General features: G+C 38.3%; 1 long non-coding RNA gene across 1 annotated transcript; it reads right to left on the bottom strand.

Moving 5' to 3' along the window:
* Window positions 1-180,190: 180,190 nt before the first annotated feature.
* Window positions 180,191-487,463, bottom strand: LOC129017385 (uncharacterized). Its single transcript, XR_008495063.2, has 6 exons — window positions 487,385-487,463; window positions 486,511-486,664; window positions 462,707-462,798; window positions 237,832-237,878; window positions 204,226-204,316; window positions 180,191-180,448 (listed from the first exon to the last, which is right to left on the bottom strand). It is a non-coding gene; the product is annotated as an uncharacterized LOC129017385 (long non-coding RNA).
* Between the last annotated feature and the right edge of the window lie 38,733 nt (window positions 487,464-526,196).

The following is a 526,196-nucleotide window of genomic DNA, read 5'->3' as shown; positions in this document are numbered from 1 at the left end:
AGCTGAGGATTGGGATTGCATGCTGATGAAAAGCAAGACAGCATAATGACAGGTAGCTAAGCATCCATTCAGTCTTTTATTTACCAAACCTTTAATGGTTATTTTTCCTGTGCTGCATAGTTCCAAAGAACATGAGTTCACAGTTGATTAGCCCTCTGACTAATCAACATGGATGGCAGAAATTGGGGTTGGAAAGTCTTCCTTTCCTCAACCCCAGGAATCAGAGCTCGAGATTGAGATGGTGGATACAATGCAGGCTGTGGTATAGGTTTTACCTGGCATTAAGTCCTAATGGGTTAAATAAAATGGTGAGGTGGTCATGCAGTCAGTGCTCTCCAGGAGGTAGAAAAGTGAGTGATCAGGGAAGAGGTAGGTTTATAATGTTAGAATCAAGAGAAAGATCCAGAAACTGTGAAAAGCAGCCATGGGGAACTAAAGAAATAGCAACCCTAAGCTCTTCAGAACCTGGGGGAGTTATGTCCAGGAATGCTCAATAGAAGTGTTATGCTAACAAGGAATTAGTTTTTCCTTTGCTCCACAGAGCGGTGGCAGCCAGGGGATCTAGGGAATCACATCAGGCTTGGTTAACACTGCAAATTTAGAGGCCTTTTCTAGGTTCTGACAATCGTTGCTGTTTGACGGTTGTTAGAGTTTTGTTTCCATTTTTAAAAGCATGAACACTTGAGGAAGTGGACTTCTATGTTGGCACCGCCACTTACTAGCTGTGTGACACTGAGAAACTGCTTAACCTTTCTGCAACTCCATTTTCTCATCTGTCAAATAGGGATGATAATAGCAGCAACGACAACACCTACCCCAGATAGATAATTCGTGTTCCAAAGTCATAGCTGTCACTAAGGTATTCATATTCTGATAGAAAGACCTGTTTTGCAATCTGTTACACAATATCTGCAGAAGAGTTTGAACTCCCCAAGGGACCTATCTTTTCATTCATCCATAAATCTCAGGTAAGCAGTGAATACAGAGGTTGCCTTTTCTGTTTAAAAAAAAAAAAAAATTGAAGACTAAACAAATGCCTACATTTCCATAACAATTGCAGCAACTCTCATTGTGGTTTATCCATGATGTTGTTCAATATTATCACTTAATGCTGCTCAATTACTGCCTTGTTTGAAAGCAGAGCACACTTTGTTAGAGTTCTATCTCAAAAGACTTAAAAAACACACACACACACAGATTGACAGGACTCCCTCTGCTCTGCAAAGACAATTTCAGGAAAGGTGATTTTATGTGGGTGAGCATTTAGATTGATCTGAGAAGATGAGGCATCTAAACACAGCATAAAAACAGACCATGGAGAAGAGCAAGATGGGAGGCAAGATGGGGAAACTGGGTGGATTCCCAACTCCAACTGAGTCAGATCGTCATTGCGTGGCTTCATTCCTTTGTTTGAAGTAAATTCCCAGAATATCAGACACACCCATACTCACATGTAAGTAGAAAAACACTTTCTAAAGCCAAATAAATAAAAATGATATCTGGATTGGTTTTTGTGTTACATGTCTATGCCTCCTCAGTCTACCTTAACTGAAAATTAACTTCACTGAAGTTCAACTTTTGTGAACTTTAATCCTCCCCCAAACAGAAAGACAAACTGAGGCAAGTTGAAGAGGCATGTTCAAGATTTGTCAAATTACAAGAATTTGTTACTTGAATGTAAGTGATAAATAATTGTCTCTTTCAATAATCTGTAATGTATTGCTGTTCTGTGATTTTAGTATTGGTCTAAGAGGAAGTTACATTGTACAAAGGGGTTACTTATTAGAGAGAACACTCTAGCTCCGTCACTGGAAGACTGTGGCTTGCTTCCAGTTTTTGTAAGGACTCCAAGCTAAGAATCGTTTTTACAATGATAAATAGCGGGGGGAAAAGTAAAAGAAGACTAATATTTGTGACATGAAAATGATATGAAATTCACATTTCTATTTCTGTAAATCATGTTTATTGGTACACAGGCCTATCCATATTTTTTTACTTATTGTCAATGAAGGCATCATATTACACAACAGAATTCAGTGACCTTCAAGACCTCAACAGAGACTGTGGTCCTTAAAGCCTAAAATATTTTGCATTGGCCCTTTACAGAAAAAAAAAAAAAAAAAAATCTAGCTAAGCCATAAAATTTACTCTTCTCCAAAAGTAATGTTCCTCTTTTCCGATTAATGATTTTCCTCTCATGGTTAAGTCCAAGTCAACTGCATTTCTATGACTTAAAATCCTATCTTTCTTTCAATATTCGTTTTACTAAGTCTTTCCTTGCCTACTGTAAATATCAATAAATAGTTTATTTCAAAATTAATAATAATAAAAAATAATACTCTTTAAAGGCATGATGTTTTTCAATCTATATATTTTAGCTTTTGGTTGCATGTCTTATTTCCTCTACTAAATTCTAAATATTAGTGGGTAGGAACTTACTGAATCTTATTCATCTTTTTTTTTTTTTTTTTTTAATTTTTGTGTGTTTTCAGATGCGGTTTTCCTATATTGTCCAGGCTGGTCTCCAACTCCTGGACTCAGGCAATCCTCCCGCCTCAGCCTCCAAAGTAGCTGGGACTATAGGCGTGCGTCATTGTGCTTGACTCCCTCATTCATCTTTGAGTCCAACCAAGTGACTAACAGAAAGCTAGAATTCAGTACTAATACTAACACTGAGGGATGAATGCTTTTCTGAATTAAGCAAACAAGCATATTAGGAAAATAAACCTGTTTGTCTTTTAAAGGTTTCTTCACCTTTTTCTTCAGTTTACCATCTTAATGAGCTTCCCTATCACTGCCCATAGTCCATCTCTCCTGAGTCCCAAGACCCTCTTGCTGCCCAGATACCGCAGCATTACTAGGTTGTGCCTGAGTTGTCCTCTCGCTTCATAATCCCAGTTCTCAAAATGTTTCTCTGAAGTGTCTCAATCACTTGAAAAGCTCAGTGTGTTTTATGGTGTTTCAAACCCTCCAGACTATATGGAATCAGAGGCAGAAGGAAAAGGGGGAAAAGAGCCAACTTGAATTTTCTTCCTCAAGGAGCAATTTTCATAAGATTGAAATGAAAATTCCCACTCAGCATTTTCCTAAGATGATGCACTGTACTTCAACAATTATTTAAATAAAATGGATGAAATTGGCTGTCTCATTTGAACGAATCTGATACATTGAATCATGCTAATAGATGAAAAGCTATATTATCTCTCCCAGAGTAGGGAAAATGGAAAGAACACCTTAAAAAAACTTTCCTGGATGTTAAACTTATATAGGTTTATTGTAGATACTATGAATAAGAGTGCAAAGAGGGCAATAAAAAATAATCACAAGTCTCAATTTTCTTTAGTCAAATTATTTCCAGTCATTTTCTCTACTGTCTTAAGATAAAGTTGAGATTCAGTCAGATCTACAATTTTGAATCTTGCTTTTTAACCTTAGTCAAGGAGCTCTTGTCTGAATGCAAAGGAATGCATTTCTAACCATGGAATTCCCAACATGCAGGAGATTTGAGTGAAGCAGATCTTTTAGAGCATGTGTACTGGCTTTTTAGTACTCCAATCACAGCCGCGTTGACTGATACGATCTATGCTATGTTAAGGGGATTACTTGAAACCATACCTTGAGAGAGCTTTATAAACTATCATGTATCCACCAGATGTGACCCAACATTTGAAGGGCATCCCCAAGCATTAGGTAAATTCTATTCTTCTGCAAGAAGTGCTTGTAAATTGAAAAGTTATCCTTCTCAAAAAAAAAAAAAAATACTTTCCAGGGGAAGAGTAATTGCATCAAAGATAATTGATTTCATTTCAAAACATGCCCTCGTTTTAAAGACTAGTTTGCTCTTATTAATTCTTTTTCTATCCAAGGAGAGATTTCAGATAATTACTTGGATACTTCAAGCCCCAAGCTCCTAACTGGCTTCATTACCATGTTGATTATGTTATTAGGAGATATTTGAAGGAGATTAATCTGCCTTTATCACGTCCTCAGTTCTTCACTTTTCATAGGAGACATAGTCCTTTTCTTCCCAACTTGTGCTCTTTCAAACCTCAGGAATGAATTGCAAAAATGAATATCCTTATTGCCTCACTCCCTTCCAAGATAGATTTTCTAATGCTTTTCTTCCCCCTAAAATAAGAATTAAAAGTGATATTTCTTTTGACAGCTGGTAACTAATCCCACCTTAGCAGGAAGGAGAACAGGAAGCCAGCAAAGGAATTTTCCATTCCTGTCTCTTTTAATTTTTCCCCACATCAGGTATTTTTCAAAATCTAGACATTTCCAATGAGTCTGTATATCTTCTTGTTTTGTCTACCAGAGTCACGTGTTCTTTAACTTCTCCTGCGCTGAGAAACCTGACTGAGTTTATGTTTGTATTTGGAGGAGGGAGAAATTGAGAACTTTTGAATCTCCAAAGGGCATATAATTGAAATGTGATGCCTTTGCTTATGCAAACGGGCTTTTTTCCTTTTGTAAAGATAAAGTTCATACAGCTAGTACATCAAACCACAAATCAGAACGTCTCATGCTGTAACAAGAGCTACAACTTTGACTCCTACAAAAAGTCTCTTTTGGCCTGCCTGGCTGCCTTTCTCTATTCCTTTCCCTTCTCTCTCCCTCCCCCTTTTTTTTTTTCTCCCTCCCATTCCTTCCTTTTTGTCTTCTGTTTAATTTAAGAACTCTGTATTTTACTATACTCCAAGCCCTCCAAAATGCATATAAGGTGCAGAAGATAAAGAAAAAATAATTAACTCAAATTTGTTTCTCCAAGGAGCAATTCAGTTCAGCATTTTCAAGAAAACAATGTATTCAAAATTTTAATGAGGATTTTTTTAAAATGATTAAATTAGTTTTCTGGAGCTAATGGCTTGCACAAAATGTGACTGAAAGGTATTTATGTAACTTGATGTCATTTCAAATGAAACAATGTATCTAAGATGATGTCTACTGTAACATGTTAAGTTCCATATGCTAATGACATCTCTCTAAAACTGAAGTAGACTTTTTCTGAAATGTGTATCTGGCCCATATATGGCACAAATTTGCCTAGAAGACAGTAGATGAGAGGGTAGTGGTGGAAAAGTAAGGAGTAAGTTAGAAGGAGTAAGTTAATGAGTGCTAGAAATAGCTGGTAGAGGGAGAGCTAAGCAGAAGGAAATGGAATAAAATGCCCTTATGTTATTTAATAGCTGACAAAAGTAAGCAAAAGAGGAGAAACAGGGAGTCACAGAGAGTTCTGAGTTTTCTTTATCTGAGTATGCAGGGGTACTTATTCTGAAGATTTTTCACTTCTTGAGAAGGAAATTCTTCAATGGCATCAATTAGGTAGAAGCAGCCAAGTACAGGGGCAACATCACTAGAGAAAAATCAGAAAATGGGATTCTGCTGCGAACAGAACTAACCAGATGTGTGACCCTTGTCAAGACACTATTTCTTTGGATCTTAGTTTTCTAGTGTGCAAAATAAAACGGTTGGATGTCCTCTATTATCTCTTCTAGATGTACAGTTGTTTTCTTTCTTTTCTGCATACTACAATGAAATGAAACTACATAAATAAGGACATAAATTTTGTCTTATTTTTCTTCCATACCGAATACTCAAAGTTTGGCACAGGTCCCAGCCTATAACATGTGATCAATAAATATATATTTAAGGAATGAATGAATCTGTGTAAGATGCTATATTTATACAAAGGCAAAAAGACTGATACATTCTTTATTAAAAAGATTAATATAGCCATTTGAATATTTAGCATAGGTGGTTGAATTGGATTCATGTAGACATAGTCTATTTGACACCAAAAAAACATAGTCACGCTTATATAGTCTTATAATTTCATTTGCTATTGCCCAAATGTAAGTGTTCTTATTAACTATTACTCTTCAAAATGGAACAGTTGGGTACATTTTTGTACATCTTCATCTCATTGTCATCTATACAGGTTGCTAATATTACATTGATTAAAATATAGATCTAGGTAGGCTAAAATGAAGAGTTACTGTTCAGATTTTACAAGCTCAGAAATCCTGAATTTGGTTATGAATTTGTATAGTGCTGCATGGAGATAAAATACAACTTCAATTTTCTTTTTTTCTTTCTTTTTTTTTTCTTAGCCCCCAGCAAATTGACTGGCTATATTTATAATGCTCAGTTGTTTCAATATCTTGTAAACCACAATCTAACTTAGGAAAGAACATACTTCATGTTTTAACCATTTGCTTTGATTTATACGTGAGACAAAAAAATGAATGAGCCAAATTTAACAAAATTGTGTAGACAAACCACTGCATACAATTATTCTACAGAACTTATTTTGCATTTATGATTTCCTTTATCCTAATCTCTGCATTTCAAAAAACATAATACACTGTCACACACATGAACACACACATACACACACATACACACACACACCCCACACACTACTATTTCAGATATATGCATACTACGGATTGGTAGAAAGATAAGAGTTTAGGTGCATGTACCTTTAATTCACATTAAAACATTAAAATCTTTGCAAATGTGTTTATATAATGCTAAAATAACAGGATGGCAAATTAAAATTTTGTATTTAGCATTTGATTTACATGTTATCAAATATGTAAATGTTTAGTACTCTGTAAACTAAACACCTGGGTGATAAATTATTTACATCTAATAAAAATGCTTTAATGTTATATCAAATGGGCTATATATTATCTAATCCCAACCCTAAACCACTACCATTTACAAATTTAATGAAAATGAATTGGATGTGAAAACAGTTCAATCTATGTTATGGAATAAAACTATAATAGACAAAATAGCACCCTCAAAGATTATGTTTAATATTATCCCAAACAGGTAAATAAAATACATGTGTTTTAGTGATTTACAAAACAGGTCTTTTAAAGTAAATTTAGAACAAATAAAATCAATGGTTTATCCACAAAGTATTTTAAAAAGGTCAGTGTTAGAGATCATTACATTTCTAATACTGAATTTAGAATGGGGTTTAAATGAATTTATTTTCTCCTCTTATGCAAATTGATATCTCTATGGAGGGAAGGGTGATAGAAGAAAAACCACCACAGCGTATGTATGTGTGTGTGATGTGTGCATGTGTCTGCTTTAGCTGAAAAACTAAGAAACTAATTAAATAACACTCCCGTTGGTTAAAGGAATAGAATGTTCTTGAGCAGGTAAAATGTTGGCCTTTATCGAAAGTGAGAAACAGGACTGTTGGCCCTGCATTTCTGATTCCTAAGCCCACCAATTTTTCTTTGCCTGCCCACAGAGCAGAAAGCCATATAGTATTCTGGCAGAACAGAATATGAAAGATAACCTTCTCCTTCCACTTGAACCAATTTTCCCAAAATGGAATCTAGTGGAAACACACACACACACACACACACACACACACACACACACACACGGCTCCCCAAATGCACATTGAAAAGTAACCCATTTTTCACTCATCAGATAACAACACTTAATGATTGGGTAACTCAGCTTCACTTCCCCACGGCCTTAATGAAAAGGCCAGTTCATTCCATTAGGAAATCAGTGAGATGAATCGTTAATGAAAAACTGTGAGATTCTGCCAGGATTTAGCAAAGGCCATGAATAGCCCAGCTTAAAAGTTGAATTTCTTGTTTTCCTTCCTGTGTGGCTCTCTTTGAAAAGACAAGAAAATGGTACATTTGGTCTTCGGAAAATCCATCACAGAGTACGAGGCACTGCCAACTGGTTAGGTTCATCCTAGGTAAACAAAACCGTGGAGGCATTCGGAATACAATGACCAGAGGACACATCTGAAAATAAAGACAAAGTAGCATGTTGAGATTTCCTTGCTACTGTAGTAGAGAAGAGATCCTATTTCATAGAAAATAGCACTTGCAGGGCTCAGAGTCCTGGCACATTAAAGTGTTTGGTGCCTCGTGTGCTTGTCATCCATGTGTTCTTTTCTGCCAGCACACTGCTCACAGTGAGTTATGCCGTTAGTTCCACTATAACGTGACATAGTGGTTCTCAAACTCACCATACTATGCATGATCTGCAATAAAAATCACAGGACTTTCAACAAAATAGAATTGGGAGCATAGGAGCATAACACTCAAAAATGTTACCAGAAGTACATTTTTTAAAAAGATAAGGACCTTGGCTAAGCATGGTGGCTCATGCCTGTAATCCCAGCACTTTGAGAGGCTGAGGTGGGAGGATCACTTGAGGCCAGGAGTTTGAGACCAGCCTGGGCAACATAGTGAGTCCCCATCTCTACAAAACATAGAAAATTTAGCTGGGCACGGTGGTGCCTGTGGTCCCAGCTGCTTGAGAGGTTGAAGCGGGAGGATCCCTTGATCCCAGGAGCTTGAGGCTGTAGTGAGCTAAGATCTTATCACTGCACTCCAGCTTGGGGAACACAGTGAGACTCTTCCTCTTAAAAATTCAAAATAAAATAATAAATACGATAACAAATAATAAAAAATAAGAACCCAGTGAAAAGAGTAGCATAGTTTTGCACACGGTCATTGTTAAGAAATGCATAGATACTGTAATAAATATGACATTTTGCCTTGAAAAACCTGAAGTTTACTCAAAGAAGTGGGCACTGGAAGAAATGTTTGCTGTTTTTGAGTTATCGTGAAGTTGTCTGAAATCTGATGGAAACTTGTAACACCAGGATGGGTGAGCTTATACCACACTGTGAACTGAGGTGGCTGGGAGATGATTGATTTTCTGCGTGTATTCCTACATAGATCAATTGAGCTGGGTGTAGATTTTATTGCATTTACCTAGTGTTTCTCAGAGGCAAAATTTCACGTTGGCACATAGAAAGTTGGCTTAAATTTTATGCTATGCTCAAGCAGACACATGTTCAAATTGTTCCCTCATATGTCAAGTGAATTGGAAGTAATTTGCATTTTAAAAACGTCGTATAGTATAATTGACTCTTTATTCTAGGATTATAACTATTTAATACCTAAACAGTCAAATGAAGAGTGAAACTTTTAACTCCATGGAGATTGTCAAAAACCTGTTTGGTGTTTTGCAGACATACAAGTAATTCCACTTTTATATTTTTCACCTTTCCACAATAATACTGTATACGTGGTAGTCAAAGAAGTTGTTCAAGAGCTTCTTTTATTCTTATACATGGAGTGCCTTATTGACTAGATTATGTTATCCTTCCAACTCATCTTCCATCTTTTATCCTGGGCTTCAATTTGTAATTCTGCTATTTGTTTCAGATCTCAGTTACAGCATTCTAGAGCATATCAGCTCACCACTGTTGCACTCCAGGAAATTTATCTTACCCTTGAAACATTCTTTCCTTTTCGTTCATCTAAAATTAGATTTTGTTGTTTGTGGTGTTGGTTCTTGTGTTTTGGGCTTTTTTTCCTGAATTCTGTGGCACTAGCTCACTTACATAAAACACCCGAAGTAAATGCTTCTCAATATATCGCATCTGGTTTTTCAGCAATGTGCAGATTTAGAATCTTCTCTGTCTAGGAATCTCACATTTCCTAAGTATTTTACAAGGATCCAATGTATATATAAAATAACAGGAACACCCACACCATACTTGGCCTCTTTTTCATCATGTTTTTAATGCTAACCAAAGAAAACAACTTATAAAACATGCACACACTTATGTACATTATAGATCTTCTTGTAAACATCCCTTCTATGATTAAATTGATTCCTGAGGAATTGGCTAAGATAACCAGTACCAAAGTTCATTTTCAAAACTTCCTGTGTTCCTGAAAATGTTTTGTGTTAATAATATGCATTAGTTTTATAGCCACTTAAGAATATCTCTTTTATGTCAAAGCAGAAACAGAAAGCCAAGATTAAAACTAGGAGAAAATCCCAACACCTCTATAGAATCAAACGAACATCGACTTTTGAAAATAAAAGCAGAGTTTTGAAAGACCCACTAATAGATTCGATCTCTTGATATTTTATCCCAAGGCCTACAGACAGAAAGCAACGGGAAGCTGTACCATCCAGGGACAGAACCCATGAACTGACCTGGACAGGATGATAGATGAGGAACAGGGGAAAAAGTCAGGGCTAGGGTCTCTCTCTCACACACACAGACACACACAAAAACAGAGGAAACAAATTCTCAATGTTAATAAACTTCCCAAACAAGATTACTTTGCCATTTTTAAAAAAGAAAATAAGGCCGGGTGTGGTGGCTCATGCCTGTAATCCCAGCACTTTGGGAGGCTGAGGCGGCAGGATGACCTGAGGTCGGGAGTTCAAGACCAGTCTGACCAACATGGAGAAACCCTGTCTCTATTAAAAATGCAAAATTAGCTGGGCGTGGTGGCACATGCCTGTAATCCCAGCTACTCAGGTGACTGAGGCAGAAGAATCGCTTGAACCCGGGAGGAGGAGGTTGCGGTAAGCCCAGATCGCGCCATTGCACTCCAGCATGGGGAAAAAGAGCAACACTCCATCTCAAAAAAAAAAAAAAAAAAGAAAAGAAAAGAAAAAACTTTAGAGAACTTTTAAAACTTCACAACATTTAGGAATTTTTTAAAAAATATATGAATCAGTAAATATCTATCTATCAACCACCCCTGGTCTTTCCTGGGGAACTTTGCTTGTCCTGCCAAATGAGTATAGTATGTAAATGCTTTCTAGAATTAAAAGGAAATTGGTATATATTTCATACAGGGCGACAAGATTTCATTGATGTCTTACGTATATTCTTTGAAGACAAATGTTTCCATTCCCTTTATGAAAGCAATATATTTTGCTTTGTCAGAATGACACAATTCAGTTTCATAAACCACAGATGGCTAGAGAGTCACTTTTCTTTTTTTCTTGAATACTAGAAATTATCAAAACCTGAAATTTGATTGTTGAGTAACTATTCCAAATATCCCAAGATTGCTCATGAGTTTTCTAAAGTTTTAGGCAGACAAGGGGAATATATATATATATATATGTATATATATATATATATATACACATTTTTTTTAAATCAGATTCTTTTTAAAATGGGAACTCAAATTACCAATGCCCTTATTGGGTTCCTGTTGTCATATGCTACATGAGAGACTTTGTCTCATATGATTGTAATTACCAACATAACCAAGCTATTAGGGTACTGCATCATGGCCGGCCTGTAACATAGCCTAAGGTGATTTATTAAAAAAAAAAAAAAGAAAGAAAGAAAGAAAGAGGCAAGCAAGTGAGCTACAGTTAAATGAGCTATAGGGATTCCAGAGGCAGAAACTTTGAATTGTATGGTGTATTCGATTTGGCAGCCTGGTCTGAAGCCCACTCATTTGGCCCAGCTCAGATATCAGTAATTGGAGGAGAGCAAAAAACAGTGTAATCAGCCCAAAGTACTCATGTCTCATCAGTTCTAAGCTTGTGACAGGTGACATGTGTATAGATCCTTGGGACAGAAGGTGCAAGAAATAAGAAGAGCCTAGTGGCGAGAAAAGCCAGCTGAAACTCCTAAGTATAAGTGCAAGTTGTTTGAGTAAAAAAGGGGAAAAAAAAGAAATAGCATACAACTGTTGAAGGTATTTATATTCAGTAGTTCTTATTTCTACTTTAATAGTTTCTTTTTATTTGTTTAATTAGACACACGTGTTGTTGCTAATCACTAATTTTCCCACTCCTCATGCTCAGCTTCAGGTAGTGATGCATCTAATCCGCAAGCTCTATCTCTACTGAGTTCTTGATTGGATACTGTGACCTCAAATGATTTGCTTATTGCTACCACCTAAAACCTGCTGATGCTCCACCTACAGCTGGGCACGGTGGCTCACGCCTGTAATCCCAGCACTTTGAGAGACCAAGGTGGGAGGATTGCTATAGCTCAGGAGTTCAGGACCAGCATAGGCAACATAGCAAGACCTCATCTCTACTATTTTTTTTTCTTTTTTTTTGAGGCAGGATCTCTGTTGGTCAGGCTGAAGTGCAGAGGCATGATCACAGCTCACAGCTCACTGCAGCCTCAGCCTCCTAGGGCTCAGGTGATCCTCCCAGCTCAGCCTCTCATCTACTAAAAATTTTTTTTCACTCTTTTATTTATTTCTCTTTTTTTTGAGACAGAGTGTCACTCTGTTGCCCAGGCTGGAGTGCAGTGGCACAATCTTGGCTCACTGCAAGCCCCGCCTCACTGGTTCATGCCATTCTCCTGCCTCAGCCTCCCAAGTAGCTGGGACTACAGGTGCCCACCACCACGTTCGGCTAATTTTTTGTATTTTTGGTAGAGACAGGGTTTCACCATGTTAGCCAGGATGGTCTTGATCTCCTGACTTCGTGATCTCCCCGCCTCGGACTCTCAAAGTGCTGGGATTACAGGCTTGAGCCACCGCGCCCGGCCTACTAAAAACTTTTTAAATGAGCTGGGCTTGGTAGCACATACCTGTAGTCCCAGCTACTCAAAAGGCTGATGCTGGAGGATCACTTGAGCCTGGGAGATTGAGGCTACAGTGAGCTATGATCACATCACAGCACTTCAACCTGGGTGACAGAGTGAGACTCCAGAAAAAAAAAAAAAAAAAAGAAAGAAAGAAAAGAAAAAGAAAGGAATAAATTTCTAGTCTATTTTTGTCACCAAATTTTGGGTCAGTGCCTCACTTCCAATTAGGTCGGTCCCATAGCCAGCCTATCATTGGCTTTCTGTACTTTCATGTGGGCCTGTTGGGGGAAAACAAAATTTCAGCATGGTTGGGGAACACAGATTGAGTGCCCAATACATAGCCAGTCCTTTAAATAGATCAATATATTCTTTGATATGAAAATCAATATATTAATGAATTTGTCAAAACCAAACTGTTGAATCATCTGAACATGCTTCTGTTTATGGAAGCACCAAATCCATGCATTGTGACGTAACAGGAAACAAACTGTTACCGTTTCCCCCAAATTAATCAGAAATTGACAAAACAGCTTCACTGATAACCATTTTCCTTGCCTGTCTCTGTGGAGAAGACAATGTGTAGAGGGAACCAGGCATTTCGCCTCTGGGGCACATAATTATATGTGATGATGATTCACTCTACCTGATACATGGACGGAACCTTCCCATCATCCAGTCCGTTGTACTAGGATGAAATTAAAATATGAAAATAATGGTATACAATTTGTTTTGTAAAATATAAAAATATAACTCTTGTGGGGATCTTTTATGAAACAAAAGGTAATCTGGATAATGTTATTAAATCTCATCAATCAGTTGACACTTCTGTGTTTTAGAAGGTATCTAAATAAGACGGTTGCCATGAGAAAACAGTAGGTCCTTATTAAATTAAATAAAATTGAACAGGATAATATTGACAAGAAGTCACAAATTGATTACATACTTTGAAAACACCCTTCTTAAAATGGAGAGATCTAGCCTGTGGTCTCATCTTTGCCACTTACTCATCTGTGACCTTGAAATGCCATTTAACTTCCCTTAGTATCAATTGTTCATGTGTAAAATTAAGACGATTAAGTCAAACCTAAGATTCTTTTCATCCTAGAAATTCTATGATTTTTGGATAGGTCCCTGTTCTGTTTCTATAATTTATTTGCAATTTGTCTATAGGATTAAGTTAGAAAATTAGACACCTCCCCTGTTTCCTTTGCCTTTTTTAAAACATACAACCCAATTATCTATCATATGATTCCTAGTTTTTGGATTTGAATGAAATAAGCAAATTATTTTACCTTAAACGTGACTTTAAATTTTACTTCTGATTTCAGTAATATTGCTGGCCCATGATATGCTAATCAGCCCTGCCTCTGATAATAGTGCTACAAATCTGCACCTTGTTCAGGCACAGAATTTTTCTCTCTGACCAATAGTGATGAAGTGAGTTCAGAGTGTTTTGGGTATGAGTACAAGCAATTTTACATAGAGTATGTCATCTATATATGGAGCCTGCTCCCGTATTTCCTCCCAGGGTGGAATTGGATGGTGATGGTGTTATTCAGAGCTATGGAAAATGAGTGTTGCTATTAAAAAAATAGAGGAGGAAACTGTCATAGAAATGCATCTTTCCTGGCACCTGGATCATGCTCATTTTTGTTTGTAACCCTTTTGTGGGGTTTATCAGTGGACAAAGAAAAGTTGTTCCAAACAACCAGATGGCAAATCATAAGCTCAGTGAAACCTGAGAGCTGTTTGAACGAGTGTCACATGCACCAAAGAGACAGTGCCAAAAACAGATGGAAATTCCTCAAACCACATCTATGTGTTAGACAGGGGTTATATGTGTGTGTGTGTGTGTGTGTGTGTGTGTGTGTGTGGATAGATAGATAGATAGATAGATAGATAGATAGATAGATAGATAGATAGATAGTCTTCCATCCAACTTCCAAAAAGCAGTACTTTCTCTGTCTGTACAAGGTATTAGTACCTCTGTATTTCAAACCAGTCTCAGTGGGACGCAAAGATGAATAGGACAGTCATTAAACCACAGGATTGCTAAAAAGTGTCACCTTCATCTTCTTTATTGCCTTGATTGGTAAGATGGGGTATCTACTCTCTAGGAAGCAGAGTACTCTTCCCCAGTGATAATTCTAACAATTACACTAATTCTTCCTAATAATGCTAAGTGTAACATGAATTCACCATCAAGCCTAGTAAAACAAGGAAAATAATAATAATCCTGTCATCGTTCTTTTGTCACTTTAGTTAAATGACCATTCAGAAGTAATGAACCTTCTCATAATATATTTGGGTTGTCTTTGTCCTGGGTATTTCTTAAGGAAAAGCTTATTTCATGACAAGGAAATAGAAACTAGGTTTGTTCTGCAGTTCTTTATTTTTTCCTAAAATAGATACAAAAACAGTACTGCCACTTAGTTAAAAGGGAGTCAGTGGGAGAAAATTCCACAAGGAAACTATCATGTTGAGCTATTAATAGCAGCTATCTCCTACGTAGCATTTGCTAAGTGTCAGGCAGTGTGCTACGTGCCTTACATGTGTTATCTTGTTTAATCCTTCTAACCTTCCTTGCGAGTAAATACAAAATCATCACTCCCATTTTCCAAATACAAATATTAGCCTGAAAAAGTTAACCTCAAAGTCACACAGCTAGCAAGGGTGCCAGGTTCTCTTCATCAGCGTTCTCCCTCCCACTCCCATCCTTTTGTATATGGTACCTGGGGCAGACTACAAATGACCTTGTCGGTGTCCTTAATCTAAGTAAGGAATGTACTCTGGAATTAAAATTTTTTTTAGGTGTTCTGCAAGGAGGAAAATGCATATTGGCAGAGCCCAGCTATTGACTGAATGTTAATTTTCCTAGGTGTTGCAATTATTTCGAAAGGAAGTGGGAGCCAAACTTCCTTTAAGTCTCATCTTCACCATGAGTGGGCCAATGTGTTGTGTTAGTCATTTTTCTTCCTTCAACTCTCACCATTTCATTAAAAACCTTTCTTTTCCTCTGAGTGTTGGAACAGGGCTTACGTTGTCACCGAAGTAATCTGCAAGGTTGTCGTGAGAAAACACCAAGCTCTCTTGAAATAAGCACGATTACTGGAGGTCACACAGGGCACTTCATTCATTTCCTGGAACAACTTTGAGCCGTTGAAGCTGATACTGATCTGGAAGTGCCTGGATGTTCTGAACATCCAAACCACAGCATCATTGTAAAAAAAACAAAGTCACGAACTAGTTCTATGGGATTACCCTAATGGCACTTTCATTTGACACTATAAAGAACAGGTTGAAATTTAAGAACTCAAGAAGATCACAGTAAAGACAGAGAATTATAAGGTTGGAAACGGATGTTCATTCTCCCTTCAAAATCTGAAGGAAATGTTGCCCAGCTTCATTTGTCCGTTAACTATATTTTATGTTAACAATTCTGCATAGTGATTTCCCCAGAGGGTTACTTCCAGTCAAACAATGTCAATTATAAATTTTAAATCTCACGAGACTGTTTACTTTAGCATTCAATTACCCAAGCTATGTTACTTTATGTTTTTTTTATTTTTATTTATTTATTTATTTATTTATTTATTTATTTATTTTTTGAGATGGTGTCTCGCTCTGTCGCCCAGGCTGGAGTGCAGCTGCAGGATCTCGGCTCACTGCAAGTTCCGCCTCCCAGGTTCACACCATTCTCCTCCCTCAGCCTCCCGAGCAGCTGGGACTACAGGCACCCGCCACCACGCCCGGCTACTTTTTTGTATTTTTAGTAGAGACAGGTTACCACCGTGTTAGCCAGGATGGTCTCGATCTCCTGACCTCGTGATCTGCCCACCTCAGCCTCCCAAAGTGCTGGGATTACAGGCATGAGCCACCATGCCCGGCTATGTTATTGAACTCATGGGTAAAATGACCAAATTTCATGGGGGAAAAAAAATCAGGATTTATGGTCCAGGCAAATACGTTTCTGATTTATGAGTTCATTTCCAAATAAACCACATTTAATTATCCCTTTGATGAACTGATTTTATTAAAAAAAAAATGAGGGAATGTAGGCAAACTGCCATAGAAAACCTGATTTCATAGTAATGGGGCATCTTTCCTAAGCATGAAACAAAAATAACTGTCACCATTTTGAAAAACCTTAAAGGCTTAGCAACCTCAATATTTTACTGTTTTTATTTATTTAAAAAAATTTTTAATTTATCAATTTTTTTTCAAGACAGTTTTACTCTTGTTGCCCAGGCTGGAATGCAATGGTGCAAAGTCAGGTCACTGCAACCTCCGCCTCCGGGGTTCAAGCGATTCTCCTGCCTCAGCCTCCCGAGTAGCTGGGATTATAGGCATGAGCCACCAGGTCTGGCTAATTTTGTATGTTTTAGTAAAGACGGAGTTTCACCATGTTGGTCGGGCTGGTCTCAAACTCCTGACCTCAGGCAATCCACACACCTCTGCCTCCCAAAGTGCTGGGATTACAAGGATGAGCCACCATGCCCAGCTTTTAATTGAGTTAAAAGATGTGATAATATTTTTAACATTAGCTACTAGTTACAATATTTTGAAACCCATGCAAGTTTTCTTTGAAAACACAAAGGATTCTCATGTATTAACCCATTAACACACATAAGTCCACTTAGAATTTTTTTTTCAAATTCTGTCTACATAGTCTATTTTCTATTATTCAGGATCATCAGTGTGGAATGTTAAAAGCCAAAGAATTAGATTTTAGAATTAGAGTTAGAGTTAGAATTTTGTCACATCTAGTAGGCATAATCCAGTGTAATCCAGTTTCACTCCAAATTCTTTTCAATTTTGTCCTCTACTTCCTTGGAGTACTTTGGTCCATGGACTTTCAGGAAGGTGGGTTTTCACAAATCATCAGGAGGGAGAAAAAGCCTGGAGGAACAAGAGAACGAAATCTGCTCTATCCTGGAAAAACTGTCCTCTTTCTCTTTTTCTTTCTTGTCTTTATCTTCTCCCGGCCCAGTGATCCCTTCTAAATTTCTCAAAAGTCTGGCTGAGGTCTAGATAGAATTGCAAAATACACACACACAACAGCGGCCAGTGAGGTGGGAATGTCCACACCTTAAACCTTACAAGAATCATTTATAATAAGAATAGATACTTACAGATTTGAAAGAAAGTTTGTTGTTAAACTATTGAGTCATTTCCAGAAGTCAGACTTTATTTCTTCTTACTTCTACATCACTGAATTAATTTAATCTACCTGAGACCAGAACTCATGAAGATTCCAGGTCTGTAGTCTCACACCACCTACTGTTCCCTGGTTTTACGTTTCCAAGGCCCAGCTGCTCCACCCTGCTCCAGTCTCAGTTAAAATGAAAGGTTAGTCAGAGGGGCTAGAACACATCTGTAGTATGAAAATATTTGGACAAAAATTTGGACAAGGTATTGTGTATCTCTTACATACAGATTAGTTTGTTTGCCTAATTGAAAAAGTCTAAAGCCTGGAATCATTAAATATACTGTACCAGTCACTTACTAGAGACCCATGCATCTTTCATAAACTCACTCCTGCTTCTTCCCAGGCAAAATGTGCTTCCAGAGCACATTGTTCAGGCTTAAGTATCACATTTGTAACTACAAATTCTGATGATTTATTTGCATATCTCTCTTCCCCCATCATACTATGAACTCCTCAAGGTCCTGTCTTTATCATCTTGGTATCTACCACCCACCCTCCTGTCTCTCTAACTCTTCATGGTAACTGAGAGGAAACAGGTGCTCAATATGTACTTCTTAAATAAATACAAAAACAAATGAATAAAGGACCTTTGGTTGTCCTTCCTGTGAATTAATACCTTGTTCTTAAGACAAAATTGGGCATATGTTATTTTGCAACTACAGCTGGCCCTCTGTATCCATGGGTTGTGCATGCATAGATTCAACCAACCTCAGAGCAAAAATATTAAAACAAAATAAAAACAAATGAAAATACAACAAAATAATACAAATGAAAAACAACACAGTATAACATCTATTTATATAGCATTTCCATTGTAAGTAATCCAGAGATGATTTAAAAAAAAAACGTGGGAGGATGTGCGTAGGCTATATGTAAGTAATATGCCATTTTATGGGTGACTTGGATCCTGAAATTTTAAAGTCACCAAGGGCCCTGGAACCAATCTTCCATAGATACCAAGAGATGACTGTATCCTTTCTCAAAAAGTGGGCAGGCATCGTGAGATATAAATTTCTTCCTCAGTCTGATTCTGTTTAATCTTTTTACTACGCTGTGAAGACAAAGCTATAAGCTTCTCATTTGCTGAAGACAAGCCTGCTTTCCTTTGACTGCATTTTGCAGCCCGCCCTCAGCTCTTCAATTACTTCCATCACACAAAAACACAATTTCATACTTCGGCATGGTTACATCACTGCAAGAGAATCCACATTTTTCCAGTCTGTTAAAAATGACATTTATTCTTTATTGATTCTATTCAAGATTAATATGCTTTGAAGGCCTACTATGTTGCTCTTGGGACTCAGAAAAATAAAATGCGTCTCAATCAATGGTTGGTTGCGGCGATTAGATACCTTCCAAGACTTTAAAAGAATTAAATGAACACCAACTTTTCTTTAGAATCCCGGCTGATATATCTTAAATAAAGTTTCCTCTTGCAGCCATGATTTTGCGGTAGGATTAAAATGATCAAACTGGATAGTCTGAATTTCGAAAATCAATCACTCCTGTTTGTGCAAGAATTCCAAGGAAGGAAAAATGCTGCAGAGATCAGAGGGCTCATGGTAAGAGAGAAAAGTCCACAGATCCAGTTTCAAAGATTCACCCCCACTATAAGTGTGATACTCAGCAACAAGACACCTGCTTCTGGGGAAGAAACAGGCTTTTAGAGAGTCAGCTGAAAAAGAAGAGCAAAGCCCCAAAACGAAATTGCCTTTGCACCTTTAAGGCTTAAGTAGTAACAGACTTTTTAAGTGACTTTGACAACATTGAGTGGAGGGATATTATGAAGTTACATTTTCAATTTTCTCCAGTTGCAAAAGAAAATGTAACGGCTGAATCATAAGTCAGGGCTACAGTACTGCCAACAGAGTACGAAAGAAATCTAAAGGGTTTTGCTTCTCTGCATGACCCAGCAATTCCAACAGTGAAAAGTTAGAATGGTAAATTTCCTAACAGCTGAAGCCTCTGGCAGAGTAAAGGCAACACCTGACTGATACATTATCTTCCTACTGAGGCTCTGCATTTAAGGAAGAATTTCAAGTATTTGCTCAGGTAAGTGTGTCTCTCAGACTGAGAGAGAGCTATACATCTCAGGACTTTTAACTCCAGAAATATTTTTAAAAGTAAGAAACACTTTTAGAGGTTTAAGAGAGGTGGGCTACCTGAGCTCTGTTTCTTACCAGCACAACAACCTCACCAGATCTCTGCAATATTAAGATGAAAATATATTAAGATAAAAGATATTATTATCTGGGAGGCATTGGAAGAATCACAGACTCCATCATTTGGTGGCTAGTAATGGTAAATTTACCCCCACCACCACCAACAAAAACAAACAAAATAGCTTCATAGACCTCTCTTACTTGGGCTGGTGTATTATTCTCTGACTGCTTAAATGCTAATACATTCATCTTTTTAAAATCTTTCCTGTAAAGTTCATCTGTAACAGAACGGATAAATGTAACACGGTGAGTCTTCAGCATTCATGGTAAACGCTAAGGGTTGATACTGATTAGAAACTTACCAAAAATTGTGGGAAGAGTCTTTTGATGAAATAAAATTTGAGCTTTTAATTCAATTAAATTTAGCTTGTAAATTAAGAATAATTGGGACTTACTTTAAGGTTTTTAGGTGGAACTTCAGGTCATGTTTCTGTTGATTTAACAAATGACATAGAAACCCTTATTTTTCAAATACATTTTCCCTCCTGGGTCTCTAGCTCTTCAAGAATTAACTGTTTTAAATGATCTAGTCTTCATACTTGCAGACAGAGACTTAGCTCTAATAATATGATTAATTAGTTTCTCTATCAGATAATAACATGAAAAATATTAGAATCGGGAAATAAACGCCAAAGACTAATCATTTAAAGATATAATCAGATATTACTATATAAAATAATCCTGTCATTAGATGTACCTCTCATTTTAAAACATAACAAAATGTGTAGTTTAAAAACCTAAAATCAGCCCTATGAAACATGTTAGAAGCTTGGAAGTCGCCACAAGTCAAAGTGAAACTGCCTTTGCAAAAAATCATAAGTGAGGAAATTATGTCGGTGAAACAGAACTAACTGACACCTTCTTCCTTCTAACCTTGAAACTGTGTTTGTTCATTCCGGGGTGTAGGCCAAACTAGCCTTGGGAAGGAATTTATAGTTTAAACTCTGAAATAAAATGGATAACAGTCCTTTCCTGAAAAACCCTTTCTTGCCTGGGAACCAGTCTGCCTTTGTAGGACTAATAAATTAGCTACAAGATTAGAAATTACAGTTTAGGGGCCATGCAGCCTCTGACTGCAAAAGTCTGAACCTTCCCAAGATCGCTCCTGGGAATAACATCACTATGGTAAAACCTTAGATCAGTGTTTGAGATATTTACAGACCCTCCATTCTGATGTAGCATATGACATCACTCAGATGACACCACTCAGACTGATAATACAGCTCAACAAGTTCTGCAATCCCACCCAGGAAAGCAAGTCAGCAAGAACTCACTTCAACCCCCTATTATTTTACCTTCAACCCAACCAATTAGCACTTCTCACTTTCCAAGCCCATACCCGACAAACTATCCTTAAAAACTCTGATTGGGGAGACTGATTTGAGTAATAATAAAACTCCGATCTCCCACACAGCTGACTCTGCTTGAATTACTCTTTCTCCATTGCAATTCCCCTGTCCTGATAAGCTGGCCCTGTGTAGGCAGCAGGCAAGGTGAACCCTTGATTACAAAAGGATGAAGAAACTGAAGAATCAACAACTCTTAGATCGATCAGAGAAGCGAGGGCACAGGGCAAACCACTGCCTCCAAAACCGGATAAGTCAAGAGGTGAATTTAAAAAAAAAAAAATCACAGCTTATTAGAACAGAAACCTCCAAAGGAATCAATTTTGAGTAGGAAAACCTGAGCTGTAATTGATGAATTTCTGGAGGTCAGTGTAAACAAGTCCAAGGATTAAAAACTCCAGGGAGATCCAGTCCTGAAGTGGGTGGTTGAGGGGAGGAGAGACACACTTTCGAGTTTTGCCTCCAGGAGTTGCACCAAGTTCTCACAGTAAATATTGGCAAAAAAAAATTTAAAAATTAAAAATCCCCTCGTGCTTCTGGCAGAGGAAGAGGAAAAGAGGCATTTTGACATACACTAGAGAGCATTGTTGTCTTCTTAATAAGATATCTCATCAGGAGAAACTAGTTAACTAGTTAACTCATATACTGGGAGAAAATTTTTGCCAAAGACCTATCTGATAAAGAACTATTATTCAATATATACAAAGAACTCTTAAATCTCAACAATAAGAAAAGAAACAATCCAATTGAAAAAATAAGCCAAAGACTTAACAGCCACCTTACCAAAGAAGACATACAGATGGCAAATAAGCATATGAAAAAATACTCCATATCGTATGTCATCAGAGAAATGCAAATTTAAACAATAATTTGATACCACTGTATACTTATTAGAATGATCAAAATCCAGAATACCGATATTAAATGATGGGGAAAATGTGGAGCAACAGGAACTCTGATTTATTGCTGGTGCCAATACAAAATGGTACAGCCACTTTGGAAGACAGATCGGTGATTTCTTATAAAACTAAACATACTCTTACCATATAATCCTGCAATTGAGCCCCTTGGTATTTACCCAAAGGGGATGAAAACTTACGTCACACAAGAATCTGTACTCAAATGTTTATAGTAGCTTTATTGATAATTTCTAAAAATTCAAAGCAACCAAGATGTCCTTCAGTAGGTGAATGGATAAAAAAATCTGTGGTACATCTAGACAAAATATTATTAAGCACTAGAAAGAAATGGGCTTTCAAATCGTACTAAGAGGTGGAGGAAAGTTAAATGCATACTAGTAAGTAAAAGAAACCAATCTGAAAATTCTACACACTGCGTGACTCCAACTATATGAGATTTTGGAAAACAGAAGAAAGATCAGTGTTTTCCAGGAGTTAGGGGAAGGGAAGTATGAATAGGCAAAGCACAGGGTATTTTTAAGGCAGTGAAACAACTCTATATGATACTGTAATAATAGATAGATGTCATTATAAATTTGTCCAAACCCATAGAATGTATAACACCAAGTGTGAATCCTAATGTAAACTATGGACGTTGACTGATAGTGATATGTCAGTGTAGGTTCATCAGTTATAGCAAATGTACCCCTCTGGTAGGGATGTTTGATAACACGACATGCTATGTATGTTTGAGGGCAGGAGATATACAGGAAATCTGTGTACCTCCCACTTAATTTTGCTACAAACCTAAAATGGTTCTAAAACCTAAAGACCATCCAAAAAAACAAAAACAAAAAATGAATCATTCATGATGGCTTCTCAAAGGAAAACAGCAAAAGTGTAAAATGTTAGTGTTATATATGAATGTTAAATGCATAGGTTGTCAGAGAGACTTTCAAGTGTCATTTCTTCTCTATGAGCCTCAGTTTCCTCATGTTTTAAGTGTAGAAGTTGGTTCAAAATGATCTTTAATTGCGACATAGCTCCAACCTGAAGCAATTAATTATGAAAATGAATACTCAGAAACAAACCTTATTAATATTTATTCCAAAGACAATACTACAGCCACTATACTTCAGACAGAAGCATCTAGACCAAAGCCGATAGCACTAATTTAATACAATAGATAGAAAAGGAAATCTTCTGTGGTATTATTGCAAAAAATTTAAGTTTCTACTTACCTACCCACAGGCTTAAAGTTTCTTGCTTCAGCACTTTCTTTAAGTTTCTCTTGTTATCTCTGGCTCAGAAAAGTACTTTTCCTACTCTGGTTAATCTCTGTTATCCCCTTTTATCAGAATCTTGGTCTGATGTCCAGTCCAATTGGTCTCTTAGGACACTTAGATATCTGTGAAATTCTAAAGCTGATACTATGTTGACATAACGTTCAACAAACATTCTCTCCTTCAGCCAAACCACATTATCACCAAATATTTGGGGAGAAACACACATGAGATAGATGCATTCAAGGAAACAACATCAAAGCATCCATTACTTAATCTTTGTCTTGCCCTGGAGATTCACACCCTTTTTGCCAACACAGGCAGCCTCTGAGCTTCAAGTTGACTTACGAATTGACAATGTGGATTTTACAGAGTCCAAGACTCAGGAAGAATCACAGATGATGTCTTCCACATCTTGATACCCCTTAACAAACACATAATGCACATTGCCATTTTACACTCCTGTGAAACTCTTATCCATCTTTTTTGTGCCTCACACAAGTTTCATCAGCAACTCCTCTGGAAGTCTTGCCCACATATCATAGCTGTTGATCACATGCCAACTCTTTGCTCTTATCATACTTTTATTTTACACCTGCAATATTGTAATGTAATTACATTTATACAGGTTTGTGTCTCCTCACAGACTGGAAGAACCTCGATGATAAGACCTATGGCTGAGTCTTTGTCTAAATCCTTCATAGAACCTATTAGAATGTCTGGCAAATAGGAGGTCCAGATAAAATATTTTTAGAGCTATTAAATGCATTAAAATGTGAATTAAGCAACAGATCCCTCTACTTAGAAGAACCTTCAAAGGCTAAGAGGTAATTTGCCTTTAATCCCTCCAGCAATGTTGTGTTATCCACCCAGCATTAACATTGAGCACCTCTATGTATTGCTAGTTCTTTTAGTGATGTAGAAAACCACAAAAATTTGTTGAAAAATAGAAAAAAGAATAAGAAAAATGCAGATACACATTATGTCCCAGGGGATGTGAAGAATGCTCATTATTACACATGTCAACTCTCAGGTTATTCCATAAGTGTCATTCACTTCTGATGCAAGTTTAAGTAACAGTAATCCAAAATTAAGTAACCAAATTTAAGTATGAGAAATTGACAACATGACTGTAAAATTCAAATAAGAGAATAAATCTATTAGGATGTCTAAGAAAAAAATGGGGAATTAGAGTCATGCAAGTGAGTTGAATTATTGGGTGCTAAAGTATTATAAAGTCATAACAAATAAGTCAATGATGAAGAAGCCAGATTATACTGGCAGATACCTCTAAGACACTAGGTTTCCCTGAAGCAAATTCTAAAAAGTGGAATAGCCAAATATTTGATAAAGATCACAGTGCACACTAATGAGAAAGGAATGTATATTCAATAACAATTATTGCAGTAGTTGCCTAGCTATTAATTATTATTATTATTTTTTGAGACAAGAGTCTCCCTTTGTTGCCCAGGCCAGAGTGCAGTGGTGTGATCTTGACTCACTGCAACCTCCACCTCCCAGATTGTTCGAGCAATTCTAGCGCCTCAGCCTCTGGAGTAGCTGGGATTACAAGCACATGAGACCATGCCCAGCTAATTTTTTTGTATTTTTATAGAGAAAGGGTTTCGCCATGTTGCCCAAGCTGGTCTTGAACACTTGAGCTCAGGCAATCCAACTGCCTTGGCCTCCCAAAGTGCTAGGATTACAGGCATGAGCTACCATGTCCGTCCTGTAATTGCCTAGCTATTTAGAAAATAAATCAGTTTAGACACTCTCTCTATACTATACACCAAAATAACATCCAAAGAAATTTTTCAAATTAAACCATAATAAAGTTCAAATAAAATAGAGGTAAAAGTGTATTTCATCACCAGATAGGTAGTGAACATTTAAGCGATGACGGAAATGTGCCTTCACTATTGTTCTCATAGGTAGTATTTATTGAACATTTTCTGTGTGCTAGGTAATGTGTAAAGTGATTTCTTTATATGCTGTTCTCATTGGGTTCTCAAAGCAAGAACGTGGTGTAGATACTCTTAGTGACTCCATTTTAGCAATGTGGAAGTTGAGGCACAGGGAGTTTTAGTAACTTGTGAAAGGTCATGCAGCCAGAAAGTGGAAGAATTACGGTGTGAACCTGGACCGTCTGATTCTAGAAATTGTGCTCTTAAATTTTTACCATCTAAAATATGTACAGTGGAAATAAAATTGGAGAGGAAAAGATGAAATGATAAGAGAAAAAACAAACAGACAAATGGGATAAGATAGAAATAAAAATATTAAAATAGAAATACGAAAAGAAAATAAATGTAAAAAATGTTGAATTTTTGTAACTTGTCATGTGCACACACACCTAATACATTGAGATATCTTTTTTTAAAAAAACATAAAATTCATGCAGCATTTTTGTTTGCTTGTTTTCCTTTACAAATGATTGTACTTAGAACAAGTGAGATCTTAGGGAGGGATTACTTAGGCATTGCCAAACTGCTTTCCGGAAATGACACACCAATTTACATGCCCAAGTGGCAAAAGAATTAAAAGGCTTGAAAATATTTATAGCTTTTGACCTAGAAATTCCACTTCTAGGAAACTATTCTAAGGATAATTTTGGAAATGCAGACAAAGTCTTAACCATAGAGATGTTTGTTGAAATTTTTTATTAGAATAGAGAAATTTTGGGAATCATCTAAATCCCCAGCAATAAGAAAATGGTTGAGTACATTACACTTATACTATAGCCAAGAGGTTGGCAAACTATGGTCTGTGGGCCAAAGTCCAGACCATTGAATATTTATCTATTTTTACCTGCTTTTGTGAATAAAGTTTTATGCAAATACAGCCCTGTTCTTTCATTTATATATGGTCTATGGTTGCTTTTATGATTCAAGGCGAGAGTTGACTAGTTGCTGCAGAGATTGTATAGCTTGCAAAGACTAAATTATTTATTATCTGGACCTCTACAGTAAAATTTTGCTGATCCCTGTTATAGCCAGCCAGTTATATTGTTTTTATTTAAAAAAAAGTTAAATGGCAAGGATTAAATGTGAAACTTGTAACCTTAAATGAAATAGAAACCTATTTATTCTGATCTATTAACACAATGATTACTTTGTGATAATGATGCCAATAATAATAAAGGTGTGGTACAAAAACATTGGTATTTCACAATAGCCAATTTTACAAGGTAGTGGGTTTATATTATGACTGTAAACTCACTTAAGCTCAAATATCTTTTCTGGTAATTTTTTTCTTAGTACTAATAATTCTGACAATGTGTATCATATCTTTTTGCCTCCACACAGCCAGTACTGCACAAACATTCATCTATGATAACTTATGAAATTTAAATATCCAAAGGCCAGCAAAGCTACTGCCAATATGATGTCATTTATTTTATTAAGGACGACTTTTTTGCCCAGCTGACTTCTTGATCCAATGACCATCCTTTTTCGTGGTCCATCAAATTCTGAAATTAGCTGACTGACCTATTGGGTAACCATTGCCTGGAAAATTAGGTCACTGTACCACTATGTCTGTTTTTGGGATCTTAAGAAATTACAAAGATGATGGTAGACCGTCCCTAGTTGCTCCACCTTTTAAAACAGACAATGACTTCCAGCTAATAAATCAGCAGGAAGGAGCTGACAGGACAGGGATCTGTGTTCACTTCTCTAAGTTGTTTTTGTCTGGTTCAGAAATCATTAGCACCTGATACTAGTTTCAATGTTCACCCAATGGGAAGGGAAGGGGTAATTCCCAGGCCAGGTTTCTGTCAGATAGGAGACAATTCAATGCAGACAATAATTTGAAGATAAAAAGACTTGCAAACTTCCTTTTTTTTTCTTTTTTAATATGAGACAGGATCTTGCTATGTTGCCCAAGCTGGTCTTAAATTCTTGGGCTCCTGCAATCCTCCCAACTCCTTAGCCTCTCAATTAGCTGGGATTATAGGCACTCGCCACCACGCCTGGCTCTATGGCTTGCAAACTTTCAAATATTATGCACCAGTACCTTAACAGAGTTGCTAATGTAGTTGTCATAGTAGTTCCATAGTAGAAACAACAGCAAAACTTTCAATAACAATAATTAATTATTAATTACTTTTTAAAAATGAGAAAATAGTATGGTACCAAACAGTAAAGAAGTCAAACTAGAATTTCTATTAAAGAATTGCCTCTTTCAGGAGGTGCCTGTATTATTCACAATTGCTTCCTAATAACTGAACTAAGAAACGAGAAATCAAAATTGGCTCTGAATTCACCTATTTCTGTAATAATATAAAATATAGCCATCATATTTGGGAACAGATATTACATTTTATTTGTTTAGGTGATTGGATATGAACAATACTGAATGTTTAACTTATGGTTTGTTTACTTTTTTTTTTTTTTTAATAAGCCTACGGTCTATCCTTCCTTTAAATGTTTTTTGTGTACTTAATGTGTTACAAATATGTGTATGGTGAATCCAGAAAGTAAGAAATTACAACCTTATTTGTTAGGAAATTCAAAGTCCAGAGAGGGATAACAAGTAACAGAACAGGAAAACGAGGACAGTAAGCGAAAACTTGGCTGTATAACCAAAAGCTAAGAGGAGAGGTGGGGAAAAGTTCACACAGGTAACTTAAGGTGGTTCTAGAGGACAAAAGAAGAATTCTTTGGGTAGTCAGGGTAAGAGAGGTCATTTCAGGTAGAGAGAAACCACGTGAAAAGGCATAAAGCACAAAATGGCTCCGAGTAGCCAGATTCCGTGGGAACTGTGAGAGGCTTCAAAGAAAGCCTGGAGGTATATGAAATGCAGGATCGCAAAGAGCTCTAAGTGCCGAGATAACGAGACTGGATTTATCCTCCAGGTAGTGGAAAGCTGATTACATTTTTTTCTAACATTTTAGAAGTATCAATCAGGCAACACTGGAGAGGATGGATTAAAAGTTCAGAGGAGAATCAGGGGTAGAGACTGGTAGGATGTCACGGCAATAATAGAGAAGAGAGATGATAAAGCTTATTATTGTGATGAGCAGAAGAGCAATTATATGAAATATTTAGAATAGCAGTGGCCAATAGAATTCTAACGAAAGCCACATATGTAAGTTTTAATTTGCTATTAACCACATTGAGAAAGTAAAACAAAGTGTATGCAATTAATTTTAATAATGCATTTTATTTAACCTAATAGATAAAAAATATCGTCATCTTAACATGTAATTGATACAAAAATCATCAGTGAGATATTGTACATTCTTTTTAGGTGCTAAGTTTTCAAAAATCCAGTGTATACTTTAAACTAAAATCCAGTGTATAGTTTAAACTTAGAGCACATCTCAATTTTGGCTAGCCATGTTTCAAATGCTCAATCACCACACGTTAGTGACTGCCATTTTGGACAGCACAGATTTAGAAAATAGAATCTGCGAGACACAATGGTCAATTGGATAAATGATGATAATAAAAGAACAATATCTACCATTCATTGAGTACTAAATATGAGACAGAGATAATAATCATATATATCTCATATATATAATCATATATTATCTCATTTACACTCATACAATCCTGTCAGGTAGAATTTTTTGACGCCATAACAGGCTTAAAGAGATTAACTAGTTGAAAATCACATAACTTGTAGTGACAAAATTTGAACCAAGGTCTGTGGAATGGGATAGCTCAGACTCTTAACCACTAGACAATACTGCCTTTGAATACTTGTAAAAGTGGAAAGAGGAATTGAGGTTGATTCTGATCATGCTAGCATGAAAACCTGATTGACAGATAATTATACCACTTACGGCTATTGCTGTTAAGGGAGAAATCACAGGTATAAAAGAGGAAGATAATGAACTGGTTTTAGAGTTGTTGACTGAAAAATATTATTTCCCCCTACTGTTTGTTTATTGTGTGTTGAGCCAAACTACAGTATAAAATCTCTGAGTACAGATATTATTGTCTGTTTGTTATTGTTGTATGACAAGTGCCTAGAATAGTGGCAAGCATTCTGTTGGTATGAAAAAAATATTAAATAAATAAATGGATGTCTGGATAGATGGATGGATGAATTAATATCCATAAGATACCACTAATGAGAAAAATGGTGAAAATTTCAGGTAGGAAATAAAGATTTAGGAATGACCATATTTACGAGATAGTTAAACATGGGATATTGACTGAGATCTCACATAAAAAACATAAATACTGAGAAGAAAAGGGAACCATGGTGGATGTTAACCCAAGTGGGTTTTGGAGAAAAATAAAAATGGAGAAGGAAACCAGGCAATACAATTCAGAGAAGTAGAGTAAATAAAGGAAATAATCATATTGAGAAACTCAAGAGAGGTGAGGATTTCAGAAGAATGGAATATGCCTCCATGTCCAATAAAGAATCAATGTCAACTCTATAGGGATTGTGGTGAGTCCATTGGGTTTGGCAAGATGAAGTTTACTGGCTGCTTTATAAGGCTTGTTTTGCTGGAAAAGAAAGAACAAGAAACAAGTCGCTCCTGGTTTAAGAATTAACTGAAGTCTGACAATTGAGAGACTGAATAAAGATGCTTGACTGTGAATTGCTTATTATAATGACTGGAAGCAAAACAATTTCAAAAATAGGAGATTGGTTAAATAAAGTACACCCTTATTAGTGAAGCAGACATAATCCTTATAAGCTTCTACTCAGGTATACAAAGATGTTGCTTTATTTTTTCAAACCAATTTTTTTCTTTTACAATAAGAAAGCAATCCATTCTGGAAATTCCCCTTCCTTACCCTTGCAGTCATTTCTAAGTTACTGAATTCTTCAGTAAAATAGGGTGATGGGAGAGAGAGAGGAGAAGGATAAGGCAACTGGTCACTGGTTGGCATCTGTGGGTATATGATCCATGTGTTTATTATTCAGCCTTACTCTTGGCTGTGGTTGTCTCTTTTCCCTTCGTTATTGAGATGTCCACATGCTTGTCTGGTCCTGAATGCTGCCACTGCAGATTTCTCATGTGATGTGCCCTTGGCTCAGGTTCCCTTCATTTTGGCCAATACGTTTTTGTTCATATTACACCCACATCCCTTACAAAAGCATAGAATAGTGTGACCCTTCTCCCAGCGCAGTCTGCAGCCACAGACGTCCTGGGACTGCACCAGACTCTCTCTGTCTCACTTTTATTGCTGCTCAACTCTTATTCTGGCGGTGTTGGGAATTTGGGAATGCCAAGCCCAATTGCTCTCTATTCTCAGATCATATCATTTAGAGATTATCTTCCCTACCCCCTAGGTTTAGTATGAAAGGGGCATTAACACAAGCCTACTTATTTCCAACTCTCAATCCCTTGCTTATAAGATCCCAGTTATGGGTGGGCGTGGTGGCTGACACCTGTAATTCCAGCACTTTGGGAGGCCGAGGCAGGCAGATCACTTGAGGTAGGGAGTTCGAGACCGGCCTGACCAACATGGAGGAACCCCGTCTCTACTAAAAAAAATACAAAATTAGCTGGGCGTGGTGACGCATGCCTGTAATGCCCGCTACTCAGGAGACTGAGGCAGGAGAATCGCTCGCTTGAACCCGGGAGGCAGAGGTTGCAGTGAGCTGTGATTGCACCATTGCACTCCAGCCTAGGCAACAAAAGCGAAACTCTGTCTCACACTCCCCCCACTCCAAAAAAAAAAAAAAAGATCCTAATTATGGTGACCATGAACACTACCCACAGTTACAGCATAACATTTTCAACACCAGATTCCTGAAATACTCAAAAACTCAACATTTCTCTTCTATTATCTCTAGTTCCTCTACTTTTAGTATGAAAATGTCTTCTTAAAATGCTACTCATGCTTCTTCAGTAACACATTTAGGTTAAGAATATTAAGTCTAGTATATATGGAGAGACTGAGAAGGAGGAAGTGATGAGCAGGTGCAAGGGTATGAGATGGTGTCAGAGAGAGTGTACAGGAGGAAACACATTAGTTAATACTTCAAAATATTATTCAGCTACACCATGGAATACAATTTAGCCACTAGCAATGGCATCGTAGATTGAAATGCAATGTAACTGAACTATCTTCAAAATATTAAAAATGTAATATTTATATTATAAAATAACGTGAAGAGTATAGATCCATTTTATGCTTCCAAAGTACCTTTATGCATAGAGGTATCCTAGAAATATGTAAAAGTTGATAACAATGATCATCTCTAGTTATTAATATATGGTTGTGCCTTCCGACTTCTCTCTATTCCTGTATCTCTCTCTTCTATGACTATTCTATTTCTTAATTTTATATAAGGAGCATGTTTTCCTTTGCAATAAAAACATCCTCAGTTTTCATTTTTTTCAAAGCTGTGGAGGGCAGAAGAGTGATAGGTAGTAGCTGGAAGGAGATGCAAGGTCAAAGGAGGGTTTGTTTGGAATTACAGAAATTTGTTCATGTTTATAACCGAAAGGAAGGAGCCAGTAGAGAAGGAAAGGCTGAAGATATGGAGAAAAAGGGGGTCATTGTTGGGGCAAGGTCTTAAAGAAAAACAGAGGGTATGCAATGTAGGATCAAGAGTACAACTGGAAGGATTGCTGTCATCCTGAAAAGAAACACTTCTTTCTTTAAGAGAGAGAGAGAAAAGATGTATTTGTATACCTAAACATTTATAGGAGAACAGAAACAGGACTAGGGAGAGTATAAGGAAGCCAAGCGAGAGTTCGTCCTCCTGGGCATGAGGGTGGGCCTCTCTACCAAGGGCTTGAGACAAGTAGCTTGCCAGAGCTTCTATGAGAATAGAAGAGCTCATTGAAGACAAGGAAATCATTGCCCTAATTGCCCAATGATACTGAATGAGCAATTGAAGTAGGACCTATACTTTTTAAAGGCACCAAGCCACACATTTGTAAAATTTTCTCCAGCTGTGCTCAAAGATCTGAGTAGAGGAGAAGAGATAGATTCAGACTCCAAATTTTCAGGGCAGAGGGATTCAAATAAATGCGGGGAGAGGGTTTGAGTTTGTCAGGATGTTTCATAAATTTAGTAATAGCCAAATAATATATTTGAAGCCCTTGAAAAATGAAAAGCCAAGAGACAGCTCAAAATTATTTTTGTCTTCTGTTTCAATCACTGAGGTCACCTCTCTTTAGAATCATGAAAGTGTCCAATAAATAACCAACTCTTTTTTCTAAATGATCTTCTCCTCTGGGAGCACAAAAGCAGATTCTTGCTTTTCAAAGAAAACAATCATCTTTTCTAGGAATTTTGGACCTCAGAGTAATCCATAAAATAGTTATTGCAATACATTGGCTTCTTATTATTCTTAGGATTCCTTCTCTCAGCATCAAAGGAAGAAACCTCCAGATCAGGTTATGACCTTCCTAATCAGAAAGAACAATGTCTTCCTTTGCAGTAGATGCTTATAAGTCTTCCACCACACTTTCCTGTGGCCTATTGTAATTTTCACATATCATAATCTCTCCGTAATCCTGCCTTTCTAATAGGGGTTTCAGTTTTATCTTCTCAGAGAGAACAACACAATCTAAGAGCTATCTAATTCTTTAGCTTTTGCATTTTTCCCTTCTTAGTATTGGAGCCATTCCAGAAAACAGCTCTAGTCAAAAAGACTATTTACGTCTATCATCGGACATTATTATTGAGGAAAAACAACTGCATGCAGACATTGCAGTACTTTTCACGTGCATAGAAATGATCATGATGAAAAAGCACTGTTTCAAAGATATGAACAGACGTGAAGAAACCCATAAACCCAGGTTTAAATTCAGGAGCAGGCTTTACTTTCTCTTATTAATGGTAAGCCCTGTTGAAAAATTGGAAACAATACCTTACGTCACTTATTATTTACACTATTCTTTCCCCAAGTATTCAATGATTTTCTACTGCCTGTATCTATCAATCAAAATTTAGTCTGCATGCTGAATGTGGGTGATTCACTGGTCCCTGCTTCTAACCTCTCAGGCTATTTTTCAAACCCTTGGAGCCAGCTAAGCAGCTTTGCTCATGATTCCTCAAACAGGTCTCAAGTAATACTGCTCAACACCTTTGCTCTTTCTGATGGCTCTCCCTACCCACTCTCCACTTACCCTCTTACTCAATGCAAGACCACCTTCTCTAGGGACCTCTGCAATTCACCATCTTCTGTGATCACTGGTTTCTCTGCACAATTTGAACACAGAACCCTCTGGGACCCTTTTAAAAATACACATCCCCAAATGGTGGTTACCAGAGGCTTGTGCTGATAAGATGGATAGAGAGGTGCTAGTCAAAGGCTACAACATTTCAATTAGGAGGAATAAGTTCAAGACATGTACAACATGGTGCCTATAGTAAATAACTAATTTATTTACTATAAAATTGCTAAGAGTACATTTTGTTTCCAAACCCCCAAAAATGACATGTGAAGTGATGCGTATGTTAATTAGCTCAATTGAGTCATTCCACAATGTATACATATTTCAAAAAACTTGTTGGTCATGATAAATATATGCAACTTTTACCTCTCTAGTAGAATAGACAAATAAAATGAATAAAATAAAAAAATAAAATGAAACAACCTAGTAACCATACATTAAAAAAAAATTTTTCCCAGAATCTCATGACTGGCACATCTAAGTCTACAGTCCAGAGTGCTTCCTCAACTTCAATGTGCTTATGAATCATACAGGAAAATTACTAAATATGCGATTCTGATTCACTAGGTCTTTGATGGGTCTGGCAACCCAACACTTCTAAGAAGTTTCTAGGCAATGCCAATGCTGTTGGTCCTCAGTTCACACTGAATAGCAAGGGGATAGTGTAAGACTAGGGAAGCTGTATTATCATTTCTTTTCCAAACAGTTTTGATGCAACCAGCCTAGGAACAGTTAATCAATATGCATTTAGGAACTACCACTCCCTACTCTTCTGGCTGTTAGCATGTGCTCTCCTGCTCTATTGCAGTAATTTATCTATGTATACGTTTGACTTGTATCCTCCGCTGTCCTGCAAATTGGTGAAAAGTTCAAGGATATCTGATATCCCTTTGGACTCCTCCATTGAGCAGAATGTCCATAGAGTCAACAGACGATTAATATATGTTAAAAGAAAATGAATGATGTTGTTGTTGTGATACTAAATTATTGGATAGAAAGTGACTTCAGGCCAGGCTCCGTGGCTCATGCCTGAAATCCCAGCACTTTGGGAGGCTGAGGCGAGCGGATCGCCTGAGGTCAGGAGTTTGAGACCAGCCTGACCAACATGGTGAAACCCAGTCTCTACTAAAAATACAAAAATTAGCCAGGTGTGGTGGTGTGTGCCTGTAATCCCAGCTACTCAGGAGGCTGATGCAGGAGAATTGCTTGAACCCGGGAGGCGGAGGTTGCAGTGAGCTGAGATCGTGCCACTGCACTCCAGCCTGGACAACAGAGCAAGAATCTGTCTGGAAAAAAAAAAAAAAAAAAAAAGAAGAAGAAGAAAGACAGTGACTTCAAAGAGGCTGCTATAATAAATGCAGAGTGAAAATGAGAAATGATTTTAAATTTGAGATTTTATTTGAATTTTAACATAGGCTGCTTCCATTAAGTATGAAAGGATGTCCACAGAGTCAACAGCTAATTGAAAGGATATATATTAAAATCCATGGCTCGGCCTCTAGGGTGACACTTCCCAATGTTTCCTGCCGTATTTATTATGAATCTGGTCTTGGATCTGTCTTAATTACAAGGTGTCTTGTTTTCTTCTTCTCACACCTGATTTCAGGATGCTGAGGTCAAATGCTCCACTTTTCAAGTTCCCTGCATTACACTGTACCTTGTTTTGAACACCTGAAATGCATAAAATCTAGGGTTAACATGGATTTTATGTTGTCCTCTGGGGCAGGAAAATATAAAACCTGAGCTCCAGGAATTGCATATTTCCTGTTTTTATTGGTCATAAAGCTTTCATAGTGGGGCAGGTGGCACAAACAGAGACAAAATCGACTAAATCCTAGCAAGTCTCTTTCCCAGATGAGGGCTAGCCTCTCCTTCCATACGAAACCTTATTAAGCACCTGCACAGAAAACCCACTGCAGTACTCAAGCCCATTTTAAGCATGCAATTCAATGGTTTTTAGTAAAGTACCTAGTGGTGGTACATCTGTCTCACTATAATCCAGATTTATAATGTTTCAATCATCACAATAAGATCCCTCAGGCCCCTTCATAGCTAATGCCTGTTTCCACCTCAATTCCAGGTAACCACTAATATATTTTCTGTCTCTATAGATTTGTATTCTCAGGACTTTGGACACAAGTGGAATCATACTATTACATGATATTTTGTACCTGGCTTATTTCACTTTGCATAATGCATTCAAGGTTCACCCATGTAATAGCCCGAATCAGTGCTTTATCTTATTATTGCTGAATAGTATTTCATTGTATGAAAATACCACATTTTATTTCTCCTTCACTAGTTAATGGAGATTTGAGTTGGCTCCACTTTTTGTCTATTATGAATAATGCTGTTATGAACATGCATGTGTATGTTTTGGTGTGGACATATGTTTTCATTTCTTGGGTAGAATTTCATTTCTGGGTTATATGTTAAATTTGTTTCACTGATTAAGAAACTGCCAAAGTGTTTTCCAAAATGGCTGTATCGTATCATTTTACATTTCTCTTAGCAGTGCGTGAGGCTTCTGTTTCTCTGCATCCTCAACAACTGTTATTGTCTACTTTTTTGTTATCACCATCCTTGTGGATGTGAGATAGAACCTCATTGTGGCTTAAACTTGCATTTCCCTAATGACTAAGATATTGGGCAATTTTTTTTTATGTGCTTACTGATCATTCGTATATCTTCTTTGCTGAAAATTTTCAATAGAGTTACTTTCTTTTTAATGTAAATTTGTCATAATGCTTCTTATTTCAACTGATTTCATTTATATGTGGATTACAACGTAACCATGCAAAGACCAACCATTCTCCAAATAGAAAAGGGCTGAATAGGCTGGGCACTGTGGCTCACGCCTGTAATCCCATCACTTTGGGAGGCCGAGGTGGGTGGATCACCTGAGGTCAGGAGTTCAAGACCAGCCTGACCAACATGGTGAAACTCTGTCTCTACTAAAAGTACAAAAAACTAGCTGGCCATGGTAGTGCATGCCTGTAATCCCAGCTACTAGGGAGGCTGAGACAGGAGAATCACTTGAACTGGGGAGGTGGAGGTTGCAGTGAGCTGAGATTGCACCATTGCACTCTAGCCTGGGTGACAAGAGCAAAACTCTGTCTCAAAAAAAAAAAAAAAAGAAAAGGCTGAATAATATTAATAGTAGATATAACAATAAATACATTTTAGGAAATGTATGCTTCATGTTATAGTATGCAATAAAAATGTTTTATTAACACAAAAGTTTTCCATTAATTAACTTGAATTTCAATTGACACAGTTCAGTCTTTTTTTTCTTTTTCTTAACTCTCTTTGCCACTCCTCAGTCCTACCCACTATAAACCTAAATACCATGGTAAGCTATTACAGCATTGGGAACAGATGGTGAAGGTTTCCATAAAAGAGAAAGGGAAACAGACCTGTCTGAAGTAAGGTAAGTAAACACAGAGCACATGAATGGTGAGAACTAAAATAGAGTGTTAAGTATAAATTAAAAATAGAAAGCATGATTACTCAACTTGCTTTGGGAAAAAATCTTTTTAGAAAATGGCTAATAGAAAGTGTGCGTAAATCAAAAAATTTTTAAAAGCCTTTGGAACATGGCCATACAACATTATTGGGGACAATAAGTAAAACATTCAGCAACAGTAAAACAGAGTAGAAGAAATTATCTAGATAATTTAGTAACAATTCAAACTTTTATAAGGGAATGCTTTTTGTATTATTGTGTCTTTATGAAAATACAAAAAGCTGTTGACATAAATCAAACAACAGGATAATTATTATTCTCTTTTCCAGTTCTATTTTACGTATAGTCACAAATATTAAAAGGAAGCCAGATTTTCTTCTTCTTCTTTGAGTTTCTTCTATTAATAAAAAGAGAAAATACGGAGTAATCACTATTGTTACCTACAATACAGGTTATTGCCTTGAACTGAGCCAGAAGACTCTTAGTTTGCTTGTTGCTGTTGTTATTGTTGTGGCTTTTGTTCTTTATTTGTTTCTCTGATTTAATATCCATAATTTTGGAAAAAATACACAAGGCTTACTTTAATTTCCATATCCTCTTCACAAAGTAGAATAGAAAGTGTAAAGTATTCTCTTTGTGATGGAAGAATGTTTTTTCAATCTTTGAATTCATGTGTTGTCTTTGGAAAGAACTTCTGTTACTCTTCTAATCACCAATTTAGATAATCACAGGCTTTGTGGAGTGACTATATATACATGTCATGTGTGAACAGCATTAAATGATGGTTATTACTAATAACACCTTACCTTTGTGGGGTTTCCAATGTATAATGCTTTCATATACATTGCCTCACATAATAATATATACCTCATGGTATAATTAGGGGAGTTATTATACCCACTTACAGATTTAAAAATTGAGACTCACAGAACTTAACTAGCCAAAGAAATACAACCAGTAAGCAAGGATGCCAAGACTTAAACTCGGCTTCATCTGATTCCAAATGCTGCACACTTTCAAGATATAACTTTCAGTTCACAGCTAGAAGAGTTCTTCAGAAGAGGCATTAGAATAATAAATCAATATTACTTATTTTAATAATTTGCATTTGCATAAATAAGTTATTACATTTCTAAGAGGTACAAATAGAGAAACATTTCTCATAGACGTTTCTTTTCATTAAAATCTTAGCGATGAACAGAATATTTTGAAGCAAAAATCTAGAAAGACAGAATAAGAGTTAATATTTGTATCTCCCAAGAACCAACCTGCCTTACTCCAATTCCTTTGTTTATATCAGTATTTTATTTCTCTCTGGGAACATACAAATGAAAAGTGACTACAAGCATACAGGAAATGCAGATGAATAGCTTAACTGTGAAACCCAGACATGGTGTATAGGCCTTGCAATTCCACCATTTGGCTTATTTAGTTTTGTCTTATTGGAGGCAGTGTTCTCAATTCCATTCTTGGCCACACCACTTTCACCTATGAGTGAGACCCACATGAACAGAGAGACCACAAGACAAGGTAAATTTCTTGGGCAGAGGCCGCCTTCACCATACTCTAGTAGGACCAGTTCTAGCTAATTACTTTAGAATTCCTCCCCCTGGCAGCAGACAAGGGAAGTGAGGAAGGAGTGGATCCAACTGGAAAACAGTCTGGCTGGCTTTAGGATATGAGTCCAAGGTCAACCTTTCATACCCTTTGGGGTAAAGCCCAGCCACTCAATTTTCCCGCGAGATGATGAAGGGTCCACGTCATCCCTTGGGCCATGGAAATGGCAGCAGTGTGGCAGAACAGGAGGAGCTTGAACAGCCTTAACCTTAGGAACCTCATGACTCCTTACTTAACCTCAGCCTTGCCTTAGAAGGTAGTTGTAAAGATCAAATGGGAATATTCTTTGTGCAGTGACAGGCACACTCTCATTAAATGTGGGGGTCTCTTCCTTTTCTATGTAAAAACCAGGTATAAAAGCTCAAGTATGGTACATTTGAAAGGGAATAAGAAAGGAGGAAAAGAAAGGAGATAGAAGAGGCAGTTACAATGATACGAAAGTTGGTGTTTCAGAGAACTCATTGATAAACATACATTATATATATATATAAGTATACATTTTATATAACATTTGGTATAACATTCAGAGGGAGTATCAAGGCCTGCATAAGCACATGATTTAGTTCTTGCTAATATTCTTACTTCATCTTGCAACACTCACCCTCCTTGTCCGAACACCTTGTCTTTTCTTGGAAGAGGATATTACTTAGGGCAGCGAGTTCAAAGATGTTTCTATCCAGAAAATTCTGCCGTCACTTATCCACATGATGTTACTCTCACTAAATCTACATCTGATTTTATATCATGCAGCATCTCCTCAGAACAACTTCTTTGGCCACCTATTTAAAATAGAAATTCCTGATTTCACTGGCAGTGTCTTATTCTTCTCCTTGTCTCATGCTTTCCAATGCACTTACAATGACCTGATAAAATATATTTACATTATAACATTTTTATATTTTTTATATATGTATATATATTTGTCCATTTGTTTATTATGTCTCCACTCCCATCTTCTCCATGTTACCCTAATATTCCAGGACTGGGAAAGAGCATTGTCTTGTTTATTTCTGTATCTATAGACCCTAGAATAATGCCTTGCACATAGTAGACACTCAATAAATACTTGCTGAGTGAATGAACAAATATTTACTTCTTCATTTCAGACTCAAAACTAGGAAAAGTGTGCATTTCAACAAGCCTAAACCATACAAAGTAATGAAATATAAGTTAATTCCACATACGTAATGTATCTTGCAAGCCTTACTTAAAAGCAATTTCATGAAGTTATGTAAATATGTACAAGGGAGGGCAATGCCTTATCATTGGCCATGAAATCCTGGCAGAAAACTAACATTGTGTTTCCATGTTGAAGGCCTTCCTGTGTGGTCACCAGCTTCTATGTTATCAGTTCATAGGAGTCTACACCTTTTTCCTTTGAGTCACTTCCTATGAGCGCACATTTGATTACGGTAATTAAAGAAAACGTCTTCCTATGTGAAATAAGGTGTGAGAAAACAATCAAAAAAGTAAAATGGTGAGAACATTTCTCTGAGCAAAAGCAATTTCCCCTTTGAAAGTGTTCTCTGTTATGGTCTCTGTGGAGGCATCTATTTTCAATTTATTACTTCTCAATGATGAAGAACAAACTCATCTCAGGGAACTAAAATACCAAGATAAGTCACAAAGGTCACAATTGGTAGTCCTTGTCAATCAAAATTCATAAGGTACAATTCCATTAAAATAAACTCCCAACAGTAACTTCCAGAGAGCTAGTACGTTTCTTTGGGAAGAAGACTGCTCCTCCTGTATTGTATTATATTAACAGCATAACATATAAAAAAGACATCTTCCAGAATAACATATAAAAAGACATCTTCCAAGGTTCCTAATGTATTTCTTTGCAGAACTTAGTTTATAAGATCCTGAGGAGTCTACATCCAGTATCTCCAGAAACTTATGTAATTTCCAAATGGTTCTTTTACTCGGAATTATGTTCGATCATTTAACACACAGTTTGAACCTTTGTTATGTACATTACACTGTGCATGGTTATGTTTTAATTATAGTGTTAAAAATCAAGAACCTTTGCATACAAATCACTGTGTCAGGTGCGACTAAAAAAAATGATGATCAAGGTATGGTTTCCTACTTCAAAGGCTACCCAACTTAAGTGGTATGGACCATCAAAATACGTATTACCTAGATAGCAAGAAAGCATAATAATATTATCAGGAAGTGGATGATAAAAGAAAATGAATGCCTCAGACACAGTTGGCTAGACAAACAGGGAGAAGAGGAGGAGATGTCACTTTCAGGCTATGGCAGGTAAACGGCTTACTGTGGTCACCATCCCAGTTGAGGGTGAAGGGAAAATAATTTCTTTGCCCTTTGATCCCACTTGGCTTACATTAGCAAAACCATAAACTACTCTAGTTACTATCTCTAGAAAGCTTTGTCATCTGAGCACATGTTGCTTTGGGCACACAAATGATACTATTTAGCAGTAGATGCATATGTGATAAATTACTTTTATAAGCTTTCATATGAGAGAACTTAGTTATTCTCTACCTTTTTCATCCATCAATAAGGATAGTACCTGTAAATGGAATGCATTACTAGATTCTGAAAGAAGCTAATCTTTGTGTTTGGTTAGCGTTGACTGCTTGCTCAAAGGGATTAAACATGAAAGTACCTCAAGAAGTAATGATATGCAAAATATGTTTCCATCCCCATTTTGGGGGGAGAAAAATGGTAAAGAAGCATCAGTCACACTTTTTGTCTTTGTGAGAGACAAAGAGTATAAAATCTGATTTCCTGGCATCTAAACATCCTTTGAATATGAGGCAAAATCCTGTGATAGGCAAGACAAGCATATCATTTATCATCTAAACCTGAATACATTTTGGAATAAAGGGAGCATTATTAATCATTACTCCTGAACAATGGGCTAAAATCATGGCTATTACCACAAACCAGGACTTGTGGCTACTCAAAGGATAGGTAGAGGTTGATATGGTTTGGCTCTGTGTCCCTACCCAAATTTCACCTTGATTTGTAATAATCCCCACATGTCAATGGTGGGATCAGGTGGAGATAATTGAATCTTGGGGGCGGTTTCCACCTTGAGGTTCTCATGATAGTGAGTAAGTTTTCAGGAGATCTGATGGTTTTTTAAGGGGCTTTTCTCCCTTTGTGTGGCACTTCTTTCTCCTACCACCATGTGAAGAAGGACATGTTTGCTTCCCCTTCTGCCATGATTGCAAGGTTCCTAAGGCCTCCCCAGCCACACTGAACTGTGAGTCAATTAAAACTCTTTTCTTTATAAATTACCCAGTCTCAGGTATGTCCTTATAGCAGTGTGAGAATAGACTGACACAGAGGTGGAATTATACTTTCTACTATAAAACAAAAGGAGCATAAAGTATATCTTGCCTTTTCCTCTGGTGATATGGTTTGGCTGTGTCCCCACCCAAATTTCATTTTGAATTGTAGCTCCCATAATTCCTATGTGTTGTGGAAGGGACCTGGTGGGAGATAACGGAATCATGGAGGCAGTATCCCCCATAATATTCTGGTGGTAGTGAGTAAATCTCATGAGATCTGATGGTTTTATAAGGGGAAACCCCTTTCACTTGGCTCTCATTCTCTCTTGTTTGCTGCCATGTGAGATGTGACTTTTGCCTTCTGCCATGATTGTGAGGCCTCTCCAGCCATGTGGAACTGTGAGTCCATCAAACCTCTTTTTCTTTATAAATTACCCAGTCTCAGGTATGTCTGTATCAGCAGCATGAAAACAGCCTAATACATCTGGGAACCTAGACCCTGAACATATTAACAGCTCAACTAATCAGAAGCTGTGGCCTGCATTTGAAACTGAAGAAAAAAGGAAGAGAAGTGAAGGTATAGAGTCGGGATTTTTTCACTGTAATCTGAAGATTCCCAGTGGCATAACAACAAATATTTAGAGACAGTGGATACTGGCAGAGCAGCAGCCAGTGTCCAGAGGTGAAGGCACAAGAGACAGCAATATCAAAGGTTTGTGAACAGTGATACCATGAAGTCCATTGGGGACTCCTTGGCTGCACCTTTACTTCCTTGATTTTACTTCCTTGATTTCTCCCTGAGTCTGGTTCTCCAGCTTGAATCTGAGAGCTATTATAGATCTGATGAGCAATCCCTTTTCTGCTTAAGTTAACCAGAGTGGGTTTGTTGGTTTCTATTCCAAACAAGAATTCTGACTAGAACTAGTATGTTAGATTCCATAGATGATGATGAAGATGATGATTTTTCTCTTGACCATTTTAAATTGAGTGCCTCACTTATTAACTGGGGATTGCACTGACAATATAATAGCATTTCTCTAATGATACCTTTTGATTTTTAAATACTTTACTAAAAATAAGTATGAATTTTGTAACCTAAATCCTTTCCCTTTCTAGTCTTCTAAAAAAAGAAATCAATAGGGGCATTATGAAAGAAAGAGCCTGAGATATTTTAAGAAGTCACATACTGCTCAGTTGAAATAAAATATTCAGGGCTTTTGAGGCCCTTGTCAAATTATTTACCTTCATTTTTAGATGTAGCAGCTGAAGTACTGAAATAAACAAATATTCATTTGGAAGATTACAGATGGTGAATATTAACTGCTGTGTATATCAAATTTTTAATGGAGCTTTATAATTATAGTTAATGGATTTCATAATTGCTAGGGGCCTAGGGAAATGGAGAAATGTAAAGGATGCTAGAAAGCCAAGGAAGATAAATATTTGTTGGGATGGAGATATATAACACACTCATTGAAGTTTTCTAATTTAGGAGAATATGAAAGGAGAGCATGTGGTCCTTGTCTATGAATTGGAGGTCCCACAATAATAATGCAAAATCCACAACTTTCTACCAGAAGACAATTACCAGAAGACCTCAATTGGACTAGTAAGAGTCAGAACTTCTGTTAATTTGGTTTATGAGTCAGTGAATTATTGGGAACCACCTGATACTGCTGCAAAATGCTTAAGGGGAGCTGGAGCAGTATGAGTGGCCTCTTTTTAAAGAGAATGGAAAGGGAACAGCCCTAGAGCCCTGTAATTAGATTTGATCTGCCTTAGGACACATTCTGCTTATTTGGATGACAGCTTGGGACCCAATTCAACTTCTTGTGAATGGCTATTAAAGATGGGAGACCTAGAAGCTGCCAAGTTATGATCCAAGGTTAATTACCAAGCATTCTTTCCATCACATATCATGTCCAGCACATGGGAAAAAACCTAAACTATAAGACAATATTGCTTTGAGACCCAGGGGGGAAGATTAGGATATAATGAACTTTTGGTACCAGTTGTTACTTCCCAATCCGTTGAAGCTACAAACCTAAACTATAAGACAATATTGCTTTGAGACCCAGTGTGGAAAATTAGGATAGAATGAACTTTTGGTGCCACTTGTTACTTCCCAATCCATTGAAGCCACATAAGTAGAACTTATTTTTTCTAAGAGATTGTTAAGAGTGTAGAATTGGATTGGCTAATGAAAATGAGCTAAAAGAAGCAGAAAAAATGATTTCCTTACTCATGTATCCCTCTAGTTAACTTAAACTCTATTTGAAACAATACATTACCTTACCACACACATTTTTTGACATAATTAATAGTCACAAAATTTAAATAGAGGATTTGCAACATCCTCCTCGTATTGTCTCGGAGGTGACTAGCTGTACAGAGCAAAAGACAAAGAATAAAGATGGCTGACTAGACACAGCTAGGAAGAGCTTCTTCCATATAGAGCCATCAGACTACCAAGCAGACCAGTATACTCCAAATAGAGATTCTTCTGAGAGAATGTACTGAGAGTGGATGAAGAGACAATGCAGACACAGGAGCTGAAGAAGGAGGATGTTGGGAACCCTGTGTGCAACTGACGAACACCAGAACTCATTCCTGACCCTGAGCCACTCCTAAGGATAGTGGTGAGTGAAATAACTGCAACGCAACCTACTCTTGCCACAGATCTCCCATGTCCTAGCTGCAGAGCTTATGACCCCCATGGACATGTAAGTTGACAGGGAGATCTGCCTGGAGCATCGGCAGAGACAGAGCCTGAGTCTATGCAGACCCCAGGGGGTTTGGTGTGGGGATAGCTGCAAAGGAAATCAGCAATAGATGCCTATCTCCCAAGGTTCTCCATACTCCCCCAGCTGGCTCTGACCTTTGCTACCAGTCAGGCCTGCAGACAGCAGGGCTGTGGAACCACAGTGAGTATGATCTATGTTCCCCCTTGTCTGCCAGTCCCTCCCGGAGTCCCTACCTGGAGGCTCCTTTGGGAGTGGACACGCAGTGCAGCCTCCACTGCTCTGCTGGAGTACATTTGCCAGTGACCACTGCCATAGCACTTTTACCAGCAGCCCCCTGCCACCTGCTGGAGTGTTTTTTTTTCCAGCTAGCCCCTGCTATCACACTGGAGCACTTTCATTAGCAGCCCCCAAGGGAGTGCTTTTGTCAGTAGCCTGGAAGAATCTTGGGCACCCCAGCACAGCTACTGCTTGATCTTGAGGGGCCAGGGGACAAAGCTATCAGCCCAGTCCCAGCCCCCTGGATTTAGAGAATGCAACCCAGGAATGCGGAACTGAGCCTTGGCCCTCTGAAGGCATCTAGAAATGAAGCCAATCTACCATACCTCAAGGGAAATGAAGAACATAAAAACAAACAGCCCCACCCAAAGGATATCGACTTAAAAGAATAAAGTTATATTAGTCCTCACAGATAAGAAAGAACCAGCACAAGAACTCAGGCAACTCTAAAAGCCAGAGTGTCTTCTTATCTCCAAACAACTACACTAGTTCCTCAGCAATGGTCTTTAACCAGATTGAAATGGCCGAAATGACAGATATAGAATTCAGAATCCAGACAGCAAAGAAACTCAATAAGATACAGAAGAAGGTTGAAACCCCATCCAAGGGCAACAGTAAAACAATCCAAGAGTTGAAAGATAAAATAGCCATCTTAGGAAAGAACAAAACAACTTCTGGACTTAAACAATTTATTATAGGAATTTCAGAATTCAACTGGAAGCATTAAGAGCAGAACAGGCCAAGCTAAGGGAAAAATCTTAGAGCTTGAAGACCATTCCTTTGAATCAACACAGGCAGACAAGAATAAAGAAAAAAGAATCAGAAAAAGGAAAAAAAACCTTGATTTAAGAAATGCGAGAGACTGTGTAAAGAGATCAAACATATGACTCATTTGGCATTCACGAAAGAGAAGGAGAAAGAGTAAGCAACTTGGAAAATGCATTTGCATATATGGTCCATGAAAATGTTCTCAATATCACCAAAGAGGTCAACATGCAAATTCAAAAAATTCAGAAAGCTTTTGTGAGACACTATACAAGACAACCATCCCTGAGGCACATAGTCATCAGATTCACCAAGGTCAACACAAAAGAAAAAATCTTAAAGGCAGCTAGAGAGAAGGAGCTTGCCACTTACAAAGAGAAAACCCAGTCAGGCTAACAATGGATCTTTCAGCAGAAACCTTACAAGCCAGAAGAGATTGGGGGCCTATTTTCAGCATCTATAAGGAATAGAAATTTACACCAAGGATTTCATATTCTGCCAATCTAAGCTTCATAAATGAAGGAGAAATAAAATCCTTTCAGACAAGCAAATGTTAAAGGAGTTCATTACCACTAGAACTGCCCGAAAAGAGGTCCTTAAAGGAGTGCTAAACAATGAAATAAATGAAATGAAAGAAAGGTACCTGCCACCAGAAAACTCTTCAGTACATAGCCCATGGACACTATAAAGCAACTACACAATCAAGTCTACTTAACAACCAGCTAATAACACAATGACAGAATCAAATTCTCACTTATCAGTATTAACTTTGAATGTAAATGGGACAATGCCGCATTTTAAGTGGGACATGCCCACTTAAAAGGCATAGAGTGACAAAATGAAAAAAGAAACAAAACCTTTCTGTCTGCTGTCTTCAAGAGACTCATCTCAGATGTAATGACACTGATAAGCTCAAAGTAAAAGATTTCAGAAATATGTATCATGCAAATTAAAAAAGGAGCAAGAATTGCTATTTTTATATCAGATATAACAGACTTTAAACCAACAATGATCAAAAATGACAAAAAAGGGCATTATATAATGATAAAGGGTTCAATTCAACAACGTAACTATCCTAAATATATATGCACTCAAAGTTGTAACACCCAGATTTATAAAACAATTTCCTGGAGACCTATGGAGAGACTTAGATAACCACACAATAATAATGGGAGACTTCAACATCCCACTGACAAGATTAAACAAATTATTGAGGCAGATAATTAATAAAGCTATTCTGGACTTAAACTCAACACTTGAACAATTGGACCTAATAGACACAGAACACTCTACCAAACCACAAGAGAATATACATTCTTCTTATCCGTACATGACAGATACTCTAAGATTGATCTCCTGCTTGGCTGTAAAGCAAATCTCAAAGATTAAAAAAAAAAAAAATTAGAAATCATACCAAACATACTCTTGGACCACAGTGCAATAAAACAGAAATCAATAACAAGAAGATATCTCAAAACCATACAATTACGTGGAAATTAAACAAGTTGCACCTGAATGACTTTGGATAAATAATAAAACTAAGGTAGAAATAAAAAAGTTCTTTGAAACTAATGAAAACAGAGACACAACACACCAAAATCTTTGGTAGATAGCTAAAGTAGTATTAAGAGGAAAGCTTATAGTGCTCAATGCTTACATCAAGAAGTTAGAAGAATCTCAAATTAACCAACCTAACATTGCATCTGGAAGTACTGGAAAAACTAGAGCAAACTAACCCTAAAGCTAGCAGAAGAAAAGAAATAACAAAAATCAGAGAAGAACTGAACAAAATTGAGATGAAAAAATTCATACAAAAAAATCAACAAAACCAAAAGTTTGTTCTTTGAAAGAATAAACAAGATTAATAGACCATTAGCTAGATTAACACAAAAAAGAGATTCAAATAAGCACAATCAGAAATGACAAAGTGATATTACCACTTCTCCACAGAAATGCAAAAAAATCCTCAGAGACTATTATGAACTTGTCTATGCAGACAAACTCGAAAGCCGAGACGAAATGAATACATTCCTGGAAACACACAATCTCCTAAGATTTCGCCAGGAAGAAATTAAAATCCCGAACAGACCAATAACAAGTTCCAAAATTGAATCAGTAATAAAAACCTACCAAACAAAAAAATCCCTGGACTAGATGGATTCACAGCTGAATTCTACCAGACATATAAATAAGAGCTAGTACCAATTCTACTGAAACTATTTTTAAAAAAAAGAAAATAATGAGAAGAAATACCCCCCTAACTCATTCTATAAAGCCAGCATAATTCTGACATCAATACCTAGCATAGATGCAACAAAATCACAGGGATGCCCTCTCTCACCACTTCTATTCAACATAGTGTTGGAAGTTCTGGCCAGGGCAATTAGGCAGGAGAAGGAAATCAAGGGTATTCAATTAGGAAAAGAGGAAGTCAAATTGTCCCTGTTTGCAGATGACATGATAGTATATCTAGAAAACCCCATTGTCTCAGCCCAAAATCTCCTTAAGCTGATAAGCAACTTCAGCAAAGTCTCAGGATACAAAATCAATGTACAAAAATCACAAGCATTCTTATACACCAATAACAGACAAACAGAGAGCCAAATCATGAGTGAACTCCCATTCACAATTGCTTCAAAGAGAATAAAATACCTAGGAATCCAACTTACAAGGGATGTGAAGGACCTCTTCAAGGAGAACTACAAACCACTGCTCAAGGAAATAAAAGAGGATACAAACAAATGGAAGAACATTCCATGCTCATGGGTAGGAAGAATCAATATCGTGAAAATGGCCATCCTTCCCAAGGTAATTTACAGAATCAATGCCATCCCCATTAAGCTACCAATGACTTTCTTCACAGAATTGGAAAAAACTACTTTAAAGTTCATACGGAACCAAAAAAGAGCCTGCATCACCAAGTCAATCCTAAGCCAAAAGAACAAAGCTGGAGGCATCACACTACCTGACTTCAAACTATACTACAAGGCTACAGTAACCAAAACAGCATGGTACTGGTACCAAAACAGAGATATAGATCAATGGAACAGAACAGAGTCGTCAGAAATAATGCCACATATCTACAACTGTCTGATCTTTGACAAACCTGACAAAAACAAGAAATGGGGAAAGGATTCCCTATTTAATAAATGGTGCTGGGAAAACTGGCTAGCCATATGTAGAAAGCTGAAACTGGAACCCTTCCTTACACCTTATACAAAAATCAATTCAAGATGGATTAAAGACTTAAATGTTAGACCTAAAACCATAAAAACCCTAGAAGAAAACCTAGGCATTACCATTCAGGACATAGGCATGGGCAAGGACTTCATGTCTAAAACACCAAAAGCAATGGCAACAAAAGCCAAAATTGACAAATGGGATCTAATTAAACTCAAGAGCTTCTGCACAGCAAAGGAAACTACCATCAGAGTGAACAGGCAACCTACAAAATGGGAGAAAATTTTCGCAACCTACTCATCTGACAAAGGGCTAATATCCAGAATCTACAATGAACTCCAACAAATTTACAAGAAAAAAACAAACAACCCCATCAAAAAGTGGGCGAAGGACATGAACAGACACTTCTCAAAAGAAGACATTCATGCAGCCAAAAAACACATGAAAAAATGCTCACCATCACTGGCCATCAGAGAAATGCAAATCAAAACCACAGTGAGATACCATCTCACACCAGTTAGAATGGCAATCATTCAAAAGTCAGGAAACAACAGGTGCTGGAGAGGATGTGGAGAAATAGGAACACTTTTACACTGTTGGTGGGACTGTAAACTAGTTCAACCATTGTGGAAGTCAGTGTGGCGATTCCTCAGGGATCTAGAACTAGAAATTCCACTTGACCCAGCCATCCTATTACTGGGTATATACCCAAAGGACTATAAATCATGCTGCTATAAAGACACATGCACACGTATGTTTATTGTGGCATTATTCACAATAACAAAGACTTGGAACCAACCCAAATGTCCAAAAATGATAGACTGGATTAAGAAAATGTGGCACATATACACCATGGAATACTATGCAGCCATAAAAAAGGATGAGTTCATGTCCTCTGTAGGGACATGGATGAAATTGGAAATCATCATTCTCAGTAAGCTATCGCAAGAACAAAAACCCAAACATCGCATATTCTCACTCATAGGTGGGAATTGAACAATGAGAACACATGGACACAGGAAGGGGAACATCACACTTCGGGGACTGTTGTGGGGTGGGGGGAGGGGGGAGGGATAGCATTGGGAGATATACCTAATGCTAGATGACGAGTTAGTGGGTGCAGCACACCAGCAAGGCACATGTATACATATGTAACTTACCTGCACCTTGTGCACATGTACCATAAAACCTAAAGTATAATAATAATAATAATAATAAATAAAAATATAAAATTAAAAAAAAAAAGAAAACTTCAGGACAATGTCTCTGATAAACAAAGATGTAAAAATTATCAACAAAATACTAGTGAACAAAATCCAGCAGTACCTCAAAAAGTTAATTCACCATGATCAATTAAGCTTTATTCCTGGGATGCAGGACTGATTCAAGATATGCAAGTCCTTATAGATGCTGGATTTAGACCTTTGTCAGATGCATAGTTTGCAAAAATTTTCTCCTATTCTGTAGGTTGTCTGTTCACTCTGTTGATAGTTTCCTTTACTGTGCAGAAGCTCTTTAACTTTAATTAGATCCTGTTTGTCCATTCTTGCTTGTGTTGCAATTGCTTTTGGTACCTTGGTCATGAAATCTTTGCCATTCCTATGTCTAGAGTGATGTTGCCTAGATTTTCTCCCAGGGTTTTTAAAGTTTTGAATTTTCCATTTAAGTCTTTAATCTATCTTGAGTTAATTTTTGTATACGGTTTGAGGAAGGAGTCCAGTTTCCATCTTCTGCATATGGCTAACCAGTCATCCCAGCACCATTTATTGAATAGGGAATCCTTCACCCATTGCTTGTTTCTGTCAGGTTTCTTGAAGATTGGATAGCTTTAGGTGTGTGGCCTTATTTTTTGGTTCTCTATTCTGTTCCATTGGTCTATGTATCTGTTTTTGTACCAGTACCATGCTTTTTTGGTTATTGTAGCCCTGAAGTCTACTATCCAGCATCTGTAAGGAACTTAAACATATTTACAAGAAAAAAACCCATCAGAAAGTGGGCAAATAACAAAGTGAATGAACACGTTTCAAAAGAAGACAGACATGTGGCCAAGAAACATATGAAAAAAAGCTCAACATCACTGGTCATTACAGAAATGGACATCAAAACCACAATGAGATAACCATCTCACACCAGTCAGAACGGCTATTATTAATAACAGATGCTGACGAGGTTGTGAAGAAAAAGGAATCCTTATATACTGTTGGTGGGAGTGTGAATTAGTTCAGCCGTGGTAGAAAGCAGTGTGGCGATTCCTCAAGGAGCTAAAAACAGAACTACCATTCATTCAACCCAACAGTCCCATTACTGGGTCTATGTCCGAGGAATATAAGTCATTCTACCATAAAGACACATACATGTGTATGTTCATTGCAGCACTGTTTACAATAGCAAAGACATGGGATCAACCTAAATGCCCACAGAACTATAAACAGACATATTCGTATAAAACTTTATTTTAAAGAATGATAGAGAATAAATGGGTCAAACTCTATTTTTATGTGAGTGCCAACATACAATGGGAGAACAATTCTTATTCTGCTTCCAATCACGTGTCTCTGCCTGCGAACGGGGAGGTTGGTTTGTTTAGTTTTGAATTAGTAGAGTTTTTGTTTTGTTGTTTTGTTTTTTGCCACAAGGAAATATACCTCCATTTCTCTTCTCAGTGTTATTGTTCTCATTCTCTCCAGCTCCAGGTAGACAAAGCGTGTATTACAAAAGACAACTGGAACCAACAACATGCCCTAGATTAAAAAAAAAAAAAGATGATGTCTCTTTTAGATTGAGCCAACAGGGCAAGATTAAAGATTGGAATTAACTAGCACATTAGGCAACACCAATCAGAAATTGTTTCTCTTATCTCTAAATAAGTCCTAGTTGGAATTCATTTTTGTAGTAGATAGAAATAAAAAAATTGCCACATTGAACCTATAGCTTCAGAACTCCGGCTGATTTATCCACTTAGTCAAGGAAATCACGAGAGACATTGCAAAGTGAGAAATCAGCATGTCTATTCACTGATGTTCAGCAGCCTGGGAAATAATTAGATACTTACCTCAGAAAATATAGTTGCCTGGACTCTACTGAGACCTGCCAGTCCTTTCCCATTGTACGTCATTACAGAGGGCATTGGAGGCCTGTGCTGCTGTATGGAACAGTAGTTGTTTAAATGTGCAATATTTCCTTCGCAATCTTTGTGTAACATTTGTGCATTCCTCACCCCTTTCTCCAATGTTCTCAACTTGTATATACAGATTACTATAAGCTGCATTATGAAATCAGATGAGGTTATGCCCTCCAGACAGTACAAAATAATTCCTTTTACAGATAACACTGGAGAGTTTCTTTATAAATTTATATGATTTACTTCATATGATATAAAGTAATACAGATGGTTTTTTTCTCTCACAAAATAAAATAGTATTAAAACCAGAAAGAATGTATTTGTTGTTTTCTGTAACTGCAATGTTCTCTGCTTTCAAATAGGATGTCTAACTAAAAGACGCAACTCTAGGCCGGGCGCAGTGGCTCACGCCTATAATCCCAGCACTTTGGGAGGCTGAGGCGGGTGGATCACGAGGTCAGGAGATCGAGACCATCCTCGTTAACATGGTGAAACCACGTCTCTACTAAAAATACAAAAAATTAGCCGGGCGCGGTGCTGGGCGCCTGTAGTCCCAGCTACTCGGGAGGCTGAGGCAGGAGAATGGCGTGACCCCGGGGGCGGAGCTTGCAGTGAGCCGAGATCCCGCCACTGCACGCCCGCCTGGGCGAAAGAGCGAGACTCCGTCTCAAACAACAACAACAAAAAAAGACACAACTCTAAAGAGCTCATTTTAAATACTACTATCTGCTGAAAGCAATGAAATAGGCAGATCAAGCTGGAAACCCTTCAGTGCTTTTAAGTCTGTTCAATGTGGGGTCAAGTGGATGCTAAAGACCCCGATTTCAGTAAACTGGCTATTTCTGCCAAGGATTACACTTCTTGTCTGACTCATAGCTCTCTTTCCTGGGGACAATGATAGCAGACTGATTATTTTCCGAGTGACTGAAATGTTTAGACTTTCATCGTGGCCCATGTAAAATTCTATTACTATCTTAGGTGATAAAAGGATGATGAGGTTTCCATTGGATAAATTCACTACCCTGTGGTCATATACTTTATGTAGTATTACCAATAAAGGATACAACAAAGGTATATCCTTCAAAATAAAAACTATTTTAAAAGGGAATTTTAAAATGATCCCTAAAAATCTGTTGTTTTAGGACATGAATCAGCTTAGATCGTTATGGAATAGATTGATCTAGATTGCTCTGTGAAATCTTTACCTTAGACACTCATTTTTACATAACCTCAGAAGTCAACCAGCCCAACTTCTTTATTTTACATGTGAAAAAAACCAGTATCAGGAAGGTAAGCCACCTTACTCAAAGTTAAAGAAAAAATCTAAACTGTATTTGCATCATCCTTTATTCACATGGCTGCTACCAAAATTCAAATGAGAAAGAAGACGAGAATAAATGGTGAGAGAAAGTTCATGAATAAATTTCATGGGCAGATCAATCTTCTCACTTTGGTTATTCGGTAGAATTTCTCAACATAAAATTAGCTGCTGTTAACTACGTTCTAATTCCTCAGTTCCCTAATTTAGGGAGAAGAAACTGAAAATACATGGTTTCCCAATTCAATTTTGGTGGTAGACGTGTAGTAAATAAAACCAAACTATAAAACATAATGAAGATGACATCAAGCTCTCTGGCATGAATACTTGCAGGTAGCTCTTTGCGTGCCATTTAAAGAATCCTAGAATGAGATCTGAGATTAGAGAAAAATGTTTTATGAGAAAATATTCATCAGGAAAGTGTTATTAGGAAGGCAAGTTATCAGAATCTGCACCCAAAAAGAATCTGATTTAAGAAATGGATGTGTGAATATTTTTGCAGAAAAGGATTTTTGTTATCTACCGTAACTACAGGATTAGCACACAGCAATTTCAAATCAGCCTATGGCTATGATTTTTCTAGGCAAATCATAATTAAATTATAAAGCATTTAATATTAAAACTTGATGGACAAAATTGATGTGAGGAAATTAATCCAGAGCTTTGTTAAAGTCAAGATAGGTCACATATATCTTATATTCTTTAGCAACCGTATCTGTCAGTCAGTCAGAGATGATTAGAATCATTCAGCTACAGATGTTTGGAGCTGGCAGAGACTTAGAGATTAGTCTGGATGGTTTGAACTTATTCAGTGCAAAGAGACAAGGAAAGTGGCATATCTGTCAGTGGAGCTGCCGTTGAACAGGGCTTGGGAATTACTGAACTGCTAGGAAACAAGGCAACTTTATAAAAGAGAATTAATTATGCCATGATTCATAGTCACTGGCTGTACTATAAATACTTTTATGGAAGTGTTTTTCTTTTCCTTTTTCCTTCCCATTTTTTTTTCCCCAGAAAGCCTGTGTGGATGAATATTGCTTCCAGGATTCACATAATTACATCTAAAATCTTAGAATGTTAGAGCTGGAGGAATCTTTAGAGTTTGCCCAAGGTCCTTCACCAGCATTTTACAGGTGAGGAAACTGGAGCCCGGAAAGATTAAGAAGATTTCTGGAGGTCACAGAGTTAGTTCCTGGCAGGCTGCAAGCTGAATCCCTAAATCCCAAGCAGACCGCATTCCACTACACCTTGTCATTTTCCAGTGTAGGCAAGAGAAGCTCCCTGGACAGGGCACTGTTTCCTACAATTAGACCTCAGCCCCAGAGCCGTCTAATACTGGAGAACCTGAAGAATTTCTCTTCGCAAAGTTCACTGGTATTTCTGATCATTACTTTAATGAGAAGGTATTTTTAGCTTTTCTCCTCCCATGCGCATTCTTCCAACTTGCTTTCAGAGCTGCCAGCTTCAAGCTTACAGGACAGAATAACGTTAATACTTTTCTTTTAATTTAAGAAAATCATATCAGTAATCCTTTAGTGAAGCCCTTAAATGCATAAAGCTTTGTGCATGCAGATGGGAATAAAATGGAACCCCTCTTTCTAAGTAGCTTACAGGTTATTGTAGAATGGAGAATAGTGGGTTTCATCAAGGAAGATGGTAGCAGAGTCATGTAAGAAGCTAGAATAAATAGGCACTGCTGTCAGACCTTATTAAGAATCAGACGGATTTAACCTCAAGGTATTGCTTGCCCACTTCCTAGCTATGAGAGAAAGAGCAACTTACTTAAATGTGTTATGCCTCAATAGCTTCTTCCGTAAAGTGAGGGTAACTAGTAGTTACCCTCTAAGGTTGTCATGGAGATTACACAAGGAAGTGTATGTTCTTGCATAGGGCACGTGGTAAAAATGCAATGTGTGGTTATTATTAATACATATATTTTTTGAGACAGAGTCTCACTTTGTCACTCAGGCTGGAGTGCAATGGCATGATCTCTGCTCACTGCAGCCTCCACCTCCTGGGTTCAAGTGATTCTCCTGCCTCAGCCTCCTAAGTAGCTAGGATTACAGCCATGCACCACCACTCCCAGCTAATTTTTTTGTATTTTTAGTAGATAAGGGGTTTCACCATGTTGGTCAGGCTGGTCTCGAACTCCTGACCTTGTGATCTGCCTGCCTCGGCCACCCAATGTTATTATTAATATTAATTGCACCTACGTAGAATGCAAAATTAACTGGGAAAAGCACAAGCTGAGACTGTGGAGCAGAGTAGATGAAGAAGTTACTGACTGTCAGGAAGACACAATAGAGGAGGTGATCTTGAGAAATGGTTAGGATGTCAATAGATAGAGATGTAGGGGAAATACATTCCAAACAAATTTAAAACACATATCTAGCACTGAGTCAGGACTAGTATGGACACTTTGATCTTAGGACATACGAGGAACAGAAATAAATGAGGCTAAAAAGGGAGGCTAGGACCAAGATCCAAAGCCATAGAAAGTCTTTTTGTGTCTAGGAACATTTTGCCTAGTTATGAAATTATATCCTTTATTGTTTTGACATTACAGCTACCTAATCAAATTCCAATTATCTAGCATTCCCCTTATGTACACAGAGATAGCAAAGCCTCAGCCCTTGTTTCCTCATCCCTAATCATGACTGCTCTGACCTAAGATGCCTTGAGATTTACCTGATGCCTGTTGACTTAGGAGCCCAGGATTAAAAAGGATGCTACAAAATGTCACAGTCAAGAATGGACCGAGGTCACATGATGAGTAAATGTAATGTGGTGTCCTGGATGGGATCCTGGGACAGAAAAAGGACATTAGGGGAAAATCCAAAGACATCCAAATAAAGCACAGACTTTAGTTAACATTAAACTATTAATACTGATTCATTACTTGTGGCAGACTTACCATACTAATGTCAGCTATTAAAAACAGGGAAAACTGAGTGCATAGCTTATAGGAAGCCTTTGTGTTACTTTCAAGATTTTTTTCTGTAAATCAAAATTTATTCTAAATTTAAAACTTTACTTTAAAAAGGATGTAGCCTCAGACTCCCAGGTAGCTGGGATTACAGGCTTTCACCACCATGCCCGGCTAATTTTTGTATTTTTTTTTTTTTAGCAGAGATGGGGTTTCACCATGTTGGCCAGGCTGCCCTTGAACTCCTGACCTCAGGTGATCCACCCACCTCGGTCTCCCAAAGTGCTGGGTTACAGGCCTGGGCCACTGTGCCTGGAGAATCGCTTGAACCCAGGAGGCGCAAGTTGCAGTGAGCTGAGATCCCGCCACTGCACTCCAGCCTGGAGGAAAGTGCTAGACTCCGTCTCGATAAATAAATAAATAAATAAATAAAATAAAAAGCATGTAACATTTGAAAGGGGAAAAATTGTTCCTGGGGAGACTTATATTATCTTCCTTAACTTGCTGGTCTATTGTATGCTTACCAAAGAAAACCTTCTAAACTACTCTTTCAACTGTTCCTTTTGAAATGACGGATGTTTTAACATGGAGAAAAACACATAAAAATATTTTTAAAAATAACTCATTGTGACAAATTATTTGAGTAATCCCTTCATATTTTTTCTTTCAGAAGATTCTTCGATGCTCTTAATTACATCCAGTTGCACTGGCCCCATCAAGTTGCTTTAAACAGCCCTTCCAGTCAACAGAGCTGCAGAGAAAAACCTTGGTTGGTTCAGGTCACTAGGATGCAGGTGCAAGTCATAGATATGAGACACGTGTGCGTGGGCCACAGTAGAACAGCTTTGGGGATCCTTGGTTGTGGGTTGGAGAGTAAAGAGAAAATGGGAGGTGGGAGAAACATCTCAGTTTTATTAGATAAGTGGTTCTCAACTAGGGGCAATTGCCTGAAACTTAGGAATATCTGGTGAGGTCTGGAGACACTGGGTCGGGGAAGAGGGGAGAACTGCCACAGGTATCTAGTAGATAGAGACCAGAGATACTGCCAAGACTCTGCAGAGCTCAAGCCAGCCCAGCCCACAAAGAATTTGTATCTAGCCCAATATGTAAATGGTGCCAAAGTTGAAAAACTTTACATTAGATAGAAGAGGGGAAATCATGCATCTGCTTCCATTTTCTTTTCTTTTTTTTTTCTTTTGAGATGGTGTCTCACTCTGTCACCCAGGCTGGAGTTCAGTGGTGCGATCCCGGCTCACCACAACCCCCGTCTTCTGGGTTCAAATGATTCTCCTGCCTCAGCCTCCCGAGTAGCTGGGATAACAGGTGCCCACCACCACGCCTGGCTGATTTTTGTATTTTTAGTAGAGATGGGGTTTCACCATGTTGGCCAGGCTGGTCTGGAACTCCTGACCTCAGGTAATCCACCCTCCTGGGCCTCCCAAAGTGCTGAGATTATAGCCATGAGCCACTGTGCCCGGTCTTGCTTCCATTTTCTATCTCCCAAAGACATTAATGACTATCTGAATTTATAAGCAATTCATATTCTTGCAAATCCTAGTAAAGATGGCTACTCAGCCATTGTTACTATGAACCTCTTGTTAGGGAAAATGCTTGTAGAAGATTGATCTTGGGCCTGTTCTCACATCCTCCTGGTTCATCTTTTACTACGACCATGGGCAGCCAGCTAGTAGCAGTGTGATCTGACAGCCCCTTTCTTCAGCCGAAACAAGTATCTTTCACTTCCGCCATGGGCCTTCTCTCACATCCACATAGTGAAATGATTATAAAAACATTCCCAGCACCAACACACATGAATCCTGGATGCTCTAGGGAGTTACTGCTCCATGGGCGAACACTTGAACATTGGAGATGGAAGCTAGTGGATAAATACCCTTTTCTTCTTTCAGATGGGCAATTGTAAGCTGTATTATAGCCAGTTGCTTAGAGGAACACTGTAGGGACAGGCAATGGAACTATTGAGCCCAGTGGAGATTAACTTAAGAATGTTCCTATTAATTGACTTCTCTGTTATCCTTGACTCATTTTCCCCAGTTCTCCACTCCTCATATCTGAAGTTGCTTCCAAAAATGAGCTGCCCACACACAGCCCTTGCTCCAGGCTTTGCTTTCTGAGAAACTTAGGCTGAGAACTTGTTCTTTAAGATATTCATCAAATATTTTCCCCTTGAGTGGTAGATTTGGATTACTACAGATTTCTCAGACTCTCTCAGCCTTGGTTGCAAGTAATAATAATAATAATAATAAATATTAACAATAACGAAAGTAGTTATTTATGGTAGTTCTCCCTACAGAAAAAGAAATTGAGCTTCATAGTGTTTGAAACTTGCCCTAGTAGAGAGCCAGGATTTGATCCCAGTCAGCCTGAGCTCAAAATTCTTACCACACACAATGGCTAGGAGTTTTCCCAGAAGCAATACAATGTCTTGGTAGAATGTCTAAGTACAAAATATTTTATTCTAAAAAACAACCTTATTACCATATCCTAACCCACTTAACTTTCATGGATATAATGCAAAGTCTAATGGAAAGGATATTTACCATCATGTTGGAATTTCAAGTGTGGCCCATCTATATATAGTTATTGATTATAATTGTAGGACACCAAAGTGGGTTGAAGAGAGAAGAGGTCAACATAGAAAACACTGCACATATGTCTAATGACGGTGTGTGTGTGTGTGTGTGCATGTGTATAAATGTGTGTGTGTGTACGTGTATGTATGTTTGTATGTGTCTGTGTGAGAGACAGAGACAGAGAGGTTTGAACCTCAAGCTCTGAAGCCTAAAGATAAATTATAATTAGTTTTTGTAGCTCACTGCTTTATATTTTCAGAGTTGTCACACTTCATTTGTGAGAACACTCCAGACCTTCCTCCAGCTGCTGATTCCAAACCAGCTTCACAGTGAGTGAGACTGTACAGAGAGAGAAGTGGCTTTGCCTTTACAAAATTATGAAATACCATACCCTTCATAATATAATGGTGATTATCTACAAATAGGGGTGCTCTTTAATTTGTGTGTGTGTATGCATATGATTAAATAGCCACAGTTAAGGCTGCCAGGGCACTAGTGTTTGAATCAGGAAACCTAAATGTAACTTTCCTTAATTGTTTATAGTATAGCCCTAAATAATAATGAGTGGAGTTAGTTGTAGTGGTAGTAGCAGTAATTACAATAAACAAATGTTCATTGACCATACTTTATGTGTCATTTTGCTAAATGCACTATTTACATTACTTCATTTAAACTACCTCAACAACCTCATGTAGTGAATACTATTATTATCACTATTTATCAGATGAGTTATTAATTAAGTGTAGAGAAGTTAACTTATCCGAAGAGGCATGGCCAACATACAGGATACTCAGGACTCAAATCAGAAGTCTCAATGTCCCTAACTGTTTTTCATCCTGCAGCTCTATAGAACCCTCTGAGCCTCCATTGTCTTACCCATGAAATGGAGCTGGTAATACTTTCTCCATGCAGGTGTTCTTGTAGTAAGAATATTTATTTTATGGAAGGTGGAGAGGGGAAAAGTGGTACCACAGGCTTAACTAGAAACTATTCCTTGGAATCCACAACCCAGTCCGCCATTTTAGAGGATCACTTTTAGCAGACAAAAATGTTCATATAAGATAAATTTGAAGCATAGTAGATTATGCTCAAATTAACAACCTTCCTTTATACTTGGGAAAAATTACTCCTAAAGATGACCAAAAAGTTCCTGTGTGTTCTGGCTCCTGCTTTTCTCTCTACTCCATCTCCTTGTTAACTCCATCCAATCCTAGCCTTTTTGATTTTTCTAAAATATCCCAACCTCAGTCACAGCTCCAGAACTTTACCATTCACAGGTGTTGGATCTGGGAAGACTTTCAGCAAGGTCGGACAGGTTGAAAATGTTGACATGGAGTTTGTTCTATTGGCCCCCTCAGATGACCAAGCCCACGTAAGTTGTACACAATACTTCTGAAAAACCTCTTTAGTCTGGTTAGTTACCATGTTAGACCTGGGCAAGAAGGGTTGCTGTCCTGAGCCTGAAAGTGTAGAAAGCCTCACTCTGTCCTCCCATCAGCTTCAGTCCCTTCTACAGGGCTAGGAGTCTACAGGATGAAAGGATTATGCCCTCCTGGTATCCACAACCTCTCCCCTTTAGACCACACTACCTATATTCAAAGGCCTAAGATTTTCTCCTTAAATGTTCCTGAGCCTGCTTCCAGGACCTACACAGGCCTCTTCTTTTTCCCTAAATCTGATCTTCAGATGCTGAGGAGTCACACCACAGGTGTATGCACCCTCTGGGCTCCAGAGATTACCAAGGGGTGGCTGAGAGTAGGATGTGGACAGAGCTTCGATGTATGGACTAGGATATCTGCATGAAACTTGGAGGCTTCTTACATTGTAGGAAGGACCCAGGGATGAGAAGAGATTGGGGAACAGGCCTAGGGATAGGGGTAGCTCTCCTTTATGTTGCCATGTGCCAACAAAAAATTTCAAGGCAGGCAAGAATTCTATATTCAAAGCAGGCTTTCCAGGCTGTTATGAAGGCAACATGTCAAGGTGGGAGAATAGAAAATATTGTATTAACAGTTTGTTAGCTAGATTTATAACTTTTAACTATTTAGATGAGGGTGTGTGGGCCGCCATTTGTACTGTCATTATGCAACCCAAAGATGTTTAGGGGAGAGCCTGGGTTCTGTTCACATGCCGTCAATGCCTTTCCTCAATCTTTAAACAAGAGGTTCCCTTTTGTCCTTCAGATGCCTGGATACATGTTATCTTCTGAGAAAGGCCACCTCTGACCACTCTGTTCTTCCAGTACAAGTTCTTCCAGTACAAGCAAGCCACTCCTGGGTCTTATCTCTATTTTATCCACAGAGCTCGTTTATTTCCTTGCTTTTTATACCTTTATGCCTGAATGGATGCTCCTTGGAAGCAAATTTTCCTTCTTTACTGTTTCATTCCTAGTGTCTATAACATAAAATAAGTGTTCCACAAATACTTGGATGATGAAAGAATAATAGAATATTAATATAATAGATAAATTAATAAAATACATTCACCTATGTGCATTTTTACCTTAAATAGTAATAATAAGCAGTTTTAACATGTCTGATGCTTTTCTAATGCCAGTGAACAATGCCCTCCTGTTTATTTTGGGCCTCTTAGGCAGCCAGCTAACTAGGGAGCTCATACCACTAAATAACTATTGTGAGAACAGAGCAGGAAAGACAGGCAGTAGATCCAGGATTCATCCATTTGTATTATGTTAAATACAATGGTAATCACACTATTTTACCCATTCTTTTCCTAGCTCCTTCTGAATCCAAGGCAAATAAACAAACTATGCAAAGAAATCAAACATGACTTCTTCTTGGTCCTATAAGAAGATTGTTCATGCTATGTTTGTTAGAAGAGTTACATGTATACCTATTATCTTCGAAGATGAAAGAAAATATCAAGGAAACATATTTCAATAATGATATGGTCAAGACATAGTTTCTTATATTAATATAATACAAAGTTCACTTTCTGAAAAAATGCACATATTGTTTAAGATCGTCACATAGTTTATATATTTTAATCACTCCATTATTATGGAATTATTTTAAATAATAGCAATAATTATACTTGTAGTATTTAATGTAAATATTTCTACAAATTATATTTAAGTAAATAAGTATATTGTGAAAGGAGAGGGATTCAGGATCAGGGGTATGTTAAAAAATCTATTTGTTTTTGTCATTGTTGAAATAAAAATCTCCCATCTCAAAATCTTTGTAAAAGGATATCCATGGAAAAAAGAACCTATTACTTTACTCTCCAGTCAACATTAAAACTGGTACGCAATGGCCACATCTTCTATTTATATAAAACACAGCTTTTAACATAGACTAATTTTCTTCTGTTAAAAATGAAATTGAGAATCAGTAAAGATGGATTCAAATGCAGTACATTAAATCTATTGTTTTAAATATACCAGGTCATGCATGCTCTCTCTTTTCCCTCCAACCCATTTCACTCCCCTTCTTTCTCCTTTTGAACTGCTGACCCGAGTTAGTAGCCAAACATAATAATACAGTGTTTGATTCTCTGGAAACCCATAAAATTACAAACCAGCAACCACTAGGATGTTGGCAGAATTTCTGTGGACAGCAACCAGCATGGTACTTTTTTTCTTTTTGAAATGAAGCAGTACATTGCAATTGTTGATACAGTACCAAGGAAGGGAATGGCGTCCACCGTGTGTCGACCCCACCACCTAACTCTTTTGACTACTTGAGGTGGGGAGAGAGAATTCATCTATTTAAAACACCAATGTCTTCTCTTTCAGCCTTTACTATTTAAAGCTGCCTTTTTTTCATTTTTTTTTATTTTTATTAAGCAGCAATGGAGTTTTATAGTACTATGCTAAGTGCGACAGAAGATAAACATATAAATAAAACATACCACTACGTGCCTTCAAGAAAAACAAAATCTAATAAAATCTAAAATCTAATGGGAACTTCAATTTTTACAGGAAATTAGAGACTCTCTCTTCTCACTGCAGCAGGAATATTTGATTAGTCGTACAGCTGCACTCAAATGACAAAAAAAAAAAAAAGACAAATTTTGAGGTTCCAGAACTAAAAAGGCAACTTAAGTCAGAGAGATAAGCTTATGAATGGATGCACTAGGAACTCCAGAATCTGAGACTAGAGACAGATCATAAGACTAGAGGCTGATATTTTAATTAACATAGAGGTTGCATGGATCTAGCATTTGATTGAGAATTAGAACTGAGACCCTTACATCAGATAGGTTAGGTCAAGCTTTGACCCACTATAAGACATGTGCTAGATATAACCTAATCAATGGTGTATGAATATGACATTAAAAATGCACATATCTGCCTGTGATCTTCTAAATAGGAGGAGACAATTAAGTTTTTTATTGGAAATAAAACATGTCAGACCAGCACAATATATCAATATGGGGCAAAGTTTATGATACTTACATGGTACTTGTTTCCCCAACGTGAGAAATCAACATAAAGACAGGTCACAAGCCCTTGAAATTTCAGGAGCAAACTGCAGAGTAAACTGAAAGCACATACAGTTTCACTGAGAAAAATAAAACATCAACCTCTGCTGAAGATGCCCACAATAAAAAATGATAAAAGAAATAATACATGAGGTTGGATCAACAAACAGGGATATTAGTATACATAAAATTTGAAGTAATAGAATCATGTAAAAAGACTGTAACACAGATATAAGTCAAATAGTTAAGGATATAAAATAAATAATAAAAACACAAGGACAAAAATAAACAGATTTGGGGAAAGACAGGGAAGTCCAGCATTAAGATATGTGATCAAAGCAAGAAAAAAGATCATTGGACAAATTAAACTGCTGTTGAAATGAGAATTAGTAATCTGGAAAATGGAACTGGGGAAATTATTCAGAATACAGTATAAAGAGAAAAGGAAATTCAGAATATAAAACATTAACAGAAATAAGAAGGACAGAATAAGGAAGTACAAACATGTCTAACAGAAATTATAACAAGAGAAAGTAGAGAGAACAGAGAATAAAAGAAATATTTAAATAGAGAGTAGCTGGAAATTTTTCAGAATTGCTGGAGATTTTAAATACAGTCAGACATGTGGTTTTAAAAAGAGACTCAGGAACTTTTGAGCCCAGCGGTGGAATGGACTAATATACCTGCGAATAACAATTAGAAGCTGAGCAAAATGTAAAAAACATTTTGAAGGCACTGTAGAGTGAGGAAACAAGCAGAAAGCAGGGGGCTTTGGATCTTTGAAAGGAGGAAGTCACGCTGGGTGAGAGTCCCATTTAACACAGTATCTTCCCTGGAGGGCTTTCTGCATTATGTGTAGTATGAAGTAGCTGAGACTTGTCACACTGCATGCACAATTTAATTCAAGATGAAGTACAAACAAGAATGTAAAAGCTAAACGTAAAACAGCTCTAGAAGAAGACAGAGAATACCTTCCCTACCCAGGATAGACAAGACAGGATGTGAAAACATTATGAAGAAAATTGATAAATCAGACTTCATCAATATTAGAACATCTTCTCTTCAGTGAGCACCAGTAAGAAAAATGAAAATGTAAGCCATGGCCCAGGAGAAAATATTTACAATTTATCAATTTGAAAAAAGCACTATATTCAGAATATATAAAGAACTGCTTGTGGCTATACAGATTTTTCTATTTTGTGTTACCTTCATTTTGGTGGTTTGTATCTTTCAAGGAATTTGTTCATTTCATCTAAGTGTCAGATCGATTGGCATAAAGGTATTCAAGATATTCCATTACTTTTTTTTTTTTTTCTGGTTGCATTGAATAGCTACACAATACAGTCTTTACCAGGGCAAACTGAATGTTTGTCAAGTGTTTTAGTCCATTGTGTTTTGCTATACAGGAATACTTCAGACTGGGTAATTTATTTTAAAAAGAGGCTTATTTGGCTGATGGTACTCCAGATGGTACAAGCATGACACCCGCATCTGCTTGGCTTCTGGTGGAAGTGAGAAGCCAGAAAAGAAGCCAGAAAGGAAGGTTTTACTCATGGCAGAAGGTGAAGGGGAAGCAGGCATGTCTCGTGATGAGAGAGGGAGCAAGAGAGAGATGGGAGCAATCCCAGGCTCTTTTTTAACAACCAAATCTCCCATGAACTCATTATCATGGGGAGGGCACCAAGCCATTCATGAGGGATCAGCCCCAAAGACCCAAACCCCTCCCACCAGGCCCTACCTCCAACATTGGGGATCACATTTCAGCGTGAGATTTGGAAAGGATACACAACAGATTTGGAAAGGATACACATCAAAACATATTATGCCCCTGGCCCTCCACATCTCATGTCCTTCTCACATTGCAAAATACAACCATCCATTCTCAGCAGCCTCCCAAAATCTTAACTCATTCCAGCATGACTAGAAGCAAGTTCCTTCCATCTATGAGCCTGTAAAGATCAAACACAAGTTATGTACTCCCAAAATAAAATGGTGGCACAGGCATTGGGTAAACATCCTCATTCTAACAGGGATAAATTAGCCAAAAGCAAAAGGCAACAAGCCCTACACAAGTCCAAAACCCAGCAGGGCTGACCCAAAATCATAAAGCTCCCAAATGATCCTGGACTCCATGTCCCACATCCTGGGTACACTGATCTGCAGGGTGTGCTCCCAAGGCCTTCGTGCAGCTCTGGCCCTGTGGCTTTGATAGGTGCAGCTTATATGGCTGTTTTCAAGGGTTGGAGTCTGGTGCTTGTAGCTTTCCCATGCTGAGGTTGTAAGCTGCTGGTGGCTCTTCAACTGGGGTCTGGAGGAGAGTAGCCTTCTTCCCACAGCTCTGCTAGGTAGTGCCCCACTGAGGAATCTATCTGGAAGCTGCAACCCCATATCTCCCCTTGGCATCGCCCTAGTAAAGGCTGTCTGTGGGGGCTCTGCCCCTGTGGCAGGCTTCTGCCTGGGCACCCAGGCTTTTTCCTACCTCCTGTGAGATCTAAATGGAAGCTGCCAAGCCTCTCTTGCTCTTGTATTCTGTGCACCTGCAGACTTAACACCATGTGGAAGCCACCAAGGCTTATGGTTTGCACTCTCCAGGGCAGAAGCCTGAGCTGTGTCTAGGGTCTTTAAGCCATAGCTGGAGCTAGAGCAGCAAAGGATGTAGGGAGCAGCCTCTTAAGGTGGTACAGGACAGTGGCATCCCAGGCTTGGCCCCTGAAACTATTCTTTCCTCCTAGGCCTCTGGGTCTGTATTGGGAAAAAACTGTCCAGAAGACTTCTGAAATGCCTTCCAGACCTTTTTTCCATTGTCTTGACTATTAGTGCTTGGCTCCCATTCAGTCATGCCAATCTCTTTAGCAAATAGTTGCTCTGCAGTCTGCTTGTGTTCCTCTCCTGAAAATTCTCTTTCCTTCTTTACCATGTGATCAGGCTGCAAATTTTTAAAGCTTTTATGTTCTGCATCCCTTTTAACTAGAAGTTCCAACTTTAAGTCATGTCTTTGCTCCCATATCTGATCATGGGCTATTAAAAGCATCTGTGCCACATATTGAATACTTTGCTTTAGAAATTTCTTCCACCAGATATCCTAGGTCATAATTCTTAAGCTTGACCTTCCACAAATCCCTAGTGCATAGACACAATACAGTCAAGGTCTTTGCTATGCCTTAAGAAGAATGACCTTTATTCCTAGTCTCAATAAATTCCTCATTTCCATCTGAGACCTCCTCAGCCTGGACTCCGCTGTTGATATTTCTGCCACCATTTTGGTCACAATCACTTAAAAATCTCTAAGAATTTCCAAACTTTCTCTCATCTTCCTGTCTTCTTCTAGAGCCTTCCAAACTCTTACAACATCTGCCTGTTTCCCTGCTTCGAACCTGCTTCCACACTTTCAGGTATCTTATAGCAATGCCTCACTCCTCAGTATGAATTTTCTGTTTACTGTTTTGTGTTGCTATAAAGGATATAAGTGATACTGGATAATGTATAAAGAAAGGAGGTTTATTTGGCTCGTGGTTCTGCAGGCCATACAAGCACAGAAACTTTATCTGCTCAGCTTCTAGTGAAACCTCAGTAAGCATACTTATGGTGGAAGGCAAAGTGGGGAGCAGGCATCTCACATGATGAGAGAGGGAGCAAGAGATAGGAGAGCTCCTAGACTCTTTTTAACAACCAGATCTCATGTGAACTCATTACCATGGGGAAGGCACCGAGCCATTCATGAGGGATCTGGCCCCATAATTCAAAGACATCCCACCAGGGCCCACATCCAACATTAGAGATCACATTTCAACATGAGATTTGGAGGGGACACACATCCAAACCACATCACCAAAATAAACTATATACTGGATCACATGAACCAAACACCATATGCAGGATAATAAAACAAGTCTTAATAACTTTCAAAGGTTTGAAATCATACATTGCATGTTTTTTATCTTTTCTTTTCTTTTTTTTTTCTGTTGCCAGGCTGGAGTACAGTGGCACGATCTCTGCTTACTGCAACCTCCACCTCCCAAGTTCAAGTGATTCTCCTGCCTCAGCCTCCTGAGTAGCTGGGATTATAGGTGCTTGCCACCATGCCCAGCTAATTTTTTGTATTTTTAGCAGAGACAGGGTTGGTCTCGAACTCCTGACCTCAAGTGATCTGCCTGCCTCGGCCTCCCAAAGTGCTTTGTATTGCAGGTGTGAGCCACCGTGCCCAACCAATACATTGCATGTTCTGTGACAACAATGAAATTAAATTGAAAAGCAATAGTCATAATAAGAAAATATCTAGGTATCTAGAAAAATCAAAATATTTGATAATTAATTAATACCGTTCTAAATAACCCATGGATCAAATAAAAAATAGCAAAATTAATTAGAAAATATCTTGAAATAAAAGTAAAGAAGACATATCAAAAATTGAGAGATGCAGATAGAGTTTAGAGGAAAATGCATGTTCTTAAATACTTAATACCAACGTTTAAGCATTTAATACTTAAAATCAATGCCTAAGAATTTAAAATGATTAAAATCAATAATCTAACTTCCAGCTTAAGAAGCTAGAAAAGCAAGAGCCAATACAAGGTAAATAGAAAAAAGAAAATGATAAACATAAGAATGGAATTCAATGAAATAGAAAACAAAAAGGGGAAAAAATAGACAAAGCCAGAAGTTGGCTCTTTGAAAACTGTAATAAAATTAATAAACCTCTAGCTAACCATTTATCTATTTAAACAAAATGAATTTCTAACTAAACATATTCCCATAAAGAAATTTCCTGGCTCAGGTGGCTTTACTTAGCAATTCTGAATAAAGATTTTTTTATGTTCATTGTATGAGAAGTTTCAATATTAAAACAGAAATGTTCTACCCAATTACCCAACTGATTCATAGATTTCAATGCTAGCCCAGCCTACATCCCAACAAATTTTTCCGAGAAGTTGATACACTGATTCTAAAATTTATATGACCATCAGAAGAACCTGGAGGAGCAAATATATATATATATTTTAAAAGTTCAAAGACTTAAATCACCAGATTTTAACTTGTAATATAAAGCTATAATAACTCAGATAACATACTATTAGTATAAAGATAGATACAGATATCAACAAAACAGAACGGAAAGTACAAAAAAATAGATTCATATATGTAGTCAATTGATTTTCTACAAAGGTGTCAAGGTATTTCATCAGAGGAAAAGATGATTTTTGTTACAAATTGTGCTGAAACAACTATCTATTTAAAAATTTAAAAAGAAACTCAAGTCTTATCACACATCATATACAAAAACAACTCAAAATAGATAATAGGCCAAAATGTTAAGAACCAAAACTGTAAAATTTCTAGAACAGCTGTTAAATCTCAGTGGTAAGTGCAGAGGTGTCTAATACAAATTTCTGTACTATTCTGTAATATTCTGAATATTGAAGCATTCCATTACATAATTTAACTTCAAAACATTTCTTGTTATCTTCCTTAATTTCTGAGCCAATTTTGGGTATGCCTAGCTTCTTTCTTTCTTAAATAATGTATTCCTCAGGATTCAGCTTTTCTGTCTTACTCTAAAAGTTCTTTTCTTGGAAGATCACAGTCCTTCTCTGGTCTCTCTCTCTCCCCATTTGGTCAAAGACCCTCACACAACTCAGGAATTATTAGCCCTGAACTTCAGATTCATTTTACCTACTTTCAATTGAATATCTTCACCTCAATGACACATGGACAAATAGAATTCATTATAACCTAATTAATCTAAACAACATCTTCCTTCATGTCTCCATCTTTTCTATTTTGCTTAATGGCTTTACATGGCTTGGCTTGTCTAGAAACCCAAGAGGTCTCTAGACTTACTTTTCCCTTTTATCACAACATTCAAAGAGTCATCAAATAATGCTGATTTCATCTCCAAGGTTTTCTTGAATATTTTCACCTTTCCCATTTCTACTGAAATATTAGTTTTCTACCATACCCTGAATACATATCCTATATGGTCTATTGGGGTCATGTTGCCCCATATATATGAACCGATAATATATTCTCTGTGCTGCCACTAGATCTATCTGCTGTCACAATCTGATGGTAACCTACTGGTTAGCCATATCTCAGAATACTTCCATACCTAATACATCAGCCTTGCAAAACTACACCCTTATCCACTAAATATGCATTTCATGCTCTAACATGGTGTTCTCTCTATTTTTAAAAAAAGTTTTCTTCCCTTCACTACCTACCAAATACCAATTCACCCTTTTAGCTCTCTGTTCAATTTCTCCTTCATAAAATCTTCTTTGCTTCCTTAGACAGACTGAGCTAATTTCTTTTCTGTTCCCATAGTATGTTTTTTGAATATTTCTAACAATAGTACTTGTCACACTATATCTTCATTACTGCTTGTCTACCTCTCTTTTTGATGGAATTTGAGCTTACCACAGGCAAAACATAAGTTTTACTTTAAATGATAATTCCTAGCACAGTGCTTGCAGTATAATCAGTACTTAAAATATGTTGAATAAATTTATATAAATGGATGAATTAAGAAACAGAATAAGTTTTTTTATTGTCCTTCTAAAGTCGTCTCTGCCTCCAAGTCAAAAATATTGCTTTCCATTAACTTTGAAGATCATACTCACTGAGATATTTTCATGGATAAAGGTCTTTAAAACTTCAGTTATCATGGAAAAGAGAAGATAATTAACATTTATTTTACCTTCTGTAGACAGTCCAGTAAGATAGATGGTTTACCTACATGATCTCATTTAGTCCTCACAGCAGACTTTTAAGATATTGTTAATTTTCAGAGTAGCTAACTGAATTAGTTAAATCCGGTTTGGTTATGAGTGATAGAAAATATAACAGTGACTTAAACAATCATCATGGACTTAAGGTCCTTCAATCTTGCTACACTACCATTCTCTACACCTTGGTCCAAACTGATTGTTGCAGCTCCTGAAGGAGGAGAAAAGAAAGGGAAAAGAACATGTCTCTTCCTTCCAGGAAGTTACACCATTGCTTTCATTTATATATCACTGGCCGAACTTTGTTACTGGTGCACACTAACTGCAAAGGAATCTTGGAAGAATTGTCTTATTTAAGATATTTATAATCCTAGCTAAAACTTTGGGGACTTATTTCTAAAGAATAAGGGCAAAAGCTCAGATTTTTCATGGTTAAATTGTAATATCTACCTTGATAATCTGAATCATCTGACTGACTTCAGAACAAATTCCTGAAAGCTGGTGGTCCTTGGTCCTGAAAAGTCTTGTCTATTCAGAGGCATCAAGTTTTGCTAAGCCCTTTCCTTTTTTGTTCAATAGTGAACATTTATTTTAATCTATATGTTTTTGACGCTTGTGCACTTAGCACATGAAAATATTTATGGGGTCAGAAATAAAATCAAAACTGTTTGATGTCTGAAAAGCCTTGAGTTAATTTCACAACCATTTTTCATCATCTTTTAAAGCATGAAATCACTCTTTGCTAAGTTTTTTTTTTTTTTCGTTTTTTTACGTCACAAAATCGAAAAACTCCAATACAGTTTGAGGGCTCCCAAGTGAACTCCCTTAGGATGAGAAAAATTGGTAATTGGCTAAGAAATCCAAATTAAACTTAAATAATTTGTGTTTTATTAAGAAACATTCATTCTTTTTGAATTCCTCACAACAAAGTAAAATAGTGAAATACTCATGGTTCTCATTTGTGTTGTTTTAAATCGCTATTTTGAAAAATGAAGATCAAAAAGCTAAATCTGATTAAAATTTGCTCAAACCAGGAAATCCCATCAGGTATCAAATGCAGAAGCCTTACAAAAACCATGTTTCCTCTCAAGCAAGAGCTTTATGCAATTCTTGCAAGAAAGATGTAAGAAAGACCACTTTATTAGTGTTGAAACAAAGAAATTGGAATGTGGTCCTAATTGTGAACAGACTCCTTAACATGCCATCAGTTAAGGACAAAATGGAACTGGAGGTCAATGATCTTGTTTTGGTGGTGAATGAGCTGCCTGGGAAGGGCGAGAGAATAGATAACTAACTTTAGGTTGTTTGTATTCTGTCGTCCATTGACTTGCTTACTTTTTTAAAGGGTGACCTACATGGGAAGTGTCTTAACGTATTTCATGCAGCATAAAATAAAAGACCTTAATGAAGCCAGTCAACATCCAGACATTATTTTCAACTTTTTCTTGGATTAGGATTAAAACATCAACCAATGTTACACATTATCACAGAGAGTGACAATTCTTAATGAACTGGAGGCAGAATAACATATTCCCAATTGGCCAGGTGCAGTGGCTCACGCCTGTAATCCTAGCACTCTGGGAGGCCGAGGTGGGTGGATCACCTGAGGTCAGGAGTTCAAGACCACCCTGACCAATATGGTGAAACCCCATCTCTATTAAAAGTATGAAAAATTAGCCAGGCATGGTGGCGGGCACCTGTAATCCCAGCTAGTCAGGAGGCTGAGTCAGGAGAATCCCTTGAATCTGGAAGGTGGAGGTTGCAGTGAGCCAAGATCACGCCATTGCACTCCAGCCTGGGCAACAAAAGCTAAACTCTGTCTCAAATACATATATACACACACACACACGTATGTATGTATATGTATATATATGTATGTATATATTTACATATATGTATATGTGTATATATATATTTCCAATAATGCCCATGTCCTAATCTCCAGAATTAAGGAATATGTTACATTACATGACAAAGGGAAATTAAGATAGCAGACGAAATCAAACTGGTTGATCAGCTGATTATCCTGGACTATCCAGGTGTGTTCACCATAATCACAGTGTTCTTAAATATGGACAAGAAAGGCAGAGGAGTCAACATCAGAATGCTGTAATGTGAGAAAGACGACTGGCTGGCCATTGCTGACTTTGAATATGGAAGGGGGTCACAAGCCAACGAATACAAAAGGTTGCTAGCAACTGAAAGGCAAGAAGACAGATTAACTCCCATAGCCTCCAGAAAAGAATGCAGCACTGCCAACACCTTGGCTTTAGCTCAGTGAAGCCCACTTCAGACTTCTGACCTATAAAAATATAAGTTAATAGGTTTAGGTTTTTCTAATCCATTAAGTTTGTAGTAATTTGTTACCGCAGCAATAGGAACTTAATGTGTCCTTAATATACCCCCTTAGTGTTTTTTTTTTTAAATCAATTCCCGCACAGACTCTCATCTAGGATGGAAAAATTGATTCTTGTCATTCTAAGTCCTTTCTCAAAGGTGTAGAGAACTGCTAATTCCTGTGCACTCAGAATAGTTTTGCCTGGCTAAATAATTGTTAACCTATCTGTTACATGTTAATAGTTTGTTCCTAAAAGATAGAATGTTCTTACCTAGTGTCCCCCCAGGATCTCACAAGCAGCACTTCTCATTTCTATATATTATCTTCAAATAAACAAATTAATGCTTGTTACCCAAAATTTTATAGCTAACTGAAATTGTCAAGCAGTTCTCCGAATTTCAACTTTTGGAGTACCAAGTGCTTTTGAGTCACAAACTTGAGCAACAACACTGAAAATGACTGAGGCCACCCAGTTGATACTGGGATTTTTTAACACTGCCTTTTTCTGCTTTCAAAATCAACTTTAATTACCAGTTGAAATTCAGCCCAATTTGAAAGTGTGCAGTAATTGGTACGTAAACAAGTCCAAGGTGAAGATTTTTAACTACTGAATGCTATAAATACCAAATTAAAGCTGCTGGGGAGAGGGTGAATTCTATGCATTTAAGCTGATGAATCTCCACCGCCTAGAAAAGTGTTAGGAATCTGATAAACACTAAATATGTGTTTGTTGACTTAACAAGTGGTCTAACTCTTTTCTCCTGAGACTTGGTGATCTGCTGATCATTATTAAGTTGAAGTGTGAAGCAACTAGAGCTTCTTAGTGGATGTGCAGCAGAAAGCAGGTACATGGCCCAGAGACCAGAGGAAGTACACAAAAAAATACCCACCAAAAGCACTCTATGTGAGGTGGCTGTATTTAATGAAGAATCAAGGCCAGAAGAGGTGGGTCACGCCTGTAATCCCAGCACTTTGGGAGGCTGAGAGGCAGGAGGATCACCTAAGCCCGGGAGTTTGAGGCTGTAGTGAGTTGTGATTGTGCTACTGCACTCAGCCTGGGTGACAGCGTGAGACATTGTCTCAAAAAAGGAAAAGACAGAAAGAAGGAAGGAAAGAAATGCAGAAAGGAAGGAAGGAAGGAAGGAAGGAAGGGAAGAAAGGAAAATAAATGAAGCCTAGCATTCCACTGCTCTTCCTAGCATCAATTTCTCCTCAGTTTTCTTAGAAATGATTGTACACATTTGTTGTAGCTATTTTACTGGATTACAATTCCAGTTACAAAATGAAATATTATGGATGAAATCTTTGGTGTTTCTATTTATATATCTTCCTTTATTTTAAAATTTACATATAGTAACATTCACTCTTTGTGGGATTTGATTCACAATGGTTTCAGCACTCCCAAAAATCCCACACATTCTCCTTTTTCAGTCAACTCGTCCTTCATTCCCAACCCCAGGCAACCATTGATCTGTTCTCTTTCCTCATCATTTTTTTTGACATTTCCAGAGTGTCATATAAATTGAATCATTCAGTATACGTGTAGCCTCTTGGGTCTATTTTGTTTCACTTAGAAGCAAGCATTTGGGATTCACCCCTGTTGCTTAGTCAATTAATTTAATTGCATGGATATCTCATGGTTTGTTTATCCATTCAACAGTTGAAAAACATTTGGATTGTTTCCAGATTTTAGCAGTCATGAATATAGTTGCTGCAACCATTCATGTACAAGTTTTTACTAAATTTTCTTTTTTCTTGGGTAAATACCAAAGAGTAAAATTGCTGGGTCATAGGTAAATGTATGTTTGACTCTATAAGAAACTGCCAACCCATTTTCCAAAGTGACTGTACCATTTTGCATTCCCATGAACAACATACGAGAGTTTCTGTTGCTTCACATCCTCACTATTCATTGGCACTATCTTTGTTTTAACCATTATAATAGATGGATAGTGGTTAGGGCATTCATTTAGAATATTCCAAGGAAAAATTATTTAGCTGATTCTCAGACGCCTTGCAAGATCACCCAGGTTTGGATTCTGAGAGAAACCATATCTTGAAGGCATATCACAAGTGACTACTTATTGCTCCATACTAATGGTTGTAGCTTTACCATAAACTCTTTTCCAGTATACAGACCTTTAGAAGTACTTCCTTATTTTAGTAACAAGTTCAATAAGCACTTAAATGATGATTAAAGTCAAAGATTTGATTCTTTAATAGACAAATAACAATCTCTTTACCCTTTGTCATAGTCTTGAAGTCAATTCACTGTTTGCAAATGCATCCTTTTTGGTATCAAGTCTGCAAATAGTTCGTTTAAAAGTCAGGCCATCATTTGGAAAAATAAACTCAAAGTTACCATTCTGTTCATAGCAGCATTTTCTTAATACATGAAGAGTGGCAACAATCAAAATGAGAATGATGAAGACTTTAAGAAAATGGAATACTTTTAAAGTGCCAAACACTATCACAGGACGTTTAGGGTATTTAAATTTCCATCCAACGTCAGTGCCACACGAATTACCCTTCTGTTCTTTTTCTTATTAAAGTTATCTCAATTAAGTCGTTTTCTCCAAACTTTGAACTTTTAAGGCAAAAGAGAAAGATAAAATCTGTGGGTTACTTTTGTAACAAGTTATGTTCTTTCCCAGTGAATTTTCCATGACATCTGTTTAGGAAAATCTCAGAAGATACCAAAATGAGATAATGATGGGGTTTTATGTTTATCAAAGGCAGCCTTACCCCCATGCACAAATACACTAACTCCCCATTGCATGGCAGGACGCTTTTGTGTGCCCAGAGGCAGAGTCAGTAAAAGGAAACTGGTTCTAAGGAAAAAGATCTTGCTAAATCCTCCTTGTTAAAACCTGGAGCCATCTGAGCTTGACCTTTCTGATATTTCTATCAAATTGGCCTCCCTTTTGTTTTTGATATACATACACATCAACGTGTATATATATACACACACACATATATGCATACATATGTATGTATGCATATATAAATACATATTTTATACACACACACACATACACACACACAAACACTTTTGCCTTGTTCCTCTTTCAGGTTGAACTTGAGAACACATTTAAGGAAGTTCTCAGCAATAAGGTATTTTCAGAGAAAGACTCTTCATGATGCAGGAAAATGAGACTTCATTTTTGATTGATTGATTTTTTTTTTTTTTGAGATGGAGTCTCACTCTTGTTGCTCAGGCTGGAGTGCAATGGCGTGATATTGGCTCACTGCAACCCCCGCCTCCTGTGTTCAAGCAATTCTTCTGCCTCAGCCTACTGAGTAGCTGGGATTACAGGCACGCGCCACCATGCCCAGCTAATTTTTGTACTTTTAGTAGAGACGGGGTTCTGTCATGTTGGCCAGGCTGGTCTTGAACTCCTGACCTCAGGTGATCCACCCACCTCAGCCTTCCAGAGTGCTGGGATTGCAGGCGTGAGCCACTGCACCCGGCCGAGACTTTATTTTTGAATGTTTTATAGTTGTTCTCAAGTAGTGCCTGACTCAGGCAGAGGCTTTTGTCACCAGTTATAAAGTGCTGAGAACCCTTTAGGTTGAGAGTACTATAACTGGTACTCTGGGAATCGAATAATTTTAATGATATATGTGCTTTGCTTGCTAGGTTTATTCAAACGCTACTTAATTTATTATTCAATAGAGAATCTAAAGATCTACAGATCTGTAATCTAAAGAGGGATTACGAAGACACGTAATGTCCATTTCTTTCTTTATAACCACCATAGTAGGAAATTCTTTGATCCAAATTCTAACCATAAATTCTCTGGAAATACAAATAATGCTGGTCACTGGTAATATTTTAAGATGTTTATGTATGTATTTCCCTATTTAAGATGAGAATATACCAGAGTCACTTCAGGCTATAAGTTCATCCAGCTCTTACTGAGAATAATGTTCATTTTTTTCCTCAATCTCTTCTCCACAATATCAGTTCCCCAGGTGCTGCCCTGTTATTTGTTTCTCTCATCCTCTAAGTGTTTTATTTGCTCCTTGACCTTCAGTGTTCTCCTTCCATTAGTAACACCAGCACATCCAAACCTATGCCTCAGGCTGTGACATTTTACCTTCAATTCAGTCTTTAATTCCCAATTGCCTAAAGACCTGAAGATCCGAGTGTTTTGCTGGTACCACAAACACTTGTAAAAATGAATTCTCCACCACCTGGCATTAAACCAGAGTCTCCTTCAGATTCATCTCTTCCTGCTAAATGATGCTGCATTGGTCCAGACACTCAGATACCCAAGCTCTTGTCCTTTGGACTCCTCTCTCAACGTCTATACTCAGGAAATGTCTATACACAATTTTGTTGTATTTTGTCTTCCCACAATTTATTTTACTTTAATCTTTTCATAGCTAGGTACTCAATATCATCAGTTGATGTACATTAATTAATCCAGGCATTAAATAAGAGGCTTAATTATGTCAGCACTTGGCAATCCATCCACATCCCAACCAACTTAATGGCTACAAGACAAGTTTGCCAAAATTCTACTTTAATAGGCTATTTTCCTACCCCCAAACACCAAATAGTTCAATTCAAATAAAGCCTAGAAAGTTCAAAGTCCTAACAACTTCACTCAAGGCTCAATGAAGGTTGACCTGTACTTTTTCAAGGCTTGTATCTTGCTACTTCCTTATATACATCCCACCCCAGGAAACTTTTGCTTTCAAATCCCCAGCATGCCATATTTTCAGCTGCCATACCTTTGTCTATATTCTGTCCATCTATAATTGTTGTCCAACTTAGTCATCTAATGAAATCTAATCTTTCCCTTTAGAATTTATGCTCCACTTTGATGTACATTGGAATAAACCAAAATGATTGTTAAAAATTCAGATTTTCTTACCCAATCTCAGAATTTTGATTTAATAAGTTGGGGAAGGACCCAATAATCTATATTTTTAACAAATCTACTTGAGTGACTCTCATACAGATGGTCATGGGACAAAAACATTTGAAAAACATTGTAAGGACAAAAAATATAGACTATTTAAAGTTTTCTTAGATGTCACTTGTTAAAAACTATTTCATTTTTTTTAGGAATACATCAAGCATCTTTATTAAATCTAAAAAGAAGTGAATTCACTATCAGACAGTAGCCTGAATTAGCATCTTGATTCCATCCTGAATGAATTAACTAATGTCTGTGATACTCTTTGGTAGTCTGTAGAATGGAGTAAATAATAGTACCCACTTAATAACATTGTTTTAAGCTATGAGAAGCACTTGGCCTGGGTCTGGCACAGAGAAAAAATTACATATTAGCTATTATTGCATTTCTTACGATAGGTTCCTAGACACAAAAATATTTTTATGGCTTTGGATTATAATCCTGGCCTCCCTTTTCAGTCCCTGTCAAGCATCAGGTTTATTTTTGAACATGCTCTTTCTCTTTAACCAATCATAGAAGTTCCTAAAATGTGGCATTAAAAAAACAAAACTCGGGCCAGGTGCAGTGGCTCATGCCTGTAATCCCAGCACTTTGGGAGGTTGAGGTGGGCAGATCACGAGGTCAGGAGTTCGAGACCCGCCTGGCCAACATAGTGAAACCCCGTCTCTACTAAAAATACAAAAATTAGCTGGGTGTGGTGGTGGGCGCCTGTAGTCCCAGCTACTGGGGAGGTTGAGGCAGGAGAATCACTTGAACCCAGGAGGCACAGGTTGCAATGAGCCACGACCACACCATTGCATGCCAGCCTGGGTGACAAAGTGAGACTCTGCCTCAAAAACAAAACAAAACAACACAAAACAAAACAAAAAAAGTTCAATAACTATGTTATTTTATTCTATGTGTATTACCCACACCTATCTCTGAATAAAGTAAATGTTCGATAAATATTTCAAATTAGGTTAATTCAGAAGTTTGATATGTATTTTGAGCAAGTGAAAATTAGGGTGTGCATTAGAGAATCTTAAAACTATATGGATCACAATGATTATGCATGCAAACTTTTTATTTTTGTATGTTACCTTTTCAGAAGAAGAGAATGGAACCCACAGAGGTAATGTGATCAATGGTGTGCAGTCAGTTGGTGGCAGATCTAGGTCTGGAGCACAAGTCTCTAACCCATGGGTCCAACACTGTATTTCTTGTATCTCTGCCACAACTGCTACTAGAACTTGTGATTTCCACCAAGATTTCAAAAACAGGAACAAAAAATTAGTAAAGTTCTCTGAAGATGTTCATAAACAGAACATTCTGTGCACCTGTAATGTCATAAGTAACTAATTGAGTCCTGGTAGAGGTAAGTACGCAAATGCATTTTCTTCTTTGAAAATTACATAAAACCAATTTTACAAAGTACAGCTTAAAATTAAGGATCCCTATGAATAGTATCTGAGTTGGGTTCTTACCCTTTTAAAACTCAGAGGAGTAGATTTTCAGGCATGACATCCTGTGTCCTACTTTTACAGTAGAACAGGAAATAGAATAACAGAGAGGAACTCCATGGGGCCCATGAGCTGGCAAATAAACAAACAAAATGACTCAATGTCTAGGAATGGTATTCATACTCCAAAGTCCTTGGTCCATCCAGGATATCTTATGTCTGTAATGTCAAAACTAATAAGAGAAAGGAATGAAGACAAAGTCCAGAAGTCTGACAGCTGCTTATTTCCTATTGGAAGCCATGATAACTCATGCCTGTGTGATTAAAACAAATGGTTGAGACATCTCAATGATATCTTATTGATAAGACAGCAGTGACCAAATATTGATACCAGAACACAATGAAATAGTCCTATAAACCAGCCATACCAAGATTTCAAAATTATTGATTTAATCCCATATATTTTCCCATTTGTCAACACTCAATATTGGATACCCAGCCAAATGTCTTTTTGGTTATCTTTAAAAATCAAACACTTTATACTTCCTTGAGTGTTTGTTCCATAATCTCACATGTTTTTACTTAGATTTTTCTTAGATTTTCTATTTTAAAAAATAGAGTGCCTATTTTTTAAAATCTTAGCTTTATCCAATATTCATACTTATTTTATCTTTTTCCATCACATTGCAGTAACTCTCCATTAGTGTTGTAATCTTTGCTTCTGCATTGTTGCTTTTCCTACCACAGATGTATATTAAGACATTACTAAATTCAGAAATTAACTCTGAGATCCTGTTGTAAATGTACCCATCTTGCTGCTTTTGACCCCATGCATATCTTTTGGCTAAGAGTAAGAGAGAAAGAAGAAAACCAATGCTCTTATTCATTCCAGAATAAACAATATTTATAATCCCAGACCTGTGGGAAGCATTTCCAGGAAATATGGATCATCACATTGGCTCTCGTTACCAGAACTGTGCAAGGTAAAGGAAGCCCCTCAAACCACATTGAATTATCAAATGGGAAAAAGGTCACATTTACTGGCAAAGAGTCATTCTTTTCCTCATTCATTCAACAACCATGTTTTGATTATTCCTTATGAACAAACTGTTGTGTTCATAGGACATTAACTCTTTGGGTGGCATATCAGTCAGTGTCCCAGCACGGAAAAAACAAGACCATATTAAATGGACTTGAGGAAGATTTAATAAAGAAACTATTAGCAAAATTATGGGAAGAGTCCACAGAAATCAAAAAACAGAGGCAAAAACTAAAACACAGTGGTAGCCTAGGGCTAGTAATGTCCAAATTGTTGTTATCCCTAGGCCTAAATGACAAAGGAAGAGAGGTGTTACTGGATCCTGGCAGGAGAGACTCCTGTAGAAGAACTGCCATAAAAAGAAGATAATGCTCAGGAGAAGGGACACAGGCAGCCTCAGTTGACCCCACAGAGAGGGGCTTAGGGGTTAGACAAAGGACCTTACTCTTTTCTCTTCAACTGTAGGCTCCCATTGGCTGAACACAACTGGATTTCAGAAGACTTAATGGAGCCTATACAGGTCAGCCTTCCAGGGTACAGAGCAAGATGGAGAGTGATAGACTAGATACAGAAAAGCAATCCCAAGACAGCTCACCCAGAGGACAACACTCATTCTGACTACCCAACTTCGTTGAAACTAAAAGAAACGTCATCTTGTTTTAGAGGAAAATAATCTGGGCCAGATGCCCAGTTTGGGCTGATAAATATACTGCTGTGTGTATTTTACACTTTGCAGAGATGTGGCAGATACCTAAAATCTGTGTTTAATGAACTGAATAAAAAAATACTCTGATGTATATATTTAAATTTCAGAGACCTAATAATGAATAGTGTGGTGCACAGACTGTAAGGAAGCCCCCATGATCCCTGCCTCCAGGTGTCCATGCCTTTGTGAAATCTGCCCCCATCTAGTGTAGGCAGGATCTGAGACTAGCTTCTATCCAATAAAATTGCAAAGGTAATAGGCTGTCACTACTGTGATTATATCATTCATATGATAAAGGTGCTGATGTCACTCCTGTGATTATATTGCATTACATAAAGCTGCCCTGCTAGCAGGCTCATGCTGGAGACTTTCTCTCTTGCTTGCTTTAAAGGAATGAACTGCCTTGTTGTGACAGGTTTGGGGAGAGAGCCATGTGGCAAGCAAATGCAGGCAGCCTCTTGGAACTCCTGGCTAACGGTCAGCAAAAAGCCAGAAACCTCAGTTTACAACCACAAAATGATGAATCCTGCCAACAACCTGAGTGGGTCTTGTAGTGGATCCATCCCCAGTCAAGCTTTCAGATGAGAATCCAGCTCCAGCCAAGAGCTTTTGCTGTTGTTCTTGTAATTCATTGTGAGGTTTTTTTTCAGTTTTATGGAGACATAGTTGACAAATTAAGTCGTAAAAATTTTAAATATATAATGTGATGATCGGATATATAGAGATACAGTGATATGATTACTACAATTAAGTTAATTAACTGTGTTAGGCTATTCTTGCATTGCTGTAAAGAAATAGCTGAAGGCTGGGCATAGTGGCACATGCCTGTAACCCCAACACATTTGGGAGGCCAAGGTGAGCACATCACTTGAGGTCAGGAGTTTGAGACTAGCCTGGCCAATGTGGTGAAACCCCATCTCTACTAAAAATACAAAAAGTAGCCAGGCATGGTGGTGGGCACGTGTAATCCCAGCTACTCGGGAGGGTGAGGCAGGTTTCACTTGAACCTGGGAGGTGGAGGTTGCAGTGAGCCGAGGTGGTGTCACGCACTCCAGATCAGAGACAGAGTGAGACTCCGTCTCAAAAAAAAAAAAGAAAAAGAAAAAAAAGAAAAAGAAAAAGAAAATAAATAGCTGAGACTTGGTAATTTTATAAAGAAAAGAGGTTTAATTTGCTCACAGTTTTGCAGGCTTTACAAGCATGGCATTGGCATCTGCTCAGTTTCTGGTGAGGCCTCTGGGAGCTTTTACTCAAGGCTGAAGGCAAAGTTGAAACAGGCACATCTCATGGCCAGAGCAGGAGCAAGAGAGACAGTGTGTGGGAGAAGATGCCACACACTTTCAAACAGCCAGCTCTTATGAGAAATGAGAACTCACCCACTATCATAAGGACAGTACCAAACACCTCTAGCACTGAGGATCACAATTCAACATGAGATTTGGTGGGAACATATATTCAAAATAACACATCCATCACCTCACATAGTTACTGTGAGTTACCGTGTGTATGTGTGTGTGTGTGTGTGTGTGTGTGGCGAGAACATTTAAGATCTACACTTTTAGCAAATTTCAAGTATAGGATACAGTATTAACTATAATTACCATGCTATACATTAGGTCTGTAGAACTTAGATATCTCATATCTGAAAGTTTGTACCCTGTGACCAACATCTCCTTGTTTCCCCACCCCCACTCCCTGGCAACCACCATTCTACTTTTTGTTTCTTTGAGTCTGATTTTTTTTAGATTTCACATATAAATGAGAGCATGCAGTATTTTTCTTTATCTGCTTGACTTATTTCACTAAGCATAATGCCCTCAAGTTTCATGCATGTTGTTGCAAATGGCAGAATTTCCTTTTTTTTTTCAATCTGGCAGACACCTTGATTCTAGATGGATCCTTTCCAAAAGACCCAGCTAAGCCACACCTAGACCCCTTACCTACAGAACCTGTGAGATAATAAACGTGTCTTAAGTCATAAAGTTTGGTAATTTGTTATGTAACAATAGAAAACTAATATAAATGAGTATTTCATTTTTCCATATTGCATTATTTATTAACCCTTTATAATTAATATTTTCTTACATTCCTACAACTGGGCTTTGTGGCTCACGTATTATTTTATTCAATATCTATGCAGGACTTTACCACTTACAAACTATTTTCATAAGTATTAAATCAACTGTTCATTGAGATAAGCCCATGTTATTAGTCTCAGATAAATGATAAAGAAACACAGCCTGTGAAGTTTGAATTGATGTACCCAAAGTTAACTACTAAATGGCAAATTTTGGCTTTTGTCCCTTGACCTCTGACTACAATTCCCAGTTTATTCTACTCTGCTGCACTGCCTTTTTTAAATTTAGTTCCAGATGGTTAAAACGGTGCTAACAAGCCACACTTTCAGTCCTTAGAAGGACCAGCTACATTCATTCTGCTCCTCATAATGGCAAATGCCTTTTCTTTCTCTCAAAAACAGGTATGTTACTGGCTACAAGATGAAAATTATCTGCCAGTAGGAAAATTCCCATGGAAAATTCAAAGTCTCCTTTGGTTAATCATGGCTCAGCAGCACATCCTTATCTAAAAATCAAGGTTTGAATTGCAGTTAGGAGTGTTACTAGCAGCAGCAGCAAAGACATAAGCTGACATTCAGAAACATTTACTGCATAGTCTACCCAAGCTTAATTGTTTATTCCTTAAAATAGCCGAAAATAAAAGGACTTTGGCAAAATCCCTTATGATAAAAGCCCAGACTCAAAACCTTATTAGAGATCAGAACAGATGGCAATATTAGTTAACAGATTTTTTTTTTGTAAACTGCTCTCTGCTTAAAAAAATATTTAAAAGTGATGCAAAAGACCTACAATTTACCTCTTTGTGAACGGCCGCTGGTGGAATTCTCCCTGTGAGGTCTGTTTTTGGTTTGATCCAAAGGCCAGTGAATGGCAAATGGCATATATGACAATCTCTTTTGAAATGGAGCAGAGCATTTTCTATGATGGAGATCAAAGGCGCTAGTACAACAAGTCATCAAAGTGGGCACCTGTAGTAATACAAAAAAGAGTGATTGAAGTTTTCCTGCCCTTTTGTTTCACATTAGTCCATTTGAATAGTCATCATTAACATTTCTCCCCATATTTGTCTCTTTACTTAGACCTATTAGTATCATTGAAGCTATGAGAGCTTAAGAATAATTTTATAACAAATAACAGATTGTTTAATGTTGCCAAACATTTAATAAGCTTCTAGAAAATATTGTTTTAGTTTGGTTCAAAATTTGGCCCAAGATGAGAGAATTTGTGTGATTGTTGGTTGCTTGCTTTTCTGAACCTACATTTTAAAAGACAGCAGCTTTGGAAATAAAGTTTGATCCTATGATTCAACCTTGGAATGCTCTTGCTGTGTGTCTGTGTCTTTTATCAGGGCCCTTGGGTAGAAAGAGAAGAGAATGGAGCCCTTTTTGTTCCATCTCTCCCTGTTATTATATTCATTATGAATCTTTCCCTTTCTTTCTGCCAATTAGGACCAGTCCCAATATGGCGGGACCTCCAGAGTACTACCGCTGTCTCTCATGCATGACTCTTTTCAGAAATCCCTTGGCTTGAAATTCAATCCTTTTTTTTAATGAGAAAACACAGTACCACTGAATCCCAAAGCATTTATATTTAAATCTTCCATGACCTAAAGACTTATCAAGAGAAAATGAGAATGATGTTATTTTTACCCTTACCTAAACACATAGGCTCACTGCGTGCCAAAATATTTTAAATACTTAGCCCTTGTTTCTTGACCTTGTGCAGAGAAGCTTCTTATCATAGTGTCACTTCAGGAGAATCAGGCAGAGGGACTTGGGTTCTAGTCCTGACTTCACCATTTACAAACTCCAAAAAAATTCAATATATTATGCAACCTCTTTTAAGGCTGTTTTCTAATCTATAAAACAGCAATAATAATCATGGCTTCTTGAGGCTGCTTTAAGGGTTAAGTGAATAGTATACAAGGCCTTAACCCATCATCTGAGACATGGGGAGTCATTGAAAGGTGTTATTATTTCATGACTGAAAATAGCATATTTTTCTCCAATTGCCTTTTTCAAGTATTCCATCAATTCCCTTTGGTTTTCTCTCATTCTTATTTGATTAACTTTGCCATAAACACCTGGACACTCTATCTAAATTGTACAAAGGAAAGGTAAAGAACTGAAAAAGGACCAGTTTATTCTAGTCATAAATTTACTTTGTAAATTAGGTTTATCTTCATTGATTAATGATGGGGGTTCAGGACACACTACTCCAAAATACATCCCCTTGACACTTGAGAAGACTGCAGAAATAAGATCTCTCTGACCTTCTCCCAGACCTTCCCCTTTGAAGGAGGTCATAAAAACAAGGAAGAGTTTGTTAGAGCTCAGAAACCAATATCCCCAAAATATGCCATTTTTATGTTTATAGAGTACCCTTGACATAACTAACTCCATTTTATATTTCACAGGACACTTTGCCCTCAAGGGTAAGATGTTTTGCTTAATAAACAAAAAAATAAAGACTGCGTCCAACCAGATAAGGACACAAACAAGTATACTCTTACATGATCAGTTCTCACCAGAGGACTCTTTAACCTTAAAGGAGCAGGCTTTCAGCTGCTCAAATCGGCCATCTTAACGGACACCACCTTCCAGTCACCTGTGCTAAGAACTCAGCATCTGCCACCAAGGCTCTGCCATATCAAAGACTCTTCCTTGTAATTTCCAGGGACTTCAGGCCCAAACCAGGACTCCTTTTACTTCTTTCTCCCCCTGGATCGGTTCATTAATGCTTTCTCCTCTTTTTCCTTTTGATGTTAAATATTACTTTGTTTGTTGTGGAATGTTTAATCTATAACATTTACACATTAAGTATACTATTATGTATGGTTTGCAATATTGACAGACTTGTGGAGTGGCCTGAGCCTGTGTGTCTGCAGCACTGACTACAAGTGAATGAGAAGTACTAAGGAGAGTTACCTCCTTGGGAACTCATTGTAACTCATGACTTTTGTGATTGAAACAGTATTAATAAAAGCCTGACATTGTCAAAAGACATAAACATGTGTAGAACTGGTTATCTCTAACCTTTCACTGCTCATGACAGACGTGCTGAAATGAAGAAGCTTCAAGGTCTCTGACAACTTTCCCTCCATACCATCCCTCTCGTAGAAGATGAAAGTTCCTTTATCTGCCTAAGATCCAGACCCACCAAGCAGAATAATTGTTTTTTTCTTCCTCTCCTTGTTGTCTCACTATCTATTGCAGAAAAGACCAAGAATGTAACTGCTCCTAAGCCGATCCTTTTACAAGTGTAATGATGGTCTCCAAGAATTATTAAAATTCCAAAGAGAACTACTACTTATAAGTTAATATCTTTTCCTGGATCCATTCATTCTCCCTAGTAATTCTCTCAACAGAATTCTTCTTCTCTCCCCTCCCATAATTTGTTTTATTAGGATCCAAGTGTCTATTCTTTCTGTAGCCTCAAGATGGTATATACGATTTTGCACTTCGTTGGGAGGTAAGATCTTTATTCTTAAGGCTCTCATGTGCACACATTAAATAAATTTGTATGCATTTTCTCCTATTACTCAATCTACCTTATGTCAGTGATTTTTCAGCAAACCTTTTGGGGACCAAGGGCCTTGGCTTCCATAGTTATTGTGCCTTGGGCAAAATCACCAAAGCCTGTCTGTTCTTCTGGAAGCCTCAATAAAAAGACTCAGGAACTTAAGAAGCCAGCAAAAGGGGTAAGAATTTCTTACCAGCTATGGTCCTGCTCTCTCTTTAGGTCAGTCCAGTAGAGTAGATGGTAAAAATTACTGTTTCTCTCCTCCGCAAGGTTTTTATTAATGGGAAAAAGGGGCCTATGTGACTAGTCTTGGGGTAAAGCAACTCTAGTGTACTTTTTGACATTTTGTGATATGAATATTTATATTGTTTGATCCCTTTCTTCCCAGAAATATTTTTGTCTTTGTATTTATGTGTTTTGCCATAAAGAGAAGTACTGGTTGAGGTTCTGTCTCCTCTTGTTTATGTCCTTGAGAACTCGACCTATGATCAAGTGAGCGCTTTCTCTCTTGGTTCCCACCATCCGTGGGGCATGATTTCTGGGTCAGGTCAGGTGGCCAGTCTGAAAATGGCTGGGAATCCGAGACTTTTTCTGTTTCAAGTGTGTCAAGCTCTTGGGAGTTTGTCATAAGAAGTGCCATTCATAAAGGGCTTTTGTCATCTTCACCTGTGCTGCCTGGTTAGTGCTAAGCAAGTCTAATCACAGGAGGGCCTACCCAATGTGACAGATTAACCGGTCTGTGACTCACAGCCCCCAACAAATTTTGGGATACAGGAGGAAAACATCATTTTTAACTGTCTATAGCAAAAAGAATGTTTTGCTCTCTCAGCCCATTTCTGGGAAAACGGGGGAAACTTTGATCTTTGGAATCACTTCTTCTCTGAGAAAGGGTATTGGATTGAGTTGCTATTGGAATTAAGTACACCATTGAAAATTCAATGGCTAAAAGATCCATTCCTTAAATTAGACTCCTAAAAAATGAGAAATAAAATAAAATAAAATTTTAGAGATCCCTTATTCCAAACAATAGGAAGATAGATAGTATTAAAAGAATCATATTAGTGTCATGGCAAACCTTAAAAATTCTTTCAACTAAATTAAATAGCAAAATCTGAGGTAAAACAAAGTTACACTCACACAGGCCACTTTGGATTCCACGCAACATTCACAGTGGACACTGCTCAGTTTTGTAGTCTGTTGGTTACAATTCCCATTGTGGCTTAGGTTAGCTTCCTGCTCAGGGAATTAGTCCTTCTTTATTTGATATTTGTGTGACTCTTGGGATACCAATTCATTATTAATCTTTTTTCCTTCCTTGGACAGTATTTGATTTCCCATCTTCTTCCGTCTGTGGGAGGCACACGATGTCTTGGGGCCTTTGTGTGTAGATGAACAGCTGAGAAGCTGAGATCCCTAGAAAAGATGGCTGGAGAGACATATGAGTTGTACTCCATTTGTAGCTGGTGAAACTTTCCTTTCTTTAAGCTGTCTTTAGAATCGTTCTGGATTTTGTGCAAAGGCCAGAAATATCAGCTGTTTATCTTGGCTAAAATCTGGTAATAAGACACTTGAAAAGATGTTTTAAAGAATTTTAGGGTTAAAACTCAACTTAATTGAAAGCTAATATCCACACTATATTATACACTATATATATACACTATATATAATATATATTATACACTATATATATACACTATATATATACACTATATATAGTGTATAATATATATTATACACTATATATACACTATACATACAGTATATTATACACTATATATATAAAATACACTATATATAGTATATTACATAGCATGGATATTAGCATGGATATATATACATATATAATTAAAAGCTGATATCCAAGTCAAGTCACGTGTGTGTGTGTATATGTATATTTTACACACACATATACGCATCCACACACACACATATATATAAATACACATATATTTTTAAGGTCATTCTGCTTTTCTCTTAAAATTCTGTTTCTGGGATTTTTTTTTTTTTTGTGAACTAAAACTCTCCCCCAACAAAAAAAAAAACAAAAATAAAAACATGTGCTTGTATGTTTGTCTGTTCAAACACTGCTAATAAAGACATACCCAAGACTGGGTAATTTATTAAGCAAAGAGGTTTAATGGACTCACAGGTCCACATGGCTAGGGAGGCCTCATAATCATAGCAGATGGCAAATGAGGAGTAAAGTCACATCTTACATGGTGGCAGGCAAGAGAGAGCTTATATGGGGAAGTCTCATTTATAAAACCATCAGATTCATAAGACTTATTCACTACCATGAGAACAGTATGGGGAAAACTGCCCCCATGATCCAGTTATCTCCACCTGGCCCCACCCTTGACACATGGGGATTATTACAATTTAAGGTGAGATTTGGGTGGGGACACAACCAAACCATATCATTCAGCCCCTGGCCCCTCCCAAATCTCATGTTCTCACATTTCAAAACCAATCATGCCTTCCCAACAGTTCCTCAAAGTCTTAACTCACTTCAGTATTAACTCAAAAGTTCACAGTCCAAAGTATCATCAGAGACAAGGCAAGTCCCTTGCACTTATGAGTCTGTAAAATCAAAAGCAAGTGAGATATTTCCTAGATATAATGGGGGTACAGGCAGTGGGTAAATATACCTGTCCCAAATGGGAGAAATTGGCCAAAGGGCTAAGACTCCATGCAAGTCTGAAATCCCAAGGGGCAATCATTAAACCTTAAAGCTCCAAAATGGTCTCCTTTGACTTCATGTCTCACATCCACGTCATGCTGATACAAGAGGTGGGCTCCCACAGCCTCAGGCAGCTCCTCCCCTGTGGCTTTGTAGGGTACAGCCCCCATCCTGGCTGCTTTCAGGTGCTAGTGTTGAATGTCTGCAGCTTTTCTAGGCATATAGTGCAAGCTGTTGGTGGATCTATCATTCTGGAGTATGGAGGATGGTGGCCCTCTTCTCACAGCTCTACTAGGCAGTGCCCCAGTGGGGACTCTGTTTGGGGCATCCAACCCCACATTTCTCTTCCACGCTGCCCTAGCAGAGGTTCTTCATGAGGCCCCACCTCTGCAGCAAACTTCTGCTTGGACATCCAGATGACAGGTATGCAATGCATATAATAATCACATCAGGGTAAATGGGGCATTCATCTCCTTAAGCATTTATCCTTTGTGTTACAAACAATCCAATTATATTCTTTTAGTTATTTGAAAATGTACAATTAAATTATTTTGACTATAGTAACCCTGTTTTGCTATCAAATACCAGGTATTATTCATTCATTCATTCATCTTTTTTAACCCATTAGCTATTTTCATCTTCCCTACCAACTCCAACTACCCTTCCCAGCCTCTGGTAACCATCCTCTACACTCTATGTATATGAGTTCAATTGCTTTAAATTTTAGCTCCCACAAATAAGTGAGAACATGTGATCTTTGTCTTTCTGTGCCTGGCTTATTTCACTTAACATAATGATCTCCGGTTCCATCCATGTTGTTGCAAATGACAGGATCTCATGCTTTTCTGTGGCTAAATAATTCTCCATTGTGTATAAGTACCACACTTTCTTTATCCATTCATCTATTGATGGACACTTAGATTGTTTCCAAATCTTGGCTATTATGAACGGTATTTCAGCTAACATTGGAGTGCAGGTATCTCTTCAATATATTGATTTCCCTTCTTTTGGTCATATACCTAGGAATGGTATTGCTGGATCATATGGTAGCTCTATTTTTAGCTTTTTGAGGAACCTCCAAACTATTCTTCAGAGTGGTTACACTAATTTATATTCCCACAAACAGTGTACAAGGGTTCACTTTTCTCCACATCCTCACCAGCATTTGTTATTGCCTGTCTTTTCAATATGGACAAGTGGGGTCAAATCAAGTTTAAAAGCTTCTGCAGAATGAAGGGAACAATAAACAAAGTGAAGAGACAATGTGCAGAGTGGGAGAAATTATTTGCAAACTACCTATCTGATGAGGGATTAATAATTAGAATATATAAGGAGCTCAAACAATTTTACAGGAAAAAATCTAATAATTTGGTTTTAAAAATGGGCAAAATATTTGAATAGACATTGCCCAAAAGAAGACTTACAAATGTCAAACAGGCATATGAAAACGCATTCAATATCATTGATTATCAGAGAAAAGCAAATCAAAACTAAAATGAGATATCATCCCTCCCCAGTTAAAAATCTTTTGTTAATTTTGTTTATACATTTTCTAATTTAATTGCTTTTTTTATTAGTCAAGTGCAGTAGTGAGAAGTGGGGAAGAGTAGAACAAAGATTAAGATCTGTAATGAACTGTGAACAATCAATTGAGATATTTCGCTATCTTCAGACCGGCCTGCTTATTTTTCTTTCAATGTTCAGTTTGAGAGTTCTTTATATATTCTAAGTAGAAGCCCTGTGTTGAATCTTGTGATCTGCAAATATATTCCTCTAGTTTGTAGATTAACTTTAGATTAACTTTTCATTCTCTAAATATAGTCTTTCACAGAGCAAAAGTTTTTAATTTTTATGAAGTCCAATAGAGTAATTATATTCTCTTATGAGTTGTGCTTTTGGTGTCATAGCTAAGAACTTCTCATCTAGCCCTACTTCCTAAAATTTTTCTTTGTTTTATGCTAAAGTTTTTTAGTTTTACATTTTATATTTAAATCTATAATACACTTTGAATTAATTTTTGAATGAAGTATTAGATTTAGGTTGAGACTCAATTGTTTGCCGTTGGATATCTAATTGCTTTAACATCATCTGTTGAAAGAACTGTTCTTCCACTGAACTGCTTTTATAACCTTTGCAAAAATCAGCTGGGCATATTTGTGTTGTTTAGTTTTGGGTTATCTCTTCTGTTCCATTGATCTATGAGTCTGTCCCCCAACCAATATCACACTCTCTTGATTATTGTAGGCATATAGTAAGTCTTAACATTGGATATAATAATCCACCCCACTTTATTCACTTTCAAAATTATTTTACTTAGTCCATGGCCTGTGCCTTGAGATATAAATTTTAAAATAAATTTTACTATATCTGCAAAAAAATTTTTTTGGAATTTTGATATGAATTGAATTGCACCTGTTGAAGTTGGAGAGAACTGACATCTTTATTATGTTGAATCCTTCTATCCATTACAAAGTCATCTCTCCATTTATTTAAAGGTCCTTTGTATTTGTTCCTTTGGGTTCTGTCATTGTTGGCATAGAGGACCTATGTGTACATTGTTAGATTTGTACCTAATTATTTCTCTCTTTTTTGAAATAATTGTAAATAGTCTTGTATTCTTAATTGTGTTTTCCACATATTCATTGCTAGCATATAAAAATATGATTGATTTTTGTGTGTTGGTCTTGTATCCTATGATCTTGCTAAACTTATACATTAGTTCTGGGAGTTTTTAAAAGATTGCCTGGAATTTTCTATATATACAATTATGTCATTTGAAATAGAAACAGTTAAATTTTTTTCCATTCAAACTGGCTATAGTTTGAATGCATCCCCCAAAGTTTTAGTATTGGAAACTTAATCCCCAATGCAACAGCATTAAGAAGTGGAACCTTTAAAAGGTGATTAGGTCATGAGGGCTCTGAATGGATTAATGATGTACTGCGGAAGTGACTTAATTATCTCAGGAGTGGGCTCTGGATGAAAAGGATGAGTTTGGCTCCCTCATATCATCCTTCCCCCATCCCTCTCTCTCTTTCTATCTTGTACCTTTGCCCTTTTGCCTTCTGCCATGGGATGATGTAGCAAGAAGGCCCTCACCAGACGTGGGCCCCTGCACCTTGAACTTCTGAGCCTCCAAAACTGTAAGAAATAAACAATTTTCTTAATAAATTATCCAGTCTGTGGCATTCTGCTATAGCAACACAAAATTAACTCACACAAATTTCAGTGTCTTTATTTCCACTGTGTGTCTTATTGCACCAGTGAGAACTTCCAGCACCATATGGAATGAGAGTGATGATAGCAAACATCTTTGCCTGGTCCTGATCTTAGCGGGAACTAATTCAGATTCTCACCACTAAGTATAATGCTAGCTTTTGTGTTTTTTGTAAATGATCTTTATCAATTTGAGGATATTTCCCTCTATTTTTTATTTTTAGAGAGGTTCTTTAAAATTATAAATAGATGTTGAATTTTGTCATAGATTTGATCTTCATCAACTGATGTGATCATGTGATTAGCCTGTTAATATGGTAGATTATATTGACTTATTTTCAAATATTTAAAAGCATTGCATACCTGGAATAAATCCCACTTGGCTATGGTGCATAATTCTTTTTTACATATTGCTGGATTCAAGTTGCTAATATTTTGTTTAGAAATGTTATGTCTAAGTTCATGTGAGATATTGATCTATAGCTTTTTCTCTTGTACTGTCTTTGGTTATAATATAAAGGTAATTTTGGCCTCATGTAATGACTTGGAAAGAGGCTGTAAAGAATTTCTATTTTTTGGAAGATGCTACATAGAATCAGTGTGAGCCTTCTTTAAATGTTTGGGAGAACTCTAAATATTGGAGTGACTTGGATCTTGGTCATAAAACCTTGATTCTTTTCTGTCTACATTCTGTCATTAGGAAATTTAATTTTAGTCTATTTTAAAATATGTTTCACTTGCCAATACATCCAAAATTTATATCCCCAGCTCCATTCCATTGCACTTAGAATAAATCAAACTTTCCTAACCATAGAGTATCAAATTCCTCACTGGCCTCATTTTTAACCAGTTCTTAAGCTAGGTCCCTGTTTGTCTGCTAGGGTTGCATAATGAACGACCACAGTCTGAGTGGCTGAAACACCAGAAATTTATTTTCTCACAGTTCTGAGAAAGGCTAGAAGTCCAAGATCAGGGTGCCAGCAGGGCTGGTTTTTGGTTCCAGTGAGATCTTCCTTCCTGCTTTGCATATGGTCTCCTTCTCACTGTGTCCTCACATGGTCTTTTCCTTGTGCATGGAGAGACAGAGAGAGAGAGAGAGAGAGATCTGGTGTCTCTTCTTACAAGAACACTCACCATATCAGATTAGTGCCCTGCTTTTAGTCTTCATTTAATCTTAATTACCTCCTTAAAGGCCATATCTCTAATGCAGTAACAGTGCGGATGAGGGCTTCAACATACACATTTTTAAGAAACACAGTTCAGTCCCTAGCAGGACCTAATCTTACTTCCTAGAGTACACACTTTGATTTTCTTCTCTAAATCAAGGACACCCATCCCATTCCTATCTTAGGAATAGGATTTTGTGATTACAATTCCTGAAGTAGCCTTTCCCTGAATCTACATGTTTAGATCATTTTTATTTATTATATCTCAGCTCAAATGGAATCTCTCTAGTGAGTGTCATGCCCTGACAGCCCAAGCCAAAGTTTTCTCTACATCTTGGTCATTGTTTTCTATCCCATTGCCTTGTTTAATTTTCCTTATATAACTTACTGCTATCTAAATTATCTTTTTCTCTTTATTGGTTTACATTCTTTGTGCCTCTGTCTCCTACACTAAAATATAAGCTTCATGAGGACAAGAACTGTTTCTTTGGTTCACCTCTATATTCTGCGTCCCTTGTCCTGTTTCTGGTACATGGTAAAGGATAAAAAATATTTGATAAAGTTTGAATGAGTGGGTTTGGTTTAGTCAATGCAGGCAGAGTGCATGGGACCTATTCAATATATGGGTTTCGCTGTGCTTCATGGTCTTATGAAGTCCTGAGAAATGAGCTATGAATAAGAACCTCTGGCTTGTATTTGTATTTTCAAAAAGATTAGTGAAAATAACTTTATAATTTGTTGATTATAGAAAATATATTTAAGGACTTTAAATTCCTATTTCCTAGGGTTCAGGGGGAATAAATCATAGCAATACTAACCATCTTAATTTCCTCTAGTTTCCCAAATCAGAAATGAGGACAAATAGCACAACTTCATTCTTTGGATTCTTCCTTTCTAATTTATCATCCAGAAAGTGCAAAGGACAATGAGTATTCATCTCCATGTATACAATCTAAACAGTGCATGTGAAAGGAGAAGAGAAGAAAAATATATACATATACCACATTATTTGCAAAAAGGAATCGTATTCCTTACCCACAGAGTGTCCTCCATTGTGAATTTTATGATTAATCATCCATGCACCTGAACGTAATTGGCCTTGTTAGTACTTTACTTATATTTGGCTTTCCTTTACCTGCAAGATAGTTGTTAATGGATGAAATTTGTTCTAAGTGAGGTGATAGGGCTTCAATCTTCGAATAAAATTGGGATTCGTAGGAAATTTACATTTGCATCTTTCAGAGTTATGAAATATTCAGGGGCTTGTAAAGAGTACAGAATTCCATTTAGATTGAAGTCAAAAAATAGTTTATTTTTCTTATGCTCCATAAGAGATTTAAACCTTTAAGAGATTATCTATATGAGAAGCTTTGCTAAAAAATTCAATGCTTTCTTGAAAACACATGATCAAAAATGCTGAGGAAAGATACAAAAACTTTGCTGGGTGGTCATTTTCAGGTTATTAAACTCTTAAATCGTGTATTTTTAAATGATTTATATTTGTGGAAATTTCAGTAATAAAATAAAATTCAGAAACATCTGCTTCAACAAGCACATTCTCCTGAATTCAGAAAACTGAAATAATTTGTGAGCCAAGTCTATGTTCACATATTTTCTATTTCAAATGTAAATTAAATATAACACTTGGGAGATTATGAAGAATGTAATTTGGCCCAGAGAAAGTGGCTGCCTCAATTGAACATTCTTTCTTAGACTGAAGCTGCGTCCATGTTCCTCGGTAGGCACCAGGAACAACATAGGTCACTATGTGATTTCCCAAAACCAGGAGATCTTTTGCATGGCATGCTCCCCCAAAATGAATAATGGTTGGCTTCCAGAGCTAGATTTTTTGAGGACAATTTTTTTGTAACACATCATAAAAATGCAACCCTATCTTATTACTTACCTTAAGTACATTTCTTGTCAGATTCATGGCTTTGTTTCAGCATATTGCTTTCCTAACTACTTCTCCGGGTGAGGGGTGAGCCCTCTCCTCATGATCAATATACCTATATCATGGAAGGAAGAAAAAGGTGCTGGAAGAAGAAGAAGATGGAAAACCCATCCTGATGAGACAGTTGTTGGCTAGCTCTTGAAGACAGCTGTACATAAGACTGTATTACCAGCAAATATATTTTAAAATAGTGACATGATCACACATGAAGCTGGCCCAGCAAAATACTGTTCCTGAACTAAGATCCGAGATCCCCTGAGTGATGTAGTAAAGGCAACAAATCGTTTCTATCAATAATGAACAGACAGCCAACACATTAAAATAGGTTTTCAAAATATAACAGACATACAGGGTATGTTGTAAGAGTTATAAAATAGAAAAAAAAATTACGTTTAAGCCAATCTTCAGTTTCTTTTAGTAGACTAATCAAAGAGCTTAGAGAATTGCATATGAGTGACAAAAACTATCTATAAGAGAATATAAATATATATATATCCATATATCCTAGATAACTAACATATTAAGCCTTAGAAGTAGTAAAGTATTATTGTTTTTTAAGATTTACAGTAATGATTCTGATCCAAGGGCTATATCCCATACAGGGGCCATTTGACAATGTCTGGAGACATTTTTGGTTGTCATGATTGAGTTGGGGCTTGGAGAAGCTACTGGCATCCAGTCAATAGAGGCAAGGATGCCACTAAACATTCTGCAATGCACAGAACACTCCCTCACCCACATAAAGAATATTCTGGCTTAGAATGGCAGTAAAGTCAAGACTGGAAAAATCTGATTTAGATGTATCACTTGGGCAGACATACAAATGAACTTTTAAGAAGTCTTAAGTCTGTGGCTGAGTTTATTTAGGGGGAAATATCAGATACCTCCAGCTAAATAAAGAACACTCTTTCCACCTTAGTTCTCCAAAAAATCAGTCAATGTATTCATGTTCCCACGGCCACACCCTAAAAGATATATTTGTTTATTGAATTTCCTAGATGAGGGAGAATAAGAAAATTTCAAGTTATCTCAATAATTTCCAGAGGACCTCAGCAACTAGGACATTATACCTCTCATCTGAGGAAAAAAAATGGCAAACATTTCAGGATTTTTTTTTTTTTTGGCAAAAACGGAAAGGCTACAAATGCATTCACTTTTGAACTGAGATGTAAGGGCATTTTATGAGTCGTTTGAATGCCTCTCCAAGTTTTTCAGGAATTGCTACATTGAAAGGCTATAAACTTAGTTGCAATAAAATAGAAATTATTTTTAATTGTTTCCTCTCAGCCTTATCACATATATGTACAAAAAAAAAGAGATGGAAATCATTATTTACAGTTCTGAACAGCTTTCATACTGTCATCATTCTATAATGTAAGGTGTTTCTGCATTGAAAGAAGATATACTGGGGCAGCAGTGTGAGGGAAGAAAAGCTAAAAACTACCAGGTGTTCTTGAAAACTTGTACAGATACTTATACAAATAATGTATATCTTTTGTAACTTCACTGATTCCAGGTATCATTATCCATGTGGAAGACTAGGCTGGAAGAACTTGTCTCCAACTTTGAAGGTCAGTGTTAACCTCACCACATCCAGGCTCTCTGAACATTGAGGCTGCCTAAAGAATAGTTCCAGGAACCGATTTGATTTGCTTTTCCAATATTAAAATTTGGATTTTTTTAACTGAACATGCCAATTCCTAAAAAAAAAAAAAAAAAATAGCATAAAAAAGAAAACTAGGGCTTCTTGAACTAAATATCTGGAGATGCTGAACATGCCCATCAATGAGTTGGGCCAAATATCTCTGAGCTTGAAGCTTTGTAAATAGATAATTATTTTAGCTGGGGCTGATTCTTTTTGTCTATGTGTTCCCCTTGTTCCATCTAAACTTTTGGCAATCTAAATGTATATTTTGCAGGTTAGTTCACTTGATAATAATGATTGCACTGTACTTCTTATTTGATTGATTGGCTCAGGACTTGAAGAATCTGTATGAATGTTCCATTTTCAGCCACTTTAGTCACAGTATATATTATCAGGGTAAAATTCAACTGTAAATACAATCTTAGAAGTTTTACTGTTGTAAAAGATTGGGAATTTCAGGAATTCATCATCTGAAACTATGAGCCATGGTATTATGTCTTGTTTGCTTTCATGTACAAATTAAAACAAAGCAAAACAAAAACTGCAAGAAGAAAATAATATGATATAAATAAATTTAGTAAACCAAGTAAACAAGTGATTTTCTATTTTCTGGCATTGTCACTTCTCTGTTTACCTTGTTTATTACTAAAAATGATACTGTGTTCCCGAAGAATTTCAGAATAAAGAACAAGGTGAGTGACTTAAAGTACAGATAATACTGTATCTTACAATATGTGAAAATTGTTTTATAATGATTGGTTTCTTTTCATTCAGACTTCAAACCAGGGCACCAAACAAGACCTTCAAGGTTCAGAACAAAGTCAGTGTTGACTGACTTTGGAAGACATAAAATTTGAAAGACAATAAAATTGAAAGACAATAACATTTTTTCATTACTGAAATATGAAGAAATATAAAACTGAACGTTCATGTTAGAAATGTTTAATCACAGAAAAATCATATTCACAGTTATTTCCATTAATTTATTTCTATGGAATCTTTGCTGTATAATTTGTATCTTGGTTACTGATTTTCATTTGGCTGAAAAATAATTAGAATACATTTTCAAAACCACCCATTGAGGTTCTTTCACATGAGAAGCAAATAATTTAATAATGACTTTCTAGCATAAGCTGCATTCCAAGATGTTTACTTGACCTGTTACCCCACATGGGACCTGTATAATCTCCCTCAAAAGCATGTTTTTGGTCTCAAGACACAGTCACAGGAGCACCAGGTGAATGTGTGGGAATGGTTCATGCTAACACACTTTCAGTCCTGGGAATGTGATCAAAATCACACACCATTAGCTGCTTGGGAGTCGCTGTCATTTGTCTGTAAGCATAACAGCAGATTCAATCTGATATTGAAACTCATGAGGCTGATAAAGCCCTTTTCTGCAGCAACATGCTAACTAGAAGAAAACAGATCAGGACTTGCGTGTAGCAACTTGAAAAGAGAAATAAAACATGTTGGTACACACTTGATTGTTTCAAAGGCTTTGAACAGAAGAATTCACCCATGTATTGGGTTGTAGCAGGATTAATTAGTAAAGCTGCTGTAACAAAGCATACTTAGAAAAAAATGATGTACGACAATCTCCTTCTTATTTTCCTGTTATATATTCATAAAAACAGAGGAGAGAGCACAGGTGCCCCACGGTTCTAAGTGTCTTTGTTCACTTTGTGCTAAAAATGTGTCAGGAGGGAAGGCATCCTTCATTTTCAGTTAGTTATAGTTCATTTTTATTTTTCATAATGGACTTTTATTAATCATCTGCTATATTTTGAATAATTTATCTCACTAAATTCATCACATAAAGGAGGAAGCCACGGATCTGACAGCTCAGGGTGACAGGCTAAGCCTTGGGTTAGAATTACATGAGTGTTTCTCTTTCCACTAGTCCACAGCTACTTTCAAACAGGTTAAAATTTACCTTTCTAAGACCTTTGTCTTCTTCACAGAGGATAAAATTTTTCTGTATCATTGTGGAGCTTGTTCGTGCATGGAGAAAACTGTAACCTTCTGGTGAATTACATTAAGAAATTAAATATAAACCTAACTCATACAAACACCAACAGCAAGTGGAAGGCAACTAACCTTGGTGAGAGCCCTGCTAGATATTTTACTTCCCAACATCCCTTTAATTTCTGTCCTTGTTTCAGAAGTGAAAAAAACGGATGTTTGGGGCAATTCAGAAGTCTGTGGAAGTTGAAGGTGTTAATCAATGGTACTCAGGTCTGCTTTATTCCAAAGTCTCTTCTTTCCTTTCTACACCACAAATTCTCCTTTGTAAAACTAAAGAGGGAAACACTAATTCCTGGATGCCTTGTTCTGGCGGAGGCACTAAATCACATCATAGAGCATCCAATTACTTGGTGATCTCCTTGGACTTTAGAAGCCTGCTCTCCCTTTGTCCAATCCACAGAATTGTCCACGCCACTGAAATCTTACAAATGTTTTTCCATTGGTGGATTTTGAGAATTTCAACATCTAAATTTTATCTAATTGTTGATAGGACTATAGTATGTGTTTACAAAAAAAAAATTTATTTAAAAAAATGGAATTCCTTTGGGTTTATTCATTATATTCCTATAGATTTTTTTTTCCTGCAGAAACCCAGTAATAGAACCTAGTCTTTCTCTGGGATGTCCCCATCATACATTTGGTACTTGTTCTTTAAAAAGGAACATCCATTAAGGGTAATAAGAATGGGACTAAATGTCCTTTATGAAAAGATACTGGAGACAGTATCAGTGCTTTCTTAAAACATTCCCTTAACATTCCTTAGAAAATATTATTTTTTAAGGCAATAATACACCATTTGAAGCAAAATTGTAGTAAAAAGCTTTTATTCTGTTATCTTCTTAAAGTGCAAGAAAGGTAAAGACAATTGTTAAAAACAGAGTCAAGCCTACTGATGCATAAAGCTATGGTTTGAAATTCTGATAAAAACAATTTTTGTCATGCTGGATCAGCTAACTTTAATCTCATAAGTGTTCTTGATCTAAGTCTAAATAAAAATAAAATGCTTCAGAAAAAGAAAACACCCAGCATTAATAGTTCTTCTGAAACATTTTTAATTTTTTCCATCAGGTTACTTCCAAGAAAAACTATTCAGGATTTCCAAGTAATGAAGAATCAATCTAGGTAAGTCCTACTCACAGAATTTCAGGAAAACTACCAGAGGGAATAAAAAGTGCTCTTAAATTTCAAAGGCACAAGTTTTTCCCCACCAACTCTAGCACATTTCATGACCTTATAGCCAAGGTCATGCAAATAGATGGTCCACCAGAACAGATTATCACAGTGACTATGCAATGTTTCTAGCTTTTTATGACAATCTTGGCCAAAGCAGGCTAGATGGCAATAAGAAAGACTAGAATTTTTGTATGGCTAATTTTCAATCATATCCAGACTCTGTTACCTTAACAAGCACAAATATCCACACAGTAAATTATCCATTTCACATTTATATTCTTCAGATAATTAAAGGCATTATTTTTACAAAGAGAATAAAAAGTTCCTCTTTGATTCTCTATTATAAGCTCAAATGTTGGGAATAAGCAAGAAATTGGAAATGCCTATTCCAATAAGTGATGAAATTCTTTATCTAAAACTGCCTTTGTATCCTCTTCCACCCATGCCTGCAATTGACGTCATCATTGTCACAACTTAGCTGGATTATCAAATTTATTGCACATATATTCTACTTTATATGTAACTGCAAATGACAATGTTTCTAAATTTGCTATCACTGCACGACAAGAACACCACTTCTTTCAAATTGAAATAACATTTGACTCACATACCTGCAAGCATATCTGTCTATCTATCTATCAACTACCTACCTACCTCCCTATATAGCTATCTGTGTAGAAGTCATTTAAAATCTGTGTCAACCCTATGGGAAAACACTATTATTTTCTGTATTAGTGAATGAAGAAATTGAGTCAAAAAGGTAAAGTAATTTGCTAAAGGTACTACAACTAATAAATGGTGAAGCTTGGAATCAAAATTCTGTGATCTGACTCCAAAAGTCGAAGTCTTTAACCACTTGTAATTTTGACTCTCATTATGATATGTAGGTACTCTATTACAGCAATTAATGTATAAAGTAATTTTTAACTTCTGCACAGTTGTGCATCCCTTTACGACGAGGATACATTCTGAGAAATGTATCATTAGGCGATGATGTTATCTAAACATCATAGTGTGTACTCACAAAAAACCCAGACTGCATAGCCTACCATACCCCTAGACTATATGGTTTAGCCTATTGCTTCTAGGCTATAAACCCGTAGAGCATGTTACTGTTCTTAAAACTGTAGGTAATTGTAACACAGTGGTAAGTATTTGTGTATCTAAACATAGAAAAAGTACAGTAAAAATACACTATTGTAATCTTATGGGGTCACTGTTTATATGCAGTTTATTGTTGATGAAACAAAATTATGTGATACATAACCATGTATGTTTATTTCCCTAATAGTTTGTAATTTCCTCAAAGAAAGAAACATTTTCATTTCTACATGACCAGCAGCTATCATAGGGGCTAGCACACAGGTAAAAGAGATTTTTTTAAATAACTATATAAATAGTCAACTAAACTAGTCACATTGAAGTTATTTTTGTTTCTCTGATAGCTCTGGATATTCAAGGTTGAAAAAAATACTATTTGTCAAAGCCAGCCTACCATATCGTTCTCCCAATGATCCTTATCTCCTAATATTCTATAGTCCTTCCATATACTGTATCACAGTTTGTGGGACCAACAGAATATGGCAGAATTGATGGTTGGTACTTCTGACATTAAGTTATAAAAGGCTGAAGCTTCTCTCTTGGACCTCTGTCTCAGATTTCTCATCCTGGGAGAAACCAGCTGCCAGGTCTTGAGCAACACTCAAGCAGCACTGTGGGGAGACCCATGTGGTGAGGAACTGGAGCCTCTGGATAACACTCAGCAGAAACTGAGGCCTTCCAACAACCCCATGAGTGATACTGAAAGCAGATCTCCCAGCCCCAGTCAAGCCTTCGGATGACTGCAGCCCAGTAACAGCTTGAATGCAACCTCACAAGAGACGTTGAGCTAGAAGCAGCCAGCCAATCCACTCTTGGATTCCTGACCCTCAGAAACTGATAATAATAAATGTTTGTCGTTTTAAGCTGCTAAGTTTTGTAGTAATTTGTTACAGAGCAATATGTAACTATCGTATGTTAATATTAACAGTGAGATGGTGGTAAAATACCAACCCACAATGTGGAAGTGGCTTTAGAACTGAGCAACGGGCTTTGAGGAAAGTGTTAGTGACAGTCTGTAGTGCCTTGAACACATCGTCAATAGAAGGCTTGTGGTTTTTCCTAAAGCTACAGGTGAGGGTTCACAGGTAAATGAAGTAAATGTTGGAAACTAGAGAAAGAGGGATCTCATTATGTTGTAGTAAAAAATTAGTAATGCTTTTGCCTGAAGTTACGTGGGAAGTAGAAAAAGTACTCAATGAACTGAATGATCAATAAAGATATATAGATATCAATAAAAATAGATAGATATCATTTCAGCAAGTGATAGTTATATTAATTACTGTTGTAACATAGTAAAAGAAATCTTTAACAGGAAGACAAAAGGGCCACTTCATGGTAGATTTTGATACTCTTCAAAATATTTACAGCCTCACATTGAGATGTCCTTCTCTCTTGAGGAAGAGTTTTACACCTTCATCCTGTTGAACTCTGACATGTATATGTGACTTTCTTTAGCCAATGAAATATGAGTGTGGTAGTGGCAAACACAAGTTTTAAGAGCTAGAACATGCTTCACTATGTTTATTTTCCCTATGGTGAAATAAATAGATAAGATTTACTCCATTAGTCTGGGTCCTGGAATGAAGAGTTCTAAAACCAGTCAGCAATGGGGATGTAGCATAAACAAGAAATACATGTTTGTGGTTATAAGCCACTGTCATTTGCGTCCTAAACTAGTGTCTCCTGACTGGTTAAATTTCAGACAAGAGGTAGAATTGGAGGATCAGGAGTACTTTGACTCATGGACCATTGGAAGAAGACACTACAGACAGATAATATTGCAGAGACAGGGGCATCAAGGTGTATGAAATCATGAGAGGATCGTGGATGTCTAAAATGTAATGCAGAAATTAGAGCAGAAGCTCTAACCCAGCTGCCATAAATTAGAAATCAATGCTTATAGTTGTATGATATGATACTCAGATCTTATTGTTTTCTGGCAAAACTTGATTGATATACCACTTGATATGGTTTGGCTGTGTCTCCACCCAAAATCTCATCTTGAATTGTAATCCCCATAACCCCCACATGTCAAGGGAAAGACCAGGTGGAGGTAATTGAATCATGGGGTTAGTTTCCCCCATGCTGTTCTCATGATGGTGAGTGAGTTCTCACAAGATCTGATGGTTTTATAAGGGGTTCTTCCCCCTTTGCTCAGCACTTCTCCTTCCTTCCACTTTGTAAAGAAGATGCTTTGCTTCCTCTTCACCTTCCGCCATGATTGTAAGTGTTCTGAGGCCTTCCAGCCATGCTATGAGTCAATTAAACCTCTTTTCCTATGTAATTTACCCAGTCTCAGGCAGTTCTTTATAGCAGTATGAAAACAAACTAATACACCACTGAACTCTAATTCCTAAAAATCTGAAATGTCAATAACCTAATACCCCCAACTCTATGTTCATTTTAAAATAGTTGACCACAAGGTTTCAGAAAAAATTCAGTCTTTTAAGCAATAAAGAATTAACAGAAGAAAATTCTCAAATATTATATTTAATAGGTTTTTATTTGGGGGTTATTTTTTAGTCATTTTTCCATGTATAAGTTAGTTTGACCAGGTCACCTATTCCACCTTAAGAAAATTTGCCCACCTATTATGATAAGGAGTCACTGAATTATGAGGAATAGAATAATATGCCCCAATTTTACATTACAGAGTCAACAATGACAGTATTTTAGAAGATGAAGGTTAAGTCCATGAAAGCACAGGGAAGGAGATCATTGGAATAGTTTAAGGGAGATATGTGGCATTCATAACCCAAGACACTAGAGAAGTAGGAAGAGACATTAAAGAGAAAAGAAGCGGGAGAATTGAGTCATTGGGTGGAAGTGTTTATGACACATTGTAGGAACATGAAGTACAATATGTATCACTTGTGTGAGATTAAATTGTTATTCAGGAATGGTCATTCCATTCTTTCTCATCTCTCAGAGAGGAAAAGGCATTAGCAACACTTGGGCATGTAACTTACAATAATGGGGTGGGAATGGCCTACATTCCAGGCGTAGGCCTTAAGTGGCATATTTTTTTTTCTCTCATCGTCTTTGGGACCTTTCATCCTACCTCATGAGAACATTCCCCATCCAGCCTACTAGTCTCAAAAGATGAGAACACTTGGAGCAAAACTGATCCGAATACATGGCTGGAACCGAAGACCAGCTGATCTCAGCCAAGATGTACCCTTCCCACCCAGCTGCCATAACTCAGAAATCAATGCTTACAGTTGTATGACACTCAGATTTTAATGTTTTCTAGCAACATTTGATTGATACACTACTGAACTCAAATTTTTAAAAATCAGAAATATCAATGACCTACTACCCCCAATTCTATGTTCATTTTAAAATAGTTGACCACAAGGTTCCAGACAAAATTCACCATCTTTTAAGTAATAAAGAATTAATGGAAGAAAATCCTCCAATATTGCATTTAAAATGTTTTTATTTTGGGGTTTATTTTTAGTTGTTTATCCACGTGTAACTATGAAGAAAGACACGTAATTGCACTTGTTCAGATTTCACCTCAAATCTGAGAATATGGATTTTAAAAATTATTTTAAGTTATCACAAGAAGCAACAGCATAAAGCCATATGAGAAGTACATATGTGAATAATAGTTTTACTTAGTCTTTAAGAAACAAGCTTAGGTGAATCAATTATATATCTCTGGGATATGGTCAAGGTTCTTGTCCAAAACCCACTAAAGGAAGCACTTTTAAATTTTCAACCTTTACATCATTTTTTAAAGTTCTCTTTGGCTCTTATTGGTTTGAAATAAGGCACATAATGTTTTCATCTTTATTAGTCCAAATAAGAGCAAATAAAAGAGTGATAATATATACGGAGAGAGTTTATTTGCAAACTTTCAAAAGTGGTTTACTTTAATATCCAATTCATTTGCAGATTATAGTCTAGATAATAAGAGCACATCAAAAACTGTAATAAAAATTATCGAACGGTTTGCAAGATATACTCTCTTGTTTGAATTAAGCCTACTTCAGGGGGTTGTGATTTTTCCCTTTTTATCTAAATGCTCATAAACTGGATAATAGCCCTGGTTTGTTTCTGAAATATTTTATTTGGGTTTTGTAACTTGACAGAAATGGACTACAAAGAAAGCAAAGTGAACTGCTGTAACATATATCTAAAATCTATGCCAATGATACCCAGGTGATGCAAAGGTTACGAGAACATGCCAATTGGTTGGAATGAGCATTGAATTGATTGGTTAACACAGTATCTTGGGAAAACAATTTTGTCTGTGATATATGAGGAAGCCTCAATTTGGTGCAACCGCCTGTTTAGATGTCCTACATGTTTGTGGGTTGGTGTCACCAATATATTGTCCCCCTACTGTTCAGCTTTTTTAGTTTGTTTTTAGTTATGGAAGTAATATAACAGCATTATGGGAAGATTACAAATAATGTAAAAGAATTTTAAATCATTTTAACGTCACTCCTATTTTCATTTTTGTGTGTCCTTTTCAGTCTTTTAATAGAGCTTTTTAATTAATTACTAAGTGCCAGGCAATGCTTTAGCGCATGTAAGTCTCATGAAAACAACAGAAAGTATTATCCTCTTTTTAGAGAGATAAGTTGGAGACTTTAAATAATATCCTTAAGGTTACCGAGCTACCAAGTTCCAGGGCTGTGATAGACAACTAGTTGTTTGATTTCCTGACCCAAACCTCTTAACTATGTACCTTACGTAGTTATAAACATAGTGTAAATACAATTTTATGTCTTATTTTTCCAACTCAATGTTGTATTATATTTTCCTGCACAATAACATAGCTCATTATTTTAGAAGGTAGGTTTTCTTTAATTTAGATATGCCCTTTCTTAACTAGTCTCCTATTATGAGATATTGGATTACTTTCAAATTCTCATTTTCAAATTTTATAATTTTCAAATTAACACTATAATTACTATCTTAATGCACCAAGCTTTTACATAATTTAATTTTTTCTGTTTTCTTCCCCTAGAGGCTAAAAGGTTTGGAAATTCTGAAGATTTTTTAAAATGCGTAACATCTAAATGGGACTTTTCCATTGTCTCAGTTTGGGCTAGGATTTCAAAGCTCAAAAGTGTATATGATAATTACTGTACCTTCTGAAGAGAGATGCCTGATCTTTTAAATGTGAGCTGCAAAAGGGCTTTCTCAAAACAGATTCAGCTGCTCTTAGTCCATCACCTACCTTCCCTTATACAACAAAAGGTAAGCATTCATTAGTGGAATTGATCAATTTTTTTTTTGGAGCAGCTGTCAGCATTATTCAGCATTTCTCTTTCCTTCCTTCATACTTTCTTAACTAACCTCAGGCCAAGTGAGGGAATTTAGATCTTGATATGTGAGGGATCTGGAAAACAAAGAGGCCAGCTCTTGCCTGCAAAATTTAGAGACAGGAGATCGGCTGGAAATAGTCCTGATGGCTGAACACGGAGAAAAAGTGGAGCCAGTGTGGACCCTACACAGGGTAGTGAGGCATGAATTACCTGGAAAGGATCCCAACATGTGGCTTACCTGCAAGGGCTAACAGACGACAGCACTAAGAGGCTATAGGAAGATTACCCAAGAAGCAGGGGTTCAGGTGGATGTCATTCATAGCCAGCTAGTTGGGGCAGTGCCAGAGACAGCAAATAATCTAGTAGATTGTTTTCACTGGCTTTTTCAAAGAACCTACAAAATATCCTCAGTAGGAAGACAGCATTTAGGTATCTGCCTGGCTCCAGATTACAACTGTGTTGATTGATAAATAACTTTTTAACCCTGGTTTCTCTTATCTACCCAACATCACCAAGAGGGGGTCAAGAAATAACATCTTGAGTAAGGGAAGATGAAAGAATGAAGTGGGAAAATAATGAAGTATCTACTTTCCTTACTGTAATTTTCCAAGTCCCACATCAGGGGTCCAGGGAAGAAGCTTAAAAGAGGATGAGACAATAAAAGATTTTGTGGTTTTGTTTTGTTTTGTTTCTTAATTTTGACTAGCCTTTTGTACATCAGCTGTACTGGTAACCTAACGATTAATTTATCAGAAGTTTTTGTCCAGGGGCAAGGATGGAAAATTCAACACAGAATTTAACAGGCTGTTGCAGAAGAAAAATACAATCATTTCACAATTTCACCCACTAAATTCAGCTTATTCAATCAACAAGTACACACGTTTTCAAGTTGCATCCTAAAACAGTTTTACCAATTTATAATATCATCATCAATGAAGGATAATCAGTCCAATGATACTCTTGCTAGCTTTAAACATTCTCTTTCTGTGTTTACCATAATTTAACATGTGAAATAGGATCTTAATTTATGATACTTTATTATTAGTAGTATAATTAAACAGTTTCCATTAGCATATCTGCTATTTTTATTTGTTCATTTATACATTTACTATAACATCGACCAATAAATTATTGTTAATTATACTAATTATTTTCTTATAAATTTGCATAAGGCATTAAGAGATGAACTCAATCCCCTATTTAATGTAACTATCACTGTAATATGTGGTTTGCCTTTCAACAGAAAATAATTTTTTACATTAGAAATTTTTTAATGTATTGAAATTTCAACTGTCAATTTTTTCTTTAATTTCAACTCTTAGGAAAGAAATGTCTATTTGCTTGTCTATTCTTTTGTCATGAGATTTCTAATGTTTAAATGTTTGATTTGTTTTCCATCTAAAGTTTATTTGTATAAAGCTCAGAATCCGATTGGCATGAGTTGAGTATAACACATTGGCTGGACAAAGCCTGTTGTTTGTAGGATATTTCACTTTTCATCAATATTCATATTCTATTAATATTTTAAAGCCCAATTATTCTCACTCTCTAGCCAAGGCTGAAGTGACTTTTAACAATAGATTTTCTTTCCAAAAAAGAAAAAAAAATCCAAACAATTTCTCCCTCTGTAAGTATAGAACTGCCTAAGCTCAGCCTCTCTTTTTCTGCCACATCCACCCTCTTCCTCCCACCCCCACCACCATTAGATTTTACACACCATCCATTGTCAGGGACACAAACTCCTCTACAGTTTGTTAATGTCCAAGAAAGGCCATCACCTCTGAATCATTTTTTCCCCACACATAAATCCTTGGGCCAACAAAGAAAAGTGGTATTTTTCCATTTCCATAATTCCTGTTATTTTAAGTCTATCCCTTAACCAAAGTGGCTTTTTGTTTTTTTTTCCTTGATAACTCACAGGTTCAAATGTAAAAATTTATTATTACAAGGAACAATTATGAGGTTCAAAGCATACTGTGTGCATTCCATGCTCCTAGCTTCTGGTACTGATATACGGAATAAAATATTTGTGGTTGTCTACTTGCATGAAGTGGATGGGATCCAACCACTGGTGGTGAGAGGCTTAATGAATGTCTGCCTTCGTCAGACCCAACAGGGATCTAGCATCATGGGAGGTTGCCCAAGTGCCATACTGCAGGCATCTCAAAAACAAACTTTTGACCATTTAACTTATTCTTTCCAGTTACTCTTCAACGTCAACAATAACAACCACCAAAGAGGAAAAAATGGCTTTGCTTCTTTTCTTACTTTAAATATTGTTCTGGATTTTAGGATTTCAAGATATCGTCCCCAAAACATTGAATTAGACAAACCACTGACCTTTTTGAACACCTTTGGGTTTTGCTTCTTCAGGGCAGCATGTTCAGCACTTTTTTTTTTTTGAGACAAAGTCTCACTCTTGTTTCCCAGGCTGGAGTACAATGGCGCGATCTCGGCTCACTACAACCTCCACCTCCCAGGTTCAAGCAATTCTCCTGCCTCAGCCTCCCGAGTAGCTGGTATTACAGGCACCTGCCACCATGCCTGGCTAATTTTTGTATTTTTTAGTACAAACAGGGTTTCAACATGTTGGCCAGGCTGGTCTCGAACTCCTGACCTCAGGTCACTGCCCGCCTGACCTCAGGTCACTGCCTGCCTCGGCCTCCCAAAGTGCTGAGATTACAGACGTGAGCCACCGCACCCAGCCATGTTCAGCATTTTGACAACTCCCTGCTCATAAAGTCTTCCTTATTTGATGAGATACTTCATTTACATACTAAAACTAAACAAAAACCACAGCATTCTTAATAGTTGCTATTTTCTTGCTGTCTCTGTTTTCTTTTTTTTATAAATAAGACTAGACATAGTAGTTCCCTCTTCTGTGCTCCTATATAATGTTTATAACTGCATAATAGAACCAAAAAATGTGTTTTAGTTACTTGTGTGTATGTTTGCCTCTTCTGGAATACTGAGAGCTTTTTGAGGTTACAGATATATCCTGTGCTTTTTATTTGCATAGCACGTAACATAAAGTCCAATATGTAATAGGTAGTCAATAATGAGCTTAAGTAAATGAATTGCCTCTGATTTGTGTATGATAGTTGGAATGCCTCAAGATTTTTAAATCGTCTGCACATTGATATCATACTATCAACAGACCTTTTGCTCTTAAATGTTCAATAACTATCAATAATATTTCATAATGCTCTAAGCAATACTGTCTAACAATATAGCTGAATTTGGCATACCCAGATACTTAGTTTTATGCTTTTTGGTGTGACAGAGACTGCACATATGCACTAAAATCCATTGCCATTTCCCACTGGGCGCACACACACACACACATAAATACATTTTCTATCACACTTTGCAATTAAATATGGCCATATGACTTAATTGTGACCAACAGAATGTGGGCAGAAAAGATTCAGGCCCATTTTATCACAATATCCCACAAGTGATCCTTGTTGTTTTTTTCCATTTGTCCCTGAAAAGGGAAGGATCCGAGAACCTATAACACAGCCTCAGGATAAAGATCAGATTAAGGAAATAAGTATTCACAAATATTATTTCAGATAGCCTCATGGAGGCTGTAGATGAGGCTGGAAAAATGAAGGTTCAAGTCACGTTGTTTCATGGCAAAACGTATGGTAAAACCACTTCATACATTAAATAGAAAGGCACAACACATCTCATGAGCCTATAAGCCTATAGTTTTTGGACGTGAGGACAAGAGATTGATATGAGAGTTAACAGTGCCTACTTGCTACTATTGGCCTTTCTTAGCAATACATTACAAGAAAGAGATGAGCACAGACAAAAACAGACTTATTCTGAAGAAGAAATGGAAGTGGATATGTATCCAGAGATCAATAACTTTTAGAGTTAATAAACCTGAGGGCTTCTTCATCCTAATTAAGATAAATTGAAAAAGGCTGTGAATGACAACAATCAAATAAAATTATTGGTAAAAAAATAGACAATTTAATATAAATATTAGACTAAGGAAATAGTATTCAAAAATATTATTTCAGATAGCTTCAGGGAGGTTGGGAGTGGCTTAGAAGGGTATAGGTGAGGAAGCAAAACATAAATCAGTCATGAGAATTATCACAATGAGAAAACTTCAAATGTAGTTATTGGCACATGGAATTGACTAGAAACAAGACAATTTAAATGTCTCTTAGTTTGGGGAAAATTGTTTCCCTAAGGATTTTATGAGCATGGACTAAAAGTATTGACTTCTTAAGCTTTAAGATTAGTGCTGGGTCCCCCAACTTTTATCAGCACCAAACATAATCTCCAACTCACACTTCCTGAAGGTCATGGGAAAGATAGACAAAGAAGAATCTCTCAGAGGCTGGAATCAGTAACCATGGAGAACAGTGAAGAACGGAGATTCTAGAGAGCATAATTTAGGAATAAATGAAAGATATTTTCCCAGCCAAATAATAGGACCCTTAATATGTGCCTAGCATGATTTCAAAATTGCTATGGTTCAGTAACAGCTGCGTGCCTCTCATTTTTTCCTTTACCAAACAGGTGTATAAAATGTTTTCCTATATCTATGTATCGTCCCTGCATGGTATGTGTGAGCATGTGTGTGTTTGTGTGTGTGTGTGTGTGTGTGTGTGTGTGTGTAAATATATATCATTTGTACGCTCAAAGAAGCCACTTCAGTTCTGGTCTAGAGAGATAAGCATCACTCAAGGATGCTGGACTTTAAGTTTTATGCAATGACTTGTTGGGACCTTTAGTTTTCCACCTTCAGAAAGGACACCTGTGTTCCATGTGTGGCAGGAAAAATGTAATAGATGTTTGGTGAACAAATGGACAGAATTGGCACAGACTGGCTAGCTCTTCATCAAATGTATTTTCTTCATGTCCTAAGCACATAGATAGACTATATTTCGTAACTTCCACTGTACTTAGGTATAGCCACATAACTGAGTATTGTCAATGAAAATATAGGTAGAAATAATTTTCACTGCCTCCAAGCCTGGTGCATAAAACCACACACACAAAAGCCTCTCTCTGTTTCTTCATGTATTAACTAAACAGGGAAGGCTTTCAAGCTCAGTAGGAAGGCAGATGCAGAAGATGAAAGGAGCCTGAGTCCCTGAATAGTCACTTAGAGGATTGCTCTACCAGAAACTCCCAATGTGAATAAGAGATACACTTATTATTTAGTTAAGCCATTGATATTTGTAGCTTTTCTCTTACACTCTGTGTTAAGCAGAGTGATGACACACCCTCAAAGATGTCCACTTCCTCATCTTTGGAACTTGTGAATATATTAAGTTATATGGCTGAATGGGGGAAATTGAGGTTGTAATGGAATTGAGGTTGCTTGACAGCTGATCTTAGAAGAGAGGGGTTATCCTGGGTTATCCGCGTAGGCTCAATGTAATTACACAGTCCTTAAAAATGGAAGAAGCAGCTGCAGAGATCACAGTGGTGCCATATCAGGACTCAACTCACTGTTGCTGGCTCCAAAGATGGAAGACAAGGGATAAAAGCCAAGTAATGCAGGCAGCCTCTAGGATCTGGAAAAGACAAAGAAATGGATTCTTCCTTAGAGTCTCCAGAAGGGAAGGTAGCCCAGCCAACACCTTGATTTTGGTCCAATGAAAAACACTTCAGACATCTAACCTAAGAGCAAGAAGATAATACATTTGTATTATTTAAGCCTCTAAGTTTGTGGGAATTTGCTACAGCAGCAATAGAAAACTAACACACAGCCATTAACATTACATTTATACGTTTAAATTAAATGGCATTGTATAAATCCCTCATGCATCTCCTCCTTTCAGCCTATCAAAACATACTCTTAGATTGTTAGTTCATACTCTGTATAAATGCCTAAATAAGATAAAATTAATACCTCCCAAAGAGATTTGAACTTCAGAGGGAAATCAAGTATTACAGTTAATGCATAAATCTCTACCAGATGGAAATTCAGTCTGGCCTAGAGACTAGGAGAATTATTATTACAGCTGAATGGCAACATATAGTTCTCTTAGTTTACCTTCCAATGTTTCAGAACCATGCTTTCTCTGATTTTAGACTACCATTTGTTAAAGAGTAAGGAAGATGGCTGGGCTCAGTGGCTCACGCTTGTAATCCCAGCACTTTGGGAGGCCGAGGCGGGTGGATCACCTGAGGTTGGGAGTTTGAGACAAGCCTGACCAATATGGAGAAACCCCGTCTGTACTAAAAAAAAAAAAAAAATTAGCCAGGAGTGTTGGCACTTGTCTGTAATCCCGGCTACTCGGGAGGGTGAGGCAGGAGAATCACTTGAACCTTGAACCCAGGAGGCGGAGGTTGCAGTGAGCTGAGATGAGTCATTGCACTCCAGCCTGGGCAACAAGAGCCAGACTCCGTAAAAAAAAAAAAACACACACACACACACACACAGAATAAGGAAGCTACCAAAAGTGGGGAATTGAGCTCTAGGATATCTAAGCTACAACAGAGATGGGTTATCTGAAAACAGAAAAATTACTTAACCACTCTAGCTTGTTTTCCTTCTAGGATATCTAAGCTACAACAGAGATGGGTTATCTGAAAACAGAAAAATTACTTAACCACTCTAGCTTGTTTTCCTTTCTCCAAGATGAAAGGCATTAGAGTTATACTAACTGGCCTGGTAGATCTCTCTCTGTTCTAAGCTGCTGTAAAGCAGATGAGTCTATATTTCTCAAATGGCTCCCATGCAAATTAGTTTATTAGCAAATATAAATTTTTACATGTTTGACTTTTTCCCACTCTAATTGTTCTTATGACTGATATCCAACTAAGAAGAAATGTGACAATAGTGGGTAGTGACAGAACGACCATTTAGGTATTAAAATTCTTTCTTCACTTAATTGCCAACTGGTTAGGAGAAGTGGGATAACTTTCTCTTCTGATGGAGGGAAAAATTGACCAAGGTATTGTAAAGAAAGTTTAATCAGCAGACATCAGACTTGGTTGGAATCATACACATGGTAGTAACAGTCAAGCAAAGATGGAGGAAAGATAATAGACAGCATCTGGGAAATGGTACTGAAAAAGAAACGGGACACAAAATCTCCATTAGCAGAGAGACAACAGTAGTCTTTTTGTGTGGTTTACTGTTATAAAATTCTGAATAGGAATTCTGTTTCACAGCTGTTAAAAGAGAATTGAAATACAACCGTGTCCAATAATTGAAAAGCAGCTGTTCATTCGCCATGTCTAAAAACAATTGTATAGGAGAAATTGGCTTGGCAGTACAGCAAAAAAAAAAAAAAAAAAAGTGTAATTATTTTTAATTGCCAAAGTGGGGAAGAAATCCGACAGTGGAATAGGACATTGTATGACATCATGAAATCTGCTTTTCTGAGAGTTGAATAATGGTTAACATTTTCTCTGCCTGATGTGCTATCCGAAGGCAGGAAGGAGTCCCAGTTCATCTCTTATAGGCCCTTAGAGAGAGCATTGTGATGCCAGTTTCATTTTTTTTGTCTATTTTTCCTCCATATATGTACACATATTGTGCACATAACTGATATGTTTTCTTAAGACTTCCCTTTACAGTAACTATTTCCCAGTCTGCTGCAGACTAACAAAAACAGAAAACTAAAGGGAAATCAGTGTGAGTCCTGCAAGTTGTGACCTGCAGTAGGGATTCTGCATAAAACACAAAGAGAGGACACAAAATATGCCACTTTTCCAGTCACATTTACAAAAGGCTTCTCTTTTATCATAATTCACTCGCCAAAAATATAATTGGACAGTCCTTTAGCATTCTGCAGTATTTCTCAGCACCAGCAAAGGGACAGTAAAGAATTTTTCACCAAGAGCCATGAGTAAAGAGAGCCTGTAGCCTTCTACGAGGATCTGGTCACTCTGAATGGTCAAGTAATCGTGGGAAGTTTATTGTCAATGCTTGGGTAGCAACTCTTTCAACTATGTGATGATCTGCTTTTTTGCTTGCTTTCTATTAAAAAACTGTATTTGTGCAAATTCACAAACCAAACACAAAATTCAGGGGTTAAAGAAAACAGTTCTGTAAACAGATGAGACAGACATGCTAATACATTGGAAACATGCTATTTAAATTCAGACTAGTTAAACAGGATGCCCTTTTGTCACTGACCAAATTGTTAAATTGGTGCCTTGGCAAGAGCCTTTTGTACTCGTCTGAAGATTCCCGGGATCCAAACCTCTGTGGTATTAAAACAAACAGAGTAAATATTTTCCTTGAAGTTTACATCCAAGATCTAAATATTTCCAAGCATGTCAAACTCACTTTTCTCCACCGCTCCCTGCAGAGTCCCTGTAGACTTCGGCTGCCAAAGAACCCAGTTGAACTTGCCTTGGGAGGGGCTCCATCCCTGAAGACAGGCAAAGCTCAGAGCCAGAAGCAGAGTGTCTTGCAGCTGTGCTGCTCTGCTTGGCAGAACGAACTCACGCAGCAGCAGGTGTGCTATCTGCTGACTTCAACACACAGAGTGGGGGAAGGCTCTGTCCTTGCTGCCTGCTCCCTAAGCTTGAATATCTGCCATTCCCTTTTACCTATTTGCAGAGAAGTGCCAAGAACCTACCCTGGAAAACCTGCATTTCTCTTCATTAGCTTTAAGTGTGCAAGTCAGCTTTCTAGCTACATAACTTCTAGCTACATAACTTAAGCTAGTTGCATCTGCAAAATAAACTGATTCCTCTGCAGAATCTAGCAGAGAATATTAACAAACTCTGTTTCTCCTCTCTCTCCCTTGTTTCATATTGTTTTCCATCCAACATGCAGCTGAAGTTCTCTTAGAAAGAGACTCCAAAGAATCACAATTGAGTACCACATCAGTATTTTTTTTGGACCCTGTATCTTGGGGACTTACTCTGAAAGTGTCCCAGCATAATCGCAAAGACAATGCTCTGCTCTTTCTTTTTCTTTTCTTTTCTTTTTTTTTTCGGTAGTTACTGACAGTAAATTTTCAAACTGCCATCTCAAATTCAGTGTAATTGAACTCAACCAGAAATAATGAATATGACTGTGGGTATCAATACCTTTGCCTTTAAACTCAGTGAGGTACTTCAAAGTACCTCATCCCACCTCTAAGAAATGCACTTACATTTACCTGGAGTTACCTAATATAAATGAGCCCGGTGCTGCACTGGCTAGGCCTTCCTTCACTGAAGAACTTGTTGCTCTTCAGCTGTTGACAGATGGCCATAAGCTGGCTGCCCTTCCAAGGATTGCCTCTGTTACAGAGAGCAGCCTTGCCCAAGGACACACCCCTTTACAGGGAGCCCACATCCAAAAACTGATCAAGGAGAGGGAGTGTAAGGGCCTGTTCATTGCAAATCAACCTGAGAAAATGCTGAAGGGTCATTCTAGCTCTAGAAATCTCTATGAGATTCACTGAAGCTGTGATGGGTCTCCATGGAAGCTCAACTTCTTTCTCTGCTCTGTCTGCTTCCTTCCCCGACCTCGAGAGGTGTTGATTCCAAGGATGCACCTTAATTAACATAATGAGCTCTTCATTTCATCTCAGAATCGGCTTCCCAGGAACCCTAATCGTTGCCACATAGGCTCCTACAAAGCCCATTTTGGGGGGAGTCATGTCTGCATTTGATGCGGGCATCCAATCAGTCAAGTATTTGATTAAATGGGTACAATGTATACATTTATATCCATAGGAAAATTAGAAAGGAATATTTACTTCTATCTTGGTAGAATATAGAGTCAAGTTAGAGAGATAGCATAAATATATGAAAAGGTAACTCATTATATAATAAATGATAAGTATCAAATGGTTACATGGCATTGGGACTTATCAGAAGGGAAGATTGGTTTTAGGACAAACTAGTTGCTGGTTCTTTGAGGAGCAGTAAGTTTATTGTAACCCATTATTATCTGCAGGCTCTTCTTCTATGAAAGTCAACTCATCAGGACATACAAGAGTCTTTACCCTAGAAATGAGATTGATTCTGAGTAGCCTTCCTGCTGCTCTGTACCTCATGATGAAACTGCCAGACAATTCACAATGGCAGTAGGTAAAAAACATACTTCCATAAATACTTTTTCCATGAGATCTGCTATAGTTGGCCCTCTTCTTCCTGGGTTGCTTAGGTTCCCAGGGACTCTCTACTTTCCCCATTCAAACTCCAAAGCATTGACACATAATGAAGGTGCCTTGCCCTTCTTCTGGCTGAGCTGGTTTGCAGGGTTGGCCCTGCCAATCCAAATCCCCAAAGCTGGGTCTTGCTCTCACCTGTCTTGACTTTGCCTTTCTTGGCATCTTCATTGTTTCCATTTCTACTTCTAAGTTCTCATCTCCATTTTGCCCCCTCTAGATTCTATCAACCCCCTGTGATCTCCCGTCTCCTATGTAGAACTAACAGAATTTGCTCTGCCTTTTTACAAAATCACAGTCCAACACGGAGGCCTTGGGTAAATCATTTAATCTCATTCATCTTCAGTAGTCTCATTTACAAAATGAGGATACTAATTCCTACCTCCTGTAGATGAGAATGATAATGATTAATGAACTGACTTGAAAGCAGGAGTCTCCTGGGAAGAAGTAAAAACAAAACATAAATATAAAATCCTTGCCAAAACCATTACCTAGTTTTACTGTATACCAAGCACTGTGTAAAGTGTTATATCATAATATATAACCCTCCAGTAGAAATTCCAAGGAACTGTGACAAAAAGTTGTGTCACTTGGGAATTAAAATGTGATTTATCTTTGGTTACTCTGACTCTATTCCAGATGTAATCTGAAACAACGCCCTGCTCATTCTTGCACAAGATCTCTTTCCTTTCTTTTTCATTCTCAATCCTACCCCATCCTAAGTTAAGCCTTAGCAATTTATAACTCGTCTAAAATGCTGCCTAATTGATTTTCATGATTCTGATTGAATGTATCTGCATAATTCCCCTGCCCCCTCAGGCTTGGAGCCAGGTGGAGAATAGCTACAGGAGGGCAGTGTCCTATCTGCTAGGATGGGTCTCTTGTTATCCATAGTAGAAATAATAGCAACAATACCTGAAGTAGTATCCTGGAGCAGGGCCACCATCAAAACTGTGATACAAAACAAGATTGCTAATCTGAGGAGGACATAAAGCATAAAACATGGGCCAATACTAAATCAAAACAGAGCCTAAATAAGGACAACCAATGAACAAGCTATATCTAAACACATATGAAAAGGTTAAGTGGGAACTGTTTTTAAAGTGGAGAATATATGACTTTTTAAACACTTGCAAAAGCCATGCAACCATCATTACAATCTAATTTCAGAACATTTTTTATCACCTCAAGAAAAAAACCATACCCATCAGCAGTCACTCCCTATTTCCCCCTCGCCCCAGCTTCTGGCTATGCCTACTCTACTTTCTGTCTCTATACATTTGCCTATTCTGGACAATGTGCTTCGACTTCTAGTTGGCATTGTTCTGCTGGACGTATTGAAAGAAATTGAAATGTGGTGCATTCTTTCCTGTACATCTCCATCGATAATTCGCGTCTTGTGTTACTCCAATTTTGCTATCCCTTTCATCAAGATTTTAACACTCTCTTCTCTTCCCTTCCCCTCCCCTTATACAACTGTTGCCATTGCTCTTTTGTTTGAGGTTAAGATGCTTAAGCCTAAATTCCATCCAACAATTTTGCACCCCCCTACTTCCACATGTGCCCTTTAATAGGAATTTCAAGTTTACATATTATTTAAGACTAGATCTAATGCCACCTCCTCCACCATGTTTCCCTAGATCAATCCAAGAAGTTAGCTTTTTTTCTTTTATGCTCTCCATCTCCTGGAGGATTCTGCACTATTCCTTGGCGGGTACAAATATGCACTCCTCTGCTGTAGTTATTTCTCCCCCTTGACTGTAAGTTCCTTGATTAATGGTACCATGTTTCTTTCTCACCCACAGTGCTGACACATTGTGAGCAATAGTAAGTGCTTGCTGAATAAATATACAAATAAAAAGGAAATTGCATGAAATACCCAATGTAACCCCCACTTAGATAACTGTTACATATAATTCTGGAATTAAAGACCAAAATAATACTGATTACCATATAACAAATACAGTGATTTGACTAGATACTTCTAAACTTTAGATACAATAAAATGTGTTAGCGAGCATTATAAATTGTTGGAATACACTTAAAGGCACCTAAATTAATGGGAAACTTGTAACTTAAAAATAATATAATCATTAATTTTAAAGTGAATGAAGACCATTTGTCCAGTGACTTCAGATTTTTATTCTACTGAGATTTAGATTTTGATAAAAACTTGTAATGAAGAATCTGTATTCAATAGTTTCTCCCTTCTTTTCAAGCTATCTTCTTCAACCCCTCCATTCTATTTCCCTTAGGTGAAAATGATAATAAATTGCCATAATAATTATTCCTATATACACACAGATCCACTTACAACCTTCATTTTTCTCAACACAATTTGTCAGCCTGTCTTCCTAGCCAGTGTGTTTTGAAAGTGTGAAGTTCACCCAAACAGATTTCTTTCTTTTGACACACATCTTAAAATGTCATTGATTTATTGTGCAAACATTTAATGGAAATTCTGTCTTGTGTGAAGCACAGTGTTATAAAAAATTAATATGCTAAGGCCTCTGTCTTTATGGGTCACATGGTTTTGTAGTGGATCAAGATGCCTAAACATAAGTTAAAGAGAGATGCATGCAGAAAAGAGGTTTAGGTAAAGTGTCTGTGAGTTCAGAAAGTGTTTGGATAGTGAAACGATTGAGCTATAATAAAACTGTCTTTTGACATGCTTGCTTTTATCTGATAGACACTATGAATCTGATCGATTTTCCTTTTTGGTCTGCCTGCTAGGAATCTAGGAATCTCAGAACCATTTTTTGTGGTCCACCTTTAACTATAGTGTAATTTGACCTACAGTATAAATTTCATGCATTGATGGAACCCCTTACTTTTTCTTATTTTGCCACTTTAATTTTTTCTTTGTCTACATTTTGGTTTTTATTTATTTTTACTTTTATTATCTCTTCAAGCTACATAAAATACGTGTGTGTGTGTGTATATATATATATATATATATATTTTTTTTTGAGACGGAGTCTCGCTCTGTCGCCCAGGCTGGAGTGTAGTGGCGTGATCTCGGCTCACTGCAGCCTCCGCCTCCCGGGTTCAAACAATTCTCCTGCCTCAGCCTCCCAAGTAGCTGGGACTACAGGCGTGCACTGCCACAGCTGGCTAATAAATACATGTATGTATATTTTTAATGATGTGAGACATAAGTACTGACTAAAAATAATTCTGAAAAAGGCGTACTAAAGAGAGCTATAGAATTGCTTGATTGCTTGACCCTCTTCACTCTGAGTGTGTATGTGTGTATATATTTGCACCTGAGACTGGGCAATTCACAAAAGACAGTGTACAAAAGAGAGTTTAATGGACTCACAATTCCACATGGCTGGGGAGGCCTCACAATCACAGTGGAAAGTGAAAGGCACGTCTCACACGGCGGCAGACAAGAGAAGAGAACTTGTGCAGGAAAACTCCCGTTTATAAAACCATCAGATCTCGTGAGACTTACTCACTATCACAAGACTAGCAAGGAAAAGACCTACCTCCGTGATTCAATTACCTCCCACCGGGTGCCTTCCACAACACATGGGAATTGTGGGAGCTACAATTCAAGATGAGATTTGGGTGGGGACACAGACAAACAGTATCATTAATTTTGTATAAATTTAAGGGGTACAAGAGCAGTTTTGTTACATGTATAGATTCCATAGTGGTGACGATTGGGCTTTTAATGTAACCACCACCTGAATAATATACATTGTATACATTAAGTGATTCCTCATTCATCATCCCCCTCCCATACCCCCACCCTTCCAAGTCTCCAATGTCTATTATTACACACTCCATGTACATGTGTACACATTATTTAGACCCCACTTACAAGTGAGAACCATGCACCTCCACATATGTCTTTTTTTTTTTTTTTTTTTTGGTGAGATGACATCTCACTATGTTGCCTAGTTTGGTCTTGAACTTGTGAGCTCAATTGATCCTCCTGCCTTGGCCTCCCAAACTGCTAGGATTACAGGCATGAGCCCTCACACCCAGCCCCACATTTTCTTTATCTACAGTTTTATTCTTTTGTGATGGTTAATATTGGGTGTCAATTTGATTAGATTGAAGGATGCAAATTATTGTTACTGGGTGTGTCTGTGAGGGTGTTGCCAAAGGAGATTAACATTTGAGTCAGTGGAATGGGAGAGGCAGACCCATCCTCAATCTGGGTGGGCACCATCTAATCAGCTGCCAGCGTGGCTAGGATACAAGCAGGCAGAGGAACCTGAAAGGACTAGACTGGCTGAGTCTTCTGGCCTCCATCTTCCTCCCATGCTAGATGCTTTCTGCCCTTAAATGTCAGACTCCAAGTTCTTCAGCATTTGGGCTCTCGGACTTATACCAGTGATCCGTCGGGGGCTCTCAGGTCTTCAGCCACAGACTGAAGTCTGCACTATTGGCTTTCCTACTGATGAGGTTTTGGGACTTGCACAGGCTACCTGGCTCCTCAGCTTGCAGACGGCCTATTGTGAGACTTCACCTTGTGATCGTGTGAGTCAATTCTCCTAATAAACTCCCTTTCATATATTCATCTATCCTACTAGTTCTGCCCCTTTAGAGAATCCTGACTAATACAGCTATCCGTCATCTGTTGACAGAAACTTAGGCTGATTCCATACCTTTGCTATTGTGAATAGTGATTTGATAAACATACAAGTGCAGGTATCTTTTTCTTTTGGGTGGATACCCGGTAGTGGGATTGCTGGATCTAATGGTAGTTATATTTTTAGCTCTTTGAGAAATCTCCATACTGTTTTCCATAGAAGCTGTACTAATTTACATTCATTAAAATGATCATACTGCCCAAAGCAATCCACAGATTCAATGCAATTTCTATAGAAATACCAACATCATTTTTTTACAGAATTAGAAAAAACAATCCCAAAATTGATATAAAAACATAAAAAGAGCCTGAATGAGCAATTATTTTTTTCTGTCATCATATCTTTCAGCTGAAAACTGCAAAGGTTATTAATTAGAGAGGAAATACTTTTATATACTTATTCATGGTGTACTGATTCAGATAGCCTAATTTGAATTGTTTGGTGTAATCATAAAGACATATTTGAATGAAAAGCAAAATAACCAATTCTAGGACATGAAAACACTAAATATGCTATCGATGCTCACTTTTTCTAGCACTCAAATACTAATCTGTATAAAGTTAAATTAATCAACAAAAGGTAACCTATGTAAAAGGAAAAGGTAATCTACATAGATGTAACTTACATTAATGTCTCTTGAGTGAATCATTGAGTAAACAATGTTTTCTGAGTCCACATTACTATTGAGAGTACACTGGCTAGATATTTTGCATACCTTATTCAATATGATGCTCAGATCAGTCTTAAAGGCATATATTATTATTCTCATCTTAGAGAGAATAAACTGGGTTATAACAAAATTTATAATAGTAATAGAAGCCCTGTTCTCAATGTTTTGCAGAGTTAATTCTTTAATCCTCTCACAAAACCAGTGTGGTCAGATCTATTTATTTTTATTCTCATTTTATACATGAAGAAATAAGGAACAGGGATGTTACCTAAAACACCCCAGGCTATACAGTTAGTCATGAAGCTGGGTTCAAACACCAGCAGCCTGACCCCAGAGTGTTTACCCTGAACTAAGTAATTTCCCCAAACTGATTTTACTAAACAAATGGTAGACATTCATGATTTACACTAAAATTTATACCATGCTGCCTTAGGATTCAGTTCACCTCACACACACCTACTGTCTACATGTTTTCTGTTGGTTTCAGACACAATTCATTACTTCTTTTCCTGGGTTTCCCTAGAGATAGATAGATAGAAAATAGATAAGAGATAGACAGATAGGTATTAAAAATAGAATAAATACAAGTATACATGAACAGCACTTTCTATATTTTCTTTTAATATGTATATGTACTTTTTTAAAATAAGATTTCCTTAAGTGTAGGGATTACTTAATAATGAAATCTCTCTTTTAAAATTAAATACATTTTAAAAATATAAATAAGTCAATGAGGGAATAAAATAAAAACTTCACAACATATACATTTGGTGCATTAAAATTTCATCAGTACCTGAAATTCTGCAATGAAAGATTTATTATTTTGGCTTAAATCCTTTTACTGCTTGGAAAGAAAAGATTCTGACAAGAATTGCTATATCAATTCATATCTGTCTTTAATGTTTTATTATAAACACATTTACTAGACCTTTTCCTAAGAATAATTTTGATGACGCAGAATACAGACAGAACAAGAACACACTACATCTTTCATAAAGTCACCAGAGAGAACCACGGAAGGAAGTTAGGGACAATTGAGGTGGATATCAGAAAATTAATTTTGAAAACTAGAACTTTTGGGAGGAAATCTTGACTTATTAACATTCTCAAATCTTATCCAAAGAAATATTATCTACAAATAAAACCCTTCTCTCAGTAAGGAAAGTAAGGAATGACAAATTGGAGGGTGTTAGGTAGGTTAAAGTCAACAGACTCACAAGATTTCAAGTTGTTATAACCTGTACTGTCCAAACCTGGCCTGGGCAACCGAATCAGCTGTGGGCACTTGAAAAGAATATCTTACCTGTGTCCCAATAAATTTCATTTGAATCTCTATGTGTTAAAAAAATAAAAATATGGCCGGGCACCGTGGCTCATGCCTGTAATCTCAGTACTTTGGGAGGCCGAGGTGGGTGGATCACGAGGTCAAGAGATTGAGACCATCCTGGCCAACATGGTGAAACCCCATCTCTACTAAAAATACAAAAATTAGCTGGGCATGGTGGTGCGTGCCTGTAGTCCCAGCTACTTGGGAGGCTGAGGCAGGTGAATCACTTGCACCAGGGAGGTGGAAGTTATAGTGAGCCAAGATGGCTCCACTGCACTCCAGCCTGGCAACAAAGCAAGACTCTGTCTCAAAAAACAAAAACAAAACAAAACAAAAAAACAAAAAACCCCAAAAAACTCTTCCATGTGATTCTAACATAAGAAGTTTGGTGGCAGAAAGCAGACCTATGTTTACACACCAATGTTTTAGACTGAGCATCACCAACCTCTTATTGATAGTCTACCCAACATGGACTGGGGGTGGACTAACTCTTCAAATATCTCTCCAACCTTCTAATGTCAATTTCAAGCCATCAAGACCCATGGTAGTGGTAGTGTTGGTGGTATATGTGGCACCAGGGCCAGCCTCATGGGCATGCAACCTGTGCAGTCACACAGAGCCCTATAGTTAGAAAGGTCCTGTTCATGGTCTAATGATCTACTGTCACTTTTTTTGGAATTCTTAATAATTTTAACAAGGCCCTCTCTCTCTCTCTCTCTCTCTCTCTCTCTCTATTTTATTTTTTGCACTGGGCCTCACAATTACATAGCCAATCTAGGTGACTCTCATTAAAGGGTAGGGGGATAGGTGGAACATTGATGGATGATAATTATTAGCAAATTTTTGATCGAATTAATTAGATGAATAATGCAGTCACTAGTTAGGTGTTACTACATATCCAGAGGATTCTTGAATGAGTCAGTTCATTTAGCAGATTTTATCTTGATCTTTAGAAAGAAAAGAGAATATTGGAGTAGATGACCCCTAATACCCTACCCAGTTCTAGTACTGTGGCAGAAATTGCTGTATGTTCAGCAAAACCTGTTTCCTTTTATTCCTCAACACACAGCAAGACTACATGTCCCAGCTTCCCTTACAGATAAATGTTGCCATGTGTATTAATTCGTTGGGGCTGCTGTAACAAAGTATCACAGACTGATACTGTGTTAAGCAAGATAAATTTATTTTCTCACAATTTTGGAGGCTAGAATTCTCAAATCAAGCTAGTGGAAGGGCTGGTTGGTTTTTTAAGGTCTCTCCCCTTGGCTTGTAGATGGCTGACTTCTACGTATGTCTTCACATGGTCTTTCCTCTGTACCCATCTGGGTCTAAATTTCTTCTTCTCAGGACATGAGTTGAATTAGGTTCCACCTAATAACTTTCATTTTAACTTAAGTACCTCTTTAAAAGCCCTATCTCCAAGTACTGTACAGTCATGTTTTGAAGTACTGGGAGTTAGGACTTTAACATATGACGCTGGGGGAATAAAAGTCAACCCAATACATCATACAATGGAGTTTTGACCAATAAAACATGGGCAGGAGTCACAAATACTACTTTCAGTTCAATTCTACATACACATTTATACACACAGTCCTTTAGTCTCTTTTTCTCTTTCCAGATGACCAGGATAGAGACCACCCTCTGGGCAATCTTGGAAGCCATGTGGTAAAACCACACAATGGAAGGATCCTGGATCCCTGAGTCACTACTTGGAGAAGAGCCACTCCACCAGAAATGCCCACGCAGAAATATGATATGAATGAGAAATAAGTGATTATTGTTTTAGGCTCTGCAATTTGGGGGATTTTGTGTTATAACAGCTATACTATTATAGCTAAAATAATCAATGAGGATTCAGAGAAACCAAGATATCATATTTGCTTTACCTCAGGTAAGCAATTACTAGTTAATAAGCATCTACTCAGTGTTCAGATCTGTTCTCGGTGCTGTAAATTACAAAGAAATAAAAAGCACAGTGTCTGATTTCAATATTGCTTGTAAGGCACAGACCATAAAGACACCATTAAATGCTGAAGTGTGGAGAAGTACCTTTATTTGACAGTTTTTTAAAGTAGTTGATCTATGAAGGCTGAAGGATGAACCATGAAAGGCTTCGTTTGATAAGTTGAACTTTGACCTTCAAGGTAGCCTGGGAGGGATTTAGATAAGTGATGGGTATCCCAGCAGGGAGGATGATCATGAGCAGAAAGTCAATGTAAAAAAAAAAAAAAAAAGCCAGGCATCAGTGGGAAATTGTGAAAATTCTGCCCAACAGAAGCAGAGAATCCTGCTGAGCTGTGCTGGGTAATAAAGAAAAGCAAGTCCCAGCCAGACTCAGGACAGACTAGAGAGCTAGGTAATTATTTTAAGCTGGTTTACTTCAGTACAATCCAGCCTCCAGCTTGATTGGGAAAATCCTTCAGAAAATTATCATGTCTTTTTCTTTTGAGCTTTTACTTGGTGTCTTTTTCCCTTGAGCACTTTTTTTCTAGAGTCTGTGAACAGACACTAGGAGAGAGTTATAATGCACATTCCCCTTTCCCCCTCCCAAAATGGCTTATGATCTCACTTGTCTTTTGTTTTTATTATGTTTATTCTGCTGTCAGTCTAGTTTCTCACTCTCATTCTAATCTTAAGGGTTTTACAAAACTTTTCCTTATTAGAAATGAATTCCTCCCTTTCCTCATAGATAATGCAACTCGGGTTAATTTGGAATTCTTAAATAAAATATTGTCATCATCGTCATCACTCCTGGCTTCCATTGGTGGCTACTTTAACTGTCTTGCTTCCCTCTTCTATGGGCCATTTGTTAGAAGACTCCAGCCAGCATTTCCTGCAGCACTCAGTAATGCCACAGTAATAGTTTTTCCATTGAAAAATACCACCAAGTACAATATTTCCAATGGAAATACCACAAGAACAGTGTTTCCACTGAGCATACCGCAAGTAGAGTGCTTTTGTGGTATCTAAATTTTGAGATGAACTCGTAATGCTCATCTTGGATTCATTATAACTACAGCCCCTACTCTCTGGAAAGCACTGAAATGGGGATGGAATTTTTATTTGTAGTTAAAAAAATTCAATAAAAATAAAAGTTAGATGATGCCAAGACAATTTTGCACTTGCTTATGTGAGTAAAATATAAATAGATTTAGCAAGTAAAAGAAGGGGGAAAAACTTCATAAAAATGTGCAGAGAGGATTAACAGCTGGCAAAGCAAGGATATGTGTATATGTGTGTGCGTGTGAGAGATAACATTTAAAACAGCTCAGCAGCTGGGAAAGCAACAACCTGTAAAAACACTTAACATTTACAGCCACTCAGTGGCTGGAAAACCAACTTCTCATAAAATCGATTTAACATTTTTGTCGCTGGTGAAGACATTTAATGCATTCATGTTTATATATCTGTGTTTATACTGCAGCCCAATGGACTTCAGTGGGTTTTAACAATCATAAACTGGAAGAGAACATTTGCAACTATGGAGGGCATATAATATTTTTGCACCATTGGTCAGAACAATGACTACCAACACATATAGAGCTCTGTTAGATATGTTGGTAAGTGTGCCTAGAGTCCAATCAATGATAGTCTCTTTATTAACTTTTGTATTTGTACCATCTCATTGATCTGTAGTGCCCTACTTTAAAAAAAAAATCATTTAAAAAAAATTCCAGTTGGAAGCATTCTCTTATTTTCCAGGAGTTTAAGAGTAAGCCTCTTAGATCCTGATCTGCCTGCAGTTTGGCAAACAAAGTTATCTGTCAGGATAGTCCAATTTTTTCATTTCCCTTGTTATGCCTTAAATCAATTCAGTTAAAGAGGGTTGCAATTTTCTTTTTTTTTTTTCTTTCAGCTAGTTTGGTTTGGTCTGGTTTAGTTTTGTTTTTTCTCTGGTTAGTTCCAGGTAATGAATTCAATTACCAACTGGTCAAAGAGAATTTCTTTCTTTTGGTGGGGTGGATAATTTTAAAAAGTAAATGGAATTTTTAAAAATGTTCTTAAAACTTCTAAAGTTAATAATTCTGGAGCAAGTAATACTGAAAAGATGCTAAAATGCCAACACATAGGCCACTATTTTATAGATATGTGACCTTGGAGATGGAAAAGTCACAACACCTTGAACCCTCAAGTTTCTATTTTTAGGATATAAATCATCATACCTGCTTTTTACCCACCTCTCCAGATCGTTTTGAGGCTCAAATGATATAATATGTAGAAATATGTTCAGTTGATGGCAAAGTACTAGCCATAAAATATTATTGTAAAAATTAATAATAAAACTGTAACTCTCAAGCTTCACACATTGAAAACTTAAGCACATTTTAAGTAAAGCTTAATCAAAATTATAATGATGTATATGGTTCTAGACTCCCATTAAGTGACCATTTATTTGTCTCTCTGGAGGATGACAGTTAGAGAAACTGGAAAATTAAGAGACAGGTAATAGATTAGGTTTGTGAAAACATAATTATAGGTTTTGTCATATTAAAAGTAACAGCAAAACTCGCAATTACATTTGCACCAACCTAATAGATGAGCATAAAATGATTCACTCTGAATCCAGGTGAGCATTTTCATCCGCTTCCTTCTCTAACCAGAGCCCACCCCTGAACAGATGAATTCATGTGGACAATTGCTCATTCACCTATTTCACACCCATTTCATTTTACTTAAAAAATATTTTTTGTTGTTTAGAGAAAGAATTTGTGTTTATTTACAACAGTGTTTTCTAAAAGCAACACTGAGAGGAATAAGATCCTAGACTATTGTAACATTTCACTGTGTTGGAGCAAGTATGATGGAGCTGCTGCTCTTCTTCTTCTTCTTCCTCCTCTTCCTCCTCTTCTTCCTCTTCTTTCTCTCCTCCTCTTCCTCCTCTTCCTCCTCTTCTCCTCCTCCTCCTCCTCCTCCTCCTCTTCTCCTCCTCCTCCTCCTCCTCCTCCTCTTCCTCCTCTCCTCCTCCTCCTCCTCCTCCTCCTCCTCCTCCTCCTCCTCCTCCTCTCCTCCTCCTCCTCTCCTCCTCCTCCTCCTCCCCCTCCCCCTCCCCCTCCCCCTCCCCCTCCCCTCCCCCTCCCCCTCCCCCTCCCCCTCCCCCTCCCCCTCCTCCTCCCCCTCCTCCTCCTCCTCCTCCTCCTCCTCCTCCTCCTCCTCCTTCTTCTTCTTCTTCTTCTTCTTCTTCTTCCAAGGATAGAACTAGGCAAAAAAAAAAAAAAAGGACTGCAAACTCCTTTCTCCTACAACTCATGGAATGGAACCCAAATTACATTGTTACATTTAGTGTTATGATCTTAACTAAGGTTTCTTCCCCTGAAAATGAATAGAAACCCCTTAACAGATAAATAGAGAATTGAAATTTCAATTCTAACAATTCCCTGAATTTCTAGGCCACTGACTTGTCCAGATTAAAAAAATATAACTCATTAATGTTTAAAATATAATAGACATTAAGACTAGAACCTCTAATTCTAGCCAATTATGCCCAAATCCAAATCCATCCCCCTTTTATTGGTTTTATAACTGGATTAGGTTCAAGTGGTACTACAAATAAAACATGTAAAGGAAAATAAAAGTTATAAAATGTTAGTCATTTGGTAGATCTCCATAGAAGCCTTAATCGCTTCTAACAGGGTGGAAATAAAACCAAGATTTGGAGAGGGCTGTTATTGAACTTGCCCATAACTTCATAAAGATACATACTGTGTGTTCAAGAATAGGAATGCATTTAAACTTCATATCAAGAAAAGAGCAAACATTAATGCCTTAGTGGTGAAGTCTGGATATTTTAAACCTCATAGAAAACAACAACAAAACAAGAATGTTTTAAAAAGTTTAAACTAGAAGGGTGTGAGCTAATGCCACAAAAAGTCTGAACGAATGCCTGGGTTCTAGGTCCTTAGGCAGAGTTTCCAGAGGACCCCAAACTGCTATTCTTTCTTCCCTCCCTGGTGATATCCAAATAGTGCAGGTTAACCACAGACCCCAGCACTGCAGTCATCCTTTCTGTGCGTAAGTGGCAAGGCCTTTGATAATAAAGAGATGTCCATCTCGGGGTGGTGGCTCACGCCTGTAATCCTAGCACTTTGGGAGGCCAAGGTGGGCAGATCACTTGAGGTCAGGAGTTTGAGACCAGCCTGGCCAACATGGGGAAACCCAGTCTCCACTGAAAAAAATACAAAAATGAGCCAGAAATTGGTTGAACCCGGGAGGCAGAGGTTGCAGTAAGCTGAGATCATGCCATTGCACTCCAGCCTGGGCAACAGAGTGAGACTCCCTCTCAAAAGAAGAAGAAGAAGAGGAGGAGGAGGGGGAGGAGGAGGAAAAAGAGGAGGAGGAGGAGGAGGAGAAGAGGAGGAGGAGGAGGAAGAAGAAGAGAAAGAGGAAGAGGAAGAAGAGATATCCAAAGCTCAAAAATTGTAAACAAGAAAAATCAAGAGCTACTATGGCAGAATCAGAAGGAAATGAGAATGGAGAGTCAGTAGTGCACCTGGCCCCAGCTTCTTCCCATTCCACTGCTGCTAAAGCAAAAGAGAGCTTCCTTTGGACACACGAATACATTAGGTAATTGGTTAATTGTACTTAGGCTTCCTAGATAGATGTTATAAAACAGTATATTCTTGGAGAAGCTAAATTTAAAAGGTAGAGGAATATGGAAGATCATTGTATCCTCTTATTGATACTTCTGTGACTTAAGGGAAAATAAAACTGTCATTATAGACACGATATAAGTAATCAATATTTGCTAATGATTTGTAATTAGTTTAATATCCCACATCTCAAACTTAAAGCATTCAAAAAAATCTAAATGGTGGCCAGACACGGTGGCTCATGCTTGTAATCCCAGCACTTTGGTAGGCCGAAGCAGGTGGATCACTTGAGGTCAGGAGTTTGAGACCAGCCTGACAAACCTGATGAAAACCCATCTCTACTAAAAATACATAAAAAAAAATGTGCATGGCGCGTTGGTAGGTATCTGTAATCCCAGCTACTCAGGAGGCTGAGGCAGGAGAATCGCTTGAACCCAGGAGATAGAGGTTGGAGTGAGCCAAGATCACACCATTGCACTCCAGCTTGGGTGACAGAATGAGACTTTGTCTCAAAAATTAAAAAAAAAAAAAAATCTAAATGGTAAATAAAATGTTGAACAAAACAGGCAATTTATCCACTTGATGGGTTGTTCTTAATTTATATGTTATTACTACTGGCCAAAAGATTCAAAATAAGCGAAGTACAGAGAGGAAAGCAATTGGCAGTATAAAAATATGAGGATAAGAAATAGCAAGAGGCTGTAGTAAAGATACAGTTGGATCTGGGAGAGAAAAAAGGAGCTTTAAAAAAAAGAAGAAGAAAAGGGCAGGGGAGAGCAGAGGAGAAACTTCTGGAAAAAGATACTCTCTTGGCAAGATGAATGGAAAATAAAACTGCAGAATGAAAGACTGCTTAAAGAGCAGTTCCTAATCTTCTGCCAACACAGGCTAATTTGTATTTCTGGAACTAGCAGAAAGGATGTCAGCTGAAGCTCATGTTAGAGTCACCTTGCAGCAAATGTTCCACTGCACATGTGCATTCAAGAGGGAGTGGGACGAACTTAGGTTTCACAGAGTGAAGAATGACTATAGGAACTCCAAACATCCCATTCCTGAGCTTCAACTTCAGAACATATGCTCTCTCTTTCTAATTGCACATAGGAAATAAAGAGAACAGGATCTGGGCTGTCAATTAAAATCTAAATTTGGCTCCATGTGAAGAGAAATAGCAACGATCCAGCTGTAAATTCTTCTTTAATGAGGTATGAAGAACTAAGCTTGTCACCAAGAAAAAATTTCCAGTGGAGAATTCTGAGAATTGAAAGAGGTGAACAAGCTACACACACTCCAGATTACCATTCTCATTCTTCAATTTGTTTTGGTTACTGTGAAAAGGAATCAGTTTAGGTTCTTCTTTTTCCACATTGTTTTCCATGTCATGATGATGACTATTAGATTGTAGATCCCTAGAAAGTAACTCTTCCTTTAGTCTTTCTTTCCTCCTTTCTGCCTTTCCTTATAGGCTTCTTCTTTCTCCCGCCCTTCTTTACAGCTGTCTTGTAAACTCCATTGAAAGTATAGAAAAAACAGTTTGCCGAATTTTCACAAAATAAGCCTGTAAGTATAATCAGCACTCAGATCACAAAATAGGAAATTTCTAACATTGCAGAAGTTCTGGATGTCCCCTTCCAGTTACTACCAAAGGTCAACATTGTTCTGAGTTGTAATAACATAGATGAAATTTGCCCACATTTGAACTTTATAGAATGAGAAACACCTAGTCTATTTTCTTTTGGGTTTGGCTTTGTTTTGTCTGGCATTATGTTTGTAGGCATAATCCACGTTGCTGCCTGTCACAATAATTTGTTCATGCTTTTTCATTCTCTATTGTATGGATATACAGCAACTTTATTAATAGACTCTTCTATTAATAAAAATTATCATATACATTTTTTGGTGAACATGTGTATGTACATCTTTTGGGTATATACTTAGAGAAATATAATTGCTGAATTATAAAATATAATTTTCTCAGCTTTAATAACCGTTTGAATGCCCTCTTTGTCAAGTTCTTATTCAAACCTTATTCTCACTTTTCTATTGTATTTTTGCCCTTTTACTCTCTTAATGGTTTATTTTGAATAAACAGAGTTGTAATTTAATGTAGGTTGATTTACCCACCTTTTCCCCCTGTTATGGTTAAGGAGCTTTTTGGGCCTGATTTTAAAAAGCTTTGCCAACTTGAAGATCACAAAAATACCTTCCTATTTCTTCTTCTAGAAGCTTTATTTAGTTTTAGATTTAGATCTACGTTTCATCTAGAGTTGACTTTTGTGTACAGTGACTTTTGTGAGGTAGAGGGTCGAGTAGAGACAATTGCATTCACGTAGTTAGTCAGCTGGACAGAGAACTGAGGGCACCTGTGATGTGATGTAACTATTTGCTCCAGGGAATTCTTGCAAACCAATTTCTCCCTGAAAAGTACTTTCTTTAAGTATGAGAGTACCTATTCTGTCAGGATAATTGATTTCTCAACAGGGCAAGCAGCTCATGTACCAAAAATCAGTTTCCTTATCTAGACTTATTTCAAGCCTGTCTTTGTGTTGACCAATCCTAAACTCCTATGAATCTGAATTTTCCTAATCTCAGTCAGTTCCTAGTCTTGAAGCATCCTGCTTTAACCACTTAGACCCAAACCCAAAGTCCCAAATACTTCTCTCTGACTTTTGTCAAATAGAATCTAATAAACTTTGCTCAATCAATGAGTTCTTTAGTGGTCTTTTTAGGAGTTGACAACAGAGAAGAAAGATGTTTGTCTACTTAGAAAACCAAATTGACTTGGGCCCAATAACTGAAAAGGCCACTCTTTCTAAACTCTACTGCAGTCTCATCTTTGTAAGAAATCAAATAACTGTAAACGTGTGTTCTTTTTATAGGCTTCTCATTTTGTTCTATTTGTCTACCTTACACCAATACCACACGTTCAAAAACATTACAGCATTATTACTCTTAATATCTGAAACTATGCATCCCCAACTTGGTTGGTGTTCTTTGAGATTTTCTTGGTTATTTTTGGCTCTTTGCAATTCCAAATAAATTTTGGAATCAGCTTACCAATTTCCAGAAAGCACCTCCAGTGATTGCATTCCACCTATTGATCCATTTAGGATAAATTGTAATCTGTAAGCTATTGACTCTTCCAAATATGTAGGTATTGATTTAGGTCTTCTTTATTTCTCTCGCTAATGTTTTACAGTTCTCCATATAGACATTTTGTACATTATTCCTAAATATTTTGTTTTGGTTCAACTATAAATGGAATCTTCTTTATTCTATTTACTTGTTGTATCCAGAGACCTTGATAAAATAGCTTCTTAATGTAAATTCTTTATCTGCAGATTTTTATGTACTGTCTACTTATACAGTCATGCCTTTGTGAATAAAAACAATTTTCTGTTTCTCCAGTCTCCCTGTGTGTATGTGTAAAAACTTTTTGTTGGCAAAGTGGCATTTTTTCTTCTTGCAATAGCTTTGATCAATGTGTTTTGGCTAATCTTTTGTGGAATTTATAGTTGACAGAGGCAAGGTTTGAATTTCCATTTATAAACCCTGGGATTAGAAACAGAAGACCTTAGTTCAAGTGTGTTATAAGATAATTTTCAGAAGGATAAAATTATGACTTTTGTAAAAATATACAATAAACATTTGTGTCAATTTTTTAACTCATTAACTAATGAGGAAACTCATAAGATGTTAATATCAGTCCAAAAGAAAATCTAAACACAGATGCAAATACAGGTAATCACAAGTTCTGAAATAATGGTGCTAATAGATGCAAAATGGATCACTATCTACCAATAAAAACAGATAATATTCGAATTATCTATTCTACAGAGTAGAAGCCAATTATAAATCTGCCAGACAAAATTCATTTGCATGTAAACACACAAGAATCATTTGTATTCCTTTCAGTTTTCCATGATTTACAGAGTTGTAAAGTGGCTGAGTTGATAAAAGGCTCAGATTCCTTTACAAACACTCAACATTTCATTGAAAGGACACCCACAGATCACATGTCCACTTTCAAATCATTTATGGTTGTTACTGACAAGTATAAAGAATATATGATTTGCAATGTAAATCAACACCTTTGAATCTCAACTTTTCCATCTGTAAAATGAGAATAATAATTTTATCTCACAGGGTACTGTGAAGATTCAGTGAGATGATCATGAATATAATTAAAACGTATAAAGATATATAAACGCAAACCTATTATTTAAATCTACGATAATACTAATCCTTACAGTAACATATTTACTATAAGTAGTACAAATTCAAACTTATTTCAGTTCTCCATTAGGCTGCCACATATTCCTCATTACAGCTTTCTCAAGTCCATAAAAATTCTCCCTTACTGTTTGCAATTCTTATTCTATTTGTCCGTATAGAAACACCTTTGAGTAATAAACTAAGGATAGTTCCTGTGGAGTAAGGCATGATTAATGAAATTAATGTGTATTGAGAATGATTATGACCCAACCATTGTGTTAGGGTTCCTACGCATGCTATTTAATTTAATTTAATTTAATTCTTACAACAATCCTGTAAGATATTTTTCTTCATTGTAAAGAAGGAGAAACTAAAAATCAGCAAGTTTAAGTACTTATTATGAAATAATAAGTAGAAGAGTTGTTTTACAAATTAAGGCTATACAATGTCAAAGTCCACTTCATTTCCCTGTGCTTTGCACAGGGAAACTAAAAGAAGGTGAATTTGTAAACACTGAATGTCCTTATGCCCTTTCAACTAAAGCAAATTAAACCAATATAAGTACCTTCTAATTTCCTTCTCCTTGAAAAGAAGACATATACTTTCTGAAATTCCAAATCACTAAGGGTAGAGAATGACCTTAAATTGCCAAAAGGAGGTCTAGTAGAGCCAAATCCTGCAGAATCTTTCTTTGCCTTCTCATTACCAGGAATGCAGCTGATTCTCAATAAGTGTATTTCTGATGTAATTGTTAAGTTCAAAAAATATGTTTCCAGTTATCATTTGCTTATGTACGGATTCCAAACTTATTCTGTTGGTTTAAATAGGACTTATTTCTTAATATATACTAGCTAGAGAAATCTGCATAGAATTATGAAAGGACTATACTAGTAAAACGTTGATCAGAGTTCAAATATTATAGTTCTTTATTTTAATGTTTCTGCGACTTTGGCTTATAAATGTCTATAGTGATACTGTAATGAATTCTAGAAGATGGTTTTATAGATAGAGACCTAGACATACAGATGTAGCTATAGATGTATACACAGATAGTCCTGTATATTGACATATACACATACATATATACATATAAGATTACAGGTTATCTTAGAATTCTACAGAATGCCTTCAGCTCCTTCAGTCAGTACCATTTTTATGAGGATTCTAGAAGTCAAGTTAAAAGTTCTACTTTTATTTTTATTTCCATGAAGAAGAATAAAGTAAATGTAAATGTCTTTTCCAATTGACTAACTAAATTACTGTCCAAATGAGAAATAAAAGGCAGCTGGTTAATGGGCATTGTCCCCATTATTTAATGGTACAGGAGCTTTATAATAATAATAATAGGGTCATAGACTATGATGCTAAAAGACACAATAGGAACAGCTCCGGTCTACAGCTCCCAGCGTGAGCAACGCAGAAGACGGGTGATTTCTGCATTTCCATCTGAGGTACCGGGTTCATCTCACTAGGGAGTGCCAGAGGGTGGGCGCAGGTCAGTGGGTGCACGCACCGTGCATGAGCCGAAGAAGGGCGAGGCATTACCTCACTCGGGAAGCGCAAGGGGTCAGGGAGTTCCCTTTCCTGGTCAAAGAAAGGGGTGACAGACGGCACCTGGAAAATCGGGTCACTCCCACCCAATACTGCGCTTTTCCGACAGGCTTAAAAAACGGTGCACCAGGAGATTATATCCCGCACCTGGCTCAGAGGGTCCTATGCCCACAGAGTCTCACTGATTGCTAGCACAGCAGTCTGAGATCAAACTGCAAGGTGGCAGTGAGGCTGGGGGAGGGGCACCCGCCACTGCCCAGGCTTGCTTAGGTAAACAAAGCAGCCAGGAAGCTCGAACTGGGTGGAGCAGACCACAGCTCAAGGAGGCCTGCCTGCCTCTGTAGGTCCCACCTCTGGGGGCAGGGCACAGACAAACAAAAAGACAGCAGTAACCTCTGCAGACTTAAATGTCCCTGTCTGACAGCTTTGAAGAGAGCAGTGGTTCTCCCAGCATGCAGCTGGAGATCTGAGAATAGGCAGACTGCCTCCTCAAGTGGGTCCCTGACCCCTGACCCCCGAGCAGCCTAACTGGGAGGCACCCCCCAGCAGGGGCAGACTGACACCTCACACAGCTGGGTACTCCAACAGACCTGCAGCTGAAGGTCCTGTCTGTTAGAAGGAAAACTAACAAACAGAAAGGACATCCACACCAAAAACCCATCTGTACATCACCATCATCAAAGACCAAAAGTAGATGAAACCACAAAGGCGGGGAAAAAACAGAGCAGAAAAACTGGAAACTCTAAAAAGCAGAGCGCCTCTCCTCCTCCAAAGGAACGCAGTTCCTCACCAGCAACGGAACAAAGCTGGATGGAGAATGACTTTGATGAGCTGAGAGAAGAAGGCTTCAGACGATCAAATTACTCCGAGCTATGGGAGGATATTCAAACCAAAGGCAAAGAAGTTGAAAACTTTGAAAAAAATTTAGAAGAATGTATAACTAGAATAACCAATACAGAGAAGTGCTTAAAGGAGCTGATGGAGCTGAAAACCAAGGCTCGAGAACTACGTGAAGAATGTAGAAGCCTCAGAAGCCGATGCGATCAAATGGAAGAAAGGGTATCAGCAATGGAAGATGAAATGAATGAAATGAAGCGAGAAGGGAAGTTTAGAGAAAAAAGAATAAAAAGAAACGAGCAAAGCCTCCAAGAAATATGGGACTATGTGAAAAGACCAAATCTACGTCTGATTGGTGTACCTGAAAGTGACGGGGAGAATGGAAACAAGTTGGAAAACACTCTGCAGGATATTATCCAGGAGAACTTCCCCAATCTAGCAAGGCAGGCCAACATTCAGATTCAGGAAATACAGAGAACGCCACAAAGATACTCCTCGAGAAGAGCAACTCCAAGACACATAATTGTCAGATATGCCAAAGTTGAAATGAAGGAAAAAATGTTAAGGACAGCCAGAGAGAAAGGTCAGGTTACCCTCAAAGGGAAGCCCATCAGACTAACAGTGGATCTCTCGGCAGAAACTCTACAAGCCAGAAGAGAGTGGGGACCAATATTCAACATTCTTAAAGAAAAGAATTTTCAATCCAGAATTTCATATCCAGCCAAACTAAGCTTCATAAGTGAAGGAGAAATAAAATACTTTACAGACAAGCAAATGCTGAGAGATTTTGTCACCACCAGGCCTGCCCTAAAAGAGCTCCTGAAGGAAGCACTAAACATGGAAAGGCACAACTGGTACCAGCCGCTGCAAAATCATGCCAAAATGTAAAGACCATCGAGACTAGGAAGAGACTGCATCAACTAACGAGCGAAATAACCAGCTAACATCATAACGACAGGATCAAATTCACACATAACAATATTAACTTTAAATGTAAATGGACTAAATGATCCAATTAAAAGACACAGACTGGCAAATTGGATAAAGAGTCAAGACCCATCAGTGTGCTGTATTCAGGAAACCCATCTCACGTGCAGAGACACACATAGGCTCAAAATAAAAGGATGGAGGAAGATCTACCAAGCAAATGGAAAGCAAAAAAAGGCAGGGGTTGCAATCCTAGTCTCTGATAAAATAGATTTTAAACCAACAAAGATCAAAAGAGACAAAGAAGGCCATTACATAATGGTAAAGGGATCAGTTCAACAAGAAGAGCTAACTATCCTAAATATATATGCACCCAATACAGGAGCACCCAGATTCATAAAGCAAGTCCTGAGTGACCTACACAGAGACTTAGACTCCCACACATTAATAATGGGAGACTTTAACACCCCACTGTCAACATTAGACAGATCAACGAGACAGAAAGTCAACAAGGATACCCAGGAATTGAACTCAGCTCTGCACCAAGTAGACCTAATAGACATCTACAGAACTCTCCACCCCAAATCAACAGAATATACATTTTTTTCAGCACCACACCACACCTATTCCAAAATTGACCACATACTTGGAAGTAAAGCTCTCCTCAGCAAATGTAAAAGAACAGGAATTATAACAAACTATCTCTCAGATCACAGTGCAATCAAACTAGAACTCAAGATTAAGAATCTCACTCAAAACCGCTCAACTACATGGAAACTGAACAACCTGCTCCTGAATGACCACTGGGTACATAACGAAATGAACGCAGAAATAAAGATGTTCTTTGAAACCAATGAGAACCAAGACACAACATACCAGAATCTCTGGGAGGCATTCAAAGCAGTGTGTAGAGGGAAATTTATAGCACTAAATGCCCACAAGAGAAAGCAGGAAAGATCCAAAATTGACACCCTAACATCACAATTAAAAGAACTAGAAAAGCAAGAGCAAACACATTCAAAAACTAGCAGAAGGCAAGAAATGACTAAAATCAGAGCAGAACTGAAGGAAGTAGAGACACAAAAAACCCTTCAAAAAATTAATGAATCCAGGAGCTGGTTTTTTGAAAGGATCAACAAAATTGATAGACCGCTAGCAAGACTAATAAAGAAAAAAAGAGAGAAGAATCAAATAGATGCAATAAAAAATGATAAAGGGGATATCACCACCGATCCCACAGAAATACAAACTACCATCAGAGAATATTACAAACACCTCTATGCAAATAAACTAGAAAATCTAGAAGAAATGGATAAATTCCTCGACACATACACCCTCCCAAGACTAAACCAGGAAGAAGTTGAATCTCTGAATAGACCAATAACAGGAGCTGAAATTGTGGCAATAATCAATAGCTTACCAACCAAAAAGAGTCCAGGACCAGATGGATTCACAGCCGAATTCTACCAGAGGTACAAGGAGGAACTGGTACCATTCCTTCTGAAACGATTCCAATCAATAGAAAAAGAGGGACTCCTCCCTAACTCATTTTATGAGGCCAGCATCATCCTGATACCAAAGCCAGGCAGAGACACAACCAAAAAAGAGAATTTTAGACCAATATCCTTGATGAATATCGACGCAAAAATCCTCAATAAAATACTGGCAAACCGAATCCAGCAGCACATCAAAAAGCTTATCCACCATGATCAAGTGGGCTTCATCCCTGGGATGCAAGGCTGGTTCAATATATGCAAATCAATAAATGTAATCCAGCATATAAATAGAACCAAAGACAAAAACCACATGATTATCTCAATAGATGCAGAAAAGGCCTTTGACAAAATTCAACAACTCTTCATGCTAAAAACTCTCAATAAATTAGGTATTGATGGGATGTATCTCAAAATAAAAAGAGCTATCTATGACAAACTCACAGCCAATATCATACTGAATGGGCAAAAACTGGAAGCATTCCCTTTGAAAACTGGCACAAGACAGGGATGCCCTCTCTCACCACTCCTATTCAACATAGTGTTGGAAGTTCTGGCCAGGACAATTAGGCAGGAGAAGGAAATCAAGATTATTCAGTTAGGAAAAGAGGAAGTCAAGTTGTCCCTGTTTGCAGACGACATGATGGTATATCTAGAAAACCCCATTGTCTCAGCCCAAAATCTCCTTAAGCTGATAAGCAACTTCAGCAAAGTCTCAGGATACAAAATCAATGTACAAAAATCACAAGCATTCTTATTCACCAACAACAGACAAACAGAGAGCCAAATCATGAGTGAACTCCCACTCACAATTGCTTCAAAGAGAATAAAATACCTAGGAATCCAACTTACAAGGGACATGAAGGACTTCTTCAAGGAGAACTACAAACCACTGCTCAAGGAAATAAAAGAGGATACAAACAAATGGAAGAACATTCCATGCTCATGGATAGGAAGAATCAATATTGTGAAAATGGCCATACTGCCCAAGGTAATTTAAAGATTCAATGCCATCCCCATCAAGCTACCAATGACTTTCTTCACAGAATTGGAAAAAACTACTTTAAAGTTCATATGGAACTAAAAAAGAGCCCGCATCGTCAAGTCAATCCTAAGCCAAAAGAACAAAGCTGGAGTCATCACACTACCTGACTTCAAACTATACTACAAGGCTACAGTAACCAAAACAGCATGGTACTGGTACCAAAACAGAGATATAGATCAATGGAACAGAACAGAGCCCTCAGAAATAACGCCGCATATCTACAACTATCTGATCTTTGACAAACCTGAGAAAAACAAGCAATGGGGAAAGGATTCCCTATTTAATAAATGGGGCTGGGAAAACTGGCTAGCCATATGTAGAAAGCTGAAACTGGATCCCTTCCTTACACCTTATACAAAAATCAATTCAAGATGGATTAAAGACTTAAACCTTAGACCTAAAACTATAAAAACTCTAGAAGAAAACCTAGGCATTACCATTCAGGACATAGGCATGGGCAAGGACTTCATGTCTAAAACACCAAAAGCAATGGCAACAAAAGCCAAAATTGACAAATGGGATCTAATTAAACTCAAGAGCTTCTGCACAGCAAAAGAAACTACCATCAGAGTGAACAGGCAACCTACAAAATGGGAGAAAATTTTTGCAACCTACTCATCTGACAAAGGGCTAATATCCAGAATCTACAATGAACTCAAACAAATTTACAAGAAAAAAACAAACAACCCCATCAAAAAGTGGGCAAAGAATATGAACAGACACTTCTCAAAAGAAGACATTTATGGAGCCAAAAAACACATGAAAAAATGCTCACCATCACTGGCCATCAGAGAAATGCAAATCAAAACAACAATGAGATACCATCTCACACCAGTTAGAATGGCAATCATTAAAAAATCAGGAAACAACAGGTGCTGGAGAGGATGTGGAGAAATAGAAACACTTTTACACTGTTGGTGGGACTGTAAACTAGCTCAACCATTGTGGAAGTCAGTGTGGCGATTCCTCAGGAATCTAGAACTAGAAATACCATTTGACCCAGCCATCCCATTACTGGGTATATACCCAAAGGACTGTAAATCATGCTGCTATAAAGACACATGCACACGTATATTTATTGCGGCACTATTCACAATAGCAAAGACTTGGAACCAAGCCAAATGTCCAACAATGATAGACTGGATTAAGAAAATGTGGCACATATACACCATGGAATACTACGCAGCCATAAAAAATGATGAGTTCATATCCTTTGTAGGGACATGGATGAAATTGGAAATCATCATTCTCAGTAAACTATCGCAAGGACAAAAAACCAAACACCGCATATTCTCACTCGTAGGTGGGAATTGAACAATGAGAACACATGGACACAGGAAGGGGAACATCACACTCTGGGGACTTTTGTGGGGTGGGGGGAGGGGGGAGGGATAGCATTGGGAGATATACCTAAAGTATAATAATAATAAATAAATTAAAAAAAAAAAAAGAACTTGAAAGAACTACCAAAAAAAAAAAAAAGAAAGAAAGTAACAGACCCTGGGGCCTACTTGAGGGTAAAGGAAGGTAAGAGGAGAGAGAGGATCGAAAAACTACCTCTGGGGTACCGTACTTATAACCTGGGTGATGAAATAATCTATACACCAAACCCTTGTGACACACAATTTACCTATGTAAAAAACTTGCACATGTACACCTGGACCTAAAATAAAAGTTAAAAAAAAGTAAAAAAAAAAAAAAAAATTAAGATTTATTTCATAAGTCATTTATTACAGTAATGCATAGCTTAACAATGGGAAAATATTCTGGGAAATGTGTCTTTAGGGGATTTTGTCATTGTGCAAATGTCACAGGATATACTTACACAAACTTCAGATAGTAGAGCCTACTACACATCTAGACCATATAATATAGTGTATTACTCTTAGGCTACATGTTACTGTACTGCATACTGTACTGAATACTGTAGGCAATTGTAACACAATGGTATTTGTATATGTAAACATATATAAACATACAAAAGGTACAATAAAATCAGTATTGTAATCTTAAAAAAATAAATAAATAAATAAATAAAAGACACCATAAATATCACACAAATTCCTTTATACTGTATATTCCTTCTGATCATAAGAGCAGTTTGTGGCCTGGCACAGTGGCTCACGCCTGTAATCCCAGCACTTTGGGAGGCTGAGGCAGGTGGATCACCTGAGGTCAGGAGTTCAAGACCAGCCTGGCCAACATGGTGAAACCCCATCTCTACTAAAAAATACAAAAAAAATTATAGCTGGGCATGGTGGCAGGTGCCTGTAATCCCAGCTACTCAGGAGACTGAGGCAGAAGAATTGCTTGAATCCAGGAGGTGGAGGTTGCAGTGAGCTGAGATCACACCACTGCACTCCAGCCTGGGCAAAAGAGTGAGACTCTGTCTCAAAGAAAAAAAAAAGCAGCTTGCACCCTCTGAAGCAGTAGTACAGGCTGTACCTGGGCCCCTGTGAGCCATGGCTGGAGCTGAAGTGGCTGAGATGCAGGAAGCAGTGTCCTGAGGCTGCGCAGGGAAGCAGGGCCCAGGCCTGACCAAAGAAACTATTCTTCCCTCCTAGGCTTCTGGGCCTGAGAAGGGAGAGGCTGCTGCAAAGGTCTCTGAAATGCGTCTAATGCCTTCTGCCCATTGCCTTGGCTATCAGCATTTGTCTTCATTTTAGCTATAAAAATCTTTGTAGCCAGCTGGAATCTCCTCCCCTGAAAGTTGGGTACTCTTTTCTACCACATAGCCAGGGTGCAAATTTTCCAAACTTTTATGCTGTGCTTCCCTTTTAAACATAAGTTCCAGTTGGGGGTCATTTTTTTTTGCTCATGCATATGAGAATAGATTGTTAGAAGTGGCCAGATACGCCAAATTTCTTCTTGCCAGATACGCTAAATCATCATTCTCATATTCAAAGTCACACAGATCCCTAGAGCAGGGGCACAATGCAGCCAACCTCTTTGCTAAAAGTGATCTTTGGTCCAGTACCCAATAAGTTTCTCATCTCCATCTCAGACGTCTTCAGCTTGAACTTAATTGTCCATATTACTATCAGCATTTTGGTCACAACAATTTAACAAGTCTCTAGGAAGTTCCAAATTTTTCCTCATCTTTCTGTCTCTGCCCATTACCCAGTTCCAAAGCCACTTCCACATTTTCAGGTATCATTATAACAATGTCCCACTCTTTGATACCAGTTCTCTATATTATTCCATTTAAATCTTGCTATAAAGAAATACCTGAGACCAGATAATTTATAAAGAAAAGAGATTTAATTGACCCATGGTTCTGCAGGCTGTACAGGAAGCAAGATACTGGCATCTACTCAGCTTCTGGGGGCAGGAGGCTCAGGAAACTTACAATCATGGCAGAAGGCAAAGGGTAGGCCAGTAATTCACATGGCCAGAGAAGGAGAAAGAGAGAGAGGGGGGAGGTGACAAACACCTTTAAACAACCAGATCTCATGAGAACTCTATCAAAAGAACACCATGAAAGGGATGGTTCTAAATCATTCAGGAGAACTCCATCCCCATGATCCAATCATCTCCCACCAACACTGAGGATTATAATTCGACATGAGATTTGGGCAGGGACACACATCCAAACTGTATCAGTTAGTTCTCTTTTACAGTAATTAAAAGTAACAAAAGATGAGTCTTATGTTCCTTTGTTTATTTCCTTTCCAGTTCCCTTTATTTCTTTGTTCAGGTTGAAGTTTCGGTCTGGAATCATATTCCTCCTGCTTATGGAATCTTTTTTAAAGTTACTGGAGTGCAGTTCTCCTCAAAATAAAGTCTTTCTTTTTGTTTGAGAAGATCATTATTTCTCCTAATATTAAAAAGATACTTTTTCTAGGTAAAGAATTCTTGGTTGACAAGTTTGTTTGTTGCCTGTGAGCACTTTAAAAATACCACTCTGTTGTCTTCTACCTTTCATGGCTTCTAATGAGAAGTCTACTTTAATTCTTCTGTTTATTTAACTGTTTAATGTCTCATTTTTCTCCAAATATCTTCAAGGTTTTTCCTTTATATTCAGTTTTCTGCAGTTTGAATATGATACGCTCAGGGAGGTGTGGGTGTGTGCGTGCATGCATATAGATCTCTCTCTCTCTCTTTCCCACTCCCTTTAAAATTTTATACTGGTTGGCATTTTCTGACCTTCTTGGATCTGTTTTGGTGCCTATCATTTATTTTAGAAAATTCTCAACCATTATTTCTTTACTTATCTTATGTTCCATTTTCTTGATCGTTTCCTTCTTGGATTTTGATTATGTGTATGTTTTGCCATTTGATATTGCCACACAGCTCTTCCATGATTTATTCTGTTTTATTTTATCTATATATTTTTCTACTCCTCTAATCTATCTTTTCTCTTTGTGTTTTAGTTTTGGAAATTTCTCTTGACCTATCTTCAGGTTCACTGATTCTGTTCTTGACTATGTAGAGTCTATCAGTGAACCTATCTATACTGGGTAAAAAAAGTGTCCCCCACTCAGTTCATGTTCTTTCCATTACCTTGGAATGTGACCTTATTTGGAAATACTGTTTTTGCTGATCTAATTCATTAAGATGAAGTCATTCTGAAGTAAGTTGGGCCTTTAATCTGATATGACTGATGTACTTATAAGAAGAGGTGAAGAGATAGATACACACAGACAGGAAAGCACCAAGTAAAAACACAAAATGCACACAGGAAGATAGCCATCTGACAACAGAGGCAGAGACTGAAGTTATGCCTTCACAAGCCAAGAAACACCAAGGATGGCAGCCTACCATGCTAGCATGCATCCAAGAATGTCCTGTGAATGAAGATGGAGTCAGATATTGGAATGATGTATCTATAAGTCAAAGAACACCAAGGATGATGGCAACCACCAGAAGTTAAGAGAGCCATATAACAGATTCTCCTGAGTCCTGAAGAAAAAAAACAGAACCCTACAGACACTTGATTTTTGGACTTGGGCCTCTAGAGCAGTAAGAGAATAAATACCTGTTGTTTTAAGCCACCTACTTTGTGGCATTTTGTGGTAGTAGCTCTAGGAAATTAACACAGTGTCAAAGACATTCCTTATCTTTTTTACTGTTTTGCCTTTTTAGTATTTCCGTTTGATTCTTATAGTTTTCATCTCTCTGCTGAAATCATCCATCTTATGTCACGTTTTTCTTTTCCATTAACCATATTTATTTTAAATTGCATTGATTAGCTATAACATTTGTGTCATATCTGAGTCTGGTTGTGTTAATTATGTTGTCTCTTGGCAGTGCATTAAGTGGAGTTTTGTTTGTTTCATTTTTTTTAGTATGTCTTATAATTTTTTTCTTGAAAGCCCCACATCTTGTGAAGGACAGAAGAAACTAGCATAAATAGCGTTTTTATGCTTAGAAGGGCTTGTCTTTCTTTTGCTGGAACTTCAGTGTGGAGCTTGAGTCAGTCTAGGGCAGGACTGAAGCAGACTTGGGGTTTGATCTTGCTATGGTTCTCCTTAGTGCACCTCAGCATCAATTTCTTCTAGCATTATTTTGCATTTAGGTGATGGCTAGTTTGTCAGAGTTTACTTTTTTTCTCAATTTCTGTTCCATTGTCAGCTTTAAGTCTTTCTTTTGCAGTATGCCTCAGAGAGCATCTCTCTCCATGCTTTTGTCCCTCTTCCTGCACTATTCCACTGTACTTGTGATTCAATTCTTATTAACCTGGTTGAGTGGGATGAGGCATTCTTCTTCTTATTGTTGTTATTATCATCATCATTATTATTATTGTTTTGAGATAATAAATATCTCACTATGTTGCCCAGGTCTCACTATGTTGCCCAGATTCAAACTCCTGGACTCAAGGGATCTTCCCAACTAGCTGGGACTTCAGGCATATCCCCCCATGTCTGGCATTCTTATCATTTTTAATAAGCCTCAGGCTTTGGCAGGCACTATGTTCTTCGATCTTGTGAATCTGACCTTCTCGGTGCTTCTGATCCACCCTCAGCTCTTATTCTCAGTTTATTTTCCTGTCCTTTCCCAGGCTTAGAGATATAAGTTTTGGGGTATGTGTCTGTGTGTGTGTGTGTGTGCATGTGTCTGTGTGTGTGTGCTTCTATTTCCTCCCCTTAGCTGTAATAGTTTTAACCAATGACCTAAATTATTGAAGTGCTTCTTGCCCGCCTTCCCTCTCCTGAAGTAAAGCTTTTGTTGCATCAGTGAAATGTGAGTGTTCATGCCCCTCCTACATTGGCTGCTGCCCTCCTCCTCTGGTGGCCTGCACAATGAGAAATACTTTCTTAGGACTTTCACCAATCTTCTTGTGAGTATCCAGTGAAGTCCATGGACAAGCTCCTGCTAGATGGTGTGAACTCTTCCTCTATTGGCAACCTCTAGGGCCTCTGTACTCTCTCCAGCTTATATTATACCTGGCCTCCCCTATTGTATGAACAATTCTAGCTGACTTCTTCTTAGCCATTTCTTGCTCTATCTGTCCCATGTAAGCAAGTACTTGGATATATAGTGGCCGTGTTTGGTGGCTCATGCCTGTAATCCCAGCATTTTGAGAAGCCAAGGCAGGAAGATTGCTTGAGCCCAGGAATTCAAGAAAAGCCTGGGCATGGTGGTGTATGCCTATAGTCCCTGCTTCTCAGGAGGCTGAGGTGAGAGGATCGCTTTGGCCCAGTGAGCCATAATCATACCACAGCACTCCAGCCTGAGCAGCAGAGAAAGACCCTGCCTCAAACAGAAAAAAAGCAAAAAAGCACATGTATATAGTGCCCAAGCAAGTGCCAAATTCTGTGCTAATCAGGGGATTCAACAGCAAATCTTATAGTGGAAAACAATCTTGAAATTTATTATAATTACTTACTAAGACAAGCCTGCTTTAATGCACACAGTGATTTATTCAATTTTTAAAATTTGACTTATTAGATTTTTAAAATATGTGACTTAACTGTACACCTTTGATATTTTATATAAAGTCAATGAATCAGAAAACAATAGTTTCTAAAATTTGTCTGGAATTTATGACACTCTTACTTATTGGTCCATTAAATAATTACCTACTCTGTTCTCTAGTAGAGATTTCTATGGTAACAACCCTGCTCAACAATTATATAGCTTATTCTTAAATACTCCCAATGTTGAAAAGTACATTTGCTTCCAAATCATCATCATGCAATTTTTGCAGGACTCAATGGGGCATGGAATCATTTAGGATTCTAATTAGAATAATATTTACATTCCTTTATCAATCCATATTCCAGGGCAATCTATAATTGTTAAATTATAATTGCTGATCGATATTTGTTTGCCTATAATTGTTAAATGATTGCGATGTTCATCTCTTGCACCAGTCCTAGCCTCTGCCAAGTAGAATAAGCATCCAACTACTCACCTCTCCACTAGCTAGAAAAGTTCAATATGGGTAGGACTGCTAGAGGTTTTACCCTCTTCCCCAAAAAACCTTCAGTTTGAAAAAACCATCACAAATAATTTATGCCCAAATAATTATTCATTTCTCATTGACTCACATATCTGCTTTCCGTAGTTGAGCTTTTTATTGAGTTTTACACTCTTGTATCCAACTGCTCGATGCACACTTTTGTGATTTTTATGAGAATCTCAACATTATCTTTCCTACCCTATAACCCATTCTTCCTCCTTCATTTTTATTTCAATCAATGGAACTAATGTTTCCTGAGCTGGAGACCAGATACCCATTGTAAGGCAGCCTTGTCCCTCAAGGGAACATTGAATCATAGTCTTGGTTATGCTACCTCCTAAATGCTTAACTATTTTTCAACTTCATCTTCATTCTTTTGCTCCAAGCTTGAGTTCAAGGACTACCACCCAACTGATTTCTTTGCCTCTGGCCTTGTCGACCTCAAATTGTCTTCCACACTCTTCAATAGCCACATCTAAGGAATGATCTTGATCATAACCTTTCCCTATCACCTACTATAGGATAAAACCAAGCTCCTTAGCATGACATAACAATTGCTTTCAGGTATTCCCCCTATCTATATTCCATTCAGTTTATTTGATCATAACCTTTCCCTATCACCTACTACAGGATAAAACCAAGCTCCTTAGCATGACATAACAATTGCTTTCAGGTATTCCCCCTATCTATATTCCATTCATGTTTACGCTACTTCGTGTGCTACTTCCTGCCTTGAATTTATATCCAAATACCCAGCAAATTTCAGTCTTTCCCATTCCTTGACACAAGCACACCTATACATCTCACATGTTTATTCACAATATTTTTTCCTTTGCTTATGTCACTTTTAACTACAGTACTTTCTCACTTCTTTACTCTTTCTCTCTTTTTCGAGACAGGGTCTTGCTCAGTTGTCCAGGCTGAGTGCAGTGGCACAATCATGGCTCACTGCAGACTCAATCTCCTGGGCTCAAGCAATCCTCTGGCCTCAACCTTCTGAGTAACTGGGACTACCGGCATGCACCACCACATTGCTTTTTGTTTGTTTGTTTTTCATAGAGATGGGATCTTGCGATGTTGCCCAGATTGATCTCAAACTCCTGAGCTGCAGGGATCATCCTCACCTTCAGCTCATGCCTGTAATCCCTCCAAAGCACTGGGATTACAGTCATGAGTCACAATTTCTGGCCACTTTACTCTTATTAATCCTGTTTCAAGTTTTAATTCAAGTGCTGTTTCCTCTAGGAAGCCTTCCTTGATTGTTCTAAGTTAAGTTAGGTAGCTCCTCCATAGCATTTTGATATTTGACATTTATGCCTCTGCCACCTCCCTTTTTAGATTAAATGTACTTCTCAAGAATAAGGATGTTTCTTTTTTTTTTTTTTTTTTTTCCTTGAGATGCAGTCTTGCTCTGTCAGCCAGGCTAGAGTGCAGTGGTGCAATCATGGCTCATTGCAACCTCAAACTCCTGGGATCAAGCGATCATCGTGCCTCAGTTTTCTGAATAGCTGGTACTCTAGGTATAAGCCACCACGCCTACTAGACTAATTTTTTAAAAATACTTTTGTAGAGATAGGATCTCACTATGTAGCCCATGCTGGAAGAATGAGATTATTTCTGATTTAATCTTTATTGTCTCCGAGCCTACCATGGTACTTAGAGTAAAAACTCAACAGATTTTTGTTATTGAGTGAAACAAGTTCTGCAACTCTTGATTATTTCTGGGGTAGTCATCCTTCTTGCCCAACCAGATTCTAACCAACCTGGTCTCTTATATTCCCAGGATTTACCTGGCTTGCCAGCCCCAGAATGCTGGATCCTGGAGGGGTCCTTTTCTGTATTCCAGCTTATGATCTTCTCTCTTTTCCATATCTCTAGAGTCTGGAAACTTCTGAAGATCTGTGTGCTTTGTTTTTGACAGAATTTCCCTTGTGATCTCGGTTCATAACTGTCCCTCCAGTGCCATAGACCATGGTTAGATGCTCTTTGTTTTCAACAGCTGCCCCAGTAGTAGAGCTTCTGATCCTTGCTGAGTTTTGGCTTCTTTTGTTCCTTGCCCTCTCTTCCCAATGCCATCAGAACTGCAGTCATTTTCCTGCCATCCCTGTAGTTTCCTGCTAAAGTCTATAGCTTGATTCTCTGCTCCTCTAGAATTGCCATGTGTATTAGTCCATTTTCACACTGCCGATAAAGACATACCTGAGACTGGGTATGTCTTTACAAAAGAAAGAAGTTTAATAGACTCACAGTTCCACATGGCTGGGGAGGCCTCACAATCATGGCAGAAGATGAAAGTCACGTCTCACATGGTGTCAGACGAGAGAAGAGAGCTGGTGCAGGGAAACTCCCCTTTATAAAACCATCAGATCTCACGAGACTTATTCACTATCATGGGAATAGCATGGGAAGGACCCTCCCCCACGATTCATTTACCTCCCACCAGGTTCCTCCCACAACACATGGAAATTGTGGGAGTTACAATTCAAGATGAGATCTGGGTGGGACAAAACCAAACCATATCACCACGTGACTGGCACCACACTGCCACACATAGAGCTAATCCTGGATGTCATGCCCATTTAGGCACTCTTAGCAGCCAATGTGAAAAACCACATCTTCTGTACCTGTCATCAACCAAACTTTTCCTAAAGTCGTGATAGCTTTTGGAGGCCTCTGTCTTTTCTAACTTCCCACAGAAAACCTTCAGTATTGCCAAACAAATCTGCCTCAACCATAAATTACACTTAACATTATCTATATAACCCTGGCTAGATCAGCATGGGTAGGCACTTGAAACATAACATAAATTGGTTTTACACCTGGATTTGCTCTGAGAGTATGGGCAGCTTTTTTTTTTTTTTTTTTTTTTTGCAATCTGCTTCTATTCTACCTTACCAAGTTGCAGGGGTGTAAAACTTCTGTCACTTTTACTGACTAGTTTATGTGGGTGGTAATTAGGCTTCCTGTGGAAGTAGTTTCTCTGCCTTAGAGTCTGGGTGAAAGATGAATTTCCAACATTAATTAATCGTCTGAACATTCTTGTTATAATATTATGAGTCTGTAATATTGTTAACAACCAGCCCCTGTGGTAGGAAAAAATAACACCTTTTAGGACTAATCTATTTCTACCACAAGATATATCTTAAAAGATGTATTGAAAATGTATTACTTATTTCCAAAATACCTGCAAAGAAATAACTTAAATGTTTAATTTGTATGTGAATAGGACTATTTCTTAGTATAAGATTACTCCCTCCTGATTCCAGACAATTTAGTTGTTGGTTAATAGTCTCTTTTTACTAGATCTTCAGTATTTCACCCTTATTAAAGAAAGAAATACCTAACATACATAATGAAAAGTTATGTGCTCTAGCAGCTTGTTTTTGTCCATTCCTCGTTTCATATCCACCTGTAGCATGTGTTCTTTTGGGTAACTATGATCAACATTCTCTGATCGCTTTTGGTGAAACAGACTCTCACTACGGAGACCAACTTGCTCCACACACAAGTTTTGATAGCTCAAGTTACCAAAGAATTTTAAAATCATAATTATGCAACACATTCTGTAATCTTGTCAGAGCCATATTTCACAGCCTGAAGAAACTCTCAAGATCACCTAACACACTATCCATTTCTTAGATCGAGATATTCAGGAAGGTGAAGTGACTTGCACAATAAGCTTGCGGCAGAATAAGAACTCTTCTCAGGGCCAGGCATGGTGGCTCATGCCTGTAATCTCAACACTTTGGGAGGCAGAGGTGGGAGGATCACTTGAGACTAGGAGTTCAAGACAAGACTGGGCAATGCAGGGAGACCCCATCTTTACAAAAAAATTTTAAAATTAGCCAGGTGTGGTGGTGCATATCTGTAGTCTTTGCTACTCAGAAGGCTGAAGTGGGAGGATTTGTGGCTGCAGTGAACCATGATCACACAACTGCACTCCAGCCTGGGTGAGAGAGCGAGACCCTGTCTCAAAAAAGAAAACAAAGAAAGAACATTTCTCAGATCTCCTGACCCACCTACATCCCTTGTAATTCATTTATTTTTTAATCCATTCACTTTTCTATGTAAATGCTTACTAAGTACTACTTCATGAAGTGGACCCTTCCAGAGCTATGAAAAGATGAGCAAGAGAGATGTGAATCCTGCCTTCATTACCTGTGCATTCTAGGTAATTCGGCTAAACACACAATGTTGGTTTCTCCATCAATCACAATAGAAATGTAGGTGTATAATACATGATGAGGTCAATGAACTCTTAAGACTTCTTATAGCACAGATAAGGATCCACTCAGAACTATTGCCTTTTGTGGATACATTGCCCTCACTCCTTCTAAAACATAACACTCTCTCTCCATCTTCCAATTCTAACCTTGAATTAAATCCCCATTATACTATAGCTTCCAACTAGTATGTAACCCTCTCATCTAATTAAGAACTTATTCAGGACAAGGACTACCATACTCCTGGTCCAAACAGTCATAACAAGTAAAGAAGAACATTTTCTCTGGGGATGAAAGTTCACCTCCCTTTATACAGTGGTTCTCATTGGGTGGGTAGTTTTGCCCTGCAAGAGACATTTAGCAATGTCTGGAAACATTTTGGGTTGTTACAACTGGGGAAGGGTGCTACTGGCATCTAGAGAGGGGAGACCAGGGATGCTGCTGAACATCCTACAATGCACAGGACAGCCTTCCTCCCTGCAACAAAGCATCATGCAACCACAAATGTCAGTTATGTCCAGGTCGAGAAACCCTAGGAGTCACCTACAAAAGGAAACCGGAAGTGGAATCATGCAGTATTTGTCATTTTGGGTTGCCTATTTCACTTAGCACAGTGTCCTCTGGGTTCATCCATGTTGTTACAAACAGTAGAATTTTTTTTTATCTGAAATAGTCAAACTTACAGAAGCAGAGGACAGGATGGTGGTTGCCAGGATGTGGAAGGGAGGGGGAAGTGGAAAGTAGTTTAATGGGTGTAAAGTTTTATTTATGCAAAATGAATAAATTCTAGAGATCTGATGTACAACATAGTGCCCTCTATTTCACCAATATGGCATTGTGTAGTCAAAAATTTGTTAAGAGGTTAGATCTCATATTAAGTGTTCTCACACACACACACACAAACACAAAGGGGAACAATAAAACGTTTGGAGGTGGTAGATATGTTTAATATTTTGATGATATCATGGGAATGTGCATATGTCCAAACTCACCAAATTTATACACTAAACATGTAATTTTGGGGGGATATCAATTATACCTCAATAAAGCTGTTAAAACCAAGTCATCTACAACCCAGGAAGCACAATTGTCCCTTCAGACCCACTCAGGATAACTGATTTCAATAGAATCAAATGCAAAGTCTTTAGAGAATCTTCAATCACCTTGATTGTTCTAGTTTCTTCCCTAATAAGGAACTGGAATATGTTATTTCACTCAAATATGTACTCATATAAAATAAAAAACTCTAACCATTAACATGCAGTTTATGTGCCATCATTAAATTTCTTGGTAGTCTTCAGTAACTTACGAAACTATTATTAATATTAGCTACATTTTCTGTTTTCGGTGTGAATAAATAAATTACAGGTTCAATGACTATCACGTATACCAAAGATACTTTCCCCACAAATCTGGAAAAGAATTTCATAGGAAACCAAAAATAAAGTATAAATTATCCCTGAAGAAAAAAGATAATCTCATTTTAAAATATTTTAAATCAATCCAAGATATGAAAGACTAAGGTATATGCTCTAAATATTATCAGTTCAGCTTTTTTACTACTCAAAACCTTTATGCTCTGTTTAACAAAAATATTAACAAAATCATAGTGTCATGGCAATATAATTAACAAAAATTAGTTATTTTAACCCAATAGCTAAGGCAGCAAATAATTGTCACATAAACATCTCACCGAGTAAAAAGTATGATATGCATAATCATAACAACCATCCCTTATTGAAGTCCAATCCTGTCTCCTTAATGGTCTCCAAAACTAAGGCTCATAACTTTGAAAAGTAGGTTATTATTTTCTCCAGTTGAATTATAACAATATAGGTTTAACAGATTGACTAATGTATTCGTTCATTTTCACACTGCTATAAAGATACTACCTGAGACTGGGTAATTTATAAACAAAAGAGGTTTAGTTAACTCACAGTTCCACATGACTGGGGAGGCCTCAGGAAACTTACAATCATAGTGGAAGGCAAAGGAGAAGCAGGCACCTTCTTCACAAGGTGGTAGGAGACAGCGAGAGTGAGTAAGTGCCACACTTTTAAAACCATCAGCTCTTGTAAGAACTCACTCACTATCAGGAGAACAGCATAGGGGAAATGGCCACCATGATCCAATCTCCATCTACCAGGTCCCTCTCTCAGTACATATGGATTACAGTCTCGATGAGATTTGGGTGGGGACACAGAGCCAAACTATATCAACTAACATACCCACGTCATAACAAAGGAAAACCAAATCCAGCTAAATCTAGCTCAAAGTTTCACACCACTTTCTCTACATCCCAGTGTTCCCAGAACTTCACTTTCAGATAAAGTCTCATCTCTTGCCATTAGCATTTTAGAGAAGCCAAAATGACCTCATCTGTTCACCCTTCCTCAATTCTTAGGTTGCTGTTACATATCCCATGCTCTTTCTTAAGAGTCTTCAGGCTAAAGTAGACTAGAAAAACAAAAGTCTAACAGGGCCAGGTATCTAATTGAGTTCAGTCATATTAACTCACCAAACACTACTTAATTTTGTGTCTACCTTCTTCAGAGTGGATGACACCATCTGACTGGGAATACTAGCTGGACCCGTCCCGTTCAGCCAGTGACCTAGAATTGCCTTTGATAAAAAGCAAACGTGGTTTGTGGAACTGACCGTTTTTAGATGCCAAAAACAAATACAATGATTTTTTTGGAGCTAGACAAACACTGGGAACGCTTACTAGCAACCACAAAGTTAGTGTATTTGATCTTCCATGCTTGACGTCAAGACAAGATTTTTAAATATCCTAGTATTTGGCTTGCTCTCAATTTAACATTTGAGATGTTTATAGATATTGTAGTTAATAATGTTGACACCTACAAGGAGAGGGGATCACTTATATGAAGAAAACATGCAGTTTTAAATAACACACAAGTATGAAATGCAGTACTTTTCAACCCTGACGCACAATAGGCAGTAACAGGGGAGACTATTCTTTAAAAATGCAAGTGCCTGATTCCCACTCAAGACCAATTAAATCAGAATCCCTGGGAATGAATTAAATTCAGGAAGCAGTGTTACTGTTTTAAAACTTCTGGGATTGATTATAACGGACAGCAAGTGTTGAAAATGATGATATCAGAGAAGGTTTGGGACTGGCAGTTTGTGTGCATATATCAGTTTTGATATTACCAACTGCATAGACTTTGATGAAACCCACAAATTCTCCACCTTTATTTTCCTCACCAATGATGTGGCATAAATGGCACATACCACTTATTGGTGTTATAAGGATTAAGGCGGGATATGAAATGCACCTGCCACATAATAAGGGGTCAATAGTATTGTGATTCTAAGATTCAAACATTTTACTCACATTCTCTTAAAATTAAAGAACTTTATTTCTGAAATAAGTGAAGAGAACATTCTTAAGAGGCCTAACTCATGAACTGCTCATCTGTTTCTGCTTTCTTTGTCTAACTGGGTGAGCAATCAGTAAATCTACTCTGCTTTCATTTAATTTGAAATCAAGTCACTTTGCATTGAAGGACAAAAGAGAAAGGTGCTAACTCTGTGTTTATGTGATTTCTAGGCCAGAGGCGTAACAGTTTGAACACTCCCTTACCATCATATATGCTCTTTTCACAATCCTGAACAGAATAAGCTCCTGTTAACCACAGAAGTGGTTAATCAGGAGTGGATAATGACTGCATCAAAATATCTTCCACAAAGTGACTGCTGACAATGAAACAGGAAGAATGCTAAACACTTTTCACTCTTTCATTCATTAATTCCTCACATTATCCTAGATATATCGTAGGTATGAGCTCAATTTTACCAACAAACTTCTCCCAATTAGAAAGTGACATATTCTGCATCTGAAGCCATATTTCTTTGATGCACAAATCCATTCTCTTTTTTTTTTTTCTTTTTTTTGAGACGGAGTCTCTCTCTGTCGCCCAGGCTGGAGTGCAGTGGCGCGATCTGGGCTCACTGCAACCTCCGCCTCTCGGGTTGACGCCGTTCTCCTGCCTCAGCCTCCCAAGTAGCTGGGACTACAGGCACCCACCACCACACCTGGCTAATTTTTTTGTATTTTTAGTAGAGATGGGGTTTCACCGTGTTAGCCAGGATGGTCTCTATCTCCTGACATCGTTATCCGCCCGCCTCAGCCTCCCAAAGCGCTGGGATTACAGGCGTGAGCCACCATGCCCGGCCAAACCCATTCTCTTGACCAATCAATCACACCTTGAATTAAAAGAAACACAACACAGCAAGAATGGAAGTGCCTACCCAGTCAACATCTTGCCTCCTAGGTTTTCTGCTTTGTGGGTAAGCTAACCTATGCATTTATGGCTCTGTAGTGGTAGGAGTTCTCAAGTTTGTACAAAATGGTCTCCAGGGATGATTATTAATATGCAGATTTCCAGGTTTTCTCTGTTAGACATCCACAAACCTGAAGTCTGAGACAGGAGCTCTGACCTGCATTTATAGCATTCATTCTAGGTATCTCTAAGACATGTTGTTTTATTATATTTCCTTTAAGAAATACCTTTCTAAATGATATTCTATGGATTTTATTTTATTGGTTGAAACTTACTGTCATAAAACAAAAGCCTCAGGCCAAAGTGGTCCTGCTGTCTGCTTTTATAAATAAAGTTTTATTAGAACACAGTCCCTCCTATTTCTGCATCATCTATGCCTGGTTTTATGACTGCACATTTGAATATTTGCAATAAAGACTGCATAGCCAACACAAGCAGAAAATATTTTCTAACTGGACACTTAAAGGGAAAATTTGCCAGACTCTGTCCTAAAATGACTCTACTGCTAAATTTTGGCAAAAGTGTGGGCCACTGATTAATTTGGAAATATTTTCTTTATCTAACATCATCTGAGTTGTTCAGCTTCTGGGATTCAATGAGTATATAAAAAGATATTTTATTCATGAAAAAGTTGTCATTCATTATGACTTGGAACATGCTTGTCAGACAAGTACCTAGATGAATTATATTATCTCCTTTTCCTACTTTTTGATTAGCTGCAAATTCAAAGGCAAGGGACACAGAATTTTCTCTAACCCTCAGACCAAGAAAAGCAGGTGTTCTCTGCAAGAAAAATGGAGAAAAATCTGAAGAATCCATTATAATTCCTCTTAATTTATTTACTTGAAAAATAAGTTAATAAAGGCACAGACCTTTCCCTGTTGCCATACACTTAAAAAAAAATCAAGACTAAGGAGAAGAGCCAATTGACATTGGTAGAGGTGACTCCTTCCAATTGCTGACTATTAGGAAAGTTAACCCACCTCTTCCTTCCCAACCCATCATTATGTAAAGGAAATAGTTGCCACATTATGTCAAGTTCCTTTGGACCAGAGAGGGAGAAAGGGACAAATCATCAAGCCAGAGAAAAGAAAAGAAGATGAGTAAGAAACAGTCAAGTGACCAGAAGGTTGTAGTTTGAAGTATCAGAGAAAGACAATGACCAAGAAGAAATAGATCAATTTGCATTCAGAGACTGTAAATGAGGACCTTACATGGCATAGGCATGCAAAGGATGCTCAATGTTTGTTGAATGAATGCACCTAGAAAAATAAAGTTGAATTGAGGGTTCCAAAGAGAAAAATAATGCAAGGAGTTTAAAGAAGGAAAATAAAAACATTATTTTTACACATAATCATCTAGTATCATATGAATGATCTCTAAGTATTTTCCCACTAGGGAAAATAAAAGCCCAAATTCCTCACTTCGAGCTCGGTTTCCTGGAAGAGCTAAAGGCTTGACCAGGTCTAGACTACATTTTATGTGCAGACCTTTGCCAGCTCCTCTGGCATAAGTGGCTGGGTTCCACTGACTGCTGTTGCTCTCTCCACATTGGCTTGGTGTGTGCGGATTTCTCCATCTGGTTCAACAGGAAGTATGTACTGTTTGCAGGATGCTATTGAGCTATTTTTAACAGCTAAGCTACATACAGGTATTTATGACTCTAGATCTGATTTGGAGAAACAAAATATTTGCCAATGTGAGTGCAACGAATATTTTTAACAGCCAACCATATGGCCTTGAGATGGAAATGGTCAGGGTGAACAACTGGAACAAGGCTCTTTCCTCAGCACTGCAAAAGCCATCGTTTCCTTTTGCCAGGCTGGAGCGCCAGAGACTGAGAAATGGTCATTGGCTGGCAGAAGTGGGGCTCTTACCTGGAAGAAATGGCACTGATTTTCAACCACTATTTTTCATACCAAGGGGCTCATAGAGATCCTGTTTTTGTGTATGTGAGTACTCAGAATCCTACAAGGTTTGTGTTAGTCTTCTCCAGGGAACAGATAGGATGTGTGTGTGTGTGTGTAAACACATTTATAAGGAATTTTGGTTCACATGATTATGGAGACTGGCAAGTCCAAAATCTGCAGACGAGTGTCCCAGTTTGGCTACAAAGGCCAGACTCTGCTGCAGAAACATGAAGAGCTGATGTTTTAATTCAAAGGCCATAGGGCAGGAGAATTCTCTCTTACTTGGAAGAGAATCAGGCTAATGCTCTATTAAAAGGACTAGATGAGGCCCATTCACATTAGGGAGGGTAATCAGCCTTATTCAGTCTACCAATTTAAATGCTAATTTCATCCAAAAACACCCTCACCAAAATACTCAAAATAATGTTTGACAAAATATCTGGGCACTCTGTGGCCCAGTCAAGTCAAGTTAATGTGTGAAATTAACCATTACAGGGTTCATGCCAATTGGATGGTCAAGTAAGTATTCTGGGCCCAATGCTGAGGCAAATTGTTTAACCTCAGCAGAAACTTTGATTTTTGCATTGTAACCCACATCCAAACCATTAAAAAAATGGATATTTTGAAAACAATTTAGCCAATTTACACTACATTAGGTGGTACAGTACATATAAACAGAACATAAGAACATTTTCAGAGTTTTTTCAATCTTTGTCTTTTTTTTCTCCTTAATATTCAATACAACTAAATTTGAACAGTTTGGTGTTTTTATACACTCTTTGGGCTGTCTTACCTCTATACTTTTCTCATACTGTCCTCATGGCTTAGAGGACTTTATCCTACATTTCCAGATAGATTATTCATTTCTTTGTTCACTCAGATTTGCAACTCAAATTCATTTCTCCACTAAGAAACTTCTGAACTTCCTCACTAAACAACAAAAACAAAACAATTCTGACTGCATTGAAAGACCGCATATTATATTTCTGCCTTTTGAATTCCATTTTTCTTTTTCTTGTTTCTTCTTTGATGTATTTTTAATATCCAAACTAAGTCTGTAACCACTTGGAGAACAGAAATAGTATATTATTATCTATATATCTTTTCCAAGACCTAGCATAGTGTCCTAAACCTAAGTACTCAATGAAAATTGAATGAGTAAATGAATAAATAAATGTGAGTGAAAATGAAGTGAAATAATGTTTTTTACTAAGCAGTTATCTTAATAAAATATCACACGCCTCCTTGACTTTCTTTTCATCCTCTGACTTGCATATGCCTCATGAATCCTGGCAAGGTTTTGGAAGGCATTCAGCCTGCTAGTTACTACAACTGCTTAATCTTACCCACCCTTGCCATGTCCATCCTAAGTCACCATCAGAAATGTCTGTTTAACATTTTCATATTGCAACACAAGAGATAGCATATTTCATATCTGGTAAAATGAACTCAGATAAAATCCATCTATGTCTCTTTAATTGGGTTATTTTGGCCTTTAAGACATTCAGGCACATCTCCTACAACTAGTGGTGTTCAGTTAAAGGAATGTAAATGGTAAAATTATAAGGACACACCTATTTTTCTTTTAAGTTTTTCAGATTCACATTAAACTTTTAATTATCTGACAATATACTATTTTAAGTCTCCTCTTACTGCCTTTGAAAGCAAAGAGAAGATGCCAGGTCTCTTAATTCTTACATATAAGCAAGCCACCCACAAGGACATGAGAACTATCTTCATTAAGTTTTGTTGGAAATTCAGGTTATAATTTAATATTGAAAGTGCACTGGTGGGAGTACCAGAGGATTAAGTGAAATTATTCCTAGAATGAAATGATGGAAATTTCATTATCCACCTGACTTTGATCTTTGCTACCACTGAGCTAAAGGAGAGAGTGTGAGAGAATATATATCCATCCAGTTAGACATACATATTAGCTGTAACTGCAATTCCTTTTGAATACATTTTCCAAGAACATCATAGATTCTAGGTAGAGAATGGTGTTAATTGCAGGGGCTCTTATATCATACCTTGAGGCATCTCAAGGTAGTGAGAAAAACATTAACCTGACTCAACCAGTCCTCATGCATCTTTGAATTTACAACATTGAGGAAATTAATGTAAAATGAATCACCAGAAACGTGAAAGAAAATCTCTGAGACCTTGGGTTATGCAAATATTTCTTAAATTAAAAGGATAATGCATAAAGAAAAAAATGGATATACTGGACTTGAGTAAATTTTGTCTTAATGTCTGCTTTTTAAAGGACTTTGTTAAGAAAACGAAAAGCCAAGACATTGACTGGGAGAAAAATCTATGCAAAATACTCATGCAATAAAGTTCTTTATCCAAAATATATTTGAACTTTTATCTAAAATATAATTAAAATCTCTCAAAACTCAAAAACATTTTAAAAACCTAATAAGAAATGGGCAAGAGATTTGAACTGTTATTTAACTATAGAAAATATGGAGATGAAAAATAAGCACATAAAAATGCTAAGCATCATTGTTTCTTAGGGAAATGTAAACAATTAAAGCCATGATAAGATACCGCTACACATGTAACTAGAATTCTACAACAAGAGGCCAAGCATGGTGGCTCAAGCCTGTATTCCCAGCACTGTGAAAGGCCAAGCTGGGCTGACCACTGAGGTCAGGATTTCAAGACCAGCCTGGCCAATGTGGTGAAACCCTGTCTCTACTAAAAATGCAAAAATTAGTCAGGTGTGGTAACACAAACTTGTAATCCCAGCTACTTGGGAGGCTGAGGCTGGAGAATCGCTTGAACCCACAAGGTAGAGGTCACAGACAGCCCAGATTGTGCCACTGCACTCCACCCTGGGCATCAGAGCAAGACTCTATCTCTAAATAAATAAATAGTTAAAAAATAAAGAATACTACAACAAGAGAATAACCATAACAAGTGTTAGTAAGGATGTGGTGTTGTTGGAAATCTTATATAGGGTAAAAATCTAAAATGATATAACCACTTCATGAAACAGTTTGGCAGCTTATGAGAAAGATGAACATACACATACTGTATGATCTAGCCATTCTACTCTTTGTATATACCCAATATAAATTTAAAATATGTCCATACAAAAATTTGTGCCACATTTTCGTAGCAGCTTTACTTGAAATAACTAATAATTGGAAATAATCCAAAGGTGATTATACAGGTGAGTGGATAAACAAATTGAGATATACCCACGCAATGCACTACGACTCAATAATAAAATCAGCTATTGATACATGCAACAACATGGGTGAATCTGAAAACATTAATGTTGAAGAAAAGAGGTCAGTCAAAAAAGGCTACAGATCTTATAATTCCATTTGTATAAAATTCTAGAAAATGCTGTAGGATAGAAGGCATATCAGTGGTTGTCTAAAGATGTGGGAGGGAAGGAGAGTTAGGAAGGGAAATCATTTTTATCCCTTTATAATCCACAGAGGGAAACAAGGACATTTTGGGGGTGATGATTATGCTAATTCCTTCACTCTGGTGGTTTCATTGATGTATAAATATGTCAAACTTAGCACATATAGGTATGTTAAAATTTCTATAATTTATAGCACAGCACAACTGTTAATATAATAAAAGATAATATTTGGGAGTTTTGGACTCAGGAATAATATATCCAGCCTACAAATTTTAGTCTTGATGTAGAACAGGAATATATGAAGAACAGATATGTACAAAAATGTTTGAAAGGAATAAATAAGGCTGAAGACAAAACTGATAATAAATCTCCTTTAAAATAAAAAGTGAATGGGATCAAATGTTTTTAAAAAGAAAACAAGAGAAGAGACGTGATGTGAAATTCAGAGAAGGTGATTTTTGAAATGGCTCAGAAACTGTTGCTGGCAGTGCATGCTCATAAATAATTTTTAATCAAAATGTAAAAAACTAAAGACAGATATGAAAGGTCATTCCTGCTATGTTGACAACAATAAAAGACAAGATCCAAACCAACAAAAACAAAAACTCAGCATACTTTTGAATGGGCTTAGTGAGGAGAGTGATGGACTAAAGGAAGCTTTGGTGAACTGAATTCCAGAGAGAAACAAGCCCTCCATAAGCAAGCTACAGTCACAGCAGCTTCCACACCTGCAGGAAGGCTCCTGGGCTGGGTACAAACAAGGAGGAGCAGGTGCATTGTAGACAAGGGATCCCTTTGGAGGGATGAAGAGAAATCAGCTGCCTTATATAACAGTGGGGGCTAGTGAAAAAAAGAGCTTCAAACACAAAAACAAATCCTTTAACCTCACAATAGCTCCATCCCAGTTGCAAACTGTGTGGGAAAAAAAAAAAAGCAGTAATGGAGGGTGGGCTAAAGGGCAAAGAGAGCTCACATAGTCCTGTGCATTCTTGCAGTGCTTGGATTCCAAAGTCCTGCCAGAATGGAATCTAAAGGTGAAATTGTATGTCAAACACCCCCGACACCATAAAAGGTGATGATATTGGTGAAATCAGTTTCACCAATTGGATGAAATCAATTTCACCAATTGGATGAAATTGGTGAAATTTGGGGTTGGGCTTGCCACAGATGAAAAAAATCTAGTAAGAGCTATGGCTCCCAGCCCCACTTTAGGAGGAATTCAAATGATCAACCCCTCACCTTAACCAAAGAGAATGAAGAGACTAGCTACTCCTTGATAAATGCACAAATCATTTTTTTAAAGATTCTTTGGTCTCCACCATTCTTTTATACAAAATGTTCAAATGCAATAAAAAATGATGACACATGCAAAGGAACAAGAAAATGTAACCCTTAAGTTCAAATCAAGGAAGAGCAGTCAATAGAATGAGAATCACATGTGACTCAATCAACAGAATTAACAGATAGGTACTAAAAAAAAAAAAAAAACTAAAGATACAAAATAATTTATAAGAAAAGATGAGTGTAATAAACAGAGTATTTCAGGAAAGAAGTGGAAACTAAAAAAGAACTGAATGGAAATTCTAGAACTTAAAAATATATTTGTTTGAATGGGCTATTAACAGAATAAATGCTGAATAAGAAAGCATCACCATAGTTGAAAATAAATCAATGGAAATTGCCAAAAATAAAGAACAGAGACACAGATGTTTTAAAAAGATAATCAGAACATTAGTGACCTGTGCGATAATATCAAACACTCCAATATACAGAAGATGAGAGATAAAACGGGGTAGAAAATAAAAAATATTTGAAGAATTGATCAAAATGTTCTAAATTTGATGAAAATTATTAACACAGCTCAAAAAGTTTCATGAACATAAGCAGAATAAATACAAAGTAAGTCACATCTAGGCAAGTTGCTGAAATGTAATGATAAAAAAATCTTTTTTTTTTAACTTTTAAGTTCAGGAGTACAAGTGCAGGTTTGTTACATAGGTAAACTTGTGTCGTGGAGGTTTGTTGTACAGATTACTTCATCCCCCAGGTGTTAAGCCTGGTAACCATTAGTTGTTTTTCCTGATCCTCTTCTGCCTTCCATCCTTCACCCTCTGAAAAGCCCCTGTGTGTCTTGTTCCTCTCTCTGTGTCCCATGTGCTCATCATTTAGCTTCCACTTACAGAATTAAGAACATGCAGTATTCGGTTTTCTGTTTCTGTGTTAGTTAGCTAAGGATGATGGCCTCCAGCTCCACCCATGTCCCCAAAAAGAACATATTCTCATTCTTTTTTATGGCTGCATAGTATTCCATGTTGTACGTGTACCACATTTTCTTTACCCAGCCTATCATTGATGGGCATTTAGGTTGACTCCATGTTTTCGCTATTGTGAATAGTGCTGCAATAAACATATGCATACATGTGTCTTTATAACAGAATGATTTATATTCCTTTGGGTATATACTCAGTAGTGGGATTGCTGGGTCAAACGATATTTCTGTTTTTAGGTCTTTGAGCAATCACCACACTGTCTTCCACAATGGCTGAACTAATTTACACTTCCACCAACAGTGTATAAGCATCCCTTTTTCTCCACAATCTCGCCTGCATCTGTTATTTTTTTGACTTTTTAATAGTAGCCATTCTGACCGGTATGAGATGGTATCTCATTGTGGTTTTGATTTGCATTTCTATAATGATCAGTGATGTTAAGCATTTTTTCATATGATTGTTGGCCATATGTACGTGATAAAGAGAAAATTTTAAAAGCAGCTAAGGAGGAAATCTATATTTTACATGCAGAGGAACTGTGATAGCAATAACTATATTGTCACTCATCAGAAACAAGGCTAGCCAGAAGATAATGAAACAATAATGTTAACATGCCAAGGCAGAGGGGAGGAAAAACAAAACAAAACTTTGTCACTCTAGAATTCCGTGTCTAGCTAAGAGAACCTTCAAAAAGGAAGGCAAACTGAAGATATTTCACATAAACGAAACTTGAGCAAACTTGTCACCAGTCCACCTGCAGTACAAAACATATATAGGAGTTTCTTCAGGCTCAAGGGAGCTCATACTCGTGGAAAATCAGGCACTGGAAATATCAAATAGGTGAATAAAGATAGAAACGTCCATTTTATCTTTTTATTTTTTTTTAAAGGTAACTTACTGTTCTAAAGCAAAAATAGCAACAATGTACTATGGGGCTTACATCACATGTAGAGTTAATTAAATCAGTAAATAAGTAAGTAAATTCAGTCAGTAAATAAAATTTTTTGTAAATTAATGACAACAGTAGCACAATGGATAGAGGTGAGGTATAGGTGACAATATGCAATGTAATGATAATTAATGAGAGATGAGAATAAATTAATTGTGCATATTGTAATTTTGGCATCAAATACAGAGAGAGAGAGAGAGAGAGAGAACAGGCAGGAACAAGAGGCACCTCAAAAATTTAAAGCAAAGAAAATGAGGCTAGTAACCTAGTAGATGAGATAAAATGGAAGATTAGAAATACATGATTCATGGCTGGGTGTGGTGGCTCATGCCTGTAATCCCAGCACTTTGGGAGGCTGAAGTGTGTGGATCACCTGAGGTCAGGAGTTCAAGACCAGCCTGGCCAACATGGTGAAACCTCGTCTCTACTAAAAATACAAACATTAGCTGGATGTGGTGACGCACACCTGTAGTCCCAGCTACTCAGGAGGCTGAGGCAGGAGAATAGCTTGAACCTGGGAGGTGGAGGTTGCAACGAGCCGAGATCATGCCACCACACTCCAGCCTTGGCAGCAGAGTGAGATTCCATCCCCACCCCTCCAAAAAAAAGGAAAGAAAGAAATACATGATTCATCCAAATGTAAGACTCTAGCTCATTAGTTTCTAACAATTTTTATAACTAAAAACATTGCATGTAACTCGAATTTATACCCAACTCATCAAAAATACTGATGATTTGACAATTCATTAGAAGTCTTTTAAATCCTTTGAATTTTCTGAGGTACACACAATAATGTGTTAATTTGTTTATGAATCCAAGTTCTAAAATATGCAAGCAGAACTCTGACTTTCTACTCCATGTCCTAGGAAATGGAAGTGACTTTATAGGCAAGCAAGTCCTTCATAAGATCTACTAATGCTACATCTTGGTAAAATAGATCTCATCAAGGTTTAATCCTTTTCCTATTTGGTATTAGGAGGAGAAAAGTACAGTTTTGATTATTTCTTTTTAAATTGTTCTTTGGGAGGGCACCAACATCTTATTCCCAGAAAATGGATAAAATATATCCAACTGTAGGCAGTTTTTTCCTACATAAATTGAATTGTGGCTTATTTGATTTACAAAATTTTTAAAGGAAAAAAAGAGAAATATACTGTAGCTACAAAACTAGTTTTTAAAGGATTGAAGGGAAATAGCCTCAGAATAACCCTAAATGTTCCTTTGATGGTGCATTCCCAAGGAAAATTTTTTAAAAATAAATAATTGTATATGTATTTGGTTAGTGCAAAAGTTGATTGTCTTTTCAGACATCCTTCTTGATGTGGTTGGAAATTGGAACAAGTTTGGAAAGCAATTTGACATTTTACAGCTTAGATATTTCCTCCTTCGCTTTCTACTTTCAGAAATGGAACGTTTCATGATACACAGAACAGCCAGAGGCATGAAATTCAACCAGGAATAAATATTTTAAACTACAGGTAGCCTGTACCCTTCTGAATTATATCTGTTCATATGTTTTGTGCATTTACTTCCCTTGTCATTCTATCCAATTTCCTTTGAAATGTATAGCAGGGCACGACGAAGAAAATGTTTTACAGTATTTCCAAAGGTACCAATGAAAAATATGTTTTGTATATTCACTACTGTACTTTGATTTTTTTTTTTGGTTGAACCAGGAAAATTACATTGATTTGGTGGTTTTTCTGTTTTGTTTTGGTACAAAATGACTCTTTCCAAACAAGTCAAGAGGAGATGAAAGAAAACGATATTCTATTAACGTAGTATTATTCCTTTAAATAATCATCAGAAGAAATGTCTAAAGTGTTTGTGGGGAAGCAAAAATTGCACCCTACATTACTGAGGATTTTGCATGCCAGAAAGCTTAATTTACTTACCATCCCATTCAAATACCAAACAAGAACCCATGGAAAATGTTCAACTTCCGCAAGGGGAAAGTCAATTTCAGTGATTGAATGGGCCAGGGACTTGTCCAGTTTTTGCTACTGCAACCAAAATGTACTGCAGATGTGTCTTTTGTATGTTAGAAAGGCCTTTCTTTCTAGTACTTGAGCAGATTTAACTGAGCCATGAAGCTCTTTCAAGGATTTCTCATTGTCAAGTATTCCAGTTGCTTCATTGAGAACAAAAGCGGTGAGTTAGCATTCCTTTATAACCTCAGCATGTGTCTGCCCATCCAAGGGCCAGCCAAAACCATCTCTTCCCATCTCTTCACACCTTCCTTAAAAAAGGTTTTTTAAGAAGAAAATAATGGAATTTATCGTATTTTTTAAACCTAATGAATGACAACATATTTGTCATTAAAATTATTCCACTGAGCTACATGGATAACACTAAAATAATAATGTGATAACAATAACCACATTTTGCTCCATACTTTATTCTAGAGACTGAACCACCTCTGAATACATTTGCTTTGTTTCTCAACACTCCTCCGTTTTACAGAGGATTGAATGAAATCTTAGGGAGGTAAAGCAACTTGCCCAATCAAGTTCGTAAGTGGCAAAGGCTGGACTGGTCCTTCAACATGTCCAATTCCAAAGCCTATGCTTAAATTGAAATTTCATGCAGAAACTCCAATCACCTTGACACGTTCTTACACTTTTTAGAAACTAAGCCTGTTTATATTAGGACAAATCATCAAATGTCACAAGATAGAATTTCCATTATATCCATGAAAAATTAAAGAATTTTTAACTTATTGTATTTCCTGCTTTAATTGCATCTGATTCTGATGGCTGAATTATTCTGTCTCCGCTTTGTGTAAATATACACATTCTGCATTGCAGAGAAATTAACTCAGACTCAGTTCATTTGGAATTTGTGATAATTTGACTGAGACTGGATGGGTTTAAATTAACTTTCCTATTATCTATGAAAAAAGAACTCTTGAAGAAAACTAATACTATGAAAATGGTTTCCTGAAGTTTAATCTACCTAACAAAATATAGCAATTCTCAAGAACCCGGCAGCTACAATTTGCATATAAATGATTCGTTCTCAAATATCTCATATGAAGTTATCAAAGACGGTTCCAAAACCTTGTCAGCACTCAAATATTAGTTCAAGTTACCATAAAGAACTTACAAAAATAAAAATTAAAGAGCTCACCTATAATAACCCAAGCTGTCCCCTTTCCCAATTATTTTCAATTGGTAAAAGTGTTTTACAAATTCACTTGTTCTCTACATTGTTTGTTTTCAAGTCATGTCTTGTGACCATCTTTGCAATTAGTGTGTGTAGCCTTTAGAAAGCAGGAGTTAGGTACTTTCCAAAATTTTACTGATACATAACAATTGTACATATTTAAGGGGTACATGTGATTTTTTTTTTTTTTTTTTTTTTTTTTTTTTTTTTTTTGGTAGAGACAGAGTTTCCCTGTGTTGCCCAGGCTGGTCTCAAATTTCTAGCCTCAAGCAATCCTCCTGCCTCAGGCTTCCAAAGTGCTGGGATTACAGGCCAGAGTCACCATCCCCAGCCCACATGTGACATTCTGATACACACATACAATGTATAATGATTCAATCTAGGTAACTGGGATATCCATCATCTCAAACATTTATCATGTATTTATTATGAACATTCTCATTTATTAAGAACATTCCAAATCATTTCTTATGAGTGATCTTGTTTGTTTTCACTTGTTTTAACCTAAGAATTTGACTGAGAGACAAAGATTCTAATCAGGCTTTGCTTTTAATGCAGTTAGAATTCAGGCATATTATTTTGTCCGTAAGCCTATTTCCAGTAAAAATAAATAAAATACCCAACTTACATGCAGTGGTAGAAACAAATGATATTAAGCAAATGAAAGAATTTAACACTGGACCTGGCATATTAGTAACAGCATCATGAGGGGAGTTTGCTTCCCTCCATCCTTCCCTTGTATACTATACAAGTCTCAGCATTCACTTGCAAGAAAGATGGTTGTACAGTGACTGACTCACAAGTGCCAGATGACTATATCTACCACCTGGTGGCTGGCTGTGTCTTCCCCCCTCTCCCAGTTCAAGCCCTGTCCTGCCCCTTCTCTGTCCCAACCATGCCCTCTGGAAAGGACTCTCAAAGACTCAGAAGGGTCTTGGAGTCTTCGAGAAAGAACAAATCACAGGCTCTAGGACTAAAATATAATGGCTAAAACATAGTGATAAAATCATGGAGGAATACCTGACAAAGCTCTTCCCCTGTTCCAAAGTTCAGGCCCCAGGCACCATGTAAAAATGAGGGTAGGGAAGCATGAAACTAAGCCATTTCAGGGAAAAGCATTATTCATTTGCTGCCTGGGACCCTGGGGCTGTGACAGAAACTGTATCTTTCCTCTTGAGGCAGGCCTAAGGGATTGGTTAAGTAGTGACCATGCACATCCTGCCAATCACATGAGAGAGAGTCTGATAATGAGGTTCAGTCTGCAAACCCTCTCCCTACCTTTTTTTTTTCTTTAGACAGGGCCTCACTCTGTCACCAGGCTGGAGTGCAGTGACACAATCTCCAGCTCACTGCAGCCTCTTCCTGGATTCCAGTGATTCTCAGGTTCCCAGCAAATCCCAAGTAGCTGGGTCTGTAGGCATGCGCCACCATGGCCAACTAATTTTTTTGTATTTTTACTACAGACAGGGTTTCACCATGTTGGCCAGGTTGGTCTTGAACTCCTGGCCTCAAGTGATCTCTCTGCCTGGGCCTCACAAAGTGCTGAGATTACAGGCATGAGCCACCTGTGCCTGGCTTCTGCAACCTTTTTAAAAAGACACTTCCAGAATCTGGGAAGTGTTTTCCATGCCATTGTTATCAGGATGCATGGCAGATTCATGAAGAAGTTTATAAAGATGTAGACTTGCAATGTGATTTGTGCCTCAAATTCTGGGATGTATGGATAAGGACAGACATTAGGATGAGTCAAGGAGAGCTTATTTTCATGTCAATTTGAACAATTAGGAAACCTGCCAGTGAAGTTATAAAAGCTGCTCTTCCCTAGGGCAAATAGCCAATAGGAATAAGGTAAAAGGCAGCAGACTAGAAATCAGATGCTTATAGGGTGTCACTCACATTAAGCTTTGCAATCAATGTAATCGCACTGAGATAGGAACTATTATCATCACCATGTTCATCCTCCTTCCTCCATCCATCCTCCTGCATCATCATCATCACTGTCTTATTTGATCTACAGATGACATGGTGAAGAATTTGAGACCTTGAATCCTGTAAGCCATAAACTCAAATTCCTGTGGCTGGCACTGTAGGAACACTTCTGGTTTAAAGAAGGCAGCCCTGGCATTTGAACTTGCTTCTGTCAATCATCACAGCTATGTCTGTAGGTACGTGGGTTACTGTCTTGCGACATCAGTTTTCTCTGAAACATCAGAGGCTTAATGGAGAGAATAAATGCACAAGATCTAGAACTGTGTCTCACACAAAGAAGATACCGAAGGAAAAGTCTTTCCACTTAGGCTTACCCCTGCAGATCTAGAACTGTGTCTCACACAAAGAAGATACCCAAAGAAATACCTTCCACTTATGCTTACCCCTGCTAGCTGCCTTTTTCTCTTCCAGTGCACAGAAGAATTGTGAAAGGAATAGGAGTTGACGGCATACAATAGCATTGCTGCCAATGCTCAAAGTTTGTAGGCCCAGTCTTCCTCTTTAAAACACTCAAGGAAAGTAAGAAAAGAGATTGTATAAACAGCTCTGATTTTCCTGTCTCTTGCTGCACTTCTGAATTTCACCAGTAAAGAAGTCCGAGAGCCAGTGCAAACTGAAACTGCTTTCTGATCTGTGATCCAGCACAAACACAGGGACCAAATTATATTTCCAACCAATCAATTCAGGTCCTCTGAAAAAGAAAAGCATTTCCCCAGACGGATGAATGAACTTGAATTAAAAGAGAATGCTTCACATTGACAGGTGAGCCAAAGAACTCACAAACCACAAGACAGGGGCAAAAGTGTCTACCCCCAGGATAACCCTGATTTGCTCTCAAAGCATGAAAGAAAAGACGTAGTACAATGCTTTTAAAGAGCAATGTTAAGGTACCTTTATAAGGGACTGAGTATCTACAGACATCTTTAAATAGAAACATCGGGACCTCAAGAAACATAATTTATCATATCCATTTTTGTCTATAAAAAGGATTCTTTGGCAGTCTGCCACAAAATCAACACATTCATATCACTCGGGATCTATTAATCTGACAAAATCTCAGCAATACAGAATGATTTGGGGCAGATATTTGGCAGCAAAAATAAATGTCTCCAGACTAATGTGTGGGGTTAGTGGTGGGGTGAAGGAAGATTCTGTTGGAATCTTTATAAGCTCAAATATCTGGCACTTATAGAATTTTCCTACTTGGCTACCTACAGAAGAATAATATTAGTAGGACCATTTGTACCAGAAAGATACGCTGCTTTGCTCTTTTCAAAAAATTTTGTGGCCAAGTGCGGTGGCTCACGCCTGTAATCCCAACACTTTGGGAGGCCGAGGCGGGTGGATCACCTGAGGTCAGGAGTTCGAGACCAGCCTGGCCATCATAGTGAAACTCTGTCTCTACCAAAAATACAAAAACTAGCAGGGCATGGTGGTGGGCGCCTGTAATCCGAGCTGTCGGAAGGCCTAGGAGGGGGAAAATCTTTAACCCTGGAGGCAGAGGTTGCAGTGAGCCAAGATCTCACCACTGCACTCCAGCCTGGGCAGCAGAGCAAGACTCTGTCTCAAAAAAATAATAATAATAAAATAAAATAAAAATAAAAAATTGTAAAACCTAGAATGTTACATAATAGCTGCAGTAAAATCAGAAAGTAAAAATATTCAAAAAATAAAATGAGGCTGGGCGAGGTGGCTCATGCCTGTAATCCCAGCACTTTAGGAGGCCAAGGTGGGAGGATCACTAGGTCAGGAGATCGAGACAATCCTGACTAACATGGTGAAACCTCGTCTCTACTAAAAATACAAAAATTAGCCAGGCATGGTGGCGGGCACCTGTAGTCCCAGCTACTTGGGAGGCTGAGGTAGGAGAATGGCATGAACCCAGGAGGTGGAGCTTGCAGTGAGCCGAGATGGCGCCACTGCACTCCAGCCTGGGTGACAGAGTGAGACTCCGTCTCAAAAAATAAATAAAATAAATAAATAAATAAATAAATAAAATGAAATAACCTGTAATACCATTAATCCAGAAGTAACAACTATTGTCATTTTGGTATGTATCCTTCCAGACAGTTTTATATGTGTAACTATCTAGATTTCGTTATTTATTACTAATGGATCACCATATTTGTCTTATAAAAATAGAATCTTACTATATATACTCTTCTTCAACTAGCCACTCAAGACCATCATAGAAAACAAAAAATTCAAATAAATGAAAAAGAAAATGTTTTAAATCATCCAGTTCTCTAGTACTTGGTATCTGTCTTCTCTAACATTTTCAACACATTTTTCATACATTGACTAAAATATTTTGTATAAAAGTCATTATTCTATAGGACATGTTGTATTACCTCATTTCCTCATTAACCCTAAACAATCTTTTGTGTCAAAAAACATGAGTATATGTTATCATTGTCGATGGCCTACTAGTCCATCCTTGACTACTTTTTACATTTTTGGAAAATATTTTTAGGTCAGAAAATATATAATTCACTCTCTGCAAAACACTGTCAGATAGCAAGCATTTCCCCATCACCTAGCTAGTGTTGGACCCTATCATTCATTTGATCATTGTCAGTTTCATAGAAGAAAAATGCTAAGTGTTTGCCAAATAAATCAAAATTCACCGTGAAGGATGTCCATGTTTATATGTTTAACAAACGCTTCTACAGCCTTTACTGCTTTTATTCCAATAAAATGCTTTTATACCCAAGCATTGTTCTAATACTCAATAGCTGCTAATTAATCTAGTTCTCTTAACAACCCTATAAGATAGGTGCCATGGTAATTTTCTCCATTTGATAGATGGGGAAACCAAGGTATGAAAAGCTGAGGTAACTAGATCAGGAGGATACAACTAGTAAGGAAGGGAGCTGGAATTCAGACCAGGCAGCCTCTGACATTCACCTTCAAATTTTGACACTTGGGTCCCTCACCCTTGTCCTTGGAGCAAACAAAATCTCTTCACAAACTGGTCTCTTTTAGTGTCAGCAAAGCACTTATTCCTCAGTGGATTTTCCCTTAAATGATGATATGGTTTGTCTGTGTCCCACCCAAATCTCACCTTGAATTGTAGCTCCCATAATCCCCACGTGTTGTGGGAGGGACCCCGAGGGAGGTAATTGAATCATGAGGGCAGGTTTTCCCCATGTTGTTCTCATGAGAGTGAATAAGTCTCATGAGATCTGATGATTTTATAAAGGGCAGTTCCCCCGCACACGCTTTCTTGCCTGCCACCATGTAAGATGTGACTTTGCCCCTCCTTCGCCTTCCACCATGATTGTGAGGCCTCCCCAGCCATGTGGAACTGTGAGTCCATTAAACCTCTTTTTCTTTATAAATTACCCAGTCTCAGGTATTTCTTCATAGCAGTATGACAATGGACTAATACATATGATAACAATGTCCTAAGGCCAAGAGGGAAGCTTGGAAAATAAACAGGGGACAAAAATGACTATGATTACTATGATTGGGTTACAAAATGATAAATTATCCCCTGGGACTGGGTTACTGTCATTCTGAGAAAAATTCAGGGTTCTGTTCGCAAATAAAAAGAGAGTGGTAGTGATGACTATTGATTAACCAACAAAAGGTGTCTGCCACCATGGGTGTCAGTGCTCAGTGTCAGCAGTGACAGGTGCACATCTTCTGCTGGCCTGAGCTGCAGTGATAGCAGCAGTGGACAGTGGTGGCAAACAGAAAGAGGAATCTCTATCCAAGAACACGGGGGTCCTCCAGCTCAAGAAGAACATACCAGAGTTCTGGTTCCAGTTTCAGGATGAATGAAAATGGGACTGGCCTTTTGGTATAAGCCAGTTCTATGTTGTGCGTGCAACATCCCAAATGGAGGAATGGGACTCTCACAGAGTATGGAGAGCCTGAGAAAAGGCCGACCCGGAGATGAATCACACTAGTACATGGAAAGGCTAGAATGGCACACAGCAGAAGTACCACCAATGGGACATTAAACTGGCAATAAAAGCAGTGTCCTAAGTGGTATGCTAAGCTAAAGACAAAACCAAGAATCAGAAACTATGTAGATGGTTAGAGGATGACGTTCAGAAGCCTAAACTTGGCTGAGTGTAAGAAGAGATGTGTCTTAAGTTCAGATATCTAAATGGGCCAAAGAGAGAATTTTAATGTATGTACAAGGCACAGGTCAAAATCTTGGGTCTTTAATGTATAGGAAAAAGGAAGCACAAGAGAATTCCAAGCAGGAACAGCATCTCAAGTTCAAAGACAGGTACATCTGCATGCTAATGTAGACCAGAGCTGTGTGCCTACCGCCCTGGATTGTCAATAACCAATAAAGTCTAGACAACGTGAGCTCCTTTCCAGGGCAAGTCAGGGCTCTGCAGATGGGCAGCAGGGCTTCTCTCCAGGGAGTGTTCTTCTTACTCAATGCTCACTGCACCCATGTGCTTGCTGAGGCTCCTGTGGCTGCAAGGCTGGGTGACTTTTTCAAATGATGCAGCTTTTTCAAAGCTGTGAGCTGGAATTCACTGCAGTGTCCTTTTCATTTGCACCCTTGCCTGCTCAGTCTTACATAAAACCTGATTACACAAACCTATTTTGCTATTCAAGGTGTGAATCTGCTGCCCAAAGCCCTAAGGAGTTTTCTTCATGCTTAACCAGTAAGGAACTTAAGCAAAGAGATTAATGAAATGATGTGCCTCTTTCTCCAATCTTAGGTCATTAAAGCCATATAGTAACTAAACAAATCATAAATATGGCAAGGTCTTTGTCCCCAAGACAGAAAGAAAATCCAGATCCTAAAGAGGCATACACACAAACACACATGCACACACACACACACACACACACACGTACATACACTTTTGCTAATTTAAGCCAGCAGGGAAGCTTTTCTTCTGTCACTCACCCTTTCATACTTTACTTTTAACCTTTAAAGGATCAGAATATGTTTCTTATTGGAAAATGTAAAAATAAATCCATAGAAATGTCCCCCATGATTGAAAACAGAAGCTGGCCATTAACACATCCTCGTTGGAAAATAAAAGAAAAAAAAAAACTAATGGAAAGTCAAATGAAATGGAACACCACCAATGCATTTTATCAACTGCATGTTGAGAAACCACACCCAACACATTTTATCAAAGGAATGACAGACACGCCGGACTGTTAATTACCTACAGGTTTCTCTTCTAAATTTATATCCCTCATGGGACAAAGGCTGAATGAAGAATATGCTGGCAACAGAGAGAGTGGTGGGGAGGAAGGTGGGTTAGCCAGTGACTCAAAAATCCATGAACCTTCATTTCTTCATCTCTAAATGAGCCAAAGAACAACATGCATACGTAGAGTGGAGTTGGTACAATATTGGCAAGGTTATGTTCTTACAATCAAAACAACCTGATATCAGCCCTGAGCTTGGCTTATTTTTGTTGTTTTGCCTCCAGTTTTAAAGAAAAGTCAAGGGAAAAAAGAAGTCATGAAAGTCTAAATTAGTCTCATGAGAGCCACACATAGCTTATTTTTTACTCTACTCTGTCCCTACTGCTTGGGGGACTAATCTTGGTTCCAGAGGAGCCTACAGAAAGTATTCATAAAGTTCTTTCTTTCTTTCTTTTCTTTCTTTTTTCTTTCTCTTTTCTTTCTCTTTCTCTCCTTTCTTTCTTTTTCTCCTTCCTTCCTTCTTCCTTCCTTTTTCTCTCTCATTCTCTCTCTCTTTCCTGAATTCCCAGAAATAAACAGAATTTAAAAATCAACGTAAGATGATAATGGTCTTTTGAGGATATTTATTTATGATTGATAACAACAGCAACTTTTGCCAATGGCTGTGAACTTGGGGAAGAGTGCAGCTGAAAAGCCGAGCAAAAAGAAGAGTGTTTATACATGTGGGTGAATGCAGGTGTGTGGTGCAGGGAGAAGACAAGGAGGGAGAAAGTGATATAAAAATCTTCTTGCCCATTGGGGATCTATTATGAGTATGCATTCAAATAATGGAGTCTAACAGAAGGTGTTAAGCCTGGGGGGTACTGGAGTTTTGTTCTGCAAACATCTCTTTATCCATCGTGGTTACCATTATTACCAATGCACACTCTAACTCTAACTGGTTTTTGGAACGTAATGTGAGAAATTCCTTGAGAATATCTGATAATTGCAATCATAAGGAAGTGTGAAATATGGATTTTTTATGGAAAACCACAGCACACTCCATTTTTCCTCCCTTCTGGGAGAGAGGGAGACACATCTAACTCTCAAAGTGCCTTGATTCTAAGGTCAGGAAGAAGTTTTCTATCATTCCTCCTTTCAAACAGACCTGTACAAGTATCTCTCAATTTTTCCTCTTAAGAAGTGGAGGCTCTGTGGGCTCTGCTCTGTCTGGGTTTATCAGGTTGGCCTCTTGCTTGGAGCAGATATAGCTTCCATCAGTGGGAGCGGGAAGTTGGGCGCCGTGGGATGGAAGCAAAAAAGGCGCAGCCAACAACAACAACGGAACTTTGTGTCAACACTGTCCTGTGCTGATGTGAATGAAATATAAATATTGCGCAGTAAGCCCTTTTTTAAAATTCTTCAAAATATTACACTCTTACATTACGGATGGCTAAGTGGAGGCAGCAGCCTTCTGTTTCATCCCAGCCGAAGTTAATAGTAGTCCAGGAGCTGGAAAACCAACTTCAGAAACACTTAATGTTTAGATCCACTTAGTGGTTGGAAAAAACAACTTTAGAAAAAAAATATGTTTAAGAGCTGCTCCAGCAAGTGGAAACAGCAATTCCTTGTAAACAAACCTTTAACATGAAGCTATTTCTCAGTGGCGGAAAACCTAACTTCATAAAGTCGGATTTCTGAGATTTTTTTTCAGCTCCTTGGAGACTACAGAAGTAACCACATTCTGTTAGTTGATGCACCAAGTAAACAAATGCGAACGAGAGATTTTTCCATATCCTATGTCAACTAATTGTGTGTTGGATAAAGCGCATGTGAATCTTAGACGCATGTTAACTGTGGGGAAAATCATAAAGAAAATTAGTTATGATAAAAAGCACGCATGCTTTCCGCTTCGTAAGCTACTCCATGAGGGACACGGACAGTTTTAAATGTGATGTAAGCAATTTGGGGGCTGTTTCCAGATGTATCTCTCCCTTTCCAGCTACCATAGTAGTTCTAATTAACCATGTCTGTCCTGAAGTTCTGGGTCTGACTGCAAGTTGAAAATTCTCTGCTCCTACCACTACCAGATCCCAGAGAAGCAAGGTGGTGTCATCAGACAGGCCAGACCCCACTTAAGAAATCATGCCCCTAACCTCAGAATCCTAGGCCCTGTCTCTATGCAGAATAGAAACAATTCAGGTTTATACCTTGAATGGCACTAGGATAGAAATCCTTGCCAAAAATCTCATTGAAATTCTACGATTAGAAATTAATACTATTCAATTTTGCTAAAGAGCTACTCTTTAATGGAAAATATCCTTAGAAATGCCTTCATTAGGTTGTAGCAAAAATTTCTTGTTGTTCTACCATTGTGCTAGCTCTACCTATTTTCTGCTAAGCAAATAAGAGCAGGTTATATAACCTAGCTGTGCCTCAGTTTTCTGATCTGCAAAATGGGACAATTATACCTACTGCACAGTATTCGTGTAAAAAATAAATAAGATTTATGTACGTAAGAAGCATTGAGCTTAGTGTCTGACATGTAATAAGTGCTCAATACAAGGAGGATGATGTTCCCTGAATTTATTTAATTAGTTGCTTTTAGAAAGTATGCTTAGCTCTCAAAGAAAATGAGTATTTTTCTGGAAAACGGGTCAGTGTTTAGGAGAGAGTTAGGGAGAGTTGCCTGTCTTGAGTTCAGATAAGCGGTGTTCAAAGGGGTGAACCCAAGTTAGAATCGCTGTTTTATTATCTGAGCTTGAATTTCCATTTTGAATACATATTGCGTATGTTTATATAGCAGCACACATATATAATATATAAGTGAGTAAAGCAAACACATATTGCTTGCTGTTTTTTTTCCAATGGGAACATGTTTGGCGATAGGAGACATCCAGATAGCAACCACAGGCCTTTCGTATTGAGGAACACAAAGCAAAGAGGGAAGGGAATATTGAGATGTAAGTGTTGGGAGATAGTCCTAGAACCCAAAGAAAGAAGCAAGTTCAAAAATGGACTCACCGGAGGTTCAGATGGGTCAGGGTCTTAGAGATCATTTTGTTCTGTACCCCTGGAGCTAAAGAACCCAAGTTTCAAGGCTGAGAAGTGATGCATCCAAGATCACCCAAGAGCGGAGGTGGGTATTGAACACAGGTGTGCTTAATCCCATTCCCCAGCTGTCTTTCATTACCTCATTTTACCTAGTCATTCTTTGACCTAGGACTGCTTTTATAAACAAACTCAAACAATGAAATGGTTCTTAAGTTTTAACTTGTATCAGAATCACTTGGTGGGCCTGTTAAAACGTTGCTGAACCCTTCCCCGGTATGTCTGATTCAGTGGCTTTTAGGTGAGGCCCAAGAACTTGCTTGTTTTTTTTTTTTTTTTTTTGAGATGGAGTCTCGCTCAGTTGCCCAGGCTGGAGTGCAGTGGTGCGATCTCGGCTCACTGCAAGCTCCGCCTCCCAGATTCTTGCCATTCTCCTGCCTCAGCCTCCCGAGTAGCTGGAACTACAGGCACCCGCCACTATGCCCGGCTAATTTTTTTGTATTTTTTGTAGAGATGGGGTTTCACCGTGTAAGCCAGGATGGTCTCGATCTCCTGACCTTGTGATCCACCCATCTCGGCCTCCCAAAGTGCTAGGATTACAGGCGTGAGCCACCGCGCCCAGCAAGAATTTGCATTTCTAACAAGTCCCCTGGTGACTATGGATATGATGCTGGTCTGGGGACTCCACTGCCACAATCACTGGCATATGTTTCGAAGTTGGCTGCCTATCACTGGCCACAGATCTTTGAAATTAAAAGAATTGTAATTTAGAAGCCCAGCTAGCTCAGTTGGTAGAGCATGAGATTTTTTTTTTTTTTTTTTTTTTTTTTTTAGACAGCCTCCCTCTGTCACCCAGGCTGGAGTGCAGTGGCACAATCTCAGCTAACTGCAATCTCTGCCTCCCAGGTTCAAGCAATTCTCCTGCCTCAGCCTCCCAAGGAGCTGGGATTACAGACGCATGCCACCACACCTGGCTAATTTTGTATTTTTAGTAGAGACCGAGTTTTACCATGTTGCCCAGGCTGGTCTCAAACTCCTGAACTTCTGACCTGAGGTGATACACCCGCCTTGGTCTCCCAAAGTGCTGGGATTACAGGTGTGAGCCACCGCACCCAGCCGAGATTCTTAAAATAATTTTAATTCAATTCTAATAGAGTAAAGACAATGGTGTGGTAGGGAAAATTTATTTCTGATGAGAAAGAGAAAGGAATGAAGAAAAGGAACGTCAAAGTATTGGACATGCACTGTAGGTGGGGCACCTTATAAGGTGTTGTGGATACAACAGTGAGCACAACAATTCTTTGGCTGCTATTGTGGAAAACAGACAATAAACAATATAAATAAATAAATCATATACTATGTGGTAATGATTAGTGCTGGGGAGGAAGATAACAAAGGAAAGAGGAGTAAATAGGGGGCATGCAATTTGAATTATACGGTTAGGGAGGACCTCACTTAGAGGATGCAGTAAAGCAATGAGGAAGTTGCCCTGTGGCTATCTAGGTGAAGAGTTTTCCAGGCAGAAGAAACAGGCCTGAAGGCTGTGAGGTAGGAGCTTGCCTAGTGTGCTTGATGAAGAGGCAGAGGGGCACTGGCTAGAGAGGAGCGTGCAGGTCAGAGAACCAGACATGAGATCACAAAAGCAGGGAAAAAGGTGGCAGGAGAGGAGGCAGATCATTGGCACCTTGAAGGTCATTGTAAAAACTTTTTTTTTTTCTGTGAAAGGAGAAAGCATGAAGAATGTCATGGTCTCATTTATTTAACAGGGTCTCTATGGCTGCTGGGTTGAGAACAAACTCAAGGACCTGGGAGACCACGTAAGGAGGCTATTGCCATAATCCAGGTCAGCTACCATGGAGGCTGGAGCTTAGGTGTTAGTGTTACAGAGTCCAAGGACTTGCTGCCCAATGCACTAGAAACCAATAATATGACACTGGATTTTTGAGGAAAGAAAAGCTTTTCATTGAGCTTTTCAAGGAGACAGAAGTTTAGCTCAAATCTGTCTCCTCATGCTGGTTTTACGGCAGTCATTTTATTACAAAAGATTTACAAAGTGGATTCTGGGATTCATCTATGATGGGTAGAAGCAAACGGGAGGTCTGGAAAGTCTTCTAGCACATGCACTTCTTCATGCTACCCCATAGATTGTATGTGTAAATTTGAGGGTGGAATTAGTATAAAACATGCAGTGGAAATTTGGGTTGTGACGTCAACAAGCTGGTTCTGTGTGCAGACTCAAGTTGGCCAAATTGGTTTTAGCCAATTTTAGTCCGCTTTGACATCTTGCAAGCAGAAGGAGTTTCAGCCTTTCGGCAAGTGGTTTTTCTTTTCCTTCTCTGCCATCCTGCAAACTCAAGAATATTTGCTAGTCATTTTTTTTTTTAACTCTTTGGGGCATGGTTTCATTAGTGATCGAAATGAGAATTGTTCAGATTCTGGATGCTTACTGCATACAGAGACAGCAGGTTGTGCTGACAGATTGGTCATAGGTGTAATAACAACAGAAGAATCAAGGAGCACACTAAAGGTTTTTCTCTGAGCAAGTGGAAGTATGGAGTTGCCATTTCCTGAGATAAGCCAAGACCAGTGCAGCTCCTGACGCACACCATGGACCAATAAATGTGAGATAAGTAAATCTCAGTTTTATAGGATGAAAAATCGGAAGCTCATAGAGGTTAGTTTATTTGCTTGAAATCATACCAAGACTAGGTGACAGAGCTTGGAGGAAAAAACAGGCCAAAGGTCTGTGATTTCTCCATGCAGCTATCTAAGATGTTCCCAAAGAAGTGAACCGGGGCCGGAGGGGGAGACCAATGGGCGGTCTGGTTTCCATTCTCAGCATATCATCGTTTCCCTTGCCCAACCTGATCGAGGATCAGTCCAAGGGTCACAAACCAGCAACCTGTTAGCCTAATAAGTCCTGCTGACATGTTTTGTTTGGCTCGCATGGCTTTAAAAAAACAATTCATGTTTGAATGCCTTTAAACTGGGCTTGTATTTTCCACTTCAGCCACAACACACACCACTCCCTCTGGCTTAGAGCGGTGTCCTTCGGGATCCTGCCGGGTCCCTGAAGACATTTGATTTTTCAGTCGGTGATTCAGACCAACAATCCAATGGGAATTTAGCTGTGAGGCAATGCAGTGTGCTAGAAAAAAAAAATTCATAATATCAGACAGCTATAGATTCACACCCAGCCCTATCATTTACCATGTGCGTAATCTTGAACAAGCTTTTCCTCTCCTTCCCCATCTATAAAGTGGAGAGAACAGTGTCCACTTTGAACTATTGTTGTGAGACCTGAATAAGAAAAGCTATATAATGTATGCAGCATAGGAAACACTAAATGTATGGCCATTATTATAAAGCAGGGATCAGTAGGCTTTTTCTGTAAAGAGCCAGATATTTTAGGCTTTGTGGGACACGTGATCCTTACCAGGACTCCTCAGCTCTGCCTGTGTATTATGAAAGCTGCCATGGAAAATACACAAATGAATAAGCATGGAAAAGAAAATCCCAGTGCAATTATATTTACAAACACAGGTGTGGGGGGTGGGGGAAGATTTGGGTATCATTTACTAATCCTTGTTATAAAGTGCTATGGTCTAAATGTTTGCATTCCCCCAAATTCATATGCTGAAATCCCAAAGCCCAGGGTGATGGAATTAGGAGGCCAATTTTAGAAAGGTGATTAGGTCAAGGGGACAGAGCCCTCAAGAATGGGATAAAAGAGACCCCCAAAAGACCCTCACCTCTTCTGCCATGTGAGGGTACAATGAGAAGAGAGTCATTGTATTAGTTCATTTTCACACTGCTATAAAGAACTGCCCAAGACTGGGTCTTTTATAAAGAAAATTGACTGACAGTTCCACATGGCTGAGGAGACCTCAGGAAACTTACAATCATGGCAGAAGGTGAAGAGGAAGCAAGAACCTTCTTCACATGATGTCAGGAAAGAGAAGAGTGAGTAAGAGCAGGGAAAACTGCCTTATAAAACCATCAGCTATTGTGAGAACTCACTGACTATCATGAGAACTGCATGGGGCGAACTGCCCTCATGATCCCATCACCTCCCACCACATCCCTCCCTCAACACCTGGAGATTGCAATTCAAGATGAGATTTGGGTGAGGACACAAAGCCTAACCACATCAGTCATGTATGAGTAAGCAGGCCCTCACTAGATACTGAGTTTGCTCGTGCCTTGATCTGGATTTCCCAGCCTCCAAAACTATGAGAAATGAATTTCTGTTGTGTATAAGCCTCTTAGTTGTGATATGTTTGCTGTAACAGCCCAAATGGACTGAGACATAGAGGATTTTTATACCCCTCCTTATTCTGCTCTGTCACTTCCCCTCAACACCTCCCCGCACCCCAAAGGAGCCCTTTAGTTATGGGGCAAAGACTTTTATACGCTTTTGATATAAGCTGTAAGGTGACATTACAATGATACTAGCTGCCATTTTCAAGTGTGCCCACCAGAAATGAGAAAGAAGGAAAAATCTTCAGTGGTCTTATTTCTTCCATGAAATAAACTAAAATTGATTTTCCTAGGGAGTGAGGCATCTCCAGCAAGGCCAACTTTTCTTGGGTCAGATGTCTGCAATTACAAATTGAACAGTGCTCTTCCCTGGACTTCCAGAATCTTAGGGACTCAAAGGCTTCCACGGGAAAACTGCTTCTCCCCAGCAGATTCAAGGACTCAAAAGAGATGGAGTCTCCCGAGTGAAGCCTGCCCAGCGGCTCTGTCCCAACATCCAAAGGAACAGGAAGCTTCTACACCCTTGGCATTGAAGAGCCTCTGAGCAGCAATGTAGCCACATTTCCCATCCTTTGACCTAATCAGGGCTTTGATTTGCAGGCCGTGAGGGAGAGGCTGCTGTGTTGTTCCCACTAGGCTATTTTTGGGACCTGGCATCAGAGGGAAGGACAGAGTTAGCAATCGGTGCTCCTGGGCAGTGCTGAGCAGGACCTCTGCGTAAGCCCTGTAGTAAACTTAGGTCATTTCCTCTTACAAATCTCTAGAGTTAAACAGCATCAGAAACTCTGAAAGGCGGTCAGATATGGAGGAAGCCGAAGGCTTCATTTTTATCAAGAAATCTTTTTTTTTCTCTGTCTCTACTCGCTTTCATCTCAAATTATCAGAAATAAAATTTGTAAAATAGAAGAACTTGCGGCCGGGCATGGTGGCTCATGCCTGTAATCCCAGCACTTTGGGAGGCCGAAGCGGGCGCACTATCTGAGGTCGGGAGTTCAAGACCAGCCTAACCAACATGGAGAAACCCCGTCTCTACTAAAAATACAAAAAAATTAGCTGGGCGTGGTAGTGAATGCCTATAATCCCAGCTAGTTGGGAGCCTGAGGCAGGAGAATTGCTTGAACCCCGGAGGTGGAGGTTGCAGTGAGCCGAGATCGTGCCATTGCACTCCAGCCTGGGCAACAAGAGCAAAACTCTATCTCAAAATAAATAAATAAATAAATAAATAAGTAAAATAAAAGAACTTTCATGTTTTGGGAGAGCATAAAATGGAGACCAAATTAATACACAAAAGGACAAAACCTTGGGTTGGCAAGGAGGCAACAAAACCACTGAAACACTCATTGAGTTTCACTAACTCTTTCATTTTTTACCCAGGTATTAGCAGTTTGTTTCTAATCTAGGAAAAATAGTCTAAACTTGGCAAAAGGTGGTTCTACCTTCCTTCCACACTATGGGCAACAGTCCTAATGATGAGGAAGGTTACTAAGAAAGGACACATCCTGAGTTGTCCTATGATAACCCTCAGAAGAGTCATCAGAGACACCACAGACTGCCCGTCATCAGGGCTGCCTTCATCAGTGTACATGCTGGACAGTCACACGAGAAGGATCTGGAAATCAGAAGGGCTCCGTGCTTGGTTTCCTGCTCTGCCATCACATCCTGAAATCCTTTATTATGTTTGACCTGTCTTCTCTTGTCCTTCCTTTTTTTTTTTTTTTTTAAGACAGAGTCTCGCTGTGTCATTCAGGCTGGAGTGTGGTAGTGTGATTTCGGCTCACTGCAACCTCGGCCTCCTGGATTCAAGCCATTCTTGTGCCACAGCCTCCCAAGCAGCTGGGATCACAGGCATATGCCACCACACCCAGCTAATTTTTGTAATTTTAGTAGAGATGGGGTTTCACCATGTTGGCCAGGCTGGTCTTGAACTCCTGGCCTCAAGCGATCTGACAGCCTCAGCCTCCCAAAGTGCTGGGATTACAGGTGTGAGCCACCATGCCTGGCCTGTCTGCTCTTGTTCTTCTAAAACAGTGTTTCTCAACCCTTTTTTCCCCCATTTTCACTCTTCCAACAAGCCGTCTTAGGCATTTTTTAACTAATCAATCCTCCCATGAAATTGTAATATAACTATACAGTATTTCTGTTTATATATTTTATGTTTATGTTTCATACATTAGAAGAATAAGATTTTTTTGTTTCCCAATAAACAACTTTTTTTCCTATTGGGAATGATATTGCACCCAGTGAGAATGCAAATTCAAGATCTAGGTAACACATCTCAACCACAAGCATCTATGCAGGAACACGAGTGAAAGTAATAATAATAATAATTAATATTAATAGATATATGTTATTGAGTCAGGCACCATTCTAAGTGCTTTACATTTATTAACTCATGTAATATTATTTTAAAATTTTATTCTAATACCCATTCTGCAAATGAGAAAACTGATGCACAGAGAATTTAATAACTTGCCCAAGGCCAGTCACATTGCAAATGACAGAGCTGGAATTTGAACATGTGTTTCCTGGCTCTAGAACCCCATGAGAAGTGCAGGTTCAATTACTGAGCACACACCAAAAGGTGTACATTTCTCAGTATGCCGTTGGTAGACAGAGATCTTTTGAATAAAGACACGGTGACAGCTCATTGGCACGTGCTGGTAAATCTTCAACTGCACTAAAGCCTCTGCAGAAGAAGCAAAAGCTCTCCATGGGCCTAATGATGCACAATGTTCATGGTGATTTCTAATACTCGAAAAATGCTAAGTTTTCCTTGAGAAGGGAGGTATGGCTTTACAGAAAAATATTTCCAGATTGTCTCCTGGGACATGAGTTGGCCAATTCTTCTTTGCTTTCATTCTCAAAGAAATGCTGCAGGGCTTGAATTGGAAGAATCTTGAGTTGGGGGTTTTAATAACTTGTATGAACCTGGCAAAGTTAATTTTGGGAGCTTCAGTTTTCTCTGTAAAATAGGTGAATTAAATAATCTCCAACATTCCTTTAGGCTCTGAAGGAGACTTCTGTTAAACATACGCAAAAGCAACAAAAACACAAGCAAAATAATTGTCATTACATAATTCTAGCAAATGTTTACTATGGGACTTGTAACCATAAATGGCAGAGTGAAGCAGTTGATGCAAATGAATAAACAATCAGACAAAATCAGAGAGGGGAATAATAAAAACTCAGGGAGCATGTCTAACCAAAAGGGGCTGTCAATAGCCCACTACCGCAGGCTGATGCCAGGTGAGAATATGACCCCAGTGTCTACTCTGATTCTTTTTTTTTTTTTCCAAATGAAACTGAAAGGCCGGATGTGGTGGCTCACGCCTGTAATCCCATTACTTTGGGAGGCTGAGGCAGGTGGATCACGAGGTCAGGAGTTTGAGACCAGCTCGCCCAACATGATGAAACCCTGTCTCTACTGAAAATACAAAAAATTAGCCAGGCGTGGTGGTGGGCACCTGTAGTCTCGGCTACTCAGGAGGCTGAGGCAGGAGAATCGTTTAAACCCATGAGGCAGAGGTTGCAGTGAGCCAAGATTGTGCCACTGCACTCCAGCCTGGACGACAGAGCTAGACTTTGTCTCAAAAAAAAAAAAAAAAAGAAAAGAAAAAGAAAAAAGAAACTGAAAAACTAAATTCTGTGCACTTTGCTAATTTGTATATGTAGTCAACTGTGGTGGGCAGACTCAACAGAAGCTCCCATGATTCCTGATATGTTGTGTGACCCCCTTCCTTGGCTGTAGGCTGAACTTGTGACTTGCTTCTGGCCAAGAGAATATGACCAAGAGGAAAAGTCTTTTTCTGGATGTAATTAAGATTCCAAGTCAGTTGATTCAGAGTTAATCAAAAAGCAAAGAATGATGGTGGATGAGCCTGACTTAATCAGGTGAGTGCCCTTAGAGGAGAAACTTGTCCCTCCCCGAAGTGAGATGAAGTAAGCAGCCATGGCAGAAAAGCCCACAGGACAAGCAACTGTGCCTCCTAGGGCCCTTGAGCAGCTTCCAGCTGGCAGAATGTTGGAATCTCCAATCATACAACTGATAGCTGCACAAAGTGAATTTCATCCACAACCTGATTGAGGTTAGAAGTGGCTTCTTCCGGCCGGGTGCGGTGGCTCATGTCTGTAAACCCAGCACTTTGGGAGGCCGAAGTGGGAGGATCACAAGGTCAAGAGATAGAGACCATCCAGGCCAACATGGTGAAACCCTGTCTCTACTAAAAATACAAAAAAATTAGCTGGGCGTGGTGGCACGCATCTGTAGTCCCAGCCTCTTGGGAGGCTGAGGCAGCCTCTCTCCCTCTCTCTCCCTCGGGAGAATTTCGTGAACCCAGGAGGCGGAGGTTGCAGTAAGCCAAGATCACACCACTACACTCCAGCCTGGGCGACAGAGTGAGACTCTGTCTCAAAAAATAAAAAAAAGAAAAAAAGAAAAAAGAAAAAAAGAAGTGGCTTCTTTCCCCTGGCGCCTCCAGATGAAAATGCAGCCTGGCCAGCCTCTTGGATTGCAGCCTGGTAAGACCCTGAGTAGACTCGGCTAAGCCGTGCCTGGACTCCTGAGCCGTGGAAATGATGAGATAATAAATGTACATTGTTTTAAGCTGCTGAGTATGTGGTTATTGGCTACACAACAGTAGAAAACTAATACAGCAGCTTATTCGAATTTCCAAAAACTCTTTGTAGGCCCAACAAACCTGAAAAAGAGATGTGGTCTGCGGGTAGCCATTGTGTGCTATGATTGCAAAGTGTCCCTAAAATGTTACCCATTGCATACGGTATTAGTCATTCAGAGGTGAAAGGCACAGTAGTGAGACAGAGAGAGAGATTTCACAATTCAAAACATTGTGATAACTGCAGGACCCTGGACTGTGGGAAGATGGACCTCAGGGAGAAACAGCTATTGGAACCTAATTGCAACCTGCATGAAAGCAGGAGCTGGCATTTTCCCATCTGATCTGGGTGCGTTTTAGAAGAACTGCCTTATCTCCAGTTCCTGTTTCTTGCCTCATCCTTATTATTTTCTTTTTCCCCATGGCTCTATCTGCATTTTGCTTTAAAATTTACTCATCAGTGATTCCCAGTTTTGTTTTTTGTTTGTTTGTTTTCGAGACAGAGCCTTGCTCTGTTGCCCAGGCTGGAGTGCAGTGGTACAATCTCAGCTCACTGCAGCTTCTACCTCCCCAGTTCAAGGGATTCTCCCACCTCAGCCTTCCAAGTAGCTAGGACTACAGGCATGTGCCACCATGCCTGGCTAATTTTTGTATTTTTAGTACAGACAGGGTTTTGCCACGTTGGCCAGGCTGGTCTCGAACTCCTAACCTCAAGTGATCCGTCCACCTCGGCCTCCCAAAGTGCTGGGATTATAGGTGTGAGCCACCGCGCCTGCCCTGGTTCTCAGTTTTCTTAAAAACAGACAAAGGTATTGCCTTTGAGCCCAATAGTAAGAAAATTAGGCTTATCCCTTACCTTGTTAACTCAAGAGTATTTACACACTCTTTCAATTTTGTTGTCAACTATCCAATGTTAGAATTTTCCTAGTTCAAAGATTACAACAGGATGGGGAGAGAAGAGGTGAGGTTTGGGCAAGTAACAGGTTCTTGGCGAGAGGCCATGTTCCCTAAACTTCCACACAGCCAGCACTGATTGCATTATGACATCTGGAAAACTGGGACCAAACTTCAACAGTGTGACTTGGAACCAGCCATGTAAACTTTCTGAGCCCCGATAACTTTAGGCCTAATTACCTGTTGCCTGATCTCAAAAATAAAAACAAAGTAACTGGACTCCATATTTCTACTGATGCCTCTGCAAATACCTTCTCAGCACATCAGCTGAAGTGCTGTTCTTCAAATATAATTCAGATCATACGTATCCAGTGGCGCTCTATCAAGTTCAGATTAAAATCCCAGCTCCTTCCTATTAAAATCCCAGCCTAGGTGCACTGGGCCACTACCTACTTTCTATCCTCTCCTAACACTCTCCCCTCCATCTCTGAGCTCCTGCTGTACTTCCTTTCTGCTCACATAACATGCCACAGTCCTTCCCACCTTGAGGACTTTTGCACATAATGTTGCATCTGCCTGGGACTCCTTCCCCAGATAGCTGATGGCCTGTTCCCTCTATTCATTCAGGTCTTTGCTCAAGTGTCAATTCCTCAGAAAAGTCTTCCCTGACGCCTAATCCAATACCCTTTCTCAAGCCTTCTTCTCTCCACTGGCCTACTGTGCTTTGTTTTTCCTCAGCACTTATCACAACCTGAAATCACATCATACATTCTATTTTCCCCTTTTTATTTGTTGTCTATCTCCCCTACTAGAAGATAAGCAGGAATTTTTTTTTTTTTTTGTCGTATTCACCGGTATCTTACCAGTACCTTGATAAGTGTCTGACATATAGTGGATGCTCAATAAATATTTATAGAATTAACAAATGTGAGAGATAAGGAGATTGTATCAGTTAGTCATCAGGGTCTCTCTGTAGCTTCAAGTATACTGGTCCCGTAGCCACATTCTAGAAACAAATATCAGCCTTGATATTTAGCCAGTATGCACTGATATGAGCATCTCAGTATAGTAAATATTTCTCAGTATGTAAATATTTCTATACCACTTGGTAAACTAGCTGCTACCCTGAATCCCCGTACCATATCTTCTGCAGCCTCTTGAACTCACCACAATCCCACAATTAAACTGTTAACCTTTGGGCAGAGCAGAGGGACCCTTGTTTTCTGCTCCAGAATTACGGTCGATGTCCATTCCAGTTGTTTGATACCTGAGATGCATTGGTTGTTAAATATTTTAGCTATGATTCCTGATGGCAGCTGTGCTATTGAAAGAAGATGACACATGGAGGGGCACCCAGTCACCAAACAAAGAAAGGGAGGGTTGAAAAGAAATAAAAGGAAAGGAAAAAGCTTCCTGAAGCCAAGAGCAGCTATCTTTCAATGTGGTGGAATAAAACTTGCACCGTCATTCTGCTTGGGGAACAATAAATGGGAAATCTGGAAAATAAATACAAAGTACACACTTGTTTTTTGCACTACCAATACCACATGAAGAGCAGAGTAATTATGTATTCGAATATCATTGCTGGGAAAAACTCTGTGTGACCCAAAGTTCAATACTCAAACACATTGGTTCCAGGCAGGATTGCTTTTCATGGTGGTATACCCTTTCTCCTCTACTGCCTTGCTTCCAAAGGAAATTAGATACTGCTCCTATTTACCAGAATGGGAACTAATAAGGGCGTCTTCTTGATTATAGAGCTACAAGATCAGCACTTTTGCTCTTGCTCATAAGAAAACACATAAAGTAAAACAACAGAAACCTGTAAGCATGTCTCCAGCTAATCTGACCCAGCAGCAACTTTCTAGAGGAAGGAAAGTGACCAGAGTGAAACAAGATGATATCAGCACCATCTTTATTTTTTTCATGCTGCGTCTCCTGGTCTGGATGGATCCAGATGGACTCACATGGCGTCACAGCCCCTACAATTGCTTTACCAACTTCTCCAGGGTGGTGAAGGAGGAGATTAAAAACAATTCAGTGTTCTCACCCCCCAAATCTCGTGGCCCAGAGACTAAATCTAGACTCCTACATTGTGTTCCAACTCCCCACTCCCTACCTAAGTCTCCTTTATCCATCAAACTTCTATCCAGGAGGTCAAAGGGATGAGTTGAGTTTCTTTGGAAGTTCTTTCCTCTCTCCAACTCACAGCATCGCTTATATTTTTTTTCTATTTTAGGGCATAGTACTGAGCTTTTGCCTTGGGTCAGTGCTAAGCAAACCAACATCCACATTTATCCTTGGGAGTGAAGGCCCTATTCCAACCCCTGGATTTCATAGCTGGCATCCTATTATGTGACCTGGATTTGTCAATCCCCCTAAATAGGATAAAATCCTTAAAGTCAGAGTTCCCACAACACCACCTACAACACACCTAGACTGCTCTGTCTAGGTGCACACATGTGCACCACATGTGCTCTGTCATCCAGAGTGGACTTTCTGGTGTGACTTGCTGGATCTTAATTTGGCTTTTTTGTCCTTTGGAACCTGGACTTGGGACTGCCCAGCTGCCATTACCAGGATCAATCTCCCCAGCAATCCCTTAGCCCTGTCTCACCTGCCTTTTCTCAATAAATAGGTCCCAACGTGATTCTAACTTTATGAGCTCCCCAGCAGCCCCTTTCCTCTAACATCCCAACATATTTCATCTTCCAGCCCCTTTACTCTGGACCATGAAGCACTCCATCTACTTGAGTTGATAAAACACACCTTGAGGATTTTTACCAGTTGGGAGAGCCCAAAAATTACTCATAATTTTATTACTTACAACCTCATCCCTGAAAACAAAAAGGGAAGATGTGCTCTCCATACTATTAACAGACGGGCTAAGTGTCATTGTGTAGCCCAAGCAAAAGTTGTTTACCTCTTAGTGCCTCAGATTTAAGTTTTTATTTGTTTCATCTTGTTACGATAAAATGTGACTGGAGCATTTTGCTTTCACATATATTTATTTAAGAGGATTTTGCTCTGTTATGTAAAATAAAACAAAAAAGATCAGTTGGGGGGAAATGTAACATAAGTCCATCATTTAGTAAACTTTTCCAATTATATCTATTTGACTCTGACTTTCTGCCCAGATACGAATGGAAAGGTTTTTTGTTTGTTTGTTTTGTTTTTTGTTTTTCCATTTAAAAAGCAACTATTGGCCAGGCGTGGTGGCTTACGCCTGTAATCCCAGCACTTTGGGAGGCCAAGGCAGGCAGATCACCTGAGGTCAGGAGTTCAAGACCAGCCTGGCCAACGTGGTGAAACCTCGTCTCTACTAAAAATACAAAAAATTAGCCGGGCGTGGTGGCAGGTGCCTGTAATCCCAGCTACTCGGGAGGCTGAGACAGGAGAATCACTTGAACCCGGGAAGCAGAGGTTGCAGTGAGTAGAGATTGCACCACTGCACTCCAACCTGGGCAACAAAGAGCGAAACTCCATCTCAAAAAAAAAAAAAAAAAAAAAAAGCAACTATCTTCCATCGAAAATAGTGCAAACCAAAAATGTGTCTTTTGTTTTGTTTTGTCTGGCCATATTTGCTGTCTTTATCTCATAATGGCCTTTCCCCAGCATATTTTTCTGTTTCTCTTTAGTTAATGCCCAGTTTCTAAAAATAAAATGGCTAGTGGATCTTTGGATAATATTATTATTTCATTGGTACATACAATCAGGAAATGTATTTCTGTTTCTGTTTATACTCTTAAATCAGTTGAGAGTTGTAGATGAAGCCACATTCTGTCAGCACATTTTTTTTTCCAAACCTGGAAAATGTAACAAAATCCAAAACAGCTGTAGGAAGTAGAGTATACACTCCATTTGCACTCAGCAGGAGAACTAACAGGAGGTAACGGGATAGTTTCCACATGAAAAAGTTACAAAGAATTTAACCTGTAATGAAAACTCTGATAATCTCTAGGAATGAAAGGTGCTTGGATGATGGGTTAGGGGTTTTTCATAAGTTCAAAGATCTGGTTTTCCCTATAAGTGCCATGCAGGAATCGGAGACGTCCATGTGGTCATTGTTATGTCTGACGGCCAACAGAAGTTCAGGCTTCATCATTAAGCCATTAAACTGTGACTGTGTGTGCATTTTAAGACCATGGATTACCTGCCCAAGCCTGTGTTTTCGAAAAGCATAGAAAGCAGAATCTCATCAGCTTATCACCATCTGCTCCAAGATAGAGACTCCAGTGCTTGGGTATCAGTTTAAAAGTAGTTTCCTCTAAGATTCATTATGTGAAGCTCCTATAGCCTAAGGCTTCTCAAACGTTGGTATGCACATGAAGAATCTCTGGACCTTGTTAAATGCAGATTCTGATTCAGCTGGCCTGGGTGGGATTGGACCTGAGATGCTACATTTCTATCAAGCTTTCAGGTGGTCTTATGCTGCTAGTCCGTGGGCCACGACTGGGGTAGCAGGAGCGCAGAGGATTTCCGCCACAACAACACTATCACATCTGTGGTAGGCAGTCTCTGAAATGACTCCCAGTGATCCTACCTTCCTGATATTCAAGCCCACATGAAATCTCCTTCACTCAAATGTAGGCTGGACCTATTAATAGTGACTCACTTTTACTGCACTGAATGCGGCAAAAGCAATGGTATGTTTCTTCTGGGGTCAGGTAATAAAAACACTGTAACTTCAGTGTAGGTGTCACTCTCTCGAACCCCTACTCTCGATAAAGCAAGCAACTGTCTACATTGTGAGTGGCCCCTGGAGGGTCCCATGTGTCTCCAGCCAATAGCTAGTAAGGACCTGGGCCATATGAGCAAGTTGGGAAGTGGATCATCCACTAGTTAAGCTTTGAGATGAATACAACCTCTTCTAACACCTTGTTTGCAACCTCAAGAGAAATCCTGAGCCAGAGGTACCCAGTAAGGCCATGCCCAAATATCTGATACAGAGAAACAGAGAATAAACATTTGTTGTTTTAAGCATCTAAATATTGGAACAATCAGTTATGCAGCAGTAGATACTAATACAGCATCACTCATAAAACGCTCTTTACAAAAGTTAAATTTTTAAAAATCGGTACTTAGAGAATATTTTATTAGCCATGACTAAGGGCCAAACATTTTGGATGCTCAAAATCCACACTTTTGTCACCCTGCTTCTGAGGGTATCCATGCACCACTGAGGCTGGACTCATCTTTCCTGATCACTTTGAAATTGGGATTGAGATTTACAGACTCTCTTTACTTTGGGATTCAAATCAGTTTGGTTAGAGCTAATTCAGAGAACAATTAGTTCAGGATCCTCTCATAATGTGAAATCCTGATCTTTTGAGGATAGCTTAAACCGGAACACAGTGTGAGATATGTGAGATATGGCCCTCTAGTCTACCAACTTAGCAGAAACTCGCTGATTTTCTAGAGCTTTCTAAGGCAAAAGCAAAGTAATTCCACTTTAAGAAAGACAACGCGTATGTACAAAAAAGGCAGGGCAGAAGAGTTAAAAATAAACCAAAGATAGCTGTTCACCACCTTATTGACTAGCTTTTGAGTCCTGTTCTTGGACACAGAGGTTCCCACCCATTTGTCTTAATCTGCATTTGAACTGACCTAGGTTCCTCATGAGGACTCAGTTTCAGAGAACTGAAATTCTCTGGCTCTTAATTTCAGCTTGTGATAGCTGCACTTACTTTTTTCTATATTTACCTCACTTTTGTGCAATCAGATCTTTTTAGAAGGGAGAAGAGATCAAAGAAAGATGTATTTGGAAACTTAAGGCAAAATTGTGATATGTTTTGATGGCTTGAAAGGATATACTATATGTGTATCTGATTTCAAAATATGCTCACGTAACTCTTTTCCTTTCCATGTCCATGGGTATGACAGCAGCTTACTTAATTATTACCACATCTGGACTATGCTGCACTCATTAGTCTCCAGTCTCTTGATTTTCTGAATCACAGTGTCACTCTTCTGCACCCCAAAACTTGGAGAGTGCTGCAGAGTCCATAGGATAAGCTCACTATTCACATCTCCCTGGGTGTCCCATTCAACATACCTTTCCAACATTATCATCCATTGCTCTTGTCCTTGGACTGTTCAATCCCGCAAATCCTTTTCTATACCATTGTTCATGCCATTCACCCTTCCTATTCCATCTCTCTTTTCTTCCCACATAAAAACAAATTATCCTCGAATCATCCAGATCTAGACCAAATTCTGCCCACTCCAGGCCACAATGGTATCTCCCTTCTCTGAAGAAGGTGTGTTTAGTTTGTATGGCACTTGCTTAGAATCTTTCTTTGCCCCTTCCTTCCACTGTTGTAGGCAACTGTCATTTCCCTCTTGCATCACTACATCTTCAGGTGCTCATGTATTATTATAATGCACTATCATTCAAGTGTTCACAGAGTCCTTTCACAAAGAAATTGTTAGTTCCAAGATTAAAGGGACGTTGTATTTACGTTATTTACTTATTGATTAAACATCTAATTTCTCACATTTTAGAAACTCACTTAATTGATGCTTAATAAATATTTGGAGGGGGGAATCTAATTTATTTTTCCAAATTTTTTCTTATTAACTTATTTTAATTTTAGTTTTAATTTAAATATGTATTTATTTAGCTTATTTTTCCAAATGTCTTGAGCCTACCCAGAAACTTCTTTCTTGTACTAGGTAGTACAAAAAACACAGTAACTAAATCAGTGACTAAACAAGACCATGAAGTGGCTAAATTATGTATATTTTTAAAAATCTGACCACACTCAAGGTGACTTTTTTCTGTCTACATGCTTAATTAGCCTATCTCATCAGACTCTGTATTTACTGGTGTTTGGGCACACCTACTTCTCGTGGATTTCAACCTGCCTTATCTATAGATAACAGTCAAGTTTAAGGAGAATGAAATATCTCACATTCTGAATATACTGCTTTAAAGCTTAGATTCACAGATTGTTAAAACTAGAAATAATCATCAAGACTTGTTTTCCCGTATCCTGATTTTATTGAGGACTGGAATGGCTGTGGGACTTGCAAATACTCATAGGGATATGCAGAGTAGGGCATGAGCTCCTGATTCCCAGCCCTGGCACTCACAGCCTCTCTGTGCTACTCCTGGTCCTCCAAACACCATCATTTGAGTCTTTTTTTTTTGAGATGGAGTCTCACTCTGTCACCCAGGCTGGAATGCGGTGGTGAGATCTTGGATCACTACAACCTACACCTCCCGGAGTCAAGAGATTCTCCTGCCTCAGCCTCCCGAGTTGCTGGGACTACAGGCATGCGTCACCACACCCGGCTAATTTTTGTAATTTTAGTAGAGACGGGGTTTCACCATATTGGCCAGGCTGGTGTCAAACTCCTGACCTTGTGATCCGCCCGCCTCGGCTTCCCAAAGTGCTGGGATTACAGGTGTGAGCCACCGTGCCCGGCCACAATTTGAATCTTTAACAAGCCTTTATGTGAGGATATTATTGATAGAAGCTAAGAAAACTGATGTTGAAGGTAAGTCCTGGGAGGATTTACTAACTGGCGTCAAAGGCTAGGATGGCAATGTGTATTAAAATAAGTCTTTGAAAAACAAACAAAAAAAAGCCTTGAAAGGCAACCAGAATGAAAGGGCACCCACTTACAATATGAATTATTAATGTCCACCCTACTCACACCACACAACTGCTACACATGTGTACACACACACACTCACAGATGCTGATTTTGGCACTGTGTGTCCTTAAATATTGATTGATCAAATTGAGCTAGCAAAAAAAGTCTACAGTCCTGAAGTTTTGTCAATCAAGGAAAGGGAATTATGTCATCATTCAACAGTGAAGATTATGTTCAACTCATTTATGTACATAAACTCATTTATACTGACTTATTTTAATACACATTGCTGTCTTTTCCTTAGACGCCAGTTAGTAAATCTTCCCATGCTATATGACAGCCAGTCCTGGAGAAGAAGAAAATCACCTATCCCAGGAAAAGTGGGTAGGCACTGAGAAAGAAGAGAAATCGGGACACAAGATGAAGGCCATGGACCTTTGAAAGGCTGTTGCCCAAATGGAGAAGGACATCCTATTTTTGCTTGCTAGTTTCAGGGAGAAAAAAATAAGGCATCGTAACTATACATAAGGTGAGTGCGTTTTTGTTGTTGTTGTTGTTTTTGGAGATAGAATCTCACTCTGTTGCCCAGCATGGACTGCTGTGGCACAATCTGCATTCATTGCAACCTCTGCCTCCCGGGCCCAAGCGATTCTCCTGCCTCAGCCTCCCAAATAGCTGGGAATACAGGTGCATGCCACCATGCCTGGTTATTTTTATTTTTTTATTTTTTGTATTTTTAGTAGAGAGTGTTTCAGCACATTGGCCAGGTTGGTCTCAAACTCCTGGCCCCAAGTGATCCACCTGCTTTGGCCTCCCAAAGTGCTGGGATTACAGGTGTGAGCCACCCCACCTGGCCGAGGTAAGTGCAATTTTACAATCCATGTCACAAAGGATTTTCTGGGATCAGTTTGCCCTGCTTGTATGCTTAATGTTTGCTATAGAGCTAATTTAATATTTTCTGTCGGTTATGTGACAGTCTCAATGAGGGACTACTTGTCCACCATTTGAAGAAGTCAAAGAGGATTAGGACACGCATGCATGCATACACACACACATATTTTCAAACTGGTATCACAACATCTCGATAATTCATAATGAAATTGAGTAAAAGTTCACCAATACAAGTGTGACAAAAACATCAGTAGTGTCCTTAAATACCATCATTTTAATCATTCCCAAATACATCAGACTTAAGGATTAATTTATGTCAGTCCCTGAAATTGTATTATTCTCTTTATCTGTTGCTAAAAGGAAACAAAATAAAAATTCCCCTCCTTAACTCAAAGACCTCAGAAGATAAAACTATGGAATTTTCTCTGACCACCTGGAAACCTTGGGCATGTCTTCAGAAATACCATGTTCTATCACCATCTGCCACCAACAAGCAATCAGGCACATTGTAACCCTGTCACAGGGACATGTGTGTATATATGCCTCTGGGTGAGTACGCATGAGAATCTGTGCGTGTGAATGTACATGTGTGTACATGTGAGTGTGTACAGGGGTGTGTGTATGTGTGAGTGCATTAAGAAAATCTTCCTAAGAAGGAAATGGAAAATTACTGGTCTAGATGGAAACTAAAAATAAAAACTTAACATATGAGAGGTTTCTTTTTTTTTTTACAAACAGAAACATTTTATGTATGTTACTTTGCTCCAAGAATTTATGCCACAAAGATTCCTCAGTTTTATTGAAGAATATCATTTGTCCCCAGAACAATGTGAATTTGAACTATGGTAAAAGGGAGATCTCAATCCTTTCTATCTTGGCCCCCAAGTCCTGTGACATCTGATGGTAATGTAAGCATCCTGGAAACAGTAAACTATCTCATACATATTTATATTGGGAAATGTACCCATAAATATTCAGTTTGAAGCCCCCATCTGTACTGTTCTTCTAAGGTAGGTAAGATTATGCTAATCTCATAAAGGTAGCCACTAAAGTGCAAAGTGATTAGTTTAGCAAAACACAACTATTTTACCTGCAAAACATGATATTTAGAACAAAAGCTCTGGGTTAAAAGCTTGACTTCACCACTTACTAGCTCTGTGATTTAGAGCAAAATGATTAACTTCTCCATGCCTCAATTTCTGCTTTCCAAACATTTAGTTGCTAGTATAGATACCTGCTTTATAACATTATGGGTAAAAAATGAGTTAATGCATGATAATGCATGATAATTTTAAGCTCTTAATAAATGTTTATTATTATTACTGTAATTACTACAAATTTAGAACTAGCAATAAGACTTTTGACTCCTAGTCCTATATCCTTCACATTGGCAATGTGATATTGAGTGCCTTAACACTACAACCTACAAATATAGTTGTTTTCAGAGGAAGAAAACTTAGGTAACAGTCAGGCATTTAACAAACATGCATTGAGTGTCTCCTCGTGGCTTGATGAGTGTTGGAAATGGTGAACAAGATAGACATAGACTCTGCCTCTTTGAGCTATTGTTTCTGTAACCTATAAGAAACTTATTTATTGATTCTACTCAAAGAGAACAATGGTGGATACATTGGGATTTTAAAACATCATTCTTAAGTATTAACACCAAGTACATGGCTTAAGGACAATTCAGGTATGCTGGATGTCCTTTTTCTAAATCTCAAGTACTTAAAGAAAAGGTAAGGTAAGAACAAGATCTTTAAGGTGGCAAATATTTTTCTTGAATTCATCAATCTTTCGAAGCTCTTTTTCTTTACCTTCAAAGAAACTTATCCAGCCAACCAAAACTTTTCAATAAGAAAGTGTGGTGCCCCAGAAGAAATACAGAATGATTTTTTTCTTTCTCTAGAGGTTTACTGCTGATTGCTCTAAAGATAGTGGAAGAAGTAGAGGAGGAAAATAACCCCAAATTCTCTTTGGATCAAGATGAAATGCTCTAGCAACATGAACCAGAGGGAGGCATCTAAGGGAAATGGTAATAAGCAACTCTTCATTGTTTTGGAACAAGTGCGCCTTCTTTGTTCACTAACAATCTATCGTTGAGTGCCACGGTGCTGTTTCATATCAAGATTGCAAAAACCATTACAAGCTGCATAGGTATCGGAGGCTCAACCAGATGTGATGAATTTCCATTGTTTTACTTAGTGCATGGAAAATATTACTAATGGCTGGTGTCAGGGGAGGCTTAACTGACCCCAATTGGCCAAACTCATCTGGGCGCATTTCTGTAAGTCAGACCCTTTAAATACTCTCTCTTGTTATTTCACAGGCCCCTCTCCCGTTTTATGAGATGTTTGACTATATAAAGCTCATTTTAGCAAAGGAGAAATTCCATGACTGCATGAACAGGTGGTCTGGGACTTGGGAGAGGAGAGGGATATCTTTCCCTGAGACTGAATTTTATTTACAGCCAATTCTTGATTATCTTTGGACACATAAGACACACTTGAGCACAATGAAGAAAATAAAGTCTGAAAAATTCCATTCAGTCTTTTTCCCCGCCATTATCTTCACAAGAACTGCTAAAGGCTACAACAATTACAAATCTAATTGAGCAAAATTTCATCTCCTGTTACAATTCAGGAGATGAATTCACTTCCTGTTCCGTTTTTCCAATGCATGAGCTGAGCTACAATCAAGCAGTTAGAAGAAAAAGAGAGAAGGCCTTTGAAAATCCCTTATACCTATACCTAGAGTTGACATTCAAGTTTTGATTTTAATATATGATTTGCACTTTGAATTTTCTTGGAGATATTGATAATAACACATATCAGATAAACACCTGACTTCCACTTTCTTAAAATATCAAGGTTTCCAGAACAACCCAGTTCTTGCTACAGTCACAGACCTGTTCTTTCCTTTTAGTTTAGAAGGCTTCAGAATGTGTCAAATTCTTCATTTTCTGCCTCTAGAAGTCTCATTTACAAAAGACATCCTCTTTTGTAAACTTGACATTGTCTTTAGATATTAGCTCATCAAGACCGAGAGTCCAGTTTCAGTTTAGAGGAACATGGAAAAATTTAAATACTTTTCTAAACCTCGTGTAACTTTATCTGAACTCCTGTGTCTTTATGTGAACTCTTCTTATTGGCAACGAGTTGGAGATCCCCTGAGTATAAGATTCCTTGAAGGAAGTTTTCTGGCATTTAAAATCTAGCCTTGAAATTATAAGTTAAAGAAAAGGTCAAGACAATAAAATGTGACTGTGAATTTGGAAATGAACAACATTTTAATGAGCTTCCTATACATTTTTTTCTTAAATGTGGAGCTCATTAAACAGAATTTTAGTGTGCAATGGCATTGAATTTTGAGAACTTCTTAACAGCTATTACATAAATGTACAATGGGCATTATTAAAAAGAAATCAAAACTCACACACCTCTGGCCTCTGAATGCTTGTTTTAAAATATAGAATAGGAGTGTCATTGGCCAGGTGTGGTGGCTCACGCCTATAATCCCAGCACTTTGGGAGGCTGAGGCGGGTGGATCACGAGGTCAGGAGATCGAGACCATCCTGGCTAGCACAGTGAAACCCTGTCTCTACTAAAAATACAAAAAATTAGCCAGGCACGGTGGTGGGCGCCTGTAGTCCCAGCTGCTTGGGAGGCTGAGGCAGGCGAATGGCCTGAACCCAGGAGGCGGAGCTGGCAGTGAGCCAAGATCGCGTCACTGCACTCCAGCCGGGGCAACAGAGCGAAACTCTGTCTCAAAAAAAAAAAAAAAAAAAAGAGTATCATTAATGAAAAACAAAGCCCTTATAGGTTTTACAGCTCTGTGACAAATTAAAGCTCAATAACAGCCTTTCACCATGCATGACAGGTGCCTGCTTTTGCTGTGCAGTTGATGTATTTTCATTGGCTTCTTAATTGTTTCTGTTAATAGTGTGGGTCCCTGCAAAAGATTACTCGTTGCTAAACTGGGTACTCAACTGGAGGTTTTGCCTCAATATTATGAAAGTTGACAGAACTGAAGAAGGGAAAGAAAACAGAGTGTCTGTCTCGAGAGAACCACTACCAAGGCTGAAAACATCAAACATCATCACAAATAGTTGGTCTGAATTCCGCTGGGTCCTCCAGTCTTGTTTTTAAACGATCCTGAAAAACCAAGGTCTCAGAGCCGGCTTCAATACTTAGAGCATGGCATGAGTTTAAAACTGAAGGGAATAAATGAATGTGGCATGGAGGAAAGCCTTACTCGAGAAGTACCATGAGCATTTCCCAGGGCATGCTGCTGTCAGAAATCACTGCAGAAATATAATGGAATTCCTAATTTGCTTTAATTATGAAAAAGTAAACACCGCCCTCAACATGTCATCGTGTTTATATAGAAGCCCAACCAGCTGATTTTCTGCTGGGATGGCCCTGGAACCACTCAATTAAATCTCAGGGCACAGTTTCTTTTTATGAATGAAATACCATTAGTATGAGGCCAGAGAATTTTTTTTTTCATCTGCTTCATTGGCTGTGTCTCTACAAGGACAAGTGACCAAACACAGCACCTTCCAATTTTAATTAACCAATTATAATTTCCAAGACTAGATCATTTAGGATTCTTCTTTTCAAAGCATTTACTTTTTTATTTTATTTATTTATTTATTTATTTATTTATTTATTTATTTAGAGATGGAGTCTTGCTCTGTTGCTCAGCCTGAAGTGTAATGGCATGATCTTGGCTTACTGTAACCTCTGCATCCCGGGTTCAAGAGATTCTCCTGCTTAATCCTCCCAAGTAGCTGGGATCACAGGTGTGCACTACCATGCCGATTAATTTTTGTATTTTTAGTGGAGGTGGAGTTTCACCATGTTGGCCAGGCTGGTCTCGAACTGCTGACCTCAAGTGATCAGCCCGCCTTGGCCTTCCAAAGTGCTGGGATTGCAGGTGTGAGCTACTGTGTCCGGCCTGACTTCTTTATTTTAAAACTTTCCACTTTGCAAGACTAAGGAAACAAAAATACTTTATTTCTAGCATCCAATGATAACAGCAAAAAAATAAAAATTAAAAAATAAAGGAGAGAAAGAGAAGTTTACTTCTTGATATTTCAGGTATTTAATAGTTTTATCAAGTAAAACCCTAGGACTGTCAGATCCCATGAATTAAAATATTGATAGAATTTCTATGGAGCTGGAAAGAACCTTGGAAGTTATCTTCATGTTGCAGATTTTACAACAGATGCTCATTTTTCATAAATGTCATTGTTGAAGATATGGACATTTAAAAATAGCTTTGAGTCAGCCCTACAGTTTTTCAGATCTATGAAACATGAATCAGAGTTAAACAAATTGGAAATTTTTTTGTTTGAGAAGCTTAGAAGTATTAATAAATAATCCTACACATTTTTTCCATGAAAAAGGAATGAGATTATGGCAAATATTTCTAGTAATTTAGAGCAAGGTAATATTATAAATTGTTATAATAAAAAGCTTTTCTGTTATTAATATGAAAGGAAGCAATAGTATTATAATTCTCAAAGTCCCTCAAACACCTGCATACTTTAAGCAAAGTGATAAGAGATAAATCTAATTCTGGAATGCTGGGGACTTTTTCTCCAACTCATCAGCTCTACACCTATTTCAACCTCAAGGTGAGTACAGCTGTATTACGTACATCCCAGTGGAGTATGCGGAGGGGACCAAGGGAGCTCTTGCAATGCCCAAGTTCAGCCACTCAGATTTGCTAAACACATGTGAACGAGATCCACACTTGGGTTTTGGAAACACTCTGAACAAACGCCTCTGATCTCAAAGCTGTGTTTCATAAAAAAGACAGGGACAATTGCCCTTCTAACTGTCCTTTGCTTAGTTAATTTTAGAACTTCAACAATTCACAATCATATCACTTTTTTTTCATTTTTTTAAACATGAGGAATAATAATGTTTGCCCTACATAGAAGGTTGTGGCAACTCAAAGATCCACACATACACATGCATGTTCACAATATTTGTGCAGTTTCTTTCAAGTTTTGAATGCTCCATCAGTGCAGAGGTCAGGGCTGAAGAAAATTGGGTCACCCAAAAATGAGAGATAAAAAATAAACAAAACAAAGCTGGATATCTTGTATAAGAAAGTACATATAATATTCTTGATATATTTCACATCACCTTCCAAGTGAATAAACCTACACATGTGTACTTGAGTTCTGTTCATCTTTGATTTCAAAATACAAAATGGACTTAAATTAAAAGATTCGAGAGCCAAATTTACCTAGAATAAGTGATAAAAACAAGACAGTGGAGTCGCTTCTACAGGGGCTTTTGTGTATATAATGAAAAGTGAAGTTCCACCTAACACACACACACAATTATTTTTTAGCCTGTAGTATTCAAATTATATTTTACTTCCTATATTGAATCTTAAATTACTTCTTCCCTGAGAAACGGTAATAATCTTTACTGGTTTTATGGCAGAGTTGATTGTATCCAAGGCAAAATGCACCATCCATCAACATCAGTTCTTACCACTTTTGATCATCAAGCATACTGCCTCTTAATTTATCAGGACTGTCAGATCCCAAAAGGGCAGCTTGTAAAACTTTTTTTAACCACCCTTCACACGAGACATCTCCAAACATCTTGCTTGGGAGGAGTTCTTAAGGCATTTCTCCAGATAAATCAGGGTGAAAATCCAGAATTAGACTACATTTCTAGTCTTTGAGCCACACAATCAGGATGAGTGGGGAATACAGTGAGTGCTTGATATTTCTAGAACCATAAGTGTACTAGAGATACGTGGGTGATGGCTAGTGCTCCACAGCCCACACCGTCACTGCAGGCCAGCTACCACCTCAGATGGCAGCTGCTTATGTGAAGGACCAGCTTGTGTAAATCCTGATACTGGTGCCTAATGGTTATCTTCAGCTCAACGTGAACACATCTAAAACTATCACCTTCTCTCTAAAACTTATCCAGCATTCCCCCATCTCAGTAAATGTCTCCAGCACTCATTCAGTTTTACAAGACAGATGCCTGGTAGATTTCTTAACCTTCTGTCCTTTTTCACATTCAATCCATGACCAACTTTTTATGTTCATTTTCCTGAGTAACTATCATATTTGTCTAACTCTTTCTCTATTGACTGTCTCATCATAGTTAAAATTATCATCTTCTTTCCTAACTTTTCTTCATGTACCAGTCTAATTCCATTGCAGTTCCCTGTAAATAGGGTGACTGTATGTCCTAGGTTGTCCAGGGAAGCAAGAGTTTTAATACCTGTAGTCTCAGCCTAATTAGCAACGACACCACTTTTTATTCTCCAAACTGTCCTGATCTGGATAATAAATTATGTTATTACAACACATACAAACAGTGTCTCCTTTTAAAACTGCAAGTCTAATTATACCATTTCCTACCTAAAACTCTTTAATGGTTTCTGCTAGTCCTTGGAACAAAGTCTAAACTCCTCGACCTGGTTTTTAAAACTCTGATTATTCAGGGTTCTGCCTTACTTGCCAGGCTCATCTTGGGTAAATCTTATAGCTGCCTCACATTCTAGGATTCTATATTTCTCCTGTGATCACTCTAATCTAAATTTTTTTTGGAATTTCTTGGTTGTTTGTTTATCCCATAGAGTTTAACACCTAAATGCATAGATGATATCTAACTGCTCATTATTATATTCTCAGTACACAGTGCATATTAGTCATTCAAATATCATGATCATAGCAGAAAATAATACTTAGTTGCAAACATACAATTGTATGAGAGATAACAGCCCCAGCAACCTGACCCTATTTGGTCAAAGTTGGATGACAAAGGATGCTATATACAGCCAGAATTCAATTATAAAATTTTACGCAAATGTAAGTAAGCTTCACCAAAAAGAGAAAATGGATATCATCATTATTAATTTATCCTTGTATTATTATATATTTTCATTATTGTTATGTCATCACTAAATAGACATCAAATGCAATCATTTGTCAATTATCTATATGCAACATCCTCTTAGTAGAATAATACCACAAGTTTTTTACCACTTGGCCTTCCAGCATTAGAAGATAATGGCCTCATCCTACACAAACTTGATATAACTTAATTATATAAAGAAAAAACAATGAAAAAAATCTGCTGCTTAAATTGTTATATATTCTAATGCATTTTAAGGTCAAATATGAATTTTCCTTTTTTATTAAAAGTTAAACATTAAACAACATTAAAAATGTCATAGAAGCATTAAAGATGCTATTCCAGATTATATATGCAATGAATAATGCCCCTTTTAGTATGTCTTATTATTACAGATAATTTTTTACATATGAATACTTTGAAAACACAGATCAAAAAGACAATTGTTTTTGATCCGATCCTAACAAGATCAAAATTACTCTATTCTTTTTGCAGAACTCCAAACTCCATCTTTGCTGGCTGGGAGCTCTCTAGTCTGCCAAATAGCTGACACCAAAGCCTTCTTTTCCCAGTAGCTCATCATTCATCATGATCTTTAAGATGGCATTACATGTCAACCTATATATTTCTGGTTCCAAAAAATAAATATTGCTGGTAAAGTAACAAAAACAAAACAAAAAAAGCTATCTACACATTTTCTTCTCAAAACATATGCCAGCCCTTTCTCAAGACTGCAGAGGCTGAGTCTTGAAAGAACACCATACCTAGATCCCTGTAGCACATTTCTCAAATATGACGACCCCACTCTAAGGATGCTTGCTTCTGGTCAATTCTCTGTCTTTCATGTTTCAAGCACTGAGAAAATCCAGAAAGAAGACAATGAATAATGAGTAGTATTAGTTCTTAAATAAAACACATCATTTTTCATTTCCTCTTTAATAGTTCTCCAATGGGAATTGAGTCATTAACAAAAGAATTGTTCTAGGAGGCGTCATGACAAAAATTTCCTGCATTATGTCAGAATAACAATAGTATGAACCAAAGTATGCAAAAAAAGCTCTTACTCCCAAGCCTGAAAGCTTTTGAGTAATTGACAAGTTACATTTTTGAGATATAATTCACATACCATGAAATTCACTCATTAAACTATATAGTTTAGTGTTTTTTAGTATTTTCACAAAATGTTGCAACCAACACCAATGTCTAATTCCAGAAAGTTTCCGTCACCCCCTAAATAAGCATTGTACTCATGAGCAGTAATTCCCCATTCTCCCCTACCTCAACCCCTAACAAACATTAATCTTTCTGTCTCAAAGTGTTGGAATATTCTGGAGATTTCACATCAGTGGACTCAGAATGTACAACCATTTGTGCCTGGCTTCTTTCACTTAGCACAATGTTTTCAAGGTCCGTTCATGGTGCAGCATGTATCAGTACTTCTTGTTATGACTGAATAATTCCATTGTATGGACATAGCACATTTTTTTAATCTGTTCATCCATTGATGGACATTTCAGTTCTTTCTAGATTTTTTGGCTATATAAATAATGTTGCTACAAATATTCATGTCCAAATTTTTGCATTGACATGTTTTTCAGTTCTATTGGATATATACTTAGGAGTGGCATTGCTGAATCATCTGGTAACTTCATATTTAAATTTTTGAGGAACCACCAAAGTGTTTTCCATAGCAGCTGTACTATTTTACATTTCCACCAGCAATATATGAGTTCCAATTTCTTTATATCTTCACCAACAATTGTTATTTTCCTTTTTTAAAAAAACAATTATAATCATTCTAGTGGGTTTGAAGGGGTGTCTCATTATGGTTTTGATTTGCATTTCCCTACTGACTAATGATGTTGAACACTTTTTCATGTTTATTGGCCATTTATATATCTTCTTTGTAGAAATATCTATTCAAATACTTTGTCCATTTGTCTATTTTTAAATTGGGATTTTTATATTTTTATTGTTGAGTTGCAGGAATTCTTCACATATTCTGGATGTTTGTCCCTTTTGATATACATAATTTGCAAATATTTTCTTCTCTTCAGTGGGTTGCCTTTTCACTGTCTTGATGATGTCCTTTGAAACACAAAAGTCTCAATTTTAATGAAGTCCAATTCATCTATTTTTGTTGTTGTTGTTGCCTGAACTTTTGGTATCATATCTAAAAAACAGTTGTCTAATCCAAGGTCAAAAAGATTTATACTTTTTTTCCTAAGAGTTAAATAAATTTAGCTTTCACAATTAGGTATTTGATACATTTGGGGTTAATTTTTGTATATGGTATGAAGTGGTTTGGCTGTGTCCCCACACAAATCTCACCTTGAATTGCAATAATCCCCACGTGTCAATGTGGGGCCACATGGAGATAACTGAATCACGGGGGCGGTTTTCTGTAAACTGTTCTTGTGATAGTGTGTAAGTCTCACGAGTTCTGATGGTTTTATAAATGGAAGTTCCCCTGCACAAGCCTTTTGCCTGCCTCAACGTAGGATGTGCCTTTGCTCCTCCTTTGCCTTCTGCCATGATGGTGTGAGGCCTCACCAGCCATGTGGAACTGTGAGTCTATTAAAACTCTTTTCCTTTATAAATTGCCCAGTCTCAGGTATGTCTTTATTATTATTAGCAGCGTTAAGAACAGACTAATACACGACATAAGGTAGGAGTACAACTTATCCCAGAGCTATTTTTTTGAAAAATCTATTCTTTCTTCATTGAATTATCTTGGCACTCTTGTCAAAAATTGACCATAAATAAAAAGGATTATTTCTGGGCTTTAAAATCATTCCATTGATTTGTATGTCTTTCATTATGCTACCACTTCCTTTTTTAGATTGTAGTTTGTAATAAGTTTTGAAATTGGGAAGTTTGATTTCTGCAACTTTGTTCTTCTTTTTCAAGATTTTTTGTCTAGTCAGGGTGCCTTGCCATATAAATTTGAGGATTCACTTGACAAATTCTAAAAATAATGGTAGCTAGGATCTTCAGAGTGATTGTATATCATCTATAGATCAATTTGGGAAGTATTGACATCTTAAAAATGTTTTCTTCTAATCTATGAACACAAGACATCTGCCCATGTATTTAGGTATTATTTAATGTATTTTGACAATGTTTTATGGTTTTCAGTAAACAAGTTTTACAGTTCTTTGCTTAATTTATTTCTAATCATTTTATTCTTTTTAATGTTGTCATAAATGGAATTATTTTCTTAATTTCATTTTTGAATTATTCATTTCTATTATATGGAAGCACAACTGATTTTCATATAGTGATGTATCCTGCAACATTTCTGGACTCATTTATTACCTCTAATAGCCTTTTATTAGATACCTTAGAATTTTCTATATACAAGATCATGTTGTCTGCAAGTACAGTTTTATTTACCCTTTCTAAAATGGATGCTTTTTAAAAATTGCCTAATTACCCTTACTAAAACTTTCTGTATGTTAAATAGAAGTGACAAGAGTAGATAATCCTTGTCTGTTTCTGATACTTGGGAAAAAGATTTCATTCTTTTTTCATGAAGTATGATGTTAATCAGAAGTTTTATCAGAGTGAGGAAGTTCCTTACTCTTCCTAGTTTGAGTGTTTTCTTTGTGTTTTTTTTTTTTAACATAAAAAGTTGTCGGATTTTGCCAAGTGTTCTTTCTGCATCAATTGAGATGACCATGTAAAGAAGTTTTCTTTTATTTTATTAGTTTGTCCTATTACATACTGATTTTCATTTTGTGATCCCCCTTACATTCCTGAGATAAATCTCACTTGATCATGTCATACAATCTTTTTTATATGTTGCTGGATTGGTTTGCTAGTATTTTGTTGAGTATTTCTGTAATTATATTAATAAGGGATATGGTCTGCAGTTTTTTTCCTTGTGATGCTTTGTGTGGTTTTGGTATTTGGTATAATGCCCTCATCGAAGGAGCTGGGCAATGTCTCCTCCTCCTATATTTCTTGAAAGAGGTTGTGAAGGATTGATGTTCACTCTTTTTTAAACATTGGTAGCATTCATCAGTCATTCTTGTCATCATGTCCCAGGGTTTTCTTGTGAAAAATTTTTTATTACTTATAGTCACTTTATTGTTATAAGTATATTTAGCTTTTCTATTTCTTCTCAAGTCAGTTTAGGTAGTTTTTGTCTTTCCAGGAATTTGTTGACATACAACTGCTTATATTATTTTTATTTCTCTAGGTTCAGTAATAAGTACTCCCATTCATACCTGATTTTGATCATTTACAATTTCTCCCTGTTTTTCTTGGTCAGCCTACATAAACTTTGTCAATGTTGTTGATTTTTCCAAATAACCTACTTCTGATTTTATTTATGTCCTCTATTGTTTTTCTATTCTCTATTTTATTTACTTCTACTTCAATCATTATCATTTCTTTCTTTCTGTTTACTTTGCATTTAATTTGCTCTTGTTTTACTAGCTTCTAAAAGGAGAAAATCAGGCTATTGATTTGAGGTCTTTATTATTTCTTAATATAGGCATTTACCACTATCAACTTCCTTCTAAATGACAGTAATAGCTGTATTCTGTAAGTTTTAGTATGTTGTGGTTTTGTTTTCATTTGTAAAAATAATTTATTTTCTTTATCTTTATGTTTTCTCTTTTGGCTTTTTGGTTATTTAAGAGTGTTGGTTATTTAAGAGTGTTGTTTAATTTTCCAAATTTCCTTTTGTTATTAACTTCCCATTTCATTTTCTTATGATCAGAGAATATGCTTTGTATAATTTTAATTTTTTTACATGTATTGAGACATTTTATGGCTTCACATATGATTCATCCTGGGGAATGTACCTTCTGCACTTGAGAAGAATGTAATCTCAAGTTGTTGGGTAGGGTGCTAACTACATAGATCTCTTCTAGCTTTGCTATTCAGACATTCTATTTTTTACTGGTCTCTGTCCAGTTCTTCTAGCCATTATTAAAAGTGAAATATCAATGTCTCCAACTATTAATGTTGAACTATTTATGTCTTCCTTCAATTCTCTCAGTATTTGCCTCATGCATTTTGGAACTCTGTTGTTCAGTACATATATGTTTATATCTAGTATGTCTTCTTGATTAACTCTTCTATCATTAAAAAGTATCCTTCTTTGTCACTAATGACAGTTAGTCTTAAGGCACATTTTGTCTGATATTAGTATAGTCATTACAGCTCACTCTGATATTAGTATAGTCATTGCAGCTCACTTTGGCATTTTACAACTCTGACTTAATCTTCACTTCCTGCTTGCATAGAGTCTCCAAGTTAGCCAGAAGTGAGAACTCAGACTTTCTAAGAAATTTTCTGGAAATTTACAAAATTCTATGTAGACCTATTGCCTTCTAGAGTCTCAGAAATATGTTGGAGGTCTTCCAAATCTCCACGGATACCTCATTTTCCAGCTTTTCTTTTTAAGATATTTATTCAGCTCCTTGTTTGGCCCAACTGTTATCAATGCCTCAGGCATCTGCAATGATGAGTAATTACTGCTGATTGTTTTCAACAAATGCCTTGAGAAAAAGGCCTTTCACACTGGCCAAGCTTTGAGTGAGGTCAAATAAAAACAAATGCTGTCAATTGGACTTCCAGGGTACTGCCCTACAGAATCAAATAAAGCTCAGGGATTGGGGTTTAGGGGAGCTCCACACTCATTCTTCCCCTTCTAGTGGTTTCAAGGCTGCTGGTTGTCACCATGATTGCAGGGCTATGTTTTCAATGCTGCTGTAAATCCTGGAGGAGAGGATTTCACAGGGTAACTTACAACTGCACATAGATTGCTGTTTTTCCAAGAGATGCAGCTGGGTTTTTTCTGAGTAAATGCTCCTTGGATTTTTGCAAGGTTTCCCAGGTCTGGAAAAGCTGATTTTGGAAATTTTGCCAGTGTTCTTATTGTTTTTATAGAGAAGCAGATTTTTAGAAATCTTTACTCTTCCATTCATGCTGATGTTACCCCCATTACAGACATGGAGGTAGGCTAGTCCTAGAAATTTTAGGAAAAAAAACCTTGTCGCCAAGTAACCTGGAAGCCTGGTGTATGTTTCTATGCCTTCATTTCCAAATATACTAAAAATAATACAAGTGACCTCTTACAGGTGAGAAAAGACACTAATGAAAGTCACTACAGGTGTAATTGGCAATTAAATTGTCTTCTTAACTGACTTTGAGTAGGAATTACTGTGGATAGAGATGCGAGAAAGGTGAGCTCCAACTTGGTTTCTGTTCTCAGAAAGCTTTTAGTCAATTTTACGTGCTTGTAACACATCTTCTATGGGAGTCCACATATTTCCATTTTTAAAAGTTTGTGGTGTCCACGTTCCCAAGACGCTGGTTTGGCAAGGTGTGTGATAAAATCTAAAGGGCAAAGCGTGGAGATGAGAGTTGTCAATTATTCAATCAAGTTGTATAGACACCAATGTTGACTCTTCTGGCTTGAAAAGGCAGGGAAGAGTTTCAACTTGGAAGGTGTTTTTCTATTTGAACCTGAGGATCAAGATTAACATCTTCTCTTACCAATACATTCTGGATAGTTGTATTTTATTTTCAGGCTTTGATAAACCTGGAATGCCACTGCTTTATGGGTAGCCACGAGGCTGGACTTCACATGAGAATTCGACTTTTGTGAGTCTAGCCTTAGTGCCTTTTCTTTCTCTTCTCTTCACTTTGCAAATGAACATAAACAATTCATTTCCCATTTGAAAACCTACCTATAAAATCAAGAAAAAAAAATTGTTTAAGTTCCCTTAACCAGTATCCTCTACGGTTTCTCTTAAGTCTTGATTTGTATTGCACAATAAAGTAGGCTTTTTCCAAACTACGTTAGGATGATAAATACAACAATGTATTTTATCCTAGAAGAAGTTAATTCCTATCTGGTAGCTTTGATAAGTGTGCTTCTGATACCTCTTATTCTAATTATGCAATAAAATAACTAGGCTTTTTCAATTCACTTTTCTCAAGCAAACTTTATCTTACTGTCAGAGGCATGTGAACCAGAGCAACTCCATCTTGAATAGGAGGTGGGTAAAATGAGGCTGAGACCTACTGGGCTGCATTCCCAGATGGTTAAGGCATTCTAAGTCACAGAATGAGACAGAAGGTTGGCACAAGATACAGGTCATAAAGACCTTGCTGATAAAACAGGTTGCAGTAAAGCAGCCAGCCAAAACCCACCAAAACCAATATGGCCACGAGAGCAACTGCTGGTTGTCCTCACCGCTACACTCGCACCGGCACCATGACAGTTTACAAATGCCATAGCAACATCAGGAAGTTACCCTATATGGTTTTAAAAGGGGAGACATAAATAATACACCACCCCTTGTTTAGCATATAATCAACAAATAACCAGGGCAACCAGCAGCCCTCTGGGCTTCTCTGTCTATGGAATAGCCATTCTTTTATTCCTTCACTTTCTTAATAAACTTGCTTTCACTTTACTCTATGGATTTTCCCTGAATTCTTTCTTGCAGGAGATCCAAGAATCCTCTCTTGGGGTCTGGATTAGGACCCCAGTAAAATTACCATACACCACTAGAGTAATTGACTTATATTCTTTGTCCTCAAGATGGGAGGTTGTTGAGAACAGGAACTTGGTTTTATATTTCATTGTATCTCTGATATCTAGCATAAAACCTGGTGCATAATACATGTCAATAGGTGTTGAACAAATTGTTGCAATTAAATTTAGTAAACATTGATTGAGTGCTTGCCATTTGTCAGCTAATGTTTTAGTAATGGGATACAGGGATGTGTTTAGATTCTCACTGAGAAAAGAAAATATAAGTGCATAAATGACATTAAGTAATGGCAGATGATGCTAATTCCTGTGAAAAATGTAAAACAGATAAATGGAGTAGAGAGTTACAAAAAGAGAATTGGGAGAGTTCCTTCAGTCCAGACAGTTAGAGCCGGCCTCAGTGAAGAGATAACAGAGGAGACAGATTCATGATTGTAGGGAAGATTAATCCAGGCAGAAAAAGAAACAATTGCAAAGGCTCGGAATTGAGCCTGTTTTATTATGTCACACTCAACATGGAATTTCTTCCTAGAATTAGAGGAGAGGAGAGAATTTTTAGATTATGCATTTCTTTAATTGTTTTAATTGCAAATTTCTACTGCTGAAGAAAAGGAGCTCTCAGACAACAGGATATTTCTCCAAGACATGAAAACAGCTTTGCTCCTGGAGAATTATTTTAATTGTTCTGGTGGGCGGTATTGGAAAAAATATTTACTGGAGATTCACTTTAGGGCCACAAAATTAAAACAGCAATTTAGCAATAGGATCATAGTTAATGATGTTCGGAGATGTATTTGGTTGTTTCGGTTTATTTTATTTTACGGTAATTTAGCTGAGGTAGCTTTTATTTAATCAGAAATATTTACCCCTTTTCATTAATGATATGTGCTCTTACAATGAAATTTTTTGCTTTTTTTTCCCCCAAGTACATCTTAATTAAAGTTTAGCCAATTTCATGCATTGAAAAGTGTATATTCCCTGAGCTGAAATTCCTCTGAAAGAGTGGAATAGAGCATGCTTCTTACTGATCCCAAGTGTTCCAAATTCTGACCCAAATAAGACCTTTGGGGGTTCAAGCTCATTTACATTTCATAAAACGTAACTTCCTATTTCTGGAGAATAAAAGGCTTTGAAAGTCACAAGGAAACAGCTCAAAAGGCATCCAGGGCATGAAATAGCTTTAACAAATCCTGCTTGATGAGTTAAGTGTAAAGGAATCAGAAACATATGGATTATATTTCCCATAAAATACACATAGGCTTAATAGTGAAGAAGAAAAAGTGGCTGTGGCCCAGTGTGATTCAGGTTTTTTCGAACCTAAAACATTTGGAAAATAGTTCAAGATGGTTAATAAGCCCCAAAGCAAGCCCAGTCTGTCCTTCCTACTGTAGGGAGGAATGTGCTGGATTTCAATGCAGTACAAGGGGGCGTCTGCTGGATTACTGACAACCCTCTTTGTCACACAAACAGTTACCTCCTAGGGAGACAGAGAAAGGCAAGGCAGGTTTGCACTTGTCTGAGATATGCAGAATACTTTGGACCCCACTGGCAGAAAGTGCATGTTTCTTGGTCCTAACTCCTCCTAACAGCCATAACCTTCTGACTCGGTCATTTCAAGTCATGGTTATGGAAAGGCTCCTTCTCTCCTTTCTTTCCATGGTCACCTACATCCTACCCACTCATCCACCCCCTATATAAAAAAAAAAAAAAGAAAAAGAAAAACATCAACATTTCTAAAATTGTTCTTTAAGAGATTGTTCTAATCTGAACTCATTTAGGAAATGAGGAGGTTGAATAAATTGCATTCCCAGGCTTAAATTACTGTGTCATTCTTGGTGACACAATGAACCCTTTCACCTAGCATTGTGTCCTAGGAAATTACAATTCCTGCCTTGAATGGACCTGCTAGAGAACAAGCAGAGGGTCAGTCGCAGATCGTTAGTCAGAGGGGATCCAGAGCCCATGAGTCATGACCTCTCACTGTTGCAGGAAGCAATCCTGACCACTTACCCCCAAGTCTCTTCAGGCGCACTGCCCTGGGGGAGCTACCACACACTGCAAAAGAATGTCCACACTGTGACTGCAGTGTGGGGACCAGAGACCCACTGAGTCAGGCTGCTCTTTCAGGTGGAGGTCAATGCTGCTCTGTCAGGCAGGACCAGTACTCCTTTGTGATGCAAATTTTAGAGGAAGTGCTTTCCAGCAAATGCTCCACTTTCTTCAACTTCACAAATTCTTTAAGGTTATCATCTATTTTCCATTTTCACAATCACAACCATTATTCGGGGATTCTTATTCTACCCATTATGTACACAGTCTTCAACTTAAAGCACCAATCCAACCATATCACCTTTCAGTAACTCTTCAAACATTTGGTCATCTAACTACTGACCTGTCGGATTCTTAGAAAAAAAAAATGACCAAGTAATATTGAAACCTGGGGAAGCCTTAGCATTTTCTATCTTAGAAGGCAACTGAAAACAACCTAAAGTGAGTAGTTATGTAAATGAGGTGTGTTTAGATCCTGAAGTTGATCAGACCAGGCTATCTTTGCCAGACTTCTGCAGGGACTTGAGTCTAGAGAGAAGACAACTGAATATATTCATGTGCTGCCTTAACCTTGGAGTCCTCAGGCTTCTAACTTGCAAGTTTTCTGCTTAGAACTCAGCATCTGGGGCAATGGCTTCCAGCATTTTTTTTTTCTTTTACTTAAGTTCTGGGATACATGTGCTGAATGTGCAGGTTTGTTACATAGGGATACATGTGTCATGGTGGTTTGCTGCACCCATCAACCCATCATCTAGATTTTAAGCTCTGCATGCATTAGGTATTTGTCCTAATACTCTCCCTCCCCTTTCCTCCTACCCTCCAACGGGCCCCGGTGTGTGATGTTCCCCTCCCTGTGTCCATGTGTTCTCATTGTTTAGCTCCCACTTATGAGTGAGAACATGCAGTATTTGGTTTTCTGTTCCTGTGTTAGTTTGCTGAGGATGATGGTTTCCAGCTTCATCCATGTCCCTGCAAAGGACATGAACTCATTCTTTTTTATGACTGCAGCATTTTTGAATATAAAAAAATCTTAGTTTACTATATTCACTTGTCCATTTCAGATCAATACTCAAGACCCAATGCTTTCTAGTTATCTAGCCTTCCTCATCTTGTCTCCAGGATTATCTGTGCTTTCCCGTCATTAGGCACCTCTTCCACAGATTACCACTCTCTCAAAGCCACCTCTGCAACTCTGTGCTGTGTCTTCTGCCTGACAGACTCTTCCTAGTGCTACCTGCAATATCTGTTCCCTCTCTTCCCCCAGTGCATAGAGCCACCCCTTAGCAAGTTTAGCTTCTTCACTTTCTCTCAAAATCTTGTGCCTTCAATTTACCCTGCTGGATGTTTTGTTTGTTTGTTTGTTAGAGACAGAGTCTCGCTCTGTCGCCCAGGCTGGAGTGCAGTGGTGTGATCTCAGCTCATTGCAACCTCCGCCTCCCGGGTTCAAGCCACTCTCCTGCTTCAGCCTCCCGAGAAGCTGGGACTACAGGCGCCCGCCACCACGCCTGGCTAATTTTTGTATTTTTAGTAGAGATGGGGTTTCACCATGTTGGCCATGCTGGTCTTGAACTCATGACCTTGTGATCCGCCTGCCTCAGCCTCCCAAAGTGCTGGGATTACAGGTGTAAGCCACCACACCCAGCCTGGATGTTTCTTTACTAAACTCATCTCCACCTGATACAGTTTGGATATTTGTCCCCTCCAAATCTCATGATAAAATGTAGTATCCAGTGTTGGAGGTAGGACTTGGTAGGAGGTGTTTAGATCATGGGGGTGAATCTCTCATGAACGGATTAGCACCACCCCCTTGGTGATGAATGAGTTTTCACTCTGAGTTCACATGAAATCTGGTTGTTTAAAAGTGTGTGGTCCCTGCTCCCTCTCTCTTTTTCCTGCTCTCGCTGTGTGATACTCCAACTTCCCCTTTACCTTCTGCCATGATTGTAAGCTTCCTGAGGCCTCACCAGAAGCAGAAGCTGGCACCATTCTTCCTGTACAGCCTGCAGAAGCATGAGCCAAATAAACCTCTTTTCTATATCTATTACCCAGTCTCAGGTATTTCTTCATAGTAATGCAAAAACTGGCCAACACACCACTTGGCATATTGTGTACAGGTCAGCCATCTCTTATTCTTATTCTTATTCTTTTTGTTTGGGTTTTTTTTCCTTTTTTTCTTTTCTTTATTTTTTATTTTATTTTATTTTATTTTTTGAGACAGGGTCTCACTCTGTCACCCAGGTTGGATTGCAGTGGCACCATCATGGCTCACTGCAGCCTTGACCTTCTGGGCTCAAACCATCCTCCTACCTCAGCCTCCCGAGTTTCTGGGACTACAGGCATGCTCCATTATACCCAGCTAACTTTTTTCTTATTTGTAAAGATGAGATCTCCCTATGTTGCCTGGTCTGGTCTTGAACTCCTGGGCTCAAGCAACTCTCCCACCTCAGCCTCCCAAAGTGCTGGAATTACAGGTGTGAGCCACCATGCCCAGCCACCATCTCTTATTCTAAACATATAAATCCAAACATCCTTTTGACAAAGTTCTCTCTTTTTTTGCAAGTTCTCTTCTTTTGCAACTCCTATTAACATCTAATAAAGACTAAGTTTATCCAAGTTAGTGAGATAATGTGCAATTTATGAATATACAGTATATGTTCAATATTACTTTGCTACAATTAGCAAAACACCAAGAGGATTGTAGGTAGGCATGTCTGTATATTTGAATATCATCTATGTGATTTTCCTCTATCTCCCTCCAACTAGAATGTAAAAACTTTATGGATGCTGTAAATTAGTTTATTTTGTTTACTTCTGTATACCCAGTTTCTAGAATAGTAAGCCCCCCAAAAATATCTTTCCTGAATGAAGAGATGAAATCCATTCTTCCATGGGGGTAATCCCATTGCAAAATAAACTCCTACGTCTTTAACCTTTCTACCCTTTATTTCTCTGCCTCACTGGTGACTAAGACCTGATTCTCCCAGAGGTAAAATTTCTTCTGCAGATCTTCCAAATCCATGAGTTTATCTGCCTGGGGTAAAACCTCTTTTCCCTTTGAAGTTCCTGCATTTGGCTCTCCTCTGCCCTGCCATTTTGTCCTCATCAATCTACTCCCCAGTACCCACTCTTCCTTCATCAAGGACTTTGGCATGTGGCTTCCCATCTTCATCGCCATCACAGTTCCTATCAACACTCTGCGAGGCTCCAATAGGCACAGGGATGACACCTCTGATGCCCGGCCCTCTTGGTTCCCCCACACTCTCAACACTCCAGTCCGCTTTCCCTGCACACTTCATTAGCTCCTTGTTCCCACAGTCAAATGTCATCCTTATTACAGTAAATGCCACCTATACTTCTTGGACAGACGCCACAGTTTTAGCTCCCTCTCAGGTGACTCTCTTTACCTGTACTTCCCCTGCATACAATCTCCAACCCTTTGAGCCTTTACTTATTCCCATAAGTCCCTCCTTCCTCACTTCCTTCCCTATGCAGCTCACTATTCACCAGCCCAGAGACTTCTGTGAACCCCAAAAATCTGAGACAGGCCTCGGTTAATTTAGAAAATTTATTTGCCAAGGTTGAGGACACACACCCATGACACAGCCTCAGGAGGTCCTGATGACATGTGCCAAAGGTGGTCAGGGCACAGCTTTGTGTTAATACATTTTACAGAGACATGAGACATCAATCAATATGTGTAACATATACATTGGTTCAGTCCAAAAAGGTGGGACAGCTTAAAGCAGGGAAGGGTTTTCCAGGTCATAGGTAGATAAGAGACAAATGGTTCCATTCTTTTGAGCTTCTGATTAGCCTCTCCAAATAATCAGATATGCATTTATCTCAGTAAGCAGAGGGGTGACTCTGAATAGAATGGGAGGCAGGTTTGCCCTAAGCAGTTCCCAGCTTGAGTGATTTTTGGAGGTCCAACATTTATTTTCCTTTCACACTTCTTTGTCAGTACCTTGACCTCCCTAAGTTTAATGTTTTTACTTTTTTTGTTTGTTTGTTTTCTGTTCCAGCCACCCAGACAAGTCAAAATGTCACCTTTTTCCCTGCTTAGAGAAAATTATACTGTCTTACAGATTGATGCCTTAAAAACACCTAACCTCTAACCTCAAGCCCCTAACCTCAAGGCATGCCTGATGCTGTCCAGCTATCTCTTGAATTTCTTTATTCAGCCTTCGTTTTCCAAAGGAACTATTTAAACCCTCTTAAGTCCTTCAACATTTTAACCCTGTCATTTGCCCCAACACTATGCAGGTAAACACATCTTCCTGTTTCACAGAGATTATAGCCAGCACACACGAGAGCTCTTGACTTCATTCTAGGCCTAGGAGCTAACCAGGGACGGATTCTCTTCATTGCATTCTAAAGGAAGAAGTGCTGCCCCCAACCTGCATTCTAAAACCCAACCTTTGATCCTTCTGATGGACTTGGTTATCTTGATTGATTATTTCATTTCTCTTCCACGTCGTTAACTTCTTCATATATGTTGGCTCCTTTTCAATAGCATTTAAAGATGGGCAAGCCTATCTTACCAAGACAAAATAAACTCTCCTTGAAACCCACAACTTCTGCCATCCGTCTCTTATCTCTGCTCCCTTTCACAGATAAATGTCCTTAAAAGAGTGTTTAGAGCTGGCCAGTTTTGGTGGGTCACACCTGTAATCCCAGTACTTTGGGAGATCGAGGCGGGCGGATCACCTGAGGTCAGGAGTTCAAGACTAGCCTGGCCAACATGGTAAAACCCTGTCTCTACTAAAAATACAAAATTAACCTGGTGTTGTGGCGCATGCCTGTAATCCCAGCTACTTGGGAGGCTGAGACAGGAGAATCGCTTGAACCCGGGAAGAGGAGGTTGCAGGTGAGCCGAGACCACGCCACTGCACTCCAGCCTGGGCAACAAGAGTGAAATTCAGTCTAAAAACAAAAAAAAAAACCAACAAAAGAGTGTTTAGAGCTGCAATAACTACCCCCTCACTTTCCAGGGGACCACTTCTTCCTCCTGGAGCTCTCTTCCCTTGCAATCTCCACATTTGCCACCTGCTTCTCTAGTTCGTCTACTCAGTGTCCTCTACAGCTGCCCTCTTCTAACCCTGCCTGTCTTCCTGATGATGGTGTACCTCAGAACACCATTGTAGCAGAGACACATCTGTTTGCATCCCACCAACAATTTCAAGGTCACCTTGACATTTCCACAATACCCCCTCTTACTTTAACCACAGCTCATTACAATGAACATTTTCTAAATGGCAGCCAGAATTCAAAGATGAAAAAAAAAAGAAAACATGATCGCTGCTCCCAAAAATCTCACAATCTAGTGGAAAAAGCAAAAATGTACACATTGAATTAGTGTACATAGCGTGTGGTAATAAGATGATTTCCTAGCTACCTAAATTGTAGGGTAATTATGCAGATTAACCAATCTTGTTTCCACATTTTAATGACTCAATTTACAAAATAAGCTTTCATACAGTTTCTCAGGATTACAATTCAAACAAAAAATTTTTTCTGTCTTCAAAAGTTATTCCTACTCATAGCCTATTGCATTAGTGAAATAACTATTTATTTTTACATATGACTAAAAGATTGCCACACATATTCCTAAATTAAACAACATACTTTTCAAAATATATCATTTTTGTTTCTACTTTGCAATTGGAAACAGATAACGAGACAAATTTAGAAACTAGTTGGCTGGCAAACTAATTTATCTGTCTCCTATATTAGCAAGTTTATAAGAATTTTGACATACCATAACATATGTATGTATTCAATCAAATCAAATTGGCCCATCAACAAATAGCAGCATGGGTTGAGAATAGCGTTGAGCGTTGTTACAAATTATATTCCTGAGAAAACATTAAAAACAATTCTGAAGAAACTAAGTGAATGAATTACAAAAAAGAAAACATTTATAAACTAAGCAATAATATTTAATATTTGTTAAAGAATTCCTTTCCAATGTTGTCATAAACTAGCTCCAAGCAAGCCATCAAGCCAAGCTTTCAGTTTTTGCCATCTTTTTACATCTTTGAAATAACATTTTCCTTAAATGGGATCATCATTTTACTCACCTTTTTTTTTTTCTTTCTTTTTGGAGAGACAGATTCTCACTCTGTCGCCCAGGCTGGAGTACAGTGGTGCAATCTTGGCTCACTGCAACCTCTGCCTCCCAGGCTCAAGTGATTCTCCTGCCTCAGCCTCCCGAGTGGCTGGGACTACAGACGCATGCCACCATGGCTGGCTAATTTCTTTTGTATTTTAGTAGAGGTGGGGTTTCACTGTGTTGACCAGGCTGGTTTCGAACTCCTGAGCTCAGGCAATCCATCCACCTTGGCCTCCCAAAGTGCTAGGATTACAGGCGTGAGCCACTGCACCCGGCCATTTTACTCACTCTTATAGGATTAACTTTTAGTGACAGATATATTGTGTTCACTTGAAGAACAGAAACCCAGAGCCTAGAGGCTGCCTGCAGAATAGTCTAGCAGGTCGCTTTCTCTAAGAGATTGATTTGGATCTTTAAAGACAGGTCTCGTTGTCTCAACTTACTTCCTTTCCATGTACACTACCATGCATGTCACAATATATAAAAGGTTAGTGTCATGCCTTTTATCTAAAACCACATTTTTGGCTTTATGAATTACCTGTTAAACATGTAAGCAATGCTCCTACAGTAGAAAGAAAAATGATCATTTTATTTCACTCAAGAATAAGTCCAGATAATAATAATTATCAATATTAGATAATACTTTGGTGTGTTGATGATAGATGGATAAAATAGATATATAAATCAATATATAATATTTACCTGTATATCACTATATGATTTACACCAATATATAAATACGTAATATATACCTATATATTATATATAACATATTAATATATAACATATAACATGTTTGTGATGGTGAATATTGAGTGTCAACTTGATTGGATTGAAGAATGCACAGTATTATTCCTGGGTGTGTCTGTGAGGGTGTTGCCAAAGGAGATTAACATTTGAGTCAGTGGACTGGGAGAGGCAGACCCACTCCCAATCTGGGTGGGCACCATCTAATCAGCTGCCAGTGCCGCTAGGATAAAGCAGGCAGGAAAAAATGGAAGAGCAGATTTGCCCAGTCTTCCGGCCTTCATCTTTCGCCTGTGCTGGATGCTTCTTGTCCTCAAACATCAGACTCCGAGTTCTTCAGCTTTTGGACTCCTGGACTTACACCAGTGGTTTGCCAGGGGCTCTCAGGCCATTGGCCATAGAATGAAGGCTGCATTGTCAGCTTCCCTACTTCTGAGGTTTTGGGACTCAGACTGATCCACTACTGGCTTTCTCGCTCCTCAACTTGCAGACAGCCTATTGTGGGATTTTACCTTGTGACCATGTGAGTCAATTCTCCTTAATAAACTCCCTCTCATATGTTGACAAAAAGAGTTGAACTCTGCAAAATATTTGAGGAGATTTATTCTGAGCCAAATGTGAGTGACCATGGCCCATGACACAGCCCCCAGGAGGTCCTGAGAACATGTGCCCAGGGTGGTCGGGGCGCAGCTTGGTTTTATACATTTTAGAGAGGCTTGAGACATCAATCAAATACATTTAAGAAATACATTGGTTTGGTCCAGAAAGGTGGGACAACTCAAAGTGGGTGAGGGTGGGGTGGGTGGTGTTCCAGGCTGTAGGTGAATTTAAACATTTTCTGGTTGACAGTCGGTTGAGTTTGTCTAAAGACCTGGGATTAATAGAAAGGGAATGTTCAGGTTAAGATAAAGATTGTGGAGGCCAGAGTTTTCTTTTTTTTTTTTGAGACAGAGTCTCGCTCTGTTGCCCAGGCTGGAGTGCAGTGGCGCAATCTTGGCTCACTGCAAGCTCCACCTCCCAGGTTCACGCCATTCTCCTACCTCAGCCTCCCGAGTAGCTGGGACTACAGGCGCCCATCACCACGCCCGGCTAAATTTTTTGTATTTTTAGTAGAGATGGGGTTTCCTCATGTTAGCCAGGTTGGTCTTGCTCTCCTGACCTCATGATCCGCCCCCTTTCGGCCTCCCAAAGTGCTAGGATTACAGGCGTGAGCCAGCACGCCTGGCCCAGAGTTTTTTTGAAGTCTTACAGTGGCTGCTGTTAGAGACAATAGATGACAAATGTTTCCTATTAAGTTCTTAGTTAATCTTTTTAGGATTGGAAGAACCTGGGAGAAAAAGATCTAGCTATATTAATAGAGATTCTTTACAAATGCAGATTTTCTTCCACAAAGAACAGCTTTGCAGGGACAAAATATGGCAAAGAAACATGTTTTGGGGTAAGATATTTTGATTTTCTTCCTTGTCTCATAATGTTATGCCAGAGTCAGGTTGGAAAATAAGTCATGATATATAGGGTTAAATAAAACCCATCTGATGAGAATTTATGGTTTGTAGGGCCTGACTCTCCAGACCTCTTAGAAAGGAATTTGGGCAAGATAAAAAAAAATCAGAGTTTAGTCCATATATATATATATCTCTTCTATTAATTCTGTCCCTCTAGAGAACCCTAATACAATGTTATATATAATATATACACACATATATAAATGGATACACACACACATACACACACATATGTATATACACACGTCTCCATTTTATAGATGAGGACACTAAGGCATAGAGAGACTGACAAACTTGCCCAGAGTCATGAAGCTAGTATATTGTGTTGCTGGGATTTAAACCTAGGCTTTCTGGTTCCAGAAATAATGTCTTTCTTGTTCTAAAGGTGTCCATTTTCCTTGAATATTTAAGCAAATATAATATCTCTTAAGTTTTATCCTTCTCGGAAGTTTTGTTAAACTTGGGAGCAAGTTAGCTTAGCTGAAACCGACTTGTCAGGATCAGCCAACTTTATTCTATTATTGGTTTTGGTTTGGTTGTGCTTGTTTATTTATCATGATGGTGTTAATTGTGTGTGCATATGTTATTAATGATGGTGAATTTTCTGTGAAGCAAAAGAAGTTTGCATTTCAGGGCCTCTTATTTGTCTGGGTCTTTTCTGTAGTCAAGGTCCCTAGTAATATGGTCACATGGTCATATGTTTTCATAAATTTTATAAAATTAATCTATTGTGACTATAAACAGTTTAGGCCACTGTGTCTATCCACTCTGATTTCTCTTCATATCAGTTGTTAAGTGGCCATAGACATTTTGGTAATTCAAATAAGAAGTTAAAATCAAAATACAAAAAATCTGAGCTATGGGTGGGGGGGCTATGTAGATAATTCAGTCATGTCCATGTATGCCTAAATTATTGCTAGACATCCCTACATAAGAACAGGTTCCAGGAAAATTTCTACAGTCTTCTCTACTGACTACACAATGTCATCGCACAAAGAATGAGAGCAGAGATCTAACAGGAATAGAGCCAGATAATAGGCAATATAAAGTCCTTCCAAATAATAGAGTTCAATATGTGAAAGAAAACATGATGGAGTTTTTCTCAATATCACAATAAGCCTAAGATTGTATATGCATTATTAATAATTAATTAGAAACAAATAAAACTGTTCTAAATAATAATTTTCACAAAGTTTGCCTTTCAAGTAGGATATAGTATGTTTGGCAAATCTTTGCTCCTACTAAAACAACTAGGGAGAAAAAAGGATAAATTAGAAAATTATATTGTTAAAGTCATCAGAAAACTATGGAAGCAATGAGAACTAGATGCAGTAAAATTCCAAACAGAGAAGAGCCCTTCCTAAGAGGGCTGGCAACCAATAGTTGTTTCTTCTGTGAGAGCATTCGCAAGTTTGGGCAAAGTCTGAGTCTCAGGCTTGGCACAGGTGGAGGAATTCCACTGCAGAAAACCAAGACGAATAATGCTTCTGAAAACTTCCGAATGGTAGATAGAGATCTGAAGGAGCGCAGATACATGACCCCAAAGGACATTTGTTGAGTGCTGAGGCAGTATAGGAAGTGGGGTGTTTATGTGTTCAGGGTGCTTAGGTGACAAAATCCTTCTATAAATACAACAGATTTGCAAGGTTATGAACCTGCTTGGGTGGAAGTTTAAAGGGCTTAATTTAAAGGATCCAAAAGATATACATTATATTACTGAAGAAGTAGAGACTCATTAGACTTTTCATCAAAACCCTGGTAAAGCCACAGTCAAAAAGGTTGGGGCTGAAAGGGAGAGTAAAATTTTGCTCAATTTCTTGGTACTTAGGATAAAAGGTCCTGTTTTAAACCATGGCTCGTCTCTTTCTCAAGATGTTTGTCAGATATTGAAGCTACATGGGGCTGGAGGCTAAATAGTTAAGCTCAAACTCAGAAAAATTGAATTGAAGGGTTTAAGGTCCAAGGAGACACACATCTACCAAGATCACAATCAGAAGATCAGTGATATAGCAGAAGTGGGCTGAATCTAACTAAAACTACAATCCAGCTCTAACCAAGCTCAACTACTGATTAGATTTAAATGACCTGGCCAGGCACTGTGGCTTATGCCTGTAATCCCAGCACTTTGGGAGGCCGAAACAGGCAGATTGCTTGAGCTCAGGAGATTGACACCAGCTTGGGCAACATGGCAAGACCCTGTCTCCACTAAAAATACAAAACACTAGCCAGGCATGGTAGTGCATGCCTGCAGTCCCAGCTACTCAGGAAGCTGAGGTGGGAGGATCGCTTGAGCCTGGGAGGCGGAGGTTGCAGTGAGCCAAGGTCACACCACTGCACTCCAGCCTGGGTGAAAGAGTGAGGCCCTGTCTCAAATAAAATAAAATAAAATAAAATAAATGAAATGAAATAAAATAACCTTCCCCTCATATTATCTTCTCAAGAAAGAACAATTCCCCTTGGGGAAAAATGACATTATAGTCATTATTTACAGATTTTTAAAATCTGTCATAAAATTTAAATTTAAAAAACCAAGAAACAAGATAATTTATCTTATAGTCAAAAGAAAAATTAAGCAAGAGAAGTAGAACCTCAGTTTATCCAGATATTGAAATTTGTAAATAAAAATATTAAAATAACAATTATAGCCATGGTAAAACAGAGGAAAGGATGGTTAAAATAAAGAAATGAATGAAAAGATGCACAATGTAATAAACAACTTGAAGCTATAAACATCAAATATACCTCCTAGAAATGAAAAATGCAATTATCTGAAACAAGGAATCCATTAGAACAATCTAGGCAATGCAAAACAAAAAAGATTAGTGAACTCAAAGACAAACCAATAGAAAAACATTCGAGCTGAAGAATGGAGGGGGTAAAGCATAGAAACAACAACAACAACAACAAAAGAGAAGAAAATTCATATGGGAGACATTCAATTGTAACATACTGTATTTGGATTTCCAGGAAAGGGTAGAAATGGACCAGTGAAGTATTCAAAGAAATAATGCAAATATTTTTTGGACTGATGAAAAGGAATAAATTGCAGACTTATAAATTCAGTAAACCCAAAGCAGGATACCATTCTTTTACTCTCTCCCTCTTTCTGTCTCTGTCTCTCTGTCTCTCTCTCTCTTTATCTCTGACACACACATGCACACACACACAGAGACACACTCCTAGGCAAACGTACGTTAAAACCACAAAGATCACATGGAAAATACAAAACATGAGCTACCAATACCAGGAATGTGAAAAGGGACACCACTACAGATGCAACAGATCTTTTAAAAATAATAACAGGATAATTGTGAATGACCTTATGCCAGTGAAATTTCCAATAAAGTAAAATTTAAAAATTAAAAAAAATCACAACCTATGAAACCTGACAAAGGAAGAAATTTAAAAATCTGAATTAAATATGTAATTATAAGACCTTCCTATGAGAATGACCCAGATCTGGAGTGATTCACTAGTGAATTCATACAAACATTTAAGAATAAAATAGACCAATCTTATACAAACTTTTTTTAGAAACTAAGGGGAATAAAGGAAATACTTCCCAACTCCTTTCTGAGAGCTTGGGGACAAAACTTGATTCCATACCCTGAAAAGAAAATTTTAAAAAGAAATACTGCAGACTAATCTTACTCATAAACTTAGAGGCAATTTTTTTAAAAAAAATTGGAAAAGTGAATTCAGTAATATGTAAAATGAGCAATACACCATTTAAACAAGGTTTATTTCATGTAGCCAAGAGTGTATTAATATTCAAAACTTAATGTAATTTACTTAACAGTAAATGTAATATTCAAAACTTAAAGTAATTTACTTACAAAAACTTAATGTAATTTACAACACAGTAGAAAATCACGCAATCATCTTAATGAATGCAGAAAAAAAGTATGTGACAAAATTTAACACCTGTTTATGGTTTTAAAAACTTATAAAATCATGAATAGCAGAAAGCTTGTTTAAACTGATAAGCACATCTACAAAAAGAAAACCCCTCATACTTAATGGTAAAATATGGAAAATTTTCCCCAACAACAAAAATGAGGCAAAGACTATTACTATTTATATTCAGTGTTGAAACAGAGATCTTGGCCATTTGAAGAAAGCTATAAAAGTAAAGAAAATAAAGACTCAAAAGGCCTATTATAAAACCATAGTAATTAAGACAATGTCATATCGGCACAAAAATAGACAAAATAATTAATGATACAGAATGGCATTGATATAGACCAACTTATGTATGCTCCCCGATTTATGACAAAGGCAGCACTGCAGTGAAGAGGGGGAAAGGTAGCCATTTCATTAAATGGTGCTGGGTCAGTTAGATAACCATATGGACAAAATGAGTCATCCCAGAAGGTTGGAAAGCATGGAGCTGTTGTGACCTGGCTTGTTATTGTTACATCAGCCAAGTCTATTGCATAGTCTCAGCCACCCAGTGTTTCCAGCTTAGATGATCCAATGTTGTTAAAATAGTAAATTTTTTTTTGCATCACAATGAACACATGGTGGTCTCTTCTCTGTTCATCAGGATGTACATACAGTGGTCTTTTCCTTGCTCACTTCAGAATTCTACTTGAAATTATTTCAAAAATTGCCTGAGTACCTGCAGTGTTCTATTATGAATTTGGCAAGAAAGAACAAAAGAGAGGGAATAGTATCAAACAGATACACACAAAGTGAGTAATATTTGTCTTGCCAACATAGACTGCACAATGAAAGAAAAAAAAAGGAAGAAAAAGAAAAGAAAAATTTGTCAAATTTCCACGAATTTGGAATTCAATCTGAACCATATGTAGCTCCAGATTAGGTCATATTCTCATGATAAAATTACTAATTTTGTCTTCAATTTTGTCTGCTACTCAGTATTTCCATGATCTCTTATTAGCTGATCTCATGCATTATTTATTTGGTCTGTATCATTCGAAGATAGGGGACTTTGAAGCCCTGAAGTTTCACCAGGAGGTTTGGTACTCAGTGATTAAGGTACAAGTGGAAAGGTAAGAGAGTTGGGTACAGTGGCGCACAGACTCTGGAACAAAGTCCCCTTACTTGCTAGCAGTGTGATCTTGGGCAAGTTACTTCCTCTCCCTGTGCCTCAGTTTTCTTGTCTGTGGAATGAGTTCAATAATAGGACCTACTTCATTAGGTTGTTGAGAATATTAAGAAAGTTTGAGGTTAAGGCACTTAATATATAGTGCCTGACAAATAATTAGTCCTAAAAAGATATTAGTTACCATTTTTAGGTTGTAAGAACCACACAGAAAATTCTTGTCCTTTAGACACTGGCTTTTTCTAATTGCATATTAACCCAGGCTTTCCACAAATTGTAGTGATTTGGAACAAATTAGTATTTGCCCCTTTAAGCTCAGTTTTCCCATTAGCAGAGGGCAACTATGCCTTTCTGGTTTCCCATCAGAAGCCAGTTGAGAATAAGAGGCAGTAGAGCAGAGTAGCAAAGATCTTAGGCTTTGGAGCCAGTGGCCTTAGTTTAAAACTCCTCTGATGGTTTCCAGCTGTGCTACCTTGCAGTGAATGATGTAATTCCTCTTCTCATCTTTAAAATGGGGACGTAATGGCATCAACTTCATAAGATGATCAGGAGAGTTAAATAAGAATGCATTTAAATTGTTTAATGATCAGTTTATGTGATTACTAATAGTCATTGTGCTATTATTATTAACATTGGTCCCAACATAGAAATGCTTTGAATTCACTGGTAAGGATGCATTTGAATAATTCAAAGCACATTATTTTCTTTCAAATTTTCAATAGCAGAGACTTCATTTCCTTTTTTTTTTTTTTTTTTTTTGTTGAGATGGAGTCTTGCTCTGTCACCCAGGCTGGAGTGCAGTGGTGCGATCTTGGCTCACTGCAACCTCTGCCTCCTAGGTTCAAGTGAGTCTCCTGCCTCAGCCTCCCAAGTAGCTGGGACTACAGGTGCATGCCACCACACCTGGCCAATTTTTTGTGTTTTTAGTAGAGGCGGGGTTTCACTATGTTAGCCAGGATGGTCTCAATCTTCTGACCTCATGATCCGCCTGTCTTGGCCTCCCAAAGTGCTGGGATTACAGGTGTGAGCCACCGCACCCAGCCTGAGACTTTGCTTCTTTTAGCATGGTGTTCGTTATACTCCAGGCACTTGAGTCTTTACCCAATTAAGATATTCATTGCAGACTCTTTGCAGTTATTTGTTGACACAAGTAATGTACAATATTCAGGCTCTCACCTAGTTAAATATTAGATGTGATCCATAAAATATGTGTATAAACCAAACTCTCTTTAAAATGTAGCGTATCATTCATTTGCTCCAGAGTTTATGGACTATTCTTATAGAGGATCAAAGCTGATGATTTGTATGTAAATAATTGAAATTTATCTTGTTACCTTGTGATTTTAGGCTTTCTCTCAATCACTATTACATTTCCATGACTCTCCTGATACTAATAGTCCAGTATTATTACCACTTGACTATGAAAAAAATACAAAACAAAATGAAAACAAACACCTCACGGAGCTCAGTTCTATCGGCTGATTATGCAGCAGATGTCCATGAATAACAGAGAAGAAGAAAAAGAAGAATAAGAAAAAAGAGGTTTCACAATTCCAAATGGAGTTAATTAGGAATGAAAGTTGCAATGGAATGGAGTGGGAAAGTCAACTGGACTTACCAAGGGCTAACCTAAGAGGGTGTCCAAACATCATTGAACTTCTCTCCAACTAGTCTCTAGACAGTTGTTAGCACCCGATTCCCTGGTAAGACAGCAGTGCAGTGGGTCATCAGTAAGACCAGAAGTTCTACAGACAGTTATAAATTATGAAAGGAGAGATTTACTTGAAAGAGTAAGCCAGAGTGGCCTCCAGGAATTTTTGAAACATCACATTGGAGCAGACAGTGAAATCTAGTAGTTGTTAGTAGCATACAAAGGGCCTGAAGCAAAGTAATCAGAGAAAAAAATTATAAGGTAGTGGGTATATTGGCTCAGACCCAGTAACATAAGACATTCATTACACCGAGACACTGTAAGTCTCTGAATGCTCCTCAACTCTCTCAGCTGTTAATATAAGATGAGAGTGAATGTTTGGGTCAATAAAATTATCTGCTATTTCTATATCCAAAAAGCAGACAGGGCTCACTAGTGGAAAAATGTAGAGGTTAACAGTAAGCTTTTAAATAAACAATTTGGCCTTATGTCATTCTATGCATAAGTCTTTCACTACCAGCAAAGAGTGGCTCCTTCAAAAAGTTACTGAGCCTTTGAGTTTTTCCAGGACAGAGGAGGCTGAATTTCTCACAGGTTCAAATGTCAGCCACCACTTGCAGAAAGGGTATTTGAAGGATGAGTGTTGTATAACCACAGGCTGAGGCTCAAAAGCCAATTCCAGTTAAGCCTGATAATAGTTTTTGACATTTAGTGACACTTTATCCTTCAAAAGTCTTGGGTAGCTAAACTGCGTGCCTGCATTTTCGGTTTCTATGGCAACTGGAGATTTTAAAATGTTAATCTTAGTTGACCTCTTTTATTCTTTTTTATTTTGTCTCCTCCCTAAAAATTCAGCCCAGGGCTAAATGATTGTCTGTTCTCTAGTCTCAATTAAATTTTCATCTTACAGTATTGCAGTGGTCTCCCAAGTGGGCTATTTATACTCCAGGTTTCCAAGACAATTCATTGTGGGTATAGAAAGAACATATTAGAACTTCTATTTGTATTTATTTTTAACCTAAAAATAAGGAAACTACATTTTACTAAGTCTTAGCGTTAGTGTAGACAGGCATATGCAGCGATTTCTTGAATCAGAAAGGGCTGTGCTCAGCTAGAAAAAGTGAGGTTTCCTACAGAAAGGGGAAGTGTTCTGCAGAACTGGAAGAAGGCTGACCGTGGCAACCTTATCCTCATGTTTTCTTTTATCTTATTGCAATTTATCACAATTTACTTGCTTCTAGTTATGAATTCTCTTATCTAGTTTTAACTAAACTAATCTTCACAAAATGGACTAGTAGCTTATACAATCCATGCAAAGAAGCCATGGTTTGAAAACACATTGCTAATGCAAACACAAGAAAAGAAAAACAACAACAACAAAAATCAGAGCCAAAACAGGATAGCATGGGATAAGAATGCAATTCTGAAGCCAAACTGCCTGGGCTCGCATTCCTGACACTACAATATATTAAAGTGACTTTGGGCAAGTTACGTAATTTCACTGTGTACCAGTTTCCCCTTGTCACATAAGAATGTAATATGAAGTTCTCATCCCTACAGCAATGGTTTATTGGGCAAATTAAATGAGCAAAGCCCATAGTGTATAGTTAATTCTTTAAAAAAATAGCTTTTATCATTATTCTAAGAAGGGCAAAAGCACTGATGATCTAATGGTTTAGATCATCTAAAATTATCAAGACTAGTTGTAAAATGGGTTCCCATCTACTATCATTAACAATAAACCTCTCACTATGGTTATGTAGGCATGTGACATAGCTAAATAATAGCATGTATCTGAATATGCATGTATGTATATATGTGTGTACTGATACATATATACAGTCATGAGTCACTTAGCGATGGGGATATGTTCTGAGATATGCATTGTTAGCTGACTTCACTGTTCATGAGAATATCATAGAGTATGCTTACACAAACCTAGACTGTGTAGTCTACTACACACCTATGCTATATAGTAAGGCCTATTACTCCTAGGCTACAAACTTGTTAGGCCTGTGACTTTAGTGAATAGCATCAACAATGAAAACACAATGGTAAGTATTTATGTGTCTAAACATTCTATCTAGAATTCTGACATTTCTAGAATGACATTCTATTTCTAGAATATCTAGAAGACATTCTATGTCTAAACATAGAAAAGATACAGTAAAAATACAATATAAAAGAAATCTGGCCAGGCGTGGTGGCTCACACCTGTAATCCCAGCACTTTGGGAGGCTGAGGCGGGCGGATCACGAGGTCAGGAGTTGGAGACCAGCCTGGCCAACATGGTGAAACCCTGCCTCTACTAAAACTACAAAAAATTAGCTGAGTGTAGTGGTGGGCGCCTGTGGTCCCAGCTATTCAGGAGGCTGAGGCAGGAGAATCGCTTGAACCCATGAAGCAGAGGTTGCAGTGAGCTGATATGGTGCCACTGCACTCCAGCCCAGGCGACAGAGTGAGACTCTGTCTCAAAAAAAAAAAAAAAAGAAAGAAAGAAAATCTGGTACACCTGTATAGGGTAGCTCCATTATAATCTTAGAAAACCACTGTTATATATGTGGTCTATTTTCGACCAAGACGTCATTATGCAATACATGACTACATCTGTGTATACACACACACACACACACACACACACACACACACACACACGTATATGACAGAGTGAAAAGCATCTGGAACAAGAAAACAAACCTGCAATTTTCTCACCATTTCTAAAGTCATACAATGCACAGTAAATTGTACAAAATCTCACTGAACTTGATAATGAATGTTTAGAGGCCCCATTTACTAGCAAATGACAAACCAGCCATATTCCATGGGAACAACTGTGTTGTTCCCAACAGGGTTAAAAACAGCTAAGATAATACATAGAAAGCTTTTTTTTTTTTTTTTTTTCCTTTCAAAAGGTTCTTTTGGCACACACAGAGAAATTTAGCTAAACATTTGAAGAACCAATGTTAGATTACTATAAAAGTGATTTGCTGTACATCAAAGGAACTAAACCACTTTAGTATGTCTTTGCTGAACGTACTTGATAGGTTATATTCCAATAATGATACGTGCTTTTTTGAATCAATAAAGGCCAGATGCAATTGAGAATATATATTCTCAATGATAAATGACTACTTAATTTAAAAGAAAAAGTTCATGGGAATGCCACGTAAGAAAACACTGAGGAAGAGGATGCTTTGAATAAAATCTTGGAAATAAAAGATCATAAAGTAAGCTCACGAAGACAACGTGACACTCAAAATAGGTTCACAGCAGAGAAATTGGAGTCAAAAGTGTACAAAGTAGTACCAGATGTCTTTCCTGAGCTTATTTTTACAGACATAATACTTCTAAAACATAATACTTCTAAACTATAAATTATTTTGTATCATAGTTTAATTATTTTTAGCCAGATTTAAAATAATTGCCATATTTAAATTTGAGTTATGGGATTTTTATTTACAAAATTATATGCCCTTTTCTGTGTTAGCAAATGTCTAGCAGGGGTCTATTTTGTACATTAGGGACACATTCTCAAACATGGGTCAGAATTATTACAGACCATTGTTTAAAGGGCAATAGAAATTCCACATTTAATAAATTTTAAAGAGACTTACTGTTTTTTGAGGAAAATGGTCTATAAGAATTCTCCAAAACTTGTTTTAGTATTTAACATTTGCTGGATGAAAGAAATTTCTCATATCGAGCTTAAATCTCTCATATGCTACATTTTGAGTGCATTTTTTTAGTGTACTTTTTTTAAGTTGTACATTGTCCTCATGAGGAAAAAAATTCACATACCTAAGGGAACGCTATCCTTTATTAAATGTTTTTCTGGGCTTCACTAAAAAGGGATCACCTTAGGCCAAAGTACTGAGTTTTAACTACAAAGATAGAAAGCAAATGTGAAAGTCTGCATACGGATGTTAGTTTGAGGGAGTTATAGAATCAGGATCCTTTGAAGGAGCTGCTCATGGTACAACATAGCTTGGTAGAGCCACGTAGATTTGGAGCTGTAGTTGACTGTGTATTTGTACCAACATCTTGGCAACCAACTGCATGAGCTTTCACATGTTGGTGCAGCATAAGGACAGAGACTCTTTGGTAGTTCTGGGTAGTACCTTCCACGTATTAGGAGTAACCTTGAAAGCAGGTGAATTTTGCTTTCTCTGGGGGATAAAGGAGGAGGTGCGGAAAAGAGAAAAAAACGGTGCAATTTCTATTGCTGAAGTTTGAAAAGTGAACCTGAAAGACATATGCAAATGGCCAATATTCACATCCAAAGATGCTCAACATTACCAATTATTAGGGAAATTCAAACCAAAATCACAATGAGATACCATTGCCCACCCATTAGAATGGCTATAGTAAAAATAAAAAAACAAATACATAAAAGCAAAAACAGACAATAACGATTGTTAGTGAGGATATAGAGAAATTGGAAGTCTTGCAAACTGTGGGTGGGAATGCAAAATGGTGCTACCATTAGGAAAAACAGTATGATGGTTCCTTAAAAAAACTAAACATATAATTACCACATGATTCAGTAATTCCACTCTCAGTTACATACCCAAAAGAACTGGAAGAAAACCCTCAAAGAAATATTTGCACGCTTATGTTTATAGTAGCATTATTCACAATAACTGAAGATGGAAGGAAGCAACTCAAGTGCCCACAGTTAGATAAATTAACAAAATATGGTTTGCACATGCCATAGAATATTATTTGGCCTTAAAAAGAAAGGAAATTCTGATACATGCTACAACATATATTAATCTTGAAGATATGTTAAGTGAGATAAGTTGGTCACAAAGGGACAAATACTGCATTCTTCCACTCATACGAGGTATAGAGTACAAATTCATAGAGACAGAAAGTAGATTTCCAGGGTCTGAATGTGAAAGCAGAAATGAGAAGTTATTGCTTAATGAGTACAGAATTTCAATTTTTCAAGATGAAAAAATGTTCTAGAGATGAATGATGGTAATGGTTGCACAACAATGTGAATGTATTTAATGCCACTGAAATGTACCTTTAAAAATGGTTAAAATGGTACATTTTATGTTATGTGTTTTTAAAATCACAATTAAAAGTAATTTTATAAAAGTCAACCAGGTTTTCTAAATTGCATAGCGTGTTCCTAGCTGATTTTACCGATGCCTTCAGTCACACATTAGAGATCACTTTCAAACTCATTTTTAGTGTTTTCATTGGCTCCTTCATTCAAAAATGAGCATTTATTGAACCTTTTATTAAGGATCAAGGACAGAAGTTGATTTTAAAAGGAAATACAATTCTGATTAAGACACGGTCCCCAGTAATAAGAGAAAAAGCAAATGAAGAGCAGGATTAATACTTGGAGAGTCACCCTCACAGTTTGCAATTTTATGTACATTATTTCAGTTGTTCTGACTCAGGCAATTATCATTACACTCTTTGGGTCATGAAACTGAAGCTCAGAGAAGTCCAGTAACCTGCCAAGGTCACACAACTGGTAAGAAACAGAGCCAGGACTCAAACTCTGTCCAACTCCTAAATCTTTGCTCTTCTGTTACACCAAGAACTCTTAGATCCATCCTTGATTCCATCCCGCCTGGGCAAGTCACCCTATACACATGTTCTAAATCCATTAGATCATTTTGGGCAACGTCTTCCTCTCATATTGGATTTGCCTTGGAAAACAGGTTGCAAAGATTCTACTTAAGCTTGAGAACCTCTGGGCTTCTCACTTCTATCTCATTTCTGAAATCAAAGCTAAAGATACAGCCTCCTTACGTAAGAATCATCCATGATATTCCATATTGGCTCTCATTCAAATTCTTATTTGGGCATACCCAGGATCATGTGTTCATTCATTCATTCATTCATTCACAAGGATTATTATGTTTTCATAATTTCCCCAAGCATCAGAGTCTGAAGCCTAGTGTATTAAAACTTACTTAGTACAGGCCATGTTCTAACTAATAAAATACTTTGCTTCTTTAAGCATATAACATCTTGTTTAATGCATAATTAGAAGGCTATTATGAGTTTCACAAGTTGCATGGTAATTATCTAGATTCTTACCTAATCACCCCAAATGAATACTTGCTGATACATTTTAAAAAAGATCTCTCTGTAGTCAATTATCACCCTCAATTATCTTTAACTAATCAGAATGCACCAATGACCTTTGCATCCATAATTCCTAAGGCAAGCTGTCCACATTTCTATCTTCCAGTTTCTGTGACATTCTGTTTAATTCAGACTTTTGCTGACTAATTCATGCCTTTCTTCGCATCAAGTTACTAGCTAAATTATTTCTTAAACTCCTAACTGACAGTTAATCTTAACATAGGCCTTCAGATCTAACCAACAATGTATCAGGAAGCCTGAGTGTCATATTTCAGCAGTATTCTCTTAGTTTACATCACAGACACAATTTGGGGGCTTGAAGAAGAAAAAAGAAAAAAAGCAAATTTCGGATGTTTAATCTTAATAACCAGTCCTAAAAGCAACAAAAAAAAATAATACTTGAATGTGGGATTACATAGCAGAAAATATTGGTATTCTGATTTTGGAATTAAATAACAGAACATTTATGAGGAATATGTGGTTCACAGTGAACTATAATGAACATTTGGGATGCACCCATTATTAAGTACTGCTTTTAAGTATTGTTAATGTCCTTCTGAGATGGCACCTCAATCCACTGTGAAATTGGAAAACTGCTATGGAATAGGATTCTGAAGCCTCCTGTTTTTTAGTACCTGGTGCAGAAAGAGCTGGCCCACAGCACAGATTGTCAGCTATAACGCCTTTTTTTTTTTTTGGTATTAACCCATTTTTATGAAATATTCGGAAGAGGCAGATCTATAGAGATCTGAAAATGGATTTGTGGTGACACGGTCTGAGTGGCAGGGGGTAGTGGAAGGTAATTGCTTAATAGATACAGTTTCCTCCTGTGGTTATGAAATGGTCTGGAACTAGACAGTGGGGATGGTTACATAACATTGTGAGCCTACTAAATGCCATTGTGTTGTATACTTAATATGGTTATTATGATACGTTTTCTGTTCATGTGTATTTGTTAAAAAAAAATTTATTTCCATAGGTTTTTGGGGAACAGGTGGTATTTGGTTACATAAGTAAGTCCTTTAGGGGTGATTTGTAAGATTTTGGTGCATCCATCAGCCAAGCAGTATACACTGAACCCAATTTGTAGTCTTTTATCCCTCGCCCCCTTCCCATCCTTTCCCCCAAGTCTCCAAAGTCCGTTGTAGCATTCGTATGCCTTTGCGTCCTCATAGCTTAGCCCCCACTTATGAGTAATAACAAATGATATTTGGTTTTCCATTCCTTAGTTACTTTACTTAGAATAATAGTCTCCAATCCCATCCAGGTTGCTGTGAATGCCATTAATTCATTCCTTTTTATGGCTGAGTGGTATTCCATCATATATACATACCACAGTTTCTTTGTCCATTTGTTGATTGATGGGCATTTGGGCTGGTTCCACATTTTTGCAGTTGCGAATTGTACTGCTATAAACATGTGTGTTACAAGTATCTTTTTCATATAATGACTTTATAGCACCTTTTTGAACTAAATAATTGACTTTGGAATTTATTTTTGTTGGTGTTGCAAAGGAAGCAACTCAGATCCAGCATTACATAAGATCACAGTAGATGCTTCCTCTGAGCAGAGCATTGAGGATAAAATTGACTTAACAGAAAGACTACACTAGCCCTGGCTCCCTGGCATGGTAATTGGTCTACCTAGGGCCAAGTTGTATACAGTCTTTGAGCTATAGACTTCTCAGCATGGCTATAACAGCTGTGTGAATGTGGGCAAGATATTTAACATGTTTGACTCTGTTTCCTTATCTGTAAAATAGGGCTATTTATGTAGAATCCCTAGTTCTTTGATCAATGTGAAAATTAAATAAGATAATACATGTAAAGATCCTACAAAGTAAAATGAGTATGCTCTTAATAAAATATTATTATTAATATAGTATAATGAACATATTATGCTCCTAGTAAAAGAGCATAATAAGAAAGTAAAAGAGCATAATAATCTTTTACTTACTCAAATAACAGAATTGGTATAAAGCTGAAATGAGTTTTAGCATCCATAAATGGGGAAATAATCAATGTGTTCTATCCCATAGGATAGCTGTGAAAATAAACATGTTAATATATGCAAAGCATTCATAACAGTGCTAAGCACGTGGAAGGTGTTCAGTTAATGAGGTAGTAATACTTGATCTACCTTGCAGGGTTGTTACAAAGGACACAAGAGGTAATGTATAACTTTAAGTTACCTTGAAAATTTAGAGAAACACATAAAAATTATCTAACCAAAATGTTAGTTTTGAGACTTTTGCCAGGTGTTTTATATTCCCATTATTTTTTAAGAAAGTTTTATTTTGGTTTTAATTGACAATAATCATACACATTTTGGAGTACAATATGATGTTTTGATACCGCTACTTTTCAAAATCTTTCTTGACAACCAAATCTGTTTAAAAAGTAATGTTATGACTGAGAATTTACAGATATGGATTTTTTTAAACTGTGCTCAGAGGAACCCCCTCTGTAGCTGCCAAAGAGAAGGATATAGTAGGGTGTATACATTAACCACATCCACAGTAATGCTGCACAACAAACAAAAACACAAATAGTGGCATACAACAATAAGCATTTATTTAGCTCATGCATCTGTGATCAACTGAGGGCTGGCTTATCTCACTGGACTCGGCTAGATGGTTTTATTGACCTTAAATGGAGTCACTCATGCTTCTGGGTGTTAGCTGGGAGTTGGATGCTCTAAGCTGGGCTCTCAAGAGCAGTTTGGCTGGGGCAGCTCTGCTCCATATGTGCTCCATCTTTCTCCTGGGCTAGCCTGGTCATGTTCTTCTCATCATGATAGAAGACATATAAGTGAGCAAACATTTTAAATCTTTTGTCATTTAACATTTACTAATATTCTCTTGGTCAAAGCAATTCCACGGACAAACTTAAAGTCAAGTTTTAGGAAAATGCGGTCCACTTCTTTAATGGGAAAACTTCAAAATCACATGGCAAGAGTCAGATATTCAAAGAGAGAATTGAGGCCATGAATGTAATTTTTCATAGTCGAGGAACATGGTGACTGGCCAGACCTTTGGAAGCCCCACATCTGCTGTAATAATTTGTATGTTTTATCGGCATATACATGTTGATAACATATAAATTTAATTAGGAGTACCCCAACTAAAAAAGACTTGAACACAGTTCAGAGAAATTTTAAAAACAAAATTAACATATACTATTTGGATGATATGGAATTGGTACTAAAAAAAAATAAGCTTTGATAACGAGGGCCTAGCCATATCCATGGGATGTTTCACTGGAAAATTGTTGGCAGGTTAGAAGAAAGTGTAAAAGCTCAGGGCATGGGCCATCTGGTAGGGTAGGGCATTGAACAATGAAGAAAGGCTAAAAATGAAAGATGATTAGCAATTTTTAAAAAGCCAAAATTTGGCCCAAAGACAGCCCTAAAGGCAATTTTCTGTCAAACCTATCTGGCCATCTAATGTCATTAAAATGGAAATGCTAATGGTATTTTCAGTGAAAAAATTTTCCTCTTGAGATAAATATATAGCTACCTCCGCAACAGCTGAATTTTATTAAGAAAGTTCCAAAAATATTAGGTTGGTGCAAAAGTAATGGAGGTTTTTGCCATTAATAGATGCTTACCTTAAAAGTCAGAATGTTCAAGTTTATTCTCTCTCTCCTTTGGGCACCTGGACAAATAAAGGCCAAGAAAACCAAAACAAATGATAAAATGAGGAATGGGCAAACAACCTTTTGTTCATTCAGATTCAAAAAAATTTCTTGAACTGGTTTCAAAATATTTGATTCAGAAAACCTAAACCATGTTTGTCAACTGCATTCTTGTTCTCATTTAAAAAGAAAAAGAAAAAGACAAAAGGGCCTCCTATCTTCCCATGAGTATAATGGTGGAAATTCAACCCGTATGTTTTCTGATTCATTTACACTTAGCTCATCAAAATATTTTGTAAGAGCTGAGCTCTTTGGTGGCCAAAGATGCTTTGTGGTCCTTTTCCCTTGCAACAGAAATATTGTGGTTTATCATCAGCTTACACAAATTCAGAAGAAGGTTGAGGAACACTCCTAAATTTATTATCTCATAAGGCTGGAGTGAGTTATAAGCTTTGAAAATCTGTTTTCCTAAACTGGCTTCCTCTATCTCATAATTTATCATAATATTTCAGTTCTACCTGTATGGTGCTGATCTCATTTTCACCATTCACGTTAGTACCAATGCTCTCACTGATAAGGACAAACCCAATAACAAAGGATCAAAGTCTCAGAAACGATCCAGGAAAGAAAAGAGGAGGCTTTGTGCAAAAAGTTCCAAGAAATTTTGGAGGAATATGAATGTTTTGGAGTGTAGTATGATTTTGTAGTCAGATTTCAAAGGTAAAGAGCATGTCTTCTATTCATCAAAACTCAAATGAAATGGCTGGGCTTTTTTCATTACGTTTTGGGGCCCAGACTTAATGCCAAAACCTAATATGCATTTATCAAAAGAAAAGAGAAATTTTTCCTTTGTTTTATGTAACTGATCTGTGGCCCTGTCCAGTGAGGTGAACAGCTTTTACTAATAACATGTCAGGGGGAGATTTTAGGGAAATGCAAACAAAGTCAGAATAGAAATCATTCTACAGGTAGAAACAATAGAGAACATAATTGAGCAATGGTACAATAAGGGAGCAAACCCAGGTTATGAGATGCCATATATGTGATTTTTCTATGCAGCATATACTGCTAAAAATTAAGTCAAAATATTTACGATGAATTCATTTATATTATTAGTTTGTCTTATGATATTCACTTAGAGTCAGAAAAGCTTAATAACAGGTAGACAAAGTCATTAGTGATACAATTGTTGACTTTTCTTCTTTTATGTTACCCATCCATTGATAGGCAATGCTCTCAGTCCTACATTCTCAAAAATCATGTAATCTCTGATCTTGAGTTGCTACCTTTTGTTATTTTCAAGCCTAACATTGTATACAAGTCCCCATCCCACATCTTCAGGTAACTCTCAGTAATATCAGACAAAAGGGTTCCTTTGGTTTGGGACTGCATCAACAAAAGAAGCCTTCTTCAAAGCTGGTCAAGTGACTTTCTTTGCTCTTTTTCCCATGAACTAATTTTCTTTGCTCCAGTGATGAATAAAGTTAAACTCAAAGTTTCATAACAAGAAAAATTCAATGATGAAAGTTATCTTCTCATCCCAGGTATATTGTTTCAATTTGGTGAAGAGCACTGGGGAGAGCAAGTTTGCGATTCTTTTTTTTTTTTTTTTTTTGAGGCAGAGTCTCGCTCTGTCGCCCTGGCTGGAGTGCAGTGATGCCATCTCGGCTCACTGAAACCTCCGCCTCCTGGGTTCAAGCAATTCTTCTGCCTCAGGCTCCTGAGTAGCTGGGATTATAGGCACCTGCCACAACACCTGGCTAATTTTTTGTATTTTCAGTAGAGACGGAGTGTCACCATGTTGGTCAGGCTGGTCTCGAACTCCTGACCTTGTGATCCACCCGCCTTGGCCTCTCAAAGTGCTGGGATTACAAGCATGAACCACCACACCCAGCCTCTTTTTAAAACATCATCCACACAGAAATCAGGACTTTGGAGGCATGAATCCACCAGAATGCAAGCACTGTTTGTTTTGTTCAGTAGGGTACCTACAGTATGTAGAACAGCGTTGCTATGGTATGAGTTTTTCCCCTCCAAAATTCATGTTGAAATTTGATCCCCAGTGTGGAGGTATTGGGAGGTAGGGCCTAATTGGAGGTGTTTGGGTCATGAGGGTGGATCACTCATGAATAAATTAATATCCTCCTATGGGAGCAAGTGAGTTCTCACTCTCATGCATCTGGATTACTTAGTGGAGAGAGAGTTGTTATAAAAGTGAGTTCAGCTTCCAGAACTTTTGCTTCCTCTATCAGTGATCTCTTTGCACACCTGCCCACTTTCCTGCTTCCACGTCATGTTTTGACCCAACATGTGCCCTTCCCCAGAAGCTGGCCAGATGTGGTGCTATGCTCTTGAACTATTGCAGCCTGCAGATTCATAAGCTAAATAAACCTGCTTTCTTTATAGATTACTTAGCCTCAGGTATTCTCTTATAGCAACATAAAACATAAGACAAGTGCCTAGCTTATAGTAGGTGCTCAATAAATACTTGTTGCATAAACAAGTTAATTCTAAGAGAAACTCCAAGGAGATCAAAAGGTCAGTACCCACATGACCTTAGAGCTTAAACTTCTTTTCTCATTATAATTTCCACCACCCAGCATTTGACCATGAGTGCCCGGGAATTGACCCATCCTCGTAAGCCCTCTTCCTTCTTGGGTGTTAAATGACAATAAGGCTCTTGCCATTCCCTGCTATTTCAGACATATACTTTCAGGGCTGCATCTTGGATTTTGTCATCATCTCAAATTCTTTTACTTTCAAAATCCTCATTCATGAGTTCCTTTTCTCCCAACTTGCTTTTCAGTCACTTCCACTATGACAGCTTTTCAACTTCATCAGGACCTCCAGTACCCTGGACCACCTGCATTTCCAAATCCATCCATCCCTTTATTCAGTTCCTTCTATATACAGCTTCAACTCCTACTTTCTGTTTTATTTTTGCCTACTGCCAAGCAACCAAGAGATGCTAGGAAAAATACTGCATGATAGGGCAAATATAATCCATTAAAAATATATGGTCACCCAATTTAAATGGACCCATAACCTTGCTCAGCAATTCTACTACACTCTTGGTACTGGAAATGTCACCTAAAGACCAACAACATCAGTATCACCTAGGAACTCAACAGAAATGAAGAATCTTGGGTCTTATCTCAGATCTACTAAATCAGGATAGAAATTTTAAACAAGATCCTCAGCTGATTCACATGCATAAGAAAGTTTCAAAGCACTATACTAGACCATCTATTATCTTTTTCTCTTATGTGATCAAGATCTTCATCTCAGCTGGATTCTTCCCATAGAAAGAAGTCATGCTCAATGCCTATAACTACACATCTCCCTTGAACTACTGCTTTTCTCTTCCGTCATTTATGGCCAGCTTACTCAAAAGAGATATGTATAATCACCGACACCATTTCTTCCTCTAACACTCCTCTGAAGCAAATTCCTGTCTGGCTCTAATTCTTATCACTTTATGGAAACAACTTTTGATAAGTTTGCTGGTAACATCCATGTCACAATACCTAATGCATGTTTATCAGTTTTTATCTTACTTGATCTCTGATGAGCATTTTGACATTGTTAATGTTTCCTTCCTTTTCTAATAGCTGTCTTCCCTCCACTGCTACATCAAACACTCTTGGTTTTCTTTCTACCCATGTAGTCACACACTCTTTCTCTGTGTCTTCCATAGGCTCACTGCCAGCCCCTCAACATTGTATTTTAACATCTAGCAGAGTGCCTGCCACCAAATAGTAAATCAATAAACAATTATTGGATGAATGAATGAATGTGTTCTGTATTGAAGAGGTGCCTATTGTACTCCAGAGGCCACTCTTCTATTTGCTATTTGTCTCTACTAAGTTTGAAACATAGCCCTCTGCTGTTGTGTATTAACCTTAAATCTTCTATATTTCTTGTCTTTTTAATTAGGTATTACATTTCTTAAGGATAATGCACTGAGTATTACAAATCCTTATTATTTACTCTTTAAAAAAATCCTTCATAACCATTAAAAACATCCTTTTCTTCAGTAGCATTCATAGTGCATGGAAAGGAGAGAGAGCCTGAGAAGACGAAAAAAGTTATTCATTTAATTTTTCCAGAAAATTGTTTGAGAAATAAAAGCCATTGGCCTTTGTTGAATGATACACGCTAAGCCATCTTACAGATTTCAGACCCATAGATATTGTAATTGAAATAGATTTGAGCAATCATCCACCCAACCTCTTGATATACAAACTAGACAATGGAAACCCAGACAGACAAAATCATCTGGTACATGCAGCAGTTTTCGTAAGATAAAATGTATGTAACAGAAACAGTATGAGCTTATTCTTTAAAGTCTGTCTCTGAAAACCATAATGAAAACTTTTTTCTATCAGAAGTAATTCTTTCACAATTCTAGGAAAATAAAACCAGGCAAGCAAACATATTTGGCACCCAAACTAAGTTGGGCTTTCTAAAACCAGGTATATTTCCCTGAAAGCTTTGGTGTCTATGTAGAAAATCTTTGATTTAGTAGTAGGTAGTAGGAATATCTGAGTACATATGCCTATTATTTCAAATTGTTGTTTTCTCATATACCTAATAATTAATTAAATTTACAAAGGATAACCCTATTGAAGTAATGTTTATAATTCTGCATCATTGTGAATCAGTGTCTGTCACTCTTCTGAACTGCCTGAAAGGCTGAATCATATGGAAGCAGTAAAAACTTCACCAAAAATGTATTGTTGAGATGTTCTCACTTCATTTTCTGAAAGTATGGATCCAGTATCCAATACAATTTCCATCAATGTTGAAATTCACCAGTGAAGGAAGAGAGAATATTACACATCTGCACTATAACAGCCTCGCCACTTAAAAGGTGACCTGTGCCACCAGTGGTATCTGCCTCCTCTGGAAGTTTGTCAGAAATGGGACCTCGAAATCTGTTCTTTAAAAGCCTTTCAGGCAATTCTTGTATGTGCAAAAGCTTCAGAAACACTGGGTCAAAACACAAGTTTCTATAACATCAATTAGCTCACCATGTGGAGGTTGTACTGATTCAGATGCAGTTTTGTTAGGCAATAGGAGAAAGAAATAGTGAAACGAGAATCATAAACTTTAGCAGAAAGGAAAAAAATCCCTCAGCTCATCTACAGAAGAAGTAGAAGCACTTTCAGAAAGCTCTATTATTATTATTATTATTTTCTTTTTCTTTTTTTTTTTTTTTTTTTGAGACGGAGTCTCGCTCTGTCACCCAGGCTGGAGTACAGTGGTGCAATCTCAGCTCACTGCAAGCTCCGCCTCCCATGTTCATGCCATTCTCGTGCCTCAGCCTCCCGAGTAGCTGGGACTACAGGCGCCCGCCACCATGCCCGGCTAATTTGTTGTATTTTTAGTAGAGACAGGGTTTCACCATGTTAGCCAGGATGGTCTCGATCTCCTGACCTCGTGATCCACCTGCCTCGGCCTCCCAACAGAAAGCTCTATTTTTAAAAAAATTAAAAACGAACCCTTCATTCAGGGCCTCCTTCCAGAAAAACACACACACTGACCTTGGCAGTTGCATTTCCTCCTGTTCTCACCTTTAAGCAGCCCAGCTGATCAGAGCTCCTCTTCCATTTGCGTTGCCTCACTGCCTGTGTTTCCATTTTACTTACTCTGTGCATTTTTAATATCCTGTGAAGCAGCTCCAGGCATGCTGAGTTGCTGCTGCCAGTGTCCAAGGTACCAATATTCATTTTTGTGAGTGTTCTGGTTATAAAATTGCATAAGTTGTGTGTGGTCTCCCCAGGTCTATTTCTCCCAAGAGTCTTGTTATTTTTACCATGTAATTTTGCACAAAAAAGTTTTTTTAATTTTTCAGGAATACAAATATTGTGTATAGTAGAAATCCTAGTGCTTATACGAAATGTGAATAATTTTGTCTATAATAATAAACTACATTGATAAAAAATCAGATCTTATTTTTCTACTAGTCGCATAGAAAGTTAATAGCTGCCATAAATGACTACTAATTAATTCAAATAAACGTTACTGTTAAATCGTGTATATGTATACTCACACCTTACCTGAATATAGCTTTTGAGCTTTGTTCCAAGAGCTGTAACATCAGAATGAAAAACTTAAAAGTCACCTTATTTAACATTTTGAGACACTTAGAAACATCTATTTTTTTTAATCTAGATGTTTGCAAACACACAGACACAACTGAAAAAACACTTAATAGAAAAATGGATGTAATGCAGTTAACGATGTCTGTAAATAAGTAGGCACCAGGAGGAATGCAGAATTTACAAATTGAGCACTCCAGGTTAAAAAATATAACTGAAGCCAAAATGGAAGTAAAAATAATATTCAATATTATATTTGAACCAATCAATATCATTCAAAGAAATCTAGTCACTGAGATCTTGCACATCAGAAAATGAAGGCTAAATTTTCTTAAAAGTTACTTGTTCTGGCAAGAATATACCATCCATATTTCCTTAAAGTGTAATTTAAATTTTCTAATTGAAAAAAATTGTATATATTTATTGGGCACAACGTGATGTTCTGAAATATGCATACATTGTTGAATGGCTCAACTAAGCTAATTAGCATATGTACCATCTCACATAATTTTTGTAGTGAGAACATTAAAAATCTACTCAGCCATTTTCAAAATACAATACAATATTATTAACTATAGTCACCATGTTGTACAATAGATTTCTTGAACTTATTCCTTCTGTCTAACTGAAATTTTGTATCATTTGGCAGACATCTTTCCAACCCCTGACCCCAACCACTGATAACCACCATTCTTTTCTCTAACTCTATGAGTTTAACACTTTTAGATTTCAAATATAAATGAAATCATGTGGTGTTTGTCTTTCTGTGCCTGGCTTATTTCACTTAACGCAACGTCCTCCAGTTTCACCAATACAGTCACAAATGACAGAATTTCCTTCTTTTATAGGGCTTCACATTATTTCACTGTGTATATATGTCACATTTTCTTTATCCCTTCATCCACTGATGTACACTTAGGCTGATTCCATATCTTGGCTATTGTGAATAATGCTGCAATGAACATGGGCGTGCCGATATCTCTTCAAAATATGAATTTCATTTTCTTTGGGTATATATTTAGTAGTGAGATTTATGATGTTAGGGATCAATTTCATTATTCTGCATGAGGATATACAGTTTTTCCAGCACTGTTTATTGAAGAGACTGCTGTTTCCTCATGGTGTGTTCTTGGCACCTTTGTCAAAAATCAATTGAGCATAAATGTGTACATTTATTTTAGGGCTCTCTATTCTGTTCCATTGGTCTATGTGTGTTTTTTATGTCAGTATCAGACTGTTTTGATTACTATAGCTTTATAGTATATTTTGAACTCAGGTGGTATGATGCCTCCAGCTTTGCTCTTTTTGCTCAAGATTGCTTTGGCTATTCAGGGTCTTTTGTTGCTGCATATGAATTGTAGGTTTTTTTTTTCTATTTCTGGGAAGAATGTCACTGGTATTTTGATAGGGATTGCATTGAATCTGTAGATTGCTTTGGGCAGTACGGACATTTTAACAACATTAAAGATAACTTTGGATAGTATGAACATTATAACAATATTAATTCTTCCAATCCATGAACATGGGATATCTTTTCATTTATTTGTGTCTTCTTCAATACAATTCTTGTTTAATTTACTGTCAGGCTGGTCCGACTGGTAGATTATACAATATAATAATTTACTTGAAAAATAAAAGAACCATACATTTTAATAGATCTAACAATCCAGAAGAAATAATTTTATGATTCATGGAATTAAGAACATTTTGGCCAGGTGCAGTGGCTCATGTCTGTAATCCCAGCACTTTGGGAGGCCAAAGTGGGTGGATCACTTGAGGTCAAGAGTTCAAGACCAGCCTGGCCAACACGGTGAAACCCAGTCTCCACTAAAAATACAAAAATTAGGCATGGTGGTGTGCAACTGTAATCCCAGCTACTCGGGAGGCTGAGGCAGGAGAATTGCTTGAACCTGGGAGGGGGAGGTTATAGTGAGCCAAGAATGTGCCATTGCACTCCAGCCTGGGTGACAGAGTCAAATTCCATCTCAAAAAAAAAAAAAAAAAAAGGAATATTTTGTGTTGGAGGCAACTTCAGAGACTCTCTAGTTCAACATTTTCTCCTTAAGGATTATTTAAAAATGTTTCTGACAGATAGTGACCCAGCTTCTTCTTGAACACAAACACTACAGATTTGTGTGTGTGTATGAGAAACTCTATTTGGGGGAATGCTTCATTTCTTAGTTTTTCCTTCCATTAAGACAAAACACGACTCCTCATATCTTCTAGTTATTAATCCTAGCATTACTTCTTTATAATGTTACATTGATGAATCTAATTCTTTTTCCATAGATTCCTTTAAGTGTTTGAGATAATTAGGATTAGATTCCTCAGCCTTTGAATTTTTCAACTGTCCATCATCTGTCTCTATTTTTTTAAACTAGAAATAATGTTCAGTCATCACCACCTGCTAGCACTTTTCTGAATGTGGTTCAATTTAAAGTCAATGTATTTCTAAAAATGCAGCATTAGAATTAAACACAAAATTAAAGATGTGATCTTTCTGATAGGGGGTATAAAGATTCTGTTATCTGCCTACTTCTAGACAGTAAACTTCCATCCCAGCTGTTTAGTGTTAGCTATTTTTAAATTTACCATATTATAATACTATTCATAAGTTCCTTACAGTTATCTAAATCCTCCAGGATTATTACTAAATTGTTATAAATTATTACTATGCTACTAACTTTCTGATACTGTGTAAGTTAATAGCCGTTTGTAATGCTATTAAGAATATTGAGACTGTCTTCTCACCCACCCACCCCGCTAAAAAAAGCTGAGAGTGGTTCATTAAGAAAACTTATTTTGGGCTGATTCTCTTCCCCACTTTTTTTCTTGGAACGAGGCTATGTAGACGGTCATGTTTTTTTCCCACCATATAATTATTTCATGCACATTACTTTACCTGGCCTACAGAAATATCCATGAGGATCTTTACTAAAATATTTGTATAAATAAGATTTAAAGCATTTGTTCAATCTATCAATATGTATTACTTGAAAGAAAAGAAAATGGGAAGGAAGGAAGGAAGGAAGGAGAGGGAGGGCAGTAGGGAAGAAAAAAGGAGGAAGGGCAAAAATGTGTCAAGTTTCAAAAGATTTGATGTTAGTAAACCCTTAGCAGCCCCTAAAGATCCTTGCTTTCTTTCTAAGTGTTCATTAAATAGGCAGTTAAAAAAAAAAAGTTAAAGCAAACACATAAACAAAAAACAAAGAAAACAAATAAAAAGTTAGTACTTTTTATAAAGCATCACATTTCCAGATTTATAACCTTGGTTAAAAACTTTGCATTCTTGTTTAATTTATTTTCAATTTTTATACTCAAAGAAGTATAGCCTTTGAGAAAAAGGATACAAAAGTCACAGACAAAGGTAAACCTCCTAGGATCACCACTTGAAAGAGAAAGCCCAAGCCCTCACCGCAAAATTTGCTTGACCACCACTTTTGGACAGGGAACTGAACTAAAGAAGTGACTAAAATTGCAGTAGGCAGAAATATATTAGCAAGTAGAACTATTTGCACATTGTATATAGCCAATTAGTTCGTATTCTGAATAGCACTTTTTGAAGAAGAACAAGTCACAGTATCATGATCTTTTCTTTAGATCTCTTTCATTTGTCATTTTTGCCTTGGGACAATCTGAGCTAATCCTCAATCAAGGCAATAATGTTAGATAATATTTGTGATTTTATTTCTCGAGTAAAATTTCAAATACCTAACATAATACATATTACATTTAGGATTATTAAGGAGATATAAAATGGCATTTAGGTCTTGTTATCTGATTCTACATGTGATTCTTAAAGAACCCAGCTTTGCTACCAAAGGGAGGAAAGTATTTTATTACTTACAGGAAATTCAAATTTGAGTCTTCTCAGGGCAAAATCAAGTTGAGGTTTCATGTAGTCATGGGAGATTGGTTGATGGTCAAGAAGGCTTTCAAAGCTTTAGAATTATGTAGAGAGTGTGTTGACTTGTGTGAACTGAAAATAGCGGGACACAGATTACAGATAAAATATAATAGCAAAATGATGGTTAAGAACTTGTACTATAAAGTTAGACTATCTCAGTCTAAATCAGAGCTTCACTACTTACTTTGTCACACTAGGCAGGTTATTTAAAAATCTCTATGCATAAATATACCCACCTGCAAAATGGGATAATAATGCTACCAACCTCATGCATTGTTCAGGGGATTAAAATGATTTAATGCACATAAAGTACTCAAACAGTATCTAGTATATCATAAACATTCAATAATTGTAAGCTATATTCCTACAATTTTAACCATGTAACTTATGCTTTGAAAAAGAGTAGACAGAAAGACCTATAAATCTGTGTACAATGTTTTGCAATGTCTACAATGGTTTATACAATAAGTTACAATTGTTTATTCAATGGCTTTTGTAATGGTGTATAAAAGCACATGTTGCTTTTATAATCGGAGTAGGGTAGATGGGTAGGTATTTAGCAAAAATGTTTGTTATTCTTCTTTACTCCAGAGTTTTGTCTTTGTGGTTATATGTGTATTAAGATGATATTTAATGATCGGCTTTGTCAGTGGTAACTAGGCACAACAACAGCAACAGAAAAAAAAAAAAACCAGCTTATGCAACTCAAACTCACATGAGACTGATTTGTGTCAAAGAACCAACAGAGTAATTTATGAGGCTCTGACTGCCAAACAGACTGATATTCATGTTGGCTATTCAACACATTCTCTTCTTAGTAGAGAAATTTACTCCAGAAATGACATGAAGATCAAGCTGCCTGGTGAGTAAGAACTGGGAAGAAATCTACAGAAATAGCCCCGCTCACAAAACCAGAGGTTCTACCAGTTAGTTAGGATACTTTCTTCCCTGAAGGGCCATGAAGACATACTCCTTCAGTCTTTTCCAAGTTTTCTTTTCCGCTATTGGATAATATCAACATCAGTGTTTTCTGTTTACTTCAGAGAGAACAGCTCTAATCATTTGTCTTTAATTGCAATTGACCTCCTATCAAGAAAGCTGTGACTCTACCTCCTAAGACACTAATGGAACCCTTGGTTCACCATGATTCCCAAAGAGTAAAGATAATGTATCTAAAGAAATGATCCTATCCCATTCATTATTTGCTATGCTGTGCCATAAGATGTATCGCTAAATGTCTTTACACATAATCACAAAATAGAGAATTAAAGATATCTCTAACAAAGATACACAAATGCACATGGATGGAAATGCTTATAAAGTGATAAATTCAACAACAATCTCAGTATATCTGAGTACCTTCATTATTTCCAGAAGCTCTACTAATCTTAAATTCCACAGATGCATAAAAATTTATTCTGAAATCTGAAGGTGTTGAATTCACCTCATGAACTCACCCTACCTTCCTTCCATCACAGACCATGGATTAAGCAGCTCATCCTTCTAAAAGATAAGAATCTGAAAATCCATACACTTGATAGGAGAAAGGTACAAATGAGATGCATGGAAAAATATGTCCACAGACAAATTAACTGACAAAAATACAATGGGAGGAGAGAGAGGTTAACACTGGCCCAGTGAGATTTCAGCCTCAACAGCGTTAGACAGTATACTGAAATATTACAACAATGGTATGGCTCATGCTGAATCACAAGAAAAAGAATATCTAAGTAATTATTCTGAATGTTCTTCATTTTAAAAAATTACATGCAGAAATATTCAGAAAATTCTGGAAAATCAACACTATTTTTTGTATGTTTGTAAATATTTCCCAAAATATCAATCTCCAGGATGTATGGTCTTCTCATTTTTGATTTGGTTAAATATGCCAGTCACACTTCAACCAAAGCTGTTTGCATATTACACAAATAAATCTTAATACCCCCCACACACTTGCATTTGAGAAAATGTTCAAATACCAAATGAAGCCAACTGTTAAAGAAGAAATCATAATATTTGTTAACTAACTTAAATTGAGCTGCTGTTTTTCCCCTCTAAGCTAAATGAGTTCCCTGTGTCATTATTTTGCATATGCTTGAGAAACACATTGTGTTATGTCTACAAAAACATGGCTGAAGGTTTTTAAGTTCTTAATTTTAAAAAAACTAGTGACACTACTAGAGAAATAAACATGATGTCTAGGAACGGGCTCTTTTAACAAATATGAGGAACAATTTTCAAGTTGCTGTAAGTGATTCAAAATTCTCAACTTACATAACACCAATCACTTTGCAAAGAGTTTAGGAAACATAACACATTCAGCTTTGGACATTTCACAAGGCAAAATGTCAGATCCCCTCAAACCAAATATGATAAAGGCAAGCACTTTATTTTCCATAGATCGTAATACAAAACAGTTCATGGAGTTCAAAGGGAAACTAGGGGTCCCAGTGTTTTTGTGTGTAATGGGCCAGATGCTGCTTCAGTGCCCAATTTTGGGGCAACTTCCCTGAGAGATTTTTATGCAATTCCCTAAACTGGATGAATATTTGCTCTCCTAGACTCTTGCACCAGTTTATTTTCCCAGTGGTAAAAAATATTTTTTGTGTGCCTACTTGTGTACTTCGTCTCTTCCTTAGTAGATGGGATGCTTTTAACAGCTGAAACCCTGTCCTGTTCATTTATAACAAGGCTTCCTAGAGGTTTTCCATTGGCAGAGATATTCAGTAGTTTACCTTTCAACCCCCCAGCCACCTTATGCTTCATTTTATTCCTCGCTCATTTTGATATCTTTGTACATCCTGCTCCTCTTCTCCAAAAGATTGCTCATTTCCCACACTCTATTAGCCTCGTTCACACACATACTCTACTTCAGCACTTCTCATGTTTATGGTACTTTGTTCATACATCTGTCTCCCCATCTCCAATTTGTTAGCTCATTGATGATAGAAAACAAATAAAATTTTATTTCTCTTTACCTAGGGCCAGGTGCATAGTGGTCATTCAATAAGAAAACAAGTTATTATAATGGTTAAGAAATCAGACTCTGGGATCAGACTAGACATGTAAAACTCCAGGCTTTGCCCTTTCTAGTGGTATGAACTGGACCATTTAAAAAATTTCACTAAGCCTGTTTCCTCATCTATAAAATGGGGCAAGTTATAGAGTCTACCTTATAGAGTTGTTAGGAAAATACAATGAGAAAAAATAAAGCAGTTAGGAAATACACAATGACTCTTACATATTAATACATTCATGGAATTAAATGTAATTTCATAACCTCTGCCAAATCACCTATACTCTAGGATGCTATATCCTCAATAAAAAATAATAATATGAAGGGTATAAAACCTTTTATTTTTATGCTATTATAAAAAAATTAAAATGTTATTAGCTAGAAGACAGGACCAGCTACTAAGTAGTTAATGCATGTTCAAAATGCTTTCAGCAGGGCGCAGTGGCTCATGCCTGTAATCCCAGCACTTTGGGAGCCTGAGGCAGGCAGATTGCTTGAGCCCAGGAGTTTGAGACTAGGCTGGGCAACATGGTGAAACCTCGTCTTTACAAAAGATGCAAAAAAATAGCCAGGCACAGTGGCGCACACCTGTAATCCCAACTACACAAGAGGCTGAGGTGGGAGGATCTCTTGAGCCTGGGAAGTCAAGGCAGCAGTGAGCCAAGATTGTGCCACTGCACTGCAGCCTAGGCAACAACCCTGTCTCTCTCTCTCTCACACACATGCAAACACACACACACACACACACACACTCTCTCTCTATATATATATATATACATATGTGTTCTATTTTGAATATTTTAATTAAGACAAATTATTTCCTTCACTTCAAATTTGCCTAAAAAAAGAAACAAGAATATATTAAAATAAACCAATATAACAAAAGAAGTCCATTTTAAAGCTGTATGTTACATTTCTGTTTTCACCATGAAGGAATAACTGGCATCAGATTGATCTTCCCATCATAGAAAACTGGAAAGTAGAAAAAATATATTTGTAAAATGACTTTCAAACATTTGGCAGCTGGCTGGGAAGGATTGTGGTCTTCAAGAGAAGAGAAACAAACGAAATGATTTCTCTGATCATCCTGGCTTTCTATCTTGAAGGCTTTACTGAAAACCAGCACATAGCTCAGATACCCAGAAAGGGCATGACATTCTCCATAAGCTGGAGAGAAATGATGAGAGGGAAGGCAGGGAAAAGGAGAGGGAGGGAGGGAGAGAGGGAGGCAGGGAGGGAGAGGGAGAGAGAGAGAGAGAGAGAGAGAGTGATCGATCTTGGAACTCAGGAAAGCAAAAGCAGCTAGAAATTGTGGAGCTATGTACCTGAGAAAACTATTTAGGAAAATACCTCCAGAAATCTTCATAAGAGTCTTCTTAAGCCTTTGGCTGAACTCTAACCTGCACGTGCATAGGGTGCAACTCTAAGATTGGATAAGAAACAAGCAGTTGGAAAAGAACAATTATTTCTGGAGCTTAACAAGTAGGAGTTATATTTGTTCTAACCAATCAGTGTAAAGGAAACTTGTTGATCACTAGGGCATTCAGTGGACATCTATGAAAGACTATGTTTCAGAGGAGGACTAAATTAAGCCTATACCCAACTCTACATAAAGTAATAATATAAAGCATGCGGAATAGTATTACAAAAATTCAAGGACCAAACATACAGAAAAATCTGCAGACTCAGAATAAGCAAAGATTTCTTAGCTAGGGCATAAAATGAATGAACAATGAAAGGAAAACAATACATATCAATTAGACTTCATCAAAATTTAGAATTTCTGCTCTTGAAAAGACACTGAAGAAAATAAATGGCAATTTAGAGACTAGAATAATTTTCAATATATCAACAGAGAGGTGGAATACAGAGACTAGATAATCTTTAGAAGATTTGTATCCAGAATGCATATATTTATAAATATATATATATAGTCAAATATTACAAATGGCTCATTAAAAAATAGGTAAAAGATTTGAACAGATATTTCACAAAACAAGATAAAGGAATAGCCAATAAGCCTATGTTCAATATCATTAGCTATCAGGAAAACACAATTAAACCAACAGTGACACTTCACACATATATAATGGCTAAACTGAGAGTCCTGAGTGTTGGCAAGGGTATGGAGCCATCCAAACTCTGTTATATTGCTAGTGGGAAAAATGATAAAATCACTTTGGAAAGCAGTTTGACAAGTTCCTGTAAAGATGTACGTCTGTACATTTACCATATGACTTGGTAACTTTAATCCTAGAGAAATAGAAACCTATTTCTACACAAAGAATTGTAATTCGATGTTTATAGCAGATTTAAACATAATAGTCAAAAGTCTGCAAACAGTCTAAATGCCCCACCTCAAAGGAATAGATGGCAAATTGTGGATATTCATGACATGGAATACTAGTCAGCAGGAAAAAAGAAACAAGCTACTGTTATGTGTATGTATCTTGTACAGGAATGAGTCTCAGAAATATGCTGAGCAAAAGAAGACAGAGGCAAAAGAGTACATACTATATGATTCTATTATATATCCTTAGAATAGGCAAAACTAATCTAAAGTTATGTAAATTAAACTTCTGATTGCTAAAGGTGGAAGACTGCAAACAGGCATAAAGAAACTATTTGCAGTGACAAAAATGTTCCGTACCTTGATTTAGAAGGTGGTTATACAGATGTATACACTTGTCAAGTTGAACTAAACATTTAAAAGAGACACATATGATTATGTACAATACTGTAAGTTGTATTTGATTATCTATAAGCTATAGTTCAATAACATTAACATTTAAGTTTTCATGAAGAAAATCCTCTTGTGTGAATAAAGAAATAATCCTCTTGTATGAATAAAGGAAAAAATAATAAATAAGATTTCCTGAAATTTATCTTTTTTCTTTTTCTACAAAAGAGGCATTATATCATAGCTATTTAATACAAAGCTTTAGAAGTGGAAAAGACCTGTGGTCAAATCCTAGCATTGTACTTTACTAGATATAGACTTTTGGCCGAGTTACTTTACCTCCCTATACCTCTGCTTTCTCATCTGTAAAATGTGAATAATATTACCTCCTGGGAGAATTATTGTAAAACTTCATTGAGACAATGCCTCCAAAGCATTAAGCACAATGCTTGCATATAAGTACTCATTACCTATAGCCATTATTATTTTAAATGCCATTATTAGTTATTTCATCATAGCATGATTTCAGGAGGAACTTATAAGTAAGCATATACGTCAAGTCTATTTATCAAGCCAAAGTAAATAATAAATAATGACTTGATCTTATAATGATATAAATAACTAGAGGCTTAAGCAACAGCTCAAACTTTTAATATCACTTATTTGCCCCCAGTGAAATTGCAATCAATGAAAGAGGAATATGGATTTCGATTTCTGAACAAACAAGAATTACTCAGTAGCTCAGTATAACAAAACATAGAACTTCATCTCCAGCAGAGGATGTCCCTGTTGCTAACTAGAATTTTCACACCTTAATAGCTGCAGTGTCTAAAGCTCTTTTTTAGATCATTGTATTAATGTTGCTGGCTTAGATGTCAATTCAATACATGGCATGGAAAAACATTGTCCAAGGCAGCGTTTCTTACCCATGGGAGTCTATAAAGCCCTGGGCTTTTCAGGAGTTCTGCTACTTACCTGAAACTGTAGGCAAACCTGGGCAAATGTATTTATGAACATATTTTGAGGATGTGGTTATAAGTCAGACATTTAAAAGAGTCTATGAACCGAGCAAAGATAACTTAAAGCATACTTGAGAGACAAACACATTAGTAGCCCTGAAGGTTCCCCAGAAAATATCCAGGAAAACGTCTGAGCACCACTATTGTTTTCCTATTTTTAAAAATGGAATTTCATTTGCTATAGTAAAGTGTCTTGGAAATTCCCTTGATGTTGATGATACTAGATTAGTCCATGTGACTGAGTGATCATATGAAGGGTAGCCCCAGATTAAAAGCATTGCATAGAACAAGCTGATCGGAAAGGAATTCTATTTTTAGCCTCCAGCTTTGTCATATGTCTAATTTTCCCTGTGGTTACAGTGGCCCGTTGCCAGTGTCCTCTGAGGATGACTGGGCTGAGGAAAATAGGGATTCGCTTCCTACTGCTGACCACCAACAAAGGCAGGATATATTGGAAATCCTGGCATGAGATGCTATTCTTTATTATGAATATTATTATGTTATTTCATTATTTTTTAGGTGAAGGGCAAAGTCTATTTTTGAAACACAGAGGAAGAAAAACAGAAATCTCATATTCTACAAATCTGTAGACTTCAGAACCCAAACAGGACTAACGTGCTTTCTCTTTCACCTTGGAGGTGGAGGGGGTGCTTTGAAGGTTGTCCTGGCATGTTCTAGGCCCTGGACTCCTAGAAAGTTTAATGACATAAAGGGCACCTGTACCTTCATAGGGTTTATCTACCACTCTGTGAAAGTTGTCAGAAGCAAAATGGAGTCACTAGTGTTAAGAAAATCCTGACAGATAGGGCCAGCGAAGGCCGTGAAGAGAGGATTCTCACACTTGTATGCTTGATGATAACAACAGCAACAAAAATGAGACAATCCACAACCTTCACAAAGACCATAATAACTTTACACAAAATATACTTCTGCCAGGACATCTGCCCAGCAACTGCCTCCCTAACCTCGACTGTCGTCACTCTTGTTATTGATCTTTGTTACAAAGGATAATTATTTCAAAACAATTAAGTAATACTCCTGAGTTTTTTCCTTTAAAAACCTTTGTCTTCCTTTACCTCCCTGAATATGCACATATTTACTATGGCATGCATATATTCCCATCGCAATATTTTATTCCCAAATAAGTGTTTTCTTTTAGAAAGCCTCTGTTTGTTATTTAGGTTGGCAATCCTTTCAAGTGCATATATCTTACCAAGACTTCCAACAGATTTTCCATGTCCTGTCCATCCATTCCAGTAATACAGTATCACCCATATAGCTGACCAGTGTAATGTGCTGCAAAATACCAAGGTGACCCATATCCCTTCAGACTTTATTCTGATTATGGAAGGAAAATGAGTTTGGCCTTGAGACAAGACTATAAATATATACTGTTTTCTATCCCATGCAAATTTGATTCTGTACTGTTTCTGGTTGTGCTTCCCAAGAGTGATGGAAAAAAATGTATTAATTAAGTCAATGGTCACATGCTATGTACCAGAAGCCATGTCAATCTGCTCTAGCAAAGATACAGTATCTACCACCACTGCTGCAATCAAGAGGCTTCTAATTGATGGAGTCTGTGATATCCCACTGCCGTTCAACAGAGTCTGTGTAGCATTGTAGCAGGCCCTAGACTGGTGGCTTGAACAGAGACATGATGGGGATCATCATTATTGCAGCTTTTAGCTCTTTAAAGTTGGCATCAATTCTGTCATTCCCCCTGGAATTCAGGAGCATTATTTTTTATTTACCTAGAGTAACATTTACTGCTTTTGGTAGACCGATCTGAGTTTTTACACACAGATAAATTTTTGTAACTATACTGTATGTAGGATACAGGATAATTCCAGCACACCAAAGAATTCTCTTGTGCCATCTCTTTCTTTCTTTTCTTTTTATGATTATTATTATTATTATACTTTAAGTTTTAGGGTACATGTGCACAATGTGCAGGTTAGTTACATATGTATACATGTGCCATGCTGGTGTGCTGCACCCATTAACTCGTCATTTAGCATTAGGTATATCTCCTAATGCTATCTCTCCTCCATCTCTTTCATTCCAATCCCCCACAACATGCACACATAGACACATAGACACATATCTAACCTCTAACCTCTGGCAATCACTGAGCTATTCTCTCTCTTGCCTTTTCCAGAATGCCATGTAAATGTAATCATACACAAGTAATTTTTTGAAACTGGATTTTTTCACTTAATAAAATGCATTTGAAATTAACCCAAATTGCATGTAACAATGATTCATTCCTTTTTCATTGCTGAGTAGTATTCTATTGTGCAGATGCACCATAGTTTATCTGTTCATCTACTGAAGGACATTTAGATTGTTTCCAGTTTGGGAAAATTATACATTTTAGAGCTGTTGTAAACATTTATGTACTGATTTTTATGTGAATCTATTTTAAAATTTTTCTGGGTTAATGTATTTATCATCTATTGCTATGTAACAGATTATGCCAAAACTCAACAGCTTAAAACAATATGAATTTATTTCTCTTTATTTCTTTGAGTCAGGAGTCTGGGCATGGGATGGCTGTGTCTTCTACTTCAAATCTCTCACAGGATGCAATCAAGTTTTATCAACCGGCCTAGGGAAGGATTCAAGTCTTAGGTCTTCCATGGTGGTTAGTAAGACTGTTCCATGCGGCTTTTGGATGGTCTGAACTCATTCAACATTGTCAGTGGGTAAGTTTTCTGACCTTCAGTTGCATATCCAATTGGCATGTCCACTTCTCTGAGCCTTTTGAACCCTTCCTCTACCATTTTCCATGGCAATCCTGGCATTGCTACTTCACTTAGTAGTGGCTATCACCTTTTACTTGTTTTCTTTTCTTTCTTTCTTTCTTTTGAGATGGAGTCCCACTCTGTCACCCAAGCTCGAGTGCAATGGCGCCATCTCAGCTCACTGTAACCTCTGCCTCCCAGGTTCAAGTGATTCTCGTGCCTCAGCCTCCCCAGTAGCTGGGATTATAGGTGTGTACCACCACACCAGCTAATTTTTTTGTGTGTATGTATTTTTAGTAGAGACAGGGTTTCACTGTGTTGGCTAGGCTGGCCTCAAACTCCTGACCTCAAGTGATCTGTCAGCCTCAGCCTCCTAAAGCACTGGGATTACAGGTGTGAACCTGTAAAAGGAGGCCCGGCCTCCTTTTACTTGTTTTCAAAAGTCATTCTAGCAGCATATTAGTACCATCTCCCAAGGTTGCTACCAAGGTATAAAATCCTACACTACAGGAGGGATATCCTGTATCAACACACTCTACTTCATCCAACTTTACATATTATCCCCCTTGATCCACTACCCTCAAGATCCAGCCCCAGATATACTACTCTGGCTAGGTCCTGCAACTCCTTCTGTCTATAGTCAGTGTCTTCCTTAACTAATTTATCACTTCCTCAGCTGGGCCAATGCCACATTGCATTTCAAATCTATTAGTCTATTGGCTAGCAGAAGAGGTGAGAGTATCATCTGAGATTAATCAAATGCAGATAAACCTCATCAGTAAAAAGTGGGCTACTTCTGCAGGGCCAGAATGTCCAAAGAGATTCAAGACTTTCATGTGCATCAGCCCAGGTATAACCAACCCAAGATTCAGGGTCCCACTCTTTCCCAATAAAGGCCCTGATGATGGCATAGTAGATCTGTTGGGATTAAGAACTTGACTTTCTCTGGAGCTTAGCTACTCTTGAAATTAAGTTCTATGTTATAATCACCTTTTTCTGTCCACTAGCTGGAGATGTGAAACTTTATATGTTGTTATGAAGACTGGCTTTCAAGCTTTACCTTATATTGATTATTCATCACAGGCTTTTTGTTATTTTCTAATAAATTGATAACCAGCATAAATAAACATCCAATTCCACAGTACTTATAATTAATACCCTCCTCCAACTTCCAAAATGGATAAAACAGTGTTTCTCTAAGGATATTCTCTTTCACTGATTTCCCATCACAGTCAGCTTCCTGGATCCACTTTCAGAGCAACTTCTAATACCAACTGTCATAGGTCAGGTTCACTAGGAAATAAACATTGAGATTCTGAGTTTTATGTGTAGCAAGTTCATTGGAGAATAAGGAAAGCAGGATTTGGGATAGAGAAGTGTTTAACTGTGATGCAATGCAAGAGATGCCTCAATCAATCCAGTCGGGGGTTTTAGAACTTGGAGAGTTCTTCAGAGTGATCCCCTTGGAGCAAGGGGACAGAGCTTTGTACTCCTACGTCAACCAGTCATTGGATATGGGTCAACCACAGGGATGGAGCATAACCTGGGGTGAGGCAGTTTTCTTACAATGAGGACAGTTTCTAGAGAATAACCATGCTATTGGCCATTAATGGGCAACACCTCTGGCAGCTAGAAGAATGAGTTCCTTGGTTCTGAAGTGGGGATCAGGGCAGTGTTTACTGAAAGGCATAATCCCAAATTGTTTTAAGTACTTACAACTTATGCAGATGGAGTTAAAGAATGTAACAGAGAGCCTTATTTCCATTGGAGATTTGGGAATTCCTCTAGACAATAGGCATTTAAACTAGGGGGTAGGGGTGTTGAAGGTAAAGCATGTGTGATAGTCCTGGGGTAGGAAGAGCTGGGCAACTCATCATCTAAGATTTCTGGAGCACTGATTTCAATTGGGAGAGGATGAGAGTAAAGATGTAGGAAGGTAAAGGTCATGTGGAAATTCATAGACCACTTAAGAGATTTTGGATTTTATCAATGGCAATAAACTACTGAAGAGAGTAAAGCAAGAAAGTGTCATTATTATTATTACTGCAGTTAGAAAAGCTCACTTCAGCTAGCTATTGTATGCCAAATGAATTATAGAGGAGCAGAAATAGAAGTTAGGGAACTAAGAGAGTTTGTAATAACCCAAGTTAGAGATGTTGATTTAGTGTGACAGAAATAGGTTTAGGAATAAGTGGACTGATGTGATATGGATTTTGGAAGAAGACTTGTTGCTTAATTACAAATGGAGAATGAGAGAGTGAACCTTGTTAGGAATGATGTCCCAGTCTCTTCCTCCTCTGTAGCAAAAGAGAATGAGGAGAAATGACCTATAATACGAACTAAAAATAAAGAATTTTACATTATGTATTCCCTCATAAAGATATTAGATTGGTACCAAGAAAGAAGCAACATAGTTTAATGACATTATTTTTTTCTAGACTCAAATTGGGCAGAAAATAAAAATATTTTGTCTAGCTGAGCCACAAACTATTTCACCTTCACTTTTGAAAAAACTTTAGGCCGGGCACAGTGGCTCACATCTGTAATCCCAGCACTTTGGGAGGCTGAGGCTGGTAGATCACCTGAAGTCAGGAGTTCAATACCAGCCTGGCCAACATGGCAAAACCCCATCTCTACTAAAAATACAAAAATTAGCCAGGTGTAGTGGTGGGTACCTGTAATTCCAACTACTCAGGAGGCTGAGGCAGGAGAATCACTTGAACCCAGGAGGCTGAGGTTGCAGTGAGCCAAGATCATGCCACTGCATTCCAGCCTGGGCGACAAGAGTGAAATGCCGTCTCAAAAATAAATAAATAAATAAACAAACAAACAAACTTTAGCAAATCCATGAGTTTTTCCTTATCTGCTGGTTTGTTTAGGACTAGGTTTGGAGACTTACTGTAGGTAGCCTTTAGAGAGATTTTGTGAATAAACGTGATCCCTGCCCTCCAGAAGCTTATTAGAGAAATGAAGTCATCTATACGCTGGATGTGTAGTGAGTATCCTGGAGAAGGAAAAAGAGGAGGGAAGGCATGGGCTGTCCTTATAGCTATCACTCCCATGTTTATTTCCTCCTTTCTATTTTTTTTTTTTAAAAGAGAAGATAAAAATGTTTTTTAGTGAAAGAAAAATTGCTAAAAGGCCATACTGAAAAGTACATAGAAAAAAATGTGGCTTTAATGGCAACCAAAAATATCAAGTCCAAAGACTACACTAGTGTTACAGGATTCTTGGGGTGTCACTTTTTTGGCCAGAAACCTCTGTGGCCAGTGGCACCTTGGCCCGGGTTTTTCTCGGGTCTGCTGGGTTCGTTCTGCCCACTTAGCCTGGTGGGCTGTGCTTAGCTCATGCTACCAGCCTGGATCCCACATCTGCCAAGGGCAAGTCAACCACAGAGCAGCGAGGGGTGTGTGAGTGAGCATGAACTCTGGCCACTGCATAATCAGACATGCCAGGTGCTGCAGTGGGGTGGGCAGCTCCAGGTACTGGCATGGGTGCCAGCTCTCTGTGAGGCTGTGGCTGGATCAGACACACTGCAAGCAGCTTCCACAGCTAGCACTGGGGAACGTGGTGGTGCACGGAAGCTTGGAGATGCCAGGAACCACAGGACTCCAAAGAGGGAGTCACAGCTCTGGGGAGTTCCCAGTTCTGGGCTCCCCAAAGGGCTGCAGCTCTTCTTTCCTTCTCTTTACCCACAATGTGGCAATGTGGTAAACAAGGGACATGTTTCAACCCTGTTTGTGTTATAGCTCCTTTAGCCCCACCATTCAATGGGCTCTGAGTTCTTGTCCTGTGACCATGAAGAATGAGGTACGCAGAGAAGTGGAGGGTGATCAAGGTGAAGAGGACCATGTTGAGTGATAGAAGAGCTCAGTGGAGACCTGCAGTGGGTAGCTCCTTTCTGCAGCCAGGGTGTCCCAACAAGTGTTCAGCTCCTAGCAGAGAAGAGACCCTGAAGTGAGAAGCTCCTCTCTGCAGGCAGGTCATCCTGTTATCTCTGCAGCTCTCAGCAGAGAGGAGGCCCTGGAGAGGGCAGCTCCTCTCTGCAGCTGGTTGTCCTGACATCTCTGCAGCTCTCAGCAGAAAGGCGGCCCTGGAATGGGTAGCTCCTCCCTGCAGCTGATCATCCCAATGTCTGATGAGGTCTGTCTGAGCCTGGAGCTTTTATGGGTCTTAGATGAGAGGAAGTGCATGCCAGTTGGTCCATGAACGGCCATGGGCAGGCCCAGAAAAGGTACCACAAGTTCCTACTCCAGTCTGCAGGACTGGCAACCCAGGCACCAACCTTGAGGCCCTCCCTGGCCTGAAGGTGAGGCCTCACCAGGGACCCAGCCCCTTCCACCCAGAAACCTGTTAGCCTCCTGCTGCTGTTCATGGTGCCCAGGCTGTAGGTGTCAACGGGTGCCTGAAGGCAAGCACCAAGCTGCTCTCAGCTCCCCCTAAACTTCCCCCCATGCCCGTTGGTGCCCAAAGTTGGCACCGTTGGGCCAAGGTGGCAGGGAGCTGGTGTGTCAGCACTGCCCCAAGTATGTGCACACCTAGCCAGGCTGCAACAGTGCCTGAGTACAGCCTCGACTTTGCTTCAAAATTGGAGTGGATGCCAACAGCAGGGAGAAGCCAGGCAGTGGGAGCAGGCACTTCTGAGCCTGCAAGTGAAGGGGGGAGCTTTCCCAGGCCCCCAAGAGTGCAAAGATACCTGGGTTCACAGTCATGGTTTGGGCAGGTGCCGCTGTGCAGGAGTGAGGCGGTGGGTGGCTGGAGTCGGACTCCTGCTTGCTCCATGGAGGTGGAGGCCTGGGTCTACAGCCATGACTTGGGTGGCTGCAGCTGTACCTGGGAGGGTGGGTCTCCTGCCTGCTCCTGGGCCCCAAGAGCACAGAAATGCCTGGGTCTGCAGCCATGGCTTGGGCAGCTGAAGCAGCACCTTGGGAGCTTCTGCCCTAACACAGAAGAGGCGGGGCTTTGCTTGTTTCCAGCTACCACTGGCTCCATAGACTATGCCGCCAGGCCGCACCTCCCTGCTGCAGCTGGCATGGTGGCAGCAGCTGCTCCAGATGGCCTGCCACTGTCATCACTGGAGTTTTATGTAATGGCACTTACAAGGCTATGGTTTGCTAAAGGAGTTTTCTAGGAGTTGAGATTCCCATCAGAAAACTCAGAGGCCAATAGACCTTCAGCCTTTCCAAGTCCTCACTCGGTGCCTCAAAGCACATTTCCAAGCAGGCTCTGTACCCAGCCTTCTCTTCACAAACTCTGCAGATGAATGAGTAGTATGAAGGGGAAAGAAATGAAAGGACCCGAAGTTAGGTTTATACAGTGCATGTCCAGGAGTCTACTTTGGGCAGTATTAAAGGCACTGTAGTCCAGTTTTCTCAAATCCCATACTCATTCTACAACTGGCTATCTACGTAACCTCAGAAAAGTTCCCTAAGCCTCCATTTTCTCATCAGAGAAATGAGGACAATAATGTTGTCCCATTAGAGTTCCTACAAAGATTAAATGTGACCATTGATACAAAGAGTAGAGGCTTGCTCCATCAAGGCTTCTCAATACATGTTAGCTGTTACTACTAGTACCACTAGGCAGAGAAGAAGGATACAAAAGTAATAAAACAGAGTCCTTGCAGTTCATTAAGGAAAATAAAACACTGATATCAAATAATTTTATGGCCAATAGAGGTAAGTCACCACAGGACTCAGCGATATCAAACCAAAAAGTAGGAATGAATAAGTGGAGTGTTTAGGATTTCCAAGAAGTGACATTTGGTCATATAAATAGAAAAATGAAGAAGTTCACTCAACACATAATATAAATTATTCACCAAAAGTCACCCAAAAAGACCATAGATATTCAATAATGTCAATTACCTCTACATTTGTGTTCTAGTTACTATAAGTGGTTTCATAGACTATCTTACAGGAGAGGAAAACAGGCTTGGGGATAGAATGAGTTGATACACATCAGTATTTTCTGTGAAATTACTATCAACTTGGTAGCAGCGAGATTTCTCTGTGACCTTGGTTGCTTGCAATGCATGAAGAACAGGAAGTTAATTAGCAAATGAGGCAGAGAAAAAACCATGTACTGATTTTCCTTTCTACATGTGCTCAAAGGTTAGTAGGAGAGGGGAGAAAATGGACTGACAGTCCCGTGATGGTGAGCCAGACCACTCAGCTTTGCTGTTTGGAGCAGCAGCTGTGGCACAGAGTGAGCAGCCTGTCACCAGAAGAATGCAGCAATTCCTGGGCATAGAAAAAACGTTGTGAAAGTCTCTTTAAGGGAAAATGCACACCCAGCCATTGAAAAAAAAAATGGAAACAAAACGTAAATAGATTCAGAAGTGTGGTATTTTGATTGCTGAAGTTTAGGAAATGTGGAAAATAAGAAAATGGAGATGAAATTAAAACTGAATCAAATTATCCTTTTTAATTTATCCATATACAGAAATTAGATGCTGGTGGACTCCCAGGGAAAGTTCAGATTCCCACAAATGATTCAGAGCTTGGTTTTAAGTAGCAGCCGATAAAAAGGAGCCATGTGGCTATTTTGGTGTTCGCGGTTAAGGGATGCTTCAGGGCTACAAAACAGTCCAGTTTTTAAACCACTTTAAAATAAATAATAGAAAATGACTTTACCAACTTACCCAAATCTGTTGACATTGTTTTAGAATTCCTTAAATATCCCTGTGTAAGAAAATTCTTGTGAACTTAAAGTGACGCTTTTAATAGTATTAGTTATTTTTTGTTAAAGTGCCCAGCGACATTGATTGCCTGTGAGATCCAAAGACTTACATTGGGCTATCCTTTCAGTAGAATCAGGAAAATCACCATTTTAAGAAGAAATTGAATTTTTCCACCTTAAAAATTCATGTACTAAATTGCATTTACAGAGATTTGAAGAGTGTTGTTCTACTGCTTGTAGAAAGCCATGCAAATGATTTTGCTGCCTTAACTATTTGCCATCTCTAAGCAGTTTCACAAGGAGATTGACCTGGGATACACACCCACTCACCTGGCAGAACTCTGAATGGGGGTACTTACAGAATGCAGCTGCTATAAAAATGTTGGATTTAAACTGTTACATGTAAATAAGAAAAAGAAAAAAATGAAAATATTTTCAAATGTACTAGAAAATGACGGTTCTGAGTGCACTAAGCTAGCTTCTTAAAAAGTTGTTTTGGTAAACAGTAATTTCAAAGGAGGCTTGAGGAGGTCCATACCATATCCCACCTCTAGAATAATTGCAGGATCCTCCCAAGTCAATAGGGTTCACTCACTCAGTAAGATATCTGGAGTCAGGACACACATGGGTCAGCCTGCTGTTCTCTTTTTCATCTCAAGGAAAGCGAAGAAAGTGCAAAGTTATTTCACTAGTCCCGGGAGGCATGCCCACATTTTTATGGAAACATCTTTAGACATGAGTCTCCAAAAAGATAAGAAGTTCTTATGCATGGCTCTTCTCCACTCCTTTATCCCACTCTGAATGTGTACATTTGGAAACGATTGAAACATGCCACATATGTGTTTTTGACCTGGATGTCTTTGAGTTGAGGCATCCCTCCTTTGAACAAGTGCCTAAGACACGGGTTGAGCACTGTGGGTAAATGTAAATATAAATACACACTGTCCATGCATATTATGTAACATTTACCTATGGGAACCAGATGAGAAGGCAGACTGAAGATCTTAAAAGGAGATACTTCTTGGAGACAATGACTTCATAAAGAATATGTGAAGGAAATATCACAGGCAGGATAACAAATTTTGTACTTCAGAAGCCTGATGTCAATCAGCCTTAATTAAATCAAGACCTCAGGATTTCTGATGTTTCTGTGAATGAGTGAGCAATAGATATGTTTTAAATATTGTAAAAAGGTTCCTTAAATAAAGACTTTTATGTCAGTTCAAGGCATGAAAAAGAGTCAGGATATATCCAAGGACAGTTTTCCCAGTGGGACATATCACATCCATCTTTTATTGTTTCATGTCAACTTGTCTTCTTATAAATATTGGTAAATAGTTAACTGAGTCTCAGAAGTAAAAGTGAGAAAAAATATCAAAATATAAGATTACAGGCTATGTTCTAGAAATGCCACATCAAAACCATAGACAAAGCCAGCTTTACAGCTGTGAAATCATACTTAAAAAATACTTTATTTTAGTCACCAAACTCACAGGTAACTATGATAATTTTGTGTAAATAGTCAATAAACACATAAGTCACCTCTATTGACTCAAGTATATTTCCCAATTTCCATCAGAGCAATGAATGGATGATATGTGCTTAATATTTGTTAATTGTGATTGAGTTTGATTAACAAGATAAAATAGCAATTGAAAGTGAAGTTATTTTTTGTCTGCACCCATCAGCTACCCATTCTCCAACTGACTTTATATGAGCAAAAATATGTAAAATGTGGATCTCAGTTAAAATTGAACATAAGGTCAGGCGCCGTGGCTCACACTGTAATCCCAGCACTTTTGGAGGCCAAGGTGGCTGGATTGCTTGAGCCCAGGAGTTCAAGACCAGCCTGGACAACATGGCAAAACCCCATCTCTACAAAAAATACTAAAATTGGCCAGGTGTGGTGGTATGCACCTGTGGTCCCAGCTATTCAGGAGGCTGAGGTGGGAGGATCTCTTGAGCACAGGAGGCAGAGGTTGCAGTGAGCAACATCACACCATTGCACTCCAGCCTGGATGATGAGAGTGAAACCATGTCTCAAAAAAAAAAAAAAAAATGGAACATATTTTCCCATCCAAACATTAGCCCTCTGCCAAACTTAGAAGAAAGTGCATCTTATTCTTCTACTATAGTCTCCAAAGGCAGCCGCAAGATTATAGTTCTGAATGTAGACAGAACTGAGAACATTGTGTTCACTTTTCTGTTCTCTTCATAATCATTGCAACAGGGATAGTTATCAGTGAGAAATAGCTGGACAATCAAATGACAGTAATCACAAGAGTGTAAACAAATCAAGAAAGGCAGGAGGGTGGGGAATGAAAAATGAGGTTTTTTCTTTCAGGGAGTTCATGCACTTTTTGAACATCAGTTGAGTTTAAATAAGTGGATTAACAGGACACCGAAGATAAAACCTTGAAGATTGCTAAGGTCTCAACGTCTCAGGTCACACACGGATAGAATCAGCAGGAGAATATTTAATCATATATAATGGTTAAATTTTCTGTGTGTGTGCGTGTATGTGTGTGTGTGTCAACACCAAATTTCAAAGAAATTTCTATGACTTCCCTTTCAGAAAATTTCTTAACACCTTTCTTCTATGAAGTGTTAAAATCAGTATTGTCTAAATAATTTTATTCCAAAGAAAATTGGTTCTTTGGATTGAAATCAGTTGGGGACACACCAGTTCCCTGAATATCAAGACAATTTTGGCTAAAATGGGAAATATCACCTATCATTTTTATGTAACTAACCAAAGAAACAGGTGGATGATTATGAAAAGATCAGTAGCATCCAAGAAAAATAATAATCAAACATTTTACAAGAAAGCCCAAGGAAATTCTGACACCTCAGTGCACGTCATTCGCAAACTCTATTTCCCCTTCCGCCTATCTGCATTGATATTTTACTTCACTTTCAGAGGCCCCATGTCTTTCCTCTATAGCACAACCAAAGCACCAAAGTTCATCTGCCTTCTAAATATTTCAAATTTACATTTCAACAAAGGAAAATCATCAACAGAGTGAAAAGACAACCTACACAATGGGAGAAAATATTTGCAAACCATACATCTCATAGTGGAATGAATCTCCAAAATGTCATATATGTAACTCCTACAATTCAACAGAAAAAAAGAAACCTAATAACCAGAATTTTTTGAGGAGCTAAGAGCTTGAATAGATAGTTCTCTGGAGAAGACATATTAATGGCCAACAAATATATGAAAAATGCAAATCAAAAGCACAATGAGATATCCTCGCACATCTGTCAGGATGGCTATTATCAATAAAACAAAAGACAACCAGTGTTGGACAAAGATGTAGAAAAATTGGAACTTTTCCACACTATTGGTGGGATTACAAAATGGTGCAGCTGCTATGGAAAACAGTGTAGAAGTTCCCCCCTTAAAACAAAAATAGCACTACCATATAATTCAGCAATCCCAGTTCTGGATATTTATCAAAAATAATTAAATTACAATGTAGAAGAAATATTAGCACTTTTATGTTTATCGAGCACTATCTCATAGTAGTCAATATTGGAAATGACCTACATGTCTTTTTTTCTTTTTTTCTTTTTTTTTTTTTGAGACGGAGTTTCACTCTGTCGCCCAGGCTGGAGTGCAGTGGCACAATCTCGGCTCACTGCAAGCTCCGCCTCCCGGGTTAACGTCATTCTCCGGCCTCAGCCTCCCGAGTAGCTGGGACTACAGGCACCCGCCACCACGCCCGGCTAATTTTGTTTTTGTATTTTTAGTAGAGATGGGGTTTCACCGTGTCAGCCAGGATGGTCTTGATCTCCTGACCTCATGATCCGCCCACCTCGGCCTCCCAAAGTGCTGGGATTACAGGCGTGAGCCACCGCGCCCAGCCCCTAAATGTCTTGACAGATGAAAGGCAGATAAAGAAATATGGTATATACATACAATGCAATATGATGCAGCCTTAGAGAAAAGAAGAAAATTCTGCAAAGACAACATAGTTGAACTTTTAGGAAATAGGCCATCCACAGAAAGATGCATACTGCATGATTCCATTTCTATGAGGTACCTAAAATAGTCATATTGATAGAATCAAAGAGTGAAATGGTGGTTGCCAGCTGCTGAGGGGAGGAGGAAATGGGGAATTATTAATCAATTGGTATAAAGTTTTAGTCAAGCAAGATGCATAGGCTCTAGAGATCTGCTGTACGTTGTACCTAGAGTCCATAATAATATATTGTACACTTAAATTGTTAAAGGAGTAAGATGTCATGTTAAGTGTTCTTATCACAATAAAATGAAATAAAATTTACATTTGATTATGATGGAAATGAGATATTACAGGGTGAGAAGCTGATACCTAAAAATTCATGCAACTAAGTAAAATTTTGAAGTATAGTGTATGTTGAAGTATTTTCAAATCATTATAAAAACTAAGGAAAATGGTACAGAATGAAAGTCGGCTAACAATTTAAATGAAAATCACATCCTTTAAAGACAGCAAAAAGAGATAGATGACTGAAACATAATTAAAGACTAATCATTTTAATTGCTTCTGTCTTATGGCTGGGCAAAATGAAGTGAATCCATGGAATTGTCAGGAATTCATAATCAAATTAGCATCTTTGCTCTTGGAGAGTTCATTGCATGACCTTATACTTCTTCATTCCCAAAGTCTGAAACCATGTCTCTTCTACGATGAAGCACAGACTTGGCCCCTGCAGCATTTTGAAATGTGTTTCGTCTGAACATGCACAGGCTATCAGAGACCCAACCTTAAAACCACAGAGGATTCTAGAGTAACCTAATGCTTTCACCTGTCTCTAATCAAACCCTTTCCACATATCCAGAGTTTGGTTTCAATTTTCTAGTGCAATCAGGGAAAACTGTTGAGATTTTATATTTTTGGTCTCTCCACATCAGCACGAATGGTAATACATCATCATTTCAGTTGGTTTATATTATTAATCACCTTCCTGCTTACAAATGCCTCTTGTAACTTGTGTTCTCCAAAAGAATCCAATAAAAATAAAGAATGGGGTGAAGTAAGCAGGCTTCTGAGAAAAAAAGTAGATTAAACGCTGTGCTTTCATGACCAGTGAATATTATCCAACAGCATATATGTTTTTGAGTTGTTACAAAACAACTCATAGCAATCATTGGAACTCATAGAGGCTCTTTGTTTGTCGGCAATTACATTCTCGTGAACTACTGTAATCCTTCTACTTTGTGGAGCCACTGTTTTGATCGTTCTGATGAGAGGCCTGATTCTTAAACTAGAACATTTCACTTGTAGATGTCTGTGGTTTCTAATATTAAACCAATTGAAAAATTAATATCAAGAGCAACTAATTTTGGTTTTGTCTCTCTCCTCTGTCTGTCTGTTTCTTTTTCTCCTCCTCCTCCCCTCTCTCTCCAGATACCAACACGCCTGTTGGAAGCAAAGTGAAATGTCTTATTAAAGTGACCTTTTTTCTATATTTTAATCTTATATATAACTTTATACACGCTTGTGATGATTTTACATTTAAGAGTACCTTATATGGCATTAGTTCCTTATCTTTAGCTGTTTCATCCCACCCATTACATTCATCCAAATAAGATTAATTAAGTCATTATTACATGCAAGTCATCCCTCAGTAGCAATTGGGGGATTGACTGAAGGATGCCTGTAGATATCAAAATCCAAGGATGCTGAAGTCTAGTATATAAAATGGCAAAGTATTTACATATAACCTATGTGCACTCTCCTGCATACTTTAAATCATCTCTAGATTACTTATAATACCTAATACAATGCCTACACATGACTTCATTCACAGGGATTCAACATAGTACTAAGTTTAGCATGGCAAATTCAAATTTCACTTTTGGGAACTCTGGAATATTTTTTTCTAAACATTTTTGGTCTTCAGTTGGTTTAATCTGCAGAACCCATGTATATAAAGGGCCCACTGTGCTAGCACTGGGTGAAGCACTGGAGACGTAGAAGTATAAATAAGGTATCACTGACCTCCAGGAACTTACAATCAATCTCCTTCATAAGCACATCTATTCAAGAGAAGCCTTTGGAGAATGCAATTATCTTACCTCCATCAGCTTCTAATATATAATCAGGCACTTATGGGTGTATTAAAGAAGAGTGGCAGTGATACCACTGGGCTGAGGTCCTCAAACACCAGTGGGACCTCAACCCCAGCTGGTTTCAAGGCTCTTGACACCATCGTGAGAAGGAATTCAAGGATGAGTCAGAATATAGTGAAAAGTATGGAGATGTATTGCAAAATGAAAAGTACACAAGAAATAAAGAGGGGTGTGGGTGCACTCAAGAGAGTGAGTTGTGCAATGAGGTTTGAGGTTTCTATCTTTATGGGTTTGTTTAACCAAGGAGTGGAATATTTATGAAGATTCTTGGAAAAAGGTAAAGATTTCTTGGAAGTATGGTGCCACTCATTTTTACACTAGATATACGTGTTCCCAGAACTGTCCTGGTGCTGGTGGGTGTGTAATTGAGAATGTTAATGAGTAGATAATGAGGTCCTAGGTGAAACCTAGGTCACATCTAGCACTATGTAGGGACCAGTCGGTCTTAGCCAGCTTGGCTCACACTCTGGTTTTTTAGGGGTTTATCAGCTATTACCTAATGTACACAGCTATTTCACCAGCTTCCTTTGGCTAGTCATGTAAAACTGCTGCCTGAAATTTTCTATTCTCCTGCAATCACCCTGTATTATTCCTGTCTCAGTAGAGTAAAATGATAACTCACTCTTACCCTCACGCTTACATCATATGCATTTTTTCTGGTAACCAAGTGGCATCGATGCTGTCAAATTATTATACATTATATCATAACATGTAAGGTATAGTGACAAAAACTGAAGTTTGGAGTCAGACACAGCTTTTGATCCTGAATCTGTATTTTTGTTTTACCTGGGCTGGCGCTGCCTTTAGAAGAAGTCATCTGTGCTTGATTGTACTTCACTATCTAATTCTAAACTCATAAGCAATCAAAACTCATTTTCTCCCTGATCATATCTCATGTTCAAGCAAATCCAAGTATTTTCAGCCTCAGGAAACACACCTTAACTCCTAATCTCCATGACTTTGCTCATGCTATCTCTTCTGCCTAAAACATCTTTCCAATCACCTGTGTCTGGCTACTTCTTGCTCATTGTTTAAGATGATGCCTAGATGTCACCTCCACAAATTTTTTTTTTGTCCTGAAGATTGATTTTAGTACCCTTCCTATGTACTCTCATAATAACTACCAATTCTTTCTCATTGCAGTCTCAATGAAAAAAAAGTGATTTATTTATCTTTTCTATGTAACTTCATGGTTTTCTAATCTCTATACATTTGATTTCTAATATGAAGGTAAGATAATCAGCCTAGAATCAGTAGGCCATATATAGTATCATTATTTTAATAACAATGATGAATTTGCCTGAGCCAAATATATACCCAATCAGCAGGCTTAAGGAAGAGGAGTGGCCTCAGAGAAAAGGTAAATATTTGAAAGAGTCCTACATAGTTCCAACTAAAGAGAAATAAATCTCTAACTAGATAGTAGATAATGTAATTTCGACAATGATAAAGAAATTGTATTATCATGATAACCAGAGTAATGTCAGAAAATAGCAAAGACTAAAACTGCCCATGAAGACATAATGGGGAACTAAAAGAAGTCTGTTTGCATTACAAGTTCATCAATTTTTAGAGATCGTTCAAAGTTTTTATTATACAAGTTTAGAACCTCAGGCCAAGAGATGATATGATATTCGGAACTGCCTACTTTTTTGATGAATTATATTAGTCAGAGTTCTCTGGAAAAATGAGATAGGATACATATTATATATCCTATTTTATAATATAAAATAAATATGATATAAATATTAAATATTATATATTTTATATATAATGAAGATTATAATATATATTATATGCACAGAACCAATAGTGTGAATGTGTACATATACACATGAGATTTATTATGGGAATTGGCTCACTGTCTTATGGAGGATGAGAAGTCCCATGATCTACCATATGCAAGCTCAAGACCTAGGAAACTCAGTGATGTAATTCAGTCTGACTCCAAAAGCCTAGGAACAAGGGAAGATGAGGATGTAAACCCCAGTCTGAAGGCAGGAGAAGGTGAGATCAGATGTCTCAGCTCAGTGAGCCAAGAAAAAAAAAAAAGCAAATTCCTTCTTCTACCTTCTGTTTTATTTTTTCTTTTTCAATGGATTAGATGATGCCCCCCCTGCCCCTGACCCATTGCAGAGGGCAATCTACTTTACTGAATCCACCAATTGGAATGCTTGTCTGATCTGGAAACACCCTCACAGATACACCCAGAAAGACTGTTTACTCTGAGCATCTCATGGCCCACTCGAGTTGACACATAAAATTAATCATCACATGAATTCAACTTTGTTTCACAGGCCAAGCACTCTACAACATCAACCTCAACACTAGGTCATCATAAACAAGAAAGGTACCAGCTAATTCTCATCCATTTCAGTGGTTCCTACTCTTGGCTGAATGTCAAAATGAAATTGGGAGTTAAAAAATAATGGATTCCTGGATCACATCTCAGATCTCACAAGATGAAAATTTCTTGAGCGTAGACACCAAGCCTAATACTTTTTAAAGTTCCAGGGTATATTCTTATATATCTTTTCTCACTTCAGTCACTGGACCAGCACTGGGGAGCCCTCTTATATCTGAGACAGATTTTAAGACACAGCCCCAGAAAGAAACCTTAAAGACATGAAGTAAAGAAAATAGGTGAGGGTCAAAATTAGAAAGATCTATCAAAATGGTAACAACAAACAGGAAATTTGAAATTAGTAAATAGATATCTTTTACATGGCTAAAAATAAGCCTTCATATTTTAATAAATTGTTTTTATTAATGCAATGAGAAAGCTCTCATAGATAAGGTCTCAACAGCATGCAATACTACAATATAGAGGAAGTTATATGAATATTTGTATGCTAAATTTGTCTCAACTCACAGATACAATGGTATATGAAATACAATACAGTACTTATTTTTCCACTTCGTACACACAAAAATACAGGATTATTGGCATGTTAAGGTTTTCCTTCTATTTTCAATTGATGGTCACCAAAACAGCTGTAAACAAACTAATCTTTCAGAAAAGTTTTTAACAAAGCAAAAAAAAAAAAAAGGAAGAAATCTCACTCAGAGAGGCATTCTCCCAAATTACTAAAATTATATTCATTTCAGAATTAAATACTGAATCATCTATTGTGCCAGCACATTCAGCATTTTAGGCTTAATGTGATTGTATTTGTTTACAATTCTTGTTATTACAAAACTTAATGTTCCTGAGACATGTTCTAACATTCAAAGCAATGTCTGGACATTACCCAAGTAGTCACAGACTGGCTACAGCTTCACTCATAGCTGAGTTATGTGCAATGCCAGCAAGAGTGGTCTGTTTTCTGAGCAGTAGGAATCTACCTTGCTTGTCTGCATTTTTGTAAATTTTTCTAAAGATAATAATTGATGGCTACATGTCTTCAGCCCAATAAGAAGAAATTGGAGAATCTGTTCATTTTAGGCAAAAACTATGATGCTTGATGCTTTAGTCAAGGATGTTTATGACCTTATTTTATTTAATTCATAGTGCATATAGGTTATCAGTCTATGTTATTATATGACAAAATTAGTTGACATTAGAATACTGATCATCAATCAAAAAAGCAACCCACATAATGAATACCTAGATATGCCAGTTAGCTTAGGTCACCATAACAAAATACCAGAGACTGTGCAGCTTAAACAACAAACATTCATTTTCTCAAAGTTCTGCAGGCTAAAAGAATGAGATCAGGATGCCAGCATGGTTGGGTTCCGGTGAGGGCTCTCTTCCTGGCTTGCAGACAGCCGCCTTTACGCTGTGTCTTCATGTGATGGCGAAAAGAAGGGGAAGCAAGCTTTCTAATGTCTCTTCTCAAAAGGATATTAATCCTATCATGAGGGCTCCACATTTTTGACCTTACCTAACCCTGATTACTTTTCAAAGGCCCCATCTCCAAATACCATTTCATTAAGGGTTAGGGCTTTCACATAAGAATTTGAGGGTGAAACATTCAGTTTATAAACCTGCTGTATATCAACAAGGCCACCCAATTATAGATAGATTACTGGGCCAAAATACCCAGGCTACTATTACTCAGTGGAGATTGAGGTAAGGATTAATGTTTAACGGCTTTAGACAAGTTAAGCCATGTTCCTGAAGAATGGGTAATCCATTTGATTGACAGATGCTAAGCAGAGAGATTTATCTTAAAGGGTTTTAAACATGACTCTCATGGCCTTGGCCAGATAATTATTAATACTGCATAGAAAAGGAAAGCCCGGAGTGATTCTGTTAGAGAAGCAGAAAAATAGAGCTCTGTCCTGCCATTTTCTATAACAAGGAGAAAAAGTGGCCAGAAATTAGCAGAAAATATTAGATGAAAACAATGGCTTCCCAGGAACATGGTTAACATATTCAGTATAAACCTTCAACAGGTACATACGCAAAGATTACGAATGCTTTAGTGGTTAATAAGTGTCCTGAAGCAAGAATTGTATAATTGTATTAGACTAAGTGGGCTATCATAACAGATTCCAAAAATCTATAAGAAAATTTCAGTTCTGGCCTGAACTGTATCTGTAATGTTAATTGTTAAGAATTATCACCAAATTACTAGGAAGGAAAAACTGAAGATTCATAATAGAAAACAATTTTAATGCCAAAATTTTCTTGAGAAAGTTGAGAATATTTCTCAAGTATAAATGCGCATATTAAACTATGTATAGTTTCAATTACAAACTATGCTATTAGTGAATGTCAATACATGTTTTTCACCTTGATATAAAGTCCTGAGTTAAAATACCACTCTAAGATTTCTTACCCATGAATAGCTGCATCAGGTGAACCCTTCCTATTAGATTCAATTTTTAGGAACCCAGAGTGAGCAAAAACAAAGCAGGTTGCTCTCCTTATAATTTTTTTTATCCAAACTTATTTCTAAATATGATAATAACTGCTCAAAATAATAATGTTAATAGTAAGGATTAAAATTAAAAGTGCTAACAATTCTAATTTAAAAACAAAACACTGATGACAATGATTTAGTTGTAAAAGATGCCGGTGGCCAGCGATAGAGATGTCTGGAATCCTACTACATGCCTAAGTTGCTATCTGAAGACAGCATACTGCAGAGGTTAGCAAATACTCTTAGACTGTAACACTCTCAGTGTTTCAGAAGCTTTTTCAAGGCAATGATAGGCCAAAAGAAATAACGATTCCATGTACTAAGTCAGGTTTAAATGATTTAGATATAGTAATCTATAGTGTCTAATAGATGTTGCTGTGTTTCTCTAGAAAAATTAAAATATCCCAAAGTAACTCCAGGAGTTTGCTTACATTATCCAAGAGTGTCTCAGTACATAGTTTGAGAACCATGGGTATATTGTACAGGTTAGTTCAGGTTTTCGAGCCACACTACCTGGATTTGAATCCAGTCACCACTAATGATTATATATGTAACCTTGTGCAACTTGTGTGACTTGTAGTTAAACTTTCATACTTTGGTTACTCAATTATAAAATAGATTTGATAATATTTTATAGAGTTGTTATTATGATGATTCAATCAATAAAATCTATATACAATGAAAATGCCTGGAACTTAGATCAATAAATGTTAGCTATTTTGTTATTATTGAGCATGATATAGCAAATAATATTCTCTTTCTTGTGATTGCAATAGATTTATAGAATACAAGAGATTCTTAGAAAAAGCTGTACATAAGAATGGGCACAAGTTTTTGCCTCTCCCTTATTTGTAACAAGCTGGAGTTATAAAGTTCTGAAGATAATCTTACCAAGGGATTCTCATGGGTACTTTCTCCCAAAACATACCAGAAGCAGAACTAAGTCTTCCATGCTGTTCCTCCTTGAAATAAAATTCTTGTGTATTTTGTTTTTGTTTTTTTGAGATGGGTTCTCTCTTTGTTGCCAAGGCTAAAGTGTAGTGACATGATCACAGCTCACTGCAGCCTCTACCTCCCCCGGGTTCAAATGATGCTTCCACCGTGGCCTCCCAAAGTGCTGGGATTATAGGCATGAGCCACCACGTCCAAACCCTTGTTTAAATTAGTGCTTGAGTCATGCAAATAGTTGGAGTTTCCTCAACTATAATGTCTCTATATCTTTAGCGTCTAATTAAATGCAAAAAGAAATGCAAGAAGTTAGCCAAGCTTTTGACTGTAGATATGAAGATTTTCCAGCCCACTCAATGAATTAGCATTTCACTCCTGCACTTTTACCAGCAGAAAAAGGTAGTGAGATTATGATGCCTTTGAAATAAGAAATTGCCAAGAAAAGAAAAGAGTAAATGTAGTGAATTTTTGCAGAAACGTATGTAGTTCACTACGTGTACTTTGTTTTGCTTAACCACTTAATTGGTTTATGGTTGCAGGATATAGCTTTAGAGAATGGAAAGCACATGAATTCCAAAGTGTGGTCATTGCCTAGCTCATTTTTAATACTAACATGATCTTTTGGCAATTTTCTGATGATATAAGCTATATATTTCTATTACAAAGATTGTCTTTTTAAGCTTTGGCAACTGGCTTACAATCTTCCTTTTCATATTAGGAACCCATAACATTTGTAACAACCTCAGTATCTGTATTATCAACCATGGCAGATTAAATTATTTGTTCACCATGTTTCCATAGAAGCAAAATGTGCTTCTTTTGCCCCATTGGTTTTGGGGTAGGTCCTGAAACTTTCTTTGACCATTGGAATTTAAATGAATAGGAGGTATACCACATATGGGCTGAACTTCAAGGTACAGCTTTATTGTTTGATTCTGTCTCTTTCCTTTTGGCCTGACCATCAGAACAGCATATTCCAAACACTGGCTGCTTAACGGGTTTGCACACAGACCTGAGCCCAGCAGAGCCAGGTCATAAACAACTTCATCCTGACATCAATGAAAGAGGATGTCTTTTTTTGCAAGCCCCTGACATATTGAGGTTGTTTGCCACCACAAGAGTTGACTAATACCCATTAAAACTCTACTTGAAAATTACTCTGATCTCTTCTCCATTCAAGGCATTCACCTCTATTTTTCAAAAGCATACTATACATGTAATCATTATCCCCAATTTCTTTACTTCTGAAATTTTAATTTCCAGGATTTTACTCCCTTTCTCACTACAATGTCCTGACTCTTCAGATTCTCCAACTTTTTCACTTCTTTACTCCCTCTGCATGCAGCCCTAAGATGAATTGAGATTTCTGTATCTTTAACATCTCATATTTCATTCACTCCATCACCCAGTTCATGGGAACTACTTCTTCCTCTTCCTAGCCTGGTGCCAATGGTGCTTCCTTCTACACTATTTATGCCATTAACTCTCCAGGGAACAATCCTACCATTGCCCCCTCTCTTCTTCTATATCCATTCTAATTTATTCTGGAAAAAGTCCACACACCTATTTCTATCAATGGTTACTATTCTAGTTACTATTGCTACATGTCAAACTGCTCACACAGTTTTATTTATTGTATCCTTTGGATCAAGACGTTCCCCACACAGTTTTATTATTTATTGTGTCCTTTGGGTCAAGAAGTCAGGAGTAGGACTCAGCTGATTGATTCTTCCTAGTGTTATATAGTTTATTGGTTACAAATAAGACATAAAGCCAGCCTGAATTCATGAGGAGGAGAGTTAGACGTTACCTTTTCAAAGGAGGATGGCAAGTGTTACTGAACCAAACTGGGTTATTTTGTCTGCATTCATTGGAACACCAAACACCAAACACCAAAGCACCAGTAAACTGGTAAGGACACAGGAAGAAATGCTCAAACGTGTCTCCTTGAGCAGGGGGCTGGGTCAGGTTTTATAAGCATAGGCTGAAATGTGATTTGATTGGATCTCACAATGAGGTGATGCCAGGAAGCATGATCTGACTGGATCCTCCCACGGGGCAACAACAAGGCTCCATTTGATTGGATCCTGGATTCTGCTATAGGGCATCTGTTTTGTAGTTCAGTCCCCACTCAATCTGAGCACTTACGTTCCACCCAGGATGCACTCTTGGTTCATCTGGGCATGCTCAGGTTATGTGACCTTCAAACTGGGGGCACATGGCAACTGAAAAACATCTCACTACTTTATGACATAAAAATTGAACCAGATTGGTCTGGTGTGGTTACACAAGGCCACATCTTAACATTACACGTAGAATGGTTAAAATTGTTGAAACCATCTATGGAAAATACAAAATGCCATTCTAGCCCCCCAAAAAGTGGACAAATGGCTTTAATAAGTTTGAATGATGATATTATATTCATCTCATATTTGTCTCATAATTATTATGCTTATAATTTTTTCTGCTCATAATTATTTGAGTCATAATCTTATTTCCTAACAAAATTTAAAACAAATGTTAGGTAACAGTCCCGAGTATTGAGAAAATCAGTACAGTCCTCTTATTTTCTAGGGGCATGGGAAGAGCAGGCCACACAGACAATGGTCTACAGGTCAGGAGATCTGAATTAGAGCAAGTAGACCTGAATTTGAATAAAAAATAGCAAAGAAAAAATAACAAATCTGTGCAGGAGACTTTATTTTTATATTACATCTCATATTAGAACCAGTGGGGAAAGTCTGAGTAACTAAAACATGCTTTCTTGGAGGCTTGCTTTCATTTCCTTACATTCATGACTGATAACTGTGTGTCCCATCACACCAGGCAATTTCACACACACCATTTCATTTAGTGCTCAGCTGGGTCAGGTGAGAATTATGATCCTAACTTCCATCTGAAAACACTGTAGTGAAAATAGAGCATGTAGACACACAGTTAATAAGTAGAAAAATAAAGATTCAAAAATGACACCTTTGTGACCCAAACCCAGTGCATGGTCTACAAACATAAGATTCATTCTGAGGAAGATGCAGAGAGCTCTGTGAGTAGTAACACTAAGAGTGACAGGATTATATACACAGGGTAGATAACAACTGAAATAGCATAGTAGCAACTGCTAGAGAAGAAGTCCTCTCACTGACCCACATGAAGCGATTTCTGGGCTAAAGGGATGCATGTTCAAAATAAGATTGCATATTCATGAGCTAGCCCTGCCAAAAGGCTGTACTAACTTATTTGGTCACAACTGTGAAGGAGTGTGCATGTTTCTCCCACCCTCACCAACACAGAGTAGAACAAATTATTTTCTAACATGTATCCATCTCCTAGACAAAATATATCTCATTTTATTTGCAGTAAATTGGCTATTATTGATGATGTGCACCTTATATGTTTATTAATCATGTGGATCTCCATTTTTATGTATGCACACTTCATTCTTCCTGGTGCTCTAGTGAGAATACCTCTCCAGCAGCACACTACTGAGAAATGTCTTCCAAGTCCAGTATCTCAAAGGAAGTCTCTCTTCATCTCTGAGAACTGTGGGTCATTCAGTCTCCCTACACTTTCCAGCTTAAAATATTCATAACCCTTCTCTAAAACTCCATACAAAGAAAAGCCTCATATCTCTCATCACCCTAGTGTTACAGATCTTTGGGGTGTCACTTTTCTGACTGGAAACCTGTGGCCAGTGGTGCCTTTGCCCAAGTTTTGCTTGGGCCTGCTGGGCTCATTCTGCCCACTCAGCCTGGCAGGTTGTGCTCAGCTCACGGTGCCAGCTTAAATCCCATACCTTCAAGGGAGACACAAGTCAGGTGTGGAGCAGCAATGGGTGTGTGAGTGAGTGTGGGGTCTGGCCACTGTGCAGTTAGACCCACCAGCTGCCTGCCAGCTACCATGGGGCAGGCAGCTCCAGGTGCTGTCATAGCACTGGCTCTCTGAGAGGCTGCAGCTGGACCAGGTGGACAGCAAGCCACTTCCTTGGCTGGCCCTGGGGAATGCAGTGGCACTTGAAAGCTTGGAGACGCCAGGAACTGTAGGGCCCCAAAGAGGGAGTCACAGCCCTGGCTCAGGGAGCTCCCACATCTGGGCTCCCTGAAAGGCTGCAGCTCTTCTCTCCTTCTCTTCACTCACAATGTGACAAGCAAGGGGCATGCTTCAGCCCCGTTTGTGTTACAGCCCTTTTAGGCTCACCATTCAGCAGGCCCCAAGTTCTTGTCCTGAAACCAGGAAGAATAAGGTATGCAAAGTGAAGGGTGAGCCAGACAAAGAGGAGCTTCATTAAGCAATAGAACAGCTCAGTCTCCTGAAGGGGACAGATCCTTTCCACAGCCAGGGTGTCTTGTCGAGTGTTCAGCTCCTAGCAGAGAGAGTAGCTCTGCTCTGCAGGCAGGTTGTCCCAACAAGTGTTCACTCCCAGCAGAGAGGGTAGCTCCTCTCTCCAGCTGGTCATCCCACCATCTGTGTAGCTCTCAGCAGAGAGGAGGTTCTGTAGTGGGTTGCTCCTCTCTGTTGCTGGTCATCCTGATGTCTGCAGCTCACAGCAGAGAGAAGGCCCTGGAGTGGGTACCTCCTCTCAGCAGCCAGTCATCCCAATGTCTGCTCAGCTTTGGCTGAGCCCAGGGCTTTTATGAGCCTCAGAAGTGAGGAAGTGTGTGCCAGTTGGTCCAGGTGCAGCCATGGGAAGGCCTGGAAAAAGCACCACAAGTTCCTACTCCAGTCTGTGGGACTGGCATCCTGGCCCCCAGCCTTCAGGCCCTCCCTGTCCTGAAGGTGGGGCCTCACCAGGGACCTGTTCCCTTCCACCCAGGAACCTGCCTGTCTCCTGCAGCTGTTCATGGCTCCCAGGCTGTAGGTGCCAAGGGGCATCTGTAAGCCAGCATTAAGCTGCCTTCAGCCCCCTCATCAGCTTCTCTCCTATGCTTATCAGCATCCAAAGTCTGGAGGGGGCCAAGGCAGCAGAGGTCTGACATGTCAGCATTGCCCCAAGCATGTGCACACCTGGCTGGGCTGTGACAGTGCTGGGCTTGGCCCTGACTTTGCTCTGAGATTGGAATGGACACCGACAGCAGGGAGAAGCCGGCAGTGGAAGCAGGCACTTTCGAGCCTGCAAGGGTAGGGGGAGCCTTCTCAGATCCCCAGAGTGCAGCAATGCTTGAGTCCACAGCCATGGTTTCAGCGGTTGCAGCTGAACCTGCGGGGGGTGCAGGACTCTTGCCTGCTCCTAGCATCCTCAAAAGCACAAGGAGGCCTGGGTCTGCAGCCACAACATGGGCAGCTGCAGCTGTGCCCAGGAAAGTGGGGCTCCTGCTGCTCTTTGGAGCAGGTGGCCTGGATCTGCACCCATGACTTGAGTGGCTGCAGCCCTGCCCGGGAAGGCTGGGCTCCTGCCTGCTCCATGCAACAGGAGGCCTGGGTCTGCAGCCATGGGTTGGGCAACTGCAGCTGTGCCCAGGAGGGTGGGGCTCCCACCTGCTCCTGGGCCCAGAGAGCACAGGGGTTCCTGGGTCTGCAGCTGAGGCTTGGGTGGCTGCAGTGGCACCTGAGGAACTCTCGCCCCAACTTGGAAGGGGTGGGACTCCCACTTGTCCCTGGCTCCCACCAGCTCCATGGAGCAGGCAGCCCCAGCCATGCCTCCCTGCTGCAGCCAGCATGATGGCAGCAGCTACTCAAGACAGCCCGCCACTGACATCAATAATCTCTAAGACTCCAGCATGAAGGCTCATCCATCTTCACCAGGAAACATATCCTTAATCTGCTAATCTAACCTTGTATCATGTCATCTTCCCCATAGTCCCAAACTCTTACTTTGACATATGGAACTTGTGGCCCAAGCATGGGTAAGCACCTCTGTATCTTCAATCTCTATTCTGATTTGTTCTTTCGCCTTTTTTCTCCTAAGTCAACTTTAGGTCTCCCAGAGAACAGTGCCACCTTGGCAGTTCTTTCACTGAAAGTTGATTTTTGTTTAAACCCCAAGTACCTCAGTGTCCGGAGGTGAAGGGATTATGCTTTCTTCCCTCCTAGTTGTCTCTTCTAAACTCTTTTCTCTCCTTCCTCCTTTTCTTTCCTTCCTTATTTGAATTGAATGCAGCCAGAACATACCTATCCCCTGCTTTTATCATTATCATCTATGATCTGTCTCTGTCTCTCTCTCTCTCTCTCTCCCATTTGTTGGATATTCTATTCATTGATTCAGTATTTTCCTCCTTACTCCTATTTCTGTCGTTCTTGTGTGACTTCAACATGAATCCACGTGAATGCCTCATCAACTACCTTTTCCCCTCAATCTTCACTCCTTTCCTTCAATAATCTTTTCTTCAGCCTGCCTTACTTCAGCACTCCCAAGGTCTCACCCTTGGTTTTGTCATTACCAGTAACCTCATGGTCTTCATAATTTTACTTTTAAGCACCCTACTTTCTCATTTGCATGCCCTATTTTTCAAACTTACTTGTACTTGTTTTCTCATGCCAACCATTCTGTGTGTGGTCAGCTAAACATATACTTTGTTGATCCAACAATCTTTTTGTTACTTTTATTATACCTTTCTGTGTTCGTCTGCTAGTGCTGTCCTGACAGTATCACAGACAGGATGGCCTATGCAACAGAAATTTTTTTTTTCTCACAATTCTGGAGGCTAAGACTTTGAGGTCAAGAAGTCAACAGGGTTGGTTGGTTTCTTCTGATGCCTCTCTCCTAGGCTTGTAGATAGCCATCTTCTCCATCTGTCTTCACATAGTCTTCCCTCTATTTGTGGCTGTGTCTTAGTTTATACTTCTTGTGAGAAAATGTGTCTTTTTGAATAAAGGCTTTTCCCTAATGGCCTCATTTTAACAGACTTGCTTTTTTTTTTTTTGAGATGGAGTTTTGCTCTCGTTGCCCAGGCTGGAGTGTGCAACGGCACGATCTCAGCTCACCGCAACATCTGCCACCTGGACTTGCTTCTTTAAAGGCCGTGTCTCCAAATATGGTCACATTCTGGGTACTGAGGATTTGCATTTCAGTGTAGAATTGAGTGGGACACAGTTCCACACATAACACTCTCTCATCTCCACAGTTCCTTCTTTATCCAGCTTAGATTCCATGTTCTGTCCCTTCAGTCACTACTTTGCAAAATCCATCAGCCCCTTGCCTCTGTCTTCCTCTGCTACAATAACCTAGGAAAACCCCAAACTCTGTGAACCCTATTATTTCTTTATTCCATACTTATGCCCATGTAGTATACCTGGCAGGAAATATATACACACATACATACAGCCATGCCATTTGGCCTCCATTTAAATTAATAACCACCGGTCATATAAGCACTTAATACTAAGCATCTTACCACATGTCTAGTGTTTTTCTGAAACAATTCCTTTATACTTTTTTGTATCACCTCAACTTCCACCACCTTCTCTCACCACAGTCTTAGCCTCCAATCTTGCCTCCAACTACACTGTAGGGGAAAATAGTTATACTTTGAGGACTCCCTTAAAGAACACCACCAATCTAGTGGCCTATGCATGTCTGTATGGACACTGCCCGCCATACTCCCTGGCACAACCACATCTTACAGTCGGCCCTTCCGCTTCTCTTCTGGGTTTCAGTTCCTTTTACCTAATCACGAATGAGACTCCTTGGTTTTAACTGACCTCTCTTTCATTATCAATTTCTTTTTCCCTGCGGGGTCACTTCCATCAGAATGTCAGCATGTTTAGAATATTTTATTTTTCGGCCAGGAGCAGTGGCTCACACCTGTAATTCTAGCACTTCAGGAGGCTGAAGTGGGTGGATCACGAGGTCAGGAGTCCGAGACCAGCCTGGCCAACATGGTAAAACCCCATCTCTACAAAAATACAAAAAGTATCCAGGTGTGGTGGTGGGTGCCTGTAATCTCAGCTACTTGGGAGGCTGAGGCAGGAGAATCGCTTGAACATGGGAGGCAGAGGTGGCAGTGAGCTGAGATTGTGCCACTGCACTCCAGCCTTGGCAACAGAGCGAGATTTTGTCTCTTAAAGAAAAAAAATAAATAAAAGAATATTTTATTTTTCAAAGTGTCTTGCCCTTTATGCACTGCCACATTTTTTCTCCCCATAAAAGTAAAATTTCTGAAAGAATTGGCCATTGTGGACTTCCTTGTAACCTAATCTCTCCTTAGCCCTCTTTGACCAAGACTCCATCTCCACCACTCTACTGAAACCGCCCTTCTTAGCGTCACCAGTGATGTCCGTGTTGCCAAATCCAGGAGACACTTTGCTGTATTCATTTTACTCAGACCACAGTAGGAATTTACACAGTTCGCTGGTCTTAGTTACTAAAACACCACCTCTTCTCGCTTCTACGATACTCAAGCTCCTGGTTTTCCTCCTACCTCACTGACTACTCCTGCTTAGCCTCCTCTGATGGCCACCACCCCCTTTTGCTCAGTCTTTGAACCTTTGAGTGCCCCAGGGACTAGTCCTAAGCCCCCTAGTTTTCTCTTTCTATACTTTCTTTGTAAGTTTTATCTCCAGTTCCAAGCCTTTAATAGTACCCTTCTGCTGATAACTCATTTCTCTAAGTGTTTATCATTTTCCTAAGTTCCGAATTCAGATATCCAGCTGCCTGACGCATATCCATACATGTGTCTAAGAGGCCCTTCAAGTTTAGTATGATGTAAGCATATTACAGATTAAGAAAAGTATTCCTAATCTATAACCCCACTTCACAAAACTCCTTGGTCCAACTCCCCGTTGGACTACTGAAATATACTCTGATTCATTTCCCTGTCCTCTCTCTTGCCCCCAAACCTCCCTCAAACACACAGAGCAGCTGGGACAATCCGTTTAAACTCACAATCTCAATATAAAACTCTCTGTTGGCTTCCCAATGCAGTAAGATGTTAGCCCTAACACTTTACAATACATACAGTGCTTCACATGACCCGGCCTTGACATGCATCTCAACCTTAATCCCCTGCTGCTCTCCCCACATCCTGACATACAGGGAGCCAGACATACTGGCTTTCTTCCTGTCCCTTGAACAGGCCAAGATCTTTCCTATTTCAAGGTCTTTGTATTTGTTTTTCTCTCTACTTGTAGTGCTCTGCCTTCCATTTTTATACACGAGTACATATTTTAACATTTGGGTCTCAGCTCAAATAGTCCCTCCTTATTGAAGTTTTTCTGTCCACTCCCTCTAAAGTGAGCTACCAATTACATTTAAAATAATCACCTTATGTTATTATTGCCATAACACTTATAATCTGTTGATTGTTTGTTTGCTTATTTATGATGTTCCTTGCTTCCAAAAATGTAAGCTCCACAAGAAGAAGGTTTTTTCTTTCTACCCCTGTAAATCCCCTGTGCTTAAGCGAATACCTATCTTTCTGTATAAATGTTTATTGATTCAATGAACAAATAAATGAAAGAATGAATTCTGCCTCAAGGAATTTATCCTAATAAGATAATTGAACTACACATACAAGGATGTCTATGATAGTACTATTCAAAAATAGAAGAGAATTAGAAACAATCTAAATGACCAACAGATCAACTACATAACTTGTATATTACCTATGTCGCAGAATAATGAATAAAAGAATAAGAATTGAATAGATTTATATTTATTGACTCAGGAAAATGTTAACTAGATATTGTTGAATGAAAAAAGCTATGTAACCAAAGCCCAAAGTGTGCACCCATTTATATAAAATTATGTCTACACATTATATTGAACGATGCATTAATATAATGTATGTATGGACAGATGTCCAGAATTATGTCTGGAAACATTAACAGTGATTATCTTTGAGAAATCTGGGACTGATTTTTACTTTGTTCCTATACTTTTTTGAATCACTTCAATTTTTATATGAGCATGTATTGTGTTCACAATTAGAAAAACAAAGACTAAAATTTCTACTACAAGCCTTTGGCTCATCAGATTGACAATCCTAGGATTTTTCCAAGTAATTTTTGAGAAAAAAAAAAAAGTTTTTCAATATACTTCTTCTAAAACTCTCTATTTAAAGTTTATTTTCCCTCTGTCTTGCTTTTCTTATTGTTATTTGAAATGTGGAAACACTGTAAGCATTGCAAAACAATAATAATAAAATAAATCAAAAAAATATTATTAGGCTAAGCTTTTCAAAGTGTATTTTAATGTAGCATCAAGCATGTTCGCATTTTTATTACTGATTATAATGTTCAACAGTCTGTGACACAACAATTCAGACTTCTTGGCAGACAGACCCCTGTTTCCATTTCTTTTAGTACAAGATGTAGGGTGTGGAAACTTTCTACTTCCTTGGAAACTCTTCTGAAAACGGGTTTTCACTCAATGCAGCCTCTAAGTGTTTAAGAGGTGACTGAATTTCTGAAAGTGGTCTGACTGTTTTAGTGCTGCTGGCAATCACTGTAACTTTCACACTATGTGAAAGGGGGAAAAATCCATATTATTAAAAATTTGCCCCAGATCTCTTTCCCATTTCCTTTTTTTTTTTTTTTCATACGGAGGCCAAAATATCAGGATAATTTTTCTATGGAAACATTTAAGCTCAGCATCAAAATATTTGCTTATATGACTACATCTCTGAATAATAATGATCATATTAATCACTTAATTGTTACTGAAAAGGCAGCTACAAAAAAAAAAAAAAAAAAAAGATGCCTAAATTCCATGCAGATTTTTCTTTTTTTTTTTTTTTAACCTCTGTACTGCCAAATAGAATATCCGTTCCTATTCAATTTCCTGAGGCTCAATAGGATACCTAAACCCGATATATTTTTTATGGAAGAAAACAAAACAAAACAAAAAAAAACCACTGCCTTTAATTAACTTTTTAACTGGGAAAAATATATTATAGCAATTTTTTTCAAATTAAAATAGTCTCTGTCTGCTCTTATCATTCAGAAGTTGGCTGGTGTATTAGTCCATTTCAGCTCCTATAACAAAATACCAAAAACTAGGTGGCTTGTAAAAAACAGATATTGATTTCCCACAGTTCTGTAGGCTGGTAGATTTAGTGGCTGGTGAGGGCTGACCTTCTGGCTCACAGAGAGTGACTTGTTGCTGTGTCCTCACATGGTGAAAGGTGTAAAAGGGCTCTCTGGGGTCTATTTTATAAGGGCACTAATCTCATTTATAAAGTCTCCACCCTCATGACCTAATTACCTCCCAAAGTTCCCATTTTCTAATACCATCACCTCGGGGGTTAGGATTTTAACATATTAATTTGGGGGGAACACAAGCACTCCGACCACTGCAGTTGGCTTCCTAGGACAAAATCCTAAAACTAGGCAACTTTTATGTCTGATCTAGATGTAGCTATTTGCTTTGCTGGAGTAACAAGTTAGCGTTCCAACTTCCCAGAGAGTCCTTTTGCATTCTCTGCTGATGGAGTTCAAGAAGAAGCCGGCCATGAACTTTTGGGGATACTGTCTCTGTCCCCAAAACTATCTTTCCCACTCTCTTAGCAGGGGGAAGAAGATAGGTAGACTGTAGTAAAGGATCTAAATTATCCAACATGTTTTAAGGCATAATCAGAGATGGAACATAGGTTTCCATCTGTGTGTATCACTAATTTTTTTTTTCAATTTCAATATCTCATCAGTTCCTACAACTTTGATTATCAAGTCACCATTGATGCACTATACGTCTTAATCCCCAGCTTCATTTCTCACTTCATTCCTGAACTTCAGGCCCATGTGGACAAATGCCTTCCTGAAAATTCAGCTCATCACAAATTGAATCCATCATGTTCTCCACAAATTGGACCGCTCTCTTTTGAGTTCTCTATATTGGTTGATATGTATCACTCAATATCCTTCAGTGCTGATATCCAAAATTGAAACTTAAAAGTCATGGTCAACTCCATCATGGTCAATAGACCTTCCTCAAGACCTATAAATTCCACCCTGGCGATGTCTCTGGTATCTATTCTCAGCTTTTTATTCTAAGTGTCATTTTCACAATCAAGTCCCCATTATCTCTTGTCAAGTCCAAGAATTGGCAGTCTCTGGCCTGTAGGCCAAAATTTAGTCCACCGCCTCTCTTTGAAACAAAGTTATATTGGACTGTTTGTGGCTGCTTTCACATTACAAAGTCAAAGTCGAGTAGTTGTAACAGGGACTATGTGACACATAAAGTCTAAAATATTGACTATTTAGCCCTCACTTTCATGGTCTAAACCATAGCAAAAACCTCCAAAAAGTTTACATTGCTTATGTAAAATACTCAATAGGAGGATCCAATAGATAGTTATGCAGAGAAAAGGAAAGAAACAAACACAACCTTTCAACCCACAATAATAACCACTATAAACCTTTCTGTGCTTTTCCTGGGCACATAATATTATTCTTTACAATAATTGAATCTTATTGCATATACTATTTTTCCCAAGTTGAGTCTTATCTTTTAGTAATATTAAATGAGTTTTCTCCTGATAAGTCTTTACAGTTATGTAATATTCAATATTATAAAGATTTTAGGGCTCTAAACTTTTTTAATAGGCATTTTCAAATTACTTTCTGGACAGGTTGTATATTTACATCACCACCAGGATTGGGACTTAAAGCTAAACCAAGTTTTAGCCTCTTCAATTCTAGCTAAATATAAGCATCACTTTTTATGATATGGTAACTCAATGCTATTTTTATTTTTACCTCTGTGATTAATAGTAAAACTGAGTATTTTATAATATGTTTAATAACCACTTGCATTTTTCTTTGTGTGAATTGATTAGGCTTATTATTTTCCACTTTGCAATTTCAGTGAACATCATGACCTTAATTACTTACTAGTATTTCCAGTAAAACAAAAATACTCGTGGTCCACAAGATCACAAGGTAATGTACAGTGAGGCACAATATCAAGATTCTAGATATGGTACTTCTTGATTGACAGACTTATGAACTAAATAACTAGTTGTCTTATTGTATTGGTCAATTCTTGCACTGCTATAAAGAAATATTTGAGACTGGATAATTTACAAAGAAAAGAAGTTTAATTGATACACGTTTCTGCAGGCTGTACAGGAAGCAAGACACTGGCACCTGTTCCACTTCTGAGGAGGCCTCATGAAACTTACAATCATGGTGGAAGGCAAAGGGGGAGCAGATACTTCTGACATGGAAGGAGAAGGAGCAAGAGAGAATGAGGTGGGAGGTGCTGCATGCTTTTAAACAACCAGATCTCATGAGAACTCACTCACTATCATGAGAACAGCACCAGAGGGATGGTGCGAAACCATTCATGAAAAATCCACCCCCATGATCCAACCACTTCCCATCAGGCCCCACTTCCAACATTGAGGACTACAGTTTCACATAAGATTTCATGAAGACACAGATCCATATCCATATCACTTATCCACAGACACCCAATATAAGCAATAGTCATTGTTAATAAAACAGCAATAATAACGTAAGCACTTTACATACATTTACTCACTTTAAATCTCACAACAGCGCCATGAGCACATATCATCCCCATTTTATAGATAAAAAAACCGAGGCACAGAGCACTTAAGAGATCCAAGGGCTCGCTTGGCATCAAAAGCCATCCTTTTAACCATACACTATGCTGCCTCCTATGCGGATAGTAAAAGTAGGAATCCTCTGTTTATCTTATTAGCCTTAAATATTGTAGACAGTGGCCCTTTAATTTTTTTTGTTATATGTGTGCTTGAAGGAAATTTTTTGCTATATAGAAATTTCCTATGAATACCTATGAATACATAGTTAAATATAATCATATTTTCATATTTATTTTTTCTTTATTTTTCTTTTTCGACAGAGTCTTGCTCTGTCTCCCAGGCTGGAGTTCAGTGGCGTGATCTCGGCTCACTGCAACCTCCGCCTCCCAGGTTCAAGCAATTCTTCTCCCTCAGCCTCCCAAGTAGCTGGGATGACAGGCATGTGCCACCAAGCCCAGCTAATTTTTGTATTTTTAGTAGAGGCACGGTTTCACCATGTTGGCCAGGCTGAGTCAAACTCCTGACCTCAAGTGATCCGCCTTGGCCTCCCAAAGTGCTGGGATTACAAGCATGAGCCACAGCGCTTGGCCACGTATTTATTTTCTTTTTTTCAGATTGTTTAGAAAGACATGCCCAAGCATAGAATTTACTTATTTTTTTCTATTTTGACTATAGTTGTATTTTCAAATAATTGTTATATATCTCTGATTGTAGAAAACTTAACTCTATGTTGTCAATTCCAAATCATCACTCACTGAGGCATCATGTGTATTCTTAAAATCTCAATCTAGTCATGTAACATAGCTTCCCCAAAATCTTCAGTAACATCCCAGATCATACAGAAAAAAAAGTTTTTTTTTTTTTTTTTTTTGAGATGGAGTTTCACTCCTGTTGCCCAGGCTGGAGTGCAGTGGTGCATCTCGGCTCACCACAACCTCCGCCTCCTGGGTTCAAGTGATTCTCCTACCTCAGCCTCCCGAGTAGCTGGGATTGCAGGCATGTGCCACCACGCCTGGCTAACTGTATTTTTAGTAGAGATGGGGTTTCTTCATGTTGGTCAGGCTGGTCTCGAACTCCTGACCTCAGGTGATCTGCCTGCCTTAGCTTCCCAAAGTGCTGGGATTACAGGTGTGCACCACCGCACCGTCTGATAATTTTTGTTTGTTTGTTTGGCTTTCAAGATCTTATAGGATCTAGTTCCAATCTACCTCTAATACGCTCCTCACTATTTCTCCAATTTTCACTAGATAAGCTATTCAGCATTTCCAGAAGACACCCCATATTTCCTATCCTCCTGCCTTTTCTTATTACCTGTTTCATTTTTAGAGGATGACCTCCCAAATTGGACACCTTATTTGCCATCAAGCTCAAATACTGTATCTTCTCTGGAGACTTCCTGAGTCCTTACTAGGAATTATCTCTTAGGTTGTCATTTCATGGTATACATGATTATTGCATTAATTACATGGAATAATAAAGCCCACCCCACATCCTCACAAATGTTCATTAGCTCCCAAAGGGAAAGGGCTAAATCCTACTCAGTTATCTTTCTATTACAGAGCTCAGCAAATGAACTCAATAAAAACGTTGTGCAAATCAAATTGAATGAAAATGCTTGTGTCAGTTCACTGATTTGTCTCTAATGCAGTTCTTTCATCTCCTATTTTATCTCTTCTCTATTCACATCATTGTGTACCATATGTGAAGTTATCTGCGGCAGCATTGTAATGCATTATTCATATCCTAGAGCCCTTTTATGGAACGATTAATTTGAGGAATAAAAATATTTGGAAGTTTTCAGCTTACTCTTTTACTCACATTTTGACTAAAAACGTTGGATAGCTATTAGCAGCAGGACTCTTAAAGGTAATGATATCTTATGAATGTGAATAAGCTGTAGTCTAAGACATTTTAGGCAAAAAAGGTGTTTTGAAAAACTGACTTTTCTGAATCAAGTTGTTTTAAAAAATACTCACAATAACATTGTCATAAATATTTGCCAGCTGAAAGCTATACCTCTATGAAAATTGAGAGTGTTCAAAAAAATGCTGTATGTGTTTTTCAGGAACCTGAAGTCGTACTTACCTTATTTCTTTTATTACATAGCCTAGTGACAAAATGTGTACTCCTTCAGAAAATGTAGGGTATTAGTTGAAGCTGTACTAGGCTTCCAGAATTGCAAGTCTCTTCCAGCAGTACCTCACAATTAGTATTCAAAAGCACTCATATAATAAAATAGAGATTATCTTAGTTGAAAATACTATTTATGTCTTTTTCTAAAGAGGGCTTCCTCTTAAAATTAAGCATCAATCTCTGAAGTGAAATATTCATGTAATGGGCATAAAGCAGTTAACTGGAAAATCTTTTGTGACCGCAAAACAATTTGGGAATACTAAGAGAGCACACATGTGAGAGCATCTTGCAGTCAAAATTCAACTAAGATGAATTTCAAAACTATTGTAGACGACAAACATCCTTCCCCCAATTTCAGCAACAGATATTTTAAAGCAGTAAGAATACTTTTAGGAAAGTTTAGCAAAAGAGAGTAAGTAGCAGAAATAGATATTTTTCCATTGCACTCATTGGATACATTTCAGGATCTCTGGTTCGGTGCATGAACTTGCCACAGCCTCTTTCTCCCGTATCATCATCTTCTACCATTCACCCTTCATTCCACCCACACCAGTTTGTGCTTTTCTTTTTGCCTCAGCATATTTTGGATTAAAAGGCCAAGAGACATTACAAAATTAAAAGAGGGTTTGGGCCTCTGAATTCTATCGACAGGAAACAGGCTGAGAATACTACCACTCAATTGCAAACACAGGGCAATGCTCATTGAAAAGGAAAGACGGCCAGGTGTGGTGGCTCATGCCTGTATTCCCAGCACTTTGGGAGGCCAAGGCTGGCCGATCACTTGAGGTCAGGAGTTTGAGATTAGCCTGGCCAACGTGGCAAAACCCCGTTTCTACTAAAATTAATACAGAAAATTAGCTGGGCATGGTGGCTGGTGCCTGAAATCCCAGCTACTCAGGAGGCTGAGGCAGGAGAATCACTCGAACCCGGCAGGCAGAGGCTACAGTGAGCCAAGACCGCACCATTGCACTCCAGCCTGGGCAATAAGAGTGAGACTCCATCTCAAACAAAAAAAAAAAAGGAAAGAGTACTCAGAGGTCAGAGCCAAAAGCTATGGAGAATCATTTCTAGGATAGAGGACTAAACCCTAACTAAGAAAGCCATAACTGTGTCCAGATGGATTTCAGAATCACTATGGACTAGGGATGAAAGTGTCTTCCAGTTTCTTCCTTTTTGAACTGGAGTGACTATAGCAGTTATCCTATGCCTAGCCCACATTCCATCATTGTATGTTGAGTGTGTGGGGAGCAGATAATTTGTCTTCATTGTTCACAGGCTCTCACATTGACAAAAACTGTATTAGAGGATTTGTAGTCAATGAACTGCAAGGAGCCTCATGGACTTGGATCTAATGCACTTGGACCTGATTTGGATTGTGGGATCCTGGACCATGAATTTGAGCATAATGCCATAACAGAATGAGATATGGGGAGACTTGAAGAGGATAATTTATCTTACCGGTGAAAAGGTTTGAATTGTGTGGCCAGAGAGCAGACTATATTTTCAGAAAATGTCCACAGCAATTCTTCCATGCCAAAATCTTGCCAACCCACCAGAAAGCAGTAAAGCTGTATTTTCCCTACCCTTGGAACCAAAGAACCTTTGTGACAGCTTCAAAGAACAGAAGTTGGTGAAGTAATGATGCAAAACACCTAAGGCTTAGTCATAAAAAGATACAGCTTCTGCCTGACTCTCTCTCTCTCTCAGGATACTTACTGTTAGGACTCAGCCACCCTGTTGCGAAGAAGCCCAGGCCACATGGAGAGGCCACATAAAGGTGTCCCAGGGAACAAACCCAGCTAAGTTCTCAGTTGACAGCCAGCCTCAAAGGGCAGATGTATGAATGAGCAGCCATTAGCAACCGCTAAATGCCCTTAAAGACTCTTCACTGGCACTGCTGCTTTTGGAAAGCTTTCTCTTACGCCCATGATCTGGTGTGGATTCCCCTCCTCTGGGTCCCTAGCATCCTGTGTCAGTTCTAGTGGCACAAATCACACATACATTGACTGTTAGGTTAGTATCCATCTCCCCCATCAGAAATAAAGATCTTATTAACAATACCTGCCTTTCTTATTTATATTCTCAGCACTTAGCATAATGCACAGTGGATAGTTGAACAATGGTAAATAAATGTGTTGGAGCAATGAGGTAATAAATATAAAACCAGAAATAATAAAAATAGCATAAGTGATTAACTAAGATAGTTGAACGAGGACACCAGCAAACCGTTAAATTTGTTTTTAGTGGACCGACACTCTGAGCGCACTCTGCAAACAGACAATAAGACTGATACCAAAGTCTGAGGTATGGATGAGAGAGGGATGCCAAAATGACCAACTCAGTGTTTGCTGCCAAGGGGTATTTTACACCTTGAAAGATTATTGGGAGTCCCAAAGAGATTTTGTTTGCATGGGTTAAATTTTTCGGTATCTGCCACATTAAAAAATTAACACTGAGAATTTCAAAATACATTTGTTTACTTACTCGTCTTCCAATAACAATAAGAAACCAATTATATGCTAATATAACATTTTATGAAAAATAACTCTATTATTCAAAAAATAATTAAGTGAGAAAAGTAGCATTGCTTTATAATTTTGAAAATTACTTTAATGTCTGGCAGAACAGAGAAGGCTGGATTCTCATACCATCTTGGGCATTCCATCTGCTATGATATATTGTTTTGGCTGAAGTATATAAAGAAAATCCATCCACACACAGCTATGTAGTTGAAAAAATTAACTTTCTCAGATAATTGTGATGCTTACTTTGATACCTCATCAAAACTCAAGTGATAATTTCCTAAAGGTTAGTTGCAATACGGAATCTAAAACAATATTAATGACCTTTCACTCTCAGTTATATTAAAATCCCTTGATCTATCCTGCACTTTGAATCGATCTTTTAGTCATCCACAAGTTTGTAACATCATATATTGGTCATTTAGAAAATGTTGGTTCATTGAGTTATACAGATTCTTCAAGTATTAACGTATTTTATAATTCAACATCAAAAATTCAAGCTTGACACTTTCCCAGTATTTAAAGACCTAGCTGATAAGATCAGAGGTGATATTAACAATGATTAACAAATATTAACAAGGATATTAACAATGTTTAACAAATATTAACAATGATTAATATTAACAATGATATTAACAATGATTAATAGTAACAATGATTAACAATGATAGTAACAATCATTAATATCTATGATTGTATCAGGTAAGTCTTTAAATGTCAAGCTTGTAGTAACAGGCATGGTTTTTAGAAATTCTAATTTTGGTTGAAAATCTGAATTTTTAACATTAGCATCAGATATTGTTAATTGTTTCCCTTGAAGTGAAAGGCTCACTTGATCCTTTTCAAGAAAATGTCACTTAAATACTCAAATCTGAATAGCCATAGTTTATCTCTCAGCTGTTCTTTCAAGTAAAAATTGTGTTCTGTGAACAAAAAAGTGTCTATTCCAGCTCACAGCCCAAACTATCATGCACATACTTCTTCTTGAGACAACCATCATGCTTTGGAATGCAGCAGAGGTGCTTAATGTGAATTTCCCATTTCATCACACAGACTATTGGGGGCAAAGGTAATCAAACTTTGAGATGTAATAAAGTCAATAATTACAGCTTTATCAAGTACATTTGTTAGCAAAACTGGTTCCTTTCTTTTTTCCTTCCTCCCTTCCTCCCTCCTTTTTAAATTGTATGTTATTGGTATTGAGGTTTCAGCATCAGTAGCTTAACTCTCCATTGCTTTTGCAACACCAGTAAAAATGTCAACAGAATAAGAGACAAATATTGTCTCAGTGTTAGAAAAATAGTTTCGGCCTCACAAACCTCCTGGAAGGACTTGGAAAAAATTATACTTTTTGCTTCTTCTTCCTTGCCCAAGTTTCCATGGAACACACTTTGAGAATCATTGTACCATCTTTACATAGTCCTCATTAAGAGCTTCATTTGTTTTCTAGTATTGAAAAAAGGGTAAATTGCAGAAATGCTATGTAGTTAAACCTCAGATTTTAAAATTCAATGTATCTGTCATCATTTTTAGAACAACATTCACATAACTCTGTTAACAGAAATTAACATTTGCATCTCAACTAATTTGATGTGAACAATAATATATTAAAATACAAACAGAAACAGGATAGGGAAAATAGAAAGAGGAGTAAGTCTGCGAGTTTGTAAATAATAAGGAAATTTGATACTGGCACCTTGTTTATTACAAAAAATGTGCTAATTCTTCTCAGATATTAGGTATTACTATATATACCTAGATATGGATGTATGGGAATGAGTCTAAATTGACATATAGTTGTAACCATATGTAAGTTTGCATACAATTCCTCCCATAATGTGAGTTCAATTCTTTTCAAGAAGACTCTTTCATCTTTATACGGTTGCAAGGTAAAGTGTCTGTATTGGTTTAATTGTGTTCTCCCTAAATTTCCATATTGAAGTCCTAACCCTTTCTGCTTCAGAATGTGACTCCAATCCAAGATGACTGGTATACTCATAGAAACAGGAGATAAAGACATAAACATACACAGAGAAAGGATCATGTCTTCTGTGAAGACAGACGAAGTTGGCTATTTACAAGCCCAAAAGACAGGCCTCAGGAAAAAAATCAACCCAGCTGACACCTTGATCTCAGACTTCTAGCCTCCAGAATTTTGAGAAAACAAATGTCTGTTGTTAAAACTACTCAGTCTGTGGTATTTGTTATGGCAGCTCCAGCAAACTAATACAGTGTCCTTCAAGTTAGTTGAATAGAGGTAGTTCAGTGGAGCAGACTAAATAGACATGTATTATGCTCTTAGTGTTCTCATCCAGTAAGACCAGTTAAGGGAAGATATTCAGAACCAGCAGAACTTCACATTTTGAAATCTCCAAACTCTAAACCTCAGCTGAAACTTTTCCAACATGGAAGTTTCTCCTTTGGGGAAGTGTATTAGTCCGTTTTCACACTGCTAATAAAGACATACCCGAGATTGGGAAGAAAAAGAGGTTTAATGGACTTACAGTTCCACATGGCTGGAGAGGCCTCACAATCATGGTGGAAGGCAAGGAGGAGCAAGCCAAGTCTTACATAGATGGCGGCTGGCAAAGAGGGAGTTTGTAAAGGGAAACTCTCATTTTTAAAACCATCAGATCTTGTGAGACTCATTCACTATCACGAAAACAGCACAGGAAATATCCGCCCTCATAATTCAATCACCTCCCACCAGGTTCCTCCCACAACAGGTGGGAATTGTGGAAGTTATAATTCAAGATGAGATTTGGGTGGGGACACAGCCAAACCATATCAGAAAGTAAGCAAGTTCTCATATGTATTATTTCTCTGATAACTCTGTTTTGTTTGATCATAAAAAGAGAATCCAACCAGAAATATGCCATGACTTTCTGTCACCTATTGCTTCTCTCTTATCTACTGTGATCTCCAAATTACTTACATTTAATGAACCAGTGAGCTTGAACCTATTTCACGTCTCTCATTCATTCATTCATCTTCTTTGTCATTTAATCATTGGAAAAACCTGCTGAGAGCCAACTAGAATTAAACAACCATTCCATATGCTGGCAATACAATTAAAAACATAGTTCCTGCCATTATGGAGCTTACATTCTATTAGGGGAGACATAAGATAACAACAACATCAATATCAAAGATAATAATATGCCAGCTACTTAGATTTTTTTTTTTTTTGGACAGAGTCTAATTTTTGTCACCCAGGCTGGAGTGCAATGGCATGATCTTGGCTCACCGCAACCTCCACTTCCCAGGTTCAAGTGATTTTCCTGCCTCAGCCTTTTGAGTATCTGGGATTAAAGGCACCTGCCACCATGCCCAGCTAATTTTGTATTTTTAACAGAGACGGGGATTCTCCATGTTGGTCAGGCTGGTCTCAAACTCCCAACCTCAGGTGATTCACCCACCTCAGCCTCCCAAAGTGCTGGGATTACAGGCATGAGCCACTGCGCCCGGCCTCACCAGCTACTTAGATTCTATGAAGAAAACTAAATTATGCATAGGACGGAGACAAGGTGAGGCAATCCTGTTACTTAGAGAGGCATCTCTGATGAGGTGAGAGTTAAGCCCAATCTGGAAGGAAGTACAGGTGCAAGTCAGGCAGACATCTAAAGAACTTCATTCTAAGCAGAGGAAACAGAAACTTCTAAGGCCCTGAGGTGGAATTTGTGGAAGAATTTGGGGACATCTGGATTAGAGTATGCAAGAAAGAGAATAACAAGAGAATAGGTTTGAGATACTGGGAGTGGGCTTTGGAGGTTACTCTAAGGAACATTTGATTTTTATTCTTAGTGAAATAAGAAACCATAATGCAGAGAAGTGATCTAATCTTTTATTTATTTATTTATTTATTTATTTATTTATTTTGAGACTGAGTCTTGCTTTATTGCCCAGGCTGGAGTGCAATGGTATGATCTTGGCTCACTGCAACCCCCACCTCCTGGGTTCAAGCAATTCTTGTGCCTCTGCCTCCCGAGTAGCTGGGATTATGGGAATGCACCACCACACCCAGCTAATTTTCATATTTTTGTAGAGATGAGGTTTTGCGGTGTTTCTCAGGCTGGTCTCAAACTCCTGACCTCAGGTGATCCAGCCTTGATCTCCCAAAGTGCTGGGATTATAGATGTCAGCCACCATGCCCAGCCTCTTAATTTATTTTTTTAATTGACACATAATAATTGCACATACTTACCTGGTACAATGTAATGTTTCAATAAATGTATACATTGCATAATGATCAAATGAGAGTATTTACCATATTCATCACCCCATACATTTATTATTTCATTGTGGTGAAAACACTCAAACCCCCCTCTTCTAGCTATTGTGAAATATGAAATATAATATTGTTAACCATAGTCACCCTACTGTGCAATGGAACACCAGAATTTCTTCTTTCTAGTTGTAACTTTGTACCCCTTAACTAATCTGTCCCTATCACCTCCTTCTCTCTCCCTTCCCCATCCTCTGGTAACCACTGTTCTACTCTCTACTTCTATGAGATCAATTTCTTTTGCGTCCATGTATAGTGAGATTAGCTGGTATTTGTCTTCCCGTGCCTGGCTGATTTCACTTCACATAATGTCCTCTAGGTTCACCCATGCTGCCACAAATAACAGGATTTTATTCTTTCTAATGGCTGGCATTTTCTGGCCCAGTGTGGTGGCTCATGCCTAATAATCCCAGCACTTCAGGGGGCTGAGGAGGATCACTTCAGCCCAGGAGTTCAAGACCAGCCTGAGCAACATGGTGAAACCCCATCTCTACAAAATAAAAAAGTTAGCCAGGTGTGATGGCATGCGATTCTGGTCCCAGCTACTTGGGAGGTTGAGAAGTGGGAGGACCTATTGAGTCTGGGAGCTCAAGGCTGCAGTGAGCCGAGATCATGCCACTGCACTCCAGCCTGGGCTACAGAGTGAGACCCTGTGAGAAGCAAACAAACAAACACATTTATAAAAAGAATACAAAGTAAAAATAAAAGCCAGAATAGTATTCCACTGCATATATATACCACATTTTTTTATCCATTCACCCACTGATGGACACTTAGTTTGATTCCATATTTCAGCTATTGAGAATATTGCTGGAATAAACATGGGAGTGAAGATAGCTCTTTCACACATTGATTTTATTTCCTTTGGATATATACTCAGTAGTGAGATTGCTGGATCATTTGGTAGTTCTATTTTTAGTTTTTTTAAGGAACCTCCATACTCTTTTCCATAACAGCTTTCCTAATTTTCATTCCAACCCATAGTGTATAAGTGTTCCCCTTTCCCCACATCCCTTTCAGCATTTGTTATTCTTTGTCATTTTGGTAATAGCCATCTTAATTGGGATAAGGTGATATCTCAATGTGGTTTTAATTTGTATTTTCCTGATGATTGGTTATGTTCAGTATTTTTTTCATATACCTGTTGGTTGTTAGTAAAAATATCTCCTCAGGACTTTTGCCCAATTTTAAACAGGATTATTTGTTTTTTCCTGTTACGGAGTTAGTTGAGTTCCTTCTATATTCTGGATATCAACCCTTTGTCAGATGCACAGTTTGCAAATATTTTCTTCCATTCTGTACATTGTCTTTTCACTTCGTTATTGTTATCAATTTTTTGTTGTGCAGAAAGCTTTTTAGTTTGATGGAATCTATTGTCTAGTTTTGCTTTCATTGTTTATGCTTTTAAAGTCTTATCTGAAATATCTTTACTCAACCCAATGTCTTGAAACATTTCTCCTATGTTTTCTTCTACTAGTTTTATCAATTCAGGTCTTATATTGAAGGCTTTATCCACTTTGAGTTGATTTTTGCATGTAGTAAGACACAGCTTCATTCTGCATATAGATATCTGGTTTTCCCAGCACCATTTATTGAGGAGACTAATTATTTCCCCAATGTACATTCTTGGCACCTTTGCCAAAAACCAGTTGGCTATTGGTGTATGGATTTATTTCTGTGTTCTCTATTCTGTTCCATTGGTCTATGTATCTGTTTTTATGTCGGTACCATGCTGTTTCTATTTCTGTACCTTTGTAGGATATTTTGAAGTCAGGTAGTGTGATGTCACAAGCTTTGTTCTTTTGGCTCAAAATTGCTGTGGTTATTCAGGGTCTTTTGTGGGTATAGGTGATTTTAGAATTTAAAAATCAAACAAGAACACACACACACACACACACACACTCAAAAACACAAAAGAAAACTACAGGCCAATATCTCTGATGAACATAGGTGCAAAAATCCTTGACAAAATACGAGCAAAACAAATTCAACAGCACATTAAAAGATCATTCACTATGGCAAGTGAGACTCATCCCATGGATGCAAGGATGGTTCAACACACAAATCAATAAATGTGATATATATATTAACAGAATCAAGGACAAAACTCTTACGACCATTTCAATAGACATAGAAAAAGCATTTGATAAATGTCAACATCCCTTCATGATAACAACAAAAAAAAAACTCTCAACAAACTCAGTATAGAAGGAATATACCTCAGCATAATAAAGGTCATATGTGACAAACGCACAGCGAACATCATACTTCACTGGGAAAAGCTGAAAGCTTTTTTCTAAGATCTGGAATAAGACAAGGATGCCCACTTTCACCACTTTTATTAACATAGTACTGGAAGGTCTAGTCAGAGAAAGAGAAAGAAATAAAAGACATCTAAGTTGGAAAGGAAGAAGTTAAATTATTCCTGTTTGCAGACTACATTTTCTTACACATAGAAAACTCTAAAATTGCTACTATGAAACTGTTAGAACTAATAAACAAATTTAGTAAAGTTGGAGGATACAAAATCAACATGCAAAAATCAGTAGCATTTCTATATCCCAATAGCAAACTCTCTGAAAAAGAAACAGAAAGCAATTCCACTTACGATGGCTACCAAAAAAAGATACCTAGAAATAAATTTAACCAAAGATGTGAAAAATAACCTGCAATGAAAACTGTAAAACCTTAATGAAAGAAACTGAAGAGGATATAAATAAATGGAAGACAATCTGTGTTCTTGGGCTAGAAGAATTAACGTTGTTAAAATATATTTACTACCCAGTGATCTATGGATTCAATGCAATCTCAGTAACATTCTACACAGAAATGACCTAGCTTTTTATTAGGACCCTTTTGATTGCCATTTAGAAAATGGACCAGAGCTGAAGCTGGAAGATCGGTTAGAAGATTTTTGCAACAAGCCAGGTAGGAAAAATGACAGTGGCTTTCTGCAAATCTCATACTTGCTTGACAAGGGTCACCTTGGGTCTTTTACAAACTTTGATTTAATCATTCCACATTATATACATTTATCAAAATATTGCATTATTGCTCCATAAATGTGAGCAACTATAATTTGTCGTTTAAAATAATATCCATTTAAAAAATATCCATTTAAAAAATAGACAAAAAATACAAGACTTGCAACATTTGAAAATCTTTGGATTCAATAGGCTTGAGATGGAGCTCAGCAATTCATATATTCAATAAGTTTCTCAAGTGATTCTTCTCACTGGGCAAATTTGGAAGCACAGGCTTGGAGCAAGTGGAGAGGAGAGAGGCAGAAGACATCAGAATCTGGATAGATATTTTGAAAGTTGAATAGACAAAAATAGATGCTGACATGACAAAGGACAAAACCAAGGCTGATTCCAAAAGCTGGGGCCATTAGAGCCACAGAACAGGGCGACAAATATGGGTTTTCTTTTGGTAGAAATATTTGGGGAACCCCTAGCAAGGACAAACTACCTTTGCTTAAAATTCAAGCAAAATTTTAAAAGATTTGCTTGAATCCCCACCTCCAATCCACTGAACCTAGTAATTTATATTGACTCTTGACCCACCCTATCCATCACATCCACCCTGCTTAGAAGCATGGGCAAATAGAAAAGGCTGAGGAGCTTGTTGGAGGTGGTAGAAATAATGAGTTCAATAACTTACAATAACTTTTATGCATTCTTCAGGCAAAGCAAAAATTATCAAATTAAGTGACATTTAGTAAAGCCTTTTTGTCACATTCTTTTAAAACTAATCTCTTTTTCTCATTGTGAATCAACACATTGGAACAATACATTAGAATCAACACACTGGAATTCAATCCATTACTATCAATACACTGGAATAAACCATGTGATGGCTGATTTTTGTCAACTTGACTGGGTTAAGAAATACTCATAGCTAATACAACATTATTTCTGGATGTTTATGAGATTGGCATTTCAATCAGCAGACTGGGTAAAGAAGATCTGCCCCTAACGATGCAAATTAGCAGCATCCAATCTGTTGAGGACTCAAACAGAACAAAAGACAGAGGAAGGGCAAATTCTCTCTCTCTCTCTCTCATCTTGATCTGGGATGTTGTTTTTTCTTGACTTCAGAAATCAGGGCTTCAGGTTCTCAGGTCTCTGGACTCTGGAACTTAACAGCAATGGCCCCACCAGTTATCAGGGCTTTGACCTCAGACTAAAAGTTACATCCTTGGCTCCCCATGTTCTCAGGCCTTCGAAATCAGGCTGGATTACACCACTGGTTCTCCTGGTTCTCCAATTTGCAGACAGTAGATGGTGGGACTTCTAGGCCTCTGTAGTCACATGAGTTAATTCTCAAAAGAAATCTCCTCATAGATATGCATGGATCCTATTGGTTCTGTTTCTCTGGAGAATCGTGACTAACACAAACAATAGTACAAGTTGTTTCACACTTTAACTTTGGGTAACCTTCTTTACGTAACAAAAGCCTGACTGAACAAACTAACTGAGTAGTTAAATAATTCCTTTTTCGCATAGGAAATAGCTAAAATTCTTCTTCTAACCCAACAGAAAGAAATCTTAAATTTGATATGATTTAAAAAAGAGATTTATAAAGTGATTCATGTTTTCCTAGTGAAGAAAAGTAAACTTATCTATTATAACTCTGATATATCTTATTTATGGAGAGGCGCTCATTGTTTTGTTCCTCCGTGTCTTTCTGTACAAAGGCCAATGCAGTTTATACATTGAGCTGTCTTTCTGAATGTAAATCATATTTAATGGTATCACTTACACATAGAAAGTTTTCCATTTTCTTTAACTTACAGAAAATAAGATGAAAAGAAAAAGACTCCATTTCCCAGAAGTCATGATCAAATTTCAGATGACTTTTTCTACTCCATAATAAGCAAATATCAAATTTAAGCCAGAGAATCATCTGAAAAGGCTTGGCAATGTTATAAGAGATCATAGTTTTGAGGAGCTTGTTGGAGGGGGTGAAAATCCCAAGATTGATAACTTTGTCTAAGTGGTGTTTTATAGAAAAATTTTTATCAGGTTGGTTTAAAATGTTGAATCTCTTTTTCTAATTGTGAATCAACACGTTTGCATGCAGATATCCAAATTTTACACTTGATCATAGGAGTAGCTAAAGACAGATTACATTTTATTCCCAGAAGCCATTTTTCTTCCATTGCATTGGCAATCTCTTCAAGTTTTTGTGGGGTTTTTTAAGCAGATGCTTTAAGTTGCAATTTGAGTTACAGTTCACATTTCATCCTACCATTGATTGGTAGATTCCAGGCATCCAGAATCTACTAGAACATTCCCACCCTTCATCACCTTTTGCTAAATATTTGATGGACACGAAAGCATCCCATAATAGTAGAAAAGTAATCAGCTAACAAAAGGAAAAAATTATCCTTCCTAGCATCATTCCCTTTTTAACTCTTCCATGGGCATGTGCTTCTTTTCAAAATTCATGAATAAACAACATACAGGCCGTATCAGCCCTGCCTTCTAGGAGCATTTATCCATTCCTTTCTTTAACAAATATTTAGCACCTTCTCTATGCTAGGCAATTTCCTGAACATTGAGGGCCTAGTGACAAGAAATAAATTTGTTACCTTTACAGAGATTACATGCTGGTGAGAAAATGGAAAATTAACAAATAAAAATGAACAATACAATTTCTGATGGTAATGTGACATGACAAAAATACACCATAATCTTTTTAAATTTAATTTTTGTTGTTGTTGTTGTTGAGACAGAGTCTCGCTGTATTGCCCAGGCTGGAGTGCAATGGCGTGATCTTGGCTCACTGCAACCTCTGCCTCCAGGGTTCAAGTGATTCTCCTGCCTCAGCCTCCCAAGTAGCTGTGACTACCACATCTGGCTAATTTTTTTTTGTATTTTTAGTAGAGATGGGGTTTCACTATGTTGGCCAGGTTGGTCTTGAACTCCTGACCTCATGATCTGCCCGCCTCGGCCTCCCAAAAAGCTGGGATTACAGGCGTGAGCCACCGTGCCTGGCCTAATTTAATTTTTTTTCTTTTTTTTTTTTTTTGAGACAGGGTCTTGCTCTGACACACAGGCTGGAATGCAGTGGCTGGTATGATCACAGCATGATCATGGCTCACTTTCCAGGTTTAAGCAATCCTTCCACCTCAGCCTCCCCAGTAGCTGGGACTACAGACACGCACCACCACACCTGGCTAACTTTTTTCTTTTCATAGAGACAGTGTCACGCTGTGTTGTCTTGGCTGGTCTCAAACTCCTGGGTTCAAGCTATCTGCCTGCCTTGGCCTCCAAAAGTAAAAGCAGAATTTTAAAACAGAGAAAGGCCATTAGTGAAAAATTGGTGAAATTTGAATAAAATCTTCAGTTTAGTTAATATTACCAAAACAACATTAATTTTCTGTTTATGATTATTATACTATGGTTAGGCAAGATATTAACATAAGGGGAAGTGGGATAAATGGTATAGAACTCTCTTTTTGCTATTTTTGCAACTTTTCTCCAAGTCAAAATTGGTTCAAAATAAAATTGAAACAAAAATAAACAAAGTAGAATAAGAAGAAAAGGAGTAGGCCTGGCGTGGTGGCTTACACCTGTAATCCCAGCACTTCAGGAGGCCGAGGAAAGAGGATCACAAGGTCAGGAGTTCAAGACCAGCCTGGCCAATATGGTGAAACCCTGACTCTACTAAAAAAAATACGAAAATGAGCCGGGCATGGTGGTGGGCACCTGTAATCCCAGCTACTCAGGAGGCTGAGGTGGGAGAATTGCTTGAACCTGGGAGGCGGAGGTTGCAGTGAGCCGAGATCCTGCCACTGCACTCCAGCCTGGGTGACAGAGCAAGACTCCATCTCAAAAAAAAAAAAAAAAAGAGAAAAAAGAAAAGAAAAGGAAAAAAAAGACTACTATTATAATCCTTGAATTATACAAGGAACAAGAGGTTTCCAGAGTTCATATGAGTCATCGGTGGCAGAGTTGGGAGCAGGATGGAAAAGATTTTAAAGAAAGAAACAAATATAAAAGACAAATATAAACAAGCTTCTAATAACTATAGAACTATGGTAGTGCTGGTATTTGAAGTAGGAAGACACATATGAATGGATATAGATACTAAAAGGAGATAGATGTAGTTGTAGATGCAGACATAAGCTGTCCTATAAAAGATAAAACTACTGAGCCTGCATAGTATTTTCACTGATATGCAGTCACGTGATGGCTATTAATTTGGGGGCAGAGGACAAAACAGGTATAACTAGACTTCTTCTAATGTGAAAAAGCAAAGGAGAAAAGGGTGCAATCTGAAGAATCCATTAAGACATAGAACTAGAGCTGTGTGTATGCTAAAAGAAGTTGGAAGTTCACGGTTAAGGAACAGAAAACCCTAAGTCAGCCTTAGAGAAAGCCAGGCAAATTTTTTTAAAGAAAAAGCTGCAGGGTTTAGAAGCACGGTGTTGGCCATGCAATCAAAAAGATGTGTATGAAGGACATGGGTTTTAGAGTTAGAAGCCTCACTTCAAATAGCAAGTCTGTTACTATCTTGCTTTGGTTAAGGTTTCTAACTTATCTGAGCCATAGATTTTTAACTGTAAAATGATCATAATAATTATAACCATTTCTTAGCATTGTTATGATGAGTAATATGAGAAGATTTAGGAAGTGCGCCTACACAGTATCTAGAAGTTTAGTAACTGATAATATCCTTTTGCTTCCCACCTTCTCCTTACCAACCACACGTCTGTATACCTCTCCTATTCCCAGAACTTACACCAAATTTTCAGAGAGCAACGCTTGCCATGCAGCAAAAAATGACATGACTACAGAGGCTCTGGGGCAGAAGGCCAAGAGAAAGCAAAGGTGCACACCTCATAGATTCTGATAGAAACATCCTTTTCTTCCAGATAGCTACCAACATTGCCACCGACATTGAATCATATATCACGTGGGGCACTGCAACGTGGTTTTTTACCCCGAAATTTATAGTGTTTGTCGGCTTTTTTTTTTTTTTTTTGAGAGGGAGAGTTGTTTCTTTTCTACCATCTCAGATTAAGAATGCAAGAAAATAATGGTGATTAGTTTGTCCAGGGATTTATTTTATGTTAATTCCTGGTTTTCCAAGTGTTTGATCAAATAAGAAAAAATGTGATAACTCCCCAGAATAAGAAATTATGATGATATTATACTCCTGTGTACATAAGGATGTTCCATGCTACATATCAGAAAAGATGAATTTAACACTAAAAAGATGAAATGTTATGTGTAAGTCCTCACTTCTAATTAAAAGTACAAATTTCAAATATAAGAGCTGATATGAAATCAAGTCTCCTTAGAGAAATTAATTAAGGCAACACACCACCCCATTTCATTTCTCCAAAAATACATTTAGTGCCCCCCCAATTATTATTTTCATTCATAAAAATAACAGATGAAGTAGGGAGTTGATACAGTTACCTAATTCATTTGGACTTCAAACTTATAGAACAGACATGACCATGTAAAATTCCCATGAAATAGGGGTATGTCATCCGTAACCCACAGAAGTGATAGCTTTCCATTCCCTACCACATACATCATTTTTGCTATTCTCTTCCTTCCCGTATAGTCTTCTCCTAATCTCACCTTTCGGGCTAAGGAGTATAAATGGAAATTAGTGTATAATAATGGGAATAATCTCGGGAGTTCTATTTGTGTAAATGAACATGTGTGAGAATGTTTGGTTTTTGGCTATACAAAAGAGAAATGCAGATGGCACAGGAGAAAAAAAGGACTATTTTTGGAAATGGTATTTTTTAAGTTTGAGGCACACAAAGTGTTCCATGGAGTCCTTACAAAAATATGAGAGATTGAGAGATCAAGGTTTGGGAGAAAACCACCTACCATCACAGACCTTTATTTCTTCTTTACAACTCATCAAAACAGAGGTTCTGAGGGAATGCAGGGGGAGCAGAGTTGGCAGTGTGAGAAAACAGGCAAGGCACAGGAAGAGAAGACATGATCGCAGTTATTTTGTGATCATTGTTGGTGCTGCTGCCCACCATTGAGTCTCACTCCAGTGGCAGGAGCACCCTGTATTCACTTTAAGGGGAGTACACTCCCTTACTTTCAGCCTTCATGTTTGTGGTGGAGCTAATACCAGTTCTCAGCTCCAAGAGTGGGAGAAAGACGCCAGGTGAAGGCAATCAGTGCATTTCATCTCCCAGGCCACAAATTCAGATGTAAGCACCTACCCCAGGCTACACCAACCAGAGCTCCAGGCTCCATTTGGAGATTCTACTTGAGCTTTTGAGGAAGTCAACTCTCCTTTCAAAATTTCCCAAAATATCATGTTGGGTAGTTGCCACCACCAAAGTGTGACAATAAAGACATCCTAGAGAAACTGATGCCAGCCTTTGAGCCTAATTCAAGTGATGCAATAAGGTACAGGCAGACCTCAGAAATATTGTAGGTCTGATTCCAGAACACTGCAACAAAGTGAATATCGCGATAAGGCACGTCACACAAATTTTTGGTTTCCCAGTGCATATAAAAGTTATGTTTACACTATACTGTAGTCTATTAAGTGTGGAATAATATTGTATGTAAAAGCACAGTGTACATATCTTAATAAAAATAATGCTTAAAAATGCTGATCATCATCTGAGCCTTGAGCAAGTCGTAATATTTTTGCTGGTGGAGGGTCTTGCCTTGTTGATAGCTACCGATTGATCAGGGTGATGATGGCTGTGGCAATTTTTGAAAATAAAACAACATTGAAGTTTGCTTCATTGATTGATGCTACTTTGCATGAAAGATGTCTCTGTAGCATGCAATGTTATTTAATAGCACTTTACCCACAATAGAATTTCTTTCAAAATTGAAGTCAAACCTCTCAAATCCTGACACTGCTTTATCAACTAAGTTTATGGACTGTCCTTTTGTTGCCATCTCAAGTACGTTCACAGCATCATCAGCAGCAGTTTCCATCTCAGGAAATCACTTTCTGTGCTCATCCATAAGAGCAATTCTTCCACCATTCAAGTTACATCATGAGATTGCAGCATTTCAGTCACATCTTCAGGCTCCACATCTAATTCTAGTTCTCTTGCTATTTCCACCTCATCTGCAGTTACCTTGTACACTGGTCTTGAACCCTTGAAAGTCATCCATGAGGTTTGGAATCAACTTTTACCAAACTCTGGTCAATATTGATATTTTGACCTCCTCCCACAAATCATAAATGTTCTTTTTTATATCATTTCAACTTTTATTTTAGATTTAAGGGTAAACGTGCAGGTTTGTTACATGGATATATCACACAACACTGAGATTTAGGGTACAATTGATCTTGTCACTTAGGTACTGAGCAAATAGTCCAAAATAGTTTTTCAACCCTTGCCTCCCTCCCTTTCTCCCCATCTAGGTGTCCCCAGTTGCCATCCTTGTGTCCATGAGTGTCCACTGTTTAGCTCCCACTCATAAGTGAGAATATGTGGTATTTGGTTTTCTGTTTTCGCATTAATTCACTTAGGATAATGGCCTTAAGCTGCATCCATGTTGCTGCAAATGACATCATCTCATTCTTTTTAATGGCTGTGTATTAATCTACACATTTTCTTTATGTAATCTACTGTTGATGGGCATCTAGGTTGATTCCATATCTTCGCTATTGTGAATAGTGCTACAATGAATGTATGAGCGTGTATTTTTTTGGTAGAACAACTTATTTTCTTTTGGATCTATGCCCAGTTAAATAGGACTGCTGGGTTAAGTGGTAATTCTATTTTAAGTGATTTCGGAAATTGCCAAATGGCTTTCCACATTAGCTGAGCTAATTTACATTCCCACCAACAAAGTGTAAGTGTTCGTATTTCTCTGCAGCCTCACCAGCATCTATTGCTTTTTGACTTTTTAATAATGGCCATTCTGACGATTGTGAGATGATATCTCATTGTGGTTTTGATTTACATTTCTCTGAGGATTAGTAATGTTGAGCACTTTTTCTTATGTTTATTGGCTACTTGTAAGTCTTCTCTTTTGAGAAGTGTCCACTCATGTCCTTTGCTCACTTTTTAATGGGGTTGTTTTTTGATTGTTCAATTGTGTAAGTTCCTTACAGATTTTGGATATCAGACCTTTTTCGGATGCATAGTTTGCAAATATTTTCTCCCATTCTGTAGGTTGTTTGCTTACTCTGTTGATAGTTTCTCTTGCTGTGCAAAAATACCTTAGTTTAATTAGGTCCCATGTGTCAATTTCTTTCTTTTTTTTTTTTTTTTTTTTTTTTTGGCAGTTGCTCTTGAGGACTCAGTCATAAATTATTTCCTAAGACCAAGGTTCAGAATGGTGTTTTCTAGGTTTTCTTCTAAGATTCTTAGAGTTTAAGCTCTTACATTTAAATCTTTAATTCATCTTGAGTTAATTTTTGTATGTGGTGAAAGACAGGAGTCCAGTTTCATTCTTCTGCGTATGCCTAGACAGCTATTCTAGCACCATTTATTGAATAGGGAGTCCTTTCACCATTGCTGATGTTGGCTTTGTTGAAAATTAGATGGCTGTTAGCATGCAGCTTTATTTCTGGGTTCTCTATTCTGTTACATTGGTCTATGTGTTTGTGTTTCTCTACCAGTACCACGTCTATTTTGGTTATTGCTACCCTTCTATTAATAGTTTGAAGTTGGGTAATGTGATGCTTCTGGCTTTGTTCTTTTTGCTTAGGATCCATTGGGCTATTTGAGCTCTTTTTCGGATACTTATGAATTTTAGAATAGCTTTTTCTAATTCTGTGAAAAAAAATGACATTAGTAACATGATAGGAATAGGACTGAATTTGTAGATTGCTTGAGTAGCATGGTCATTTTAATCATATTAATTCTTCCAGTTCATGGAATACTTTTCCAATTTTGTGTCATCTATGATTTCTTTTACCATTGTTTTGTAGTTCTCCTTGTAGAGATCTTTCCTCTCCGTGGTAAGATGCATTCCTAGCTTTTTGTTTTGGTAGCTTTTGTAAATGGGATTGTGTTCTTGATTTGGCTCTCAGCTTGAATGTTATTGGTGTATAGAAATACTACTGATTTTTTTACACATCAATTTTGTATTCTGAAACTTTACCAAAGTGGTTTATCAGTTGCAGCAGCCTTTTGACAGAGTCTTTAGGGTTTTCTAGGTATAAAATTATATTGTCAGAGAAGAAAAATAGTTTGATTTTTTTTCTTTTCCTATTTGGATCCCTTTTATTTCTTTCTCATGCCTCATTGTTGTGGCAAGGATTTCCAGATCTATGTTGAATAGGAATTGTGAGAGTAGCAATCCTTGTCTCTTTCCAGTTCTCAAGTGAAATGCTTCCAGTTTTGCCCATTCAGTACAATGTTGGCTGTGGATTTGTAATACATGGTTCATATTATTTTGAGATATGTTCCTTTGATGTCTAGTTTCTTGAGGGTTTATATTATTAAAGTATGTAGACTTTCTGTATGGAAAGCTTTTTCTGTATCTATGGAGATCATCATATGGTTTTTGCTTTTAATTCTGTTAATGTGGTGAATCACATTTATTGATTTGTGTATGTTGGACCAACTTTGTCTCCCAGAAATGAAGCCTACCTGGTCATGGAAAATTAACATTTTCATGTGCTGCTGGATTTAGTGTGCTAGTATTTTATTGAGAATTTTTGTGTCTATGTTCATCAAGAATATTGGCCTGTAGTTTTCTTTTTTCATTGTGTCATTGCCAGGTTTTGGTATAAGGGTGATGCTGGCCTCATATAATGAATTAGGAAGGAGTCACTACTCTTTGATATTTTTTGCAATAGTTTTAGTAGTATTGGTACCAGCTTTTCTTTGCACATCTGATAGAGTTGTTGTTGTTGTTAGTAGTAGCAGTAGAGTTGTTGTTGTTGTTGTTAGTAGTAGTAGTTTTTTTTTTTATTACTGGTTCAATTTCAGAAATTAATATTGGTCAGTTCAGGGCTTCCATTTCTTCTTGATTCAATCTTGGGATCTTGTGTGTTTCCAGGAATTTATCCACTTCCTCCAGATTTTCTAGTTTGTGTGCACAGAGGTGTTCATAATAGTCTCTAAGGATTTTTTTTGCATTTCTGAAGGACTAGTTGCAATGTCACTTTTGTCATTTCTGATTGTGGTTATTTGGATCTTTTCTCATTTTTTCTTTGTTAATCTAGGTAGCAGTTGATTGATCTTGTTTATCCTTTCAAATAACCAATTTGGGGTTTTGTTGATTCTTTGTATAAATTTTTGAGTCTTAATTTCATCCGTTCTGCTCTGATTTTAGGTATTTCTTTTCTTCTGCTAGCTTTGTGGTTAGTTTTTTCTTTTTTTCCAAGTTCCTCTAGGTGTTACTTTAGAATGTTAATTTGTGATATTTCTAACTTTTTGAGGTAGCCATTTAGTGCTATAAACTTTCCTTTTAACACTGCATCCCCGATATTTTGGTATGTTATGTCTTTGGTATGTTTTAATTTACTTCAAAGAATTTTTTAATTTCTCCATTGAAAATGAAGGAAGAAATAAACATCTTAAGAAGAACTCAATCAGGGCCTCTGGAATTGAAAAACTCACTTAAGAAATTTCAAAACATAATTGAAAGCTTTATCAATGAACTAGACCAAATAGAAGAAATAGTTTTACAGCTTGAAGACCCATATTTCAAACTAACCCAGTCAGGCAAAAATAAAGAAAAAAGAATTAAAAAAAAAGAATAAAGTCTTTCAGAAATATAGGATCACGTAAAGCAAAACCTACAAATTATTGGCATTCCTGAGAGAGGTGGAAAAAAAGAAAACAACCTGGAAAATATATTTGAGGGAATAATTTTAAGAAAATTTCTCTAATTTTGCTAGAGGGGCAGACATCCAGGTACAATAAATCCAGAGAACACCTGTGAGATACTATACAAAATAAACATCACCAAGGCATATAGTCACCAGACTGTTCAAAGACAATGCTAAAGAAAAAAATCTTACAGGCAGTTAGAGAAAAAGTCAGATCATATACAACAGGAACTCTATCAGGCTAACAGGGGATTTTCAGCAGAAATCTTTCAAGCCAGGACAGATTGAGAGCCTACTTAAAGCATTCTTAAAGAAAATAAACTCCAACCAAGACTTTCATATCCCACCAAACTAAGTTTCATAAATGAAGGAGAAATAAATTCTTCCTCAGACAAGCAATCCCTAAGGGAATTCATTACCATTAGACAAGCCTTTCAAGAGGTCCTTAAGGGAGTTCTAAATATGGAAACAAAAGAATAATACCCGCTATCAAAAAAACACACTTAAGTACATAGCCCACAGACCCTATAAAGCAATCACACAATGGAAACTACACAGCAACTAGCTAACAACTTTGTGATAAGTTGTTGTTATCACACCTCAACATTAACCTTGAATGTAAGTGGTCTAAACACAGCACTTAAAAGGCACATAGTGTCAAGTTGAATAAAAAATAGGAACCATTCATCTACTGCCTTCAAGAGATCCATCTCACATGTAATAACACCCATAGGCTCAAAGTAAAGGGTTTGAGAAATATCTATCACATAAATGGAACACACAAAGAAGTAGTGCTCCCTATTCCTATATTAGATAAAACAGACTTTAAACCAACAACAGCAAAAAAGGACAAAGAAGGGCATTACATAGTAATAAAAGGTTCAATTCAACAAGAAGACTTAACTATCCTAAATATATACACCCCCAACATTTGAGCACCCAGATTCATAAAACAAGTACTTCTAGACCTATGAAAGGACCTAAACAGCCACACAATAATAGTGGGGGATTCCACCACCCCACTGATAGCATTAGACAGGTTGAACATCAATGAAGAAATTCTGGACTTAAATTCGACACTTGTTCAATTGGACCCAACAGACATCTACAGGGTAACTCCAACCCATCAGACACAGAGTGAACATTCTTCTCATATGCATATGAAACATACTCTAAGAACAACAACATGTTCAGTCATAAAGCAACGCTCAATAAATTCAAAAAATCAAAACCATACTAACCATACTCTCAGACCACAGTACAGTAAAAATAGAAATCAATACCAAGAAAATCTCTCAGAACCACACAGTTACATAGATATTCAGTCTTGCTCCTGAATGACTTTTTGGTAAAAAATGAATGTTTTTAAAGAAATCTAAAATGGTGAATTCTTTCCAGAAGGTTTTCAATTTACTTTTTCCAGAACCAACAGAAGAATCAATATCTATGGTAGCTATAGCCTTACAAAATGTATTTCTTAAGAAACAAATTTTGAAAGTCAAAATTACTCCTTGATCCATGGACTACTGAATGGATGTTGTGTTAGCAGGCATGAAAACATTAATCTCCTTGGAAATTTTCAGCACAGTTCTTGGGTGACTAAGTGCATTGTCAATGAACAATAAATTTTGAAAGATTTTTTTTTTCTCAACAGGGGGCTTCAAATATTCAGTAAATCATGCTGTAAATAGACATGCTGACATCCAGACTTTGTTGTTTCATTTACAAAGCACAGGAAGGGTAGATTTAGAATCATTCTTAAGGGCCATAGAATTTCTGAAATGGTAAATGAACATTGACTTTGACTTAAAGTCACCAGCTGCATTAGCTTCTAACAAGAGAGTCAGCCTGTCCTCTCAATCTATGAAGCCAGGCGTTGACCACACCTCTCGAGCTATGAAAGTCCTAGATGACATCTTCTTCCAATAGAAGGCTGTTTTGTCTACACTGAAAATCTGTTGTTTAGTGTAGCCACCTTCATCAATGGTCTTAGCTAGATCTTCCAGACAACTTGCTAGAGTTTCTACATCAGCACTTGCTGCTTCACTTTGCACTTTTATGTTATGAAGATGCTTCTTTGATTAAACTTCATGAACCAATATCAGCTGGCTTCCAACTTTTCTTCAGCTTCCTCACCTCTCTCAACTTTCATACAATTAAAGAGAGTTAGGGCCTTGCTATGGATTAGGCTTCAGCTGAAGAGAATGTCATGGCTGGTTTAATCTCTTATCTAGACCACTCAAACTTTCTCTTTATCGGCAATGAGGCCGTTTTGCTTTCTTATCATTTATGTGTTTGCCAGAGTAGTGTTTTTAATTTTCTTTAAGAACTTTCCATTTGTATTCACAGCTTGGCTAACTGTTTAACACAAGAAGCCTAGCTTTTGGCCTTGCACGGTTTTTGACATGCCTTCCCCATTAAGCGTAATCATTTTACCTTTCAATTTGAAGTGACAGGTGTGCAACTCTTCCTTTCACTTGAGCATTTAGAGGCCATTTGTAGGGTTATTAATTGGCCTAATTTCAATATTGTTGTGTCTCCGGGAATTGGGAGGCCTGAGGAGAGGGAGACCAATGGGGGAACAGCCAGTCATTAGAGCAGTCAGAACACATATAACATTTATTGATTAGGTTTGGTGTCTTATAGGGGCGCAGTTTGTGGTTCCCCAAAAGAATTACAATAATAACACCAAATATTATTGATGACAGATCACCATAATAAATATAATAATAAGTTTGGAATATTGTAAGGATAACCAAGATGTGACAGATGGACATGAAGTGAGCATATGTTGTTGCAAAAATAGCACTGACAGACTTGCCCGATGCAGGGTTGCCACAAACCTTCAATTTGTAAAATCACATATTATCTGTGAAGTGCATTAGAGCAAAGTGCAATAAAATGAGGCACGACTATACTCATAGTCATAGACTGTAGTAGTTCGAATCGTTTCTTTTGGTTAAAGCTAATTTGAGTTGGGTTTTCTAACACTTGTTAGAGAAACAAACCATATTCTCAGAATTCCCTAAATGGTACCCACTTAAATTATTCATTATCATCAGTCTCATGATCATATACCTCTGTGGTCATAGTGAGTGCAAGCACTTTCTACATACTCCTGTGCTGGGATGAGGGGGAGGTGCTATTAAGGACTCTAGAAATCTAAAAAGTAGGATGTCTTGGGAAATGTGAAGTCCTTAAATGGAAATATAAAACATCAAAGACCAATTTTGCTTGACTCAAATGTTTCCCTGGAGCCAACTCAGTGTCACGACTTAATTCAAATTGCCAAGAGAAATAACTGTCAAAGACACGTAGATTCTTAATAGCAAACTGGGACTATGTGACATTATAAGATCTGTCTATGTCTGTTCAATGGGTTTAAAGCCCAAATGAATCAGATAATTAGATCAACTCTCTGCTCTAGCTGAAAACTCTGAACTAAAAAAAATTAAAGCTCTCATATATAGTAGAAATGAATTTCCTAACCTTTAAAATGCCCTAGCATAAACAACATAATTGCTGAAGGTGATGGTTGAAAACAAAGGTATAATTGAAGAAGTTTAGTGATTAGAATCACTGAAAAATTGGGAGCATTTCTTTCTGTTTGTTGATGTAAAACTGAGTTAAGCAAATTGAAATAGCATTTTGCAATAAAAGTAGAAAATTTAAAATTGACGTTAAAATACTGACCCATTGATGATTGGTGCTTTGAAATAATAGCACACATGGAACAACAGAAAATTAAAACATCAAATATTAAAAAAAAAAAAAGTGGCCAGGCATGGTGGCTCACGCCTGCAATCCTAGCACTTTGGCAGGCCAGTATGGGCAGATCACTTGAGCTCAGGAGTTCCAGATGAGCCTGAACAACATGGCAAAACCCTGTCTGTAATAAAAGTACAAAAATTGGCCAGGCATGGTGGTGCGTGCCTATAGCCTTACCTATTTGGGGGGCTGAGGCAGGGGGATTCCTTGAACTTGGGAGGTCAATGCTGCAGTGAGCTGAGATGGCGCCACTGCACTTCAGCCTGAACAGCAGAGCGAGACCCTGTCTCAAAAAAAAAAAAAAAAAGAGAGCCCTGAGGGTGAGGACAAGGGTTCTGTTACAGAAATCTAGTTCATAAAACAAAAAGGCAATTTGGTAGATTGTCTCCTAAATGGTCACCATCGATTAATTCCTTTCCTCCCTGTACATATATGCCACACCCCATCAAGCTCATTCCTTCCATCTCCTTGAATCTGGTCTGGCCTTAGTGACTTGTTTGACCAATAGAATATGGTAGAAGTGACATCCCAGGACTTCCAAGACCAGGTCACAAGAAGTCTTGCAGTTTCACCTGGGCCTTTTCATGCTCCCTCTATGGGAAAGCTTCTTCTGGGAGAAGCCAGCTGCCATGCAAGAAATCTGACTTTCCTGAAACCACCATGCTGTGAGGAAGCTAGTCATGTGAAAAAATCACATGCAAAGAGAGAGAGACAGAGGAGGAGAAGGAAGGGGATTGGGGAGGGGTGGGAGGGGAGAAGGGAGGGGAGAAGGGAGAGGAAGAGAGAGGGGAGAGGAGGGGAGGAAAGGGGAGAGGGGAGATGAGAGGGGCAGGAAAGGCGTAAGGATGGGGAGGGGAGTGGAGGGGAGAGAGTAGAAGGGAGGGGAGGGGAGAAGGTAGAAGGGAGGGGAGGATAGAGGGGAAAGGGAAGGGAAGAAGGGGAGGGGAGAAGAGTGGGGAGGGGAGGGGAGAGAGGGGAGAGGAGAGGGGAGGGGAGAGGGGAGGGGAGAGAGGAGAGGAGAGCAAAAAAGGGGGAGGGAAGAGAAGAGGGGGAGGGGAGAGAGGAGAGAGGAGTGAAGAAGGGGACGGAAGAGAAGAGGGAGAGGGGAGGGGGGAAGGGAGAGAGGAAGGGAGGGGAGAGAGGAGAGGGGAGAGAAGAAGGGGGAAGGAAGAGGAGGGGGGAGGGAAGAAGGGGGAAGGAAGAGGAGAGGGGGAGGGGAACGGAAAGGAGGGCAGGAGAGCAGAAGGGAACAGGGAGGGGAGGGGGAGGGGGAGGAGGGGGGAAGGAGGAGGGAAGAAGAGGGGGAGGGGAGGGAAGAAGGGGGAGGGAAGAACAGAGGAAGGAGGGGAAGGGAGGGAAGGGGGAGGACAGGGGAGGGGAGTGGTGGGGGGAGGGGAGGCGGAGGGGAGTAGAGAAGAGGAAAGGAGAGAAGAATGCCTGGCCAGCTTTACCTTTTCCAGCCATTGCAATTCAAGTTCCAGACACATGAGTTAAAAAGCTATTGTGGACATTTCAGCACAGCAGATGTGTTATAGAGAAGAAGTAAGGAAGGCAACCAACATCCCATACCAATATCCTAGTCTAGCCATCCCAGCCAACTCCAGCCATTAAAGCCATAGCCATATGCCACCTGAGGTCCCAATCAGCATGGAGCACAGATTGGCAATCCCAGATGTATCCTGCTCCAATTCCTGACACACAAAGTGATGAATATGATAAAAATGATTGTTGTTTTATACCACAGTGTTAGAGTCATTTGTTACACAGTAATAGGTAACCAGAGCAACAACTGTCATCTGAAGTCAATATTGTTCATCTGAAATTAGCACTTTCAAAATTGATGGCTCATGAAGATCTAAAATATGCATCAAGAAGCAGGAGAGTCATATGTTTCACAGAAGCAAAGTCAAAAATGAGGTACCAAGTTTTTTAAATGGTCATATTGCACTTTGTTAAAGCCGAGAGCAAATAACGGAGATCTTATAGAACATTTTAAGGAATAAACAAATAGAAAGCAATACTTACAAACCTGAGTTCTGAGACCGCGTCTTAAAATATTAAAGATTATGAAGATCATGCAATCAGCAATTGATGACTTAAGGAACAAAAGCTTCTCACCATCTGTTTCAGTTAATTTGGCCAACTTAACACATCTGAGATTAAGTAGTTTTGCCAACACACACTTTGTTTCAGATTTTCTAAACTTACACTACCTCTGACCTTTATGATTAAAATCTAATTAAAAATGTAGTTATTTTTAAAAGATAAAGATGGTGTAATTGTCTCATCTATTAAAGTTATGACTAATTGTTAACCTTCTTAAATTGCTGATTCACTGCCATGCCTTTCATTTCAACCTTTTCAAAGCAAAGTCCAAAAAATTCAGATTGCAAAACAAACTCTGCTGAAAAAGAAATGCAATTCACTTTCATTGCATGATCAAAGCAATTGGAAAGACTTTTACAGATTTACGGGTCTAACCTTCAGAACCATGAATTAACTGAATCTTTGATTCACTTACCCAACTTTTCAATTTAAACTTATTAACCAAAAATTTGTATTTTACAACTGCTGTATGCCTATCCCTATCCTAAGTGTCATGAAGGATTATAAAAGAATTAGAAAGCATTGCCTCTTGCTATCTTATTGGGAAAATAAAACTGTGAACACAAATCAATCTAATAATAACATAAGACAGGTCTGCTTTCCTCCAGGGACATAACTTACCTACAGATGAAAGCGGAAAATCATATATGCAGATGGCAATCTTGTAACCCACTGAATACCACAAAGTTTTTCCCAGTATTTTCTCTGGATGCTAGTTGGCCTTCTCTGCTAGGTACAGAAGGATCCTTATTTTTAAGTAAGTCCCTCTCTGCTGTTACCCTGGATCGTAAAGTTGCCCAGTGAGAAACAGCTGTTACCGAAATTCCAACATTTCAGGCTTTGTTCTTGAGACTTGATTTGGGGCCCATGTGAGGACCCACCATGTTCTCTGTCCATGGTCCTCAGTATAAATGCCATGTCTGTTCTGAACCAGGCCTCTTGTCAATCTTGGCTTTAAACTCTTCAAGAAGATGACTCAGTATCTCTTTGATGTGTTTCCCAGGGAGTCTCTAAAATTAATTATTTGTATGCCATACAACTGTTGTGAAATTAGGTCACACAAAAATGCTGTGCAAATTTGATGAAAACACTTCACAGCCATACTCACATAAAGCACTAACAAATACAGTTTTCTTAGTTTTACTTGTTAAAATACATAAAGCATTTTAGGAAGGACTAGGTGTATTTGAATTGCATTTGGCTTCTAAAAAGAGTTAGGAAAGATTGTGTATTTGCTCCTCAAATAAGGTTTTTCTTTGTTAAGTGTAAGTGCTTTCAGAAAAAAAAATCTTCAGCAGAAGGTGAAAATAAAACAGATTAATTAGTATTGTTCTGATGCCCTTTAAAATACCATCTACTTTGTCTCCAACCACTTGGCTCAAAGGCTTCACACAGAGCCCCCACTGTACAGTACTCCCCTGAAATGCTGAAACGCCACTGAACCCCCAACTACATATTCTCTCCTAATTTCTAGCTCATTCCTCTCTCATACATGTGTCATTGAATTAATGTTTTTTTCTTTAGAACTACCATAACCTCAGATTCATCTCTCCAGAGATCAAAGATAGGCAAATTAAGAATGTCAAAAGACTTTGCTGAATGCAGCTCCTTATAAAGTATGTCAGGATTAAATGTTCTGAAGCCAAGATTATCTAGCCCCACCTCCACCCTCCAAAAAAGAAAAAAAGACAAGAAAAAAAAGGCACCAATCTTTTAACAGCATCTGTGTATTTACGGAGAACTTACTTTGTTTTTCTCATCCATCCGATTCAAAATTTTCCATGTGGATTTTAGTTTTGTGGAAGAAAGCTCATTTTTTTGAGACAGTACCCCTAAATGTACACATTTAAGCCCCTCACACAGACACTTTGTATCATAAAAATACTTCATCTGAAGCACAGGGCTTTGATTCTTTGATTTGATGTGACCTGTAGTTGCCTCTTGCTTTCTCTGTCTCCTTTTCTTCTATTTAGCTACAATTAACTATAACATGTCTAAGTCTTCTTTATTCCTGGGCTAGCACATCCCAAGTATGACCATCCATCATTCCATTCCTGTAAGTTTTCCTGTCTCTTGGTATCCACTTGGGCAAAACTTGAATTAAGAAAAGTGATTTTTGTTTTACATCATTGGGCATCTTCTATTGCCTCTTTAAAAAATGATTCTTAGAAGTCTTGTGTACCTCACCCCAGTTATGCTGTTATATCTGAGACATTTTTCCTCTCCAAAACTAAACTGAGTCTTTTAAAAAGGAATAGAGACCTTTGTAGAAAAAAAAAAAAAAATCTATGGTCCCAAGAATGGATAAACATTCCAGAGAGGTTCTTGTTTTTCCCCCAACAGGTCTGCCCATCCCTACAAATTGCATTCTTGTAAGAATACTCTCAAAGTGAGTCACAACAACAAAGTAAACAGAGGGTTTCTCAACGTGACACAGGAAGAATTTTTTTTATTTGAATTTGCATGTTGTTTATATTTTCAAGCAGGAACTGGAAGAAAGAGGTTTCACTCTCATTGAGGATATCCAGTCATGAGTTCTTTTTAAGCTTTGCTGTTTGCTCAATTCCCTTCAGCAGTGCATATTTGGACTGGGGGACTATGACTCAATTTCCCTTCCTTTCATCTCACTTACTCTTTCATCCATCTTTCCTAACACGCCATGAGGAGATTCTTTGCCAGTGTTCATTCCAAACTTCAGTTCTAGCCACATCTCTCCACCAATCTATTCCTACCTTCAAAAGTCCAAGTTTCCACCCTTTCAAAGCTCCTCATAGCCTTTGCTCATTCTCTGCTCATACGCATCCTCTGCTGCTCCCCTCGCACATTGCTACCCCAGCTAACCTCCTTTGTGTGTCTTTCTTCTTGCCTAAAACAATATTTTTCTAAAATTCCTAATTCCTTTCCCCTTTATTATTTGGTCTCCAGGTCCATAAATAACTATTCTGAATTTCACCTCTAAGAATAATTCTTAGAGGAACAACTTTGCCCTCAATTATTATATTTTTCATATTTTTGCCAAGTACATAAAATACTGCCTTTTATGGCTAGGCTTCCCATATTTCTTAAATCAATATATAAATAAATCATGTTTGTCCTTGTTGTTGCCAATTTTATCAACAATTCTCTCTCCTTGGGTCAAGAATAATGAGAACTCTGATTGTATATCCTACTGCCAAGATCCATGTGTAAGGAACACATTTGATATGTTATAGTGAAGCATGGCTATGTAGTAGCCCAGAAGATGAGAAAAAAGGAGTTCTGTACCTGGTCAGATTTGAGAGAAAAGGGAAAGGAAGGGAGGTGTTAGATAGAGGAGCAGGAGGATAGGATGAAAGCAACATGGTGGGAAAATGACTCAATCTAAAATAATTGTAATTCCCAGTCTCATTTTAGTCAAGTGATCTGTGCCAGAGTTGCAAGATGTAGTAGAAGGACATCAACATGTAAGGAATCCTGGTGAGGTATCAGGCATAGGAGCCCTGTTCAAAGCATAGAAGAACTGCAGCAGAGAGAAGTATAACATGGGGGAAATTCTAGGTCATTCAAAATAGAAAACTTTAGGAAGCCTCACAGGTTATGTTGGGGTGGATGAGATTGGGACTGGCATTTACTTAAATACTTCTTAGGTCAATATTAGGGATGTACAGTGAGACTGGCCCTATATATAAGAAAATTAGTAAGCCCAGCTTTGGAACTAGGAAACAGAGAGAAAAAAAGAGAGTGAGACTGACAGTAACTTTGATTAATGGGTGGTTTTATTCCTGTGCTTCCATTTCTTACTCTGTAAAATGGAGAGAGTAGGATTTGCTCTTTTGCCCAGTTGGGTTGTTTTAAGTTTAAATCAGAAGCATGTAAAGAGCCTCTAAAAGCCAAAAGATAAATTATTATTGTTGCTATTATTTTCCCTTTTTGGAATTGAAAATTTCTGTTAGAAACAGTCTACAAGTTAACATGCTACTACACATTATTGTATAAAACTAAAAAGGAAAATCAAGTTGATCAAGTTTGTTTTTAAAACTACTACTTGGGGATTAGGCTAGCATGCTTAAGACTTCTGTAATATTTGTGGAAGAGCTACAGCTACCATTATAAAAATAATATCTCCTATATGCCAAACATAGTGCTAAGGGGCTTACCTCTATTTTTTTCAATCTTCACAAAAGCCCTGTTCAGTTTACCCAAGGTGATCCTAGCCATTTTTTTCCATCACTGCTTGATTTCAAAAATAATGCTGTTTCTACTAATACAGTTCCTTTCAAAACTTAATTATTTTAACATAAAACTTTTTTTTAGAGAAATGCTATGAAGAAATCCAATACAAAAAAATGGAGTTGATCTTTTGAAGGACGGATGAATGAGAGAGATTCCAGCCATTTGCCTCCTCCCCAAACACTATATCCCCTAGAGACACCTCCAGCGATTTCTTGGAGTTCCTGGAATGTAATTTAGAAATATCTATTCATTCCTCCTTGTCCACTTTTCAATGTAGTCTGCCTACCTAAGACTAAATATAATTGTCACCCATTTGGGGAAGGAGGGTAACATGGTTTAAGGAGCAGAAATGCTATTCAGTCAGTGCTGCAGCAGTTTGTTTAAATCAATGTGCTTCTTTTTATATCAGCTCTGATGCCATTCTTTGTGGGTCACTTAAGAGGCATTTAGTTGGTACTTGTCATGATCAAAGCACAAAATGAGGATGACTATTTTTCTCAGACATTTCATGTGAAATGTGTGAAAGAGAAGAAAATCTTCTGTTTCATAGAGTTGAAATCGTCCTGAGCTGGTCATTCAAGCCCTAGCTGCCATGCGTTTGCGGTTTAGTTTTGGGGAGATTACCACTAGGGCCTCAGTTTTCTCATTGGTCAAATCTGGTTGTTGAGTCAGGTATTCTCCAAGGGTTTTCTAATTTCTAGAGCCCTCTAAGTCTGTGAAGAGTCTCTCTAGCCCTGTTTACACCTCAATCCAATTCACCATCTCAGCCAAACTACATTAGTGCTTAGAAAGGCTTTGTTCTTCTTTTGACTATTCTTTGGTATACATGGTCCTGCCTAGTGTTGTGTTGGTAAACACTTAACATTACCTGATTTAAAATGTTTCCCAACTTTTGTGGTGTAAAGATTCCCATCATAGCCAACGTCAAGCTACCAACGTGAGGTCAACTGACTGCATGGCAGTGCCCCACCACATAGCATTTCTGCCATATGAATACATTAGGCATCCATAACCTCAGTGACAAGTTTTGGGTATTCTTTACCTTTGTCTTTAATATCATCTATTTATATAATTTAACTTTTAATAATGACTCACAGTTCTCCCCCCTCCCTCAACACTGCTGAGTTCAGGTGGGTAACTTACTACAAGTCTGGCTCTCTATATAAGAAAATTAGCAAATCAAGCTTCGGATCCAGGAAACACAGAGTGAGAAAAAATGAGAGCAAGACTAATAGTAACTTTGATTAACGGGTGGTTTTATTCCTGTGGCTCCATTTCTTACTGTGTAAAATGGAGAGAGTAAGGTTTGCCCTTTTGCCCAGCTGGATTGTTTTAAAGTTCAAGTGAGAAGAATGTGAAAAGACACTGAAAGCCAAAAGATAAATTATTATTGTTGCTATTATTTTCTCTGTTTGGAATTGTAAGTTTCCATTAGAAGTCTAAGTCTGACACAAAATAATAATATAAAATCAGGAATATTAGAAAACCCACGTGTAGTAGAAAGAAATCAGTTCATCAACTCAGAGAGGCTGAAGACCTACAGTTTCATCCACTTGGTTTTAAAGCTCTATGATGCTTAATGGTTTGACAGAAGTTTAATTTGAGCTCAGAACCACTGCTATAAAAAATACTGCACTGGGATGCACCTGTGTTCATTGTATTAAAATAAAGACCAAAAAAAGAGGGTTTTTTGGCATTTCTGTATTTCTGGCCATTTTCTAATGATTTATGCAGCTGCTCACTGAATAGGAAAACTTATTTAAGGAAGTAACTCTTAAGAATTAAGGGAAAAAAGAGAAATCTGGAGGTAGTGATAGAAGCATTATTTTCAAGATCTTGGTAACTGTCAATATTTTTGTTGTTGTTGGACTATTATGGTACCAGCTTACTCAAAATTAAATAAGTAAATGATGTGTGATGCTACCTGGATGAAAGCCAGGCTCATATGGATGAATGAAATATTCAAAATGATATCCTGACTTTTATTAAAGTAAAATATGTTGTGGAAAACAATTCTAAGAACGTGAAAACCATTACCTCATGTTCAGTCACTTTGCATGATTGAAACTGATGGTGAAATTTCACTTGGAAAAAGTTACAATCATTTGCTATCTGTGTTTCTGTTACTACCCACATATAGGTGGTAGGTTACCAAAAAAATGTAGTACAGTTTGAACAAGAGGTAACAGTTTATAGAGCTCCTCCCAATCCACATTTGCAATAAGCAGGGTAGTTTTGATCAAATGAGCAACTTCTCACAACTAAGTCAAATACGTAAGATGCATATTTGATAAGAAACCACGAAGGTGGGAAGAAATGATAACTATGTAACATTCTAAAAAGGCTTCACGTACTAACAGAGCTCCATGGGAAACAGTCTCTGACTCTATTGAAAAACATTATTTATTTGAACTAAAAGATTAAAACCTTTTTCTTGGAACTTAGAATAAAGTATGCTTGTTTATTTTAATAAAGGTCCTAAGGTTTCTGTGGACATGGCATTTTTGATTGATATTTTTGTTGCACTGTATCTAAGGAAAGGCAGTACAATACGTGGCTATGTAGGCTTCCAAATGCATGCTTAACCCCTGGAGAAGGATCAGACAGAGGTGGTGTATGTACAGCCCAGGTGCTTACTTCTCTTAAGCAAAATGAAATTTAATAATAGGAAGAATTCTGATGAAAATTTAAAAGTTGTGTTTAGAAAGTAAAATAGGAGTTGATATTGATAGTGTGACTTTTTGAGAGATGGACAAAGGAAAATATGTGTAAGACTGAATTAAGGCAGATTAATGGGGAGGCAGGTATATGATACACAGAAATGGGTTTCGGAGTTAGTCAAACTTGGATTCAAGTTACTAGCACTGTCAATTACAAATTGGATGACCTTGGGTTAGTTAGTTGACTAAACTGTCTTATTTTTCGCTTCCTTATCTACCAAATGGGAATTTAATGTCCAACAGAACAGGACAATTATGAGGAATCAATGCAGTGATAATTGTGAATTACCCAAAACTTGGTCACTATGAGGATAAAAAGAAATTGTATAACAATCTCCCACTTGCAATTTCTGTAGAGTCCATGGGTATGAGGCACCCACCCTAGAATGAAATCGAAAAATACTTGAGCTAGGTCATATACAGTACTGTGTCTTTCTATAAAGAATGGGATAGTTGAAAGTGATTAAATGCAACAGTCTGGAACTAAAAAATGGAAAGATTGGGCAAGATATTAAAAACAAACCAACCACAATAACCTCCCAAGTCGTAACAAGAATTGGGCAATAGAAGGGTAGCCTGAGTCACCATGAAGAAGATGCAACGATAGGTTAGAAAGTAGATGAAACCACTCTGGAATGACTACAGATGAAGACTGCTTGAGGTCGATGACATGAAATGGATTTTCCAATCCCAATCTAGTTTATTTTTATCTTCCTCATGAAAAGTAAAATAATTCACATGACATTTTGATTGAGACCTTATGAGTACCATTTCCATTGTGCAAGACAGGAACATTTAGGGCAGAAAGCTTTTGCCAAATAGTAACAGAAGATGGCCGGTGTGAGTGAGACTCAAGATGAGAGTTGAGCAAGAATTTAGTGAATTTGAGAGAAAAGGCCACCAGGGTAATCCAAATCAAAATGTGTCATTGTCATCATTAAAGTCTCCTTTCATTTGTGTCACTCATAGACTTAATGAGGAAGGAAATAATAAAAGCCTAGAAGTCAGGACCTTTATCAATGCCCTCTGGTCTGTATTGTGGGGTTACCCTTCAGGGAGTGTCTGCATATTACATATTAAAACAAAGCCCTAGGCAGTTCTCAGATGCCCCCAAAGCCTCTGTTTCTATAGTAATTCCTGAAATCTACGGGAAATTGCAAAATTAATAAATTTGGCTTACAAGTCACTAGCTGTGCGTCCTTCAGGATTACTACTTGGTACCTGTGACAATCTAGATGAGATTTTAAATTCTCTAAAAAAAGTACAAAGACCAGTTTAGGCCCAGTTTTAGACAATCTGTTCCTAATTTTTCTTTGCCCGTGGAGGATTGTTAAGAGTTTTATAAAAGGATTGCCATTTCAGTACTGGCGAGCTCAGACAGTTTACGTCTCCAATGTATGGTTGAGAGTGAGAATAATTAGAGTTATGAAAAATCAGTCTCTCCCATCAATTTCCAGGTACAGGCTGTACCACTGTTGGGCAATTTCATAATCTCATTTGCACATCTGTGTTTGTTTAATGTTTGAGTGTGCTTGGATATGCTGGCCATCTATAAATCCCCATCCATTAGGTAGCCTGGACTTTCACAAGGAGATCCAAAGACCTAATGAAAAGAATATTTTGGTACCAATTCTTTGTTTACAGAGAGCATCTTTTTCTTTTCCCCCAAAGAGCTCAAAGTACTTTTCTTTAAAACATTACCGCATGTCTATGAAATAGGTAGTAGGTTGGAAGCAGAAGCTCTATATTTTATAGATGAGCAACTAAGCCTCCAGCCAGCATGACAGAATCCTTAGAAGACAGAACCCAAACTTCCACGCCAGCTAAGCTCAGTTGCTTTCCACACAGTCACTTAGTAATACACAAGCCAAACAAAATTTAAGTTTAGACTAACTGCAGAAAAATGAAGACTTAACCTGAAAAAAAAATGTATTTCCAATGCATTTCTATGATGTTTCCTTTTCAGATGTGTATTTTCAATGCTATTCTATTAATAATAACAGCACCATGGAGTTCTCATTTACCTTTCAGAAGTAGGGAAATACCTCCGTATATGGTAGGGAGATAAGACCTGAAAAATCAATCATAAAAATGTGAGGACAAAAACACAATTCTAAATTCTCATTTTCAGGGAAAATTGTTATTAAGACATGTTTTATAAAACACATCTGATAATGTTCACCATGTGTATGCAAATGTGTGTGTGTGTGTGTGTGTAATCATAAATGTAAGAAGAAATGACTTAAAGTAGGGAAACTTCTGTTTGATACAAGAAAAATATTTCAAATAACAGAATGACAACCACTAGAACAAGTTACCGAGAAAGATTGTAGGCAAATCTGCCCTTAGTATTTTCAGGGCTCGAGCAATAGTAAAAATGATGCTTGATTTAAATATTCTATTCCCCAACTTTGACAAATAGACCTTTGTAATCACAAAATAAGAAATGCATTAAGTTATGGTTTGTCATAAGACTAAGAATTGACCAAATATCTAAGAAGATTGAGAATGGACTAATGGAGTAAAACATAAAATGTAATTGTATTCAAAGTATTCAAGTTTGAGTGTATTTTCATCTAAAACTAAAATTATATGTAAGATATAAAAAATAAATTGAATATATTTTTTAAAAGTCGTTTTTCTTTAAGAATTCAAAATTATACAGTAAGCTATAAAAATAAAATTAAAAATTAAAAATATTTTTGTAAAAATGAACTTATTTGCAATTCTAGTATTTGGGACCTATCTAGTCAGCATTATAAACATCAGTATCAAACATCATGCATGCTATTTACATATATGAAAATTTAAGAATAATATGGATTGTTTAATATAATAAGATAATTTTTGAGCTAATCCTTGCAAATCCTGCAGTACTTTAAGAGTTTCTCTGGAATCGCAAATTAAAACATTAAGAGAAGCAAGAAAATGAATAGTTGGCACTGTTGAGAAATGATATTTTATCATGTAATAATCTAGTATTCCTATTACATAATGCATCATATTATTGGACAAATTAATTGATTTGTCTTTCCTCTAAATCAAGTCCTTCTGCTGCTCAAATTCTCCCTGCACTCTGAAGCAGTGTCCATCTCTGATGTCAACAGGGTTGCAATCCACAAACCTTCATGGCCTTTGGACACAGTTTCTTTTGTTTTGTGGACACACAGCAAGGAATACAGAGGAGCTTTTCTCTGGGACTTGGACAGTGTTGGTTAAAAGAGTAGATGTTTAGGATTATTGGTCACGCTATGTCAGCACCAAGTGCTAGACCCAAATGACAAAGAATCCTGTGTGTTCTTTAATAAATTTTGTGTGTGCGTGTGTGTGTGTGTGTGTGTGTGTGTGTTATGTAGGACCCTCTAAAGTTCAAAGCTCAGAAGAAACCTTTTGCCTGGGTCTAAGGATGTTATTGGTTATAGAGTCTTAGCACCATCAAAACTTTCAAGAAGCTTTTTAGAGAGTCATAAGTTATTCAAGAATGTTTGTAGGGCTAGGGGAGAGGAGAACCTCCATATTAATGCTGATTTGTTTCTCTCCTTATAACTGGATATGTGGGCAATGCACCTCAGATCTATAAACCAGGTTGCAGGACTAAAACATTTGCATGCAATTTATATAAGGATCTTTATAAGATTTGTAAAATGGGTATGGTGAGGTGTCCTGGTTTAATGGTAGCAAAGGAGAGATTCTGTTTTATTTTCATCAATTAAGACCATACTCCATGATAACAGTGTATACCTAAATTCAAATCTCTCTATACATCCACAAAACACCAGGTAGGTCAGCAAGCAGAGTAACTAAAATCTACCATAGTTCATGCCTCTAGCATAACTATAAAACAGAAATGCTACTGACTCTGATGTTCATATAACTAGGTAAATATCCATTGAGACCAGTGGTGAAAGATCTGGAGTCATGCCCGAGCAAAGAATCAGGTGAGGGCTATGTAATAAAGAAGAAAGTGTGATGGGATTCAAGTGACAAAAGAAACCAGACAACGTCACTCACAGAAAGAGAGGAACCCGTCCTGAGTGGGAAAACAGAGAACAGTTCTGACACCCGAGGAATCAGAATTCTGGCACTGCAGCTTCAAAAGGAAGAACACTTGAGAATGTGCAAGATCAGAAGTGGCCCTGTGAGAAGGCAGCACTCCTTGGGGAGAGGGAGGTGACATATAAGGGAAAAGCTTGGCATCCCTATTAGATCAGAAGAAGGGAGGGAGTGCTGGACAATTGGGATTCTGGGCTAATGAAAAGCATTCAAATGGAATAACATGCTAGTTCAGTAGGATGGATTACCAAATACATTCTAAGCAATTGAGTAGAGAAGATATTCCAGATGCACGTAATATCATCTGGAATATCTTCCAGAGCATGTAGATGGCCAGGGTTGCTCTTGCCTGTTAAACACACAGCATACCAAGCACTGTGATGTCAAAGAGTAATCTGCTTTATTTTCTCTTTTGTACTGACAACTTTTGGGATATTAGACATTCAATAGATGCTCCTAAAGAGATGATTTGAGATGAAGTAATAATTATTATCACTTCAAATCAAAGGGACAGTAGGGATAAGCGAACCCATTTATAATCCTCTTTGTGTTTGTTTTGCTTTTTTCATTTGTGAGAATTCTGACACTAGGACAGAGAATAGAAGCATCCCTGCAATCACAGAGCAAATAATCAGATAGTTAGAACTTTGAACAACAAGGAAAATGATCTGCTCCCTTATGAACCAATTGTCATTTTCTGTCATAATGACCTCAGAATTCTGCTGATAGAGGAAATAAAACACTTTGGACTAGAGTTCTTTCTCTCTTAGGAAAAAAAGAAATCTGCTTCCAAATTCTGCCAAATCAATGTTGATCAAAAACCCAAGAGAAGAAAACCCAATGTACTTGGAGTATTTTAAAAAGACATTTCTACTTTTGTCTACCCACCCCCACCACTTCAAAAAGCAAATGCATTTGAAAAAATCATGAGAACAAAAAGCACTAGCACGAGCAGGTTATACAAGTTGCTTCTGGATATATTTTGCCTAGAATTCTGCGTTCTTTTAACAGATGTTTGACATCTAGACAGTTTCATTTTGCAAAAAAGCTTGGATGAGAGCTCACATTTATACACATGTTACCTTTGAGCCAGCTGTTAGATGAACCTGGAACTTATTGGCAGTTTCATCACCTGGCATTACTGAGATCAAAATGGAAATGATCTTCTGCAGAATCAGTTGAGAGAATGATGGAGAAAGACTAACTTTTGCCTCTTTCTTCCTCATCCACCAATTCAAGAGTGAAAGAGCAAAGCATCCATCAGCAACCAGGCTTCCCAGCTAACTATAATGACAAGCCATCAAGCTCATCATGGATCAGAATGAAAATAAGGGTGACTTGCTATTCTCCTTTAATGTCTGAGAGACAAGAAAATGGCAGTAATTAGTGCTGGGAATAATTTGATTTAGACTGAAAAAGGCAAGTTCCTAAATACATGAAATTTGGAGCCATTGACTGGATCCAAGACAAAATGGAAAGCTTCCTACCTCAGGTCCTTTAGCAGAGAAAGAAACCATATTAGTCAGCCATAAGAAAGAATGAAATCTTGTCATTTGCAGTGTCATGGATGGAAATTAAGGACATTATCATGAGTGAAATAAGCCAGGTGCAGAAAGACAAATACTACACGTTCTCACTCATATGTAGGAGCTAAAAATGTTGATCTCATGGAGACAGTGAGTAGAATGGTGATCACCAGAGGCTGACAAGGGTAGGCAGGAGATAGGGATGAAGAAAGGTTGGTTAATCAGTACATGCAATTAGATAGAAGGAATAAGTTCTGGTGTTTAATAGCATAGTAGGACAACTATACTTATCAATAATGTATTGTGTATTTCCATATAGCTAGAGGAGAAGTTTTGGAGTGTTCCCAACACAAAGAAATGATAAATGTTTGAGGTGATGGATAGCCCAATTACCTTGATTTGATCATGATACATCGTATGCTTGCATCAAAATATCACATGTGCCTTGTAAACATGTACTATTATGTAGATAAAAAATTAATTTCAAGGGGAAGAAACCAGAAAATAAAAGATGACAAGAAAATAATAGTAAAATGAATATCTAATATGTACTGATTACTTACTAAATATGAGATACAATGATAATTATGTACATGCATTATTTCATTTAATCATTACAATTTTCTTTATAAGGCTGATATTATTATTTTCCAAATGTCCATATAGGAAAGTTAAAGCTCAGGGAGGTAAAACAACTTGTCTAAAATTAGAGCTGAAACTCAAGTCCAGAACTTTCTGATACTACAGGTTATAATGATTCTCATTACTATATCCTATGGGGGAAAAAAAAGACTACACACAAAAGACAGAAAAAAATTTATAAGACAAATAATTGGAGAAAATATTGGCAACATGTGACTGAAGAATGGTTAATATTCTTAATATATAAAGAGCCTTTAAAAAGCCATAGGTAAAAAGTTCAGCAATATAAAAAAATAAGCTAAGGGTAAATTGCTGGAGCAATTTACCACAAAACAGTGGATTAAAAGAGCATAAATGTATTATCTTAGAGTTCTGGAAGCCAGAATCTAAAATGGGTCTGCAAGAGTGTTGATATGGTTTTGCTTTTTCCCCGCCCAAATCTCATCTTGAATTGTAGCTTCCATAATTCTCATGAGTTGTGGGAGGGACCCAGCAGGAGGTAACTGAATCATTGGGGCAGGTCTTTCCCGTGCTGTTCTTGTGATAGTGAATAAGTCTCATGAGATCCGACGGTTTTACAAGGGGGAGTTTCCCTGCACAAGCTCTCTCTTTGCCTGCTGCAAAGAGACAAGACTTGCTCTTCCTTGCCTTCCACCATGGTTGTGAGGCCTCTCTAGCCATCTGGAACTGTGAGTCCATTAAACCCTTTTCCTGTATAAATTACCCAGTCTTGGGTATGCCTTTATTAGAAGCGTGAAAATGGACTAATACAGATGTGTTCCTTCTGGAGGTTCTTTGGGAATCTGTGGCTTGTCTTTTCCAGCTTCTAGAGGATGCCCACATTTATTGGTTCATGGCCCCTTCCTCCAATTGCAACAGCATGGTATCTTCTCTCATCTCTGACCTCTGCTTCCATCCTCACATCTTCTTTCTATAACTCTTGCCCTCCTGATTTCCCCTTATAAGGACTCTAGAATTACACTGGGCCCAACAGGGTAATCCAGCATAACCTTCCCATCTCAAATCCTTAATTCAATCACATCTATAAAGTCCTTTTTACTATATAAAGTATCATATTCTTTATTATTATTATTATTATAATACTTCAAGCTCTGGGATACATGTGCAGAACGTGCAGGTTTGTTATATAGGTATACGAGTGCCATGGTGGTTTGCTGCACCCATCAACCTGTCATCTACACTAGGTATTTCTCCTAATGCTATCCCTCCCCTAGTCCCCTACCCACTGACAGGCCCTAGTGTGTAATATTCCCCTCCCTGTGTTCATGTGTTCTCATTGTTCAACTCCCACTTATAAGTGAGAACATGCAGTGCTTGGTTTTCTGTTCATGTGTTAGTTTGCTGAGGATGATGGTTTCCAGATTCATCCATTCCTGCAAAGGACATGGACTCATTTTTTTTTATGACTGCATAGTATTCCATGGTATATATGTGCCACATTTTCTTTATCCAGTCTATTATTCATGGGCATTTGGGTTGGTTCCAAGTCTTTGCTATTGTGAATAGTGCTGCAATAAATGTACGTGTGCATGGGTCTTTATAGTAGAATGATTTATAATCCTACAGTAACCAAAACTGCATGGTATTGATACCAAAACAGACATATAGACCAATGGAACAGAACAGAGGCCTCAGAAATAACGCCACACGTCTATAACCATCTGATCTTTGACAAACCTGATAAAAACAAGCAATAGGGAAAGAATTCCCTCATTTATAAATGGTGTTGGGAAAACTGGCTAGCCATATGCAGAAAACTGAAACTGGACCCCTTCCTTACACCTTATACAAAAAATAACTCAAGATGGATTAAAGACTCAAACATAAGACCTAAAACCATCAAAACCCTAGAAGAAAACCTAGGCAATACCATTCAGGACATAGGCATGAGCAAAGACTTCATGACTAAAACACCAAAAGCAATGGCAACAAAAGCCAAAATTGACAAAGGAGATCTAACTAAACTAAAGAGCTTCTGTACAGCAAAAGAAACTACCATCAGAGTGAACAGGCAACATACAGAATGGGGAAACTTTTTGCAATCTAGCCATCTGACAAAGCCCTAATATCCAGAATCTGCAAGGAACTTATATAACTTACAAGAAAAAAACAAGCAACTCCATCAAAAAGTCGGCAAAGGATATGAGCAGACATTTCTCAAAAGAAGACATTTATACAGCCAACAAACATACGAAGAAAAGCTCATCATCACTGGTCGTTGAAGTAACATATTCACAAGTTCCAGAGATTAGGACATAAGCAGTTTTTTTGGTGGGGGGAAGGGTGGGGGAAGCATGATTCAGCCTGCCACAGTTGAAACCGAAATCTTTATTTAAAACAGCAAAGAGATGCCATTTTTTGCCAATTGAATTGGCAAGAATACAGAAAATGAATACATTCACACTGTATTGGTAGGAGCACCAACTGGCACGCGTTTTTTGAAAGGCAATGTGGCACTATATATCAAAAAAATTAAAATTCTACTGCCCCTGACTCAGAATTCAATTTGTTGGAGTTCATCATAAGGAAATAATCATAGACATTAGCCAAGGATGATAACATAATTGGCAAAAATCCAAATTGCTTCAATATATTATGGTTTATCATTCAATGGTACTCAAAGCTGTTTTTGAAATCATAATGTAGAAAAATAAAGATATGGGAAATGTCATTTTATATAAGAAGGGCTATAAGCAAAAAGATATATTTCCTTTTTAAGAAGAATATTAATAAAGTTTTGCATATTTGAAGTTATTTTTCTATTCTCCAGCTTTTCTTCAATAAGCATGTAAGACTATTATAATGCAGTAATATCAACGCTATTTATCAAAGAACTCTCTTCAGCTTGATACAGAGCAGGTAGAGTTTCTGTCTTGCCAGGTACCAGAGAGAAGGATGTGATCATCTTCTGGGTCCTGACCAGCCTTGGATTTCTCTAATTTTCCTCACTATCAATAAAGTCTATGACAGTTCATGAGGATGAAACACTAGAAGCCAGGAAAACAGTGGAAAGAGAAAGGACCTTGAATCAATGACCTAAATTGGAAAGTCAGTTTGGCTATTTATGAGCTGTGTGATACTGGACAGTTTATTTAACTTATCAGAGCTTTGGTTCATGATTTGCAAAGTGGTTCTAATGGTACTTATCTTCAGGATTCTCACGAGGAGTTCATGAAATTATGAAGAATATAGAAGTCACACACAAGTGCTTTGGGGTGAGGCAGCTGGTATACAGAGCCTGGGTTTTTCCTTTACTGAATACATGGATAAATTAAGTATGATTTTACCCCTTCTTTCTCAGCTTTCTCCATTTTTTTATAGAGCTAATAATACTTAGAAAATAAATGTATAAAGCACTTTAGAGTTTAGCAGAGTGCCTGGTCTCCCATACATAGTGAAAACTTAAAATAATAATAACTGATATGGTTTGGCTGTGTCACCACCCAAACCTCATCTAGAATGGCAGTTCCCATAGTTCCCATGTGTCTTGGGAGGAACCAGATGGAGATAACTGAATCTTGGGCGTGGTTTCCCCCACCCTGTTCTCATGATAGTGAGTTAGTTCTCACAAGATCTGATAGTTTTATAAGGAGCCTCCCCCTTCCCTAAGCACTCATTCTCCTTCCTGCTGCCCTGTGAAGAAGGACGTGTTTGCTTCCCCTTCCACCATGATTGTAAGTTTCCTGAGGCCTCCTCAGCTATGCTGAATTGTGAGTCAATTACACCTCTTTCCTTTATAAATTACCCAGTCTCAGGTATACCTTTACTAGCAGAATGAGAACTAACACAATAGCGAATATATGTGGTATTCAGGCAATTATCATGTTTTTGTTATTTCTAATTATTATAATGTTACACAAGCATGTTTTGACAGTTCTTGGTTAACATCTTCATGACAAAAATCAGGTTACTTATGTCTTGTTTTATTTTCTATTTTTCCTACTGCCTGTATAATTGCAGAACAGGTTACTCATCTCTTTATCACTTAATTTTGGAATAGCCAAGTGGCCAAAGCTTCATATTGGTCAGATACATGGCTTGAGAAAATATATTCTTTCAGACTCTCTACAAGTCTTCCTTCTGTGTCAATGAAGATGTGAGTGTTTGGTATAAATGTTCCTAAATTGGTTACCCATGGTAATAAGCCTAAGAAATTGCTTATGGAGATCCCTGCAGGAATAACTATTATTAAACTCTCTATCTCCATGAGATCAATTTTTTAAGCTCCCACATATGAGTGAGAATATGCAATATTTGCCTTTCTACATCTAGCTTATTTTACTCAATGTAATAATGTCCAGTTCCATCTGTGTTGCTGTAAATGATAAGATTTCATTCTTTTTTTATGGCCAAATAGTATTCTATTGGCTGTGATATATATATATATCTCTCTCACATTTTCTTTCTGCAATCATCTTTGATGAACACTTTGGTTGATTCTATATCTTTGCTATTGTGAATAGTGCTGCAGTAAACATGGGGGTAAATGCAATAGCTTTTCAGCCTACTTTTTTCTTTATTTTCTCCCAAAATATCCCCTTTCATTCTAATTCTCACTCATTTTCAACGGTAATTTTTGCAAAATTTGGCCAAGCCATTTCCAAGCTATCTCTACAGAGAATCCTTGAATAATTCCCCTTCATGCTTAGGATGAAAATTCAAACTCCTTATAACAATGTGCAAGGTTCTTTAGTAACTCACCAGGTCATCTATTTAGTCATATTTCCTATCATGGTCCTTCATGCATCTTACCCTTCAGAGTTGCAAAATTACTAAAATTCTACAAGGTAATTTCAATGTCCTGGTCTAGGATGCTTTTCCCAGTCTCTGACTCTTGCCATAATTCACCCCAACATTTACATGACTAATTTTGAATTGTTTTGCAAGTCATCTCAGTTGCCACCTTCTCTATGAAGCTTTTCTCAAAGAAGACTCTTCTTGAATAAAGTCTCACTTCTAGTCATGAACATTTGCACAGACTAGAGCATCACTGTTCAATAAAATTTTCTGTGATGATCATAATATTCTACTTCTGCCCTATCTAGAATGATAGCCACTAGCTACATGTGGTTGTTGAACACTTGAAAGGTGACTATTGCAACACAATTGAATTTTAATTAGATTTAATTATAATTGATATCCATTTAATTTTAATTGATGACACTTATCCTGGGCTGCACAGGTCTAGAGGATAATTAGGTACTTACAGTCTACATGTGACCCTGGATACTTTCATACAGGTTGCAGCCATATATTCTTGGAGCAACGTTTTCTCATTATAGGGGGCCTCTCTGACTTTGCAAAGGGATAGACAAAATCTTTAAATCAGGAGCCCTTTTACCTTAAGGAGAGTTCCCATTTGCCAACTGTTGTTCTGAACTCAACTATAGGTTCTTCCTGAGAGTATGCACACTTGGCCAGAACTGCATAGACACACAGGACATCTAGTTGCACGTTCTTATCTTACTGCCCAGTTGTACCTCAAATTCTTGTTTCTTTGTCATTTCAAGTGGCTTGAAATCTGAAACACCATATGAATGTTGGGGAGTCTCAGGGACAGCCCAGCTGGGGATCTGAAGTGGCTGGAGAAGATTTTGCCTAGGCTGGCCAACAACTGGCAGACAAGAGTCATCCTTTCACAATTGCTGGAGACAGTAGACCTTCTTCAGGACCACAAGCAAGTCACCATCTCTGGGTCGCAGCTTCCTCAATTAAAAAGTTAGAAGATAGAATCATATTGCCTTTGAAGTTCCCTTTACCTCTAATAAAACTTTACCAATAGCCAGGCCTAGGTTTTACCCTATTTCCATTTTAAGAAGTTTTCTTTTCCACACAAAGTAAATCTCCTTTCCAGATGTGCTTTACATTGGAAAGAACAGAAGAGCTGAGAACAGAACTGCTCTCTACTTCTTAGTGTTATGATATTTGCTAGGTTTCTAGCTCCATTTGATTTGTCTGTAAAATAGGATGATAATGTTGTTGTAGGAAACAATGGCACTTAATGTCCTTAGTATGAGACACATGGTAAGTACTAAATAAATATGGTTTATTATCATTAGTGTTATGGGAAAACCACTCAAGTTTTCAGGCTTTCCCCTAATGCACAAACTCCTATTTTTTTCTGGTTATCTTTAATATCTAAGAAATCTGAGATAACCAGTTTTGGGCCATCACTTTATTTCCACATTTGAAATATTTTTCCTTTGTCTACTTATGATTCCCAGCACTAGCTGTGCAGTCCGGACCAACTGACAAATTGTCTTTCAAGGGAAAAGGGGCATTTACAAAACAGAAAGAAACCATTTGAGAATGGCTGCCTCCCTTACTCTTCCAAGAAAAGATGGGTCAACCCCTTGATTCTGTAACTTAAAATTATAAGTCATAAGTATACTCAACATTTAATTATTATTCTGAACTCGATTTAGTATTATACTCAAGCATGAGACCTGGATCACATCAGCAAAGCCGAAGAGCATAATGTCTATCTTATTCAAGATGCCAGACTATGGAAGAAATATTTAAGATATACTAGACGGCACAGGGTTCAAAAATCAGGCCTGGAATCTTTCATATGACTGACATTTGTAAAAATTCCCTCACTGCTACTCTACCAGAACTAAGATCAGGATATTATCAAAACCCAAGACAGAGATCTCTCTGTTTACCTTTCATGACTTTTTCAACTGTCATATGGTTCTCCAGAGAAGGAAGATTTCAATGAACAGAAAACTGGGGACTCTGGGAAGATGAGCCCTACTTATCTGGAAAAGTACTTGAAAACCCCAAGATACGCTAACTTTACCAAAAGAACAAATACAGTCATTAATTCTGGGTGGGGGAGAGAGAGCGTCCTCTGCACCTAGGACAGAATTAGCCATGAAAACCTAGGCTGCTTACAGATTAAAGATACCACTTAGCTCTTACCCAGTGTCTGAGCAACATGCTCCCTGTGTTGTTATTAATGAAAACTTCCAGGTAGCTTTTTCATGCACAGCATCCCTGGCCAGAATAGTTGATTCCTACCTGTCCCAACTATAATCCAAATCTGCATTGACTGCATCTGTGGCCCAAGTCCTGCTAGTAAACCTAATTTGCACTGATGCCTACCTTCCCCACCAGGCCTTTGTGTCCAGTGTAGACTCAGCCCTTCTAAATTTCAGTGTGCTGTCCTGGTACCATGACACAGCCCAAGAGGTAAAAGTTCAAAGCCAAGATTTCTTCTAACATTATATTCAGATAAAGCAAAAATGAATTAATTAGATCATATCCCAAATACCAGTTTTAATACTTTGTTATAGATTGAGTACTCCTGGAAATGAGAAGCTAACAATAACAGTGGGGCAGGCCAAGAAGGACCATCCCTGAGGATGGATTCCTGCCCACTCACACTGCCAAGAGTGTTAGCGCACAACACCCCTGTTCCCTCAACCTCACCTCCCAAGATGTTGATCTCAGTCCTGACCCTCAACACATCTGGCTGAGATCTGATTGCCCTGGGCTTTCTGAGAACAGCAATCTGAAAAAAGAACACGTTGTCCAACAGTTTCATGGCAGGCAAGAATTTTTGCCTTTGGCATCGTTCATAGGCCATCAGAAGATTTAAAGATCTTTCAACCCAAATATACTGCTCTGACTTTCCCACTTTTTCAGAACTCCCTTCTCACACTGTGCTCTCTGGTTTCCATCCCCCAACACTCCACTAACACTGTCCTTTCCAAGGTCATCAGCGACCTCACTCTAAATAAATCTCAAGGCGATTTCTCTGTTCTCATCTTCCTTCACCACACCCTTCTTCTTAAAAGTCTTTCTTCTTTTTCTTTGCAATTTGCAAGCTCTATTCTGTTCTTTTATCTATCTATCTATCTATCTATCTATCTATTTGTGTGGGTACATAGTAGGTGTATATATTTATAAGGTACATGAGATATTTTGATACAGGCATGCAATGTGTAGTAATCATGCAATCATGTAATAATCATGGAGAATCGAATATTCATTCCCTCAAGCATTTATCCTTTGTGTTACAAACAATCCAATTATACTCTTTTAGTTATTTTTAAATGTACAATTAAATCATTGTTGACTATAGTCAACTTCTTGTGAATAGTAGGTCTTATTCATTCTTTTTTTTTTTTTTTAGTACCCATTAACCATTTCTACCTCCCCCCAACCCCCACACTACCCTTTCCAGCCTCTGGCAAACATTCTTCTATTCTCTATCTCTATGAGTTCAATCGTTTTGATTTTGAGATCCTATGTTTGTTGCAGCACTGTTCACAATATCCAATATTGGGGAACAACCTAAGTGTTCATTAACAGATGAATGGATAAAGAAAATATGGTACATATACACAATGGAGTACTATTCAGCCATAAAAAGAATGAGATCCTGTCATTTGCAACAACTTGAGTGGAACTTGACATTATATGAAGTGAAATAAGCCAGACACAGAAAGGCAGGCTTTATTCTCCTGACTCAACATCTTTTTGCCACCTCTTTCCTCTTCCTTTACTCCTTTATTTTTCTCTGACACATTTGTGCTATAAATGTCTTCCCAAGTATTAATCTTTTTTTCTCCCTGTACATGCACACCCTCAACAATCACTTCTACGGTAAGAGCTCCCTAGAGGAACTTTTATTTGCCACCATCCACAGCTCTGGCCAGGCCCTCTCTGCTTTGGCCACCAGTGTTACCAGGCCCTTTCTGCCTTGGCCACAAGGGCTACCAATCTTGATCTGTCCACACTTGGACAGAGCAAATTGTGACAAAGAGAAAATGTTCTTGAACAGGGCAAGAAGCCCTCGGCCAGAACTTGGGGGAAGGCACGAATCTGGTGTGCAGACTCCACAGGCAGGGGAAGAACCAAGCCCTTTTATTTTGCAGTTGGGAGACGGGTATCCTGGGGCAAGTTCTCAATCCCACCTCACTCACGGCCTGGAAACAGACTCAGGGCTGTTAGTGGGGGCACAGCGGGAGTGAGACCAGCCCTTCAGTATGTGTGGGAGCTGAGTAAGGCCTGTGACTGCTGGCTTGCCTTCACTTCCCTGACAAACTGCATGACTCAGCAGAGACAGCCATAATTCTCCTAGGTACACAACTGTGCTAACCTGGGAACCTCACTCCATCCCTCAGAGCAGCCGCAGTAAGACCCACCCAAGGAGAGTGTGAGCTCAGACATGCATAGCCCTGCCCCCACCTGATGGGCCTTCCTTACCCACTCTGTTAGCTAAAGACAAAGGGTATATAATCTTGCGAGTTCTAGATCCCTGCCCACCACTGGTTCCTCTCCACACTACCACAGCTGATGCTCTCTGGAAAGTGCTACCTCCCATCAGAAGGCCAGTCAGCATGAAAAGAGAGCATTAAGCCACCAAAGCTAAGAACCCTCATGGAGTCCACTTCACCTCACTGCCACCTCCACCAGAACAGGTGCTAGTATCCACAGATGAGAGACCCAAAGATGGTTCACATCACAGGACTCTGTGCAGACAACCCCCAGTACCAGCCTGGAGCTGAGTAGACTCACTGGGTGGCTAGACCCAGAAGAGAATCAACAATCATTGAGTTTAGCTCACAGGAAGCCACATCCAAGAAAAGTGGGAGTAAACTACATCAAGAGAACACTCCGTGGGACAAAAGAATCTAAACAACAGCCTTCAGCCCTAGACCTTCCCCCTGATAGAGCCTACTCAAATGAGAAGGAACCAGAAAACAAACTCTGGTAATATGACAAAATAAGGCTCTATAACACCCCCTAAAAATCATACTAGCTCACCAGCAATGTGTCCAAACAAAAAAGAAATCCCCTTTTTACCTGAAAAAGAATTCAGGGGGTTAGTTATTAAGCTAATCAGGGAGGCACCAGAGAAAGGTAAAGCACAATGCAAGGAAATCCAAAAAATAATACAAGAAATGAAGGGAGAAATATTAAAGGAAATAGATAGCTTAAAGAAAAATATAATCAAAAATTCAGGAAACATTGGACACACTTATAGACATGCAAAATGCCCTGGAAACTCCCAGCAATAGAAGTGAACAAGTAGGAGAAAGAAATTCAGAGCTCAAAGACAAGGTCTTCCAGTTAACCCAATCCAACAAACACAAATAAAAAAGAATAAGAAAATATGAACAAAGCTTCCAAGAAGTCTGGGGTTATGTTAAACGACCAAACTTAAGAATAATCAGTGTTCCTGAGGAAGAAGAGAAATCTAAAAGTTTGGAAAACATATTTGTGGGAATAATTGAGGAATACTCCCCTGGCCTTGCTAGAGATGTAGACATACAAATACAAGAAGCACAAAGAACACCTGGGAAATTCATGGCAATGTGCCTAGGCACATTGTGATCAGGTTATTCAAAGTTAAGACAAAGGAAAGAATCTTAAGGACTTGAGACAGAAGCACCAGGTTACCTATAGAGGAAACCTATCAGATTAAGAGCAGATTTCTCAGCAGAAACTCTACAAGCTAGAAGTTACTGGGGCCCTATCCTCAGTCTCTTCAAAAAAAACAGTTATCAGCCAAGAATTTTGTATCCAGTGAAACTAAGCATCATATATGAAAGAAAGATACAGCCTTTTTCAGACAAAAAAATTGCTGAGAGAATTCACCACTACCAAGCCACCACTACAAAAACTGCTAAAAAGAGCTCTAAATCTTCAAACAAATCCTGGAAGCACATCAAAACAGAACCTCTTTAAAGTATAAATCACACAGGCCCAATAAAACAAAAATATAAGTCAAAATGCAAAAACAAAAAACAAAAAAACCAAAGTACACAGGCAACAAATAGCATAATTAATGCAATGGTACCTCACATCTCAATACTAACATTGAATGTAAATGCCCTGAATGTTCCACTTAAAAGATACAGAACTGCACATGGATAAGGACTCACCAACCAACTATCTGCTGCCTTCAGGAGACTCACCTAACACATAAGGACTCACATAAACTTAAAGTAAAAGGGTGGAAAAAGGCATTTCATGCAAATAGACACCAAAAGCGAGCAGGAGTAACTATTCCTATATCAGACAAAACAAACTTTAAAGCAACAGTGGTTAAAAGAGGCAAAGAGGGACATTATATAATGGTAAAAGGCCTTGTCCAACAGAAAACTATTACAATCCTAAACATATATGCACCTAACACTGGATCTCTCACATTTATAAAACAATTGCTAATAGACCTAAGAAATGAGATAGACAGCAACACAAAATAATGGGAGACTTCAGTGCTTCACTGGCAGCACTAGACAGGTTATCAAGGCAGAAAAGTCAACAAAGAAACCATGGATTTAAACTATACCTTGGAACAAATGGACTTAACAGATATATACGAAACATTTCATTCAACAACCAGATAATACACATTCTATTCAACAGTACATGGAACTTTCTCCAAGATAGACCATATGATAGGCCATAAAACGAGCCTAAATAAATTTAAGAAAATTGAAATTATAACAAGCACTCTCTCAGACCACAGTGGAATAAAACTGGAAATCAACCCCAAAAGGAACCTTCAAAACCCTGCAAATACATGGAAATAAAATAACCTGCTCCTGAATGAGCACTGGGTCAAAAACAAAATCAAGATGGAAATTTAAAAAATTGTTTGAACTCAATGACAATAATGAAACAACCTATAAAAACCTCTAGGATACAGCAAAGGCAATGCTAAGAAGAAAGTTCATAGCCTTAAACACTTACATCAAAAAGACTGAAAGAGCACAAACTTGAATTCTAAGGTCACACCTCAAGGAACTAGAGAAACAAGAACAAACCAAACTGAAACCCAGCAGAAGAAAGGAAATAACCAAGATCAGAGCAGAACTAAATGAAATTGAAACAAAAAAAATACAAAAAATAAGTGAAACAAAAAGCTGATTCTTTGAAAAGATAAAGTTGATAGACCATTGGCAAGATTAACCATGAAAAGAAGAGAGAAAATCCAAATAACCTCACTAAGAAATGAAACAGGAGCTATTACAACTGACACCACTGAAATACAAAAGATCATTCAAGGCTACTGTGAACACCTTTATGCACATAAACTAGAAAACCTAGAAGAGATGGATAAATTCCTGGAAAGATAACCCTCTTAGCTTAAATCAGGAAGAATTAGATACCCTGAACAGAACAATAACAAGCAGTGAGATTGAAATTGTGACTAAAAAATTACCAACAACAAAAAAAAAGTCCAGGACCAACAGATTCACAGCAGAATTCTACCAGACATTCAAAGAAGAATTGATACCAATCCTTTTGACACTATCCCCAATATAGAGAAAGAAGAAACCCTCCCTAACTCATTCTATGAAGCCAGCATCACCCTAATACCAAAACCAAGAAAGGACATAACCGAAAAAGAAAACTACAGACCAATATCCTTGATGAACATTGATGCTAAAATCCTTAACAAAACACTAGCTAACCAAATCCAACAACATATCAAAAAGATAATCCACCATGGTCAAGTGGGTTTCATACCAAGGATGCAGGGATGATTTAACATATGCAAGTTAATAAATGTGATTCACCACATAAATATACACACATAAAATCACATGATCATCTCGATAGATACAGAAAAAGCATTTGACAAAATCTAGTATCCCTTTATGATTAAAACTCCCAGGAAAATTTGCATACTAATGTAATAAAAGCCATCTATGACAAACCTACAGCCAACATAATACTGAATGGGGAAAAGTTGAAAGTATTCCCTGTGAGAACTGGAACAAGACAAGGATGCCCACTCTCACCACTCCTCTTCAACATAGTACTGGAAGTCCTAGCCAGAGCAATCAGACAAGAGAAAGAAATAAAGGACATTCAAATCAGTAAAGAGGAAGTCAAACTGTCTCTGTTTGCTGACAATATGATCGTTTACCTTGAAAACCTCAAAGTTTCCACCAGAAAGCTCCTAAAACTCACAAAAGAAGTCAGCAAAGTTTCTAGATATAAGATTAATGTACACAGATCAATAGCTCTTCTCTACACCAACAGCGACCAAGCAGATAATCAAATCAAGAACACAAACACTTTTACAATAGCTGCGAAACAAAAAATAAAAATAAAATAAGTAGGAATATACCTAACTAAGGAGTTGAAAGACCTCTACAAGGAAAACTACAAAACGCTGATGAAAGAAATCATAGACAACACAAACAAATGGAAACACATCTCATGCTCATGGATGGGTAGATCAATACTGTGAAAATGACCATACTGCCAAAAGCAATCTATATATTCAATGCAATCCCCATCAAAATACCACCATCATTTTTCACAGAATTAGAAAAAACAATTCTAACATTCATGTGGAACCAAGAAAGAGCTCACATAGCCAAAGCAAGACTAAGCAAAAAGAACAAATCTAGAGGCACCACACTATCTGACTGCAAACTATACTGTAAGGCCATAGTCACCAAAACAGTGTGGTACTGGTACAGAAATAGGCACATAGACCAATGGAACAGAATAGAGACAGAAATAAACCCAAATATTTACAGCCAACTGATTTTTGACAAAGCAAACAAAAACATAAAGTGGGGAAAGGACACCATTTTCAACAATGATGTGGGATAATTGGCTAGCCGCATGTAGGAGAATGAAACTGGATCTTCGTCTCTTACCTTATACAAAAATCAACTCAAGGTGGATTAAAGACTTAAACCTAGGACCTGAAACTATAAAAATTCTAGAAGATAACATTGTAAAAACCCTTCTAGATATCAGCTTAGTCAAGGATTTCATCACCAAGAACCCAAAAGCAAATGCCAAAAAAAAGAAGAGATAAATAGCTGAGACTTAATTAAACTAAAGAATTTTGCACGGCAAACGGAACAGTCAGCAGAGCAAACAGACAACCCACAAAGTGAGAGAAAATCTTCACAATCTATACATCTGACAAAAGACTAATATTGATAATCTACAATGAACCCAAACAAATTAGTAAGAAAAAAAACAAACAATCCCATTGAAAAGTGGGCTAAGAACATGAATAGACAATTCTCAAAAAAGATATACAAATGGCCAACAAACATAAAAAAAATGCTCAACATCACTAATAATCAGGGAAATGCAACTCAAAACCACAATGCAATATCACCTTACTCCTGCAAGAATGACCATAATAAAAAAATCAAAAAACAGTAGATATTGGTGTGGAAGCAGTGAACAGGGAACACTTCTACACTGTTGGTGGAAATGTAAACTAGTACTACCCCTATGGAAAACAGTGTGGAGATTCCTTAAAGAATAAAAAGTAGAATACCATTTGATCCGGCAATCCTATTACTGGGTGCCTACCCAGAAGAAAAGAAGTCATTATACAAAAAGATACTTGCACATGCCTGTTTATAGCAGCCCAATTCGTAATTACAAAATCATCAAACCAACCCAAATGCCCATCAGTCAACGAGTGGATAAAGAAATTGTGGTATATTTATATGATGGAATACTACTCAGCCATAAAAAGGAATGAATTAACGCCATTCACAGCGATCTGGCTGAGATTGGAGACTATTATTCTAAGTGAAGTAACTCAGGAATGGAAAACCAAACATTGTATGTTCTCACTGATATGTGGGAGCTAAGCTATGAGGATGCAAAGGCATAAAAATAATACAATGGACTTTGGGGGAAGAGTGGGATGGGGCAAGGGATAAAAGACTACAAACATAGTGCAGTATATACTGTTCGGGTGATGGATGCACCAAAATCTCACAAATCACCACTTAAGAACTTACTCATGTAACCAAATACCACCTGCACCCCAATAACTTGTAATATATATATATTTTTATATATATTTGTATATTTTATATATTTATATGTAATACATTTACATATGTAATATATATAAATTATATATAATATATATCATATAAAAATATATATTATTATATATAATATACTTATATATCTATTATATATATATCAAAATAAAAGAAAATGCCCTTTGTTTGGAGATGAGTGATCCTATCTCTCTAATGCTGTCTCTTTGAACCCAAGAGTCAATTTTTAACTTCAAAATGAAGTTCAGAGCCTGCTTCACTGGAAATTCACATCTTGTCCATCAGCTCCTTCAAACTAAAATTGGTACTGATCTTGACTTGTTTGCTTTAAAGCCCCTTTAGAATTGTTTTCCTCAGTTGCTTTTCATACTGCTTCTTTTTAACTTTAAATTTGGCACCTCCTTCTTGACTTGACTCATGCTCTCCTTGCATAGAGTTCACCATGGTCTTCCTCCACCAGGGTCATGATAGTGCTGGAAATAGAATTCTTGTCCTTATTGAGGAGGGATAGTAGGCATCAGCTAAGTTCTCCCAAACTCTTGTAGGATGATAGATTGTGAACAGAGTTAAGAAGGAGATTTACAGATGCTGTTTGAGGGAATGACAGGGTAATCTGAGTAAGTCTGGAAATTAGCGAAGAGAGTAAGCATGAGCTGAGATTTGAAGGATAAGAAGCAGTTAACTTTTACAGAAACCAGTGGGAAGAGCATTCTAGGAAGCTGGAATGGAATGTGCAATAGTCTTGTGGCAAGAAGAATCACAATGTATTAGACAATCAGAAGACCAGCAGAAAAGACTGAATTGTGGAGAATGGGTTTGTGAGTGCCCGAGAGATGATACTGGTGCCAAATCAGGTAGGACCTTTTCATCCATGCTAAGAAAGCTGACCTCAGGAAGTATGTGTGATCTTTATCCCAAAGATAATAGGATAGCATTAAATTAATTTAAGCTTGTCATGATTAGAATTGCCATGTATATAGAACAGATTGAGGGTAGGGGAAAGGGACCCAGGGATGGATGCAGGGAAATCAATTAGGAGGTAAGAGATACATAAGGCACAGTAATCACTTTTGAGGTGCTCTGAGTTTATATGGGAAAATTATTAGCAATTAATAAAGCAAGACTGCACTTATCCCATTCACATGGAAAGATTAAATGATCTATAGTAATAGAAATCACTATCTCCAATATCAACTACAAAGTTAACTTTTTATGTATTTTCCTAGTAATTTTCCCTTCTGTATGGGAGAAATAACTCCTTCCTTAATGTCGACACCTAAATATTAAAGTATAGTTACACAACGATCATAAGAGAAAATGCCATAAAAATATGTGACATTGCTGCTGCCTGCGATGACATTTCAAATTGGAGCCTCCACTGGAGATAGTAACATATTTAGGGAAACTATGTACAAAAGCAAGCTGGAAACTACTGGGTCTGTGTTCTGTTAAATGCAGCAGCAACAATAATAATGGTCTCTATAATGCCACACCTGAAAGAGAAATTTGGGGAAATAGCCAACCTTGGCTAGGAAGCAAATTGTAGAGGGTGGTACAGTCAGTTTGCCCAAGGCTGTGGAAGACTGGCTCCTGGCTGCCCACAATCTCATAGTCACATGTTGCTTCAGGCTTCAACAAGCTTAGTACAGTCATAGGCAGGAAATAGCAAAGTCAAAGGGATTAAGTGACTCTGCTGCCTGCATGCGTGTTGGTCCTATAGCAGACTCAGGAGCTGCCAACTGGCACTTGGGCTGCAACTTCCATCTTAAAGAGAAGCAAGCTTTCCCCTTACACAGACCCAAATTTCCTGCTTCGAAATTAACCTGTCCTAGAAAACCATCCTTGGCTTTGCAAACATAGGTTAAAAACACAGCCCATCTTTTCTCCTCTGCCCACTGTGCATCTGCAAATCCCTACTGGGCACAAATGCAAAACAGTTGCCAATGTCCTTTTTGGGATTTGTAGGACAAGCAGCCAACTGGCTGCCTGTAGGTTATTCACACTGCAATAGGAAACAAATTTCTTGCTGCAATTATCCTTAAAGTTCTACTGTTTACCCAAGGAATAAACTAATTGCTGCTGTAAAACAACATTTCCCACACTGTCCTGCATACATCTATAAATTCCAAGAGGAATGAGAGTGAGCAGGTTACCAGTTCAACACTTTTGGGAAGGAATGGAGATTGGCCAACTGGAATTCAGCTTGTTATTCATGGTGGAATAGAATTTGAGCTTCTTACTGCAAATACTCTTGCATGTTTCAGTGCTTACCTGTGTACTTAACCCAACTTGGATCTCAATTTGTAATATGCCCTTGTTTACTACTGGCTGTGAACTGGAGGAAATGAAAAATAAAGACAATATGCACACCTCGAATATTTACTGAATACCTACTAAATGCCAGGTAGTGTGTTTGGTGCTGAAAATTGTCCACGGGAATTTTACATTATTTAAAGAATTTAGAAAGGTATACTTTTTCCATCACCATCAACTATTTGACTTGTAAGTGGAGATTTCATTCCAAATAGCTTTTCAACTTCCCTTCTTTCACTAAGCTTCAGTCATCAAGCTTGGTGGTCTTCTTATTCCCGGCCAACATTTCATACAGTGTTTACTGAAACCACCTTCTGAAGTAGCTCGCCTTTAGAATGCTTACGCTTCTGTCCCTTTAAATAGGCTATTGTTTTTGCTTGGAATACCCTTCTCCTGCCTCTCTGACCATGAAAAGCCTACAAATCTTTGTAGACCCGTCTCAAGTATGAGGAAGCAGGCAGAGACATTGATATCCCTTAAGGGTGTGGTAAGAAATTCCACGGGCAAAGGCTAAAATGAGTCCAGAGTTGCAAAGACTGGAACCGGGAAGCCCCTTAGGAATCTATATTTTTAAACATGCCTTTCAAATATTGTGATCTGTTTCTCATCTGCTTTCTGTCTGCCTCTCTTCTGATTCTTCTTTTAGCTGACCAGCCACCTCTGATTCTACAGTGTCCAACATAAACAATAGCCTCATGGCTTTATCATTTTCAAGGCCCAGTGATCACCATTAATGATTACATTCTCTGTTTGTTTAACTGATGTTTAAGGGAGATTCTAATGTGTTCCTGGTCTATAATGGCTCCACCTTGGACCAGTGTCTCACCCTGGATGAATTGCCTGTGTCGGGGAAACTGGGTTCCATGGTACTAGCCAGCTAAAGCTGTCATTTCAGCAAGACCACAGACAGGTTCATGGAGGAAGGTTCTCTGAGCAATGCAGAAAACAGTCCGTTGTGTAACTTACCACACTTATGTTGTCACTAATGGATGTGTCTTTCTTCCCCCCACACACACACTCCAATCTATTATGCTATAGATGCCTCTCCAGAGCCATATGTTATTTTTCTGCTACAATATCACTTGGCAGAGTCCTTGGCAAATAAATAGATTTTCAATCAACATGTGTTGAGTAAGCCTTTTAAAAATATGAATTGAATTAAGTTGCTCTTTTTCTTAAAAACTTCAGTGACTTCCTACTGTATCTAAAATAAAATTCAAATTTCTTTCCATGACGCCAAAGGCCCTGCAGGTTCTGATCCCTCCTACCTCTCCAAGTTAGTCAGGTGCCTCTCTCTTACCTCTCCAAGTTAGTCAGCTGCATCTCTCTTACCTCTCCAAGTTAGTCAGGTGCATCTCTCTTACCTCTCCAAGTTAGTCAGCTGCATCTCTCTTACCTCTCCAAGTTAGTCAGGTGCATCTCTCTTACCTGTTCAAGTTAGTCAGGTGCATCTCTCTTACCTCTCCAAGTTAGTCAGGTGCATCTCTCTAACCTCTCCAAGTTAGTCAGCTGCATCGCTCTTACCTCTCCAAGGTAGTCAGGTGCATCTCTCTTACCTCTCCAAGTTAGTCAGCTGCATCTCTCTTACCTCTCCAAGTTAGTCAGCTGCATCTCTCTTACCTCTCCAAGTTAGTCAGGTGCATCTCTCTTACATCTCCAAGTTAGTCAGCTGCATCTCTCTTACCTCTCCAAGTTAGTCAGGTGCATCTCTCTTACCTCTCCAGGTTAGTCAGGTGCATCTCTCTTACCTCTCCAGGTTAGTCAGCTGCATCTCTCTTACCTCTCCAGGTTAGTCAGGTGCATCTCTCTTACCTCTCCAGGTTAGTCAGGTGCATCTCTCTTACCTCTCCAGGTTAGTCAGGTGCATCTCTCTTACCTCTCCAGGTTAGTCAGGTGCATCTCCTTACCTCTCCAGGTTAGTCAGCTGCATCTCTCTTACCTCTCCAAGTTAGTCAGGTACATCTCTCTTACCTCTCCAAGTTAGTCAGGTGCATCTCTCTTACCTCTCCAAGTTAGTCAGCTGCATCTCTCTTACCTCTCCAGGTTAGTCAGGTGCATCTCTCTTACCTCTCCAGGTTAGTCAGGTGCATCTCTCTTACCTCTCCAGGTTAGTCAGGTGCATCTCTCTTACCTCTCCAGGTTAGTCAGGTGCATCTCTCTTACCTCTCCAGGTTAGTCAGCTGCATCGCTCTTACCTCTCCAAGTTAGTCAGGTGCATCTCTCTTACCTCTCCAAGTTAGTCAGCTGCATCTCTCTTACCTCTCCAAGTTAGTCAGCTGCATCTCTCTTACCTCTCCAAGTTAGTCAGCTGCATCTCTCTTACCTCTCCAAGTTAGTCAGGTGCATCTCTCTTACCTCTCCAAGTTAGTCAGGTGCATCTCTCTTACCTCTCCAAGTTAGTCAGGTGCATCTCTCTAACCTCTCCAAGTTAGTCAGGTGCATCTCTCTAACCTCTCCAAGTTAGTCAGGTGCATCTCTCTAACGTCTCCAAGTTAGTCAGGTGCATCTCTCTAACCTCTCCAAGTTAGTCAGGTGCATCTCTCTAACGTCTCCAAGTTAGTCAGGTGCATCTCTCTTACCTCTCCAAGTTAGTCAGGTGCATCTCTCTAACCTCTCCAAGTTAGTCAGGTGCATCTCTCTTACCTCTCCAGGTTAGTCAGCTGCATCTCTCTTACCTCTCCAAGTTAGTCAGGTGCATCTCACCTCTTCATTCTCAGTGGTCCCACTAACGGAATTTTTTTCCTTTTATTTCCTCTAATACATAAAAAGTGTTCCAGGCTCCACACCTTGACAAATATTGCTCCCTCTCTCTGGGATGTGGTTCTGATCTTCGCAGGGCTGGCGCCCTCTCAGTTCCCCTTCGTGATGCAGCTTAAATTTTATATCACCAGAAAACCCTTTCCTGACTCTCCATGTTTCCACCACCATTCTCTATCATTCTGCTCTCTTGGGTTTGTTCAAAGTGTCTATCACAATTTTGGATGGTTAGTTTACTTCTTTACTGTCTTTACCCCAGGTTAGACTGTAAAGGCCACAAAGTTGAGGGCATATCCCTTTTGTTTTCTCCCATATATAGCGAGCTTCATACGGTGCTTAACACTCAATACAGATTTGTGAATGGATGAATGTATCAGAAAAAAAGTGGTTCCAATTCTGTATTGCTCGCTGATGGTCATTTTAGGCAGATAGCTTTTCCTTTCTAAGCTTCAGTTTCCTCTTCTGCAAAATCAAGAGATTCCAGAACTGACAGAATGGTTATTTCTCTTCACCTAAGAACTTCTAAGACTTTCTCTTCTGCGATGCTTTCCCGAGCTAACCTATCTCATTCTGGGCCCATTGAATGCCTAACCTGAAATACTATTTTGCAGTGGTTGTCTTAGTTACTGTAAGGTCCCTGGAGACATGAACCAGGGTCACTTGGAGAAAGAGAGAAGGCTGGGCCACATAGAAATTTTGACAATCCTGAAGAATCTTTTAAGAATGAAGAAATTCCCAATTATGGTAACAAAAAGTGTCAGAAATGTAACCATTTTAATTTTGATGAAAAAAAAAACTGTCAAAATTTCCTTCAAGAGAAGTACTATTCAAATGTTTACTGAGCATTAACTATATGCATTAAAGACCATAAAACATTTTTCATCCACTATCTCATTTAATATGACAACATTTGGGGGATCCCATTAAACGATGCCTCCCAGATGCATACACTTGTAAGTCTCTATCCATTTGGAGTCTGGGTTGGCCCTGTGACTAGCTGTGACCAATAGGATGTTAGCAAGAATCATGCAGTGGAGGTTTGATACATGCTTGCACATTGGGGCTTGTCTTCTTGAACTGTTCCTCCATGAAATCCAGCCACCATGCTGTTATGAAACCCAAAAAGCGACCTGCAAAGGCCCACAGAGAGGAGAATCAAGGGCCCTGGTCCATAGCCCCAGTAGGGCTCCCAGGCCACAGCCAGCACCAATTGCCAGCTGTGTGAGTGAAGACATTTGGGGCCTTCCAGACATCCCACAGTGACACTCCATGAAGCAGGACTGCCCAGTCAATAATCTATAGAACCATAAGAAAAATAATAATTTCTTTTTCTAAGCCACTAAATTTGGGGGTGATTTGTTACTACCCCAAGCAGTCTCAAGACTAGATAGTATCTCACTTATACAGAAGAAAAACAGACTCAAATGGCAAATGATCAAAATCCGATTATTATTTTAATTCTGGTTTATATTTGCCACCTTCTCTAGAGACTAGTGAAAGACCCTTCAAAATAGCTGATTTACCTAGAGCTCCAATTGAAGAGGAATCTGAAGAGGAATCCCTGTATGGATCACATGACCCTGTTTCCTCCACCTCAAGCCACAGGTGACTAAAAGAAATTGGCAACTAACTCAAAAACAGCCAAATCATCAGCTGGCCAGCAACCTACAGTGTGGCTTGGAGTGCAAGTCAAAATAACAAGTCAAACTAAACCCCATCAGGTTTCCTGTCTCAAGAATTTTAACTGAAAATACTGAATGACTAAGGCAGCTAAGCAGTAGAACTGGAAGTCAACATGACAGCATGTGTTAGGCAGAAATATGACATATCGCAACACACCAAAGTTATGAGAAAGCATAATATAAAGTAATATGAGCAAGCAGAAAGTATAAAGAAAAACAATATATAAGAATACAGGTGAATATTGTATTGATCAATACCCAAAAGCAGAAGGAGGCAGAGGGAGCTGTGCAAAGACACAGAAAAAGGAAAAACAGCCATGTGTCAGAGCCTCCATATGACCCCCTATACCTGCCTCGTTTCCCAGTGGTTTTTCAGTTATGAATTTAATACATTGTCTTTTAATGAAGCCATCTTGCCTTAAAATAATTTGAGTAATTTTCTATCTCTTGCTACCTTGACAGCCAAACTAAAACAAATTTCAAACAGGAAATAACTTCCACCACGAAAAATTTACCTAGGAATGATTATGATTTTTTCTAGTTCCTTTTAACAAGCATTTATTTAATTTTTAACAAGCAGGCTTTTGCAATTGTTGGATAGAGATAACGGAAATGAGGAACCCTGAGAAAAATTTATGTCCCAAGATAATTTTCTACCCAGAATGACTTTAAGCTATGCAGAATAATTTGAGCTATTTGATTATCAAAATGTTCAATTTAGAGTTCAAGGCCCCAGTACCTTCTTCAGACACTTGCAACCAACAGCTTCTTATTTGACCCAATTTGCCTTGTGAATTAGTATGCACACAAGCATGATAACTAGCCCCCCAAAATTTATATCATCCATGAGTAGCTGTATCAAACTTTACAAGTCTAGAAAGGAAATGAATAAACTAGTCAAAGGAAGAAGGGAAATATTAGTGCTGCAAAATAAGTTAATTCTACAAACAATTTTTTATATAATTTTAAACCTGATTTTGATTAGAAGATTTAAACCCTTAGAATTATTTACTTTGGTTATTCTTTGTCAGATTTATGAAGTTCTGTCTTTAAAAAATGTGTATATTGCTGAAAGATTGTAAAATTTAATAGCAAACAGATTACGTACTTAGGAATAGACTAAGCACAATTAGCGCTCACATTCCTCCCACTCCTATAAATAACTCAGTTTCCTTTCCATGTCTGCAAATTTCATTAGAGTAGTGGAAAAAAAGGGGGGGAGAGAATAAAAAGGGAAAAAGAAAAGGCTTCTGATTCTCTTTTACTGCCAAGTACAGATCCAATCATTCAGTCAGGGTCTTTGTACAGCCCTAGGAAGGGGTACAGGGAAGGAGTGGGGGCAGAGTAAAATGATTCTGTCTCTGGGTCTTATCCCCCTAGCTTTGGAAAGAAACTTTTCTACACGTGGCTTTGGAATTCACCTGCTAAAAAAGTGTACTGGCCTTTCCAGCAAGCAACCTGCCTCATGGACTTCTCCAAGATGAGCTTCAGTGATCTCAGAACAAAACACTTTGTCCCTTGCATAGTTTCAAGTTATATTTACTTTAGAGGTTCTACTTAATTTAGCAGTTTAGTGTTAATCGTGTCTGTAAAAAGAAAAAGACTGAGACAGGTGTTAGAGGAAGGTATCTGGAAGAAGTGAAATTCTGGAAGCATGAAATGTACAAGTTCCTTCAGAGACTCTTGTGCCCCACCCACCATGTCACTCCCCTCTAGGGAAAAGTCTGTGCCCAAACATATTTTAAGCGCCTGGGTTTATGTTCAGTTCTTGGAGAGGTCTGTTTGTGTAAGGTGAGGTGGAGAATAGAGAATTTTCCTCATTTTTGTACTGTGTGAAGGGAAAAAACTTTCTTTTTTCACAATCTGGATATTTCGAAACACTCTTAGGTGAAAGTTTGTATTTAAAAGGTGAAAAAAATCTAGTTTAAAAGTCGGTAAAGGACGTAGTAGATATTTCTCTAAAGAAGAGATAGAAATGGACAGCACGTATATGAAAAGATTGTCAACATCAGTAATCATAAGGGAAATACAAATCAAAACCACAATGAGATACCACCTCATACCCACTGGGATGGCTATTATTAAAAAAAAGGAAAAAAGAAAAACAGAAAATGACAAGTGTTGATGAAGATGTGAGGAAACTGGAACCCTCGTGCATTTTTGGTGGGAATGTAAAATAGTGTAGCTGCTGTGGAAAACAGTATGACAGTTCTTTAAAAATTAAAAATATAATTATCATATGATCCATCGATTTCATTTCTGGATATATACCAAAAAAAAATTGAAAGCAGGATCTCAAAGAGATATTTACATACCCATATTTATGGCAGCATTGTTCACAATTACCAAAATGTGGAAGCAACTGAAGTATCTACTGACAGACAAATGGATAAAGAAAATGTAGCATATACATATTATTCAGCCTTTAAAAAGAAGAAAATTCTGTCTCATGCTACAACATGAATGAATCTTGAGGAGGTTTTTATAAGTGAAGTCAACCAGTTACAAAAAGACAAAAACTGTATGAGTCCACTTATATGAAGAACCTGGAGTAATCAAATTTGTAGAAAGTAGAAGGGTGGCTGACAGAGACTGGGGAAGGAGAGAATGAGGAGTTGCTGCTTGATGTGTAAAGAGTTTCAGTTTTGCAAGATAAAAAAAGTTCTAGAGATTGGTTGCACAGCAATGTGAACTAATTTAATACTAGGGAAGTGTATGTTTAAGCATGATTATGACGGTAAAATTTATGTTATGCCTATTTTTACCATAATTAAAATTTTTCAAAAATATTTAAAAGAAGTAATTACCATAAAGTTACTGGAAGATCTTTATAGGACCCACTTTCTGAGAAGTAGAGCCTGATCCCTCATGATAATTAGAAAAATCAATAAATCAGGGTTTCTTTCTTCTTCCTCTTCTTCTTCTTCTTCTCCTCCTCCTTTATCTATACTCGCATCCCACCCCCTTCTCTCTTTCTTCTTAGATTTTCTGTTTCTGCTCTGTGGCAGACACTCTTTAAGATGACCCTGAATATGACCCCTGGCTTCTAATAGCCACACACTTCTGTAAGCACCTTCCCTTGAGTGTGGGCTTCCAATTTTCTTGCTTCCAATCAATAGAATATTGCAAAGGTGATGGGGTGTCACTCCTAAGATTACATTACTGTATATTGTAACTCCTATATTGCTTGCAGATTCTTCCATTGCTGGCCTGATAAAGCAAGCTGCCATGCTGTAAGCTGCCCTAAGGAGAGACACACATGGCAAGAAACTGAGACTCTCAGATGACGGCGAGCTAAGAACTAAATCCTGACAACTATGTAAGAAAGCTTGGGAGTGGATCTTTCTTGGAGGAATGTTTGGATGAGACTTCAGTGCCAAGCTGACATCTTGATTACAGCCTTGTATAATCAGAAAACTCTAAAACAAAGAATCTAATTAATCCCTGCCCAGATTCCCAACTCATAGAAAAAAAATGAGATAATAAACGTATATTGTGTTAAGCTACTAAATTTATGATAATTTGTTACAAAGTCATATATAAAAAATGCATGCTCTATTCCCCTCCACAGACAAGCTCCCTTGACAGGATTTTAGTTTTTATGAATATGCATAATGTGATTTGCCCCTGACCTTGTCAAGGATTGCCTCAGCTCCACTATTGCTTCTCGTAAGCAACCTGACTGATCTCTGGGTCTCAGGTCCTAGTACCTAGGAGCATCGGCTAGCCCACCTAGGATCACGCCCATTCACCATGGCAGAGGAGCACCTGCAGCTAACAGATCTGCCTTCCCATCAGTCATCAAGACTGTAATTGAAGGCAGATATTTTATAAAAGGGGGAGTGGCCTGAAGGCCCTGACCAGTGTCTTCAGCACATTATACTGGCCCTCTCTCTCTTTTCTTTTGAAATGAAGTTGAGGGTCAGATTATTGTAAAAGTTGTCCTGAGACTTCAGAATTCTTCCATATAGATGGAAGAAATAGTATAAATAATAGTAATTATCTAAGCTTTACAACTCAATAAATAAATTTTTAAAACTAAAACTATATAAACAATATATACAGCATTGAATCTAGCAACTAAAACCTAACATCTCTGACATTTGCAGATTACAGTGGCCTTCACAGGTGCCTGAAACTAAATTTGCATCCAAACTAAGTTTTCATACTGGAAAAACACTAAATAGTGAAATATTCCCAGTGCGAGCAGTTCAATTTCAGTTAGAATAATTATTTGTAACATTTATCAAAACCTTATTTTGCTAAACATAAATACTGAAAAACCACCCAATAAACCTCTGTATAATTATTTTTTCTTTGGTATGTATTTTCATTAGCTGCCTGAATTTTTTTGAAATAAGGTTATATTTATAAAATAAAGGGAGAAAAGTTATTCTGTTTCTCTAAAGTCTTGTTATTGGGCCATCAACAAAGGATCAAGAAGATATTTTGGAATTCTAGCCAGCAGAGCAGCAGAATTGAAATGCTTGGGACCTTTGGCTTGCCTAAATGTCTTCTAAGCTACTCGTGAGTAGAAATCAGCTGCATATATTAGCATGTGAGATATGTTTTTCTTAAATCAGGAGGTAAATTGTTAAATTCTTTGGTGTTTCCAAACATGGAGCAGACTTCTATCTCTTCTCCAAAAAAGTTGCATAATTAATAAAATTCGTATCATTGAACCAATTCTTTGCTCTCTTTGCTTGCAAAAGTCAAAGTTTATTTTCCTACTCTCCCTTTGAAGAAAGACACTTGTGATAGATGGTGGATGACAGTCCAGGAATCTGACCAAAATGACAGTACACGCCCTATAAGCAGCTGTGGGTTGGCTATGATTCTGTTTTTTGTGCACATCTAGTGCAATGCAGCCAATGGAAAGAAATAGTCACATCTGATCATGCCACTAATCCAGAAGGCATTTGCATTGGGTGTCAAAGACACACAAGATGCAGTCAGTAGAGGTCACTCTAGCTTACAGAAATGGGAAGACAGGTAGGACAACTTTGACAAACTAGTTTAAAACTTCTCTGCATATATGTCTAATTCAACTGTATCTAATTTTAACTATTTAAAAATTGTGGTACATAAAGGTGGGCCATGGAGAGAAGGCATGGGAGGGTGGGTTAGTTGAGGTAGAGCATGTACATGCAGACGGGGAAGAGAATCAGGTCAGACTCCATATAAGGAGGTATGCAAGAGTCACCACCGTGCCCACCTTCTGTGTTCCAGTGGCTTGGCTTGCCCGACTGCTCTGGCTACACCAGCATCCTCGCTTGCTCTGCACGAAGCCCCACAAGGGATAGTCACTTACAAGTGGTGGCAGGGTTGGGATGGAAGACAGCTGTGTTTGCTTTTTCCTTCCCACAATGAGTAGTCTCTTATAGTCTGGAGAAGAGATGGAACCTCAAATTTGAAGGTCACCACCTATGATCTCATTATTGGTAATTTACCTAAAATCACATAATTCAGTGGTGTGATACACCCATACCCATGATCTTGAAACTTTTGTAGATTTATATCTACAATATTCAGCTGAATCCCAGGTTTTGTTGTTGGTTTTGTTTTTCCTTTTTTCTCCCCTAAAGAACTGATGTAACATAAAAAAGGTATTTTTTAGCCAGTGGCTCGAACTAGTTGAGAAAAGATAAAACAGTATCTTATTATATTCGTAAAACAGTGAATGTCGTGCAAGCTCAGCATATTTGGGGTCCTTTGTTTAAAAAGGCATGTGCCCTGGCCCCATACCAGAGGAGTCTGATTCAGTCCATCTGGGCCTGAAGCCCAGAAATCTGTATGTAATACAGTGCCCTCAGGTGATTCTGATGCAGCCAGTCCAGGGACCCATATTATAGAATCAGCATTTAGAGCCCGCCACCATTCCCACACCATTAGATTATTACAGAAATATAATATTCTGGGCTTTTGAAAGCCTGTTGTTTGGGAGAGTTCCCCTGTTCATTATTTCCTGATTCTACCAAGTCAGAGAAAGGCAATCTACAGCCCCTGGCAACGTTGTTGACATCTATCCTTCCTCCCTATTCCCTTCCCTCTTTTACTTTCCATTTCTTCTATTTTTGTTCCTCTTTTCAAACTCCTTCTTGTTTCTTATTCTTTTCTTTTATTTCTAATATATTTCCCATGCTTCAGCCATGGGACCATGTGGGTTTTTCTGATATAGCTGCCTAGTCAAAGAGTGAGCTGGCCTAGAGTGTTGGTGCCCTAGAGTGTTGCTCTAGAGTGCTGCACTCTGCTGCCCTAGAGTGTTGGTGTAAGGAAATGCATTCTCAGGAGCAGAGGGATGTATGGTCCCGAAAAGCTATTGTGAGGATCTGGCATAAACTTCAGTGGCTGCCATTGCATTGTCCAGTGTGTCACTCTCTCATTGGGATTCAATGAGAAGTCAGGAAATTATTCAAACTGATGACCCACACAGTTATAGCGCCAGGAGTCTCATCAGAGTTTCTCCATAGCAAAGGTGTCCAGGACAAAAATTCAGCCTAAAATCAGTCCAGCTTTCATCAAAGGCAGAGTTCCAGAGCAGGTAATCACTGGGAGGCAGCCTAACATCTGTTGAAGGTTGTGGACAATTAGATTATAAGGGCCAAGTCTGACTAAGATCATGCTAGTAAACTGAGCCAGCCACATTCAAGGGCATGAGAGAAAAGGATGGAAGACTGCCAGTTGAGCCCTACTGTGTGTCAGGTGCCATAGGATACATTTGCATAGGTAACGCCCCATGTGATCCTCATGAGGGACCTGTGAGGATGAGTGGTTTTGTCCTGTTTCCAAATGAGGGATATGAGACTCAGAAAGTAAGTATAATTCACCCAGGGTGACACATTTACTAAGTGGAGTGGACTAGCTCCCAATTCAGAGCTCTTTTTATTCCATGACACTCCCCCTCCAATATCTCAAAGGTTCTGGCCTTCGGATTACCATCAAGTATTAAAGGAGAGATGGTGGGGGGATGGGGGGAGTTGTCTTGTTCAAATTCACTCCTCTGTGAGGATATTTTGGATTCTTCTCACATCACAAAATTATGGAGCTAGAAAGGATCTTAGTGGTCATTTAGCTATAATCCTCACATTTCAGATGAAGAAACAGAGACCCAAAAAGACAAAGTGCTTTGCCCAAAGTCACATGGTTACTGATAGATCTGAATTAAACCCAACTCTTCTAATGTGCACTTCAGTATTTTTCTTGTTGTTGCAGCGTTTTCCAAAAGACTATCATACCCATTTTGAAAATACATCAGAAATTAAAATGTGGCCATGTAAACTTTTCCCCAAGTTTCTATCCTAGTCCCAGCATGAAACTTGCTTAGCATCTTTTGAAATACATGCTCTTAAAATCCCATTATGTGAAGCTGTGTGACTCTGTCTCTAGGTCTCTGTTCCAGTTGGAACCATCTAGAACTGCTATAAATTCTATTACTCGTTTTAAGGATCTTGCCACATAGATGCTCCCTGCCAAAGCTTGACCTCCCAAATTAACAAGACATTAGTCATAGAGATCTCTAACTTTAGGGAAATCCTATGCCCCTTTTATGTGAATGTCGCTGGCATCAATAAAATGGGAAGCTTACAGAGTGGCACCTGCCCTCTCTAACTCTCAAATCCCAAGACAAAAGATAAGAGAGGGAGGACCTAATGATCTTCTGCCCCTTACTCTTCCTCATTCAGTCTTTAATCCCTGCAGGGAGTCAGCCTTGAGATAGATAGATAGATAGATAGATAGATAGATAGATAGATAGATAGATAGATAGATAGATGATGGATGATAGATATGATAGATATAACATATCTATCTAAAGCAATACTTTACACACACACATAAACATACACACAAATACATATTTATCTAGATATATCTATATATATAGATTAGATAGACAGAGGATAGAGATGATAGATATAGATATAACATATCTATCTAAATCAGTACTTTACACACACACATAAATATATACACAAATATATATTTATCTATATATATATCTATATATATAGATTAGAGATAGGCAGATAGATAGATAGATAGATAGATAGATAGATAGATAGATAGATGATAGATAGATAGATAGATTTATATATGCTTGTGTGAAGTATATATCAGGCAACTCCTAAAGTTAATCTTCTCTTGCTCCTTTCCTATATCTTATTAGCAGAAGGGGTTGGGAGGCTGAGTATATTAGATGTTAAAATCCATGGGATTTAAGTATAACTCTTGCATGAAAATGATAGCTTTAGCATCTGTCTTTTAGCCCAGTATGTGCATTTCTCCTTCCCACTTGTTCTAACTTGTAATGACTAACTTGATGCATATATTTCTTAGTAGTTTATGGACTCCATCAATACAGAGACCAACCTGTCTGATGTTTTAAGAGATAGCGTTTTGCTCTGTCACCCAGGCTGAGGTACAGGTACATGATCATAACTCAGTGCAGCCTCAACCTCCTGGGCTTAAGTAATCCTCTCACTGCAGCCTGCTGAGTAGCTAGAACTATAGGTGAATGCCACCACACCTGGTAAATTTTTATTTTTTTTATTTTTTGGAGAGATAGGGTCTCACTATGTTGCCCAGGTTGGTCTCAAACTCCTGGCCTCAAGTGATCCTCTTGCCTCAGCCTCCTCAAAGCACTGGGATTACAGGAGTGAGCACTGCACCTTGCCCTGTCTGATCTTTTGATAATCAATCTTCAACACCTAGAACAGTGTCTAGAACTAAGGAAGCAGTTAATAAATACTTCTTGAGTGAATGAATAAGTGACATAGCATAACATGGTGTGACGCAATATTGAATAGCAAAATGTATTCACTAATCCCACATGATCAGTGTCTCAAAACCCAAGACTCAGTTTTCCCAAATTAGCCCACGTTCAGTGAGTAAAACAGATTAACACCACTCTCACTGCTAACTAGTGTCAGATCTAAGAGAACTTCATAAAGATCTTAAAAAAAATTAATCAAGCATCTCCAAAGTCAGAGATCAGGCAATATATAATAATTAAATTAGAACAAAGAGAAAATTTCCAACATGTAGTTGAAATTCGACAAGCTGATTGTAGGAAAGAGAAAGGAACAATATTCGTTTTCATGTTAGAAAAAAATTTACATGCATTTCATATGATTATAGTTATATTAATTTTTCTTCTCCATATTTTATATTTTAAATGTTCTATAGTAACCATTTGTTACCTGGGATGGAAAAAGAATAAAATGTGTTAAGAAATAAAAAGGATGAAAGGGATGGAGGGAGAGAAGAAGAAGAAAAAGGAGAGAGAGACAGAGAGGGAGAGAGAGAGAGAGAGAGAGAACGGAGGGTGGAAAACACCTCATGAGATGAAAAGGGACAGTCTATTTCTCCATGACTGTGAAACCACTGATTGAAAATGGAGAAAAGTCAAATCGACTGGTTGTTTTGTCTCCATGACACTAAACACTACTGGTTCTACTTTTTCAAAGGATATCTTGAAATGATTAGCCATTCTGGCATCATGGAGACACACCACCATGTAAACAAGGAAAACAACATATGAGCAACCAAGGAGGGCCATAGCCCACGTTGAATGACTTAAAGCCACCACAAAACGCATTGGTGTATCCTCATCTTGAGAAATTAACACAATTAATTAGTTTCTCCAGAGAATCAATATGGCTCAGTCAGTGGAAAATATTCGAGACTTAGGAATCTGAATCCCTGGGTTCTGTTGTCTACCCTTTCAACAAGTAAATCTGGGAACTAAAGCAGGTGATTTAACCACTCTTCCTCTTCTATGAAAATTAGGATGATAGCTTCTGTCTTATTCATTCTCACACTGTTGTAGGTAGAAGAGTGTTTAGAAAATTACATTTTGTAAATTAGGGAAAAGAGGCATTTTTAATATAAAATATAAAATAGTTAATATAAAATGGTTGCATAAGTATGACCTTACCATGTGCAATCAGTTGGATACTTTAAAGTGCTCCTCATGAAATGATCATGTGAAAGTCTTTATAGTTATTTGTTAACATTTGTTTCACAGAGAAATGGCAATGGAATTAAGTGCAGTAGCTACAAGTTAAAAGCAGAATATGGTCGACAGACATGAACAAAGCTATAACCCTACATGATTGGCTACAGATTATTAGTTTCTGGAGCACAAGCTTTGCACTTACACCCATTTGTATTTCTTACCTTAGTATGGCCTTGATATAGTAGAGTAAGGACTGAATGTTTTGACACTTAATGATATTTAAAATATCTTAATAAAATAAAAGGGTTAAAGTAGCCAGTCTCTACTATACAAGAGGATTTTCAAAAGGTATTTTATCTGAGGACAATGGTAAGGAAGTAGGTAGCACCTTAGTGATTCATGTCAAAAGGAAACTAAGAAAAATAGGTTTTCCCTGCTGCACCTGACCCGACAGCATCTCATTAAGCCAGTCCTGGTCACAGTCGTTCCTGACGTCATCTCAGGACAATCTTCACAAATGTGTTTGCGTGTTAGGCTTCTCCACAGACCAACAGAAACTGATGCCCACGACTAACCAGATGCAGTGGCAACCACCCCTGCTTTCCACAAGATTCTGTAAAATGCTGATGGAGCAGGAAATAGCTATAAAAGTTCCCCTGAAATCCTCTAGGGATGTCCTGTAACATTTTCCATGGAAATGTCATAAAATATTCCATGCAATTCGTTTCACTTAAAGAAACATTTGTCAACTTGTTTTACCTTCTTAAAGGTGACATTTTTTTCTTTAAATATGTGTCATGTATAAAAAGGTTTTTGTTGTTTAACAAAATACATCAACAGCATTACCACTGTGGGATTCTGACTGACAGAAAGATAACAATGGCAAGATTAACTTCAACAAAAACCAAAGTAAAATACCATAAATGAGGTGCAGAGTTGGGGGTGGTGGAGTATAGAATGTGGATGAAATTTTTTTAAAGATTTTTTTAAATCAAAGTCCTACCTTTTTATGGGGCTATTTTCATTTTCAGAAAATATGAAATTACCTAAGAATAGAAAGACTCACTGTTATCCATGTAACCCTAGAGAATTCATATGAATTAAAATTTACTCCCAGGCTCCTAATCTGACATTAAGAAAACATGCTACAAATCAAACTATATTTTCCAAAGAAGACAGTAATGTTACCATGTCGTCCCCACATGCTTGGGATGGAAAACAGGTGTATGGGTGAGGTTTCCTGAATGCAGCTATTTCACGCTCAATCCCCAGGTGGCTCATCTATACCCTGCTCCACACATAGGTCACTTCAAAATCGGCATGGAGTAATTTTCCACTAGGAACCCCAGGGTTTTCAGGGTGACTGTTGAAATGCAGGATTATCCCAGAACACTTTCCCTCCCTGAAGCCATGACACCTTTATATGTCTTTCCATTTCACCAGAAAGTCTGCCATCTGCAGGCCCCCACGACCTTGCCGGGTTCTGCCCAACAGCAACCAAAAGTTAAAAATTCCCCCGTCTGGATTGATTGGGTTGTTTGATTAGTAGTTGTTGCTCAAATGCCTTCATTTCACCGGTTTCTCAAAAGTCTTCTTGCTCTTCTTCTCTGGTTGACCTTTATGGTATAAGGGGATGACATGACTAAGAAGAATTATCCAGCTTCAAAGGCATTTTTAAAAGTTTAGAGAGATTGGAACAATGGAGAGGGGGAAAAAGAGGTAGACCAAGGAAGAAGTACCAGATAGAAGTCTTAGACTCTGTGTACACAGTCTTTAGAAGGAGTCACTGTTGAGCAAGGTGCAGGAAAACTGGAAATATAACTTATACACAGAACTGAAATCAGTCATCAAAAGACATGGGCAAAAGACATACATCAAAAGCTACTTTGTGAAGCAAAAGCAGACTTAAGAATGTGACAAACCAGGAGATACCCATCTGAGGTGAACAAAGGCAACATTTAGAAGGTATAGAGAAAGGTAAGCTTTATTAAGAGAATGAGCTCAAAAGTCTTCATGGGCACATAATTTTTTCAGACAAATTTGTATAAATACTGAGTTAATTGTATCCAACAAAAATAACCCTGGAACCTAACTGGGTCATTTACCAGTTGTAGCCTTAAGAGTCTTGTTTTATGATGAGATCTAAATTAGGGATCAGAAATGGAAAAAAAAAATGATATAGGGACTAAAAGGAAGAAAACGACAAGCTACCCATCCAAAAGTGTTCTCAGAACACTCTGGGCCTTAACATTGGTCAAGAAGAAAATGGAAATCAAGCTTGATGGAACGACTGAGAAAATAATTTCCTAGTTAACTGAATGAGGACACATGACATTGTCTGACTAACAGAACATGACTGGCTGCCTCCAAAGAGATGTGCAAAGTGTGCCACGTCCTCTGGGATTGTATCAAAGGCTCAAGCCAGCACCGCAGATTGTACCAAGCCAGCACCCCAGTGCTAGTCGTTTTCTTAAGACCAACTCATTTCATCTAGCCATCAATCTTAGGTTTAAGACAAGAATTTTAATCTATTAATTTACATGGAAAAAGGAAAGAGCCTCTGAAATGAAATTTTTACTCAGGAATGAATAGTGTAAGCTATCCTCATTCAAAGTTTATCGATGGAGTTAGTAAAAAAAATATTCATTGGGCTGATTGATGATCATAGAATATTAACAAGCATTGTTAATAATTCATCTGAATGTTCCATGAAATCAATCTAAGAAAACATAACATAGCCATCTCAACAACCAGGATGGCCTTGTCTGGGAGCCAGGAGTGCTTAAAGTCCCTCTACGAAAGCTTTGTTTCCCCTGGATAGCATTTTACAGAACCCTGCCAATATTCACCTCTGTGAATTTTCTGTTTGCTTTGCTCACCCATCCGACTGGCATAAGCTTTTCTAATACATTCCATGGCTACAGTTCAGTCTTCTAAGCCATAGAGTCTTTCCCTTTCCTTGTCTCTACACATCTCTTTCGTGACCTATGTAATAATGTACTGGTTTTGAAGTTTAACTTCTAGAGATTAATCCCATGTCTGCTTTTAGGTTCTTGGAGGGAAGGATAGTATAAGGCACTCTCTGTACTACCAGATCCTGGAACAGAAGTGACTGGCTTTCCTTCCCATTTAAAAACTTAATGAGATTTTTAAGGCCTATTATTGTACTTTTCTTATTTATAGGTTCATATCAACAGGCCCCAAATCATTTTAGTCCTCCCAGCATGCTGGACATGGAAAGTTCTTTTTATCAAGGTCATTAATGAATTCACATTAACAAAGAAGCTTTATCTGTGTTGCATTCAATATTTGCAGAGGCAAAATAGTGAGCTTCTCTAGAGAAACCCTAGCAAGTGATAATCAAAAGTATTGAGGAAACAAATGAGAAAAGAAGATAAGTTGGGCAAATCACACTCGTATTTTAGAAAGGCGAAGTTGAAAGAGACAGATTTAAGGCGAACTCAGAATTATACAATGGAAAAATACTGCACCGAAGATTAAAGGCCTGCCTGGCAAATAGATAATGCCAAATTTGATGAGAAAATACATTACATTTCCTTTTCTTTGAAATCTTAGTTGATATTTTCCACTTTAACTGGAAAGAAATAAGCTCTAAGATGTCAGTCAACACTTGGAAAGAGAGGCCTCCCTTTCCAGATACAAAAACATGGAGGAAATGCCTAAATGTTTTTTCTATGAAGCACAAACCCCTGGAAAGTTCAAGATCAGCTCACAGGCTGTGAAAAAAATCTGCTTCGGGCCTTTTGTTTGGCTGTTAACATTTTTTTCTCTCTAAGGAAAACTGCTGAAGGGGCTGGAAGCAGGAGAGAGAGGTGGGTGAAAAGAATATACTTTCCCACTGCTTTTCAGACAGGTCCTCTCCCTCGGGGCCTTTGCTTTGATCTTGCCTTTGTATTTACTTGTTACCTGGGCTTTAATTTACCACCAGGTAACTGCTGACCTTGCTCTGTCTAACCTACATAGATTAGGGAACATGTTCCTGAACTTAGTCAAAATAATCTCAGGAGACCCGAGACATTTTCTCACTACTCTCACCTGGACCGTCTTGGATCACTGGACCCTTTGCTTGTCGTCTATAATTCTGCAGCTAAACTGAGTTAAACTCTCAGCTCTCTGTTATTTTCCCCCATTTTAGAAGCACCACAAAGATTAACCTGTTCGTTTCCAGCTGGATGCTATGTGCTCCATGATCAGAGTCAATTTCATATGTGTGCTACACAAGTCTCCAATCTTAAAAGGGCTCTGCTCATGGTTCCTTGAAATTCTTAATGTTTGAATAGTTGCACACCAAGCCATCACGAGGCCCTGCAAATTATATAGCTGGTCTTGTGTGTAACTATTTTTCCCTGCCTGAAATCCAAAAGCACAGTCGCATTCCTGATGTGACGTGACAAAATCCAGTCTAATGGGGTAAAACATGCATTATCAGTCGAGAAAGCACCTAGATTAAAAAGCTAAGCACAGCCAGCTGCAGCTCCAGCCACACATGCTGTCATGCTTGTTAAATATTCCGGAGCATGCGCTCATTTGCTTGGTCACTGCACTAAGCAAAATAAAGGCCTCCAGTCATGTCACACGCTAACATCGAGGAGAACCAGAGACCACGGTTTGTATTAATTGAAAAGTCATGTCCGGACTTCAGCCCTTGCTTCCAGAAAGTTCAGGGCAAAACTCATGAATTCCAGGAATGCACGGAAAGAGAACCAAAGAACAAAATTGGATTTCTACCTAAGTTTAGAAATCAAAGGCTACTGATCTAATGCTTTAGCTGAAATCTTTTATTAGAAATGGCAATAAAACCCAACTAAACAGCTAGAACACAGATCATGTTTTATTCCTTTACATAATCATTTCTTAACTTCATGTTGACAAGAACAAAGTGATCATGAGTTATATTATTTCCTGGCTTAGAGTAAAAATGCCTACCTTTTTTCAGCTGGGGAATGATTTGTCACCCTTCCTCTCCATACCACACTTCTTCTCTTCCACCAGAAACCCATTATCTGTTGGAGGCACTGAGGCAAGGGGCTGAATCATATATTTTCCTAGTGTCCTTTACTTGTTACATCTATCTTGTTAAACACAGAATGGAAACTGATATGCTTTGGCTCTATGTCTCCACTGAAATCTCATCTCGAATTGTAACCTCCATAATCCCCACATGTTGAGGAAGGGACCAGGTGGGAGATGATTTGATCATGGGCGCAGTTTCCCTCATCTGTTCTTGTGATAGTGAGTGAGTTCGCACAAGATCTGATGGTTTTACAAGGCAGTTTTCCCTGCTCACTCTCTCTCACCCGCCACCATGTAAGATGTGCCTCTTCCTCTTCCGCGGTGATTGTAAGTTTCCTGAGGCCTCCCCAGCCATGTGGAACTGCAACTCAATTAAACCTCTTTTCTTTATATATTACCCAGTCTCAGGTATTTCTTTATGGCAGTGAGAAATCTGACTAATACAGAAACCTATGAGGCACTTGCTTCTGAGGGACCCAAGGGACCCAAAGGCAGGTTTCTATTTGAAGAATTTAAGACAAAATTGTTGTGGCAAGATTTTCAGAGGGGGTCAACTACATCTACCAACCTTATCACAAGCTTGTACCTCAAACTCTTAGTGTAGACCTGTGTTAAAATCATAGCCCCACAATCAAAGAAATTCAGACACTGACTGGATATTAGATAGTATTTTTAAAAAATCATTGTTTTAATTTAGGTATAAAGTGATGTTTTCATTATACATTGAATAAATATTTCTCTTTTGGAAATACGTACTGAAATATGCTATCTATAATACATCATAGCATCTGCTCCACAGTAAGCCATGTGGGCAAGGGCTGGAGTAAGGCTGGTCAAGATGAATAGAATTGTTTATGAGTTAATAATTTTTGAAACTCAGCAGTGTGTTCAGGAAAGTTAATTGTGATGTGCTTTCAACTCTTCTATGCATATGAGATTTTCCATAGTGAAAACTATAAAAAATATATTTTGATGTGTTACATGTTATTGTGGTCCTGATGCTACCATTTCTCAGCTGTGGAATATCAGGCAAATAGCTCTCTGAGCCTGTTTCATCTGTGTACTTTTCGTAGTCATAGCTATCTCTTGGAGTAACGAGAAATGAATGAGATAGTATGTATAAAGTGACCAGCAAAGGGTAGTTACTCAGTGAAGGAAAAGGTATCTTCATCATGGCCCGATTTCTTCTTCCACTCCAGATCATCCTTCAAGTAGAATCTGCTACTGGCCCTCAGCTGAGTGTATTCCTTTCTTTTGTCTGCTTGTCAGCCAGAGTCTAGACTGAGCTCCAACTTCTGCTTACTTTATGAAATCAGATAGGACTTTAAGAATTCAGCTTGCCGAGTGGAAAGATAGAGTCTTAATCTCCTGTGTGAGCTCCCTTCCAACACCCACCCCTTCTAAAAGAACACAAATATACATTTGGATTTTCCATAAACAAGAGCACGTGCCAAGCAGGTTTGTGTAGATTGCAGAAAAATGTTCTTTTGATTCAGATCCTGAAAATACATCACTGAATGACTGAACTAAGAAAAAGCATTCACCAGTTCAAAGTTGCAGCTGCCTGCAAAGAGCTAATACAACAGATAAAGTTATAGAAGTAACTTGTGACTATTTTAATCATGCTGACCTTCTGAATATTTTTAAATTAATACTTTTTTTTTTTTTAACCAAACACAGCATAGAATCTCCCTGAATGTTAATGGTATAAACCAAGCTTGTCCAACCTGTGGCCTTAGGGCAGCATGTGGCCCAAGACAGCTTTGAATGTGGCCTAACACAAATTTGTAAACTTTCTTAAAACGTTATGAAGTTTTTGTTTGCAATGCTTCTTTAGCTCATCAGCTATTGTTAGTGTTAGTGCATTTTATATGTGGCCCAAGACAATTCTTCTTCTTCCAACGTGGCCCAGGGAATCCAAAAGATTGGACACCCATGGCTATAAACAAAAGTGAACAGTGACCTAATGGTGTTTACGTAGTGGACCTTCTACTATGCTGAATTTCCTTAAGGGAGGTAAATCAGTGTAAACAAACACTGTGTTCTTCCAAGAGAGTTGGTAGAGAGAATTGTAAATGGAAGACTATCTCAGGTTAAGTTACACAGAAAAGGTATTTTTCCAGCGTTTTAACCTTAATTTCATCTTTGGAGGATTGGAGTATTATTTTCCCTCACACAGCATCTTCTTTCTGTATTCTAGCACTGTGCTGGGTATTGAAAGTAGAAAGACAAAGAAAGTCCTCACTTTAAAGAAAAATTACGCAAACAACCAACATTGACTAAGGGTTTAATGTGTCCCAGGCATTGCAAGGAACACTATGTTTATCCACTCCTTTAACAAATATCAAGCATCTACTTTGTGTTAGGCAGTGTTCTGGCACTGGGGATGCCGCAGTGAATGAAATATAAAATTGCTTCCCACGTGGTGCAAACAGTAAGCAAAATAAAATGAATTTACTTATTAAAAATATTCTATGAGATGGTGCTTTATAATTCCCATTTACAGGTAAGGAAATTGAGGCACAGAAAGGGTGAGTCATTTCCTTAATATTCTAGCAAACAGTAAACCTGGATTTTGTATCTAGTCATTCTCTCTCCAGAGCCCAAACTCCTTATCATTCTATTGATGATTCCTCTGGTTCTGTTTTGCCACCCAAAAATGGGCCCAATGAGACTGGACCCAGTGGGGTGCTGCAGCTAGAACACCATGCCACCCAGAGTCATACCTGGACAAATTACTAGACTAATGAACTGGGGGAGATATTTCAGAGGCAGGGTCAGGTCTGCTAAAACCCACCCTGGCCACTCTGCTCATCAACCCAGGTCAGCCTCACCAATTTGGCCTTCTGCCTCTGGCCTTTTGCTTTTCGTCTCAGTCATTATTATCATATAATCTTAAACCCTTAAAGATGGGAGAAATTTGAGATCATTCTTAATCTGGTTTAAACTGAGAATGAGCCCGTGGTTGGCATCTCTCTTCCCAGACCTAAAATTAAATCTGCAAAGCCCCGTATCAGATTTCTAATTTTTTTTCTCCCTAACCTTTCTGCCACTTTAATCTCTTAACCCCAAATCACAATTGGTGCAACAGCTTGGGGCCAAGCCATTTAAATCAAATTCCTACTGGTGATAGGTTTTATAATATACCAAGACTGCAAGGGCAATTAACTTTGGCAAAATAAGGGTCACACCTAATTTCCTGAGAAACTCATAAACTTCATGTAATCCTGAGTAATTGGACATCTATCAAATGGTTCATACAGTAATTCTCTTGAGAGATCATTGTAATCTGCCAGTTTGATTAATTCCCCAGAAATATAAAGCTGAAGTTGATAAGCTTAGCCCTCATCCTGCTGCACGGAGAAAAACTTGAGCTGTGGCAGCCTTCTAAGACACTGCTCAGGCCCTGCTTGCCCGTGGGAAGTTGTTTTCACACCTTTGTAGTATTTGCCATTGACTCTATGCTCAGGGGAAGAATCTGAAGCTATATAGACACAGATTCACTATGTTTACTTCTCAGCTTCATGAGATCTCCGACTTCACCTTTAAACAACACCCATCTGGTAACTGCAATATTATGAAAGAACTGGTGTTGGTATAAAGATGTGAATTTCCTTGTACATATTGTTAAAGTCAAAGAAAATCATCCATATTGTGATAAGAGAGAATATATGCCAGTTGAGCTCTCTGCTGTCAGAAAGCGGAATAAAGACATGATATGAAACCAGGAAGGATACCTAGAAGCCCACTGCCTCCTTGGCTTGATGCTTGGATGTTCTGGTGTTCACCTATTACTTGATTCCTCAAGGTTGCTCAGAAACTTACACTTCTGTGTCACCAGGAGACAACTTGAATATTTTGCTACTGTTCCTCATTCAGCTTTGACCTTCCTAGCAGATAAAGGACAAGTACATACCACATTTTAGGTATTCACCAAATAATCTCAACATAGGCTGTTTGCTCAAGCAATTAGAAACATCTCTGTTGTTTTCAATGTGTTTTTGTTTGGTTGATAGTTTTGCTGGTAGTGGAGGGGGCTGTGTTTTCTTTTTTAAAATTTCTTTCAGCAATTATACAAACCTTGATACATTTCTTCATCAAAGGATTTGAATCAAGTATTAGGAAATTGCATGGAATATTTTGGGCATCAGTTCCTTCTACCAGGACTGATCCTTAAAATCAAAGGCAAAATCTGCTCTATTCCCTTTTCATGCTTGTTTGCAGTCTGTTTGTCAAATTATCTGTTTGTTTTTAGCAAAGGCTATTAAGAATTATTTTTAGTTTAAATACGCAGACCCTTCTCAAAATGTGGTGATGTTAGTTTCCTGGATACTAGATATGACATTAGCAAGTAGACATTAGTTTTCCACACTATATTTTTTAAAAAATTATTATCTCATTACCCATGATTGATTCCACTCCAAGGGGCCTCCCAGGCATTGTTAAGTGATGCTTGCCTGAGCCAACTTTTAAAAGTCATAATGCCCTTCTAGTATTTATTCAGGGACATTCCATCTATTCTTTCCCTGAAAAAAAAGACCACATTGCTTTTCTTCTATGTTTAATAGCCCAGCACAAATCACTAACCAGTGTTAAGGCTGACAAGCTCAGCGAGGGCCGTCCATTCAACAGCCAAGCTCAGCAAAGGTGCATCTTCCACAGCAAACAAAGGGCCCAGAATTGAAAACATCTGCTGCCTGCTCTGGTCCCAATCTGTTAATACTGTGAAATGAATGATTAAAACCACTTCATTAACTGTAGGTACTAGAAATGCTACATATAGGTGCATTATCACTCAATGTGTGGTTTAATTTAATGTCTTGATTCCACTGGGAAAATGCCTAATCCATAGGCTATCAGTGATTTATCACTATCCTCAGATATCTACAGTATTGCTAACATTTTTTAAGTTAAAACATTCTTTATCAATGATGTTTAAAAGGAAATGGTATGGAGCTGGTTAGTGGAGGAGAAAATGTAGGATAGAGGATTACTAGGTATTGATGGTTTGCTTACAAAATCATAAGGGTTTTTTTTTTTAAGTTTTACAATATACAGATCTGCTGCTTTGGACATCAATTATGATATTTTGCACAAGTTAGTCACCTGCCCTTGCTGTTGACTTTGCTTTGATTCACCTCTCAGTTGATTCATTGATTTTTGGACTCTGGTGCAAGCAACAACAAACAATGAAAATACCAAGGTTTAAGGCACTAGATGAATTAGTCAGTGATTCTCTATTACTGCCACCGAGGCTCTGAGCAAAATACAAAGTATAGAAGTGTAGATTCCCCAGTTCAGTTTGTGTATTTGACCAGTTTCTCAACAAAACACACTTAGCCTGTGGGCATGACAATTATTTGTGTCATCTTACTGCAACTGTAGGATGTTTAGTATTCATGGCCCCAGAACCAGACGGTAGTATTCCCCTCCCAAATGCACACACACCTACAAACTCAGTCACACCCCGCATTTCCAAAATCCTAAATATCTCACTCTTTCTGCCATCTTGTAGCTGTTCAAAGTACACACCCAAAGTACTTCATTCTCCCATGTTTTCCCTCCCTTTTCCATGCCCCTTCCCCACCCTCCTCCCCCCCAAAAAATTGCCTAAGTCCTGGTAAAATGCCTCAGTCCAAATTGTTCACTATAATATTTGTTGATTTAAGGATCAATACGTGTTCTGATCCTCGCCATTTGTAAAGATAAAAGCAATTTAATGATCCAATTAAATTAACTCACAGTAAGGTCTCAATGACTAATAGACGTAATCTTTTTAGGGGTAATTACATATGAAGAAAGAATAGCCCCAACTACAGCCTTCTCCCAATGCCTGTCATGCAAGACAAAAATCATGAACTCAAGACTCCCTTTATGAAAGGTTGATGACTCCTGGTACAGTGGAAAACTCAGGAAACCCTCTTTTTGACTACCAAAAGTTTATAACAAAAAGATTTCATTTCTCCAGTGTCATCAAAAACACCATATCCAGATTAGTGTTATTATTCTCCCATTCTCTAAGAGCAAAGCAAAGTTAAAACTAAGGGAGAGGAATAAGAGGTCTTGGGTTTTCTGGTTGTACCTTGATTCTTACAAGTCTTTCTGACTAGTCTTGTGACAAACTAACCAGAAACCCCAGACATGTCTTCTCAGCAAATCTCCTAAGTTTCTATTTTATTTGGCTGCAAAAAAAAAAAAAAAAAAAAAAAGCAGTTTTATTTAAGTTTTTAGGTTTTACTAAATGCAGTCCCTCTTCCCATAAAAATTACAGCAAAATTCAAAGTCCAACGAAACAGCAAATGGTGTTGCATAAATTTTAATACATAAATTTTCGGAGGGAAAAACAGGTTTGACTTGCATTTTATAAAAATTTCACAGTCAGGACTTTCTTCTTGTGGAATTGCATTGCTGTCTTCAGCATTACCTCACAAATACTCAGAGAAAACACTGGTGCTCTTAAAGTGATTTGAGTATTTTTCTTTCTTGATATGCCTGGGTACATCATTACGTTGAAGGACTTAATTGTAAGTGAAGAAACCCAGTATGTTCTCGGAGTTATTTTCCATTTTTCCCTTAGCATGGGCATTTTGCTTTGACGTCACTAACAGTCAGTGAGAGCAGAGACAGGCAGTGGTTAAAAGAAACCACAACTAGCGGAAAATACACTGATACTGTTTCTTTTGTAGTTGTCATTCATTGGTGGTGTCATTCATCATGCACTATTGTATAAGTAGTCATTTTTAGCCCTACTGTGCAAGAACAGAGGCAGATTATGCTGTTATTCCTGGAAAACTGGTACAAGAAAGAAGGGTCACAGCTCCCCCTTGGAGCTGCTGATGATAAAAACCTGTTCACAATGTTTAGCTGCAACTCTGTGACTGGCTCGTTTGAGGAAAATTCATCTTAATGGTGCTATTTTTGAAGACGTTTTTGTAAAAATTACTTTAATCATTTATTTCTCTAAATTCTGTGATTTTTGCCTTCTACAATCCTTTGCAAATGGAAATTACAACTCACCAGTTAATTAAAATATTATTATTGGGGCTTCAGTATAGACAGCGAGAAAGATATAACACATGAGAATTATTTCCTTACTGTTGTCTTATGTCAATATATGTGTATAAATGTGTGTGAAAAAAATAATTTTTAAATCATATTGTAAAAACCCTAAGTTGAGTTTTTTTTAATCAATAGAACATCATGTTGAACATAGCTGATAATTGAGTATTATACATCTCAAGAGAGGAAATTTCTAGTGCTCTCATTACAAAGTAGGTGAAGTATTTGAGTTGATAAATATGTTAGTTCACTTAATTTACTCATTCCACTTTATATTCAAAATATCATAACACCAGTTTATGCCCCATAAGTATATGCAACTATGATTTGCCAAATACAGTTAAAAGTAAGAAACAAAACAAAAATCCCTCTAAAAAAGAACCTGTGGAATCAACTTAGCTAGTTCTCATTCTTCTATTTATACCCTAAGTCATCAAGTTCTATGCTTTAACATGTTTTAAAACATATCTTGAGTTCATTTAGAAATGCCAAAAAAGTATAATTACAAAATGAGCAACAATGTACCAACCACCCAGCTTAAGAAATAAAGTGGGCAGGGTGAGGTGGCTCATGCCTGTAATCCCAGCACTTTGGGAGGCTGAGGCAGGCAGATCACCTGAGGTCAGGAGCTCAAGACCAGCCTGGCCAACACGGTGAAACCCCACTTCTACTAAAAATACAAAAATTAGCCGGGTGTGGTGGCAGGCAGCTATAATCCCAGCTACTTGGGAGCCTGAGGCAGGAGAATAGCTTGAACCCAGGAAGCGGAAGTTGCAGTGAGCCAAGATCGTGCCACTGCACTCCAGCCTGGGTGACAGAGTGAGACTCTGAAAAAAGAAAGAAATAAATAAAGAGACAGAGAGAAAGACAGGGAGAGAGAGAGACAGAGAGAAAAAGGAAGGAAGGAAGGCCAACATGGTTGAAGCCCCAAAGAACCACTTCCCAATTATATCTCTTCCCTGTTCCTTAGAAGCTAATTATTGTCCTGAATTTGGAATTTATTATTCTAATAAGTTTCTTTATACTTTTACTACCCACATCACACAACGCGTGTCTCTAAACCATATGTAAGTGGCACACTTTTACCTTTATATGGCATTATACCATATATTTTCTCCTGCACCTTGTCCTTTTTGATGCTCTATGCTGTATTTGTGAGATTCATCACAGTACAGTACATTCTTAGCATGGAATAGTATATAGTAGTGAAAGAAAAAGAAGTGTAAACGATGTTCTATATTTGTTCTTCCTCTGCATTGTAATGACCAGTGCCTTATTGCAGCCTCTCTGGCCTTTATACTTGGACCATTATCACTGCCTCAGGTCTCTACCTACTCCAAAGTAACTTCCATTATACTGCCAGGCATGTGCTTAGAAACACTACTTTCAAGAGACTAAATTGTGCAAAAACATTTAGTGAATCTCTGCTCTTTAGGCACATCAGGACCAAGTTCCCATGCCTAACTTTCAAAATGCCAATGCCATGCACACATCCTTCAGCCCATCCTGCAGCATCAGGGGGCAGTTCCCACACACATTCACGGTTTTCTGCCTCAACTGTCTGCACCCCTTCCTGCCCGTGGCTCTGGCTACAGGTGTGAGCTCAGCCTGCAGGAGGACAGGCCAGGTGAGTTATTGCCCCAGGCAATAAGGAAGCACAGAAGCCGGTAAATATACGGTGGGGCCCAGGTGAGAAAGGCCCACCTGTGTCCTGGTTGAGGGTCTTCAGAGTTCTTTGGGGCCCGGGGATTCCTGAAATCATGGATCACCCACCTATGCTTTGAGACATGCTTTAATTTTTTTTTTTCTGGAAGCCCTGTGACTTCCCTAAAAATTGAATGAATTATAGAACAGACCTGCGGTGCCAATGGGTCGTGTTTGGTTAGAAGGTGATAATCTACAGAATTCTACAGATTCCAGGTACTATGGACCTATTCCATATGGACTAATAAGAGGACGAATCTTCTTTAAGATTTGGCCTCTGAGTGATTTTGGATTTTTACGTGCCAGCCCTAATGGCCACAGATTTTCTGATGATTGGTAAGCATTTATTCTTTGGACGTAATTATTGTCTCCTTTTCATGTGAATTTATTATTCCCATTGAAATCATGTACTTACCAATAAACTATTTGCTATTCAAAAAAAAAGAAGCTGGTAAATAAAGACCCAGCTTTTTTGCCCACAGTGGAACACTCCTGAGATATGCTCTGTGTGGCCTTTTAGAAAGTCTCTAGGATGATGGAGCCCCAGTTGTCCATAGTGATAACCCATTCATTCAACTAAACTGTATTGGCTTTTTTCCCTTCGTATCTCACCTCCCCACTGTCCACGTGTGCCTCATGGGTTCAACTCCCACAAAAACTGCTTATACTTGAGTCCTTGCCTGAAGGTGTGCTTTTCAGACAATTGCTACCAAAATTGGCCCTAGATAGTTACCCTCAGGATAAGATTCTGGAATTGAATCACTTGCCAGTCAATGGCAAGGGGCATCCTCCTGCTGATGGTAAGTAGGGTTGTGATAAGCCTGGTGGGCTGCAGCCTCACACTTACTAAGATGCTCACCTGTGGTGGGTCAAGTCCAGGTAGAAGGTATCATGCGTTTACTCTGGCACTGGAAATTTATAACACTAGTTTATGGGAGTTCTCTAGCACTGGAAAGATATAAGAGCAATGTAAATTGTAAAGATTCTAGAGTTAAAATAGTTTTTGTCAAATGTCCTAGGCAGCTTAAAGAAAGAAAATTACAGTCTGGAATAGCTAGCCATCAATTCATGGCAAGCTGTAGGAGCTGGAAAGCCTACAGGCATCTGTAGAGTTGTAGAGAAACCTACACATCCTGCAGCCAGCAGACGGACTATGCTGAAAGGCATGCCTAAGCTTTGATCTTAAAAGTGGAGGAGTTTGGTTTTTTGTCCTTGTGATAGTTTGCTGAGAATGATGGTTTCCAGCTTCATCCATGTCCCTACAAAGGACATGAACTCATCATTTTTTATGGCTGCATAGTGTTCCATGTTCTCACTCATAGGTGGGAATTGAACAATGAGAACACATGGACACAGGAAGGGGAAAATCACACACCGGGGACTATTGTGGGGTGGGGGGAGCGGGGAGGGATAGCATTAGGAGATATACCTAATGCTAAATGACGAGTTAATGGGTGCAGCACACCAACATGGCACATGTATACATATGTAACAAACCTGCACGCTGTGCACATGTACCCTAAAACTTAAAGTATAAAAAACAAAAAGTGGCAGAGTTACAAAGAGATTGAATTCACAGCTTAAAATGTTCCCTAGTTAAAAACCCAAAGGGCTAAAAAGGTAGCAGTAGGACCTATAAACTTAGGATGGAAATTTTGTGGGCTGATGACCTTAGGAATTTTGAACTACCTGAATGCCTTTAGAAACTTTGAACTTGGGAGTCTGATGAACACTCCAGGTGTTCAGAAACAGCACCTTGCCCTTACTAGTAAAGAAGAGCATACCACGACCTGAATACTATCGCCTAAGACAAAAGCCATTCAAGATGGTATTTGACTGCTCAAAAATGACCCTTGGCTCCCCTCATTGTTTCTAGATCAAAAACTAGGGTCAATTCTCAGTACAGCCCATGTGAGGAGGTGCATTGCTGCTGTGGGAGGAAATGAATTATCACCAAAATAGCTGAGGGATATGGCTTCTCTGTACTTGGGATAACCAAGAGAAAATGCCTGGAAATTGAAATGAGGACATGGGACTAAGGATGGTGAAGGGCACAATATAAGCTTGGATAGGAGATAATTTACTGGTAAAAGGGATCTTCTGTTTGACTTAAAATTTAACCTCCTGGCAAAGACTCCTCGAGCCTTTCCTAATACATTGCTGGAATAATAGCCCCTTGATGACTGGAGAGGATAATGACCTATAGCAAATTAGGTGGAGATGCCAGAACAGGCTTAGCAAAGTATTAAAGGGATCAGAAGGCCTAGTTTTAGCGTCAGCTTGGGGTTGATATCCTAAATGTTGGGGTACTGTCCTTCAAAATGTGGTATATACGTTGCTCAGACAGCCCATTATATGGTGCTATCTCCCCAAGAGCTAGAATATATGGTCTTGGAACCAAAGTTCTGCTTTATCTTATTAGAAATTAAAACTGAGATATTTATAATAAATTTATTTCCTGATTTATAGTGATATAAGCCTATTACATGTTAATATAAATAACATTTTATTAATAATAACTGTATTCGCCTAAAAAAATTTAGTGAGAAGAGTGGATTGTTTTGTTTTATAAATCTATCATGTCTGGCTTGATTAAAGACATTTAGTCTTTGTTAATAATGTAAGGACCTTCCATTCTGCCTTTCATCGCCCATGTAATGTAACTGTTGATAAAACTCATCATTGTAGAACCAACAACACATCCATGATGTTGCTCTCAAGAAATTCAATCAGCTGAGAAATGCATAGGAAATAGAGAAGTGAAACTTCAATAGAAGACTTTCAATTGACTTCCTTAGAACTCAACTTATGGACTCCATAAATGATCTATTTCTATTTTTGTTAAATGACTCAATTATTAATTTACAGATGATTTGCTTCTGTAGTCACTTGCTAAACAAGCTGTATTACAATTATTCATTTACATATTTATTAATCATCATGAGTTTATTTACACATCTGTCAAGCACATAATATATTCTGGATGTTCATTTTCAAAATGAATAGTGCATCATTTCTACTTCTGAACAGCACCAAATCCAGCCAAGGTAATAGACTGCAAAGAAATCATAATAGTAAGTGGATATAGATTATACTAGCCATAGGAACAATGGAAGCCCATTTAACTCTACATTTAATATGTAAACGGTAAACATTTAACGCTACCTGGAGAGGTCAAAGAAGGTTTTGACAAGGAAGCAGACTTCAAGATGAAATCAGAAAGGACTAGTAGATTATTTTTCAGGTTGATAAGATAAAGAAGACGGCAGAAGATGTTTTATGAAGAGTTAACAGACGGTACGAAATCACAGGGGCTTGAGGGACCACGGCACTTGCAGACATACAAGCAATTTTGTGGTTGGGATATAGGGAGAGAAAAGAGGAAGACAGGCACTGAGAAGATCATAAAGGCCTTGCACAGCATAATAAGGAGTTCCTACTTTGTCCTGTAGAAGTGGGTTTCATGGCCAGGCATGGTGGCCCATGCCACCTGTAATCCCAGCACTTTGGGAGGCCAAGATGGGAGGATCGCTAGAGCCCAGGAGGCATAGGTTGCAGTGAGCTGAAATTGAGTGACTGCACTCCAGCTAGAGCAACAGAGCAAGACCCTGTTTAAAAAAAAAAAAAAAACTTAATTTATAAGAAAGAAGTGAGTTTCACATCTGCCCACACACTAGTCTAACAACAGCACATGCATTTGTGAAATTGCTACGGTATGAACATGCAGATATTCTTTCCGATATTCCTTAACTTCTTACACAGAACATAATGATTGTCAATCAATAAATTTACATTGTCTAAAAAAAAAATATGTGGTGGGACAGTGGTAGCAGCAGGAAAGAGAAGGTGGACATGGTAGCAAAAATATACCATATCACAGCCCCCATCACAGCAGGTGAAAGAGATTTACAAGGTACTCCAGAATGTCAAAGGATGTCAAGATGCAAGATCGAGACTGCAAGAGCTCAGGCCACTGCTGTTTCCTTACATCTGGAGGGGGGTGGGTGGGAATGATACAAATTCTCACACAGACCCACACTCAAAAATTCACAAATGCCTATTCAGTCTGCCCCAAGTTAGCTATGACCACTAGAAGGGACAGGTCAGGAGTGGTGCCATGGGGAAAAAAAAAAAATCTGCTCAGTTTTTTGGCCATGCTCCATAATCAATAACCACATCACCACGGTGTGCTGCTCTGTGCCCCATAACATGGTCCCTTATTTTAACTTTAATGTTCCTCAGACCCTTCCAATTTAAAGATAAAAACATTATGTTTCTAATGATTCAGTAAATGTTTCTATAAAGAGCTTTGTAAAACTTTCTTCAATTTTTGAGGCCAAATAAAGAATATAGACATGCACTTTTGGGAGGGTAAGGTGGGTGGATCACCTGAGGTCAGGAGTTCAAGACCAGCCTGGCTAACCTCTCTACTAAAAATACAAAAAATTAGCCAGTTGTGGTGGCACGCACCTGTAGTCCCAGCTACTCGGGAGGCTGAGGCAGGAGAATCACTTGAACCCAGGAGGCGGAGGTTGCAGTGAGCTGAGATCATGCCATTGCACTCCAGCCTGGGCAACAAGAGCAAAACTTCTTCTCAAAAAAAAAAGAATATAGACATGATAACTTAAATACATGTCATATGAAAATATTGAAAACAAAAAAATGTAAGATTATTCATATTCCTATCATTTTTAGTAAAATAATATAAGTAGAACTATCCTCCATGTTCATACTATGATGGTGGCTAATTTTCTATGTCCAGTTGACTGGCCACAGGGTACCCAGATTCAATGTTATTTCTGGATGTGTCTGTGGGGGTGTTTCTGGATGAGATCAGCATTTGAATCAGTGGACTCAGTAAAGTAGATGGCTCTGCCCAATGTGAGTGGGCATCATCCAATCCACTGAGGTTCTGAATAGAATAAAAAGTGGAGAAAGGAAGAAGTCATTCTTTTTCTTTCCTGCCTCACAGTTTGAGCTTGAACATCCCATCTCATCTTCTCTGGCCCTTGGACTGGGATCTACAACATTGGCTCCCAGGCCTTTGGACTTGGCCTGAGTTATACCACTGTCTTTCTAGGATCCCCAACTTGGACAGCTAATTCTAAGTCTTCTCAGCCTCCTTAATCCGTGAGCCAATTTCTCATTATAAACGTAAACACAAACACACACACACACACACACACACATATCCTACTTATTCTGTTTCTCTGTAGAATACTGACTAATACTAATCATTTAGGACAACCTCCTAATATTACTCTATTTATAAACATATATCTATCTAAGCTCACATGCATTTTTTAAAAGAAAGAGCAACAACAAAAAGACTGTTTTATACCTACAGACATGTCCCATCCTATATTTTTTCCTCCTGAAGATTTAATGTACATACTTCCAGGTCTCTGTACAGTAATCCCCCCTTATCTGCAGTTTCTCTTTCTGTGTTTTCAGTTACCCACTATCAAACAGGGTCCAAAAACATTAAATGGAAAATTCAAAAAATAAACAATTCATAGAGTTACAAATTGCATGCCATTCTGAGTAGATTGATAAAATCTCAAGCTGTCCCTCTCTATTCCACCTGGAACATGACTCATCCCTTTCTCCAGCATCTCCACACTATAGACACTACCCACCTGTCAGTCACTTAGTAGACACCTCAGTTATCAGGTCAACTGTCCAGGTATTGTGGGGTTATGTTCAAGTAATCCTTGTTTTACTTCATAATTGTTCAAAAGTGAAAGAGTCTTGTGCCTAATTTATAAATTACACTTTAACATAGGTGGTATGTATGTGTGGGAAGAAACATAGCACATAGAGGGCCTCATGTTATCTGAGGTTTCAGGCATCCACTGGGGGTCTGGGAATATATCCCCCATGGATTAGTGGTGGACTATTGTACATAGATGTACCTCTTCTGAAGATTCTACTGATTATAAAACACTGTCTTTGGGGCTTAAAAAAATGAGGGAGAAGAAATGGAGGAAAGAGAAAGAGATTGATTGAAAATAACAATTCTTATATATTTACTACATAAAATACCTCATTTTGTTGCTATGTAAATATACATATTAGTATCCCAGCTTTATCAGTGAGGAAACTGAGGCATAGAGGAGCTAGACAGATATTAAATGATAAGGTTGGGTGGGATAAATCTTAGGCAGTGTGATGGTTAGTATTGTCAGTCTTGATAGATTGAAGGATATAAAATATTGTTCCTGGGTGTGTCTGTGAGGGTGTTGCCAATGGAGATTAACATTTGAGTCAGTGGACTAGGTGGACTAGGAGAGGCAGATCTGCCCTTAATCTGGCTGGGAACCATCTAATCAGCTACCAGCATGGCTAGGATAAAAACAGGCAGAGGAACTTGGAAAGACTAGACTGGTTAAGTCTTCTGGCCTCCATCTTTCTCCCTTGCTGGATGCTTCCTGCCCTCAAACATCGGACTCCAAGTTCTTCAGCTTTTGGACTCTTGGACCTACAGCAGTAGCTTGCCAGGTGCTCTCCGCCCTTCAGCCACAGACTGAAGACTGCACCGTCAGCTTCCCTACTTTTGAGGTTTTGGGACTCGGATTGGCTTCCTTGCTCCTTAGCTTGCAGACGGCCTGTTGTGGGACTTGACCTTGTGATTGTGTGAGTCAATACTCCTTAATAAATTCCCTTTCATATATACATTTATCCTATTAGTCCTCTGCCTCTAGAGAACCCTGACTAATACAGGCAGTCTGTTTCTAGGATCTTAACAATCAATCTTGGTACTGTTCTACCTTTGAAAAAGAAAGTAATCAATATATTCGATATTATGGCAAAGAAGAAGTCACATCACACTGGGGTTAAGAAAACACTTAAGATGTATTTTGGCAAACGCTTTCAGTACATACAGATTTGTTGTTTGTTTTTAAGAACTGTTACTAACAGCCTTCAATGGAACACAGTCTTGTGAACACTATTCTGGAAATCCATGTGTTATAACGGAATACTCGATGCTTGTTCAAGCTCCTGCTTTTCACCTGTCCTTGAAGCCTCCTAGAAGTTTATCATCTGGGGCTCTTGCTCTGGCCTTTGAACTAAGGCTGAAAGTTGGGAAACAAACAGGACATTTCAGGAAAACCTAGAAACTGTGTTTCTCAGAATATTAGGACTGTCCAGAGGTAGGTAGCGCTCTCACCGAAAACCGTCACCTCTCCTGGAGTCCTAGCACCATTCTAGACTTTACAAATTGAAAACAAAGAAACAGTTCCCTCTTCTCTCTAATCCTCAAAAGCTTGGCACCCAGAAAACCTCTGGGACTGAATAGAGAAGCTTGGTGGGATAAAGGTGAATTCAGAACTTCTTAGAAACCAAGACTTCAGGTTGCACCAGTGCATTGGTGAGTTGATTCTCTGCTGGACTAAAGGTGAGTGTATTAATCCGTTTTCATGCTGCTGATAAAGACATACCCAAGACTGGGCAATTTGTAAAGAAAAAGAGGTTTAATGGACTCACAGTTCCACGTGGCCTGGGAGGCCTCACAATCATGGTGGAAGGTGAAAGGCACGTCTTACATGGTGACAGACAACGGAGAATAAGAACCAAGCGAAAGGGATTTCCCCTTTTTATAAAACCATCAGATCTCATAAGACTTATTCACTACCATGAGAACACTATGGGGGAAACTACCCCCATGATTTAATTATCTCCCCCTTGGTCCCTTCCCACAACACACGGGAATTGGAGCTACAATTAAAGATGAGATTTGGGTGGGGACACAGCCAAACCATATCACTGAGAAACAAACATAAATTTGAAAAAATTTTTCTCAAAAAATCCTGACCAGAGCCTCTCTTTCCTGAGTATCTCATATTTTGAGGGAAGCAGAGTACAAGTAACAGGATGACAAAAAGAGCAAAATAAAGAAAAAAGAGGAAATGACAGGGATAACTGATGCATGGGTGGGAGAGAAACGGGGGTGGTCAGAGAGAAGACAAAGGCAAAGAAGAGGTGTAAGAAAAGTCAGAGAGGAAGGAGAGTGTAGTGAGTATTTGGGGTTGCTTATCAACTTTCATTTCTCCCTTTTTCCTGGTTGGCAAAAGCCTCATTTTGTTTAGGTATCTAATTATTACTGCCTCCATCCCACCCCACGTGTATGATTCAAAAGAGGGTCGGCTATTCCTGTTGAGGGGGAGCCCTGATTGACACGGGTCAGTCATGGTGATACTGTTTTTCTTGCCAATGATGAATTTCAGGGCAAAGTTCTACTAACTGATGCTCCAACAGAGGCCTGCCATGTGGCATCTGCAAAATGTTTCCACTCTTAAGGAAACACAGAATAAGACAGTCCTTGATATGGTTTGGCTGTATCCCCACCAAAATCTCAACTTGAATTGCATCTCCCAGAATTCCCATGTGTTGTGGGAGGGACCCAGGAAGAGGTAATTGAATCATGGCAGCTGGTCTTTGCCATGTTTTTCTCATGATAGTGAATTAGTCTCACGAGATCTGATGGGTTTATCGGGGTTTCCACTTTTGCTTCTTCTTCATTCTCTCTTGCTGCCACCAGGTAAGAAGCATCTTCTGCCTTCTGCCATGATTCTGAGGCCTCCCCAGCCATGTGGAACTATAAGTCCAATTAAACTTCTTTTTAATCCCAGTCTAGGGTATGTCTTTATCAGCTACATGAAAACAGACTAATACAGTACATTGGTACCAGTAGAGTGGGGTGTTGCTGAAAAGATACCCAAAAATGTGGAAGCAACTTTGGAACTGGATAACAGGCAGATGTTGGAATGGTTTGGAGGGCTCAGAAGAAGACAGGAAAATGTGGGAAAGTTTGGAACTTCCTAGAGACTTGTTGAGTGCCTTTGCCCAAAATGCTGATAGCAATATGGACAATAATGTTCAGGCTGAGGTGGTCTCAGATGGAGATGAGGAACTTGTTGGGAACTGGAGTAAAGGTGGCTCTTATTATGTTTTAGCAAAGAGATTCGTGGCATTTTGCCCCTGCCCTGGAGATTTGTGGGACTTTGAACTTGAGAAAGGTGATTTAGGATATCTGGTGGAAGAAGTTTCCACTAAGCAGCAAAACATTCAAAATGTGACTTGGGTACTGTTAAAGGCATTCAGTTTTATAAGGGAAGCAGAGCATAAAAGTGGAAAATGTGCAGCCTGACTATGTGATAGAAAAGAAAAACCCATTTTCTGGGGAGAAATTCAAGCCTGCTGCAGAAATTTGCATAAACAGCAAGGAGCCTAATGTTAATCCCCAAGACCATGGGGAAAATGTCTCCAGGCCATGTCAGAGACCTTCATGACAGCCCCTCCCATCACAGGCCTGGAGGCCCAGGAGGAGAAAACGGTTTTGTGGGCCAGGCCCAGGGTCCCTGAGCTGTGTGCAGCCTAGGGACTTGGTGACCTATGTCCCAGTTGCTCCAGCCATGGCTGAAAGGGGCCAACATACACCTTGGGCTGTGGTTTCAGAGGGTGGAAGCCTCAAGCCTCAGTGGCTTCCATGTGGTGTTGAGCCTGCAGGTGTACAGAAGTCAAGAATTGAGGTTTGGGAACCTCTGCCTAGATTTCAGAAGATCTATGGAAACACCTGGATGCTCAGGCAAAAGTCTGCTGCAGGGGCAGTGCCCTCATGGAGAACCTCTGCTAGGGCAGTGTGGAGGGGAAATGTGGGGTTGGTCAGAGCCCCCACATAGAGTACCTACTGGGGCAGTGCCTAGTGGAGCTGTGAAAAGAGGGCCACTGTTCTCCAGACCCCAGAACGGTAGATCCACCGACAGCTTGTACCATGCACCTGGAAAAGCCACAGACACTCAATGCCAGCCATGAAAGCAGCTGGGAGGGAGGCTGTACCCTGCAAGGCCACAGGGATGGAGCTGCCCAAGACCATGGGAACCCACCTCTTGCATCAGTGTGACCTAGATGTGAGATGTGGAGTCAAAGGAGATCATTTTGGAGCTTTAAAATTTGATTGCCCCGCTGGATTTTGGACTTGCTTGGGCCCTGTGACCCCTTTGTTTTGGCCAATTTCTCCCACTTGGAATGGCTGTATTTACCCAATACTTGTACCCCCATTGTATCTAGGAAGTAACTAACTTGCTTTTGATTTTACAGGCTCATAGGTGGAAGGGACTTGCCTTGTCTCAGATCAGACTTTGGACTGCGGACTTTTGGGTTAATGATGAAATGAGTTAAGACTTTAGGGGACTGTTGAGAAGGCATGATTGGTTTGAGGACATGAGATTTGGAGGGGCCAGGGGTGGAATGATATGGTTTGGCTGTGTCCCCACTCAAATCTCAACTTGAATTGTATCTCCCAGAATTCCCACATGCTGTGGGAAGGATCCAGGGGGAGGTAATTGAATCATGGCGGCTGGTTTTTTCCCGTGCTATTCTCATAATAGTGAATTAGTCTCAAGAGATATGATGGGTTTATCAGGGGTTTCTGCTTTTGCTTCTTCCTCATTCTCTCTTGCTGCCACCATGTAAAAAGCACCTTTTACCTTCTGCCATGATTCCGAGGAATCTCAGATTCATGATTCAGAATCATGATTCTCCCAGCAACGTGGAACTGTAAGTCCAACTAAGCCTCTTTATCTTCCCAGTCTAGGGTATGTCTTTAACAGAGCATGAAAACAGACTAATACAGCCCCTTTCTGCCTCTGGCTATTGTCACATCTGGAGGTGATGCTTGAATCTGCTCCTGCCCTTCTCCCACCACGAGGAAAATGAGCTTTAGAAAGCAGGCTTTACTGGCAGTGACAGAGATGGAAGTATGGAAGAACATTGGATTCTAAAATTAGCTTTTCCTGCAACCATAAACAGCTCCAATGTGTTAGTGGCTTAAGGCAACACACTACACACTTTTCTTTCCCTTTGTCATGTGAGGGCTGTGGGACTTCTGGCCTCCAATCACCCCCCAGTGTCTTCTCATTTCAGACCCAGGCTAAACAGCAGCCACTACTGAGACCTGCTGCTCTCAATATCCAGAGGCAGAAAGGGGCTGTCTCATTCTGTGTTTCCTTAAGAGTAGAAACATTTGGCAGAAGTCGGAAAGCAGCAGCTTGCAAAGGGAACTGGAGCCAGCCTACTCCAGAATGTGTCTACGTGGATGTGTCATGCTTGCTGTCTCCCTACTGTCCAGAGCATGTTATGGGCTAAGCCCAAAGTCAATAAGGTGAGGGGTAAGGGGGTTGGTGGGGGAGTGAAGAGAGTGGAGAATCCTCTTCCCATAAGGACAGGGCAAGTCATGTGACCATAGGCAGAAACATTTAATCCTCTTACAGAGAAGAAATAAAAATTTGGGAACAAAAATCCAATCAGCCAAAGTCCTTGGTGGCATTATTGAGCCACTAGTGAAAGTACCCCCAGGACCCTATTTCTGGATTTCCACTTCTGTGAGATAAGATACTTCCTTATTAAGTCTGAGTTTTCTGTGATTAATGCTTTTTTAGAAAAGAGCACCTTAATTATGCAGAGAAAACACCAAATGATTTGCTCATATTCAGAAGTGGAGGAAGAAAACGGAAACTGTCAATGGACCAGGCAAAAGACAAAACACTAGGCACTGATTCTCCTTCCCAAACAGATCAACGCTTTTCTCTCCAACTGTGAAAAGGAAGACAAGGCTTCCTACAATGTTGGGATAGTTCTGAGGCTAGATAATGAAGAACAAATACAGCCAGGAGGTTCGGGCAGTATGATGGGTGTGTATGAGTTTTTACAGGTTTTGTTCCCATTCGGTCAAGTACATGTGTATGTGCCAATGAATCTGAGAAAGAAAGAAACTCAGATTGACATTATTTTTCCTTACCAGTTCAATCAGATATATCTTACAAGAAGAAAAATAAAATGTATCTGTTTATATCTTCTGTGGAGTCCTAATTAGAAAAAAAAAAAATCAGGCTGGTGGGACCGAGGAAAAGCAAAAAGAGAAAGCATATAGGCTATGAGTCTGTCTTGCCTTTCCCTTTCTTCATGGTCCAGGACATGCCCTCCTGCACAAATAACTCACCATCTTCCTGCACCCAGCTATCACCAGACCCACAGCTGATAGAAAATTGTAAGTTAGCTCACTGCAACCTTGGCGTTATCAGTATTGCACAAAGCCCTCTTCAGCACACAGCACCATCCTATAAAATCCCCAGCAAGCTTTTGTCTCCTCACAGTCAGCCCCTCTCTCACTCATCTGCCCATTGCACCCTTGCAGCATATTTTCATACTTTAGTAAATCTTTTTCTTTTTCTTTTTTGAGATGGAGTCTTGCTCTGCCACCCAGGCTGGAGTGCAGTGGCACAATCTTGGCTCACTGAAAGCTCCGCCTCCCAGGTTCACGCCATTCTCCTGCCTCAGCCTCCCGAGTAGCTGGGACTACAGGTGCCCACCACCACACCCAGCTAATTTTTTTTGTATTTTTAGTAGAGACGGGGTTTCACCATGTTAGCCAGGATGGTCTCGATCTCCTGACCTCGTGATCCACCTGCCTTGGCCTCCCAAAGTGCTGAGATTACAGGCGTGAGCCACAAAAGTGCCCGGCCAATAAATCTTTCTTTACCTACAACTATCTTGGTAAATTATTTTACCACCCACACCATCGGCCTCAGATAGTCATGAATCACCTGCAACATCTTCCACTTACCCATTCCTTCATTTCAATATGCTCCAATATGGTTTCTCTGCCAGGCTAAAAAAGTATATAAATATATACACATACATATCACTAAATATATAATTGTAGTTACATATATGGTATATGCATCTATGTAGATGTATTGATTTTTATATCTGTGTATGTATTTTTTAATATATATGTACAATTTACATGAGAGAGGGCAGATTTTAGAGTCTATTTATCTGATGAAACACAATCTTTTTTTATTATACTTTAAGTTTTAGGGTATATGTGCAAAACGTGCAGGTTTGTTACATATGTATACATGTGCCATGTTGGTGTGCTGCACCCATTAACTCGTCATTTAGCATTAGGTATATCTCCTAATGCTATCCCTCTCCCCTCCCCCCCACCCCACAACAGGCACCGGTGTGTGATGTTCCCCTTCCTGTGTCCATGTGTTCTCATTGTTCAATTCCCACCTATGAGTGAGAACATGCAGAAAACACAATCTTGTCATACGGAGTTTGGGAAGAGAGGTAGACCTAAACGATCTGCTTAAGCTACTGCTACAACCTAAAATGGCCTGGTAAGAACTTTTACTGAACTCACTGAAAGAAAAAAAAATTAATGAAAACATTCGAGCTGTACAAGAGGACAGAATCAAGGAGTTACAACAATCATCTTTTGTTTCATTTTGCTTTATTATTTTTCTTCCTTTTTTTAAGAACATTGAAGCTGTGACCACAGAGGTGATTGGAGAATCACAGCCCTCCTGAAATGATATCCAAACAGAAAATTTTCCAATACATATCCTAAAATCACAGAGCATGTAATTCCACATCAGCTCCAGGAAAGCAGCATCTTTGCTTAGGATATGGAAATTTGGAAGCTCATTGCTATAATCTGTGGTTATGATTTCAAGCTCCCCCAGTGATGCCGGGAATCAAACCACAGACTCCTAGTGCTAGGAGCCTTTATTGTAATCCAATAAAACCTTAACAACTAGTCTTCATTTTTATGATAAATTAAGGGCCTCATTTGCTCTAAAGCAGCCCCTCTGTCCCGGAGTTTACCTCACTGTGGAAGCAGTCCTAGAGAAACACTCAATTCAGATGGGGTAAAGATGGTGGGGTTAAAAGAGCCCAGATTCCCCACCTTGGTTGGTTTCATGGGTTCAGAAACTTCAACACAAGTGAAAAGCTCTCTTTCAAAAGAACTGATCTTTTAGTATGAGACTCTGTTTGGGATTTTTGACAATGTCTTACGGACACTGACTTCTTAACCTGGCACTTCAGTCAGTCACAGAATATCACCTTGAAATCATAAAAGGGACATCTGGAACTGAGGCCATGGGTACTATCCACCCACTTTCAATTTAACTTTTTCATTTTATTTTATTTTGGCTAGTTTGAATTTTTTTCAGAAGCTCAAATTCTGCTCCAATTGCCAGTATTTGGTTTGCTGTTATGTCATCTTTGTGAACTAATTTGTTGCAGAATGACCTTTAAGTCCAAAACAAACTTAAAACAAGGATCATATTTATTTCACAACATGAATTCCTTTCTAAGATCCAAGGCACTGGGACATCAAGCTACCCCAACATCTACATGTGTGTTTTTAAAGAATTCCAAAGGTCAGCTTAGAAGGGTCAAAAATGTTTAAAACCTACATTAGAGAGACAATAAATTATGGCAAATTTGAAATGAAAAGTTTTTCAAATTTAAGTTCAAGATCTCAATTAAACCTTCCCCAAATTAAGAACAAAGTATAGGCAGCCAACTTTGCATCTCCCAATTATTCCATAACCAACACCTTGAAAAAAAAACATTTTAACATTGAAGTTTCTGCATTTATTCAATTACTAATTAAATGTATTCATTTCATGTATTCATTCATGAGTAATACATGTAGTAGGAAATGAATACGTTACACCAAATTAGAAGTTTCAAGACCAATATTCTAGTTCTAGGCAGCCAATTCACCAGCTCCGTATTCTCAGAAAATCAATCATTGTGAGAACTTAAAAATGAGGTAATTACTCTAGAGCCGATCTTTAGAAATAAGGTCTCTCTTTTCAATACTACTAGTCTATTATTGAACACTAAGATTATCAATTAACATTAAAATTTGAATTTGAATTATAAAAAAAAATGTTAAATAGAAACATGGAGAAAACATTACTAAAGCATGCTCGGTTATCTATGAATAAACCAATTCACATTTAGATGATTCAGAGTCACTTGTAAATAATTATAATAACGGCTAATAGTTAATGCTCACTCTGTAATAGGCACTGTTTTGTCCTAAATGCTAGATACACATACACTCATTAATTCTCCTCCAAACCATATGAGTTACATTCTATTAATATCTCTCATTTTACAGATGAGGATGCTGAGACACAAAGAATTAAGTACCTGCTATGACTCATATTGCTAGAAAGTTAGCCAATATCTAAATCCAGAAAATTTAGTTCCCAAGTCTGTGTCCTTTATCTACATTTAATGTCCCCAATAAGTGAAGGGGAACTAGATTAAAGCAGTAAATATTGAATATATTTCAGCAACACAGTTTATTCTGAATGCATACATTTAAATACCAATGTTTCTATACCATTCATATTTGGAGGAGATGCTTGTGTTTATTGAGAAAGCAGACAGTATAATGTATAGCTCTCCAAGCTTATCTCAGAAGCCCATTGATCCCTAGTAATGTCTTTTCTTCTATGTTATTGACATATTTTTGGATGAAAGTATTCATAAGATAACTCATTTATAAAACACATACCACTTGTCAGGCAGTATGGATGGCAGTCTACAAACATGGTCCAAATAACTGGTGTCCCTGCATCAATGCTCTCAGTTAGTCATCTCTTACCCTCACTCTGGGCTTGGTGATGTGACCTTCCATGGCCAGTGAAATCATAGCAATAGCAAATGGGATACTAGCAGACTTGAAAGGTACTTACTCATTGGGTACTGGCATATCCCACTGTTCTTGGAAACACTGCTGGTTGGTAAAAAATTAATGGTCAAGTCTTCCCTGTTACCCCAACTAAAACAAACCAGCCACCAGATATGTGAGTGAGGCCATCCTACACCAAAATATTCCAATCAAAAGACCCACCCAGACAATCCAGAGATTCTTAAGAAATAATACATGTTTGTTGTTTTAATCTACTAAGTTTTGGAGTGGTTTGTTATACAGAAAAGGCTAAATGATACATGCACTATGTCAAGTCTTTAACAAACATCATCTCATTTAATCCTCACAATAACCAGCCAAGGTTAACATAATATGATTATGTTGTTTTCAGTATAAATAAAGTTGTGTCAATGAGGTACTTTCAACGTAGTTAAATTGCATGAGATCATAGAACTTAGTGTACCTCAAACTATAAGACACAAAGCATTTACTCATGACATTTGTCACTTAAGAGCTACACTGAGGTAGATACTATAAAGGAAGAATTCTATATAAGGGCATCCTGCCCCATTTGCTTGTTTCTTACCATGCTAAACTTTGTGTAAAAATTATACTTTGAATAATTTCCAAAAATCATACTTTGGATAATTTCTCAGTGAGTAGTAAATTGGACACTATGATTACTAATTCTTTGGCAAATTAAAGATGTTAACTTTCTGCAAATGCTGATCTGTGGCTGATATTTTGACTCTGCTTATGTATGATAGCAACCCTAGTGCAGAGAATTAGTTCATCTATCAATCCTGTTATATTCTAATTTCTAAAATGTTTTTTGTCAAATACCAATTAATATTCTCTCTATAGCTATGATGTCTCAAAAAGTAAAAATAATAAAAATGTTTTTAAAAAGATAAAATACCCTAATGAATAGACTATAATAATAAATCTTATGGGGCCCAAAGGTTCATCATAGACATTTACTGCATTAGTTAAAAGTAAATCTAAAAGATGATCACCTATTAGACTTTTTTTCTAACATCCTTAAACCTAGCAGTGGCCCTAAAAATAAATATTCATTTTCAGGACTTTCATTTCAATATTCCTAGTTATATTAAAATGAAAAGGAAACGGAAAATGAAAGCCTAAGAATATGGAAGAAGGAGTCAAAAGAGTTTGAGGGAGAGAAGGAAGACGAAAATGACCTCGTGGCTAGCATGAAACTCAATGTTCAGCTCCATCTTCTATATCCACATATCAGGAATGGCCAGTGATAAATTCAGCCCCCGGGAACTCAGCCCAGTTCCTACTGCACTTGTTAGTAGGTAGAAACTTGATATATACATTTAAAAACCTGGAAACTCTTTTATGCATGCACAGCTTTTCCATGTCCTGTTTATCCTCAATTTTATGATTTTCAATAAATGGGAGAAGAAAAAAGGAGAAAGAAATGAATTTATCCAAGCTGTGAAATTTTAGATATTATAAAATGCTTCAAAATTAGTGGTTTGAATAAGGTTTATACTGGTTTATGCTTTTTTCCTTTCCACCATCTTCCCAACAAAAGAAAATCCCACATTACTGATTCCAAGGGGGTAATATTTATTTAAAGATAATTGACAGCTTCAGCCAATCATTTCCCTTCTCTTTCCAAAGGAAACAGTGGATTTTGTAATTCCAGATGCTTTCTTTACACACTGCAGCAGTCATATGATTTTTCAATAGTAAATTGGACATTATTATTACTAATTCCTTGGCAAATTAAAGATGATAATGTATTAAACTAGAGCACCATATTTTTACTTTACAATGTATTCACAATTAGCAGCTTTTCTTGCTCTCCCTATGATTCTAAATTAATTATCAGTTGACACATCAAGGCCATTTTATTTAAACAGAAATTCCATTTGAAAATAACATGTATTTTCTGGGGTTTTATCATCCCATCAATATTTGCTCAACTGAGAAATCAAAACTTTCAGTTTAACTTAGTTGTATTTATAATCCTAACTATTCCACTCCAGACCGTCTTAAAAGAATAATTGTTAACATTGTTGATATTAATAACCAATTATTGTGCTGAAAATGGCTGTCTCATCATATTGGTCTCCCCACATTTGGTTCTTGTCCTGCCTTCTCTTTTAGAAATGTAATTTATCATTGTCATATATTCATGTAGTATAAAAAATTAAATGGGTCTACAGAACTCATTCTGAAAATTAACAGTTCTTTTCCCCTTCCATGTATTGTATTTCCATTCCCCAGAAGCAACTACTTTACACTCTCTTAGATGTTTCTTTTGGTATTTACTTTCCAATATCTGAGCAACAAATAATATTATTTCTTGATTTTCAGTTTTAGAGCTCTGTCTATTGAATTTTGCTATAAGAGATATAAAATCTTTTAGCTATATGATATTTTATATTTATATTTTACATTATTTTATATTTTATAGCTATCACTATAAAATCTGAGGTTTTAACTCCTAAACTACCTCTACCCCCAACAACTACTCTCCAACTCACCCTCCCTGCAGTCTCTCAACATTGCTATATCAAAATTTGTTAGATTAGTACTCAATCATGATATTATTATTACTATGTAAATATTTTTCACAACTAAGCCATGCCATATAGGTCAAGCATATTCTCTTTCTCTCATACGTGTGATCATCATGGAGTTGATGTTTATTTTGTTTTGTTTATATTGTTGGTGCTTATTTTTCTACCAATCAATCACAATTTTATACCCAAATTCTCTATCAGAAATAATTTTCTCCTCAATTACATTTCAGGTATTCTACCATTTTCAGCCACTTAAAGACTATCCCTGGGATCCTTTGTTCTATAGTTGCAACTGCGACCAGTTGCTCTCTACATTCACTATTTTGCTCTTATCCTTGACTCTTCTTTCACCATCTTCCCAGAGATTCCTTTTACCACCTGGTATTGCAAGCCCTGTGTCCCGCTTTGTGTTTGTTTACTCCTTTAAATTGTGGGAGTACATTCTTTAGTAGCACCAATGTATAAAAACAAGGTAAACTGTTTGAGATTTGAATGTCTAACATTTTCACTTGATTCATGGATATAGAATTCTAGGTGGCAAATCATTTTCTCTCAAAAATTTAAAAATACCATTCCATAATTTTCTAGCTTCCAGTTTAGCTGTGGAATCCCAAAGTCACTTTGCCTTTTCCCAGACAGTCAGCCACATAGTCTTATTATACATCAGGAATGTCTCTTGAATTTGTTTTCTTCTCCTTATGCTGCTGTCACTGCTCCAACCAAGACATTTGCCATCTCTTCTCTATACTGCTATGATAGCCCTCTCATGGATTTCCCTGCTTCTAGACTTTCCTTCTCCAACAGTTTTCTATTTCCAAACACAGGTCTGATCATGCTACTCCCAAGCTTAAAACTGAAAGGTGACTTTTTATTGCTTATTTTTTAGAATAGCAGCCAAGATCCTTCCCTTCGTCCTACTTTACCACCACCTCCCACTCCCAACCATCATTATTCTCTCCTCTAACCACAGTGAAGAACATGATTTTCCATTTATCTACATCATACATGCTTTCATGCCTTGGAAGATCTTTGTGGAATGCCAAGCTGTCTGCCTTTTCTATCTGGTGAACTCCTACTTATCCCTAAAGACCACAACGTGGTGTAGAGAAAAAAGCACAGACTTTAGAACCCCAGCTTTAATACCAACTATCTGCAAGGCCTTAGGCAAGTTAAATAATCTTTCTGAATATACTTGTTTATTTGTAAATTAGTAGTAATAATGCCTCCTTCATAGGATTGCTACAAGATTGAGTGAAATGATGAATGTAAAGAAATTAGCATGGTGAGAGGCTTTTCATGAATAAATATTGGTTTTTATTTTCATTTATTTAATCTGACATCTTTTCTGTAGAAAACTAAATTCCCTCATTTTTATTCTCATTACCAATTATCTTCACTCTCCTTTTACTCCCATTTTTGTCCACTTCATAATAACATTTAAACTCTCTTATCTGTAAAAAAAATTAATGGTGCCAACACTGTCACTGGTATGAACATGTGCACAGACACTGGTGGGCACCCCCCTGCAGCACCTACACCCTCCTGCAGCACTGCCACTGCTGGAATGACTGTCCAGAGGCTGGAACCTTTGCACCTGCCAGCGTCCCACAGCAGCCAACTAGAATGCATCCCACCACACTGCTACCACTGCTGGCACATGTGAATGAGCATGGATTCCACTGCCACTGCCTGATGAAGAGCTTTGGCTGGCACCACCCATCAGAGTGTTGTGACCAGTGGTCTGTGAACACCTCAGACCATGCAGTGCAGCAGGTTTCTAAACTCCAGGGGCTGAAGAACAAACTCAGGGTCCAATAGCAGCCCTCCAGAGCTACAGCATGCAGCCCAGGAATCCTGAGCTGAGCCTTGGTCCCTTAAAGTCTTCCAGAAATAAAGCCAGTTGACAGAATTCATCTTATACCATAATCAAACCCCAAAGGACATCAAAGAGGATAAAAGAAAAAAAAACCATCCAAAAAAACAACAACTTCAAAGGTTGAAAAAACACCAGCCCACAAAGATGAGAAAGAACCAGGGTAAGAACTCTGGCAACTTGAAAAGCCTGAGTGTCTTCTTACCGCCAGACAACTGCACTAGTTCCCCAGCAATGGTGGGGAACTAGGCCAAAATGACTAAAATGACAGAAATAGAATTCAGAATATGGATAGAAAAGAATATCACTGACATTCAGGAGAAAGTCAAAACCCAATCCAAGGAATCTAAGAATTAAAATAAAATGATACAGAAGCTTATAGATGAAATGGCCATTATAAGAAAGAGACAAACAGATCTGATAGAGCTGGAAAACATACTACAAGAATTTCATAATGTAATCACAACTATTGAGAGCAGAATCAACCAAGCTGAGAGAAGAATATCAGAGCTCGAAGATTGGCTCCCCAAAATAACTCAGTCAGACAAAAGTAAGAAAAAACAATAAAGAAGAATGAACAATAAAATATGGGATTATGTAAATAGACCAAATCTATGACTCCTTGACATCCCTGAAAGAAAGGAAGAGAAACCAGCCAATTTGGAAAACATATTTCAGGGTATTATCTATGAAAATTTCCCCAACCTTGCTAGAGAGGGCAACATTGAAATTCAAGAAATGCAAAGAATCCTTGCAAAATACTACACAAGAAGACCATCCACAATATACATAGTCAGCAGATGCTCCAAGGTCAAAATGAAACAAAAAATGCTAAAGACAGCTAAAGAGAAGGAGTAGGTCACCTACAAAGGGAAGCCCATCAGGCTAACAACAAACCTGTCAGCAGAAACTCTATAAGCCAGAAGAAATTGAGGGCCTATAATCAGCATTCTTAAAAAAAATTTCCAACCAGGAATTTCATATTCAGTCAAACTAAGCTTCATAAGCAAAGGAAAAATAAGATCCCTTCTGGACAAGCAAAAGATAAGGGATTAGTTACCACCAGACCTACTTTACAAGAGGCCCTGAAAGGGACTGCTAAACAGAAAGGAATGACTATTACCAGCCACTACAAAACATACATTTAAGTAAACAGCTCAGTGATACTATAAAGCAACCACCCAAACAAGTCTGCGTGATAACCAGATAACATCACGATGACAGGATCAAATCCACACATATCAATACTAACCTTTAATGTAAATGGACTAAATTCTCCCAATTAAAAGGCACAGAGTGTCAAGCTGGATAAAGAAGCAAAACCCAATGGCATGCTGTCTTTAAGAAACTCATCTCACATGCAACGACACTCATAAGCTCAAAGTAAAAGGATGAAGAAAAACCTATCAAATAAATTGAAAACAGAAAAAATACAGGGGTTGCCATTCTAATTTCAAACAAAACAGACTTTAAAACAACAAAGATCAAAAAAGACAAAGAAGGGCATTACATAATGGTAAAGGGCTCAATTCAACAAGAAGACCTAACTGTGCTAAATGTATAGGCACAGAAGCACCCAGATTAATAAAGCAAGTTCTTACAGACCTATGAAAAGACTTAGATAACCACACAATAATAGTAGGAGACTTCAACACTTCACTGATAGTATCGGACAGATCATCAGGGCAGAAAACTAACAAACATATCTGGGACCTGAACTCAACACTTGACCAAGTAGACTTAATAGACATCTACAGAACTCTCCACCCAAAACAACAGAATATACATTCTTCCCATCTGCACATGGCACATACTCTAAAATTCACCACACATTTGGGCATAAAACAATACACGGGACATTTTTTAAAAAACTGAAATCATACCAACCACACTCTCAAACTATAGTGCAATAAAAATATAGAAATCAATGCTAAGAAAATCACTCAAAACCTTACGATTACATGCAAATTAAACAACCTGCTCCTGAATGACTTCTGGATAAAAAATGAAATTAAGGCAGAAATCAAGAAATTCTTTGATACTAATGAGAAAAAAGGTACGACATACCAGAATCTCTGGGACACAGCCAAAGCAGTATTAACAGGGAAGTTTATAACACTAAACGTCCACATCAAAAAGTTAGAAAGATCTCAAATTAACAACCTAACATCACAACTAGAGGAATTTGGGCCGGGTGTGGTGGCTCACACTTGTAATGGCTCACGTTTATAATCCCAACACTTTGGGAAGCTGAGGTGGGCAGACCACTTGAGGTCTGGAGTTCAAGACCAGCCTGGTCAACATGACAAAACCCCAGCTCTACTAAAAATACAAAAATTAGCTGGGTGTGGTGGCACATGCCCATAATCCCAGCTACTCAGGAAGGTGAGGCAGGAGAATTGCTTGAACCTGGGAGGCAGAGGTTGCAGTGAACTGAGATCATACCACTGCACTCTGGCCTGGGTGACAGAGATTCCACCTCAAAAAAAAAAAAAAAAAAAAAAAAAAAAAAGACTAGAGTAATTAGAGAAAAAAGAGCAAACAAACCCTGAAGCTGGCAGAAGACAAGAAATAATCAAAATCAGGCCAGGCATGGTGACTCATGCCTGTAATCCCAACACTTTGGGAGCCTGAGGCAGGAGGATTGCTTGAGCCCAAGAGTTTAAGAACAGCATGGGCAACATGATGAGACCCTGTCTCTACCCCCAAAAAAAAAAAAAAAATTAAAAAAGAAAGAACCCAACTCAGAGCTGAACTGAAGAAAATTGAAATGCACAAAAGTATGCAAAATATCAAAGAATCCAAGACCTTGTTCTTTGAAAGAATTAATAAGATAGACTCAAGCTAGACCAATAGAAAAAAAAAGAGACAATCCAAAATCCAAACAAACACAATCCAAAATGACAAGGGAGATGTTACCACTAACCCTACAAAATACAAAAGCCTTCAGAGACTATTATGAGCATCTCTATGCATGTGAGCCAGAAAACCTAGAAGAAATGGATAAATACCTGGAAATATGCAGTCTCCCAAGATTGAACAAGGAAGAGAATAAATCTCGGAACAGATCAATATGAGTTCTAAAACTGAATCAGGATTAAGTAAAAAGCCTACCAACCAGAAAAATCTCAGGATCAGATGATACATAGCCGAATTCTACCAGATATATAAAGAAGATCTGGTACCGTTCCTACTGAAACTATTCCAAATAAACTGAGGAGGAGGGACTCCTCTCTGACTTCATAACCAAGTAGGCTTCATTCCTGGGAGACAAGGTTGGTTCAACGTACACAAATCAATAAATGTGATTTACCAAATTAACAGAATTAAAACCAAAACCATATGTTCATCTCAATAGAAGTAGAAAAAGCTTCCCATAAAATCCAATATCACTTCATGATAAAAACCCTCAAGAAACTAGGCATCAAAGGAACATACCTCAAAATAATATGAGCCATCTATGACAAACCCACAGTTAACATACTGAATGTGCAAAAGCTGGAAGTATTCCCCCTGAAAAACAGAACAAGATAAGGATGCCCTCAATATTCCTATTCAACATAGTACCAGAAGTCCTAGCCAGAACAATCAGGCAAGAGAAAGAAACAAAAAGCATCCAAACAGAAAGAGAGGAAGTCAAACTATCCCTGTTCGCAGAGGATATGGTTCTCTTCCTAGAAAACCACACAGTCTCTGCCCAAAAGTTCCTTGATCTGATAAATAACTTCAGGCGAGTTTTGGGATATAAAATTGATGTACAAAAATCAGTAGCATTCCTGTATACCAACAACATCCAAGCTCAGAGCCAAATCAAGAATGTAATTTTATTACAATAGCCTCAAAAAGAACAAAATACCTAGGAATAGAGCTAACCAAGGAGGTAAAAGATCTCTACAATGAAAGTTACAAAATACTGCTTGAAGAAATCAGAGATGACACAAACAAATAGAAAAATGCATCATGCTCATGGATAGGAAGAATCTATGTTGTTAAACTGGCCATAGTGCCTAAAGCAATGTCCAGATTCAATGCTATTCCTATCAAATTGCCAATAACATTCTTCACAGAATTAGAAAAAACTATTTTGAAATTCCAGTGAAACCAAAAAAGAGCACAAATAGCCAAGGCAATACTAAGCAGAAATAACAAAGCTGGAGGCATGACATTTCCCAACTTCAAACTATACTAAAAGGCAACAGTAACCAAAACACTATGGTACTGGTACAAAAGCAGACACGTAAGCCAAGGAAACAGAATAGAAAGCCCAGAAATAATTTCACACACCTACAATCATCTGCTTTTCAACAAAGCTGACAAAAGCAATCAATAGGGAAAAGACCCCCTATTCAATAAGTGGTGTTGGGATCATTGGCTATCCATATGCAGAAGACTGAAATAGGACCACCCTTTCCTTACGCTATATACAAAAATCAACTCAAGATGTTTAGATTAAAACCTAAAACTATAAAAACTCTGGAAGATAACCTAGCAAATACCATTCTGGACACAGAACTTGGCAAAGATTTCAAGATGAAGACACCAAAAGCAATTGCAGCAAAAACAAAACTCAACAAATTAGATCTAATTAAATTTAAGAACTTCTGCACAGCTATCAATACAGTAAACAGGCAACCTACAGAATGAGAGAAAATATTTGCAAACTCTGCATCCAACAAAGATCTAACATCCAGAAACTGTAAGAAACTTAAACAAATTTACAAACAAAAGCAAACAACCCCACTAAAAAGTGAGCAAAGGATATGAACAGACACTTTTCTTTTTTTTATCATTATTATTATTATACTTTAAGTTTTAGGGTACATGTACACAATGTGCAGGTTAGTTACATATGTATACATGTGCCATGCTGGTGTGCTGCACGCATTAACTCGTCGTTTAGCATTAGGTATATCTCCTAATGCTATCCCTCCCCCCTCCCCCCACCCCACAACAGTCCCCAGAGTGTGATGTTCCCCTTCCTGTGTCCATGTGTCCTCATTGTTCAATTCCCACCTATGAGTGAGAACATGCAGTGTTTGGTTTTTTGTCCTTGTGATAGTTTACTGAGAATGATGATTTCCAATTTCATCCATGTCCCTACAAAGGACATGAACTCATCATTTTTTATGGCTGCATAGTATTCCATGGTGTATATGTGCCACATTTTCTTAATCCAGTCTATCATTGTTGGACATTTGGCTTGGTTCCAAGTCTTTGCTATTGTGAATAGTGCCGCAATAAACATACGTGTGCATGTGTCTTTATAGCAGCATGACTTATAGTCCTTTGGGTATATACCCAGGAATGGGATGGCTGGGTCAAATGGTATTTCTAGTTCTAGATCCCTGAGGAATCACCACGCTGACTTCCACAATGGTTGAACTAGTTTACAGTCCCACCAACAGTGTAAAAGTGTTTCTATTTCTCCACATCCTCTCCAGCACCTGTTGTTTCCTGACTTTTTAATGATTGCCATTCTAACTGCTGTGAGATGGTACCTCATTGTGGGTTTGATTTGCATTTCTCTGATGGCCAGTGATGATGAGCATTTTTTCATGTGTCTTGGCTGCATAAATGTCTTCTTTTGAGAAGTGTCTGTTCATATCCTTTGCCCACTTTTTGATGGGGTTGTTTGTTTTTTTCTTGTAAATTTGTTTGAGTTCATTGTAGATTCTGGATATTAGCCCTTTGTCAGATGAGTAGGTTGCAAAAATTTTCTCCCATTTTGTAGGTTGCCTGTTCACTCTGATGGTAGTTTCTTTTGCTGTGCAGAAGCTCTTTAGTTTAATTAGATCCCATTTGTCAATTTTGGCTTTTGTTGCCATTGCTTTTGGTGTCTAGAACAGACACTTTTCAAAAGAAGAAGCTGGACATGGTGGCTCACACTTGTAATCCCAGCACTTCAAGAGGCTGAGGCAGGTGGACCCCTTGAGACCAAGAGTTTGAGACCAGCCTGGGCCACATGGTGAAACCCCATTGCTACAAAAAATACAAAATTAGTCAGGCATGGTGGTGTTCACCTGTAGTCCCAACTACTATGGAGGCTGAGGTGGGAGGATTACCTGATCCTTGGAGGTCGAGGCTGCAATGACACCTGATCATGCCACTACACTCCAGCCTGGGTAACAGAATGAGACTGTGTCTCAAACAAAACAAAAAAGACATATGCATGGCCAACAAGCAATGCTCAACACAATTAATCATTAGAGAAATAAAAAAACCACAATGAGATACCATCTCATACCACTCAGAATGGCTACTATTAAAAAATCCAAAAATAATAGATGCTGGCAAGGTTGTTGAGAAAATGGAACACTTATACACTGCTGGTGGTACTGTAACTTGGTTCAGCCATTTTCAAAACAAGTTTGATGATTTCTCAAAGACCTTAAAACAGAATTACTATTCAATCTAGTAATCCCATTATTGGGTATATACCCAAAGGAATATCAATTTTTTGCCATTAATACACATGCATGTATATGTTCATGGCACCACTGTTCACAATAGTGAAGACATGGAATCAACATAAATGCCCATCAACAGTAGACTAGATAAAGAAATGTGGTACATACACACCATGAAATACTATGCAGCCATAAAAAAGAATAAGATCATGTTCTTTGCAGCACCATGGATAGAGCTGAAGGCCATTATCCTAAGCAAACTAACACAGGAACAGAAAAACAAATAGTGAATGTTCTCACTTATAAGTGGGAACTAAACATTGAGAACATATGGACACAAAGAAAGAAACAACAGACACAGGGGCCTTCTTGAGGATGGAGAGTGGAAGCAGAGAGAGGATTTAAAAACCACCCATCAGGTACTAGGCTCATTACCTGGGTGACGAAATAATTTGTACACCAAACCCCCATGACATGCAATTTATCTATATAACAAACTTGTGCATGTACTCCAAACCTAAAATACAAGTTATTTAACAAATTAAAAAAATATTTATCTTATCTCCCCCTCCCTCTTGCTACTGTCCTTCCTATTAGGTTGGTGAAAAATAATTGCACATTTTGTGTTTTTTGCACTAACCTAATAATTTCTGTTACTGCCAGGCATCTTTAATAAACAGATTCACTTCACTGTTTCTATTTCCCCTCCCACTAGTTACTCCTTATCCCACTATGATCCAGTTTCTGCACCAACAGCCTTCTGATACTACTGTCTTCAAGGACATCAATTTGTCTGCGTTGCTGAATCCTATAATATATATAAAATATATTTACATTTAGATATGCTGAATTTCATGTAACATGAAAGTGGAGATGCTCATTATGTGGTTGAAAAATGAGTCTCAGGCTCAGGAGAAAGGTTCAAATTGAAGATATAGACTTGCAAGTCTTCAGGATATAGGAAGTAAATATATCTATATCTATCTATCTGTATCTATATATCTATCTATATCTCTATATATCTATACCTGTATATCTACCTATAGTTTATAGAAAATGAACAGACAGGTAGAAGGTCAAGCTCTTGCTTTGCTTGATAGATATATAGATATCTATCAAGCTATATCAAGCAAGATATATAGATATCTTGCTTTGCTTAATAGATATATAGATAGACTGTTCTTTCCAGTCTACATCCAGGCTCCCTCCAAGAGGAAAGAGATTACATTTGTCTTTATCATCATTTTAACCCCCAATGTCTTACACTGTGCATGCTTTTTACATGAAGAGGAGGTCTTCTAACACATAAAGGCAGTAGAGTATAATGATTACAAACAGGCCTCTGTGCCAAACTTCCAGAGTTCAAATCTCACTTACCAACTGTGTGAGTTGGGCTCCATTTATAGAATTAGGAAATAGTCCTACATTTTTACATTATTGCAAAGATTACATGAGTTAATATACAACAAACACTTGGGAAGAATCTGCCAAATTGTAAATACTTTAAAAAGTAAATTTGCTATTATTGTTTATTGCATTGAGTTTGAACTCTGATATACCTATTTTTTTCTAGACTTTGAAAGCACTCATTTTATTCTAACACATTAAATACATCTCAAAGATAGCTTGTGTAATGACGCGTGAATAAAAAAAAATGCAAGATTCATATACTCGAATTAGGCATGGATGAAAGTCATGGTAAATCCAATCCATCACAGCCAAGCCATACAATTTCAATGTGATGAGTAAGTTCCAAAATGTGAATCTTTGACATTGATGAGATGAAGTTCACAAGTAACAACAACAAAAATTCAGACAGACTCATTGCATTTTAATTTCATTGTAGTTAATTATCTTGTTGAGGATGCATAAATAGCAAGAAAGCAGATTTTTTTTGTAAAGCTGTGCCTAGACATCCATTCTCCATCATAAAACCAAGAAACTTCTTTCAAATAGAAAAATGAAAGAAAAGTACCCACAATCTTTGCATTTTATTGAGTGGACCACTTTGACTTCTGAATTATGAATATAACCAAATATAGAAAAACTGGATTATAAATTATTTATTGTTAAACTAATGAAATTATGCTACAAATCAAACCGTATCACTTATATGAATATATATCCTATATTTTTAAAAGCCTTAGGCTAAGATGTTAAACGACGATTAACACTAGAGCTAAAACAAATATTTTATGATTATATATCATCTCTGATTTTTAAAAATCATATTGCTACAATTTTTTGTTATGCATCAATATAGATGTCTATTTAATCTAAACTAATTTATAAATTTATGCAATTCCAACAAACAGTATCAGATTTTGTTTTAAAGCCAGACTTTATGAGTTGATTATTCAGGTTATTTGGAAAAACAAATAAGCAAAAATAGTAAGGAATACCATGAATAAAGATGAATATGTAGTAGTGAGAGAAGAGAGCCCTGCTAATATCAAAGCGTACTATGAATTCTCTAGAATTAAAACAGTATACTAACAATACAAAAATTGTCACAAACTAATGGGAGTTATTAGAAAATCCAGAAATATACCCAATTAAAGGTACAAATTTAATATGCTGTAAAAGCAGCGTATCATATCATTGAGTTAAAGATGGACTATTTAATAAGTTGTGTTGAGCTAACTGGGTAACCATGTGAACAAAATAGCACTGGATCCTTTTCTCATATCATACTCCAGGACAAATTCCAGATGGATAAGCTATTTAAATGTAAAAATTTAAATCTGTGGTACTAGAAGTGAATTCCTTTACAACCTGAAAGTAAGAGAAGCTTTTCTATGACTCAAGTCCTAAAGACATAAGAAATTGGAAAGATAAATTTGATAAAACAAAAATTAAAACTTTTACACAGCAGAAGATTACCAGAATTAAACTAAAAGACAAATGACAAAATATTAAAATATTTTAAATTTTTAATCATAAAATTTTAACATGAAACACTTCTAAACATAGGGAAATTCAAAACACTAGCAATCCAATAAAAAAAAATGGGCTAGATTAACGAAAAGAAAGTTCACAGAAAGAGAAATGCAAGTTACTCTTGACTACCATAACAGAAATACAAAACTACACAAAAGAAATCAAAGCTACATTGAGCTACCTTTTCTCAATTATTTATTTGTCAAAAGCCAAAAGTTTGAAAACACTCTGTGTAGAAGTTGTGAGGAAACAGTCTCAATGTTGTTGGTGAGAATAGAAAACAAAGGATAATTTTGCAACATATGCCAATATGATATATGCATCTACTGTTTCACTCAGCAATCTCACTTCTAAGAAGCTATCCACAAAGCCACACTTACACAAAATACAAGGGGTACATGCACCAGATTGTACACTGCAAGACTTTCACAGCAGCAAAACACAGGAAACAACCCAATTGTCCCCTAGGAGTCTGACTGAATAATCTACAGCACATTCACACATGTAAACTGTGCAGTTCCACAAACGTACAGGGAGTCCCTCTACATAATACCAAGGCATGATTTTGATGTGTATGAAGTAAAAAGAACAAGATGAAGAAAAGTTGTTTTGGTGTATCACCAGTCATATAAGACAGGTTGATATAGGAATATATTAAACTATCTGCTTATAGTTTAAAACAAACAATAAAATAATAAATCTTAATTTTAAAAAAATCTGCATATATGACAGGAAAAAAAAGAATGGAGTGGACAGACCAAGAGAAGAAATTAGCTTTGTATGAATCTACCTCATTCTATATATTTGCCTTTGAAACCATGTAAATGTTTTACATAATTATAAAATACAGTTATTTGTAATGCAATGTCAAGAAATTTAAAAATAAATAAATAGTCTTAAATATATTACAGGTACAAATATAGTTGGAGGCATAGTCACATGCAGAGAAACTAAACTATGTGACTCTAAAACACAACAATTTGTCTGCACATTCTGGAAGGGTGTACTCTAACGCTGTAATATGCTGAGGACAAAGACAACTTCCAAAAAATAAAGTTGTATACTCTTTTCTAGAATTATATTGTTGGTATTAGCATTGATATTGTTATTTCCAGACTGTTGTGTGTACATTATAGGAACAAAGAGATGAGTATTTATGTGACACTCTAATTCTATAATCCCCTATATTATTGAGAACAGGATTACTGAATTGGAGAAAGAAGATAAAGACGTGATATCAAAATAGGTTAAGTGAAAACCTCAAGTAGTTGTGAATTTGCATTGGAAGATCGATACAAACTCATAATTTTTTATCTTTAAAACATATCTATATATTTCTTAGTATTGCCCACTAAGAAAGCCATCCCAGTAGCAATGATGACCCCTACAGACTAGACTGTAGTGTCCAAATACTTTTTCCCACTGAAACGAACCAGGGCTTCTTGTAGAAATGGTTGTGTACAGATATAGAACCGGAAATGTACAAATTAGACTGGAATTCTACCATATGAAAAGAACCCTCTAGAAGACAACAGATGTCTTGTAAAAGCACTCAGGAGCCACCTGAATGAGCTCCCGCTGGTCAAAGTGGGGGACAATTTGAACATCAATAAGGAGAATAACTGCAATGGATTGGCACATCCCAAGGATGTGTTTCATGTACGCATGCCTGCATTTTTATATGTATGTATAATATATGAGATCACAATAATCTCCCCAAAATAAATAATCACACTAATTGATCATAGTTGGACGATGCTTACTACCTCATTATTTTGAAAACTAAAAAACACATAGAAAAGAATTCAGCATTTATTATTTTCCTATAGAAATTGTACCATTTGGAAGAAAAGTTGTAAATGAGGCATTTCTCTTTATAGAAGTTCCTAGCTAATGCATGAAAAAAATGTTAGAATTAGACTATAGGAATTTTTCAAACCCCAATGAATTCACCTAGGATCTAGGTTGCTAACAACAGCATCTATAAACACCATAAAAAGAAAATAAGCCTCCCTCCAGAAGAAACTAAAGCCACCCACAAGCCTCCCGCTGCCCACAACCATACCACCAATTAATTTTCAGATTTATTTGATGAAATCTTTACACATAACTATCAACTTATGGGAAGCTCAGAGGACAGAGCCGTGTGAAATACTATCTGCAAAATCCAGACAATGGACAGAATAGCCCAGTTTATTAAATGAATAAATTGCAAAGAGAGAGAGAAAGAAACAGAGAGAGAGAGCAAGAGAGACAGCCTATAAATTAAAGGTTATTTGAAAGACTTCAAATATCAACCTATTATAACATGGAAATTATTTGGATCTGAATTCAAAGAATTTGTAAAAATTTAAAATACAAATAGTCACTGACTAGATATTTGATGATACTAAGAAACTACTGCTAATTATTTTTAAGTGAGATAATGGCACTGTGGTTTTATATTTTTGAGATCTTGTCTTTTAGAGATGCAAGCAGAAATATTATGGCTAACATAATGTGATGTCTAGGATTGCTTTCAAAATAACATGGGAGGAGGGTATCAGTGCAGAGATAAAATGAATTTGGCCATGAATTGTTAGTTGTTGAAGCCGGGGGTTGGGTACTAGCCAGATCACTATAGTGGTCTGTTTTCTTTTGTATGTTTGGAATATTCTATGATTAATATTTAAGCAAGGAAAAAGATCTTTAATGTAAAGTATTTAGACAGTACCTGTCACATAAGAAACATTCACTTAGGGCCGGGCTCAGTGGCTCACGCCTGAAATCCCAGCACTTTGGGAGGCCAAGGCGGGCAGATCACGAGGTCAGGAGATCGAGACCATCCTGGCTAACACGGTGAAACCCCATCTCTACTAAAACTACAACAACAACAAAAAACTTAGCTGGGCGTGGTGGCAGGTGCCTGTAGTCCCAGCTGCTCGGGAGGCGGAGGCAGGAGAATGGCGTGAACCCGTGGGCGGAACTTGCAGTGAGCCGAGATTGCCTCACTGCACTCCAGCCTGGATGACAGAGCGAGACTCCGTCTCAAAAAAAAAAAACAGGAACATTCATTTAGTTATTGGTAATTAACTATTAATATTGTTTTATTACTTTATAGATGAGAGTTCACAAGGTTAGTTTTCCCAAAGATACTTATTTTATTGTTAAGTAAGGTATATACCTGTGTATAAAACATACAGCAATTCAGTAAGTAATGCATATATATGTATATCACAATAAACCATTATTATCAGTATCACCTCATGTTCCATATCATTGGGCTCTTCAGAGGTATGGGTTATTGAGTTCAAGACTAGCAACCCACTTCACAAAATGGCTTTTGTAAAAAGATATTTTAGAATTCATTTATTGAAACATCATAAATTTTAACAAACACTATAATGAAATGTAATTGACCAATTTTATTATCTCTTTATAAGGAGATAACTACTCTTTATAAACAGTAATTTACTATAATTTTACTGTAGTAAATTATTTTGTAAAAAGTAATAAATCATGAGAAATTTACATGTTTTGTTGTTCAGTTGCAATAACCACTTTCTCTTCTATTTGTCTCAATCCAACTGAAAATAAACAAGGTCTACCCCATGCAAAGCCCTAATGTATTGCTGCTTGCTTATATGCCCAACTTCCCCTTTCTGTACCTGCTTTCCCATTGTCCTGCCTGATAATCTTTCTTACAAACTCAGTCATCCAACACCCTCCTGCAATCTTCAGTCCCTAAGCTATCAAAAGAGATCTAAGTGGTTTTTATTGGTCAAATTGGATATACTTTGATTCCCACTAAATCATACCAAAAATCCTGCTTTAATCTGGTATTTACCTTTTAAAGATTTTGTTTGTTTTATAGAAGAATACACTAAAGCACTTCTCTGCTTTTATTAAGGGAAGATTTGGTGATCAGAAAAGATCTATTCAGGCCTGGCACTCTCTGTCCTAGGTGGTGGAGACAAAGCTCATCTCTAAGTCAACACAGGTAATAAAAATAATTTCAGGAAGGTGGCAATGGAGATGACATTCTAGGCAAAGCGAAAGGCAGACATAAGCACACAGCTGCAGGTGATATGAAAGTGCATAACTTGTTTGGGGAGAACGTTGTAAAGGATTTGGTGGTTGGGGGATTTATGCTTTAAGCTATAGGTCAGCAAAGTGGAGCCAGAGTCCCAAATCCAGCCTGCCACCTGTTTGGGAACCATAAGCTAAGAATGGTTTTTACATTCTTTAATGGTTGGAAAAAACATAAGAATAGTATCTAATAAGATGTGAGAATTATATGAAATTCAAATTTCAGTATCTATAAATAAGTTTTATTTGAGCACAGTTTACCTGTGTTCTATGGCTGTTTTGTGCATGACAGCAGAGCTGAATAATTGAAATAGAGACGACGTGGCCCACAAGCCCTAAAATATTTTCTATCTTGCCCTTTAAAGAAAAAGTTTGATGATCCCTGCTTTAATTAAGGGGGAACCAACAGACGATTATAATGCAGAAAACCATGATCATGTTTATATCTTAGGATAGGTAAAATAATATGAAGAGTTGAAATTCTGAATGCATATATTACCAAATTGGCCTTTAGAAAGTTATACTAATTTGGGCCAGGCATGGTGGCTCATGCCTGTAATCCCAGCACTTTGGAAGGTGGAAAGGGGCGGATCACCTGAGGTCAGGAGTTAAAGACCAGCCTGACCAACATGGTGAAACCCCATCTCTACTAAAAATACAAAAATTAACTGGGTGTGGTGGCGTGTGCCTGTAATCCTAGCTATTCCTGAGGTTGAGGTAGGAGAATCGCTTGAGCCTGGGAGGTGGGGGTCGCAGTGAGCTGTGATCACACCACTGCACTCCAGTCTGGGTGACAGAGCAAGACTCTGTCTCAAGAAAAAAAAAGAAAGAAGGAAGGAAGGAAGGAAAGAAAGAAAAAGAAGGAAGGAAGGAAGGAAAGAAAGAAAAAGAAGGAAGGAAGAAAGGAAAGAAAACAAAAAGAAAGTTACACCGATTTCCAAGGCAACAAGAAGTTTAGAAGAATGCCTACTTCATTAATTGGGCACTTGATTTCAATGGGTACCATTATTGAATATATTCTTCCTGTTTATACTATTTACTTTAATGGGTCCAAAAATAATGCTGTCATATTACTTTCATTAGAATTACTTGCTTGTCAGAGTGAACATTTTTTCAAATGTTTAACAGTAATTCCACATTTGCTGCATGTCTGTACTCTATTTCCAATAAACTTTTAAATCGATGTGTAAGAACTCTCTATGTGATGTTTAACTTTCAGCCTCAAGTCTGAGCAAATAGGTCAACCAACGTCTCCTGGAAGGGAAGGTCTCAATAGAATGTCCTAGTGTGATGTCCCCTTGTGGGATATCAATTTGGTGAGTTCATGCTCTCAATAACACGGATATAAAATTGCCATCTGGAGAGTTAGACTAAAAGAAATAATGCACATATTCATCTCTTTGACTCATTTTCCTTTGATTTTGTATATTAAGAGACTAGTTTGTTCTTGTTTCTGGTTTTGCTGTTTGTTCATTTGTCTGTTTGTTTTTCCTTTGAACACAAAATTTGTTTCAAAAAATTCCAAGGCAATAGAATCAGCACCTTCTTACCATATCTTATCTGCCACTAACCATCTGTCTGGGCCAACTTAGATGCCTTGAACAAGCTCAATGGCTTACTCATCAGGAACACATTTTCCTGCTAGGACACTGATAAGCCATCAGCAGTACAATTGATCTTAACTTCCCCAGCCTAATTCCAAGGAAATTTACCCACATTGACTACTTGCAGAAAGCCATTTAACTACTCCAAGACAGTGAAATTGGTATAGAAATACTTTGCAGGAAATAAACGTAAACCTAAAAAAACCATCCAGTCACAGTTAAAGACTTGGCTCTGTATAACTCCAAACCTGAAATTCCTATTTTCCGACCTCTGGGTTTTCTTTTCTGCCAAAGGACTAAGAAGAATAAGTGATAGAACGAGAGACACAGACAGAGAGAGAGAGGTATTTTCTTTTAATAATTATCAATAAAAATCATGAATAGAGTTATGAAAATTGTATGTTTACTAAAGAAACTGCAATGTGACATCTCACTTCAGACTCCTAATCTTCAGTCCCTTTATTCCAAATATTCAAATTTCATTAGAAAATAACAATTCCAAAATCCAAAATTCTTTAATTAACATGTACTTAAAATTACTAGATAATAGGAAATTTGAAGATAGACTTTGCTCCATTAAATTTTCTCAGCTTTTGTACTCTGTCATGGTGCATAATTTGAATTTTAAAATTTCTATGGAAAACCTAATAATCTATTGAAATAAAAACTCATCTAAGTTTGCAGCCAAGGACATTGAGGTAAGCACATTCTATTCTGTAGAAGAGAAATAAAACTTTACAATATTCACTAGAAGGAATACAGTGAAAAACTAGCTGCATGAAACTAATCCCCCAATCCAGAAAGAAGTATGGACAATTGAGGCTTAATAGTGGCAGTCATGAAGAAACAAGGTCAAGTCAAATTTACAATGGTAACAATTTTTAAGGGAACTCTGAAAATTCATTGATTGTATTAGAAGAGTATTGCTTATGCGGCCTTCATCGTCCAGGGTGGAAATCAAAAGCTCAGTTTACTAGGGGTCTCCACATTGACACCACGTGGCCTATCTTCTCTACCCATTCCCACCCTGTAACTATACACAAGTGTTTCTAGGCTTCCAACATAGCCAGGTTTCATGGTGGGATGAAAGTATCATTCCAAATTCACAGTTATTCAGGAATAGTGAGAAGCCCCAAATCTCCCGGTTCATTGCACCAGACAAAAGCCTTGGCTTCCTCCTCTGTCCCAGGAAACTATACTGCTTGGGCAATTTGAGGGGGTAGATATACTACATTTGGATCTCAACCATTGTGCTCAGTGGTTGCTCTCCCCATTCAGAGTTCCCAGGGCACTCAGTGGTGGCGTGACCCAACATCACTTTCTCAAACCATCTGTAGAGGCAGCACCTGCTAATTCCCTGCTGAGATTTCTATTGGCAAGGCTTGCTCCAAGCACTTGTTCAAAGCTCTGGGAAACTGCATAATATTGTGTTAACTTTCTGACTGCACTTTCTGCTCCTGTCTGTGGTTCTTTAAGGTAAGGTACATTTTCATTCATCTTCTGTTGAGTGAAAGTCATACAAAATTCGAATTTCCTTACCTATTCATTCAACTTCTGTTGAGTGAAATTCATACAGAATTTGAGTTTCCTTAATGGCCCTCACAGACAGCAGCAATACAGAGTTTATCAGTCACCTCTCCTGGGATAGAATGCTGTATTATAGTCCCTTGCTGTTGGAAGGGTAGTCTGAGGACCAGTAGCATTGGCATCACCTGAGGGCTGAATAGAAATGCAGAATCTCATCCCCTACCTCATCCCCATTAAATCAGAATCTGTATTTTATCAAGAACTCAATGTGATTCATATGCACCTTAATGTTTAAGAAGCATGGCATGCTGGTGGGGCTGTGGAGAAATAAGAACACTTTTACACTGTTGTTGGGAATGTAAATTAGTTCAACCATTGTGGAAGACAGTGTGGTGATTCCTGAAAGACCTAGAACCAGAAACACCATTTGACCCAGCAATCCCACTACTGGGTGTATACCCAAAGGAATGTAAATCATTCTTTTATAAAGATACATGCACACCTATGTTCACTGCAGCACTATTCACAATAGCAAAGACATGGAATCAATCCAAATGCCCATCAATGATAAACTAGATAAAGAAAATGTGGTATATATACACCATGGAATACTATGCAGTCATAAAAAGGAACAAGATCATGTCCTTTGCAGGAACATGGATGGAGCTGGAAGCCATTATCCTCAGCAAAGTAACAGAAACAGAAAACCAAACACCGCATATTCTCATTTATAAGAGGGAGCTGAACAATGGGAACATGAGGACACAGGGAGGGGAACAACACGCACTGGGGCCTGTTGCGGGGAGGTAGGAGGAGGGAGAGCATCAGGAAAAATAGCTAATGCATGCTGGGCTTAATACCTAGGTGATAGGTTGATAGGTACAACAAACCACCATGACACACGTTTACCTATATAACAAACCTGCACATCCTGCACATGTACCCCAGAAATTAAAATAAAATAAAGTGTGGCAAAAAAAAAAATGTTTACTTCTGTGCATCCCGCTTACATATGAAACAAAGGAGCATACATCCAAAACTCCTTTTGGAAATAGCCCTTGCTTTTATCCAGTAAATTTCCAAGGGAAATGCACAATAAAACATTCTAATATGTGTGGGTTATACCTAAGTGAAGAATCCCTTGAGGTTAATCAATGGTTTTCTGTGCAAAAATGGAAATCAATGGCATTTGATATGAGCTGATTTAACTCACAAATGATACAGCATATTTATGCAAATGATGGCAAGTAGGCCCCTAGTCGTCTCTACCAAAACCCACACTTTATGTCACACCTGATTTTTGTCTCATACTCATGGAACTGTTCATGATGACACTTTCATGAAACTGTTCCTAGTGAGAGGAAGAAAACCTGAAAATAATTTTTAATATTCTTTGTGAGTTACCTACAATAGTTCTTCAATAAAAGCCAGAAATTTTGCAAATTTGCCTCTTACCTCGATATTCCTCACTGGTATTAACTATGATAAGAATAACTCAGCATTTAAATCACCCGGTTTCATCTCCACTCAGCATCTTTAGTGAAAGGGCCTAAAAGGCTGAATGTTTAACAAGCACCAGCATGATTCTTAGCAACAAGGAATTCTGAAAAACTTGGCAAGTTGTTCCGCACTTGAGAGGGTATCAGATTCACCAGTATGCACTCTGTTAAAAAGATCAGGTTTCTGGATCCCAGCCTGAGGTCCTGATTCAGTAGGTTGATGGAGGAGCACAGGATCTGCATTTTAAACAAATAGCCGAGGTAATGCTCAATGAACTATTCCAAAAACCACCCCTTGAAGGGCATTGCGTAGGGGCATTATCCTACTGCAAATTTGTCCCCATCCTGTTGTCTGGGACCAAAGCCACTCTCAAGTCATAGTCTACTGGATCATATTTCCCATGGTTATGGTTCAGACCTTTACAGCCCAATTTAACACAAAATGTGTTCTTGCCTCAATGACGTTACTAACTAGTTCCCTGTAATTTTCCTATCAACAACTAAACTCCCTACCAGTCCGTTAGATCCTTAGTAGTTAAGGTTCCTGTCCTCAAAGCCCAAATTACCCCTGATAAGGTCATGGAAAAATTCTTCTGGCTCTATCCAATGCCAGTTTCTTGAGCAGAACTTTGCTGTCTACCAGCTGCCTGCAATTGGGGATCCTTGTTCATTGTTATGATCTTTTCTTTGATTAATTGATCAGAGGTTTTCATATTTATTTTTAGCCACAAAACTTTTCCAAGAAAAATCTTACATGGAACTCCAGTAAAATATCAACCAAGCAAAACTGCTCTGAGATAGTGGGAGAAAGGAAAGTGCAGGCAGAATCTAAGTAAGCATTCTTGCCCCTCCCCAATGCACACATGCACGCACACAGTCACATCCCCATTCACCCGTTTACACACACACAACTATTTGCTCACATTTATGCACACTTGCATTTGCACACTCCTGTTCAATCACACTTACACATACACAATCACATGTACATCCTCATTTATATAAATATACTCATATGCACACACCTTATTTGCTCACTTTTACATGCATACATACACAGAGGCAGTTCTCCAGAACCTTGTGGATCTATGAAACACAGTCTGAAAATCTCTACTCTGGGTCACGGACTCAATTTTTTAGCCATTGTCTTATTGGACTGCCTTCCCAGACCTGAATTCCTGACTTTAATCTACCTTCAAAAGATAAAATGTCTCTTCTTGAAAAACAACTAATGAAATTAGCTCCCGTGTTTACACTTCCAGTTCCATCTTACTCTATGGATTGGGTAAAAGTTCCCATCCAAACAATTCCTGTTCAGGCCTACTCAACCATTTATCAAGCTTGGGCTGTTATATGCTCATAAATATTTTCTGGAAAAATAAATTAACAAATTAAAGTTAGAAATCATTATGTGCAACTGAAATACCTAAGTATTTAATGCTTTGGTACTATTATAAATTTTATTTTTTTAACTTAAATTTATATTTTTTCAGTGCTAATATATTGAAATATGTTGATTTTTGCACATTGACTTTGTATCCTGCAATCTTGCCAGGCTCATTATTACTTTTAGAACCCTTTTGAAGATTCTTTAGACTTCTCTACACAGGCAATCATGTTGTCTGCAAATATAAACATGGCTAGTTCTTCCTTTCCAAGCTACATGCTTTTTATTTATTTTGCTTACATAATTGCACTGGCAAGGACCTCCAGTATGAGGTGGATTAGGAATGGTGAGAGCAGACATCCTTGTCTTGTTTTTAATATTAGAGGGAGAACATTCTATCATCAAGTATGATGTAAGCGCTAGGCCACCTTTTAGTATATGCTCTTTATCTTATATAAGAAAGTTTCATCCTACCCGTTTTACATAAAGGGTTTTTATCATGGGGCAAGGCGGGGTGGCTCACGCCTGTAATCCTAGCACTTTGGGAGGCCAAGGTGGGTGGATTGCCTGAGCTCAGGAGTTCAAGACCAGCCTGGGCAACATGATGAAACCCTGTCTCTACTAAAAATACAAAAAATTAGCTGGGCGTGGTGATGCGTGCCTATAATCCCAGCTACGCCGGAGGCTGAGGCACAAGAATCGCTAGAGGCAGAGGTTACAGTAAGCCGAGATCGTGCACTGCACTCCAGCCTGGACGACAGAGTGAGACTGTCTCAAAAAAAAAAAAAAAAAAAAAATAGAGTTTGTATCATGAACAGGTGTTAAGTATTATCCAGAAGATCATATGGTTTTCCTTCTCCAAGCTGTTGATATGATGAAGTTCGTTGATTGATTTTTGCATATTGAACCAGCTTATATATCTGGCATAAACCCCAGTAGGTCATGATATATTATCCTTTTTATATAGCACTGGATTCACTTTGCTAGTATTTTCTTGAGAATTTTTACATCTATGTTTATGAGTGATATTGGTCTATAGTGTTCATTTTTTGAAATGTCCATGTCTGGTTTTGGTACCATGGTAATGTTGGCCTTATAAAATGAGCTGGGAAGTATTCTTTTCTCTTTTTTTGAGACTGAGTCTCACTCTGTCACCCAGGCTGGAGTGCAGTGGTGAGATCTCGGCTCACTGCAACCTCTACCTCCCAGGTTCAAGTGATTCTCCTGCCTCAGCCTCCTGAGTAGCTGGGACTACAGGCGCCTGCCACCATGCCAGCTGATTTTTTGTATTTTTAATAGAGACAGGGTTTCACTGTATTAGCCAGGATGGTCTCGGTCTCCTGACCTCGTGATCTGCCTGCCTCGGCCTCCCAAAGTGCTGATATTACAGGCATGAGCCACCATACCCAGCCGAGAAGTATTCTTTCACCCTTTATTTTCTGAAAGACTTTGGGTATAATTGGTTTTTGTTTTTTTGTTGTTTTTTTTTTCTTAAATCTTTGGTGTAACTTACAAGCAAAGACATCTGAGCCAGGAGTTTCCTTCATAAGAAGATTTTTAATTACGAATTCAGTTGCTTTACTTGTTATAGGTACATTCATATTTTTCTATTTCTTCTTGAGTTGGTAACAATAATTTGTATCTTTCTAGTAATTTGCCCATTTTATCTAAATTGTCAAATTTTTCAATTTAGTGTGTTCTAAGCTGCTATTTAATTTATTTAAGCTCTTTTTTCTAAAAAGGGTTACTCTATTACAATAATCAATAATGTTCTTTCTCAATTTTTTTAAGAAAATATGTAGAGTACATATATTTCATCATTACATTTGAGTATCTTGACTAAATTCACAGAAACTACATTTTCTTGTTTAAAAATTTATTTTTATAGAAGAAATATATGTCTATAATAGAAAACCTAGAAAATGATACAATCAAGATCTTACTCATTGATAAATATGGGACATCCTTCGATGTATATTCTCCCAGTATTTTTTCCCGTGAAAAATATTTTTCACCAAAATGAAATCATGTTGAACAAAATGCATTGTTGGATGGTGGATTAGTTTCCTATTGTTGCTATAACAAATTATCACAACCTTAGTGGCTTCAAACAAAGACAACTTTGTAATTTTACAGTTCAGGAAGCCAGAAGTCCCAACGAGTTTTACTAGGATTAAATTAAATTGTCAGCAGGGCATGTTGGAGACGCCAGGAAAGAATCCGTTTCTTTTGCTTTTTCGATCTTCCAGAGGCTGTCTGGTTTTCTTAGGTCATGGTCCCTTCCTCTATCTGCTAAATGAGTAGATGTTAGCTCTCTTGCCACAAAAAACAAAAACAAAAACACCAAAGGTAACCATGTGAGACAATGGATATGGTAATTAGCTTTTCCATAGTAACCATTTTACTATCCACATTTAACCAATAACATCATGTGATATGCCTTAAATATGCAAAATAAATTTTATTTTAAAGGCCATGAAATATTGTCAAGTTTTTGGCACGGATTTTTTACCATATTTCTTGATAATCATTTTATTTTCTGCAGAGTTCATAGTGATGTCTCCTTTTTCATCCCTGGTTTTGCTAATATGTGGCTTTGCTCTTTAATCAGTCATTTTAGCTAAGGGTTTATCAATTTGTTGATCTCTTCAAAAAATCAACCTTTGCTTTTATAGATTTTCTCCACTGTTTTTCACTGTTGTTTTATTGATTTTCAGTGTAATCATTATTGCCTTTCTTCTGCTTCTTTGGTTTTAATTTACTCTTGTAATTTCTTATAGTAGAAGCTCAGGTTATTGATTACAGGTATTTCTTCTTTTCTAATATAGGTATTTAGTTTATAAATTTCCCCCTGGGCAATGCTGTAGCTCAGTCCTCAAGTTTTGATATGTTGTATTTTCATTTCATCTCATTCCTAATATTTTCTAATTTTCTCCGAAAATTCCTCTTTGACCATGGATTATTTAAAAGTGTCTTTTTAAATTCCCAAATATTTAAAAAATTTCCATGTACTTTTCTGTAATTCATTTCAGGTTTAATTCTATCAGAGAGCACAGTTTGATTAATTTCAATTATTTTAAATATGCTAAGACTTGTTTTATGGTCCATCTTGAACTATCTTGGTGACTGTTTCCTATGTGCTTGGAAAAAACATGTTTTCTGCTGTTGTTGGTTGGAGTATTCAATAAACATTAGATAAGTTGATTGATAGTGTTGTTCTGGAATTCTATAGTCTTACTGGTTTTCTGTGTACTTCTTATAGCAATTCCTGGGAAAAAATGATTTGTTTATGTTTTCTTCCTTTTGCTTCCAACCTATCTATGTCTTGATATTTAAAGTGTAGGCATCATATAGTTCGGAATTACCTCTTTTTTAATTCAATTAGACAATCTGTTAATTAATTTGTTTGGGTCATTTACATTTAATGTATTTATTGATATGGTTGAATTTAGGCCTATAATTTTATTATTTGTTTTCTCTTGTATCTACTGTTTTTCCCCCTCAGTTTCCCTTTTCTGCCTTTTAAAAAATTTTTTGAGTATTTTAATATTCCATTTAGTTTATCTACTAAGCTTTTGTTTATACCTCCTTATATAAATTTGTATAGTGGCTGCTCTTTTACTACATACATCTAACCTTTCATGGTTAGATCTAGAGTTAATAATTTAATATTTCAAGTAAAATGTAGAAGCCTTCCTAATATATAGATGCCTTTACCCTCCCACTTACATTTGTCAAATGTAGTATATCTACATTTACTGAAAAGCAAATCAGAAAATGTTGTAGATTTTGTTTTCAAGAGTAATGCAGACCTTAAAGAACTCAAGAGGAGAAAAACTCATTCTAATATTGACCTAGATATTTGTCACTTTTACTGTTTATTGTTTCTCTTCATTCTAAAGAACTTTATTTAGCACTCATTTTAGAGCAGGTTTATTAGTGATGAATTTTCTTAGTTTCACTTCATCAAATATGTTTTATTTTGCCTTCATTTTTAAAAGAAAGTTTCTCTGGGAATTCTGGATTAATAGGTTTGTGTTTTGTTTTCTGTCTTTTGTTATGTGCCACTGGCTTACTGGTCCCAGTGATTTTTGTTCATTCAGATTACATTTTCTCTTGCATGTAACATGTCATTTTTCACTAGCTTCTTTCAAGATATTTTTGTCTTTGTTTGTATTTTTGTCCCAGCATTTTGACTATGATATGTCTGGGCATGGATTCCTTTGCATTTATTCAGTTTGGGGTTTGCTGAACTCCTTGAATCTGTAAATGTTTGTGTTCCTCCGTATTTGGGAAGTTTTAAGCCATTATTACCTTAGACATAGTCTCTCAATCAACCTTTTTCTTATCATTCTGAAACTCCAATGATACATTAGAATTTTTTGTATTATTCTATAGGTGTGAGAGACTCTGTTCATTAGTATTCTAATAAATTATTCTCCCTTTTCTTCATATTGAATAATTTCTATTAATCTAGCTTCAAATTCACTGACATTTATTCTCATGCCCATTCTGGAATTGGGTCTGTATGGTGGCTGTTTTACTTTAGATATTGTCTTTTACAGTTATGGGATTTTTATTGCCTTTTTTTTTTTTTTTTTTTTTTTTTTTTACAGGGGCTCTGTCACCCGGGCTGGAGTTCAGTGGCACAATCTCAGCTCACTGAAACTTCTGCGTCCCAAGCTCAGGTGATCCTCCCACCTCAGCCTCCTGAGTAGCTGCGACTACAGGTGCATGCCACCGTGCCTGGCTAATTTTTGTATTTTTTATACAGATGAGGTTTCACCATGTTGCCCAGGCTGGTCTGGAACTCCTGTTCTCAAGCAATTCTCTCACCTCAGCCTCCCAAAGTGCTGGCATTACACTCACAGGCTACTGCTTTATTTGCCTTGGAATCATTTCTATTTCTCAGATTAGAATTTCTTTCTGTTCATTTCAAGTGTGTTTACCAATAGTTTGTCTGATGATACCAACATTTATTTACGCTAGAAATTTAATCCATTAATTATCTTTTCTCTTGAAAATTAGTCACCTTTTTCTGCTTCTTTCTTTATGGACTAATTTTGAATTGTATCCTGGACATTTTTTAAATTAGGTTGCATAAGCTCTAGATTTTGATAAAAATCTATTGGGTTATGTTCATTTGTTGTAGCCAGCAATAAATGCAGTTGGATTTATAATGCATGTTGGGTCTCACTTTTTGTGTTCGGTGATCTTAAACTCAGCTCTGCTGTCAGAGGCTGTGCTGTGCTGCTTTGGGTCTGTCCCATAGATGCACCACTCAGGGATTAGCCTGAAACTTGGGCAATGGTTTAAATCTTCATTCAGTTCTCAAGGCCTTTGCTATGTTTGTTTGGGTCTATCTCTCAAATGTGCCACTCAGAGATAAGCCTTGGACCTTTGGGGGTCCAGACACAGAATTAGGCGTTGTCTTCTTCAGCCATCTGCTCTCTCTGATGCCCCCACACCCCCATGAACTCATAAACTGTTTTTTTTCCTGGTTGCTCTGGCTGGGAAGACAAGGCTTCTCTCTGAGTTTTAGCTGCCTGCACTGACAATTTCATGCTTCTCTGTCACTGAGGCCTGCCTTCAAAGCAAAACAAGAGAAAAAAAAAGAAATAAAATAGGCATCTGCTCACATTATTCAGACTACAGGGACAGCTTTTTGTGCTCCCTTAAGGTAAATAAATAAGGTTGCTATTGGAGTTTTCACCTCCAATTGCACCTCCATTGCATAGTTCAGGACTATAAGAGTGAAGAAAAGGCCAGGCGCAGTGGCTCATGCCTGTAATCCCAGCACTTTGGGAAGCCGAAGCAGGCAGATCACCTGAAGTCAGGAGTTGGAGACCAGCCTGGCCAACATGGTGAAACCCCGTCTCTACTAAAAATACAAAAATTAGCCAGGCATGGGGGCAGGTGCCTGTAATCCCAGCTCCTCAGAAGGCTGAGGCAGGAGAATCACTTGAACCCGGGAGGTGGAGGTTGCAGTGAGCCGAGATTGTGCCATTCCACTCCAGCCTGGGGGACAAGAGTGAGACTTGGTCTCAAAAAAAAAAGTGAAGAACAACAGCAGCAAAAACACATTCCCTTAAGGTTCACTTCTCCAGTGTTTTACTGTATTCCACAACACTCTATTTTTGTTGACTTTTAAGTAACTTCAGATAGTTGATTTTTTTGTTTTGTTTTATCCAAGCATTTTTAGTTATCATCAGTGGAGGAGACAGGCTTACATTATTTCATCTTGGACAACACCAGAAGCCAGAGAAATCTATAAATAAAATTTAATATACATGGTCCCACATGAAATATCAGGTTATCATAGGTCTTAATTAATCTACTTCTAAAGTGTAATGACCCTGGATCACAATTTTATTGAAAACTTTTAACAGCCTGGTTATTAAATATAAGTTTCAGAGGACAATATGAGAACATACTAGAAGATACTCCCCAAGATGATTCTGATAATGCTCAAGTATCTTAAATCATTTTCAAAAGGTTTTGAGAAGCAAAAAAAAAAAAACCTAAGACAGGCTGTGCCTTAATCCTCTCTTATACCTTAATTTCACAATTTGTGTGTATTTTGAAGGAAATCAAATCCATCCATGTCTAATCCCTTAAACTTTCATCAATCAAATATTGCTTTTTAGAGCCATTTGATATTTCAGACCTTAGTAGAGGTTGTTTTTTTCTTCCTTATAAAAACAGGAAGTGGTCATCTGGCAAAAGTAAATTTACTTGAAAATTTTAAGTTGGTCATGCTGAGTTCACAACTTCAAATGCGTGGTTCCTGGGCACATTCTTGACTTGGCAACACTAACTTATTTGCTTCCTTCAGTCCTAAAAATCACCTGGAATTAGATGCTTTACAGAAATTAGAATTCATTAATTTTTTTTTTTTTTTTTTTTGTGGAGTCTCACTCTTGCCCCCCATGCTGGAGTGCAATGGCGCGATCTCAGCACATTGCAACCTCCGCCTCCCGGGTACAAGTGATTCTCCTGCCTCAGTCTCCCGAGTAGCTGGGATTACAGGTGCCTGCCACCACACCCAGCTAATTTTTGTATTTTTCGTAGAGACGGAGTTTCGCCATGTTGGCCAGGCTGGTCTCAAACTCCTGACCTCAGGTGATCCACCTGCCTCGGCCTCCCAAAGTGCTGGGATTACAGGCGTGAGCCGCCGCACCCAGCCCACTAATCTTAAAGGTAGTCATAAATATCATTTTTTATAAAGGAAAGGGATTGGGTGGGCACTGAGGAAAAAGCATAGGAAACTTTCGTTGAATATAAAAGCTGAAACAATCTGAGTAAAATAAATAACATAACACAGTTGACCTTTGAACAACACAGGGATTAGGGACACTGACCACCCATGCAGTTGGAAATCCAAGTATAACATTTGACTCCCTAACATCTTATCTACTAATTGCCTACTGTTGACTGGAAGCCTTAGCAATAACATAGATAGTAGATTAACACATATTTTGTATATATATCTATATCTAGAGACATAGATATAGATATAGATATAGATACATATACAGTATTCTTACAATAAAATAAGTTAGAGAAAAGAAAATGTTATTAGGAAAATCATAAGGAAGAGAAAATGTATTTACTATTCATTAAGTGGACGTGGCTCATTAAAAAGTCTTCATGTTGAGTAGACTGAGGAAGAGGAGGAAGAGGAAGAAGAGGAAGGGTTGGTTCTGCTGTCTCAGGGCAGAGGCAAGAGGAAATCCACATACAAGGGCCCATGCAGTTTAAACCTGTGTTGTTCAAGGTCTACCGTATTGAATTATTCCATACCACGTAAAATAAATACTTATGAGTGCATACTGACATAAATATCATTGAATGAATGGATAAACAAATAAACACATAAATATAAGGAAAAAACAAAATTGTTTCCTTTTCTACACTCACAACACTTCTAACACCAAATGTGTATGGGTTTTTTTCCACCACACGCAATTTTTCAGGTCTCTGTGGACCCAAACTAGGTATCCTACAATTCAACTCAATTCTGACGCTATTCACCTGCAGTTAGCTCAGACCCCACAGGTTAAAAGCTCAGACCCATAAGACTGCCCCTCACTTCAGATGCCAATCACAAGTGGTGGGTCCCCTGGTTACTCACTACTTCTATCCAATGGGCTACAAATCAGAGGTACCCACAACCCCCTTCTCAGGTTCAAGCAATTGTTAGAATGGCTCACAGAACTCAGGAAGACAGTTTACTTGCTGGATTACCAGTTTGATTACAAGAGATACAACTCAGGAACAGCCAGACGGAAGAGATGCATAAGACAGGGTATGGAGAAAGGGGCATGAAGCTTCTGTGCCCTCTCCAGCCATCCCACCCTCCCAGCACTTTCACCTATTTGAAACCGAGGGCTAACCTGATTAAGCCCGTCAAACTTAATCTGCCTTGCTTGCCTTTAATCACTTCTTAATCTTAAAACATATGTAGCTAAAAGTTACATAGCTAAGCAATCCACTAGCTTTCTTATAGATATAACATCTCTGACATATACATCTCCATGGTAACGGCTGCTTAGAGTTGTTTTTCAGGAATTGGGGGTTGGGGGTAGGCTGGTTAAAGGTAGTTGAAACCACCAACTCCCTGACTGGGCCTGCTCAAATGCCCAAGAGGTGACTTTTTTTGACATCAGAGGGCCAACACCTCCTCCCTTGGATCATGCTGCCACCGTTTTCTGAACACATGCTCTATTAAGGACCACGATGCTTGACTACACATGGCAGATCAACAATTACCTCGTGATATAGTTTGGATGTTTTATGCCCTCCGAATCTCATGCTGAAATGTAATCCTCAATGTTGGAGGTGGGCCTAGTGGAAGGTGTCTGAGTCATGAGGGTGGATTCCTCATGAATGGCTTAGTGCCATCCCCTTGGTGAAGAGTCAGTTCTCACTCTATTAGTTCAAGTAAGAGCTGGTTGCTTAAAGAAGACTTGTATCTCTCTCACTTCCTCTCTTACCATGTAACATGCCTACTCCCCCTTCAACTTCTACCATTATTATAAACTCCTGAGGCTTCACCAGAAGCCAAGCAGATGCAGCTACCATGCTTGTACTGCCTGCAGAACTGTGAGCCAAATAAACCTCTTTTCTTTATAAATTACCCGGTCTCAGGTATTCTTTTATAGCAATGCACAATAGACCAGTAGAAAATCGTAAGGAAGAGGAAATATATTTACTATTCATTAAGTTGAAGTGACTCATTAAAAAGTCTTCATGTTGAGTAGACTGAGGAAGAGGAGGAAGAGGAAGAAGAGGAAGGGTTGGTTCTGCTGGAAAAGCATACCTTGCTTTTCCTTGTCCCCAATCACCTTTCCCCATGTTTTGGACCACTTTGCACCTTTATCCCATAAATATCTCTAAAACCCTATCTTTGGGGAAGCAGATGTGAGATTTGCTCTCCCTTCTCCTCGCATGGCAGACTTGTGCATAAAATCTTTTCTTTTTTCCAAAACCTGTCATCTCAATAATTGGCTTGCTATACACAGGCATCTTGAACCTGGTCACTAACATACTCACCAATTTGGAAGCTCTCTGAAAATTATCCTTGTGGGTTTCTATGGAGGCTTTATTATATAGTCATGATTGCTTAAATCATTGGCCACTGGTGGTCAACTCAACCTTCAACCTCTCACTCCTATCTGGAGGTCAGAAGATAGGGTTGAAAATTTCAGTCCTCCTTGGTTGGGTGTGATGGCTCACGCCTGTAATCTCAGCACTTTAAGAGGCCAAGGCGGGTGCATCACCTGAGGTCAGAAGTTCAAGACCAGCCTGGCCAACATGGCAAAACACCATCTCTACTAAAAATACAGAAATTAGCTGGGCGTGGTGGTGCATTCCTGTAATCCCAGCTACTCAGGAGGCTGAGGCAGGAGGATCGCTTAAATCCAGGAGGCAGAGGTTGAGTGAGCCAGGATCACACCACTGCACTCCAACCTGGGCCACAGAGCAAGACTCCATCTCAAAAGAAAAAAAGAAAGAAAAGAAAAGAAAAGAAAACCTCAGTCCTCTGATCATAGGCTTGGCCTTCCCTGCAACTAGCCCCCATCCTGAGGCTCCTCAGGAGCCATCAGCCATCAACCATCGCATTAGCACGCAAAAACACACATCAATTAGGGGATTTTAAGAGTTGTAGGTGCTGTATGCCAGAAAATGGGGATGAAGACCAAATATATATTTCTTATTATAAATCATAATATTACACTAAATAAGGAATAAGAGATAATTTTCCCCTCAAAGAGATAGACCATAACTCCCCACCCCATAAGTGTAAGCTACACATATTGACTTCTTTCCAAACAGTACAAAATGGAAAGCTGGCTGTGGTGAGGAGAGGAGGAGAGCATAACTTTTTAATAAATCTCATCTCAGCCAAGTGATCAAGGTTAGCAGCAACAGTGATGTCATGTTAATACCATGTACCTTTGATATGATTTAAAAAGAATAGCCCTTTACCTCTGTGTTCTTCCTCCTCAAAATCTGTAACACCTGTATAACTGAAAAAAAATCATAAAAATTGCAATACAGAGGCACCCTACAAACTGACTACTTCTCCTCAAAACTGTGAAGGCTAGACGGATGTGATGGGTCACACCTGTGATCCCATCACTTTGGAGGGCCAAGGCAGGTGGCTCACTTGAGGCTAGGAGTTCGAGAGCCATCTGGCCAACATGGTGAAACTCTGTTTCTACTAACAAATACAAAAATTAGCCGGGCGTGGTGGTGCACACCTGTAATCCCGGGTACTTGGGAGGCTGAGGCACGAGAATTGCTTGAATCTGGTAGGCAGAGGTTGCAGTGAGCCGAGATCGCACTGCTGCACTATAGCCTGGGTGACAGAGCAAGAGCAAGACTCTGACTCAAAAAAAATAAAAAAATAAAAAATAAAAATAAATAAATCAATAAAAACTGTTAAGGCTATTTAAAAAATAAGAAAAGTCTGAGAAACTGTCACAGCTAAGAGAGGCACTAGGAGACATGACTAAGTATAATGTGATATCCTAGATAGAATGCTAAAAAGATCACTAGGTTAAAATGAGGGAAATCTGAATAACATATGGACTTTAGTTAATATATCAACATGTTGGTTCATCAATTATGACAAATGTCCCATACTAAATGTATGATATTACTCATAGGGGAAACTGAGAACATGGTATATGGGAACGTCTGGACTACTTTCACAATTTTTCCGTAAATTTAAATCTATTCCAAAATTTAAAAGTTTACTTTAAAAATCCATTCTAAGTTATCTTCTCCAACTGCCTACTACCAATCTTAAGTAGAGAATGTCTCTACTCATTTTAAATTTGTAAAAAGTAAATTGAAACCAACATTTTCAAAATGACCCTTTTGATCATCCTCAATATTGGCATGTGGCAAGTTTATTGGCAATGATAAAAGTGTGTGTTTTGTTTATCTGTATTTCTCCCTGCAAGGAAATAGTCAAACTTTCATGCTCTATTGTCTGACAGTGTTTCTGTTGCAAGGCAGAAGTCTGAAGTTGTGTGAAGACAATTTCATTTTTTGGCTTGTGTCTTCAAAACCCTAAATTTTTTTTTTAGTAGATCATAGTAAGTATATTTCATATGGGGTGAAAGAAGTGAGAGAAGTATTGAAGAAAATGAAATATTAGGAATAGAGAGAAATAGGAAAATGTATAGTTCCCCAAACTCAGGTATGTTACAGAGATCCTTGAGTCCTATGACTAGTGGGGATCTCAAACCTGTTTCCTCTCAGCTTCCTAGAAAATGACCAGGCCTCAGTAAACAGAAGAGATCAACCTAGGAAGGCTTCACTCAGATCACTAGCAATCCTGATCTTGGCAAAGATGCCAGTGCCCAGACAGAGAAGCAGCAGAGCCCCTCTACAAGGGCCCACACCAGGGTTAGCCCTTGAATGTTTTCTACACTGCCTAAGATGCCAGGAACTTTCTTTCAGCTCCCCAGGAACCCCAGTTTTGATTGAGAGTCAATTCTCTGCTAAGCCAGCAAGTTAGAAACTGAGGGTCAAATTTAATTAAATTTTTGTAAAAATAATCCAATCTTTCCTCTGAATTTGTACAGTAAGTTTTGCACCTGCTTCAGAAGCAAAGTGTAGAGCTATCACTGAAAGAGCATCAAACACTGCACTTTGAGTTGAAGAATAAAATGTTGCATACAAATATCATACCAGATAGAAGGGAGACAAAGGACTCCTGAAAGATGCTCTTAGGAAATATTTTATAATAAATATAATATCATTTATTGAATCCCTAATTGGACACATCTCTATGTAAGTTAAAAATCATCTACCAAGAAAAAAAAGCCCACAGCTTACATCATACTTAGTCACTAATGGACTATATGATAAAAATATGCTAGGATTGTGCATACATAATTGCAGTTATCCATACTGTATGGAGGGAACCAGACGGAATTAGCCCCACTTTGAGATGTGAGAAATGAGTCTCTATGCAGAAAAATAACTCACCTGAGATCGTGCTGCCAATAACTGTCATGGCTACAGAGATAGAAGGAAACTCTAAACCTGCCCTCTCTTGAATGTTAAGGTTCACCTCCCTCTTTGGCCTCAGCTAGGTCTGCCGTTTTTATCACGGGACTATTTTTATGCAAGATTTGCCAAACTGGGAAAGAATAGCTTTGTTTTTATAAGTTGTGTCTTCTTCAGGTAAAGAAAGATTTGGGTCAAAAAAAGTTCCATTTCATTTTGTAATCAGAAACATTTCATGGAAAATTAAAATTGCTACACAGGCTATACTGCACACACCATGAAGTGTTCACTCATAAGAGATCATTGAGGCAACCCAGGACACTTTGCCCATCTTCAGATCACACTCCTTTCATTCGATGTAGAACATTTGGTTTGGGCTTCAGAACCCATGAAAACTGAGCTGATACTTCAAACGTCGGATACTTCGGGTCAGGCAAAATAGCATGGAAACTTGTACATGCCATAAGCACCTCATCTATCCAAGCCAGAGGAAGACAACCACTAAGTGTCTGCATTCAGCTCTAAACCACCCTCCCTAGGACCCACAAAAACACCAGCATGTCCCCCCATTGCAATGCAGACTCTACCAAATAAACAAGCACCTATAGATTTAAAAACTTTTGAGATAATATATCACATTTTAAATGATAACATAAATGAAGCTTCATCAAGATTAGGACCTTACATAAGTGGTAGAGTCACTGCAGCTGTTCAGTGAAAGTGTCTCTTTCTACTTTTTCCTGCTGATTTTTTTTTGTCCTTCTCTGCCAAAAAAGCATTTACTACATTTTTTTTCATTATTTTCTTCGTGTCAAGTGGAACTTTTTCATCCAAATTTCACTGCTCAGGTCCATATGTCTCCTTTTTCTTCTTTTTGTATTTTTTTTAAGATACCACATAACAAAAATGTTTCTCTTATATTAATTTTGTTACTCAGGCAAAGTAAACCATCAGTCCTTGGTATGTCATATAAAAGCCAGAAGAGTAGTGACTCACTCATGCAGAGATTTTATTTAAAACATTTGCTCTGTGGTCAGAGTAGATTAAAGACAGATCAGGTTACCCTCAGAGCAGTGCAGGCATAGTGAGAGTGAGAGATGTTGCCACTTGGTAGATAAACCACACACCACTCACATGACAGTCACTTTCCTTGGTCCCCTCCTTCAAGACTGGAACACCTGCATTCAGCAGACTTGGGCTTACTGACCTTGTAACTCTGAAGGGTTCTTGGAAGGATCTGACATTTTAATTTTGTGATAAAAAATGAAATGGCTGCTGAAAGAAGATCTGAAATGTCCCTTAGGGACTTCTGGTACATGAAGAAATGAAAAAGAGAAACTCATGGGGAAGAAAAGGGAAAATAAAAAAGAAAAATGAGGGAAAGGAAATAAACCAAAAAGAGAGCACTATGACAAGTTTCCATTGTTCTTTTTCTGTGCCAGAGAGAGTGGAATTTTAAATGATTGCAAATTGAACGGCTCATGGGTAATCGATTTGGTCTCCACCAGTAGAGGTCAGAAACCCATGACATGTAAATAATATTCATACAGTTGAAACAAGGAACAGATGAAGTCCATGGAAAATAATGAATCTCAGCTTTTTTATTTTTATAGAAGAGCACAAATTTCAACATCTGAGACCAACACAGTAAGAAAACTGCTCATAGTAAAAGCCGATGTGTGAATGAATATCCGTAACTGCCAGTATTTATTAGTCTATGTGCTATTTATCTCAGGTCTATCAACTAAAATTAGTTAACAGTCGACCAAATTCATTGGTCAATTCATAAAAATCAGCTAATTAACTGATTTTGTGTGTGCACGCGCATCCATTTTCAAACATACTTCTCCTAGAGCAACTTTTCTTCTTCCCTTTCATTCTTCCTCCCTTTTTTCTTTTTTTTAAATATGCAAAAAAATCACTAATTCTGTCACACTTAAAACAGCTTGTGACCTGCTGAAGATGGAAACTGTCAAGAAGATCATAGGATCTGCAGATTAGAAGAAATTCCAGTGGTCATCTAGCTGGACCTCTGACAAGGGCAGGAATCCTTTCTATAACATCTGGTAGTATATGGTTACCAAAGAAAGCCTGCTTGTATATTCTCATTGATAAGGGACCTGCTATTTTGTGGGGCATTTAGTTCCATTGTTTATGCATCTATGTGTTAAATCCATATTTTTAGGTGTGGGTAATAAATTAATAAACAAGAAAATCATAAGATAGTGACAAGTATAATTCAAAGCATTCAAACAGAATAATGTGAGAGTGTGTAGATAGCTACTAAAGACTGGGTGTTCAATGATGGTCTATTGCAGGATATGACATTGGGGCTCAGAAATAAGTGTTTTTCAAGCAGAAGGAATAGGTAAGATGAAGAGTCTAAGGTGGGAATCAGCTTGGCGTGGAAAAATAAATAAGCAGGCTGGAGATGATGGGCTAGGTTCAGGGTGCTGAAAGACAAGCCTGGAATGGGTGCAGAGATCATTCAATGCTGGGCTTTGCGGGCTGTGACGAGGATTGTGTGTTCTATTCTAAGCACAATCAGATCTATTAGGCAGTTTTAAACAACATATTTAAAAATATTGCTCATGTAGAGAGAATAGAATCCAAAGCAGCAGAAATAGAAGCAAGGAAACCAATTATAAGGCTATTATGATAGATCAGAGAAAAGATTTTGATAGTTTGGATTGTGGTGGCGATGCAAGAAATAGAGAGAAGTGGAAGAGTTTGGATTATGCTTTGGGGAGGTTAGACTGGCACAACTGGCTAGGTCGACTTTGCAGCATGGGGTGGAGATGAGTTCAAAAAAAAAAAAAAAAAGAATCATATGCACTGTCAAAATACCTGGCTTGAGCACCTGAGCAGGAGATGGTACAAGCTACTGACATGTAGAAAACTGGTGGATGACTAGGTTTCCAGGCAATAAAAGTAACCCAAGAATTCTGCTTTAACCTCACTATGTTTGAGATGTCTGCCATGTAGGGAGTTGGCCAAACAATTCAGATGTTCCAGATAGAGGCCAGATATTTTTAGGCATCTGCATTTTGTAAGATAATTAAATTATTAGTAGGTTAGTCGTAATATTGAACTGAAATTTTCTCCTTGTAATTACTACCCACTAGTCCTAGTTTTGTCTTCAAAGGAAAGACCATTTCTCACATGATGATATGGTTTGGCTGTGTCCCCAGCCAAATCTCATCTTAAATTGTAGCTCTCATAATCCTCATGTGTCAGGGAGGAGGGACCCAGTGGGAGGTAATTGAATCATGGGAGCGGGTTTTTCCCGTGCTGTTCTTATGATAGTGAGTAAGTCTCACAAGATCTAATGGTTTTATAAGGGGCAGTTCCCCTGCACATGCTCTCTTGCCTGCTGCCATGTAAGACATGACTTTGCTTTTCCCTCACCTTCTGCCATGACCGTGACGCCTACCTGGCCATGTGGAACTGTGAGTCCATTAAACCTCTTTTTCCTTAAAAATTACCCAGTCTTGGAAATTTCTTCATAGCAGTCTGAAAATGGACTAATACACATGACAACTCTCCAAATATTTGAAAAAATGAAGGTTGATATTTACTGTACACCTGGTATAAGCCAATTATTTTGCCCATAGTCTCTTATTTGGACTTTCTAAGGTATATGAGGGCATGAATTACTTCCCCATATTAAAGAAAACGGAACTGAAGTACAGAGAGAGTATCTTGTCTAAGGTCACAAAGCTACAAAGTAGAGAAGCTGAAATTCAGTGCAGATCAGTCTGATTCCCAAGCTCATCATTGGACTGTATCTCTCAGACCCAGGTGAATTAACACTAGTGCTCTCAAGTGTTTCTCAGATAGCAGGGCTTCCAGAATGTTTCACCATTCTCAAAGTCTTCTGCTAGCTTCCTACTTCAGCAACATCTCGCTTAAAATGTTGGTCCTTCCAGTGAACACATTTGATCTGACCAAGGAGGAATACACCCATTTTCTGGACAGATGCCTTCATAGAATGATGCTGGACATTGCATTAGAGTAACCACATCACACTGTTGGCTCATATATTGTGGTCAACTGCTGTCTAGCCAGGGCTCCCACATCCTATACTTGTGCTATAATTTTTTTTGCCTACATTAAAAATGTCAGGATATTTGAAACCTGAGTCTTTTAACTAGCAAATTAGTTGTTCCCTCCACTTTTCTTCCAAAAGCAGGTCTGATAAGTGAGCCTTTTGTCTTTGTCTCATTTATTGATTAAAATGACATTTACGTTATAGAATCAAAAATTTCAATATAATAAAAAATAAAGGTTAAGATTTATTGTGTGCCTACTGTGTTTCCAATATTATTTTAAGTCTCAGTTTTCTCATCTTTAAGATGGAAATCATAATAGTACCAAAGAGCAAATGACAAATTGCCTGTGAAATTCCTAACTATAAGGTCATACTTATCTATCACTCAAAACTTTGGAAGACCATCTTATTTTAAGACAATGTCCAGCCTTTGATATTAAGCCACTCTCTGATGTAACTAAGGAATATTGTATTGGGAAAGTATACGGAAACTAAAAATTAGTCCGCCAAAAGCAGTTTGCAATGGAAAACAAGAGTAAATGATCTTATTATGTCACTGAGAGTTGCAACCACTGCTTAATTGCCCACTGATAGTCTGGTAAGTAAGGCATTGTTAATGTGCTTCCCATTCTACTCCAACAAGGAAAGGGGCCTCCAGGAAGAAGAACCTAGGGAAGGACAGTAATGGAAGGAACGTGCTGAAACTCCCCCCTCTGCCCAAATCCAATACATCTATTTATTTGTGCCCTGCACATAATCTGTGCTTCCCTTAGTTCAGATTCCCAGAAGCAGATCATGAGACAAGGGCTCAAGTGTAAGTTGTTTGTTTGGAGGAGATGCTAGGAAACGCCAGAAAAATGGGAAAGTGAGCCAGGAAAGGAAAATAAATAAAAGGTACATTATTAAGGTAGTTACTACTGAGAGTAAATGGGACATAATCCTGCTGGGGAACTCTGGGAGCCAGTGCAGAATTTGTGTCTCAACGTTATCCCATCCTAGTTAGTTAACTATACGCTAATTCCCATCAGTCATTGATTGAGACTGTCAAGGTAGGGGGTTATTTCTCAAGCACTTCCAGAATGCCCTGTGCACCAGAGAAAGCTGTCAAAGAGTTGGAACCATGATCAGGCCTGAGGGAATGTAGACTGGGAATAACAGAATATGCTACACACAGTGAAGGTTTTTCAAGACCTCCAGGCTCTCCAATAAGCTAGATGATCAAATATATATTTTTCTGGCAGGGTACATGGCCAACAAGAGCAGTTAAAATAATAGAAGGATGGCCAGGCGCCATGGCTCACGCCTGTAATCCCAACACTTTGGAACCCCAAAGCAGGCAGATCATGAGGTCAGGAGTTCGAGACCAGCCTGGCCAACATGGTGAAACCCCATCTCTACTAAAGATAAAAAAAAATTAGCCAGTCGTCGTGGCACACACCTGTAATCCCAGCTACTCAGGAGGCCAAGGTAGGAGAACTGTTTGAACCCGGGAGGTGGAGGTTGCCGTGAGCCGAGATTGAGCCATTGCACTCCAGCCTGGGCGACAGGGTGAGACTCCATCTCAAAAAAATACATATAAGGGTGTACTCTGGACAACTCAACAACAGCAACCACAAAAATTTGTAAATGGGCAAAAGGACTTAAATAGACGTTTCTCCAAAGAAGATACACAAATGATCATTCACTGTGCTTATTGCACATGAAAAGATGCTCAACATTATTAGGGAAATGCAAATCAAAACCACGGTGAGGTATCACTTCATGCTCATAAGGATGGCTCTTATGAAAACAAAACAAAACAACAATAACAACAAAAACTAAAAATAACCTGTGTTGGTGAGGATGTGGGGACATTAGAACCCTTGCAAACTGGTAATATAAATGTAAAAATGCAGCCACTATGGTAAACAGGAAGTTCCTCAAAAAGTTAAACATAGAATTATTATACTATCCAGCAATTTCACTCCTAAGGATATAACCAAAAGAATTGAAATTAAGGACTCAGACATATACGTGTGCACTAATGTTCCTAGCAGCATTATTCACAATATTCACATTATTTACATTATTGTTCATATTTTCCCACCAAAAGGTGGAAACAACCCGACTGTCAATAGATTAATAAACAAAATGTGTTATATACATACAATGGAACATTATTCAGCTACAAAAAGCAATAAAATTCTGATACGTGCTACAATCTGGATGACCCTTGAAAACATGATGGTAGATAAAATAAGCCAGAATGACACAAAAGGACAACTATTGTATAATTGCATCTAAATAAAATACCTAGACTATGCAAATTTATAAAGACAAAAAGTAGAATAGAAGTTACCAGGGTTTCAAGAAGGGGCATTAGTGTTTAATGGGTACATAATTTCTACTTGGGATGATGAAAAAGTCTTGGAAATAGATAGCAGTGATGATTACCCAATACTGCAACTGTCTTTAATACCACTGAATTGTACACTTTAAAGTGGTTAACATGGTACATTTTGTTATGTATATTTTACATAATAAGAAAGGTCAAAACAAGTTGATTTTCTTTTAAATTATAAGTTGAAGAATAATTTTTCAAAGAAGGGCACATAGTAAGACTCCATTTTTCAAAATGAAAATAAAAGGGGAACTTTGGAACAAATAAATGCAATGCATTACAACTGGGACCTACATCCCTCATTGTAGATCATGCTATCTGAGTGCCAGAAGCTTCAGTGAATAACTGAAGCTTTGCAAAGGAATCAGTTGCAAAGGATAACATTTCAAATGTGTGAACACATACGCTAAAAGACCAACAACTCTTATACCTATAACCAGATTTCTCTTTTTATTGCTATAAACTTGGTAATAATATTAATATTACCATTTTCTCCCAAAGTTCTGTAACATCTACATCACTAGGTCTTTCTTGGTCAAAACTAACATGTCATCAAGTCCAGAGTAAGTTCTTGCTAAACTATTTTTGATATAAATCTATTTTCAAAAGTTGTATAAACCAATAATTTATTAACTGCTCAACTTTCTATTTTGCCTGCTCCCTCTCTCTTATTCCTTCATAAAATTCTCTTACCCCTTGCATAAAATGTATCCCCTTTTTTTTTTTTTAGTTGAACACATTTTGCCATGAACATGAGGCTTTGCGCATGAAAGGTACTCCAATGGCAAAGTTTGTCTCCCACTTCCTCTTCCCAGTGGCACAGCCTTTCAACTGCCAACTCCCCTGACTTCAACCTTGGTGCTCCCTCCAGAGTGGTAGCATGGCTTAGAAGGAAAAATGCAACTGGTGGGTACAATCAGACCTGGGTTCAAATCCCAACTCTGCCATCTACCATATGATCTTGAGTAAGAAACATGGCCGTTCTGAGTCTCAATCATATCTTACATAAAATGAGCCTAAGGAGGAGCCAAGATGGCCAAAGAGGAACAGCTCCAGTCTACATCTCCCAGTGTGAGCGACGCAGAAGACGGGTGATTTCTGCATTTCCATCTGAGGTACCGTGTTCACCTCACTAGGGAGTGCCAGACAGTGGGCGCAGGTCAGTGGGTGAGTGCACCGTGCGCCAGCCGAAGCAGGGGCGAGGCATTGCCTCATTCGGGAAGCGCAAGGGGTCAGGGAGTTCCCTTTCCTGGGGTGACAGACAGCAGCTGGAAAATCGGGCCACTCCCACCCGAATACTGTGCTTTTCCGACGGGCTTAGGAAACGGTGCCCCAGGAGAGTATAGCCCGCACCTGGCTGAGAGGGTCCTACGCCCACAGAGTCTCGCTGATTGCTAGCACAGCAGTCTGAGATCAAACAGCAAGTCGGCAGCGAGGCTGGGGGAGGGGCGCCCGCCATTGCCCAGGCTCGCTTCGGTAAACAAAGCAGCCGGGAAGCTTGAACTGGGTGGAGCCCACCACAGCTCAAGGAGGCCTGCCTGCCTCTGTAGGCTGCACCTCTGGGGGCAGGGCACAGACAAACAAAAAGACAGCAGTAACCTCTGCAGACTTAAATGTCCCTGTCTGACAGCTTTGAGGAGAGCAGTGGTTCTCCCAGCACACAACTGGAGATCTGAGAACAGGCAGACTGCCTCCTCAAGTGGGTCCCTGACCCCTGACCCCCGAGCAGCCTAACTGGGAGGCACCCCCCAGCAGGGGCAGACTGACACCTCACACGGCCGACCAGCTACTCCAACAGACCTGCATCTGAGGGTCCTGTCTGTTAGAAGGAAAACTAACAGAAAGGACATCTACACCAAAAACCCATCTGTACATCACCATCATCAAAGACCAAAAGTAGATAAAACCACAAAGATGGGGAAAAAACAGAGCAGAAAAACTGGAAACTCTAAAAAGCAGAGTACCTCTCCTCCTCCAAAGGAACGCAGTTCCTCACCAGCAACGGAACAAAGCTGGACGGAGAATGACTTTGACGAGCTGAGAGAACAAGGCTTCAGACGATCAAATTACTCCGAGCTACGGGAGGATATTCAAACCAAAGGCAAAGAAGTTGAAAACTTTGAAAAAAATTTAGAAGAATGTATAACTAGAATAACCAATACAGAGAAGTGCTTAAAGGAGCTGATGGAGCTGAAAACCAAGGCTCGAGAACTACGTGAAGAATGCAGAAGCCTCAGGAGCCGATGCGATCAAATGGAAGAAAGGGTACCAGCCCTGGGAGATGAAATGAATGAAATGAAGTGAGAAGGGAAGTTTAGAGAAAAAAGAATAAAAAGAAACGAGCAAAGCCTCCAAGAAATGTGGGACTATGTGAAAAGACCAAATCTACATCTGATTGGTGTACCTGAAAGTGACGGGGAGAATGGAAACAAGTTGGAAAACACTCTGCAGGATATTATCCAGGAGAACTTCCCCAATCTAGCAAGGCAGGCTAACATTCAGATTCAGGAAATACAGAGAACGCCACAAAGATACTCCTCGAGAAGAGCAACTCCAAGACACATAATTGTCAGATTCACCAAAGTTGAAATGAAGGAAAAAATGTTAAGGGCAGCCAGAGAGGAAGGTACAGTTACCCTCAAAGGGAAGCCCATCAGACTAACAGCTGATCTCTCGGCAGAAACTCTACAAGCCAGAAGAGAGTGGAGGCCAATATTCAACATTATTAAAGAAAAGAATTTTCAACCCAGAATTTCATATCCAGCCAAACTAATTTTCATAAGTGAAGGAGAAATAAAATACTTTACAAACAAGCAAATGCTGAGAGATTTTGTCACCACCAGGCCTGCCCTAAAAGAGCTCCTGAAGGAAGCACTAAACATGGAAAGGCACAACCGGTACCAGCCACTGCAAAGTCATGCCAAAATGTAAAGACCATCAAGACTAGAAAGAGACTGCATCAACTAACGAGCAAAATAACCAGCTAACATCATAATGACAGGATCAAATTCACACATAACAATATTAACTTTAAGTGTAAATGGACTAAATGCTCCAATTAAAAGACACAGGCTGGCAAGTTGGGTAAAGAGTCAAGACCCATCAGTGTGCTGTATTCAGGAAACCCATCTCACGTTCCCTATTTAATAAACGGTGCTGTGAAAACTGGCTAGCCATATGTAGAAAGCTGAAACTGGATCCCTTCCTTACATCTTATACAAAAATCAATTCAAGATGGGTTAAAGACTTAAACGTTAGACCTAAAACCATAAAAACCCTAGAAGAAAACCTAGGCATTACCATTCAGGACATAGGCATGGGCAAGGACTTCATGTCTAAAACACCAAAAGCAAAGGCAACAAAAGCCAAAATTGACAAATGGGATCTAATTAAACTCAAGAGCTTCTGCACAGCAAAAGAAACTACCATCAGAGTGAACAGGCAACCTACAAAATGGGAGAAAATTTTCGCAACCTACTCATCTGACAAAGGGCTAATATCCAGAATCTACAATGAACTCCAACAAATTTACAAGAAAAAAACAAACAACCCCATCAAAAAGTGGGTGAAGGACATGAACAGACACTTCTCAAAAGAAGACATTTATGCAGCCAAAAAACACATGAAAAAATGCTCACCATCACTGGCCGTCAGAGAAATGCAAATCAAAACCACAATGAGATACCATCTCACACCAGTTAGAATGGCAATCATTAAAAAGTCAGGAAACAACAGGTGCTGGAGAGGATGTGGAGAAATAGGAACACTTTTACACTGTTGGTGGGACTGTAAACTAGTTCAACCCTTGTGGAAGTCAGCGTGGCGATTCCTCAGGGATCTAGAACTAGAAATTCCATTCGACCCAGCCATCCCATTACTGGGTATATACCCAAAGGACTATAAATCATGCTGCTATAAAGACACATGCACACGTATGTTTATTGCGGCATTATTCACAATAGCAAAGACTTGGAACCAACCCAAATGTCCAACAATGATAGACTGGATTAAGAAAATGTGGCACATATACACCATGGAATACTATGCAGCCATAAAAAATGATGAGTTCATGTCCTTTGTAGGGACATGGATGAAATTGGAAATCATCATTCTCAGTAAACTATCGCAAGAACAAAAAACCGAACACCGCATATTCTCACTCATAGGTGGGAATTGAACAATGAGAACACATGGACACAGGAAGGGGAACAGCACACTTCGGGGACTGTTGTGGGGTGGGGGGAGGGGGGAGGGATAGCACTGGGAGATATACCTAATGCTAGATGACGAGTTAGTGGGTGCAGCACACCAGCATGGCACATGTATACATATGTAACTTACCTGCACATTGTGCACATGTACCATAAAACCTAAAGTATAATAATAATAATAATTTTTTTAAAAAATGAGCCTAATACTACCCCTCAAAAGGATAATGAGAAGCATATATTACACTAGAAAGCATCTGGGGCTGGATGCCATGGCTCACACCTGTAATACCCACACTTTGGGAGGCCAAGGTAGTAGGATTCCTTAAGGCCAAGAATTCAAGACCAGCCTGGGCAACAAAGCAAGATGCCATCTCTACAAAAAATTAAAAATTAACCCAGCGTGGTAGCACATGCCTGTAGTGCTAGCTACTCAGGAGGCTGAGGCAGTAGAATCACTGGAGCCCAGGAGTTTGAGGCTGCAGTGAGCTATGATTATGCCACTGCATTCCAGCCTGGGTGACAAAGCAAGACCCTATCTCAAAAAACAACAACAACAACAAAAATAAAAACTGGTTTATTACATGCCATACTCAGTGCTTAATAAATTATTTCTATTTTTCCATGACTTCCTTCCCAGATTGTAATTGCATTCTATTATCCTATAGTGGACAATGATCTTGGACCCACAGTACTCATTTCTCTCTTCTGTAATTGTAACGTACGTTTAGCTGGACATGGGCCATTCATAATAGAGATTCCATGATCCTTGCAGCCAGTTATGGTCATGTCACTAAAAGGAAAAAGCAGAAGGCACTCTCTGGTATGAACCAGTTTTGTTAGACGAGTAAGTTCTAGAAATCCGCTGTACAGCATAGTGTCCATAGTTAAGAATATAGTATAGTGTTCTTCAAATTCGTTAAGAGAGTAGATTTCATCTTAAGTGTCCTTACCACAAAAATGAGGGGAAACACAAGGAAACTCTATTACCTTGTGTATTCGTCTGTTTTCACACTGCTATACAGAATACTTCCTGAGACTGGGTAATTGTAAAGGAAAGAGGTCTAATCAACTCACAGTTCTGCAGGCTTAACAGAAGGCATGGCTAGGAGGCCTCAGGAAACTTACAATCGTGGCGGAAAGCGAAGGAGAAGCAAGTACATCTTTTATGGCGTCAGGAGAGAGACAGCATGTGTGAAGGAGAAACTGTTAAGCACTTATACAACTATCAGATCTCGTGAGAACTCACTCACTATCATGAGAACAGCATGGGGGAAACTGCTCCCAAGCTCCAATCATCTCTCACCAGGTCCCTCCCTCGACATGTGGGGATTATGGGGATTACAATGAGATGAGATTTGGGTGGGGACACAGAGTCAGATTACATCACTTTCATTGTGGTGATGGTATGTGTCCCAACTCAGCAAATTGTACACATTAAATATGTGAAATCCTTTATTTATCAATTAAACTCAAACTCAATAAAGCTCAATAAACACCTCAATAAAGCTGTTTGTTATTGTTTAAAAAAACAATGTAGAAAGCTTCCCTAAGAATGGTTGATAGGAATGAACCCCTTGCTGTCTTCTGTTTCAGTCTTCTGACTGGGACACAGACACTGATATTCTGGAACATGAAGACAAAGGCTTGGGACAAGGGATCAGAGATCTGGAAGGAACCTACATCTGAAGATTCCATGGAGAAAAGCAGCCATATCATCCTAACTCACTCACCCTCAAGCATTATTTATATGGGAGAAATAAGCTCTTTTCTTCTTAAAGCCACATTATTTGGAATTATCTGTCACTCGTAGACAAATTTTATACTAACTCACATATCTTTCTAGGAATCCTACATTTTCTCTTTTGGGGTAATGGAAGAGTCCTCCTCAGAGTTCTTTCCTATTTCCCATGAGAGGAACCATACAGGTGTGCCAACTGAGGCCAATCTAGCAGGCTGTGATGAACACTAAATGGCTGGGGACTTTTGCTCTGACATATGTCATCATCGAAGTGCATGAGCATTTTATGAGAAGATCAATGCTAAATAGCAGACATATTTTGCTACAGCATTAAATAGGTTAAAACCGTCTTTACAAGGAGAAAATGATATATTGAAAAGGATTATCTAAGAATCTGAAGGAAAGTTATTTTTATGGTCATACTTGTTATGCTGTAGTAATGTAATATGCTGCTAAAATAAATTTCAAACTGCTATTTCTGTAAGAATCTGTCACACTAATTCTCACTAGCTATACACAAAGACAGAATTGAGTACTATTGATGCAACGAAGCTCTGCGGTAAAAGGAGTCAGGCTCCAATCTGTGTTGTGCAATGCTGTAGCAGTGTACTTTGGGGGAGTTTTCTTCTTTGTGTCTCAAATTCTTCACCTATTTTATGGATTTATAATAATCACTAACAAGATTAATATGATTCTTAAATGCAATAATAATGTATAGTATTTAACATAGTACCTATAGAAAGCACTAAATACATGTTAGTTGTCATGTTTGAGAGAGAGAGAGAGAGATTTTTTTTTTTTTTTTTTTTTTTTTGAGACAGAGTCTCACTCTTTTGCCAGGCTGGAGTGCAGTGGCATGATCTCGGCTCACTGCAACCTCTGACTGCCCGGTTCAAGTGATTCTCCTGCCTCAGCCTCCTGAGTAGCTGGGATTACAGGCATGCGCCACCACACCCAGCTAATTTTTGTATTTTTAGTAGAGACGGGCTTTCACCATGTTGGCCAGGATGGTCTCGATCTCCTGACCTCGTGATCCACCCACCTCGGCCTCCTAAAGTTCTGGGATTACGGGCGTGAGCCACCACGCCTGGCCTAATATTTTTTAATACTTGTTTCTGTAAAATTTCTCTGTTCAAAGAAAAAAAAATTCCACAAAACCTAGCATATTGTGGCACTAAAAATTGTAAAATAAAGTATACTAAATACAATCTGGCAAATGGGTTATTTGAATATATTTCATCTCGAAGGTGACTCCAGCTAAAAATGTGCCAAGACCAATGAATGCTAAATTTGGTGAGCAAAAATTTTAGGAGAAACAGGATTTACACAGTCTCACTGTGCCTCCTTCAAAGGTATTTATTAACACCAAAAAGGTAAGATGGTAACTTTACAATTGGTATACCCAGCAGATATTACCTTAACCAAGTGATCAAGGTCAACATCACCAGCAACAAGATAAGTTAACATCATGAACCTCTTATTAATTCAAGCTTAGAATGCAGTATCATTTGTGTAATATTTTGCCAAAAATGAATAACTTCACTCCAAACAGGAGAAAACATCAGACAAACCCAAATTGAAAGAGACTCTACAAAATTTGCTCAAAATTGAAAGTCTTTACAAATTTGGCATGGAAACCTGGATGAGCATGAGGTATAGATATTTTCATTGGTAACAAATATAAGTAAACCTATATTTGATAGCCAGCCTATATTAGAAAAATGTCAGAGAATAGATATCCACTTTATCTAATGCTTTCACACCTTAAAAAAGAGAAATTTATTTTGGAAATGAAGTAGATCTATAAGTGTTGATTTAAAAAGATTTTGAGTGGAAAGAAACAAATTATTATAATTATATACAAGACTATGGTCTGGGAGCAGCAGCTCACGCCTGTAATCCCAGCACTTTGGGATGCCAAGGAGGGGCAGATCACAAGGTCAAGAGATGGAGACCATCCTGGTCAACATGGTGAAACCCCATCTCTACTAAAAATATAAAAATTAACTGGGCGTGGTGGTGCACGCCTGTAGTCCCAGCTACTCCGGAGGCTGAGGCAGGAGAATCGCTTGATCCCGGGAGGCGGAGGTTGCAGCGAGCGGAGACTGCGCCACTGCACTCCAGCCTGGCAACAGAGAGAGACTCCGTCTCAACAACAACAACAACAAAAAAGACTAGGCACACTATAATCTCATTTATGTAAAACATGATTTACATCTGCATGTGCATTTTTTACCTTTGTATATAAAATGTCTGAAAAGATAAAAAATATAATTTGTGATTAGCTCTTTGGGTGAAAATGGGAAGCTGAGAGATGAAGGGGGAAAGTTACTTTTCACCCTGCACTTCTATGTACTATTTCAATTTTTTAGCATAACGATATATTATCTTTGTAACAAAAATAATATATTTATTAAAAACGAATGTAAATCAAACCTGGATCCATTTCTCATTTTTGTCACATGTCTGCTAAGTCACTTAACCTTTTTGGACCTCATTTTTCTCTTCTGTAAAATGAAATTATTATTTTATATTAATGATTTAACTGGAAATCTCTGCAAGCTTGTCCAACTTGCCTTATTTTGCTGTTATTGTTATTGTTGTTGTTCTGTTTTGTTTCGTCTCAGGCTTTTAGCAGCCTGAAGCCATGGTTTTTAGTTCCTGTCCCTGGTAACAAATGGAAAAGAGGGATGAGGAAGGGGCTTTACTGGCACAATCAGAAACAGAAACTAAGAACCTATGACTGTATTCTTTCCTTTGAACAGCTCTGCTAGGGTGTTGTGCAAATACAGATTCCTGGGCCCCACCTCAATTCCTATTAAATCAGACTCCTCAGGCATGAGGCCCAGAAGTAAAATCTGTAAAAGCTCCCCAAGTGATTTTGTTGGCCAATGATGGTTCTATTTCTAGATTACTTCCCATGCTTTTTTCCTTTCCTGCATTAAGTCATTCAACAGTATCTCCTGAGAGCTTGCTATATGTATGATCATGTGTACAGAGTTAGAAGGAACTATACAGACCTGTCATAGTTTTCAGTCAAGCAGGGAAAATGAATAAAGCAGAAGTGACTTGAATGCACCAGAGCATGTACCATGTGCCACAAGATAAACTCATTTCAAATTAGTTCTCCCCAAAGTTTCTTCTTCCTTATTCCAGCAGGGCAGCTTGGCCCATTTCAATCTCTCTTACCAGCAGATAATTGCTGACAGATTCTTATGTTTGCAAAGCCTGGAATATATGATGAGACTTTGTTAGAGGCTCTCAACCTGATGGGCACAGAGACAGAGGCCAGTGATAAGAAGAGAGAAGGGAAATTCACCCAAATGGAGATGAGATCACTTCTCAGTCCACTTGACAGTCCACTGAGTGGTTGGGCTTGGGCACTGCTTGTTAAACAGCGAGACCTCAGAGGGTGTGACTTAGAGTGTCTTAGGAATGTTAGGCCCAAGGTGGAGAGTCTACAGGCCTTGGAAAAGATGCCTGTGTCCCAATGTGGCACAGAAATAGCAGAGGACAAGCTCTGAAGGAACATAGAGGCTGGGATAAAAAGTATCTTGGGGGTAACCAGTATTGACTGATTAGGAGAAGGAACTATCTATTTCCTTTCTCCATGTCCACTGGATGCTGTGCTGACCTTGGCATCTTTATGCAATGCTAATGAATGTGGATAAGAAGAGGGAAGAAGAGAATAGGAAAGACAGGGAAAGATTTCAATAATTATTGAGATATTATTTTTCTTTTTTTTTTTTTTTTTTTCTGAGATGGAGTCTCGCTCTGTCACCCAGGCTGAAGTGCAGTGGCACGATCTCAGCTCACTGCAAGCTCCATCTCCTGGGTTCATGCCATTCTCCTGCCTCAGCCTCCCGAGTAGCTGGGACTACAGGCGCCTGCCACCACAGCCGGCTAAATTTTTGTATTTTTAGTAGAGACGGGGTTTCACTGTGTTAGCCAGGATGGTCTCGATCTCCTGACCTCGTGATCCGCCCGCCTTGGCCTCTCAAAGTGCTGGGATTACAGGCGTAAGCCACCGCGCCTGGCCTATTTTTCTTTTTTTATGGTAAAACCTCGTCTCTACAAAAAATACAACAATTAGCTGGGTGTGGTGGCAGTCACCTGTAATCTCAGCTACCCAGGAGGCTGAGACAGAAGAATCACCTGAACCCGGGGGGCAGAGGTTGCAGTGAGCTGAGATCACGCCACTGCACTCCTGCCTGGGTGAGAGTGAGACTCCATTAAAAAAAAATAATAAGAAGAAGAATACTACAAAGAATACTACTGATTTTTTTTTTTTTGTACATTGATTTAAAGTATCATAAAACTTTACTGGAGATGTTCTAGGAGCCTTTAGGTGGAGTCTTTAGAGTTTTCTGTGTATAAGATCATATCATCAGTAAAGAGAGATCATTTGCTTTCTTTTCCTAGTTGGATGTCTTTTTTTTAATTTTTTTATTATACTTTAAGTTCTGGGGTAGATGTGCAGAACGTGCAGTTTTGTTACGTAGGTATGCAGGTGCCATAGTGGTTTGCTGCACGCATCAACCCATCACCTACATTAGGTATTTCTCCTAATGCAATCCCTCCCCTAGCCCCCCACCTATATTATTTTTCTTTAGCAAAGGGCAAGATGAGGTTAGGGTCATAAGTAAGTTGGTTTAAGGAAAAGAAATATAAAATATTGTGCACACTGATTTTCTGACTAAATTAATGCACAGTGTTTAGATATTACAAGGTCTTGGAAAAGAGAGAATATGCAAATATATTAATAACTTGAGAAATAAAGAATTCTAAAATATATGATAAGTTTCTATTCATTTCACCCTTGCACAGTGGCTATATGCTCTTTGGAGTATCATCCTAGCATAATAAAATGTATGCTATTAGAGCAAAGTTATTATTTATCATTTATTTGAAATAAAATATTTCCTTCCTTTAATTATAATTTAATAAACAGACTTGAACTTCACCTAAAGTCACCTAATTTGGATTAATTTTAGAAATTGCCTATTCCTAAATCTTACCTTGCAAGTGTTTCCTCAATTCCCCTCAAATTGTCAACCTTTCAGAATATTAATTGTGCAAAGACACTGTTAATAGACATAACTTATTAACAAGCACCTCTTCATTTCACAGGCTATATAAAAAGGTAAAGGCTATAGTTCCCATCTATAGAAAAGTTAGGATCAAATTAGAAAAACACAATTATTGGGAATGACTTAAGATTATTATCAGAATGGACAAAGCAGGGGAAAAAAGGAGGTGGCAAACAAAGCGTGAAGATATTCTTAAAACACAGTTTTATAGGAAGAAATAAAAGATAAAGTAAATTATATATAGCTCTCAGAATAGCTATTCTCAATCTTCATGGGCTAGGAAAGGTTTTTATAAACCAGGCATTTGGAATTGGAATACAGAGAGTATACGCTAGTGCAGGGTTGTCAGAGTCCTAGCAAACTCGCATTCTCCTGCCTTGAAAGTTGTCCAGGTGTTTAATTCTGAACTTACTGCCTCAATATCAGGAATCTAGGATTAAAGCTGTGTGATGATTGATTTTATGTGTCAACTTGAGTAGTCCATGGTATCCCATTGTTTGCTGAAATATAAGTCTAGATGTTTCTGTGGCAGTATTTTTTTAGATGTCATTAATATTAAATCAGATGTAATTAGACCTTGAAAAAAGCACATGACCCTCCATAATGTGAGTGAGCCTCATCCAACCAGTTGAAGGCCTTAAAGGAAAGGACTGAGATCCCTCAAAAAGGAAAGAGTTCTGCCTCCAGATTGCCTTTGGACTCAAGACTACAACATCAGCCCCTGTCAGAATTTCCAGCCTGCCAGACTGCCCTGCAGATTTTGGACTTGCCAGCCTCCAAAACTGTGTGAGCCCATTTTTTAATATAAATCTCTCTTTATAGATATAGGTAGATACGGATATAGATATAGATCCTATTATGTGTGGGTACACACACACACACACACACACACACACACATACACATCCTATTGTCTCTATTTCTCCTAAGAGCCCTAATACAAACTCCTTCAGGGTTAAGCAATACTGCAACACTTAACATTCTCTTCCTTATCAAAGACAGCTACCCTGGGATACATTAAATTCTCTTTCTCGAATGCCATTTCCCTTGCCACTGATAGCTATGCCCAGTCTATGTAATTTTAAGCATTTGAACACTAACCAATTGATGCTAGACATACATAAAGGAGCTTTCCTAAAGCCAAATTGTGGAGATAAGTGTTTCTAGACAACGAATGTTCACAGTGGAATATGGAAAGTCCCCTCCTATGGCAAAGATTTCCATGTTAAGGATAAAGGTAGCAGAGGTGGCCTAACATTTTTCAAAAACCCTTTTTTTCTGGGTATTGGGAGGTGACTGAAATGTAAATAAAATACTGTAATGGGAAAAGGTTTTTTCTTTTTACTAGCATTGTTCATCTATTTCAGTGGAAGAGAGGCTCCTATTCAATCAAATGTCGCACAATCAACTAGATCTCCAAAGATTATAAGAACAGGACTGCATTTTGTTTTATTTCAGTTACCCAAGGATTCCAAATGTCCATGGCTAATGAAAAAGAAGGTCCTGTTACCACTGAAAGTTTATATCTCAAGGAAGTGAAAATGATTGCTGGCCTGCATGCTTGTGAATATTCCCCTTTTGTAAAGCCAAGAATTTCAATTCCAAGTGTTCAGGATATTCTGTATGCTTCAAAGTTTTTGTTTCTACGTGGGTTAAAGAACCATTTATCCAAGATCACAAATGCTAAGCACCAAACAAACAGTCCAAACGGATGCTATGGTGCAGAAACACAAGGAGACTGAAGGCATAGAAGGGTATCTTGGGCTTTAGGTTGAGGTATGGAAGAAGAATATGACTTCTTTCAACGGGAAAATGTAAAAACAATAAAAACTATGGCCACACATGGATGATTAGGAATTAATAAAATAAATCAGTTTGGTTTGAATAAGGGGGCATGGGAGAAAATGATAGAGAGAAGGAAAAAGCCAGAACACAGAAGGTCTCGAATGCCCAGTTTAGGACCTTCACCTTTATTTTGCCGGAGAGATAGATCCATTGAAGATTGTGATCAGTTGGCTGGCACATGTATGGTAGATTGCAATTTTGTGTTAATTCTTACTTCCTCTTTGTATTAAAATTTTATATCCACATCACTTTCCACATGACTTATCAGTGCTTCCCAGTAGAGAAGAAAGCATAATTATGCCTGCCATTTTTACTTTGGGATTGGTCATGGGAATTGACCAGTGAAATGTTAACTCCATGAATACCAGCAGGGATGTTCATATGAGTGCATGGATTGGTTTGTTTGCATGGCTTCATTTAGCCATGAGAAGAACATATACTAGGTAACAGCTGATCCACAAATAAGGAACTACAGGGAGCAGACTTGAATTCAATATGTATGTGAAGTCAAGCATAGGTAAGCAATCCTAGGTAAGCCCTCCAAGACTGCTACTGACTCACAGACCTATGAGTGAGTAAGAAATACATTCATTATTGTAAGCCACTGAAGTTTGGGGGTGGTTGTTACACACACAGCATTGCTACAGCAGCAACTGTCTAATAAGAGTGGAAAGTGGAATTTTGGAGAAGTCAGTCCACCAGCAGATTAAATAAGGAATAAACTGGAGACAGGAAGACAATTTAGAGGATTCTTATAGACCCTCTAGAGATGGCTTTGTTCCTCTGAAACAATACTCTACAATGCTTAAGATGCAGTTTTTCCATCTACCTGGCCTCCAGAGTGAGGAAAAGTGGAACAAATCCCCTATTCAGTCCACAGTGTACATATAGCGTATGCAAGAAATTAAAATTGCTCTTATAAACCACTATAGATATAGGGCTTGCTTATTTCTTTGGCATATCTCAGACAATCTTGACTAATACAGGAAGGAAGTTCCAGGATTCATTCAGCAGTTCTGCAATGTCATGGAACATTAAGCTTTCCCTTTGTCCATTTTTCCTTGTTCTGCAGACCACTGTGTCATCCCTTAAAATTTCAAGGTGGCCGTGGCGGATCCAGGCCAGAATCAGGTAACAGGCCCATGTCCTGACTGTAAGAGGAGAAGCTAGAAAAACAAGTGGTTTTGCCTTTTCATTATATTTACTGGAAGACAAGCTTTGCCAGCCCTGAAGAAAGTAGGAGGAACAGGTGTTGCGTAGGCAGCCAACAGGTTCTTTGAATGTAGGATGGGATACTATCTACTATTTATTGAATGCGTTCTCTATGTCAGTTTATTTTCATAGCTCATAGACATTATTTCATCCTCCGCCACCCATTTTACTGATGAGAAACTGGAACGCAGGGAAGCTAATTGGGAATCAGAAAGACAAAGCAACATGTTTAAGATCACCCAGATTGTAGATGACAGAATAAAAGTTTGAACCCAGGCCTGACTGTCTATATTGAAGCCCTCTTATCCAAACACCCTTCATATAAAGACTTCTGCTTCTCTGCACTGTTCAGTACTTCAAGACAGCTACTGATTCTGCTGCATGACTCTTCTGTACTACAAAAGAGGTGCAGGACACAGACACAACAACAAAGTCCCTCCCTGGGGCACTGAATTACACCCCCCCAAAAAAAAAAAAGATGGTGATCTTTTTTCTTTTTTTTAATGTCAAAGCCCATTCCAGTGAAACAAGTGCCTGCTGTCCCATGACTTATAATACCAAGTGATGTTCACATTCTGTTGGGCTCCTAAGCAAGCATGCCAAGTCTGTTTGCAATTTCCGCAGCACATAGCATGCTTGTCAGAGGCTTTCCATTCATTTTCACTAACGCTTCCCTGGCCTTTTGAAGGCTTTTCAGCTGAAAACCAAGAGTCCAGGCCCCAGATTCTCAGAGGCTGGCAGCCTTCTTAAATGCATTGTTCATGTCTCTGTCTCTGTCTCTCTCTCTCTGCTTTTTCCAAAGAAAGGACATCTTGGTACAACTCAAAAAGCTGTAAGCTGAAAACTCACTGAGAGTTTGGGCAGTAAGTCCCTGGTGTTGCTCATACTCAGAGCATTATTATCCCCTTAATCACCTCTCTCTCTCTCTCTGGACAGTGGTCTGTCTTGATCTTTCTGGAAGAGGCAACAAAGCAGCTGTGGTAGAATTTGATGCCATGTTGATGGCGTTGCACTGTTTCCTCAGATTCTCACATGGATGTGCTCCCTCGTGGGTGGCCTTCCATGCAGAACAGAGCAGTCCCTCTTCCCAGAAAGGCAGCTGAGCTTCCCAGCTGTGGTATCTTGGGGAAATGAAGCACATCCCCACTGCTGTAGAATCATCTTAGCTTTTTCCACTTTGAAAGCTGGTTCCCAGAGAAAAGATACTAGGCAATTTTTTTTTAGAGTGCTGATCGTATTACTGTCAAATCAATGGACTAATCACCTATATGCATTCTTCTCTCTCAAACTATGAAATTTTTAAATGGCAGAACAGAGAGCTTGGGAAGAAGGAAGCAACAAGGGCTTTATGCCTCTGTGGTAGAATTCTAAGATTGACCCTCAGTGACCCTAACCCTTGTATAATCCAATCCCCAGCCATTTGAATGTGGGTGGGACATGTGAATATGATGAGAGGTTATAAGGCAAGAGGGAGATTATGCAGTTGAGCCTGAATTAATCACACTAGCCCTTTAAAAGTAGGGAGATTTCGCTTGCTAATAGCAAAAGAGAAGTCAAACGATTATAAATTTCAGGAGGATTCTATTTGAGAGATCCTGCTACCAGCCTTGAAAAGTTAAGCTTAACTGATGAGAGGGTCTGGGAGAAAGTCCATGGCAAAGAGCTTGCAAGGGGCCTCTAGGAGCTGAGAAAGGCCCACAGCTGAAAGCAAGTAAGGAAATGGGGTTCTCTGTCCTACAGCAGCGAGGGACTGGATCCTGCCAACACCCTGAATGGACCTGGAAAGAGATTCTTCCCCAAGTCTCCAGGGAAGAGTCCAGGCCAGCCTTGAATTCAGTCTTGTTAAACTCTAAGCATAGAACCCAGTCAGGCCCTCTCATCCACCCTTTTCATTTATATAACTGGGAGATGATAATTGGAAGTTGTTTCATGTGGTGAGTTTGCAGTAATTCGGTGTGCAGCAATAGAAAACTCACATAGCCTTTTTTACCCATTCCCAGGAATCACAACTTTCAATTGGCAACAAATTGCATTTAGTGAGTACAGGCTCTAAATCATATAGGCCCTATTCATTACATTATCTTCAGGCTTCATTATGCATAGTAAGTATGAAATCAATCTGTGTTGATGAAATGAATGAGGCAATGCTTAAAAGCATAGGCTTTAAAGTCAGAGACACATGAGTCCAAATCCCAGCCTCATTACCTAGTAGCTCCATGATCTTGAGTGGGTCATTTAAGCTCTCTAAGCCTCAACCGTTGTTTCATTTGCAAAAAGAGGATGAGCACGATACCTGCCCCATTTTACTGGTTCCACTACTATGAGACACAGTTGACTACTAGCTTATTTTTTGCCTTCTCCAGTGGATTTGACAAAATTAGACTCTACTAATTTCCCACCTACATATAAGACCTTTTTTCTTTTTTCAGTCTCTTGTTGGAGAGCTTTCTTTCCCATCTATTCCTTATATGTTGGAGTTCTTCAAGGTTTGGCTCTTTCCCTTCTTATGAGGTTGTTGCATAAATTTCCATGGCTTCAAATGCCACAAACTTATCAACTTTTCTCAAGATTCTTTCTCTATACCAGCTCTTTCTTTGGGGCTCCAAGCCCTGAACCCATATATCTAGCAACCTGAGAACTCCATTTGTATCTTACTAGTTTCTCAAACTAAAAGAAGGCCTATATTGAACTCATGACTTTTTCTCCCCAAAATTACTCCTCCCCTAATGTTTTCAATCTCCATAATGTTCCTACCATTCACTCCTACTGGAAACCTGGGAGACTTCCTTGAAAACCTCTTCCTCAAACATTCACATTCAATCCAACACAAAGACTTCTCAGTTGTACCTCTTAAAGATATTCCTTATCTACCCTTTTCTCTCCATCTCCACAGCTATTCTTATACCCATCCAAGCCACCACGTTTTGCTTGGACAATGATAACATCATCTAAATGATATCCCACTTCACTCTCGTTTCTCTAAAATCCATTCTCCATTCTGTGCCCATGTGATATTTATAAAAGGAGAATCAAAGAATATCATTGCTCACGTTAATATTTTTAATCTTATAATGGCCTTAATATAAATTATTAATTATGATTAAAATTCATGGAGTTATTAGTCAAATATTAGGTCAGTTGTTCTTCTCTAATTTCAGCAGAAAATAAAATACATGAGGTGTCTGCACAGCTCATGTGCTCTTATTTGGAAATGTTTTTGTCACTTTTGCTGAAGAACTTGCCAAATTTTTCAAACTGGTTGTCCTGTAGTTCTGACCAGAACTGGCTAAGTAGGAGAGGGAAGGAAAGAAAGAGACAGAGACAGAGATAGAGAAGCGTCTGATATCTCTGTAGTTCCCATGACACCAGTAGTACTTCCCACAGTTGGCTTTCATGAAATTTCCCTTCTTTACTTACAATAAATTTCCTTTTGGCCAACGTGAGTTTGTTTTTCTTTCAACCAAGTAACTCTTAAACAGAAATAAAATTAGCCTTTTGCCTTTCCTTCTCAACATAATCCCAAACTTGCTTCCAAATTTTAATTTGCAAAGTCATCATAATTTGAAAAGTACTGGTGGATTTCCCAAGTCCAGGGATTCATTTGCTGAGTTCTTTAGAAGCAAGCAACCTTTTGCCAACAGAAACACAAATTACCCAAATCAATGATATATTTTTAACTTTTTATTTGGAAATAACTTGAAATTTACAGACAAATTGTGGAAATAAAAATAATATGAAAATCCCCACATACCATTTATTCAGATTCACCTATTTTTAACCTTGTACCCCATTTGTTCTATCATTAAGACTATTTGTCAATGTATGTAGCTATCTAGCTACATCTAATTTCTTTTCTGAACCACTTGATGATAAAGTAAATAGATCATGGCCTTCGACCTATTAATATATCAGTGTGTATTTCTTAACAATAGGAATATTCTGTTATATAACCAAAGAAAAGTTGTCAACTTTGGTGAATTTAATATCGGCAAATGTTTTACTCTACACTTTGTATTCGAATTTTCTCACTTGATCTAACAGGGCCATATATCACATTGCCCCACCCACCACTCCAGTACAAAATTTAGTCTAAGATAAGGTACTGTATTTACTTGTCATGTCTCTTTGGCCTCTTTTAATTTTTTATTAACTATCATCACCATGTTGTAAAATAGATTTCTTGAACTGATTTCTCCTGTTTAACTGAAATATTATATCCTTTTCCCCAATTCCATTCTCTCCCTAACCCCTGGTAATCAGCATTCTGCTCTCTGATTTTATGAAGCTTACATTTCTACATTCCACAGATGAGTGAGATCCTATGATATCTGTCTTTCTGTGCCTGGTTTATTTCATTTAACATAACAACCTCCAGGTTCATCCATGTTGTTGCAAATGACAGACTTTCCCTCTTTTTTAAAGCTGAATAGTAATGCATTGTGTATAGATGCCACATTTTCTTTATTCATCCATGGATGAACACTTAGGTTGACTCTATATCTTGGCTATTATGAATAGTGTTGCAATGAACATGGCAGTGCAGACAGCTCTTCAACATACTGATTTCATTCCCTTTGTTTATATACCCAGAAGTTGGGTTGTTGAATGATGTGGTATTTCTCTTTTTTTTTTTTTATTATACTTTAAGCTCTAGGGTGCATGCGCATAACGTGCAGGTTAGTTACATATGTATACATGTGCCATGTTGGTGTACTGCACCCATTAACTCGTCATTTACATTAGGTATATCTCCTAATGCTATCCCTCCCCCCTCCCCCCACCCCATGACAGGCACCGGTGTGTGATGTTCCCCTTCCTGTGTCCATGTGTTCTCATTGTTCAATTCCCACCTATGAGTGAGAACATGCAGTGTTTGGTTTTTTTGTCCTTGCGATAGTTTGCTGAGAATGATGGTTTCCAGTTTCATCCATGTCCCTACAAAGGACATGAACTCATCATTTTTTATGGCTGCATAGTATTCCATGGTGTATATGTGCCACATTTTCTTAATCCAGTCTATCATTGTTGGACGTTTGTGTTGGCTCCAAGTCTTTGCTATTGTGAATAGTGCCGCAATAAGCATACGTGTGCATGTGTCCTTATAGCAGCATGATTTATAATCCTTTGAGTATATACCCAGGAATGAGATGGCTGGGTCAAATGGTATTTCTAGTTCTAGATTCTTGAGGAATCGCCACGCTGACTTCCACAATGGTTGAACTAGTTTATAGTCCCACCAACAGTGTAAAAGTGTTCCTATTTCTCCACATCCTCTCCAGCACCTGTTGTTTCCTGACTTTTTAATGATTGCCATTCTAACTGGTGTGAGATGGTATCTCATTGTGGTTTTGATTTGCATTTCTCTGATGGCCAGTGATGATGAGCATTTTTTCATGTGTCTGTTGGCTGCATAAATGTCTTCTTTTGAGAAGTGTCTGTTCATATCCTTTGCCCACTTTTTGATGGGGTTGTTTGTTTTTTTCTTGTAAATTTGTTTGAGTTCTTTGTAGATTCTGCATATGAGCCCTTTGTCAGATGAGTAGATTGTAGCCCAAAATCTTCTTAAGCTCATAAGCAACTTCAGCAAAGTCTCAGGATACAAAATCAATGTGCAAAAATCACAAGCATTCTTATACACCAATAACAGACAAACAGCCAAATCATGAGTGAACTCCCATTCACGATTGCTTCAAAGAGAATAAAATACCTAGGAATCCAACTTACAAGGGATGTGAAGGACCTCTTTAAGGAGAACTACAAACCACTGCTCAACTAAATAAAAGAGGACACAAACAAAGGGAAGAACACTCCATGCTCATGGATAGGAAGAATCAATATCGTGAAAATGGCCATACTGCCCAAGGTAACTTATAGATTCAATGTCATCCCCATCAAGCTACCAATTTCTTCACAGAATTGGAAAAAACTACTTTAACGTTCATATGGAACCAAAAAAGGGCCCACATTGCCAAGACAATCCTAAGCCAAAAGAACAAAGCTGGAGGCATCATGCTACCTGACTTCAAACTATACTACAAGGCTATAGTAACCAAAACAGCATGGTACTGGTACCAAAACAGAGATATAGACCAACGGAACAGAACGGAGCCCTCAGAAATAATACTACACATCTACAACCATCTGATCTTTGACAAACCTGACAAAAACAAGAAATGCGGAAAGGATTCCCTATTTAATAAATGATGCTGGGAAAACTGGCTAGCCATATGGAGAAAGCTGAAACTGGATCCCTTCCTTACACCTTATACAAAAATTAATTCAAGATGGATTAAAGACTTAAATGTTAGATTAAAACCATAAAAACCCTAGAAGAAAACCTAGGCAATACCATTCAGGACATAGGCATGGGCAAGGACTTCATGTCTAAAACACCAAAAGCAAAGGCAACAAAAGCCAAAATTGACAAACGGGATCTAATTAAACTAAAGAGCTTCTGCACAGCAAAAGAAACTACCATCAGAGTGAACAGGCAACCTACAGAATGAGAGAAAATTTTTGCAATCTACTCATCTGATGATGTGGTATTTCTATTTTAATTTTTTGAGAAACCCCGAATTGTTTTCTATAATGATTGTATTAATTTACATTTCCACTAACGGTACACCAGGGTTCCCTTTTCTTTACAACCTTATCAACACTTATCTTTTATTTTTGACCTCTTATAACTGAAACATTTCCACAGTCTTTCATAACATTGATGCTTTGGAAAAATATATTCCTCTTTTTGTTTCATAGAATGTTTCTCCTTTGGATTTTATTGAAGTTATGTGTTCTCAGATGGAATACTGCATAGGTAATGTGGTGTCCTTCCAGGAGTGTCACACCTGGAGGGACACAAGGCCACCTGTTCATGGGTGATGGTCACTAGGACCACTGGTCAAGGTGCAGTTAAGGTGTGATCTGATTCTCCACTGCATAATTACTGTATTTTTTTGTCTTCCTGTATTAGTCAGGGTTCTCTAGAGGGACAGAACTAATAGGATACATATATATGTATATCTGAGTTTATTAAGTACTAACTCACATGATCACAAGGTCCCACCGTAGGCCATCTGCAAGCTGAGGAGCAAGGAGAGCCAGTCCGAGTCCCAAAACTGAAGAACTTGGAGTCTGATGTTCAAGGGCAGGAAGGGTCCAGCATGGAAGAAAGATGTAGTCTGGGAAGCTAGGCCAGTCTAGTCTTTACACGTTCTTCTGCCTGCTTTATATTCTAGCTGCACTGGCAGCTGATTAGATGGTGCCCACCCAGATTAAGGGTGGATCTGCCTTTCCCAGCCAACTGACTCAAATGTTAATCTCCTTTGGCAACACCCTCACAGACACACCCAGAATCAATACTTTGCATCCTTCAGTCCAATCAAATTGACACTCTATTAACCATCATACTTCCTTACAATAGATAAGCAGTCTGTAGAGAGACACTTTGAAACCATAGAAATGTTCTGTCTCCCATCAAAATTTCTTCTAAGATTAAGAATCCATTGATTATTCTTATCGGATCCAATCCATACCACGATGGTTGGAAAATGATAAATTTTCAACTCCAGTGCTCCCCCAATACTTACCAACTGGCCCTCGATATTCTGCTATTAGCAAGAGCCCTCCTCTCCCACTTATTTATCTATTTATTTTTGGTATAAACCCATGAGTTTCTTTTTTCCCAGTGATTTATACTTTATTATTGTATTCCACTATTTGATGCTCAAATCAACCTAGATTTTCCCAGTGGTAGCCCCTTTGAGCTGAATTTTTTTCCTGGTGACAGGTCATGATAGGTAGATGAATGTAGTGCTTTTTTATTTTATGGCATAACAATATATTTCAGGCTCATCTTGTGCCCATCCTGCCCCAGCTCTGAAATCAGCCATTTCAATTATATTTTTAAATTGATGTATTGTAATTGGGTTTTTATTAAAATGGTGCATATTTATATCTGTCTCATTCTTTGTTATCAGAAAATTTTAGTAATACATTAGAGCAAAACAAAGAAGTTTCAGTGGAAAATTCTTCTAATGGCTTATTTCCCCTCAGTTCTTTGGATAGGAAGATAGGCTGTAATATGGGCTGAATTCTACTTATTGAAAATCAGTGTATTATTATCCTACTCTTCTGAGAGCCAATGCTTGGCAGACATCCTCAAATTTTATTGTGAGTTACAATGCTGGTGATCAACTAATCCAATAAATTGCTCAGTTCTTCCAGTTCACTTAGACAAAATATGATTTTTCTTTAAAAAAATGCAAACTTGTTGGAATTCATTTCTTCATCTACAAGTATAATGATTTTGACTAATTTTACACAAAAATATTGCCAAGTGTGGGCTTCATAAATCTGTCTCACTTTGTTACTTGCTACTCTCCCCAGCTGCTTTGAACTTAGCAGAAAACTGCCAAATTAAAAAAATAATAACAATAAGCTATCATGTGCTGTAATTTCCTCTTTGGGGGCATTTTTAATCTTTGTCATTGTACATCTTGTGCTTTAAAATATATTAAATACATCTGATCCAGTGCCAAGAAACAATTATTTCCAGTGTTAACAACAGAATTGAGAATTTAGGGGATGGGAAGTTAGAACTTTAACTCTGTCTTAGATTTTATGTAACATGTGTTAACATCTCATCTAATTATATTCATTAGATTATTCATCTTTAGAAACAAAATATTAATGAAAACTGAAAGGACTGAAATAACAAAAAACGGATTTTTCTGGCCTTTATATTCATACTGAATGGAAGTGTACAATTCATTGAATGATACCCAGTTAGGTTGATGGGATGGGGTTTTGTGATGGAGTCAGATACATTCAACAGGATATAATAAATAAAAAACATGTAATGGGTCTGGGCACGGTGGCTAACGCTTGTAACACCAGCATTCTGGGAGGTCAAGGCAGAAGGATTGCTTTAGCTCAGGAGTTTGACACCAGCCTGGGCAACATGGTGAGACCTCATCTCTACAAAAAATGTAAAAATTAGCGAGGTATGGTGTCATATGCCTGTGGTCTCAGCTACTTCGGAGGCTGAGACAAGAGGATTGCTTCAGCCCAGCAGGTTGAGGCTGCTGTGAGCTGTGATTATGCCATTGCACTCCAGCCTGAGTGACAGAGCAAGACTCTGTCTCAAGTAAAAACAAAAACAAAAATGAAAAACAAGAAACGCATAATGGAGTGTTAATGACTAAAAGTTTAAACTGGTTACCATTGGCTCAGAGGCTCCAGCACCATAATCCACACTATCATTTGTCTAATTATATTTCAAGACTCAGAAGAGCTGAGATGAAAGGAGGGTTATTTTAAAATAATACTTTCATGAAAATATAGTTTACATGCCATAAAGTTTATCCTTTTAATGTGTACAATTCAGTGATTTTTTTAGTATATTCACAAAGTTGTGCATTGATCACCACTATCTATTTGCAGAATGTTTTCATCACCCCAGAAAGAAACCCCATAGTCATTAACATTCATTCTCCTTTCCCCCTTCCCTTCAGCCCCAGCCACTGCCAACTTACTTTATATGTGTGAATTTGTCTATTCCGAATATTTTACATAGATGCAGTTATACAATGTGTGGTGTTTTACCTCTGGTTCCTTTCCCTTAGCATCATGTCTCTAAGGCCCATGCATGTTGGAGGATGTGTCAGTGCCTCATTCTTTATTATGGCCGAATAATATTCCAATGTTTATATGTATTACAAATATTTCATTTGCTGGGCACGGTGGCTTACACCTGTAATCCCAGCACTTTGGGAGGCTGAGGCAGGCAGATCACGGGGTCAAGAGATTGAGACCATCCTGGCCAACATGGTGAAACCCCGTCTCTACTAAAAATACAAAAATTAGCTGGGCATGGTGGCGTGTACCTGTAGTCCCAGCTACTCAGGAGGCTGAGGCAGGAGAATAGCTTGAACCAGGGAGGCAGAGGTTGCAGTGAGCCAAGATCACACCACTGCACTCCAGCCTGGGGACAGAAAGAGACTCCGTCTCAAAAAAATAAAAAAAAGGAACAAATATTTTATTTATCCACTCATCTGTTGATAGATATTTGGATTGTTTTTACATTAGCAATGCCGCTGTGAATATTTATGTACAAGATTTTGTGTGGACATGTATTTTCAGTTCTCTTAGGTATATACTTAGGAGTGGAACTACAGGATCATACAGCAAATCTGTGTTTAACCTTTTTTTTAATTTAATTTAATTTTTTTTTTTTTTTGAGATGGAGTCTTATTCCATCACCCAGGCTGGAGTGCAGTGGTGCAATCATGGCTCACTTCAACCTCTGCCTCCTGGGTTCAAACAATTCTCATGCCTCAGCCTCCCGAGTAGCTGGGGTTACAGGCATGCACAACCATGCCCAGCTAATTTTTTGTATTTTTAGTAGAGATGGGGTTTTACCATGTTGGTCAGACTGCTAACCTCAAGTGATCTGCCTGCCTTGCCCTCCCAAAGTGCTGGGATCACAGGTGTGAGCCATGGCACCCAGCCCATGTTTAACTTTTTGACAAAATCCCAAACTGTTTGTCAAAGCAGCTGTAACATTTTACATTCCCACCATCAAAGTCTGAGCCTCCGATCTCTCCATTAACTCACTGACGCTTCTTATTATCTGTCATTTTTATTATTCCCATCCTAGCAGGTGTGAAGTGTTAACTCATTGTGGTTCTCATTTTCATTTCCCTGATTACTAATGATGTTGAGAATCCTTGTATGTGTTTATTGACCATTTGTATGTCATCTTTAGAGAAATGTCTGTTCTAATCCTTTGCCTGAATTCAAATTGGGTTCTGTGCCTTTTCATTTTTATTTTTTTCCTGAGTTGTAAGCGTTCTTTATATGCTTTGCATACAAATCCCTTATCATATACATGACTTGCAAATCTCTTCTCCCCGTCTGTGGGGTTGTCTTTTCACTGATGGTATCCTTTGTAACACAGAAGTTTTTAATTTTGATGAAGTCAAATTTATCTATTCTTCCTTTTGTTGCTTTTGGTTATGTCTAATAAACCACAGCCTAATCCACTGTCACAAAGATGTACTCTTCTGTTTTCTACTAAGAGTGGTATAGTTTTAGCTCTTACATTTAGATTTTCATCTATTTTTGGTTAATTTTTGTATATAAGATAGGGATCTAACTGTATTCTTTTACATGTGGATAACACCTGTCCAGCGCTATTTAAAAAATCTATTATTTTTGTTTGTTTGTTTCTTTCTTTATTTTTGAGACGGAGTCTCGCTCTGTCACCCAGGCTGGAGTGCAGGGGCACAATCTCGGCTCATTGCAAGCTCCGCCTCCCGGGTTAATGCCATTCTCCTGCCTCAGCCTCCCGAGTAATTGAGACTACAAGCGCCCACCACCACGTCCAGCTAACTTTTTGTGTTTTTTTTTAGTAGAGATGGGGTTTCACCGTGTTAGCCAGGATGGTCTCGACCTCCTGACCTCGTGATCCGCCCACCTCGGCCTCCCGAAGCGCTGGGATTACAGGCGTGAGCCACCGCGCCAGGACAAAAAAAAACTATTATTTTACCCTTGAGTTGTCTTAGTACCCTCATGAGGAGGAAGCGTTTTGGTTGAGTTTGTCTCCCACAAAAATGTAGAAGACCTTTGAAATTCCTTTAAAATCCACAGTAACAAGTTTCTGGTTTCCAGAGGACTGAAAAAAAAGGTGTTCCTTCTCCCCACTAACAGGCTAGATGCTGGGTGTGGTGGCTCACATCTGTGATCCTAGTACTTTGGGGGTCTGAGGAGGGAGAACTGCTTGAAGCCAGGAGTTCAACACCAGCGTGGCCAACAAAGTGAGACCCCATCTCTAAAAAGAAATTTAAAAAAATTAGCCAGGCAGGGTGATGCACCCTGTACTCCCATCTTCTTGGGAGGCTGAGGTGGAAGAATTGCTTGAGCCCAGGAGTTTGAGGCTACACTGAGCTATGATTGCACCACTGCACTCCAGACTGGGCAATAGAGTGAGATGCCATCTGGAAAACTAATTAATTTATTAATTCATTAATGAAATTTAAACAAAATTTTAAAAGCTAATATGTTTGGATTCTTCTTTATTGAATACCTGCAACAGACTATCATTCCATCTAGGAACTTATCACAATCACTGTTGTTCTTTGGCCACTGAAGACCATGAAAAAACTTGCCCTGCCACAGAACGTGTGTTTCAAAGCTTAGCTGAGGCTCCAGAATCACAAGAAATGCCTTTATTACTGAATCACTGGATAAGATTTGGAAAAAGTGGTGCTGTCATTGACACACTATAAGATTGCAAATCTACTGTACGACCAAATATTCAAATAAGGATGAGACACTGAAAGATTGGTGAGGCCATTCTACCTTAAGCAACACTTCAATTGAGAGAGGGTCAGGTAAGGTGGCAGGTAACTTCTTTCCAGAAAGCCCATTGAAGAAAGTGAATCAAAAAGGTCAATCTGAGTCCGATAAATCATTCTACTTCCTTATAGATCTGAATGCCATGATTCATAACCAATTCTTCTTTTATGCCATGTTAAACTCTCTCTCAACAACTTTACCTCTAATTCTTTGTTGAGAAAGAGCAACTCGTTTCTGGTGAATCACTTTGGAGTAGACTACTTCTAAAATAGCCCCCAGTGATCCTTGCCTTCTGGTAGGTATGTTCTTGTGTAACCCCTCACCATGGGTGGCCTAGACCTAATGACTTCCTTCTAAGTAACAAAAGTGATGGGCTATTACTTCTGAAAGTGGGTTATAAAAGGCTGTGACTTCTATCCTGCTGGCACTCTCTTGCTCTTTCTCACTTTCTCATTTTGATAAAGCCAGCTACTCTATTGTGAGTTGCCCTCTGGAGAGGCTAAGTACTAAGAAACTGTGGCTCTTAGTCCAACAGCCCAGCAGGAACTCAATTCTGCAAACAGCATTGTGAGTAAGCTTTAAAGCAGATCTTGCCCCAGTTACGCCTTGAGATGACCGCAGCCTTGGCTGATACCTTGATTGCAGCCTTGTGAGAATCCCTGGGCTGAAGGATCCAGTCAAGCCATTCCCAGATTCCTGATCTACACAAACTGTGTGAAAATATATATTCTTCTTGTAATCTACTAACTTCAGGGATGATTTATTACATAGCAATAGATAACAATACATGATATTACTTGATCCACTGTTTTCTATTCCGTGCCCCAGTTCCTCAGCAAACTGCAAGTGATATCAAATAAATGCTTCCTAAATCCTGGGTTTTCAAATCCTTTCTTGAAACTGTATCTTTCCAACCTTTCATCGCTGTTCAATTACTGGACCATTCTAACCCTATTCGCTCCTACTCAGTGTCAATGAAATGTCTCATTTTCACTGCATCATCTGGATGTTCATTGTCTCACCACTAAATTGCACCTTTCTTCTCACAAACTCCTTCAATTTCCTAGTGTTAACCAAAACCAGGTTTCTTCAAAACCATATCAAAGCCTTCTTCAATGGAGAACATTCCTGCTGTCATCCCCCGCCCAACCCAGCATCCTGCTCTGTGTTTCTGCCATTTACTAATCATGGGAACTCGAGTCATAATTTAAGCCCTCAAAACCTCAATATCTTCATTTCTTAAATGCGGATAATATCTAACTCACTGAATTGTTGGAAAATTAGTAAAATGGTGTAGGCAAAAGTTCCTGACAGTGCTCATCTCTCAGCACATACCTGATTGATAATTGGTTTTTTTCTTTCCTGATATCCATTTCTCATTCATTTATTTAATAGTTTCTTATAGACTATATTATGGACCTGTTTTTTTAGGCAGGTCCTAAAAAGATGAAGATACTCACCATCTTGAAGATACTCATCATTTGCCAGGGGATACAGCATTTATCACACTTTTATTGCAGTTATTGGTTGGTCCATGATAGATGCTCATATTCTGGGAAAACAAAAACAGGGTACTTCATTATCCTGACAACTCTTTAGTAATTCATGCCATTTACTTATGTCTGCCTCTTTTTTTCATCTTTATTATAATCTACGGAATTCCACAACATTTTTCATCCCTCACTCTCCAACTTTTGGCTTGGAGTCTTTCTTTCCACTCTCGTCTGGCCATTACTCCCTAATACAATCAGCTACCATGTTAAAATTATTTTAACATAATGATTCTCACAATTCCCAAACAAATCTTATTATTAGATCCCAAAGATCTAATAATAATCCTACCTTTTGTATTGATTAATATGGCTATCTTCACTCTTCTCCCTTAGACCTCATCATCTTTATTCAAATCTACCTCTTCTTGCACTTGCTGTGTCTTCTTCTAGAACATTGTTTCCTTCCCTATTGCTGACTAATTCCTAATTATTCTGCCCATCCTTGCCCTCCACCATATGACCCCAGCTAATCATCAAATCAATCTTTGTTTCCTTGCAGACACCTGATGCTTCAGGTCATTGTACCATTCATGGTTCCCAGACACAATGCGTATCACCCTCCTTCTAAAATTACGTTAAATCATTTGCTCCATGAAGGATGCCTTCTCTCCTCAACCAATATTAATCCATCAGAATCTCAATCATCCTTCAAGGTCCATCACAGACACCCACGATGTTTTTCTTGTTTTAAATGCTTGTGCTCTTTCTTTTAACTTTCAAGGATGTTTACAACACTTTTTTTTACAGTATTTAAACTACATTCTTGAGGCTCGTGTGGTAATTTTATAGTTATATGTTTATTGTCTAAAGTATATCTCCTAATGTTTGTTGTTGTTGTTGTTGTTGTTGCTGTTGAGATACAGTCTCGCTCTGTTGCCCAAACTGGAGTGCAGTGGAGCCATCTTGGCAAGGGTGACACCTCCCAGGCTCATGAGATTCTCATGCCTCAGCCTACTGGGTAGCTCGGATTACAGGCGCACACTAATGCGCCCAACTAATTTTTGCATTTTTCTTTTTTTTTTCTTTTTTTGAAACGGAGTCTCACTCTGTCGCCCAGGCTGAAGTGCAGTGGCATGATCTCGGCTCACTGCAACCTCCGCCTCCCAGGTTCACACCATTCTCCTGCCTCAGCCTCCCAAATAGCTGGGGCTATAGGTGCCTGCCACCATACCCGGCTAATTTTTTGTATTTTTAGTAAAGATGGGGTTTTACTGCGTTGACCAGGCTGATCTCGAACTCCTGACCCCCAATGATCCGCCTGCCTCGGCTTCCCCAAGTGCTGGAATTACAGATGTGAACCACTGCACCTGACTGAAAGTACATACTCTAATGTTTGAAAGCCAAAATGATGTCTGTGCCGGCATGAGAATGTTCCTCACAGATCTTCCAAGACAGGAGGATAATAGAACAAGCTCTGGAATCCAGCATCAGGTTTGTGCCAAGGGTATACCTCCCATAGGCTGCTCCTGGCCAATGACTGAATGTATCAAGGCTAACCCATTCTTAGGACACAAAGGCTGTCCTCTGATGGCCAGCTTTGATTTAGGACCCCCCAGGGGCACTACTGAACTTCCCTCAGAAGGAGGGGGATGTCCATGCAGGGTCACACTTGCTTCTCAGGGTCACAGTTGCTTCACACTATGAAGGCTCTCCAAGTCTATCCCAGTCCCCTCCCCATCTTCCTTCATATGGCATTTTCCCAGATGTTTCCAGCTGTTTCCCCACATGTTTAATCCAGTCTTGGCATCTACTTCCCAGAAGACCTAGAATAACAAAAGTGGTGCCAGGAGTGATCCTCAGAAACAGGCAATGAGTTGAGGATTAGAACTGGCTAACCCACCACCCAGCAGAGGAAGAAGACAGCATCCTAGTTGGAAGGAGGGGCATGGATAGTCACTAGCATAAGGTAGCCCACCATTCCTCTAATAAGGACTAGCATTTCCCACTGCAGAAGCCCCTCTCCCATAAAACAACACATGCCAGTGGTAAATGAAATAATAGCCCCATGCCCCCCACCACCCTGCCACACATACACAAAGATGTCAGGTCCTAATTTCTATAATCTTTGAATATGTTATATTACATGGCAGAAAGGACCTTGCACATGTAATTAATTAGAATACTGAGGTATGAAGATTATCCTGGATTATCTGGGTGGGCTCAAAGCATTCTAAACACTGATGAAAAAAATTGAAGATGACGAAAACAAATGAAAAGACATTCCATGCTCATGGGTTGGCATAATTGATATTGTTAAGATGACCATACTTTCCAAAACAATCTACACATTGAATGAAATTCCTATCAAAATACTAGTGTCATTCTTAACAGAAATAGAAAGAAAATCCTAAAATTCATATGCAATCAAAAAAGAGCCAGAACAGCCAAAGTAATCCTGCACAAAAAGAACAAAGCTGGAGGCCTTACACTGCCTGACTTCAAAACATATTACAAAACTATAGTAACCAAAGAAGCATGGTATTGTTATAAAAATCGATACTTAAACCAGTGCAACAGAACCCAGAAATAAATCCATACATTTGTAGTCAACTGATCTTTTCATAAAGCCATCAAGAACAGACACTGGAAAAGGACACCCTCTTCAATAAGTGATTCTAGGAAAACTGGATAATCATATACAGAAGAATGAAACTGGACCCCTATCTCTCACCATATACAAAAATCAACTCAAGATGGACTAAAGACTTAAACATAAGACCTGAAATTATAAAACTATTAAAAGGATATTGATCTAGGCAGAGAATTAATGGCTAAGACCCCAAAAGCATAGGCAACTAAAAAAAAAATAGGCAAATGGAACTACATTAAACTAAACAGCTTCTATACAGCAAAGAAAATAGTCAACAGAGTGAAGAGGCAACCTCTTGGATGGGAGAAAATATTTGTAAACTACTCATTCGACAGGGAAGTAATATCCAGAGTATACAAGGAACTCAAACAACTCAACAATTAAAAACAAATCCCATTTAAAAATGAGCAAAGGACATGAATAGACCTTTCTCAAAAGAAGACATACAAATAGCCAACATGTATATGAAAAAATGTTCAACATCACTAATTATCAGAGAAATGCAAATCAAAACCACAGTGAGATATCTTACCCCAGTTAGAATGGCTATTACCAAAAGACAAAACATAACAGATACTGATGAGATTACAGAGAAAAGGGAAAAGAGAGCTGCTATACACTGTTAGTGGAAATGTAAGTTAGTACAGCCACCATGGAAAAGAGTATGAAGATTCTCAAAAAAATTAAAATAGAATTACCATATAACCCAGAAGTCTCACTGTTAGGTATTTATCCAAAGGAAAAGAAATCAATGTATCAAAGTGATTACCACACTGCCATATTTGTTACAGCACTATTCACAACAGCAAAGATATGGAATCAACGTAACTGTCCATCAATGGATGAATGGGTAAAAACAAAAAACAACAAAACTGTGGTATATATACACAATAAAATACTATTTAGCAATAAAAAAGGATGAAATAATATCATTGTCAGCAAGATGGGAGGAACTTGAGGTTAATATGCTAAGTGAAATAAGCCAGGCACAGAAGACAAGTATTCCATATTCTAATTCCTATGTGAGAGCTAAAAAAAAAATGATCATATAGAGGTAGAGAGTGGAATAATAGATAACAGAGACTGGAAAGGGTGTATGTGTAGAAGACGGAATGCAGAGAGTTGGTTAATGGGTACAAACACAGTTAGATAGAAGAAATACATTCAATCTTTGATAGAAAAGCAGGGTGGCTATAATTAACAACACTGTATTGTACTTTTCAAAATAGCCAGAAGAGGACTTGAAATGTACCCAACACATAAAAATGATAAATCCTTAGGTGATGAATACCCTGAATACCCTGAATTGATCATTACCCATTCTATGCATATAACAAAATTTCACATGTACCCCATAAATATGTACAAATATAATGCATCAAAAAGTATTTAAATATAAAAAAAGTTCTTGTAAGAGGAAGGCAGTACAGTCAGTGTCAGAGAGGAAGGCACAACAATGAAAACAGAAGTCAGAGAGAGAGAGAGAGAATGGAGATGCTATGTTGCAGGACTTGAAGGTGGAGGAAGGAACCGTAAGTCAAAAAAGGCAAGTGGCTTCCAGGAGTTAGAAAATTCAAAGAAACAACTTCTCTCCGGCTAGCATCTTGATTTTAGAACTTCTGACTTTCAGAAGTACAGGACAAAATATTTATATTATTGTATGTCACGAAGCCTGTGGTAATTTATTTATTTTTATGTATTTATTTATTTATTTATTTATTTTTTTTGGAGACAGAGTCTCACTCTGTTGACAAGCTGGAGTGCAGTGGCGTGATCTCGGCTCACTGCAACCTCCACCTCCCAGGTTCAAGCGATTCTCCTGCCTCAGCCTCCTGTGTAGCTGGGACTAAAGGCATGCGCCACCACGCCCAGCTGATTTTTGTATTTTTAGTAGAGACAGGGTTTCACCATGTTGGCTAGGATGGTGTCAATCTCTTGACCTCGTGATCCACCTGCCTCGGCCTCCCAAAGTGGCCTGTGGTAATTTATTACAGTAGCCATGGGAAACTAATACAGTGCCCCACTCAGGAGCTGCCACATCTTCTCTTCTGCCTTCCGAGCTGCTAAATAGGGAAAAATTTCATCAAAACCAGGCTAGGGATATGCTGAGTCTGGTAGGAGCAGAAAGCAATTATATGCCTAAAAGACTACATCCCTAAGAACTGGCAGGAGTCAGGGAAGTTCTCCTGTGATTTGAATTTGAGGATGCTTCATCAAGGAGACAAAAAAGTAAAGCTGGATAAGCAAGATTTCATTGAATTAGAAGTATTTTATTTAACACAGTTTAATGTTCTAGCAAGGTATGGAGGGAATGAGACAAACTTGTTGCTACTGTGACTCTTAGAAGCCTGCAAAAAAACAATGGTCAGCTTTCAGCAATGTAGAAATGCCTGCATTTCCTTAGCAGGTGATAGAGGAAGAAATAAAGGAGCTAAGGGAATATACCTGCTAAAATGGATAAACGACATGAGTCTAGAAGGTCTGCCAGATAAGCATGTTCCATGGGAAGCCCAGAGAACATAGATAGCTTTCACCAAGGTCGTCAGGAATGCACTGGTGACGAGGGGACAGACTGCCATCACTAAGAAGTTCAAAGGCAGTTTCTTTGCAGACTAGGGTTGAAGGGAGGTGAGGCAGTCACAGGTCTTAGCTTAGTAGCACGCATGGGAAGGATGGGACTGTGTAGAGGACTATGTTAGCACGTTCCATAACAACACTGAGGGTCTGATCTATAGTTTCAGGAATGGGGCTTCAAAGAAGGTGAGTTCAATCTATTGATAAGAAGTGTAGCTAAAAAAAAAAAAGGTCTATATTTCACCCATCCTTTAGTAATACACCACTGTGTTCACCTCAGTAAAGTTTTCATAACACATCTAAAGGCTCTGTGAGGCTCAGAAATATTTGTGAAACAAAATTCTGGAACAGCAAATAAAATGTTAAATGGTCGCTTTAAATAGAAAATAACATTTTCATATAAAGGAAATTTATATGAAATTAATATAAAGGAAAATTATATGAAATTCATATGAAATTATATGAAATTCATATGAAATTATATGAAATTCATATAAAGGAAAATTATATGAAATTCATATAAAGGAAAATTTTCATATAACTGTGTGCTTTAATCAGCCTTTCCTTTTCTAAGCATTATATGTTTAAGTAATAAGCAATAGAAATATACTTTAACTAGGCCGGGCTCAGTGGCTCACACCTGTAATCCCAGCACTTTGGGAAGCCAAGGCGGGTGGATCACCTGAGGTCAGGAGTTCAAGACCAGCCTGGCAAACATGGTGAAACCCCATCTCTACTAAAAATACCAGAAATTAGCCAGGCATAGTGGCAGTCGCCTGTAATCCCAGGTACTCAGGAGGCTGAGACAGGAGAATCACTTGAACCCAGGAAGCAGAGGTTGCAGTAAGCCCAGATGGCGCCACTGCACTCCAGCCTAAGCAACAAGAGCGAAACTCCATCTCAAAAAAAAAAGAAGAAGATGAAATATACTTTAATCTTTGGCAGTCAAATATTATGTCCTGTAGCCAGATCGTAATCAATATATACAAATGTCTTGAAGTTATATAGTGTGTAATCATAATATGTTGGTCTGACATTTCATATCTCATCAAAGAGGATGCCTACCTGCAATGCTCTCGTCAGTACCAGAAGCTGAAAGGTCAGATACTTCATCTTGTCCAGAGGCCTCATGGTGTAATGGGGAAAAAAAGCGGGGGTTTAGAGTCCTACCAAAAGAGATACAAATGTCAACTCTGCCACTTCCTGGTTTTCTCAACCTGGACATGTTTATTAACTTCTCTCACCTCGGTTTAATCATCTATAAATAGGAAATAGACACAGGCTTCTTGAAAACAATATATGAGATAATATCAACTGATACCTGGTCAACAAACGCTAATTCTGTTCCAAACCCTACCCTCTCTCCTTCAGTTTTCTTTCTTAACCATCTCTGTGCCCCATGGTATTTTAGCCTTATAATGATAGATTGTGAGGAAATGGACTAGCATAGACCAAAAGATACATAGCCCCATCTCTGAAAGCCACTTTCATTCACAATGGTCAGAAAATCTTGAATTAAAAAAAAAGAAAAAAAAAACTGACCTCTTTTACCTAAAGGTTTATTTTTCCCCACAAGGTCATACATACTGGTTTTTTTTTTTTTTCTTTTTTAAATTTTAATGCAGTAAGGAACACTTAACACTTACCACATCTACCCTCCTACCAGATTCTTAAGTGTTCAATATAGTAATTGTTGTGCACATACACAGTGTTGCACAGCAGATCTCGGGGGCTTATGCATCCTGCATAATTGATTTTATGCCTTTTGATTAGCAACTCCCCATTTTCCCCTCCTCTCAGCCCCTGGCAACCACAATTCTCTTCTTTGCTTTCATGACTTTGGCTGGCAGACACAAATTCTTGGTAATCACCTATAAAACTGCCAAATTTAGTTTTCTGAAGGTTTTAAACTACTCAGAGGGCAGTTGGTAGGGCTTTATTCCTGATTCTTGACTGCACTTATATATATCTAACTACTAGCACCTGCCTTGGCCTTCCTCCTTTCAATTTTCTATTAGTCTGTTCTCACACTGCTATCAAGAAATACATAGGCTGGGCATGGTGGCTCACACCTGTAATCCCAGCAGTTTGGGAGGCTGAAGCAGGTAGATCGCCTGAGCTCAGAAGTTTGAGACCAGGGTGAAACCCCGTCTCTACAAAAAATACAGAAATTAGTCAGGCGTGGTGGTACACACCTGCGGTTCCAGCTACTCTAGAGGCTGAGGTGGGAAGTTGGCTCGAGCCTGGGAGGTGAAGGTTGCAAAGAGCCAAGAACACACCACTGTACTCCAGCCTGGGTGACAGAGCCAGACTCTGTCTCAAAAACAAAAACAAAAAAAAAAAAAGAAAGAAGAAAGAAAGAAAGGCCTGAGACTGAGTAATTTATAAAGAAAAGAGGTTTCATTAGCTCACAATTCTGCAGGCTGTACGGGAAGAACGACAGCATGTGCTTGGTTTCTAGGGAGGCCTCAGGAAACTTACAATCATGGTGGAAGGCAAAGGGGAAGCCAGCACTTCACATGTCCAGAGCACAAGCAAGACAGAGAGGGTGGGGGGAGGTGCCACATACTTTTAAACAACCAGATCTCGTGAGAACTTACAACACAGTACCAAGAGGGGATGATACTAAAGCATTCATGAGAATTCCACCACCATGATCCAGTCACCTCCCACTGGGCCCCACTTCCAACATCGGGGATTACAATTTAACAGGAGATTTGGGCAGGGACACAAATCCAAACCATATCAAATCTGTGATGTTGCTTTCTTACCACCTATATCACTACCTACTCACAGCTATAAATAATAGAGAAAATAATGCATTTACAATAGCATATCTCATAGTTTCTATCTGCCTGCCAATGTAATGACAAGCAACCTCAGCAGAAACTCAAAGACAGCAGAATGTAATTCTAATCAGAAAAATGCCCCTAACAGTTCAGTGGCTCACTCCAATCTGTAGCAAGCTCTCTCACATAACACTCTACCCAGAGATCTCTGCAGCTGACATGGTTTGGCTCTGTGTCCCCACCCAAATCTCACTTTGAATTGTAATAATCCTCATGTGTCAAGGGTGGGACCAGGTGGAGGTAGTCGGATCATGGCAGCATTTTTTTCCCATGCTGTTCTCGTGATAATGAGTGAGTCTCAAGAGATCCGATGGTTTTATAAGCATCTGGCATTTCCCCTGCTTGCATTCATTCTCTCCGCTGCCACCCTGTGAAGAGGTGCCTTCCACCATCGTTATAAGTTTCCTGAGGTCTCCGCAGCCATGCAGAACTGACTCAGTTAAACCTCTTTTCTTTATAAATTACCCAGTCTTGGGTATTTCTTCATAGCAGTGTGAGAACAGACTAATACAGCAGCTGTTCTCCATCAGCAACATCAGCCTTACTCAGATGGTTAAAAATAAAATGTTGTATTTGGGGTGGGGGTCAGGGTGAATGGGGAAGGCAGTGGCTAGCCCAAGGCATTTTCTTGCTCAAGGAATGATTTTTGAAGATTTACAATTGTTTCTGTTCCTCTTCACTGGTATTTTCACCAGATGGATTTTTTGCTAAATGCCGCAGAGAAAATCATTAGCCAACTTATATCCCTTGAGTAATGGTATTTAATGGTTTTATGCAGAAAAGTTACATTAGCATAAATCAGTGGTCCTCAACAGGTGGCAATCCTTCCCTATCCAAACATTTAGCAACTTCTGGAGACATTTTAGGGGCAGGAAATTCTAGTGGCATCTAGTGGCAAGGGCCAGGGATGCTACTAAATATCCTACAATGCACAAGATAGCCCCCCACAACAAGGAATAATCTGACCAGAGGTAAATAATGCCAAGGGAGAGAAACCCCAGTCACTCCATAATTTAGCTATGAATGCATGTATGCCAAAAGGGGAAGGAGCTATAATGCAATATCAAAAAAAATCACGTTATAGCAAAAAAATAAGCTAACATGATCTTTTGTCATAGAAGAAAACTTGTGACATTGGAATAGGGAGCAAAAAGCCTTTGAAACATGGTAAGAGAACTTGCATTTATAACAGGTCACAAAATTAATTCAAAAGATAACAGTGCCCTGAGCTTGCCAAGTATGCCATCGTGACTGTAGCCTCATGGATTCATAGGCACGCCTGTAAGAATACAGAAATAGGTTTATTTAATCCTGACTTTCTTTTGAGCACTGGCAACAGATGAGTTCTCTGCGCCAAATCCTGCCCATAGAAAGCTAATGGGTGTTGCACGCAGTTATCCAAGAACACAAATTGGCTTTGTGGTTTCTTGTGGCATTTGGCAAGCTGAATCAGAGGAAACAACTAGAAGCTGAAGCAGATGGTTCATAGGCAATATGCTATAATGTCTTCTTACATATATGTAGTTATGTATTAATAGGTAACCTCTTAGGGAACATGGACAAATATATCATTTTTTGCAATTCTCAGTTTCTAATACAGCTCTGTATGTTGCTGGTGCTCAATACCACTGGTTTCATATTTGTTAAACTATCTCATACTCTATTCAAACTCATATCCTCATATCTTTGGAATGTGGAAGCAGACACAAACAAGAAGCTTAGCAAGGAGCACTTGCTAAATACCAAGTACTGCATCAAGGGCCAGAAACCCAGTGATAAATAAGATGAGTATGTTGTCGACCATTTCTGAGCCTATTTCTCCTCTGAGTTTATTGTGGCCCTTTCTATCTAAGTGAGGCTGAAGACCACTCCTGTAACAGAAGTAAAAGTTGAAATTCTCAATTCCATGCTTCTTCCATGAAGCCCTCCATCAGTAACATGCTAACAGGTTGGAACAAGAGTTAACAAATATGTACGCTGGTCAGATAGAAGAGGAGAAATGGTGAGAGAGGAGTAAAGGAGAATGGTATTCTTTCTCGGGTAAAGAAACTATCTTCAACAAGCTCCCTTGACAGTAGGGAAGAGGGTGTATAACGTGGTATTGAATGGAGGCAGAAATATTAATCTGGACCAGAGCTACTGGTGCTGAAACAAAGATTCTAGCAATTCTGAGACCAATGGAAAAAAAAAATTTTATAACCCGTCTGCCAGCCTGTAAGCCTGTTTCCACTTCAGAATTAATTAGTATCAACATTTTACCAGCCAATATGTCTCAAAAAAAAAAAAAATCAACAGTGTGCTCTGCTTTTTTTCTTGTGCAATAAACCCCTAGGGATTACAGATATATTTATACCACATCTTTCAGGACAGTTGGAAATATTAACCAAAAGTATATACCTAATGATTGTTTTCATTGTAATGCATTTGTATTATTTTCAATGAATGAAATTTATTAAATGACTATATAAATGTGATATGTCTATATATAAAACAAGTTCCATAAGCATACATAAAGCAGAAAATTTTGTCAGACTATTATATTCTGACTTAGGCATGGTCATCTTCCACTTGTAAGATTCATATCTCCTATACATAAGCTAAGTGACTCTGTAGAAGATTATCTGGTCAGAAGGTGTGACTAGAAATTCATAAAGGTTCTATGTCTACTAAATCTGCCTCATTGACACAGCCCACTTTTGTTCTCTCCTATTCTGCAAGACTTCGAAGGGTGGTTTAACATTCCTGTGTTCTCAGCTATTAATTCTGGTCTTTCCACCAAAGTAGTTTTATTTCCTGACAGTCACTACAGCTTATGAAAGCCAGTGCTATTGGGAAAATATTCCAAATGCACAGGTTATGTGGTTGTGGAAAATAGGCATTAATGGAAAAGGGACTGAAACCAAGTTCTCTTCCGATTGCTATTTTGGAACTTCTGGTTTTTCTGTGGAGCTCCAAGTCAGTGGTGATTGCAAAACCAAAAAGACCAAACAGAATATTCAAAAAGCAAATGACCTGGAGGAGTTTATTTAGAAAATAGATAAATACAAATTGTGCTTTATGGGTTTTCATGTTTATGTCAGAAGGAATGGGTCATGTTGGACAGTCTGAAAGTGATGCTGTGGAATTTCTGTATTTCTCTTTTGTTTCAAATCATTCTCCCTGTATCTGATACTAAACTCTTCAGAAAGGTTTCACAGCTATGTCCTTTGGGCACAGGGCATGTTCTGACATGCAGGGATTATCTTGTGCAGCCTGTGGCTGCCAGCGCCACCTAGCTTCTGTATACATTTCCTCAACTCAAGAGTTTTCCAAATTGTTGAATTAAATGAGCCAGTCTTCCATGAGAGCTCAGTATTGGTCTCACAGATTTTGAATGATGAAATTCAGGACGCGAGTTGGAATAGCCAAACTGCTCTGAATGGTTGTCAGGTAGAAAGACATGTTCTCTAAGTCTGTGGAACTTTAGGTAGGATTGACAACGTTTCTCAATACATTCATCGCCTGCCTGTCTTTTATTTGACAAACCTTTGTATGCCAAGCAGTTAGATAATGTGCATAGAGACCCAGCTTCTGAATTTTAACCACTATGTTTCAAATTAGGGAGGATTTCTAAGAAGAGAGTCTTTGCTAGGCTCACACTCAGGGACTGCTTCCCAATGAAGGAGATCAGAATATGTCACCCCAAAATATGCTGGCATAAGAATTATTTTGAGCTGGGGGCAATTGAGAAAAAGCAGACACAGAAGAGCTCCGCCTTCCCCCTCTGCCTTAAAGCAGGACATAAACTTCCCCTCGTGAAGATGTTAAAAGAAAAACTTTAGACAAATTAGATTTAACAATCTAATTAAGCTCATGAATCAAGCAGCTCCCAGAAACAAAATAGGTTCCCGGCGACTCTTGGGCTGCCACACGGTCAGATAACATCAATCGACAGGAAGTGGAAAGTGAGGTTCAAAAATAGAAGTGAGGTACAGAAACAGCTGGATTGGTTACAGCTCAGCATCTGCCTTATTTAAACGCAGTTTGGACAGTTGGCTGCATGTGATTGGCTGAAACTCAGCTGCTGTGATTGGCTGAAACTTGGCTACTTGTTACAAGAATAGGTTACAGTCTATATTTCCACAGCCCCTTGAGTTATAGTTCACTGTATATGGAGAAACCGTAGCTTTAGGCTAAACAAAGTTGTCCCTCACCCTCCCCTATTAGAAAGAGGAGAACAACCCTTATCAGGAGATGGAGATAGCACCAAGATGTGCTGTGTAAGCAAACTTTCGTAAATAACTCTTGTTTATTACTGCTTTTCCTCATAAATTTACCTTCCCACCATTTACCACCCCTGGAAGCTCAAACCCTCTTTCCTCTGTCATAGTCGCTTCTCCCCAGCTTATCGTCCCTTGCTAAAATGGTATAGATGCCCTCCAGTTTACCTGCTTTTTGGGGGGTTTTCACCTCTTTTCTATGAAAACCCTGCCCACATAAGAATATTAACATCACATACAATGTGTACAATTTTCTTCCATTCATCTATCTTTGTCAGTTTAACTTTCAGGCCCAACCTCAGAATATAAGAAAGTAAAGAAAAAGTTTTACCTCCCATACATTTAGAGTCAGTGAATGATTGATTACTAAACAGGAGAAAAGTTAGAAAATCTAGGGAAAATGGCATGAGGTCATTTACTCTGTCTCAGAATGTCCTTCATTGTTCTGATGTCACCTTTGAATGGAGTTTATGATTCTTATCTCCTTAAAAGATAACAGAGATCTCATCCAAAGAATCATATGCTTCTATCTTTGGGCTAACTTATGACTATAACGTGAGAAACAGAGGAGCACAGAATCATGGGTCAGGCTCATTCTTTGTAGACCAATTTCAGACCAATTGCTTGAGGGCATGATTCGGTATACTTTAGAGGCAGTGGGTGTTTGAAATATATAAATGAAATCGACAGAGATAAATAGAGCAGTTGGACAAATAGCCTGCTTGGATTGTCTGGAAGCCCTTTTCATTTTGTTTTATTTTGGAAGCCAGGACAATATGATTACCAACTATTAGTTTAATGACGAAATTTCCCAGATGGTGATGATGATTAGAATGATCAAGAAATTAGAAGCTGTTCAACCCTTATAGGAAGGCTTCAGTGGAACAGACTCCCTGCTGCCTCCTGTAGACTTGGACTTATTTAAGGAAAACCCTACAATGACTAGTTTCCAGTTGTAGCAATTGGAAGAAGAAAGAAATAGCACCTACAAGCCTAAAAGTTATCTTCCTTCCAATGAAAAAGCAGCTTAAACCTGTCCAAAGTCATGTATGTTACCTCGGCAAGTAAAATTTTATCATTCTGTACACTGAGTGAGGTTTCTTCCCCTCCCAAGAGGCTTTAACAATAGAACCTTTAGGGTTTGTTTTGTTTTGTTTTGTTTTTTTAAGAAGGGGCTCTAGCAACAACCTCAAGTTCCAGGACAGTCATTCTTTACTGACAAAGGAAGCAAAGATGAAAGTCCAATTAAAAGCCCATGAAATTTCCATCATGTTTCTTTGAATTGAGTTTGGAGTCTTTGGAATTCTCAAAATAATTCACATGAAGATCTCAGATGCCAATATATTTTCTGACTCCCTTCAAGGTAGCCATATGAGGAACGGCAATGAGTTTTATACCAGCATTTGCTGACAGTAAAATATAATGAAAAACATTTATTTGTAATAATGTAGACCACATTCTAACTGCCATTTAATGTAACCACACTATATTTCATAAGGTTTCGATTTAGCATAGCTAATCACAGGGCCAGTTCTACTCTGATGTAGACCTTTTGCATTCTGCCTGAGAAAAATCTACTAAAGTGCTGCTTAGGAGAGAGACCCAGCCAAAGTCACATTTGGAATTAAACACGTTAGAGTTTTAAACTTTTTGAAATTTATAAATGATAAAACAAAGATTTTTTTTAAAAAAATTATTGTTAAATATAAACCATTAGCAAAGGGAAATGTTTGTTACTATATGTACTGGGTTAACTGGTGGCCCACAACAAAATATACGTCTACCCAGAACCTATAGAGGTGACCGTATTTGGGGAAAGGGTCTTTGCAGATGTAATTAAGAATCTCAAGATGAGATCATCCTAGATTAGGGTGGTCCTAAGTGCAAAGACAATGTCCTTATAAGAAGAGGAGAAAACACAGACACAGAGAACGAGGCCATTGAAGACCAAGAGAAAGACAGAAATGGTGCTGCCACAAGCCAAAAATCACCTGGAGCCACCAGAAGCTGGAAGATGCAGGGAAGGACCTTCCTCCAGCAGCTTTAGAGGAAGCGTGGCCCTGCCAACACCTTGATTTCAGACTTCTGGCCTCCAGAACTGTGAGAGAATAGATTTCTTTCCTTTTTTTTTTTTTTTTTTCATTATACTTTAAGTTCTAGGGTACATGTGCAAAACATGCAGGTTTGTTACATATGTACACATGTGTCATGTTGGTGTGCTGCACCCATTAACTCGTCATTTACATTAGGTATATCTCCTAATGCTATCCCTCCCACCTCCCCCCACCCCATGACAGGCCCCGGTGTGTGGTGTTCCCCACCTTGTGTCCTTTTAAGCCACCACATTTGTGGTCATTTGTTACAGTTGCCCTGGGAAACTAATACAGTACATTCAAATATCACAACAAAAAAATCAATTAAGAGGAATGAATGTTTAAAAACAAATTCTGGCCAGGTGTGGTGGCTCACGCCTGTAATCCCAGCACTTTGGGAGGCCGAGGCAGGTGGATCATGAGGTCAGGAGTTCAGGACCAGCTTGGCCAACATGGTGAAACCCTGTCTCTATTAAAAATACAAAAATTAGCCAGGCGTGGTGGTGTGTACCTGTAGTCTCAGCTACTTGGGAGGCTGAGGCAGGAGAATTGCTTGAACCTGGGAGGCAGAGGTTGCAGTGAGCCGAGATCACATCACTGCACTCCAGCCTGGGAGACAGAGCAAGACTCTGTCTCAAAAAAAAAAAAAAATCTTCTCCACTGATCAGTGGAGGAAGCCTTTCCTCACATCCATCCTCCACATCTACCAGCATGGGAAGCTGCAATGAGAAAGTTTACATCTTTTAAAGCAGTTAAAATTTAGAAGTATAAGAATCAACAAAACATAGAAAGTACTATTGACTCACCATTTCCTAAACATGTCTTTTTTTGTTACACTTCCATAACTTTGCAAATACTGTTCTCTTAGCCTGGGATGCCTTTTTCTACCTAGGAAATCTCTACATACCCTTCGAGATGGGGGACAAGTGCTGTCACCACTTCCACGAAGCTACCTTCTACACACACACACACACACACACACACACACACACACTCACACATGAGGCTACCACTTTATTCTGGCTTCTACAACATTTTTTATTCACCTCTAGTACAACACACATTACAATGCTTTGTGGTTTTTGGTTTATGAAACTGTCTCCCCCACTAGGCTGTGAGGTTTACACGTGCAGCACTATGACCTACTTATTCTCAACCCCTCTATATATGGTCTCCAATCATTCAGTAGTCTAGCCTGAAGTTCCTTACCACACAGTGACTAGGTTTCAAGGCCTAAGAAGCAGAAGCTGCCAGTTATCCTAAGGCCTAAATGCCAAAGTCCTAGAAAGTCGTTTCTATTTTATCCTATTGTGCAAAGCAAGTTATGAAGGTATTCTAGATGAAGAGGTGGGGAAATAATTTCCTCTTCTTAATCTAAGACACTGCAGGCATCTACAGAGATGGGAGGAATTGTTGGTGGCCATATTTAGAGACTGACCTACCTCACCTGAATTCTAATCCCAGCTCCGTCTCTTATTAATACTACGACCTTAGCCACAGATACATAATCTCTATGCCTTTACATCCTCTCCTATAAAACTAGGATAACACTATCTACTTGAAAAGACCATTAAAAAGACTAAAGGAGATATTATAATTTACTTAGTGTGGTTCTTTACACATAGTAACCTTCTAACAAATGATAACTATTTTTTCTCTTCTCATAAAGGGGGTGTGTTAGAAAACCGGAAGTTAGTAGACTGCTAAAAGGAAATGCTGAGACTGACCTACATGGGGAGAAAAAATGAAAGGCAGAAGGACAATAAAGACAGGCTTTATCAACTTCAATCAATTTTGACCAATTTTGTTGCTACTAGGCAACTGTAGAAGAAATACCCAAATCTGGCCGGGCGCGGTGGCTTATGCCTGTAATCCTAGCACTTTGGGAGGCTGAGGTGGGTGGATCATGAGGTCAGGAGTTAGAGACCAGCCTAGCCAACATGGTGAAACCCGGTCTCTACTAAAACACAAAAAATTAGCCGGGTGCAGCAGTGTGCACCTGTAATCCCAGCTACTCAGGAGACTGAGACAGGAGAATCGCTTGAACCCAGGAGGCGGAGGTTGCAGTGAGCTGAGATCGTGCCATTGCACTCTAGCCTGGGCAACAGTGTGAGACTCCATCTCAGAAAAAAAAGAAAAAGAAAAAGAAAAAGAAAAGAAATACCCAAATCTGCAAAACGAAGTATTTTGGGTATTCACCAGCAAAGTATATGCACGTCTAGGAAACCTCACAGTTGAATTTCAGGGAATATAGCATAGCTTTGCATGATTTTTTAAAAATCGTACTTTCCTTTAGAAATAATTTTGCTTCTGTCTTTGTTTGTTTGTTTGTTACAGTCTTACTTTGGAGTGCAGTGACATGATCTTGGCTCACTGCAGCCTTGACCTCCTAGGCTCAAGTGATCCTCCTGCCTCAGCCTCATGAGTAGCCAGGACTACAGGCCCATGCCACCACACCCAGCTAATGTTTTGTATTTTTAATACAGACATGTTTTTGCCATGTTGACCTCGCTGGTCTCGAACTCCTAACTTCAAGTGATCTGCCTGCCTCGACCTCCCAAAGTGCTGTGATTATAGGAGTGAGCCACCATGCCCAGACTTGTTTCTGACTATTAAAGCAACCCATGGCCATTGAGAAAATTGTAAGTAGTATCAAAAAGTAGTAGGAAAAAAAATAATAAACATCCATAATGCTATCACAAAGGGTAGCTTCAAGAAATATCTGAACCTATCTTTTTGCAGTAATTTTGTCATCAACATATTCATCCATAGCTGATTTTATGAGTATACACTGTGTAGTCAGATAGGGCCACACACTCGGAAGAATCCCATTCTTGTTTTAATCCTCTCCTATCACCGTCTTGAAATTCTTAATAATTTTTGAAAAAGAGATTTCAAATTTTTATTTTGCAAAGAGCCCTACAACTATGTAGCCAGAGTCCTGAATGCAGGTGTGTCTGTTTCTTGGTATGTATCTGTGTATAAAAACATGGAAGCCGGGCACGGTGGCTCACACCTGTAATCCCAGCACTTTCGGAGGCTGAGGCGGGCAGATTACGAGGTCAGGAGATCGAGACCATCCTGGCTAACACGGTGAAACCCCGTCTCTACTAAAAATAGAAAAAAAAATTGGCCTAGCCTGGTGGCGGGCGCCTGTAATACCAGCTACTCCAGAGGCAGAGGCAGGAGAATGGCGTGAACCCGGGAGGCGGAGCTTGCAGTGAGCCGAGATCGCGCCACTGCACTCCAGCCTAGGCCACAGACAGTGCAAGACTCCATCTCAAAAAAAAAAAAAAAAAAAAAACAGAAGTAGCTATATATGTATGCATGCATTAGTATCCCAAGCATATTTAGAATTATACACTTTATTTACATATCTTTATGGTTACCTATATTTTATCTATGAGCACGTCATGTTTTAATTAACTATTCCATTTCTCTTACATTTTCAGGCTATTTACATGGAGAGATGCTTGTCCTCAAAAGTTATCATAAGATGTGCTACAATTTTAAATACAGTGTTCAGAGAAGCCTTGTTAATGAGATGACACTTAACTAAAGGAGAAAACTCTCTAGGAATCTGAAGGCAGAATGTTCTAGGTAGAGAAAACAGCAAAAGGAATGGCCCTAATCTCGTAGGTGGTTAGATATATTCAAGTCAAAATACAACTGTGGAAATTGGATTGAGGCAATATCCCCTAATATAATCCACAGATGCCATATGTCAAGGAGAGTTAATGGATCAGGGATGGAGGGGGATGGAGGAGGATGGGGAAAATAACTGAATAATAAAAATGTGATTAAAGGAAGAAGGAAGCTTGCTTGGATTAACCATACGTATACTAACAACTCAGTCTTGTGGACATGAGGTCAAACAACAAAACAATGACAACCAGAGCAAAGATATCTAGGATACTGGCAAAAAAAGTGAGTCAAGAAATGAAATGTGTGAAGCTAAGCTAAGCAAGAAGAGAAGTAAAGACCAGAGGGAACTGATAGAAATGTTGAAAGGACCAGAGGTCATGAGAGGACCAAAGAACAGGTATAATAAGAGTTCCTGTTAGGAGTTAACCAGAAGCTAAGTGATCAGAGTTAGAGAGAGGGAACTCTGGGTTTCTAAAGTGGAACAACTCGAATTGTCAACATGGCCCAAGGTACAGTCATTGAAAACGGTATAGAGGAGGTCATTGTGATAAAGAGGTTATCAAAATTAACAACCAGGGAAAGGAACTCAACAATTGGTAGATTTATTTTTATTGCTGTTGTTATAACTCATCACAGCATTCTTAAGGACTACAAGAAAAACATAAAACTATATGTAGAACAGAATCAGAGTCTTAGCAAACAAATATTATCTTACAAAAGTAGTACCAACAGGTTCTGTCTCCAAAGCTAGCTTATATTCAAATCTATGGTGTCTGAAAGAACAGAAGAGAAAACAGGATTTCAGACACAGCATTATTAGACCATTCTCACACTGCTATAAAGAAATACCTGAGACTGGGCAATTTATAAAGGAAAGAGATTGACTCACAGATTCATACATCTGGGGAGACCTCAGGAAACTTATGGTGGAAGGGGAAGCAGGGACATCTTACATGGTGGCAGGTAAGAGAGAGGAGTGTGTGTGAAGAAGGAACTGTCAGACACTTATAAAACCATCAGCTCTCGTGAGAACTCACTCACTATCACAAGAACAGCATGGGGGAACTGCCCCCATGAACCAATCATCTCCCACCAGGTCCCTCCCTTGACATGTGGGGATTCTGGGGATTACAATTTGAGAAGAGATTTGGGTGAGGACACAGAGCCAAACCACATCATGCCACTAATTACGCTTTTTCATCTTTACTGATTTATATGGAAGGTGCTTCTCGGTCTTTATCTATTTGTTGCTAGTGTTTTTAATGAGGAAATTTCAGAACTGATGGTGCAAGAAAAAAGAATAATTATGAGGTCATCCTGATTTGGAGGGTGGAGAGGAAGGAGAAAAGGAAGATTAAGAAGACCTTGGAAGGAAGATGGCTAAACAGCCCTCACACAACTATGACACAGATGCACTGGTGAATCTCAATAGCTAACATAAAGAAAAAGGGACTAGCTTTCCATTCTTTCCCGTTTAAAACATCTCTACTTTATTCCATACAGAATAATCCAGTGAGATAAGTTTAAAACAACTGAGAATGTCTCTTTTCAGAGTCACTCCCTGTACAACATCGCACATAACACATACTCTACCATCTAACACAATATAACACCATTTGGGATGTGCTTGACCAAGTGTCTAAAATTGTCATAATAAAGGAATTCAAAACTCCAATTTTTCTTTTTTTCTAATCATTTACATTTTCCATCACTCCCTACAAACTCCAATTTTCCTTCTTGAATTTCATCTTATTCTACCATTGAAAGTGTTTCAGAATAGAAAGCATAATTAGCAGCTTCGTTTTATTTATCCAACAGTGTTTCTTGCTCTTTACTGAGCCACTGGTTCCCATAGCCTGATTTTGGAGGAGGCAGGATAGCTGAAGGCAGGTTATTTCCCATGCATTCTCTGAATCTGTCCCACAGGCCGTTTAATACAAGTTGAAGGAAGCACATTCCGGGAAGAAAGTTCAGCATAGGTTGTGGTTACAGGCCTAGGGATAGCCTACACAAATGACACAAGGTCTTAGTGTGGCCGTCAAAACAAGGAAGATGGGAGGCTGGGTGTGACTCAGTGACTAACTCTCCACCTTGGGAAACCATGAGTTCTTGTGAGTAAGCCCTGCCCAAGATAATGAAAGTATAAAAATATATTTACACAATAGTCATTGAAGTTAAGTGTTTTTCATCTTGTTTTCTAGTCTCCTGGCTAAACAGGAAGTTTTTTGCAGGATGCTCCGATATCCTCTGTTCAGAGTAACAACTTTAGCACTTTGCTTTCCTTTTCTCCCACGATACACTTAATGTTTCCGCTCTAGGTCCTGGATTTAGTCACAGATTTCCTGCAGGAAACTAAGGCCCTTTAGCTTTTTTGCAAGAATCAGGCATACTCCACATAAAAGAGTCACAAGGAACCTTTCGTAGATAGATTCATCTTATTGATGTGCCTTGGGGAAAGTCAGAGTGGATGAGTTAATAAAACTGTACAAAATACAACCAGCACCTCTGTCAATCTCCACAACACTCACTGAAAGTCAGGTACTTAAAATAGTTCCTGATCTTAGGGGAAGGATAAATGATTCATTGGGTTCACTGCAAAAGGAAGCTCTTTCTCCAGAGCTTATCTTGGCACCTGAAAATCATTACAAGGGCTAAATGCTATTGGCATATAAAGATGATGATGAAAATAAAATTAAGCCAGTGGGAGCTGGCTATATTGTATTAACATCTAGAGTGATTATATTAACAGTTGCCAATTTTCCTTTAAACTAATATTCTATTCACCTGGACATATTTAATTGTAAGTTCTACGTTTCTGATTCAGTAGAGCATGGTGACAGATCGTGTGGACTTGGAGTCAGGGGCCCCTTCATTTCAATCCCAGTTCCAACACATTTATCTACATGATATTTAGGAAATCTGTTCATTGGTTGCAGAGTGGATTTCTCTTTTTCTTCATCTTTAAAACGGGAATAATAATTGCATTTTGTTGAATCAAAAACTTAGCCATTTTTGTAGATTAAAATCTACATAAATTTCTTGTAAAGATTAAGGAGCTAATACATGTAAAGTGCCTGGCACACTGCTAATACCTGTTAAAATTTAACAAAGCAATTATATTTTTATTATTATCACGTTCCATCATTTGTTTTTTTGATCTACAGTTATGGAGTAGAAATAAAATGTAGACCACTTAATAACACTCTGGAATATAAGATACTGGAGGACAGCAGTTTTTATATTGGTTCACTGCTGCATTCAACCCTGGAAAAATGCCTGCTACACAGCACATATTTGGTAAACATTTGCTACATGAATGGATGAATTAATAACATGAAGATGACTATAACAAGATAGAATTTAGCACCTGTCTTAAAATCTTGAGCTACTTTATCCCATTTCTTTTTAGAAAAATGTGCTATTTGTTGAAATAGTAACTTTTCTAATTAGACCAGGTGGGCAGATGCATTTTCAAGATGGTCAGGTACATCTAGTTCTGAAAGCCTTAATCTCTACAGATTTCAGGTGGTCCCAGAAATGTCAGTGGCAACCCAACTGAAGAAACAGCTGAAGTCATAGGAGGGTTCTGCTCTGAATAACAGGAACCAACTTGGATGTCCACCACTCTTAAAAACTCATGATAGTTATACCTGTTCAGAAGTAAGAATGACACAATTACTTTTGACATTTCCCTTCTCAATTTGTCTTCTGCCTCAGTTTCTTTTCCTTGCAATAAACGAGGAAACTACAAAGAAGTTCTAAAGTAGAGATATTACTTTTCATTTTCTTTCTTTTTATTTTATTTTTGTTTTGTAAGGACAAGCTCAGGATGGTCTTAAACTCATGGACTCAAGCAATCTGCCCACCTTGGCTTCCCAATATGCTGGGATTACAGACATAAGCCATCACACCCAGCAGATTTTTCTTGATAATTGATAGCAAAAGGTCTTGGGCCTGATCCTTAAAAACTATGTAGTGGCATCAACTGAAGGCCGTAAGAAATATTAAGGAAATGGCTTTTGGCATGAAATGTTACTGGTGTTTTGAGTCTACAACTAAAGAGACATTGATAATTTGAAGAAACAAAATTAGCATACTGATCATGACTTTTTATTTACCAGCCACAGGGTCTTTTTAAAAGAGTATGGACATAATACTGATGCAGGAGCTTTTCTCCACCCCTTCGTTGGCTTGCAACAGAGGTGTCCTGTTTATTTGGTCCACTGCACTCAACCTCTTGCGGGAGGGAGCGCATGAACTAGCGAGTGTTCCAGACAGCCGCTTTGGGTGCTGGCAGGAGCAGGCTCCATGCAGGCCCCATGGCAATACCAGGGTGGGGGTGCCTGTGACCCGTGAAGCCCCAGAGGGCATGTTACAATCCTCTCTTAGCTCCGCCGTCCATGGACAGCAGTGTGTTATCAGCTCAGTAGATTCCTTGACTCACCGTGTGGGGCAGTTGCCCTCCACCAGTGAAAACAAAGAGCCAGTGTGACAGCCTTTTTTGGATACCCGCATTCGGTGGGTCCCAAGCTCCTGTCTGGCATCCAAGAAGAGTTAGGTTGCACGGACACTTAAAGGTTGGTGGAGGTGGAGAATTTTATGTAGCGATGGAAATGGCTCTCAGCAGAGACGGACAATTGAGAGGGGACGGGAGGGACGATTATCTTCCCTGATGTCTGGCTGTCTCTGGCTGGCTCTTCTCCAAAGTTAAGCTGTCTCTCCTCCAAAGTCCAGCCATCCCCCTGAAGTCAAGTCACCTCTCTCCAGTCAAGCTGCTTCTCTCCTCTACTGACTGAGTCTGGGGTCTTCATAGGCACAAGATGGGGATCTTGGCAGGCCATAGGTAGTTTTGGAAAAGGCAATATTTGATTGTTAGAAAGACATCATTCAGAAAGAACCAACTGAGAGAGAGTGAGCAAATAGGGATAGGAATTCTCACTTTTGGGCCACGGGTTTCAGGATTTTCAACTTGAAGGTGGGATTTTGCCAAGGACCTACCCCTGTCTACCTAGAATTTCTCTGCCTCATGCCTCTATCAATACAATTCTTATTAAAACGTATAAATGGTTCTATCAATACAATTATTATTAAAATGTGTAAATGGTACAGATAGGCAAGAGTGTAAAGGACAAGCAAGCCAGCTCTGAGCCACACTGCCTGGGTCTCAGTCCTGGGTCCATCACTTACTAGCTGTGAGACACTAGGAGAGCTACTTACCCTCTCTGTGCATAACTTTCCAGAGTATTCAATGAGATGCTACCCAGGAAGCACCTTGCACAATGCCTGGAATGGCAAACGCTTAATAAATGTCATCTTCACTGATCCTATGATGTTTAATAAAGATAACATCTGCTTTGGAAGAGATGCTTTTAGAAAGATAGGATCATCAAAACTCTTTCTTCTTTTTGTTTTGTTCTCATTTACATCATTTCCCTTAAAATAGTGTCAGTTCTGAGGTATTTAAATTTTTATTCAGCTAAAAAAAAAAGTTCGACATTGTAGATATGGCATGGTTGGTCATACTCATGTGTTTAAAAATAAAAGATCAACAACAACAAAAAAAAAATCCTTTTTGATGGTGTCCACTGGAAATCTTGACACTTCGATTCATCTTTTGACCATCTTCCTGTTTCAGTAAGATTCTCATGAGACTCTTGAAAGAATATAGTCGAACACACTCGAGAGTGAACTGTGCACTTACTTGTGTTGTAAGGATGTTGTTTATATTTTAGATCCTGTTTTCTTCCTGGATGAAGTGCCGCTGTTACCAGGTGCTTCTCCCACTGTTATCATCTCCTCCTCAGGACTCAGCCTGCTGGAAGCAGCTTCCTGCAGCCTCTTTGTGAAACTGGCCACTAAAGAATAGGAGAGAGCCTGTCAAAGGTTATCTCCCACCTGGGTTGCAGTTTCCATGAATATCAAGGTTCATCACAATCTGGTGCAGCAATTTATATGATGTGTCACAGGGCACATAGAAGAGACAGAGTTCTTGCTGAAGGAGAGCTCAGAAGGGGGAAAAAAGATAATGACGGTGGGCAAATGAGATGCTCAAGGGAATTCCTGCAGTCAGATGCTGTAGACACCAGTTAAAATACAATGCCTAACCCTTCTGGGGAAAATAATGAATGCATGACACCCTGTACAATGAATTCTAAATTGCTTTGCACATATCTGATGGTCATGTTGCTCCCAAGAACAACTTTGGTTCAGCTATCCAAATAGAATGAACACTTACTTCGAAGAAAAAATGTTGTTACCTTCTTAGGTAATTCACCTCCAAAACTGAGACAAAATGGACCAATTTAACTCCAAGGATCGAGAGGCAATTCATGAGCTAATCAGAAAGCAAGGATGCTTAATTATGCATCTAAACCTCCTGATTCAGCTATGCCATGCCATAGAGCCAAAAGGAAGATCGATCTCTGTCCAAGTCTACTTTCCAGACTGGGAAGATTAGCAGAGGGCAGAGGCTCACAGGGGTACAGAAACTGACAATATGGAAGCTCCACTGAAGCCCTGTTAGATACTTCAATATCTGCCAAGAAGTAAGCACCATGCCTGTAGAATCCACTTACTTAAGGAAATGAATTACTAAGGTTGCATCCTCTGAGTTAGCAGTTATTGACGGTAACAGAAAAGACTTGACTTAGGAATGGGGAAAATATCACTGGTTTTACTTCCTTTAAGCCAATCTCAGCTATTTCCTCTTCACTACTCATGGCTTCCTTCCAGGCACAGACAGCTTCAAGTAACATTCCTATAATTCCCAGACCAGCCTGTCCTACCCCAAACCAGTTCACTGATTTCAAGGGCAAATCATAAATGGTAGTCATAACATCAAAATGCAAAGCATCAACAGGAATTTTCCCCTTGTTGACAAATTAGGGGAAAAAATGGAGCCAAAGAGGGTGATGTTGAATAACAGAATATCATTATCATTTCTTAGAAGTACTATTGTGATCAGTTTTTATAGATGTCGGAAAATAGAGATTTGGAAAATACGTAGAACTGCTTTTATTCTGAATCAGTTGTTCTGGAGTCAGGTAAAAATCTTTCCTGAATCCCTAAGACAATCACTTTCCACCACTTGGATAACACTAAGAAAGTTTTAGACCACAAGGGAATTTGGAACACTTCCCACTAAGCTAGAACTAGAATATGTCTAGGGAAAGCCATGTTTCTGATAAAGAGATTTCAGTCTCAAAAGCAAGTGAGAAAAAATTGATTAAATTTTTAAAAATCAAGTGAGCCTCACTACTCAGAAAATATTAATCAAAAAAGAAAAAAAAATCATGGTTTTTGCTCACACTGGCTATAATACTGAAGCTATACTCCAACATATGCCTAATACATTGTCTAATCCAGTGTTTAACATTCCATATTTAGTGGTTTAGTCATTTGAGTTAGGACCTGCATTCAAAAAAATATTTATTGAATGCCTAACATTTCCATGCACTATACTAGACAACAGCTATGCAGAGATGTTTGAAACACAGCATTTGACCCCAAGTATTTCAAGTTACTGCCTAATGAATCATTGTTAAAAGTAAAAATTTTCCTAGAACATTTTGAGCATCAAAATAAACAACAATAGTTATAGATTATAGACCACAAAATAAAATTAAAAATCCATGGGATGAAAGAAATAAAGAGAGAGAGAGGAAGAAAAAAATGGAGGGAGGGAGGGAGGGAGGAAGGAAGGAAGGAAGGAAAGATGTGAGGGAGCGAGAAAGAGAAGAAAAGAAAGAAAGAGAGAAGAGAGAGGGAGAAAGAAAAAGAAAGAAAGAAAGAAAGAAAGAGAAAGAAAGAGAAAGAGAGAGAGAAAGAAGGAAAGAGACAGAAAGAAAAAAGAAAGAAAGAAAGAAGAAAGAAAGAAAGAAAAAGAAAGAAAGAATGAAAGAAAGAAAGAAAAGAAAAGAAAAAAGAAAAGAAAGAAAGGAAAGAAAGAAAGAGAAGAAAAAAGAAAGAAGGGAGGGAGGAAGATCCTTGCTAAGAATAGATTTCACACTAGTAAATATGGAAGAATAAAGGAATTTCACTATACTGGCCAGGCTGGTCTCAAACTCCTGACCCTGTGATCCACCCGCCTTGGCCTCCCAAAGTGCTGGGATTACAGGTGTGAGCCACCAAAGCGAATTTTAAAATTCCTTTATTCAGCTGGGCACGGTGGCTCATGCCTGTAATCCCAGCACTTTGGGAGGCTGAGGTGGGTGGATCACGAGGTCAGGAGTTCAAGACCAGCCTGGCCAATATAGTGAAACCCCGTCTCTACTAAAAATACAAAAATTAGCCAGGTGTGGTAGCAGGTACCTGTAATCCCAGCTACTGGGGAGGCTGAGGCAGGAGAATCTCTTGAACCCGGGAGGCGGAGGTTGCAGTGAGCCAAGATCACGCCACTGCACTCCAGCCTGGGTGACAGAGTGAGACTTTGTCTCAAAAAAAAAAAAAAAAAATCGCTTTGGGCAACCACCATAATAGTAATTGTTACAGAGATGAACTATCAGTGGATGCTAAAACTACTGGTGGAAGTTTGATTTAAAAAACAGATACTTACATAAACTGAAAGCATTTTCCCACAAGATACATATTAAGGACAAAGGGAAAAACAATTTTACAGTGGAGAAACCCTATCATCTTAACCAAAGGGATCAAAATTACCACCAATAATGAGAAAAATAGACATCATGTGCGCCCCGTTAGATTGCACTAACAAAGACAAAACATCACATTTGAGTATTGCCAAAAATGCTTAACATAAATCAAATCATGAGGAAAGTTCACAAACCTACACTGAAATGTGGTCTACAAAATAAATGTCCTGTATTTATCAAAAGTATCAAGGTCATGAACAATAAAGAAACACCAAATAATTGTTTTACAATGAAAGAGAATAAAAAGACATAACAACCAAATATGTGATCACGGACAGGATACCAAATGAGAATTTTTTTTTTTTTTTTGCAGTAAAAGACATCATGGACAAATGATAAAATTTGATAAGCTCTATCAACCAGATGAAGCCTCACAAGTGTTTCCTCTATATCAGATGGTAAATGTTTTCAGAGACTGCAGGCCATGTAGTCTCTATCACAACTATTTAACAATACCATTGTAGGCAGAAAGCAGCCAAGGATGGTCCATAAACAAATGGGCATGGCTATGTTCCAATAAAACTTTATTTACAAACATAAACGGGAAGGCACATTTGCCAACTGCTGGACTAAATTAATACTAGATCAATATTAATTTCCTAATTTGCTTATTGTACTGCAGTTATGTGAAAGAACATTTATTTTTAGGAAACATGTACTGAAGCATTTTGGGATAAAAGACATCATATTTGCAACTCACTCCCAAAAATTTCAGAGAAAGAAAAAGAAGACAAATAATAAACAAGCTGAAATTTGAATATTTGGGGAAACTGGTGAAGGATATATGGAAACTCTCAATACTATTTTTGCAAATTATCTTTAAGTCTGAGATAATTTCAAAAACAAAGAGTTAAAAGCCAAACATGGTGGTACGTGACTCCTCTAGTCCCAGCTACTCAGGAGGCTGAGGCGGTAGGAGCCTAGGAGTTCAAGACCGGCCTGGGCAGCACACGGAGACCCTATCTCTAAAAAACAAATCAATTTAAAGTTGAGAAAATGAATTACGGGAGGAAGCCCAAGTGGAATAATGCCATGTAGATACAGAAGATGACTTGAGAGGTAGGAGTGTAATAGACAGTCAGCAGCAAGACATAAAAATTACAGTTAACAGAGATAATGGGGATAAAATTTCCTCTAGGGCTGCCTTTTAAAGACCAACTTAAATAAAACTGATTCCCATTTTCTTACAGGCCATAACTTTCAATGATGCCCCAAAGGCACAATTCACATAAATGTTCCTCCTACTATGCATTGTGTGCAAAATGCATAACTGTGAAGGGAAATTGCATCTACATTTTCTCCTCCTCAACTCCCACATTGTTGGGGTTGTCTGAGCATTTCAAATGCCACAGAAATACTTTGCAGAGCACAAAGAGCTGCCAAACACTGCAACCAAAGTTTGTCCAGACATATGATATGCATTAGTAACTGGGATGTGAATTATGAGACTGTGGAAATAAAATCTTTACCTCTCAGACAGTTTCTAAGGCAATGCCTTAGAACTGATACGGACAAGAGGCAGGAGGGTGGGGGTCCCCAGTAAAGGCCCTACCCTCAAGCCTAGATACCTGAGGCCCTAAATGGGAACAGGCATCCCAGTTTTTGCACCCAAAAGTTGCCTTTTGGCTGCCACACCCCCCTATCCTTTACCCATATAAACCACAAATCCCCAGCTCTAGGAGGAGAGAAGCAGACAAAGAGAAGAGCAGAAGAGTAGTAGAGAAGGGGAGAAGAGAAGGAATGTCGGGAGGAGTTTGGCTGGGGACAGTTGGAGAATCAGCCACTGGACAGCCAAACTCCAGGGAAAGATCATCTTCCCACTCCATCCCCTTCCCAGCTCCCCATCCACCCCCTAAGAAAGACCTCCACCACTCAATAAAACCCCTGCATTCACCATCCTTCAAATCCGTCTGTGACCCAATTTTTCTGGGATGCTGGACAAGAGCTCAGAATACAGAAAGCTGTCACTCTGGCCCTCCGTCCTTGCAAAAAGGCAGAGGGTCCACTGAGCTGGTTAACACTTAAGCTTTACATGGACGGCAAGGTTAAAAGAGCTCACTACAACACACACCTGCTTGGGCTCCTGCCCCTGTCTGTCTGTGTGCTCCCCCTCCCATAAGGGGTTTGAGCAGTGGCAGCTACCGAACAGATGAGCCACACCCCTGTCGCATGTCCTGCGAGGGGGGTCAGGGAATTCTCCCATTTCAGAACTATGATAAAAATTTGGGCAGTCATCCTGATATTATACATATTTGAAAAATTAACCTTCCCTCTGGTAAGGTAACAAGAGAAACCCAAAATATGGGGGGGGGCAGGGGGCTCTACACCGAAAAGATTCAATTCTTGCTCATGCTAAGTCCACTGCAGAATTTTTTCCAGGAAAATTCTCTCCGGACTTCTCCATCTTATGTTGCCACCATTTCCCCATCTCAGCTCCCAAGGCCTCTGCAGCACAGGAGGAAAAAACCCAAGAGTCATGGAGGGATTTGGGGTGCAGAAATGAAAGGAGCAGACATCACTTTTGCTCACAACCCATTTGCCAAAACGGGTCCACAGCTCGAACTTAATCACAAGCAAGGCTGAGAAAGGAAGGCAAGAAAGCCCTGATATTTTGTGAGCACTAAATATCTCTGCCACCAAATCTCTTCTGGTTTTTGTTTAGTAAAAACCCATAAACTTTTATCGAGATTGTCATTTAATAGAGAATGGAATTGGATACATACCAAGACTCCCCCATACACATGTACTGTGTTTAATAGGACAAACTGACCTACACGTGATCAATAGGATCTTAAACTTCTGTAACAATCCATCCTTTCCCCTACCCCCAACTTCAAGTCATGAAATAGAAGCCAATTGAAAAGTATTTCCTTGGCATTTGGTCTCAAATGATCCTTAGCCACACGACTAAGTTTTAGGGCACTCAGGTCTCTCTTCTACACCTAAGGTAAACCCTATAAATGCCACAATGCATTTTGGCATTAAATCTCCAGCCTTTGAGAAGGTTCATGTGACGTTTTCTTTGTGACAGAAATGATTGCAAGCGTTGATTTTGTTGGTTGGCTTCTTGTTTCAATTGCAACAGAGTCTGAAAAACCACCCAGAAACAAGTAAACAGAATACCGCTGTCCCCGTAATAATACTGCAAGAGAAAAACATCTCAGGGAGAAAGAAGTCAGTAAATTTCTGACATTCCAAGGTGTGAAAGGAAGCAATCTGACGTCTGAAAGCCGGAAAAAAAACAGTTCCTTGGCCCATGCTGTTCATACACACCAAGGTCACCTAGAAAGTTATCAGAACTCAAAAATAAATAAAATTAAAAGTCTATTTTAAATGATCTCTTGTATCCAAAAGCTGCAAACAAGCACGTGAAGATTTCAACATTTTATCTCTCTTGTTGAAAGTCCTCATTAATACAATATTATGCTGAGGGGTTGTTGAACTCAGGTAAACACTAGAATTACAGAATGATTTCCTAACAAACACATTGCTCGCTATATATAATGAAGACCATAAGAGAAAAATCCTGGGAATGTTGTTAACTCAAAGGTGCAAAAATGAGGAAATGTCATTACTCAAGAATAATTAGATTAACTGAAAAGACAACTCTTAATAGAACTAATATCATACTAAAGCAAAGGAAGTAAAGCAAGCTTTGTCTTGAAAGTCAAATGGTCTCCTTTTATATATGTTCATTTCTAGGGGAAAGGGTGATTTTAAGCTGCCAAATCAGTATAAATAAAAGTCCCACTTATGGCCAGGCACAGTGGCTCACACCTGTAATCCCAGCACTTTGGCAGGCCAAGGCAGGCAGATCACGAGGTCAGGAGTTCAAGACCAGCCTGGCCAGCGTGGTGAAACCCCGTCTCTACTAAAAATACGAAACTTAGGGCCCAGTGTGGTCGCACATGCCTGTAATCCAAGGGACTCGGGAGGCTCAGGCATGAGAATTGCTTGAACCCAGGAGGCAGAGGTTGCAGTGAGCCGAGATTGCGCCAGTGCACTCCAGCCTGGGCAACAGAGCGAGACTGTCTCAAAAAAAAAAAAAAAAAAAAAGTCCCACTTACATTAAAATTTGAAGAGTCCCAGGGCAGGTGCTCATGTGCACATGTACACACACACACAAACTGTATATTAACTGGAATATATTTTTAATATATATTTAGTGTGGCAGATGGTAAAGATTGTTGTATGAAACAACCAAAGAGAGATACTAGAAAAAAGTAGAAAAAATTCAGAAACACTAATAGCATGAAATGGTGAAGAGTGTCCTAGCATATCTTCTCTGTGCCTTGTTTTTGTCATTTGTTATTTCTGTAATCTAAGAAAAATCATCCTTTATTTCTCCAAGCCCCTGGTTGACCTTCTGCAACATGGGAATGGTAGCGTGGATTCTGGAGGATACATGGAAGGATGAAATAACAAAATATGTGCATACGACTGGAGTTGATCAAGCACTTTCTCGCTTTTCTTCCCTCAACGATATCACTGATATGATTGTGACTCTGAAAAATTTCTAACCACTCACAGATGTGTTAAACAATAGACTGAAACCGAGTAACAACTAAGTAATATACAAATAATTAAATGAAGAGTCATTGGCTGGCAAAGATATAAAGAAAGTGTAAGAAAAACAAGATGCTAGGATGGTTTTATTGTGTTTAATAGGACAAACTGACCTACATGTAACCAATAGGATCTTAAACTACTGTAACAATCCATCTTTTCCCCTGCCCCCAACTTCAAGTCATGAAATAGAAACCAATTGAAAAGTATTTCCTTGGCATTTGGTCTCAAATGATCCTTAGAAAATCTACAAATGTGGACATCTATAGGCTCATGATTCTGAAAAGTTATTTGACTCAAAATTTTGGCTCTTGCTTTACTCATATATAAAGTGATAGGCCAGGCACAGTGGCTCATGCCTGTAATCCCAGCACTTTGGGAGGCAGAGGCGGGAGGATCATGAGGCCAGGAGTTTGAGACCAGCGTGGCCAACATGGTGAAACCCCGTCTCTACTAAAAATTACAAAAATTAGCCAGGCGTGGCGGTGTGTGCCTGTAATCCCAGCTACTCGGGAGGCTGAGGCAGTAGAATTGCTTGAACCCAGGAGGCGGAGGTTGCAGTGAGCCGAGATCATGCCACTTCACTCCAGCTTGGGTGACAGAGCAAGACTCCATCTCAGAAAATAAAATAAAATTAAAATTAAATAAAATAAAATGTGATAATGATTATTGTAAAAATAAGGCATTATAGAGAGAGAGCCCCTAGTGCAGTGCCTACCAGAAGAATTGCGCTTGACTTCATCCTTTCCCTCATTTCATACATTCAGTTCCTGTGACCTGTAACTTCAACATGTACCACACCACCCATTTCTTCTCATCTTTACTCTTGTCACTTTAGTCTCTCCTCCTTTCAACTTATTATTCATGTAGTGTATTAGTCAGGGTTCTCCAGAGAAACAGAGCAAACAGCATGTGTGTGAGAGAAAGATATTTATTTTAAGAAATTGGCTCATGTGATTGTGGAGGCTGGCAAGGTGAAAACCTGTAGGGTAAGGTAGCAACCTTGAGATCCAGGGAAGCTGATGTTTCAGCTCAGGTCCAAAGACAGTCTGCAGGAAGAATTTCTTTTTCCAGAAGAGACACCAACCTTTATTCTCTTAAGTCTTTCAAGTGATTGGATGAGGCTCACCTGCATTTTCAAGAGTAATCTGCATTTCTCAAAGGGTTTTTTTTAAAGAATAACTTCTATTTTAGATTCAGGAGGTACACGGGCAGGTTTGTTACCTGGGTATACTGCATGATGCTGAGATTTGAGATATGAATGATCTCATCACCCAGGTAGTGAGCATAGTAACCAACAGTTTTTCCACCCTTGTTCCTTTCCTTTCCTCCCAACTCTAGTAGTTTCCAGGGTCTATTGTTGCCATCTTTATGTCCATAATTACCCAGTGTTTGGCTCTTACTTATAAGTGAGAACATGCAGTATTTGGTTTTCTGTTCCTGCATTAATTTACTTAGGATAATGGCCTCCAGCTCCACCCATGTTGCTGCAAAGAACATGATTTTGTTCTTTTCTATGGCTGCATAGTATTACATGATATATACCCCAATTTTTATATCTACCACATTATCATTTTCCAGTCCACCATGGATGGGCACCTAGGTTGAGTCCATGCCTTTGCTATTGTGAAGAGTGCTGTGATTAACATAACAGTGCATGTGTCTTTTTGGTAGAACAATTTATTTTCTTTTGGATATATAGCCAGGAATGGGATGGCTGGATCAAACGGTAATTACGTTTTAAGCTCTTTGAGAAATCTTCAAACAGCTTTCCGCAGTGGCTGAGCCAATTTACATTCCCACCAACAGTGTATAAGCATTCTCTCTTCTTCACAGCCTACCAGCATCTGTTGTTTTTTAGCGTTTTTAATAATAGCGATTCTGACTGGTGTGAGATGGTATTTCACTGTGGTTTTGATTTGCATTTTTCTAATCATTAGTGATGTTGAGCATTTTTTCATACGTTTGTTGGCCGCTTGTATGTCTTCTTTTGAGAACTGTCTGTTCGTGTCCTCAAAGTGTATTGATTTACACAGAATCTCATCTAAAAAATATCTTCACAGCAACATCTAGACTAGTATTTGACTGAGCACCTGGCTACCATGCTGTAGCCAGGTTGACACATAAAATTAACCGTCATACATACAACCACCAAATTCATTCTTTCCTCTGGGCCTTAGAGCTGCTGTTCCCTCTGTTTGGAAAACTCTTCCTTACATGCTTCATCACTCTCACATGCTTCATCACTCAGATCCCAGCACAAATGTCACCTCTACAGAAAGACCTTCCGTGCCCAACCTATGTATTGCATTTTCCCTACCACCTTCCTCACCACAACATGATATCTTACGTCTCCCAATTTTATTTTATTTATATGCTTATTACTACTTCCAGTCATCTCATTTCTGCATTCTCCCGTTTGTTATGTTTCCCTATTGGCTACAGGATAATTAGCTCTGTATGTGCAAGGATCTTATCTGCTTCCCACTCTATCTTCAGTATATAGAACCCCGTCTGACACATAGTAGGCACTCACTAAGTATTTGATGAATGAATCAATCAACCAATCAATCCTAAGTACTCAAACACTATTTGATTATTATTTTTATTAATAATTAATTTATATAGTTTATTATCCCTATTATTATTATTTGTACTCTGGGCTTTAAAAATCATACCCATCCCGCCAGGTGTCCTGGCTCACACCTGTGATCCCAGCACTTTGGGAGACCGAGGTGGGCGGATCACCTGAGGTCAGGAGTTCAAGACCAGCCTGGCCAACATGACGAAACCCCATCTCTACTAAAAATACAAAATTAGCCAGTCGTGGTGGCACATGCCTGTAATCCCAGCTGCTCAGGAGGCTGAGGCAAGAGAATCACTTGAACCCGGGAGGTGGAGGTTACGGTGAGCCAAGATCGGGCCATTGCACTCCAGCCTGAGCAACAAGAGCGAAACTCCATCTAAAAAAAAAAAAAAAAAAAAAAACAAAAGCATTCCCATCCCATATCTGGATTATATTTTAATGACAGATGCTGAATTTATCCTTAATCCCACTATAGTGATGATTTCAAATAAGTTTGTGAAATTTAAATTTTATTATATGAGAAGCAGGAGATAGATTATTAAGAAAATTGAAATCAGAGTTATAAAGCTTAATATTTCATACATTAGCTCATCTGATTATGGATATAAAGAATAGAGCCCTAAAATAGACTGTGCCTACACACACAAAATGACTTAGAAATGATTCAATAATTCTGTATAATTCAGGCTGAAATAACCAAGATTTTAGATATTCGGGTAAGTAAAGTAACAGTGAGCTCCTATTTCTTGGATTAGCTTGCTGGCTGGTTGTGTTTCCTCCATTACTTTGTGCATGCAGATCTAACTGAGGAGTGTTTCAAAATTTACACTTGGCAGAGAAAAGGAGCTTCCCTGAAATTTACTTTCTTTGCAGAGGATGAAAGTTATGACTTCATTATTTTTGGAGAGAATGAAAAGATGTAGGTAGATGTTAGATGGTGAAACCAAGTAAATCTCTTACTGAGGCATCTTTTCATATTTCATTCTATCTATACAATATAAAACTAAAGTTTTCGACATGCTAATGAACACGGTGGTTGTTGCAGAAACAGATCTTTTTTTAATGACTGAGCCTAGATTTTGTTAACATAAAGGTGTATGTAGAAATAATAAAGTCCCAAGGAGGTCTCTTCTACAAGGAAGAAGCCCTTCTTTCCCAAGAATCTCCTGGATGCCTCAGCTTCGTCTTTTCTCTCTGTTTTACCTGAAACCTTCACACGAGCATCCGCATTTAATCTTTTTAGTTTTTCATTTTTGAGGAGAGTTGCATTTTGCCATGAGGCTAATTATTATTTCAAAAAATGTATAACTTGATGAAAATACAGGAACAGAAATTACCTACTTTCTTTTTCCAAAAAAACCAAAAACAAGATGCTAAAGCAGGAAAGAGATGGGCACTCCCTTGATACCCATAGGACATCCTGAGAACCACTTCCCTGTAGAGGATTTATTAGTATTAACTGAAAGCAAGACAGTAAAAGAGACCTTCTCATCCCTGTTGTTCTCTTCTTTAGAGGAACTAAATCAGTATCCAGTTCATTTTGAAGATAAGAGGGAGAAAGGAAACTAACACTCTGCCCCTCCTTTATGACAAGCCTAGTCCTGAGCTCTAGCCCCTAAGCCCACTGGTTATTGAACAACACTGTGAAATAGGGATTATTATCCCGATATACAGACCTGGGCAACTGATTTGATCTCTTTTAGTCTCAGCCAATGTGAGACAGAAGTGAGGCTTAAGTTAGTCTGTCCAGCTCCAAAGCCTGCCTAGAAGCAAGCCTCATATCCAGTAACAGAAAAGGCCATCCAATGCAAAAAGCAGAAACCATAAAGGAAAAGATAAATAGGCATAACCACTTAAAAACAAAGGAAAAAAAAACATTGTATGGCAGCAAAAAGGCAAGTGACAAACTGGGAAGATATTTGCATATATAAGAGAAAAATAATTAATACCCAATAGGAAAGTGATTCTTATAAATCAATTAGTAAAAGATAACCTCACAGGAAAAAACAATGGGAAAGGATTAAACAATTCATTAGAGACAGATTTAAATAGCTCAAAAATATACACAAAGATATTCAAGTTACCCAATAACAAACAGGACAGCCAAAGTAACAAAGATTAAGAAGACAGGCAAACAAAACCCTCTGTTGGCAAGAGTTTGAGAAAATGGAAATTTATATACACCTTTGTAGAAACCGTAAATTGGTACTGTCTTCCTGAAGAAATGGGTGTCTATAGTTGATAATGTACTGAGTATTTGAAAAACTGCTAAGGATGTAGATGTTAAATGTTCTCACAACAAAAGTAAGTGTATTGTGGTAACGGAGATGTTAACTAGCTTCATTTAACCACTTCACGACGTATGCATATATCAAAACATCATGTCGAATACCACAAATATATATAATTTTCATTCATCAGCTATAACTTAATTTTAAAAATTTAATTGTGTATGCCTTGAGTCAGTAATTACACATTTAGAATTTAATCTGAATGATAATGATAGAAAAGTTCACTGATAAATGTAGGAGGAAATTAGTGGCACTAATATTGATAATACCTCTCCAAAAATGCTATCAATAGGCAACTGGTTGAATTAAATAGCCCAAAAATGAATTCCGGTATTGAAAAAGATACTGCATGCTCATATATTTTTCTATTTTTATATATTTCTATTCATTTCTATTTCATTTCTATACATATATATTCATTTCAGAATTAGAAAAAAACAAACTATAATTTTCGAGATCTTTAATATACCTAGCACTTTACAAAATTTGCAAAGCAATTTCTCATGTTTTATTTCATAGTAAAAACTAAGTTTTCTGTCCAATGATGTTATAGTGTGATATGATTTCAGGCTAAAAGCAATACTTTCTCGTTTTGCCTGTGAATTTCTTTTAATTATTTCAAATATTTGAAAGTAGGCAGGCTGCCCAGGTGTTTGGGTTCAGCAACCATGATCAAAAGGAGAGGGAAAATGTAGTTTTCTTTTACTGCATTTCCCTTGAGCATCTTCAAGACCCTTTGAAAGAACAGTTGCCTATCCCAGGCAACCTCTCTGCTTAGTCTACACGGAAGAAATGAAATTCACTCCTAAAGTGCGGGTGTTTTCAGGACCCAGTGAACTGGAACTTTCAGCGTCTTCTGCAAGCTCCGTTGGGCCGGCCTTTCATGTGAGCAGGAAGGAAATGACTGACAACTTTCTCGTCTTTATGGAAGGCGGACTTTATTTCCAGCTCTCAGGTCAAAAGGCGGCGGAAAGAAAACAAAACCACCAAGAGATAAAGGCTAAAAATAATGTCCTGTGGGGTGAATCAACCCAGTTTGGGACCCCGAAGACAGCAACAAGGCAAGGATGTGCGTAGGGCTAAATTTGCGTCATTCTTCACAGGTGGTCGTGACCAGAATCAAAATGCCTGGGCAAGAGAGGAAGAAGTTCTGCAAACAGGTGTGCTGGAGGGAAGGCGTGGGGAGGGAAGAGGAAGAAGCCATTGAGTCGATCCTGGGCTTGAAGCCCACACACTTTCCCAGCAGTTCACCTCCGGGAGAGCCCAAGGGCTGGACATGGGCTCGGAAGGAGCTAAAATTTGATTTGGGGTTTTGTGGTTTGGGTGATGCACTTTCAGTTTAAATATAAATAGATGTGTTTATGCAGTTGGGCTTTCTCTTTGCTTTTAATTGTCACTTTAGAAGAAATAAGTCTATGATTCACAGGCTAATGCAAAAAAAAAAAAAAGGAGTTCTCATTGGATGATTTCCTACTTTATAGGAAGCAATGGGGGAATGGGTTTAAAAGTCACACGAAAGACATCCGCTAAGGACTTTGATGATGAGTATAAGAATGATTCATTTTATTTATATAGCACTTTAATTGTGTTTTTAGACACATTCTAATTTGGACATACAACTATTCTAGGAGATAGATAAGGTGATTATTATTCATCATATTTTACAAGTTAGAAAACAGAGGTCAGATAAGTTAAAGATTGCACATTCCCTTATAGACTGAGCTATAATACACACACACACACACACACACACACACACACACACGAGGCAGAATCATTATCATTATTTCCCTAACTGCACCACTGGGCAAACCTCCAAAGGGGAAAACTGGTATTAGATGCTGCTAAGGAGAATAGTGCAAAAAAAAAAAAAATACTGAGTACAAGAAGTATGAGAAGGATTCTAGCCTACATGGATTTAAAAACAAACTAGATCCCAATGGGATTTGAGCAGTGCTACCTTACAAGGTCTTTCCAACTGGCTGCTAAATATTTCCACCAGAATGTGCCACTAGTCCTAGATACCACATCTATATGTACTAAACAAGACTGATCATCTTTCTTTATCCTCCTCCTTCCTTCCATTTCTATGTTAATGATGTCACTGTTTCCCCAGACTCCCAGACTCCAATGAGTTTTCCAATGTATCCACCTTCCCTGCCTTCTACATTCAATCAGTCCTCTTGCTTCAACCACTGAAATAACTCATACATGTTTTCTCTCTTATATCCTAATACGATCTAGGACTCCTCCCACCTAGACAAATGCAGTAATTTGTTCTCTCTTCCCACTGCCTCCAGGTCTAATACAGCAGCTCCAATTCATCTCATGATCTATTCCAGCCAATCTTTCCTTAAATGTGACCTGATTATAACACTGTGCTGCTCAACACCCTTCACTTGCCATAGAATAAAGTCTAAATTTCTTGGCCATGACATTTGACATTTGAGATCATTCATACAATGGTCTCCAATTGTACATTTACAAAGATCCCCAATTTAAACAACACTGTAAGACCACTTTCCCCAAATATTTCCTCTTACCTCAATATCTGCTTGCTCAAGATTACTTTACCCTAAATATGCCTTCTTACCTCAATATCTGCCTACTCAAATTCCTACATCTCCCTTCTTTGTCTTCAGAAATACTCACATCCTTCAAGGTCCAGTTCAGATGTCCTCTACTTGATGGAGCCCTTTCCAGTTCTCTGAGTCATTAGACACCCCATTCTTTCCTTCTGCTCCCACTAGACTTGGCATCTCCCTTGCACCATCTATCACATTTGCCCTCTTAATAAAATTGTTTTGTTTGTTTCCTAATAAATTGCAACCTCTTTCAAGGGAAATCATATTCTATACTTTACATCCTGGAAAGTGCTTGACATAACCCTTTGCTCATAGAAAATACCTAATACATATCAGTTGTAATAAATTAGAAGGACTAACCAAAGCTTGTAGCATAACTTCCATGTTATTAAAGCATGCAATAATAACTCCAAGCTACTTGCAATTCCCCAGACATTTACAGTGAAAACAATAGCTATTATTTACTGAGCATTTATTATATGCTAAGGATATCCTATGCATCTTCTAGCTCACAACAAGCCTGTGAAATTTGTCATGTTCACATTTTACATATGAGGAAACAGAGGATTAATAACCCCTACAAAGCTACACAGATAGGAGGCAAAGGACAGAGAATCAAGGTTATCTCATTCCAGAGTGTGCTCCTCACCACCATGCTATTGCCACAACTAATGTCATGGATGTGTTTTCACAGGTATCCTGGACAGTATAACCAGTTTCTCTAAAGAGGTAATACTTTTTCACCAAGGCATACACATCCTCTTGCCCAGCCTCCCCTTGAGAACAGCTGGATAAAGTCATGATGGGTATAAACCATGGCTCAACAACAAACTGTGAGCTAAAAGAAGGAAGAGAATCTAGAGCCCAAAAGTAGAACAGGGGTCACCAAAGCAAGGCCAAGACAGGAGCAGACCCAGTAGCTGATAGGAATTGAATCCAACAACAGTGAAGCTGGAAACCTGACTTGGAACAGACAGGAGCAGACATATGGACAAGTGCAAGGTCTGAAGAGGCCGGCAGTAGACAGGAACAAAACAAAAAGCTGACCTGCAAGGGGTCCAGAACACAGACATGAAGAATGGGCAAGGAGTCAAATTCAAGCAACCCCAAGGCCACAGCTCCAGATGTGCTGATGTTTCTGGGAAGGCAGACACAATCTCAAAAATTATCTGACTTGGGATTTTTAGGTACAGTTAAATGGAAAGTCCTGCCTAGAGAAGAGAATGGTGTTTTGGGGGAAAGTAATTCAGAAACTTCCGATAATTTATTTTTATGTCCCCAAAAGGGCATGGCACAATTGAAAGTGCACAGTAAACACTCCATAAACATTTGTCAATTACCTAATAGAGACAGAAGTTTGTTTATTTGTTTTTCTCTTGTAAACACAAAGTAAATCATACCCAGTCAAGTGCCCCTTGCTTAAACTAACACAATAAATCAAAAGTACCCTAAAGAGGCCAATTCTTTTGCAGAGTGCAGAGTTGAGTCTTGCAGGAGAAGACTGCTCTATTTCCTAAGCCTGAGTAACCGGAAATGCCATACATGGCTGCCAGGGAATAAGCAAAGTTCCCCTGCCTACTTAGGAGCAGTACAAGCATTCTCCAAGATGTTATGATTTCAAGCAGCATTTGGGAAGCTAGCTTGAATCAAAACTAGACTCTTCCAGAAAGACCCATTCCATAACAACACTTCAAAAACTCATCTTTCCCAGATAAGAAAATTCACTATACATCATCATCAAATTTCCCAAAAAATCCAAGTTATCTCTGTTATAAAGGTCAAAATTCAAGGCCAATCATTCACTCCAAACAGAACTTTTTCAGATGTCTGAAATTCCCAGATGAGTTAGACCAGACAAGATAAACTCTGCCCTTAGAGATTGCAGGAGAGGGGGCTTTATCTTCAGCAATTTTCCCTTGTAATCTTTGCTCTCAGATATCCTGAACTGAACTCATTATTCTATTTCAAATAGTATCAGTAACCAAAGTCAACAGAGAAAAGATTATTTTTATTGTTTATGAAATACTTAATATTTATTGTATGATATTGAAGGCTTAAACAAAATATCCTTCTTCATGGGCTACTCTATAATAATAATACCACCTGTAATAGCTTCCATTCAGTCCTAAATAAATTCTCCCTTCCTGCTAAACAGGAATATAAAACTTTAAAACCCATGAACAAAATTAACATTTTTAACTAGGTCATTTTAACTAGCCAGTTCTCTATTTATCGTGGATGTTGTGATCTAATCATTATTTCCCATAATAGGTTTTGCTTCTTTAATGGTTTTAGTAGGAAAATCAGCCCCTTTTATGGGAACTGGGATAATACACACATCCCATAACCGGTATCAGCCCTGTCTAAGTCACAAAACAAAAAGGCAACACAGTCATTTAAATCATAAATTAATACTCACACTTAGGCTAGGAAGAATATGTCCTAAGCTTTACCATAAGCTAATAGCCAAACTGTTAAGTCTACATAGATGTTTCTATGACTCTACTGAAAAGTAATGAAAGTGTGAATATAGGAGAGGGTTCTCACTGAAGTCTAAAACATAGCTTAAAAATTATTTTTCCTTTACCCTTACAGAAAGGAGAGGAAAATCAGAAAAATATTAACATAACATAACTGTCCTATGGAATAAATGCAAGTGTCCCCTGATGAGAACATAGTTCCCTCAACACTGTAGTTAAGACATTTTCCTCTAAGCCTAAGTAGAAGCAACAACACGGGTCTTACGCACTTACCCATGCAGAGGCAGAGCCAAAAAGTGTGTTCGACCATTCCAACTCTGCTGGCCAGCCAACCTTAGACATTCATGGAATATCACTTCTTCACCTGACTGGGCAGAAAATAACTGACATTAAACACCTGGAACCCACAACATTGTTCTTATCAGGCAGGCAGCATCAGAAAAACCTGTCTATTTATAGGAGAATGACCACATATATAGAGTACATCCTACTATAAAATGCAACCTGCAGTTTAAAATTAAAAGTGGTTCTGAGTATACTTATACAGAAAGAGCTTTAAGAGATACTTGACATGTTACAAGCACGTTTATGTTTGGGTGTGCAGTGGGATACCATTTACAGAAAGCCCAAATCACAAAAGAGCATAGCTCATCTAGAAGGATAAGTCAATCCAGCAAGAGTGCCAGGATTGAGGGTCGGCCACCAACAAGGGCTTTGGGTTTATTTTTATATTTTCACAATGAGAAGTGTTGATGTTATCTTTTATGTAAATGCCTTCTGCTCTTCTCTCCTTCCTCCAGCAAGGGCTTCTGGCCAGTCATGGTCGTCATGTTTAGTTGCAAGAAGGGCAGCCTCTCATGCAGCAAGCAGCCATGATGGGCCACGTGGCTTACTATATAGGATACATCACCTGTGTCCATCTTCTTGGGAGATTTCTCCCAGCACTTAGCTCTGGCTTCTTGAGTTTTTTTTGTTTTTTTTTTTGAGGCGGAGTCTCGCTCTTGTCACCCAGACTGGAATGCAGTGGCACGATCTCGGCTCACTGCAAGCTCCACCTCCCAGGTTCACACCATTCTCCTGACTCAGCCTCCTGAGTAGCTGGGAATACAGGCACCTGCCACCATGCCCGGCTGATTTTTTTTTTTTTTTTTTTTTTGTATTTTTAGTAGAGACGGGGTTTTACTGTGTTAGCCAGGATGGTCTCAATCTTCTGACCTTGTGATCTACCCGCCTTGGCCTGTCAAAGTGCTGGGATTACAGGCGTGAGCCACTGCGCCTGGCCCTTGAAAGCTACTCTTAAACTTTTTAGCTAAATGACTCTAAGTTTTGTCTTTTTGATCCCATTGCCTTTCAACTTCTTAGAAAATGCTCCATTTCAATCAAACAAGGTAGTTTGTTGCTCATAGTACTATTTTCCTGCTCAAAGACCTTCTGGAGCCCTCTGCTCCCTGAAGCTTCCTCTGGTGGTCCTCTGAGCCATTATCTTTTTTCCTGAATTAACAAACCTTTTAGTAGATTTCCAAAGCACTTTAGTGAGTACTGCAGCTCATAAACTAGGATTAAAAACAACAACAACAAAATCTATACCTTTTTTATTTCCTCCAGTTTGCTAGGCTTCCCCACAGCAGAATGACAGCATCAATAATTTATAATGATTCTCCACGTAAACTAATCATGCAAACCACACTAATAAAACATTGTAAGCCTAGAACTGTGCTAATGACAACACAGTGGTTACAAAATTGATGATCTCCCTGAACTCTTTATCCAAAAATATCCCACAGCACTTTACGGTTTTAAGATATCAAGAAGCATTTTCCCTCTGCACAAGCAATTTGCTGGCTTCCCCCAGAAAGCACAAATGGCCAGGATAGGAAGTGTATGCTTAAAACTGGAAAATTACAAATATGTGAACCAGCTCTTGAAATTCCCCTTTGCACTGGATTAGAGCCAGGATAACGAGTCTTACACTTCCAGCCATGCATGAAAGATGTTTGGGGCTTTTTCTAATCCAAGACCCAGAGCACTTTTTCATGTTGACTTCCAGGGGACAAGGCACTAAGTGAAAGCATATCTTGCCACATGATTGACTTTTCCATTTTTTCTATTTATTTAAATGTGTCATCACAGCTAACCACATCTTTCATTTTATCCCATCCCATTAAGAAATAGGATAAGAGATTTGAGCCCATCGTTGGTTTTTTTTAAGTAAGGATTTAAACGATAGACATGAAACAGAAGGAATAGTCAGAAGGCCTGAAATTGAGCACTATTCAAACACAGGTAAAAAGCATGAAATACCACCAAATCTGACCACCCATCCTACATTCACTTATCAATATGAAAACAGTTCATCCACGGTAAAGGGCTTTGAAAATGTAAGATATTATTTTAAAGGCTATTATAAAATGTCCAATGAGGACTTTGAGCTAAGCATATCGTATAGCACTAAATGTAGGGTTGATAGGCACTCGGGATTTTTAACTTCGTTACTCATTGTTATTAAGATGAATAATTAGTGTAGCAGCTGTTGGTGAGCCAAACACTGATCTTTGATATGGACTTACCAGGAAGAAATGCCCATTTTCTCAGCCTCTTTCCTCTCCCCTCCCCTTGGACCCCAAAGCCACACAGGATGAGCAAAGCAGATCATGTGTTCGATGCATTGTGTATGTGCAAACCAGACTGTGTACACATCACAGTCTTCTTTGAGGAACTTGCACTAAGAGGATGGTAAGGAAGGAGCAAAGCTGACTGTCCGAGTTGACTTCCAATCAGGATATCCCAGCTGGAAGCAAGCCAGCTTCCGCTCCTTTGAATAAAGCAAGAAAGACGTGATCTTTCTTATAAGTGAATGAACAATACCATCGGTGTGACCCCTTTTATAGGCTTCAGGCTTCAGGGTGACTCTAAGTCATCTGGTAACAAGTGAGTTCCCGAAAAAGACTGGTCCGGCAATAAAGTCTGAATATTCCAAAAGGCAGAATTAAACTGCCTAGTCATTCCTCTTTAAAAATCCACTTTTAAGTATTTCCTTTAACTTCAATGATTACCCTCAGGAGTAGTGAGAATCTAGGCATCTCATACACTGCTGACAAAAGAATATGTGGGTGAGACCTCTTGGTGTCTTCGCATTACTTAACAACAAAAGCTTTCAGAATGTCCTTAACCTCTAACATAGAAATCCTGCTTCTAGGAATTTATCCTAAGTAAACATTTGTAATGTCACAAACACTTGGCTACAAGAACAATTTTTATAAAGCAATTTATAAGAAAGAAAAATTGCAAGACATCTTACATACACAGTAGTAATAGCCAATTACATTCACTATAGTACAATCATATGATCACACATTTTGCAGTTATTAAAGAATGAGTATGCTTATTAAGAGTAATAAGAGCAAATATGTTTTCATTTTGATAAATTTATATTTGTATTGGTTGTGTGTAGGAGAGAAAGACACAGACAGACACACACACACACAGGGATACACACACACACTTTGAGAGTCTAAACCCAAAAAATATAACCAGAGTTATTTCTGAATGCTAAGATTGTGTTTCATCTTTTTCTACTTGCTTATCTACATTTTCCCAATGAATATCTCTTATTTTAATAACAATTTTTTAAAGTTATGTTAAAAATCTGCAACCCAGAGAAGTACAAGATAGTTTTTGTTTCTGTTTAGTTTCGTTATTGTCATTGTTAATATTTTCTTTGTTTCTGGTTCTTATGTAGGCTTTTTATTTGTTTGTTTGTTGTTTTAAAGGTAAGGTTATTAAGGTATGTTTAGCTCATGGACAAAAGAGAGTTCTTCCAGTACATTTCCAGATTATACTGCTTTGTATGCCTTTCCCTACTGACCTGATGAAAGAGTTCTCAGCTGCACTGGGGAAGAAAAATAACTTCAGGATGGAGAGTCAAAATAACCCAGATGAGGTTTACAGCCTGGGCAAGGGTGAAGGTTGTTATGTGGACCCTTATGAACACAACTGAAGTTCCAGACTGGTTGGTAGTTAGCACACACCCTCCAGTTTCCATAATTGTACTTCCTTAGGCCACTGGTGTGAGATCCTTACTCTACCCCTCCTCCCATGGGGTCATGAAGTTAATCCTGTTAAAACACACACACAAGATTAAATCATCTTTTCATTTTTCAGACAAGCACATAACACCACCCTGACACTAAGCAGATCGTCTCCAGCTCCCTTCATATTATGCTACTGGAGACCAATCTTTATAACCAGAAGAGGAGGAGGAGGAGCTATTCTAACCTGTCGTTTTCTTCCTTTACATCACTTTTTCCTTTTAGGTCATATCCAAAAAAGGAAGGTAAATATATGTTTTAAATCATCTGCAGCAGTGTCTTAAATTATGCCATTTCTTAAAGAAGGAGGAGGAGGAAGAGGGAGTAGAGGAAGAAATAAGAAAGAAAACGGGAAAGAGAGGGAGGGACGTGGAGGGGGGGGGAAGGAAGAAAGGGGACGGGAGGAGAAGGAAGCAAAGGAGAGGGGAGGGGAGGGGAAGGGAATGGAAAAAAGGGGACAGGAGGGGAGGGGAGAGGAGGGGAGAGGAGGGGAGAGGAGGGGAGAGGAGGGGAGGAAAAGAACATTAGTGATTGTCTTTCTGGTTCCTTTTCTGCTGAAGCTTCACCTGTGACTTCTTTCTATGAGATCCACTACTGGACAATTCTGGGAGCTCCAGGGAAGAGCTGCATAGCACATTTCTGGCTAAATAAATAAGGTTTTCTATCTTGATTTATTCATTCAGCAAGAACACGTCTCCATGTCAAAGGCTGACCTAAGAATCTTCCTTGTAAAAATTCAGCAAGCATATCATTGCATTTTTTTTTTAATTAAAAGGATTGTGTGACAAGGGAAGCAGTATTCTACAGTTTACCAAGAATGAGTAGAGGAATCACTATACAAAGTATAATTTATGCCTTTTTTCATATCTGACTATTCTATGTACTTCTTTTTTTTTTTTTTTTTTTTGAGATGGAGTTTCGCTTTGTCGCCCAGGCTGGAGTGCAGTGGTGTGATCTTGGCTCACTGCAACCTCCGACTCCCAGGTTCAAATGATTCTCCTGCCTCAGCCTCCTGAGTAGCTGGGATTACAGGCATGCACCACCACACCCGGCTAATTTTTGTATTTTTAGTAAAGACAGTGTTTCACCATGTTGGCCAGGATGGTCTCAATCTCCTGATCTCATGATCCACCCGCCTCGGCTTCCCAAAGTGCTGGGATTACAGGCATTGAGCCACCGCGTCAGCCTTTCTATGTCCTTATTTTGTAGAATTCCTTCTCATCTGCTTAAATAACCATAAGTGATGAGAAATCTACCAAGTACAATATGACTTTTCATTTGCAAATGTGTACTGCCCCAAGAAACATCATGTTGTCTTCTTCAAAGTACGCAGAGAGTACTCTTCAGATTGTAGGTCTGGCTCAAGAATAAACTAAAGAATGGAGAGATGTTCCCAGGCAAGTTGGAGGCTTCTAATCCCCACCCACGCACCCCCCACACCTTACCCCACATTCTGACACGGTCACCCAGACCCCTTGCTCTGTAGAGACACAAATTCACAGAAAGTCAGTATATGCCTCAAGGCCTACCCTCAATAAGAACAAATGGGGTCCACTTAGAATTCTCCCCAAACCACAGCAATTTAATATCAAGGGCACCAAAGAGAAAAACAAGACAATTCCCATTTAGGACATAAATGAATACTACTGTTAAATATGATTTTTAAAGTCAACAGATAATTAAGAGGATGTTTTAAGAACATTCGCCATTTAGATCTAACCTTTTGAAATTGGTGTCACGGTGGCCAAGTGCCATGGGGCACTCTTAGCAGCAGACTATTTACCAAGAGGGATCTTGCTCAGACTTCTTTTTACTTTGTGATGCTCACTGTATTACAGGAATAAGTGAGGATCTGAGGACAGCTTTTATTCATCTGAGGGGACCCCAGAGTTTCTGTAAAATAACTTGGGAAAATCCATAGGTACTAAAGGGAGTATCTTGTATCATTTCCATATTAATGTCAGTTGAAATAAGGAATAAGCATGTATATAGGTCAGCAGGCTTTTTCTTTGTAATTCTGTGCGGTCATCTCTCTCAGGGGCGTAACTACTGCTCTACAATAACAAAGAATTGGTGGATAATTAAGCTGCTTTACACAGAGAGGTTGTTTTTTGTTTTGTTTTGTTTGTATGTTTTTATTTTTAATTTAAAAAGTGCATTCACAGCCAGGCGCGGTGGCTCACGCCTATAATCCCAGCACTTTGGAAGGCTGAGGTGGGCGGATCACCTGAGGTCGGGAGATCGAGACCAGCCTGGCCAACGTGGTGAAATCCTGACTCTACTAAAAATACAAAAATTAGCTGGGTGTGGTGGCGCACACCTGTAATGCCAGCTACTCGGGAGGCTGAGGTATGACGACCGCCTGAACCCGGGAAGTAGAGGTTGCAGCGAGCCAAGACAGCACCACTGCACTCCAGCCTGGGTGACAGAGTGAGACTCTGTCTCAAAAATAATAATAATAAAATAATTAAAAGTATATTCAGTGTGGTTTCTCAGTGCACATGGTGAGGACATGCTCCTGTAAGCCTGTTAAGTAAGAGTGCCTTCTCCAATTAAACATGCAAAGGAGGGTCTTTCCATTTCCATATTGAGAGAGAGCAAATAGAGCAAATTCTATGCAGTTAACTGATTATTTCTTCAAGACTTAAAAACCTCGGGAACATATTCTGATTCCAGACATCCATATAGCTCTTCACCATAGATGAGTCAACTCATTTCAACAATCACTTGCCCCTGTAGACAAGGATGACACTCGATGATGTAGGAGATACACAAATAAGTGCTCATGAGTTTAAGGTATGTTGCCTTGGAGAGATTTTTCCAGGTGAGACTAATTTGAGTTTGAGACATGGGGGTAATACTTGCTTCCTCCATGATTACTAGAAAGTCTTTCCTCTCCTCCGTCCCCACACCCTGGTCTGATTAGTGCATGAGAAGACTCATGCGATCCTGCCTTGTGCTGGTCTAGTGGAACTTCTAAATCATTTCCAAGATCTACTAGGTGACTTCAGGTGACTTTAGGAGTTACCAGGAAGAGGGGAAAAGATGATGGTAGTCTACCTACACAGGTGTGGTTGAAAGTACCTGAGCTGGGAGTCAGAAAAATGATAGGTTCAAATCCTAGCTTTTCCGTTTTATTTATATTAGGCAATCAGTCTTTTTGAACCTCAACTTCTCACCTATAAAAATGGAGGGAAATAAAACTGGTCCCTCACACTGGTTGTAAGAATTAAATGAAATTACATATAATCATTTAGTTACCAAGAAACAATATTGAGTAATACCACATGCCACTCATCTATGATAGTAATTTTATAACTGTTAATTCAGTTCTTATCATATGTCAGCCACTGAGCTGGCATATATTATTTTACTTAATCTTTAAAGCAACCTATAGAATTAGCCTCATCTTACAAGTGAAGAAACTAAGACATCTAAAGGCGAAGAAATCTGCCCAAGCTTGTACAGTTTCACACCAAGAAAGTCTGACAATAAAATCCAGGTTCGACCAGTACCCTGGACTCTTCCCTGCGGAACAGTGCTGGTAATTGCCAAGTGATTCATAAGTATTTACTGCTTCTGCAAGAGCGTCTGTTTCTTATTTTTAAAAGTTAAATCTAACTGACACTTTACCTATTGTTACTTGCCCCTGGAATACAGATAAATCTTTATAGGAGAAGGAGGAAGAGGAATTTACAATTTGCTCCACTGGGAAGTATCATGAGCGACTGCCAGGTTTTCGCTCTCCCTGGGTGCAAATCACAGTAGCCCATCATAAGGAATACTTAGAAAGGGGCCGGGCACGTGGCTCACGCCTGTAATCCCAGCACTTTGGGAGGCCGAGGCGGATGGATCACCTGAGGTCAGGAGTTCGAGAGCAGCCTGACCAATATGGTGAAACCTCCACGACTCTACTAAAAATACAAAAATTAGCTGGGCGTGATGGCGGGTGCCTGTAATCCCAGCTACTCCGGAGGCTGAGGCAGGCGAATAGCTTGAACCCGGGAGGCGGAGCTTGCAGTGAGCTGAGATCGCGCCACTGCACTCCAGCCTGGGTGAGGGAGCGAGACTCCATCTCAAAAAAAAAAAAAAAAGAAAAGAAATACTTAGAAAGTTGGTGTCTCATATATTATTCAGTTATCTTAGGAAGTACAGCTTCACTGTATTTGTACTAGAAATGCCAGTGTTTGAAGACGGCTCAAACGCCAGGTACTTTAAATTCGTTCTTTCGTTTGCCTTCGTAAAACACAGCGGAATGTTCCTGCGTCAGTGGGTTCAGGGAATCCCGTGTGTTTTGCTGCCCCCTTGTGGCTATTTTAAATGTCTCTCAAGTGATTTATAACCTGGATTAAAATTTTCCAATTCAAACTCCTCACGGCAGAAGGTTAAGTATGCATTCTTGGTAGCATTGCCTTTGATGTAAAACATGCACATACACTAGCACACTGAATTTTAATTTATCTCTGAATGATAGAGTGATGGCTAAATTCTCAACTGCACTTGAAAGAGACATTTTAATTCAAACTTCCACAATGTAGGATATTTCTTGTCTCCAAAGTTTAATATTGGAGCTTGATCATTCACCATATTACCAACATAAATTGACCCCTGTATACAAAGGGACAGGAAAAAGATTGTAAACTTACCATTGTGTTATCTGCTTCCTGGAAAGATGTTAAACAATTTTAATATTTTAAATTGAGAGAGAAGAGAGAAGACCACACAAGACACAAGCCACAGTCATTTTAAAAGGGTTTTTTCATCAGTGCTGTGGAGATGCCAGAGATCACAGCCACAGCTGAGAAGTGGATCAAGAAAGGAAAAAAATAAAACAGGAACAAAACTGATCAAAATATGCCTAAATTTTTAAGAGAAATATTTATTGGATAGTTTAAAACCAAGTTTGTTAATTTAAACATTTATCAACCTCTGCTCTCCAGCTTTTCCGTGCTCATCACGGAATTCCTACATAGGAGCCTTAACATTAAAGGGTTTTTTCCAAGAAATATGAAACAGATAAAAAACTAATATTGTAAGGAACTACAATTATATACTATGAAACAACAATCAAACATGTGAAAAGAACTTTTTGCTGCTCCACTGTTTGTCAAAATTTACTCTCCTCCACTCCCACTTATATTAAGTTAGTAAACTCTAAGTTTTGAAATAAATTGCCTTTGGATTAGCCAAAATGTTATAAAGTGTAATTATTAAGGTGTTATATATTACATACTTCATATATAACATATATGAAGTCTATATAATACCTCATATGCATTATATTATATAATAATATAATATATATCTTATATAGTATATATCATATATAATATAAACTTCCACAACATAGAGTATTTCTTTTCTCCAAAGTTTAATATTATTATTACTATATTATATATTGTTATATATTATATATGATAGCTCACATATAATACATTATATATGAAGTATATATTAATATATATCAATACATATTTATGTCATTATATATAATATATTATATATGAAGTATATAAATAATATATTCTATAATATGTAATATAGTTATATCATATATTATTTATATAACTATTCTAATATATTAAATATAATATTAAGCATATGTTAATATATTAAATAATATATGATTATGATTATTAATTAGTATATTATATATTTAATATATTATAATATAGTATCACATAATATAAATTATTATATAATATATAAGGTATATGTGAAGTATATTATATATACCAAGTGTAATATACCTATATATTATATGTTAATTTATTAAGGTATAATTGTAAAACATTTAAGGAATGTAAGGTATATTTAATATGTAGTCAATGCATACAGAGACCTTGTTTTACTTTGTGGAAAAGTTGACATGGATGTTTGGGTGTTAATAGGTTACAGTCATTTAGTTACCTGGCCTGGATAGAAGATGGGGCACATTACTATAATTTATAAATATTAGGGTACCCTTTATGAAAACTGCATTTCTTTTGATAGGAGTAAAGCAATAGATTTTATCCTTTAATTTTATTGGTTGCAAGGTTTCACTGCTATGGATCCTCTTGGGAAAATGTGCACACAATCATACATGCACAATTTTGCATTTAATTTTATGAGGCTCACAGCTCCTTAGAAGCCATCCGTGGGTCCTAGACACCCACGGCCACCTTGATCTGAATGCTATCCAGAGCTGTCCATTCAGCACCAGTGAGGCCGCTTGCATTGATGGAAAGAACACAGGCCCACCAGGCTGAGGAAGAGAGTAAATTTCAGTTCCTATTATGTGGTGATAGGGATGTACAAAGCTGAGCATCTAAAGTGTCATTCTTGGGATGCCATATTCAAATTTCACTCAGGATTTTTTGATGTCAAAACAGTCTGATTTCCCTAGTCATAGGTCCATGAAAATACTGCCTATAGATTTTATTATATAGATATTATTACTGTCAACACTAATGGTACACCAACATAAATGTATCATTTAAAGAATGCACTACACCCTCAGTAAATTATTAAAATCAGGATATGTTACCAAAGGTAGTTTTACAATTTGAAAGAGATGCAGTTTTCTGATGAAAAATGATGGTTATTCCATTTCCTATGAGCTTGATAATTTCTTGCCTCAAAAGACATAATTCCTTTGGGGGTGAAGAGAAGAAATTTGCTGCATTAGCTGAATTGTTGGCAAAGGTTAGAATTATCATTTACCTGATATGAAGCAGATCATGACCATGGAAATACAATGGGAAGAACTGAAGCACAGCTTTTGTGCTGCCCATGTTCACAAATGACACAGTTGCTTCTAAACCTTCTAGAAGCCATAGCATAAAATATGATTTCCCCTTTTGGATTTTTGCTAACTAATGGAGGATAATGTAGCACTCCACTGGGTTCACTTCTGTAAGGAAAATGAAAATTCATGTTACAGGCCCATGTGTATTATATCTCTTAAAATATTTCCATCTGCTTCTGAAGTTTCCATAAGAGAATGCCCAAAAGTCTTTTACAGATTAACAAGAGAGTACATGTAGAATTTCAGTGGAGGTTTGTCCCACCTCCCGCTGCCTACCACCTCACACACACCTAGTAAATGTTTGGTATAATTTAGCTCTGAATGAGTTCTCTATTCACATGCAAAAGTTATTACACTTACATTTTCCATAACTTACTCTGACCACAAAACATTCATTCATTCACTAACACCAGACTATCCAGAACACAGACGCTGTTTTCCTGTCTTCATCAGGCCAGAATTGCATATTGCAAGGCTGAGCCCCATCCCCTACTAATCCCTTCACAGGTCTTCCAATCTGATGTTAGAAAATGTTGCCATCTCATGAATCACTGTAACTATTTAAAGGAACTAAATCTAACTGGGTATTTTTTCAGTCCAGAGGCATGATTATTGCATTTCCAAATAATGGCGGAATCCGTCTTTGACATGGCTCTTAGAGAATGAATTCCTTTCTTTTGCTCCTTTGAATTGAGGCATAAAAGTAGTTCATATGCTCTATAGCTACTGGTTTCAACAAGTGAACCTAATTTTTTGCACTCTACCTGAATGGCATGGACAGTGCTGCCTACAACAAGCCCCAAGTTTCAAAGGGAAAAAGACATCATGCCAGGTGACAGCACTCACCTTTCACATTTCTTAAGGAGTTCCCAAAAGGGAGGAACACATGGCTAGAGATCTCTTTTTCCCAATCCTCTTGTCCTACACTTTGCATGGAGTCAGTGTGGGATCACCTATTCCCTCCAGTGATTCCCTCCAGTGACTTTGTTGCCACTGCTACAAGCTCAAGTTTATAGGTTCTGGCTCCTAGCCCCTCAATCCCCTACCTTTTGTTAGTTGGCTCCACCAGTCCCTTTCACCTTAGGTCTCAGTCTCAGCCTGCCAGTCGTGGCTGTGACTGGCCCCTCTCCACCCCTACATGCTGGGGAGTTGGCTTGTAGCCCTGCTCTCAGACCTGGCAGCCCTGCTATCTTGACTGCCGGGCTGCTGGGTTGCCTCTGTCTGGCCCGATGTCCCATGGTCTCCTCCACTGCAATTTTTTAAAATAATTTCAACTTTCATTTTAGAGTCAGGTGATGCAAATACAAGTTTGTTACATGGGTAGATTCCTTCACTGCCATTTTTATATGAGATCAAGTACAGAGGGAAAAGTTCAGGTCTCCTACTTACTCTTCTTCTCTGTCTCTCTTACGTGGGTTCCCTGGTCTAAGTTTCTATTTGCACACTCTGTCTCAGTCCTGATCAAAATCCAAGTCTCTATTCTGCCTGGCCCTACTCTAACAAAACAAGACCTCACCCTAAATCCTGCCCAATTGCTGAAGTCCTGGTGGTCTGCCCCGATGCCCACTGGAATACTACCTGCCCATCCAACTGAGTCTCCTAATTCCACCCTTTGCAGCGCCTCTGCAGTTGAACTGGCTGAGCCGGTCCTGACCCCTTATGGGGTTTGGTCCTCAATAATTTGCTCTGGAGTTTGATCCTCAATGATTTGCTCTGCCTTTCTGGATCACCCAGAGTACCAAAGTCCCAGCTTATCCATCTCCCCACATTGGCCCATATAAAACATTGCTTCCCCTGCAAAATGGAAAGCCCAAACGTAGTCTCAGGGTCAAGAAAATGAGAAAACCTTGTCTTTGTTTTAACGCAAATTCAAAAGAGACAAGAGAGAGAGGTTAGCCCCTTTTATCTGGCTCGTCTGTTGACTAGCTGGGTAAACTTGATTATTGAACCTCTGGGTCTCCTTTTCTCCAGTTGTAGAAAGGGTGTCAGTAACGGTTCTCGCCTTGTTGACAATTTTGTAAGGATTAAGTGAAACAATGCTCAGTCATTAATTTTATTGTTGTTTCAGATGTTTCCTTTTAAAGTGAAATGTTATATTTTCTTTTTTTATTTTTTATTTTCTATTTTTGAGATAGTCTTGCTCTGTCACCCAGGCTGGAGTGCAGTGGCGCAATCTCAGCTCACTGCAGCCTCCGCCTCCCAGATTCAAGCAATTCCCCTGCCTCAGCCTCCTGAGTAGCTGGGATTACAGGCACCCACCACCACGCCCGGCTAATTTTTGTATTTTTAGTAGAGATGGGATTTCACCATGTTGGCCAGGATGGTCTCGAACTCCTGACCTCAGGTGATCCACCCGCCTCAGCCTCCCAAAGTGCTGGGATTACAGGCGTGAGCCACTGCTCCCAGCCAAAATGTTATATTTTCTTATTGACATTTTTAATATATTGAAATTATAAAACTGCCATATATTAAAAACTTTTTAGAGATTTTGTTGCTCTGCATGTTGCAACACGTGCAGAAATGTGCATAACTGAAACGCACGCACAAGGGAACGGTGTTCCATGGTTCCATGATGACTAAGAACATCACCTGCAAAGGGAGGTTTGCCTGCCTGTGACAGGCACGGTGCCAGATTCTTTACTTCTTCTTACAATTTCCACTCCCCTCTTTTCCATACAGTTCTTAATGTTTTCTCTTGTTTTAGGTTGAAAACTGAGGCTTAGAACGTTTAAGAAATTTATCCTCGGCCAGGCACGCTGGCTCACGCCTGTAATCCCAGCAGTTTGGGAGGCTGAGGCAGGCGGATCATGAGGTCAGGAAATCGAGACCATCCTGCCTAACACGGTGAAACCCCGTCTCTACTAAAAATACAAAAAATTAGCCGGGCACGGTGGCGGGCGCCTGTAGTCCCAGCTACTCGGGAGGCTGATGCAGGAGAATGGCGTGAACCCGGGAGGCGGAGCTTGCAGGGAGCCGAGATCCCGCCACTGCACTCCAGCCTGGGCGAAAGAGCGAGACTCCGCCAAAAAAAGAAGAAAGAAAGAGAGAGAGAGAAAGAAAGACAGAAAGAGAGAGAGAAAGAAAGAGAGAGAAAGAGAAAGAAAGAGAGAAAAAGAAAGAAAGAAAGAGAAAGAAAGAAAGAAAGAGAGAAAAAGAAAGAGAAAGAGAAAGAAAAATTTATTCTCGACCCCAAAAGCTAGTACGCAGTAGAGCACAGATTCGAACCCAGGTATGGGTGGCGCCAAACACGACACACTTTCTACTGACATACACTTTGTGCTTTCTCTGAGAATAAAGTTAGCGTATTAGTCCATTTTCATGCTGCTGATAAAGACATACGCAAGACTGGGTAATTTATAAAGAAAAAGAGGTTTAATGGACTCACAGTTCCACGTGGCTGGAGAGGCCTCACAATTATAGTGGAAGGTGAAAGGCACGCCTTACATTGTGGCAGGCAAGAAAGAATGAGAGCCACGTGAAAGAGAAGACCCCTTATAAAACCATCAGATCCCGTGAGACTTACTCGCCGTCACGAGAACAGTATGAGGGAAACTGCCCCCGTGATTCAATTACCTCCCACCAGGTCCCTCCTACAACAGGTGGGAATACTGGAGCTACAATTCAAGATGAGATCTGAGTGGGGACACAGCCAAACCATACCAGTAGAATAGCAAAGTATATATGTCTTTTAAGCCTCAAATCCACATGAAATCCTTTCTCAAGTATTTGATAAATTGGAAAAAAAAAAAAAAAAGTTTATTTAAAAATATTTGAGGTCGGGCATGGTGACTCACGCCTGTAATCCCAGCATTTTGGGAGGCCGAGGCAGGTGGATGACTTGAGGACAGGAGTTCGAGACCAGCGGGGCCAACATGGCGAAACCCCATCTCTACTAAAAATACAAAAAATCAGCCGGGCGTGGTGGTGTGCACCTGTAGTCCCAGCTACTCAGGAGGCTGAGGCAGGAGAATTGCTTGAACCTGGGATGTGGAGGTTGCAGTGAGCTGAGATTGCACCACTGCACTCCAACCTGGGTGACAAAGCAAGACTCTGTCTCCAAAAAAAAAAAACAAAAAAAGAAAAAGAAATTATTTGTATGTATTCAGATTTAAAGCATAGCCCAGCAATCTATAGTGTTTTAGCATCAGTGGCCTAATCTCTGTTAAAAAAAAAAAAAAAAAAAAAGCAAATTTTGAGTCTGCCTCTTTTTCTGATGTATTGTATCTCAATCTTAATGAATACCCTGAAAATGTTTTTCAATATACATTGCATTTGCTATTTCAAAAGTGGTTGTCACTGTTTTCATCTCATAATACAGTATTTGCAATAGGAAAAACAAATTAGCCCTATCACTTACATGAGAGGGTGAACTAAGTTTTTATTGTAATATACAAACTGAAAAATATGAACATTTGTTCAAAACATTGAGATGTGGCTCAAATGTAAGCTCTGACACGTTCAGCCAACAAAAGCCAAGTATTATTGGGCTTGAGGGTCTAAAATACCTTCATACTTAAAATTGCTGGGTTATCTTAACTTTACATACATATTTGTTTAATCACATTTGTTGAAAAAGGGGTTTGATTAGAGGATAATATTAAGAAAAATGTATTGCATGACAATGGTGTGGCAGACACTAAGTGCTTACACTTACAGATGATATTTTATTTAATTCCCATAAGAATTCTAAAGTAGTTCTTATGATTATCTCCATTTTAAGGAGGAATAAATTGGGGGCACCGAGAGCTTAAGACATGTGTCCAAGATTTTAAACACCATACTTGGCTGTAGCTCTAGACTGGAGACCTATTCCTTTTTTCTTTTTTTTTTTTTTTTTTTAGACAGGGTCTTACTCTGTCTCCTGTCCAGGCTGGAGGGCAGTGGCATGATCACTGCTCACTGCAGCCTTGACCTCCCTGGCCTCAAGCGATCCTCCCACCTCAGCCTCCCCCAGCAGCTGCGACTACAGGCACATGACACCATGCCTGGTCAATTTTTTTGTATTTTGTTTTAGAGACAGGGTTTTGCCATGTTGCCCAGGCTGGTCTCGAACTCCTGGGCTCAAGAGATCCTCCCACCTCACCTTCCCAAATTGCTGGGATTACAGGGGTGAGCCACCCTGCCGGGCCCTTCCTTGTTTCAGTATCAACAGGAGCTCCATCTCTTGTTGAGTGAGTTTTCAACCAGTGTCATTGTTTCGAAATTATTATTCACCCATTTTATTAGCATTATCAAGTCATATTTCAGCTCATATTACGCAAAAGTATGTCATGAATCATGGATATTTCTGCACACAAATACAACTTTCAGAGAAACTAAATTAAAGCTCACTGGCTCCTTTGATTCTTGAGAAATTACTTAGTTAAATGAAGAGAATTCATGTTCTTTGTTATTGGCAAACAGATTTGCCACTTGCCCTAGGCTTGTGTCTGGAAACAGAGCTAATCTATCCTTCTTTATCAACTACGATTTAGGGAATTGGGGGCTCTGGCAAATAGATATTTATGTTTATCTCCAGCAGTGACTCATTTGATTCCAGTGAAGGAGTCCCAAAAGCCAACCGGCTCAAGGAAAGGATGACCCATCCAAAGATCACTATCTGACTAGCAAGACTAATTTAGCCACTTTATGGTGGAAGTTGTGAATTGTCCAGAAGTTTTCTAAAGCACACGATGTCACTGGCTTGACTTTTCTGGCTGCCAAATTGCAAGAGCCAAGAGAGATGGCATGCTCCTGATAAACAGTTCTGCAGCTGTTGAAAGGTCAAGTGGTTTAGCAAGTTCTTGTCTAAGAACAACTCTTCGCCTTCCAGTCTGCAGGGTCATTCTGGATCATAGGAAAATGCTCTGAGCTGAGCTGATTACTTTTAGGCAAATAGCATTATGTTCCAAGTCTGCCTCTTGTCTCTCCTTGGAGGACAGAGAGCCACCACTTGTCAAGGAAGTTTTTGACCAGACTGTCAGTGCAAGGAATTCCAAGGACCCAAGGTGGGGCACATTAAGTCTCAGACAATACCAGAAAGTTCCTGAATTTGGAGAGAGCAAAAGCAGCATTCTTTTAGATCATCTCTAAGCTTTGAGGTCACTATCTCCTAGACTTCCTTCGCTATAAAGCCTACACAATGTTTTGCATCCCTAAAACGCATTAAATTTGAATCTATAAAATAATTTTATCTACAACTGATATAAATGTATGCAAGGATAAGGGTCACTTTTTCCCCTTCCCATTACTTCTTTTCAATAATTCTACAATTAAAAAAAAAAAAAGAGGCCGGGTGCAGTGGCTCACACCTGTGATCCCATCACTTTGGAAGGCCAAAGTGGGTGGATTACCTGCGGTCAGGAGTTCGAGACCAGACTGGCCAACGTGGTGAAACCTCATCTCTACTAAAAATACAAAAATTAGCCGGGCATGGTGGCACACACCTGTGGTCCCAGCTACTCAGGAGGCTGAGACACGAGAATCACTTGAACCTGGGAAGCAGCAGAGGCTGCAGTGAGCGGAGACTGTGCCACTGCACTCCAGCCTGGGTGACAGAGTGAGACTCCATCTCAACAAAAAGAAAAGAAAAAAGTTGCATTTAACCTAACATCACAGTGCAAATACACTTAAATACACTTTAACACAAAAATCCTTCCATCGAATATAGATACTGTACTGTACACATCTAACACCACCAGAAGCACCTTTTGTCTGTAACACAGGGTAAATATCAAAAGTACTGCAATAACAATCGAGGTCTGACAATCAAACATTCAAAGCTGGATGAGATGAATATACCAGCACTTCTTAAGCTATCATTTGAATACGAATCACCTGGGGATGGTGTTGAACTCCAGATTCTTCTCTGTATTGTTAATGAGCTCCCAGGTGATTGCAATGATGCTGCAGCGTTGATGTACAAGGATGGAGAAGGCAAGTTTCAGGACAGTGTAGAGCTTCTCAAACAACATGAGGACTATAGGTAACAAAATATGATTCACGCCCAATGTGCAGATTTTAGCTGCTCTTTACACAAAACCAAAAAAAAAAAAAAAATAGGTCACTATGTGACATGATGTGCATGTTAATTTGCTTCACCATAGTAACCTTTTTAAACTACATGTATCCTTGCACACATATGTTTATTGTGGCACTACTCACAAGAGCAAAGACTTGGAACCAACCCAAATGTCCCTCAATGATAGACTGGATTAAGAAAATGTGGCACATATACACCATGGAATACTATGCAGCCATAAAAAAGGATGAGTTCATGTCCTTTATAGGGACATGGATGAAGCTGGAAACCATCATTCTCAGCAAACTATCGCAAGAACAAAAAACCAAACACCGCATGTTCTCACTCATAGGTGGGAATTGAACAATAACACTTGGACACAGGAAGGGGAACATCACACACCGGGTCCTGTCGTGGGGTGGGGGAGGGGGGAGGGATAGTATCAGGAGATATACCTAATGTAAATGACGAGTTAATGGGTGCAGCACACCAACATGGCACATGTATACATATGTAACAAACCTGCACGTTGTGCACATGTACCCTAGAACTTAAAGTATAATAAAATAAAAATAAAAAAATAAACTACATGTATCTTATAACATCATGTTGTATACTTTAAATATACACAATAAAATTTATTTTTTAATAAACTAGAACAGCTGTGCCATATCTGGAAAGGGTTTCTAGGGCTAATGACCATTGAGTAAGTGATGATTGGGTTTGGGTTTTTTTAGGTTGCTGTTTTTCCTTGTTTTTTTGTTGTTGGTGGTGGTTTTTGTTTGTTTGTTTGTTTTTGCAGAGTTCTAGCTCTAGCTTCATGTAGACTTACATGGCCTTAAGCAGGTGGAGTGTGAACCAGACAAACTGGAAATTCTCTGCTTGCTTCTTACTGGCATGATGTACTCATTAAACAAAAACTGCTAGTTTAAAAAAGGCAACCTTTTGCTTCTTGGTGGCAGATTCCATTTCTCTGTTCCTATGCCCTGTACTTTTCTTTCAAGTGTTTCTTGCGGAACATTTGTTCCTCTGTGGGCACGTCTGAAAGACATTGCTTATACTCTATTGTACTCAAGGAATACCCCTTTAGGACCAGGAGGACATGATTATGTGGGCAAATTCTAGCACTGCAAATTCCTGATTTTGGTTTATTGCCGGGCAAATCTTTTCTCTATGTTAAAGCTGGACCCGGAAGTGGGTAGGCACCACAAAAATGGAAGGAGAGAGCTGCGTTGAGACAAGCAAAATATTGCTGGTATTCAGCCCTGGGGAAAGTGGTTGAGGTCCTTCAGCTCTTTAAAACCTCTCCAAAACAATTAGACTGGTGTATAAAGATGTAAGAATATTTTTCAGATCAAAAGGAAATAATCAAAACTTTTACCATGGAGGAGTAGTTAAAATGTGTATGTGCATGTGTGTTTTAGGGAAAAATATACAGAACTATATATATATAATTTTATTTTTTAGTTCAATATTTTGGGGGTACAGATGGGTTTTGGTTACATGGATAAGTTCTTTACTGGTGATTTCTGGGATTTTGATGCATCTGTCACCCAAGCAGTGTACACTATACCCAAGATGTAGTCTTTTATCCCTCACCCCCTCCCACACTTCCCCTCCAAGTCCCCAAAGTCCATTATATCATTATTATGCCTTTGTATTCTCATAGCTCAGCTCCCACTTATATGTGGGAACATACAATATTTGGTTTTCCATTCCTGAGCTAATTCACTTGGAATAATGGCCTCCAGCTCCATTCAAGTTGTTGTAAAAGACATTATTTTATGGAGTAATATATTTTTAACTGCATAAACAATTAACTTGGCCAGGCACAGTAGCACACACCTGTAATCTCAGCACTTTGGGAGGCTGAGGCAGGCGGATCACCTGAGGTCAGGAATTCGAGAACAACCTGGGCAACATGGTAAAACCCTGCCTCTACTAAAAATACAGAAATTAGCTGGGCGTGGTGGCACATGTCTGTAATCCCTGCTACTTGAGAGGCTGAGGCAGGAGGATCACTTGAACCTGGGAGGTGGAGGTTGCAGTGAGCCGAGATCGCGCCATTGCACTCCAGGCTGGGCGACAGAGCAAGACTCCATCTCGAAAAAAAAAAAAAAAAAAAAAAGAAAGAAACAAACAATTAACTCAGAATCGTAGAAAATGTTTATTTCCCCGTATGTATTCTCTAGGTTTTCTCAGAATGTATTATTTAAAAAATACAAAACAAAGCTATCTCTGGAGGAAAAACACCTACTCAGCAAGTATTTATGAACCATGACCATCTGGGGTGGTGGGGAAGTATAGATAGGAGATTTGTGAGTTATTTGTGTCAATGTTTAATTCTCTTCTGTGTCATTTTAATTCCAACTATGGCTTAAGTCTTTCAGGCAGAGATGGCTAATTTACCCTCTGTAGGATAAGATTATTTTGATCAAAGTGCTTTCTTTGACAAAACTGTAGATAATAAATAAATGGAAACAAATTTTAATACCGTTTGTCCACTTTCATCATTGATTTTAATACATCGTTTCCACTGCCTCTTGGCCACCAATTTTGGAAAGAAGGAATAAGATCAGATTTTAAAGTTTACTGGCATATTCTAACTGTATTAGACTAACTAAGCGTGGTAATTAGTTTTCAGACATCCTCACCATGAAGCATAACCTCCAACTATTCACAGTGGAAATTACACTGCGTGATTAACTTGCAGCTTCTGTGTGGGCCTTCTGTATCACTAAAGCTGGGGAAGTACAACTTCCATGAAAGAATTCCAACTACTATGAGATGTCCAGGCTATGAGCAACCTAATCTAGCCACATAGAGAGGCCACGTGAAGCAAGAGATGCTCCACTGGCCGCTGGATATTCCAGCTCCCCTGGTCCAGACACCAGACATGTGATTGAAGAAGCCCTCCAAGACTCTCACCCCAGCCACCATCTGACAACACATGCATGAGAAACACCAAACAAAACCGCTCAGCTGAGCCCAGTCAACCCTCAAGATTGTCAGTAATAAACTGTTGTTTTAAGCTACTAAGTTTTTGGGTTTGCTATGTTTAAGTACATAACCAAAACATCAAGAAACAAACCCAAAATGCTTTTGTTATTAACCCAATTTCCTTTCTCTATTTTCTACTTTAATTCAGTTTCCTACAAAATCTTGAGTAAAAAGGGAATCATTCTCATGGGGCAAATTAGTATCAGTCAACACGAGGAGGGGAAAAGATGGAATTATCCAAATCAAAAGAAAAATACTTTAAAATCTAATTATATAAAAATCAGGAATGGCTGTGGAGAAGTGGATAAAATAACCTTCACATGTGATGTCTGAGAATCATGTTTGTTCATGCTCTCCCTCTCCACATACTTGCACCCTTATAGGAACTTAAAATTTGTAATGTCAAGGAAGGCCTGTCACTTAAGAAAGATGAAGGATTATGACAGTCTTGATACAGTTTAGGGGAGAAGGACCCCAAAGTCAGCATAATAGAGTCCATGGTCCCTGGGAAGTCATTTGAGTAACGTACACAGAAGTAGAGTGAGCCCTCTCCTTTGGATTCTAACTCTTGAAATGATTTAAATCTGACGTGAAACACCAAGGGCTTTTAAAAAAGTCTACTTCTGATTCAGCAGCATCAGTCTGTTTAAGAAGCAAGCTAGAATCCCATTACTGGGTATACAACCAAAGGAATATAAATCATTCTTTTAAAAAATATATGCACGCATATGTTCACTGCAGCACTATTCACAATAGCAATGACGTGGAATCAACCCAAATGCCCATCAATGATAGAATGGATAAAGAAAATGTGGCACATATACACCACGAAATACAATGCAGCCATAACAAGAAATGAAATCATGTCCTTTGCAGGGACATGCATAGAGCTAGAAGTCATTATCCTCAGCAAACTAACACAGGAACAGAAAACCAAACACCGCATGTTCTCACTCATAAGTGGGAGCTGAACAATGAGAACACAAGGACACAGGAAGGGGAACAACACACACTAAGTTGGGAGGTGGGGGGTGGGGGGTGGAAGAACATTAGGAAAAATAGCTAATGCGTGCTGGGCTTCATATCTAGGTGGAAGGTTGACAGGTGCAGCAAATCACCATGGCACACAGTTTACCTGTGTAACAAACCTGCACACCCTTCACATGCACCCTGGAACTTAAAATAAAAATAAAATTTTAAAAAAGTTTGAGAAAAACAAAAGAAGCAAGCTAGAGATAAATGTGTCCTTCCTGGTATAACTGGTGATCCACTCAAACAGGAACACTCAGGTCTAGCAATTTTTCTCTAAACTGGATTAATATGGATACAAGTCAAATGGATCTAGTCCC

This window comes from Pongo pygmaeus, chromosome 19 (assembly GCF_028885625.2).
Source record: "Pongo pygmaeus isolate AG05252 chromosome 19, NHGRI_mPonPyg2-v2.0_pri, whole genome shotgun sequence".
NCBI classification, from domain to species: domain Eukaryota; kingdom Metazoa; phylum Chordata; class Mammalia; order Primates; family Hominidae; genus Pongo; species Pongo pygmaeus.
The sequence above is the reverse complement of the archived record's forward strand: the minus strand, read 5'-3'. Positions and strand labels throughout refer to the sequence as shown.